The 576716-nt window shown below is 35.8% G+C and overlaps 4 long non-coding RNA genes and 1 pseudogene across 6 annotated transcripts, besides 8 other annotated features; 1 reads left to right on the top strand and 4 right to left on the bottom strand.

Annotated features, from left to right (window-relative positions):
• FDPSP1 (farnesyl diphosphate synthase pseudogene 1) lies at positions 23708-24856 on the bottom strand (annotated as a pseudogene).
• On the top strand, positions 40199-102469 carry LOC105371656 (uncharacterized). Of its 2 annotated transcripts, none has more exons than XR_922371.3 (3): positions 40199-40241; positions 41243-41349; positions 102351-102469. It is a non-coding gene; the product is annotated as an uncharacterized LOC105371656 (long non-coding RNA). The 2 variants fall into 2 exon arrangements; XR_922370.3 differs by having other exon boundaries at positions 41243-41364.
• An 8191-nt stretch (positions 102470-110660) lies between these two features.
• LINC01037 (long intergenic non-protein coding RNA 1037) lies at positions 110661-144255 on the bottom strand. Its single transcript, NR_132374.1, has 3 exons — positions 144157-144255; positions 117691-117812; positions 110661-110863 (listed from the first exon to the last, which is right to left on the bottom strand). It is a non-coding gene; the product is annotated as a long intergenic non-protein coding RNA 1037 (long non-coding RNA).
• Positions 178152-178446: a silencer, noted in NCBI's record as "tiled region #13721; HepG2 Repressive non-DNase unmatched - State 24:Quies". NCBI's record gives its function as "represses a minimal TATA promoter and a strong SV40 promoter by Sharpr-MPRA in HepG2 cells {active_cell/tissue: HepG2}" and the evidence as "EXISTENCE:reporter gene assay evidence [ECO:0000049][PMID:27701403]".
• Positions 178899-179099: a silencer, noted in NCBI's record as "peak527 fragment used in MPRA reporter construct". NCBI's record gives its function as "represses an SCP1 promoter by STARR-seq MPRAs in K562 erythroleukemia cells {active_cell/tissue: K562}" and the evidence as "EXISTENCE:reporter gene assay evidence [ECO:0000049][PMID:32103011]".
• Positions 189982-190705: an enhancer, noted in NCBI's record as "H3K27ac-H3K4me1 hESC enhancer chr1:187366310-187367033 (GRCh37/hg19 assembly coordinates)". NCBI's record gives its function as "activates a minimal SCP1, AML or CMV promoter by ChIP-STARR-seq in naive H9 embryonic stem cells {active_cell/tissue: H9 hESC(naive)}" and the evidence as "EXISTENCE:reporter gene assay evidence [ECO:0000049][PMID:30033119]".
• Positions 203179-203379: a silencer, noted in NCBI's record as "peak525 fragment used in MPRA reporter construct". NCBI's record gives its function as "represses an SCP1 promoter by STARR-seq MPRAs in K562 erythroleukemia cells {active_cell/tissue: K562}" and the evidence as "EXISTENCE:reporter gene assay evidence [ECO:0000049][PMID:32103011]".
• Positions 227639-495041, bottom strand: LINC01036 (long intergenic non-protein coding RNA 1036). Its single transcript, NR_126347.1, has 4 exons — positions 494937-495041; positions 284344-284417; positions 258823-258892; positions 227639-228168 (listed from the first exon to the last, which is right to left on the bottom strand). It is a non-coding gene; the product is annotated as a long intergenic non-protein coding RNA 1036 (long non-coding RNA).
• Positions 318149-318349: a silencer, noted in NCBI's record as "peak523 fragment used in MPRA reporter construct". NCBI's record gives its function as "represses an SCP1 promoter by STARR-seq MPRAs in K562 erythroleukemia cells {active_cell/tissue: K562}" and the evidence as "EXISTENCE:reporter gene assay evidence [ECO:0000049][PMID:32103011]".
• Positions 332022-333992, bottom strand: LOC105371655 (uncharacterized). 2 transcript variants are annotated; one of them, XR_001738341.2, is made up of 3 exons: positions 333340-333992; positions 332761-332910; positions 332022-332151 (listed from the first exon to the last, which is right to left on the bottom strand). It is a non-coding gene; the product is annotated as an uncharacterized LOC105371655 (long non-coding RNA). The 2 variants fall into 2 exon arrangements; XR_007067041.1 differs by having other exon boundaries at positions 332022-332910.
• Positions 514587-514996: an enhancer, noted in NCBI's record as "active region_2252". NCBI's record gives its function as "activates an Ori minimal core promoter by ATAC-STARR-seq in GM12878 lymphoblastoid cells {active_cell/tissue: GM12878}" and the evidence as "EXISTENCE:reporter gene assay evidence [ECO:0000049][PMID:35858748]".
• Positions 515317-515476: an enhancer, noted in NCBI's record as "active region_2251". NCBI's record gives its function as "activates an Ori minimal core promoter by ATAC-STARR-seq in GM12878 lymphoblastoid cells {active_cell/tissue: GM12878}" and the evidence as "EXISTENCE:reporter gene assay evidence [ECO:0000049][PMID:35858748]".
• Positions 540145-540812: an enhancer, noted in NCBI's record as "OCT4-NANOG hESC enhancer chr1:187016203-187016870 (GRCh37/hg19 assembly coordinates)". NCBI's record gives its function as "activates a minimal SCP1, AML or CMV promoter by ChIP-STARR-seq in primed H9 embryonic stem cells {active_cell/tissue: H9 hESC(primed)}" and the evidence as "EXISTENCE:reporter gene assay evidence [ECO:0000049][PMID:30033119]".

The raw sequence follows: 576716 nt of genomic DNA, 5'->3' as shown, positions 1-576716 counted from the left end.
ACAGACATTATAGGGTACCATGTATTTAGCCAAATGACTAAATTTGTGTCTAAAATTTATATCTTGGAGCATTAAACCTCAATGAAACTATATTTGGAGACAGAGATTTTAAAGAGGAAATGAAGGTTAAATGAGGTTACAACTGTGAAGCCCCTAATTTAATCTGACTAGTGTCCTTATAAGAAAATGAGGACACACTAGAGATACTCATGCATAGAGGAAAGGCCACATGAAGACACAGTGAGAAGGTGGCTCTCAGCAAGCCAAGGAGAAAGGCTCAGGAAAACTTCACTTGCCAGCACCTTGATTTTGGACTTCCAGGTTTCAGGACCATGAGGAAATAGGTTTCTGTTGCTTAATCCACCCATTCTGTGATATTTTGTTATAGCAGTGCTAGCAGACTAATATAATGACCAAAGGAAAAAAGTATTAGTATGACATAATGAGCATGTATATTCCTATTACAGTATATATATTATGGTATATTTATTACACACACACACACACACACACACACACACATATATATATAATAAACTGAAATATACAACATAGTCTAAGGATATTTTTCCAAGAGAAGAAAATATATTTAAAATATTTTAGTAATAATATATATTGGCAATAATAAAATAAACACAATAAAAACAACTTGAAAAAAGCACTTGACTGTGTCATGCACTGTTCCAAGCTGTTAACACACATCACTTGGCTGAATTACGTAAGATCCCTGTATAGTACATACTATTGTCATCCCTATTTTATGGGCTAAAAATGCCAAGATTCAGAGGAATTAACGAACTTGCCCAAGTCCCCATATCTATTGAATGGTGAGGCAGGGATTCAGCCTCAGCAGCCCAATTCCAAAGTCCCTGCCGTTGAGCACTTGTGTTTTGCTGCATGTATAAGTATAAACAATGAAATGCCATTTTTCACCAGCTATATAGATTGATCAAAAGATACAAAGCCTCAGTTATGCAGGAGGAGTAAGTTTTAGTGATCTGTTGCACTGCATGGTGACCACAGTTTATAAATAGTATATATGCTACAAAATGCTAAAAATAGGTTTTTAATGCTCTCATCACACACAGAAAAAAATGATGGTGAGGTGATGAATATTAGCTTAACTGAATATTTCTACATTTATATATAGATCAAGACATCACATTGTATTCCATAAATATACACAATTATTGTCAATTTAAAATAAATTGATTAATTTTGAAAACACATAATGTTCAATGTAATGCCTTTTTGGGCAATAATATTAATTGCTAGGAGATTTTTAAGGACTATGACATAACAGTTTATATCAAGTCATTATTATTATTTTATTATTATTATTTCTTAAGACAGAGTCTCACTCTGTTGCCCAGGCTGCAGTGCAGTGGCACAATCACAGCTCACTGCCATCTCAATTTCTTGGGCTCAAGCGATCCTCCCCACCTCAGCCTGCCAAGTAGCTGGGACCACAGGTGCAAGCCACCATGCCTGGTTAATTTTTTTCTATGTTTTGTACAGATGGGGTCTCACTATGTTGCCTAGGCTGTACTTGAATTTCCAGGCTCAAGCAAGATCCTCCTGCGTCAGCCTCCCAAAGTGCTGGGATTATAGGTGTGAGCCACCATGCCTGGACATTAAGTCCTTTTTAAATCACACAGACAAAGATAATTACCACAGTGTTATTAATAACAAAAATGTGATATAAATATTCATCAAATGATAATTGGTAAGTTAAATTATTATATATCCATTAAAACAAATGCCTTGCATCTACTAAGTATGATGTGACTGATTTATATTTATTGACAAGAAAGCATATCCACGGCTGATTGTTCCAAGCAGTATTTTGTTCATTGTATTTTTTTCTACAGTAGGTATTGTATCTTTTTAATTCTTTTTTATGACATCACTAAAGAGATGGTTAAAAAGTACAAAAATTGGGTTTGCCTCAGAGGATAATGAATTCTCCATTCATTCATTTAAGAAATATTTACTGAATCCCACGACATTGCAAACCTTCTGGGTTTTGAGGCCACAACACAGAAAAAAAAATCCCCTCATTGAAACTTTCATTACCAGAGATATTCAAATAGCATCTGAATGACAACTTGGAATAGGTGGTTCTTTATGTGGAATAATTTTATTTTTGGTAATTAACCAAAAAGATTTTGAGATGTCTTCTATCCCAAGGAGTTTCTGAATTTATATTTTAAGGAAAGACATAATTTCAAGCTTTAAATGATCTTTTCCTGCTCTTTGAACTTCCTAGGGCAATTTATTTGTCAGGAAAAGACATTGAGCTATGGTTTTACTACAGAGTTTCAGCTTTAAAATGTGTTTCTAAGATGATCCAAGCTTCATAACGAATTTAATCACTAAAATGATAGATATGTAACTGTGAGTATATAAATACATATGTGCATAGGATATTCATATTTTCCCAAATGAGCCACAAGGTGGAAATTGCTAGGTAATAAGAGAAATAAGTCCTGGAACTTGTTATAGATAATTTTGCAATTACTCATCTTCTAGAAAAGCTAAGTAAATCTTAGTTTAGAATTATTATAAATAATAGTGTAGTTGGAATGTCAGGAAGTTAATCACTGTTCACAAGGTTCTTTGGCATTAATTTATCACTTTAACCTTAGTTCCTATTTCTTTTCTTTTTTTTCCTTTTTAAAGCTTTGATTTGTTAATTGAGGAATAAGTCTGACTTTCTCTTAATAGGTTAAACAATAATGGTGATAATCTTCTGAGTTCCTTAAAGTATTTTAATATTGCTTTTAAGAGATGCATTTCAATTAAAATATTGAAACCCTCAATATAGCAATCTTATAATGGTCATTATTCAGTGTTGCTTTGGCTAAGATATAAATATAAAGATGGATTTTTTTCCTACCTCATTTTTACTTATTCACTCATCTGTTCAAAAACATTTCGTGAGTGCTTACACATGCCAAGTATTTCTCTGGGCATACAGACATAAAAAAAGCAAATGGTTGCATCATGGAGCTTTTGTTCTAATGGGGGAAACACCTAGTGAAAAAATAGAATTATTTTTGATATCTTTAGAAATAAACTACATATAACTTCTGTTGCTTTATTAGCTAGTATGATGTGTGCACATTAAATTCATTATTTCACAATTTCTCACAAACTTTGAGATAGCTATTACAGGGATAAGGCAATATTCAGATGTTGGCTATGAGGGGTTAACTGATCCACAGTGTAAGGGCAAAACTGGTACTAAATCCTGGTTTGTTACACACCAAATCTCATACACCTTTCCACTATGCCTTTTGTTATAAAAATTAACTGAATAGGTTTATCTGAAATGTTCTTTTAAAACATGCTATTGTTTGACATGTGTGTAATAAAAAAGAAAAACTACCACTCTTTCTTTTTTTTTTTTTTTAGATGGAGTCTCACTCTGTTGCCAGGCTGGAGTGCAGTGGCACGATCTTGGCTCACTGCAACCTCCAACTCCCTGGTTCAAGAGATTCTTCTGCCTCAATCTCCCGAGTAGCTGGGATTACAGGCACGTGCCACCAAACCCAGCTATGTTTTGTATTTTTAGTAGAGACGAGGTTTCACCATGTTGGCCAGGATGGTCTCCATCTCCTGACCTCATGATCCACCTGCCTCGGCCTCCCAAAGTGCTGGGATTACAGGCGTGACACTCTTTTTTTTTAATTATTATTAAAAACATATATTTATTTTAGAAAGACACAGAGGTTAAAATTTAAAATAAAACTTACATGCAATTCCATATCCCAGAGTTAGTTACTAATAATAGTTTGGTATACATCCTTCTAGTTACATAGTTATATTAATATATTATATAATTATTAGATGTTAATAAAGTTTTATAACCTGATTTTTTTTTACTTACAAATATAGACTGTTTTCATTTTAATAAATATATGCTCATTCTATCATTTTTGGTAGCAGCATATTATTTCATTTCATTAGAGTCTGTTATTTTCCTATGAAAATACCAAAACATTTACCTAAAATCAATAGCTATTTACTTATTTAGGAAAACTATCCTTGAAGTAGAATTTATCAATTAGATGATATGAATCTTTTTTATATTATTGAACAAATTGTGGTTCTGAAAGTCTGCACCTATTTACATACTTATCTGTAGAGTATAAAACTGCCTGCTATAGTTCAGTAATTATAGTTTTTTTTCATTTTGATGTAACTGCAATGGTATCTAATTATTAAAATCTTGCATTTATTTATTTCACTCAGCAAATGGCAATTTTGGGCGTCCTTCACTCTAGGTACTGCTGGGTGCTGAATATACACTGGCAAACAGGACCAGCTGCATCTCTACTCTCACAAAGTTTCAGTGCTAGTGGAAATAAACCAAGATATCACAGTTACTATTGCAATGAGATCAGGGTTCAGAGAGGGTAGTACAATGAGCTATGGGAATGCAGAATGAGGCCACCTAATTCAGTTATGGGTTGAGGGTATCAGGGAATGATTCTCATAGAAAGTGGAGATAAAAAGGTTAAATAGAAGTCACTCACACAAAGTCAATTTGGGAATGTTGGCTGTAGGCTTTACCAGGAGGAGGGAAATGCATGCATGAAATGCCTGGTAAATGAACGAAAGAAGTTGGTCTGATTGGGTCCCAGAACTCTTCTCATAGCATAGAGTCCTACATAATGTGTCACAGATCTCTTATCATAGCACATTTAGTGTTACATAAATGGATTATAGAGTTCTCACCATAGCATATACAATGCTACATAAGGGGTCATGAGCTCTGACCATCGCATATAAAGTGCTACACTATGGACCTTCTGAGATTGAATTTTGCACTGCTCTCTTCCTTCCTCACTGCACTGGCCTTCTTGACCAGGCTGTGTGACCTCCTGCATTAAGACCTTTGTCTTTGCTCCTCCCTGGACATAGGATCTTTTTCTCCTAGTTTTTCTCCATTCATGACTTTGTGCAAATTTTACTTTATCTTTAGTATTCCTAAATGACTCAATCCGCTGCTGTGCTCTATCCACATATCTGGATTTATTTCACATTGCATATTTATTTGCTTATTTATATTTGATTATCTCCCTCCTACCCAATCCAGAATTCATCTTATCAGAGATTCTGTCTTTGTTTTTATTTCTGTTTTCCCAGGGCAAAGGGCAGTGCTGGGCACATAGCAGAACCCCATTACATTTTTGTTGAATGAATGATTAGAGCACAAAGAGTAGGATTGCAGAATGGCTATAAACTTAAAAATAATAGAGGAGGCCAGTAAAAAACTCTTTAAATAAAAACAGGATAAAATTCTAGTTTGAACAGCAGTGAAGTGAAGGAAGGTTATGGAGAAAAATAACTCATTGTAAAGAATTGGTGACAGAAAGATGTGGTGGGAACGTCAAAGCACAAAGTCATGGGTGAGGGCAGGATTTCTAACCCATTGATAGGAACATTAAGAAATGATGTAATTATAAGGGAAAATTATTTAATATTTGAAATAATTTCAGACATACATTAGTTACACAGAACTTTCACACAAATTCTCCAAATGTTGACATTCACTACATTTGCTTTTTTCTCCTCTCTCTTTCTACACACACACACACACACACACACACACATAAATCCCTCTTATTTTCTAAGTATTCGAGATTCAGTTTTTTTTTGTTTTTTGTTTTTTGTTTTGAGATGGAGTCTTGCTCTGTTGCCCAGGCTGGAGTGCAGTGGCGTGATCTCGGCTCACTGCAAGCTGTGCCTTCTGGGTTCACGCCATTCTCCTGCCTCAGCCTCCCGAGTAGCTGGGACTACAGGCGCCTGCCACCACGCGTGGCTAATTTTTTGTATTTTTAGTAGAGACGGGGTTTCACCGTGTTAGCCAGAAGGGTCTCGATCTCCTGACCTTGTGATCTGCCCGCCTCGGCCTCCCAAAGTGCTAGGATTACAGGCGTGAGCCACCACGCCGGGCCTGAGATTCAGTTTTCTACATGATACCCATGACTTCAAATATTCCAATGTCAAGACGAAGAATACACTGTAATACAGCCATATTTGATGTATCAAATTTGTAAAGTAACATTGATACTATTTGATTATATAGTCCACAATCCTTATCCATATTTCCCAATTGTCCAGACAATAACCGTTATCACCACCATCACAGCAAAACCTAGTACAGGAACTAATACTGAATTATACATTGCATTTATTTTGCACATTTTTAAGTCTCCTTTTGTTTGGAATAGTTGCTTTCCTTTGCCTTTCATAATGTTGAATTTTTTGTAGATACCAAGCCAGCTAGTTTGTAGAGTGTCTGATGTTACTTCAGGATTAGACTGAGGTTTTAAATTTTGGGCAGAAATAAGAACGATAAAATAAAAAGATAAAAAAGATATTAGTTTGAACATACTATTGGTGAAGTTAACAGTGGCAGTTTTATCTACTGTGAAATTTCTATGTTTATCTTTATATCATTAACAAGTATTTCAGAAGGTAAGTTATCAATGAAATAAACAAAAAAGAAAAAGAGTGTGGGCAACTGCATTAGAGTTCTCCAGAGAAACAGAATCTATCTATCTATCTATCTATCTATCTATCTATCTATCTATCTATCTATCTACATATCTATCTATCTATCATCTTCTATCCATCCACAAATATATGTATATATAATTTTATAACAAGGAATTGACTCACACAATAACGGCACCGAGAAGTCCCAAGATCTGCACTTGGGCACTTGGCAAGCTAGAGACCCAGGAGTGCTGAGTATGTGGTTTCAGTCTGAGTTCAAAGGTCTGAGAACAAGGAGAACCAACAGTGTAAGTTCCAGTCCAAAGGCCAGACAAAATAAGTATTCCGACTCAATTTAGTCAGACAGGAGGAGTCTCCTCTTACCTGACAGAAGGTCAAGTTTTTAATTCTAAATAGGCCTTCAATGGATTTTGTGAGGGCCACCACATTAGGGAAGGCAATCTGCTTTATCAGTCTACCCATTAATTTCATACAGAAACACCCTCACAGACACATCCAGAGTAGTGATTGACCAAATCTGGGCACCCTGTGACCCAGTCAAGCTGAAACGCAAAATTAATTAACCATTGCAGTAAATAGTGTTAGTTTATTACCTGAGTTTAAAAAGATGAGAGATCAAGACTATCCTTTGCTTTTATCAAAAAGATGTTGTGGATTGTGGCACTGTGAGCACAGAAGCTAGATTCCAAGGATTGAGGGGAGACCAAGAAAATGAAGACAGTAGGTGTTTACAAACCAATAAAATTTTTGTTTTTGTTAGTTTTGTTTTTGAGACAGGATCTTGCTCTGTCACCCAGGCTGGAGTGCAGTGGCGCAATCTTGGCTCACTGCAACCTCCGCCTCCCAGGCTCAAGCCATTCTCCTGCCTCAGCCTCCCGTGTAGTTAGGAATGAAGGTACATGCCACCACGTCATGCTAAGTTTTGTGTTTGTTTGTGAAGACAGGGTTTTTCTATGTTGCCCAGGCTGGTCTCGAACTCCTGAGCTGAAGTGATCTGCCTGCCTCAGCCTCCCAAAGTGCTGGGATTCCAGGCCTGAGCCACCATGCCCAGCTCCCAAGAAAGTTTGTAGTGAGAGATAGAAGAGAAACAAGCCATTGCCAGAGGAGAGGATGAGATGTGGGATCAAGAGAATATGAGGTTTTTTTATGTTTATCTATTGTTGTTTTTTTCTTCAATGGAAGAAGGTTTATACATGCCTAAATACTGACAGCTGTGGCACGTAAAAATGAAAAGAGGTTGAATATTTCAGATAAATAGTATAATAGATGTAATGAAGATTCTGACAAATGTAAAAGGGGATGTGATTCACATCAATGGGGGAGGAATTTGCGTTACGCAGAAGAGTAAACACACATTTTACATTACCAGGATTGAAAGAGTAAATGTAATACACAAGCAGATTCATTGGTCTACTTGGCTCTAGGAAACAGAAAATTTCTTTTCAGTGGCTCTGGCTTTGTGAACTGAGATTTAAGATCATATTCCAAAAAAAAAAAAAAAAATTCCCTGTAGCTGTCTAGGATTGCAACTAGCACAGCTAGAAACAAATAAAATGCCATATGTAAATAATTATGTACAAGAATATGTTTTTTTTAATTTTTTTTATTTTTTGGAGACACAGTCCCACTCTGTCGCCCAGGCTGGAGTGCAGTGGCACCATCTCAGCCAATTGCAATCTCTACCTCCTGGGTTCGAGCGATTCTCCTGCCTCAATCTCCTGAGTAGCTGGGACTACAGGCATGTGCCACCAAGCCTGGCTAATTTTTGTATTTTTTAATGGAGGCAGGGTTTTGCCATGTTGGCAAGGCTGGTCTCAAACTCCTGACCTCAGGTGATCCACCTGCCTTGGCCTCCCAAAGTGCTGAGACTACAGGTATGAGCCACCGCGCCTGGCAGATTATGTGCAAGAATGTTTAATCAACATTGTTATGATAACAGAAATTCTGGGATCATCGTCAATGCTCATATTTTAAAAAGTTTAAGTGAACTATATTACAGTTATCTCAAGAAATATAAAACTACTATCATTAAGAGTGAAGGTGATTTGGAGAGACTTCTATGATGCAGTGCTGAGAAAAGAAAACTATATAGGCCAATATAATATGATCTTCATTTTTTAACTGGCAAACAATGACAAAGAACTACATAGTCACAGGCATTTTGTGTGTGTGTGTGTGTGTGTGTGTGTGTGTGTGTGCATGCTATAGGTACTATGACACTGGAGAAAAACGATGTAGAGGAAATGAATACACATGAGATTGTTACCAGTGGTCACTTTGTCGATAGCAGTTAAAGGGGAAAAGCAGAGTCATGAAAGAATGGGAGATAAAGGGTAATTATAAAAACTAAAAGTGCTTTAAGGGAAAAATATATGATAAAGACCAATCTATGCAAAATTATTCACATTTATACATATGCTTATAAGAACATCACAAATGTTCGAACTGTGATTATTGCTGGGAGCAGTGGCTCATGCCTGTAATCCCAGCACTTTGGGAGGCCAAGGTGGGCGGATCATGAGGTCAAGAGATGGAGACCATCCTGGCCAACATGATGAAACCCTGTCTCTACTAAAAATACAAAATTAGCTGGGCATGGTGGCACATGCCTGTAGTCCCAGCTACTCGGGTGGCAGAGATTGCAGTGAGCCGAAATCCTACCACTGCACTCCAGCCTGGTGACAGAGCGAGACTCCATCTAAAAAAAAAGAAAAGAAAAGAAAAGAAAAGAAAAATGGTGATTATTACTGGGTGCTGCGAGTATTTGTTAACTTTTTCTTTGTAACATATACTCAATGTTTTATTTTGTATTAGAAACTTTTTTTATATAATGAGAAAAATAATGTATGAACCAATTTCATTGTGGAAATGCGAGTAAATGATTTTTTCCAGTATACGAAAGCCATTTATTGTTATTACATTTCCCAGACTCCTAGGACTTACAGTAGTATTTAGTTAATTGATGGGTTTTCCACTTTTTGAGACAATTATGCAGCCTGCAAAAATGATAATTTTATTTGTTATTTTCTTCTTTGTTTCTGTTTCTCTCCTGTAACAGAACACACAGCACCACTACTATGTGATATGAGGACAGCAGCAATGCTTAGCTTGACCAACCTTAATAATCATGCTTTAGGAGCACATATGTAAAATGCTTGGCTGTTTGAGGTAAATTTATTTACCATGTTAAGGAAGTAGTTATCATTCTTAGTGCAGGAAGAGTTGACCACAATTATTGTTGTGTTTTACCCATTATCAGATTTTTTTTGCTTTAGTTTACTAACAGATGAAATATACTAATAGGATTTCAAATATGAAATAATTGCAAGATTTATAGGATAAGATACATTATTTTGAATAATATTTTTAATGTACTGCTGAGTTGCTCTTATTTACATTTGTTTTAGGGTTTATGTGTGAGATTGGTTCATTTTCAGCATAATAATAATATCAATGCTTGTGATTTACTCTATACAAAGGAAAGCAAAGAGATTGCATAATACTTCTCTGAATTGCCTGATCTCTTAACTAAAATGGATGTACTGTTTCATCGTTTTGGTCATATGAATGCATGGCTCTGGAGCTGCTAGTAACCTTTGACATTGTTGATTTTTCCTTGACATTTCATTATGTGATACAGATTAATGCTACTGTTTTTATGTTCAAAAGACATTATTTGTTACAACAGTAAAGTGAAAGTTATTTTCTGTAAAAAAAAATTTCTAAGTCATTTAAGTGTTTCCAACTTCGCACAGAATTTAAAAGAATGAAAATTTCCTGAGATTCACATAATTGAAATGTATAAGCCACAGGGTGAATAAATAAATCAATGGCCAAATAGCCCTAGTAAAGAGCAAACAGAACTATTGAGGCAAAAACACAAAGTTCAGAAAGAGCATGCTTATGATTCCTTTCTCTGTTTACTCAAAAGGTTTATTTTTGAAAGTTTACCATATGTAATTCTCAGATATCAGTATAAGCTAAAAGTGCAAGTATAAAATTTCTAGGGTTCTCTACAGAAAATAAAAAAAAACATGATTTAAAATAATTAGACCAGGCATGGTGACTCACACATATAATGCCAACACTTTGGGAGGCTGAGGTAAGGGGAGTGCTTGAGCCTGGGAGGTTGAGACTGCAGTGAACTGTAGTCTTGCCATTGTACTTCAGCCTAGGTGATAGAGCAAAACCCTGTCTCCAAAAAAAAAAAGTAAATAAATAATAAAAATAAACAATGGCAACAACAACAAAAATTCAAAAAGCCAACCAAACAAAAAACCCAAAAACCTAAAATAATTTCTAAGAATATAATATTTACTAATATAGTATACAGAAAATTGCACCATAATCTTCATTAAGAATGTGAAATTCTATGCTTTTTTTTTTCAGGTTGAATATCAGCATTGACATAGACTGTGATTGGGACAGTAAACTTTAAAAGGTGGATGTGATCTATTGAATCTGTGCCACCTAAAGTGTCAGTCTCTACTAATTTGTAATGAAGTTTTCAAAAAAAATTGATTTTCTAGTAGGCATTTGCATATACAGTCAGATCTTTCTATGCAAAGCATTCAGATATGTTAAGCAGACACATAGAGTTAAAAATTTAAAAAAAAAGTATTTTTCTGTTGAAATTGCTATTTAGATAGTTTGAAATTTAAATACATGGCTGGGCACAGTGGCTCATGCCTGTTACCTCAGGACTTTGGGAGGCTGAGGCGAGTGGATCACTTGAGGTCAGGAGTTCAAGACCAGCCTGGCCAACATGAAGAAACCCCCTCTCTACTAAAAATACAAAACAAATTAGCCAGGCATGGTGGTGAAAGCCTGTAATCCTAGCTACTTGGGAGGCCAAGGTGGGAGGATTACTTGAATTGGGAAGGCAGAGGTTTCAGTGAGCCGAGATCACGCCACTGCACACTCCAGCCTGGGTGACAGAGCGAGACTCCGCCTCAAAAAAAAAAAAGAAAAAGAAAATTTAAATGCATTTAAATTATGCTCCATTAGTTTTTTTCTAATGCCTAAATGGGAATGGTATAGAGGTCTCCAACAGAAGTCATCACCTTTTTTTATTTTTTCATTTATTCCCATCAGTTGAAACACTAATGTGCCTATGACTCCCAAATATTTATCTCTAATTCTGACTTTTTCCCTGCTTGCTAGACTCACATAACTTGAATGTCTCATAACTGTATCAAATTTAAGAATTACAAAATACAACTTCACCCCATGAATTATTCTAAAATTGTGTATCTCCCAAAAAGTAGCACCAAAAACTTGTATATCAATTTTTATCTCTTGGTCTTCTTCACTTTCTTATGTATTTGACATATCATAAGGTTATTTTAATTCTACTTTCTAAATAATTTCTCAAATATGTTCACATTTCTCCATCTGCACAACCATTACATTAATCCAAATTACTATCCACTCTTACTTGGACGAATAAAATATCACCCTTACTGGCATTTAAGATTTTGATCTGAACTACCTATGGCCTAGTCCACAAACAAAATTTAGAGCAATCTTTTAAAATCATCTACAAAATAGCAAAACTAAGTTGTATCATGTTTCTCTCTGCCTTAAAACTCTTATCCCAATTATCCCAAATAATATCCCAGTTATTGAGATTTGATTATCCCACATTGTATACTTGTATTAAAATATCACATGTACCCCATAAATAATCTATAATAATGTATACATAAAAATTTAAAAATATATAGTTAACATCCTAATACACTTTGAATTCCAAACATAGTTTAATCCTACATTGTTCTGCAAGATGTAGCCTCTGTTTTTCCACCTTCTTTTTATTTCTTAAACTAACTTTCCTGGTGACTGAACTCCATTCACCCTACATTGACCTTTGCATTGTGTCCTAGCCCAGTTCTTTCCCTCAAGGACTTAACTCAGTCACCCCTCTGAATCTTCTGCTAGCTACTCCTTCCCATCCTTCAAGTGCAGCTTAAACCTCATCTCAAAGAAGTCACCCAGGAGCGCGCTCTCAAAAGCATAGTCACACCCTGTTATGCTCTGTCTTCTCTATTACTACAATCACATTTGTTCTTTTCATTTTACTTACCACAATTAGTAATTAGAACTTTATATATTTACTTATGTATCTGTCCTGTATGCTGTTCAGCCTGGGCGACGGAGCGAGACTCTGTCTCAAAAAAAAAAAAAAAAAAAAAAAAAAAAAATACAAGCTGGACCAAGAAGATGAAAGTATTAGTTTTCAAAATGTAGGATAGATTTATCTTTACATATGTAATCTTTAGTCAGTAATTTTATGAGTGAATGGCTTAAAAATTGTAAGTACAATTGCAAAAAAATGGTATGTAATAATTATTAATACATAAGTAGTTCTCTCAGGAAAAAAATGTTAGGTAATAATTATTAATACATAAGTAGTTCTCTCAGGAAAAAACGACCTTATGAGTGTACAGTTTCTGGACTCTCCATTCTGCTGAATTAAAAAATTTATTCATTCTTACATCTCAATGTTTTAATTATAGTAGCTTTATATTAAGTCTTGATACCTGGTAGTGTATGTTTTCCAGCTTTGTTCTTCTTCAAGATTTTCTTAACTACTCTTGGCTCTTTTCATTTACACACACATTTTAAAATAACCTTGTTAATTTCCAGAAAAATTCTGCTGGAAATGTCTATTAAGTTTTTCATGAAGTCATGGATCGCTCTGGGGAGAATTGACATATTGCTATTGTATTGGTAAAGATTCTCAGAGACACAGAGCTGATTGGCTATATAGAGAGATAGCTGTCTGTCTGTCTGTCCTGGGGGAGAAAGAGGGGAAGAAAGAGAAGGATTTTAAGGAATTGACTTACATGATAGTAGAGTCTGGTAAGTCAAAAATCTGAAAGGAAGGCTGGCAGACTGGAGACCCAGGGAAAAGTTGATTGCTGCAGCTTGATTCTCAGGACAATCTGCTGATAAAATCCATTTTTCTCTAGACAGACAGTTTTTTCTCTCTTAAGACCTTCAACTGGTTGAATGAGGCTCACTTACATTATAGAGGGTAATGTACTTTACTCAAAGTCTACTGATTTAAATGTCAATCTCACCTACAAAAATACCTTCTTAGCAACATGGAAACCAGTCTTTGGCCAAATATGGATGTACCATGGCCTGATCAAGTTAACACATAAAAGTAATTATCCTAAGTCCATCCATTGTCAACTTGGCACATCTCCTTAAACCATACACATCTCCTAAACCATACTTGATCTCTAAATAGAGACAATAACAAGATCATAGTTCCATCTAACATGCTACAACTATCCTGCATATAACTGAAAACGCATTAACCCTTTCTCTAGAAGTGGATGCAAAGTCCATGAATGACATTCACTTCTCTGTAATATCCTGTAACTATGTTACTATGATGTGACATTAACAATACTTAAATAATATGGTAAGGGGATGAAAGAGGGAAGAAAGCAAAGAATTTTACTTAATACACACACATATATACATACAAAACAAATATACTCATAAAAAAATGAGGAAGAAACACCCATAACAATGACAGTCCTTGTTTTTGTAACTGGTCATGTGATTGTTACTGATATTTATAATTACTTTCTTCTGGTAACCATTTTGTATTCTCTTTGTTCTCAGGAAGCATTCAGCTGGTTGTGATTCTTTACATGTATTTTTTAGTTATCTTTTCATTATCAATTTGTAACATAGTTCTTCTCTAGCCAGAGAAAACATTGAATTATTTTTTATCATATGAAATTTGTTGAGTCTCGCTTTATGGTCTAACAAATATTTGGTTTTAGAAAACATTCCATAGGTACTTGAAAAGAATGTGCTCTGTCATTATTGGGCATGGTATTTTTACATAACTCTATTAGATAAAGTTTGTTAATTATATTGTCCAGATCTTCCGTATACTTATTTTTGTCTGTTCTATTAGTAATCAAAGAGGTATTATAGAATAGAGATCTCTCATTTTGATTAGAAGTTTGTGCATTTTTCCTTTCTATATTTTCACGTTTCATCATTCTGCTAGTTTTTGGTTTGTATGCATTGAAACTATATTATTAAGTATATAGGAATTTAAAATTATTAGTACTTTAGGTAAGAATGTTCCTCTTTATCTGTTATCAGAAAGAATTTTCTTCATAAAGTCTACTTTATCTTGTATACTGTAGCTACATTAGAAATTTTGCTTTTATTAGTTTTGTATGGCATATTTTTCCATTCTCTTATTTTCAGTCTTTATGTGTCCTTACATTTAAAGTAATTTTTCCTCTAAGCAGCATATAGTTAGGTTTAATTTATCCAACATTAGTTGAATCATTTTTTTGTATTAGCATTCTATGTAATCACTGATGTATTTGGGTTTGCAACTACATTTTACTACTTTTTTTATTTGACTAAAATGTTTTTATTTCTCTTTTCTCTTACTATTTTGTTTTTTCTTGATTAATGAAGTTTTTATTATTCTGCTTTTCTCTTGAAATTGGTTGTCAGCTATATATTTATTTTACTACTTTTTGATTGACTATTACCCTACAGATATTAAGACACTGTAACATTAAATCTTAAAACACTCAACTTCCTGTCTTTTCTGTGCTCACCCTATTAATTCATCATGTCTATCTGTTGAACTATCGGAATTTCTGAGTTAGCACAAATTTTCTGTCAATATTTAGAATGAATAAGCTTCTATGAAGTGATTACAGTTTATCCTTATACATTCAATATCATATTTGAGTATCTTTTCACTGCTAAAAATGCAATAAATTCAAATTGATATGTAAGAAGTGTTTTAAAATGATGTTTATATAACAAATTCTAACTTTCTCATTGTTAATAATAGTTTAATATTAATTACCTTTATTATATAGAGTAAAAAATAAAATAGAACACTGAACTACTCAGAAGTCATTACATGCTTATGAAATAATGTGTGAGTGCTATCATATGATTAATCCCATACACATAAAATTTTCATGCTTAAGTGAATTTTCCCATCTTGAATAAATAATTTCCTGCAATAAAACAATAAAAACATCTAATTTTAACGTGGTTAACTTTTTCAATTTGCTCGATTTCAATCAAAATCCAATTGATTTTATTTGTTTCCACATAAGTACCCATGTTTATTAATTTTCTAGTGACCCTGGTTAACAAATTTACCAAGCTTATTCCAATCCAATCTATTATCAGCAAAGCACAAGAGTGATCTTTTCGATGAAGTAAGTCATGTCCCTTCATTTGCCTGCTTTAAGCACTTCAAACATTTCCAACTGACTTTAATGTATCATGCTTTGGGTACAAAGTTATTCACCACATATTCAGAAACTTTTCACATGCTGTTTTCCCATTCTTTTCCTAGGCAGCTCTTCTCTTCCTTCTAGACTCTGCTATATTATCTTTCTCCTGCCTAACAAATGTAGTTATTTTCTATTCTGTCACTCTCTATTCCACAATCCTAAATTGTTATTCATGGCATTTTACAAAATTTACAAATGTACTGATTTCTAGTTTGCATATTTGATGTCTATCATGCACAATATTATGAATGCAGGTATTGAATTGTTTTGTTCATATATATATGTATGTATGTATGTATACAACCTAGCATAGCCCCAGACACATAGATATATGCAAATTATTTTTGAGCTCTTTGGAAAAGTGAAGGCTGGAGATTATACTTTTAGAGCCATCACTACAATACCTAAAATATTGAGATCAGATGAGTTAGTTTAAAAGATAATATACCATGAAGTAAATACAGAGAGCTGAGACTCACTGTGACTTTATTCTTTGATTAAGGTAGGTAAGAGTTAATAAGGTTAAAATTGCATGTATATATACTCAAAAATAGTTCATTCTATTTTATCCTCATAAGGGAATATATAGAAACTGTTATTTGGAAAAACTGAAACATCTACAAAGAATTTGTTGACCATTCATCTTTCAAATGATTGCTTAATTAACTAATGGCCATTATTTTTATTACAATATTTATTTAGTATACCACCTGATGCAATAATGCAGTATTTGCTAACTATGTGAGTTAGGATAAAGTTCAGTTACTAAGGAATCAATTAAGAGACCTTAATAATATAGCACTTTTCTGTGCTATAGCACTAAAGACATTAGTCACCCTTTTTTTACCTTTCTGCTTCACTATCCTCAAGGTCATCTGTGATTTAGGTTGGATACCAGAACTCCAGGGTTTCTAAAAGAAAAAGGGCACAAAAGAAAGTACAAATACCCATGTTCCAGGTAAAGTTTTAAGGAGCTTTACTTGAATCCCTACCCAATAACATTTTACATCTCATTGTTGACTCCTGACTACAACGAATACTGAAAAATGTAATTCTTTAGCTAGGAGTTTGCCACATAAATAAATAAATAAAACAGAAACTCAGGCTCCAGTAAAAACTAAGATGGGTAGAAGGGTAAACCAGATATAGGACAGAAAAATAACAGTATCATGTGTGTAAGACGTAACGATTTTGAAAGATGTCACTTTAGAAGTACTTACATATAAAACTCCATACCTCTGGCAAAATAGAAATATTTTCTCAGATGGTGAGAGCTAAAAATATGCTGCTTATTAAAAGAAATCCAGTAAGTATTTTATTTTAAGATTTTGTTACCATTAATTTAGTATTATTTTCAAGTTAGATGTGAATCATAATTGCATTTATAATCTTATATTTGTTGATTATTATATATTTAAAACTTTTTTCCCTATCTTATTAAATTTATTTTACTCTTACTTTGACCTAATGGGATTCTGTTTAATGGTGCTGTGGAAGAAATTTACACTTCAAATAATTTCATCATTTCGCAATTTTTAAGAATCCAACAGTTGAAGCTGTTTTAGAAGATCACTATAATAGGCTCAGGAAAGTGCGTGCATAGAGTAGTGTATTTGGCATACTGGGTACCAAGTAGTACATTTATTTAACTTCTCAGCACTTCATTGGCATTTTGGTGAAAAGAGGTGATGGAGGCTATTTAACCTCAAATATTTCATTGGCATAAGAAACTGGATCATCTGCCAGAATCATTAGCAATTTATAAGCTGAGTTCAGCAGCAAATGGTCATAAATTCAATCACATGTAACCTTTCCAGTAAATGACACCAGTCAATTGAAATTTATTATGGGGGAAATCACAGACTTTGACATTCACACTAAATACCTAGAGCATTAAGATTCCACTTGCCAGAACCCTAGATATCACTTTGTAGATTATGTTCAGAATTTTAAAATGCAGAAATGATGAATAAGAACTAAGCAGTTCCTCTGAGTGTTATCAAGAAATATGAGAGGTTCAATATTTGATAATACTTCATTTTCTTCAATAGGACAAACTTATACTGTGGGACCTAGAATGATAACTCTGATTACTGAACAGTAAGTGTCATAAAACACTGGTGAGTACATTTTGGTATAGTGTAGAGTCTGGTGAGGGAGCTTGCTTGGCAAGTTTCCACTAGGTACTCATGATGAATAACCTGAAAAAGCAATCAAATTTCATTTTCTGCATCTTTAGTGGTAATGTGAGGTTATACTTAAAGAGAGTAGAGTGTAATTGATTTTAGAAACTTGATTAAATTATCAATAGCCTGGTATAAATATAGCCTGAATGATTTTAAATTAAGAATACGTTTGTTTTATAGTCTTGGGAATGTTGGAAAAGTGAAGAAGGAGAATAACCGGAGGATTACATCTATAAGATATTAACAACATTCAATATCAGTTATTGACGCACACACTAATATGATCATTTTGATTTGTTAAATTCAATATACTGCCAAACTGCTTCATCAAGTTTAACTTTTCCAGTAAATGACAGAAGCTAATCATTATTTACTAAGTGAGAACAAAGTGCCTTGACAATCACGATTAAGTGTGTTTTCCAAACTTGAGATTTCGCTTAGTAGACAAGGCAATCAGTATTTGTGACACAGAGTTAGTGAGTAAACACTAACAGAATTTTAGGATGACTTTCACATGCATCATATGGCAAAAATTTAAAGTTGTTTTGGAAGTCAATCCTGCATCATTACACAACATCAGACATTCCACTGAAATAGCACAATTAAAAAATTGTATCTAACGGGCGCGATGGCTCACGCCTGTAATCCCAGCACTTTGGGAGGCTGAGGCGGGCGGATCACAAGTTCAGGAGATCGAGACCACCCTGGCTAACACGGTGAAACTCTGTCTCTACTAAAAAATACAAAAAAATTAGCCGGGCGTGGTGGTGCGTGCCTGTAGTCCCAGCTGCTCTGGAGGCTGAGGCAGGAGAATGGTGTGAACCCGGGGGCAGAACTTGCAGTGAGCCGAGATTATGCCACTGCACTCCAGTCTGGGTGACAGAGCAAGACTCCGTCTCAAAAAAAAAAAATTGTATCTAAATATTGGCCATTATACAATTTGTTCAAGCTGATATTTTAGAGGAACAGTTCAGAGTAAAATTCCATTAGTAATACAACCACAGACAGCATTATACCTAAGTTAGATGCATATTTTCAATTAAAAAGACATAATTAATATACAGAAAAATCATTTTAGCTATGAGTTGTATATCTGTACCCATTTTACTTTTTCTTGCTGAAGTTAAAACATGTTTTTAATAGAATAAATATTTGGAAATTTACTTTTTTACTGAAAGGAATTTTGACAGTAAGGATATTTTTATTTTAATATATTTCATCTTTAAAATATGAAAAAGTAACACTGTCATAAAAATTGCATGAACATATATTTTGGAAATTGAGATTATATGCTGACTTTGTTCCACACAAGAAGACAGTAATTCAGTGATGTGGTTCCCAGGGTTAACCCAAAGCAATTCACACCACGAAACATGTTACACACCAAAGCACCCAAACTTAGTGACATAAAACAATGTTCTTTTTATTTCCTTATAATTTTTTTGGTCAGTCGAATGTTTTTTTGTGTGTGTCTTGACCAACACATTTTGATCTATACTGGGCTCTTTTATGCATCTATAGACTCATCTGGCAGTTTGACTGGCAGATCTAGTTTAGGGTGATATTCTATAATTGCCATACTCATATCTGACATATGTCACCACTGGCTGTCAGCTGGGTACATCACTTCCTCTCCATAACGGCACTTCATCTTCCAGAATGCTAGTTTATACTCATTTATATGGATATAGGGTTCCAAGTCCAACAAGAGAGTAAACCCTAGTATGCAAATACTTTTTGCAAGTGTCTGTCTGCATTATATTTGATAAAGTTCCATTGGCTAAGCAAGTCACATTGGAGAGCATAACAAGCAGGTAGTGAAAGATTTTAGTTTTTAAAGATGTTTTATACCTAACAATTCATTCTTTATTATTTGCCGTTAAGATACATGGACACTAAGGAAAAACATGGACAATCTTCTATTTTTTTCTTAATAGTCACATAAAAAAGAAAAACAAATAATATACTGAAAATTCAAATTTTGATTACTTTTTCAGAGTTAAATGGTTAGCAATCAAACAATTGATTAGAAGCTTGTATCAGGTAAAAATAGGATATTTAGTGTAAATATGATTTTCTTTACGGTCCTTGATACATCTTTTCACCATTTTCAACTGAAATATATATGTAAACATAGGGGGTAGGGACCACAATCAACTGCAGAGAATCTTCATGTAATCATAAGATCGACTGAGTTAAATAAAAAAAATCAAATTCTGTGAGCAACACATAATATATGTTCAGGATTAGAATAAAACTATCTGCATGAAAAATGTTTAGAAGAACCTCTATTCATCCACAAATATCTTCTCCTTGTCCACAAACCAGGGTTTGTGCAAGCCTGGAAATTAAATGGCATACCCTTTCCTGAGTGCTACTATTCCTGAGTGCTACTAGGCCAGGGATTTGGCCTAGGTACTGTTGCTCGCAGCACAGAAAGCCAATCACTGAGACAAAGAGTAGTGCCAAGGAAGAAGGCTTTAATTTGGTGCTGAAGTCATGGAGACAGGGAGATAAAATCTCAAATCTGTTGCCTCAGTTGACTAAACTTAGGGGTTTATACAGCAGGGGGAAAATATAAGTATGTGTGAGAAAACAGGAATTAGAGAAGGATAAGGGAGAGGAGTTGATTAACAGGCACAGGTGATCAGTTAGGCAATCATAAGGGGTGAGGGGTCGAGCATCTCATTGACCAGATGTGGCGATCTGGTGAGTTTCAGTTCCTCGATACTGTCTGGGAAGCCTGATAGTTGGTTTCTTGGAAAAGGAACTTGGATAAGACAAATGTAAGTCTCTCAAGTTTTAAGACTCTGAAGGTCAATTTTTATGTTTATTCAAAAGAAACCATAAACATGAGTTCTATGCGACAATGGGGCTGGCTTCACTCTCTTTGAGGTCATAAAGTACCCTTTTATTTGCCTTCTCCTCAACTTTACCTCTTGCTTTGACAATTACTTAGGAAATGCAAACCTCAGGGAAAATAAGGAAAAAAGGAAGTAAGATGAGTGAGAATGAAAAAGCATTCCACACCGCCAGAGAAGAAAAAACTCAGACTGCAATAGATTTATTTATATAAATAAATTTGCATTTATCTAGATGATTATTTTTGTCCAGATTTCTTATTGGTACAGAACATCTTCTAGAGATGTCCTTTATAATACTTTGACTTAAACAATTAAATAGTCATAACAGCTATTGGGCTAAAAAATGTTGCTTGGCCATCACCCAAATAAAAATAGGGGCGATGAATTCTTTCTTAGAGTAAACACCAGGGCTGGGCAGTTACCAACTCATGTGAGATTGAATCAACTGTCAACAACTTGGCTTATGATGAAGAAATCACCACAAACTAATCCATCAAGTACACTATACACATGTCTTCCAGATGAATCTCTCTAACATGCAACTATGACAGCTTGATGGCCTTTAGTGGTATTTAATTGCCAAGCTCCTAAAACTGATTTCCAATATTCTCCATGATCTGGCTACATCTATCCTCTCTAGCCTGATATTTTACTATGCCATCCATCAAGCTTCACTTTCCAAGAATACTAAACTATTGATGATTCTTGCTTCTTTGTGTTTCTTGCCTCTGTTCTTTTGTTTATATTTCTCTCCATCTTGAAATTACCTGGTGCCTTCCTACATTCTCTCTCTCTCTCTCTTCACTTCCTTAAATTCAAATTTAATTTTATTGGATTCAATTCATTTCACACAACTCAGTACGTTACTTCTTTACCAGGGGACTGTCCTTGAACTCTGTGGTCTGGGTTAGGAATGTCTTCTCTTGACTGTCATAATAACTTTTATCTGTCACTGTTCTAGATTGTTCTTATCACAGTGTTTTATAATTGTCTGTTATGCAGTATTTCCAATATATCCCTCCCTATCTCTGCCTCCACTGGGATGGAAACTTTCTAATGTTAAGACTCTCAATGTATCTTTATGTCTCCAGAAATAACACTATGATGAATGCAAAGGAAACAATGCATAAACCTTAAGTAAATGAGTAGAGAAAAGCTGTGACTAAGAGTAAAAGAAGATGGACAAGCTGAAGAGTGTGTAAATAGCCAAAGTCTGTGGAAAGCAATTTGAAAATATGTATTATGAATATTTAAATATTTATACTTTTTGAGTCAGTAATTCTACTTCCAAGATTCTAAGTAGTCTAAGAAATATGAATAGATGCTATAAAAATATGCATATAAAACCTATAACAGAACTATTTTAAAATGCAAACCACTTTAGATAACCCAAATGTCCACGAATAGGAAAAATCTAACTCAATCCTGGTATATACATGTGATGAAGCATGGAAATAACATTTTTAAAAGAATATTTGAGGATATGAGAAAATGCTCTTAACACAATAGCAATTCCATTTATGCATTTTTGATTCCTTTATTATATTTCCCTAAGTGTTGCCTATATAATGTTGATTTATTGTCTTTATTACTCTGAATATTAATTTAATCAGCATAAGTTTGAACATTGTTCTCTTTTCATTGATTTTTTTCTATTATACAGTGATTCATGTCAATCTTTAAAATCAGGCATTTCTTTAACTCCGGAAAGCTTATGTCTATTTTATCTTTGATTACGGCTTTTCTTACATTTGTTCTAATATTATTTTTAGAAAATATGAACTTACATTGGATTTTTCTCTTACGTAAATATCTATTATCTTATTTGGATATTTTCTGCTTATTGGCTATTTTTCTCTGACTTCTGGATTCAATTAACACATTAAAATTGAAATCAAGATTCAGATTTTGTTACAGAGTCACTTCTGCATATTGTTATTTCTGGTAAAAACCACGTGTACAATGGCATTTTAGTTTCCTTTTATATTTTTTACTCATTCAGCTTTCTTATCCCCTTCCACATTTATGGATACCTTTCCATTTCAGTCATTATAATATAATTTTGTTCATGTGTTTAATAGAGCCCATAATTTATTGAATTTTACAGAAAAAAAGTACTTTCCAAAATTTGTCTTGTGTTTTATAAATGGAGTTTTCCAATAAATCTGGAATAGACTTTTTCTATTGCTTACTGTAATGAAGTTTTTATCAAGTTTTATTTTCTCCCGGTCTTGGAGAAAAATAGATAATATGCTGCACATATACAAATAAAATGTTGTTGCATCTTTCTTGCTGACATCTCACTGTCTACCTCGTTGAGCAAAATCTTGACAAAATTTTCCTCCTCTTAGATTTTAAATTATAGGTTTAGTTGACTTTCAAACCATAAGTACAATGTTTAATATTAGTAGCTATTGTTTAGCTAGTGTTAACACTATTGGATTGAGAAAAAATGTTCTTCTTTTACAGATTGCTGTGCCTTCTATGCAGATAATTTAATCTTAGATTATTATAAGCTGTTTATAATGCTTCTTACTCAGCAACATTAACTCTCAGAGTATCCTGATCCTATATCCTATAAACCCATTTATACTACATACTTCACATCATGGAATATACTGTACCATAACTAGTATATTTCTACTCCAAATATATGTATTAGTAACATAAAATTAAAAGTGCAATGGCAATGGCCACTTTATATACCATGTGTTGTGAATTGTAGGGCTGGATTCTAAATCTCTGTCCTTCTACAGATGCACATTTGCTTACCCCCTAAAACTATGTTATGCATGCCCCCTTTTTTTCCCACAATAATTTATTTATTGACAGCCTCCTCTCGCCTCCCTTGCAGTCTCTAAGTCACTTTTTCCGCTTGTAGATTTTGCGTGCAAGCCCCAGAAAGATGGCTGGGGGCAGGAGCGCTGCATACTGTTCGATGAGACCCATGATGTGACTGTAAGTGTCTTCCTCATATTGCAAGAAAACGGCTGGTAGATCCAGCTCCTCATATAGTGCCTTCACCCAGGCCACCTTCTCGGCTTCCTTCTGCCTGAATTTTCCTTCAGGATCTGGTACTGTTACGGAGTGGCCTGTTGCAGACACTGAACCACCAGCCAGCTGCATTTGTTGTCCTGGATGTCAGTGCCAACTTTGCCGGTCACACTGGGGTCCCCAAAGAGGTCAAGGTAATCATCCTGAACCTGAAGGAACTCTCCCATCCCCAGCAGGATCTTCTTGGCATTGGCGTGCTCCTTCTTGCCATCAATTCCTGCCATGTACATGGCTGCAGCTACAGGAAGGTAGAAGGAGTAGAAAGCTGTCTTGTACTTGACAATAGATTTGTGCCTCTTTTCAGTGAATCTGCCAAGATCCACATTGCCCTGGGGGGCTGTGATGAGGTCCAGGGTCTGCCTAATCTCAGTCTGATAGGAACTCTGCAGGAAGAGCACAGTCAGGTTCAGGTAATAGGGCTGCTCCCGGCAATAGATCTTCAGCAGGTGGTAGATGCAATAGATCTTCAGCAGGTGGTAGATACATGCTTCCAGAAGGATAACATCATTGATGGCATCTAAATCCATGCCTGGCTTCTGATACCAGCAGATCTGTCCCCGGCAGGTGAAGGATGAATCCATGATGTCATCTGCCACCAGGAAGAAAGCTTGCAGCAGTTCCACACACAGTCAGGGCCCATTGGAGACTATGAGCAACCTGTTTCCTTGGCTCCACCAGCTTCTGGAACGCTACTAGCACCATCAAACCTCAGTGATACTTGCCTTCAATGGCATCAAACCTCCTTGAGCTGGGCAATAGCATCTCCTGTCTCTGGGTACCCCATCTCATCCTTAGTCAGCACCCTAACAATCTGGGAGAAGTGCTGTACAAATTCCTACTTTTCTTGGGCATAAACATCTGATTTCTCGTCTCATTCATTCTGAGGGAGGAGCAAAGGGCTCTGTTCCTGGATGTGGGTCTGTATGACGCTTTAATAGACTTCCAGGATGTTTCATAGTACATACCATGTACCATGAAGTTGTTAATGGGACATGAGAAGACCTGTGATGTGGCAGGGCTGGTGGTGGGAGATGAGGGTCAGCATTTATAAAGAATCGCTATGAACCCTATGCATTGTCATGGTGGTTGAAAAATACAGGTACATAATTAATTTTTTATGGGAACACTTTCCCAATACTGAATCATGTGATTATAACTTTCCTATGCTTATACCTTGTAGTTAAAAATTTCTGTATTTACATAATTATTTTCTTAAACCTATTATGGAGACTTAACCAGGCAGCCTAATTTTTCAAATATTCAAAATGGAAGTCAGAATATTCCTTTAAATAATTATCATACCTAAATGTATTTTTACAATATTAGAAACTTTTATCAATTAAAATGTAATATGTATTAAAGCAATGAAAGAAAAATTGTCCCTTGTAGTCACCTCTAAAGCTTTCTACATATAATTAACTGTGTAACTCAGTGTCAAAAAGCAAAGTATATCAGTCAGAATCTTGAGTAATTTATGACTGAAATTCTGAACAATGCCTAGATAGAGCAGAAAATAGTGACTATAAACTCAGTCCTTGCTCTGAATGCCCTTGCTTTAAAGATTTAAGTCCCTAAAATGATACAAATTTCATTTTGGATATTTAATTTCTTTTTTCTTAAGTAATAAAATATACATAAGTAATGTGGCAGAGGTGATGATGAATGACTTAAAAGAGATAATCCTCTGGAGAATAATGATAGTTTATAATATTAATGCTATAAGCAGTGAAGACCGAAAAAAGGTGAGAGGCATAGCTTATGTCTTGTGACTTCCTGTGATATTTATTGATATAAATGCTATAGCTGTTCTTGGAGTTTGAAAATCATTTCGATGATTGGTTGCCAATCATAGATTAAGAACTATATTTCATATTGATGGTTACTCAGTTGAGCTGTATACACAGCTTTTAAATTTAGATTCCTTTGCTACAACCAGGAACAGAATATCTAGGCTTAAAGTATAGATATATCTAGTTTTATCCCAAATGACAAGGTACTTTTCTCCCTTTAGTGGCTGTAACCTCAGTGCCTAGAACAATCTGCAGCAATTATGAAAAGTAGTTGTTGAATAAATCAGCAAAATTTAGGAACAACGTTTTTATGGATCACATCTTTCATTTATTAGAATGCCCAAACATGCAGTAACCACCTCAATTGTTATATGATTGTTGCACATCATGCTATTTTCTTTGTAAATCCTATTTTTAAATGGTACTTCTTGAAGTTCTTTATTGACTTATTACTTCTCTTTTTCAGAAGTTAGGTATCCTCCCATATTTTTCTACTTTATAGGGACAGAGCATTAATTACTCACCAACTAATTGATAATTCAATCACTTTGAAAATTTCACTTCATAAGCATTAGCAAGAGTCATGGCTGCGGATTATAGTTATAAAATCTGTAGCCAAAAGTTATGCTAAAGAGTGTTGTATGTTTAAGAAATAACATGAAGGTGCTCTTTGCCCAGGGCAGATAGCAACACCCAAGCATCTGCCATTTACCAGCCACCACTGCTGGAATAGTTCCTCAGGGTAGATGTATGCACAAACAACTGTAGCAGATAAAGGAAGATTGAATAATATATAAGTTGTAAAGTTTTGTTTTCAAAGCCCACTCTAGATTCCTAATGAACTAGGCTGCAGCATGTGCATACTATTAGGTTGGTGCAAAAGTAATTGCAGTTTTGCCATAATACTATAGATATAGCCTCGAACTGACATTGACTAGCTTGCTTTTCTCCCATTCTCCCTTCATAAGTTTTTTAAGTCTTGCTAAGGCTGAAGAAAGGCCAGTCTATTGAAAGGCAACAGGTGTGAGGTGGGAGAGGCAGGCAAGACGGCCGACTGGAAGCAGCTGTGATCAGAAGACCCCTTCGAAAAGAACTATAATAGCATGTGAATCCTTCACCAGCAACCGAGGTATCCAGATTCTCTCATCAGAACTGACTAGGCGGCTGCCATGACCCAAGGATAGGACATAAGAGCAGTGTGGTCCTGTGGCCCACCTGAGTGCCACTGGGGGCAGAGGACCCCCTACCCCTACCCCACCCCCATCCAAGGGAGGCAGTGAGTGAGCACTACCTAACCGGGTAAACCATGCCTTTTCCACAGAATTGTGCAACCCACGGATCAGAAGATCACATTCGTGAACCCACACCACTGGATCCTAGGCTCCCAAGCCCAGAGCCGTGCAGATTTTCGACAGCCTCTCAGGTAGAATCTGTTTAAGTCGGCTGAGTTCCCTAGGGGAGGGGCGACCAGTACCATAGCTGCAGCTGGCTGCTGTCTAAGCAGTTTGAGCCCCTTGTGGGGAAGGGCAACAGCCAACACTGGGACTAATAGCTGCCTAACACACTAAGCTCCCTGGGTGAGGGAATGGCAGCAGCCATCTCTATAGCTCCAGGCCATGCTTTTCCCCTGCTGGAGTTAGGGAATCTCAACAGTTTGGTCCCAAGAGGTGTCCTCCACAGCCCAACACACCAGCTATGGCAGACTCTGGCCAGAGTGCCTCTTTAGCCCTGACCCTGACCCTGACCCTGACCAATCCCTCCTCACTGGGCAGGGCCTCCCTGCAGGAACTCCAACAACTCCAGCCAGGGCCTCAGGGACAAAACTCTGATCTCCATGGGCCTGAGCCCCTAGTGGGAGGCGTGGCCGCAGTCTCTGCAGACAAGCAGATTTACTCTTTCCTCCTGCCAGTTCTGAGGAATCCGGGCAGCCCAGATAAGTGGGTTTCCCCCCAAAGACAGCACAACCCCTCCACTGAGGGACAGTCAAAGTGCTTCATTAAATGTGTCCTGTTCCCTGTGCCACCCAACTGGGTGAGACCCTCCAACAGGGGTTGTGCCCTTCGAAGTCAGAGATCCCAGAGGAAGGAGAAGGCACCCATCTTTGTTGTTCTCCAGCCTCCTTGCTCCTCCCAGGCAAGGGAGCAAACCAGATGAAGTGGACCTGAAGTAAACCCCCAGCAATCCACAGCAGCCCTACAGAAGAGGGACCTAACCACTGAAAGAAAAACAAACAAACAGAAAGCAACAACAACAGCATTAACAACAACAAAAAAGTTCCTACAAAAACCCCATTCAAGGGTCTGCAGCCTCAAAGATCAAAACTAAGCGAACTCATGAAGAAGAAAAAGAATCAATGAAAAAATGCTGAAAAGCCAAAAAGTCTCTTCTCCTCCAAATGACTGCAATGCCTCTCCAGCAAGGGCACAGAACTGGATGGAGAATGAGATGGACAAATCGAGAGAAGTAGGCATTAGAAGATGGGTAATAACAAACTCTGCTGAGCTAAAGGAGCATGTTCTAACACAATACAAAGAAGCTAAGAACCTTGATAAGAAGTTAGAGGAGCTGTTAACTACAATAACCAGTTTAGAGAGGAACATAAATGACTTGATGGAGCTGAAAAACACAGCAAGAGAACTTCGTGAAGCATACATCAGTATCAATAGCCACACTGACCAAGCAGAAGAAAGGATATCGGAGTTTGAAGACCACGTTGCTGAAATAAGGCATGCAGACAAGATTAGAGAAAAAAGAATGAGAGAAAAAAGAATGAAAAGGAATAAACAACGCCTCCAAGAAATATGAGACTATGTAAAGAGACTGAGACTATGTAAAGAGACTGAACCTATGACAGATTGGAGTAACTGAAGGTGAGGGGGAGAATGGAAAAAGCTGGAAATCACACTTCAGGTTATTATCCAGGAGAACTTCCCCAACCTGGCAAGACAGGCCAACATTCAAATTCAAGAAACACAGAGAACATCACTAAGATACTCCATGAGAAGATAAACCCCAAGAAGCATAATTATTGGATTCTCCAAGGTTGAAATGAAGGAAAAAAATGTTAAGGGCAACCAGAGAGAAAGGCCAGGTCACCTATAAAGGGAAGCCCATCAGATTAACAGAAGACCTATCAGCAGAAACCCTACAAGCCAGAAGAGAGTGAGGGCCAATATTCAACATTCTTAAAGAAAAGAATTTTCAACCCAGAATTTCATATCCAGCCAAACTAAGTTTTATGAGTGAAGGAGAAATACTATTCTTTCCAGACAAGCAAATGCTGAGGAATTTTGTCACCACCAAGCCTGCCTTACAAGGGCTCCTGAAGGAAGCACTAAATATGGAAAGCAAAAACCAGTACCAGCCACAGCAAAAACACACCAAAATATAAACACCAATGACACTAGGAAGAAACTGCATCAACTAGTGTGCCAAATAACCAGATAGCATCATGATGGCAGGATCAAATTCACACATAACAATATTAAATTTAAATGTAAATGGACTAAATGCCCCAATTAAAAGACACAGACTGGTAAATTAGATAGAGTCAAGACCCATCGGTTTGCTGTATTTAGGAGACCCATCTTATACGCAAAGACATACAGGCTCAAATCAAAGGGATGGAGGAAAATAAGAAGGGCATTACATAGTGGTAAAGGGATCAATTCAACAAGAAGAGGAAACTATCCTAAATATATATGTACCCAATACAGGAGCACCCAGATTCATAGAACAAGTTCTTGGAGACCTACAAAGAGACTTAGACTCCCACACAATAATAGTGGGAGACTTTAACACCCTACTGTCAATATTAGACAGATCAATGAGACAGAAAATTAACAAGGATATTCAGGACTTGAACTCAGCTCTGGATCAAGTGGACCTAATAGACATCTGCAGAACTATCTACCCCAAATCAACTGAAATTCATTCTTCTCAGTACTACATGGCACTTATTCTAAAATTGACCGCATAATTGGAAGTAAAACACTCCTCAGCAAATGCAAAATAACTAAAATCGTAACAAACAGTCTCTCATAACACAGTACAATCAAATTAGAACTCAGGATTAAAAAACTCACTAAAAACCACACAATTACATGGAAATTGAACAACCTGCTCCTGAATGACTCCTAAGTAAATAACGAAAGTAAGGCAGAAATCAAGAAGTTCATTGAAACCAGTGAAAACAAAGAGACAAAGTATCAGAATCTGTGGGGGCACAGATAAAGCAATGTTAAGAGGAAAATTTATAGCACTAAATGCCAACATCAGAAAGGTAGAAAGTTCTCAAATTGACACCCTAACATCACAATTAAAAGAGCTAGAGAAGCAAGAGCAAATAAATCCAAAAGCTAGCAGAAGACAAGAAATAAACAAGATCAGAGTAGAATCAAAGGAGATAGAGACATTTAAAAAACCCCTTAAAAATCAATGAATCCAGGAGGTGTTTTTTTGAAAAGATTAACAAAATACATAGACTGCTAGCTAGACTAACAAAGAAGAAAAGAGAGAAGAATCAAATAGACACAATAAAGAATGATAAAGGGGATATCACCACTGATCCCACAGAAATATAAACTACCATCAAAGAATACTATAAACACCTTTACTCAAATAAACTAGAAAATCTGGAAGAAATGGATACATTCCTGGACACATACACCCTACCAAGACTGAACCAGGAAGAAGTCGAATCCCAGAATAGACCAATAACAAGTTGTGAAATTGAGGCTGTAATTAATAGTCTCTCAACCAAAAAAAAAAAAAAAAAAAAAAAGCCCAGGATTAGACAGATTCACAGCTGAATTCTACCAGAGACACAAAGAGGAGCTGGTACCATTACTTCTAAAACTATTCCAAATAATTGAAAAAAGGGACTCCTCCCTAACTCATTTTATGAGGCCAGCATCACCCTGATACCAAAACCTGGCAGAGACACAACAAAAACAGAAAACTTCAGGCTAATATCCCTGATAGAAATTGATGCAAAAATCCTCAACAAAATCCTGGCAAACTGAATCCAGCAGCACATAAAAAAACTTTACCCAACATGATCATGTCAGTTTCATCCCTGGGATGCAAGGCTGGTTCAACATATGCAAATCAATAAACATAATCCATCACATAATCAGAACTAAAGACAAAAATCACATGATCATCTCAGTAGATGCAGAAAAGGCCTTTGATGAAATTCAACATCCCTTCATGTTAAAAACTCTCAATAAACTAGGTACTTAGAGAACATATCTCAAAACAATAAGAGCTATTTATGACAAATCCACAGCCAATATCATATTGATTGGCAAAAGCTGGAAGCATTCCCTTTGAAAACTGGTACAAGACAAGGATGCCCTCTCTCACCACTCCTATTCAACATAATATTGGAAGTTCTGGCCAATGCAATCAGGCAAAAGAAAGAAATAAAGGTTATTCAAATAGGAAGAGAGGAAGTCAAATTTTCTCTGCAGATGATGTAATTCTATATTTAGAACACCCCATCATCTCAGCCAAAAAGCTCCTTAAGCTGATAAGTAACTTCGGCAAAGTCTCAGGATATAAAATCACTGTGCAAAAATCACAAGCATTCCTACACACCAACAATAAACAAGCAGAGAGCCAAAGCATGAATGAACAAACATTCACAAGTGCTACGAAGAGAATAAAATACCTAGGAATACAACTTACAAGGGATGTAAAAGACCTCTTCAAGAACTACAAACCACTGCTCAAGGAAATAATACAGGACACAAACAAATGGGAAAACATTCCATGCTCACGGATAGGAATAATCAATATTGTGAAAAGAAACTATCATCAGAGTGAAGAGGCAACCCACAGCATGGGGGAAAATTTTTGCAATCTACCCATCTGACAAAGGTCTAACGTCCAGAATCTAGCAGGAACTTAAAGAAATTTACAAGAAAAAAAAAACCATCAAAAAGTGGGCAAAGGATATGAACAGACACTTCTCAAAAGAAGACATTTATGCAGCCAACAAATGTATGAAAAAAAGCTCAACACCACTGATAATTACAGAAATACAAATCAAAACCACAATGAGATACCATCTTATGCCAGTCAGAAGGGCGATTATTAAAAAGTCAAGAAATAATAGATTTTCGAGGGGCTGTGGAGAAATAGGAACACTTTTACACTGTTGGTGGGAATGTAAATTTGTTCAATCATTGTAGAGGACAGTGTGGCGATTCCTCAAGGATCTAGAACCAGATAACCATATGATCCCACAATCCCATTACTGGGTATATATCAAAAGGAATAGAAATCATTCTACTATAAGGACACATGCACACGTATGTTTATTGCAACACTATTCACAATAGCAAGGACATGGAACCAACCCAAATGCCCATCAATGATAGACTGGATAAAGAAAATGTGGTACATATATACCATGGAATACTATGCAGCCATAAAAAGAAATGAGATCATGTCCTTTGCAGGGACATGGATGGAGCTGAAAGCCATAATTCTCAGCAAACTAACACAGGAACAGAAAACCAAACACCACATGTTCTCAGTTATAAGTTGGAGCTGAAAAATGAGAACACATAGAGGGGAACGACACACACTGGGGCCTGTGGGGGTGCATTGGGGGAGGGAGAGTGTCATGAAGAGTAGCTAATGGATGCTGGGCTTAATACCTAGGTGATGGGATGATCTGTGTAGCAAACCACATGGGCACACGTTTACCTATGTAACAAACCTGCACATCCTGCATATGCACCCCTGAACTTAAAATAAAAGTTGACGGAATAAACAAATAAATAAATAAAGTAAAATATGGTAATGACAAAGGGAAAAGAGTTGCTTTTGGTCTCTTTAAATAAAAAAGGAATGCACTTAAAAAAATAAAAATAAAAAATAAACTATTTCCTCTGGCTCAAAGACTAAAGAATGTTAGGCTGCCTATCTCAGGAATTCTAGTGTTGAGGTGATGAGAGACAACCCTTATGATTTTCTCATCCCGTTTCTAACGTGAGGAATATTCAGCGCCTCTGTTTCTTCCTCCCTACTCCAAGCCAAGCTGGTCTCTCCTAAACATCACTGTTCTAGCTTCCTAACCTCACTCTGTTTTCTCTCTTAATCTTCAGTCAATACAAAAGTTCAAGTCATCTCTTCAAAATATATATCAGCATATCATACTGTTTTCTATTTCAGTGCTTTTTGATAGTTTCTCCTAATAATACAAATAAAATCTAGTGTCCTCAGTGTTCTTTTATACTGTGGTCCCCGGCAACCTTCCTAAATATGTTTCCTATTTCTCTATGGTCCCTTCTGCTGAAGCCATACTAGCATTCTTCTCAAACAGCCCAGTCATGTTCCTATCACAGGGCCTTTGCATCCACCATTGCCTCAGCCTAGAATGCTCACCCCACAAATGTTTGCCTCACTCACCCTTTCACTTTATTTAGTTCTCTGCTTAAATGTCACCTCCTCAAGGAAGTCTACTCCAACTACCTTAACTATACTAACCCTCCCATCTATTCCCTTATATTTCAGATATTTTAGTTTTATCTTATATTTTAGACATTTTATCTAATACCTAATAATATCTTATAATTATTATATAAAAGAATATTACTTATCCATTGGTTTATTTACCTATTGTTTAATTATCTCATGAAAATTTAAATCCCATGAGGACATGAAGTTTAATTTTTCGTGTTATACATATATTTGTTCACTGTAGTATTTTCAGCATGTAACCTTGCAGATAATTCAGCCTTAAAAAATTGTTTGTGGAATAAATGTCCTAGCCACTTAGACAATAATACCAAGAGAAAATTCCTCAAACAACAGCTCCCATTTTTCCCCCATTAGAGGAATTTGCTGTTTAGGTCTCATGTCTTGTAAGTTGTTTTGGTTAACGAGAAAACGGTAGTAATAAAGACCCATCAATGTCAAAGCAGGTGGATTTTCCAGGACTTAGTACTAATTTTAAGGGAAAAAAGATCAAATAAGTTGTAGAGAGAAAGAAGAAGATAAGTGTTGACAAAGATTTTCGTTGTTTTGAGAAAGTAAGATCAGAGATTGAGGGAAGCAACTGGGCCACGTGAGCCACTTGCAGTCAGATTGCTAATTACAGGTTTAATAGTTACAATTTGCTTTGTCAGGCTGTGCAGGGTGGCTCATGCTTGAAATCCCAACATTTTGGGAGGCTGAGGTGGGTGGATCACTTCAGCCCAGGAGTTTGAGGTATTAGTCAGGTATGGTGGTGCACACCTGTAGTTTCAGCTACTTGGGAGGCTGAGGAACAAGAATCGCTTGAACCCAGGAGGAGGGGGTGCAATTAGCCGAGATTGCACCACTGCACTTCAGTCTGGGCAACAGAGTTAGACTCTGTCTCAAAAACAAAAACAAAACAAAACAAAACAAACAAACCCCACAACATTCTGCTTTGTCTTGTGGCCTCCCCCACAAGGTCATGATAGACCCCAGCTACCCATTCAAAATTTGGATCAGATGTCGAAGCTGATAACACCTCACACACAACACGAGGGTATAAAGCTTTATTACTCACCTACCAAGGCTTTCTGGAGAGGGTGAGGTTGCTCCCAAAGATTTGCTAAAATGACTTCAAAGAACCAGGGATACTTGGCTTCAGATTTTTTTGGTGGTTAGAAACTGGGGCCAGGCGTGGTGGCTAACGCCTGTAATCCCAGCACTTTGGGAGGCCAAGGCAGGTGGATCAGGAGGTCAGGAGATCGAGACCATCCTGGCTAATATGGTGAAACCCCGTCTCTACTAAAAATACAAAAAATTAGCCAGGCAAGGTGGCGGGCGCCTGTAGTCCCAGCTACTCAGGAGGCTGAGACAGGAGAATGGCATGAACCCGGGGCGGGTGGAGCCTGCAGTGAGCTGAGATTGCGCCACTGCACTCCAGCCTGGGCAACAGCGAGACTTCATCTCAAAAAAAAAAAAAAAAAAAAGAAACTGGGACTGGGCTGATAGTACCTTAGGTGGGTAGTAACCAGTGTGGTTTAAACCACTCACCATTGACAAAGAAGAGAGCATCTAGGCTTTAATTAAGCTTGTGAGGCACAATGAGATGAGAGATTGGTAAGTCTTAAGGGCTGCCAACAGCCAAACATCAAAAAACGATGTCAGGTTCTTTATTAAACTTTGCCACCTTTATCTGAAATTTAGCTTTTTATGTTGTGAGATTTTTTAATCCTCTTTTTGTTTTTCAAATGAACTTTTCCAATACAATTTAATAACCACTTCTTAATTATTTAAAATAATGAACTTAAGTCACAAATATGAGTATCTTCCTGGATTTTTTATTTTGGTCTTTTCATTATTATGCTTTCCAGAATCACAGTATTTTAAATATTACAATACTTTAAATAGCGTATTATACTGTTTTATATATTTCATGGATAGTGTATTTTTTCTTTTCTTTTTTAAATGTTTTGGCTATTCTTGTGCTTTTTATTATTAAAAACTTTAGAATCAGCTCCTGCATTCCTCAGATTTAAAAAGCTATTAAATTTTTAATTGAGATATCATTGGATTATATGTTAATTTATGAATATTTGATGTCTTTTTGCTATTTAATGTTTATCTTCTGATATGGTTTGACTGCGTCTCCACCTAAATCTCATCTTGAATTCCCACGTGTTGTGGGAGGGACCCGGTGGGAGGTAATGGAATCACGAGGGCAGGTCTTTCCCGTGCTGTTCTCATGATAGTCTGTCTCAGGAGATCTGATGGTTATTTTAAGGGGGAGTTTTCCTGCACAAGCTCTCTTTTTTTTTCCTACTGCCATCCATGTTAAGACCTGACTTGCTACTTCTTGACTTCTGCCATGATTGTGAAGCCTCCCCACCCATGTGGAACTGTAAGTCCAATAAACCTCTTTCTCTTGTAAATTGCCCAGTCTTGGGTATGTCTTTATCAGCAGTGTGAAAATGTACTAATACACCTTCAAAACACAGTATGCCGCTCCCCACTTACTCAGGTCTCTTTTTGCATCTTTAAATGGGAAAGCATTGTCTTGGTAGAGGGCTTGTTCAATTCTTACTAACAGTTATTTCCTTATATGTTCTAATAGGCTATTGGCAGTATATCAAGAAACCAACACTTGATTTGAGTTGTTTTTCTATTTGGTCTAATTATCAAACCCCTATTAGTTTGTAAGTTATGTGACTTATTTTGGAATTTTAAGGTAGGCAATATACATATAGTGCATGTTTTGAGTCTTCTCTTCTAAAAATAGATCTCATTTTTCTCTTTCACATAGCATTGGCTAGGGTCTCAAGTACAAAGTTGAATAGTCAGGTGCTATAGTCTGAATGCTTCCCCAAATTCAGATATTGAAACTTAATTCCACTGTAGTGGTATTAAGAGATGAGGCCTCTGGGAAGTGATTAATTCATGAAAACTCTACCCTTGTAAATGGATTAGTGCTTATAAAAGAGCTGGAGGAAACTAGCTTTGGCCCTTTTTTCCTTCTATTCCTTCTGCCATGAAAGACACAGTGTTCATCCCTCCAGAGGATACCACAACAAGGCACCATCTTGGAAGCAGGGAGACTGGGCCTTCACAGACACTGAACAGGCCAGTGCCTTGATCTTACACTTCCCAGCCTCCAGAACTGAAAGAAATGCATTTATATTCTTGATAAATTACCCAGTCTATGGTATTTTGTCATAGCAGCACAGAGTAATGAGAGGTGACAACGTGCTATCAGCCCTCGCTCGCTCTCGGCACCTCTGCAGCCTCGGGGGCAGCTCTGGCTACGCTGGAGGAGTCCTTCAGCCTGCCGCAGCACTGTGGAGGCCCTTCTCTGGGGCTGGCCGAGGCCGGAGCTGGCTCCCTCTGCTGGCGGGGAGAAGTGGAGGGAGAGGCGCCTGTGGCAGCTGGGGCTGCGTAACCTGCTCGCGCGGTGGGGGTTCTGGGTGGGTGCAGGCTTGGTGGGCCTAGGTGTGGCCAGCCGGCGCCTGCTGGGCTTGATGGGGGACGAGCTCCCTCTGGGCTGCCGGTGCCGGAAAGTCCTGCAGGGAGTACCATTGAGAAGTGAACCCCACTGGGCTTCTGGGTTGGGTGGGGACCTGGAGACTTTTCTCACTAGCTAAAGGGTTGTAAACGTACCAATCAATGTTCTGTGTCTAGCTAATCTGATGGGGACTTGGAGAACTTTTGTGTCTAGCTACAGGATTGTAAATGCACCAATCAGCACTCTGTGTCTAGCTAAAGGTTTGTAAATGCACCAATCAGCACTCTGTCAAAACGGATCAATCAGCTCTCTGAAAAACGGCCCAATCAGCTCTCTGTAAAGTGGACCAGTCAGCTCTCTGTGAAATGGACCAATCAGCAGGATGTGGGTAGGGCCGGATAAAGGGATAAAAACAGGCCACCTGAGCCAGCTGCTGCAACCTGTTTGGGTCTGCCTTACTTTGGGGGGGCTTTGTTCTTTTGCTCTTGGCAATAAATCTTGCTGTTCCTTGGTCTTTGGGTGTGTGCCATTACTGGGGAGGTCTGCAGCTTCACTCCTGAGGCCTTTACAACTGAGGTGGGTGAGACAAGGAACCCACCACAAACCCAGCGGGAGGGAGGAACAACTCCAGATGCACCTCCTTAAGGGCTGTAATGCTCACCGCAAAGGTCTGCAGCTTCACTCCTGAAGCTAGCGAGACCACGAATCCGCCAGAAGGAAGGAAACTCTGAACACGTCTGAACATCAGAAGGAACAAATTACGGACACACCATCTTTAAGAACTGTAACACTCACCGCAAGGGTCCGTGGCTTCATTCTTGAAGTCAGCCAGCGAGACCAAGAACCCACCAATTCCGGACACACTAAGACATCAGGTGAGAGTGGGCAGGCTTGTTTACTACTGCTGACGCTAGCAGAGATGTTCCTCATATGACAATGGTAGATATAACGTCATTTTTGTTTTCTAGTAGACAATCTCAACTTGTTAAAGGAATGTTATTTTTTATTTGTAGATTAAGAATTTTATGCAACATAAAGGTTTAATTTTGCCAACTGTTTTTATTGTATTTTTGTATCTTTTGAAATGATATAACAGCATATTTTTCTTTACTCTATTAATATAGATAATTAAGTTAATTTTAATGCTGTGTTCTCAAGTAATCCGTACCTGGTCAAGTTCAATTACTCATTTAATACTAGTGGATTCTATTTAGGCATTTTGCTTATGTTTAACAAGTCGGTTTATTGTTTAGAGATGGAGAGTACTTGTGTCAGGGTTCCATCAAGGTACAGAAAATATACCAGTTATTTGATTACAGGAAATTTAACGTACAGAATGATTAATAGAACATGGGTTACTAATAATGAAGGTTGGGGTAAAAGAGGACTGTAAGCGGTCCAGAAATAGCAAGTGCAACAAAGCAGCTACTATTTTTAGGCCAGGGAAGAGAGTCCGATAAAAGAACTAAAGAGTAGGAGAGCTGCCTCCCCTGAAACAGATACTCTCCAGTGGTAAGACTCAGATTTCTTCATCAAGAAAATGGCTACCACAGTAAAATGCAACCTGCCAAAGATGAGAAAACTCACCACCAGTCATAGACCAGAGCTAATTTCTGTAAGTGGGATACATTACCTGGACAATGTGGCTGGTTAGAGGTAATTGGAAAGACCGGCTGGTGAGGAGAGCATGGCCCAAGGGCACCGCTAGTGCTCAGCAGCACAGGCAACTGGGCTCTCAAATTGTATAATGATAACAAAAGAAAGCCAGAAAGCAAATGTTTTCCTGATGATGTTGCCTTGCATCAGCCGACAAAGGAGGAAAGTTTAGTGTCCAGACCCAGTATCACAAAACAGGGTAAAGAAGGGTGGATATGGGGCTGTGAAAAGACAATTTGGTAACTGGCTAAGACTGCGTGTTTGTTTTTTGTTTTTTTGTTTTGCTTTGTTTGAGACGGAGTCTCGCTCTGTCACCCAGGCTGGAGAGCAGTGGTGCGATCTCAGCTCACTGCAAGCTCTACCTCCCGGGTTCACACCATTATCCTGCCTTAGCCTCCCGAGTAGCTGGGACTACAGGCGCCTGCCACCACGCCTGGCTAATTTTTTGTATTTTTAGTAGAGACGGGGTTTCACCATGTTAGCCAGGATGGTCTCGGTCTCCTGAGCTCATGATCCGCCTGCCTCGGCCTCCCAAAGTACTGGGATTACAGGCGTGAGCCATCCCGCCCGGCCTTGTTTTTTTTTTTTTTTTAAAAAAACTATTGGTATATTTGTTTGTTTAGATAGCAAGTAAATGCTAGCTATATAACAGGAGTGAGAACGATTTTTAACTTCTGTTAGGATTTAAATTATGCATAGCACTTATTTATTAAAGATTAGTATCAACAACACAAAACTCTTCTGCTGGCTCTGGACTCTAACTGGATTTAATCACTGGGTCTGTTACTAAATGCTTGAGAGAACTTAAGCTTTTAATCTCTGTGTCTCATTTTAGTCTTCTTTAAAAGTGAGAATAACATGAGTAAACTCATTGCTGTGGATGGCTTTCCTCATGAGGCAGACTCTGGGATGAAAAATAACATGCCAGAAGTATTAGGACTACTGATGGGATCAGAGCAGGTGAAGGCAAAGAAAGGGAGGGGGGTTGGCAGAGGGTGAAGTTTTACTTCAATGCCAGAAAAGAGTGTGACTTTGGCTAAGTTGCTCTCCCTATGGTTAAATGGTTCAGTGTATATACCTTAAAAATAAAATTAGGCAGTTACTTACATGTGGAAGAAGCTGAATTTGTCCATTGAACCTAAGAGGCTTAAGACAAATCAATAGATGCTAAATACATATACACACATGCATACACACACACACATGCACACACATACACATACATGTGTGAGAAACAGGAGTGGGAAAAGTAAGTATAAACTTTACAGTTTTTAGTCAAGAAGTCAAATTTTTTGTGAATCATAATATTAAAACATAAAATTGCATGTGTTAATACTGCTGTGTATATATTTGAGTGGTGTTTTAGATCTGTGCCTCACAAAACTCTGTATGATGGTTATCTTAATCTTCAGATAAGGAAATTAAGAAATAGAGAGGAAAAGTGATTTTTTTTAAGATTACAAGGCTAGAGAGAAGTAGATTCAGGACAGGAAACCAGGTATTCAGTTTTTCATGAGTCTTTATCCACTGACGCTTCTGTTTGCCAAAAGTGTCAGATGCATATGTATGAATTAAAAAATGCATTTTACTTCAGAGTTCAATATAAGTAATTTTGAAATACATGTAATAGTTATATGTGATTCTCATTTATTCCACAATTATAAGAAATGGGAATACCTAATGAACTGATTCATGTTTTTTTCAAGCTAATGTGAAAATATAAGTATTAGAATGAATCTCTCACAAGAAGTTTCTTTTTTCTGAGACAGGGTCTCACTCTGTCACTCAGGCTGGAATGCAGTGGTGTGATCATAGCTCACTCAGCCTCAAACTCCTGGGCTCAAGCAATTCTCCCACTTCAGCCTCCAAAGTAGCTGGGACCACAGGTATGTGCCACCATGCCAGGCTGATTTGAAAACAAAAAAATTTAGAGATGGGGTCTTGCTGTGTTGCCCAGGCTGATAGCAAATTCCTGGCCTCAAGCAGCCTCCCAAAGTGCTGGGCTTGCAAGTGTGCACCAACACACCCAGCCTGGAGGCTTCTTAAAGAAAGATTATTCATTTTTCCAGTAGTCCAGAATGACAATTGCATTGTAATTTTAGGTAATCTGTGTCAAGTTAATTTAGGTTATTTAAAATTTCTCTGAGAAGTAATTTCTGCTAGAAGCTTTTAAAGTAGATTGCAAAGAACGCTATTCCTCAAAATAGAGGAACAGTTTACATTATCTGTTCATTTTCTTTCTTACTGGCATGAATATTTGAAATCAATTTGTAACAAGCAACATGTCTTGAGTTTTCTTTATTTGCTACTTCCTATCTAGACACTTCATAGCCCCATGCAAAGAAAACATACACTCAGTTAAACCACATATAGCATGCATCAATAAATCCATGCTGAAATTATCTTAGAGATGAGAACTTATGATATCTTCACAGAAACTATGAAATAAATTATTGCTTTAATCTTAGGTTTGAAACACAGGGACTGACTGCCAGACCTTTTTAGAATGTTGAAAACCTACAAGTATTGTTCCAAAATGTTGCTTTGTTTAGCTATGTAATAAATAGATTAGCCAGGAGTAGACACGTAAGTACAGTATGGGCACTGTATATACATTAGCAAGAAAATGTTTTTCCGTACATTTTCACCCTGCAGTATTATGGAATAATTACCGTTATTCGTTCTTAACATAAAGGTAGAATCCAGAAAGTTTCTTCCTATTTCTAGCACTGATTTAATTTGCTGATTTAATTTGGAGGGCATAAGGACAATGAATGCATGGTGAAAAATGTTTATGAGTGTGTAGGAATGTGTGTGTGTGTGTGTGTAGAAAAGGAAAGTTGTCCTGGGGAAAAGTACTGGATTAAAAATTTCTTGATTGTTGCAGGAGGGCACTGTATTGCCAGGTCCCTGGATGTGGTGTGAAGACTGTTCTCTACAAAACTCTAGAAGGCACGATTTTCATCAGATTCACAGCCAGCGTGGCCATACGCAGTAAGCCTGTATTAGGTAGCCATGTTTATTGCCCCAAATACTACCGAGCCATAGGCAATAACCTGGCTTTCTTTTCTGTAAAAATTATGTTAGTAAAACTTGACTACCTTATTTAGAAGTTTGTGTTAAATCAAGTTTAGCCTGAAGTTGCTTGCTTACGTATTTTAAGTTCAGCCTAAAGGTCTCTCTATACGTGTGAACTATAACCTAAATGGAGATATAAACAGACTGTAACCTATTCTCGTGCCAGTCACCGAGTTTTGGCCAGTCAAAGGGGGACAACTGTTCAAACCGTGTTCAAATAAGGCAAACATATAAACAATCTGGCTGTTTTTCTACATCATGTCTTTTGTTGTTGTTGTTGTTTTGAGACAAGATCTCGCTCTGTCACCCAGGCTGGAGAGCAGTGGTGCAATCTCAGCTCACTGCAACCTCCACCTCAGCCTCCAGAGTAGGTGAGATTACAGGCAAGCACCACCACGTCTGGTTAATTCTTGTATTTTTAGTAGAGACAGGGGTTTCACCATGTTGGCCAGGCTGGTCTGGAACTCCTGACCTCAAGTGATCCACCCGCCTTGGCCGCCCAGAGTGCCGGGATTACAGGTGTGAGCCACCACACCTCCCCATGTCCATTTTCTGTAGGCCACTTTCCTTTTTCTGTTTATAAATCTTCCACCACGTGGCTGTGCTGGAGTCTCTGAGCCTACTCTGATGCAGGAGGTTGCACAATTCATGAATTTTTCTTTGCTTGATTAAACTCTCTAAAATTAATTTGCCTGAAGTTTTTCTTTAAACAGTATAAAGATGGCATTAAATTTAAAATAGGCCAAAATGTTTTGAAACAAACCTTAAGTGAATGTCAACCTTTCACTGAGATCAACACCACAAAGGTGAGGTAAGACTTTCAGCATTAAGAAATGAACCAAGAAAAGCTGGCAATAAAAACAATAAACCACTGTCAAAAACAAAACAGTAGAGCACCTAAAAAAGGGGGGAGGGGAAGAGAAAAGAAAAGATAAATAGATAATTATATGCATGGCAAATATTATATTAAAAGTTAATGGGTGCAGCACACCAACATGGCACATGTATACATATGTAACAAACCTGCACGTTGTGCACATGTACCCTAGAACTTAAAAGTATAATAAAAATATATATATATATATAAAGCATTTATTAGTGCATATCCTTTGTGAGTAAAGATTAAAATCTGGTCTACACTAATGCAGGCTAATCTCAGAATGACTTCACAGCAGGAAGGAAACCTAAGTAAGACAGAAAAGATATACTTAAATATGAAGGTTAAATGTCCTAAAGAAAAGAAACACAATTTTATGAGGTCATAGAGTATAGGAATCTGTCTTAATCTGAGTGTCTAGAAAGTTCTGGACAGCCATTGAGCTGAGATTTGTCTGGTGAGTAGGGATCAACTGGGCAAAGAGGGTTGATGACATTGGAGGTCATTTCAGAGAGAGGTAATCCACATTCAGAGCTGTGATGGGAAGAAACATGGCCTGTCTGAGGAAGTGGAGAGAGACCCATGTGACGGATGCTCAGAGAACCAGTTATTGAAAGAAGCCCGAAGAATGGGCAGAATTACATGTGAACAAGTGGTTCTTATGAAATTGTTTGGTCTGTAAATTAAAAGCAATAGGGTAATCAGAGAGAGTTTTAAGTTGGGTAAGGTTTGACAGTGGTTTGGGGATGGGGTGTATTGCAAATGGTAAGTTCCTCATTTTGAAAATATGACTATGAATACAGTACAGAGAGCTGCTTTGGCAAGGAAGGTATTTGGAGAAGGCAAAGGTGGTTGCTCCCTTGATTGCAATTTGTACAGGGATTACTAATTCTACATTAGTACTGTTAGAATTCAAGAGATGTTAAGATGGTAATAAAAGATTTGGCACTGGATCTCAATACAAGAGTTGATAGGAAGACAAGATTTCTGGCTTGTGCATCCAGAAGTTTGGTGATGCCATTTCCTAGGACATGAAACAAAGGAAAATGACCAGGTTTGAGATAGGAAAGGATGAGATGGATATTAGGAGAACAGTTTGGGACCTGTTGAAAGTAAGGATCTTTATAAGGTATCTAAATGGAAATGTCTATATGAGTCTGAACTCAACAAAAAAGATTTTGAAAACTACATAAATTTGCTAGTTATTGGTATGCAGAGGGTAGTGAATCACTGGTTTGAATGCAATGACCTATAGAGAGGGAGAGCAGAAAGGAGAAATTAGTCTGATACTAAGCCCCACAGAATCTTAGCTTTTAATGGCTAATTAATGGGTGGGGAAGGGTGAACCAATGGTGCCTGAGGCGGGGCCAGACAGCTTGAAAAGTAGAAGCCAAATGAAGTCAGAGTTTCAATAGGGAGGATGCGGTGAATAGTGTCACACAGTGCTCTGGACCCCTTTATGATGAGGATTGAGACATATTCCTTGGCTTCTCACCCAATTCAAAACATTTTCTCCGACTGGTGGAGGAAGATTGTTATCAGTTAAAATACAGCATGCCACTTGGAACTGGACAATATAGAGTTAAAGAGATATATGGATTATTGGTTTCCTTAGAAAAATGAGAAGGTATAATATTGTGTCTGAAGTTTTAACCAGTTTCAGGAGTTCACTTAAGAAAACTTGGGCTCCTGAATGACTACTCGGTACATAACGAAGTGAAGGCAGAAATAAAGATGTTCTTTGAAACCAACGAGAACAAAGACACAACATACCAGAATCTCTGGGACACATTCAAAGCAGTGTGTAGAGGGAAATTTATAGCACTAAAGGCCCACAAGAGAAAGCAGGAAAGATCCAAAATTGACCCCTAACATCACAATTAAAAGAACTAGAAAAGCAAGAGCAAACACATTCAAAAGCTAGCAGAAGGCAAGAAATAACTAAAATCAGAGCAGAACTGAAGGAAATAGAGACACAAAAAACCCTTCAAAAAATTAATGAATCCAGGAGCTGGTTTTTTGAAAGGATCAACAAAATTGATAGACCGCTAGCAAGACTAATAAAGAAAAAGAGAAGAATCAAATAGACGCAATAAAAAATGATAAAGGGGATATCACCACCGATCCCACAGAAATACAAACTACCATCAGAGAATACTACAAACACCTCTACGCAAATAAACTAGAAAATCTAGAAGAAATGGATAAATTCCTCAACACATACACTCTCCCAAGACTAAACCAGGAAGAAGTTGAATCTCTGAATAGACCAATAACAGGAGCTGAAATTGTGGCAATAATAAATAGCTTACCAACTAAAAAGAGTCTAGGACCAGATGGATTCACAGCCAAATTCTACCAGAGGTACAAGGAGGAACTGGTACCATTCCTTCTGAAACTATTCCAATCAGTAGAAAAAGAGGGAATCCTCCCTAACTCATTTTATGAGGCCAGCATCATCCGGATACCAAAGCCGGGCAGAGACACAACCAAAAAAGAGAATTTTAGACCAATATCCTTGATGAACATTGATGCAAAAATCCTCAGTAAAATACTGGCAAACCGAATCCAGCAGCACATCAAAAAGCTTATCCACCATGATCAAGTGGGCTTCATCCCTGGGATGCAAGGCTTGTTCAATATACGCAAATCAATAAATGTAATCCAGCATATAAACAGAGCCAAAGACAAAAACCACATGATTATCTCAATAGATGCAGAAAAGGCCTTTGACAAAATTCAACAACCCTTCATGCTAAAAACTCTCAATAAATTAGGATTGATTGGATGTATCTCAAAATAAGAGCTGTCTATGACAAACCCACAGCCAATAGCATACTGAATGGGCAAAAACTGGAAGCATTCCCTTTGAAAAGTGGCACAAGACAGGGATGCACTCTCTCACCACTCCTATTCAACATAGTGTTGGAAGTTCTGGCCAGGGCAATTAGGCAGGAGAAGGAAATAAAGGGTATTCAATTAGGAAAAGAGGAAGTCAAATTGTCCCTGTTTGCAGATGACATGATTGTATATCTAGAAAACCCCATTGTCTCAGCCCCAAATCTCCTTAAGCTGATAAGCAACTTCAGCAAAGTCTCAGGATACAAAATCAATGTACAAAAATCACAAGCATTCTTATACACCAACAACAGACAAACAGCCAAACCATGAGTGAACTCCCATTCACAATTGCTTCAAAGAGAATAAAATACCTAGGAATCCAACTTACAAGGGATGTGAAGGACCTCTTCAAGGAGAACTACAAACCATTGCTCAAGGAAATAAAAGAGGATACAAACAAATGGAAGAACATTCCATGCTCATGGGTAGGAAGAATCAATATTATGAAAATGGCCATTCTGCCCAAGGTAATTTACAGATTCAATGCCATCCGCATCAAGCTACCAATGACTTTCTTCACAGAATTGGAAAAAACTACTTTAAAGTTCATATGGAACCAAAAAAGAGCCCACATCATGAAGTCAATCCTAAGCCAAAAGAACAAAGCTGGAGGCATCACACTACCTGACTTCAAACTATACTACAAGGCTACAGTAACCAAAACAGCATGGTACTGGTACCAAAACAGAGATATAGATCAATGGAACAGAACAGAGCCGTCGGAAATAACGCCGCATATCTACAACTATCTGATCTTTGACAAACCTGAGAAAAACAAGCAATGGGGAAAGGATTCCCTATTTAATAAATGGTGCTGGGAAAACTGGCTAGCCATATGTAGAAAGCTGAAACTGGATCCCTTCCTTACACCTTATACAAAAATCAATTCAAGATGGATTAAAGACTTAAACGTTAGACCTAAAACCATAAAAACCCTAGAAGAAAACCTAGGCATTACCATTCAGGACATAGGCATGGGCAAGGACTTCATGTCTAAAACAGCAAAAGCAATGGCAACCAAAGCCAAAATTGACAAATGGGATCTAATTAAAGAGCTTCTGCACAGCAAAAGAAACTACCATCAGAGTGAACAGGCAACCTACAAAATGGGAGAAAATTTTTGCAACCTACTCATCTGACAAAGGGTTAATATCCAGAATCTACAATGAACTCAAGCAAATTTACAAAAAAAGAACAAACAACCCCATCAAAAAGTGGGCGAAGGACATGAACAGATGCTTCTCAAAAGAAGACATTTATGCAGCCAAAAAACACATGAAAAAATGCTCATCATCACTGGCCATCAGAGAAATGCAAATCAAAACCACAATGAGATACTATCTCACACCAGTTAGAATGGCAATCATTAAAAAGGAAACAACAGGTGCTGGAGAGGTTGTAGAGAAATAGGAACACTTTTACACTGTTGGTGGGACTGTAAACTAGTTCAACCATTGTGGAAGTCAGTGTGGCAATTCCTCAGGGATCTACAACTAGAAATACCATTTGACCCAGCCATCCCATTACTGGGTATATACCCAAAGGACTATAAATCATGCTGCTATAAAGACACATGCACACGTATGTTTATTGCGGCATTATTCACAACAGCAAAGACTTGGAACCAACCCAAATGTCCAACAATGATAGACTGGATTAAGAAAATGTGGCACATATACACCATGGAATACTATGCAGCCATAAAAAATGATGAGTGCATGTGCTTTGTAGGGACATGGATGAAATTGGAAATCATCATTCTCAGTAAACTTATTGCAAGAACAAAAAACCAAACACCGCATATTCTCACTCATAGGTGGGAATTGAACAATGAGAACACATGGACACAGGAAGGGGAACATCACACTCTGGGGACTGTTGTGGGGTGAGGGGAGGGGGGATGGATAGCATTGGGAGATATACCTAATGCTAGATGACAAGTTAGTGGGTGCAGCGCACCAGCATGGCACATGTATACATATATAACCTGCACATTGCGCACAAGTATCCTAAAACTTAAAGTATAATAATAATAAAGTAAAAAAAAAATTCATGGGGCTATATACATAAGACTTGTGCACTTTATCACGTATTCTGGAAAAATCAATACAATTCAAAACAAATAAATGCATTTCCACTTTTTTTTTAAAAAAAAAAACTTGGTAGCTACAGTAGGCACACAAATTCATATGTCTAGCATTACACCTAGCATTTACATTTTCATTAAAATGTAAAATCATTAGGAGAGGTATTAACTTACTAATAAAAATGGTTGATTACTGATCAGAAGCATTTTCATGAAAATGATAGCAGATGCGTATTAGATTCCGAGACAGACAAAATATGCCAAAGCAAATCAGTTTGGGTGAATTGTTCCCTCATCAATTCCTGTTTTAAGGCAGAGTTATATATTTATTGTCTCAGAAACAGACTAAAATGATTAAAGGTGAATTGGAAGAGAAATAGGAAAGTAAGTGGGTAGATTATAGGTTTTTCCTAGTAAAAACCTTCTTCTCTTTTATAAGTTAAATGAAGAGTGGAATTGTTCCTGGGATATAGGGACTTAGCATCTCTGCATCAGTATTTGTGGATGATAAAATATCCTGTTGTTATAAGAGTGAGTAGGAAACAACCTTGTCTATATCAATACCATCTTTATATCATTAATTCATCCCGTGAAAAATATACCACATGCATTCTAGTAAATATAGTAATTTTAATAAGATAGCATATTATAATAATGTGGAAAATAAAATGATACCCAATTTCAGAGACTTGCTTACATATCTTTGATGGGTATTGAGATCAGAATGTAAAATAACTATGCTAGAAGTTTTTTCTTGTTTATGAACTAAAGTTGTTTGCATAACCAAGTAAAAATGTGTCACTGAATTACATACTGTGTTTATACAAGACACACAGATGAAATAAAATATATCACAACACATGAGGCAAGAAACTTAAAGATGCATGATACTGCTTTTCCCATAGTCAGAGAAGCACGTAAAATATTAAATTTCTCACTAGTGGGTTCTCCATGATCTCTTCCCTGTTCCTAACCTGACTTCTTATTTTCAGATCTTATCTCCCTTCCAGTATGAAGGGAATATTTTCTTCTAATATTCAAACCTTCACTCACATTTTGGGAAAAAAGTCTCCCATCCCAACTCTGTATCACATGTTCTCCTCCTAGAATATACTCCTGACATCTGGAACAGCTGGAAAATAACAGCAGGTTTTAACAGTACCGTTAACAGTCCCCTGTGGCATCATCAGTCCCACAAAATATTCTAGGGCAGCACTCGGTTGACTCTCTCCCCTAGCATGATTTCAGACATTTTCACCCTCACACTCTCCCAATTTCTCTGATTGGACTCTTTGAATCTTTCCCTCTACTGTGGGTTCACACACACATTGACACTGTACGTGCACACACATATCAGTTGCTTAAACTGAAATTGTTGAGTTTTACATCTCTCTTCTACAAAGACCATACTTTCTCAATGTAAAACATTAATTTTCAGAAGTAGTCCAATCCAAAGCCATATAAGGTGATAAATTGTTTTCTGACTATCACATACTTCAGATATTCTAAGCAATAGATAGTGATTCACATTTGTATATATGTAAGTCCAGATTCTTCATTCCTGGCTCTTAAATGAGGCACTTCAGAGTACATATTGCCGAGACATAGGGGCTACATATGCAATTATTTCTAATAATACTAATAATACTGTATACTAGGTTCTGATTCTTAATCGGGCCCACTTCACATTCAGGCTGTGAAGAGAGGGAGGTTCTGTTGCAGTTACACGTGTCTTCACACATAAGTGAACATGAGGCTTCACGTTCTCCAACATTTTGAAATGTTTTTCTAGGCTCTATAGGGCAAATTGTGTTTGATAGGATTCCCTTTCTGTCACCACATAATTGATACTTTACACATCTTCAGGGTTGATTCATTCTTTAGTCATTAATTGATTGTCTCAAATTGTTATTTTGTTCACTTAAAGTTTGGCTACTGTTCATAGGTTGTTTTATAAATGAGTGAATTGGAGTAGAGTATCTTCAAGCTCTTTTTTTATTTTCTTTCTATATGATTTGTGCAGATTGATTTATACACTCACCTACTTCAGTTACCATTACACAAGTTTGGGCTCTGCCTTTTTAAATACACTTCTTTTATCTCCTAACAGTACTAATGCTCCCCATTCTATTCCAGCAAACCGAGCCCTATGAATTCCCAGATATTTTTTCTATATTCAAAGAATTTCAATTCTCACTGGAAGAAGACAGTTGAATAGCTGATAACAGCAGCAAGGGTATATTTCCAGTGCTTTCTGATCATTTCCTGTAAAAAAAAATGAGAAATTGTCGTGTTCTGATAGTGTTCAGTGATTTTGAAACAATTTTGCTTAGGCAGATACCAGGCTGACTGCATAAAAATCACCAAAGATGATTTTTAAAATACAACTTCTCAGTATCTCAGTATGTCTGGAGTGTGGTCCAAGAATCTATATTTTTTAAAGCTCTTCCAAGCAATTCTGATGCGAAGCCAAATTTGAAAACCTCTGCTATGCTCTGTTTGCTTCAGTTTGCCATCTAGCAGATTGCACTGTTCTAAACTGCTTCATCATTTAATATACGTATATGCACATGAATTCCAAAGTTTGTCACTTACTATCGATGAAATCTTGGCCAAGAAATTTAACATGTGAGTGCTTTAGTTTCTTCACTAATAGTTATTTTTAAGCATAAAATGAATTATACGCATCTAAAATGCTTAGAATAATGCCTGAGATAGAAAGATGTTAGTATTTTCATTTTTATTAATCATTTATTTTTTAGTCATCAGACATTTATGATGAATTTATAAAATTTCAGGCATAGCTTTTCAAACCTGGGGAATAGTAAATAAAGATTATCCCCCTTTGCTGCTGTCCCTAGAAGTGTAGTATGGAAAACAGATTTGTAAGTAAATAACCAAAATTGATGTGTTTGGATCAAAGACCTAAACATAAGAGCTAAAACTATAACACATTTTGAAGAAAAATAGGGGAAAAATTATGACATTGGCGTTAGCAATTTTTTTTGGATATAATACTAACAAAAGAAAAAATAGATAATTGCACTACTTCAAAAACTTGTGCATCAAAAGAGACTATTAATATAGAGAAAAAGCAGGGAATGGGAGAAAATTTTGCAAATCATATATTTGTTAAGGGATTCAATCCAGAATATAAAAAGAACTACAATTCAACAATAATGACAATGACATAAACCTGATTAAAATATAGGTAAAAGATTTGAATAGGCATTTTTCACAAGGTATACAGATAATCAATAAGCACATGAAACGATGTCTAACATACTGGTCATTAGAGAAACGCAAATCAAAATCATATCAAAATGAGATATCACGTCACACGCATTAGACTGCTATTATTAAAAAAAACAACAACAAATGTTGACTAGGATGGAGAGAAACTGCTTTCTTGATGTCCAGAGTCATTTTAATCTGCATATTTCTGGTTCACAATTAATTGTCTAAATTATATGTAATTTTAAAGGACTACTATCAAGGGAAGAATCTTATGTTAGAAATTTGTATATTTTCAATGATAACTTCCAAAATGCCTATGACAGATCATAGTACAATAGCTTTCAAGTTAAATCTGCACAGTGTTGACTGTGTTAGCTTCCAGTAACAGAGTTTGTCCTGCTTACTGCCAAGTGGCATATAGACCCCAATATATGACCAAATAGGTCTCTAGAGCTACAACTATAGAAAAAAAAGTCTGCAGACATAAAAATTAGGGTGAGAATGGTTGGGAAAAGAGTTACAAACTTGGTTTTGGTTTACTCTGAACAGGAGATTTTGGTTGTAAAACTTACTAAAGGCGAGAAATGTGAAAACAATGAGATAACATCGTATACCCATAATAATGGCTATTATCAAAAAAGGGAAAGAATAGTAACAACAGATGATAGTAAGTGTGATAATTAATTTTACATGTCAAATTGGCCAGGCCACAGTACACAGACACTTGGTCAAACACTATTCTAGTTGTTTTTGTGAAGGTATTTTTTAGATGCTCAAAGGCTAAATCGGCAGACTTTGAATAAAGCAGATTGTCTTCCACAGTATGAGTTGGCCTCACCCAATCACATAAAGACTATAATAGAAAAAGACTGAACTCTCCAGAGGAAGAAGAAATTCTGTCTTTGAAGTGAAACTACAGCATTAACTCTTCCCTGGCTCTTCATCCTTTCAGCCTACTATCTTGCAGATTTTGAACTTGCTAACTTCCACTATTGTATGAGACAATTTCTTAAAATCTCTCTTTCTCTCTCTTGCTCACTCGCTCTCTCATCTCTCTCTCTCTCTATATATATATATATTTATTTAGATACACATGTATGTATGTGTGTGTATATATATTTATGTGTGTATATTGTTTTTAAAAAATAATTGAGTTTTGTGTGTGTTGAGTATCTGTGTGTATATATAAATATATATACATGTATATATACAAATACATATATACATGTATATATACACACGTACATTCTATCAGTTCTGACACACATACATTCTATCAGTTTTGTTTCTCTGGAGAATCCTGCCTAATACCATGAGAACATGAAGAAGTTAGAACCCTTGTGCATTGCTTGTGGGATGCAAAGTGGGAAGCCACTGTAGAAAATGGTAAAGCAATTCCTCATAAAATTAAACATAAATTACCATATTAATCATATATCCAGCAATTCAATTTCTGGTTATATACCAAAAAGAAGTGGTAGCAGGGACTCAAACAGATATTTATATACCCATGTTTATAGCAGCATTGTTACTATAACCAAAAAGTAGAAGCAATCAAGATATTCACTAACAGAATGGACAAACAAAATGTGGTATATACATACACTAAAATATTATCCAACCTTAAATAAAGAGGAAATTCTGACATATACTATAACATAGATGAACCTTGGAGACATTATTCTAAGTGAAATAAGCCAACTCTAAAAAAAAAAAAACACTGCATGATTCCACTTATATAAAGTACTTAGCACAGTCAAATTCATAGAAGTAAGAAAAGTAGAGTGATAATTGCTGGGAGACGGGGAGGGAAAAGTAAAGAGTTGTTAAATGAGTATAGAGTTTTAGTTTTGTAAGATGAGAAGAATTCTGGAAATGGATAGTGGTGATGTTTACACAACAACCTGAGTGTAGCTAATACCACTGAACTCTATGTCTTAAAATGGTGCAGGTAGCAAATTATGTACATTTTACCACAATTTTTTAAATCGAAAATAAGTTTTGGTATAAATATATAAAAACAACCATATATTTTAAGAATTGCTAAAGTGGCAGTGTTGTCACTATTAAATGAGAAGGCAACAAAACAATTATTTAATGGGTACATATTTTCCATTTTGCAAGATGAAAACAACCCTGGATTGTGTGTTTTCAACACACACACAACAATGTGAATATATGTAACACTACTGAACTGTACATTTAAAAATGGTTAAAATGGTAAATTTTATGTTCTATATGTTTTACCACAATAAAAACTCAACTATTTAAAAAAAATCAATGTATATGGAATTAAAATGGAATTAAATTTAAGGAGCTGTGGGTTCACAGAAGAAAGGAACAATGAATCCTGCTGCATAGGATAGTGTGGGAGAACATTCATCTCTTCTTAACAGAAAATACAATGATATTAATATTATGTTTTAAAGGGTTAAGAAAGGAGCACTGGAAGAACAGAGAGGATCCATGCGCAGTGTTCAGAGTCAAGTGAACATTTTAACCAATTAAAGTATTTCAATAATTTGGAGTTTGAGGGTGGAGGATGCTCAAAAATGAGTTGAAAAGATTGCAGGACTCCTTCCTGCCCGCCCGCCCGCCCTCCTTCCTTCCTTCCCTCCCTTTCTTTCTTCTCGCTTTGTTGCTCAGCTCACTGCAACTTCCGCCTTCCGGGTTCAAGAGATTCTGTGCCTCAGCCTCCTGAATAGCTGGGATTACAGTCACATGCCACCATGACTGGCTAATTTTTAAATTTTTAGTAGAGATGGGGTTTTGCCATGATGGTGAGGCTAGTATTGAACTCCTGACCTCAAGTGATCCGCCCACTTCGGATTCCCAAAGTGCTGGGAAGACAGGCATGAGCCACCGCGCCCGGCCTTATTTCATTTTCAAACCTGCATGATCACATGAATTATTTTGGAAATTGTTTTAAAAATACAGTATCAGGCCCTGAGACATTTCCCTCATCCTGAGTTTCCTGGAATAATTACTCAGTGTCTTTCACTGCTTGGCTTATATTCCTTTATTTTATTATTATTATTATTATACTTTAAGTTCTGGGATACATGTGCAGAACGTGCAGGTTTGTTACATAGGTATACACGTGCCATGGTGGTTTGCTGCACCCATCAACCCATCATCTACATTAGGTATTTCTCCTAATGCTATCGCTCCCCTTGACCCCACCCTCTGACAGGCACCGGTGTGTGATGTTCCCCTCCCTGTGTCCATGTGTTCTCATTGTTCAGCTCCCACTTATGAGTGAGAACATGCAGTGTTTGGTTTTCTGTTCCTGTGTTAGTTTGCTGAGAATGATGGTTTCCAGCTTCATCCATGTCCCTGCAAAGGACACAAACCCATCCTTTTTATGGCTGCATAGTATTCCATGGTGTATGTGTGCTACATTTTCTTTACCCAGTCTATCACTGATGGGCATTTGGGTTAGTTCCAAGTCTTTGCTACTGTGAACAGTGCTGCAATAAACATACATGTGCATGTGTCTTTATAATAGAATGATTTATAATCCTTTGGGAATATACTCAGTAATGGGATTGCAGGGTCAAATGGTATTTCTGGTTCTGGATCCTTGAGGAATTTCCACACTGCCTTCCACAATGGTTGAACTAATTTACAGTCCCACCAACAGTGTAAAAGCATTCCTACTTCTTCACATCCTCTCCAGCATCTGTTGTTTCCTGACTTTTTAATGATTGCCATTCTAACTGGCATGAGATGGTATCTCTTGTAAATTTTTCTGAAGTTCTTTGTAGATTCTGGATATTAGCCCTGTGTCAGATGGATAGATTGCAAAATTTTTCTCCCATTCTGTAGATTGCCTGTTTTCTCTGATGATAGTTTCTTTTGCTGTGCAGAAGCTCTTTAGTTTAATTAGATCCCATTTGTCAATTTTGGCTTTTGTTGTACCATTGCTTTTGGTGTTTTAGTCATGAAGTCTTTACCCATGCCTATGTCCTGAATGGTACTGTCTAGGTTTTCTTCTAGGGTTTTCATGGTTTTAGGTCTTACATTTAAGTCTTTAATCCATCTTGTTTAATTTTCAACATCTTGAGTTAGTTTTTGTATAAAATATAAGGAAGGGGTCCAGTTTCAGTTTTCTGCATATGGCTGGCCAGTTTTCCCAACACCATTTATTCAATAGGGAATCATATCCCCACTGCTTGTTTTTGTCAGGTTTCTCAAAGATCAGATGGTTGCAGATGTGTGGCATTATTTCTGAGGCTCTTTTCTGTTCCATTGGTCTGTATATCTGTTTTGGTACCAGTACCATGCTGTTTTGGTTACTGTAGCCTTACAGTATAGTTTGAAGTCAGGTAGCATGATGCCTCCAGCTTTGTTCTTTTTGCTTAGGATTGTCTTGGCAATGTGGGCTCTTTTTTGGTTCCATATGAAATTTGAAGTAGTTTCATATTCCTGTTTATTTATTTTAGTGGTTTTAAAAAATTATGGTACAGTACATTGTCTCAAACCACATTTTGAAAGTAAGCAAAGTAAAAGTAATAAATGAATGAATGAACGAATGAACAACAACAATGAAAAAAGAGGTGTTTGGAGGTATGAGCACTGGGTTGGTTGTTTTTGCATTTTAAAGGTATACTAGTTGTTTAATATCTCTAGGAATTGACTAACCCTTGGAGAGACACTTCCCTACAGGGTCAGCAAGGCTCCAGATATTAAAGCATCAGAATACAGAAAATAAAATATATGATTAAGATAGTTATATATCAAGGAAACAAAACAAAAATCTCAGTAACAAGATAGTTAAGAGTGTCACATTCTAGCACTGTAAAAATAGATGCTCTTTTAGATTAGAGATGACATTACTAAGCTCTTTCTGTCAGGTAATGAGGTCAAACTGAAATTGCAATTAATTTAGTTGGGATTTGAAGTTTAAGGAGAGAGAGCAAATATAAACTGTTCTATAAATAAAGCTAGTTTTGAAGACAGAATGCTAGGGTAGGATCTAGAGGGGGAAGTTTGTCCTTTTTTTCAGAAGAAAGATTTGGATATCCTTAGACTAAATAAAAAATCATTATAAAGGGAGAACTGTGAGATAGAGGGGAGTGTGTATAATCTCTGGAGCAAAGTGCTGAGTGAAGAGGATCTGAATCACAGGTGGAGTGGTTAGATTTGAGTAAAAGAAACAATCGTTTCCTTGGGTGCAGATGTACTTGTGCATATGTCTATGTGAATGTAAATGAGATCATTAACTTCTGACAGCCTCTATCATCTTTGTGCAGTAGATGAAAGGGAATATAATGACAATTTAAAAGTTGAGGGGAATATGAGTTTCTTAAAGTGGCAGGGGAAAAAAGTGTTGGCAATAGTCCAAATAAAATTGAAAAATATAAATTTGTAGTCACTCCAGTGTGCATGATTCTGCCTTTTTTTTTGGCAGTCCACAGCAGTCGATGTAAAATATTCTGAGGGTGGATTCTTAACTACATTTATAGTTTGCAGTTTCATGAATGTGGAATTATGGACGCGTATGTTAGGAAAGGAAAGCCAGCTAGGGCAGAGATAATGGTAAATCTAGGTGGAAAGAGGTCAAAGAACAAAGTACTTTGAAAGGTAAGAGACATAGGAAGATTAATGAAGTATAAGAGCTAACAAAAGTGTTCAAAACAAAATACTGGAGTTTAGACTCTGCAAGGCAATAAACTCCAACTTGTATAAAAGTAACTCCATCTTTGCAGTTGTACAGGCCAATCCTTGAAGTCACCCTTGTCTTCTCTGTTTCTAACATAGCTCCATCCAATCTCTCAGTAATCCTTCAAATACATTTAGATCCCAACTACTCAGCACCATCTCTCTTAGATTAATTAGACTTTCTTCTTCCACCTTGCCTTCCCAGAGTCTATCCTCAGCCTGTAAGCTAGCGTAAGCATTTTTAAAAAGTAAATTCATGTCACTCCTCTGTTCAAAACCCTGTATATATCCCCATTTCACTCTGAGTGAATCTTTACAATAGCCTCTCTGACTTCACCTTCTACAATGCTTCTTCTTGCTTAATTTTTTCTATCGTTGTTGCTATTCCTCAAACTCAGCAGGCATACTTTCTGATTTGAACTGGCTATTCCTTCTCCTTCAAATAATCTGACAAACTTCTTCACTTCTTTCAAGTTTGAGTCCAAATCATGCTTTGTGACCACTCTTTTTCCGTAAACTGTCTCATTCACCGTTTCTCCTTAAGCTGCTCTTATTTTTTCTTTTCCTTAATAGCACTTTTTTTTTTACCTCTAACATATATAATTTACTTAATTATTAAAGTATTGCTTATCATCTGCTCCCTCTCAGTAGTGTGTAGGCTCCTAGAGAGAGGAATATTTGCTCACAAATCTATCCCAACTGTCTAGAACGGTGAATGCCACAGAATTGTGTTAAATTAAAGCTTTTTCAGTTAGTGATTTGGAGAAGTTGAAGTAAAGAAACAATGACAATAGGCACCTGGTTATTTTCCTACAAGAATGAATAGTTCAAAAGAGATTTCAGCATAGATGAAATTTGAGGTATGTTTAGATTCCTTCATGCTAGACACAGGAGAGGTAGGTGCTTAAGAGATGTCAGCATTGAGCAAATAATAGATGATTATATACAGATCAAATGAAATGGCAGTCAAGCCATAACAGATTGAATGAAGATACTCTGTGCCTTGTTTACCTTTTGCCTCATTTAGGTGCTGCTGTTCTGTGAATGTGTCCCCCAAGTTCATGTGTTGAATACTTAATACCCAATGCAGAAGTGTTTGGAGGTGGGGCCTAATAAGAGGTGATTAAGTCACGAGGGTTATGCTCTCATGAATGGATTCATGTCATTATTGTGGGAGTAAGTTCATTATCACAAGAGTGGGTTGTTACAAAAACAATTTCAGCTATCTCTTGCTGTCACACTCTCTTGCCTTTCTGTCTTCCGCTGTGGGATAATGCGACACAAGGCCCCTAACCAGATGCTGGTGCCATGCTCTTGGACTTCCTAGACTCCAGAACCATGAGCCAAATAAATTTTTATTGTTTATAAGTTATCCAGTCTCAGGATTCTCTTATAGCAACACAAAAGAGATGACAGATAGATGGCTTTGCACATACATCATGGAGTTACTCTTTTACATGTATTTTATATGGTAGAATATTTTGCTTTATTTCATTTTCTGCAAGATATTGGGATAACCTTTGTCATCTCAAAGACAAGCTAAAAAGTTTTAGAAAGGAAACAAAAGTCAGAAAATCTTGGGTGTAAAATAATTTCTGGATTAATCACATTGTCTCATTCTTTTATTTTGCTTAAATGAAAAAAAAAAATGCTTCCAGCTGGAGTAAAATTCAGAACAATCCAGAATAAAAGAACAATTTTCTGATTCTGCTACAAAGAAATGAATTACACAAATGATTGCTTTCACATTATCCAGGGCAACATTATCCCATCAAAAATCTGTGTTATTCAATTCTTTTGTACTCTTTAATAAACAAAACCTGCAAGTTTGTAAAGTTACATAAAGAATATATCACTATCATTTCAGGCAATGTGGTATTACAACTTACAAGAAATGCCTGGGAGCATCCCACTTGCACCTCTTCAGAGACAGCTTATTTTCTATCTTGAAGACTATAAAGTAAAAAATGAACATAACAAATGTTTCAGTTTGTTCCCTAGACATAGTGTAAAGCAAAGGTAATACATAACCGTAATATAAAACATGGCAATCTCTTTCTTAAGGTGTTCATATTTAGCAATATCTTTGAAGTTTCATTCATTAGGCAAATGGGGAAACCAGGACTATTATTTCTCCTGAAAATAATTTTTATTTAAGCACATAATGTAGAAATCTACATCGTTATGTGCTCTTATGTCCTGTTATATGGAGGGCAACTGCAAGACATCTCATTGCATTAGGCTGCAGACCATTAACTAAAATCATCAGAACCTACCCATTCTTTTTTATCAGAATGTAATAAAGGCATATATTCTCCCACAGGTTTTGGTTGTTCTCCAAATATTTCCTCTCTGATATATAGTGTTTTAATTTGCATTTCCCTAGTGGCATATGATGTCGATTATCTTTTCCTATGCTTGTTTTCTATCTATATATCTTCTTTAGTGAGGTCTATCGATCTATTGCCCATTTTTAATTGGATAATTTGTATCCCAGATGTTTAGTTTTAAGAGGTCTTTGTATATTTTGGATGCAAGTCATTTATCAAATATATGTTTTGCAAATATTTTCTATCAGTCTCTGGCTTGTCTTTTCATTTTCTTAACAGTCTGTTTCACAGAGCTCAAGTTTTTAATTTTAATAAAATCCAACTTCTCAGACTGTAGTTTCTGTCTTTCCTACTTAGCGGCTGGTGGTGAATTTTTGGACTTTTAAAAAAACTAATTTGGGTTCTCTTTTTCTGAGTGAGCTAAATTTATTGATCCTACTTCATTCATCACGTTTCTTGTTGACTATCTGTTCCTTTGCATCCATAATTTTCCTTGATACATCTTCTAATATCCCCCAAACCACTCCTTTTTCAATCCTTTCTATTTGCTATGTATGTTACAATTTTATAAAATTCTTTAGGGTTCATCTTTGAATGGATAGATGGATTATGAATTTTGCTATTTCTTGCCAAAATCTTTTTAAGATTGGCTGTATAAAGTAATTAGATATTTAATATTATTTTTCAGATTTTTTGTAAAGATAAGCTGCCTCTGATTAATATCTTCTCTCATTGTCATGAGTATTTAGAAATATATAATTTTTTAGTTGTGATATTGCAGATAAAAGCCACTGCTGTTTCTCATGTAGAACTCCTCCTGCCTGCATCTTTTTAAGCTTAGTGATAGCCACCCAAGCATTGAAATAAATTTCTACTAACAACATAGTTGAGGAGGCCTCAACTTTCCAGCCCTAAAGCTCCCATTCTTATTCTGTGAATGAGAAAAACTAATATGTTTGTGAAATCCAACAACATGAATATTATGACTCATCTTCTCTCTTGAGATAGTCACCATTCATAAGTTTAATGGAACATAATATTCAAGGCGTGTCTATATTTATATCTGTATTAGATATACCATTTATTTATATATTATCCATTTATAAATTGATGATAAAGACATAGGTAAATATAGATACAGAAGGCACTTTTCATGCCTAGCATACCGAATTCATTTTAGTTGTGTCTGAAATGCACATTAATTCATGGCACAATATTTCACATTTTCCTTTTCTAATCCTACTTGAATCATTTGAAAATTCAGGAGATCAAAAATATTCCTTCATTACTGGTTCAAAAATAATGATATAAAAGGAGTATGGGATGGGTAGATATGCAATTGAGCTGATGAGAAATAACCTGAAGAAAATGTCTTTAAAAAGTAAATACCTTAATTTAAAATTATTTTATTGCTAAAAATGCTAACAATCATCTGAGACCTTAGCAAGTCACGATTGTTTTGCTGGTGGGGAGTCTCGCCTTGATGTTAATGGATGCTGACTGATAATGCTGGTGGTTGCTAAAGATTGGGGTAGCTGTGGCAATGTCTTAAAATAAAACGACAATAAAGTTTGCTGCATTGATTAAATTCCTTTCACAAAAAATTTCTTTTTCTGTAGCATGCAATGCTGTTTGATAGAATTTTATCCACAGTAGAACTTAAATCAGAATTCGAGTTGACTCTTTCAAACCCTTCTGCTGCTTTATGCACTAAGTTTATGTAATATTCTAAATCTTTGGTTGCCATTTAAAGAATGTTTACACCATCTTTGCCAGGAGATCCCATTTCAAGAAACCACTTCCTTTCCGCAGCCATAAAAAGCAGTTTCTCATTCATTAAAGTTTTGTCATGAGATTGCAGCAATTCAGTCACATCTTCAGGATCCACTTCTAATTCTAGTCCTCTTGCTATTTCCATCACCTCTGCGGTGATTTCTTCCACTGTAGCCTTGAACCCTTCAAAGTCATCCATGATGGTGCAATCAATTTCTTCCAAATTCCTCTGAATCTTGATATTTTGGCCCCTTCTCATGAATCACAAAATGTTCTTAATGGCATCTAGAATGGTGAACCCTTTCCAGGAGATTTTCAATTTACTTTACCCAGATCCATCCAAGGAATCAATATCTGTGTTAGCTATAGCCTTCTGAAATATATTTCTTAAATAATAAGACTTGAAACTCAGAATTATTCCTTGATCCATGGGCTGCAGAATGGATGTTGTGTTACCAGGCATACAAACAATATTAATCTGCTTGTACATCTCCATCAGAGCCCTTGGGTGACTAAATGCATTGTCAATGAGCAGTAATATTTTGTAAGAAATCTTTTTTCCTCAGTGGTAGGTCTCAAGAGTGGGCTTAAACTATTCAGTAAGCCATGCTGTAAATAGATGTGTTGTCATACAGGCTTTGCTGTCCCATTTATACAGCAGAGGCAGAGTAGAGTTAGTATAATTCTAAAGAGCCCTAGGCTTTTTAGAATGGTAAATGAGCATAGGCTTCAACTTAAAGTCAACAGTTGCGTTAGTCCCTAATAATAGAGACAGCCTGTCCTTTGAAGCTTTAAAAGTGGCCATTGACTTGTCTCTAGCTATTAAAGTCCTCGTTGGCATCAGTCTAAGGCTGACTTGTCTACGTTGAAAATCTGTGGTTTAGTGTAATCACCTTCATCAATTATCTTATATCATCTAGGTAACTTGTTGCAGCTTCTACATCAGCACTTGCTACTTCATCCTGTATTTTTGTGTTATAGAGATGGCTTCTTTCCTTAAACCTTGTGAACTAACTCCTGCAAGCTTCAAAATTTTCTTCTGAAGCTTCCTCATCTCTTTCAGGCTTCATAGAGTTGAAGACCGATAGGGTCTTGCTCTGGACGAAGCTTTGACTCAGAGAATGTTTTCACTGCTTTTATCTTCTATTCAGACCATTAAAACTCTTTTCTTATCAGCAATAAGGCTATTTTGCCTTCTTATCATTCATATGTTGACTGGCATAGCATTTTTCATTTCCTTCAAAAATTTTTTCTTTGCATTCACAACTTGGCTATTTTAAGAGGCCTAGATTTGGCTTGTCTCAGATTTCAGCATGACTTCCTCACTAAACTTAAGTATTTCTAGCTTTTAATTTAAAGTAAAAGAAGTTTGACTCTTCCTTTCACTTAAACACTTAGAGACCATTGTAGAGTTATTAACTGGCCTAAATTCAATATTATTCTGTCTCAGAAAATTGGGATACCTTAGGAGAGGAAAAGAGACAGGACAATGGCCAGTAAGTGGAGCAATCAGAACACACACATTTGTTGGTTAAATTTTCTGTTTTATATGGGCATAGTTTTGGCACCCTGAATCAATTACAATAGTATTAGGTTGGTACAAATGTAATTACAGCTTTGCCGTTAAAAGTAATGACAAAAACCGCAATTACCTTTGCATCAACCAAATAGCATCGAAAATCACTCATCACAGATCACCATAAGAGACATAATCATAATAATTTTAAAAAGTTTGAAATAGTGTAAAAATTACCAAAATGTAACACAGAGACATGAAATGAGCACATGTTTTGGAAAAAATGGCAATGATAAACTTGTTCTGCACAGAATTGCCACAAACCTTTAATTTGTTAAAAAAAAATATGCACATACAAAATATTTAAAGTGCAATGAAAGGAAGCACAATAAAATGAGGTATGCCTGTAAACACATTTAAATAAGCACTAACACTTTCCATCATTCAACAATGTTTAATGATAGTAGTATATGTTTAGTTGTGTATATTTTTTATTCTTTTTATAAATGAAGGTGGAAATACATTGAATATAATTTAAAAGTAGGTCCTATGAGTTCTGTTTTTTGGTGTCCTATAACTTCTAATTACAGCTGTGAAACATAAAATCATATTAACTATTTTATCTTTTTAAAAAAATAGGTGCCATGAAGGTTCAAGAAATGGAAGGAGACACTTTCATTTCTTTCCTTTGGAGTGCATTGTCTTTCATGTTTCTTGTAAAGGTACAACTTTCATGTAAATTTCAGTGAACATATTCTTTGATTTGTATCTTAAAACCATCTCTCCAAATCGAAAATGACCTTTGAAAAATTGTCTTTTGATATGTTTTTTCCCAAGTTGCTTCAATACAGAATTCTAGAATTACACATTGAACATTTACTTAATATTTGTCATTTTTATTCCTTTATTCTATATCACATGTTTCTGAATTATGCTCTAAACAAAAGAAAGTTGGTAAACAAGAAAATTTAAAATTTGATCAAATAACAAATTGAGTCTCTTCATGTTCAATAAAAAATATTTTTAAGAGCCTGTTATGATTAAGTCAGTGTGCAAAACACTAGTGCCAAATATTTAAAGACTGAATGCCTAATAATTAAAGGTATAGCTAGTACAATATAGATGTAATTCAAAAGTATTTAATAAGTACAATGTGGAAATTATGATGCTAAGCAAGACTGAGATATGGAAAATTCATACCCAATTGGGAATTCCTTTTCATGAAAGAGCTATCATTTGAACTCAGCACTAATTATAGACAAACTTTAACAGTAGAAAAAAGAGGAAAGGATTCCAAAGAGTTTAAAAACTGATCCCTCATGTATCTATAGGTTTCCTGAAGATAGTTCTGCAGCATTTTGATTATCACAGGGAGATACTCAGAATTAACACTAATTCTCCAAATAAATCGATCCTCTGAAGACTGTTGGCTCTTAGCAGTTGCTAAAGCCAAGTATTGTTGGAAGTTTGATTAGAAATCAGGTCCTTTGACTACAAGAATTAAGAGCTTAATTTTGAAGTTCATAATTTTTAATTTATATCCCTAATGTTATTAATATTTATTCATTCATTTATCTATTTATGAAATATCTGGTGCTTACTATATGCTGGAAACAGTGGTGCAAATAGATATTTTCTCTTACATACTTTGCATTCTCTTACATGAGAATTAGAATAAGTGGGGGTAAATGTTAGGAAATCAAAGGAAATGTTTACAATTAGTAAAATAAAACAGAAGCAGGGTGGGGCATGCTGGGGAAGGGGAGGTGGCAATTGACAATTTTAAATGGAGATGTCAGAGAAGGCCTTCCAAAGAAGGTAATAATATTTAAGCCAATACTTGTTGGAAGTAAGGGAGTTGTTCAAGTAGACATCTTTGGGGAAGAATGTTCTTGGCAGAGGTAACTTCCAGCTGGCTTAAAATCTCTAAGGAGAGAATGTGCTTGTAGGGTTTAAGAACCAACAAAGGGGGAACCAGTTTGTGCCAAAGGGAGAATGGGAGAAGGACAAACAGATCAGATCAGAGAGGCATTAAGGACAAAAGATGTAAGTCTTGTTGGCAGTGTAAAGGTTTAGGTTTTGACATTGAATGAGATGTGAACTCTTGGAAGGTTCAGCTCAAATAGGGAACATATTTTGACTTCCGTTTTTAAAGTATCATGCTGATTGCTGTATTGAAAATAGACCATAGTGGAGCATGTCAAGTAGAAGTTTGCACACATTTTAGGAGATGATTGCAATAATCCAAGCAAGAGATAATAAAAATTTGGACCAGCCTGTAAGCAGCAAAAATATGAAAATAATGTATCTTCGTATTTGAGCAATGATGGGGCAAAAGTATGATCTTGGAGCAAGTGCTTTATTTTGAAGCCCACCTGATAATGGGAAAACTAATATGCTGACATAAAAACAAATTAAACAACAACAAACAAAGTGCCTCAAGGATGACTTGAAATCTGTGGAATATAGAATAGTTGGAATTTAAAAGAGGTCAAGGTAACAAGACATGCTCAAAGAGTAATTATTAAAGCGATTATGCACACATAGTGTGTAATGGAGAGTTTAGTCAATAAAGTAATTCAATATTTATTTAACAAATATTCGTTGGGTGCTTTCTGTGTGGCAGGCCCAGATCTAGTTGTTAGTGATAGAATTAGGACACAAGGCAAAACATAAATCTGCTGCTTTAAAGTTAAAAATCTAGGCCAAGAGGATCATGAAGAAAATTTTCAACCTATGTTCATCTACAAAGTCATGTCTTAAGCAGCATATATGGTTCCAATACTGTATCAAAAGCATGCACACAGTTAAATTCATAATCGTTATACAAACGTCTTAAATGTATAACATTCACTCCATTGATTCTAATAGTCTATTTTAAAATATATTTAAAAATTTTTTATAATTCTTGCTTTGAACAAAATTTTGTTAAAAATGTACCATATGTTTGTCTTTCCCCATAAAAAAGGCTTTAAAAATATGTATGTGTATATATATGTATATGCATATATAAATATATATTTATACATACATATATACATGCATATCTGTAACTGTGTATCTATCTATCCATCGATCTATCTATCTATCTATCTATCTATCTATCTATCTATCTATCTATCTTTAAGATGGAATCTCACTCTGTCAGCCAGGCTAGAGTGGAATGGTGCAATCATGTCTCACTGCAACCTCTGCCTCCCAGGTTCAAGCGATTCTCATGCCTCAGCCTCCCGAGTAGCTGAGGTTATAGATGCGCACCACCACATCTGGCCAATATTTTGTGTGTGTGTTTTGTTGTTGTTGTTGTTGTTTTGTTTTTGAGACAAAGTCTCACTCTGTTGCCAGGCTGGAGTGCAGTGGCGTGATCTTGACTCACTGCAACCTCCGCCTCCCAGGTTCAAGCAATTCTCCTGCCTCAGCCTCCTGAGTAGCTGGGACTACAGGCATGCACCACCATGCCCAGCCAATTTTTTGTATTTTCAGTAGAGACGAGTTTTCACCATGTTGGCCAGGATGGTCTCGATCTCTTGACCTAGTGAACCGCCCACCTCGGCCTCCCAAAGTGTTGAGACTACAGGCATGAGTCGCCACACCCGGCCATTATTTTGTATGTTTTGTAGACACAGGGTTTCACCATGTTGGTCAGGCTGGTCTAGAACTCCTGATCTCAAATGATCCACCTGCCTTGGCGTCCCATGATGTTTGGGATTACAGGCATGAGCCACTTTGCCTGACCTAAAATATTATTTATTTTCTTTTAACACTCTCTTAACTACTTAGGCAAATAACCGTGCAGTCTTCTTCAGGTTATTACTTGTCAGGATCAAGATAATTTAATACCTATAACTATTTTTATGTTGTTTTTCTTTAGGCCAAAAGAGGTATTAAGACCAAGGGTTGTCAATATGAAATTTTGAGAGTTTGGAGCACAGTTTTATTTTACTTGTATTACTCAACTACTTCTGACATAAAAATTCATCTTCTGCTCCTCTGTCAGTTCACTCAAACATCAAGGTTCTGTCAGATTTTTTTCACTTTAGATCTGTATTTTAGTATTTTTAAACATATACTGGTTAGATATATTTTTGTGCATTGTTCCTGCTGTAGCAATTACAATGTGAATATGAAGAATTTAGCTTCTGTTCCTCATTGGTATGTGAGTATACCTTTTTCCTTTCTGTCTACTTCCCATATTTAGGCAGCTTCTTATAATAATGACATTATTATAAGCTCTACATTAATAGAGTCCTGTATAATGTATAAATTCTCTAAGTTGCACTGTTTTATTTCATTTTCCCTTAGTGTCCATAGAGGTGAGGGGGAAAAAGAAACCACTCAGGTTATTACTGGTGGCAGAGCTGGATCATTAACCACAAGCCCATAAGTTTCAGCATACTATTTTCCATATTATTTTCAAGACAGTTTTAAAAAAGATCATTCGTAGAGATAGTTATGAAAATAATTTAAAGCATAAATAAATCATACCTTCTAACTTAAATTTATGTAGATACTTATGTGGTTCCAAACATCAATATTTTTATTCCAAAATATTTATTGAATCTTTATTAAGCATTATACTTGGCTATCTACGGTAGAGATATATATACTGATGTGTAGGTAAACATTTAACAGTTGGCTTTCTGTGGGGAGAAAAGCCCTTATTTGAAGTTTTTGTGGTCTTCTTTTATATAAATATTATGACTATGGTTGATTTCAAGCTATCAACTTGATATTTACTGAATGCCAACTTTAAGAGAGATGTTCACAGTCAGCTCTGGAAAGCTGGTTACAAAATCTGGTTCCAGCTCATGCTCAGAAAGATGACCATACAAAAGGAAAAATAAGATATTGACAAAAATAGACCCTGCCAAAACCTCACAAGGCAGTATATAATGTATATGAGAGAGTTGTGGAAAACAGTTTAAATATTTCAAAATGGAAATGCTTGAATTCTTGGTCTGACATTATAACTTTGAAACAGTGAAGAGTATCCTACTATTCTTTGCTTAAATTACTTTTTCTCTTCTAATTTCTAGCATGTTGCTGACTTGCCACAACTTAGGGTTTTTTTTTTTTTTCTTTTTCACTTGGGCAATCTTTTCACTTTAAAATTGCTTTTTCCCATGAAGTAGCTTTTTTTATTTTTATTTCCATTTAACCATAGAGAGTTATAAATTGGCGCTTTACTGTTTGTCAATAAGAGCTCTAAAAGCCAGTCCACTGCTAGGAAAGATATGGGACTGAGGTCTGAGATTGATTTTAGTTAGTATTTATTTAGAATGATCACAGAGAACATTTCTTGACAAAAAGCCCATTTCAAACCCTTAAGAAAAAGTGAAAAACTTCATCTTTCCTGCCTAAAGGTAGCTGCCGATTTTCAAAAAGCATCAGCATTGTATAGCTCTATGGTTTTCCTATTTTCTGTGGCAGAAGAGGAGCCATAATATTTATCCTGTCTAACATGACCCAGTGTGATCCATCTGCTTTCCTGCCTAAATCTCTTTCAAAAATTCTCTGTAGAATTTACTGCTACCTTGGAGTCACATTGAATTATACATAAGAACATTTTCCCTCTACACGTCTGCTCTAAGTGGTGAAATGCAAAAAAAAAAAAAAATGTTTTCTGCAGTATATATGTAATTTAATATTTGGTCAATTTTATTTTAAATCTTCTAAATATTTTTATTGGATACACTTAAATATGGGGCATTGTTTGAGTTCTTTTTCATGGCTTATTTGATTGCTACTATTTTAAATAAATATTTGTGCAACTCAAACTCAAAAGAACAGAAACAAATTTTTTTTCTGCATTGCAATCTGTTCTGGCTTGAAAAACATGCAATATATTTTTAAATTTGGTGCCTGCCACTATACATTATCAGAGATGAGTGTGCATAACCAAGTTTTCATGTTCTACTTAGTATGCTGATAATTCAGGTTGGCTGTTTTATCATCACTTTAACTTGTCTAGGCCACCAAAGATCAATGAGAACTTGAAATTAACTACAGGTAGCTATTCAAAAAGCATATTGTTGCAGATGTAAAAATGTGCGTGTGGTTATGAAAAAGAAAAGTCAATTCCATTGTATTATATCATGCATACATCCCTTAAAATTGCTTCATCAATATATAATGTGTGGCAGAAATAAGTAAAATAAACAAGAAGCATTCTCCTTTTCTCTATTTTCTGCCATTTCATATTAGTTTTAATGAAAATACTTTGATTCAGTACATCCCGTGGAGACTGGGAAAAATATTTCCCTATAGATTTTGTTGTTCAATGGTTATTAAACAGACACTGGATAGCTGCATTTTTTTCTAAGACATTGATTTCACTATTATTATACTTCAGTAAAGTGGGATTTATAGAGCCATATTTTCATCTGTATAATTCCAGGAAGAGGAAAGCTTGATGAAAGATTTATGTATTTATTGAGAATGACTAAGGAGATAATTTGTAGTTTGTTAAGAAAAATCATGTATTAATAAAGTAAAATACTGTTTATTTCTGAGATGCCAATGAAGGTGGAAAACATTACAGAGTGTAATATCTTAATCTTTTAAAAATATTTTGTTACATTTCTTATATAAATCAGAACAGTTTATTACTTGATTGTATTTTATCTATTTGAGATTTTAAAAAGTATAAAATCAACAAGCAAATTTAAATGTCATATAAATTTAGAATTGTACCAAAAAGTAAGTAACATTAAATGAATATAGAGAGCAAGTACAAACAAATATTATAATAGAGCAGAGTGAAAGAGAAATGCATTTGATTTGAATATAAGAAAGAGCCAAAAAGGCAATATCTGGCACCTACTCCACAAATTCCTAGAGCCATACTTTCCAAAGTCTCCATTACTGAACTTGGTAGCTTATATTATCACTAGTAATAGCAATAATCATTTAATTTGTGAAAAATACTAGATGCTTAGTAAATGAAGAATATATAATGGGTTTTATCTCTTAACAAGCAAGTAAAGCCTTTGTAATAATCAAGAGGAAGAGCATAATTTAAACAATCTTCAGACCAAATTAATAAAATGCTCAGAAATGTTATAGGGAAATTAACTGACTTCAAACTTTAGTTATCTTTAAACTGTTTTAGAAGCAAGTAAATATAACTAGACAAGCAAAAATATTATCCCAAATCCTTTATGGAATTATATGGGTTAAAGGAAGACAAAAATAAATATAAGAGTAGAAGGTTCTGGTTCTGTTCTTTAAGCTAAGAACATTTCCTTCAATCCTAACACTTCTTGTTCTTTCAAAAGAAATTGGAGTACTTCACAGATTGAACAAATGTTCAAATTTTAGGACACTATTTACTAATGGAAGTAGTCTGTACATTAAAAGGTGTGTGTGTGCGTGTGTGTGTGTGTGTATGAGTGTGTGTTATATACGGAGTCTCTCTTTGTAGATAGGCCCTAATGTGCTTCTCACAACTTTGGATGTCTGCCTATACATTTAGCCAAATAAGGGTTAGCTTCCAAGAACAGGATTTGAGATCATGTGTCATCACCACTTAGACAAAGAGGCCAAATTGTGTTCTCCAACCAATATTTACCAGAACTTTGATAGAAGGATATTAGAAAATAGATAGTAACAAAGCAGCGCTTCGTTCCTTTTTTGTTATAGCTCCCTTAACAAATTTACAGATGTGAAAGCATTCACACCATAGGTTTTAGGCATCCTTAGGTCAACTAGCCAGCACCCGAAATTACAGCGAAATTTTTCCTTTTCTACTTCAGGCATTAATTTATAAATGTGTCAGCAAAGACAGCTTATTCATTAGCACATACATGCCTCAAGATTCAGTTACACCAAAGGGTCACCAGGGACTAGATTTCAGAAAATTGTCCAAGAGTAAGGAGGTATTTACTTCCTCATCTTATCATCTCTTGAAATTTTACATTGAAAGCAGATGCCGATTGAATTGCTGAAACCCGACACCTCATTAAGATGAAAATAAGGACAAGTGTGAATAGTAAGTGGTAGAATAGTGACCTAGCTGTTGGAATTCAGTTGATAACTTGTTAGCATCTCATCTTGAAGCCCAAAGCCCTGGTGATGTTTAACATTTTGGGTAGCCTAAATATCATTTGTGGCTAATGTTACACATGAAAACAAAATGTGTGGGTAAAATGCATCTCATGTATTCATTTTCAGGAAAGCAATAGAAAAGGATAGAGTCACATATGGCATAGTCACATATGGTAGATGGTTACCACTTTGATTCTGCCTCCTGTGAAAACATATGCAACTGATTGACACAACAGAGTGTACACAAGGGGTGGCCAAGAGGAAAACAGGGATCATGCGTATGTAAATAGCATTGCACATTAGCAGCTGCAGGGTTGGGATATTGGCTCCCATGGCCAGACTAAGGTACATAGATTTCTGACTTTCTGTCTGCCAGAGGTCAAGAGAGATACAAAGCAAACAAGTCAGTCCTGTTTTGGCAGGTGAGACCAGAGATATAAATAAAAAATAATCAATGAGGTTGTGAAGGGAAAATGGTCTTTAACTTTCTCAGAATTATGCAGAATAAAACGAACAGTTTATTAGAGTCTCAGAACTCAACATTTTATTAGATTTGTACTAAATTATTTTGCTGTGATAAGAATAGAATATACATACAGCACCTAGATGCTATATACACTAGTCCTCCCTTATTTGGGAGGAATATGTTCCAAGACCCCCAGTGGATGCCTGAAACTTCAGATAGTATTGAACCCTACATATTCTATGTTTTTTTCTATATATACATATGATGAAGTTTAACTTATAAATCAGATACAGTAAGAGATCAACCATGATAATAATAAAAGATGACAATTATAACAATATTTGAGTATCACTACTCTTGTGCTTTGGGATGATTATTAGGTAAAATAATGATCACACTGACACTGAGATAACTGCCACCATCTATCTGAAAAATGAGATGGCTCATAAATGACTAACAGGTGAGTAGGGTATGCAACAAAGGGATGATTCATGTCCCCGGTGAGGCAGAGCAGGACAGTAGGAGATTTCCTCAAGCTACTCAGAGCAGTGCACAATCTAAAACTTTTACATAGCTTATTTCTGGAATTTTCCATTTAATATTTTTGGACTACTGTTGGCCACTGGTAACAGAGACCACAGAAAGCAAAACCTGTGAGAAGAGGGAACTATTGTACACATAGAAAACGTGAGCTATTGAGGAGAAATATTTAGAATTTATTAGTAATCAAAACTAAAAAATAGTTTTTCCTCTATTTTCATTTTGAAAGTTTTTTGAATTGTACCAACAGTTTCAACTTTTTCTTTACAAGCTAGTAAACAATGGTGTCAACATATGTTTTCTATTGGCAAAATAATAACACCAAAAACCAAAAAATTGACATACCAGGTAGAATACAATGACTGCAAGTAATATTTTTACCATTTTGAGATTTATTTTTAGTCTAATTTACTTTGAACATGACAGCCATCCATTTCTGTTCCTGATGTCTTAACTTCATCTGCATTAATATAATCTTCATTATTATCCATAAAATCAGAAAATAGTAATGAAGTCAGTATATCGTATATTGTAGCATAATGATGTCACTGTCTTTATGTATTTTTTTAGTGGCGTATTATTTATATGTAGAATACAGTCTTACACAAAACCTGAGTATATAAACATGTAAAAACGAGGCTTTTTAAATAGAGCAAGTCCAGAAATACATGTACTCATTCTGCCTGTCTCCATGAAACTATTGGTTGGAAAATTACATACTGCTATCTTAGAAAGATTGGAAGTCACAGATACTAGTACGCTCGCAGCCACTGAAAAATATGTCGTGCTCTGTGTAACCTCAGTCTCCTCATCAGTAAACTGGTGCTAGAGAATGGAGGAGGGAAATTTATCAAGAAAAGCAAATCAGACAAATTGAAGAAAGCCTGTTGTGAAACTATTTAAGTATTATTTTTATTATTGCACATGGAAGTTGTGAACAACAAAAAATGCTTCACTCCTTTTGTGACACTGATGAGTCCTTAGAATGTAGCATAGACACATGCACACGTATGTTTACTGCAGCATTATTCACAATAGCAAAGACTTGGAACCAACCCAAATGCCCATCAGTGATAGACTGGTTAAAGAAAATGTTACCATATACACCATGGAATATTATGCAGCCATAAAAAAGGATGAGTTCATGTCCTTTGCAGGGACATGGATGAAGCTGGAAACCATCATTCTCAGCAAACTAACTCAGGAACAGAAAACCAGACACTGCATGTTCTCACTCATAAGTGGGAGATGAACAATGAAAACACATGGACACAGGGAGGGGAACATCACACACTGGGGCCTGTTGTGGAGGATAGCATTAGGAGAAATACCTAATGTAGGTGACAGGTTGATGGGTGCAGCCAACCACCATGGCACTTGTATACCTATGTAACAAACCTGCACGTTCTGCACATGTATCCCAGAACTTAAAGTATAATTAAAAAATAATAATAATAAATATTTAAATGGCAAAAAAAGAAAAAAAAAGAATGTAGCGTAGAAAGAAAATATCAGCTGGGTCAGAATAGTTCCCTCTGTCTAACACAGATTTTACAGGACTTGTCCATACAGAGGTAGAGAGTGTCATTGCCCTATTAATTATTCATGAATGTGTTTGTCACAGGCTACGCTGAGAATCATAAAAACATTAAAAACAATTATGTAGAGACAAATAGTTTTAGAGTGAGATGGTATGCTGACTAAAACCAAATATAAGGACTCTTTCTCTGTTTCGTCAGTGAATTGTTTCCTCAAAGAAAATATGGGAAATCTGTTAAACATTTTACGTAGTTATATTGTTCTAATAATAAGATAAAAACTAAAAGTTTTGGCTATTAAAATTGATATTGCCTTAAATGTTTATTGCTGTAGATGAGGAAGAGTTTCATTGTGAATAAGTTTTCCAGTGCCATGCGTCATGTGTAACAGAAACATATTTAGTAAGCAGACATGATACACCCACATAGCATAAATTGATATAATGTGTATCAGGTGTTTGTGAGGGAATGCAATATAGTTCAAGCATTCAACTTTAGCGTAAGTGAATCTTCTGAAAAAATACATCAGAGACTTGTATAATGAGTGCTAAAACAAATGATACAACAATATGTCCCATATTGATGAAAACATAGTATTCTTGGCTCACATTCTCTGCCCGATCTCATTTGTGTATGAAGCAGGTTGAATTTTTTTATCCTCAACAAGGAGTTGTTGTGAGTGGTTAGGAAGTAACTACCTTAAGATAATTTGATTTCTCAGTTCCACATCAATTGGGTATGGTACTTTTCACTTTCTTTACCCTTGAACTTTTGGTGGCATTAGGGATGTCTAAAAAATGTTCTGTGTCAACCTAATAACAATGTTTTCTCATAGTTTATGAAATTGACTCTTTTGGATCCCACTTATTCTATCTTGTCCTTATTGTATTCACAATTCCTGCTGAAAATGCCTACCACAGTAACTGTCATCTTTCCCTGAATCTTAGGAATATGCCATATAATCATGCGAACATTGTGGAATCAGGACATATTCAATTGTAATAAATTTAAACTTCATTTCCATGAATACTGACTGACATTAGTTGTTTGGGGTGTTAACTCTGTATCCTTAAATTTATGAGAAAAATATCGGTACAACTCCTGGCAGGCCAAACAAGGGTTGGTAGATGTAAACAGGTAAGCAAATATTCTGGAGAAGGTAATAACTGATTTTGCTGACCTTGTTAGAAAACACTTGCTTAATTTATGCAATGAGCAACATATTATATTTCTTCTTTTATTTTTCTGTCAGAGGTGGCTGACATACTTTCACTGTCGAGCATCCTTTCTTGGCCATTATTAAAGTCATATTTTCTTTGGTCAAAAGATGTGCATGCTGAACTTTACAAAAAAAAATACAATAACCTTTATGAAATCACCCAAGCATTAATGGTGACACCAGTCATGCTACTCACTGTCAGTATTCTCACTGTGCTATATTAGAAAAAAAAAATGGCAGATGAGGTTGACCAAAAGTATACTTCCACTAAGGCTATGCTTTATCAAGTGTTTTGGTCTTTAGGAATAAGTTTGTTAAGACAAAGTTATTGGCCCCACGAACAATTATGAAGACAGCACATTTTGATTAGTTCCCTCTGTTTATTTTGCTTGAAGATAGACTAACAGCATCTTTATACATAACAAGGAAGGCAGAGTAATTGATCAATATCTTCAGATATGAAGTAGCAGTCATTTTACTTCAACCTGTATGTCAGTTAATTTTTAATGTATGACAAACTATTCCAAAACTCAGTATTATGCTATGACAACAGTTTATTTGCTTACAATTCTGTGGATCAGCAACTTTGGCTTAGCTTCACTGGTTTGGCTTATCTATGTCGCATGCAGTGTTGGCTGGGTTCGCTCTTACATTTGTGATCAGCTAGCAACTGAAAATAGAAATAGGTTTTTCTATTGCTTATATGTCTGATGGTGCAGTGGTTGTTACCAGTGATAATGGAGTTAAGTACGCATATCCCACTCATCGTCTAGCAGGCTAATCCAAGCTTGCTCACATTATTGTAGTCACAGTGTTTTCATGTGCAGCCAACAGAGGGCAGTTCCCAATGTATAAGCACTGTTTGAGCTTCTTCTTGCATCACGCCTGATAATGTCTCATTGGCCAAAGCGAGTCACGTGGTCAAATCCTGATTCATAGGGTGGAGAAATTAACTGCATGAGATGGAGTTACTTCTCCATCTCATGGGGCATACTTCAAGTCACAGGAGCAGCTCCAAGTTACATTACACAAAGGCATTCATATAGGGAAGTGAAAAATTGGTGACCATTTTTGCAGAGGATCACCACTCAAGTTCTGGATTATGAACTACAGTGATGAGTCAGACTGCATGGATTTGAATCCTAGTGTCAGCATGTACTATTTTAATTTGGACAAGTTCCTAAACCTCTCTGTGCTGAAATTCCCTCATATACTAAAATATATAATGTTATAGGATCTTCTCATAGAGAAGATTAAATGAGTTGCTTCTTGTGGTTGTTTGAAGAGTGCTTGTGCATAGTAAAAGTTCAGTAAATGTTATTATTCTCTTAGCAATACAAATAACTAATATGTGTTATCTTTAAAGTCTGGGAAGCACATTCCCATCCACATAATCTCTTCCTTTCTATATCCACACATTGCTTGCTCTTATTTGGATCTGGGATCTTGCCCATCACCTCTTTATTTTTCATATTCAGGTTTATTTTGTTAATAGCCAACTGTAGTCTTCACCAAGAGTTAAAGATGGAGTTTTTTAAAAAAGGGGACCCTATATTTAAGACCCTGGTTGATGTTTTGTTCCTTTGAGCACGCCAAACCTGTTTCTAACTCAGGGCCTTCAAACTTGTTCTTCTCTGTCTGGAGCACTTTTACCCTGTTCTCCCCATGGTTGGTGCCATCTCACTATTCAGACAGCATTTCAAATATCATTTCCTCACAGAGGACTTCTCTGCTTGCCGTACCTAAAAGAGTCTCTCCTCATGAATTACATTACCTCACTATCACATGACCAGTTTTATATACTACATTGCACACCTTACTCTCTAAAACGTTTATTGTCATCTTCCCTCACTTGAATGTAAGCTCCATTCGTGCAAGAATCATCAGTGCAGGTATCTCTAACCCCCACAAGAATGCCCTGTCTGTAATAGGTTTTCAATACATATTTGACAAACTTATTGAAAGCACCCTGTATTCCTATGTGCCCCAAAGTCCCTGACATTATACACCCTGAGGGGGTTCTTGGTAAAAGTCTGTTTAATAAAGGAGGCAAAATTTATTCAGTTTGTCAGTTTATTGGCATATTATGGAGGTCACTACTTAGATAGGGGATTTTTAAATTAAAAAACAAGTAGCTAAAACATCAAGCTAGAAATGATATTAAGGACTGAAGGAAACTTGTATAGTACAGAACAAAAGTAATGGATGTGCTTGAAAGCAATAATTCAGTTAGGTCTCTATTATCTGTGCTAATGAAGAGGAGCAATGAAGCAGATGATCCATAACAACAGATAATGAAAAACTATTTGCATTTAGCTCTGGGATGCATTATTCAGAGTCCCTACCTTGTAAACATGTTCTGTTCCAAAGGTCATTTGTAAATAGGTTATTTTGGTCTCAGACTACATTTCCTAGAAAATAATATAGCTGATTTATAGTACTAAAAATATTTAGGAACTAAAGAGAAGCTAGAACACCATTATACCATTTTAGTAAGAAAAAAGCCTTTCGGTTTCCAAGTAGATACGTCTGGAAACTGTTCTCACTAGCCACAGGTCTGCTTTCCCCCATCCATCTTGAAGAAGCAAAAACTTCTCTTCTGCTTCCACTACTTTCAACTCCAAATTAAAGTCTCTGGTAGCTATACTCCAAAGAGGGTTGTGGTAGGTGGTGGGGGTAGATTCTGGGATAGTATACTGGGGCTATAGTAAAGGTCTGCAGGTAGTAGACAGACATTATCAGAGCTGCTCCAGTAGCTTTGTGAAGACTCTTTTGGAATGGGAACCCATGGGAGATAGGCAGCCCCCTTGAAGTCAGGTGTCTGACACCCCTTGAAGTCAGGTGTCTGACATGAGGAGATAAAAAGATCTGTGACAACTAGCTTGATATTGCTCAATGCATCAAATTTCAGATCAATTCTAGAAGGTGTGGCCATAAGAATAGGAGATAATAAAGTTGGAATTTTGTGAAAAGGTAGCATGCAAAGTGACAGACAATGATATTTTAGCAATATAACCATATGTGAAAATAAGTCTGAAATTACATGCATTATGACACTGTGTATAAAGTTATTGTTATTTTTTTTTCTTGAGTCAGAGTCTCCCTCTGTCGCCCAGGTTCGAGTGCAGTGGCACGATCTCAGCTCACTGCAACCTTCACCTCTTGAGTTCAAGTGATTCTCCTGCCTCAGCCTCTGGAGTAGCTGGGACTACAGACGTGCAGCACCACACCCAGGGAATTTTTGCATTTTTTAGTAGAGATGGAGTTTTGCCATGTTGGCCAGATTGGTCTCAAACTTCTGACTTCAAGTGATCCACCCACCTTGGCCTCCCAAAGTGCTGGGATTACAGGCGTGAGCCACTGTTCCTGGCTGACAACTATGTATAAAGTTAAATACAACTAAAATAACTAAAACTTTTAGGATATATAGATGGAATAAAATTATATAAAAGAAATCAAAGGAATGACAGATCTGGAGATCAGTGTGACAGCTATCAGGGTGGGAGGAGAATGGAATTTGAGGACCATATGGTTAAGTGCAGATTTTTGTCAAAGACCTAATTTAGTCCTGGGTGCTTTTTTCTATCCTCATAATACTTATTCCCTTATAGACATTCTCTTATTTTATTTTTATATTCTTTCGCTCTCCTCTATAGTGTACATTTCTAAATACATTGTTTTTATTTTCCAGATTTATTATGATGCTCCAAGCACAGACAATTAATTTTAAGTGTAGTGGCAAGAATAGGTGTCATTGATTAGGTGATATTTGGTCAAAGTTGGAAAAAGGTTAAATAATTAGTCATGATGATACATGAAGAAAGAGCATCCTAGGAAGTAGGAACAGCTACCACCAAGTTCCCAAGGTGGAGCTTTCCTGAATTTTTAAAGGAAAGTCAAGGAAGCCAGTATGGCTTGAGTGAAGTCTGCAAAGGAGTGAGTACTAGGAGATCAAGATAGAGAAAAAACAAAGAAGCCAGAGCATCTGGGACCTTTCAGGCCATTGTAAAGCCTTTGTCTTTTACTGTGTGCACAACGTGTGTGTGTGTGTGTGAATGTGTAGGTATGTGAGACAATCGAGGTTTTGAGCAGATGAGTGTTATGATGTAACTTATGTAGTAAAAGACTTACTCTGGACATTGTGTTGAGGAGAGACAGTGTTGGGGTGAGAGGCAAGGCTGGAAGTAGCCCAAGTAGAATCCGTTAGGAATCTATTATAAAATTTGAGAAATAAAGATGGGCTGGAAAGGGGTAGTAGTGATGGAGGTGTTGAAAAGTGGCCAAATTCTGTAGGATGTGAGAAAAAGAGAAGAATCGCAATGATGGTAAGGTTTTTGGCCTCAGCAAGTGGAAGACTGGAGATGCCATCTGCTGAGATGGAGAAGACTATGAGAGGCATAAATTTTTAGAGAGACAATCAGGAGTTCTGTTCGAACACACTAAATTTAAGATTTTTATCACATATTAAATAAAATTTAAGTTGGGTAACATAATATGTGAGACTGGAGTTCAAGAGAGAAGGAAACCTAGGCCAAAGAAATAAAATTGAGATTTTTTTGGCATTATGGATAATATTTACAGTGTTGGGCTTGGATGAGATCATCATATGTTATCAACCACTGTGTAAATTATCATTGGAAATTGAAAAACAAAATTTAGCTTTTATATTCATTCTTCAGGTTTGAGAAAATCTTTTCAAAATGAATTTTATTTCCAATAACCCTTTTCTACTATCTCCCATTATACATACTTCATTCGGGTTTGTTTTTCATTTATATTATTTATTTGTTCCTATGAGGTATATTACTTCTCAAATCTAAGTTTCATTGCCTGTGGCCTTTTGAATGCTGTCAGTGATTCACCCTGGTAAAATAAAACTTTATATTTAGAACATGGTCCTGTTATCTGTTATTTTATTGTCTAATTCAAATTCTTTCTTCACTGGGAAGTGAATTGCTTCATCTCTATTTAGAGTTGTAATTTGAACTCTAGAAAGAAACAAATTCTTCAAAGCCATTAGGAGGTTGACACATAATCTTACCAGTAAAGGGAAAGGCTGCACAGCCAATTGACTGTCTTCTATTTACTTAGTTTATTGACATTGTGTTAGTCTCAGAAAACTGGCATATCATTTTAAGAGGAGGCTTTGTTTCCCTAATCTTGTATCCTACACAAGATCCCCAGAGTAGTAAACACTGTGTAGTACCCTTAGATGGAGAATTTTAAAAAATAAAACAAGATATTGTTCGAACAAACATTCAAATTTCTAGTAGCTAAACATCTGTTAAGGTTTATTTTTTTAATCACGTGAATTTTCTAAAGATCCCTTCTGCTGAATAATATTATTTTTATATTCATCACTATCTTTAACCACATGCTCAAATTTCTTTCACCAATAATGCTGCTCCTTGACCAGTTTTACTCCGAGTATTTTACATGTATTTAGGATATTTTTCAGTGTACTTTTTAATATTGATGACAATATCAGATCTTTGATCTGCTAATACATCTTGATACATATGCTTTTGAACTTATTTGTAAAATTGATGTCAGTGTATTAGAGTTTATAATGGGAATCGGCTCATATGATTATGAGGCTGCAAAGTCTCACTATCTGTTGTCTGCAAGATGGAGAATCAGGAGAGTGGGTGGTGTATTTTGGGAGGTGATGATGGTGTAAGTGAGTCCAAAGGTCCGATAACCAGGAATGCTGATGCTATGCCCTAGGGCAGGAGAAGATAGATGTCCTAGCTCAAAGAGAGAGTATTCAACCTTGCTCTACCTTCTTCTTCTATTTGGGCCCTCAATATGTTGAATGAGACCCTCCACATTGTTGAGGGCAATCTCCTTGACTCAGTCAAATGATTCAAACTCTAATCTCTTCCTGAAACACCCTCACAGGAACACCTGAAGGTAATGTTTTGCTGCCTTACTGGACATCCCTTAACACAGGCAAGTTGACACATAAAATTAACCCTCATGGTTGGTAAATAATTTTTAAAGAAATTTGCCTAGAATTAAAAGTACATTGTTAGGTGTGTTTGTTATCCACATATTTAAAAAATAGTCGCTGTAATACTAAAGGATGTACCATTGATTTTATTGTTATCAGATCACCACATAATAAAAATTGACTTCTCAGACTGTAATCATTTCTGCTTAGCTTTTCGAAATGTGGATTCCATATTCATGTCTTTATTTCATTGTGCCTTCTATATTTCCTTCAAAGCAATGAATTTAAAACAACTGAGTTGCTACTATTGCCGTGTATTGTAAATTTGCAGAAAAGTCTAGGATGAAATTCAGAAGAAATGAATGCACAGATACAACTGGGGAAGATTTAGCCTTATAGACGTGGTTTTAGTGGTAGTGTTGTAGATGGACTATGAGTCTATAGATTGCAATTTTTAATTTATTATCTATGTCACCTTGAGCAAGTACCTCATCTCTCCCCTCTTGGAGTCTTTTTAATAGATATAGATTTTAGATATGTATATTTAAGTATACATGTGTTAAGAAGTGTATATATATATATATATATATATATGAGATAGGAAGTTAAAATGCACAGTTGAATATAGTCAGGTCTGGTTAGATAGAAGAATACAAGTGGGAAAGCCAGTGTTAAATGTAGAGTTAGAGATGTTGAACTTAGTGGAAACAGCTGTGAGGGCACATTGGCAGATGATGACTATATTGGTCCATTCTCACACTGCTAATAAAGACATACCTGAGACTGGATAATTTATAAAGGAAAGAAGTTTAATTGACTCAGTTCAGCATGGCTGAGGAGGCCTCAGGAAACTTACAATCATAGCAGAAGGGGAAGTAAACACATCCTTCTTCACATGGTGGCAGGAAGGAGAAGTGCCGAGTGAAAGAAGAAAAGCCCCTTATAAAACCATCATATCTCCTGAGAACTCACTCACTATCACGAGAACAGCATGAGTGTAACTGTCCCCATGATTCAATTACCTCCCACCAGTTCCCTCCCATGACACATGGAGATTATGGGAACTATAATTTGAGATGAGATTTGGGTGGGGACACAGCCAAACCATATCAATGACCCTAACTGATTTCCATTCTGATCTAGATGTTTTAGATAAGAATTGCCAGCAGGAAGTCAAGCATATTGGAAAGTGGTCATCCTAAGCCAAGACCCTTTCAGAAGAACAGAAGGCCAAAGTCTTGAATGGACAGTGCAATTTTGACCTCCCAGATATTTTTAATAATGATTTGGTACACACTTGACTCTGAACATAATGACGAGAACACACTATCCAAGCTACTGGAGCAGGCTATGAGTTATCCTGAAGATGTAGTTTTGTTTTGGTTCTCTTTAGTACTCGATAGCCAACAAGCCCAAGACATGTCTCATCTTAGTGTTGTTGTTGACACTCATTCAGAGATCATGCTTGAAGGAAAGACCTCATCAGCCTTTTGTGGGAGAGACTTTGGGCTAATTATAGCATAATACTCTATTTTTAGAAAATCTCTCTTTGAAAGTTTCTGTCTGCAGTACCAGATTTTGCCATATTTGTGTACTTACTTTTACTCTTTTCAAATGTTCAAGTTACAAAATTCTACCTGGCATATAAAATATATGTAATTTACAAAATGGATGTAGTAGTTTATATTATCAAAAAATGATATGATTCTTAGCTCAAAAAATGTCTTCTGCACTTTTGCCTCTCTCTGCCTGTATCATTCTTCTCCAGATACTTTCATTACTGGTATTTTATCGGGCAATTTCTTGAAGATTCCCTTCTTCAAGGCCTCCATTGAACACCTATTTAAAATTGCAACATCCAGCCCCCCTGACACTCCCCAATTATGTGATTTATTGCCATTCTCGACTTATTTTATCTCTGTATAACTTATCACCATCAAATATAATATGTTTATTTGTTTTGTTGTCTATCCTTTACCTCACAGAAATGAAAGTTCCATGAGGCTGTTTTATGTGGTTCTTTGACTGTTGTAGACTCAGGACCTAGAATAGTGCCTAACGGGTAGCAGTCACTTAAAATAAATGTGGTAGGTGACCAAAATATGTGTGCAAACAACCTATATATGAGACCTTTCATAGACTCATAGAGCTACTTCCAATGTGGTCCAGGTGCCAGAAGCATCAGCATCACTTAGGAACTTTGCTTGTTTTCCTAATACAGCCTTGTTCAGATATATAATTGTTCATATACCAAACAATTCATTAAAGTGTATGATTAAATGATCCAGAGTTGTACAACTATCACCATCATTTTAGAATATGTTCATCACTCCCCAAATAACCCATACCCATTAAGTCACCTCTACTTTTCCTCAACTTTTTCAGTTCTAGGCAACCACCAATCTACTTTCTGTCTCTATGGATATTTCATATAAATGGAATCATACAACATGTGGTCCTTTCTTGTGGCTTCTTTCACCTAGCATAATGTTTTTGAGTTTTGTCCTTGTTATAGCATGGATTAGTAAATCATTCCTTTTCACTGTGAGATAATTGCCCATTGTATGGCTACACCACATTTTATTTATCCATTCATCAATTGATGAAAATATGAATTGTTTACACTTTTTGTCTATTATGAATAATGCTACATTCATGTATACATTTTTGTATGGACACCTACATATATTCACTATCTTTGAAAGCACTTAATTGCAAAATTTTTATTCAGTTTCTCAAGCATCATTTGACATATTACTATTTTTACTAGCTTTATTGAGGTATGATTGACAAAATTATATATATGTAAGGTGAATTATATGATGTTTTCATATGCATATACATTGTGAAGTGATGACCACAAGCTAACATCCATCACCTCAACTAGTTACCATTTGTGTGTGTTTGTGTGTGTGTTTAGTGAGAACATTTGAGATTTGCTCTCAGCAAATTTCAAGGCTACATTATTAGTAACTATCATCATCATGCTGTATATTGGATTTCCAGAATATATTCATCTTGCAATTAAAATTTTGTACCCTGTGACCAACATCCCTCCTTTTCCTCCACTTTTCAGCCCCTGGTAACTACCATTCTACTCTCTGTTACTGTGAACTCAACTTTTTTTTTCAGATTCCACATATAAGTGAGATTATGCAGTATTTGTCTTTTTCTGTTTGGCTTATGTTACTTGGCATAATGTCTGCTGGGTTTATTCATGTTATCACAAGTGGCAGAATTTCTTTATTTATCTCTCTGGGGACACTTAGATTAATTCCTTCTCTTGGCTACTGTGAATAGTGCTGCAATGAACATGAGAGTGTAGATACCCTTTTGAGATGCTGACTTCATTTCCTCTGGATATGTACCCAGAAGTGGGGTTAATAGTTCAAATGGCAGTTCTATCTGTAATTTTTTGAAGAACTTTCACACTGTTTTCCATAATAGCCATACCAATTTACATTTCCACTAACAGTAATGCAGACTTAACAGTCCAATCCAGGAGGTACTGAATCAGAGGCTGATTTTAACAAAACCCTAGGGTGAGTTGCTCATTAAAGTTTGGAAAGCAGGTATGGAGTAGGTACTCAATGAATGTTTCCCAAACCTAAATGCTATATACTAACAGCTGTGGGCTAGCAAAATGTACATAATTATGGTCTTTTATAATTAATGCAGTTTAGATTAATGAACAAAGAGAAGCAATAACAGAAGGGAGCACTGGGCTTTAAATGTTTAATGTTCTAGTGTGTATCATTTCTGATTCTCCTGAAATTCCGCATTCAGGTTGAATCCTTTGTTAGGCATAATCTTGTGATGGAAACACTAAAGGAGACATGAAGAGGAAAGGACATTTTAATAAAAAAATCAGATGTTATTTGCCATAATTAGTGGAGATAATCACCCATTAGTCAGTCAATAAACTTAACAGGAAGTATTTTTTAAATAATTACGATGATTAAATACAGGATTAAAAAGTTGTGAGAGTGAATGCCGTATGTTTTTATTGTTTCAACTCTTAGTGTTTTTTTAGTTATTTCTAAATCCTGTAAATGTAAAAGTACAACAATAGAGGCACTTTTAGAAAGTAAATTTTTTTTCTGTCTTACTTGGACTGGTACCTATTATTTTCTACTTTGGGCTGGTACCTTGAAACACTGAAGGCAGAGAAAAATGGGAATAATTATAGTACCAAAAATGTTTTGAATGAATAAACACATCATTATATCAATCAATCAATATGAGGCCTTAGATACTAAGGTGAGGGCATTGAATATTAGGATTAGCATTAAGTCTTTCTGGGAAATAAGACCATGGTGAGTTTTCAACCTAAATCGTCCTAGGAAATAAGGAGGAGTAGCTGCCCTGTAGGCTAGAGGGAGAAACTGCCAATGAGAAAGTGGGTACAACAGAGAAAACCTCTTTCCAGTTGTATACATGCTGGCCTCTCTCTCTACATCCAAGAATACTCTGAATATTGCTTAAAGGACCATAAATACTTTAAAAACTGAGCCATATATAAGCCTACTCCTATGTATTTTCATATTGAAAAATTTACGTGTGTACATTTTCATTTTTTTTTCCTCATAGTATTTTAAGAACATTTCATGAACTTGAAAAAACACAAATATAATTTTGTAAATGAACATCATGTTAATTTATGTTAAATTCAATGCTGATTTAATTTCAATTATAAAATGGGCTAGAATGAAAAAGAACAAATGAATTAGTAAAGTCTAGGGCGTCTTTTTACTTATGTCATTGGGGCTAATTTTCATGTTCTATCTTTGTGTTATTCTTAAGTTAAACAGGTCTTTCCCTTAAAAGATGTCTAGTTTGTATAAATGACACAGTTACACAAGTGATCCATGTATCTACCATAAAAGGGTAGGAATGTGCAAAAAATAAATTACACAGTGTGTACACAAATCTAGAATTTTCTGATCTTTCTGGTGAGAAAAGTGTTGATTAAATGACTTTTTACTAGTTAATAATAAATATAATTTTCCAAAATAAGAAATCTGAGCTAAATTTTTGCTGTGATAAAATTATGATCACTTATGAGAATAAATAATTACTCTTTTCACAAATATTTTATTCATTTGCAGTTGTCACCTTTTACATTAAATGATTTGTTGATGCCTTTTTTTCTCTATTACTCTGGGGCATATTTCTGGAAGAAGGATATTAAATATGGACATGGCCAAATTTTGCAGCTAAGACATTCTGCATTTTGTGATTTCCATATGCTGTATCCAAACAGTCCAGAGGTTTTCTTCCAGTAACATAGTTACTCTCATAGTAAATGTCATTGTGTCTTGTTTTTTTAAAAAATTTAAACAATAGAAGTAACATTACTTATGTTTTGGTAGAACTGAATTTTCAACATTTAAGTGTGTTTTCTCCATGACAAACTCTTACATTTCTTAATTAAATATTAAAAAGTAGTTGGAAATAATCAGCGAAGTTACTACTACGGAGATGACATTTCAGAAAACCTGTATATCCCACTCTGTTGCTGCTACCTTGCTCTCCCTTTACCCTTACCAGATAAACTCTAAAGTTGATAGTAAATGCTTTTATTTTTCTACCCACAATTACTTTCCCCACTTTTTCCTTACTAAATAAACCTCTGTTTCATTCAGGTATTGCCACTTTCTGTGTGACTATGTACAGGGTAGGTTTATCCCAACCACAGACTCAATATTTGAGTCCTAATTGTCCTCAGCCAATCATTAAAGATACCACCTTCATTGCCATTGATTGATTTGGGTATAGTTGAAATGCAGTTGTTGCCACTGAAATGTGATTATGTCTGCTGGGAGATTTCTGATAAAGATTTCCTCCCCTTTTAGAAAGATACAAAGGAAGAGACAATCTATTTCCCAAGAATAGGCATCCTATATCAATTCTCTCCCCCAACCCCCAGGATTATGGAATTATCCTTCCTTGGAAAACCAGAACAGAACATGAATCACCAAAGAATCTGTATTTTCTGTTGACTTCATAGGGCCACTTTTCAACTGCAGCACTGGGAGTAGCATGGAGCAGAGCTTCACACATTCCTTAGAGCTCAGTACTCTTCCCACTGAGATTTGAAAGTCTGATCCTCTTCCTAGTATTCTATCAGAACAGCTCATGCAAAGGAGCAGTCCGAAGACAGACATGGAAAGCTTTCTGTCAAGATAGTAAGTGGGTACTTATGTGATTCCTTGGAAGGAAAAAGAAAAAGAGAGACCTGAGTATATTTGCATCCCAAGTGTGCAGGGCAAGCCATCTTGTTACACCTATCATCTATTTCAAGTCAAACCTGATCCTCTTAATCTTGAGAATATTAACATCTTTTAAGCTGGAAGGCAGTGTGGGATAGTAGAAAGAGCATAGATTTCAAAGCAAGACAGATTTGGAACTGGCTCCCAACTCTCCCATTTAAAAGACCATTGACCTGGTGTATGCTTTATCTCTGAGCCTCAGTTTCTACATTTATGAAAAGAAAAGAACAATACTTAACATATCAGATTGTTAGAAGGACTAAGAGATAATTTATAAAGTGACTGGCACCTCAATTGGCATATAGGAAGCAGTTAACAAATGCTAGTTATTATAATATGTTAAACCTAGTGATGTCTCTGTAAAATCAGCTGTAAAGAGAGAGATTTCTATGCTGTTATTTACTGTCAAGGAGGATTTTTTAACCAAATTTTCTTAGTGACTGATGTGTTTCACCATCAAATTATTCACATAGTAAATATCCCATATTTAATAAATTTTAAAACAAATAGCAATAATAACTACCATGATAAAAACACATAATCCATTACTCATTTAGAGATCTAGAGAATCCAGAGAAGTGGGGAAGGAGACAGAGCACATTACTAAACCATGTGAACAATTTGGATGGAGAACTGAAAAAAAAGCCTCTCTCTTCCTTGCCTGAGTCTCTGGATGGTGTAGACATTTACTACAAGAGTCAATCTGAGGATTGCCCCATATTTGTGGGGGTTCTAATGCTCTTCGTTTTGTTCCACTCAGCTCTCTAATATGCTTTAAAGTGGAGATGAGCACCAACTTTCAGTGGCTGCTTTCATTTAAGGGAATTAGCACTGTATCTGCAGAAATTCTTCCGGGAGGATGGTTTTGTGTTTGGGCCCACTGTTGATGCAAACGTGTCTCTATTTACATGATATGCTGATCATTTCAGTTGGAAGTTGCTAGTTAGAGAAGATGTGCTATCACTTTCTTCCTGGAACAGCCTTTCCCCCACAGTTTACCTAATTAACTCACTTATCCTTCAGGCCTCAGTTCAAACCTCACTTTCTCTAGGAAGCCTTCCATGACCTCCAGATTAGATTAGGTCTCATACCACATTTCCATAGCTTTCTGAACCATACAGCATTTATCCCACTATGTAATTTCGTGTATGTGCCATTGTTTATTTAAGATATATGTTTCCTACTTGAGGGAAAGACGTGCGAGGGCCAAGGCAGGGTCTGTTTGTATATTATTGCAACTGGACGGACAAGTACCATGCCTAGAAGAGAGTGGGTACTGAATACATATTTTAAATTAATGAAGTAAAGAAGTAATGTTAAAAAAAAACCTGAATAAAGTGAATGAATCAATGAATATCATACTTCAATTCACAGAATAGCCAAATCCAGGAGCACTCCTTTATGTGAGCATAATGGTCAAAACCTGGAGCCTATGAGGTTAAATCCTGGCCCCATAACTTGCCAGCTGAGTGTCAAGAGGCAAACTATTCAATCTCTTAGTGTCTCATTTTCCTTATCTAAACAAAGGAGATAATGATATTGCTTCCACCCAGGGTTGGTATGAGAATTAAAAGAGTGTGTGGCACACAAAAAGCACTAAATACATGCACACCATACATACCACCCCTCTTTCTCTCTCTCATGTGGAATTCTCAGTGCCAGTTCATTCAATCATTGGTATTTAAATGCACTTATCCTTGGCTTGCATTAGTGTAAATACTTTATGTAATCTGTTACATATGAGCTCAAAGCTTAGAACTGCTACAGAACTCTTGCAAACATGAAGGAAATTGGCTAGAGCCAGAAGCACAGGTGAAAAGGCCCAGAAGCACAGGTGAAAAGGATGAAACGAACCTGGAACTTAAATGACAAAATTGGGTCAGTGACTCAACCAACACTGGATTTATTATCTTTTGCAACTTCTTGACATGTGATGTGATAAATGTCCCCACATACAAGCCACTTGGTATTAGAACTTCTGTAACATTAAGTGAGAAGCTTTCTATATGATATGATTAGACCAATCTAGTCAGCTACTTTCTGATAATATCCAAGTAGTTGAAATCTCGTGGAGATAATCTTAACATCTAAAGTGGTTATCACCTAATTTGTTGGATCTAATCCCTTTTGGACTCTGTGCTTCTTTGCAAGCTTTTTAGGTTTTCCTTGTTCTCCTTCTTCTAGCCTCCTATGTGGTTGTTGTAATTGTCTGTAATTATCTGCTTACTTATGATTCCTATGAGTCTCCTACATTAGAACATAGGCTACCTGAGAGCAGAGACCACACTGCTTTGTTTCCTACTTGATATGCAAGTAATAGCAACACACCAACAATACCAAAAGGCACACCATATGAATGAATAAGTTCAGTCTATAAATCAGAAATAATCCACAGCCTATATTTATGGATAATTAAACTCATTCAGTTAGGGTAAAATTATGGAGGATAAGTTTCTTATCAGGTCCTATCCAGACTCCATAACATGTAATTTATGGACTTAAAAAATGATTTTTTAAAGAATGGTTAAAACATACAGTAAAGCTTGAAGAAGTAAGTTATAATTTTGGGAGGAATAATTGCCTTATTCCTTATTCTCTAGATAATGAGAGGGCCCATCTCGTAATTATGGTGAGGATTAGGCAGAATTGTACAAGTAAAGCACTTACAGGTACAGTAAGCACTCAAGTTTGGTTAGCACTAATTATTACCATGTATAGTTAAATATATATTAGATTACTTAATTCAGTAATACCGCAAGGAAGTTAGCCTTATTTCTTTTTTCTTCTTCTTCGTCTCTTTTTTGTTTGTTTGTTATGTTTTTTGAGATGGAATTTTGCTCTTGTTGCCCAGGCTGGAGTGCAATGGCACGATCTCGGCTCACTGCAACCTCTGCCTCCTGGGTTCAATCGATTCTGCTGCCTCAGCCTCCCTAGTAGCTGGGATTACAGGCATGCACCACCACATCCGGATAATTTTGTATTTTTAGTAGAGATGGGGTTTCTCCATGTTGGTCAGGCTGGTCTCGTACTCCTGACCTCAGGTAATCCACTCGCCTTAGCCTCTTAAAGTGCTGGGATTACAGGTGTGAGCCACTATGCCCGGCCGCAATTAGCCTTATTTCTATGGTACTGGTGAGAAAATTGAGGCTCAGAAAAATCAGCAACTGGCTCAAGGACGCAATCAAAGTTACTAGTGCAATAAATATCATGCAACTCTAAAGTGGATTCTGTTTCTACCATGCCACTCTGGATAAACAAGCTATAGCCAATATGATACAGATAGTAGAAGTGCTACTTCATCTCTAATGAAGTAAATGTCTCCTGAAAATTGAAAATTGAATGAGTGAAACTATAGGTTACCCAGACAAACTGTATGTAACAAAGGTAAAGGTACACATTTTCAAGGAATTAAAACAATTCTGGAAGTTGGCAAAATGTTTTATTACTCTTTCCCTCTTATTGGATTATCTTGACTTAAGCTTACAGATATTTCTCAGAGACATACCACCAACTTAATAATTTACTGGGAGCTGTTGTAATTTACATGTCAGTGTCTCTAATTTAAACAGCAATGATATGTACCTTTTTATGCATGAAGATAAGCTCTTCGTTCTTAGCTGGGAGTTTGTGTCAGCAATCATTTAGATTGCTCAAATATAAGATTTGCTGATGTGAGAAAATTCCAAGCTGGTTAATTGCATCAAATGTTTAAGTGAAAAGTATCTTCTTTACAACCCTCAACTGTCATCAAGGAGGGGGCTAAGTACAATCTGAACTCTCTTTTTGCAATTCTATAGTGACAAAACTGCTGACCTGGTTGTTCTTTCATCAGCTCATGCTGAACCCAAAATGAAGAAAATAAAATACAAATTTTGAGTCTTTATGTAAACATCCAGATGACATATTCTGCAAGTAAGGCAGTTTTGAATAATAAAAACTTTTGTACAGAATTTTACATTTTGTCATGTACAAAAGCTTACTTCAAACATTATGCAAAAGGAGATTGAATGTTCTTTCTCAGATGTAGCACATTGTTTTGGATGACCCAGCCCTGAAATCTGCTATGATTAGTAAATAGAAAATCACTTTTTATTACTTTTCTAGTTTTTTCCCACAGGAACACAAGTCTACAAATGTATTTATTAATTATTATGCTCTCTTTATATTTTCTCTGACCACCCTAAAATAAGATACTGGAGTATTTTCCTCCATAAATGAGAAAAGGAAACTAATGAATCCATTTAAAGTAGTAGTCATAGGCTTTAGAAAACATCAGAACTTATACATTACATGAAATTCAATTATCCCTCCTTCAAACAGAAGATAAACACCATTGAATTTAAATTCCTTCTAGAGCCCTTCTTCTGTAACCCAAAACTTAATATTTCTCTCATTCTTGAAGTTAGTAATATTAAGACTATCTCTCTCACAAGGTAAATATGCTTTCTGTTTTTGGGTGTCACTCTCAATTTTTTTGAAACAATACATTTTTCCGTCTTACTTTAATTCATCCCTTGTCATCCATTTCTCATCCATTACATTCTAGCATTCATATCTATCCCTTCCCCACTGAAATCGATCTCACTAAGTCACTGATGTTCCCAAGTTTTTAACACAAGTTTCTGTCTTTGGTTTTCAGCCTAATTTTTTAGATATTACTACCAATAGAATGGTCTCCTGGATTTCCTCAATATCTTTGCTATTTCTTATCTTTCCATTCATTAAAAAACACATTGATTAAATGGCTACTCTGTTAGTCATTCATCTAGACACAAAAGACAAATAGACTAAAGAATGGCCCTAACAGTTTGGATATGTGTCCCTGCTCAAATCTCATGTTGAATTGTAATTCCCAATGTGGGAGGCATGGCCCCATGGGAGATGTTTGGATCATGGGGGCGGATCCCTCATGGCTTGGTGCTTTCTTCAGGATAGTGACTGAGTTCTGGAGAGATCTGGTTGTTTTAAAGGGTGTGGCATCTCCCCCGCCTCCCCTCTCTTTCTCACTTGTTCCTGCTTTTGCCATATGACATGCTTGCTCTCTCTTTGTATTCAGCCATGACTGTAAGCTTCCTGAGGCCTCCCTAGAAGCTGAGCAGATGCCAGCACCATTCTTCCTGTAAAGCCTGCAGAACCATAAGCCAATTAAACTTCTTTTCTTTAAATTACCCAGCCTCAGGTATTTCTTTATAGTAATGCAAGAACAGCCTAACATAGGCCCCAACTATTTTGGCATGCAAGCATAAATTTTACAATAAATACTTACAATATAATGTCATAGTGTTATAAAGGCAGTATGTACATGGGTCAATGGGGGTAAGAAAGAATCAGCCTCTGATTTTTTATTGGAAAAGTTTCTCCTCATGATTTATTCACTTGTACATCTTCAATATACACTCATATTAAAAAGCTTACTAATTTTTTTGTCTTCTGCTTGGAACACCCTCTTGACCAAAAAAATGCATATTTTTAACTAGTATTTAATACTATCATTTGAATATGTTGTAATCATCTTTAAATGAACATGGAATTCCTGAATTTTTTAAAAAAAATTTAAGAATGAAAAAGTCTTCTACTGTATAAAAATCAATTCTACAAGAAATGTTAAATTTAATGGAGAAACATTTCCATTAACATAAAGAACCAAAGATATGGCCAGGTGCAGTGGCTCACGCCTGTAATCCCAGCACTTTGGGAGGCTGAGGTGGGAAGATCACAAGGTCAGGAGATCAAGACCATCCAGGCCAACATGGTGAAACCCCATCACTACTAAAAATAGAAAAAAATTAGCCGGGTGTGGTGGCATGTGCCTGTAGTCCCAGCTGCTGGGGAGGCTGAGGCAGGAGGATGGCGTGAACCTGGGAGGCAGAGCTCGCAGTGAGACACAATCATGCCACTGCACTCCAGCCTGGGCTACAGAGCGAGACTGTGTCTCAAAAATAAATAAATAAATAAATAAAAATAAAAGAACTAAAGATATATACCATTATTTTTAATTTTAAATATTCCAAAAACAGATTCTAAACATCCCAAAAAAAAAAAAAGTTAAAATGCACAAGTTGAGTGGGAAGTGATACAATTCAAAAGAGTCCATTGAAAAGCTACAAAAAACAAGAGCAATTGGTCAATTACCAATTCAAGACCAACATATAAATATTTGAGCTCTCATATCCCAAAAATGATCTGAAAAATTGTAACAAAACAAAAAAACCCAACAAGATGTCAAAGAACAATCCTGAAAAAAAAGGAAAACTCATGCTAATATTATTTTTCAATTTTATTTAGCATGTAAAATAATACAAAAGTTGTTTTATAGAAATACACTGTATTCTTGGAATGTAATACTCAATATTGTGACAATGTCAGCTCTCTGTAAATTAAGCTATAAATTAAATGAAATGATAATTAACATCCTAATTGAGGCCTGGCACAATGGTTCATGCCTGTAATCCCAATACTTTAGGAGGCCAAGGCAGCAGGATCACTTGAGGCCAGGAGTTTGAGACCTGAGCAACATAGCAAGACCTTATCTCTGCAAAAAACAAAATAAAATAAAAAATTAGCTGGGCATGATGGTGCACACTTGTAGTGCTAACTACTCATGAGGCTAAGGTGGAAAAATTGAGTACAGTCAGCTAGGATTGAACTACTGCACTCCATCCTGGATGATAGAGTGAGACCTTGTCTCTAGAAAATTCATTAATTAATACTAATTGAATTTTACAAATTATGACAATAAAATGAATCTAAGGTTTTGTATTGGAAGACAAATACAACTGAATAGCCAATATTTAAAAAATTATAAATGGTATATTCATCCAAGTATGAAAATATATAATTATTTACCAATCTAAACATTGTGATATTGACATGACAATACAGATACAAGTAAATAAAAATGGAAGGTCCAGAAAAGGGTGGGTGTTAAGACAGAGGGAGAGAGAAAGCTCTTAGAATGGAATTTTGAATCAATGAATAAGTTATAAAATATTTAGTAAGTAATGTTTTAACAATTGTCTACTGATTTGAGAGAAAAAATAGATTAATTTGTATATCACACCACAAATAAAAACTTTAGATGGATATGAAGTAGAGTATCAAAAATAACAGCAAAATCAAATTTAGTAGAAGATTTTTCTTTTTAATATGATGTGAATGAGGAAAGATTTTTGGAAGATGGAATAAAATGCAAAATAATAAATGATAGTTTAAGAAAATTTAGGGCCGGGGGCGGTGGCTCACTCCTGTAATCCCAACATTTTGGGAGGCTGAGGTGAGTAGATCATCTGAGGTAAGGAGTTCGAGATCAGCCTGGCCAAGATGGTGAAACCCCATCTCTACTAAGTATACAAAAAATCAGCCAGGCGTGGTGGCGTGCACCTGTAATCCCAGCTGCTCAGGGGGCTGAGGCAGGAGAATTGCTTGAACCCGGGAGGCAGAGATTGCAGTGAGCCAAGATCACACCACTGCATTCCAGCCTGGGCGACAGAGAGAAACTCCATCTAAAAAAAAAAAAAAAAGAAAGAAAAGAAAAGAAAATTGAGAATTTGTATAGATTAAGATACCATAAACAAAGTTAACAAATAAGTGACAAATACCCATAAGGTACATATAAGCATGTGTTTAATAATACATGAAGACCTCCTCTAAGCCACCATGAAAATAGAAAACAAAACATGAAATCAGTGGCATAAAATAATAAGGATGTGAGTGGGTAATTCAGCTAAAAAGAAAACTAACAACACAACTCGTGGAAATGGTCAATGAATATTCAAAAAGATACCCAAACTCACTGGTAATTCAAGAAATTAAAACCATAAAAATTAGGCAAGAAAAAGAAATAAAAGGCATCCAGATAAGAAAGAAGTTAAATTGTTCTGTTTGCAGAAGACATGAATTTATATATATAGAAAACCCTGAAGACTCAACCAAAAACTATTAGAACTGATAAACAAGTTTAGTAAAGTTGCAGGATATAAATTCAGCATACAAAAACAAGTTGTATTTCTATATGCTAAAGATGAACTGTCAAAAAATAAATTAATAAAGCAATCTCACTTGTAGTAGCATCAAAAAGAACAAATTACTTGAAAATAAATTTAACCAAGGGGGTAAAAGATCTGTACACTAAACACTATAAAACATTGATGAAAGAAATTAAAGAAGGCTCAAATCAATGTAAAGATACCCTGTGTTCATGGATTGGGTAAAAGATCTGTACACTAAACACTATAAAACATTGATGAAAGAAATTAAAGAAGGCTCAAATCAATGTAAAGATACCCTGTGTTCATGGATTGGAAAAATTACTGTTGTTAAAATGGCCATATTACTCAAAGTGATCAACGAATTCAATGTACTCCCTATAAAAACTCCAATGGCATTTCTCACATAAATAGAAAAAACAATCCTAAAATTGGTATAAAACCATAAAATACTGCAACTAAATCAATCTTGAGAAAGAACAAAGCTGAAGGCATCACGCTTTCTGACTCCAAGCTATATTAAAAAGCCATAGTAATCAAAACACTGGTACTGGCACTAAAAAAAAAAAAAAAAAAAACAGGCACATACACCAATGGAACAAAATAGAGAGATCAGAAATAAATGCATACATATATGGTATACTATTGTGTGACAAGGGCATCAATAATATACAATGGGGAGAGTCGCTTCAATAAACAGTGTTCGGAAAAATGAATACCCACATGTAGAAGAATGAAATTGGATCCCCATTTTACACCATGCACAAAAATTAACTCAACAAGGATTAAAGACTTAAATGTAAGACCTGAAACTGTAAAACTCTTAAAGAAAAAATAGAAAAAAACTTCCTTGAAATTGGTCTTGGCAATGATTTTTTAAATATGACACCAAAAACACAGACAACAAAAGTAAAATTAAACAGTTAGGACTATATAAAACTAAAAAGCTTCTGTATGCAAAGGAAACAATATAAAAAAGCAACTTACTGAATGGGAGAAATGCAAACCATATATCTGATAAGAGATTACTGTCCTAAATATATAAGGAACTCATACAACTCAATAGCAAAAAATCAAAAACAAAAACAACCATGAATACTGCAATTAAAAATGGGCAAAGGATCTGAAAAAAAACATTTTCTAAAGTAGACATACAAATGGATATCAGGTACTTGAAAAGGTGCAAATACTACAAAATGCTAAAAAATGAACATACATATATAAACATATATATATATATCACATTGAATTTCAATGAAATAAAAAAAATCTAAAGGTTGATCCAAAAGAAAATGGCTACATAAATGATTCTGTCTAGCCAAGTATAAAAAACAAAACAAAGCAAAAGGGACCTTTTTACATAGAGATGTGCAATAATTTCCATACATTTAGTTGAACTGTCTAACTGTGATATTCATGGAAAGCAAACCCTGAAGCAAAAATTATATGCTACTGTGCTGTTAGAGAGTGCAATTCCAGCAAAGTCGGAAGGACCAACACCAGGATGCAGGGTGGCACTTGGTGTCCATCCCCAATAATTGCTTGATCTCCAAGGACGGTATTACCAGAGAAACAACAACTTGTCAGAACACGATGGCTCATTCTGGGAAAGAAGGCAGAAGATTTTAGTCATGAGCTCTCGTCTCCCATATCTCAAATATTTGCGTCACAAGTGTCAGTCCCACTGCACTTCTGTGATATGCGTGTGGACACCTAGAGAGATCTGCTTCAATGACAGCTTTAACAAGGATGCCAAGAGCCAAGGGGTGAGAGCTGTGGAGCAGGCAGGAGACAGCCGCTACTGGGTTGTACCTGCATGGAGTTGGTGGTCATCCACACATTGCTGGTTGCCTCAGTAAAGTCTCAGTCAGGAGATCACAAGCCAATGGCCTAGGGGAAAAAGACTGAGAGGACCATAGGGGGAAATAAGATTAATGTAACATGTATGTTGGGGGTCACTTAACTTTTAGATGCATGGTCACGTAACTTTTAACAGTGCTTACCTCTGAAGAGATTAGATTTAAAAGGAGAAAGTAAAATACATTTTGTTTTATATACTTGTCAAATGACTTTGGAAGATGTTTATGGACTATTTCAACACAGTTATATTTTTAAAAGAATAATGTATACAGTTTTGCATACTCAGATGCCTAACTGCAGGAACAATTAGGCCAGCTCTAATTATAAATTTGGTTTATCTAAAACTTAATTTGCCGTATCACCCACCACTGTTTTCTAGGTTACTAGCATCATCATAGATCCAACAACCAAAAATAAAAAGCTTAGTGAAATTCTCAGTTCTCTTCTCTCTCTCTCAATCCACATGTAGTCAATAACCACGAACGTTGAACTTCAACCAAACACATGATGGGTCAAAGCAGATATTTGCAAAGTCACGTAGATGAGCCAGACCAGTTCCCAGTTGCAGCAGGCTATCATTGAATCATATGTGTTTACATTTCTAAAGAAATAATGAGTCATGCAGAAAGCAGTGGCACAGGTCAAGAAACATTCACAGGTTTATTTACCTTTCTGCCTTACTTTCCCCATCTGTAAAATGAAGGTCAATGGTAGTATCTGCCCTATAGAAACCACAGTGACAGAGATTAATAGTGCCAGTGCATTGCCTACAGTGTTCCAGAGAAAATCTATCTCGACAAGCACTTAATATCAGATGTATTGAATTACAGCTGCAACAACTATTACCATTACAACCCTGATCATGGATTCTTACTAAGATCCAGGCATTTTTCCAATTGCTTTACACGTATGCATAAACACTCTTAAGCATCACAAGAATCCAGTATGTTAGTAATATTGTCATTTTACAGATGGGAGAAGTGATTCCCTGAGATACTAGTTATCTTGGTCAAGGACAAGCAGTGACTAAGTGGTGAAGCCAAAGTTCAATTCTCATTGAGTCAGGCTTCAAACTCTGCTCTTCAATGGTCATGGCTGCTCCAGTCTAATTATTGTAGTATGACTGAGTAGCAGTAATCTCTATGCCAAATTGCCTCGATATGGACTAACGATGTTGAATTCTCAAGCACAGAGAGCTAAAGAGCCAGAGCCAGATCCGCGAAACTGTTGATCCCTCAAAAGTGTTCGCACGACACGGGGATGTGGGGCATAGCAGGTGCTCTCATGTGTACAATAGCATCTTGTTTTTACCTCTTGCAAAAATGTTCACTTTAATGATACAAAACCAGTGGTTAAGAACATGGACTTTGGAGTCAGCTGCCTGTAATCAAATCCTGTCTTCATCATTTATACTATTTGTATGACCTTGGGGAAGTTCCTTTACTACTTTGTGCCTCAGTTTTCATAATTGTTAATAGAGCCCATTGTATGTATATACATAAACTAGATAATGAGCTCCTCGAAAGCAAGGACATAATGCTTATTGTGCTCTGTACTTCCAGAACTCAAGACAATTGCTAGACTATACTAGGTCCATCATAAATATCGGTGGGCTATTGAGTAAATGAAATGGAATAGGCTGTTTCTCTCATTCTATCCAAACTGCTTATCGTTTAGAATCAGCTCAAGTTTTCCTCCTGATTATTCCAACTTTCATCACTAGATTGCTTCGCCATCTGTTCTTCATTTATACACAGTCATGCAATTCTACATTTTCAAATGATTGGAGGTAGCTAATTTATAAAGCTTTCTTCAGAACTATGTGCAATCTATACTATAAAAATCAATCTTAATTTAGTGCTAGCTGATTTGGTCACCACTTTATCTGATCAGTTCCACTCCTTTCCACTCCAACTCAGGTTAAATGTTCATTTCTCAGGAAAGGTTTCAATACCCACAGACTAGTGTGCAGTCCATATGTTGCCTTCTCATAGCATGCTGTGCTTATTACAATTGTCATTAAATAACAATTTGTATAATTGTTTGTTTAACGTTCCTCTCATCTCTTGCATGGTGGGCTTCCTGAGAGCAGGGGAATTGTATGGCTTACTATTTTCTGTATCCCCAGAGTCAAGTACAGAACCTGTACTTGGGGATGCGCAATATATCATCCTTGAATATATTCTCCTAGGCAATGCTTTGGCAAATGACAACTTTCAAGTTTTGGGTTTTTTGTTTGTTTGTTTGTTTGTTTTTTCCTCAGAATCTTCAGTGTAGGAGATGTCTGGATTGGTTATAACCTTTAAGAACTCTGTGCTATCACTACACATTATTTTAAAACAAGTATTCCAATAAAGAAAAGCATACGCTGAAAAATACGGCTTCTCCCTTGGGAAAGTCTGGGTAGCCATTTAGACCGGCAATAAAATGATGCACATGGTAATCTAAAATCTAGATGTATTTCATAGAAAACTCAATATTTTTTCTAAACTGCTAGATAGAGCTTCAGTAATTAAAACATAAAGAATATTAAGTCATAATTTCTTTCATAATCACAAGAATAATGTTGTCTTCTTTATACACTATTTTTAAATTGAGCATTTAATCAGTTGCATAGGACAGTTTATGCGGGAACAATGCATGGGCAACTCTATTTGTCTATCCATCTATCTATGGAGCTGTTGAGCAATCTATCTAAATCCTATTACAAAGAATGGTTGGGGAAAAGATTCCTAAATAGACAAGATTAGTTTAATTCACTCAATTCATTCATCAATTTATAAATGGTCTGTTATTACATGGACAGTAATTCAGTTGCATTGGCAGTTTGGTTTAGCATTTGGAAACTGAATATTCCAACCAAAGTATATCTACAGTTTTCAAAATCAAGTATCAAAATGATTTTAAAAGATAACCGATATAATGAATAAATAAAGTTTAACTGGAGGAAAAGTTTCCCAGACATCCATTAATCTCAGAAAAATAACAGAAATGGCCCATTAAATGTACATAATCAAGTTCCACAAAGAGAAATGAAGAGAGGACTAAAATGTTCCTATTAAAGACTTTCTTTCAATGACTATTTTAGGCCAAATAACAAATTGTTATTCTGAGATATGGCTATCTTGATTTAGAAATAAAATCAATCATCTCTATCTATTGACAACAGCGTTGACATACTGAATTTTCTCATCGTGTTTGTCTTATTTTTACATATGGTAATTACAAGTTAATATTAATAAAATAATATGCATAATGTCCTGTCTAATCTTCTCTTTGTAAACTGAAACACTGCTTTTTCTCTCACTAAAATTTGAGTATGTCATTTCCTTTGAACACATGTGCCTCCTTTCTGCCTAGGCTTCACAGTAGTAAAAATATTCCAGGGCCCAGAATATTAAAGGAATTTAGTAGACCAGTGATCTGATTTTTTTTTTTTTTTTTGAGACAGGGTCTCACTCTGTCACCCAGGCTGAAGTGCAGTGGCAGGATCTTGGCAAACTACAGCCTTTGTATCCCAGGCTCAAGCAATTCTCCTGCCTCAGCCTCCTGAGTAGCTGGGATTACAGGCATCCGCCACCATGGCCAGCTAATTTTTGTATTTTTTACTAGAGACGGGATTTCACCATGTTGGCCAGGCTGATCTCGAACTCTTGACCTCAAGTGATCCACCTTCCTTCGTCTCCCAAAGTGCTGGGATTACAGGTTTGAGCCACCGCATTCGGCCTGATCTGATTTTTTAAAAAAATGAATTATTATGGGAAACGCTTCTAAGCGGAAAAAAATATAACAACTCAGACTGGAGGAAGAATAGACTAGTTAATTCTTAAAATGATTGTAGCGAACAAAAGAAAATAGGAGCCAGGTGTTTAGTTGATATGATACCAAGTAGATCTCTTTTGTGATCCTGGTTACTTCATCCAGCTCCATTGCATGATCTAGTTTCATAATTTCTGGAAAACTGTGCTGGAAGATAGGGATGGCTGGGGAGATCTGGGAGAGAAAGGGGTTAATGGAGGACACTCACACCATCCCTGGCCACTTAGTCATTGGTCAGCCAAACACATGAAACAGAACTTTTTTTAGTCATTAAAAGCTGAGATGAGCTATTGGCTATCAGGGCAATCTAGAACTGCCATTATTACTTGCTTATAGACTTCATAAGAAGTAGTAACACACTTAATCCAAGTGCTGGAGTGGTCAGGAGAAAACTGCATCACTGCACTTTATCTTTGGCTGTGTCCTCACCCAAATCTCATCTTGAATTGTAGCTCCCATAATTCCCATGTGTTGTGGGAGGGACCAGTGGCAGAGACCCCCACTTAACTATTCTCATGGTAGTGAATAAATCTCATGAGATCTGATGATTTTAAAGGGGTTTCCCCTTTCACTTGACTCTCATTCTCTCGTCTGCCGCCATGTGAGACATGCCTTTCTCCTTCCACCATGATTGTGAGGCCTCCCCAGCCACATGGAACTGTAAGTTCATTAAACCTCTTTTTCTTTATAAATTACCCAGTCTCAGGTATGTCTTTATCAGCAGCATGAAAATGAACTAATACACCCTCCCATTATTGCCTTGGCTGGAACTAAGGTAATTCCTTTGATTACTAAGGCTCAATACACGGTAGGCACACCGTTGCATCGGTTCAAAAGGCATATCCTGGACTTTTTATTAGTTGTATTAAATAAGTATGAGGAAAATTTTAGCAACTTTGTAATATATTATTCTCATGTGTTTACTGGCTATTTTCTCTATTTGCTTTGTGTGTTACCTATTTTCTTCCTACATCAGATATTCAATTTGATCATATATGTCTTAATTTTCATTTTTAATAACCTCTATCTTAATGTTAGCGGACTATGTTAAATTTACATTTTATCAATATTTCATTGTCTTTATGTATTCAGTAATGTGCATTAATAAGCAGTAGCATTCAAAGTTCACAGATTCTTTTTATTTAATGCAACAAAGACCACTTATTGACCATCACTTGTCATGAGTTTGGTTTTATAAGGAACACAGTAAACATAAATCTTATGATTTTCAGGAAATCTTTCACTCTGAGATTGAAACATGTTCCATGAAAACGAGAAACAGATGTGCAATTGAAATATAAAACTAAATAAATTTAGAACTGCAATTTAAATCCCTTTATAAACCCAGATCAATATATAGACTGTATATACTTTTAAATTTTACATTGGTTTTTCCTTTGCTCTTTTCTCTTGAATGCTGTTACATTTTTGCTCAATTAACTGAAATTATACATAATATTTTAAATTATTTAATTGCAATAAATCTCCTCCTACACAGTCTTAATTGGCACAGGCTAAATGGAGGAAGTAATATGCCTTTTTTTATTCATGCTCACCAAAACATTTCCTTAGTATTTGCAGCTTTGACCACAGGTGACTTTTTGATGCTGGGCTTTTTGTTTGATTATCAAGACGATAAGCCTCCTACACGGTGAAGGGTAGGACTATGAGGCATTGATGATTTGTTTCTGGACTTGTAAGGCCTCAACCTCAAAGACAGAACTCAGCAGTATTAGAGGGGAAGCAGTATAGGGCAGTGTTCATCCTGGATCAGCCCAAATTAGATGTCCACAAGGAAGCCATCTATGCAGAACCTAAAGCTGCAGGAAAGTGAGCCTGCTAAGTCAGTTCATATGAATGAAGAGAATGACCAGGATATGTTGACAAGCAAAGACAAAGGAACTAGATGGGTAGAAAGTTAAAGAGGAAGAATATAAGGAAAGTGGATGGATGATGAATATGATACTTGTGTTGCTAAAAATGATTTTTACAACCAAGAGAGTATTGAAAGATAAGCCAGGCAGAGTGTGTGCTTGCAAGAAGTTTGGGGAAGCAATAGCATGAACTGACATCAGTAACATTACAAGAATTTTCACAGGTAAAGATAAAAGGGTTTCTGACTGAGGGAACAGCAGGATCAAATTTGTGGATGCCTAGATGTGCCTAATCTCTTCATAAAATACAGAAAGTCTAAACTACGGAAGTCTAAAGGGGAAAGAGACTACCAAAAAGTCATGTTGAGAAGGATCCTGAATTCCATACTGCAGGCCAGTTTCTGTCTGCAACCTGGAATCATCTAAAATTTCTGGAAGAATCAAGTGGACATCACTGATACTTATTTTAGGAAATAAGCTTTGGAAACTGCACAAAGAGTAAATGGGGGAGGTGAGAGTCTGGGTGCAGAATCACAGTAAGACTATACTGCAGTAGACAAGGGAGAAGCTAAGTGCCAGTGGCAAACAAAATGGAAAAGGAACAGTAAATATGATGATGATAATAGTAATAAGTACTTATTCAGTTATTTAATAATGACTTAAATAGCATTTAATAATGTGCCAGCCTTTACCACAGAAACTTTAGACATATTAACTCTTTGAAAAATCATAATAGCTCTGTGTTTTAGGTACTATTATTATTCCCATTAACACATAAAAAATTGTGGGACAATGAAGGTAAGTAATTTGTCCAGTTTCACACAGCTATTTAGAAATGAGGAACAGAAGATACAGCAGGTACGATAAGTATAGGGAGAATATTCTTTACATGTTTCTTGTATTCCTACATGTTTTAGAACAGAGATACTTATTCCCTTTGTCCTCTTCTATCTCCTTACAGATAGAGACGGTGTCTCCCGTCAGGGCAAAGACTTGGTGCTTTTGGTTGCATATACCTTATAAAAGATTTGGGTTTCCAAAGATCAGAATTCTTTGACTGTGAAACAAACTCACTGTGTGTCCAGCATCCACCTGAGTTTTCTCTGCACCACTCCAATGTGACTGAGGAGTCAAAGGAAACTGGTGTGAACATGAAGCTCATGCTACCTGCTGTGCCATGAGTAGCAAAGTTCTTTGTGTCTGATCCTGGAGTCCTGTGTCTTCTGCAGAATCTGTGAAATTGTAGCCAGCTAACCTGTTAGCTTGTAAGATGATAAAATCTCAGATCCTTCACAATTCTCTATGATATGGTGATTTACTTCTTGACTACAGAGATGAAAAATATAAGAAATTGTGACTAACACTGATATTTTCTTCCAGGGTTCTTTAGAGGTATCCTCCAACAGCAATGGCAGTAAATATTCAAATGAGAACATATTTGTGGAGAAGACAAATATTTTTGTACATGTTTAATTTGGGGTGCTGTTGATGTATCTTTGAAAATAATGTCAATGAACTATATATGTTCTGAAAAATATGAGGGGGATCACATCTAGAAGTATGCATTTGGTAAAAAAATATGCATAGAAATAAAAGATAAAATCACAAAAATGTCTAAGGTTATTATTAAGTAGAACTTAGAGAGAAATGATGGCTAAGGACAGAATTTTTAAAAAGAGGGCATCAATTGAAGCATGAGCAGATGTGGACAATTTAAAGCGGAAAATATTAGGGAAACAGAGGCAGACCCCAGAGAGTACAGTGATCTAGAGGTCAAGAGAGAAGAGCATTTAACACGGAAAGATAAGATATTCAGGTCAAATAAGGTATAAAGACAGAGGAGGACTTGGATAGAAGAAAAAATTGGCAATGATGTTCTCTCTTTTATTGGGTGCTATCCATTCAGGGATTATGAGTGTTGCAGGCAGATTGTCTTCAAGGTGTATCTTGGTTGAAATAAACAGCACCAAGGATTAAAGCAACAGTATAGAACTTCCCAGTACAGATTAAGAGTATAGTTTTAGTGAATCCAGAAGGGTAATAGTCTGAATTCCAGACAGATTGCAGGCACCTGAAAAAAAAATATCTGCAGGTTAGAGCTCCAAACATATTGTATTCTTAGATGATACTACTATTTCCACGAAGCCTTGCAGAAAATAAGATTCAAGTAAAATATTTGATTATTTCTACATATACGGAACAAGCAACTATTATTTCTCAGACCATTACAGGTCCTTAGAATACAAAACTGAATAAGACGTCATTCCCTTAAGTTGATGTAAACCACCATTTATCATGCAATGGAAAGTGATGTATTACTGACCAAAACAGGATACTGTGAAATCATAGGGAAAAGGCTCTAACTTTTGGAAATCTGAATAGAATACTCCAAGTAGTCAATGCTTGCATTAGATCCTTATTTGTTTCCAGGATGAATATGGCAAGTAAAGCATTTCAAGCAACAGCTGCAACTCATGAAAGTGCCACAAGTTATGAGAGAACTAACATTCAGAAAATTAAATTAGTTCATCAAAGTTGGAACTTTCATTGAAAGTGTGAGAAATGACAAAGGTAAGACTTGATGGCTGGTTGCACCAAAACATGGCAGGTCTAGCATGTTGTGTTTGAAATCAGAAATTTATTCAATAGGTTCTGAGAAGCCATTGAATTTTTTAAAATAAGGAATAAAGTAAGATTTCCATTTTAGAAAGATTGTTCTGGCAGTATCTTGGGAAGGGAGTAAGAAAAAATGACAGAAAAGAATTAAGATGATTATCATCTAATTGAGTGATAATAAAAGGTAAAACTACTGTAATCCCAGCACGCTGGGAGACCGAGGCGGGTGGATCATGATGTCAGGAGTTTGAGTCCAGCCTGGGCAGCATGGTGAAACTCCGTCTCTACTGAAAATACAAAAATTAGCCAGTCTTGGTGGCATGTGCCTGTAATCCTAGCTACTCAGGAGGCTGAGGCAGGAGAATGGCTTGAACCAACCCGGGAGATGGAGGTTGCATTGAGGCGAGACTGCGCCACTGCACTCCAGCCTGGGCAACAGAGCAAGACTCCATTTCAAAAAAAAAAAAAAAGCAAAACTAAGCAAACTAAGCAGCAGCAGTGGAGATGGAGGGGTTTGGGAGGGTTTCAGTAGTTAGTCCCCACAGGATGTGCAACTGATGGAATATAGTCAAGAAGTTTTTTCTATGGAGGGAAAGATCTAACTGTTGGCTTGTCAAGTTAAAGAAATGTCTTTTTAGTTCTATTTAACCAACTTTTTTAAAAAAATAAGGAATGGATATTGAAATTTACAAAATCCATTTCCAATTTACAAGTGGTTTGATGGGTTTTCTTCTTGATTTTAGAGATGTGATTAATTGCATTAATAAAGGAACTAAACATGAATTATACCTAGCATTACTGGAATTGGCCTCACATACTCATGGCTAACTTTAATTTGTCACATACTCTTGTCAGAACCATCATTTAAGCTAAGCATCTTTAATGAGACCTGTAATGTAACGTTTCCCTCACACATTATAGAGATTTTTGTTCTTGAAAATTTGTCAATAATTTCATATAAAAATGTTATTTTTCCCATATGTTTAAAAATGTGGTTTAAGAATCTGCATTTTGTTACTATATTAAAGAATAATATAAAATAGAATGAAGACATTTATATATTCAAGTGTTACACACTGAATTAGCAAAACTAATTTCTAATTGACTGTAAAAGGATAGAATATTCAGTAATGTCTTTGTTATATTGTCCTTTATTATTTCTAAATATTTTGACTACTGTAGTTTTCCAGCTCTCAGAAAACATTATATATGTGCCTATACACACACACACACACACACACACACACAGAGTGACATATACATACACCAGTATGCATGTGTGTGTGCATGTGTGTGTTTATATAATATACAGAGTGACAGATATACATACACCTATATGTATGTGTCATGCATGTGTGTGTTTATATGCATAATATATACAAAGAGTGACATCTATGTGTGTGGGTATACATACATCTATGTGTTTGAATGTGTATATATATATATATATATATATATATAGTAGAAAGGTAGAGAATGCTGTCAGACTTCTTCCTTAAACAACATAAAGAGACAATGTGGATAGAGACAGGTTTGCCTATTTGCATTTGAAAAGCTAAGAAGTTTGAAAAGTTACAATACAAAGTAGCGAACTTTGTCCATTTCTGACTAGTTATAAAAATTTTCAAGGGCCTTTACTCTTTACAAATTTGTTGAATCTTCTTCACATGTAGAAATTTTGATTTGACATCAGGGGTTGAATACAAAACTATTGCTCTAAATAAATTGGAAAGAAAATCAGCTGTCTACAGGATCTGGGACACCATCACGATGCTCATTCCTAAAGTGGCCATTCACAAAATGACTTTGGCAGAAAACAGAATCTTTTAGAAAACAGCTTCAGGAAGTCATTTAATTTGAAGGAAAATAATCGCTTCTCAATCTGCGCCGTGCACCGTGCACCATGGGACAAGAAAGAATGCCGGTTAAGATAGCAGCACATCTCTGAAAAGCTAATGTTTTGTTTCAGCCTTTGAAAATGAAATTATGTGTCATGCTGAAGTTTTATATTCATCAATTACTTCACTAATTCCAAGCCTGTGGTCTGCTTCGGAATACACATAGAGCACAGCATAATCTCCACTGGGCAGTTTCACATGATGTTCTTGTGGCTTAAGTTACAAAAGATCATTCAGATGGAAAATCCCGAATGGATCGTCTTATCATTCAGAACACAGACTCCATTCAAGCCATGAAATAGGTTTCAAATTCATTTCTTAGCATTTCCAGGCGTACTTCCATTGCAATATTATACAATTTTTGTCTAGTTTTTCTGCCATCACCTCTCACACATAGCTTTATTGATTCTATGACAAATAAGTCACTCAGCTTGTAACTACCATGTTATTTGAAATTTCTATTCAAGGTTTTCTGGACCATTCTCCTTTACAAATAGAGTCACTTGCTTATTATTTATTCTACTGAATATAACAAAAGTGGATACAGAGGAAGTGATATTAGCTTTCCCAAGTGAGGAATAAAACTGACTTATGTTCTATTCCTGGTTCAGTTATGGAAGGAAGATTTTGCACATTCAAGATTTGTGCATCTTCCTGCCTTTTCCTATTTAAAATGTAAAATTACAGCATATCATAGTTATAAATATGGTAAATTATTAAGTTTTACTACTTTGAACAAGAAAGCAATATGGATCTCTGGATAGCTATCTAAGGGCAAATTTTATAAAAGCTTGGTCACAAAGTAATTTAAGATGTAATTTTCTAACACCATCCTGCAGTGATAAAATGTTGACTCATATTACTGATCATGTCTACAAACTGTCTAAACATCTGTTTATAAGCAATGAAAAGAATTGGTTGAAAGTAAGTGAATGGAATTAGAGGAGTATGTGGGTAAATTAAATAGAAAAGAGCCGTGAAAGAGGAATATCCAGGGAAACAAGATAAAGGAAAGATCAGAGCATTGAATGAGAGTTATCTATTTATCTGTGGAATATGTACTCTGCACCTTGATGGACCAGGAACTACAGAAGGCAGAAGGCTGACTAGGGGACTATTTCTGACCTCAAGGAACTTACAGAGAAGTGCCTGTGTGTGCACTCAAGAGTCGGGGGGTAGAACTGACTCTAGTAAAAATACGTTAGATGTAATATGATTTAAGCTGCCCAGATTTCAGAAGAGTGAATGGATCTATTAATGCTTATGGAATGCATACGTGCAGCAACAGAGACAGATCCCAGAAGTTATGGAACAGGTGCAGAAACCTTAGCTGTGGAGCCAGCAGAGAAGGGAGTATGGTCAGAATGGTAATGAAAAATATGCTTTTATTGAAAAGAGTACATACAAAGTTAGAGATTTAAATAGGGAAATGCTGTATTCCAGGACAAAGTCTTCTGTGACCCAGCTGGAGCCATGTTGGGCACAGTGGGCATGGCGAGGAGAGGATGAGAGCAGGAAACTGCTTCTGAGAAATATTTGCTTCCAGTTGGCTGGAACACTTTACCAATCAGCACAAAACGGCAGGCTGTGTCTATAGTCTAGACATCTCTGTTCTATTTCATAGCTGTAACCTCACATTGCTTGGCTTGGTTGCTGTCTTCAAAATTGATGACTCTGGTTGCAAGTATGTCTGAAAAAAGGCCAGCTTAATACATCGTTTTAATTCTATCATAAAAATAAATGTAAATAATTAGACATTCGTGTTCTCTACATAAGAAGGACAGACTATAAATACATATAGGTTCTCTCAACTAAAGAAGACCTTAAGAATTATGCAGCCCAACTCCTTTATTTTTCCAAATGGAAACGTGAATTAGTGAATAAGTATTCACAGTAGTGCATTGACTTGTCCACTTTCCCACAACATTTGTAGCAAAGTAATGAATTTACTCCCATAGTAACTTAAAAGTTTAAAAAAAAATTAGTCAATCAATCAATCTATCAAATTGGTCATTTGGTATATCTGATCCAATGTTCTTCAAGACTCCTTCACCCTTGGCCCCAACCAAAACAATTTTCAATTTTCTCCAGTTGGAGAAAAAATTAAAAACAGACTCATTTGGTTTAAAACAGTTTGGACACTGAAGCCTTTCCCAGTGTCTTTAAGAGAATTGTTTCAGTGTTTCAGATTTCTGCAAACTTCCTCCTCTTACCCATGGTAAGAATATCCTTTTGCCCATGGACTGAAATATTTCTGATATTAAGTGTGCTCTCACTTCTTTAGCCCTCACTCACTACTTTGACCTCTTGATCATCACTGACATGCTAGCAATGTGGCTTAATTTGGAGAAAGGTTTAATCCACTGGGTTGTCCTCTCTAACTTGGTCAGCATCTAGCAGTAATCAGTGGCTGAGTTGACCTCATTTTTTTTTTTTTTTTTTGAGACAGGGTTTTGCTCTGTCACTCAGGCTGGACTGCAGTGATGCAATCATGGCTCACTGCAGCCTTGGCCTCCCAGGCTCAAGCACTCCTCCCACTTCAGCCTCCCAAGTAGCTGGATCTACAGGTGCTCACCACCACACTCACATAATTTTTTTATTTTTTGTAGAGATGGTTTGGCTATGTTGCCCAGGCTGGTCTCAAACTCCTGAGCTCAAGCAATCCTCCCACCTCAGACTCCCAAAATTCTGGGATTACAGGCCCAAGTCACCATGCCAGGCTGAGAGTTGACCTCATTTTAACTCCTACTTGTACTGTAGACCTCTCTGCATTCCTGTAACATCCTCCCTCAGACTCCTGGTGCAGGTAGTTCATCTGCAGAATCACCAACAAAACTGGCCACATGGCAGACTATCCAACTCCATTTAGCCACCTCCAAAGTCCCTCCTTAGAACAAATAGCTCTATTCATGCCACACATGAAGAATGACTCAGATACTGAACATCAGCCCTCTGTCACCACACTGTGCCACTGTGTTTCCCCCGATGTGGCCATCTTGAAGCTGTGCAGGGCAGTCATCCAAGGCAAACCCCTTTCAGAGTCCCAAACATTATTCTAGTCAAAAGCCCACATCCTTAGCTTTTCCAGACTGCCTATCTGTTTGGAGAGAAAACATGAAAACTCATGTGTCATCTGCCTCTCTTATTTCCTTTCTCATATTTCTGAAAGTCTCCCAGCTCTGCAGCCCCATAAGAAGAGCTTCAGACTTTTTCTTTCTCTACTCTATCCTCATTTCTTAGAATAAATCTGTCCCAAGGCCTACCCTCATTGATGGGCAGTATAAAATCTGTATGTTAAAGAAGAAACACCTTCAGCTGAGACTTCTGGATTTGACTTGATATTCTTTAGATAATCTTTAACATCTTACTGACTGCAAAATTCTGCTTGGAATAGTAAATCTCTTTGCACTTCATTTATAACAGTCCTAATCTCCTGACCACACTCGTGGAAAGATGGATGTTTCGGGCCCACTAGGAGGAAAATCAGGGGCAGCATGATACAAAAAAGTGATGGCACAATCTCTGTGGGGTGCTAAGAAAATTAATTAATTAATTAGTTTAATTCAGAATTGGTACATTTCAGGGACTGCAATCCTACCCTGTATTCTAAAATGCCATGAAAAGTATAAAGAAGCAGTTATTTCATATGAGAAGAATCAATCTTTGTTAGAAACTTTGTGTCCTAAGACAAACTTATGCTTTTCACCATTCGATAATGTTCCATCTGAGCTTACCCGTTGTGTAGGAAAAACAAATAGGGGTATTATGACCTGAAAAAACAATTTATTTAGGGGAGTTGGAGAGGGTAGAGAGTGGAATAAAAGTTGAATGGTAAAATATGAAACCAAGAGAAAACTGGGTCAAGTTTAACAAGTGGAAATGAGTAGAAAAGCAAGAATGATTTTTTAAGGGGCTTGAGAAAATTGAACATTCTAAGACAGATATATAAAGAAATTGGAAAGACTCTTGGGAACAACAGGAAAACAGCTAGAAATTATTTTCCTATAAAGTAATAATACTTTCCACATAGGAAGCTGGATTTAAGAAACTCTATTTTTCATAGAGAGTCTATATACCTTTCTTAAGGGGAATCAATGGTAGTCCAGTTAGGGAATTACGTAAATCTATCAAAGAACTGGAACACTTTTATTACTATGTGATTTGAAACACAGCACATGCGGCTTATCTAACAAACTTAGTAGAGCATATTCTTTAGAGTGTAGTGTCATTGAAATGCAAATGGTATTTGCAATGCAGAGGAGAAAGGTTTGACGTTATTGTTTTGCCCTTTGAGATACAGTGTGTTCCTAGCAGGCTGTTCTTTACCTTGTTTGGAAACCAGTTAGCACAGCTTCTGACTACCTAAATGCTCTGTATCATTTATTTTTGGTCTGTACGAGATTTTAATTTTATTACTTCTTTCATTTTTCCTGGTTTTCTTTTTCTGATAAATATTCGCTGGAGTTTTCTTGAAGTCTAATGAAAGAGGATATGTTAGCCTTGCATGTTTTACTAGATACATAACCACATAAAATATTTTGTGCTCATACATTTACTCAAAAATATTCATATAGTACCCAGTCCTTGCCAAGACCTATCCTAATCTATGATTTATGTAATTGGAATAGAATGAATGGCCCCTGACATCATGTGGTGTAAAGTCCACATGGGAGACAGCTATTACTCAAATGTCATGTGACTTTGTGCCAGAAGTACACCAATGTGAGAGACCCGAGTAAGCATAGTGGCATGGAACATTATTGTCTAGCATTTTAATTCTGCCTGAGCTAACAGATGAGAGATACATATCATGGAGCAAATATCATAAATATGTTTCCTTTTGAACGATCAATTTAAAAACTGTGTCTTTTCTCTGTATAGTCCTGAGCCAGAGCACATTGTTTAGTCAGAAGCTTTTGTACAGGACTCAATTATCTGGTGGTCCTGGGCATAGACTCATCTGGAAAAGAAAACAATTACAATAAATGATTCTCTAAGATATGTACATATTGGAAATAACAGTTTGCGTAGCAAAATCTTAAGATTTCAGTGGTAATTAAATATACCACAAATATATTTAAAGACTAGTGTTATTAATAAAAACCACAGTCTACTGCCACCAAGTGGACATTAATTTAGAGACCCCATTACTTTATACTTAGCCACACCGTTGGTCTTGGAATATCTCTATGGTTCCTGTGGAAATCAAAGTGATAGCCATCAAACAACATTCGCATCAAGTAGGCAGCCCTCACAAGCAAAGTTCTCTCTGGACATAAATTGTACTATTTCTGCAGACTCTGTTCCTAATGGAGTGTCTTTCTCTTCTTCATAAATGTTCTCTTTGTTACCCCAAATAGCAAAAATGAAAAACAAAAACAAACAACTTTTCACTTGCACTATAAAATTTAAAATAGAAATAATCTAATGTTCTGCCTGTACCTGACACTCAATGTGTTTTGTAGATTTCATTACCGTATCGCTGCTTCATCTGGTATTTTGCTCCTCCATTATGGTTCAACAGCTTTTCCCTTCTGATTTCCTATACTATTGTCTAAAAATCCTCATTGCTAGGTCCTATTAACCTCTAATTTCCTTTTCCTCTGAATGATTTTCTAAATGAAACAACAAGACATTTTCTACCCGTGTCTCTGAGATATCATTCTCATGACCCCAGAAAGTATGCATTGATAGTATCTAAACAACCTCATTGCTTCTGTTAGATCTCACCATCTCTCAGAATTGCTGCGTGATCAAGCTCTTCAATTCAGAAATTCTTCTTTCTGACCACAGCCTTCTATGATTTGATTTCTTAAGCTCCCATTTTACTTAGTGATGCTCTTTTTACAAAGAACACACTCTTGGGTGACTGGCGAGGTGGGGAGTGACTCATGATTTTTGGGTGGCTAATTTTGTTTAGATGAGTATAGGACTTAAAACTGGGACCTGAAAGATGTCATTAACCAAGTCAGAATACCTGATTTCAAGTGTAGCTTACAGAATTGAGGCTACACAGTCAGAGCTTCTTGGATAGGAATGAAGACCCCCTCTCCATTTGTTTCGCATTTTGACTTTTGTTTCTCTTTCCGTGGGACAGATCTCTTTCTCTCCTACTGCACACAGGCTACCTCCAGTGACTAGGGAAGATTACTATTACTACCAGCATCTCAGTCTAGCAATCCTCAGGGGTAAAAGTATTTCCTCCTATCAATGACCAAATAACAACCCCAGGGGACAAAATGTGATTGGTCCTGCTTGGGTCACATGCTTATGCCTTGGACCAATCATTGTTGCCGGGCAAATGAAGTAATATATTTGGTGAGGCTTGGGTCATATGTTTAGTTTTTGTGGCAAGGGCTCAGAAGGGAGGGAACCGAAGAGTTTACCAAAATGATTAGATAACCCACTTCACCAAGATCACTAATTTCTTTTTGTAAAACAACTTCAGGGGCTGCTTGATCTGTCACTCATGGAATTTCTGCCCTATCCTCTTCCCTTTTCCAGAAGGAATCCTTTGTTTAGCCATAATTTATGCTGTTTTATACTTTATCTCTCTTTCAAATTTTCCTTTAGTTTCTAATCATAGAAAACTCAGCAACGTGACTTCCCAATCCTAAATTATCAAGAAAATATTTGAATTGCCAGCTCTTCTTTTGAAGCAACTTGAGAGCCACCTTTCCCCTATCCCACCCTAGTCAAAGGAGAAAGAATTACTTGATAAAGCACACATTTATTGAGGGTGGCAGAGATTTCAGGTGAAGTAGCCGTCATTGGCTTAATCATTATCTTCAGGATTCTCTCTCATTCTACTCAACTGTGCTTTCTTCCCCAACTTTGATCTGATAGGCATTTCTTTGAGGCTATTGTGATAATTTGCAATTTCATAATCATTTAGGGGCTCTTTAATTGTCTCCCAATGATGAGCTTTTGAGAAATTGAAATTGAAATGGTTTGAATCAACCTAAAATTGCAGAAAACTTTAGTTTTATTAGCCTCCTCTGCGCCATACTTATGCAAAAAAAAAAAGTCTCTACAATACATCTATTAGAGAACAATTAGATGACCAGCAAGTTCACATCAATTTATTAAAATTAAATCACTAGGACATATTAGGAAACAATATTGTCAACCTCCAGTATTCTCCTCTCTGGGTCCTAAATTTATCACCTTTTAGGGCAAATTGGCTGCTCCATTTTGGATTCTGCCCAAGGCTCTCTTGATATGTAGACATTTCATTTGCATACAAAAAGGCACACTGCATGGCTTGATAAACCAACCATCTGGCCTAAGCAATTTATCTGGATTATTACTGAACTGTACAAAACTATGTAAATATATATTCCTAAAATTCCAGTTGCTCTCTTATCCATCTGCCTTACTGCCTTTCCCTTCAGCAACCCTGATTGTAGAAAGGATCATTTGCTCCCTCAACCCCTGACACACAGACACATGGATACATATGCACATATCTTCCTGCTCTATTGACTGTTGCTAGTGAAAGTCGAGTCATAAAGCCAGGCCAGTTGGTCCACTGCCAATGTATGCTGGTCAGACTCAGTCAGACTTCGTAGCTGATTAACATGCCTTATACTAATCTCTAGTTAAATCCCCATCACATTGTCTCATTTTTCTAAATGCTCATTCCAAAATGTTTGCATTCTCTTCCAGTCCTGGATTTCTTATTCTCGAAGGTAATCTATTTTATAAACTCAGTGCTAGGTTTGAATAAATAGTTTAATGCCCCTGTGTGTTATTTTTGACATTATAGATAACTTGATATAGGAACTCATTATATGATGTGAGTTTAGTTTTTTATAATTAAACTGTGATTGTGTGTCTAAAGTTCTTTTTTTTTTTTTTTTTTTGAGATGGAGTCTCGCCCTGTCGCCCAGGCTGGAGTGCAGTGGCACAATCTAGGCTCACTGCAACCTCTGCCTCCTGGGTTCAAGCAATTCTCCTGCCTCAGCCTCCTGAGTAGAGTAGCTGGGATTACAGGCGTGCTCCACTACACCCAGTTAATTTTTGCGTTTTTAGTAGAGATGAGGTTTCACCATGTTAGCCAGGCTAGTCTTGAACTCCTGACCTGAAGTGATCCTCCCACCGTGGCCTCCCAAAGTACTGGGATTACAGGCATGAGACACTGCACCTGGCCTAAAGTTCTTAATTAAAGGATCTCTTTAATTATTATTAAGCAAAACTGGATTTAGGAGATTCCAAGTGATGCCTTTAATTCACTACTCTATGTCCTTATTAATAAATACATATTTAAAAAAACCTATACAATATAGTGTATTTACAGCATGGAAGAGCAGAGACTCTGAAGCCAGACTGCCTGAGTTCAAATCCTGACACTTCTACTCAAATATGTGTGAGTGACTTTGGGCAATTTACTTACTCTTTCTGTGTTTCTATTTACTCGTCTACAACAATAATTTCTACCTCATCAAATTAAATTAAAAAAAAACGCTTAAATAGTTAACATTTGTAAATAGCTTAGAAAACACTACATTTAAAAAATAAACATTCCTAACCCACCTTCCACAAAAAGAAAGCCCACCTGCTTGGTCTTAATCTGTTGATATATAACTTTATTCCACACTTGGACTTAATGTGTTGATATATGACTTTATTCCACACTTATTCTTTCATCACAGGTGCAACTCCTGAAGTTAATACCCACTTTCTCACCACAATTCACTGACCCAACTCTTTTTACAGGCAGGTCTGCGTTTGAGGAGTTGCATCATCAATTTGGTTTATTTCAGTAGATGAATACATTGGAGTTTGGGGTAAAAGTTTTAGCCAATAATAATGCGTAACCATTTGGCTGCTTTTTAATATATCTCACTACAACATTGGCCATGGCCAGTGGCAAGCTGAGGATCCAGGACATCCAGCGTCCAGGCTACGTGCTCTCAGGGACACAACTATCAATACTGCATCTCCATGTCTTCAACTCCCAATTCTATCCACTACACTACCCACAGAAATTTGTATTCTACCCATAGTATTCCACCGAAACTGTTTTTCCAAAGTTATTGATGGATAATCTAATAGTTAAAGCTATCTTTCTTATTTTTACCACATCATTAGAACTTTGTTAGTTCCTTGTTCCTTAGATTTTATAACACTCTCTTAATTGTTGGAGTGTTTTTCTCATCATTTTTTTTTTGTCATCTTTATGGGCTCTTCTTTCTGTGCCCTCTACTTAAACCCTTACTTCACTATATGTTGAAATCCCCCTATTTATTCTGCCTTTAATCTCTATTCTTTTGAAACTGCAAATTTAGGCTCAATTTTCTTATTCACTCCCAAATTACGGCCATAGCCCAGTGGTAATTATGCCTGTATCATTTTTTCCCCAGATTACATCATCACGATACTAAATAGTTTCTCTGCACCTCTAGTCTCATCCCTTTCAAAGCCCTAAAGTAATCTACCTAAACAAATAGTGCTCTCATGGGTCTATATAATCTATAGAATAAATTCTAAATTATATAATAGAGTCCACATGACCCTCCACATTCTAGAATCTTTCTACCCCCGAACTTGCTCTGCAACATTTCTTGCCTTGCACATTGCTCTCCAACATCACCAAACATGTGGTACGGCTCACAAATAACACATATTGTTTTGTTTTGCTTTGTTTTTAAACCTCTTGCATTTGTATGTCATCTTCTCTGCCTGGATAACTTTTCAGTGACTTTATCTGCATCCTTTAATAAGATACAGTTTTCACATGTCAATTCCTCCAGCAGCTTCTGATCAGCCTGTCTCCCAAGCCTGGGCTAAATGCCTTCTTTTATTGCTCCCATGGTATCCATTTTATGTATTTCATGGGATATTAATTGAATCTTACTTAAACTATACTCTTTAATACTTTAGGTGTTCTTTGGTGGCAGAAACAATCTATATATACATATCCCCAGTTCTTCCGAAGCACTTGTCCTTTAAAAGGCACTCCATGATATTCATTGAATGGATGAATAAATGATTAAATGAATGAATAGTTGCATAGGGGCAGCAAAACTCTCAAGAAATTGACCCTTGAAATATACTCAGTGATCTCCTTCATGAAATTCTAAAACCTTATTCAGTCCAAAGACACAACGCTAGTTATGCTGCCCTCGTGTTTCTTTCATACAGAGACAATGAGTCATGCCAAATTACAGCTCTTAAGACCTTACAGCAAATGTGCAATGCCCTGTAGGACATTCATCTTTCATACTGCATTGTATTTTTAAATGATAATTGTTGTCATAAATGTTCTTACTCACATTTCAGCTAGTTAAAAAATTTGCCTGCCTCAATAAAATGAAAGATGCCAGATTGTTTACAGATGAATTAATCATGACATTATCTCTGAAACTTTTAAATTACATCAATTACATTGCATTTAGCATCACAAATAACCTGCATATTAAACAAATGGAATCTTTTCTCCTATTAATAAAGATTAAATCATTAACTACCACTACTTGAATAGCAATGTGACTGCAGTCGTTGGCTCCCAAGACAGAGAAGAAATCTTACTCTGTCACAAAGTATATGCCATCCTTTCAGAGACATCATCGATCTTTGTGGAATTTGGGAACATTCGTTTTCTTTAGGAGTGTTCATCTATGGATTGATTATACCATTTCGACGTGGTAGGCTGCCTAATGTTGAGAGCTCAGGAGTACTATGTAGAATAATTCCACATTCAAAAATCCAGTGCTTAGGCATCTTTGTGAAGCATAAGACAAGCATGTCTTTTCAGTTTCCAATTTAACTTTTTAGATACTTAAAATATTTGAATTTAATTGATCCAGGTCTTTCAAGCAGTGGTTTTCAGATGTCTAAATCAGGTCAGGTAGAGCCTTCAAATATTATGTTCTGTCATAATGTTATCAAGTTATGTCATATGTTATCAAGTTAATTTTTGTTACTCTTGTGAACCCGAATATCTGAGACAGGTCTCAGTTAATTTAGAAAGTTGATTTTGCCAAGGTTGAGGACATGTGCCCATGACACAGCCTTAGGAGGTCCTGACGACATATGCCCAACGTGGTTGGGCATGGCTTGGTTTTATACATTTTAGGCAGACATGAGACATCAATCAATATATATAGGATGTACATTGGTTCCGTCCAGAAAGGTGGGGCTACTCAAAGCACAGGTGAAGGAGAGAGTAACCATTTCGTGCCTTTTAAAAGGGGAGAGAAAACTGAAAATGGCGAGATGCAATACAAGTTAAACTTTGGGTTAAAAAAATTAAAATATCTTATAATTTATTAAGTCAATCAACCATTTAAGAAAATTTCATTGTTCTAACCAATTCTTAGGAAAACAAAACAAAAAAAACATGAAAGCCTTTTAAATAAACACATGCGCCCGCACGCGTGCACACACACACACACACACACACACACACACACACACATCTTGTATGTTGGCTTTTAATTAAGCTGACTTTTAACCATTGAGGTCCTTTAAAAAAAACTTTTTAAATCTCATTACCATATTTCAGCTGGGACAAATTACTGCTATTTCAGAAGTACCAAGTATCAAACCAGAAAGGGCTTGATTTAGGAACCAAACCCAGACTGTTGTGGTGAAAAAAAGAAAGCAGAACCTTAGCTATGGAACTGCAGCATGGGGCGACAGCCGTTGCTCTTTCAGTTTGGCCTGGCTACCAAATAGGTGGCCTTGTTATGTAAATAAAGCCCCTTAAGTAGTCAAAATCAAAAATCTTTCCTTTTTTTTTTTTCCTTTTGCTGGCTGTTTTTCTCCCCCCCACCACCCTACCTTTTCTTTTGTGTGTGTGGGAATTTAGCCACTTCAGAGGACTTGTTCCCCATAATTGGAAGCTTTCCTTCGGATTTGTTCAAGTCGAATATAGAGTTGGTCAAACCCAATGGAAAAAAAAACTGAAACAATAACAAAAACAGAAACAAACCAAAGTTAAGCAAAGCAATTGCACAACTCACACAATTATGGAGTGCTCTAATGGTAAGGAGAAATTAAGACCAGCTGGTTGTTAAACTTAACTTTAGCAAGACAAACCCCAATTCAGTTACTTACCTAGGGATGGGTATCAGGTTGAAGACTGCTCTCTACCATACTAGAAGCAGGAAAAAACTCAAGCTCATTTTCCCTGCTGAACGCTAGCTCAAACTCCTTAAAGGAGTTACCTGCCTTCCAGCATCATGGAAGCAGGAAAAACTTGCCTTCTTTGTCTTGGAAGCAACTAAAACTCCTTAAAAAAGGAGTTGTACAGCAAAATAAACTTTAGATCACAATCACATTTTGGGAGATCATGAATTGTCCTATTGGTTTGAGCCATAAAGATAGCTCAGGCTGGTACCAAACACTGATAGGAGATTTGCCAAAGGTCAGGGGAACCTCCACTCAGAATACCTTCATGGGTACCAAAATGTGAACTTCGAATATCCAAAACAGCTCTCAGTTAATTTAGAATGTCTATTTTGCCAAGGTCGCTGACACGTGCCCATGACACAGCCTCGGGAGGTCCTGAGGACATGTTTCCAAGGTGGTCAGACCATAGCTTGGTTTTATACTTTTTAGGAAGATGTGAGACATCAAGCAAAATATGTAAGACGTACATTGGTTCTCTCCAGAAAGGCAGGACAACTTGAAGCAGGGAGGGGGCTTCCAGGTGAGAGACAAATGGTTGCATTCTTTTGAGTTTCTGTTTAGCTTTTCCAAAGGAGGCAATCAGATATGCATTTATCTCAGTGATCAGAGGGATGACTTTAGAATGGGAGGCAGGAGGCCAGGTGGGGAGGCTCACAACTGTAATCCCAGCACTCTGGGAGGCCGAGGTGGGCAGATCACGAGGTCAGGAGTTCAAGACCATCCTGGCCAACATGGTGAAACCCCGTCTCTACTAAAAATACAAAAAATTAGCTGGGCATGGTGGTTGGCACCTGTAATCCTGGCTATTCGGGAGGTTGAGGCAGGAGAATTGCCTGAACCCAGGAAGCAGAGGTTGCAGTGAGTCGAGATCATGCCACTGCACTCCAGCCTGAGTGACAGAGCAAGACTCCATCTCAAAAAAAGAAAAAAAAGAAAAAGAAAAAAATGGGAGGCAGGTTTGCCCTAAGCACTTCCCAGCTTGATTTCTTCCTTTAGCTTAGTGATTTGGGGAACCAAAAATTTTTCTTTCCACACCCTTAATATATCATAAAATGTTAATAAAATCAAAGGCCCTCCAAAATCAAATTCCTCCTATGATCCCTAAATATAAAATTAAATCAGAAAAAAGACAATTACAACATATAGCTAAAGCTATAAAGGAAAGGTCTGGCACCACACCTTCCCTTAAGTGTAGAATTTCTTTGACAGAACATGAAAGAAGCTTCAATCTTAGGCCCTTGGAAGCTGCTCCTTTGGCTATTCTTTGCAGCCTCCAGTTTCACCTTACACAAATTTAATGGGCTTCTTAGTAGACAAGACAAAGGAGATTTAGAACAATTGGCAACCCCAAACACCATAGAACTATAATTAAGACTCTGGCAAAAGTGAAAACAAACACTAATTCCCAACCACTCAGCGTGTACCATAGGTGTTCAGGTTTTGTATCAATTAAAATATGGCTTGGATGGATTTAGCCTTAATAGTATCCTATTTTCTCCCCATTCACTCAGATGAACTTCTTCTGAAGTCTTTAAGAAAGCAGGCTGTAAGAAATCAAGGAAATAAAATCTAATGAATCTAATGTTGGTGCACAGAAAGCCCCTGCTACAATTAAGTTGACCATAGGTGCCAGCTTGCTCAGTTGATACCTGTTTGCCCAGTATGAACATTGATAACATCGACTTTGGCTCAAAGGTGTGTCATTTCAAATGATGTTCCATGGTCACTTAAGATATAGTCCTTGCTAGTGTAACTGCCTTTGCAAAAATTACAATAATGGCAAAATAATGGCAGTGAAGATCTGATCTGGCTAAACCCCATCTTTCCTTTGGCCTTCAAGCTGCCTTTAATTATTCCTGGGCTTAGGCCAAGATAACTTTGGGAGCCATTTAGTTTATAGTTTAAATGATAATAGCCCTTCCCCAAAACTCAACCACCTTTGTAAAGTTAATGAGACACCACCAGGCTAGGTGGATGGAGAAGCCTGAATTCTGCTAAGTGTAGACATAAACAGTTGCCAGCCATTATATACAAGTGTTCACAAGATATGCAACTTCCCCAATTATTCCTGCAGATAACATCACCATTGTGGAACCTAAAATTAGCCTTTTGAGATATCTTTTCATGTTTTTTTGTATGTTGGACACCAATGGCTCCGCCCGGACCCACCAACTCCTCCTGTGGCCCCACAGAGACGTGACTCAGCATGCAAGAGGACCATTTCCCACATGGTTATGCCTCCAACAAATCAGCAGCAAGCACACATTGCCTAACCGCCCAAACCCCTCCCCACAAACCACCTTGGAAAAATCCCGGCCCTCAAATTCTCTGGGAGACTAATCTGACTGACAATAAAACTCTGGTCTCCTGTTCAGCTGCCTTTGTGCAAATTAAAGAGTTTATTGCAATTCCCCTGCCTTGATAAATTGACTGTATCTGGAGAGCAGACAAGAAGAACCCACTGGGCAGTTACACTACAGCAGCAACACCACCCACTAGAATACCCATGGTAACAGGCATGATGCTGACGTAACAGCTAAAACGAAGGTCTCCTCAAGGTTACCCTTTAGCAACGTTAGCTATAGCAACAAGAGCAATAGTAGAGCATTAAAGTATAGAGTTGAGATCAACACTAGTGGCTCCTGAAGGCAATCTTTCCAGTGCCCTGATTTAGGAAAGCCTGGATCATGCCACAGGAGGAGGAATAAGGGTGAGAGATGTTGCCAGCTCACTTGTGCACTGGTGAGGGCTGAAGACTAGAGACTAATTTAAACAGCATGTAGGTCACGGCTGGTATCCGAGAGGGAGAGAGTCTTTCCAGGGTTTATCCTTATGAATCTTTTAGATTTTGAGCATGTGAATCTAGATGTATTCAGGAATGAGAATGACATTCAAATGATATTAAAAAGAGCATGCAGAAAACCTAGATGGAAAGAAGAAAAAATAGTTAAATATTTTATAGTATATTTCATTCCAAATATTATACAAAGTAAAATTATTTTGTAAACATTGTGACATCAAGTTCTAGTTCAAGAAGGCTGACTAGAGACCAGACACCAGTTGTCATAAGAGGAACCAAGATTACTTACTTGTAATCATAACTCAAATAGAATATCAAGGGGAAAGTGTTGGAACCTAGTGGAGAACTCACAGGAAGAAGCTGGGGCACAGAAAAAGAGAAAAGCAAGAGGCTGGCAGAAATCAGCTGGGAACCCCAAGAGACTGGTATTTCATCAGAAAGATAGGTGGGAGTGTTTTGGCTCCCCTAATCCCTGTGGCTGACTTCTGATATCTTAACTGTCAGACAGCTCCTCTACCTTTGTGAGCCCAAACACTGGTATAGGCTGGTATAGACAGCAAATTGGTGACTTTTTGAGGGTATTATCAGACTACCAACTCCCTGCAGGTTATTCACCCTCTCTCTAACTTGAGGAGTGGTGACCAGGCACCATACTTGTGGTGAAGCTATCAGATAACTGTGTCTTACCCAGGGAATCTCAGCCCTTGTGTCTCCATATCATGGGAACCCCTGCAGACATTCCCTAGTGCCTGCTCAGATTATGTCAGCAGCAAAGGACTGGCTGGACCTAAGGAAGCTGCAGAATTTCCAGGGGTCTATCCCCTGGGGAGGGAGTCTGTCCCTGGGGAGGGAGTGCTGCTCCTAAAAAAAGGGAGAGTGCAGTTCATGAAGGGAGCACCTCTTGGGACAAAGAAAACCAGATCATGTATTTTTCAGTGCCCAGGTGTTCCCCGTTTGTGAGCTGTAAATGATGGTCCTGCTTCCAGCAGAGATACAGGTGCTGTGGTTGGCTCTGCAAGGGAGGACTGTAGTTCCATTCCAATGGCCAAGCAGCCTCTGTGCTCAGGCCCAGGCATAGAGAGGCGTACTTCTACTCTCCCTCTGCTCACTGCTACAAACACAGCTGTGGCCACTCCCATAGGAAGTTGGCATAAGCATGCTGGAGGACAGCCTTTCTGAGGTGACTAGGGGTAGCTGCATCCCCACTGGCAGTGTTCACACTAGGCCCAGAGTTATGTGAAAGGTGGGGCCCTGTCGCCTCTCTACACAAAGCACCAGTATTCCTGTAGTGGAGAGCTAGAGGGTTTTGTGTCTGGAGCTGAGGGGGGAGGTTCTGTACCACAGCCATTTTGACAATGAGCTTACAAGGCAGGTGTCTTTTATGGCCCTTGGCAGCATTGCAGCCCGGATATAGACAGGAGTGTCTGACAGAACTGTGTGTCCTGAGTACCAGGATAAGGGTGTGACAGAGAAATGGGTCATGTTCCTGCCTACCCAGGAAATAGAGCTGGGGCAACCCCACCCCCATACCCTGAGGATATCCCAACACATTTCACCATGAGCTTCCCAAGCACCTCTGTCAGGGCTGGTGCTTGTGCTTGCCAGTGGAGGATCCAAGGGTGAGCTTGTGCAGTCCAGCTCCAACTAGCCTCATACCCTTCTGTGGAGCTGAGTGGGAGCCCAGGCCACTGAGCATTCTGCAGACCAACCCATTGCCTGAGCCAACAAAGAGCTTCTCCGTGTAAACAAAGAACAAGCATCAATCCTTCCACTACCACCACATTTGGTTCTTACATGAAAGAACCACCTACTGGCTTGGAGGTTAAACTATACAACCCAATACTAAATCTGCTGCCACAAGTGTACAATGCATGGGAACAAGATAAGAAGCTTCTGGAGACCTCCACCATTCTGACCCTGCAGGAGGCCATGAGCCTGCTCACATGCCCCAGTACATTGCTACTACAACCAGCATTTGAGAAAGTAACCACATTAAGGATATCTACAACCAAGGCTCTACATACGGAGTCTTTACCACAGAAAGCACTCAGAACCAAAGCCAAGTGACCTTATGGAACATACATTATAGTCACATCCTCAAGGGAAGAAAAAAGTTCCATCCAAATAAAAAACTCAAAAATAAGAAGGGGAAATAATTTCTCCCTATGAGAAGGAACCAGTGAAACAATTCTGGAAGTATGAAAAAACAGAGTGTTGTGACACCCCTGAAGGATCACACTAACTCTTTAGCAAAAAATCCTAATGAAAATCAAATCTTTGAAATATCAGATAAATAATTCAAACTATTGATTTTAAAGAAGCTCAATGAGATCCAAGAGTAATAAAAAAAATACAAAGATATCAGAAAATCAAATCAGGAAAATGATCAAAAACTTGCCAAAGCAATAGATATTTTTTAAAAAGACAACTTCTAGAAATAAAAAGTTCATTGAGGGAATTAAAAAATACAGTAAAAAGCTTTAACAATTCACTAGGCCAAACAGAAGTAAGAATCTCAGAGCCACCATGGAATACGACTCAGCCATAAAAAATGTGAAATGATGCTACAATTATGTCTTTTGCAGGAACATGGATGGAACTAGAGGCCATTATCTTAAGCAAAATAACTGAGAAACAGAAAATCAAATACCAAGTTCTCACTTATAAGTGGGAGCTAAATAGCATACACATGGACAGAGAGAGTGGAATAGGCATTGAATACTTGGGAAGGTGGGAGGGTTAGAGGAGGGTAAGAAATGAGAAATTACCTAATGGGTACAATGTACACTATCAGGGTGATGGTTACATTAAAAGCACAGACTTCACCACGATGCAAAATATCCATGTCACAAAACTACGCTTGTGCTCTCTAAATCAATTTTTTAAAAATATTGTAAAATTATATAGAAAAGTAGTTATAATGTTAAGTGAATAAAATATTTTACATATGCATATGAATAATATCATTATGGCTATATTAAAAGGTATTCATGGAAAAACTGGAAGAACATTAACGAAAATGTAACTAATGATTATCTTTTAGTAGTAAAAGTATGGGTGGAATTTCCCTAAATTTTACTTTTTTGCATTTTCTTAATTTTCTTGAATAATCTATACAGTTTCCATAATGTAAGCTTCCAAAATGAATCTTCTACTTTGGTTGTTGTGCATCTATTGAACAAAACTCAAAGAAACAATAAGCAGATTTCTGTCCAGGTTCTGTCTTCTTAAAGCTCTAAAAGGATTTTTTTTTTAAATAAAGGACATTTCTCTATTCCATTAATTTTTTTCCACTATCTTCCTTCACAGAAAAAAACTCTCCAATGAATCGTCTACACCTACACCATGTCTGTATTTTATCATCTGCTTCCAGCTTCCTGACCTGCTTAAATCTGACTTCTCACTTCTTCTGCCCTTGTATGGTCACGAGTTACTTCAGTGTCACTAAATCCAATGAACACTTTTTCAGTACTATCACTTGATCTCTCCTCCTTGAAACACGGATTTCATTAAGTTTCCATGACACCACACTTATGATTTTTCTCATACTTTGGTGTTTGGCACTTTTTAGTCTTATGTGTCAGCTTAATCTTTTTTGTCCAAACTTCAAATGGGCAAAAATTAAATGGTCAGTCATAGACTCTTCTCTCACTCTATAGTGTTGCAGAGATTACAGTATCTATCTCCATCACTTTAATTATCATAATTAGGTTGGAAATTCACATATTTGTATTCCTGACATAGTTCTCTAGCCTCATTTGCAAATACCCAACTGTCTACTCAACATGTACACTAAGATGCTATCTATGTACTGCACCACAATCTGCAAACTGAAATAATGTCATTGGCCCCCTTCTAATAAGCTCCCTCCCTGATGTCCTTTATATTGCCGAATGATGTAGTCATCCACCCAGTTGCTTAATAAAAAAATCAGCAGGTTATATTTGTTGTCTCCACCTCCTCTTCAAATTTATTCTAGCACCAAGTCCTGTTGATGCTATGTCACAAATAAATCTTCAATTTGGCCACCTGTCTGCATCTGCCTTGTTGAAACCAAACATAGTTTTTATGCTCACAACCAAAACCATCTCCTAATCCTCATGATGTGTCACAACATCAGTTTCATGGATCAGCATTTCAAAATTAAAATAAAGTAGAATGGAATACTATAGAAGAGAAGAATGGCAAAGAGGAGAGAATATTGTATAAATTGTTAAGCATTTTTATAAAAATTTTGTTTTAGCTGCAAGTGTGCTATGTGCTACATGTGGTTTGTTGTAAAAACTATTGTTATTTTTGTGGGTAGCATTAACAACAGACCAGAAAAACACTGTCCTAACTACTATGCTTCTGCTTTGCACTTTCTAATCTGTTCTCTAAATTTCCAAAAATGCTACAAGAATAATCTTTAACAATTGCAGATTTGATTATGCCATTCCCCCATATAAACAGTCCTTGTGCTTTCCTAGTGCCTTTTGAATAAAATTGAATTTAAATGTCAATTTAAATTCTGCACTATCAGGCATCTTCCTCTCTCTGAAACTTGCAGGACACTGTTCCTCACTTTCAATAATCGAGGAACATTGATCATCTTTGTGTTCAAAAACATTCTGCATTCTCTGGCCTCTGGTCTTATGTTCTGTACTCTCCTTGAGATCTGTACCCATTTATCCTTCAACTCTCAAGATCTTCCAGTTATGCAGATCTCAGCTTCCACATCACTTTCTCCTGAAAGTTTTACCGAATTTATCCAGATTCTTTTTCCTGTTTTGTGTTCTAGTAGCCTGTTGCTCTTAATGTTGTTAAACTTAATATGTAATCAGCCTGCACCCTGTACACAGCAGCTGACTTCCTTGAGGACTATGAGTTTTCCCTGGAGAGTGGTTACTGTCTTGTTTGCTAGACCAAGTGCTCAGCATAGTCTCTGCCTTGTAGTGAGCACTCAGTAAGTGTACACTGAATAAATAAATGAACTTCATGAAAAATATGGAAGCCACCAAAAGAAACTCTTTGTATTTCCCATCATAAAATCTACAAAAAATACACTTATCCACACCCATTTTTTTTTTCCTCTCTGAGTATGTGTATTTGTGTATCCCTTTTCTCATCGAAGGTAATCATGCAATGTAGTGAATCCCATCACTATCTACCTCTGAGATAACTCACTCTATTGATTATACCCTTTATCTCATTTGTATTCATTCTTTCCATTACTCCTGGATCTTTCTGGTTAGATTTTATACATGTTTATAATACTTACATCTTAAAACAAATAAATGAACAAGACTCTCGAAACTCTAAATCTCCCTTCAACTACCAATCAATACTAATTTTAAGAGTTCTGCTGAAAGGAGAGACTTGCACAATTACAGAAAGCTTATTTGGGAGGTGATTTCAGAAAGCTGCAATGAATGAACAGAAAAGGAAAAAAGGTCAACATAGGAGCACTGTATCCTGGTCATCACGATGCGACCTTCTAAGAGAAAAGAGAATACCTTTCAGAACTGTGTGCCTGAAGGATGGTATGCAAGAGCATTTGTCCACTAGCTCCTCTAACCCAGAGATTAAGAGTCCCTTAATCTCTGGGTTAACACCACTGAACTGCAGAGCCATGCCCATTCACTCAGCAGCAGAGTAGGCTCTCAGACAAAAGCAGAACAACTCGCAGCATGCCATTTGGGACTCTCCAATGTGTTTCAATCTGAACTCATGACGTATCACTCTACTGGCATTGCTCTCAACACTGGCAACTTGTAGGAGACAAACAGAATGATATCAATGCACCAGCACCAAACATCACAGTTCAATCAGTGGCAGCACATGGTGCAGAAAAGCAGTAGTTTAGGAGATGATATGGTGGTCCAGTCTTGATTTTCTCTGACCTTCAGCAGTATTTGCAGTATTTGGCTCAGTTGCCTACGTACTTCTTCTCAAAACACCGTCTTCCTTTTTTTTTTTTATTTCCATGACATGATTTTCCTTGTTTTCCTGAAATTCCCTTGTGGCTTTCTCAGTCTCCTATGCAGATTTCTGTTACTTTAAACATTGAGGTTTCCTAGGATTAGGACCTAGACTCTGCTCTTCACATTTCATTCTTTCATTTTTAGTGCTGCCTAATTGTTCTATAGCTCTATTATCTTTTTTACAATTACTTGTTTAATGTTTGCCTATTTCACAAGATTGTTATTTCCAAAGCACCATATTTTTCTCAACCCCATCGTAAAGCACAAAGGAGAAATACATTACATCTACTTAATCAGGAGTCCATGGTTTTCGGCCCTACTACCCTCTGGACCTGCCCAATTGCTCTCCCATTCGCAGTTGCCTGTCCTTGTAGAAACTAACCACAGGGAAAATAGGGCAAGCCTATGATTATTCGGCAATATATATTACTATTCTCAGCAGAGTGCCAAAAGCCATTTAAAGCCCAGCTTCAGAATCATTTTCAAACACTATTTGGCTCTTCACAGTGATATTTACTCATAAAATAACCCCATCTTCAATCATCTGCAAGTAGTGAAGTGTGATTAAAGCATCATTAGCTGGATTTTTGGTTATGGAAAAGATGGAACAACTCCACTTTTTAAAAAAGTGCAAACAATATAATAAAAGTATTAGATGATTTCTGAGGGAAAAAGAAAAGTTTTTTTCCTGTTCAGTTTTTATACATTATAAACAGGTAAGGAAAGCCCATCTAGGACTTGGAAATGCTGACGAAGCAAAAATTGCTGGTCAATTAGGAGACAAAGAGTTCCTTCAAAAGAAAAACACCTCTTGTGACCCTTCTTTTGTTGTGATAAAAGGTTTGCGGTGGTTATAGGGGAAGTGATGCTTACTAGGTAAAAAATTAATTATATTCAAATGTGCATGTGTCATGGGTGAGTGGACTGAAGATTTTCCTGAACCAATGTAATATTTTGATGAGCATACAGGAAGACATATGTACGTATACATTTTGAATATTTACTGAGGCAGTTTATTATCTCTAACTAACTTAGAATATTACATTTCATTATCTAGGTAAAGCAATGAACTCAAAGCCACCAATAGATTATTGGTGTATATAAATGCAGAGTCTAAAAATAGCTAAGCCATCATAAATATTGTTGTCATGATTTATTAATTTAAAGTACTAATGAGTCATTAAAACTCTTCTAACTAGCCTCTGTCATCAATCAACAAATATTCACTGAACAGTTATTAGGTATCTTCATGCTCCCACTTTGCTATAGAATAGCACAGGAAGGAAAAGACAACAAGAACCAATTAATTCTAGATAGGAGACTAATCTAAAATTTTGAATTATTTGCCTTGGGTATGGACATTGATCTTAGGAAGGAAAATTTAAAAGACCAAATTGCTTTACAATTTACTGCAGATATTCACAAACAAACAAAGCTGCTAATTAATGCAGTAGCCATGCAACAAATAAAAGGGATTGGGCATGGTGTGAAAAACAGAATAAACAAGTATTCTGTGCTTCTGAAGAAAAATCTGTTTCTAGAGGAATCTACCATTGTTTTGGTGCTACCTTTGCTCTGACAAAAATGATGAGACTTTTCTCTGCTAATTTACACTTCTTTTTCATTCTTTTCTTTCTTTTTTTTTCTTTTTTTGTGTGTGAGACAAGTTCTCTCTCTGTCACCCAGGCTGGCATGCAGTGGCATGATCATGGCTCGCCATAGCCTCAACTTCCTGGGTTCAAGCCACCCTCCCATCTCAGCCTCCCAAGTAGCTGGAGCTACAAGTATGTGCTACCACACCCAACTATTTGTTTTTACTTTTCATAGAGACAGGGTCTCGCTATGTTGCCCAGGCTGGTCTCAAACTTCTAGTCTCAAGTGATCCCCCTGCCTCAACCTCCCAAAGTGCTAGAATTGCAGATAGAAGCCATTGTGCCCAGCCAAGTTTCATTTTTTAACTAGGCTAATTCAAACTGACTTTTGTTTTCAGTGACATGAGGATAAGCATTTTAATATATGGTGATCGCAAGCATGTGATTAAAGTGTCAGTGTCCCACTACAAAATTTTTATACTCCATTTTTCCCAAAAAATACCTTTTCATCAAAACATTTATTTCCTTTATAGATAGACTATTTCCTTATATTCAAAAGTAAAGGATATTATGATTTGACAGAATATTTGGTGAAAACAATAGTTAATTAACTTCTACCCTATCCATGTAAAAGTGTTATAATAAATATAAATATCCTCTGAAAAAGCACACATTTTATAATTTAAAAATGTTTTATAAATAAATAGTTCATCTCTGTGTTAGTTCATTTTCATACTGCTATAAAAAACTGTCTGAGATTGGGTGATATATAAAGGATAGAGGTTAAATTGATTCACAGTTCAGCATGGCTGGAGAGGCCACAGGAGACTTACAATCATAGCGGAAGGCAAAGGGGAAGCAAGACATCTTCTTCCCAAGGCGGCAGGAAGAAGTGCTTAGTGAAGGGAAAGAGGCCCTTATAAAACCTTCAGATCTCATGAGAATTCACTCACTATCAAGAGGACAGGATGGGGAAAACTGCCCCCATGGTTAAATTACCTCCACCTTGTCTCTCCCTTGACACGTGGGGATTATGGGGGTTACAATTCAAGATGAGATTTCAGGTGGAGACACATCCAAGCTATATCAATCTCCTTAATAATTGCTACATAGATTATAAAACATCCCAATCCCCAAACTGTATTTCAATCAACACAATTACCAAATTACCAATAAAATCGAAAAGTAAAATTTCCTATATGAATCTTTATGTACCAGTGCCAGAAGTTTTAGCATTCTTCTTTTGATTGTGAATAAGTGGAATTGGTGGAATTGTAATTAGGGTTGCATGGTAAGACAATGCTCATGGTAAGACAACTAACATGGGAAAAAACATAAGGCATGAGGTTTTTCTCAGTCTCTTGATAGATCATTTGCCTTTCAGTGCCCCAAGTGAGAAAGGAAAAGCTATAATGGTGTATCATGTTGTGATGTGATGGTCTTTGGATGTGTAAATATAGCTAAGCTATAGACTGCAGTAATCAATCAAATACATACAAATCCAGCTGTTGCAGTAAGGTTTTTTTTTTTTGTAGCTGTGATTAAAGTTCGTAATCAACTGACTTTAACTAAGGGAGACCATTCTTGATAATGTGAATGGGCCTTACTCAATCAGGTGCAAGGCCTTAAAAGCACCGCTAAGGTTTTCCCAAAGAAGAAGAAATGTGAGCAGGACTTTCCCCACCCATACCACCATGGCCAAGTGTTCTAGCCTGCCCTATGAATTTCAAACTTGCATCTCCAACTCCCACAAATGTTTAAGCCAATTCTTTGCAAAAATATTTTAATGCATATCTCCGACTGATTCTGCTTCTCTGGTTGAACCCCTGACAACTCCCCATCATCTTGGTTGTAGAGGAGGAGGCCAGACACTTCAATGTAAAGAAGCCACAGTCAGGTGGTTTCTATGGGCCTTGACATAATTAATAAGCCATGTTCTACCTCCTCAAATGGTGCTTCAAGCTTAGCTTTAATCTTTGAAACTATTCAAAGAGAAAGAACACTAGAAAAAAGCTGAAAAAATAGCCTAGGTAATGTATAATAATTTTTTAATGTTATCTTGAGTAGAAAACTACAGAACTTTTTTGAAAAATCTTTCTGACTGATGTCTCTATAGAGTTCTGTACATTTTACTCACCCATTGATAAAAAATAACCTATTGGGCACTGGGAAGGAGAAAGATAATTCTCCTGAACCTAGGTCAATAAATTCCTAAACCCCTTTTCATTTTATAAAGCATAGGTGAACTCCCATATTAAAAGGGATTATTTGTGTTCAATAATCAAATTCTTTTAAATAAACTATTTTTCTATTACCGTCTTAATTTACACTTAAATTGATTTTTTACATGCACATATATATCTATATGAATATACATATGGTACAAGGGACATGGCTGTGCTTTGGTCAAGGATAGGCTGAGGTAGGATATTTACATCAGCGACTTTAGAGCATAGGCATATAACTCCACTTGTTATTACAGCCATGTAGCCATAACATGGGAAGGCCATCACTTGGCTCTACACCAGTATTATCTGTAAAATGTATAATTGCCCTGTTAACACTGTGTAGGTGCGTTGGTTCCCACAGAAAGAGAGTCAGAGGTGTCTGTCTTTGCAGACAGACAGAAGGGAGCCAGGACACAGCTTGGCTCACTCATGCCCAGAGAGAGAAAGAGCTAAGCTGCTGACCCTGAAGGCAAGGGAGAGCTGGACACGCAGCTGTGTATGGGGGCCGCCGGACTAAACAGTCAAGACAGGGTGAACAATGTGAGGAAAAGCTGTTATGAGAGCTGCTGCTGAATAAAATCATCTTTCACTGCCTACGGCCCCTAGAGTGTTCTTTCTGCTCATTCACCCACTCCCTTCAGACCTCAGGATGGGCTGGAACCCAACCTCAAGCATAACAATTGGCATAGTCGTGAACCTGACATATGTTTATGCAATTTGGCAAATATATGGATTTGAGAAATCATGCTAGGGTTAAGGATTGTGTGCTCCATCATGATTATGTGTTGCATCATAAAACCCATGACCAAAAAATAGATAATAAACTGATTTATACGTATGAAAATATTTGAAGTCTCATTGCACCTGTCTTATAATATCCCTTTCTCAGGACTAATGATATGAAAATTCAGGATTAAAGATCAAAACCCATAAATCATAAAGAAAATGACACCTGTTTTTCTTCTTATAAATCATTTTCCAGTATAACAGTGCACTGGATCAATCCATCATGACTGAAGCTAAATACAACATTAGTTTCCAAAGATATGCACAGTTTTAGTACTCCACAAAAGCTCATTAATTTTCTTCACAGGTATTTGAGAATACAACCATCAATGGTGTAATGAGTGAAAGGAATTTACTAGAACATCTTGATTTTTATTTTAATGAGGAGAAAGGGTAAAGCATATAGGTATTCCACCGATCTGATTCACAAACACCTCCAAATTAGGAATGTTGTTGTATTTGTTATAAAAAGACAAGTTTTGTAACTAAGCAACATTTTCTAAAGAAACTATTATGATTAGGGTCTGAAGTCCCTGAACTATCTAAGTGTAACATATTTGAAGTATAGAATACATAATTTTAGCCTGAGTTTGTAGCCTGGGAAATAAGGATCTCAATTTTCAAACAGGGGAAACAGGAGGAGGAGAAAAAGAAAAGTTGAGAGGGAAAAGAAAGGAGATAAAGAATGGGGTGGAGAAGAAATGCATTGCTTATTTCTAAATGTCATATTTACCCTCTTTTCTAACCCCTCAGTCCATTTTCTCAAATATCTAAGTAACTCACCTGCTCTAAGCAGCACTATCCAAGGCCCACTCCAAGTTTTCCTCCTAAATCTTAAGGTCATGCAGCTTTAAAAGATAAGGCCTACTAATTCTTAAAATCAGTGACTTTAAAACGATTGCAGTGACTTTAAAATGATTGGAAGTTTAAGAAAATACAATAAAACAGTTTTTTTGGACAGAAGAAAATATCCAGATATTAAGTTGGTGCAGCCTATAAGGCATTTATTTATTCATTCACTTCATTTATTCAATAAACATCTAAGTGCTTCTTGCCTTGAAAGACATTACTTAATGTTAGTTTCGTCTAACATATGCCTTCTCTTTTCAGTGTCTTGCCTTCTCTTACTGTGAACTTCACAGACTCTCTTAAAATGTCTCAGTTTTAATGTTTAGTTTTTTGCTTGTTTCCATCACGGCCCATATGTCAGTAAAAGCAGAGGCTCCTTCTGGTAGAAGTAGATGAGGTGCAGCGATTTGTACAGAGGGTCAGGAAGAACCTCATCTGTTACCCTCCGTTAATGTATACTCCTGACAAATTGACTAGGTCAGAAGACTTACATAAAAATTTAATTTACTGGTTAATCAAGTGGACAAAAGAGCATGCTGGATATTTAAAACCCTGAAAAAAAAGCACACTAATTACATCAGAGAACTCTCTATCAAAGAACTAATCATTCCTAAACCATATTGAGTTCATTGTGCCCCAATATTTTTGTCACCCAAGAGACAGAGACCTCTGCTTCTCATGAGTCCTGTATTTGAAAGAGAAATTTTCTGTGAAATAAATGACATTTATTAACTAATGATGACTTTATCACTTATTAATCAAAGACATCTACAACTGCTAATCAGAATTTCTGATAGGGTATTTGCAATCAGATTCTGCATAGCCAAAATTACAAGAAATTACACTAGTCCCTGATACAGGTTTTTCTTACAAGAAACAATTGTATTGATTGTAATAGTCTAATATTAGAGGTGTATTTATTCAAAAAATTCAAATTACACTCAATTTCAAAAAATTAGAGAGATAAAGTCATACTTTATATTAAATGTTTATATTATTTCAAGCATTAAATTCACAAAATCACCATGAAAATATATTTTTCCAGTTATGTGGAGTAAGAATGAACAAAAATCATTTAAAAAACAGATATGGCTTAGCAAATGTTCTTCCAGGCTTTCTAATTATGTGTTATTCTTTCTTTATAGTAGTGCAGAAAATTCAAGTATGGTAAAAAATACCTCATCAGTTGCTTGATTGGAAGAACTAATTTAGACTGAACAGGAATGTGCTTGCAGAAAAGGAGAAATGACCTTGTATAGCATGATACGTACCTACTTATTTACTTTGAAGAGTTTCTAAGTAATTTTCAATTATAATATGATCAATCCTACATAAATTTCTGTTTCTGTTTTATCCGATCATATTCATTCACAGAACCTATATTATTGAGGATGATGAAATTTTACAAACTTTCAAAATGTAATAATGTATTACACAATGTTTAATAACATGAAAATGAGCAACTTCATGCATTAACATATATTCATTCCACGAATAACTTTAAGTGTCTACCAGGTGTCAGACACTGAGAAAATTATACCAACTAAAACAGACACATCTCCATCCTACTAGAGCTTAGAGAATTGGCTTCATTACAAAAGCTGGCATTGACATTTTAAGTGTTGTGTTTCAGACACTGTCTACACAATTAAATGTACTAACTATAATTAATTTACTTTTTCAGTAAATTACTCAATAACACTGGCTGACTCTACCTTAAAATTATTTAGATCCTATCGTCTGTGGCAACATGGGTGAATTTGAAAGACACTATGTTACAGGAAGTAAACCAGGCACAGAAATACAAACATTGCATGATCTCATTTATATGTGGAATCTAAAAGAGTGAGTTCATAGAAATAGAGAGAACAGTGTTTATTGGAGACTCAGGAGGATAGGGATGATGGAAGATTGGGAGATGTTGGTCAATGGGTACAAATTTAGACAGACAGGAAGAATAGGTTCTGCTGTTCTATAACACAGGAGGGTGACTATGCAAATACCAATGTAGTGTATATTTCAAGATAGCTAGAAGAGGTTTTGAATGTTGTCACCACAAAGAAATAATAAGTGTTTAAAGTGATGGATGTGGTGATTACCCCGATTTGATTATTATGCAATGTATACATCCATTGAAACATCATACTGTATATAAATATGAGCAATTATTATGTGCCAATTATAAATGTAAACAATTATTAATAAAAAGCATTTAAGAAGATGCCGTAATTTAACAAAAAATATTTTTTTAAAAAAGAGCAGTAAATATTTTTAATTTAGAGATATAATACTTATACATAAATAGCAGCAACTGAACCAAATTTCTACAATCAGGACTTAAAATTAAGTTGTTGAATTTTTTAATAAAGAGTTAATGATCAAATAGAATGACATTAAGAAAGTTTCATAAGAACTTCAAGGCCAAAAATGTATTGCTTTTTCTGCTTACCTGTCAATCAGCTTGGAATTCATAGAGTCCTATCATTCACTACCTCTTGCTGGAACTGTTTACATAAACCAGTCTATTTATTTAAATATTTTTCTTCTGAATTGCAATATTTTTATCTTTAATTTTATCTTGAGCTACTAGCATTTTATCTTCCTTTAAAAATTAAATTCTGTTTCCTGCTAAGATATATTTGTAAAATTTTTTAAATCTTTAAGAGTAATGACAAAAATTCTTATCCTAAAATGTAAGATTGCTAACAGTCTGACCACAACCTAACTTTCTCTTGATCTCAGAATTTCCCCTCCTCAGAGATCATGTAGAAGACTAGAACAGCCTCGTCTCAAAGACAGAGGATCTTTGTTCTATTTCTGATTGTGCCACTGAATTTTTGAATGAACTTTGTCCTCCTCCTCCTCCCACTCCTGTCCTTTCTTTCTTCTTCATCCTTTTATCACCATTACCATTTCAAATGAAATCTATTATTTAACTCTTCACAGTGAAGAGGTATTAACTGAGTGTTTTGGGATGTTTGCTAAGAAATTAGAGTGTAGAGACCTGCTTACTTTTCTGTCCACTTCCTTCCTGGTCCTCTCTGACATATCTCCAGGAAAATCTTAGGGCCTGCTGAAGAAAACTCTAGGACTAGACGAATCTCTTCTATCCCATCTAGCAGAATTTCTCCACTTCTTTTCTAAAACAAGTTTATTAATGATTCTGCTAGTTTCCTACTTCCTTTATTAAATCTATCTCAGAAGCTGTAATCCAAAGATATTTTTCTTTATTAAATCAACACACTCTCTGTTATATTTACTATGCAGCATTTTTCAAAGTGTCTTTAGGAAGCTGTTAGATATTGATAGTTGTTAGGAAAAAATTAAATGAGAGAGAAATAAAGAGAGACAGAGAAAGTGTGACCAATCTATGTCAAATTAGTATGGGAACAACTGGTATGAACAAGATTTACCTGGGATCTTTACTTCAGAAACTCTCAAATATTTTATATTGTGTTTAAGATTCTATATGATGAAGATTTATATGGACTTCTTTATGTACCCCATCATGTCTCATTGTTCATTTGGCTGCTTTTCATGATCTGAATGCCCTGGACACAGTCTTCTTGATAGGATGCCATTCTTTTTTCAGTAACAAAGTGGTGAATGTGAGACAAGCTATGCTTCCTTTAAATACTTTCACCCTTAATTATCCACAAATTTTATATATGTGTGTGTGGCAACCTAAGGAAAATTCTGGGAGTTAGAGGTAACTTAGCACATCACAGCAAGGTTAGCAATCTAAAATATAGTATTAGAAATCCCTGTTCTTACAGCTTGTCAATGCTGCTCATCTCTGGGAATTATTTAAATGGCTTCTATAAGAGATTAAAGCACATTTTCAAAAATTCCTTCCACTAAAAGGTGGAGTCTTATTTACCTCTCCTGGAATCTGGGTTGGCCTTATTTGCCTACAGCTTGCTTTATCTACAGCAAAATGAAACTATTCTAGTTATGGGCTAGCCTTTTATAAGAGGCCTGGATCCTTCCACCTTTTATCTTTGAGTCCTAGGACCCCATGTAAGAACTCCAACTACTGTGATGCGAGGATTCCCTCATCACACAGAGTGAGATAACACAGAGGTGCTCAATTGGCAACTCCGGCTAAGCAATGGGCCAACAGGGAGTGTCCATGGTCAGCCCAGCCCATCCTTCAGATGACTTCAGTCCCAGCTGCTATCTGTCTACAAACACTTGAGCGATCCCGGATGAAACTACCTAGCTAAAAGCAGGCATACCACAAAACCATAAGAGATAATGAGTTGTGGTTTCAAGCCACTCAGTTATGGGATGGCTTGTTTAACACCAATAATATATAAATGGAATCGATAAATGGATAAATGGAATAGCTACTAATACTTCTCTCCACTCTAATAGCACCTCACTATTATATAATTATACATTAACATTAACCAATGCCTTTTATAACTCCTGCATTTTTATTCCCATTTTTACAGTAGGTATATTTTTGTACAATCACGTAGCTCAGAGGAAGGAATAGCCATCATGTATGGGGTAGTTCTTTCAAATAAGGAATTCAAGAAATCCAAACATGTAGGAGGCAAAGTAGAGCAATCACAGACTCTATAAATTAAAGTAAGAGCTACAAAGCTCATACACATGGATGTTCTCACAAGGGCTGCTATTGCATTTGTAGTCTCACATGCATAGATTACAGTTGCCCTCAATCATGTCCATTTTAAAAACAAAGGATCTTAACAATACTTCCAGAATGTGAAAAACATTAAAAGTGAAATATAAAAATGGTTCTCTTGGTACAAAGTATTAAGTGCATTTCAGAAGTCAGCATTATTTCTAACACAAAATTTTTACCAGAGTTTTTATAAGCCGATAAATGAATAATAGTATAAAATATACAAAACTATAGAATACTACACATGGATTAAAGTTGTAGATCCTTAACACTTTAGGAGAATGAGAGGTATTATATATAAACTAAATCATAAAAGAATAATTGATTTCAGGTAGAAATCTTCTAGTCTATTATCAGCATTAGATGAAATAGTAAATTTATTTTTTCTTACGTTGTATAAAGTATAGGGGTTTTTAACACATGTTTTATGAATCATTATGAAGTCTTTGGATAGGCATTATACATAAATATCTAAAATTCTGTGCTTATTTGTATGTGTGCATTATCTGTGTAGATGACCCATGTCTTTCATCAGATTTTCAGAGAAAAGAAGCCTAGATGGTTTCAAATTATAACTAGAATTTAATTAAAAAGAATTCACCACAGAGTAAAAGCTACCTGAAAGAACACCAGAATAAAATAGACACGATATTAGAATAGATTATGGAACACTTTTGTTTCTATGTAAACCTTATCTCTCAATGTTATAGAAGCCTCTCCTCTGGGACTGACCATACCACCCTGGTTTATTGCACTACTATAATTTTAGTTCCCAGCCTTCTGGCAGCATATAGTATTTATTGCCTATCTAGCTCGGGTTTGTGTAATAGATGAGACTCAGGAGGGAAAGTTTCATCTTTTCTATTATCTTTTGTAAACTGCAATGTTGATCACTTGTAAGACAGTAATAATTCAGTTAAAGTGTCATAAATATATATGTGACATAGAATGGTCTACATGGTGCATTCAGACAGAAATAGCTTAGATGTACGATGCTTATGTTGACAGTTTGAAGTTAGAGACTTTGGATCTAGAGATCCTAATAAGCAAGGAATGAATAACCACTAACTATTACTATTTTCACTCTACACACCCTGACGGATCCTTCGGTGACACAGAATAACAACTTCCACCAAAGTTAGAGAAAATATTGACAAATGAAGGTAAGGGCAATTAAATCCAGGTGTATTTGGGCGCTCTGCCATGTTGATAGGAAAAATACCTGAGACACTAATTGGGTATACACTGTAACTAACCCAGAGGAGGAAGTTGACTTTGTTCATCAGCACATGCACATCATTCTAGAGAATATGCTAATACATTGAGGGGAAGAAGAAAATAATTGATAACACTGGCCCTCTAGTCTCTTATGAATGTATATTTAGGAAGTGGAAAAGGGATTTTTGTCTTTTACTTATTTATTCAATTTATTTGCTCTGACACCAAGGATATCAATATGGGGGGACCTGAAGGCATTGTTCACGGAAGACAACATAAAGGATACTCTGTTATTCTGGAAGAAAAAATGGATTAAAATTATCATAAAAATTTAACTGTAAAGAACTTTCTGACTAAAATAATTTTTTTACTAAAACTGTGGCTAAGTGATTATAAACGTTGTTACTGAAAGTGTATTCCTGAAATGAAGACTGATATCCATTTGTTGGGAATTATATAGACATTATTATATACACATTCAGCAATCAACAGACATTTCCTTGGACTCTCTATTAATCCTGGGAGTGTGTGTGTTATGTGTGTGTCCTCAGATATATACTCAACTATATTTAACTTCTCCATAAAGAACATGAACACATTAAGTAATTAATGCTTGTCAGTTACTTTGAGTGAATGCCATTTGAAGCAAGTGCTATATCTGTGTTAAGTAACAATAATAATCAAGATAATGGGCTGTCCAATTATGTAGGTTATTTGCTAGCAGTTTTAAAACACACTGTATGTTTGCTAGGATGTAGATATTTATTTATTTTTTCTTAAGAAGGAAGACAAGCATTCATCAATGTAAAAGAAAATTTTTTTTAATATGAGAGGCATGCTGATTTATGTAATGATTCTAAAATTGTCTAATACCTACAGCACAGTCAATCAAGCTGTAGTCAATACGCTAAAGAGTAAGAGAAGGGCCAGTTCCTTGGCATTCCTTCTATTGGTTATTTCAGGATTGGAAAAACTTGCAAACCATTCTCATGCAGGAAAGCCGTCTTATTTCCCAGGTCACTTGGTCTTTCACAGACTTTTTACATAATTATTATCAGATTGCTGTAACTATAAAATTCATTTTAGTCCATTTATTCAACATACTTCTGAAATACTATTGAAATAAAGGAGGCTGGGTGCAGTGGCTCATGTCTAAAATCCCAGCAATTTGTGAGGCTGAGGTGGGCAGATCACCTGAGGTTAGCAGTTCCAGACCAGCCTGCCAACATGGTGAAACCCCGTCACTACTAAAAATAAAAAAATTAGCTGGGTATGGTGATGGGCGCCTGTAATCCCAGTTACCCAGCTACTCGCGAGGCTGAGGCAGGAGCATCGCTTGAACTGAGGAGACGGAGATTTCAGTGAGCTGAGATTGTGCCACTGCACTCCAGCGTGGGTGACAGAATGAAACTCCATCTCAAAAAAAAAAGAAAAGAAAAAAAAAAGTAAGGAGTCAAAGCAACAGGCGGCCAGAAATCCCTTTGCTCCCCTGTGGAAGACGTCAGTGAAACTGGGAAGAGGGAAGGCAGGTGACAGTAATTTCCTTTTCAAATGGACTTTCTCAAATAAGTAAACTAATGACATTTGGTAAGCATATTCCTTATCTCTAAAAGGCCCGTAGGAAGATTTCTGTGGCTAAGAATTACCTAGAATGAATAAAACCCGGGGTCAATTACATAAGGCTCTCTGAAGAGTGTCACCTGAACTATACAACTCTGGTCTATAAAGTACCTCTTTAAGATTCCTCATAGTATAAGAAATCCCATAAACCTCACCTGCAGACCTCATCTACTCTTGGCCAAAAGTGCATGTCCAATGTGGGAAGCAAGACCTAGTCAGCTGTCCTTGACATCCCAGATCTCTGCTTCATGTGCACTTTTCGATGGCTTATAATTTTGACATTATTTAATAAAGCCTGATATTGGGTAAGATCCTTGACTTAACAATTCCATGTAATTGTTATATTTTTCTTTCCAATTTTCTACTGCAAGAGCCTCTGTCAAACTATTTGTATATAAGTTGTCTTTTATCTCCCATTTTAATAAGCATATGTAACTGTTATGTTCATACTTTTTGCTTTCTACTGTCTTTTAAATAAATTAAATGAAATTTAAAAAAAAAGAAAAAAACCTCTGGGAGATAAATAATTTGAGACCAACATATTTTTCTCTAAAAACTCCTTTGTAAAAACTTCTTTGTTCTAGACAAGAGCCAAGGCCTAAAACCCTGAGCAAGATGCATGTCAGATAAACACTACTGGTGGTATTCACAACGCTAGCAAAACAAGGTGGATGTTTCCACACTGTTCCCCATAACCCAGGCCTTTAACAATACTTATCAGCTCAGACTCTCCTGTTTTCATTTTATATTCCTCACTCTATGAATCATAGCTCTGATTATACAACTTGCATCTTAAAATCTTTAGTGGTGGCTGGGCGTGGTGGCTCACGCCTGTAATCCCAGCACTTTGGGAGGCCGAGGTGGGTGGATCACCTGAGGTCAGGAGTTCGAGACCAGCCTGGCCAGCACCCCGTCTCTACTAAAAATATAAAAACTAGCTGGGTGTGGTGGTGAGCACCTGTAATCCCAGCTACTCAGGAGGCTGAGGCAGGAGAATTGCTTGAAACTAGGAGACAGAGGTTGCAGTGAGCTGACACGGTGCCACTGCACTCCAGCCTCAGTGACAGAGTGAGACTCTGTCTCTTTAGTGGCCCAACACTGCTTACAGTGTAAAGTCTAACCTTCTGATTACAGCCACAAGATGTTCAACACCATGATCTCAGTTATCTGGAAAAGAGGATGTTACAAGCTTTTCTATATAATTTACCTCTGTTGCACCAAACTATTTAGTGTTCTCAGAACACTATGCTTCAATCCAGGGCAGTTTCTCAATTTTGGTGTTCCTGTGGCTCCTTAATGCTATATATCACAACCACTGTCATAGTGTTTAGTTATAAAGACTGTGCACTGCACAAGGACACCATATTACCTTATAAACATCATAGTAAATGTCTTGTTCTAACAAAATGATCAGAATAGACCATATCCCTTTGTCTCTATTTAGAAATGTCAAACCATCTTGATTAACAAGCTTATCGAAATCATATGAAGCAGAAGAGACACTTTTTCTGAAAATAAATGGTGGAGGGCAGAGTGAAAAAAAATTGTAGATGCTTTTGGGCTGGGTGCAGTGGCTCATGCCTATAATCCTAGCATTTTGGGAGGCCAAACTGAGCACATCTCTTGAGGCCAGGAGTTCAAGGCCAGCCTGGCCAACATGGCGAAAACCGTCTCTATTAAAAATACAAAAATTATCCGGGCGTGGTGATGAGTGCCTGTAGTCCCAGCTACTCGGGAGGCTGAGGCAGGAGAATTGCTTGAACCCAGGAGGCAGAGGTTGGAGTGAGCTGAGATTGTACCACTGCACTCCAGCCTGGGCAACACAGAGAGACTCTGTCTTAAAAAAAAAAAAAAAAAAAAAGCAGATGCTTTCAGTAATTCTATCCTTTCGCTTCCTGGTAGTCATAAATGCACTTTCTGCAATTCATAAAATTTCAAAAATTTCAGCCCAGCAATATGCAAGTGTCCCATTCATAAGCAAAATCTCACTTATCCTTTCCTCCAGAGGGTGACTAGCTGAATCTTAGTTAATACATTCTTCTCTAAGTCAAGGTTTTCTGGGCAGTCTGCAGACTGGTCTGTTTAGATATGACTTCAAGGTGCAAAAGGCCATAGCTAAATAACATATTTAACCACCTCCGCACACTGAATATACATTAATGAAGTTGGAACAGGAAAATTATCACTAAAACTCCGATTTAGAAAGGGGAAGAAGGAGAAACAATGTATAAGGCATCTATCATACTTCCGAGACACGGTTTGCAAGGATTCCCTGCCAAGGAAGTGAAATGTTTCTTGGTCAACCAAAGTGAATTCTACTGATTCTCTTCACTGGAAAATTCATCCTTCCATTGCTCTTCCTACTGTTACGTGGAAGAGAAATTGAGCAGCTACGTTGCTTTACCAGCTCACTTCCTGTGTGGGTAGTTTGAAGTTTCAAATCTTAGGAGTAAAGAATCATATGAATCCTTTCTTACTTACCTAGCTTGGGATTTTTCCAGTAATAAAGTACTTCTTAAAACCACAGTAGGATGCTGGCAAATTTGCAGTCTCTCAACTCTCCAACCAAGTAACTAAAGATAGCAATCTTGTTATGTTAGAGCTGATTAATCTGGATCCTGCATCCTTGTGTTTTAGCTACAGACTTTGGTGTTCTTCCCCACTTTGGTCTTTAATAGCCTCCTTCTAGGCCTCTGCTTCCAAATTAATGGGCTTAGATAATGACGTAAGTATATTTTGCATTTTGCTACAAGACTAAATCATAGTGGGTGACTAAAGAGTGAGTGGCAATTCATTTGGTCAGGAAGATAACATAGTATAGGAAGCTTTCACACAGAGCTAGGGAAACAAGCTTCCTCTGTACCCAATGGAATCTATGATTGTGGTTCTTGCTGCTCACCCTGCCAGAGGCAAAACATCTAGCTAGTGTAGCCATAGAGAAGAATGAAATCATGTCCTCTGAAGCATCATAGCCGGAACTGAGGGCCATTATCCTAAGTCAAATGACTCAGAAACAGAAAATCAAAACAGCACATTCTCACCTACAATTGGGAGCTATACAATGGGTACACATGAATATAAAAATAGAAATAATAGACATTTGGGACTTCAAAATGGGGGAAGTTGGAGGGGGTGAGGGCTGAAAAATTACCTATTACGTACAATGTTCACTATTTGAGTGACTGGGTCACTAGAAGCCTAACTCTCGCCATTACAAAATCTATTCATGTAACAAACATGCACAAGTATCCTCTGAATATAAAATAAAACAACAAAGAAAAAGAGAGAGAGAGAAGAGAGAAAGAAAGAGGGAAATAAAGAAGAAAGAAGGAAAGAAAGATGGAAAGAGAGAGAAAGAAAGAGGGAAAGAAGAAAGAGAGAAAGAAAGAAAGAAAGAAAAAGAAATGGAGGAAGGGAAAGAATAACTTAAAAAATTCACCTAGTACGACCACCCACTATGCACGATTATCTAATTCTCATCATGGATTGCTGGCCATAGCAAACTGTACCGTTCTCTTTCCTGTCTTCTTTTAGTTAGGATGGTTGAAACCAAAGGTTAGATCTTCTTTCCTCTAATACCATATTATAAGATTTAAGCATTAGAAAACACATCCTGCTTCCAACTACTACTCAATCAAGTATCTGTTTTTTAAACACAATAGTCATTGGTCTAATCAACACTTTGCTCCTTACAAAAAGATTGTCAAGAATTCCCAATTTGAGGGAATTCTTTCCCTCTCACCCACCCTATCTTGAATCAATTGATTCCATGTTTTGGGTCTTCCAATTCCAAACAATCCCTCTTACTACCAATTATTCTGTTTTCCAGCATACTTTATTCTCAGATGTTAAATAGCCAACTCAAGCCAATTTTAGCAAATATAGCAAATTCATTAACTCATATAACTAAAAAGATAAAGAAAGGAATCTGGCTTCAGGCCCACTAGTCACACTGACCCAGAGGCTGCCTGTGTCCCTCTGGCTCAGCTCTGCTTTCACATTCATTCTCTCTCCACAACTTGGCTTTGCCCTCCTTTGTGCAGGCTTTATTTTCAGGCGGTCGCTCTTATTGCAGGATAATGAAAATTCTGCATTGTATTTAGGTTTACACATTGCCAGAAGCATGTTTTTAACAAACTATTATAGTAGGGGAGAGACAGTTGAACCCGATTATCAAAAACAGTTTTTTGTTTTTTTTTTTTTGTTTTGTTTTTACAGGGCTGGTAACAATGAACCTACAGTGAGGCAGAGAAGAAGAAAAGGAAAATAACCTGTGGGTTCTTTTACATCTTAACCCAGTAACAACCCAAGCTTTTTCAGGATTGTCAATAATTCTCACAACATTCATTTTATGACATGATTTTGAATATGTTGAAACTTACTCTAACATAATTTCAGGATGTACCTGTTTAAAAATAAAAGGAAAGTCTCCAGGGCACATCTGAGTGTTCTTTCTTCTCCACATTTCATGATGTTTGGGCAGAAACGTCAGCAACAAGCAGCACTAAAAGGAAACGAATAAGAAAAAGTGAGATTATGTAATAAAATGCCATATGTCAAAAATTCACAAGGCAAAAAAAGAGACACAAATTTAGCACATTAGAGTGGTTGTCTTTTTAGAGGGAAGTGGAAGGACTAAGAGAAGATAAAAGGGGATCTAGCCATTCACGAAGGGGTTGACTTTACAAAGAGGAAAATAACCCCCTACTCTGAGAAAGGAGAAAAAGGGCAAGTGTGAAAACTTTTGAAGAAATGAAAGTCATCTAAGGTGTGTATTTCAGTACCTGGGTATTTGGGGAAAATGAAACATGTTTCAAATGATTTCTCTAGCAAACTAACACTGGAGATGAATAATGTAAATACTGAGTACTACTGAGGAAATCAGCCACAATAGGAAAGAATACAGTTGAAATGCAGTAGGCAAATAATAATGACCCAGTATAGACATCTTTTAGAGAATAAAACATTATCACAGAAACAAAACCCAAAAACATAGTTAATGATTCAGTAGATTAATTAGTTCTTTTTTTCTAACAGATTTTTTTTCCAGGCTAAAAACAAGAACATAAAATGTCAACGGTGGGATTTACCCAGAATTGAAGATTGGCAACCTTTCAAAAAGAGAAGAGTAAAATTATTTGTGAGAATTTGAGACCATGAATTACGTTAGGAAGAAATGTTTCTTTCCCAATCCTAATGTCTCCTTCCATACAGGGAGAGTTTTCTTAGCAAATGTTTCTTGGCTTCCTTTGCTCAATTGTTCCTCTTCAGAGAGAGAGGACTAAATTCATATGATTCTCATCTAGCCCCATTCTCTCTTTTTCAGTGAGACACGTGACTACCTGCCTATAGGGATTGCATGCTTTCTGTTTGCTCTTTCATGCTGTGAAACTTACGAAGACATTATTTCCCCCTTTGGAAAAGTGAAGAGAGGAGGAAAGAGGTTCTAAAGTTTGTGAGAGTAGTAGTTTACATTTTAAAAAGTGTTCAGATTTGGTGCACTGAAAATGGAAATTGTAAGATGGATATTTGGGGAGTGATACAATGAGAAGAAGAGATCTGGCAGAGCCTTGATCAAAAGGCTTTAAATGCTGGAGATACTTTATCAATGCAGGCTACGTGGGAAGTTTGCATATGCCTGTAATTCTATGATGTGACTGTATTTTTATAGTTGTGAGCTTAACAGCTGGCTCTTCATTGAATTTTCAGGCCACATGGAACATCACTGTATTAGTCTGTTCTTGTGCTACTATAAAGAAATATCTGAAGCTGGGTGATTTACCCAGAAAAGAGGCTTCATTGGCTTATGGTTCTGTAAACTACACAGGAAGCATGATTCTGGCATCTTGGCTTTTAGGGAGGCCTCAGGAAGTTTACAATTGTGGCAGAAGGGGAGGGGGGGAGTTGGCAAGTGTTGTATGGTAGGAGCAGGAACAAGAGAGTTAGAGAGGAGGTGCCACACACTTTTAAACAACGAGATCTTGTGGGAACTCACTCACTATACAGGACTGAGGGTGGGTGGTGCTAAAACATTCATGAGAACTTCACCCCCATGATCCAATCACCTCCCACCAGGCCACACCTTCAACACTGGTGATTAGAATTCGACATGAGATTTGGGTGGGGACACAGATCCAAACCATATCAGTCACCTTGACTTAAGGTAATTGTCCTTTGGTATATTTAGCCAATTCTTGAGCTAATGAGTATGCATTTCAGAAAACGCTACCCCTTCTCTGTAAAGGCCGAGATCTTCCAAGTTGAACACAGGCTTCAGGAAACACACAGGCCTTACATCTAAGGGCTGATACAGTTTGACCTTGATCTTCATGAGGCAGTGTAGCCTGGCATTATAAATGAGTTTACATGAGAATGGATCTTCATATGCTTTGGTAGGAAGAATATAATTTGCTACTCTTCAACCCAAGACAGCTGAGTTATAAGTATACTAGAATATCCCAGTAAGTCTGGAAATAAATTGTTAGTATCAGGCCTAAGTAAATAGTAATGGGTCAGCTGCTCCAAATTTTGTTTTGCAAATCAAGGAGAAAACAATTTTGTGGATTGGCCCCATGCCCAAGAGTCATAACGTATTAAAATAATCACTGGATGAGTTTCAAGGTGATACAATTTTTATAGATGAGCCTTCAGGTGTCCTGTGTGTTGATATTAGAAGACTGCAAATACTGTATACTTAGGACTCCAGGGTAAAACATAACTAACAGTAGAAATATTAAAAGGGGAGCCAGCAGAACAGTAATAGACTGAATACAAACAGGCCTTATTGGATATTGGCCTGAGAAAAGAATATCTCCTGCATGAAGATGAATAAGAATTATTTGAACAATGAATGGATGCTATTGGCAGATACAGACATAATGATTTTATTATTATCCTACAGGAGAGCCTCATAAGACAAAATCTAAATGAGGATTTAGTAAGACAAGCAAAAATACAGATTGCCAAAATCAGGAAGAAAAGAGAAGTCTTCACAATAATCCCTACAGAAGTTAAAAGTAGTATAAGTGAACATTCTGAAAAACTTTATGCTGAGAATTTGAATAGTTAGATAAAAAAGACAAACTTCAGGAATGAAAAAAATAACAAAATTGACTCAAGCAACAAAAAACGAGATAAATCTATACCAAACAAAGTAATTAATCCTTAAAAATCTTTCTGCAAAGGAAGTTCAGACTCAGATGGCTTCACTAGTAAATTCTAGAAAACATTTAAGAAAAAAAAACAATTTTACACAAACATTTTCAAAAACAATAGAGAAGGAAAAAATAACTTTTACGAGTTCAACTCATTTTGTGAGGTCACTTTGTTAACCTGACACCAAAGCAAGACAAAGATATCACAAGAAAACTACAGTCGAATATATTTCATGAACATAAATACAAAAACCCTTAACAAATATTAGAAAATTGAAACCAGCAAGTTGTGAAAAGGATTATACCACATGGTCAAGTGAGTTTTGCTTCAGGAATGCAATGTCCGTTTAATCTGAAATCCGATTAATGTTATATGTCATATTAATAGAATAAAGAATAAAGACATAATCATCTCAATAATCTCAATAGATGCCAAAAAATTAAAAAAATAAAAACACACATCTATTCATGACAAAAACTCAACAAATCCAAGAAACTAGAAATAGAAGGGAACTTACCCAAGCTTATAAAAGATATCTTGAAAAAACCTAAACTATAGCACATATCATACAAATGATAAAAGACTAAATGCTTTCCCCATAAGAGCAGGGATAAGTCAATACTATCTCTTTCAACTTCTATTCAGCACTGGTACTGCAGTTTCTAGCCAATTGAAACTCTAGGTAATTAAAGCCATTCAGATTTTTAAAAAAGGAAATAATAGTGCATTTATTCACAGTAAATGTGCTCTTACATCTAGAAAATCCCAAAGAATTTACCCCCAACACTTCCATAAACAAAAAATACTAGAGCAAAGAAGTGAGTAGCAAGGTTGTGGGTAGCAAGATAAGCATACAAAAATCAAAAGTTAAAAATCAAAATAAAATTTTACAAAATTATGTTTGTATGTATTAGTAATGAAAAATCCAAATCTATAAAAAACTAATTTTATTTAAGAAAACATTTTCATTCACAATAATATACAGAAAATAAAATATAAAATGAGTTTTTGTCATGAATAGATGTGTTTTAGTTTTTTAAATTTTTTTGGCTTCTGTTGAGATTGAGATGATCATATTTTTTATTCTTTATTCTATTAATATGATGTGACGTTCATTGGTTTTCAGATATTAAAACCTTCATAGCCATAAATAAACTACTTAGGAATAAATTTTAATTAAAAAGTGAATGACCTTTTTATTGAAAACTACAAAGCATTGACAAGAAAAGTTAAAGACCTAAATAAACAAAAAGGTATGTTGAATTAGAATACTAAATATCACTAAAAGGGTAATTATTTCCAAATATATCTTTTTTAAATAGAAATTGACCAGCTAGAAATACAAAGAACCTAGAATAGCCAAACAATTTTGAAGAAAGAAGAATAAATTTAGAAGACATATGACCTGGTTCAACAGCTTCCCTGGAAGCTGTAATCAAGAGTGTGGTACTGGCATAAAGGTAGACACATAGATCAATGGAACAGAACAGAAATAAACACATATATATAAGATTAATCGATCTGCAACACAATTGCCAACATAATTAAATGGGGGAAAAGATAGTATATAAAAAAATGGTTCTAGAGTAATTGAAGATTCACGTTGTAGGGAAAAGGCAAGAATAAGCATGGACCCTTACCTCACACCACAAAGAAAAATGACTTGTAATAGGATATAGCCCTAAATTTAAGTGTAAAACCATACAACTTCTTAGATAAAGCATAGAAGATAATCCTTGTGACTTTGGATTAAGAAAAAAATTCTTGGATATAAGGCAAAAAGCATAATACCTAAAACAAATAAAAATAATAAACCAGACTTCATAAGAATTTAAATCTCTTGTTTTTCAAAAGACACTATTGAGAAAATGAAAAGATAAGCCACAGAGAAGCAAAAAGTACCTGCAAAACATATTTCTGATAAAAGACTTTTATCCAAAATATATAATACATTCTTACAACTCAACCATAACAGGACAATCTAATTAGAAAATGGACAAAAATATTTGAATGAACACTTAACCAAATAAGATATACAAATGGCAAATATGCACATGAAGAGGCCCTAAACATCATTAGTCATTACAGAAACAACTGTTGCAACTACAGCATGATACTACTATGTGCCTACTGCAGTGCTCAAATAGAAAATACTTTGAAATAGATGCTGATGAAAATGTAGAAAAAGTAGAAGAAGCTTTATACACTACAAGGATGTAACATGGTATAGACACTTTGGAAAAGCAGTTTTTCAATTTTTTTTAAAGTCATAAGATCCAGTAGTTTTACTTTTTGGTGGGTTAAGAAAACACGTCCACACAAAGATTTGTACTTGAATATTCAGCGCAGTGTTATTAATAATAGTCCAAAATTGAAAGCAATCCAAATGTTTATCAACTGGTAAATGGACAAACAAAATTTGGTATATCCATATGATGGAATAGTTTTCAACAATAAAAAGGAACGAAGTAATGGTATATGCACCTGCATGAATAAACCTCAAAAACATTATGCCGACCAAAGAAGCATAACTAAAAGAAACCTGTGAAATTCCATCCTAGCAGGCACTGGCTGTACCAATGTGCTACACTACAGAAAAATACTGAGTCCTAAAATATTATTTTGTGAAGGCTATGTCACTTGATAGATTCCATGTCCCAGTCCTGTAGTTCAAGTGTCACAGAAGTCTATGGAGAAATATAAATTACAAGATTTTAAATAGTGGGGTGGTCAAGAAACATGCCTGTTGACAATAGCAGTGAGCACACTGAATATCTGGGCTTTCCAAGAAGACAACAGTATTTTAGTGCTACTATCTGACAGAATGATGAGCTATGTTGTTTGCTGCCCCCACCCATGTATAATTAATTTTCCCCAGGCAGTGTCAAATTTAACTGTTTATGGAGATTTCTACTAATTGATTTCAGATTTACATGTTGCGATCTCTCTATATCTGACTATCATCTGATACCAGGGGCATCTCAGTCCTCTTTCTCTCTCAACTATCATTGCATTTCTGCCATGATCATTGGTGAAACTACGTAGGAGGCTTTTGAATATAATTTTCATTGGGAATTTTCTCCAGGAACTAAGAATCAGTCCCCAAAAAGTTTGTTGCCTAAATTTGTTGAGTGGTCAGGCTTGTGACTATTTTGATAATCCTGTATGTCCTTCTAATTCTTTGGCTGTTCTTGGAAATGAAACACATCAAAGATTCCACATTGATCTATACCTTCTGAGGTCTTGAAGGAATTGTGGTTATTTCCATGAAAGACAGCCCAGGTACAAAGTTACTAAAGGAACCCTTATCTCTATGTAAATATTCAGAACTTCTTTAGCTATGATTGCAAATAATAAGACAAGATAATGTTTAGTTTCATCAGGCTCTAAAAGATAAAAATTATTTAATTTTGTATTTTTATTACTTTTTATTTTGAAGCCTATAAACTTCTATAAATTGACAAGAAATATAATTTTTAGGTTTATATTTTTTCCTGGTTCTTTCATAACAGAAAATTTATATTCAAATTTCAGAAATGTCTATGTTGGCCTCTACTACTGAATTTCAATGTTGTCGTTTGATTTCTTTGCAGAATCTTTGATTGGCTGTATTGGGTGACGTGTTTGGATATAATGGATGATAAGAAACAGAACAGTTAGTAAACGTTTGGATTTGGGTACAAAGTAGCCTTCAATTATTATACTGTTTTTAACCATTTCAAATCTTTGGGGCAATATTTAAATGAGAACTACTGGCCACAGGAGAATTATCAAAAGAATAGTGGTTGGTTTTAGGGAAGTGACCTCATTAAGATTACAACAGTAATTTGCCAAGAGGTGGATTAAATAAACAAAAAATCTAAAAATGTTAAAGACAAAATGGTGGCAAAAACATGAAAAGAAGAGAAGCATGCCTTAGGTTTTTTGTTTGTTTTTTGGTTTGGTGTTTTGCTTGTGGCAGAGCAGGTGGAAGTTTGAAAAGGCATTTAAATTTAGGGGAGTATTAACAGGTTACAAGGTGGAAAGAGAGACAAGAGATAAGGCTTGTTAATGTTGTCCTTACAGACTAGGGGAGCATTTCCAAACTGTTTCACTTGAGACACAAGAGGTCAGCAAGGTGTCACTAGGAAAAAAAAAATTTTTTAAGGCATTTCATATACTTCTAAAACATGCCGGATTACACAACATTTATTTTTATTTTTGTAATTCAAATTGAGACCGATTTTTTTTAATTTGAATCTCAAAATTTGAGACAGAATTTTCTCAAATTGAGACAGAATTTCTCAATCTCAAATTGAGACAGAATTTTCAATTTGAATCTCAAAAGGAGGCATATAATATTGCATATTTTTCTTAATATCAATTAAGATTACCCAGAATATATGAGTGTTTTGTGGCACATGGTTTAGGAAATGTTCCTGAGCTAAGAAAGGAAGAGGCAGGGCCTAAATATTGTATCACACACAGAGAGATCTCAATGTATGTGACAGAAAACAAAAAGAGTATTAGAATCAGACATTGTGTCAGAAGGGGGATTTCAGAGTTTGTTTTATGCAACTACAGTTAGACAAGCTAAATGTTTCCTAATACAAATTCCAAATGTCTCTGTTTCAGCAGCCTCTGACTTCACAAGCACAACCTTTAATATGGGCACCAAAATTATATTACCTCTAACCTGCACATGCTCATACAGAATTTCCTTTTGCCTTATGGATCATTCTCCCCAAATACCTCCCTTTAAAATGACCTTTTCCAAGAAATGTTTCATAGCTCGCAACATAGCAGCCCAGTTAATTGCTTGCTATGGCTAGTAAACATGAACCTTCCAGATGCTGGCTCTGCAATGGAGACGAGCAACTCTACTTGGGTCTATGAGCAGCAATTCAGAAGAGACAGAACTCTTCTCAGATGGCAATATATGAATACACCTATAAGAAAAGAGTTGTGTGTTTGAAATTGTCAAAAGCTGACTCCCCAAATATCACCAACAACTTATTGAAAAGGCAAAGCTGAATTTATTGCTTATTGCAGAAAGAAAAGCAAAGCATTGCCAGTGTATCAGAAAAGAGACAGCAAGGTCACAAATTTGAAAATTGGAAATTTGATTTAAGGCAGGTCTTTCCAAAATGGGGCTTGATTAGGATTAGGTAAGAATCAAGATACAATCATTCAGAAATTGGTGGAGGCATTCAAATAATTTTAGGGCTCAAACTGAAATGGTAATTTTAAATTAACTTGTCTTTTTTTTTTAGGGACAATGTAACAAAAGTAATTTTACAGAAAACTGACCTTTGATGCTTTGATGTCTGGTGATACTTTCTATTGAGGGGTAGATGGGTCTTTGAGAAGTTTCTGTAATGAACAAATCATTTGTCTGGGCAGGAGGGTCCCTCAAAAGTAAAATGATGCTAATGAAGACGGTAAAATGGCAAAGTCCTGCTATCACGCACAGAAAGGTACGGTTTCCATCCTCGGGGTTCAGGTAGACAATCTTGGATCTAAAATTAGTAAACTGCTTCACCGAACAATACACCATAGTGCAGACAAAGTAATTCTGCTGCTGGCTGGAGGGATTTCATGCATCCTTACTAGCTTCAGAAGAAATGCTACGTGACAGGCTGAGAATCTTGCCCAGGCAGTAGCGAAGCCAGCACACAGGCATCCCTGGCTACCCAGGACAGTAGGAGCGACCTGGGAGAAAATGTCTCTGAAGGGCATGAGGCCAAGAGCACACGTATGGAGTCTGACAGATCTAATTATAAGTCTTTCCAAGAATTCTATTTACTATTTTTGTGATTTGAGTAAATTAAACTTCCCTGAACTTCTGTTTCTATTCTGATAACTGAGACAACATATATATAAGGCATCAGTATATAATACAACCCACAAATATTCTCCTCTCCATGAAAATCTATTATTAGTATGGAGAAAATGATCTAATATGAGATATAGAAAAATGTATTTAAAGGCAAATTATTTAGTAAAATAAAATGTGAACTTTTACTGAGTAATCAACAAGAATATTGTTTCCATTGTAAATATAATTGTCTGCCTAACAAAAAATAATATGTTTCATGAAATAAATATACATAATAAAAATAGAAATTAAAATAGTCTTACTGAATTTGTAATTTGCCATTAAAATCAGTTATTTATAATTACAGCTATTTCAAAAGTATCACATTTTAATTTCAGATAAACAAGCTCCTATTGCATACTTACTTAAAATAAAAGACAGCCTTAAAGACATTTAACTTAATTTCACTTGTTCAAAATTTTAACTTAAAAAAATCTCCTTGTTATTTCTAAACCAGATATATTTGGTGCAAAGATGTAATTGCAATTTTAAATTAACCCGTATTTTACCTTCTTGGACAACATAATGAAAGTAATTTGGCAGAAAACTGACCTTTTCTCTATAATCTCCAGCAAGATTGCCCCACTATAAATGAATCGATACCCTAGAATCTATTTTCAGAGAGAAAAAAAGATACATTTTATATTCATAAAAATTTCTTAGCATTTTTCTTGAGTCTATATCTAATCTTAATTCAAATATGTTTCATTTATTTTTATCAAAAGAATAAATTAAGAACCAAAAATGTTAACAATGCTATTTCATAAATAGAGCATTAATCTTTTGAAAAGGCTTGAGTGAAAGTATAATCCTGTGACCCTTATTAATAGTGAAAATAGGTTCTGTTGCTTTAGGTGTTATTTATGGAAGACCTCTTTTGATTTTATCATTTTGTTTTCCTGAGTTTAATGTTATGAATGATTACAATTTAGTAGGATGATAATGTTACAGGTAAAGATAAGGTATTTGGGTTGTCAGAGTAAATAGACATCTGAACAGGGCAGGTGCCCTCCTCAACCCTTTTTTCCCATTAGAGTGGCCTTGTCTGCTTCACCCCCTTCTAATTTCTGATTAATCATCCTACAGGATGTTTCAGTCAACACTCTAGTCCTGAGGAGCAGAAAATTTAATTGGTCATTGATATTATGCTCAGCTTTTTGTATGTCCTTTTTTTTAGCTTTGTAAGTGTATACTACAGTCACAGGCCTAAAATTGCCTGTAATATTATCTTTGTTCAGATTCTCTGTCACTGTGCTCCATTAACTAGGGAGGCCCTCTCAGTACTGATACATACCTAAGTCATGTCTAAGCTCAATAATATTTGTATTGGACATTAGACTTCTTGGCTGCATTTGGTGAGATCAAGCCTTGCAACACTGTTGTTTGATCCCAGCTCCTGCTGCTTGGCCCAGGGTGGTTACCATTTGGCCCAGTTTTCTTCTTGTTCCACAGCTGATTCAATGGTACCAATACCCCAACATACTCCAGTGAAGTCACCGTACACAAGAGCCCACCACAGAGTTTGTTAAGTTAGACTGAAAACTGAGTAAAGGAGTCAAACCTGTCTGCATTATGACAGTTTTTCCAATTTATTTTTACCCATTTAAAATTTTTCTCACAGGGTAAAGAAGCTATGGACAGTGAGTCATCTAACCTAGATAATGTCCATCCTAAAGTTCTGAAAGAGTTTTAGAAACGTACAAATGTCGATGTGACTCTCATCCAACATTGGCACTCCAGATAACAAATGCATTTCACTTCATGGGAAATTTATATAAACTTTGGTATGGTTTAAGATTACTTAACATTTCAGCAAACATAACCTTCCTCAGAGAGCAATATGTAGTCTGTAGCAGGAAGTAGCATCTGCAGAATAAAAAATACTAGAGGTCTATAAAAATAGGTATTGAGGCCAGGCGCAGTGGCTCATGTCTGTAATCCCAACACTTTGGTAGGCCGAGACGGGCAGATCACGAGGTCAGGAGATCGAGACCATCCTGGCTAACACGATGAAACCCCGTCTCTACTAAAAATACAAAAAAATTAGCTGGGCGTGGTGGCAGGTGCCTGTAGTCCCAGCTACTTGGGAGGCTGAGGCAGGAAAATGGCGTGAACCCAGGAGGCGGAGCTTGCAGTGAGTTGAGATTGTGCCACTACACTCCAGCCTGGGCTACAGAGCGAGACTCCATCTCCAAAAAAAATAAAAAATAAAAAAAATATATATATATATGCGTGTATATATATATACACGTATATATATATACACGTATATATATATAGAATAAGAGGAGAATGGTGATTCTCTATATTTTCACAAAATTTCACATAAATTCTATTTACTATTTATTATGGAAATTGTCAAACAATCATTAGAAAATATCCAAAACATTTCAAAAATTGTTAGCTTTTTGTCATTGTTTTTCATATGAAAAAATTTACATAAATTATTTTTAACTTTGGTTTATCATAGGGATTAAAAGCATAGACTCTGAAACCAGAGTACTGGGATTCAAATGCAAGCTCCATCAATCAGAAACTGAACACATTTTTCTATTTTCTGTATATCAGACTCACCTACGAAATGGGGATAATAATAGTAATGACCTTAAAGGACTTATGAAAGTTGAATTAACATATGTAAAGTGCTTAGAACAGTTCCTCAACCATAAAAAGTGCCATGTAAGTGTGAACTACGATTATTATTATTGAAGATACTAGTGATATTATTATTTTTATAGCAATAGCACCTTGAAATGAAAAAAGCAAAAATAAAAATATAGCATCATTTTCCTGGTTGGATAGAAAGTAATGACAATAAAATAAGACAATTTTTTAAAAAAGGTAGATTAATGTAAAGAACAACCTTTTGACTTCTCAGCCTTTAGCCATTATTTAATATATTAAGCAGAATTTACAATTTGTAAACACTACATTTGAGTGACCTTGTTAACAAAGAAAAAAAAATTGACAAGGCAGTGCAATATGTTTTGCATTTGGCAACAGAGCATCACGTCAGGAATCTAAATAAAGAAGCAGTGGATTTTGGAAGCAAGCTGGCTCCTTTTGTGCATCACCTAAAGTGTTGCAGCACATAACAGTAATAAATCCTTACTCATATGGCATTGCATCAATATAACATGTCACCAAAATTAAAAACATGCATCATTTTCTGGATAAAATACACACATTCTGGAAAAATCTAAAGGAAAAATTAAGCTAATATCTCAGCAAAATGTAAAATGTGCTATCTGTATTAAATGTACATCTCTGCTCACTACAAAAATTGCCATAAGTTTATTTAGGTTTTTTTTAGCATAATCCTCTACGTGATGTAAAAGCTACCTTGTTGCTCATAATATAATAATTACAGATGAGAGTAATTTAACACACGGAACAGTCTTGTCAATACAGCATTTAGTTTGTGAAGGGATTGGAAACATTTCCCCTTAGATCTTGTGTGTGTGTGTATGTGTGTGTGTGTGTAGTGTGTGTGTGTGCGTGTGTCAATTTCATAACTCATGATACTTTTAGGTTAATTTTGTTTTTATAGTAGAGTTTTTACTGCTCTGATAAGAACAATTTACAGCAGACTTGTAGAAATCAGACACACATTTTTGACATGCATTGATTCTTATTATTTGCATATTTTACTAGTAGATCAAATATTTGAACTACATTCAAAATATAAGTTCTGGTATTTTTATTTATCTGCATAGATAGTCATTTCAGAACTAACAACAGAGATAATTTTTTAAAAAGAATTACCTGGAAAGCATAAACCAAAAGTCTAACATTCATTTTGGAAGAAAGGGTATCCCTATATTGACAAGTCCAAGGTTACAGGCTTGAATTTGATGATACCAGCCACACAAAAATGAATGTGTTATTCTGTGCAATAAAATGGATTTCAGACAATATTCTCACCTTTTTCCTGTTATACCTTTGAAATAAAATGAAACCATTTTAGAAACTTAGGTGGATTAGTGTCAAGTAGGCAAGAAAAGGATTCCTAGGCATTTAGGAAACACTGTCTGTATCTGGGAGAGGCTTGAGGTGCTTCTCAGCCTTCATTTCTGATCCAAGTGGAACTGACAGTGGCTAAGGATGCCATGAGAATGTTTCTTTAAAGAATGTTAGACACTGCTATGTGCCTACACTGCTCCTTCCTGTATTGTTGTGGAGTGGAAAGTCCTGGATACTGGCAGCATCAATTTTTGTCTTTCTAAATAGTTTATTTCTACTAACTACCAATGAAATAATAGAGGCAATTATAGAAAGAAAAAATAAAAAAGAGGAAGAAATGAAAAATTGGTACGGAATTTACTAGGTAGCCTTTATTTGTCCATCTCATGTTGAGGTAAACAAGCCTCAAGTATTAACCAATAATGCTTAAGGTAAAGGTTGGAATCAGCAGTCTGAGATGATGGATGGAAGAGTTTTATAACTGCTGGGAAAATCTAAAAGATGTGTGACTCTGTCACTGATAATATAATATTCTTCATTTAATGAAAAGAACAATGACATAGATACTACTGAAAAAAGAGAGGTGTTTATATCTCCCTAAGTTTTGAAGGACTGATGAAATATACAAAAACACCTTTTTACTTAGAATATCACAAGCTTTCTGCAACACACATCAGTATAGCACAACTTGATTAAATGAATCTCTTTTGACAATAAGAGAACTCATCCAAACTAGGAGAGAAATCAGAAAGGCAGTCTTTTTTTTTTTAATAAAACAATACTTTTGTATTCATTTTCCATTGCTGCTGTAACAAATCACCACACCTTTAATGGTCTAAACACAAATGTATTATCTTACAGTTAATGATCTAAACAAAATGTATCATTTACAGTTCTGTAGGTTGGAAGTCATATGTGGGTCTCCTAGGGCTAAAATCAGGGTGTCAGCAGGGCTCTAAACAAGAATCGGTTTCCTTGCTTCTACCAGCTTTTAGAGGCCACCCACATTCCTTGGCTTGTGGTCCTTTTCTTTCACCTTCAAAAGCAGCAATGCTGCATCTCTCTAATTCTTCTTTCATCTTCACATCTTTCTATCTGACCCAAACTGGAAAGGTTCTCTACTTTTAAGGATTCACATGATTAGATTGGATCCACCAGTATAATCCAGAGTAATCTTCCTATTTGAAGGTCCATACTCAATCATGTAACTCAACACAGGTCTGGCTACTTGCTGCTTGCAAAGCCCAATAACAAGAGTGAGGTGTGGTAGAAATAAAGTGACATTATTTACCAAAACTAGTAATGAAGAAGTGGCCAAATTCACATCCAAAGTAACCACTTGAAGCCTTACGCTGGAGAGAGGGACTTTAAAAGGATAACCTGGAATGGAAGACATTAGGGAGGGCTGGGGAGTACAAGGTCTGTGTGGCTTGTTCCAGTGGCTATATCAAGCCATGGTCCACTGAGAGCATGGTCTGGTATCACCTCAGTAATAGCTGGGTTGTTGATGAGCTGCCTTAAGGTAATCTCTGGGATTTTGGAGTTGGGTCTCTATGCTTGGTCTGTCTCAAGATTAGCCTCTGGAACTTCTAAATAAGAACAAAATTAGATACAAGCATATGGTTAGAAAAATGTGCATGGTATAAGGGGGGGTGAGAAAGGGAGGGATGTGGTGTTTCAAGGAAAGTACATTTCAAGGCTATATTTTAAGACTAAGAAGAAGGAAATAATGTTTCTGCAGTAAGTTCCAAGGTTATATCTTGAGACTATGGAAAAAAGAGAAAAAGGAAAAAAAAAACAGTTGTAAAATGCATTTCCAGGCTAGATTGTTCAGCTACAATTACATCTGTAAAGTTCCTTTTGCCATGAAGGTCATATATTCACAGATGTGGACATTTGGGAGGGAGCCGTTATTTCACCTACCACACTTTATTTCAAAGAAGTCAATATGTTTTCTCTAGTGTGTTTAATTATCTTCAGAAGAATAAAAAACACCCTTCTCAGTCGCTGTCTACCACATACATGCATATATACATGGCCTTGCTTTACTCACACTTAAAAATAAGCTGAATAATAAAATATAGGTTCTTTTGTATTGCAAGTTGTGATATAAGAAATATGTATTTGGTCTTTATTCTTGTTTCCTGGCTCAGAGTTCCTAAAACTCTTATAATTTCCTATGTGATAGGCATGCTCGGAGCATCCTTTTTTTTTTTTTTAATATTTTGTCTTTGGATCCTGGCACAAAAATTCTAAGTATTTTGTAATTTTCTAGGTGATAGGAGTGCCTTTTCTAGTGAGGTGACTATTGATGAACTTCTGGATAGCTTCGGATGGGGTCTGGTCACCTGAAAGACCACAGCATCATTAGAAGCTTGGAAATTTCAGTGCTACTCTCCATCCTTCATGAAAGGAAGAAGAATTGAAGATTGAGTTGATAATATACTATTCCTAAGTGATGAAGCCTCCATAAAAATCCTCAAAGTATGGATTTTCAAGAAACTTTGGGTTGGCAAGCACATCCATGTGCTGGGAGGGTGGTGCACCCTGTATTAGTCCATTCTCACACTGCTATTAAGGACATACCCAAGACTGAGTAATTTTTAAAGGAAAGAGGTTTAATGGGCTCACAGTTTCACATGGCTGTGAAGGCCTCACAATCATGGTGGAAAGTGAAGGAGGAGCAAAGGCACATCTTACGTGGTGGCAGGCAACAGAGTGTGTGCAGAAGAAGTGCCCTTTATAAAACCATCAGATCTGGTGAGACTTATTCACTATCACAAGAGCAGCATGGGAAAAACCTACCGCCATGATTCAATTACCTCTACCAGGTCCCTCCCACAACATGTAGGGATTATGGGAGCTACAATTTAAGATGAGATTTGGATGGGGACACAGCTAAATCATATCACACCTCAACTCCATAGGGACAGAAGCTCCTGTGCTTGGGACCCTTCCAGACCTTGCTTATGTACCTCTTCATTTGGCTGTTCATCTGTATCCATATCATTTGTAATAAAGCAGCCAAATTTAAATTTTTCCCTGTGTTCTGTGAGCTATCAGAGCAAATTATTGAACCTGAAGAAGGAGTCATAGGAATCCCTTGTTTGTTGCCAACTCAGGCAGAAGTATGGAAACTCACTATTTGCAATTGGTGTCTGAAGTAGGTGGCAGTCTTGTGGGGCTGAGACTTTAACCTGTGGTGTCTGTACTAACACCAGGTAGTTTGTGCCAGAATTGGACTGGTAAAACATCCTGTGAGTGTCTGAAAGGTTGAGGAGCTGGTTGGTGTAGAAAAAACCCAAATACTTGGTGTCAGAAGTGTTCTTTGAATTAAGGAATAAAAAACAGAGTTTTTCCCTTTATTTTTGAATTAATAATAACTATATTATATCCAATTTTTAATTTCTAATCATGACTAGTTTTATAAAAATCAATTACGGATAATCAGTTTATATCTGAAAAACTAATAAGCCAGATTTTCTATGGGAAAGCAAATTGGAAATTACTAAATAGGGGATCAAATTCAATGACAATTACTATTTTTTCTATCGACTTTAATGTGAAATTCTCTTATGAAATAAAGCAAAAGCATAAAACTAACATAATTGGCTAATGGCAAAAAAACCCAGAAAGGCATCTCGATGTAGCTAGTCCAATATTTTCAATAAAAAAGACACTTACATATAGTTAATTCCTAGAAGAAGTATCCTGAAATCATGGGCATAGAGTCCTGCCATTACCATTGTTCTAATGCAATGTCTTTGGGGCACACTGTATCATTTCAGTAGAGAATCACTTCTGAGTTCTAGAAAATAAGGAAGAATGCTTTCTTAAAACAGTACCAAGTCATTGCCTGGGGTTAGTTCTTATATTTTTTCTGTGTTTACATAGACTCTGAGTAGAAAGCAAAGATTTAACTTATTCCATTCATGGCCCCGCAGGAACCTCCTCTATCTGAGTTAGAATCACATATATAATCTTAATCCACTCTAAAATGACCTTCAAACCTAATAAATTCCTAGTTACTATGACATTCAGGATTAATCTGTATTAAAAGGTCCAGATTGATGATGATATTGTTTATAATTTTAATAGTTAATAAATAACGTAAGCAAAATCTTGTAGGAAAAATTTAAACTCACTACACATTATGTTGCTTGGGAGGGACAATTTAACTTTCAGAAATTGGGGAAAATTAAAAACTATTCTAGTCTTCAAAGTGGTTACTGTGTAATTAAAACTTGGGCTTGACAATGCAGACACTTTCTATAAGTCAACACTATTCCCAGACTACCTAATCAATAAAAACATTTTCAACAGAAATACAGTGTAGTTTTCACTTTGGCTTTTTAAACTGTGGTCAGACAGTACACTGATGTGGAAGGAATGCTCGTTCTGAAAAGCAAATGAAGAAAAGCAGATGGCATTTCAAGTGGAATAAATGGAAATGAATGAATCTTATCTTCAGTATTGTCTCCTGCAATGGCTAATCTTAAGTACGTATCTTTGGAGATAGAGTTGTTGACACTTCATATTATTTAATTCATTTTATCCCCTAAAGTTAGGCAGTTAGAATTCTTACAACTCTTCATCTTATTATTGCAAAGTAAATAATTCAAACCTATAAGGAAAGGTCTGGAGGTTTGGGGTAAGATTTCTTAGGAATAGAGTCCAGGGACTCCTAGTACTTTATTTATTTTCATAGAAATTAGCCTTAATTTTCTGATGGCTATCATCTAAACCACATACCTAAACATCTGCTATTTTATGTAAAATGGATTGATCCTCAGAATAAATAATATTATATTGTTCTCCATGGCCAAATTAACCTTGAATAAACCATCAAAAATCAACAGTGGAAAACTAAACCTGAAGTTAGAAAATATTACACCTAACTATGATCATATCTATCTGTGTACTAAATTATATCACAGAAATTATTGGCTACTTCTAAGAGTGAATCTCCCAAAACAGAACTTCCTTGTAAGAATGGGCACTAAACTTAGCGCAGTGGCTCACGCCTATAATCCCAGCACTTTGGGAGGCCAAGGAGGGCTAATCACTTGAGGTCAGGAGTTCAAGGCCAGCCTGGCCAACATGGTGAAACCCTGTTTATACTAAAAATACAAGAATTAGCCAGGCTTGGTGGTACACGCCTGTAATTCTAGCTACTTGGGAGGCTGAGGCATGAGAATCCCTTGAACCTAGGACGGGGAAGTTGCAGTGACATGAGATCGTGACACTATACTCCAACCTGGGCAATAGAGTGAGACACGGTCGCAAAAAAAAAAAAGGGGGCATTAAAGTGAGTTTGATAGTCACTACACTCCTCTATGTATCCTTTTCAGTTTGGTTTTAAAGATAATTCCCAGTTCTATGTCTGCCTTCAAAACATATTTTATGAAACATACATACATATCTGGATTGGTATATATAGATAGCTATAATTCCTTTTATCCAAGCCTTATGAACTCTATTTAACAAGAATTTTATTACAGACTTGAAAAACTCCACAAAAAAATTTCATTCATAAAGAAAAATAGATATGAAAATATAGAGAATGATCCAATAATAGAAAAGGAGCCTTTAACATGTTAAAACACTGAACTAATACCACCTATAAACATGTTGTATGCTCATGTGTGTATATGTACTTTTCAGTAGTTAACTGATCAGTTATATTTGTCAGTACTGAGATATAAAAGTAGAAACACTTTTCAGTAAAAATTTTTGTAGTGGGTTATTAGTTTCAGCTAGTTTTTAACCAGTGACGTATAGAACAATCTCTATATATTTTACTTTGATTTTGAAATGAAAAAAAATGAGTTTTTACTCTTTTGAATGGTAGGCACAATTACCCTTCCCTATACACACACACACACACACACACACACACACACACACACGTATAGTATGCAGAGCTTCATAACACATTGTATTTATGCTGCCAACACTGTGTCCTCATGATTTCTAGCATGTATGGTCAGAGTCACATTGCTGTTGCTAACATACTCCTTCGTAGAAAGAATTTTCTTCACCTTGATGTTCTTAAATTATGACTTTCATTTTCTTACAGTCTTTTAGAAACATAATTTGACTTAAACTTTCTCTTCAGTATCATGTCTTTAATTTCTACCTCTCTAAAATGTGATTTTTTAAGAAAAGAATTGCTTTTGTTCATTTCTTATGTCTAATGAGACTAAAAGTAACCCATCCATTTACTGAAAACTAGTCATCAATTGATTTAAAAATTTTTGGGATGTATTTTTTCACACTTGCCACATCTGACACTATTTTATTTATACTTTCCTTATGTAAAATATTAGTTACACATGAAGAAATATAAATATTAGTTTGGTGCAAAAGTGACTGCGGTTTTTGCCATGACTTTTGCACCATTTTAATATATGGTGATAACGTGTCACGTCAACACGTTATGGTTAAAATTGCCATTGACACAAAAGTTCTATTGTGCATACTCTGAAAATCAGTAATGTTCATGTTTATATTCCAGTTAGATTGATAGCTTTGTTAAAAGCACTGTGTCTAGATACAGTCATCCAAGATAGTAGTCAAAAGATTTCAGCCACAAAAGGAATATGAGTGATTTAAAGTTGAAATAATCTATTGTACATACTCTACCTAAACTCATATTGCCTTTATTTCAATTGATCCCCATAAATCAAGTTAGAATCAGTAATTTTAAAAAATACTTTTAAAAGTTTTAAAAATACTTTTGGTTCATTGATTGGTTGGTTGGTTGTTCAGTTAATAGATTTTCCTATTCTGAGAAGCTAGGTATGACCATGCATCCATTTTCAGATTGCTTGCATATTAATCAAATAATATTGAGAGAAGCTTATATTATATCATTTGCAAATTTCATATAAGGTATGCTAATTAATATAATCCCATTCCCTCACTGAATAAATTAAAGGAGGAATGTGTTGAATTAAAAAGAAAAACTAATTAATTAAAACAAAAATTTCTACATTTTGAATGTAAATAACTTCTTTCTTCAGAATCAATGCTACTGAAATACATGAATGCTACTGAGATGTATGATCCCCTGGGCCTTTAACCAATCTAGTCACTAAATTTCTGTTTTATTGTCCTCTTAAAAAAAGCACTTTTCTGTAAGAGAAACATGTTTTAATGAAAACATAAAGATACTGGCTAAAACTTGGCCCTGGTGCCTGAAGACTTGTGGAAGTCAATACATTACTTGTGTCTTAACACACTACACTAGACGTAAACAACTAAATTTGCGTGGCAAGACATCTTCATTTTGCTTTGTTTTCTAATGCATATCTACAGTATTAACAGTGCAATATTTTACTCTGAAAAGTGTCTTAATGATGTATTAATCAGTTAAACATTTAGATACAGTTTTTCCACAGACGGATCATTTCCCATTTTACAAACTTGATTTTAAAAGGCTTAGAAAATCTGTAACTTTTTAAAGCAACTAAATATAACTGAAAAAGACAAAGATAATAAAATAAAGAGTATGGATTTCCCAACCCTATACCACCCAACTGCCACCTAAACATCATCATGGAAATTAATTAGAACAGTAATGGGAATGGAGTATTTACTACAATAATAGCTCATCAACTCATGAGTGTTTAAGTGCTGAGTGATACTATTGGAACAACCTTTTTGACCCATGAGAATTCCCAAACAACTCACCAAATTGTTTGAGAATACAGTAAAGCCTAATGTAAATCCTGTAACTGTTTGCATATCAGAGAATATGCAACAAATAATAGAGAAAGAAGGAATGGTGAATATTAATATCAATCAATCTGATTGCAACTATAAAAATAATAGAAATTGAATTCCTAAATATTTTAACCCATGCCTGGGTTGCAATGAGATGTCAAGAAGATTAACTAGAGAATTAAAATAAATAACAAAACTGCTAATTTGGAATGATGGATAAGCATAATCTTCACCCTCATAAAGCACACAGTTTTTGTGTAGACAAAGAAGTAATCAATGGACCATAGTAGGAGACAGAATAAAAATAATTATGTAAATTTCTTATGTTTCTTCTAATATATCTTTTTCATAAGCCTAAATGAATTAAAAAGAAATTCTTTTCTTGCACATCATAAATATTATTAATATTTTATTATCAAACTTGAATATAAGGAAAATTATATAATATTTTAATATCACATAAGAAACAAAAATACATAATTGATTCTAATTTTTTTCTTAGGTAATCAATATCAGACTTCAACTGAAATTTATACTTTAAAGTGTATTTAAAGTATATGATATGAATAAAATTGTATCATAGCTCTCCCTGACCACAAATCAAAGGTTTTGACTTGGAATAGACCTTGCTAATCAGGCCCACAGAACCCAATTGAATACAATATTTCTGAAATTTTAAGACAGTTTTTGTCTTGGAAGATGTTATGCAAATGCTTGTAGAATAAAATATCAATCCTAGGCCCCTACCTAGATTAAATTTTCAAAACATTGGAACAAACTAGAAAATAATTTTTCACAAGGCTTTTAGGTTTCCTTAATTCACTTTTAAATTTAAATGTTTGTTTACAAATCATTAACCACTTAATAAAGAGGCTGAAGGACTGCAGGACTTAACACTGAATATACATTACTTCTGAAGAAAAATCAGAAATGAATACAAAATAGCTCTAGTATACTCATGAAAAATAAAATTTAGAGCACAAAACTTCAATTTGTGCAGAATTTGTTGAGAAGTGATATGGTTTGGCTGTGTCCCCACCCAAATCTCATCTTGAATTGTAATCCATAATACCCATGTGTCATGGGAGAGACCTGGTGGGAAGTAATTGAATCATGGATATGGTTTCCTTCATGCTGTTCTCATGATAGAAAGTCACTCCATATTCATATGTGTGACTTCTTATGAGATCTGGTGATTTTATAAGCGTTGGGCATTTCCCCTGCTAGCACTCATTCTCTCTCCTGCTGCCCTGTGAAAAAGTGCCTTCCAGCAGATTGTAAGTTTCCTGAGGCCACCCCACCAGCCATGAGGAACTGTGAGTCAATTAAACCCCTTTTCTTCATAAATTACCTAGTCTCGGGTATTTCTTCACAGCAGCGTGAGAACAGACTAATACAAGAAGCAAACACAAAGTAAATTATACCAATATTAAAGAAAAAATATTAAATCTGATTTTTGTTTATTTAAAAATATCTCTCTTCTCCCAATCAGGAAATGAAGTACATATAGTGTTTTAATTAAACTGTTATAATATCTATTAAGCAAGCAAAATGCTAACAGACTTGTAATTGTTTGTAGTGTGTGTGTGTGTGTGTTTTTCTGTGTAGGTTGCTATAACAAAATACCAAAGACTGGGTAACTTATAAGCAACAGAAATTTATTTCTCACTGTTCTAGAGGTGAAGAAGTATACAATCTAGAGGCTGGCACATTGGGTGTCTGGTGAGCACTCTCTTCCTCATAGATAGCCTTCTAATTGAAACCTCACATGGTAAAAGGGATGAGAAGTCTATCTTTCTCTGGCTTCTTTTCTAAGAACATTAATACTATTTAAGAGGGCTCTGCCCCCACCCAATTCACCTTCCAAAGGCTCCACCTCCTAATATTATCGCCTTGGGAAAGGGAAGTTCAATATGTACATTTGGGGAGTGGGCATGGACACAAATATTCAGATCTCAGCAGGACTTCTATTTTGTTTGTGTTTGTTCTTGTTTTTCTCCTCCATATGATTTCTTGTCTTAAAAAAAGTGCAGAATAGGCTGGGTGTGGTGGCTCACATCTGTAATCCCAGCACTTTGGGAGGCCAAGGCAGATGGATCACAAGGTCAGGAGTTTGAGATCAGCCTTGCCAACATGGTGAAACCCTATCGCTACTAAAGATACAAAAAATTAGCCGGGCATGGTGGCACATGCCTGTAATCCTAGCTACTCAGGAGGCTGAGGCAGGAGAATTGCTTGAACCTGGAAGGCAGAGGTTGCAGTGAGCTGAGATTGTGCCATTACATTTCAGCCTGGGTGACGGGGCGAGATTCGGTCTCAAAAAATAAAGAAGTGCAGAATAACTGTTGGTCTAACAAAGTCCCAAATGATTAAATAATTCCATCATGATGCAACTATGTAATAATTCTTCAGATAATAACACGTGTAACATACTCATGGACATGCTTTTTATTTTTCAAGGAAATATTTTAACATTGTTTCTTCCAAGAATTTATGAATCCAGGTGATAAGAAAATAAGCATATTATTATTTACAATAAAATTCTGACTTTATGAATCTTTAAAAACCTTTGTCTATTCCAACCTTGTATCTTTGGTTCCCATTTCAAAGATCAAAACATTTCTCTCTCTCTCTCTTTTTTTTTTTTTTTTTTTGAGAAAGAGTCTCACCCTGTCACCCAGACTGCAGTGCAGTGGCGCGATCTCAGTACACTGCAACCTCCACCTCCTGGTTTCAATAGATTCTCCTGCCTCAGCCTCCCAAGCAGCTGGGACTACACACATGCACCACCATGCCCAGCTAATTTTTGTATTTTTAGTAAAGATGGAGTTTTGCCATATTGGCTGGGCTGGTCTCGAACCTCTATCTTGACAAAAAGAAAGTGAAGGAAGAAAAAAAGGAAGAAAGAGAGAGGAGGGAGAAAAACAAACAAATAAAAAAGATAAATCTGATAACATTAGCTTACTACTAGGGAAAGAAAGTCTTATTCAAAAGCATATTCTTTAATCCTTAGCCAAAAGAAAACCATGCTACATTTATATTATGTAAACTATTTGATCTAAATGAAGTAATACCCCATTGTTATTTTGTAATTGTTCTTAATGCATTCATTAATGTACAATTACTGTGTTGTAATTCTATTAAAAGTTTGGATGAAATTTACCCTGCTGACCATGTCCTTTACCTAAAAATGCTAATGCAAACCTCAAGTTGAGGATTTTAATATATTGATCTATCAGCTGGCAAATTACAGGTTAACAAAATTGCACATCAAATAATTCACTGTATTACAAAGGCATATTCATTTGTACACAACTACTCTAAACATAAAGTGTCATCCTGTGGCTTCATTCATTCCATAAATATTTATTGAGTATTCTCTGTGTTGCAGGGATTGCTCTGAATGCTGGGGACATGGTAGTAAACAAGGCACAGCTTTTGTAGGTAGAACATCCTACCTTTCTTCATTCAAAGAAAATGGTTTGCTTTCTGAAGTAAGAGTGATTCCTTAATGGCACAAATAAATTCATGTTAGGGTTAACAATCAAACGTTTTTCTAATAGTTTCTCATAGCATTTTGTTCCTCGTAATTAAGGCTTACAATAAATAATATCCTTGACTGATTTATTATCTAATCCCTCTGCCTATAATTACTGATGGTTAGTTTGGAACACGTTAAAGGAAAAAATAAATATTAAAGTCTCCTAACACTCTATTAAGAACTTTAAAAATACAATATATAATATATAGTTTAGTAAGGAATAAAGAGAAATTACACTACCTAATTTAATCCTTTTTCTGAACTCTTATAAACTTGAATCCTCATTGAATTTACCATTTCCTAATATAATAAAACCCTGTGTCTATAACATTCCCTGACTCAGTAAATGGCAGCTCAATTTTTTCAGTAGCTCAGAGCAAAAACCTTGAAGTTATCCTTAATTTTTCTTTTTCTCTTATACCTGATCTCTGACTACTCAGGAGAATCTGTTGACTTCGCTTTAAGAATAATTAATGTTTATTGTGTGCCAGCAATTGTTAGGAAACCTGTACGTTCATACTAACTATTTTAATTCCTGCATAATCCTATGGATTGGGCACTTCATCATCCCCATTTTACAGATGAGAAAATTAAGATACAAAGATGTTAAGTAACTGCTCCAAGGTCACAAGTTATCAAATAGAGGTGCCAGAATTCAATCTGGGCAGTTTTAGGACAAGTCCATGCTCTCACTGTGACGGTGGCCAAGATGAACAAAACATTGCCTTCAGCTTGACTAAACCTCAAGGAGGTTTTTGCTTGATTATAGCCCCCGGTCTTCTTTTTCTTAGAATATTCACTTTATAAAACTTGTAATTGCTAATTTTTTCTCTGCCCCTTTGAAATGTTAATAAATCTTCTCCCAGACAATTGCTAATTTTACAACCCAGGAATATCTTTCTCAGGGAATTGGGAGCCATCCTTTTGAAATGTAACCATCAAAGGAGATAGTGCCCCTGTTCCCCAGACTGTAGTGGAGGGCAGGAGCTGAATTAGCAAATACAGATGATCTAGCCACATTGACCAACCTCTCCCCATAACACCCTCCAGCACTTTTCCACTAGCTAATTCCAGGGCTTAAAAATTATTTCACCTTTTGTTTCAGTGGAATTAAGTTCAATCTTTTTTCCCTATTGCAACAGTTTTGAATAAAGTCTTCCTTGTCTGTTTAATTTATTTGGCGAAATTTTTTCTTTGATAACCGGTATGCTGTAATTTCAAAATATAATCTGAATGTAAATATTCCTTGCCATTTTAGGAACCAAGGCCCTTGGGACCCCAAAGTTTCACTTAAGTATTAACTTGTAAAAGGCCGATTAACTGGAGAAAAGTCTACAAATATATGTAACATGTATACATGGAAAACTCCAGAATGAAGACACAACTCCCCAATGAGGTATACAAGTTTATATGCCATCCTGAGTTTGGAGAAAGAATGGGGGCTTGTATCCTGACAAAACAGGTTGTGGGAGGTGGGGAGAAGAGAAATTCTGTTAATGAGCAATAAATGATTACTAGGGAGAATGAATGAATGGAGAACATAGCTTAACTGGTAAATAGTTCTCTCTGGAATTTGAATGAGTCTGAGAGACAGACATTATCTTGTAAAAGGGTCTTTTCAGGTATGGTTATGTTCTTGGTCTTTTCTGCAATGGATCAGAAGATAAGATTGAGGGAAATAAAAAGAATTGTTCTCCTTGGTGGTCCAGACTTCAGGCAGAAAAAGGAACTTCAGAGAACAACTTCGTCCTAGGCTTTGGGAGAGATGGTGGGAGGTGGGGAAGGGCAGAGGGTCCATGAGGCTTCCTCAGCTCAGGATGTCAAAATGTCATATTTTGGGATATCAGTTCCTGAGCCCCAAACACCATCTGCACTGCTACCAACCTGATCTGAGCCACCATCATCAATCTTGGATACATATTCCTCCAAATCTTCTTTCTTCTCTTCAGTCTGTTTTCAATAGCTGCCAGAATTATCCTGATAAAATGAAAGTTGGTCATGTAATTCCTCTGCTCGAATATCTGTGATAGATTGAATTACAGTCTACAATAGTCAAGTCAGTCTCAGTATCCATACTCTTTGATGTATAACTTCATACCTTTCCCACTAGAAGTACACTGTGTGTTCCTGGTCCTTGACTTTGAACCAGGCCATGTGACTTGCATTAGCCAATGAGATGTTAGTGGATGCAACACTAGTTAGAAGCTTTAACTACCTTTGTAAATTTGCACTTGCTGCTATCTACATCTAGCATTGCTGTGAAAAGAACATAGTCAGAGTAGCCCATGGGTCCAGGAAGTAGAAGAGATACATAGAATAAATCGGGACCCAATCTTTATCTTGAAAGAAGCTCATCTGGGCCCAGCTTAATTCCGCTGACAACCAGCCACACAAAGATGCATGAGTAAGAACCAACAATTGTTGCTTTAAGCAATCAGTTTTAGGGATGATTTATTACACTGAATTATTATGACAGTAGGTGACTGATAAACTCAACAATGCCCCATTCCTGTTTTTCCCAGAGTAAGATGGTCTCTAATGTTTTACATCTTGTCCTGCTACCTCTCTAACCTTATCTCCTATTTGTGTCTCTTTTACTTGCTTCATCTATCAACACTGATAACTATGCTTCTACTCAAACAGCTGCTTCTGTCTTGGGGCTTTGCATTTGTTATTCTCTGTGCTTGGAATTCTCTTCTTCCAAGTATCTGCACAACTCTCTCCCTCAAATTCTTTTCATTTTTATTCTAGTATTAATTATCACTGCATCCTCTCCTCTCCAGACTATATAAGAATTTACATCTCCACGAAACATTTGTTTCCCCTTTCTTACTTCTTTCATTCTTCATTATTTATTACTATCTAGCACACTTGCTGCTTTGATTCTTGACTTTCCCTCCTGCCCCATTAGAAGGTAAGGTCTGTGACTGAAGGTCTATTTGTCCATTATTATATCTCCAGTACCTAGAGCAGTAGGTGGTCAATAAGTATTAGTTATATGTGGGAATGTTTTTCCTTTCTGAATGGACCCAAGACTAAACACAAAATTTATTTATATTTCATATAGTCCTTATATAAATAGTCTGAAGGTAATCTTATACAATATTTTAAACAATTTTGTGCATGAAAGAAAGTTTTGACTGTGTTTTAACTGCAACCTGTCACATGAGTCCAGGTGTAGATTTTTCCACTCATGGTATCATGTCAATGTTACTTGATACTTGTGATATCACGTCAATATTATACTTTTTGATTCTGGAGCATTTCAGATTTTCAGATAAGGAATGCTCAATCTGTATAAGTGAATTTACGTACATTTCTTATTAATCTTCTTAATGACACAATGAAAGGTAGCTGTATTTTTATTTTATTGATGAGATAGACTCGGAGAGATTAAGAAAAAGCACAAAGATTGCAGGACTAAGATGTTGAGCCGATATTTGAACCTGAAACGGCCTCATTGTCTGGAATGACACCCAAGGTTTGTAGTCCCATGACCACAGAGAACAAGGACATATACACACAAAGAGTGAGGTTGAGAGCAGAAGTTTAATAAGCTAAAGAAAGAGAATAGCTCTCTGCTGCAGAGAGAGGTCCTGGAAAAATAGGTTGCTGGATCTGTGATGAAATGCAGGGGCTTTTATAGATGAGCTGGTGGGGAGGCAGTGTCTGATTTATATAGCACACAAAAGACTGGTTAGACCAGTTGTGCCATTTGCATAGGGTGCAAATCTCTGGTAGCCCCCAACCTAATCTTTTATTATGCAGGTGGGTTTTCTGTTTGAGCTGGGCCATGTTGCCCATTCCTTTATTACTGTATACATGGTAACAAAAAAAGAGACGATAGAGCCTCCACGTTGGACATGCCTGGCCCCAAGGTAGCCCTTTTCTATTGGTACAACTGCCGACATTCCCCTATACAAGCTTCCAGCTTGCTTATCTATGTTTGCAGCTCAATTTTCAGGCTGCTCTTTGTTAGAAAAGAAATTATTTGGGGGGATGCTTTTTGTTAGAAGGGAAATTCTGCCAAGAACTCTGTTGCCCTCACTCTCTGCCTAAATAATTTATTTCTACCTCCTGTATCAAACCCAGAGAATTATGATTTCAGTGTGTGTGTGTGTGTGTGTGTGTGTGTGTGTGTGTGTGTGTGTGTGTTTTCCCCACTATGCCACAATTGTTCTAATCAGGTCACATTCAACAATTGGCTTTTCTCTTCCTCTGTCATGCAGTTGTATTATTTGGTTGCACATTTGTATGATTTGGTTTCTTCTGTCAGACTATAACAACCCTTGAGGACATGAAATGCGTCTTCTTTATCTCTCCATTTCTCTTTACTACACTCAAAGGAGCGAGCATGATGTTTCATAAAGTAGACACATTCAGTTATCATTTATCCAGGAATAAATGTATTTTATGGCATATAGGTAAATATTTTGAAGATATAACATGTTATATACCTCTTGATTTGTCTCGATGGGAATTATTGTTCTTAAGACTTCAGGAATTAAAATCAGTAGCAAACACAGCATCTTTTTCTTGCACGCTGGCCAAAAGTCACCACAAATAAACATCATTTTTTTCTTTGCTCTTGTTTTATTACTCTGGTATTTTGTTTTGTTTTGCTTTAACTTTCCAGGAGTGTTGAGTCAGTAGGCTGGTGGCTCTATGCTGTAGTGCAGTCCCTCGGTAAGTAAGCAACTGAATGAATTTATCACTAGGTATTAAAGTAGTCCACCAGACAGAGAAACTTAATAAATACAAAGTGCACCAATAAGCACATATTCCTATTTATCATGAACTCAATATTATTGGTTAGATCATTATTAATAGGTGACCTTAATTATCAAATTTATTGACATTTTGAACTTTGGAAAAAATATTGCATTGCATTTAGATTGTAGAATCTATGAACTAGACCCGGAAATGTATTCTCATTGCTCTGACTTTTCTTCTTCTATTCCCTCCAAACATCCAAATTTACTTTGGCATCTTCAGAATGTCTGGCAAGACTATAGCACTTAAAAATGAATGCTTCATCTTGGATAATTCATTTTGGATGTTGGACTTTGCTTGCTGCAAAGAAGCTTTTTAAAGTGTCTTACATATCTATCTTGTACAGATAACTGTAATATGGGAAAGTATTGAAAGTGAATGTTTTAAAGAAATAATACCTTTTTTTGAACAAGTCAAATTGTCTGTCCTTGAGGCTTTTTATCCATATGGCATGTCAAAACACTTCAATATCAATTGACCTTTCAAAGTTCGTAGTTATGCTCTTTTAGGAAGCTTTTGAAATTATGTAATACCCTGTACTACATTTTACCTTTTGTGCTTGCAAATTATGTGTTTATTGCACTTTTTTTCCTTTTATCTGTTTCAAATTGTATAGTGAGATATTAAAAAAATGTAACCATTTGAAGAAAAAAATTCAAAAGATGTCAGTTATTTGGAAGGAAAAGTAAAGAGATATGTTTTTAAAAATTTTTTTCTGGTCAATTTTCTCTAACTTCTTATTTATCTATTTAAGGGAGGATTAGAGTCTTTATTGAGAAAGGTAATATCTGGACATCCGAGCAATAATATTCTCTACAAAATGTTTTATTACTGTAGATGAATTCAGGTGGAGGATACTCCGCTGTGTTTGAGATATGCTAAATTAATTGCACACCAATTAATCTGTGATTTGGAGAAATCATTATTAGTTACAACACATTGCTTCTTCGATGAGAAGAATATGTGTGTGACATTTGCTGTCTGTATATCTCAGTAAGGACATGCATCATTGTACATTTGGCAGAACCTGGAAGAAATGATACATTTTAAAGCACTTCTATAATGGGACACTATAAATGTCTTCAGGTGCCTGTCTTTAGAAATTCTACCTGCTTACTCTAGCTGATTTCTTTGCATATAGCACCCCCTGCTTTCAGTAAATGAAAAATATGTACAACAGAACTTCAGTGAAGCTTTGTTTATGTAATAATTCTGATTTTTATTTCATATCTCCTGTGCGAAACATAAGCTGAAAGAAAAGGAGAGTTAAAGTGCTGACAATAAAGGTGATACACAGAGAACTCCCAGAGATTAAAACAAACAGGGGAAAAGGAAGAGGCCTACAACAAGGTTATGCATGCTTTGTGTGTCTTCATTGAACTAAACTGGTTGGCATGTAGCTGGTTAGGTAAATCTAAAATGTGATCACTGGAAAAATTGGCTGAATGCAGAATTCAATCATGGTGCCTCTTTGCAGCCTTGCATGTCATCATATTCACTCACTGAAATGATAGCCTTTGTTCCCCTGTCCAACCCAGAGTGACAGACAGCTGCAATTAGTAGCTGTGGGTGAAAGAATATGGGATTAAAAAATCAATGATTCCAGAAAAGAAGATTGGTGCTGACACTTTCTTTAATGTCAGGGGACCTGCAAAAGTGGAGCAATATGTGAGAAGGCTATGATCTTACTTTTGATTTTCTTTAAAGGCAGATTTTACAATGACTCTAAAAGGGAGGAAAATAAAAGTGTACAAAGAGAGAGAAAAGTTGAATAAAGGAGATAGACACTGGGGTAATTGTATATTTATCTAGGTGGTAGGCAAAGTTCTACCTGTATTCTTCCCACCTTCAACAATTTGAGTGGTATTGATTGTTCTCTTTTTGTCCTTAGCCCAAGTTAAGGGACACTAGAGAGCTAGGACAGCATAGTTGGGGGATGTGGTTGGACATAGCAGAGGGACACAGTATATGGCCTCCTGTTCATTGCCCATCTTGTGTAATTATCTTACTAGGCTTCTCCTGAGCAGGACACATAGAGGATAATATGTCAAATATGGAGGCAAGAAGCAGGTGGTAAATAGGTAATAAATGTAGCAAAGAAAAAGACAGAATGAAGAAAAAAATAGGGTTAGAGATGTAAGAAGAAACAGAGAAAAGATGAAGTAAGTATTTGAGACACAAAGGAACTGCACGTTTGCAGAAAGTGCAGTGCTTTAAGAGCAAAGCTTTCGGGATGAATGCTTTCACAATCAGCGTGGCTTTCTCAGTGATATTCAGTCATTAGCTCTGCTTGGCAGTATCAAGCAGCCATATGTAAAACAATGAGTCCAGATAGAAATTATATTTTTGTTTGACATCATTGCTAGCAAGAAATTGTCAAAGGGAAACCAAAAAAAGTGCATGTAATCATCATTCTTGAATTCTTTTCTGCAGTGCTGGTTGCTTAACAGTTTCAAAGCAGTTCACAATGATAATTCTTCAAACTTGTTTTCCTCCCTCTTCCATTTTAACATCTTTCCACTAAATTAGTTTATTCAATTGCCTTATTAAATGCTGTTCCTTCAGAATCCTTATGAAAGCCCACACAAATACTTCATGGAAAGCTCCCTTTTTGTTCTACAATATACCTGAAACTCAGGTACAATGAGTTCTTGCACCTATCATTCTGAATCACAGTCATTCATTTTACTAATAGTGAGTTCTCAAGGATAATGTCTGTCTTATTCTGCGTTTTGTCCTTATGACTGGGATACAGTAAGCATTTAATCTGTACAGTTTCCTTTCTCAATATTAGGCAACACTCTCAATTACTAAACTCCTAAAAACAACCTAAGAAAAGATTCCGTTCAATGTTTTAGGTTGCCCCCATGTTCCTCTGGCTTTTTTCCTCCCTACTTCTCTACTGTGACTTGCCATCTTATAGGCCATTATCTTATATTTTCACCATGGCCAGGTAAGAAATGAATTAAATTTTAACTGTGATGAACTGCTAGTGATAGAATAAAAGGTCATTTTAAAGTTAAATGCTAACGTCTTTTCTTATGATTGGGCACATTGGGTTGGCTAAATTTTTATCTAAGATGTTTATCATTATTAGTTATTTGGAAACAATGCATAGCTATTCATTCTGCAATCGATGAGACAGTAAATCTTTTAATGAAAAGGCTTCAAGCCTAACCAATAAAAAGATACTTAGCTTGAACTCCATTAGCAGTAATGAATGTGTTATTTGACACATGCAACTTTCAAAAACATACTCATATTTCACAAACCAAAGAGTTCTACACATTGGTTACAGAGAATGAAATGTATTGCCTGCCAGTTTAACCTATGGAGACAAAATAAAAATTACCTTTACTTTTTAGTCTGTTGAAAGAATGTGGATCCTATTTATTTACTTTTAAAATATTATAATTATTTATCAATTTATATTAGCATTTCTAAATGTTAATTTTAGCTAATATTAATTATCTGCCTGTGTTCGCTAGAGGAAGAGCTGTGTGTTTTGAAACAGAGTTTTAGGAATAGGAAGCGACCTGTTCAAGGACATATACCAGTCATACTTGGTCACACTTCCTTTCTTGGCAGAATTTAAAGCTTGATTTCAAAGCCAATACTTTACTGTATTTGTGAGCATGGTTTCTTCTTTGTGGGGTATAAAATGTGCTTATAAAGTTCTAAGGCAAGAACTCAAATACTAGTGCTGAACATGAAGGGGCATTAGACAAGAGAGTGGGTCACGGTGAGGGAGCATGAGAGATGTGAATCTACCTTAGTGGTGACAGAAACTGAGAGAGGGGAGGAGGTTGCTCACAATCTGTGTGGAGAGAAATAAGAGGGTTATGATAACATTCTGAGTTCTCGCATGCTTTTGGAGCATGCAAAGGAACAATGGACTTTGACTAGATCCAGATGAATAGGCTGAGGAAATTAATGACTAAAAACTAAAATTACTATTTGTATTTGTCTGTGTGGCATTGCTACGAAGGAAATACCTGAGACAGGGTAATTTATAAAGAAAAGATCCTTATTTAGCTTATGGTTCTGCAGGCTGTACAAGAAGCATGGTGCCAGCATCTGCTTCTGGTGAGGGCTTCAGGAAGCTTTCAGTCATGGTGGAAGGGGAGGGGAAGCTAGCTTGTCGCATGGAAAGAGAGACAGAGAGCAGGAGAGAAAGGATGTGCCAGGCTTTTTAAAACAACCATCTCTCACAAGAATTAATAGAGCAAGAACTCACTCATTGACTCAGAGAAGGTGCTAAGCCATTAATGAGAGATTCACCCCCATAACCCAAGCATCTTTCACTAGGTCTCACCTCCAACACTGGGGGTCAAATTTCAACATGAGATTTGGAAGGGACAAATATTCAAACAATATCACTGTTCTATCAGATTGCAGCTAACATAGACATGACCACAAAATGGAAATTACAGTTTCACTCTCTTATTCCCTACACAGAAAATAATTGGTATATAAAAAGCAACCTATCTATGGTATAATATAGTTTATTTTCATTAGGGAGAATAGACAAGTTAAGGACAATTTTTTTTCCAGTTTTATTGGGGTATAATTAAGTGACAAATAAAAATTGTACATATTCAAGGTTCACAATGTGATAATTTGATATACATATACACATAAATTGTGAAATGAGTACCAACATGAAGTTAGTTAACACATCTGTAAACTCACATAGTTACCATTGTGTTTGTGTGTCAGGAACACTTAAGTTCTACTCTGCTAGCAATTTTCAAGTATATGATACTGTATTAACTGTAGTCTTTCCTATCTGTGTGGCTGTGGGGATGTCTTAGGCAAGCCCCCTGGGAAAGTTTCCTTATCTGTGCCTGCAACTAATGCTGTACATTAGATGCCCAGAACTTGTAACTGAAAGTTTGAACCATTTGACCAATATGTTCCTATTTCTCCCACATCTCAGGCCCGGCTACCAGCATTTTCCCTTTTGTTTTGAGAAGTTTGTCATTTTAGAGTCCACATATAATTAAGGTCCGATTAAGATGCTCTTGAGAGTTGACCAGCATGTGCTCCCAGTCCAAGGCTGGGCAAAGTTTCACTGGGCACCCCTGGTTCACCCAAGTGACAAGGAGATAGGTTACAGAAGTGTTGGGTGAGGGGAAATGATATTCAGATTTTCTTAATGTTTAGGAATTATTTTTTCTCTCCTAAGGCACCAGAAAATAATGCTCTGTACATTTCCTAAAGTCTGCAGAATTAGTAAAGGATTTCCTTTTCACCTCAAGTATAATTTGGATAGAAGCAGATCCATATATCTTTATAACTCTTTGCATACATACTGCTCAGTTCTCTACAGTGAGAAGCATCTTTTGAGATTAAGTCCCAAAGAAAACTACTAGCCAGCATTAACACCAGCAAAGTTGTTGTTGGTTGTGGGAGGTTCTTAACCTCTCTGTAATCAGTAGAAATTACTGTGTTCCATTCCCTCATATCTTCTGTGACTCACCACTGTCTTCTCTTCTGAAACAAGCCTTTTCCCAGAAAACGAGGCATATTTTGCACAAAGATGCTGTGACTCCTTCTCTTTTATCTCTCTGAAGTTTGAGTAAGTAATGAAGGGAACTGTTACCATAGCTACAATACAAGTAAACACAGAGAACAGATTCAGTGCGGTAGAAAAGACAAGAACTCTGGGATGTGATGAACATGCACTCTTAGAGACTGTGATCATCAGGTGGGAGACCTGGGTCTCACCAGAATGTGCTCTGTGCTTTAGAAAAGCAGATTTCAAAAAGTTCAGAGAGAGGACTTCAGAATACAGGTGGCAGAGTAAAAATGCATCTAATCTCTTCCCTCTACAAACCCCGCTGAAACTACTATAAATGGATTGTTTTTAACTAGACATAAACCCGCAAGAATGGAGGGAACAGAGAGGAGGCAACAGCATCAAACGTTTAGATTCTGAAAAGCAGATATACAAGTTTGAACTGACCTATCAGGAAAGAACAAAACAAAGCAAAACAAAAGCAAAAAGCCAAATCCTAAATCAGCAATGACAAAAGCCAAGAGACAACACAATCCATACACAGAATTTCCAGGTGGTTCAGGAACGGGGGACATCAAACATCACAGAATAACTGGAAGGAAGAATTAAACTACAGAGAGTCAGTCAGAAGTTATTTAAGAAACTAGATGCCTAGAATTCTTTCCAACACCTTGACTAACTGACCACATGATTTTATCTCAGCAGACATTTGCACTTCATTCTCTGGAGACGCAAAAACAGAGGTTTTGTGGGCTATGAAAACCCTTAGTGACTGAGGGTGGGAATACCATCCCCAAACAGAAAAATAAACATGCAGACTGGATGCTGAATGCTGAGACCTCTTCCACCTCCTCTCTGACTTGCCTATTCCCTTATAGGGCTCAAAAAACATTGGCTGGCCATTACCCTTGTGACCCTGAAACTCAAAGACAGGTTTCAGTTAATTTAGAAAGTTTATTTTGCCAAGGTTGAGGATGTGTGCCCATGACATAGCCCCAGGAGGTTCTGATGACTTGTGCCCAAGATGGTTAGGGTGAGACAGGAGAAAGGAAGAAACGGATTAGGCAGATTCTTAAGACGAGTCCTTGGTTAAATTCTTTCAAACAAAAGAACAGCCTGAAAAATCAAGTTGCAGGCACAGATAAGGGAACTTTCCCAGGGGGCTTGCCTAAGACATCCCCACAGCCACACAGATAAGAAAGACTACATAAGAGACTTGCCCAGGCATGCCTGCAAGGGAAAATTCCACCCCTTGACACATGTGCAGTAAGGGTAACAAAACAACATGGAATAACTCAAACTAAGAGCCCGTGCATGAGGATGATGGGGTGGAACTACCAGAAATGCATGCCTTTTGCAAATGAGATGAGCAGCCCACTATTGATTTCTTATAAAAGCCTCTGTATCCAAACTGTGAATCGGCAACCCATTTTTCTGGGACCCCTCTCTGTAGCAGAGAGCTGTTCACTTTCTTTCACCTATTAAATTTCTGCTCTAAACCTCACCCTTTTGTGTCCATGTTCTTTATCTTTATGGCCGTGAGACAACGAACCTCGGGTGTCACCCCAGACGATGAGGCCACTTCAAGAGCACAGCTTGGTTTTATATGTTTTAGAGAGACATGAGACATCAGTCAATATATGTAAGATAAACACTGGTTCTGTCCAGAAAAGGCTGGACAACTTGAAGCAAAGGTGGGACAACTTGAAGCAGGGAGTGGGCTTCCAAGTCATAGGTAGATAAGAGATGAATAGTTGCATTCTTTTGAGTTTCTGATTGGCCTCTCCAAAGGAGGCAATCAGATACGCATTTATCTCTGAGCAGAGGGGTGACTTTGAATAGAATGGGAGGCAGGTTTGCTGTAAGCAGCTCCTAGCTTGACTATTCCCTTTAGCGTAGTGATTTTGGAGCCCCAAGATTTATTTTTCTTTCACAACCTGCAGGCAAGAGAACAGAATATTTTCTGTGAGAATCTAACAAGTTCAAGAAGAAATATTTAACCATACTTACCTTAACTTTTCTTCAACAAATGGCCCACCCATGTCGACAAATGGCCCCCAGTGATGTCTTTAGATATAAGAACAACCTACAGACTCAAAGTTGCCAATCAGCTTTTTAGTTCCTCATTGTTTAACAGGAGTTGATACTTAAGGATCACTGGATTTCTGACCAACATTTTTTAACATGTGATACAGAAACCAAGGTAAATGAAGAGATAAAGAATCTTAGAGGAAACAGACATGATGCAGGGAGAAAAAAAATTTTAATGTGTTATTACTTACCTCAGATATATAAAGATACTTTATCCAAGAAAGAAAAAATTGATATAATAGAGAATCATTCGGAGAAAAGAAAAAAAGATGAGCTCTTGCAATTAAAAAAATGAGAATAGAAATTGAAAATTGAAGAGCTACATGATAAAATTTGAGAAAGTCTCCTAGAATGTAAAGTGAAAAGGCAGAAAAGAAGAAAAGAAAATTCTCAAAGAAATAACTTGGGGAAATTTCCCTCATCTTGAGGATGTAATCTGCTACATTACGAGAATCCATGGAGGTCCCAGCATAAAGAAAGAAAGGCAGTTCATATTAAGGCACATCATTTTGATAATTCAGAGCAATGGTGTAGCATGGGGTATGTTACAAACACCCGGAGGTACAAGGTCAAAAACAAAAAGAAAGGAATCAAAATGGTTTCAAACTTTTTGAAACCAAAGGTGAGTGAGAGAAGACAATTGAAAAGTACATCCAAAATATTGATAGAAAATGATTTTTAGTATAGAGCTCTATGCCTAAGCCATCAAATAAATCAGAGAGTAGAATAAAGACATTTTCATATATATATATATAATTTCAAAATATTTATCTCCCTTTGTCAAAAAACTGTTAGAAGATATGCTCCACAAAAAGATGGAGTAAACCAATATTGAGAAAAATACTGGATAATCAGAAAACAGGAGCATAGAACCTGGGAAGAAATTAAAGTATCCTCCTCAAGGGTGATGTCAAGGCAATTGAAGAATGACAAGTGGGAACTTGGCAAAGAGAGCTTGGTGTTAAGCGGTTTGACTCAAGGTAAATATATTAAGGTCATCAACACCATGTCTCTGCTCTTTCTCTGCTTTATTCTTTGGATGAAGCCATAAGTGAATGTGGTCCAATGACGGAGTGAGAAAGAAAGAGATATAATAAAGACATATACATAAGATCTATCAAATGGCAGAAATATATACACCAACTAAGAGAAAAACAAAAAGAGTTTTTACAATTACAGCAAGGAGAGTCCCAGAAAGAGAGTTGTTCACTAAGACTAGAGAATAGACAGTCCAAATAGAAGAAGAAGACTCCAGGAGAAATGGCTCCAAAAATACTTTGAAACTGTCAGATTACAGATCATAATATTTGAGAAGTTATGCTGAGAGGCTATTGGAAGTTGTGGAAAAAATTAGCAATAGGTACAAAACTATATACATTTATTTTAAAAAAGGTAATCATTAACTTTAGAAGAAAGTGAAAAATAAGTAATAATAGTACACAATATTCAGTGTGATTTCATATTCATAACACAGTAAATTAAAACTTAGTATTGATTCAAATAAAAACTGTCACTCAGCAACACTAAAAAGAAGGCAGAAGGAAATAAAAAAGGGATGGCAGCGTTAGAGAATTAAATCCTTCTGTACCAAAATAAGAAGACAACGTTTAATGTCTAAAATAGATAAATAAAGAATACTTGTCAATTCTTATTAATAAAAATTATTTAATGATGCCTAAATGCTGAATTGAACAGCTAACAGGGTCCAGAGTTGTCACTTCTGCAGAGAGGACTCTAAGGACTAAGAGGGTACTGGGCATGAAACCACTGTTGTTGAAGTGAACAGAAGTGTATGCTGGTGCCAACTCATACCAGCTCCCCTGGACCAATTGTTCTCATCTCTTTCCTATGCCCTGTTCAGTGCTGTAGTGCTGGCCATCTGAGCTTGATCATAGTGGGAGCATTTATGTCAAGGAATTTAAGAAATGCTACCCTTCTGTATTTTTCCCCACCCTTGGAGAACTGGTTATAAGAAACATCTACTACTACTGCTACTACTACTACTGCTACTGTTCGTTGGCTATATGTCTACTTTGCTTTTTTTCATAACTTCATATAATATGTGTAGCTCAATCAATAATAAAAAATAAATAATTTTATAATAATACATCATTAAAACATTCCAGGAAATACTTTTATGATCCTATGTTCTATGAGTCTTAAGAATATTGATAAGTCAGGAATACCTGAAGGCTGTAAAAGTTATGCTAATATAATCACAAATTATTCCAGTGAAGAAGAAAAAAGAAGGCACTTAAATTAATGCAAATGAGAGAGAGCTTTATGATAAACTCAGAATGTTTAATTGTCTATACAAATGTTGGAAAGAGGGCTGTAAGATCAAGTATGATTACACAAAAGGGCCACAATGTCAAGAGAAATGAACATGCTTAAAATCAACTCAGACTTATTTAAAAATTTAAGGATAACACAAATCTTTTTAAAGCTATTTATGAACTAGGAAAGTAAATAAACAAAAGAAGAGTAGGATGTCTTTTTTGAAAAGATAATTAGTGTGAGCATATGATAGAGAAAAGAGCAAAACTATTCAGCTCCTCCTTTACTACGGTATAATCTTTATCAAGGAAAAGGTCAGAATCCCACTTTGGGAATGTTGAGCTAGTCTTGCAGAAGATAAGGAGATGAGACACTGTTATGTCCAGCCTGGCAACCTGAGAGCTAGGCATAGATGCTCCTATCCAAACTCGAAAATTAGTGTGTTGACTAAGATAAATGTCAGAGAAAATTTCCTCCTACCTTTCCACTGACCTTTCCTCCTTATTCAATTTCCTCTCTATAAATCCCAGATCATCTAGACTTTATTAGATGATCTGTTACATGGGTAATCCCCCTGAGCCAGCATCAACATTTTGGCAAGCATCCCATATTATGGGGATTCAGTAAGAAACCAAGAAAAAGATGAAATAATCAAAGAGTAAATAAGTATAATTCTGTTCCTAATTAATAAACAGGAGATATAAGAGCCTGAGGCAACAGTAAAGATGAATTATTGAAAACAGCTGTTTTGATTCCAGAAAGCCAATGCTTAAATTAACGAACCTCCAATATATCCCTAATTCTGATTGCATGACTTTAACATTTAACACTTTAACAATATTTAATTCACATTTATCTCTTTTCTCTTTGATAATCCACATCTAGAGAGAATTTCAGTATAATAATCAATGTTGGTGGAAAATTATCTGATGGTGATGGTATTCTGTTTTTTTCCAAAAATAATATTTGAAACTACTGTCTTCCTACGTAATGAAATAAATAAAGAAACATGCCAAAAGACATGGAATACAGAAAATGATCTCTTGTCTTTACAGTTTAAGTCAATTACATATGAATTCCAAAGGTGTTCTTGTGAAACTGAAGAAGTCTTACTTTTCTGTCTCCTGCAGTTCTATGAAGACATTTTACAATTAGGAAACATCAGTGCTAAAACAGATAAGACACATTCCCATTTAAAAAAAAAAAAACATTTTTGTGTATATTGCTTTTTGTCACTGAACCATTTAAAATTTTTGTTGATTTGCCTACAAATAATTTATACAGTAATTCAAAACTTTTCACCACATTTTTCCTTACCAAAACTCCATGCTATAAAGAGGTAATTTACATTTCTAGCCACTTTGCTTGCCTTGGGTCTTCTGAAAGACAGCTGGTGAAGGATGGAGAATAGGCTCAAAGAAAGCTGAAGGAAGCTCTGGATACTAGTCACTATCATTCTTTGTCATAACTATATTAAGATATTTGTTATAAAAACAAAGGTCTTCATGAGAAAGGGAAGTAACAAGCCTGTTAAAGTCCTTTAAAATGCATCTGTTAAGTGTTTACCCCAAGCGTAATATTACTATAATCCCATGTCAAGCGACATGAGAATAAAACAGAAATATAAATCAATATTTCTTTCTTTCTTTCTTTCTTTCTTTTTGATGGATTCTCACTTTGTTGCCCAGGGTGGAGTGCAGTGGCACCATCTCGGCTCACAGCAACCTTTGCCTCCCGGGTTCAAGCAATTCTCCTGCCTCATCCTCCTGAGTGGCTGGGATTACAGGCGCATGCCACCACACCTGGCTAGTTTTTGTATTTTTAGTGGAGACAGGGTTTCACCATGCTGGCCAGCTGATCTCAAACTCCTGACCTCAAGTGATCCACCACCGTTGACCTCCCAAAGTGCTGGGATTACAGGCGTGAGCCACCACGCCTGGCCCAGACTTTTCTTTCAAGGAGCTCAAAAGCTAGGTCAAATTTCTTCAAGTATTGGGAAACTGTTATGATTATACAATATGAATAAGTGTAAGGGAGAGGAAATAAAAGGAAAAAGAATCTTAAGTACTTGTTTGTGCTTAAAGAGAACCAATTGTCAAGTTTGACCAACCTGAATTTAATCACTCCTATGGGTCACTCCCCACTAATTCCAGTCTTTTAGGATAGTAAGAATATTTTCTGTAGATGAAATGACTTCATCTTTCTTAGCAACACAGGTACCTTATTTCATGTTTTTGGAAACATTCAGTTCATTAAGGAGGAGACAAAGACAAATATCACTGGCCTGAAATTGTTAGTTCAAAATCATATGGTGTGAAATTAAAAACATGCATTGACTGAAAATTGTAAATATGCCAACTATTGAATGGAAAATACTATTTGTCTTTAAAATAGTAGTTTCTGCTAACTTAATGGGGCATTAGAAAATGATGTCACAACTGTCTAAAATGTCATATTATAGGTCTGTGTTTCTGTTATAAATGTTATAGGTTATATGGAGACTAAGCAATGTTTTATGAGAAATCTCATGGTACAGATGGGAAACCAATACAGTATAAGCTGTAGTTTAGAGAGGAAGCAGACTGTGGGGAGAAAACAAAGACTTTTGAGTGAGAAATGGGTGGTCAATATGCTAGTCTCATATATTACTAGCTGTATAAATTTTATCAATGTGGTCAACTTTTCTAAATCTCAGATTTCTTATCCATAAAACAGGACAATTACCTCTGAATCACATGTGACTTTTGGTGAGAATGAAGCCACCAGTGGAGCACCTGACATTGTGTCCAGAACACAGTAGAGACTTGTGTTAGCTCCCCTTCCTAACTTAATAACAGGGACTTTTTGATCTTGAATATAACAATACAGATATGCATATTGTACTTCTCTATGAACACCAATAATTTTTATCTATTTCCAATTAATTGTGTTTGCAATGGAATGGGGCTAAAATTGGACAGAATGCAAATGCACTTGAAAATTTTTCAATTAAAACGGTACTCCTTCAAGAGAAATACAAATTACTTTGTATCCAGTCTAGTCATATATAATATGTGGCAATTTTATATCATTCACTTTATATTATTCATTTTAATCTATACTTTTTTTGAGACAGTCTCACTCTGTCACTCCAGCTTGAGTGCAGTGGTGCAATCACAACTTACTGCAATCTTGACCTCCCAGACTCAAGTGATCCTCCCACTTCAACCTCCCAAGTAGCTAGGACTACAAGCAGGCACCACCACACCTGGCTAATTTTTTTATTTTGGTAAAGACAAGGTCTCACTATGTTGCCCAGGCTGCTCTTGAACTCCTGGGATCAAGGAATGCTCCCTCCTTGGCTTCCCAAAGTGCTGGGATTACAGGTGTGAGCCACCATGTCTGGCCTGACATTATTTTCTAACTTACGTACTTTATTTCTACAAATAATAATTTATTTATCTTTCTGGTGATTGTTTGGGTTTATTAAAACCATGAACCTTTACAGAAAAAAATCCATACATTTGCATTTTCAAAAATGTTACAATAGTTAACATTTTAAAATTCTTGCTATATATCTGGCTGTGTTGGGCAGAATAATGGCCCCAACAAAAATGCCCAAGTCCTAATCTCTGTCACTTGTTATGTTGCATGGCAATAGGAAATTAATGTTGCCAATTACCTGACCTTAACATAGGAAGATTTTCCTGGATGATCTGGGTGGATGCAACATAATCATTACAAGTGTCTTTTATTATTATTATTATTATTATACTTTAAGTTTTGGGTAAATGTACAGAACGTGAAGGTTTTTTACATAGGTATACATGTGCCATGGTGGTTTGCTGCACCCATCAACCTGTCATCTACATTAGGTATTTTTCCTAATGTTATCCCTCCTCTAGCCCCCCACCACCCAACAGGCCCAGGTATGTGATATTCCCCTCCCTGTGTCCATGTGTTCTCATTATTCAGCTCCCAATTATGTGTGAGAACATGCGGTGTTTGGTTTTCTGTTATTGTGCTAGTTTGCTGAGAATGATGGTTTCCATTTTTATCCATGTCCCTGAAAAGGACATGAACTCATCCTTTTTTATGGCTGCATAGTATTTTATGGTGTATATGTGCCATATTTTCTTTATCCAGTCTATCACTGATAGGTATTTGGATTGATTTCAAGTCATTGCTACTGTGAACAGTGCCGCAATAAACATATGCGTGCATGTGTCTTTATAGTAGAATGATCTATAATCCTTTAAGTATATACTCAGTAATAGGATTGCTGGGTCAAATGGTATTTCTAATTCTAGATCCTTGAGGAATCGCCACACTGTCTTCCACAATGGTTGAACTGATTTATACTCCCACCAACAGTGTAAAAGCATTCCTACTTTTCCACATCCTCTCCAGCATCTGTTATTTCCTGACTTTTTAATGATCTCCATTCTAACTGGCATGAGATGGTATCTCATTGTGGTATTGATTTGCATTTCTCTAATGACCAGTGATGATGATGATGTTTGTTGGCTGCATACATGTCTTCTTTGGAGAAGTGTCTGTTCACATCCTTCACCCACTTTTTGATGGATTGTTTGTTTTTTCTTGTAAATTTGTTTAAGTTCTTTGTAGATTCTGCATACTAGCCCTTTGTCAGATGGATACACTGCAAACATTTTCTCCCATTTTGTAGGTTGGCTGTTCACTCTGATGATAGTTTCTTTTGCTGTGCAGAAGCTCTTTAGTTTAATTAGATCCCATTTGTCAATTTTGGCTTTTGTTGCCATTGCTTTTGGTGTTTTAGTCATGAAGTCTTTGCCCATGCCTATGTCCTGAATGGTATTGCCTAGGTTTTCTTCTAGGATTTTTATGGTTTCAGGTCTTGCATTTAAGTCTTTAATACATCTTGAGTTAATTTTTGTATAAGGTGTAAGGAAAGGATCCAGTTTCAGCTTTCTGCATATGGCTAGCCAATTTTCCCAACACCATTTATTCAATAGGGAATCATTTCCCCATTGCTTGTTTTTATCAGGTTTGTCAAAGATCAGGTGGTTATAGATGTGTGGTGTTATTTCTGAAGTCTCTTTTCTGTTCCATTGGTCTATATCTGTGTTTTGGTACCAGTACCATGCTGTTTTTGTTGCTGTAGCCTTGTAGTGTAGTTTGAAGTCAGGTAGCATGATGCCTCCAGCTTTGTTCTTTTTGCTTAGAATTGTCTTGGCTATGTGGGCTCTTTTTTGGTTCCATACGAATTTTAAAGTAGTTTTTTCCAATTCTGTGAAGAAAGTCATTGTTAGCTTGATGGGGATGACATTGAATCTATAAATTACTTTGGGCAGTATGGCCATTTTCATGATATTGATTCTTCCTTTCCATGAGCATGGAATGTTTTTCCCTTTGTGTCCTGTTTTATTTCCTTGAGCAGTGGTTTGTAGTTCTCTTTGAAGAGGTCCTTCACTTTCCATGTAAACTGTATTGCTAGGTATTTTATTCTCTTAGTAGCAATTGTGAATGGGAGTTCACTCATGTTTTGGCTCTCTGTTTGTCTGTTATTGGCGTATAGGAATGCTTGTGATATCTGCACATTGATTTTGTATCCTGAGACTTTGCTGAAGTTGCTTATCAGCTTAAGGAGATTTGTGGCTGAGACGATGGGGTTTTCTAAATATACAATCATGTCATCTGCAAACAGAGACAATTTGACTTCCTCTTTTCCTATTTGAATACCCTTTATTTTTTTCTCTTGCCTGATTGCCCTGGCCAGAACTTCCAATACTATGTTGAGTAGTAGTGGTGAGAGAGGGCATCCTTGTCTTGTGCCAGTTTTCAAGGGAATGCTTCCAGTTTTTGCCCATTCCGTATGATATTGGCTGTGGGCTTGTGATAAATAGCTCTTATTATTTTGAGATATGTTCTGTCAATACCTAGTTTATTGGCAGTTTTTAGCATGAAGGGGTGTTGAATTTTCTTGAAGGCCTTTTCTGTATGTATTGAGATAATCATATGGTTTTTGGCATTGGTTCTGTTTATGTGATGGAGTATGTTTATTGATTTGCGTATGTCAAAGCAGCCTTGCATCCCAGGGATGACTCTGACTTGATCGTAGTGGATAAGCTTTTTGATGTGCTGCTAGATTCGGTTTGCAAGTATTTTATTAAGGATTTTCACATCAATGTTCATCAGGAATATTGGCCTGAAATTTTCTTTTTTTGTTGTGTCTCTGCCAGGTTTTGGTATTAGGGTGATGCTCGCCACATAAAATGAGTTAGGGAGGATTCCCTCTTTTTCTATTGTTTGGAATAGTTTCAGAAGAAATGGTACCAGCTCCTCTTTGTACCTCTAGTAGAATTTGGCTGTGAATCCGTCTGGTCCTGGACTTTGTTTAGTTGGTAGGATATGAATTGCTGCCTCAATTTCAGAACTTGTTATTGGCCTATTCAGGGATTCGACTTCTTCCTGGTTTGGTCTTGGGGGGTGTATGTGTCCAGGAATTTATCCATTTCTTCTAGATTTTCTAGTTTACTTGCATAGACTTGTTTATAGTATTCTCTGATGGTAGTTTGTATTTCTGTGGGATTGGTGGTGATATCTTCTTATCATTTTTTATTGCATCTATTTGATTCTTCTCTCTTTTCTTCTTTATTAGTCTGGCTAGAGGTCTATCTATTTTGTTGATCTTTTCAAAAAACCAGCTCCTGTATTCATTGATTTCTTGAAGGGTTTTTCATGTCTCTATCCCCTTCAGTTCTGTTCTGATCTGAGTTATTTCTTGCCTTCTGCTAGCTTTCGAATTTGTTTGCTCCTGCTTCTCTACTTCTTTTAAACGTGATGTTAGGGTGTTGATTTTAGATCTTTCCTGCTTTCTCTTATGGGTATTTAGTGCTGTATATTTCCTTCTACAGACTGCTTTAAATGTGTCCCAGAGATTCTGGTACACAGTGTCTTTATTCTCATTGGTTTCAAAGAACATCTTTATTTATGCCTTTATTTCGTTATGTACCCAGTAGTCATTCAGGAGCAGGTTGTTCAGTTTCCATGTAGTTGTGAGGTTTTGAGTGAGTTTCTTAATCCTGAGTTCTAATTTGATTGCACTGTGGTCTGAGAGACTGTCATCTGATAGACTGTCATTTATGTTCTTCTCTGAACTGGTTATTCTAGTTAGCGATTCATCTAATCTTTTTTCAAGGTTCTTAGCTTCCTTGCATCGGGTTAGAACGTGCTCCTTTAGCTCAGAGGAGTTTGTTATTACCCACCTTCTGAAGCTTACTTCTGTCAGTTTGTGAAACTCATTCTCCGTCCAGTTTTGTTCCTTTGCTGGCAAGGAGTTGTGATCCTTTGGAGGAGAAGGGGTATTCTGGTTTTTGGAAGTTACAGCCTTTTTTCGCTGGTTTCTCCCCATCTTTGTGGATTTATTTACCTTTGGTCTTTGAAGTCGATGACCTTCGGATGGGGTCTCTGTGTGGACATCCTTTTTGTTGATGTTGATACTATTCCTTGCTGTTTGTTAGTTTTCCTTCTAACATTCAGGCCCCTCTGCTGCAGGTCTGGAGTTTGCTGGAGGCCCACTCCAGACCCTGTTTGCCTGGGTATTACCGACGGAGGCTGCAGAACAACAAAGATTGCTGCCTGTTCCTTCCTCCGGAAGCTTCGTCCCAGAGGGGCACTTGCCAAGTGGCAGCCAGAGCTCTCCTGTATGAGGTGTCTGTCGGCCCTTACTGCAAGTCATCTCCCAGTCAGGATACACGGGGTCAAGGACCCACTTTAGGAGGCAGTCTGTCCCTTATCAGAGCTCAAACACTGTGCTGGGGGATCTGCTACTGTCTTCAGAGCTGCCAGGCAGGGACGTTTAAGTTTGCTGAAGCTGCGTCCCCAATCACCCCTTCCCCCAACTGCTCTGTCCCAGGGAGGTGGGGGTTTTATTTCTAAGTCTCTGACTGGGGTTGCTGCCTTATTTTCAGAGATGCTCTGCCCAGAGAGGAGGGAATCTGGAGAGGCAGTCTGGACGCAGTGACCTTGCTGAGCTGCGGTGGTCTCTGCCCAGTTCAAACTTCCTGGCGGGTTTATTTACACTGTGAGGGTAAAACTGCCTGTTCAAGCCTCAGCAGTGGCTGACCCACCTCCCCCCATCAAGCTGGAGTGTCCCAGTTCGAGCTCAGACTGCTGTGCTAGCAGCAAGGATTTCAAGCCAGTGGATCTTAGCTTCCTGGGCTCCATAAGGGTGGGAACTGCCCAGCCAGACCACTTGGCTCCCTGGCTTCAGTCCCCTTTCCAGGAGAGTGAACAGTTCTGTCTTGCTGGCATTCCTGGAGCCACTGGGGTATGAAAAAAAACCTCCTGTGTCTATCTTGGTGTCTGCCCAAAGGGCCACCAAGTTTTGTGCTGGAAACTCAGGGCCCTTGTGCCATGGGCACTGGAGTGAATGTCCTGGTCTGTGGGTTGCAAAGACCGTGGGAAAAGTGCAGTGTCTGGGCCGGAGTGCATGGTACAATCCCTAATGGCTTCCCTTCGCTAGGAGGAGGAGTTCCCCGACCCCTTGCCCTTCCTGGGTGAGGCAACGCCCCACCCTGCTTTGGCTTGCCCTCCTTGGGCTGCACCCACTGTCCAATCAGTCCCAATGACATGAACCAGGTATCTCAGTTGGAAATGCAGAAATCACTCACCTTCTGTGTCAATCTTGCTGGGAGCTGCAGACCAGAGCTATTCCTATTCAGCCATCTTGCCAGCAATCCCCTGACAAGCATGTTTTAAATGTGGAGGAGGGAGGCAGAAGAGTCAGATATCAGAGAGACCAGACTACATACTGGTGGCTTTGAAGATGGAAGGGGGCCAAGAGTTAGGGAATGCTGCCACCTCTGGAAGTTGAAAAAGACAAGTAAACAGATTCTTCCAAGAGCTTCCAGCAAGGAACACAGTCCTGCTGACCCCTTGATTTTAGCCTAGTGAGACATATTTCAGGCTTCTGAAATACAACACTGTAAAATATTAAGTTTATGTTGTTTAGGCCACTACATTTGTGGTAATTTGTTATAGTAGTAATAGCAAACTAATATATAGACAGTCTTCTAAATATTTTACATGTATTGTCATTTAATTCATCATGATCTTATAATTTAGGTTCTTGTGATTATACTTTTTTCCTTTGTGTGGTTAGAAAAAACAAGGTAGATGCACGGGGAAGTCAAATAACTTGCTAAAGATGGCAAGGATTTTATCATAGGGCATTTAATTTTGGCATTCTGGCCAGAGGGCCTTAAACACTACAAATATTATCACTCTTAAATAAATACATTTTTGGATGCTCCATGTGAGCCCATTGATGTTTATCCATAAATGCTAGCAATCTTAAAAGTGTTACTTCCAATCATTAAAAGCAATATTTTATTCCTCACCTTAAACTTCCTTTTTGTGATTGAAGCACATCATGGGCATAGTAGGATGGGTTAGTGTAAAATAGTTTAAGAATAAATTAATTTCTCAGTAGAATAGCAATATATCAGCAATATTGGTGAAAATCCCAGAATTAGAGGAAAACAAATGTGTCTCTTGTGCTCTTCTTTTCCTTGCTTCTGTCTCTCTTTCTGGTCTTCTGTCTTTCTCTCTCTCTCTCTCTCTCAAACACACACACACACAGAACACACATATGCATGCACATATATTCTTTCAAGAGTAATTACTATGTAATCAAAACAAAGCAATGGCCTCCCCAAGTGAACAGGCCAGAGAGAAGTATAACATGAAAAGGCAGAGGGGAGTTCAGGTTGTGTCCATGGTGTCTGAGATGGTTGGCCAGCAAGGTGTATTGAATATACTTTCTGCCATTTTTCTCATCTCTCACCTAGCAGAATCTGCATCTATCATCAGACATTTGAATATTTTTGCTTCACTATGGACAATCTAAAGAAAACTAGGTAAAAAGAAATCATAAATGTTTATAAGAGCCTTTTAAAATAGCCATTTCTATTACAGGCATACTATGAAAATAAGAAAAAGTGTGAAGTAGAGACCATTTATTTTGTGCTCTCTCTCTTACCTTAGTGATGACTGACTTCTTACCTCTCTACTCTTTTGTTTGTTTGAGACGGAGTATTGCTCTGTCGCCCAGGCTGGAGTGCAGTGGTGCGATCTTGGCTCACTGCAATCTCTGCCTCCCGGGTTCAAGTAATTCTCCTGCCTTGGCCTTCTGAGTAGCTGGGATTACAGGTGTGTGCACCATGCTTGGCTAAATTTTTTTTATTTTTTATTTTTTAGTAGAGACAGAGTTTCGCCATGTTGACCATGCTGGTCTCAAACTCCTGACCTCAAGTGATCATGACCACCTTGGCCTCCCACAGTGCTGGAATTACAGGCATGAGCCACTGTGCCCAGCCTAAAAGTCTTCTTTCTTATTGCATGAAGTTTCATAATTGTTTAAATAAAATCTAAAAAAATTACTTCATCTATCTATCTAAATTTTATTGTAGTAATGAAAGAATGCATGCATTTTATTTGGAAATTATGCCGAAATAAAGAAATAAGAAATGGTTAATTGTACCAAAAATTAATGTTAAGTTATATGCCAGGCATTTGAATTCCCAAGTGATGGCAGAAATATCTTGCTACTAGTAAGCAAACCCAATTATTAATTCAATGACATCGCATGCTAAATGGAAACAATCACACTGTGCCCATGAACTGAGATGCCACCATCCCTCACTAGACAGAGACAATGCACTCCTCCTTTGCCTGGAAAAGCGTTTTCTTAAAATAATTTCTCCACACTGCGAATCAGTGACAGGTATTAACCAAGTCAGTTGGCAAACATCATTATTTTTTTACATAGGATGCTTCTACATGACAGTTTCATAATAACCTAAAAGTGCACATAATACCCAGTGCAAGCCCTACATTAAATTATTAAGTAGTGTATGCAGCATGTTTGTAATATTCTCCAGACTACTCATTCTTTTTGGCAGATCTTTTCTAAACCTGCACTGCCTTGTCATTTGTGCGCACACACACACTCACACACACAGACGCACCAACACACACATGCATATGCTCATGAACGATGTCTATTTTAAAATGTTTTTCAACTTCTAGCCTATGGAAAATTGCTCTCAGAAAAAAAAATCTAAATAACTAACACAGACTGTGTTATTCATAATATTTATAGCAGGATTAAATTTGTTATTTCTAGTGGTGTTTGTAGTTTGCCTTAAAAAAGAAAAAGTAGCTGGGAGGTCCCAAGGGAATAGATGTATCTTGGTGAGGTTTCAGAAATCAATTGGCAGGTGAGTACCTTTTTCTGTTAGGATCATTCTTCCCTGTAACTCAAGTCAAAACATTCTCTGTTTTTAAAGTAAACATACCTAAGCTGCATATGTAATATGAGCTCCATTGTTAGGCTCAAGATTCCAAATTTGTAGATTCTGAGCAAGACCAATTATCTGTAAACATGTTTAAAATATACCATATAATTACCAGATCACCAAGATTTTATAAAGATACCTCAAAGTCAACTAATAGTATCTGTAAGGCAGGTTTGGGGGGTATTGAATTGGCAATAACTATAACAAGGGTCAATTCCAGGCCAAGAATGCTTCCTAGATCATATCACAATACAAAGAGTGTATCTAGATCAAATAGTAACATTTTATACGCATTTACATTTAAAAATCACTTTTCTTAACACACAAAATATAATTATTTATTTACTGTAAAACGTTGGAAGATGGAAGATAAATCAAAATGACATACTTTTGCAATGTTTATTGTTTACTGATATTTTGAGGCCAAGATAAAGTAATCTTTTAGAGTAAATGCTATTTTAATTGTAAGCAGCAATTCTCATTTTCATGTGACAAAGAGTGTCCATATTAATTGGCTAGAGAATAATAAGTAGAAAAAATGCAGATCCACTTCTTTATTTTACATTTTTTAAGAAAAAAATAACTAAATTCTTATTAGACTATAGCTTATTAGGCTATAGCTATTTCTTTAAGGCTTCATTTTTTTCAGGCCAATGTTTTATGAGAGTCTACCAATGTACGCTTATCTTTGTAAAAATAGAAATTGATTTTCTAATATCAGTTGCTTACTCTAGAGAATAAACACATTCTAGATGGAAAATACCTGGAAATGCGTTTTTGTAATTCTTGGATTTTATTTTCCCCTTCACATATATTATAAATTTGAGGAACATATTGCAAAATGAGACTACAGCAAGAAGCCAACTCAAACTTACTCTTTGGAAATAATTTTTTTCTGAGAAAAATAATAATTATATGTATAATTATAAATTAGGAGATTCTTGATTTAACATGCTACGTTAAAGGCTTTAAGTTAAACAAAACTGAGAGATAAAATTAAACATAGAAAATGACTAGTAGTCCTTAAGTTCTTCCATGTGCCAATCGATTTGCTATGTACAAATTTAGCCCAACTACACTCTCTTAAAGATCACCAACTCCAACTATAAGCCTTCCTGAATATTCTTTATTAAAAATTGTGTAGCACTCTGGATTATTCCTGTCCTTTTTCAAGAATTTAGGAGAAACTATTTTTTTAAAATATAAGATGGATAGAGAAGAATCTGGAAACACAATTTAAAAATAATAAAATAAATTATCCAAAAATTAGAAATGAATAATTCAAGAAGAATTTATAGAAATATAGCATTTCATTATCCTAATATTAATTATCATTCAAGCAGATACAATCATTCCAAAACATGTAAACTAGCAGAGCCCATATTATTTTTCATAATAATTATTCTAAATGCCAATTTATAATAAAGAAACAATAATAATTAATTTATTGAACCAGTACTAAAGGCATTCCAAATACCTTTTTAAGAATAAAAGGTCATTTTTTATGAACATAAACTAATCATTCAGGTAAGCCAACTGAGCTAAAAATTGATCCAGTATTAGGTACTAACTTGCTGACAGATAGCAAATGGAAGTAAATCTGTAAAACTGAAAATAAGGTTATTTGGATGGATGGATAGATAGATAGATGATAGCTGTGTGCATGTGCGTGTGTGTGTTTGTGTGTGTGTATTTACTTATATGAGCTTAAATCAGATTTAAATTAATTTTACAATCAGTGGTCTTGGGTACTCTATTACCATTAAAAGTATCTTTAAAGGTCGGGTGCCGTGGCTCACGCCTGTAATCTCCCAGCGCTTTGGGAGACCGAAGTGGGTGGATAACCTGAGGTCAGGGGTTTGAGACAAGCCTGGCCAACGTGGCGAAACCCTGTTTCTACTAAAAATACAAAAATTAGCCAGGCATGGTGCTGTGCGCCTATAATCCCAGCTACTTGGGAGGCTGAGGCAGGAGAATTGCTTGAACCCGGGAGGCGGAGGTTGCAGTGAGCTGAGATAGCACCACTGTACTCCAGCCTGGGCATCAGAGTGATATTCCATCTCAAAAAAAAAAGTAGCTTTAAAATATCACCCTCCCCACCCTTAACTCCCATCACAAACCCACAAGGGTAAGTTAAATAATATTTATTGAATTTCTTTGAGCCAAACAATTAGTTACTTCATTTATTCCTCGAAGTCACCATAGTGTTCTTTACTATACTTTAGCAGCACTTATGGCAATTTTGCATGCAGATTACTTGTTTAAGATTAATGTTTTACTATATTGCAAAGCAGAAAGCAGACTAGCTTGAGTTTACCAACATATTTCAGTGCTTTGCAGTGTTCTATTCAAATAGTGCATTGAAAGAACAAAGAATAAAAACAGTACATATTAGCTTTGTAAAATGTCAGTAGTTAGAGGCATATTTTATTCCTGTCCATAGACAATATTTAAACGTGTCCTTAAATCCTGGATTATTTCTATTGTGCATGTAACTACATTGAAGAATAAATATGCAAAGTGCAGATAATAAACATCTAAAGATGAGAGAGCAAAGGGGGAAAGAAGTTTTGAACACGGTTAATGCTCTAACTAAAGTAACTAGGACATGATAAAAGCCCACCATGAAAATATATATAAATTTTTCTAAAATTATGTTCCTTGAATAAATTTGCATAATAATCACCTGAAAGGTAGGTGCCAAGGCTGACCCTAAGCCTACTGAATGAGAATCAAAATCTCTGAGGGATGAGGCTGGGGTGAAGCAGTGATCTACGTTGTAGGAGGTCCCCCTTTCTCGGTAAAAGCATTCATAAAGTAAGTTAACAAAAAATATACCATTTACATAATTTACAGTCTTTATATTTAATTTCTTAACTATCTGCATATGAATTTCTGTTCACGCGGTTTAACTACAGAATTTGGACCTGTTGAGGAGGTCACACACATGCTACCGTAATGACTGGGATACTGAACCTTTAGCTTGTCATCTTCTTAACTCTTAACTCAAAGGCAAGAATTGTTTGGCCAGGGACAAAGGAGCAGCTGCAATATTTGGATCTGCCTAACTGTATTTTCCCAAGTCTTTCAAATGTATGGATCTTCCTGGGCTGTAACCCCAAAGCATATTACAACCATGATTTTGAAAAGTCATTTAATGAAAACACTTTGATAAGCCATCAAAGCCTGATATTGTCTTTTACTAACATTTAGTGGAACACATTGCTACATACTAAGAAGTGATAGCTCAAAAGCCAATTGATGTCACAGACAGTGCTAAGGTGGTTCATAAATTTGAAATGACAACAGATGCTTTGAAAAGGAAAGCCTGCTGGATTTTGATTGAACATGCTAATTTTCAAAAGAATCATTCCCTAGCTTGATTTTATACAGTGCAACCTGTTAAGGCTATTTGGAAAGCACAGAGGCGGGTGATAAAATAATATTGAGCTCAATTATCCATTATCAGAGGAAGAGATGCCAGCATCCCTTTAGTCCCTTTGCAGGCTTATTTGAATACACAATACAAGAGGGGAGTGGTGAGATGACTCAGAGGACAAGCAGCTGTGTGCTCAGGGAGCTATCAGGGTGAATAAGTGACAAAATTTGGGGATCTATTCCTGCTAATTTGGTTTTGCTTCGAGATTAAAGCTTTAATTTCTACCACTCGAGAAAAGAGAGTTAAACAAACAGCCTCTGTCCTTAAGGCAAGATTAAATTGAATCCTTTATCATAAGAATCCATAGAGGCTGAGATTAAAAATTCTCATCAGTCAGTTAACTTTAGAAAATATTTAAGTGGAGGATTTCATGGCAGAGAAGTTTCTTTATAGCCAAGATTTCTTTAGCTGCAGAAAACTAAATATAGACATTCATGACTTGTTGGAGTGATTAACAAATTGGTGGCAGTCCTCAACCTCCCTCTGCTTAAGCATTTTAGAATTTCTCCTGAATAAATCACTGTGAAAGGATAGCCTTGTGTACCGACAACTGTGAAGCAAGGGTTGGCCCCCAAATATTCTCTAGTTGCCTGATATTTCTCCTATTTAATCTGGTTCTTTAAGGCTTTTCTAGGGATACATACTTTGTTAAGCTTTAGCTTTAGTCAGGGATGGGATTAGGATGAGGTGAATGAGGCAGTCACCTTGGAAACAAAATTAAGAGTGTGCCAGATAAGTCAGTATTAAATATAAATGATATTTGATGCAATAATTCAAAAAACCCCATAAACTTAATGCAAAAAAAGTCATAATGAACAATGATCAAAAGTTTCAATAAATACAAAATGATGTTTATTTTTTGACTCTGCATTACTCTGCAGCAGTAGTTGCTTCTATTCAGCCTGGCCACTTTTAGGCCCCAAAGCCACTGCATTCTCCTTGTCCCCCACATTCTCCAACAAGTGGACTTATAAAGATGGGCAAGGACAGGCAAGTGGAGGGTAAACCATAGCGATTAGATATCATTTTTTATGGTAAAGCTGTTTTTTTTTTAACTGCTTTGTTCAATATAAATTTACCCATAAATTAGAATATTTTGAAACATCATAGTTCTGCGGTCAGATTGATTCTCCTTTTCCCCCACTGGTTAATTTGTATTATGTTGTTTGTTTGAAATATGATTAACCACGCTTTTCATAAATCCAAAATGTGGAGTTTTGTGTTTTGAAGTGAGTAATCTTAATAGCCTGTTTGACTAGCAGTCAGAAAGTTTAGAAAAAAAAAATAAAGAATTTTATCTCTACTCTGGACCAAAAAATCCGGCTTAGACTGCTGCCTGTAGAGAAGCTAAAGAAAGATTTACTGGAAACATTTTTGGCTTTGAAAGCTCTTTTTAATGGGTAACCCAAATGCCATTTTACTATAGAGCATATAGACTTCTAACAGCAATAGCTGAGGTGTTCTGTCTAATTGGCTACTTAGATAACTGAGGTTACATATATCAATCAAGGTATCAGACATTTTGGAAGTGTATCAGTTGGAAAGTAACAATGAGAGAATTAAATAATTTTTGTAGTTTTCATTCTAAAAAGTATAATAGTAGAAATATAATCTCAGATATGTCATATACTTATTCTTCTGATTAATTTTAAAAATTTAACTTGTTTCCTGAAAAATTTCACCAATGCAAGAAAAATAATCAAGTGTTTTTTGTCCTTATTTTAATTCCTAAAGATTCTGTAATGAAAATATTTTATCTCATTCAATGTAAATATGTGAGGATATCTGCTTCTATTGGTGGTCAGTTTGAAAGCCTGTAATATTTTAGATGGCATGTATATCAAACATTTAGAGGTGACATACATTATGAAAACAAGGAGATTAATTTAAAGATATGGTTCTAAGACCATCTTTCTTCTCCTCCTTTTCCTCTTTCTTCTTTTTTCTTTAGAATTACTTTGTTTTTATTTGGTCCAACCTGAAAAGATGTATATCTAAGTCAATATAACAAGAGGATGCTCTGAAGATAGAAAAACCATTGGCTGGTCTCAAAACAGAACAAAGCCCACTGTTGAAGGAAAAAGATGTGAGGTAAAGTCATAGCTTTTTTTAAAAGCAAATGTAGGCAATCTTTTCATTAATTTAGTCATGCAGTGAGGACTCCTAAGGTACCCTTATGGCACACTTTGAGGAATAAATGGTTCAGCTTTAAAATGTATAATATAAAATTTGAGAACAAGATAATTTCCAACAACTTAAAGAAGCACTTTTTGAGAAGCCCTTTAGGGCATACCTCATTGTATTATATGTTATACACAAAAAATGCATAAATATCTTTAAGCAGAATGTAGTTTCTTCCCCTTCAAGAGGCTTTGGGAGGCTGAGGCAGGAGGATTGTTTGAGCTCAGGAGTTCAAGACCAGTCTGGGCAACTTAATGAGACCTCATGTCTACATAAAATAAGAAAATTAGTCTGGGTGTAGTGGCATGCACCTGTAGTCCCAGCTACTCAGGAGGTTGAGGCAGGAGGATCACTTGAGTCCAGGAGTTAAAGGCTGCAGAGAGCCGTGATCATGCCACTGCACTTCAGCCTGGGTGACAGAGCAAGACTGATAAAGTTTGGATGTGTTCCCCACCCAAATCTCAGGTTGAATTGTAATCCCCAGTGTTGGAGATAGGGCCTGGTGAGAGGTGACTGGGTCATGGGGGTGGATTTCTCTTAATTAGTTTAGCACCATCGTTTTGGTGCTGTCCTCACAAAGTGTGTGAGTTCTGGTGAGCTTGGCTGTTCAAAAGTGTGGCACCTTGCTCCCTTTCTCTCTCTTGGTCCTCCTCCAGCCATGTGACATGCCTGCTCCCGCTTCATCTTTCGCCATAATTGTAAGTTTCCTGAGGCCTCCCCAGCAGCCAAGCAGACACCAGCATCATGGTTCCTGTACAGCCTGCAGAACTGTGAGCCAATTAAACATCATGTCTTCATAAATTACCCTGTCTCAGGTATTTCTTTATAGAAATGTGAGAATTAACTAATATAAAGACTCTTTCTTAAAAATAAAAGTTTTCTGGTGATAAATAGAACACAGTGGACTATTTAGGGAGCATCACATGAAAAAATAAAATTGTTTTAAAATTTACTTGCCAATATTCTATATCATGCTCTTAAAGCCATTATGGTTTTTGTTGTTGTTGTTGTTGCTATACATGTTGGTTCATGTAAAATATAAAATATATGTATATTTTTGGAAGGCGTTTTAGGTCAATTTTTTTTCTTTCTCAGCAAATAGAAGTGATGGAAATGTGGCTGACGACAGACAAGCAAATTTTATAATGACTGGCAGTAGCAGGAGAGAAAAAGTAAGATAAATGGAAGTGGAAAGACTATATAAAGGAGAGAACTGACAGCATAGATTCTTTAACCCACAATTTTTTTAACTTCTTAATTTTATGTTTTTAATATACATGGTTCTTTCATATATACCATGTTATTGAAAATGAATGGCACGAACCTAGATTAACTCAAAAGAGCAAGAAATGTGAAACCAGAGGGGAAATTTGCAAATGTATCTTTTTAAAACAGGATTCTCTTCTTTTTGTGGCAATGTTATTTGAACACCTACTGCAGGCTAGATGTCAAGAGTCAAATCGTTCTTTTGTAAACATCTTCCTAAGTATCCCAGTGAATATATTCAAGAAAAAATAAAATAAAATAAACAATGTGTATAAATTCCTCTTTGTCCTTATATGAAGGGAAAGTCAAGTTTTCGTTATTTTGGCAGGGAAGTGTAATTTTTGTTTATACCATTAAAGGAAACTGTACCCCTACCATATCTCATTATCTCTCTCTCTCTCATGTACACATAAAGACACACACACACACACACAACACACAATTTTAATAGAGTTAACTCATTACTTTGATCTCCAAGTTCATTCATATTTTTCTTACCTCATTAATAATAGGCCAATGTCTGTTATATGGTAAGGAGTGCTGAACTAGGCACTGGGGACACAGTACAGAATGAAACATTGCTATTACACTGAAAGATTTCTTAATCTCTTTAAGAGCAGGGATGTAGTATGTCTGAGTGGATGTATGCCTGTTACCATTGACTACATAGGATAGTTTTTTGCACATAGAGGTTCTTCAATAACTGCTGGTGAATGAACAGTGATAAATTTGTTTCATTGATTTAATTTCCACCTTTTTGTTTATTCAGCATAAGGATTAGTGATCATGAAACAAAATACATATGAAACATTCTTATCTTCAGTAAAAATTCTCAAAATTAAATTTTACACTTTAGATGACTTTTTATTCATTTACTAAACATGCATTGAGCCTCTATTAGGTGCTAAGCACTTATATTGATAGACCATGATGCACACCACAGACACAGTCCCTGCCTTCTTAGAGAAGACAATGTGTTGAGGACTCCATTTTCTTTTCTGAATACAAACTAAGAATAATGCAGTATGAAGCAATAATGGGTGATCCTGTTAGAGGACCAAAGATGATTGATGTACAATGCTTAGATATTTTATGTAGTTGCCAAATATTTGAAAATTTACCCAGAAGTGATTGAAAACTTTTTGGAAACAAAAACAAATAAAGCCAAAAGGTAAAATAAAAATATCTTTGCACTCTCGTTATTACCTATCCATAACTTTTTCACCGTAAGCTCTCCTGCTTGTTAGTGTAGTGTGGTTACATTAAACTTTTTAGTTATTATTTTTTATTCACTTTTCCACTAGAAAGTCATTATTGATTTAGCACACATGTTGATCTCATTTCATTTTTTCTTTTTATAGGCAAAATTTGATGCTATGCAACAAAAATACTCAAGCCCATTATCTTTTTTCCCCCCGAAATCTGAAAATTGCAGGGGACAGAGGGAAGTTATCCCATTAAAAAATTGTAAATATGTTCAGTTTATGTTTAAAAATGCACAAAACATAAGAAAATTGTGTTTACTTGAGCTGCTGATTGTAAGCAGTTTTATCTCAGGGGCAACTGCATTTGGAAACAGACAGATATCTTGGCTCTTACCAGTGACAGAGAGAATCCTTTGAGGCTGTGAGTTCATGCTGAGTGATTTCCAATTAACCCATTTCAATAAATGAGTGTTTATCCCTTGTTCACATAAGAGCTGAGCCCTCATGCCATGTTTTCTTTTCACAAATTTCCTGTTACTTTACTCCCTTTGTAGGTGTCTTACCTTAGCTTTCAAATCTATATGTGTTACACTTGTCATCATATATAGTCAAAAACCAATTGGCAATTAGTGAGAAATAATTATCGACATATAAAATGCAAATTATAAAACTATGTCAAACAAAATTAATTTGGAAATATTTTAACATATTTTACAAAAGTTCAGTTCTTTGATTTATAAATTGCTCTTATATTAGCAAGAAAAACACCAACACCGATTAAAAAAAAAGCTAATGAGCAAAGAACAGAAGTAGACAATTCACAGGAGAAGATACACAGGTTGATAACCAACAAATAATTAGTTGTATTCTGAATTATCTAGAAATGCAATTTTAAAAAGCAACAAAATATATCTTACTGCCTCTATGTAAAAAACAAAAACCAAACAAACAAACAAAAACCACCATAATTCTAGTAGCTTAAAACCATGATGATTCATTTCTTGTTCTTGCTATATATCATTCATGGGTCAGGGCTCTGCTCAATATCGTCAGTACCTTTAGACCAGCCCTAGAGAAGCACAGAAACTATATAACTTTGCCAGTCATAACAGTAAGAAAAACAGAGACCTCTGCTGTGGTTCTCACAGGGTATTCAATACTCTAGCTCAGAGATAAAACAGGTCACTTTGACTTGGCACTTATTAAGTAGAACTGACTAGATGGCCCCAGTCAACCACAGCCCTCCAGGATTCGTTAGAAGTCTGAGTAACAAGTACATAATGAGCATCAATAATGACTATTTCACTGGTATTCCCTTTTGTGCTTTATTTTTCTCCATACCATGGTACCACTTCTGTGCTACATTTATTCACTACTTACTTATTCTGTTCATTGTCTATTTATACTCTCCTCTCTTCTTTCTCACTGAAAAACTAAAGTCCGTGAGGGCTCAAGGGCACAGACATTGTTTACCTTGTTCACCATTATATTTCCAGCACTTAAAAATTGTCTGCTATATAGTATTTGCTCCTTAAAGAGTCACTAAAAGAATATAAAAAAATCTATCAAGTTCTATTTTTTAAAAAATATATTATAATCCCAAATGCTAGCAAGTGTGAAATGTTATGGATATTTGTATATACTGCTAGTGAACTAAAAATCTGGATTCATATTTTCTGGAAGTCAATTTGGCAATATACAACAAAATTAATTACAAATACAAGTAATTGTTTTGGAAAAACTGTTTCTTTTATAACCATTTAAAATATTAAATATTGAAAAACAATCTAAATTTCCAATGATGACATTATGGTTAGATACATTTGATATGTCTATTAAAATATTAGCTATTCTAGTATAGAAAATTTATGTAATAATGAAAATATTCACAATGCAACACATACGCAGCATAAGTTATTATGTTAAACACTCATGAGCTAAAGGAGAAATTAGGACAAATGCTCCTAACCAGGTGCAGACAGAGCTTATATACTGCCCAGCTTGTCTTTCTATACCAAACACCTAGAATTGACCAGTAAATTAATGTCTGTAATAGCAATGGAACACAAGAGTAAGCAACATTATTAAACTGTAATATATAAAGAAGCTCAAAGAAGGAAAGCAGTCTTCATGGATCCCAAGCAAGTGTGAACCTAGCATGGCACATTTTATCAGATGTTAAGGCTGGAGAATAATGCTCTTTGGCTCAATGCTCTGTTCTTCAGTCTCACTAATGTCACAGCCCCACCTTCTGGTTCAACTGAGGTGGCCGCTTGACCTTGGAAGCCATGCATACATCTCTGGTATCATTTTATGTTTTTGTCCTAGTCTCTTTTTATAAGGACACCAATCACTTTGGATTAAGGCCCACGCTGATAGCCTTATTTTAACTTATTTACTTTAAAGACCTTATCTCCAAATATTGTCACGTTCTGACTTGGGGCTTAGGGCTTAACATGTGAATTTTGGGGGACGAAACCAGTCCGTAATAGTTATAATTGGTTATCTGAAGAAAACCAGCCGACAACTTTGAAAGGATGCTCGTACTTGTCTCAACAATGCATTTCTTTCACTTTCATGAAGAGAGAGTCCTCTGGCTTATTCCTGGGGAGTGTGGTTAGGGAGTGTTTAAACAGTTTGCACATACAAGATCCATTCAACTATTTTTATCTCCCTGAACCTTCACATTTTTTCCTATACAGTGTGTTACCACTGTATCCAACTATTAATGCCATTCCCTGGTACTTGAACCACCATATTTAATCTTTGTTTCTAGGTGAGTTGGAGTTATATTGATAAAAGCAGCCTGACTCTGTCTTACAGTATTAGAATCTATTTGCATAAGTGTAACTCAGACTTCTGCAAATAAAAATTGGCAAGAAAGATCATGCAATTTGGGGGAGCTATATTTCTCTTGGTTCATTGAAGACCTTATACTATTCTATCTAGGAAATTTTGTGATCTGCCTCTCTAAGAACATAGAGACAAAAGTTATTCCTTGATTAGGCAATGCTCAGTTGAGTCCTTAAAAGGTTTAATCAGGCCAGGTGTGGTGGCTCATGCCTGTAATCCCAGCACTTTGGGAGGCCAAGATGGAGACCATCCTGGCTAACATGGTGAAACCCCGACTCTACTAAAAATACAAAAAATTAGCCAGGCGTGGTGGCGGGCGCCTGTAGTCCCAGCTACTCAGGAGGCTGAGGCAGGAAAATTGCTTGAACTCGGGAGGCGGAGGTTGCAGTGAGCTGAGATGGCGCCACTGCTCTCCAGCCTGGTTGACAGAGGGAGACTCTGTGTCACCAAAAAAAAAAAAAAAAAAAGGTTTAATCAAATGAAGTCTGGATTCATCAGAAGGGTAAAGAGGATCTCATCCCGCTGCAAGATTATTTCAAGGTATTTGGAAATTCAGAGTTCAAAATCTCAGACCATGTTGTATTTGTTCTAATGTCTCCATTGTACCTTTTTTGGTTTCCTAAGTCTTTTTTTCCCTTAGCAGGCAGAACTTGGTGCAGGTGATTTTTTTTTGGTGTTGCAACACAGTAAGCAATACAATCTGGTTTGGGGGTCATTGTCAGCCATGGCTATAGGAGAAAAGGAGTCTTGAGGCTTTTTTGTTCTCCATCAGTTCATTTCGAGATAATCTAAATTCCTGATTTGACCTTTTCTTTGGGTAGGATCTTCCAAGAAAGTCAGAAGAAGTTAGCCCGGTCTACAGACTGGGTTAATTATCTAGAGAAAAAGTTATTACAATTTTGAATAAATCATGAATTTTTAATAGTTTAACTTGAGAAATTGACTCAAGGTTACTATTCTCTCCATGCAAATAAAGCCAGAAAAGACAAGAGAAACTGGTAATTACAGTAAAGTATCTGAAAGCAGTCACTCAGGAAACTTTTCTGGTGAACAGCTGAGAATCAGCTACTTAGCTCTATTCATGGAGACGCATCAAAGAATGGTTCATTTAAACCAAGCTCACACATGCGGATATTTATAGCTCCTTTTTATACAGAGGAGGATGTTGTACATTCATTAATGTTAGTTGAACAAAAGATCAAGGTATATTTTGTGTCAACTTGACCAGTTAAGAGTTCAACAATGAATGATTATCAGTTAGTTAAAATAAAGTTTATTTAGGGATGATAAAATAAACTTCAATATTGATTTATGAAAAGGCTTTAAAAAGGGAAATTCTCTGTAAACATGTGTACTCAATGGCCCATCAATAACTGTGGTCTTCTTGCTTCATTTATCCTGATTTTATCCTAAGCCAAGAGCGTAAAAATAAATATTAGATGCCAAGAGAAATGTAAACATGTCATTCTAATAAACCTCTTTACCGAAATCTTTTTTTAAAACTCAGAACACTTACTTGTTATTTTTGCCTCAAATATATTTATATTTGGTATGCATCTCTTAGCAACTTTCTGAGCAATATATTTTTAAAGTGCTGACAAAAATTTCTATTTTCTATACTTAGTACAATTCAATATTCAAATAACAAAAAAAAGCCAAAACATTTTACTTGAACTTTGAAAACCAAAGATGATTTATTTTATATTAATATGTTCAGTTACATTTAGAATCGTTTGACAGAAAATTAATAATGATTAGAATTATACTGTTTGTATTGTCTAACTTTATCAGAAAGATATAAAATTGCTTAAAGTTTTAGGCATTTTGAACAAGAAATATATGTATATGTAAATGCGTATATTTAACACTAAATATAACACTAAATTATACTCTACCATGAATATTTGTGAAAATTATTGAAAAATGAGAATGAGTTTATGAAATAACATGCAAAAGATAGTAATTTTATATATGATGATGATTATAATGTACATTATTTCACAAATGGATAAATACTGAAATAAACTTTAATAAAAACATTTTTACTAGGTAGATAAGATTTTTAATATTTTCAGAATGAATTATATAACATAAAATTTGAGTGTATATGTTAATCAAAAAAGTGAGGAAGAAAATCTAAAATGTCAAGTTAGAGAAATGGAATTGCTTGAAACTCAAAATGAAAAAAATATATAAAAAATAATAATATATTAAAGAGAATGCCAGGATTCAGTTTGGATAAGGAACCTTTTTTAAAAAAATGTTTGTAGAGATAGGGTCTCACTATGTTGCCCAGGCTGGTCTCTGAAAGTGCTGAGATTACAGGCATGAGCCACCATGCCCACACCTGGATAAGGAATCTTAAACATTAAGGAAAATGTTGGCAATATACAGCTACAAAATTGAAAAGTACACAAATACAGTTACTAAATTTATAGGAAAATAAGAGGAGCATTTAAAGGAAATATAAAGAGATCACATGTGAAAATATCTGTCACAGTGCTTTCCTGAGTCAGTGTATTTTAATTTTTTTCTTTTCTTTCTGGAACTTACAGATTTGAAAAGAAGAAGAAAGGGAAAGCAAAGTGTAAAATATGTATTTGAATTTATAAATAGGATAACTCAGTGGATACTGTTGCTATCACTTATACATATTCTGCAATAAAAAAGCTTGCTTTGCTGTGAGGACAGTGAATTCCACTTTGAGTTGAAACACTGAAAGATGCCTGATTTGAGAAGTCAGGCAGGCAGATGAATAGTACTCAGGGAAAAGGCCCAAGATACAGATAAATCTGGTAGTTATCAGTCTATACAGAGGGGAGAATCATTGTAGATGTAAAGCATCTCCTATCTTACTCGAAATGTTGTCCTTTGAGCAACAGAATTTGGTTCACCCAGGAGCTTGACGGCAAGGTGGAATCTTGGGCTCTGCCTTGACATCCTGGATCAGAAATGCATTTTAAGAAGATCTACCCGTGACTTAAATACACACTAAAATATGAGAACTACCGGCCTAGAGAATACCATGAGAAATGAAGACTATGTCTGAAGAATTCTAAATGCTAAAGAGAAGGATGAAAAGAAACACAAATATCAATTTATGGTAATATCAGGGACATAGAGAAACACAGAGAGACAGGTTTCATGAAAGGAAATGGAGGAGTTTTAAGGAAGGGCCCACGATGCCCAGTGCTTCTGAGGTCAGTAAAATAAATATTGGAAGGGGCCCCTAAAATTCGACTATCATGTAGTCATTACTGATGTTTCTGGAACAATTTATGTTAAGCAGTGTTGGAAAGAAGCTAGATATCTGTGGCTTAGTAAGTGATTAGGAAGTGTGAAATTTAACATAACAAGTAGAGAATAGATCACATTTACAAAATTTGGCAGTGAATACAGTCAGAAGTTTTACAGCAAGAAAAAGGTTGGAGAAACTTTCTTGTAACTGGAGAATTTTATGCATAACAAAAAGAGGTCATAGGAGAAGAAACTGATTGCTAGACCAAAATCATTGCAGAATAAAGAGCATGGGAACTCAAATGGGGTTGCTGTTACTGGAGAAGTTAATAGAATGAAAATAATTAAGAAGCTAAGTTGAGAGGTATCCAAGTAATTATCTCAGTTTTTCTGCAAACACAGATAAGATAGGATATGTGTTTATGGGTCTCAACTCTAGAATCACACTTTCTGACTTGAATTCCAGTTGCTCACCCTTTTATTAACTCTGTTTTCTACACTGTAAGATTGGAATTATAATCAAATCTTTTTTTCTTCTTTTTGAGACGGAGTCTCACTCAGTCACCTAGGCTGGAGTGCAGTGGTGCGATTTCGGCTCACTGCAACCTCTGCCTTCTAGGCTCAAGTGATCTTCCTGCCTCAGCCTCCTAAGTAGCTAGGACCACAGGTGAGAGCAACCATGCCCAGCTAATTTTTGTATTCTTGATAAAGATGGGATTTTGCCATGTTGCCCAGGCTGGCCTCGAACTCTTCGGTTCAAGTGATCCACCTGCCTTGGCCTCCCAAAGTACTGGGATTACAGGTGTGAGCCACTGTGCCCAGCCTCAAATCTTTATATCAGAAGCAAACCACAGAAATTTTTTGTTCTGTTTGTTTGAGGTGACAGAAATTTCCAGCAAGCTAGACAACTGAAATCAGAAATGAGCAGGCTTGGTGGCAGGTAGGTAACAGTAGATTTCATCTCCTCCCAAGCACTCTGAGGCCAGGCCTATTCCCTCTTACACTATCCTCTGGCTCTGGCCATGGAGGTAAAAAGACAGGGGAGCTGAAGCTGATGCCTGAAATCTAGAGATCTGCAGTATTCAAAAGATTATTGATAGAGCAACTGGGGAAATAAGAGACAAGCCAGAGATGGTAGAATCCAAAAAGAATTTTAGGGAAACAGAGACTGAATGTTCAAAGAAACCAAATGTTTCAGAGGTCAGAGTAGATGAAAATAGAAGTTCAGGTCTGTCTGTGTTCAGAATAAAAGGAATAATTATGTATGCAGGATTTTAAGGGACTACCACATAATTAGGGCTGCAGTTTAGAATATGACTATGAATATGTATGGGGTAGGGGTCGCAGAGGTTGAGAGGGTGTTTAATTGTAAAATGTGTGGTGTGAAAATGTGACTCATCTACACTGGGGCCTGATCACAAATAACATAAGTAGTGTTCCAGGGAATTCTGATTTATTATGACAGACAGATTCTGTAGATTGGATTGGCAGTCAACACTATAGAGGTGATTATAAGACAGTAGGGCCGGGCATGGTGGGTGGCTCACGCCTGTAATCACAGCACTTTGGGAGGCCAAGGTGAGCAGATCACAAGGGCAAGAGATTGAGACAATCCTGGCCAGCATGGTGAAACCCCATCTCTACTAAAAACACAAAAATTAGCTGGGCGTGGTGGCGAGTGCCTGTAGTCCCAGCTACTTGGGAGGGTGAGGCAGGAGAATCACTTGAATCCCAGAGGCAGAGGTTGCAGTGAGCTGAGATCATGCCACTGCATTCCAGCCTGGCAACAGAGTGAGGCTAACTCTCAAAAAAAGAAAAAAAAAGTAGAATAGATAAAGTATCTGAGGGAGAAAGTGGAAAGAGAAAAGGATGAAGAAGGAGAGCTGAGATCTGCAAAGCTCTTACAACTAGAGTATCATTCTAAAAATGAACAAATGATAAACATGAAAATAAGCAAGCAGCTGCCAGGTGAACATGTGGATGGCAAGATCAGTATGACTGAGCATCTATATTCCAGTAAGTGCAGTAAGTTCTAGAGCATCAGCAATGGAGAGCCATAAAACGGAGTGCACAATTGGTATGGCGCATATATGATAGGATATTATAGGGAGCTTGTTCTGCTCAGGGTGGTGGTGGCATTGGTGCCACTGCCTATAGAGAAGAAGATGAGTAGGAATTCTTGAGCTAATGGAGTGGACAAAGTGGGAGTTATTGTTACAATAATGGTTGTGTTCTGGGGAACAAAGGGATCCAAAGATGCGGGGACATCTGAGGAAGTGGGTACTAAGGGAATATCAGAATGAAGAGGTAGAAGAGAATTATTTTCAGTATGTAGCAATACTCATTTATTAAATATGTCAGGAGAGGCAGAAGTACATAGCAAGGATTTATCTGTCATGAAAATTAATTTATTCCAACGCCTTGCCTGAAGCAATAATCACTAACTGATCATGGTTTCCTTTCATAGGAAGCCCAAACAAACCCTAGAATCTTTCTTGACTTAGTAAGTGGTACAGGGAGTTTACCAAAGGCAATTATTAGTGTACAAAATAAAACTCATTGCTATTGATAGTTTGACTGTAAAGGAAGACAAAATAACACAAGAAAGAGAGGTCAGATAGATTGGTAGTATGGATATTTGTATTAAGAAAGATGCAGAGGGATAGAGGTGAGGAGAACCAAGCGGAAATGCTGAAATAATATAGGAAGTCGGAAATTAATAGAAGTAGCAGATAATCAATATTTGTAGTGAGTTAAAGTATATCCTTTCCTTCTTACATGTTAGCTAACAACGGCTTAAGAAAAATTGGTGCTTAGCATGAAATTGGAAATTTGGAATTGCTAAATTCTTTCTTAAGGTCTGCTGTGCTTGATTTATTTAATGGTCTACGCTCTTTGCAGTGTGACATCACAGTTCATTAGCAAAGTGGTTATTTGGGTCTATATTTGCATTTTGTTCTATGTACCCATATCAGGAATTGTATTTTAAGAACACTTTGAATTTTTAAAGAACTTTTAACTCAAAGGTGTTACAACAACATTTGTAAAAAACAAAAACAAAAACAAAAAAAACCCTGAAATTTGTTATGAAAAAAGTAGGTCTGAAGGTCACTTATAACGTGATCAGAAAGAAAACAAAAATGAAAGCTCCCAAATCTCCCTATTTAAGCTAGAGGTTTTCTTCACATATTTAAACTTGTTCATTGCATATCTAATCCTTTTACCCTAAAGTCCTTAATTATAATACAGGCTTTAGTCCAATTTCATCTCATAAGAATTTTTTTCTGAAACAATAGCCATGCTATAATTTGGTTTTATTATAAAAAAAATGATAGCAATATATCAAATACTATCAAATTACATAACAAAAAGTATAAGGAGTGGTTGTAGATGATTTAAAAGAAAGATGGCTTTTAGAAAGGAAATATAATTATAAATTAGCCTTGAGAAAATAAAGGACAATATTCCAAGCACAGGGTGCCTAATAATGGTTTATGACTTATATATGAGAACAAGAGAAAAAGGGTGAATTAACAAGTTCATAAGAAAAATATGCAATTTATATTCTAAGTGAGCTAAAAAATCAAATGAGAGAAGAGCCAGTATTTTTTACTCATTATAAAATACAAGAAGGGCAATTCAATGTACAAGCTTATTCATATATATATATATATATATAATTTATTTGAATAAGACATAGAAAGTGGCTGGCCAGAGGGAGAGTGGAAAGAGGCAGAAGCCATATTTCTCTAATAAGTAAACTTTCCATAACCCCTATCACAACATTTATCACTAGAGGCAGCAGGGATGCTGTTGGACTACATGACGTAAGAACTGTAAATTTTTCAAAATTCCAAGCAGAATTTTCTCTAAATTATTTTACCTGAGAAGATTTCCACTTAATGGTATATATTTATGAGATCAGTTGCTTAGAAACAGAATAAAGAGAGAAACTGATGACAAGAAAACCATGATACACTCTCTCCATGATTTCTTGTGAAAATTTAGTTTTCATTGAATTTTTTAGTTTTAGCTTTATATATACTTGATTCATGAATGTTTCATAATTGAGAATTGTACTTATTTTTAATACATAGAGTCTTTCCCTTTATCATTTTTATTTGAAATTATATCTTTAATAATATAGGTATTGTAGTTTCTACTTTTATTTAAAATACATTTCATTTCGTGGTTTCCCTCGCATTATTTTTACTACTCACATATCTGTGTTATTTGACTTTAAAAACTGTTTGCAGTTGGGTTCATTATTATTCTGGTCTGCAAATTCTGACTTTTAATATTTGTTCGCTTTACAAGACCAATACTTTTTCTGTGCTAGCCGTTGTTCTAGATGCTGAGGATACAGCCATGAATAAAACAAAGTCCTTGCTCTCATGGACATTATGTTCTACTGTGAAGAAGCTGACAATAAAAAAATACATTTATAATATTTGGGATATTGATAAGTGCTAGAAAGATACAAAGACATGTAGAGAAAAGGTGTGCATGTCAGACTAGAGGGCATTTGAGCAAGCCTTAGAGGAAGCAAGTCAGCGAGCCTCCTGAATATCTGCTGAATAGCAAAGGTTCCAGAGAGTAGGAAGGTAGTAGCATGCTTACTGGGTTTCCACAGCTGACCATCAGTGAGGCCAGAATGAGAAGGACAGAGTAAATAAGAGGAAGAGCAATAGGAGAGGTCAGAGAGGTAGGAGAGTTCAAGGCCATGTAGAATCATGTAGAGTATGGGGAAAGAACTTGAGAAATTCCTCAGGGTAAGGTTACAAGTCCCAAGGCAGAGGAATGGCATATATTGACATACTAAAGGATTACTAGGGCTGCCACCTGGAGAAAGAACTGGAAAGTGGGGGCAAAAGAGAAGCAGCCAGGCTATTTAAACAGCGATTTACCTTAATCCAGGTGAAGGGAATGGTAGGCTGAACTGGTGGGTTAGCAGAGAAAATTGTGAGAAGTGGTAGAAATCTGGATATATTTTGAAAAGAATGTTGATAGGGTTTGAGAATCAATTAGATATGATGTGTGAAAAAGAAAGATCCAGGCTGGTCAGTAGGAATACTGGTTCCATTGACTAAAACAAAGGAGTTTGGAAAATAATTGTTGGGAAACAATATTTTCATATTTCTGCATGGTCAGGGTTTACTAAACACCGATTTTTGGCAATCTGGGTTAAAGAGTAATTGAATAGTAATCACATTTAGGAAGTTAGATATACTGAATTAGTCCAGATAGAGTTAAAAATTGATCGCCTTGAGAGCCATTTGCCATTTATTTACATTTAAAAGAATGAGAAACAATCCAGAGGCTTCCTTTACATTTCAAAGGGTTGTAACAATTTAGGGACCGTCTCCTCCCTTCCCAGAGAGAATTCCTTCACATTAGACAGTGATGACTTCTCTTCCCCTCTCTAGAGGGAGGAGGGTTGGCGGGGCTGCTGAGAGGCACTTCATATAAACTCCCAGTTACACAATTTCAGGATTCGTCTTATGCAGCGACCCCTTTGCATGTGCAGGCTGACATCTACCTTCACAGCACGGCTTCAAAGGAGAAATAGGGAGTGGGGAGCCAGTGCTGTTATTGCTGTACATAAAACAATCAGTCTGTTCTCTGACCCCGAAATCTTGTATGTTCTCCCAGGATAAAATAAATAAACACAGATAATAAATATTTATCAAGGAAACAGGCGCAGTGGTGTTAGACAGAAATCTTATTATTGAACAGCACAGTGGCGTGTGCCTATAGTCCCACCGATTTGGGAAGCTTTGCTTGAGCCCAGGAGTTGAGGCTGTAGTGTACTATAATCACATCCGTGAATAGCTGCCACACTCCAGCCTGAGCAACATATAGAGGTCCTGTCCCTAAAAATTAAAAAGAAAAGAAAAGAAAAGAAAAAACTTACCAAGAAGGCTTCCAAGTTGGTGGGTGGTAATTAAAAATATCTTTATCCTATCTCTAGTGATTATTATAATTGATATGCTTGTTCTTTCTAAAAGCTTTCTTTTTAGCTTTCTATTTCCTTTTAACGGTTTCATAATAGTTTGGTTGGTTGGTTTTAGTTTTATGTTCCATACTGATTTTGAAACATGAATCTTTTCAAGGTAGATTTTACTTTACCAAAACAGTACATTCATAGAATTTAAAATTTCTAATAGCACCAGAAGCCCATGAAAAAAACAACAAAAAATTAACTTGTCCCTCTCCATTCCTCCACAATCCTCAACTCCAAGGCAATCACTTCTAACTATTTTAACCGTTTCTTATGGCATTTTCATACTCCATATTTTCAAATAATATTGATACATTGTTATCGTTCATTTCAATTCTCTGAGATTGTATCTATTGAGTTCCTATTATGATAAAGGAGAATTCTTACTTTGATCCCACTATCTCCTCTGCTTTTCCTTTCCTATCTTTCCAGTCTATTTATACTTTAACTAAACAATTCATGTTTATATAATTATTCTATAAAATACTATTCATACACGAGCATTGCAATATAATCCTGATTCTGAGTCCCGCTGCTCAGCTCCGTACTGTTTGCCTAACAAGCTTGATGTCAACCTGAGGTATTCCATCCCCACTGTCCTGGAAGTTTCCTGACCATCTCTCCTATGTCAGATCTTTCATCATTACCTAAGAAATGGTGCATGACCGCGAAATTGTTTGCCTCTTGAGGAATCTGAAAATGTCTTTTTTTCTACCTTTGAGGCAGGAAACCAGCAGGACTTATTTCCTGGTCCTGATGGGAAGAAATAAATAAACCGGCAGGAACCAGCCAGTGAGGAAAGGGGTCCCTTGCTGCCCTCATTCCTCATTAGCATAAGACACTCTCACCAGCTCCATGACAATCTACAAATGCTATGGCAATGACCCAGGAGCTCTGCCTCTTTCCATGGCAACAACCCGCAAGTTACCACCCCTTTCATAGAAAGTTCTAAAAAACCCACCCCACAATTTGCATGTAGTTGAAAATGGGTATAAATGAGTATAAATACAGTTGCCAACAGCCCACACCTTGCCAATTCTGGGTACAAGGCCTATGAGTTAGCCCTGGTCTGCAAGAAACAGTACTATTCAATAATAAGATTTCTGTCTAACACCACTGGCTCACCCTTGAATTATCTCCAGGGCAAAGTCAACAACTCTTCCGGATTAAGCTCCAATTTTGGGGCTTGCCTGTCCTGCATCATAATTTTGGGAAAAAATTCAGCATGATGTGGACAGAGGAGACTCTACATGCTTCTAAATTGAAAACCAAAGTCGCATGTGCAGACTTCAGATTTTTTTTCAGCCACTATAATGGAATATAGAAAACACAGGAGCAAGAATTTTCCAAATTCTGAAAAAAAACTTTCAATCTAACAATGCATACCTAGTGTGAAGATGATGCAGGACAGGTAAGCCTCAAAAAACTGGGGCTTAGCTCGGAAGAGTTCTTGGCTTCACCCAGTAAAGACTTCAACAGCAAGCTGGTAGCATTGGACAGTAATCTTTTGTTGAATGGTACTGCTTTTTGCAGAGCAGGATTAACTCATAGCCAGCCCAGAGTGAGCAACACTCACTCTGGTGTTGGCAACCCTATTTATACTCTCTTATACCCACTTTCAATTACATGCAAATTGAGGAGTGGGTTAATGCAAACTAAAGGGGGCAGTATATAGAACTTTCTAGGAAAGGGCAGTAACTCCTGGGTCATTACCATGGAGGAGGGTGGTAGCTTCCAGGTCATTGCCCATAGCATTTGTAAACTGTCATGGTGCTGGTGGAAGTCTCTTATACTAATGAGCAATGAGGGCAGCTAGGGAGCGCTTTATTCCCATCAGCTGGTCCTACTGGTTTCTTTCCTTCAGCCCACCAAATAACTTCTGCCGGTTTTCTATCTCAATTTGACTCAGTAGCTTATACTTTCATCCATTGTGCCAGACATATATGGTGCCTTCTCCGCCTAGGAACTCGTATTTTCAGTTTTGCACAATTTTATTAAAATATTTCCTTGATGCTCATCTCAACTCTGTTTTCTTTTTAAAGTCTTTATAGAATTCCTCCTATTGATTTGGAGATTGGAACTCTCTGACCACCTTTCTAACTTTCTTTTCTCTCCATATTTGCTTCTCTTTGTTGCTTTGCTTTACTTTCTGGAAGCTTCCCTCAAATTTACTTTTCAAACATTCTGAGCTTTTCATTTCTGCTTCCTTCTTTAAATTTCCAAGAGTGGCTTTTCATTCTCTGAATATTTCATCCCATTACATTCTGTCCTTTTGTAAATAATACAATATATTTACTTATATCCTTGAAGGTATTACACATATTTTGAAGTTTTCTTTTTCTACAGAACTTCTGTTTTCTCAAAGTTGCTTTTACTTATTCATTTACGTTAGTGTATATACATATATGTTTATATATATATATGAGATTTTTCTCAAAATGAGTTTCCTGCCTATATTTACTTACTTATTTACTATTTTTAAAAAGCTGGTTGTTAGTTTTTTTTTTTTTTTTTTTTTTTTGAGACGGAGTCTCGCTGTCACCCAGGCTGGAGTGCGGTGGCACGATCTCGGCTCACTGCAGGCTCTGCCCCCCAGGGTTCACGCCATTCTCCTGCCTCAGCCTCCTGAGTAGCTGGGACTACAGGCGCCCGCCACCTTGCCCAGCTAATTTTTTTGTATTTTTAATAGAGACGGGGTTTCACTGTGTTAGCCAGGATGGTCTCGATCTCCTGACCTCGTGATCCGCCCGCCTCGGCCTCCCAAAGTGCTGGGATTACAGGCCTGAGCCACCGCGCCCGGCGTGATTGTTAGTTTTGAGCATGTTATCAGGTCATTGAAATTAACTGCAGGATGACTTACCTGGGTCTTTGGCCAAGAATCCCCATATTAGGAGGATAATAAGGAACTTAGTTTTCAAAGAGTTTTAAAACAACTCCCCTTACTTTAATCCATGTCTCCTTCACTCTCATGTCTCGAGGCAACTGTTGCTGCCAAGTTCTGAGAATTCAGTGATATCTATTAAATTCGCTCTCTATGTTCCCCACTGTCATTTATGGCTCAACTTCTCCCCAGTCACTAATGCAATTACTGCTTATCCACTATATATATATTTTTACAGGGTCTCACTCTGTTGCCAGGCTGGAGTGTAGTGGTGTGATCTTGGCTGACTGCAACCTCCGCCTCCCGGATTCAAGTGATTTTCCTGCCTCAGCCTCCTGAGTAGCTGGGACTACAGGCATGCGCCATAGTAAACATATTTTTCCAAAAATTACTGCTGCTCTTTTCGTTCTTGTTTTTGAATAATTATGGTTTTGTTTTTGATTGATTTTTGTCGGCCTAGTCAGTAGTTTTAAACTCAAGGTTTTAGAAATAAATGAAAGTAGTAGGATATTGCCATTTTTTAACTGGAACACTGCCTCAGGTTTTACATTGACAAAACCTTAAGTTTATGCATTCCAAAACATTATTCCGAAACTTTTCTTTCTGGATATGATGGGGCAAATTAAAATTGAAGTGCTGGGTCTCTTTTAAGATACTTCCTACCTTCTGCACTCCTTTAACCTCCCAATTTGTTAAATATTGCTGGTAGTTAAAATTTGAAGTTTGAAATAGGAATTATTACGTTAGGATTTTTATAAACAATTCCACAGTAAATATGTGGATATTTTATTTTAACTGATTTTTACTTCGTCACTAGTCTGTTATTAGTGAGGTATACTCATTTTTTAACTTAATCTGTCAGCTGGTAGAAGTGTGTCTTCTAATTTTTCATAGAAATTCACATGAATAGAATATTTCTTGCATTTATATTTATAACAGACAGTTCGGATGAATATAAAATTATTGAGTCTATATAGTTTTTTCATAAAACTCACCAGATTTTCTTTAGTATCATTTCATATTTAGCTATTATTCTAGCAGACAAATCTGAGGCGATCCAGGTATTCTGATTCACGCTGCTGTATCTGTTAGTTGTGGTTTAGATATTGCCATGAGTGTTTATTGTGTTTTTGGTCTTCACAGATAATATTGCCTTAAGTCAAGGCAATAGGATTTTCTGCTACAAGTCTGTTTTCAATGTAATAAAAATGATTTTTGAAAATTTAGGTATGGATTGAGTTTATGGAAATTATGAAGAGAGATTTTTTAACTGAACTGGCTCCTCTCTCCCCCTCCCTCTGCTCCCTACCACCAGGCCAGAATAAGTGGGGTTAAGAGTACCTGAGTATTGTGCAGAAGGAAACCAAGGAGAAAAAGTGACCTTTGTCCTTCTTTCAAAATATACTTCCCCAAATCAACCAACGTGGAAAACTAGGCACACTGGGCCACGAGATAATAGTCCTTCCTCTGCCCTACTCTCTGCTCTGTGTTTTGGGAGGCATTTAGAATAGTCTGGACTATCTAGAGCCAGAAATATGAAGTGAGGTTGAGGGGACTAGGGGAATCTGATCTGGTCCCACGGGAGCTTGGCCGGTGAACTTTCTGCCTGTTCAGCAGACCTGTGTCCAAATCAGGATACCAAGGGCAAGGCTTGCCTGGAAAGAACACATTTCCCTTAGCTTCCAGGTAACAAAAAAGTTCCCAGGAAACACGCTGCAGAGGCCAGATAATGATGTTTAAATATTTAGACCTGTGATATGTGGTCCTTAATTTGCATTCCCGCCCTGGGTGAGTGACACAAATTTTAAGAGCAAGATGGTTCATGGATATTTTAGTTAGCAGAATCTGAGGGTTATGAGCCAGACAGTATTTTGAACTAAATATCTCCCAGTTTGATATTTTTTGGCAAATGTATACAAACATACATACAACAACAAAACAAAACAAGAGATCTCCCCTTTGAGTGCTATACCAGCTGGATACATCATTTTTCCCTCTCATTGCTACTACCAACCATTGGGTGAATTGTCCCTATTTTAAAATAATTTAGTATCTAGTCCAACTGGCTTCTTCAAAATCCAAACAGTAGCTAATATTAGCTCTTTATGTTCTGGATTATACTGTCACCCAGAATTATTCCTGTTCTGGAATCTTAAATTCCAAATATGAAAATCTCTGAATGTTTTCTCCTATACTTCCAATTTATTCATACCCAGTTCTTTCTAATTTTTTTTAAAAATTATCTTATCAAGGTATCTAGTTCAAAAAAGTCATCTTTCTTTTTCTTTCCTGTTTTTGGCTTATCTTCATTCTCTGTCCAACGTGGATAACAGGGAGGTGATTCATGAAGCTGAGCTACTTCATGAGGCTTGTGGTTGAATTAACAGTAAAGAATAGACTGTCTAACAAAAAAACATCACTAGGCTGAGGAAGCAACCATGTACAAAGCAAACAGGAAAAGAAGGCATCTGGGAAACTAGATGAGACTAGAGATTCAAAGTCATGGAGATTGGAGGTTGAGTCTAGTCTAGAAGACCTTTTTTTCAAGGCATTTCAGCTATGAGTATAGGGATCAGAGGAAAAGGATAGGAAGGAATAAGATCATAAATTCTGCTAGCAAAAGAGGTCCATAGTCTTGAGGTACATACCTATCATCCAGGTACTACTAGATTTGCAGGTAATAACTTACATGACGCAAGTCATTCAACTACCATGTGTTCTACTTTGATCATTTATTAAACGGGGATATTAATAGCTTTTATTCCATGAGCTTTTTAGTTACTAAACCAATTACTATGTGTAAAGTGCCAAAAAAAAAGTGCCAGTTTTAATAGAATTTAAGAAGCATGGCCAGGTGTGGTGGCTTATGCTTGTAATCCCAGAAATTTTGGAGGCTGAGGCAAGAGGATCACTTGAGCCCAGGAGTTCCAGACCTGCCTGGGCAAAGTAGCGAGACCCTGTCTCTGAAAAAAAAAAAAAAAAAAAGAAATGTCAGTTGTTACTATAGTTATTATTCAAATTACAGTGAAACCTCATGAACCATCTCTGTCCCACTGCAAAGTACACTGCTGTGGTACTTAAGTATTCTTCTACCTTCTACTTAATATCCTTCCTCTTAAATTTCAAATACAGGAAAATTCTCTCCTGATATAGAAAATACCACTGATCAGGTTTTAAGTTTCATTCACAGTGAGTTAAGATGCCACTTAAGATTTTCAGAGCCTTCCTGCCTCTCTCTCCTCTGGCCTCACAGACATTCTGACTTAAATGGACAATGAAAGTAGCCAAATTCACATACTGAGTCTTGATTTCACACAGTACCTACTGTGGTTTGTCCTCTCCTAAATTCATGTTGAAATTTAATCCTTAATACAATAATATTAAAAGGTGGGGACATTAGAAGGTGATTAAGTTATGAGAGTAAAGCCCTCATAAATGGGATTGGCAACATTATAAAGGGGCTGGAGGGAACTAATTTTGCCTTTCTACCTTCTGCCATGTGAGGATGCAGCAAGAAGGTCCTCACCAGTCACTGCATACCAGTGCCTGATCTTGGAGTTGCCACCCTCCAGAACAGTTAGAAGATATATTTTCGTTCTTTATAAATTGGCCAGCTTCAGGTATTTTGTTATAGCACTAAAAATAAACTAAGACAGTATCTTTCCATATAAGCACATGGTAATGGCCACATGAAAATATCAAAACTAATTATAAATTGAAACATACTTGGGCCGGGTGCAGTGGCTCATGCCTGTAATCCCAGCACCTTGGGAGGCCAAGACAGGCAGATCACCTGAAGTCGGGAGTTCGAGACTATCCTGACCAACATGGAGAAACCCTATCTCTACTAAAAAAATACAAAATTAGCCAGGCATCATGGGGCATGCCTGTAATCCCAGCTACTCGGGAGGCTGAGGCACGAGAATTGCTCGAACCTGGGAGGCAGAGGTTGCAGTGAGCTGAGATTGCACCATCGCACTCCAGCCTGGGCAACAAGAGTGAAACTTCATCTCAAAAAAACAAACAAAAAACTATATATACATATACATACATATATGTATATATAGTTTTATATATATATAGAATATATATATATATAGACTATATATATATATACATATGTATACTTCAATCCAGTGAGTATCATTTTATTCAACATAAATTCAATGGTTTTCTAAGACTCAATTATTTTTTTCTGGGGGGAAACAAAACAAAACAAAATAAAATGAAATAAAATTAAAAAATCTAAATGAACCTGTCTATTCTATGGTGGTAACTGTACTAGAAAGGTATTTAACAACTATATTAAGTATGATTAAATATTATATATCATACAAGGACTTCTATGCACTATATAAATATAAAAAAACTTGATTGATAAAAATAGAACAAAAATCAAAATTACAGTATATAAAAGCAAACTACAATCTGAAAGATTATATAGAATTTTGTGTCATGCATGCCAGTGTACTTCTCTATGTAAATTTTGAAAATGATATGTTAAAACAATAAAGTTACATTTCAAATAAGTTATTAACATTAATATTTAAGAATTCCACCTTTTGGGAGGCCGAGGCGGGCGGATCACGAGGTCAGGAGATCGAGACCATCCTGGCTGACATGGTGAATCCCCATCTCTACTAAAAATACAAAAAATTAGCCGGGTGTGGTGTTGGGCGCCTGTAGTACCAGCTACTCGGGAGGCTGAGGCAGGAGAATGGCGTGAACCCGGGAGGCGGAGCTTGCAGCGAGCAGAGAATCCCACCACTGCACTCCAGCCTGGGCGACAGAGCTAGACTCTGTCAAAAAAAAAAAAAAAAAAAAAAAAAAAAAAAAAAAAAAAAAAAAAAAAATTCCACCAATCTAGATTTGTTAAAGAAAAATACCAAAGAATTGGCCGGGCGTGGTGGATCATGCCTGTAATACCAGCACTTTGGGAGGCCAAGACGGGCGGATTACCTGAGATCAGGAGTTCGAGACTAGCCTGGACTACACTACACGGTGAAACCCCATCTTTACTAAAAATACAAAAATTAGTCGGGCATGGTGGCGCGCACCTGTAATCCCAGCTACTCAGAAGGCTGAGGCAGGAGACTCGCTTGAACCTGGAAGGCGGAGGTTGCAGTGAGCCGAGATTGCACCATTGCACTCTAGCCTAGGTGATAAAAGTGAAATTCCATCTCAAAAAACAAACAAAAACAAAAACAAAAAAAGGAAGAAAAAAAATAAAAATACTAATACGAAGAATTGTATGATTTTTGGTTCAATATGTTTTACTTCTTTTTTATGTCTTACATGTATGAAATATTTGTGTATAGATTTGTAGGTTCTCAAGGAGCAGTTATTTTGTCTTCCCAGTTTATATCATATTGTAAACATAATACACAAATAACCTAAAAAAGTAAAAATGTGTCCAGCTAAAAGATCTAAAAGCAAATTTTAAAAACAAAATATAAACCAATATAAACCGAATGAGTTTATATACATTAAATTCTCCTCCTGTATATTTCGGGCAAAGGAATGGAAAAAGCCAAAGCTATGACTTCAACAAATTATTCTCAAAAAACGTCATTACATTGCTTAAAAACTTCGCTGATCATGCATCCTGTTCACACACAAAACCATTGTTGATTATATTGAAAGAACTGTCTGCAAAGATTGTAAAATCAAGTCATGTTCTGTGAACAATACTTTTAGAGCCTTTAGTTAAGTCTTTGAGTCATAAAATTGCACCTGCATTTGAAATGGATTTTACCCATCATCCCAAATGCTCAGTTAAGTCAATGTGTGCGCAATTGTATCAGCAACTGCAATACTGAAGCAATGAAGTGAATTTTAAAAAACTCTGTGAGAATGGTAGTGGAAACATAATTTGCAGAAGTATTCTGGGTTCACTGTAAAGTACTACATCATACTTGCTTGTATATTTTATTTTTTAATAAAAATAAACTTATAAAAATATGTGGCATTTCTTTATATTGATTATATGGCTTGAGCACTGTTACATACATTTTAATAAAATGTTAAGGTTTCACAGATTTAGACTTTTATTTTGATCATGACAACATTAAAGTATAACTCATAGGAAAGTATTGATACAAATTTATGACTTACAGCCATTTCATACAAATACATTTAATTAATTTAAGGGCTTGAAAACACATACATTTTAATTAGGCATGTAATTTTTTTTATTAGGAAGTCTTACTGCTACATGTTAGTGCCTGTCACAGAGATTATCAATGTGAAAGGTGGGTCAACAGAAAATACCATCACCTTCTGTATATGTGGGTTCCACATCTGTGCATTCAACCAACTACAGGTCAGAAATATTCCCACCAAAGGATGCTTGTGCATATACTACACATGTACACCTTTTGCTTGTCATTAATCCTAAACAATACAGGATAACCGTGATTTACATAGCGTTGATGTTAAGTATTATAAGTTATCTAGAGCTGATTTAAAGTATATTGGAGGATGTATATAGATTATATGCAAATATTAAATACTACATTTTTCTGTATAAGGGACCTGAGTGTCTATAAATGTTGGGTTCTATGGGGCATCATAGAACCAATTCCCCCACAGATAGAGAAGGATGACCATATAAAGATTGGAACATACAAAGACACAAAGATTTACAGTACAGAAGGGAAACGAATATACCTGTGAAACCACTGGATTCAGGTATAAAACGCCTAGAGAATAGTTTACAGCATTAAAAGCATATATTAAAAATAAGAAAGGCTCAGAATCAGAAATATAGAAGTTCATCTAAAAACATTTGAAAAATAACAGAAAATTAAAACCAAATAATGTGGAAATAAGAAAATATGTAAGTAAATATTGCCCATGACCTTGAAGTTTATATAAAATGAACAAATACAAAGGCTCAACTTCCTAAAACCAAAACAAGAAGAAATAGAAGGTCTGAAAAAGGCCACATCAAAGAATATCCAAAAATATGCTACGTCAAAAAAAATCCTACCAAAAAAAGTGAACTCAGTTTGGAAAGTCTTTCTATAGAGAAACCTAAGGCCCAAAGGGCTCCATTGGTAAATTATTCTAGACTTTTAGTTAACAATTAACACTAATTTGGCAAACATTCATCCAAATAATAAAAAAGAGGCTCACTTCACATTAATAACATCTTTTATGAAAGTGGAAAAAACTTCATAGTAAAACTCGAAAAGGACATTTCAACAAAGGAAAATTCTAGATCAATGTCTCTCATGAACATGGATGCCAAAATCCTAAACAAAATATTAATAAAATGAAACCAGTAATATTAGTAAAAAATACAGTATATCAAAATCCAAGTAGTTTTTCTGCAGAAATTCAACCTTAGTTATCATTCAAAAATCAATCATTATAATTCACTTAATTAATAAAGGAAAAAATATAACAATCATTTTAATATATATGGGAAAATATTCAAAACAAGTTAACAAAAATTCATAAGATAAAACTTTTAAGCAAAATAAGAATATAAACTTTCCTTATTAAGAGTATCTGCCAGACATCAGAAGTTATTGTGAAATATTGAAATATTTCCCATTAGGTAAAAGATGTCTATTATCATGCTTTTAATGCAGCATTGTAGCCGAGATTCTAGTCAGTGTAATAAAATAAGAAAATTAAAAACAGTCAAGGGTTAGAAATAAATAAACTAAATAGTCATTATTTGGAGATGACATGACTGTGCATGTAAACAAATCTAAAATAAACTACTGACATATACACAGATAATCCTTGTATTAGTCAGGGTTCTCTAGAGGATCAGAACTAATTAGTAATAATATTATATATATATATCTCAAAGAATATCTTTTACACACACACACACATATATATATATATGTATAAAGGGGAGTTTATTAAGTATTAATTTACATGATTACAAAGTCCCACAATAGGCTGTCTGCAAGCTTAAGGAGCAAAGAGAGCCAGTCCAAGTCTCAAAACTAAAGAACTTGGAATCCGATGTTCAAGGGCAGGAAGCATCCAGCACTGGAGAAAGATGTAGTCTGGGGGCTAGGCCAGCATCGCCTTTTCACATTTTTCTGCCTGCTTTATATTCACTGGCAGCTGATTAGATGGTGCCCACCAGATTAAGGGTGGGTCTGCCTTCCCCAGCCCACTTCTTTGGCAACACCCTCACATACATACCCAGGATCAATACTTTGCATCCTTCAATCCAATCGAGTTGACACTCAGTGTTAACCATCACAATCCCAGACTTACAATGCTTTGACTTAGCAGTTTTTGACTTTATGATGGTATTTAAGTGATAATCTTTTTATAAGCTTCAATGGGCTGTGTCCAGACAAATCCATCATAAATTGAAAATATTTTCAATTTATGATGGGTTTATCTGGATGTATCCCTACTGTAAGATGAAGAGTATCTGTGAACACACACATACACATACACACACACACAAACGTGCATCTGCTATGGTTTCAACGTGTTCTTCAAAGGTGAGGTGTTGAAAACATAATATTTTAATGTGACAGTGTTGAGAGGTGGGACCTCTAAGAGGTCAGGAAGGCCCTGCCTTCATGAATAAATTAATGCCATTATCTCAAGAATGGAGTTGCTATCGTGGGAATGGGTTTTTTAAATAAAAGCTATGTGATGAAGCCAGTCGTGGTGGCTCACACCTGGAATCCTAGCACTTTGGGAGCCCAAGGTGGGTGGATCACTTGAGGTCAGGAGATGGAGACCAGCCTGGCCAACATGGCAAAACCCTGTTTGGCGAAACCCTGCTTACTAAAAATACAAAAATTAGCTTGGTGTTGTAGTGTGTGCCTGTAGTCCCAGCTACTCGGGAGGCTGAGGCAGGAGAGTCGCTTAAACGTGGGAAATGGAGGTTGCAGTGAGCCAAGATGATGCCACTGCACTGTAGCCTGGCCAACAGAGCAAGACTCAGTCTCAAAAAAAAAAAAAGTCATGTGATAACTTCTGTCATGTCATGATGCAGCAAGGTCCTCACCAGATGTGACCCCTCAATCCTGGACTTCCTCACCTCCAAAATCATAAGCCCAATAAATTTGTTTATTATAAATCACCCAGTCTGTGGTATTCTGCTATAGCAGAACAAAAGGGACTAAGACAACATTATATAATACATATGATGTATTCCCTATATGAGAAACATTTCGAAAATGAATTTAAAATATATCACTTATAAAAGCATCAATAAAACCAAATAATGAAGGATAAATCTTGCCAAAAATTATATCATGTCTCTATACTAAAATAATAAATGTAATTAGTAAAACTGAAGAGGATATAAATAAAAAGAAGTGTATTTTATGTTCATACGTTTGAAAGCTCGGTTCCCTAATGGAGCTTTAAATTCTATATAATGGCAAAATGGCATAACAAACTTCCAGAAAGATATTTCTAAAATGCATTTGAAAACTTAAAGGCTAAGAATAGTCAAATTAAACTTGAAGAAGAAAAAAAGAGGGAGAAGTACCTCTACTAAATGTTCAGATTTTTAATTAACAATTTAGAATATGTGGTTTATTTTCAAATATGGACATGTAGAACAATAGAACGAAGTAGAGAATTCAGAAGCATTGCTACACATATATGACTGATTTTGAATAAAGGTGGCATAGTAGAGACAAATAGCCAGTAAATGTAGCTAAGACAACTGGATATAAAAACCCCCTCCAACATTCTTCTGTCCTCTCTACCACTTGTCATATACAAAAATCCGTGTCAAGTAGATTACAAATATAAATGAAAAAGGAAAAACCTTTAAGCTATTGTTAAAGTGTTGTCAAGCTATGCCATATAGGCCAAAACCAGCTTAGCACCTGCTTTTGTATGGCCTGTGAGCTAAGAATGATTTTTTACATTTTTAAATAGTTAAATAAAATCAAAAGAAGAATTTCTTTTTATGACATGTGAAAATTATATGAAATTGAAATTTCAGTTTCTATAAATAAGGACTTATTGGAACATAAACATTCTCATTAAATTAGGTATTTTTTATGGCAGCTTTTGTGCTACAATGACAACCTTCAGTAAGTGCAACAAAACAGAGTGACCTGAGAAACCAAAAATATTTACTACCTGGCTCTTTACAAAAAAAGTTTTTGGCAACCTCTGCATTAGAGGATGATATCGAAGAATATCTTTTTTACCTTTGTGCTGATAAAGATTTATTAAACAGGACTGAGGGAAGATGGATAAATTGGCCCTTAATAAATTAAGAATTTCTTTCAGTCAAAAGACATCTCATAAAGAATGAACAGACAATCCACATAATGTGAGATGTATTTGCAGCATATGTTATTGAAAAGGGTTAATAATTAGAAGGTATCAAGAACATTTACCAAAAAAAAAAAAAACACAAAACAAATAGGAAAATTTTAAATGTACAAAATTTGATCAAGCACTCTAAAAGAAAGATATTCATATGGCCAATAAACATATCAGAAGGTGTTCAATCACATAAATCATCAGAAAAAAAGTAGTAATAACAATGGAATACTGCAGCAAATCAACAAATATGACAAAATTAAAAGGCTAAAACAGCAGTTATCACCAAAGACCTAGAAAAAAATAGACCTCTTATATTCCTGGTGAGAAGGTAATTTGGTACTATTACTTTGAGAAACTTTTAGGGTCTGTCAAAGTTGAAAACACCCATAACCCATTTATCTAGTAAATCCCCTCCTATTCAAAACAAAACAAAGGTACCATTTGTATTCATACAAAAATGAATATAATAGCACTATATATAACATTACTATTCTGGAAGCCGCACAAAGCCCACCAGCTATAGGTAAAATACATATATTGTAGAATGATCACACAACGGAATGCCAAACAGAAGTTAAAATAAATGAACTATTTTTCCATTCATTAACATGAATAAATAAAATAGGCATAGTATTGACTGAAAGAAACCAGATACGAAAGGGTACATTCTGTACAATCACATTTATACAAATTCCAAACACTGACAAAACTAAGGTTATTGGTCATATTTGGAGAGATGAGAAGGGATGGTAGAGACAAGAGGGTGACCTGGAATGTGCTGCTGATTTTATCTTCTTGACCTGCATGGTGGTTATTTGAATTCATGATTTGTACACTGTCCTGTTTATTTTAAAACATGAAAGGATAAAATCAAATGAGGGAATTTTATGGCATGTATTTAAATTAGACAAACAAATTTTTCTTAAGAACTGAACTTTGTTATAAAAATCTTGGACAGATTGGAGTCTATGGCGTCATCACTTCTATCTAAATATCCAAGAAAAGTATATTCCTTTTTATACAAAGAAAAGGAAGAGTCAAGAACAATAGTATTTTAAATATCAATGTTCCAGACAAAACAGGCTATCTAAACCTGGCAATATTATATTGAATCAGCCATAGGAGATGCACAATGAGCATTTTGGCACTCCTTTTAAGCAATATTATTAGGATAGAGTTTATGTTCAATAAGTATTATTGAGAGCTACTGCTTCCTTTTTAAATGGTCTATACCAAAATATTTCTTCCCCATTTTAATACTCTACTTACATCTTTTTGCAAGTTGCATTAAAGTTTTGAGAAAAGTAAATTAGTTTCTAGAAGAACTGAAAACATGGACACTTGCCTTTTGGTTCCAATTTATTGTGAAATCCATCATACAGAAAATAATGTACATTTCTAATAACTAAACTTTAATGAAACATAGAAAATTGCAAATAAGTAAATTGAAAGAAATACAGTTTTAAAAATGTCACTCTAATGATGAGCATGAAATATTCATTCCAGCCCAAGTTATGAGAGTACTTTCTGGCATAGTTATATTTAGGTTAAAACAAATTCACTGTGAAATCATTTATGTAATCAATCTAAGTCTCCTTACCCTTATTACAAGACAGTATGCCACCTCTCATCAACAACTAATGCTATATTTAATCAAACAGAGAAAAGTCCTAAGATAGCTGAGGTATTAAAATTCTAGTGGACTAACACCCATTAAACAAAATATTTTTTAAAAGTTGAACTGAAGAGAATATAAAGCACACTTTATTAAAGGTAAAACAAATAAGACCTAAAGTAGAATATTAAGTTAGCCCAGAAAGGATTTTTGCAGTTTCTCTTTATTTTTATTTCTGGTTTTAAGGTTTAGAAATATGCTCATAGAGTTAACTTTTACATTTTATGCTTAGTCCTTTATTTCTTGGGTAAACAGTTCAGAACAGGGAGGCACCTGCTCCATTTTACTTGTAAAATTCAACGGATAATAAAGAAAAATCTCATAGTGCATACAAAACCTGCCTCCTCCAAAAAATGAAGGGGAAGGGGAAAAGGGAGCTAAAAAAAACAAAAACAAAACAAAAAAAACACCTACTAGTGCTTCTCCCTTGGATGTTTGAGTATACTCTCCCTGCTCAAAAGATAGAATTTCAGCTACAGAAGTGCATGGCGAATGAGAAAGGGAAGCCACATCAAAGTGCCTGGATTATACCAACACATTCTTGGATACCCATTGGTCTGTAAAAACAAAGCAGCCAGAACAAGTGGAATGATTCCTAAGCCTTCTCCACAAATCTACACTCAACATCTCAGGACTGAGATAATCTAAAGGAAAACAATTAAGGGAGAACAGAGAACCAGGGGTGCCTGCAAGACACCATCTCACTCCCAAGTCCTCCACAGTAGCACACACTGGGCCTAGTTTTTTTTTCCTTCATCTTTAGAAATGAAATACGTTCTACCGAAGAAAAAAATTATTAAACCTTTGAAGAATTCAGACTCTTAAAGGAAAAATATAATAAAGACAATCTATACCACTGAAGGCAAAATTAATCAAATAAACAGATAACATTTTTTTTAAGTTCAGGTTCATTGAAGTATAAATACACATACAGTAAAATTCTTACAGATACATATCAACTGTATCTAATATGGTTTGCCTTTGTGTCGCCACACAAATCTCATCTTGAATTCTAATCCCCAAGTACCCAGGGAAGAACCTGATGGGAGATGATTGGATCATGGGGGGTGGTTTCCCCCATGCTGTTCTCATGATAGTAAATGAGTTCTCATAAGATCTGATGGTTTTATAAGTGTTTGACAGTCCCTCCTTAACACACACACACTCTCTCCTGCTGCCTTGTGAAGAAGGTGTCTGCTTCCCCTTCTTCCATGATTGTAAGTTTCTTGAGGCTTCCGCAGCCTTGTGGAACTGTGAGCCAATTCAACTTCCTTTGTTTATAAATTACTCAATCTTGTGTAGTATCTTAGCAGAGTGAGAATGGACTAATACAGTATCAAAATCAAATGAAGAATAATTCCAACACCACGAAAAATTGCCTCAAAACACTTTGTCATCAGTCTCCTATCCCCATAAGTCCTTGAAAATTGCTAACCTGTTTCCATTCCTTTACTTTTGCTTTTTTCAAAATGTCTTATAAATAAACATCATATAATATGTAACCATTTGAATCTGACTTCTTTCATTTAGCATAATGCATTTGGAATCCATGCATATGTTTGCTTGTGTCAGAAATAGTTCGTTCTTTTGCATTTCTGAATAGCATTCCATTTTAAAGGATGTACTATGGTTTATTTACCTATTTATCTATTGAAAAATCGTTTGGGTTATTTCCAGATTTTGGTAATTATGAACAAAGATAGAACAAATATTGTATAGATTCTTCTTATGTGAACATGTTTTAAATTCTCTTGGGTAAATATCTAGAAGTAGGATTGCTGCATCTCAAGATAAATGACAATTTATTTTATTATAAAAAACTGGGAACTGTATTCTAAAGGGGCTGTGCTGTTTTGTAATTCTGCTATATTAGCCTCATCATCTAATTGTTTATTGCTCATACACAGAAATACAATCAATTTTTGAGCAATCATTGCAATTTATTTATCAATTGCTATCTGCCAATTATACCATATCCCATCAGCACTTCATACCATCACTTTTTAAAAGTGTAGTTATATTAAAAGGTGTTAGTAGTATTTTCTTTGTAAAATTTGTATTTATCTAGTGAATAGTGATGGTTAATATCTTTTCATCTATTTATTGGCCAAATGTCTATCTCCTTAGGTGAATGGGCCATCTTTTGCCCATTTTTTCTTACTGTTTTAAAAATTATTATTGCGGTTGAGTTTTAAGAAACTTTAAAATCTCAGCAGACTTGTATCAGATATATATTTAACAATATTTTTCTCAATCTGTAGCTTATGGTTTTATTTTTTAATATGGTCATTTGAGCATCAGCTGTTGATTTTGATATATTCCTATTGATCATTTTTTCTTTTATGAGTTGTGTTTTTGTGTACTACTTAAGAAAACATTTTCTAACCTAGAGTACCAAAGTTTTTCTTCTATGACATAGCCTAGAAATGTTACAGCTTTGGGTTTATTATTTAGGTTTAGGATCCATTTAAATTTTAAAATGCTGCAAGGTATGATTTGAAGTTCCTTTTTAAATATGGATGTCTAGTTGTTTCAGCACTCTGTTGAAAAGGTTATCATTTAGCATTGAATTGCCTTTGAGTCTTTGTCAAAAATCAATGAACTATATATATGCAAGTTCTGTTTTGCACTTTGTTCCATTGACCTATGTATCTATTCTTTCACCAATATTACACTTTTTAATAACTTTTATTTCAAGTTCGGGGGTACATGTGCAGATTTGTTACATAGGTAAACTTATGTCATGGGGTTTGTTGTATAAATTATTTCATCACCCAGGTATTGTGCCTAGTACCCATTAGTTATTTTTTCCTAATTCTCTTCCTCCTCCCATCCTTCACCTTTCAGTAGGCCCTGTTGTGTGTTGCTCCCTGCCATGGGCTCATGTATTCTATTTAGCTCCTACTTATAAGTAAGAATATGCAGTATTTGGTTTTCTGTTCCTGTGTTAGTTTGCTAAGGATAATGACCTCCAGCTCTGTCCATGTCTCTGCAAAGGACATGTTCTTGTTCTTTTTTATGGTTGCATAGTATTCCAAGGTATATATGGACCACATATTCTTTATCCAGTCTATTACTGATGGACATTTAGGTTGATTCCATGTCTTTGCTATTGTGAATATGCTGTCTTAATTACTGTAGGAAAGTCTTGACATCAGATAGTGTGCATACTTCAACTTTTTCACAATTGTTGTGGCCAATGAAAATTCCGTGATTTTCCTTATAAATTTTAGAATCAACATGATGGTTCATATGAAAAAAAACTGTTGAGATTTTCAGTGAATTATGATAAATTCATAGAACAATTTGGGGACAAGTAGTGTCTGAACAACACCGACTCTTGCCATCCAGGATCATGGTATATTTAGGTTGTCTTTGATTTCTCCTATCAGTGTTGTATAGTTTTCAGCAGAGAAAACTTAAAGTGGCTAAAAATCTCATGTTTTTGGTGTTATTTTAAATTAAACTTTTTATATTAGCCTCATCGTCTAATTGTTTATTGTTCATACACAGAAATACAATCAATTTTTGAATTTTTTGACTTTCTTAAGCCAACTTCTTAGTTTTATTAGATTTTTGATAGACTCTTCAGGATTTTCTGCAAAAAAATTATTTTACTTTTAAGTATTGATAGTTTTATTTTCCCTTTCTAAACTGTATGACTTTAATTTATTCCAATACAAGTTGAGTAGAAGTGGTGACAGCAATCAACCGAAAAATCTTCCCAGTCTTAGAAGAAAGCATAAAAGCTTTCACAGTTAATTATGGGGATATCCTTAGATTTTTCTTTTATGTGTGTTATCAGTGTCAGGGCATCTTTTAAAACTCATAGGCTTTTTACTATAATAGTTTTAGATTTACAAAAATGTGAGCCAATAGAAAATAGTACACAAAGTTGTCATACACCATTCCCCTATACAGTTTCCCCTGTTATTAATGTCTTGTATTAGTGTGGTACATTTGCTACAAATAATGGACCAATATCAATAGATTGTGATTATTAAAATTTTTGCATTAAGTTTCATTCTTTGTGTTATATTGTTTTATGGATTTTGACAAATGCATAAATCATGTATCAATTCATTACCATATCCTGTAGAATAGTTTCACTATTCTAAATATTCTTGTGTGTCACAATTCATCCCTCTTTTCTCCTCATAAACTCCTAGTAACCTTTTTACTGTGTCTATAGTTTTGTCTTTTCCAAAATGTTATGTGTTTGTAACAACACAGTACATAGACTTTTCAGACTAGTTTCTTTCACTTAATAATATGCGCTTAAGGTTTCTCTATGCCTTTTTGCATCTCGATAGTTTACTACTACTTCTCTCTTTTTTTTTTCTTTTTTCTTTTTTCTTTTTTTTCTTTTTTGAGACGGAGTCTCGCTCTGTCTCCCAGGCTGGAGTGCAGTGGTGCGATCTCGGCTCCCTGCAAGCTCCGCCTCCCAGGTTCGCGCCATTCTCCTGCCTCAGCCTCCCGAGTAGCTGGGACTATAGCCGCCCGCCATCACGCCCGGCTAATTTTTGGTATTTTTAATAGAAACGGGGTTTTACCATGTTAGCCAGAATGGTCTCGATCTCCTGACCTCGTGATCTGCCCGCCTCGGCCTCCCAAAGTGCTGGGATTACAGGCGTAAACCACTGCGCCCGGACGATAGTTTACTACTCTTTATAGCTGAATAACGTTTGATTATATGGCTGTACCATCATTTGTTCATCTATTCACCTATTGAAGGACATCTTTGTTACTTCCAGGTTTTGGCAATCATGAATAAAGCTACAATAAACATTCATGGAACCTAAGTTTTAAACTCAATTGGGTAAATAGGAGTGTGATTACTGGATCCTATGGTAAAAGTATGTTTAACTTTGTAAGAAACTGTCAAACTGTCTTCCAAAGTGTCTGTACCATTTGCATTTTTACCGGCAATAAATGAAATTTCCTAATGCTCCATATTCTTGCCAGCAAATGGTATTTTCAGGGTTTTTGGATTTTAGTCATTCTAGAAGGTTTGTATTGGTATGTCTTGTTTTAATTTGCAAGTCCTTAATGATGTACAATGCTGATTATCTTTTCTCATGCTTTTTGCCTTATGTATATCTTTTTGGTGAAATGTCTATTCACATATTTTGTCTAAATTTTTTTGCAAATATTTCCTCCAAGTCTGTGGCTTGCCTTTTAATTAACAATGTCTTTTGCAGAGAAATTTTTATTTTTAATAATGTCCAACTAATATATTGTTTTGTTGTTTTATCTAGAAATTCATCATCAAACTTAATATCAGCTAGATTATACCTATGGTTTTTCCTACAAGTTTTACAGTTTTGCATTTTGCATTTAGGTCTATGATTCATTTTGAGTTAATTTTTATAAAAGGTGTAAGGTCTATGTTTAGATTCATTTTTTGCAGATGTAGATGTCCAATTGGTCCAGCATCATTTGTTGAAAAATGACCATTTCGTTGCCTCTGCACCTTTGTCAGAGACAGGAAAATCGTTGAGCCCAGGAGTTCAAGACGAGCCTGGGCAAAAAGCAAGACTGCATCTCAATAATAAATAGATAAATAAAAAGAAAGATCAGTCAACTATATTTGTGTCCAAACTTTTCTAAGAAAGAATCTAATTTTATACACATGTTTTCTTTTTTATATGATTTTCAAATGTTTAAAAATGTGTTTCTTAATGTTTCTCATGCAATATATAAGTTGTACAAACAAGTATATTTTGCATATACTATCCAGTTTAGGAAATAAAGTATTTAAAGTCCTTTATGTATACTCCCTTTTTATAAAATCTGAGCTTATCAGTTTATTTATTTATTATTTTATTACATGAGTATATATCTAAGCAAATTATTTTACATATTTTAAAATGTTATATCTATAGTCGCATTTACACCTTTTGCAACTTGGGTTTTGCTCAATATTATGTAGCTGTAGCATGTTATTAAGATTCATCTATTGTGAAGCTGTAGTTAATTTTTTCACTGGGTTTTATTTTAAAAAAATATTGAGTTGCAAAAATATATATTCTGGACACAAAATAATTTTTGATATATATTATAGAATATTTTATACCAGTTTTCATATTGCTTTTGCTTTTTACTATCATTTTAAATACTAAAATTGTACTGTGGGATAATTTTAGAATTACTTAGAAGCTTCAAAGATTGTACAGAGTTCCCATATACCCCTCATCCAGTTTCTGCTATTGTGAACATCTTACATACATATGGTACACTTACCACAATTTATAAACCAACATTGTTATACTACTATAAATTAAAATCTGCGCTTTGTTTTTATTTCACCAATTTTCCCCCTAATATCCTTTCTCTGTTTTAGAATTAAATCCAGAATACCACATTGCATTGAGCATGTTATATTTTAATGAAGATACATTTTCTATTTTTTTTAATCAACTTTTATTTTAAGTTCTGGGGTACATGTGCAGGACGTGCAGGTTTGTTACATAGGTAAACATGTGCCATGTTGGCCGCATGAATGCCTTCTTTTGAGAAGTATCTGTTCATGTTCTTTGCCCAGTGGGATTGTTTGTTTTATTCCTGTAAATTTGTTTAAGTTCATTGTAGACTCAGGATATCACACCTTGTCAGATGGATAGATTGCAAATATTTTCTCCCATTCTGTAGGTTGTCTGTTCACTCTGGCGATAGCGTCTTTTGCAGTGCAGAAACTCTTTGGTTTTATTTGATACCATTTGTCAATTTTTGCTTTTGTTGCTATTGCTTTTATGCATTTAATTTTCTATTTTTTAATATTTATGTTGGAGAATTTTTCCTATAATTTGTATTTTTTGCAATGTAAAAGTTCTTCCCCACCTAAAATCATAACATAGCTTCCTACATTTTCCTGGAAGTTTTAAAGTTTTGTTTTTCACATTTATGGTTAATTAATCTTTATTTTGTTTTTGTAAGATGTAAGGAGGGTTTACTTTTTTTTTCCCATGTGGAAAACCAGTTGTACTAAGACCACTGGTTGAATAATTATTCTTTCCACACTATCTTAAATGTCTTCTTCGTCATATCCAGTTTCCATGTATATTTTTTTGGTGAATTTGCTGACATCTGGGTGATGTTATATGGCCATTTTCACACATGTCCCTTTTTTCTTCTTTTTAATTAGCAAATTTCATCCTTTGGTCCCCAAGATAATTTTTTTAAATTATTTTCTCAATTTCTACAAGAAGTTTCTATTGGAATTATATTTGAAAATGCTTTACATGAGTAAGTTATTTGGAGAGAACCGGCATTTTTGTGAAATAGCCAAATGTATTATAACAATTTTAATAAGTCAGATAATTCAATTGTGCAAAGTGTGGGTATTCCAGATTGAGTTCCTTGGTAAAATGACTCCAAGAAGAGTAGCATGCAGGAAGTTTATTTGACAATGCTCTCAGGATCAACATTTTTTGGGGGGCGAAATGAAGAAGCAGAAAGAAAAAAAGCAGGATTGTCTAGAGGGAAGTTAGACTGCAATCCAGTCACGGTAAGGTGGCAAACCCAGTGGGAGAGCTGATGGTAGGACTAGCTTTCAGAGTTGCCAAAGTTGGGCAAAAGAGGCCAGGCATCTATAGCTATGGGTAGACCAGCCACTGGAAAACAACTGGACATCCAGGTGTCTTAGCGAGTTTGGGCTAATATAACAAGGTATCATAGACTGTGTGGCTTATAAACAATGAAAATGTATTTCTCAAAGTTCTAGAAGCTAGAAGTCTAGGATCAGAGTGCCAACATGGTCTAGTTCTGGTAAGGGTCCTTTCCCAGGTTGCAGACTGCAGTCTTCTCATCGTATCCTGGCAGAAGGAGGCTAATACCACTCTCTCTAGGATAATGAGGACTCCACCTTCATGATCTAATTACCTCCCCAAGGCCTAATTACCTCATAACATCATATTGGGGTTTAGAATTTCAACATACGAGTTTTAGGAGGACACAAACATTCAGTCTATTGCATCAGGTTAGTTTTTTGTTTGTTTTGGCTGGTTTGTTTTTTAATCCAAGTTCAGTCTGGTCCTTGTCAAGGTTTGAAACAACCTAGCTATTGTCTATTCTAGTAAAAATCATTTGGTCCTGTAGCTTCAGGAGAGTTGCAGCTCGGAGTTGGGCTAGAAAATACTTAGTAGAGTGGCAACCACCTCTGACTTCCTGAGTTCTTAGCTGCACACTGTTTTCCCCATTCGCTTTTATTATTATTTTTATTTTTATCATAAAGTTTATTTAGATTATGAGTTCATATTTGGCTGATTCTAAACAGTGGAGATCACGAATGACCTGAGAGAAAGTATGGTCTCCCAGAAAATGATTCCTACAAGCTTTTCCTTTGGGCTCTGGTCCACTATGCACCATTAATTTGACTCCAGGCTTTTCTTAATGTTTCTGTTTGAAATTCCCCAAATTGGTTGCAAATTATATTGGGAAGGATACCTATTTCCAATTTCTACACATAGCTGACATAAAAGCTGACAGAATTCTCCTTATTTGACATACAATTCTCCTCATTGCTACTTTTGCTACTATAGGATGGTTCTTCTAACTCTTTCACTGATACTGTATTTCTTTGAGTCTTGACTCTGTGTGTGTGTGTGTGTGTGTGTGTGTGTGTGTGTGTGTGTGATCTCATTTCCAACTGTCTGCCTCATTTAGCCCCAAGGCTTTGTCTTCTATTCTCCACATGGATTTTAAAGCTTGGTATTTGTACAACACCCTAGGCCATTTACAGGTTCAGTGCTTACTGTATATATTAAGTTTCTTTTTTCTTTTTCTTTTTTTTTGTCGGGGGGGCACCCACAGATTTCCTTTCTATATTTTGAATATAAATAGATGTATATTTAAAAATATTATGATTATAATTTATCCAGAAATTTTAAATTTTTTAAGGTGAATGTTTGTCACATATTCATAAGCAATTTTGCCCATATTGTTCTTTGGAATATTTTTTTATTTTCTGTTTTTTCCTCTGTGTCTCGTCTGTCTACAATCAATACTTTTTTATAGTTATAGAAAATCTCCCTCACCGTTATCAAAGGGTAGAAACAAGAGCAAATAGAAGTTTAATCAATGGATAGAGGAGGAGCCAAGATGGCCGAATAGGAACAGCTCTGGTCTACAGCTCCCAGCGTGAGCGACGCAGAAGACGGGTGATTTCTGCATTTCCATCTGAGGTACCGGGTTCATCTCACTAGGGAGTGCCAGACAGTGGGCGCAGGCCAGTGTGTGTGCGCACCATGCGCGAGCCGAAGCAGGGCGAGGCATTGCCTCACCTGGGAAGCGCAAGGGGTCAGGGAGTTCCCTTTCCGAGTCAAAGAAAGGGGTGACGGACGCACCTGGAAAATCGGGTCACTCCCACCCGAATATTGCGCTTTTCAGACCGGCTTAAGAAACGGCGCACCACCAGACTATATCCCACACCTGGCTCAGAGGGTCCTACGCCCACCGAATCTCGCTGATTGCTAGCACAGCAGTCTGAGATCAAACTGCAAGGCGGCAACGAGGCTGGGGGAGGGGCGCCCGCCATTGCCCAGGCTTGCTTAGGTAAACAAAGCAGCCGGGAACCTGGAACTGGGTGGAGCCCACCACAGCTCAAGGAGGCCTGCCTGCCTCTGTAGGCTCCACCTCTGGGGGCAGGGCACAGACAAACAAAAAGACAGCAGTAACCTCTGCAGACTTAAGTGTCCCTGTCTGACAGCTTTGAAGAGAGCAGTGGTTCTCCCAGCACGCAGCTGGAGATCTGAGAACGGGCAGACTGCCTCCTCAAGTGGGTCCCTGACCCCTGACCCCTGAGCAGCCTAACTGGGAGGCACCCCCCAGCAGGGGCACACTGACACCTCACACAGCCGGGTATTCCAACAGACGTGCAGCTGAGGGTCCTGTCTGTTAGAAGGAAAACTAACAACCAGAAAGGACATCTACACCGAAAACCCATCTGTACATCACCATCATCAAAGACCAAAGTAGATAAAACCACAAAGATGGGGAAAAAACAGAACAGAAAAACTGGAAACTCTAAAACGCAGAGCGCCTCTCCTCCTCCAAAGGAACGCAGTTCCTCACCAGCAACAGAACAAAGCTGGATGGAGAATGATTTTGACGAGCTGAGAGAAGAAGGCTTCAGACGATCAAATTACTCTGAGCTACGGGAGGACATTCAAACCAAAGGCAAAGAAGTTGAAAACTTTGAAAAAAATTTAGAAGAATGTATAACTAGAATAACCAATACAGAGAAGTGCTTAAAGGAGCTGATGGAGCTGAAAACCAAGGCTCGAGAACTACATGAAGAATGCAGAAGCCTCAGGAGCCAATGCGATCAACTGGAAGAAAGGGTATCAGCAATGGAAGATGAAATGAATGAAATGAAGCGAGAAGGGAAGTTTAGAAAAAAAAGAATAAAAAGAAATGAGCAAAGCCTCCAAGAAATATGGGACTATGTGAAAAGACCAAATCTACGTCTGATTGGTGTACCTGAAAGTGATGTGGAGAATGGAACCAAGTTGGAAAACACTCTGCAGGATATTATCCAGGAGAACTTCCCCAATCTAGCAAGGCAGGCCAACGTTCAGATTCAGGAAATACAGAGAACGCCACAAAGATACTCCTCGAGAAGAGCAACTCCAAGACACATAATTGTCAGATTCACCAAAGTTGAAATGAAGGAAAAAATGTTAAGGGCAGCCAGAGAGAAAGGTCGGGTTACCCTCAAAGGAAAGCCCATCAGACTAACAGCGGATCTCTCGGCAGAAACCCTACAAGCCAGAAGAGAGTGGAGGCCAATATTCAACATTCTTAAAGAAAAGAATTTTCAACCCAGAATTTCATATCCAGCCAAACTAAGCTTCATAAGTGAAGGAGAAATAAAATACTTTATAGACAAGCAAATGCTGAGAGATTTTGTCACCACCAGGCCTGCCCTAAAAGAGCTCCTGAAGGAAGCGCTAAACATGGAAAGGAACAACCGGTACCAGCCGCTGCAAAATCATGCCAAAATGTAAAGACCATCGAGACTAGGAAGAAACTGCATCAACTAATGAGCAAAATCACCAGCTAACATCATAATGACAGGATCAAATTCACACATAACAATATTAACTTTAAATATAAATGGACTAAATTCTGCAATTAAAAGACACAGACTGGCAAGGTGGATAAAGAGTCAAGACCCATCAGTGTGCTGTATTCAGGAAACCCATCTCACGTGCAGAGACACACATAGGCTCAAAATAAAAGGATGGAGGAAGATCTACCAAGCCAATGGAAAACAAAAAAAGGCAGGGGTTGCAATTCTAGTCTCTGATAAAACAGACTTTAAACCAACAAAGATCAAAAGAGACAAAGAAGGCCATTACATAATGGTAAAGGGATCAATTCAACAAGAGGAGCTAACTATCCTAAATATTTATGCACCCAATACAGGAGCACCCAGATTCATAAAGCAAGTCCTCAGTGACCTACAAAGAGACTTAGACTCCTACACATTAATAATGGGAGACTTTAACACCCCACTGTCAACATTAGACAGATCAACGAGACAGAAAGTCAACAAGGATACCCAGGAATTGAACTCAGCTCTGCACCAAGCAGACCTAATAGACATCTACAGAACTCTCCACCCCAAATCAACAGAATATACATTTTTTTCAGCACCACACCACACCTATTCCAAAATTGACCACATAGTTGGAAGTAAAGCTCTCCTCAGCAAATGTAAAAGAACAGAAATTATAACAAACTATCTCTCAGACCACAGTGCAATCAAACTAGAACTCAGGATTAAGAATCTCACTCAAAGCCACTCAACTACATGGAAACTGAACAACCTGCTCCTGAATGACTACTGGGTACATAACGAAATGAAGGCAGAAATAAAGATGTTCTTTGAAACCAACGAGAACAAAGACACCACATACCAGAATCTCTGGGACGCATTCAAAGCAGTGTGTAGAGGGAAATTTATAGCACTAAATGCCTACAAGAGAAAGCAGGAAAGATCCAAAATTGACACCCTAACATCACAATTAAAAGAACTAGAAAAGCAAGAGCAAACACATTCAAAAGCTAGCAGAAGGCAAGAAATAACTAAAATCAGAGCAGAACTGAAGGAAATAGAGACACAAAAAACCCTTCAAAAAATCAATGAATCCAGGAGCTGGTTTTTTGAAAGGATCAACAAAATTGATAGACCGCTAGCAAGACTAATAAAGAAAAAAAGAGAGAAGAATCAAATAGACACAATAAAAAATGATAAAGGGGATATCACCACCGATCCCACAGAAATACAAACTACCATCAGAGAATACTACAAACACCTCTACGCAAATAAACTAGAAAATCTAGAAGAAATGGATACATTCCTCGACACATACACTCTCCCAAGACTAAACCAGGAAGAAGTTGAATCTCTGAATAGACCAATAACAGGCTCTGAAATTGTGGCAATAATCAATAGTTTACCAACCAAAAAGAGTCCAGGACCAGATGGATTCACAGCCGAATTCTACCAGAGGTACAAGGAGGAACTGGTACCATTCCTTCTGAAACTATTCCAATCAATAGAAAAAGAGGGAATCCTCCCTAACTCATTTTATGAGGCCAGCATCATTCTGATACCAAAGCTGGGCAGAGACACAACCAAAAAAGAGAATTTTAGACCAATATCCTTGATGAACATTGATGCAAAAATCCTCAATAAAATACTGGCAAACCGAATCCAGCAGCACATCAAAAAGCTTATCCACCATGATCAAGTGGGCTTCATCCCTGGGATGCAAGGCTGGTTCAATATACGCAAATCAATAAATGTAATCCAGCATATAAACAGAGCCAAAGACAAAAACTACATGATTATCTCAATAGATGCAGAAAAAGCCTTTGACAAAATTCAACAACCCTTCATGCTAAAAACTCTCAATAAATTAGGTATTGATGGGACGTATTTCAAAATAATAAGAGCTATCTATGACAAACCCACAGCCAATATCATACTGAATGGGCAAAAACTGGAAGCATTCCCTTTGAAAACTGGCACAAGACAGGGATGCCCTCTCTCACCGCTCCTATTCAACATAGTGTTGGAAGTTCTGGCCACGGCAATCAGGCAGGAGAAGGAAATAAAGGGTATTCAATTAGGAAAAGAGGAAGTCAAATTGTCCCTGTTTGCAGACGACATGATTGTATATCTAGAAAACCCCATCATCTCAGCCCAAAATCTCCTTAAGCTGATAAGCAACTTCAGCAAAGTCTCAGGATACAAAATCAATGTACAAAAATCACAAGCATTCTTATACACCAACAACAGACAAACAGAGAGCCAAATCATGGGTGAACTCCCATTCACAATTGCTTCAAAGAGAATAAAATACCTAGGAATCCAACTTACAAGGGATGTGAAGGACCTCTTCAAGGAGAACTACAAACCACTGCTCAAGGAAATAAAAGAGGACACAAACAAATGGAAGAACATTCCATGCTCATGGGTAGGAAGAATCAACATCGTGAAAATGGCCATACTGCCCAAGGTAATTTACAGATTCAATGCCATCCCCATCAAGCTACCAATGACTTTCTTCACAGAATTGGAAAAAACTACTTTAAAGTTCATATGGAACCAAAAAAGAGCCCGCATCACCAAGTCAATCCTAAGCCAAAAGAACAAAGCTGGAGGCATCACACTACCTGACTTCAAACTATACTACAAGGCTACAGTAACCAAAACAGCATGGTACTGGTACCAAAACAGAGATATAGATCAATGGAACAGAACAGAGCCCTCAGAAATAATGCCGCATATCTACAACTATCTGATCTTTGACAAACCTGAGAAAAACAAGCAATGGGGAAAGGATTCCCTATTTAATAAATGGTGCTGGGAAAACTGGCTAGCCATATGTAGAAAGCTGAAACTGGATCCCTTCCTTACACCTTATACAAAAATCAATTCAAGATGGATTAAAGATTTAAACGTTAGACCTAAAACCATAAAAACCCTAGAAGAAAACCTAGGCATTACCATTCAGGACATAGGCGTGGGCAAGGACTTCATGTCCAAAACACCAAAAGCAATGGCAACAAAAGCCAAAATTGACAAATGGGATCTAATTAAACTAAAGAGCTTCTGCACAGCAAAAGAAACTACCATCAGAGTGAACAGGCAACCTACAACATGGGAGAAAATTTTCGCAACCTACTCATCTGACAAAGGGCTAATATCCAGAATCTACAATGAACTCAAACAAATTTACAAGAAAAACACAAACAACCCCATCAAAAAGTGGGCGAAGGACATGAACAGACACTTCTCAAAAGAAGACATTTATGCAGCCAAAAAACACATGAAGAAATGCTCATCCTCACTGGCCATCAGAGAAATGCAAATCAAAACCACTATGAGATATCATCTCACACCAGTTAGAATGGCAATCATTAAAAAGTCAGGAAACAACAGGTGCTGGAGAGGATGTGGAGAAATAGGAACACTTTTACACTGTTGGTGGGACTGTAAACTAGTTCAACCATTGTGGAAGTCAGTGTGGCGATTCCTCAGGGATCTAGAACTAGAAATACCATTTGACCCAGCCATCCCATTACTGGGTATATACCCAAAGGACTATAAATCATGCTGCTATAAAGACACATGCACACGTATGTTTATTGCGGCACTATTCACAATAGCAAAGACTTGGAACCAACCCAAATGTCCAACAATGATAGACTGGATTAAGAAAATGTGGCACATATACACCATGGAATACTATGCAGCCATAAAAAATGATGAGTTCATATCCTTTGTAGGGACATGGATGAAATTGGAAACCATCATTCTCAGTAAACTATCGCAAGAACAAAAAACCAAACACCGCATATTCTCACTCATAGGTGGGAATTGAACAATGAGATCACATGGACACAGGAAGGGGAATATCACACTCTGGGGACTGTGGTGGGGTCGGGGGAGGGGGGAGGGATAGCATTGGGAGATATACCTAATGCTAGATGACACATTAGTGGGTGCAGCGCACCAGCATGGCACATGTATACGTATGTAACTAACCTGCACAATGTGCACATGTACCCTAAAACTTAGAGTATAATAATAAAAAAAAAAAAATTCTAATTAAAAACATAAAAAATAAAAAAATAAATAAAAAGAAAAGAAGTTTAATCAATGGATACTTACTATCATTCTAAATATAACCTTACAAATTTACTAACTTCAAAAAGTCTTAAACTCATGAAGATAAAATGATGCCCTGTTTCTCAAATTTGGGGCTAGTATGGGAATTGAAATAAAACAAAATACACTTGATTATAATAATTTTACTAGTTTATATATCATTATTATTATTATCCTTGAAATTTATACAACAGGATTATTTTGGAAAAACAAGTATGAATAAGTGTTGCATTTCACCAATAAGGAGAGAAGTATGTTTGTGTGTAGGCAGAAAGTTAGAATAGGTTTTCAGACTTGGTAAAGGAGACGTAAGAATGAATTAATAGAAACCGAAGGGTTTAAAATAAGCTAGGACAACAAGTGACAATACATAAACATTGGGACAGGAATAGAAAGAATACATAATCTGGTAGGTACTTGCATAGCCAATTTTATTGTCATGTTTACTAACATAAAAGAACACCTTTTGTAGAAATTTGTAATATATCTTAGATATTATATTTACTAACTTAGATATTCTTAGATATTATATTAATTATAATATCTAGGAATTACTTCCTTATTTATGGTACAGTAAATTTCTCAACTAAAGACTCTTGTTACATTAAATATAATTCAATCGTAACTTGAGGAACTAGTCAAGTTAGTTTGACTTGTTTCGTCAAATTCTGAATACATTTGCTCAGAAAATTCATAATGTTGATCTGTCTGCAGCTTGATGATTTGTTAAAGCTTACAACCAGTTTCTTTCTATAAAATCAGGGTCCTGGCTTTGCTGGCCAGGGGGCCACAATTTTAGGGCTCTATTCTTTTACTCTGTCTCATACTGGAAAAAGCCTTTTGTCACTAGGTTTTTTGTGAAGTTTATCACATATAAAGTTATTTTCTAGGGTCGGGAAGAGCTTTTTCTCAAAGTCAAGATGAGATTTTTAAATGTCTGCTAAAATCCATACACATCTGCCCTACCATCAGACCGCAACTAACCAAAACATCTCTGGCTGTTTAAACACTATGTCCAAACACACTTTCAAACTCGTAAACAATTCGGTAAACCCAATAAAAGTAATGTATAAATAGAACATATGTAGCAAGGCTTTCTGACATTTTAAAAAATCAATCCATGTCATTGAGCAAAATTTCCTTTAAACGTAGAGATAGTCAAGTAAGTGGATAGAAGGGTTTCCAAGTCCTAGCATCCCTGAAGTAAAAGAAGAGTAATTCAACTTTCTTATTATTAGTTTGACTGTACAACTGGCTGCAATTTTTGAACACCACTTCTAGAAAAATTCAGTTTAAAATAGCATCAGTAAGACTCATATCAAGATTTTTAAAAATTGGATAGTCTGTTAACCAAATTGCTCTGTAAATTCACTCAATAATATGCTTCTGTGTAGTAGTCCTTTGTTACTACACGTTCAATGAGAGTCCTTACTTTTTTTTATCACACACCCTTTTATTACTGGAGTTAATGGAAATGAATACGACAACTTTAATTACTTGTGATTTGTTGATACAATAGAAATCTCTTCAGGTAATGCAAGAGGGCCCATAATCTGATTTACTTAATGGGTCATGGAAAATGCTATGCAGTCAGGAGTTATTTAATGCTTATTCTATACCAGATAGCCTGCTAAGGACTGGGAAAAATGTATTAGGTGCCAGAAAGATTGAAGTTGACCTAATCTGATATTTCAATAACATGCTTTGGTAAACTATTAGTTGGATGTAAGTGTGCCAAACAATATGCTTATGACAGGAATGTGTGTTTTAATTTTATACTGTAAATGCAATTTTAAGATAAAAAGATTTAGTATATTTAATAGTAGTTTACTAATGTTAATATATAACTTATAACTTTCCAAAAATGGTAAGCCTTCTAAACAACTTTTTGCTTGTGTTATTCTCCCAGTGGCACTCTGATTTTTAAAATTGAGACTGAGGATATGCATATATAATTTATATATATTATGTGTGTCTGTGTGTGTGTATAGAGATATATGATTATATAGTCTGAATCTGAATTATACAAATATATATGTACACATATATTGTTATATGTGTGTGTGTGTGTGTGTGTGTGTGTGTATAAAACCTTAAAGTATAACTTATGCTGTTACCATGTGATACGGTTTGGGTCTTTGTCCCCGCCCAAATCTCATGTTGAGTTTTCATCCCCACTGTTGGAAGAAAGGCCCAATGGGAGGGGATTGGATCTTGAAAGCGGATTTTCCCCATGCTGTTCTTGTAATCATTTACACTCAAAAACGTTATGTTTAGAAAGAGGCCCAAGAGCCAAAGAGAAGTCAGCTGCCTCATTCCCCTTTATATGCAAATAAAATTCATTTTAAAAGTTTGCTTTTATAGAAGTATTTGGGGATCTGATTCTGCTCGAATCACTTGTAATGGTGAGTTCTCACGAGATCTGGTTGTTTATAAAAGTGTGTAGCACATCCCCCTTTGCTGTCTCTTCCTCTTGCTCAGGCCACGTAAGACGTCCCTCCTTCCCCTTAGCCTTCCACCAGGATTATAAGTTTCCTGAGGCCTCCCCAGTAATACTTCCTCTACAGCCTGTAGAACTGTGAGCCAATTAAACCTCTTCTCTTTATAAATTACCCAGTTTCCGGTAGTTTCTTACAGCAATGTGAGAACAGACTAATACACCATGTGACGTATGCTTGTCATTTAATCATATCATTTTGAAATTCAATGGGGGTCAATATATTCAGCTAGTATTTATCAGGAACTCTGGCAAATAGCCTATCATGAGGACAGCAATCTTATCTGTCAGATGACTGGACAGTAATGATTCTGGAGATTCTGAAGAATTTTCCTCCCATCCCAGCTTTTGAAAGATTTACCTTTACAGACTGAACTGCAATAGCGTCTCCCAGGATACACTCAGAATACTCCAAATGAGAAGGTGATAAAGGTCCTGTTCTTGGGAAATCTTAGCAACTTTTTGCTTTTTATCACCAAGGCCTTAAGGCCATCAACTTTAAGTGTCACAGAATTGTGGCTAGTATTTGTTTAATTTCTTTTACATCTGTGACTATATATCCTTCATCATTCTTAATCTTGTATATTTTTATTTTCCTATTAAGCTGCTATTTTGAAAGAAGCAGTTCTGGATTCATGCATTCTTCCTGCTAATTCTTAGATTTTTACTTCATTTCGGCTTGTATATTTATTAATATACAATTAATACATTACTTTCCTACATTTTGGGGGACATTTTGTTGTTCTTTTTCTTAAAATGAACTTCAGTTTAAATTTATTAACATGAGCGTTAAGGAACTTTCCTTCTTAATAATGACATTATGTGCTTTAAGTGCCTCTTTATTCCTCTGTGAAGAGTCTGCCATGTGTCTCACAGGTTTTAAAAACACACTTTAACAAAAGATTATACAATTTTAGTGGAGTTTTTTAGATGCGATGTTGCCTAAGAATTATTTCCTAATTTCTAAATAAAATTTTATTCTTGACCAACTTTTCAATTTTTTTCCTGTGCATTTTTAGATTGTGATTTCAGAATGTGTCCTTTTATATATTAAATTTACTGTGCTTATCTTCTCTACTAGCTCCGTCCAAATCTTAAAAGGGACTCATTGATGTTTCATAGTACATTTGTATTTATCTCATCTATTTCATCTTGCACACTTTTGCTTTCAAAACCAAAAGATTGACTTAAAATATTATTTTCATTGCTGTCACAATAATACAAACTCTGATTTTACACAAGTGAATTTTTTGATCCCATTTATTTTGTCATTTTACTATTTTCCTATATACACACACATATTGTGACTTGCTCAAAAGCATTTCTTCTCAATTTTATTTTCTCTCACGCTATGGTCTTTTTCTAGTTGATTTATTATTTGGCTTGAGTATTTGCTCCAGTATTTTGTTCAAATAGGCTTTGTGGGTGATATTTTATCTCAATCCTGTCGTATCCACACACATCTTTCATTTATCTATACAAGTGAATGACATCTTGGGTTGGTATAAAATAGATCCATCCAATTTAGTCTTTCTTCAACTCAAATAAATGTTCTTCTATTGTTTATTCATTGTTTCCTCTCTGCCATTTGTTTCTTTTTCTCCTTCTGTACCTCATAGCATTGATTAATCTATCCTAAGATGCTCATGATTTCTATTCTTTTGCATTTTTGCTCTATGATTTAAGAAATTCTTGTTTTCTTAAGCTACCAACTATGCACTGAGTATCCTTTCCTTTTTGTCTCATTTTAAAAAATTGCTCTTATTATTTAAGTTGCTCTGTCTGCTTCATTGGCTCTGTTTGGTTGAATCCTCTTCATATTCTGTTTCTCTTCCTGTCTCCCTTCAGGTGTTCTTTTAAATCTCTGTCTATTGTTTGAAGTTGAGGTGTAGGCATGCATTGTGAGTTTCAGTAGATCTGTGAGTGATGTTAGGAGAAGCATTCTCTGCCACATGTGTGGTTTGACTTAGCTGGCTTTCAGTCTACTATTACACCACCAGCAGAGGGCTGCCATTTTCCTGTACTCTTTAATTTGGAAGTAAGGCAGGTAGCCCACCTTCTTAGCTCCTTTTTGGATGTTTGGAGACCAGAGAAATCAGATGCACTTAAAGGGACTGATGTCAAGCTTCCCACTGAAAGGTCTACAGATATCAGTGAACTCAGTATTTCCCATAATGCTCTGGGTTCTGATTGACACATTTGGGCAGTCTGACCAAGTGCCTAGCCTCCCTGCTGACCAACCAAATAGGAATTCCATACCTCTCCCTCAGTCTGGTTGCATAGGCATCCCAGACCTCATTCACACCAAACCACTTGCTGACCCAGTATCTGGCCCAGAGAGGGACATTTGTTGGAGTTCAAAGTGGGGCAAAAACTAAACCATTTTTCTCTTTAAAGACAAATTTCCACCACAGCATCTCTTTCAAGTTCATTAGAAATAAGTTTCTTAAACAATCACAACTTAAATAACTTTAAAACAAGAAATGCATTAGCATCTTTATTACAAATGTAATTGGTTTTCTTTTATTTTTCTTCATGGAGATAGGGTCACTAGCTAAAATACACCACTGTAAAATCTGCAATTTAAATTTCATTTCATGCTGCATTGTAGAAATAGTTTACATAAATAGCATCCATTAATCATTTAAAACAAAGGTTAAATGTAAATTAGGATTCTGTTATTTATTTCTATGATTATTTATGGGTTTCTAGTAAAGTTTGGTTTTTCTGAGGGTGAAAGAATTAATGTTTTTGAAAGTAAAATATCTTTAAAGTTGATAACTTACAGAAATAAATTGACCAGGGAAGAATGCTATAACATCACAAACAGCATTTGAAGCTAAAGAGCATGCTAGCTTTCAATCACAATTTTAATTATGTGATGATTTTATTGTGAAATTTCTTTCTTTAGGATTTCTATCTGTTGATACTAAATAACTACATTGAACATAATTCTAGGAAAAATGATATCTTTCTGGTGGCTTCACTTTTTTGAAGAGGGTTAAAATATTGGTTTCATCATCAGTTTATTCAACAAAAGAAGATAGTAAAAAATATACATCAGTATATATTGGTGAAGACTAGTATTAAACTACACTGACAAAGAGAAAAAGTATCTGGATAAACGCTCTGTTTTAGTGGTTTGTATAAATCATTATTCATCCCTTTATTAGAAAATACCTGAGTAATTGATCAACTTTTTATTCATCATTCTAAACTATTGCTCTTGGATAATTACAGTTAAAGTATTTCTATTCTTCAATTCGTTTCTTATGGTTCACTCTTTTATCACAGCTTGTGACATGATACTAATATCAAGAATGACAGTCTGAACTTTAGGAAAGAAGTTAAAAAATTTGATATCATTTTACTAAAGTTCGGTGTGAAAGCATAAAATATGTTACCTAAATTAAAGATATGTAAAAGAAATTAGCATTTTGATGCGTAAGAACGCAGAAATATTTAAGGTCACAGTCATTTTAAAAAGTGAAGCAGCAAACAGAACAATCATGTTTATTTCAGCACTCACTAGCATCATATTTTATTGTGTTTCATTCTTTATGTAGGCTGTTAGGGGTATATTTAGCAGTGATATTTATGAAATGGTACCTTTTCTGAATACCTAAAATGAAAAATGTTATATTCTGATGAGCAAATATCATTGTGGTTAGGCGTCGCTACCTCTTATTTAGTTTTCTAGATATTTTTGAGCAACAAAGTCCTGAGAAATATTTGAAGTTACAATAGGAAGTGTTCTTTATTAATACAAGAGCATCTATAATGTTGAATAAAAAATTTTCAATATATTTATAATTATTTTAACAAATTATTATAATATCCATTCATAGAAAATTTAGTTTACTAGGATGTCAATTTTAAATATCTGAAGCAAAGTTCAAGTAATTTTTTCAATAAACTATTTTAATGGCTTTACATTCATATTATTTTAAGATTATGTTATCCAGGGTGTGTTATATGCAAATACAACAGTTTGTAGCTCATTGTCTCACTCAGAATCATACTTTAATTATGCTCTAAACATATTTTGTGTTTCTCTTTGCTAGTCGAAGAAAGCAATTACACTTTAACTGTTCCTTTTTGATTAAATAATAATCAGAATGTATTAACTTGTTTAAAAAGTTAGATTACTCAACCTAGTGTCATTTAGAGAGTGGAGATAAATGAGTCAGGTTCCAGAAATCATTTTCAGGGCTTAGATAACAGTAAAACTTCTTACAATGAAACCAATCAACAGAAGTTTCAGTTTGAAATCTAGGTCTCCATGACTACCTCTAAAGGCGGTATGACTCCAAAATGATCCTTTACAATTTAATCTTCAAAATGAGTAAGGTCTGTATTTTAATATCTCCTGTGAAAAAACAATATGTATAGCAAGCACACAAGGGGAAACTTTACAAATTAATTTATGTTTTAGAACAAATGTCACACAAAGTACATTTTTGATACTATCCTGAAAGGACAAACATCAGCCCTTGAACACCATATGTGGTCTGCATGATGGCTTCTTGGCACCAATCCATGATCTATTTCCAGCAGTCACCATTTCAAAAATTTATGAGGACCTGGAAAGCACAGAAGGGCTAAAGAAGCCACTTGAGTTCTGCTTATTAGCATACTCATTAAGCCTAATCAATAATTGATGAACCATTTGTGGAAAACATATGGATTAAATTATATCTTGGCTTATACCATTCTGAAAAGTCATAAGTATTTTGACCCACTGTTTGCTGTGTAAACGTGTTGTCAAAACTGATTCCATAATAGATAATTGAAAAAATTTGAGCTTTCATCTCCACAGGCCAAAGCTATAAATTATTATGCCATATTTTAACAAAATATTTTAAAAGAATATAATACAGAAGCTATTGGCATGTAAAATTATTAGGATATGATAGAAACTTTTGAAAAATTTTCAAATAATCCTTTAGTAGTGCTTGAGAGAGGGAAATAAAGGACACTCATGAGCAAGTTACAGTGAAGATTTAAAATGTTAGGCTACCCCCAATGTTAAAGATACTCTTATGACACTGATCTTGGGGTGGTTTTGAGCTAAAAAATTCACATATTTTGTGTGTGATTATAAGATTTTAGAATCAGAATATTTTTTTAAAAAATGTTGATTTTAGAATAGTATTCTATTTACAAAAACACTGCAAACACAGTACAGTTTCCACACACCCTACACTCAATTTCCCCTATTATTAACTTCTTAGATTAGTATAGGACATTTGCCATAATTAATGAGCTGATATTAATATATTATCATAAACTAAACTTCATACTTTATTGTGATTTTAATTCTACTTGTCTTCTTTCTTTTTCTAGGATTCCCTCCAGGATACCACATTATATTTAGATGTCATGCCTTATTAGGCACCTCTTGGCTGTGACAATTTCTCAGACTTTTCTCATTTTAGAAGACCTTGATAGTTTTGAGCAGCATTGCTATTTTATAGACTGATCTTCATTTTAGATTTTTCTCAAGATTAGACTGGGTTTGGGGAGGAAGACTATAGAACTAAAGTGCATTTCCAGTCCCATTATTCTCATCACACTGTATCAAGGGTACATACTATTCACATGACTTACTACTGTTGATATTAGCCTTGAGTACCTGATCAAAGTTTTGTATTTTATTGCATGTAGCTTCTGTACACATTATTAAGGAGTTATACCTAAGTGTTTTTCTTTGTTGGTGTTATTTTATTTGGTATTATTTTTTAAATTTTTAATTCCAATTGCTCATTGCTGATACACCAAAAAAACGACTCTTGGTAATTAATCCTCTGACCTTGCCTGACTAGTTTACAAATTTTAGGATTTTGTTGTTGTGGATTCTTTGAGATTTTCTACATGGACCATCATGTCAGCTATAAATGAAGACAGTTACATTTTTTCTTCTCCAACCAATATATCTTTAGTTTTATTTTCTTGTCTTATTATACCAGCTATGACTTTCAGTAGAATGTTGAATAGCAATGGGGAGAGAGGAATTCTTTGCTCTTAATATGATGATGCTAGCTGTAGAGTTTTTGCAAACATTACAATACCTTTCAAATTAAAATGTTGCAAAGCCTTTTCATCAAAATTCTGTTCCAGAAATTGTATCTAGTTTTCACATATTTCTCTAGCTTATTATTTGTTCACTGTCAGATTTTTTTTTTTTTTTTGAGACAGGGTCTTGCTCTGGCACCCAGTGAAGTGCATGGCACGATCACAGTTCACTGCAACCTGGAACTCCTGGGTTCAAGTGATATTCCTGCCTCAGCTTCCCAGGTAGTTGGGAGTACAGGTGTGCCATCATGACCAGCTAATTTATTTATTTAGGTAGAGATCAGGTCTCACTATGTTGCCCAGGCTGGTGTCCAACTCCTGGCATCAAGTGATCCTGCCTCAGCCTCCCAAAGTGCTGGAATTACAGGTGTGAGCCACTGTGCCTGGCTAGGAAAAATTTTCTAATTCTGTCTTGGAGAAACATAATTTAGCTTTAATTAGTAGTTGGTAGAGACACAGGTTTAAATTTAAACTCCACATAATTCTAAAAGACCAGGAAATAATTATAATAATAGAAGTGTGACTAGACCATTTTGTAAATATAAAATAAATTTTCATAAACATCCAAGGGAAAAAACTCAGAAAACTGACACAATAAATGAAATTACATAATATAGACCAAAAAAAGAATACTCAAGAAATATTTAGTGCCTGACATTTAGGTAGAGAAACTCAGACCATAGAAGACACCAAGACAGCAGATATTTGGTAATTTATATTTTCTTCTTATTCTATCTATGATAATAATTTTGAAACACCAGGCTTCAGATTATTTCAGATACTGTAGGTAAAGAACTAAAAATCAGATTTGACAAAAAAGACATGAAGAATATTTTTCTTTTTTTAAAATTATTATTATACTTTAAGTTTTAGGATACATGTGCACAACGTGCAGGTTTGTTACATATGTATACATGTGCCATATTGGTGTGCTGCACCCATTAACTCGTCATTTAGCATTAGGTATATCTCCTAATGCTATCCCTCCCCCGTCTCCCCACCCCACAACAGTCCCCAGTGTGTGATGTTCCCCTTCCTGTGTCCATGTGTTCTCATCAAAAAGCTTATCCACCATGATCAAGTGGGCTTCATCCCTGGGATGCAAGGCTGGTTCAACATACAAAAATCAATAAACGTAATCCAGCATATAAACAGAACCAAAGACAAAAACCACATGATTATCTCAATAGATGCAGAAAAGGCCTTTGACAAAATTCAACAACCCTTCATGCTAAAAACTCTCAATAAATTAGGTATTGATGGGATGTATCTCAAAATAATAAAAGCTATCTATGACAAATCCACAGCCAATATCATACTGAATGGGCAAAAACTGGAAGCATTCCCTTTGAAAACTGGCACAAGACAGGGATGCCCTCTCTCACCACTCCTATTCAACATAGTGTTGGAAGTTCTGGCCAGGGCAATCAGGCAGGAGAAGGAAATAAAGGGTATTCAATTAGGAAAAGAGGAAGTCAAATTATCTCTGTTTGCAGATGACATGACTGTATATCTTGAAAACCCCATTGTCTCAGCCCAAAATCTCCTTAAGCTGATAAGCAACTTCAGGAAAGTCTCACGATACAAAATCAATGTACAAAAATCACAAGCATTCCTATACACCAATAACAGACAAACAGAGAGCCAAATCATGAGTGTACTCCCATTCACAACTGCTTCAAAGAGAATAAAATACCTAGGAATCCAACTTACAAGGGATGTGAAGGACCTCTTCAAGGAGAATTACAAACCGCTGCTCAACGAAATAAAAGAAGACACAAACAAATGGAAGAACATTCCATGCTCATGGGTAGGAAGAATCAATATCGTGAAAATGGCCATACTGCCCAAGGTAATTTATAGATTCAATGCCATCCCCATCAAGCTACCAATGACTTTCTTCACAGAATTGGAAAAAACTAAAGTTCATATGGAACCAAAAAAGAGCCCGCATTGCCAAGACAATCCTAAGCCAAAAGAACAAAGCTGGAGGCATCATGCTACCTGACTTCAAACTATACTACAAGGCTACAGTAACCAAAACAGCATGGTACTGGTACCAAAACACAGATATAGACCAATGGAACAGAACAGAGCCCTCAGAAGTAATGCCGCATATCTACAACTATCAGATCTTTGACAAACCTGACAAAAATAAGCAATGGGGAAAGGATTCCCTATTTAATAAATGGTGCTGGGAAAACTGGCTAGCCATATGTAGAAAGCTGAAACTGGATCCCTTCCTTATACCTTATACAAAAATTAATTCAAGATGGATTAAAGACTTACATGTTAGACTTAAAACCATAAAAACCCTAGAAGAAAACCTAGGCAATACCATTTAGGACATAGGCATGGGCAAGGACCTCATGTCTAAAACACCAAAAGCAATGGCAACATAAGCCAAAATTGACAAATGGGATCTAATTAAACTAAAGAGCTTCTGCACAGCAAAAGAAACTACCATTAGAGTGAGCAGGCAACCTACAGAATGAGAGAAAATTTTTGCAACTTACTCATCTGACAAAGGGCTAATATCCAGAATCTACAATGAACTCAAACAAATTTACAAGAAAAAAACAACCCCATCAAAAAGTAGGCAAAGGATATGAACAGACACTTCTCAAAAGAAGACATTTATGCAGCCAAAAAACACAGGAAAAAATGCTCATCATCACTGGCCATCAGAGAAATGCAAATCAAAACCACAATGAGGTACCATCTCACACCAGTTACAATGGCGATCATTAAAAAGTCAGGAAACAACAGATGCTGGAGAGGATGTGGAGAAATAGGAACACTTTTACACTGTTGGTGGGACTGTAAACTAGTTCAACCATTGTGGAAGTCGGTGTGGCGATTCCTCAGGGATCTAGAACTAGAAATACCATTTGACCCAGCCATCCCATTACTGGATATATACCCAAAGGATTATAAATCATGCTGCTATAAAGACACATGCACACGTATGTTTACTGCAGCACTATTCACAATAGCAAAGACTTGGAACCAACCCAAATGTCCAACAATGATAGATTGGATTAAGAAAATGTGGCACATATACACCATGGAATACTATGCAGCCATAAAAAATGATGAGTTCCCCTCCTTTGTAGGGACATGGATGAAGCTGGAAACCATCATTCACAGCAAACTATCACAAGGACAAAAAGCCAAGCACTGCATGTTCTCACTCGTAGGTGGGAATTGAACCATGAAGAATATTTTTCTAACAAACAGAGATACTTTATACTGCCCTAGATTAAAAATATTCTCATAAAGCAGAGTTCCTTTTGTATGTTTACAGCAGTAACTCTTTATAAATACTTTTTGAAAATACTGTTCTCCATTAAATAAATTATGCTCGGGTTGACACTCTTAATGTTGAATCCTGCAGTATTTAAATGCAATAATTGTTGTTTAAGGATAGTAATCATAGACTCAATATCAAAAATTGAACTATTAAATAATTCTGCTGCTGAAGAGTAATTTTTAAAGAAAGTTAAAATCATGATTTCTATAAGGTATAAAATAAATATGACAATAATCAGATAACTCAGAACAAAGTGCTATAGGCAATATATAGTTTTCCATGAGACATAATTTTTTTCTCTACACTGTCATTTGTTGTTTAATGTATACAATTCCCATTGATAACTCACTCGTAATCTAGTTGTCTTCTTAAGCACTATTTAGTTATTAACTGGAAAAGCTGAATATTGACAATGTGTGAGTACCATCACATAGTTAGTAGTTGAAAGAAGAAAAATATAAACAATGTGTGCCATTATATAACAGTATAATGTAATGAAAACATTTACAATGTGCTAATGACTGTCCTGAGAAGAAATTCAAACTCTGTGAAAGTTGGGGAGGCTGAAGTTAGGGTATTGAATGATCAGCTAACTTTGAGAGATCAACAGAAAAGGGTAGAAATGAGATTTCTAGAAATAAGGACTAAAGCCATGAAATTGAGTTTATGACTGGATTACCTTGAGAGATTTTTGTATGATTGCAGAGAGGTAGGTGTAGAAAAGAGATCAGTAGGAGGATACTGGGAATATTAGTTAGGGAGCTGTTGGCAAATGACCTCACATATCAGGTTAAAAAGTTTCAACTATGTTTCCTGGCCTCCATGAGTTGTAGGATATTTTAGAGCAGAGATTGGCATGTCTTTACATAAGATAATTGAAGTGGAAATTATAATTACTGACAATGACCACCCTAAGTAGTAAACCACAAAATGACAAAAATACAAAACACCCAACCCATCAACTGAGAATACATTCATGCTAGAGGCTAAACAAGCCTAGAAAGACAGATTACTAGTTTGGTCGTCATTCAGTTTGGTCATCCAATAAGAAAAAAATGAATATGAATTTCCAGTAAGTAGAGAACAAAAGATTGAAACTGAAGTAATTAAGTGCTTGCTGTTTGCCCATTGACCAGATAGTCACTGGTCATAGAACTATCTGCATTCTTTATGCTGCGTCACTTATTTTTCTATTTTTAGCTAATGATGTTTCCTTTTTTTTTTTGGTAATGACAATTATAATTCTTTAAAATGCTTATTTAAATAATCTTTATAGTTAAAAGGAATGATAAAGTCAAGTTGATATTTTTAAAACGTTTATTCTTAATTCGCAGTAAAAATGTGCAGATGACAGATTAAAGAGCAGAAGGGAGAGACAATTGTTTCTCTTGCTTCAGAGAGAAAAAGGAGCATCTTCATATGTTAAATCAAGCAAATTTTCTTTTAAAGGGTCAACTTTTGTAATGCATCACCTCAAAAAGGAGAATTTAAGAAAACTTTAAAAACAGAATGTATTGCCACCATCATATTGTAATTCTATATATATCTGCTACCCAATTAATTACATATTCTAAGATCATATCATTAATTCTCATATATATCTTAGGTTTTTGGTATATAGATGCCTGATACACTAGGCCAGTGGTTGTGAACCTGCACACCTGAAGTTTAAGGACTATGGGCTGTGGTAGATTGCATTAATAACTCCATTTTTCCCCTCTGGAAACTGCATTCTCTGCCAATGGATTTTGTAGTTAATCTATTAAAGAGGCAGGGTCTATTTATCCACTTTTAAAATCCAAACTCAATCATGTAAATTGCTTGGTCAATTGAATATAATAGAAATATGGCTTGTCAATTCTGATCTTAGGTTTCAAGAGACATTGTTTCTGCATGTTTCTGCATTTTTACTTGGAATTCTGCCATCACCATGAGAAGGCACTGCCCTGCTAACCCTCTGCTTCCAGAAGAGGATGACAACTTCTGTTGAAGAAACAAGTTGAATCTGCTGACTCCAGGCAAGAGCAGCTACTCTATAATCTTGAGAAATGCATGCTAAATTACTTAACACCAAAGTTTTCTGATTGTTGAGCAGCATTATAGTGGTGGCATATAACTTACACATGGGTGTCTTTTTCTCAGAAGGCACTTGTGCATATATACATGAAATATTCATGTATTCTTGGGGAGCAAGTCTTATTTTTCAACTGTTAACTGAATATGAGAATAAAACTCCTAACCCCAGACCAAAACAAAGCAGACATTTCTAGGTTACTTGTGGTTTATTTCTATATAAAATATTTTTCAAAACCCAGTCTCCCTGGGATATTTGAAACATACCATGCCCTTTGGCAATTTTTTTTCCTGTAGACCAGTTTTTCTAATCATCTGTGTTCCAATGTTTTCACCACATTTTGAACGCTGACATTTGTTGAGGCTGTGTAATGATTCTTCACTTAGAAAGTCTTGGTATTTTTTTTTTTTTTTTAGATAAAACGTGCTACAAACACTTTCAACTCTTTTTATAGTCACAATAAGTAGTTATGTACTCATTTGTGTTCAGGCTAACTTCCATCTTCTATTCTAAGCAATATCGTTTATTCTAGTTACTACTTTTCTACTTACCTTAACCAATTTTTTTTAGCTTGCAAAACATTTTAAAAATAGCATACATAATGTTTATTCTAAAAATCAACTTTAATTCATAGCTCCAATAATTACTTCTAAATTATACTATTTCACATACTTACCTTTTACTGGACAAGGTAGAGTTACGGCTACTGGAGGTGACTTAGATATACTTCCTGATTTTACAATCTCCTAGAAATACAAGATGAAAACATATAGTACACAATACAGATATATTTATACCCATTTAAAAATGTAAGGTGCAGACTACATGCTGATTCAAAAAAAGCATAGGTATGTTGGGGTAACCAAAGAAAACCCTAGTAAAAATCTAGTTCAAAGTAAGTTACTAGACCCTTTCAAACATTATAGCATTACTTATTGGATGTTCCTCAGAGTTTGGGAAAAATACACATCTGTTCCCACAAATTTGGTTGTTTTGTGAATCCACTGAAGATTACTCTGGATATTCTTTTTTCTTTTTTTGAGACAGAGTTTCATTCTTGTCACCCAGGCTGGAGTGCAATGGTGCGATCTCAGCTCACTGCAACCTCCGTCTCCCGGGTTCAAGCGAGTCTCTTGCCTCAGCCTCCCAAGTAGCTAGGACTACATGACAGTGCCACTACGCCCGGCTAATTTTGTATTTTTAGTAGAGACAGGGTTTCACCATGTTGGCCAGGCTGATCTCGAACGCTTGACCTCAGGTGATCCACCTACCTCAGCCTCCCAAAGTGGTGGGATTACAGGCATGAGCCATCACGCCCGGCAGATATTCATTTTAAGTTTAGTTTGAATCTAGAACGTCTTATATAATTTTGAAGCTTCCTTTCAAACCAGTATTTGGTAGAATCCCAAAGGGACTTGACATCCATTTGAATTTTACTGAAAACACTCCAGGGAGATTTTCTTTTTCTTTTTTTTTTTTGAGACAGAGTCTCTCTCTGTCGCCCAGGCTGGATCGCAGTGGCGCGATCTCAGCTCACTGCAGGCTCCGCCTCCCAGGTTCACACCATTCTCCCGTCTCAGCCTCCCGAGTAGCTGGGGCTACAGGCGCCTGCCACCACGCCCGGCTAATTTTTTGTATTTTTTTTTTAATAGAGACGGGGTTTCACCATGTTAGCCAGGATGATCTCAATCTCCTGACCTCGTGATCTGCCCATCTCGGCCTCCCGAAGTGCTGGGATTACAGGCGTGAGCCACCTCGCCCGGCATCCAGGGAGATTTTCAAAGTCAGTCAAAATTCTCAGAGAAGAGCAATGATACAGTTCATTTACATAAGCAGAACTCAAAATGACTAAGAATTTTTTAAGTATTACATGAAGTAGAAGATAAACTTTATCTTATAAGCTATTGGAACTATAACTTTGTTTTATTTATTCATTGAACAAATATTTATGGTGCACTATTTTTTCTAGGTATTATCCTAGGTGTTTTCAGTTTTAGTGCATTTTTAATTTTAGTGCGTTGACCACATAGTTCAAATTCTAAGATTTAGCATGAAGTAATCAGAGAAACCATGAGAAATGTAAACACGAGGATGTTCCTTGCAACTTTGTTTATAACAAGAAAATCTGGAAACAACTTTAAAGAAATAGAGGACAGGTTAAATACGTTATAGCATACTGATTTGATGATACATTATGCAGCAATTGATATTGTGTTATATGAAACTTGAATGTTGAGAGGAAACGTTCATAATACATTGAGTGGGAAAAGTTAAATATATAATGATATATACATATATATATGACTCCTCTTATTTTATAATTTCTCATTTTTTGATGTATCATATTGCCTGAACTGAGATTACAAGAGACATTTTGAAATACAAAAGTTTCTGTCTTCTCAGTGGCAGGGGCTTGAATTATTCTTTGCATTAGTTTTCTTCTGCCTGAGGAAATTTCTTAAATGAACCCTTAAATTGTTCACATATAAGGCAAATACATACTCCCTATTTAGAAGGAAAAACCTGGAAGAAACCTGTAACTTGGATGCAAATATTGTTCTCAAATAATGTCCCAAATATTCTGTGGGGTATGCATTTTATTATGGTTCTTGTTTTAAATGAGAGAGTTCTCTCTGCAGAAATAGTGTCTTATAGAATTTTTCTTGTTCTAAATATGGAATTTGATGGTTCTGTGCTATGCACTTCAACTCACTTTTGTGAAGCTGTGTTCTTTTTTCAGTAGTTAATTGCGGGAGGTGCAGAGCAGAGGCACAAGTTGCTGAAGAAGGATGTATGGATCTCACTTTCATCTGACCCTGCAGGGGGTAAAGTGGAGGGGAAAATAGTGATCCAGGCAAAGCTCAGTCTGTACTGGGTTGTTATGGATGACTGTATCCATAATTTATTGCTACATTGCAAATCACTCTAAAACTCTGTGGCTTCAAACAATGCTAGTTTATTATGATTCACAAGTCTGCAGATGAGCTGGAGTTTGACTGATCTAGGCTGGGCTCTGCTAAATGTTTCTAATTCAAGAGGAAGTTGGGACAGCACCACTTCTCACAGCAGAACTGTAGATCATATGTCTTTTTCTCACTGTCCTTGAATATGTGAGCTAGGTGGAGCAGGTTTTTCCCGGCAATGACAGAGGTTCAAGAAGCACAAGTATCACATACAAACTTTTTAAGTTTAGTCTTTGAACCGGCATAGTCACCTTTTCCTTTCCAACATTGGCCACACAAGTTAGAAGGGATGCATAACGTTAAGGTGTGTGGGCATCCCCTGTACCTACAGTGAAGCCAACAATGCAACCTTTCACAATGTTGTGTAAGCATGAAATACCTTGACTACGGGAAATGCGCCAACATCGGGATAGTGTTTTCTGCTGTGACCCACTGAAGTCAGTGCAGGAAACTACACCCCTGAGTGTTGGTTCTTCTCTAGAGTATATAAACATCACCCACTGTTAATCATTCTTTAAAAAATCACAAATTCTGTGGTTCGGTTGTGGCATTCTTCTCCATGGGTCTTGTTCATGTTAAGCCTTTGTGATCAATCATATTCCATGGTTTTAGAGGTCTGTTCTCAAAAATGATATCAAATTGTACAACAAAGCAGCCATGTCCTAAGTTTTATGTACTAATTTAGGTTTCTTTGAAAAGTGTGGCCTTTACCTATAGTCTCTAATTTTTAATAGGATTTCCTTCGATCTTTCTTATCTAGAATAGCTAGCTCAGGGTTTAATCCTCATTCTTAAAAGCATGAATAGGCAGAAGATTATCGTGGTCATCATAAACTAAATACATTTGGTTCATTTACTTTTGTTATTTTTATATATTTAGGGGGTACAAATGCAGGTTTCCTACATGCTTATATTGGATAGTGGTAGAGCCTGGGCTTTTAGTGTACCCATCACTTAAAGAGAGTACATTGTATCCAGTAGGTAATTTTTCAACCCTCACCCCCATTCCGACTTCCCACTTTATGTAGTCTCCAATGTAGGAATAATAGCCATTTGTATCATTTAAATTAAAATTTTGTAACACTCAGCCTCTTAAAAGGCAGTTTATTTGGAGATATATTGGTAAATTAAACAAAATGATGTGGCATTTCCTTCACCATACCTCAGTTCAAGAGTAAGATAATTCTTACATGATGCCACATAGGGCTTGTGAGTCTATCACTGAAAGAAACAGTAGAGGCAGAAGTGAGCACTCTTATCCAGACTGATTCTTCATGCATAGTTATTGCTAAATCCCAACTTCTATATTGGAAAAGCATCCAGACCAGGGTTAGGAGTCACTTGATATCTCTCAGTTGTGCAGCAGCATTCATTACAATAGCTAGGCCCACTGATTCATCAGGATCTGTTTTACCTGGGACACTTAACTCCTGCTTCAACACTGGTACTGAAAAGAAGTAAAGCTAAATATATTTAGGGAATGTATCAATGCTTTATGGTAGTGACTGAGGATAATATTCTTTAGACAATTCCTCTGCCATTATCCACTTGATGATGACTCTTATTAGTATGTCTTTATTCTTTCTCCAAGAAGAACTTTAGAACATCTTTAATGCACATAATTAAATCAGCACAAAATTTTATAAGTTAATTTTTACCATGTCTTATATATATCCATCTTACATCAAACTTGCAAATATTTCTCTTATTTTTACATAAGATAATTATTTTCATACACTGTCCTGATATAGAACATTATAGACCACTGAGATTATTGTATCTGGTTAATGTTTCACCAACACTTCTTGTCACATATTCCAGAATGTAAAAAGATATGAGAATTACATAACAATCCCAGGATGTAAAAGACACCATTACATGGCATAGATCACATGAAGAGAAAAACATATCCAAAAAATGATGATTTTATTTTATGATATGCTATTAGGAAAGATAGAGGGGGGCATCCAAAGAGGCTAGGGTTGGAGAATCTGAAGTCCCACTGTGCAATAGATGGGACTTTAAAGTATTAAGATTTAGTTAGAGATATTAATATTACCTAATTTATACTTATATGTTTGTAAGTCCAATTATTTATAATAGGAATTAAGCACTCAAAGATGTCTTCAGTGATTATTTAAAATAACAGTAATAATAAACAATACTGTCCCTGTTAAAAATATAAATAGGAGCAGGTGTCCTTGAATTTCTGTGGTGAAAGGTAGAATCATTGAAGTGCTCCCTTCATGTTTTCTATGCCATCCCATAGTTCAAGGATATAAATCAAGAGTTCCCAGATCATGGAATTGGTTGTTGGGTATGAAGGTGGATGAGAACCACAATAGGATTCCTGGCCAATTGCCTTGATGATTTAGGCTTTGGTATCACATTGAATGTCACTAAATGGACATAGAAATTCTCACCTACCCATACCAATTTCAACTTATCAAAAAGATCATAAATTTAGGAAATAATATATGTAAATGGACCTTGAAGATCATTTTTTCTTTCCATTTGTCCTAATCTGGTCTGCTATAACAAAATGCTGTAGATTGGGTAGCTTGTAAACAACAGAAATTTATATCTCACAGTTCTGGAGGCTGAAAAATCCAAGATCAAGGAATATTTGATTTCTGGTGAGAGCCTATTTGTTGGTTCATGGATGGTGCCTTCCAGCTATGTCTATAAATGATAGATAGAAGGAACAAATAAGCTCCCTTGGACCTGTAAGAGTGTTAATCTGATTCATGAGGGGTCCTCCCTCATGATCTCCTATGATCATGATGGGACCTCCCAAAGGTCCCAACTCTACATACCATCACCTTGGAGGTTGGACTTTCAACAGGGAACACAACAAACATTCAAATCACAGTGCCATTTTTCTGTTTCTGTGCTGTGATGAGTACAGGTATAAATTGCAAATTATTCTAGAAAATTAGATCATTGATGTTTTATCAAGTGTAACAGAGAAAAGATAGAGATTAAAATAAGATTAAATATTACTAAACAAATAATAATGTCCTGCATTTTCTTTTTTGTTCCCAGCGACCAATCCACTCAATCCACCCTTACAAACTTCAAGAACAAGAAGTTCTGTAACATTTTCCAGCTTCAACTGAAGCTCATATTATAGTTTGTGAATGGTCTTTTGCTGCTTATTACAATACTGCAAATGGCTTTGAAAAGAAAACACAGATTTCAAATGCAGAATGAAATTTTCATGCATGAGACAAAATATCAAAGAATATTATTTAATATGATCTGGCTGTTATTCTGAAATTTCATTTGCACTGAATTATTAGCGTGAAGGAATGAAATGTTTTTGAAAAATGATTTAATAATCCCAAGAGTTATTGGTTCATATCTGAAAAAGAATAGTTGGTTTCTTGATGATTAATTAGAATGTGATGAATAGTGTCAGATAAAGGAGTAATACTAGGCACATATTAATGATAATAGAACTTAGGTATCTGTTCCACATTACAAAAACCAGTGACATCTTAACAAAAAAAAATAATGTAAATGCATGCTATAAATCTTGTTTATGATACATTTATATGTGAGGATTTGCCTTGTGTATAGGTATTAAAATATTTTTAAAAGTTACTTAGGGTAGGCTCATTTGCCATTATTTTTGGCAAAAATTTTTTGTTCATTCGGTTTTTTCTTCCACTATTCATGTACTTTTGCCTAATGCCTTAAATTATAAATAGAAACCCAAGCACATGCACTGGAAGTTTCAACAACTGGACTGAAATAACTCTTAAATATCAAATGTTGAGGAAAAGAAACTTCTAAATAATTTTTAGAACACCAAAGTCTGTAAAAAAAAAAAAGGCCATTAAGAGGTTCTTAGATGTATTCTTATATATGAAGAATAGTATTTTCTTTTTTTAAAATTTTACTTTAAGTTCCAGGATACATGTGCAGAATGTGCAGGTTTGTTACATAGGTATACATGTGCCATGGTGGTTTGCTGCACCTATGAACCCATCATCCAGGTTTTAGGTCCTGTATGCATTAGGTATTTGTCCTAACATTCTCCTTCCCCTTGCTCCCCAACCCCCAACAGGCTCTGGTGTGTGTTGTTCTGATGAAGCTGGAAACCATCATCCTCAGCAAACTAACACAGGAACAGAAAACCAAACACTGCATGTTCTCACTCATAAGTGGAAGTTGAACAATAAGAACACATGGACACAGGGAGGGGAACAAGAATAATATTTTCTAATTACAAATTGGATGCTTGCCAGGGATATATTGTAATACATTTTTTCCCTCAAAGACAAATGGTATATAATTTGAGATTGGCTCAAATCATTTTTAAATATAATGTTAATTATATTATTGTAATATTGATTATAGCTAGTCATTTTCTAGAAAATATAAATTCTATAAAATACCAATTCTACAAAAATGAAGCTCAAATTTATTGTCAAAATGTCTGATTAAAAGGATAATATTTATAATTACTCTGAAACTCATCATTAGGAGATAATCAGAGTTTCTATTATTCAATTTACTTGATACATTTTTGTTGCATTCCAAAAGTTCATTTGGAATTTAATAATTAATTCATTCAGCAAATATTTACTGGTTGAACACTGTGTCCCAAACACTGTGCTAAGAGCTGGGATAAATCACTGAACAGTACAGACATTGTTCATAACCTCATTGTGCTGACAGTGTATTTGGAGAAACGTATATAGAAAAATGTAACAATTAAAAGTAAAGCACTTTGGGACGCCAAGGCAGATGGGTCATTTGAGGTCAGGAGTTCAAGACCAGCCTGACCAACATGGTGAAACCTGTCTCTACTAAAAATACAAAATAATTAGCCAGGCATGGTGGTGCATGCCTGTAATCCCGGCTACCTGGGAGGCTGAGTGAGGCAGGAGAATCTCTCGAACCCAGGAGGCGGAGGTTGCAGTGAGCTGAGATCGTGCCAGAGTGAGACAACTCCATCTCAAAAATAAATAAACAAATAAATAAATGTAAACAGTGTGGCGAAAGAAAATACATACTACTTTGGAAGTGGGTATAGGAAAAACAAATGGCTTATAAAGTAAAACAAAAATAAAAAATGCCACACACACACAAGCAAAAACAAGATGCTTAAGCTATGACTCGAAAAATGAATGTAACTCAGATCATAAAGAGAGGTTGGGGGAAGAGTCAGGATGAAGTGTTGGGGAGGGCAGAGTCTGGGAAGTGTGAGATCATTCTAGGAACTAACAAAAACTTCTAATAGGGGAGATTCAGGGTTCATCTCAGGGACTGGATGGAGGAACATACGACTGAAAGATAAAAACTGAAGCAGAATATGTCATGTGATGTTTAGGTGAGAGTGTAGGTCAGGACTTTATAGACCATATTTTGAAATGTTGTCCTTATGAGCAATGGGCATCTACCAAAATTATTTTAAGAAGGAAGTGAGCTGATAGATTTGAATGTCTGAATGATCTCTCAGAGATTGAATTAGAGTGTGGCTGCGGTAGTTGTTGCAAAAGGACGGCCATTGCAGTCATCAAAGTAAGAGATAATGGCTTCAAGTGAAATGGCAGTGGTAGAATGCAAAAAATAAAAAATGTTTGCAAAATAGTCAAGGTGCAGAAGTTATGTCAGTTAATGAATGTTTATGTGTAGGGGTTAAATGAAAAAAATGTGTCAAAAATAATCTCCAGGTATCTGATTTGAAGAGCCCAATGGATGGTGGTGCAGTAAAACGTAACAGAAGAACCACATTTGAATTTGGGAAAAATGGTTTCAGTTACAGACATATCGCATGTGAGTTATTTGCAAATTATCCAGGTAAAAATCAAGTCAACAGTTGTATATACAGGAGATAAGAACATAATTCAAACACTGTGTTATCACAGTACATTCAGTCATTCAACAATGATAGCAAAATTAGGAGCCTATTATCCTAGGCACTATTTTTCCATTTGGCATTTAGAAGTGAAGTATCTGTCCAACACATCAAAATTTTGGGGGTTTTATTAGGAGACAGGAGGGATAGGCAGTCAGCAAAAAATAAAAATAAGTATATTCATATGATCCAACCTGAACTGAATTTAATGTTTAAATTATGAAAAAATTGTGATTAGCTATTAAAATGAGATTTTCTTTAAAAATATTACCACAGACCACATGAAAGTACACCAACAGAAACATATGCATACTGTTTATCAGTATTATTTTCAAAATATTAGTAGCTATAATTTGGTCTGTTCTACAGAAAGCACAATGAGAACAGCTTTCTGCTAACTGTACCACCAGGAAAACTGCAAATAAACTTAATGGAAAATTTGAGTTACAGTAAATTTTATACACTGTGAGTCTACTTTGAGGGCTGGTGTGGATAAATGGGTGGCAGAATGCTGAGATTAAAAACTCGTGTCTGTTACTCCCTTGTCTTTAAACTTCAGAATGTTAACCTTAAGTATCCAGATGAATGAGAAGTATAGGAAATATAAGTTAAAGAAATTTGAGAAGGATGGAACTATTATAAATGTAGTATATATTCTTTCAGGACATTCCCAATATATGCGATTAATGACAAAGTAGGCACATCACAAAATAATTGATTATATGAAATACATCAGAATATTTTTCAAATTTTACTGGTGTATAGTTTAAGCCATTATGATTTGCAGTTTAGCATTTTAAGTCCCATTAATTGTAGAATAAAGTCATGCTTCATTTTTGACAATTAAATACAATTTTACTAGAAGGGAGAAAGAACTCCGAATTGGACTCAAAGGAGAAATCTTCTTTAAAGGTCACCCTTATTAAATGGCATGACAATTTGATTATGCCAATCATGTTTAATACCCCAGACTATTCTCAACAAAGTGGCTGGAGTGACACTTTAAAAAATTAAAGTAAGATCATGTTATTCCTCTACTCAACATCCTACCAAGTTTCTACATGTCCCTCTGAATAAAAGCCAAAGGCAGTACAATAACATATCAGACCTTATAGGATTAATTTGCCCATTGCCCACCTGTCTAACATATCCTATCACTATTCCCCTTGGCCACTGTACATAGCAGCCACACTGGTCTCCTTGCTCTCTCAAGAATACCAAGCTTGTCCGTCTAGGAGCCTCTTGTACTTACTATTTTTACCTCCTGGAAATGCTGTTTCTCCACAGGGTGATATCAACAGGATGAGCTTCACCTTATCAAGTCTCTGACCAAATTGTATCTTCTCAATGAAACTTTTCTTGACCACCTCATTTAAAATGAAAGTCATTACCTAATGGCACTACTTATCTCCCTTTTCTTCTTTATTTTATTACTTTTTGCAGTAGCATTTAACAATCTTTAAAATAGCATAAAATTTATGTGCATATTATTGATTTTTTTGCCCTCCTCACTCCATAAAGAAAGCCAGCTACAAGATCCTATTGATATTTCTCTCTTTTACTTACTTCAGCCTCCCGAATAGCACCTCACAGATAGAAAGTGCTCATTAAAATTTGATGAATGAATGGATGCTTGTTATATACTATCCTTACAGAAGCATATTAAAATCTTTTTGTGAGTAAACATTCAGAAGAAAACTGGTATACTTCAGGTTTCTACTAGGGATGTAAATCTAAGGAAAAACAAGTCCCTCAGAAAAGAGACAGATAGCACGCAGGCACTTTCTTAACTGAGACCAATCCAGTTGGATATACCTAAAAAAAGAATTCAGCTAAAATTGTTAAAAATTCATAAAGGCTGAGTGTGGGCTACCGAGAACCAAATCTGACAGCACATTCATTTTGGACCTCCCAACTTCCAGAACTGTCAGAAATAAATGTCTGTTGTTTAAGCCACCCAACTATGGTATTCTGCTATAGCAGCTTGAGCTAAGATGCCATTTAAATACAAAGACATGGATAGGTTAAAATGAAAGGATAGGAAAAAGAATACTACGCAAACACTATTCAAAAGTAAGTTGGAGTAGCTGTCCTTCTATAAGACAAAGTAGACTTCAGAATGAGAATATCACCAAAGAAAAGGGAGGGTTTAGATAATAATAATGAATCCATTTTCCAAGAAGTCATAGTAATTATAAATGTATATTCATGAACATCAGAACTTCAAAACATCGAAGCTAATATTTATGAATTATTATATGCAAATTATGTATGAAACTAAGAATTCATATTTTCAGTTAGAGGACTATAAGGGAAAATAAATAAATTCCTATTTCCAGTTAGAGACTTCACCACTTCCCTCTCAGCAAATGGTTTCTCACAAGTAAACAGATATTAGTAAGGATTTAGAAGATCTGAACAATACCATTAACCGATGCGACTTAGTTGGCATTTAGAGAACCCTTCACTCAAAAATAGCAGGAATATAATGTACCAGTGCACATGGAGCTTTCACCAAGATATGCCATATTCTGAGCACTACACATTTTTAACACATTTTAACACATTTAAAAGTTTATCATATGAAATATGTTTTATGGACCATGACAAAATTAAACCAAAAATTATTAACAGAAAGATATCTGGAAGGACTCAAATATTAAGTCAAAGAAGTCAGTTGAAAGAGAAGGCCCAAAGAAAATTAAAACCATTGACTGAATGGAATTTTAAATATATCAGAATTGGACAGATAGAGTTAAACAGTAGTAAGTAGGACATTTATATAATTAATTGATTATATTAGAAATAAAGATATTTAATAAGAAGCCTGATCTTCTCCTTTAGAAAACTGGAAAAATCAGAGCAAATTGAACCCATATCAATCAGAAACATGGAAATAAGAGCAATTTAATTCTTCTGAACGTGAATGTCTGCTTTCCCAACTTGACTTATTGAAGACTGTCATTTCCCCAGTGTGTATTCTTGGAACTCTTGTCAAAGATCAGTTGATTGTTTATTCTTTGGTTTATTTTGGCTCTTTATTCTGATCCACTGGTCTATACGCCTATCTTTAGTAACATACAGATTTGATTGCTGTAGTTTTGTAATATAGTTAGAAGTCAGGAAGTATGTGATAACTTCCACTTTGTTCTGCCTCAAAATTGCAGTGGCTCACACCTGTAATCCCAACACTTTGGGAGGCTGAGGTGAGCAGATCGCTTGAGGTCAGGAGTTCGTGACCAGCCTGGCCAACATGGTGAAACACCGTCTCTACTAAAAATACAAAAATTAGCCAGGTGTGGTAGTGTGAGCCTGTAATCCAGGCTACTCGGGAGGCTGAGGGAAGCTGAGGCAGAAGAATCGCTTGAACCAGGTGGTGGAGGTTGCAGTGAGCCGAGATTGCGCCACTGCACTCCAGCCTGGGCGACAGAGCAAGACTCCATCTCAAATAAATAAATTAATAAATGAATAAATAAATAAATAAAATTGCTTTGGCTGCTCCTGGCCTTTTTTTGTTCCATATGAATTTTAGAATTTTTTTCTATTTCTTGGCAGGACACCACTAATTTTTGATAGGAATTCAACTGAACTTGTACATCTCTTTGTGTAGTGTGGACATTTTAACAATATTTTTCCAATGTATAAACATGAGATGTCTTTCCACTTATTTCTGTCTTTTTAAATTTTTTTTATCAGTGTCTTACAGATTTCAGTGTACATGTCTTTTACCTCAATTGTTTATTTTTAAGTATTTAATTATTATCGATGCTATTGTAAACATAATTGTTTTCTTAAACATTTTTTGAATAGTTCACTGTTGTTGTATAGAAATGCAACTGATTTTTGTATGTTGATTTTATATCCAGTTAATTTACTGAGTTCATTTATTAGTTCTAATGGTGTTTTATGGTGGTGGGGGGGGTGAGGTCTCTAGGGTTTCCTGCATGTAAGATTATGTCCTCTACAAGCAGAGATAATTTAATTTGTACTTCTAATTTGGATACATTTTATTGCCCAATTTATCTAGCTAGAACTTCCAATATTATACTGAATAGAAGTGGCAAGCATCAACATTCTTGCCTTGTTCCAAATCTTACAGGAAAAGCTTTCAGTTTTTCACCATTGAGTATGGTGTTAGCTATTGGCTTATCATATATGTCTTATATTGCATTGAAGTAAATTTCTTCTACACTCAATCTGTTGGAGACTTTTTACCATGAAAGGGAATTAAATTTTATCAAATGTTTTACCTGTAACTATGAAGATGATCATGTGATTTTTATCCTTCATTCTGCCAATGTGGTGTATGACTTGGACTGAACTTACATATGTTGAAGCACTATTGCATCCACAGAATAAATCCCACTTGGTCATGGTGTATGCTCCTTTTGATGGCTGTTAAATTTAATTTGCTCATATTTTGTGGAGGAATTATATATCCATCTTAATTAGTAATACTGACCTGGAGTTTTCTGTTCTTTGCCTTAGTATCTTTGCCTGGCTTTGGTATTCTGGTGATGTTGGTGTCATATGAAAAAGTTTGAAAATGTTCCCTCATCTCTTATTTGTTGGAAGGGCTTAAGAAGGATTGGTATTCATTATTCTTTAAATGTTTGGTAGAATTCACCTGTGATGTCATCTCGTCCTAGGCTTTTCTTTGTTGGGGGCTTTTCATTACTGATTCAATCACCTTAGTTTCTATTTGTTTTTGATTCTTCCTTGGTATAATGTATATTTTTAGTAATTTATTCAGTTCCATTTAGAGCCTTATCTTACACCATATACAAAACTTAATTCAAAATGGATTAAAAATTTAAACACAAGACGTGAGGCCATAAAGCTGAAAATACAGAAAAAAATTCTTGACATTGTTGTTGCCAATGATTTTTTGGATATAACACCAAAAGCACAGGCAACTAAAAGGAAATTAGATAAGTAACAAGTAAGACTGCATCAAACTAATAGGCTTCTGCACAGCAAAACAAACAAACAAAAACAATAAAATGAAAAAGCAACCTACAGAACAGAAGAAAATATTTGCAAACTATATATCTGATAAAGGACTAATTTCTGAAATACATAAGGAATTTCTACAAAACAATAACAAAAAACAAATGAACCAATTAAGAAATTAAGAACTGGGCAACATAACTGAATAGGTATTTTTCCAAAGAAGACATACAAGTGGCTGACAGATATATGAATATGCACTCAACATCACTAAACATCAGGGAACTACAAATAAAAAACACAATAAAATATTACCTCATTCTAGTTAGGATGGCTATTACTAAAATAAAAACAATATAACAATTGTTGAGGAGGATGTGGAGAAAGGGGAACACTTGTATACTGCTGGCAAGAATGCAAAATGGCATGGCTGCTTTTGGAAAAAAGCATGAAGTTTCCTCAAAAAGTGAAAAGTAGAATTACTATATGATGCAGCAATCCTGCTTAGGGGTATTTCTCCAAATGAACTGAAATCAAGATCTCAACCAGCTATCTGCAGTCCCATGTTTATTGCAGCATTAGTTGCAGTTGCCAAGACATGGAGGCAACACAAAAGTCCATTGATGGATGGATTTAAATTTTTTTACAGAAACATACAATGGAATATTATTAAGCATTAAAAAAAGAATGAAATACTGCCATTTGAGACCAAATGGATGAGACTGAAAGACATTATGCTAAGTGAAATAAGCCAGACACTGAAGGACAAATATTACATGATACCACTATATGAGGAATCTGAAATAATCAATTTCATAGAAATAGAGAGTAGAATGGTAGTTGCCAGGGACTGGGAGAAGGAGGAACAGGGAGGCATTTGTCAAAGGTTACAAAGTTTTAGTTATGCTGGATGAATAAGTCCTGGAGATCTACTGTACAGCAGAGTAACTATCTTTAACAATACTGTATTGTAGACCTAAAAATGTGCTCGTAGGGTAGACCTTATGTTAAGTGTTCTTATTACCAAAAAAAAAAAGAAGGTGAGAAGAAACTTTGGAAATGATGGGTATGTTTATGGTATAAATTGTAATGATAGGTTCATGGATATATGCTTATCTCCAAACTCATGTTATATACATTAAATATGTACAGATTTTTAAAATGTCAATTATACCTCAATAAAGTGGTTTTTAAAAGATAAGGTCTTCCAAGCTTGAAAGACAAAAAAATAAAAAAATAAATTTAAGTGCAGAGATTGGTGAAATTAAAAATTGTAAACCAATAGAGAAAGTCAATGAAATCTAAAGCTGATTCTTTGAAAAGAGCCATATAACTAACAGACAACTACCAGATTGACCAGCCAATGAGAGAGGGAAAGAATTAGTGAATATACAAATTGCCAATACCAGGATGAAAGAAAGAACATCACTAAAAACACAGAGTCATTTACAAACTAATAAAGCAATATTATAATCCACCCTCTGCTCATAAATTCAACAATTTAAATGAAATTACTCAAAAGGTAGAAACTCCCTACTCGTACTCAAAAACAAATAGGTAACATAAATAGTCAAGCATGTATTACAGAAATCAAAATTATGGTTAAGCATCCTCCAACAAAGGAAAGTCCAAGTCCAGATTGTTCCACAATACCTAGCAGTAAAGGCAGTCCTAGGACTTATGAGAATATTCCCTCCCTTTCAGACTGAACTTACAGAAACTGATCTGACACCTCAGTTAAAGCATAGAGGAGATTAATTGTTGGAAATTGAATGCTTCAGTGAATGAGTGCACAGCCTTATGGAACATCAGGTAAATTTACAGAACATAATTATATCTAAAAAACAGGCTAGAGACTGGGGTTTGAGCAATCTTCATAGATGTCTAATATCTTGAGAAATTATAACCATTCTTGGGATTGGAAAAAAATATTGTAGATTTACTTAACCTTCTTTAGGATCATTAATTCACTCATTGAAAAGAGTATTCCTTAAAAATTGGAACTGATACTGAGGGAGCAAGGTAACTAATACCAGTTAGATTACTGGAAGCATTAACTGACGTTATGTGTGGGAAAAAAAGAATCAGGGAGACAAGAATTTTGATTGTCTTATTTTTAACATACAACTAGAATCCTTCAGGGACTATGCAGGGCATGGAGAAGAAGTGACAGCAACTAAGAGAAAATCCACAAATTCCTTCATGTCTGTGGCAGAATGTGTGGCAACATTTGAAAGAGAATTTTGTAATCTGGGTAAATGTATATGAATATGTCAAATTTTTGACCACATATAAGGAGAAAAGCTGTCTTTGAGTTGGCAGTGTATCCATATAATTACTTTGAGCAGTATTTGATTAAGACAAATTAAATCAAGATTTTTATAAATAACACCATGTTGAAATTAAGCAGAAGTAAATAACATAAAACCAAAGCATCCGACAAAATTAAGGTACTTAATTTGAAGGTCACCAATATCAAGCCTCTGATAATATGTAGTTTACATACCAGTAATGTAAACACATCTTCTGGTCATTTTGTCATATAACGACTATGCTTCACTGGGCTGTTTTGACCTATTTCCACCAGCCACTCTCTTTAATTTAGTGCTTGTTTCCGTTGGCTGTCTGCAAGATATTTTCTAAGTGACTCAGCCCTTTCTCATTTGTCACTTCATTTTTTGACATATGACATTTCTTGACAATTCTGCTTGTATCAGGTTATTTTTCTATCAAATGGAAAATGCCAATACAGGGTTGTATTTAATAAAAGAAAGAGAAACAAGTTTAAACAGCTAAAAAAATGAGAATTTCAGAGGACTATCAACAATTACATAGGTGAGGAATTGGTGTTTACATTACTCCACATTCCTTTCACAGGTATTTATTTAAGGATTTGCCTGATAGAAGGTTATTTTTAAATTGTGTTTCTCAATTTCATATTTGATGGAATTTATGAATTACATAGAAGTTTTGATATTTAGCTATTACTCTAACATTAGAAACATTTATTAGCAGTATTTAACATTTTAAATTGTAATGAACTTGTTTTACTACCACTTTTCATTTGGCTCTACAGTTTTTTTCCATTTTTAATCTGCTGTTGTTTTCTGAAACTAATGCACATTCACTTACTGATTTTGAGAGATGCTAATAAAAATAAATGCATGTGGAAGAGTTAATTGCTAATTATAGTTATATGTAAATTAGATCCTATATTGATCCCATTTTTGCTATGGTAATAAGTGTAAATAAATTAAAAATATAAAATGCTATAACATTAGTTATATCAAAAACCATGTGTGATATACATATATACACATACAGTTAATTATATCAAAAATTACACTCCTGTATATACACAGACATATATAGCTTGAAAATTATTTATACTATAGATATGAGTATAGACATTAAATATAGATAAATAACAGCTAGCTAACTAGTCATATAAATACAGATAATATAGACAGATATAGTTGATATAAATATATATAAACGTGGAGGGAACATCATGGAGACATTCTGTCTTATCAAGTGCTTTTTCTTTTTTATTTAAATAGAAGTTCATTTTAATCACAAATTTCACACAATGCTTATTTACTTCCCTAGCTTTATGCTCTGCAGAACACAGAGATAAATATTTTTGGCTATGGATGAACTAAAGCTCTGATTTTAGTTTACAGTAGTTGGTCCTGAAATTTTCTAACCACTTTCAGTTACATTAATGGATAGTATTGATCAATATATCCTAGGAATCTTAGTAATATTTTCTTTTTATTTATTGAAAATTAGAATACTTTAAAAATTATCCTTTTTATTTCTAAGATGCTAATTAATTGAAACTAAACTTTAATAAGAAGTGCAAAATTTACAGCACACTTTAATTACTATATTAAGTTTCGTTCAGTATTTTGGCCTTACCTCTTTATGCATTACCTTCAGGTGAAAGAATGAATTCAATTTTAGTAACATTGCCACCACTGTGGGTTTTAGCAACATCAACAGATTAAAATATAACAATTCCAGGGATGTAGCACCTTGAAATCATTCATATTTATGTAAGATATTATGTATAATACTTTATTTAAAATATGTAAACTACGGTACCAAATGAAGTAAAATATATCAGTAGTCCAAAAAACAATTAAGAATTCAAGCAATAGGGATTATCTTGTATTCGTTTGATGGCAAAGTTCCATTCGTTTCCTATCATTAGGCTAAGCAAAGACAAAACTAATAGGATGGCCAGTGATTTTATTCATTTGGTAGAACCACATACTTAGTGGTGGTCAGTTAGGAGCTCATGTTACTCAAGCACCTCTGTGTTATTCTCTCAGCACCCTGTGTTATCCTATTGTGGTTGATAGCAAAGTTTAGTTTAGGTTGACAGCAGATGTTTTTTTCCTCAGGTATCCTCAGCCACATTGAAAGCTCCATGATGACCTGTTCTGTCAGTTTTGGTCACTCTTGTGTCCCTGGAGCCTAGAACTGCATCAGAAATACAGCAGGCATTCAATTAGCTTTTGTTAAATAACTGAATAAATACATCCATAGGCTTAATTTTTCATTTATTGCCATCAGACACGTGATGAAAACACAACCTTAACAATTTTTTAGTTTATTATCATTATAAGATATCCATATGTTTTCTCATATTCTCCCAGTAAGATTATTTCTGAGACCAATTCTTCTTAATAGTTCTTCAGATTAACTATCAAATGTAATGAGAAACTTCAATTTTTAAAGGTGCCAATGAATTTTGAAACAATCACTTTATTACAAAAAATGCCTTTAATATATTAGTTATAAAGTAGACACTAATAGAAATTTAGTTATAATTTTTAATATCACAACTACAAAGTATCTAAAGAAACATTGTTTTTATAAGTTAAATCTATTTGAACAAAGAGTAGAATTAAATATCCTGATAAATCGGTGGTGGAATATCTAAAATTAAAGTTCAATGGAGAATTATTGTAATTTTAAGATTACTTTGTGTCAAAGTGTATTTAGAAGTATGTTGTTCTTTTCAACTTTTATTTCTTCTTTCCTGAGAAACTCTTTCCCTGTATCTTACATATTTCTTTAGTAAAATGTAAATCCTGAAAGAATTTAGAACCGGTAATTTAGAGGCTGTAAAAGAATGTGGTGAGGAAAGTAGATTATAGAATCTCAAAAACGCAACAAAGAGAGAAATTGATGAGAATACTTTTAAATTCAAAGAAATGTGAACATTTAACTTTTGACTAAACCACAAATCTCAAAGTATATAAAATAGCTATTAATCCTGACTTCAAGCAAAAACAATTATTTTCAAAATAACTTCACCTAAATATACAAATGAACTACATATCATTCAATAACTCTCACCAAGATACACAATAACTAGTATGCATTTCCAACTACTAAAAAGCAAATGTCCCTGTAATTCTGGAGGAAAACACCCAGACCTCAGCTGGCACTAAAAAGAAGTGACAGCATAGTTTGTCATCGCAAGAATGTTGCTATATTCTGTTCATTATGCCTTACTCTCCATTATTGAACAGAACTGGGTGATCTTTATTTCATTTACTTTAATAGAAGACTCTTCTAAAATGCTTCTGGTTAATATTTGGTTTGAATGAAGCACTTTATTAAAAATGCTGGATGTTTCCACTTAACATAGCCTGAATAGCTGAAAGGGAAATAATGGCACAAGCATAAAATGGCATAATAAATCAAAGGACACCCTTTTCCTTCTAAACATGTCCAAGGTTAGTTTTCGTCTTAATAGAATTGCTGATCTGTCAACTGATCAACTGTAGATATGCTTGTGACTTGTTTCAATGGAAAGACGGATGCCAAAAATAATGAGAAATAATCCTCTGAGTCTTCTCTAAAAGCATTTTTGTTTTGCTGAAAATGCTTTGTATGCATTGAAAAATCTCTTCCCTTCCTCAGAGTAAAATTTCAATTGATTAAAAATAAAAAGACTTGGCTGGTTCATATTTGTAAGTGGCATGGAACAACAGATCATTATGGCATAATATTATTTTCAGGATTGACTTTAAGTTATAATGGTGGTAACAGTACTTGAACAGAAATATCCAACTCTATCAGGGATAAAAAGGTGTTATCACCATTTGAAAGATTAGGAAATTATGTAATCTGAAATAAGAACAACCTTCTCCTTGCATCAACAATAATTAGAGACCTCAAGATCAATGCTATCTCCTTTCCAAAATAAGAGAGAGAGAGAGAGACCTTTTCTTCAGCCATATATACATACCCTTCACCCCACCCTCCCCATATAGTGGACTACCAGTTACACTATCACAGATAACAAAAATTTTGAAATCCCTTCACACACTTACAGTGAAAGTTACATGAAAACTCTCATTTAATCTCTGGAAAAGATAAAGAGTCTCTGAAGAGACAAAAAGCCTTGGTTGTGCCATATCACATCAACCACAATAAAGCTTTTAGTCAGGAAGATGGCACAATGTAGAGGTATTTTAAGCAGTTTTGAAATTAGATGTGCACAAAGGAAGCAGAGAAAATATCTATATTGTTCACCCTTTAGGTGAAGATCTAGTAGCCTCATGTAAAAGGTCAGGTTGGGCTAAGTGGCTCTACCATGTCAGGCTAAGCGTTCAAGTCTTGCTGATACAGTATGCTCCTATATTAAAATATCTCAGTTCAAATCATCTGTCTAAGCTTCTTTATGTAGAAACCAAGTCTTACTCATGATGGAATCCCAGTGTCTAGTGCACAGTAAGCATTCCATAAATCCTTGTTGAGCCCCTGCAGAGGCGTACATTTCATTTTATTAGCCATCAAATTTCAAGGTCCTCCCAGGGATGGTCTAAACAGGATTTTGCTCGAGTTCTAATCAAGGACTATACATAGAGGAGCAGAGACTCCTAATGCTTCAAAGGGCAATTAGCACCGCTTTAACTCATTCACAAATCCTTAAAAATTCGAGCACATACTTTTACACTGGACATACTTTTACACTGGAGGATGGCCCTTTCAATAAAGGCAAATCATTTAGAAGTCTAATACAATATTTCATTTGGATAGATGTCCTGGTGCTGTTCAAGCACAGTGAAGAATACTGTAAAACTTTAATTTGGTAGAGCACAAAGGTATCTTTTAAATTCCTTTATTTTAAGTTATTAGTCAAATTATTTTAACCTGAGCTTTCAAAAAAGTATTCTCAGGAGAAAATCAGAGAAAATGATGCATTTAATATATGTCAAGATCAAGAAAACACACACACGCATACACCCCCCACCAGACAATCGTCAAAATACTTACTACAATCTTTTGGCCCATCAGCTTAAGAAAAATAGCTGTAACATCCTTTTTTTGTGACTCAGGAGGAACATAGTCAAATGAAATAAGATAATTCAAAGAGGTCTTCACTTTTCATTTACTTCTATTACTGATGCGATTCTGATATTTTCAGGACATTTCACTTTCATTTTAATCTTCTGATGGCACAGTTTGCATCTGTATTGCTAAATTCAGCTTCTCAGATTTCATTACTGCATTTTACCAAAAAACAAATACAAAAAACTTTTCTTCATATGAATTATTGAATAAATGTAAGCAATGGAAGTGCAAAGGTGAAGTGAACAGATAAAAGAAAAAAATACAAGAGAGAGACTAATTTCATTAAGTAGTATTTTAAGTGTGCTTTCATTGCATGTGACTTTGAGATTTATAACATTTATTTTAAAATTCAGGATGCAGTAGAAAATATATCAATAGATTAATGTATTTATGATTAACCACTGTGTGCAGCTTGATAGATTTCATAGTATAAACAAAGAAAAAAGAAGTAAAATTACTAAAAAATCAAAAATAGTAAAAAATGATGTGTACCCTAAGAAGACTTTTTTCCTCTGAAGAATATTTCTTGAAATTATACCTTTTCAAGACTACAACTATAAAAGATAAGAGGAAGTTAAAATTCTACTTCTGAAAATGCAGCACAACTTGCTGAAAATAATGGTTCAGTGACAGAAATAAATGCATCTAAGAGTATGTGAGTATAATTATGTACTACAGGTAGTAAATGTCATGTTGTTTCAATGATTTTATGGATATCAAACTCATCTGTATGCTATTTCTAATAGCAATTTTATGACTAAACTAATAAATATAGGAAACTGTTCTGATTTTAATAATTCATGGTTTCTTATGGTAGTAGTTTATTTTGGCTAATGTAAAATGATAAATCTGAAGGCTAAGGTTAAAGCAGGCCTTGAAAAATAGCCCAAAATATTATATGCAATCCTTGTCCTAGATCTTCCTAAAGTCATTATTGCATTTTCTGGAAGTATACTGTAGGGGCTTCTTTTCCACTTCAAAGTTAAAGCCATTAAACTTACTGTTCCATGTAATAAATTAATAAACAAGAATAGATTAACCAAATGATATGGAGCATTACCTTCTTCCAGTTCCTCTCATTCTCATCTAGTTCGTTGTTGTTTCTCTCTTGGGAAGTGGGGAAAACTTCTATTTAAATTTAGATTGAATAAAGTGCTTGGTAAGATATTTCAGAATCCCAGAAGTGTGGTATGTGGTGGAGAGAGGAAAATGGCTTTTTTTTTTTTTTTTTCCTGGAGCTTTTGAATACGTTGGCCTGTGAGCAGGTCTGTTGAGCATGGCTGCCAAAATATACTGGCAGTCATTTAGGCTCCCACCAGAGCTGAGAAAGCAACCCAGAAACAATTTCCCTAAATACCAACTGTCTTATGTGGCTTCATGAACTATAATATTGACCTTCTTTATGAGCGTTTGTCTTCAACTTGTAAAAATACCACAGGCTTCGCTATGCCAAGGAGAGAAAGATCAACAGCAGCAACCACTAAGCAGCCTTTCTTTTTGATTAAAGATCTTCTTGGGCATTTATTCTCACTGTCACTTCCACCAAGAGGGACCTTATCATAATTAGGAAGGCCACCCACACTATCTATGGCTGGGGTGAGGTGTAATTTAGCAAACTGGAGCAATGTTGGTAATGAAAAAGGGTCCAATTAACCACGACACTAGGACAATAGTATAAATTATGACTGTCCCAGGCAACCAAGACAGGCTACTCGTTTATGATCACTCATCTATGACACACAGCAGCTTGACAGTTTTTCAGCTTTTCATATTGGCAAAACGTTTCCATCACTTTGAAAAAAAAATCTGATCATGCCACTTTGTTCTGTATAAGCAGGTGTGGTCTGTGAACTAGTGGAATTTTGACAATCTGTTGAGGCTAGACGCATTTGGTTTATGTTAATATAATGCTTCAAATTCTTTAATTTAAAATAAATTTTATAGAATGCCCTTTAATTGATTATAATTATCTCATACAATTCAAACTTGTAAATTTGTGTAAGTTCTTTATAGATTCTGGATATTAGACCTTCGTCAGATGCATTTCCCCCACTTCTCTAGGTTGTCTATTTACTCTGTTGATAGTTTCTTTTGCTGTGCAGAAGCTCTTTAGTTTAATTAGCCCCCATTTGTGAATTTTTGATTTTGTTGTAATTGCTTTTGGCGTCTTCATCATGAAATCTTTGCTCGTTTCTGTGTCCGGCATGGCATTGCTTAGGTGGTCTTCCAAAGTTTTTATAGTTTTGGGTTTTACATGTAAGTCATTAATACATACAGGATTAATTTTTGTACATGGTACAAGGAAGGAGTCCGCATATGGCTAGCCAGTTATCCCAGTATCATTTATTGAATAAGTAGTCCTTTCCCTATTGCTTGTTTTTGTCAAGTTTGTCAAAGATCAGATAGTTGTAGGTGTGCATTCTTATTTCTGGGCTCTCTATTCTGTTCCATTGGTCTATGTGTCTGTCATTGTACCAGTACCATGCTGTTTGGTTACTGCAGCCCCGTAGTATAAAGTTGGATAGCGTGATGCCTCCAGCTGTGTTCTTTTTGCTTAGGATTGCCTTGACTATTTGGGCTCTGTTTTGGTTCCATATGAATTTTAAAATAGCTATTCCTAGTTCTGTGAAAAATGTACTTGGTAGTTGGATAGGAATAGTATTGAATCTATAAATTGCTTTGGATGGTATGGCCATTTTAATAATATTGATTCTGTCTATCCATGAGCATGAAATGTTTTTCCATTTGTCTGTGTCCTCTCCAACTTCTTTGAGCAGTGTTTTATAGCTCTCTTTGTAGAGATCTTTCACCTTGCTGGTTAGCTGTATTTCTAGGTGTTTTATTCTTTTTATGGCAATTATGAATGGGATTGTGTTCCTGACTTGGCTCTCAGCTTGACTGTATGTATGTCTCAGCTTGGTGTATAAAAATGCGAGGTATTTTTGTACATTGATTTTGTATCCTGAGACTATGCTGAAGTTGTTTATCAGCTTCAGGAGCTTTTGGGCCAAGACTATGGGGTTTTCTAAATATAGGATCATACCATCTGCAAACAGGGATAGTTTGACTTCCTCTCTTTCCATCTGGTTGCCCTTTATTTCCTTCTCTTCCCTGATTGCTCTGGCCATGATTTCCAGTACTATGTTGAATAGGAGTGGTGAGAGAAGGCATCCTAATCTTGTGCCAGTTTTCAAACAACCCCATTAAAAAGTGGACAAAGGATATGAAGAGACACCTTTTAAAAGAAGACACACATGCAGTCAACAAACATATGAAAAAAATTTCAACATCACTGATCATTAAAGAATGCAAATCAAAATCACAATGAGATACCATTTCACACCAGTCAGAATAGCTATAATTAAAAAGTTAAAAAATAGCAGATACTGGCAAGGTTGTGGAGAAAAAGGAATGCTTAAACACTGTTGGTGGGAATATAAATCAGTTCAACCATTGTGGAAAACAGTATAGTGATTCCTCTAAGACCTAAAAATAGAAATACCATTTGACCCAGCAATCCCAGTACTGGGTGTATACCCAAAGGAATATGAATCATTCTATCAAAAAGACACATGCATGCCTATGTTCATTGCACCATTATTCACAATAGCAATGACATGGAATCAACTTAAATGCCTATCAATAGACATTTAGTGGTACATATGTATGATGGAATACCATGCAGCCATAAAAAAGAATGAGATCATGTCCTTTGCAGGATCATGGACGGAGGTGGAGGCCATTATCCTTAGCAAAGTAAGGCAGGAAGAGACAACCAAATACCACATATTCTCACTTATAAGTGGGACCTAAGTAATGTGAATGCATGGATACATAGAGGAGAACAACAGACACTAGGGTCGATCAGAGGGTAAAGGATGGGAGGAGGGAGAGGATCTGGAAAAATGACTAATTGTTACTACTAGGCTTAAAACCTGGGTGAAAAACTAATCTGTACAACGAACCCCCATGACCCAAGTATACCTGTACAACAAATCTGCAAATGTATCTGTGAACTTAAAAGTTAAAAAAGCCACACAATTCAAACTGCCATCTCTATTTTATATACCTTCAATTAGATTCTTCTTTCATACTTCTAAATCCACTTCAATGAACACTCAAACTCCCCTAAACCCATATTTCCTCTCCTTTTTGAGAATCACTGGACTTATGTCATATCTAAGGGATAAATTTATACTAATGTATAGAGAAAAGCAAAGTTCAAATATCGAACATTGATTATGTTGTTGTCATGAAAGAAATGTATTCTTTTTAGTAAACAAAAATGCTAAATCTGCTTGTATTTTACAAATATATTTTGAAAAATAATCATTTAATGATGTAAAAAGTTCTTGCTTGCGTCATTACACGCAAAGGCAGAATCTTATTTTTTAATTTTCTTCAAAAAGCTCTCTGTCTTGATAAGACATCTGCCTATGATGGATAGCCTAAAGGGCCAGGCGCAGTGACTCATGCCTCTAATCAGCACTTTGGGAGGCCGAGACGGGCAGATCACTTCAGGCTAGGAGTTCAAGACCAGCCTGGCCAACATAGTGAAACCCCAACTCTACTAAAAATATAAAAATTAGCTGGGCATGGTGGCGAGCACCTGTAGTCCCCACTACTTGGGAGGCCAAGACAGAATCACTTGAGCCTGGGAGCCAGAAGGTGCAGTGAGCCAAGATCATGCCACTGCACTTCAGCCTGCCTGGGTGACAGAGTGAGACTCTGTCTAAAAGAAAGAAGGAAAGAAAGAAAGAAAGAAAGAAAGAAAGAAAGAAAGAAAGAAAGAAAGAAAGAAAGAAAGAAAGGAAGGAAGGAAGGAAGGAAGGAAGGAAGGAAGGAAGGAAGGAAGGAAGAAAGGAAAGAAAGAGAGAGAGAGAAAGAAAGGAAGAAAGAAAGAGAAAGACAAAGAAAGAAAGAAAGAAAAAGAAAGAAGGAAGAAAGAAAGGGAAGGAAGGAAGGAGAAAGAAAGAAAGAAAGAAGAAAGAAAGAAGGAAAGAAAGAAAGCCTAAGAAGAGGTGATTTTACTTACTTACCTTTGCTAGTGATTTTAAAATAATGCTTGTTGATAGTCTCAGGTTCACTTACTCAACAAATGTTTTTTGAGCACCTACAATAAAAAGGCATCCTTTTAAGCACTGGCAGGAAAAGTACTGAAGAAGTTGTATAGGGTTTCTGCTTCGGGACATTTATGTTTGAGATTAGAGTGGAAAGACAGAAAAGAAATTAATAAATCAACCAAAAATACCAGTAGTGACAAATTATAATAAGATAAACAGGGTAATGTGACAGCAAATGTCTAAGTCAGGGAAGGCTTTGCTAGAGAGTGGTCATTTAAGAGTAGAGTTAAACTTGGCTAGAAAAATGAATCTAATGCTGTCCTCAAAATAATTATGCCGCCTTCTTATTTTCTTTTCTATCTTCTTAATATCTCAGTATCATCTAGTTTCTACCCATTGATTAAGGATTCAATCAACGAAACTTACACATTTTTTGAATTTGGTAACACTCCATAAATGTCTTGTCCTGTATATAAGCACTTCTAGGATGGCAGGCTATAAGGTGAGAAAATCTATTAACCCAACATCTTAAAGGTTAACAAAATAAAGATGAAAGTACTTATTTATTTAATGGGTTTGGAATTTGTTAAAAATGACAATTAAAATTAATCCTGACAAATAGACCAGTAGAATAGAGAATCCAACAAGTGACCCAGATATATGAGGTTCCATGAATTATAACTAAGGTGACACTAAAGTAGAGAGGGGGAGAAGATGGTCTTTTTGCTAAACAGTTCTGGGTCTAGGTCAGTTGGCTAAACATATGAAGCAAAAAAGTTACCTTGATTCCTACCTTGTACCATGTATAAAAACATTTCCAAGTGAATCATACATAAATGTGAATGGTAAATTGACAAAGCTTTTGGGAAAAAAAGTAGGCAAATATCTTCAGGATTATGAAGATACAAAAGGTGCTAACTCCAAATGAAATCATTGATTATAAGATTACAGTTTTAACTTTAAAAATCTGTTTATTCACAGACACCATTAAGAGAAAAGGCAAACCACAGAGCAGGAGAAAATAGTTGCAACACATAGATCCAATAAATCCAGAATGTACAAATGACTCCTACCAATTTAGAAAAAGTCATACAAGTCAATGCAAAGTTGTCAAAAACCTTCTATAGGACTTTTATAACAAAGAAAACTAAAATGACAAATAAATATAAGAAAAATGGCTCAAGGTCCAGGCACGGTGGCTCAAGCCTGTAATCCCAGCACTTTGGGAGGCAGAGGCGGGCAGATCACCTGAGATCAGAAGTTCAAGACCAGCCTGGCCAACATGGTGAAACCCTGTCTCTACTAAACATACAAAATTAGCCAGATGTGGTGGCGGGCACCTGTAGTCCCACGTACTTGGGAGGCTAAGGCAGGAGAATCTCCTGAACCTGGGAGGCAGAGGTTGCAGTGAGCTGAGAAGCCAAGATTGCTCCACTGCCCTCCAGCATGGGTGACAGAGCAAGACTGTATCTCAAAAAAAAAAAAGAAAAAAAAGAAAAGAAAAAAAGAAAGAAAGGGGGCCCAACTTCCTAACTCATTATGAAAATAAATAGTAAGACGGCACATGATACCACTGCACACATATCAGCTTGGATAAAATTTTAAAATAAAATGACACATAATCCCAATTGTTAGCAATGATGTGGAATAATTGCAACAATCAAGCACTGAGTATAGGCGTGTGACTTGGTATAATCGCTTTGGAAAGCAATTGGCAATATGCACTAAAGCAGAACACACATATTGCTTATGACTAGCAATTCTATTCTTATGTGGTTCCTCCTAAATAGTGGACATATGAGCTCACCAAAAGCAGGTATAAGACTTCTTATAGTTGTACTGCTCTCTATAAGCAAAAATTGGGAGCACGTGTCCATCCACAGTAGAACAGATAAATAAACTGTGGTATATTAATATAATTGAATACTATTCAGCAGAGGTTGGCAACTCTGACCTATGAGCCAGTTCTAGTGTGAGGCCTGGTTTTTTTTATGACTTGCACACTAAGAATAACTATTATATTTTTAAAGTACTGTAAAACGCACAGACACACACCCACAGAAGAATATGACACACATCTGTATGTGTCCCGCAAAGCCTGAAATACCTTATATCTGTCTCTTTAAAGAAGATATCCACTGATGCCTGTTATACACTAATGAGAATAAATAGATACACCTATGCACAACAACATGGATGAACAGCAGACATAATGTTAAGAGAAAGGTGCTAGACATAAAAGAAAATACAAAGTACACTTCATTTTTAAAAGTCCAAAAGCTAGCAAGACCTACATATGATGTCAAACGTAAAGATAGTGGTTCCTTTGGAGGGTGGGTAACCCCTGGGAAAGGGTACAAGAGGTCTTCTGGATTTGGGATAGTGTCTTTTTTAAAAAAACAGTAAACTAGTTATACAGCTGTGTTTAGTGGTAGAAATTCCCTGAGCTGTACACATATAATAATGTGCACTTTTCTATGTGTATGTTACATTTATACTTTAATAGAATTTAGAAAAAATAACTCCCCACAATAATTGACAAGAATGCACATCACAACATTATTTGAAGTAGATAAAAACTAGAATAAATCAAATTGTCCAAGAACAAATCTGGTTAAATAAATTATACTTTACCCATACAATGGAATTCTATGCAACCACAAAACAATAAACTTATAAAATATTTGTTTATACTGAAAGATGAAAACAATAGAATTTTAAATGACTTTAAAAACTATATGCTGAATAAATATTTTGCAAAAACACAAACACATACAAAGATCTCAGCCTAGAAGAATATGCCTAAGGAATGGATCATACCTTCCTCTGGATGTGAGATTAAAGATGCTTTCACTTTATTGTTTTTTTGTTTGTCTATTAGTACTTTCTGATAATTTTTAAATAAAATATTTTTGCAAAAAAAAAAACTACCCTAAAATGTATACCATTTTAAGTACTTCTGGAAAAGTTTGCAATTGATACTATAATTTGAAAGCTAGAGGAGCTGCTCTGGCCAATGTCACTCTGAAAGGGTTTGAAGATATGTAGAAAAATGTATTAGTATCCGCAGCTGCAGGAGAGCTCTATAAATACACAGCTTCTAGTTAGGTCTCTCAGTATAAGATCCCAACCTCAAACAGATCTAAGGGTTTACAGTATCAAAAGTGTCACGCTGACATTTCCATCACCATTCATTTATAAGCATCATAAACCCCTGGGGGTGATAGATGACTTCCCTCTCTTGCTGATAAAGAGAAGCTGACATTGCTTTATTATCTCTTCAAGGTTAAAAATCAATGGTTTACTTGTGAAAACATCTGTTTGTAAGCTTGTCTTTGCTTCTCTCAGGGGCCATATTTACATGCTGGGTTTTAAGCATGCCAAAATGTGAAGCTTAAGTTTCATTTGGCTCATTTTCTTTTTAAACATGCCAGCCTGGCTCTCTACGAGAGAAAAGAAAGAAAAAACCCCCAGCAGTGTAAGCTTATACTTATCCATTTGTAATGAGAACAAGTTAGATTTTACCTGTTAAAAATTAATGAATAACATCTCTGAGCAGGTGACTAGAGACATGAGTATTGATTTTAGATCAAGTGATGGATGTAGAATAAATGTCAGCCAAGGGAATTCAAATAAGGATAACTATACAGTTGTTGCTGTTGTTGTCAGAGAAGCCTATGGAAAATGGATTACATTATATATAGAGAGACCGAGGAATTTTTCACATTTAATTGACTCATCTTCATTTTTTAAAAATCTCATAAAATAGTCTACAGGACAGCTAAGGACTTCCCATTCAAACATCTTTGACACAAGAGACAAGAATTTGAATTTTAGGAAAACACTGTCATCAGCATCCTACAGTCTGCAAGAGTCAGTTCATGGGTGTTTTTAAGAATAGTTTTCCAGATTTTCTCAGTACTCTATACATAGCATCTCAAATTCAACATAGCCAAAAAAGAAACAGAGCACCTCTATCAAACCCCAAATCAACTTTTCTCTAGAACCTTCATATCTCTTCTCTTATTTCTATTCTCATCTCTAGTTTTGGGCAGCTTCACCTTCCCAGTTTGCTCAGGCCCCAAACCTCCATGTCATCCTTGACTCCTATTTCCCTCAAACCCCATATCCACTGTCAGCAAGTCCTGTGAGATTTAATTACAAAATATGTCCAGAAATCTACATACTCCCTTCACTCTGCTGCTGCTACCCTGATCTAAAGCACCTCCTCTCTCATGTGGATTACTGTAGTCTTCCAACTCATCTTCTGCCTCTGCCCTTGGTCCTTTGTAAATCTACTACCAACCTAAGGCCCACAGACATTCTACTAAAAAGCAAGTGAACTGATCTCATACTTTTGCTCATATTTTTCCAGTGGATCCCCAACTTGCTGAAAGAAAAAAGTTCTTGCACTGACCCTCAAGACCATATCAAAATATGACCTTTCACTCCTTTGCAGTATTTCTTGACCAGGCAAAAATTCATGTATTCTAAGTTCCATTTAAATGTTACTTTCTGTTCTTTGTGGTTTTGTACATCATCTAAAATAGTAACTTCTTTTCTATTCTGATAAGTCATCTCTTAATTTTGGAGCTTACCTGTGTAACAGCTAGTAGATTATATTTAGTGAATTCATCAAGTTTAAAGATAATTTTCTCATAAATGATGCTATATCATATAGAAGAGTCATATATACATACAAAGCTTAACAGATAAAATTTAATGCACATATTTGCTTTAAAAATCTGTGATCTTAGAGCTAATATATTTCTAAAGAGTAATACAACATCCATAAGCTCCAAAAGATGAATACAGTTATATAATTGATGCTATTAAACTGAAGGCAGTCATGAATGCTTCAGGATCATTTCAATTTTGGATAAGAAGGAGAGGCCAAAAGTTGCATATGCAATTTTTAGAAGATAATTAAATAATCCTGGTTATACAGATTAATCAAATCAAAGCAGAGACTTGGAGAGAACATTTCCGAGGTAAAATCTTAATCTCAAAAAAGAGACTATTAATCTTACATCTAGAGCCTGAGACTCCTAACTTCAGTTTCCCAGGACTTTATGGCTTTGCAAACAAATAAGAGAAAGATTTGATTCATCGTTTACATTGTTTATTTCTCACGCAGATTGCCTATGAAACCAATGATGTGTTCTCAGACTCACTAGTATTTATCCGTATATTTTAAGAACATTGGTAGAATCATGTATGGTTTACCTTCAGCTTCCGCCTGGAAATAAAACTACTTTAATCATTCAGAGCATGATGTTTGGGACTGCAGCCTCTCAGACAGATCAACTGGGTTGTAAGCCCATCTCTAACACTTGCAGACTCTAACCTAAGGCAAGTTATTTAACCTTTCATTCTGTCTTTGCTTTTTCCTTGAACTTGCTGGTAACAAAAATAGCTCCAATTTAGGACAGATGTTGTGAGGAGTTAGTACATATGAAACATATATTTTCTAAGAATGCAATAAACATTATTTGTTACCATCTTTTTACTAGCAGCTGCTACTCCTACTCTAATCTACAATTTTAAATAAATTAGACAAGCAGATAGTGAGCTTATTTTTTATTAGACTTTCTTTAAAGAGATGTAAATTCGAATATTTGTGAGTTCTGTAATGATTCAGTAAAGCTAAAGATAAACTCAGCAGCACTAAATCATGCATGTCTGTAATCAGTACCTTTACCAAAATGTTAATGTGATTTGAAGGAAGGACAATGGGTAGGTCTTTGTTTAGAATCTCCCAGAGGCAGACTTTATTCCAAGGATTTAGACACAGGTAGTTTATTTGGAAGTGACACCAAAAAACCTCAGGTAAAGAGTATAAAAGCAGGAAAAGGAGGCTATGGAAGCCAAAAAAGAAAATAGTTCCATCAGTGAAATCTGGGTGCCCATGTAGAACACCAATTTCAGTTATTCAGGCTAAAAAGTAGTGAGGGAGCAGGAGTACTTATTCACCAATACCCAGTAGTCATTGGTTAAGTGCTACTCCAGGGTGGTAGAAATGCCTTGGCACTTCCAGCCTGACTGATGGAGCCAGAGATCATCCTCAGACAGAATCACAGATTCTAGCATTAGAAATACCATTTCCATGCATATTGGTGTTACCTAAGTGCCAATGGCTACGGGCAGGACACTAGCAGCATCTGCTACATAGAGTAAATAGAGAAGGAAGAAAGGTCAGAATCAGAACAGCATTTATAAATGTCTGTACAAGGAAAACCTAAGTAGAACGGGTAGGTATTCTGTTTTTGAAAGAGAAAGATAATCTTAAAATTTAGTCCTGGAATAGTTTTAGAAAAAAAAAAAAGGAGATTTGGGAGTAGTTTAGATTTTAAAATCCCCCTAAGAAATGCCTAAAGAATTCATTACAATGTTAGAATGGAATAGAAACAGGAAGAGCAAAAGAATAATATGAGTTTCCAAAGACATTTACTGCTATCCCAGTTCCTCATATAATGATAAATTTTATTACACTGTAATTCTTATTTATTAAAATTTTTGTGTTTCAACAGCTCCAATGAGATGCAACTTTTTGTTTTTATGTTGGTCCAGGGAGCATTAGAGGACACAATACTCATATAACATATTAAGCACGTCATCAGTTGCACATCAAACTCTAATAAATTCCTGCATCTTGTGATTGAAAATGAATGCAAGGTCCTGAAAAGTTAGAACACATTGCAGTCTTAAATTTTCAAGTGTGAAACCCTGTTTCTGTACAACTTGTAAAGAGTTTGAACATCAAGTTTTAAGTAGGATTGCTTGAGAAAGCATTTATTCATGCTAACTTCTTGTTGATTTTTGTCTTTTTTGACCCCTGCAAGAAGAACGTGGATTTATCAGTAAAAATACGTCTAGCAATTGTCAGGTGGGGGACAATGTTAAAGAAAAATAATAGAGGCCGGGCGCGATGGCTCACGCCTGTAATCCCAGCACTTTGGGAAGCCTAGGTGGGCGGATCACGAGGTCAGGAGATCCAGACCATCCTGGCTAACACGGTGAAACCCCGTCTCTACTAAACATACAAAAAATTAGCCGGCCTTGGTGGCGGGAGCCTGTAGTCCCAGCTACTCGGAGAGGCTGAGGCAGCAGAATGGCTTGAACCCGGGAGGCGGAGCTTGCAGTGAGCCGAGATCACGCCACTGCACTCCAGCCTGGGCGACAGAGGAGGACTCCGTCTCAAAAAAAATAAAAATAAAAATAAATAAATAAATAATAATAATAATAATAGAATGTTTGTCATAACAGGAAGGCAAATCAGTTATGAGTCCCAGCTTTGAAGTTAGGACAGTTGCTTTTCTGGTATGAAGAGCTAGGTTAGGTGAAAATGACTAAAATACTAGATAAATACATATTTTTCATTAACATTAAAGCATAGAAGAGCTGAAGAGATAACAGAATACTGCCTACCCAAATAAGGATAGATAAAATCTACACCCAGAGCAGCAAGGGATACATCATATACCTAAACTGTTTTGGCCCTGCGTGTACCAATCTACCAATCTGACAAACTTGGGCTTTGGTCTCTGGCCTCATTAAGCCACTCTAGGTGAGCAATCATAGAGAAGATGTCACCACCACATTAAGTGAATCTCAAAAATTAACACTATCAGAAGAAAAGTGAGCCAGAACTGGTATCCCCCACAACTACCAAAACCGTGGTGCATTGCAGGTAGGGCCATTTGACTTGGCTCTGAAAAACTATGCATAACCCAAGGAAATGAAAACAAACAAAGCCTTTTCTTGATGAACTCCCAGTAGAGTGCACTACAGAAGAACATGCTGCCAAGATACAACTCAGTGGGCCAATGAAGCACAAGCCTTGAACTTGCTTTAAGGAGGTTTCTAACTTGTAGTGCTCCCAGATTTCTGGAAAGTGTAAATCTTCCCTGAGACAGGACTTTCATCTCGTGCTTTAGTGAATCTCCACAAACATCTTCCCAATGGCAATTATTAGTACACTTAAACCATTTACCCAAGGCACCATGAGCAAGAATAAACACAAAAATAGACATATTAGGAACAGACTCATCCAAACTTCAAATGTTGGTATTGTCAGACATTCTAAAACAATCCATCTTATCCTGTTTAAAGAAATAGATGGCAAGACTGAAATTATCTACAGGTAACGGAAACGCTAAAACAAATGACAACTGTCTTTAAAAAAAAGGACTTCTAGAAATAAAAGAACAACCAATATTAAAAACATGTTGGACATAGATGGCAGCAAACTGAAAATATAGAGAAGTAGTGAACTAGGAACTAGTTCAGAAGAAATTAATCACAATATAGTATAGCAAAAAAAAAAAGATGGAACTATAAAACAGAGTAAGAGACATGGAAAATATAGTAAAAAGTCCTAATGCATACATAACTGAATTTTTAAAAAAGGAAAAAATGGGTCTGAAGCAGTATTTCAAGGGATGATGGCTAAGAAGTCTAGAAATAATTAAATATACCAACCCACAGATTCATAGAATCAGTCAGACCAACCACTTCCTTTTATTAGTTCTGTCGTCTTCTGCATGTTGCTTGTTTGTGTGAATGTGTGTGTGATTATTGCTATCATTTCTTTTTTAAAAATCAGATTTATTGAGGTATAATTGTATACAAAAAATTGTATGTTTGATGTATACAATTTGATGAGTTTGGACATCTTCATTTATCCAAGATATCATCATCACAATCAAGATGATAAATATATCCATTATCTCCAAAAGTTTTCTGACATTCTTTTGTGTTTTTTGTTTACTTTTGTGGTAGGAACACTTACCAAGAGATGTCCTCTCTCATTTTTTTTTTTTTTTTTTTTTTTGAGACAGGATCTAACTCTGTTGCCCAGGCTGGAGTGCAGTGGTGAATCACAACCCACCGCAACCTCAAATTCCTGGGCTACAGGAGCATGCCACCACACCCAGCTAATTTTTTAAAGTTTTTTGTAGAGCCAGGGTATCACTATGTTGCCCAGCTTGGTCTTGCATTCCAGGGCTCAAGCAATCCTCCTGCCCAAGCCTCCCAAAGTGCCGGATTACAGGTGTGAGCCACCACCCACAGCCCCTCTTAAATTTTTTAGTGCACAATACTGCATTGTTAACTATTGGCACTGCCTTTTATAGTGAATCTCTAGAAATGATTCTTCTTGCATAATTGAAAATTCATACATATTGAGCAAAAATTAGCACGTACTCCTTTCCCAAACCCCTGACAACCAACATTCTATTCTGTACTTCTTTAAATTTGACTATTTTAGATACCTCATACAAGTGGAATCATTCAGTATCTGTCCTTCTGTGACTGGCTTATTTCACTCAGCATAATGTCCTCCAGGTTCATCCATGCTGTTGCAAATAGAATGATTTCTATTTTTTAAATATTGATCAATACTAAATTGTATTAGACAACATATTTTCTTTTTCCATTCATCCATTGATGAACAATTGGATTCTTTCAACATCTTGGCTATTGTAAATCATGCTGCAATGAACATGAGAATGCAGATATTTCTCTGAGATACTGATTTCAATTTTTAATATATACCCATAAGTGGGATCGCTGGATTGTATACTAACCCTGTTTTTATTTTTTGAAGAGACTCCACACTGTTTTCCATAGTGACTGCATCTACTTACATTTGCACCAACAGTATACAATAGTTCTAATATCTCTACATTCTCAACACTTGTTTTTATATTTATATTTATATATACAGATATAAATTATATATATGCATATATGTATATGTGTGTGTGTGTATATATATAAAACGGCCATCCTGATAGGTGTGAGGTGATATCTCATTGTGATTTTGATTTGCATTTCTCTGATGATTAGCGATGCTGAGCATTTTTTCATATATCTGGTGACCATTTGTGTGTGTTTTCTTTGGGGAAATGTATGTTCAGGACTTTTGCCTATTCTTAAAATCTCTCTCTCTCTCTCTCTCCCTCTGTGTGTGTGTGTGTGTGTGTGTGTGTGTGTGTGTATTTGCTACTGAGTTACAGGACTGTCTTATATATTTTGTATATTAACCCTTTATCAGATAAATTTCACTCTGTTAATTGTTTCCTTTGCATAGCAGATGCTTTTGAGTTTGATAATAAGTCCCTGGTCTATTTTTGCTTTAGTTGCCTGTGCTTTTGGTGTCAGATCAAAGAAATAATTTCCAAGACCATTGTCAAGATTTCCCCCTAAATTTTTTTCTAAGAGTTTCAAAGACTCAGATGTTACATTTCAGTCTTTACCCCCATTTGGAGTTGATTTTTGTGTCTGGTGTCAGATAGGGATCCAATTACATTCTTTTGGATGTGGCTATCTAGTATTCCCAGCCCAATTTGTTGAAGAAACAGTCGTTTCCCTATTGTGTATTCTTGGCATCTTTTCTGAAGATCAGTTGACTCTATATGTGTAGATTTATTTCTGGGCTTTCTATTATGTTCCATGGCCAATAAGTCTGTCTTTATAGGATACAAGGATGGCTCAACATATGCAAATCAATAAATGTGATATACCACTTTAACAGAATGAAGGATAAAAGACATATGATCATCTCAATAGATGTACACAATAAATTTGATAAAATTTAACACTCTTCCATGACAAAACATTCAACAAACAGGTAAAAAAAAGAATGTGCCTGAACATAATAAAGGCCATATTTCACAAGTCCATAGCTAACAATGAACTCAATGGTGAAAAAGTGAAATAGAAAAAATAATACACAAATATAATATTGCAAACACAATTTGTAATAGAGAAGCTATCACTATAAACTTCAGCATCATATTTGGCATTGATATAGTCTTACATCTCGTTTTCATCTCAAGTCAAACCAATACATATTAACTAAACACTAGTTCAGACAAGTGCAAGATGGGATTCCTTTCTTCAAAGAAATTTTAAGGGTAAAACGTTCTATAATTTTGTGTATTTTTATGGTGCCCGACATAGTAACAAGTAATAAAACGTATATGAAATAAATATCAATGACTTGCTTGATTAGAGACTTAAAGAAAATTTAAGATGGGAGATGAAAAATAAGGTATCTCTCCAAAGAGAGGAATGTATTTTAGAAGTAGAGACAGCACAGAGCGTGTGAAAACTAATGAGTATTAAAGACAATTCTGGCGGGGGGGTGGGAGTTAAAGAAGGACATTGTCTCTTGGTAAATATTATTTGTAGACAGTACTCATTTATTTTATGACCCCAGTGAGAGAGTGTGCACAACCTTCAAAACTTATTTTTCAAGACTTCTAAGTGTCGCCTGAATTAGTTACCCACTAAGAAGACAAAGACGAGGAGTATCTGTGTTCTTAATTATAAGCTTAATTATTTCATTTTATTAGCTTCTATTTTTAGAAAGAGAACATTAAATCCTATTTTTGACATTTAATATAAGTATATTAATCAGACCCTGACTATAGGCGACATCAAGTTCTGATTATAATCTCACACTTACATAAAGATTTTTAAACTTCAAGTATTCTGTGTAATTATGCCGCCCACATAAGGATGAAAAAAAATGCCCTTGGATACAAATGGCAGGCTATTTATAATAAGAAGAAACAAAAGAATCCAAAAATACTCTCAGATTTACGAAATCTATCTGTTTTTGCAATTTGATTTACATTTCCAAGTTACCACAGTTTGTGCTTTTCTTACAAGTTATTTTTAAATTCCTTTGAGATCAACCAGGCATCTTAATATGTAAAGTTTACTTAGGAAAAAAAAGCCCATAATTAACTAGTTCAAAACCCCTAGTGAGGTAATTAAAGTTGTCTTCATCAACTGTGTTTGATGTTTATCTAGTCACCTTCCTGTGTCATTGATAACTCTCAGAGACCAACTGTGCAATAAATGTTGTCATCCCTTGGACAAGGGGGGAGAGGTACTAAAATCTTGTCATTTCCTATGATAGAAACCAGGATAAGCATGTATTCTGCATAAATCCTGAGACATTTGGTACACAAATATTGTTTAAATTTATTTAGTCTATGTTGCAAACCTTCTTGTAATACAACCTCAATTTCTACATTTCTAATAATTTTAGCATTTCTGCTCACTTTATCTCCACAAGTTGGAAAATCTTTTTTTTTTTTTTTTTTTTTTTTGGTGACAGTCTCACTCTGTCGCCCAGGCTGGAGAGCAGTGGCGCGATCTCGGCTCACTGCAAGCTCCACCTCCTGGGTTCACGCCATTCTCCTGCCTCAGCCTCTGGAGTAGCTGGGACTACAGGCACCCGCCACCACGCCCGGCTAATATTTTGTATTTTTAGTAGAGACGGGGTTTCACCGTGTTAGCCAGGATGGTCTCAATCTCCTGACCTCGTGATCCGCCGGCCTCGGCCTCCCAAAGTGCTAGGATTACAGGCGTGAGTCACCGCGCCCGGCCGTTAAATCTTTCTTGGGGCTTAATCTATTCAATTCTTAAGGCACTTACTTAATTAGTTAAGACAGGAATATAATTTATATACAATAATGGTAAGAAATATTTTTCAACAGTGATGTCCAAGCTGTATTTTACAAATAGGCAGCTATAAACAGGAGGAGCTCTTTAATACCTACTCTGTTTCAACTTAAAGCAGTTAAGTTTTTCATTTTCTCTCTTAGGGAATTTTTTTAGCATTTTCTGAGAAGGTGAAGTAGGGGAGTGAAAAATGGCTTGCCTCCATGGAACCCTTCTAGGTTCCATGGCTGGGCTACAAATTAAATTGACATTAGATAGATTAACAGGAAAAAACCCATACTTAATTACATATGTTTGCATGAGAATCCCACAAAATATGAGACTCAAAGAAGAGTCAGATGATTGAAGCTTATATAGCATCATGAGCTACAAAAAGAAATAGGGGCTTGGGGGTTCAATGGGTGGTAGCAACACAAAGTATGGAAGAGGAAGGGAAGGAAATGTATGGTGAATAAAGATTGTCTTTTTGAGCAGATAAAAAATATCTTCGATAATAAAAATTGTCTTGGAGAAGCCCTCAGAAGAATAGGGATAGTCTGTTTGAGCGTGTTGTCAACCTTCAGTCCTCTCTTGTGATCCTAGTTAACCTTCCCTGGTTGATAAGATTCCTGGGAAAGAGATTCATGACAATTGAGTTCTTTTTGGAAGAGTCATCTTTAGGGAGAAAAGGGGAGCTCAGGGAAAGCCTCTGCCTACATCTGCTGTTGCCCAAGTGTTCTCGGTTCAAAGTAATCAGCATATCAAAGCATCATATTTTGGGGTGGTATTTTTTTAACTCTTTCAGTGTTTTACTGCAATTTTGAAAGAAAATATAAATAACAACAATGTAGCACATTATAGTTACAAAGTACTTTCACATACATTAGCTCATGATTTCACAAAACAACCCATGAGGCCCAGCCCAGTGGCTCACGCCTTTACCCCAACACTTTGGGAGGCCAAGACAGGTGGATCGCTTGAGCTCAGGAGTTTGAGACTAGACTGTGGTGGCGTGTGCCTGTAGTCCAAATTACTTGGCAGGCTGAGATAGGAGGATGGCTTGAGCCCGGGAGGTCAAGGCTGCAGTGAGGTATTTCATGCCACTGCACTCCAACTTGAACAACAGAGGAAGACCCTGCCTCAAAACAAAAAGAAAAAGAAAAAAGAAAAACAAACAAACGGACAAAAACAACCTATGAGTTTAACAGAGCAGGTATTGGGATTATTATTTTCCTGTGTTTTTTTTTTCAAACAGAAGAGGTTCATATAGGTTAGGTAATTTGCCCAGTATCTCACAACTAATAAATAGTGAGTAAACTTGAACATATGTATGCTGAGTGCAAGAACTACTTTCCCAGTCCCTACCAAAGTTCTTTGGCACACAATTGGTGCTCAATACCAGGCCTAGAGGCATTACTTACATTACCTGTAAGTTATATGCTGTGTTTTTGGTAAATCTTTGAAAAATATCAAAAGGCCTATATGAGCAAAACTCTCTCACAGGACTCCCAGTGAAGCCTGAAAAATGACTTGACTAAGAAAATCCCTTTAAGAAACTAATTCCTCCTAAAATTGAAAAAATACTTTTATTGTAGTGATTTATTTAACCCATGACAATGTTACACAGCTTCTTACAACTTAACATTGATATATGTAGAGTCTATTTTTTTAGTCTATTTCTTAAAAGCTTATTCTTGATACCAAAATTTCACTGGAACACATGTTTGGCCAAAACTGGATTTAGAGAAGAATGTAAGGAACGGAGACTAGGACACAAGGCTTTTATCCTTGGAGACTGGAAACCCTAACCACTTCCAATGCTAATTTGAGAGTAGATCTGAAGCTGAAGTAGTGTTTGAGTCAGAAACCAAGAAACAGAATGCTGGGAAGGGCTTCCTATGGGAGAACACCAAGGATCAGTATCTGGACCAGAGGAATAATCTCAACATACGTATACATGGATAATTGTTGGGTAGGCTTCCCCTTGCTTGCATAGGATACAATCTGCTGATACTTTCAGATCTTGAACGATAAACTCCGTGCCATGGTAGAACTAGAATCATAAATATGCCTGTGCTAAGGTCATCCTTTCCAAGAATGAGAATACACCCCCAAATCACTCAGGACTCTCGTAATCTCTGACTATTTTCTGGTCAACTAACAGGGCAGGACACAATGTAAATTACCTATAGGAAAAATCTGCAATTGGGAATAAAAGTGGAGAGTGGAAAACATCAGATGCCCTTGTTATGAATATAAATGTAAAGAGGCTGGGAAGAGTAGGGAAAAGACAGGGATGGGGAGAGGTTCTTCAACAGGTACAAAGTTCCAGTTAGATAGGAGCAATACCTCTGGAGGGCTATTGCACAGTAGGGTGACTATAATTAACAGTAATGTATTATGGTTCAAAACAGTTAGAAGAGAGGCTTTTGAATGCTCTCATCACAAAGAAATGACAAGTGTTTGAGGTGATAGATGTGCTAGTTACCCTGGTTTCATTATTACACATTGTATACATTTACTGAAAAATCACACTATACCCCATAAATGTGTACAGTCATTATATGTCAATTAAAAACAAAATAAAACTCAAACTGAAATGTATATTTTTAAAGAAAATTTTGCAATAGTGGTGTTAGTAAAATTGTTAAATAATAAAAAATAAATGTAAAGGACTGTAAGCTTCTCAAGGTCAGGGATGTGTTTTCATCTCAGTTATAATTCCAGCACCTAGAGTAATGCCAGGCACTTCATTGTACACAGATTTTATTGTTGAAGATTATTTCACAGATCCATGGGAAAATTCAGCCAGCTGAAAGCAAATCAGAATTGGCAATGAAAGACAATCAATTGGAGTGAGGACATTGAATTGTCCTTAAGAGAACATTCTGTAAAGGTATGGAAAGGAAATTAAGATAAATATCTATGGACCTATCAATCCCTTACCAATTGACAGACCCACATATGTGTACATTTATGAGCTAAAGTAAATTATAGGTGATGGCAATTATGAAAAGGAAAAATGCTAGTATCAAGTATGATAGGTAATTTACGATTCAAGGAAATGTACAGCATTACAAGACAAGGATGTTCGCTTTCACCTTTCCTATTCAATATAGTCCTGGAAGTCCTAGCCAGAGGGGCCAGATAAGAGAACAAAATAAAAGGTATCCAGATTGGAAAAGGGGAAGTCAAATTATCCCTGTTTGCTGATGACATGATCTTATGTCTAGAAAAACCTAAGGACTCCACCAAAGGATTCCTAGATTTGATAAATAAGTTTAGTAAAATTGCATGCCACAAAATCAACATAAAAAATCAGTGGCATTTTTGGCTGGGCGCGGTGGCTCACGCCTGTAATCCCAGCACTTTGGGAAGCCGAGGCCGGCGGATTACAAGGTCAGGAGATCGAGACCATCCTAGGTAACACGGTGAAACCCCGTCTCTCTAAAAATACAAAAAATTAGCCAGGTGCTGTGGTGGGTGCCTGTAGTCCCAGCTACTCAGGAGGCTGAGGCAGGAGAATGGCATGAACCCGAGAGGCAGAGCTTTCAGTGAGCCGAGATTGCATCACTGCACTCCAGCCTGGGCAACAGAGCAAGACTCCATCTCAAAAAATAAGAATAAATAAATAAATAAAAATAATTAGTGATATTTTTATACATCAACAACGAGCTAGCTGAGAAAAAAATCCAGAAGCCAATCCCATTTACAATGGCTACAGAAAATAAATAAAATATCTGGGAATAAATTTAACTAAAGAACTGAAAGGTCTCTACAAGGAGAACTGCAAAACACTGATGAAAGAAATTGTAGATAAACAAGTGGAAAAACATCCCAAACTCACGGATTAGAAGGCTCAATGTCATTAAAATGACCATATTGTCCAAAGCACTCTGCAGATTCAAGGCAATGCCTATCAAAATGCCAACGTCATTTTTCACAGAATTAGAAAAAAAAACCATTCTAAAATTCATATGGAACCAAAAAAGAGCCCGAATAGGAAAAGCAATCCTAAGCAAAAAGAACAAAGCGGGAGGCATAATATTACCTGACTTCAAATTATATTACAAAGCTCTAGTAACCAAAATAGCATGGTACTGGTATAAAAATAGACACATAGATCAATGGAAAAGACTAGAGAACTGAGAAATAAAGCTATATATTTACAGCCAGCTGATGTTTGACAAAGCTGAAAAGAACATACATTGGGGAAAGGACACCTTTTTCAATAAATGATGATGGGGAAATTGGATTGTTATATGCAGAGTAATGAAACCGGATCCCTATCTCTCACCATATACAAATATCTACTCAAGATAGATTAAAGGCTTAAATGTAAGACCCCAAAGTATAACAACTCTAAAGAAGAAAAACTAGGGAAAATTCACCAGGACATAGAACTAGGCTAAGAATTTATGACAAAGACTTCAAAAGCACAAGTAACAAAAACAAAAATAGGTCGATGAAACTTAATTAAACTAAAAACTTCTGCACAGCAAAACAAACAAACAAACAAAAACAGAGTGAACAACACCTGCAGAATGGGAGAAGATCATTTCAAACTGTTCATCCTACATGGAAGTATCCAAAATATGCAAAAAAAAACATTGAATAGTCTTATTAAAAATTGGGCAATTACTTTGGGTGTCTGAGACAGGCAGATCACCAGAGGCCAGGAGTTCGAGACTAGCCTGACCAACATGGTGAAATCCCGTCTCTACTAAAAATACAAAAATTAGCTGGACCTGTGGCAGGTGCCTGTAATCCCAGCTAGTTGGGAGGCTGATGCAGAAGAATTGCTTGAACCTGGGAGGCGGAGGCTGCAGTGATCTTAGATCATGCCATTGCACTCCAGCCTGAGCAACAAGAGTGAAATGATTGGATAAAGAAAATATCTTATACAAATACAATGGAATACTATTTTGTCATCAAAAAGAATGAAATCATGTCTTTTGCAGGAACATGGACAGAACTGGAGGTCATTATCTCAAGTGAAACAAGCCAGACAAAGGAAGTCAAATATCCCATATTCCCACTCATTAGTGGGTGCTAAAAAATGGGTATACATGAATATAGAGAACAGAATGATAGACAATGAAGACTTAGAAGGATACAGGGGTGGGAGAGAGGTCGATGATGAGAAATTACTTAATCGCTTGAAATGTAAGTTATTTGGGCGATGGATACCCTAAAGCCCTGACCCGATCACTATGTAATCTATGCATGTCATACAATTCCACTTGAACCGCATAAATTTATACAAATAAAAAATAAATTAAAAATAAGAACATTGACTCAAGCAAAAAGCCAAAGTGGTGAAATGCATTTTCAAATATCATATTTGAGCTTGAGATTTGTATTCAGTTGCGTTAAAATAAAATTTAAATAGAATCATTATAGGAATCATTATGGATACAAGAGAAGTATAAATACATTGCCTTTTAGGAAAGCGAATGAAATTCTTAACAAGAAATAATTAGGAAAGGGTGGCAAAAGGTATGATGCAGACTGTACTTATCAAAGAAAAGAGGAAAATTAAGGTGGATCTAGAAACATTCATTAGGAAGAAATTTAAATTAAAATATTATTGTTGTCTCTCATTTTCCCAATAAACAGAACATAATTAAACACTATGTATTTGTATTTAGATTTAATAGATGTTGATATTTCCCATATATGTTTCAGAAACTTCTTTTCCCCAAATAAATAGAGTTGGTACATTATTACCATGGAAATCTTATAGCTACCTATGTAAATATATGATATCAGGAATCTTTAGAAAAATACAACATTTTTAGTTAAACATAGGAGAAGCCAAATATGTTTATTTAAAGTTTTGAGGCATTCTGTGAAGAATAAAAGATAAATACAGATAGAGATACAGATGATATGGATCTGTATAGTACTTCTTACTGAGCAGGGGCTTCCTCCTGGATGTTTGTAGCTTTGTAGACAAGAATCTTTCCAAAATGTTTTCTTGAAGCCCAGAACTTAAACTATAAATAAAGATGCTTCAGTTACATAAATTGTCATACTTTGAGTAGTACCAAAATAGTCTTAAAGAGGAATCCTGATCATTTTGGCAAAATGTCATGTGTTATTAAAATAATTTTTAAAACTATTAAACTTGATAGAACAAACTGCACAGTTAATGTCTACTTCAGGAGAGACCCTTACTGAGCATACAAAATTCCCTCATATTTTTTGAAGATTCCTTTATGGCTGAGATAAGAAGTCATTTGTTTTGCATCAAGGTTGAAAGGTAGACACACATAAGAGTGAACTCTGAATAAAAGCCATTTCCCAGGTGAAACATTAAATATGACAAGAATGTTAACAGCCAATAATAAAAAAGAGATCTTGTCATGCCACAGTTCAATAAAATGTTTGACACAGTTATTAGATCTAATCAAATATTGCAAGAAAAGAAATATGATTATGGTTTCAAGCAGGTATTGACATTGAGTCCTCCTTATCAATTTTTCTTAATTACAAAGAACATCAAGCTAGCAAACCAAACTGTTATACTCTGTTAATACAGCAAATTAGTCTTTCACCAGAAGGAAAAGACACTTCCACAAGAAATTTCACGTTGTTAGGTAAAAAATAAAAGAAATTGTGTGTCAAAACAGAGGAATTTTCTACATATTTCCTGGTGCAGAAGAGACACTAAGAATTAATCATTGCATTCAAAACAATATAACAAAAGTGACCCTAATGGAAACTCTTGTGGCTTTCATTTTCTTGTAATAAAATGTGATTACTCCTAACATTACTTCTTCTAACATATTTCACTCCATTTGTTTTGTTTTGAATTTTATTTTGATTTACTATTATTTTATGTAACTGAGGTATAGAAAGAAGTATTGCATCATAATTCAAATCATTCAGAGAGCCGAATAATATTTTTGTCCCCACTATCAATTAACTTCTTAACCTTGGCCATGTCACTTAACTTTAATGCACCTCAGTTTCCTAATATGTATATGCTATGAGGTTATGTTATAACATAATAATAATACTTTCTAGTACTATCAGTTTACATTTCAGTATTCTGCATTGATACTGTAAAAGTTCCCCGTATGAGATTCCAAGTTCTGTATTTCCAAAGATAATTTCTTTTATCTTCTGCCTGCTTAAATAGACAAGTGTTTTCTGAGAATTTTTAAACAGGGTTAAGAGAAAATAAGAATTAAAGATTACCTAGAAAAGTCAAAGTATTATATGTACAAACTAGTCTTTTGTCCCCCAAATTCATTAGGTAATTTACAATTCCATATTGCTTATTGTAAGCCCTACATCTTAGTCGCCTGCAAAATAATTCAAGTCTTCAGCACATTCAGAAAGCTATATATGCTTCATGCTGATTATGTCTATACTAGCAAAGTGAAAAATCAAAGCATTTATTTGTCCAATGAATTCTGTAAGCAATTAATATAGATAATATGAACAAAAAATTTAAAAGATTTCTTCTTCATTGAATGATTTTTGCTACTTTTAACAAATTATATGTTGAGATAAGCATTCATAATTTTCTCCAGTAGGGAGTATTTTGTAGTGTTTAAGGGTTTGAGTTTTGGAGTCAAACAAACTACTTTCAATTCCTGAAGTTCTGATTAGGTGTTGAAATTCTGGGAAGTTACTTTAAACTCTTTTTTTTCTTTTTTTTTGAGACAGCATCTTGCTTTGTCGCCCAGGTTGGAGTGCAGTGGTGCGATATCGGTTCACTGCAACCTCCACCTCTTGGGTTCAAGCGATTCTTCTGCCTCAGCCTCCCAAGTAGCTGGGACTACAGGCACACACCACCATGACTGGCTAATTTTTGTATTTTTAGTAGAGATGGGATTTCACCATATTGGCCAAGCTGGTCTCGAACTCTTGACCTTGTGATCTACCTGCCTCAGCCTCCCAGAGAGCTGGGATTACAGGCGTGAGCCACCGCACCCAGCCTGACTTTAAACTCTTGTGTTTCAGTTTCCTTAAGAATAAAATAACATTTAGATTCAATGGTTTAATCCATATAAACATCTTAAAACCAGGCCAAGCAGATGGAAAGCATTCAATAAACATCTATCATTATTGCTTCAAATTATTATATACTGTATTATAATAAAGGTAATATGATATCAAAAAAGTTATAACATAGAAACATATTATCTTTTATAATATTGTAAGAAACTTTTTTCAAATGTAAGAAGAGGTTGTATATGCAAGTTTAATGTCATTATAATCCTCTAGAATTTCTGTTCAAAATGAAAATCTGTTTGTAAAATAACTATTAAAAATGTTGGGCAACTGTTGTATTTGTATGTATCGTCTCTCAAAACTGATGGCTTATTTTTGCCTTCATATATGACATCCAAACTACCAGGAAAAAAAATTAGTCCATAATAAACCAGAAAGAAAAAGTATTCAAAATGAAATAAAGAGATAACAGCCTCTTAAGCATTCCTCGAAGCAAAAATAGCAATTTTTTTTAAAAAATTTATTTTTATTTTAAGTTCTAGGGTACATGTGGAGGATGTGCAGTTTTGTTACATAGGTAAACATGTGGCATGGTGGTTTACCGCACCTATCAATCTATCACCTAGGTATTAAGTTCAGCATGCATTAGCTATTTGTCCTAATGCTCTCCCTCGCCCTACCCCACACCATGACAGATGCCGGCGGGTGATGTTCCCCTTCCTATGTCCATATGTTCTCATTGTTCAACTCCCACTTATAAGTGAGGACATGCAGTGTTTGGTTTTCTGTTCCTGCATTGGTTTGCTGAGTATAACGGCTTCCAGCTCCATCCGTGTCACTGCAAAGGACATGATCTCCTTTCTTTTTTATGGCTGCATGGTATTGCATGGTGTATATGTACCACATTTTCTTTATCCAGTCTATCTCTGATGGGCATTTGGGTTGATTCCATGTCTTTGCTATTGTGAATAGTGCTGCAATGAACATATGCATGCATGTATCATCATAATAGAATGATTTATATTCCTTTGGGTATATACCCAGTAATGAGACTGCTAGGTTAAATGGTATTTCTGGTTTTAGATATTGGAGGAATCACCACACTGTCTTCCACAATTTACAATCCCACCAACAGTGTAAAAGTGTTCCTATTTCTCCATAACCTCACCAGCATTCGTTGTTTCTTCACTTTTTAATAATTGCCATTCTGACTGACATGAGATGGTATCTCATCATGGTTTTGACTAAAACAGCAACAATTTTTAATCAATGTTGTGTCAGTTCCTATCAAGGAAAACTATAGCTGCTACTCCTTCTACTTTCTGACATAAAGTTTTCACCTGTAAGAAGTGAAATGTAAAACTTCACCTTAACATCCAAATTCAACAATCAGAAGGTAGTTCACTGAAAATATAATTTTCAAAAAAGCAAAACAAAATTTTAAAAGGTTTCAAGTAGAAAAGATTTATGGTCTTAATATAAGGACACAGTTATCCAGGATTTCAACCTTTGATGAGAGAGACTTTCATGAATCTGAAAGAGTTTCTGTAGTATAAAGGATTTATGTCTGAATAGTTGCTATCTTCTCAAACCTCACTAACTATTGTTCTATGTTTTAATCATATTATCCTGGGTGAGATATGGTGAGGACAGAGGCAGATCAAGAAAAAGAAAGTGGAGTTTTACAGTTTTGTTACTTATGGTTCCCTGGGGAGAAAACATCATAAAGCACAGGCTTACCCAGGGGAAGCACCTGAGTTTGTCATGAGGCAAAGGAAAGTGCAAAATTGTGGGAGGAATGGGGTGAAGCAGGATAAACAGGCTTAGGATCGGCTAGTTATATTTGAGAGCATGATCCTGTGAAATGCCTAAGCACTGTTACTGTTACAGTACATGGTTTGGTGATATCTAACGTCTCCAGAGGTTTTGGAAGGAGCCAGTGTTTATATGGGAACAGTTTGTGGCCATTTTCTAGATATTAATACATCAGTTCATAGAAATTAAAAGTACAAATAATTCACTATGGGAGTAAATGTTACTCATTCATTGTTTACAGAGAAGTCCTAAATGACTAACTCAGAACAAAATTTATGAGGCACTTTTTTCCATATCCCACACCTCCCTATCAGTCATGTCTCTATTTCTTCCATAGGTCACTGATCACTACCTCAGGATATATAATTTTTGTTGCTGTTCCTTCTCCTCCTGGAAGATGTCAATAGAACAAGTAAATTAGATCAAAATAAGAGTAACTTGTTACCTTTCCCGAGGAAGATTTAATTCTACAAGAGGGTGTAAGACAGGAGTTCTCAAATTTGGCTGCACTGTCGAATCACCTGTAGAGCTAGAAAAATGACTTAGAGGGTGGCACTTCTGGAAACTGATTTAATTTGTCACAGAAGTAGCCTGAGTGCTGGGATTTTTAAAAACCTCCCTGGATGATACCAATGTATAGTGGAGGTTAAGAACCGTTAGTCTAAAGCAATAATGTCCATGCTATTGCTTATACTTATTTTTGTTAATTGATGTCCCATTTTGATTAATACATAAACTGATCTCACAGAAGTTTGTGATATACCATTTTGAGGATCAATGGACAAGGGAAAGGACGGTGTTTTACAGAAATAATATTTTACCACTGGATGTGTTTTTGGCACTGCTGAGAAAATTTTTTTACTCCTGATAGTGCCCTTTAGATCATACCAGAGAAGTCACAGATGAGATTAATTCAAATTAGTTTTGTTTTGGCAAGAAGATAAATGGTGTACTAGCACTCCTTTCTACAGTGAGGCTTGTGAAACTCATTGTAGCAGATTTATGTTGAATCTGTTTCCACACAAATTTGTGAAATAGATTTGTGAAATACAAAGTGAGCAGATTTGAGTGGAATCTGTTTTGCTGCCTTGAAGATCTGCCTTTGCAGTTCAGCCATATGTAGAAAGGGTTGTTTATTCCTCTCTCACTCAACTAGAACTTTACAGTGGCACCTTCAGTCATTTCCTATTGTTGTCTGTCTTAGAGGATTTTTTTAAAAAGCTATAAGGATAGCCCCTTCCCTTCCAGAATTTACAACCAACTGGATAAGGATGATACATATTAATAAGGTTGTTAAGTAGTAACATGTGGATATAAATAAATGTGCCAAAATGAGTAATTCAGAAAATCTGTGTCTTAAATCAGAGTATTTTTGTCTTGGTTAACAAAATCCAGAGATATACAATTGAGGAAGAAGGAACTAAAATAAACAAAAACCTCACTCTAGCACAATCATTAGCAAACTACAGCCAGAGGACCAAATGTGGCCAGCTACTTGTTTTGGTATGGCCTTTAAAACAAGGATGATATTTACATTTTTAAATAATTTTAAACAGAAAAGAAAAATAAAATTTCACATTAAAATTATCCAAAGTTCAGGCCAGGCACGGTGGCTCACGCCTGTAATCCCAGCACTTTGGGAGGCCGAGGCAGGTGGATCACGATGTTGTCAGGAGATCGAGACCATCCTGGCTAACACGGTGAAACCCCATCTCTATTAAAAATACAAAAACTTAGCTGGGTGTATTGGCACGCACCTATAGTCCCAGCTACTCATGAGGCTGAGGCAGGAGAATCACTTGAACCCGGGAGGCGGAGGTTGCAGTGAGCTGAGATCACGTCACTGTACTCCAGCCTGGGCAACAAGAGTGAGACTCCATCTCAAAAAAAAAAAAAAAAAAAATCTGAAATTCAAATTTAAGTATTCACCAAAAATTGTACTGGAAGACAGACACACACATTTTTGCATTTCAAGAATTAAGCAGTTGTGACTGAGACCATGTGGCTCAGAAAGCCTACAATATTTACTGCTCTTTACAGAAAAAAAAAAATCCTGCCTTCTTTTTCTTTAGAATTTTTAAACCTGTAAAATTGTATAAGTAAAGTGAAAGGTTGCCCAGTTTGTGAAGTTGGGGTGATAGTAAAGACAAAACTTGGAGGCTGGGAAGAAAGGAACCTGGCTACAGTGAAGTTGGTTTGTTTTAAGTTTTGGTTTGCATGAAAGCTAAGGTAGTATACATTCATTTAACAACAATTTTTCAAATGCTTAGTCTGCTTACACAATATGCTGAATTGTGAAAGTTTAAAGAAAACATACATGCCCACATGGAATTCGTATAATCTTGAAGGAAAGATATATGTGCACACAACTAATTAAATAAATATTAGTTTAATTTATGCTGAAAACACAGTTTAAAAATTGGAAGCTAGCACCTACTGATATCTGACACATGCCTTGGCATACATTCTTTTGTCTTTATTTTCAAGCTTAGGAACATTTATTCTCTGACATTGTTAATTTCCATAACACTAGCCTCACTGCTTTGATTCACATGACACTCCTTTTAAAATCTGCCAGTGAGAGCCATTCTCATCTCACGGGTAATATACAAAGGATTATATCAAGGCATTCTGTATTTGTTTTAATATTAAAATATTTTATGTTTCTTTTTAGATTAATGTAAAATACTAGAGTTTGAATTCTTTATTACGTCTGTATTCCTCATGTGATATTTATGTAAGTGTTAAGTACATGTCACTGTGATGCATTCTGGAAAATAATTTAAGTGGTATACTTGTTAAAATATCAAAAGCATCTAGATCAATCTGGGAAGCTTTTATAGAGGAAATTAATGGATAATGAAAATCAGAGGAGTTCACCAGATGGAGATATGGGAACTGAAATAGAGTAAAAGCTTTTCCATTCTATCTTTCTTGATAAAAGTTCCCTTTCCTTATTATGAAAGTAGGTGAACTGAATTAAGAGAAATCAGAAATAATATTATAATATGGAAAAGGACGTAGGCCACATAGGCTTCTGGAAATTCTTACATGATTGCAGAGAGATTGAGACATTTTGGTTTTGCTTCCTTGATAACAGTTGGCATTTCATATAAAAGAAAACCTTTTAGGAATCCACAGGTTAAATCGACCTTTGTCTTCATCAAATGAAGCCCCAGATGTTCATATATATGGGAATATGGGAGAGGGACATGGTAGCAGAAAATCATGAAGTCACAGATGTGGTTCCAAATAGAGAGTAATCACCTTTGTTTATCAGGGTATAGTGTGGAGCAGTTGGGAAATGTTTTACAGGAGAAAAGAAGCCTGATCACCCTGCTTATTACAGTTTATCCTTGAGAAAATTAATGTATCTAACACTTTGTTCTTTCACTATATATCATGATAAAATTAACTAATTCACAGATACATTGTAGGAAAGATAGTATGATAAGTAGACAAAAAGATATAAGGGGAAAATCAATAGATGTAGTGCTTGGATATATGTCATGATAGAGTGCAAACAGCCAAAGAGGACTGGACATTTGAACCTGGGATAAAGGGAGAATGGTGGTGCAATTAATGAAGCTTTTTGAGCTCATTTAAAGAGATTAACTCTCTCCATTAAGGCCATATATACTGCATTGCTCTGTATGCTGCCATGAATTCATGCCATGCCACATAATATGAGGTTGTTTTTCAGTGAATCACAGTGTAAATCATTTTCTGCCCTTATTACATTGATAACTTCACTTCATCTCATGTACAACAGCTCCTTAGAAACCTGCTGTTACTTTGTTGAAGCTGAAACCAGTACAGTCAACTTATGCTGTACCTCTTTTCAATATCAGTACAATGGCTACATTCTAGGACTTTGTTGGTGTTGCTTTTCATCTTTGATCTCTTGATTCTTAGGAGGAGATCATAGGTGGCATTGATATCAGAAACTGAGACATGATCTCCATAGCAAGTCCACTGTTGTGGCTTAGGGAGCTTCAGTGCTTCATAGGATTTTTAATTTGTTTTAAAGCTACACGTCACAGTGACACATTACTCTCTCAGTCTGCTGAAGGACATATCGGACACACTCTTATTTATTTCTCACTTCTTTTCTGACTATGGTTAATAAGGAACAATTCTAATTGAGCACAGCTCTTTGATCCCTTGCAGCATATTGCTTTGAAAGAGTTTATTACAGCTGTTAAAAAGGAGCCATAAAAATACAGATCCTAATAAAATATCTTATTTGATTAAACATTAGGGCAGGAATTGTTCAATAGCTGTTCATACTTGTTTTTCCCATAAAGTCATTCTTGGATCTCAGATTTCACAGGATGTAGCCAATTTAATAAAAAAGAAATTATGGGTAGGGAGGCATTGGACACTATTATTGTGATTAGGATCAGCAAAGAATGAAATGCTCCAGCTGCAAATGCTGATAATGAATGTTTATATTCAATGCCCAAAAACATAGCCAGTTTTAATTTTATTCAAATAGTTCAAAATGGGGTAGAACTCAGTAAAATAGCAAATTGTTGCAATGGGCAAATAGAACAGGTGTTCAAGGTGTTTAAACTGGATGCAAGCAGCCAGTAGGTATTTTGGAGGAATATGTGCTGGTGGCTAGGTGTCTGTCACTGGACTGGTTTTTCTATTGTTATTATTATACTTTAAGTTTTAGGGTACATGTGCACAACATGCAGGTTTGTTACATATGTATACATGTGCCATGTTGGTGTGCTGCACCAAAGAAATACCATTTTGACCCAGCCATCCCATTACTGGGGATATACCCGAAGGATTATAGAACATGAGCTGTAAAGACACATGCACCCGTATGTTTATTGTGGCACTATTCGCAATAGCAAAGACTTGGAACCAACCCAAATGGACTGGTTGTTAAGGAAAGACATATAGCCCTCAGGGAAGGAATAGAAAACTGCTAATGTAAGTAAGGGACTGTGGTACTAGATAGCTTGAAATTCATAAATAGTGATTTAGAAATATCAGGAGCATAAATGGAAGAGAAAATAATCTGTTTAGGAACCTGGGAAAGGGACCAATGTGAAAGAAATAGGGCAAATGGGAATTGCAATATTATCTCCCTGGGAGATATCATTTACTCTAATGATTGAGGCTACCACGTCTATCAAGATTGGAAAACAAAATGACATTTTCTCCAACATTCTCAATATTGCAGACATCAAAAATAAATCATGTGCTTTTTCCTATTTATCCTAGACCCAGCACCATAATTCTGCACACATTATTCCAGATAACTGTCACAAATAACTTTGGTTTACAAGTGAAGCTTTCTTAATATTTCTGATATGTACATATGTACATATAATAAAGGTAGGTAAATAGATAATCAGATAGATAGATAGATAGATAGATAGATAGATAGATGGATAGATAGATGAAAGAAAAATGCACATACACATGTATATATACTTCCACAAAACTACAACTAGTTGAAATTTAGATTTTTGAAAAAACATAAGCAAATTATATTTTATATTTCCTTTCAAGATTAACTATCATTTTTCCCTAACAAAACAACGAAATAACTACAGACACATCCTTAACTCATATTTCTCCTTATTTCACAATTCCATCACTAACCAAATTCTGCTGATTCTCTTTTAGAATGCTATTACTCCCTGCATCTGAATTATTATAAGAGCTGCTGATCTTGCACTCTTCCAAACAGGTTTTACCTGCTTCTCAGCATCCTAAGTGTTATCAGTCAATGTTACTTACATGTCCATTTTAAGCAGGCTCTGCCTATCTTTAAAGCATTCATTGACTCATAATTTTAAAATGGATAAAATCTAAACTCAGTATCATAAAACCATAATTTAACCTTCAACCTACCTTTCTGCCTAACCAAAATCTCTCTCTCTTTCTCTCTCTCTCTCTCTCTATATATATATATATACACACACACATATGTATATATATGCACACATATATACATATGCTTATTAAGCTGATAAACAACTTTAGCAAAGTCTCAGGATACAAAATCAATGTGCAGAAATCACAAGCATTCCTATACACCAAAAACAGACAAGCAAAACCCAAATCATAAATGAACTACTATTCACAATTGCCACAAAGAGAGTAAAATACCTAGTAACACAGCTAACAAGGGAAGTGAAGGACGTCTTCAAGGAGAACCACAAACCACTGCTCAAGGAAATCAGAGAGGACACAATCAGATCGAAAAACCTTCCGTGCTCATGGATAGGAAGAATCAATATTGTGAAAACGGCCATACTGCCCAAAGCAATTTACAGATTCAATGCTAATCTCATTAAACTGCCATTTTTCTAACTATTGACAGAATTAGCAAAAAATATTTTAAAATTCATATGAAACCAAAAAAGAGCTCACATAGACATGACAATCCTAAGCAAAAAGAACAAAGCTGGAGGCATTAGGCTATCCGACTTCAAACTATACTACAAGTCCACAGTAACCAAAACAGCATGGCACTGGTACAAAAACAGGCACATAGACCAGTGGAACAGAATAGAGAATTCAGAAATAAAACCACACTTCTACATTCATCTGATCTCTGGCAAATATGATGAAAACAAGCAATGGGGAAAGGATTCCCTATTCAATAAATGGTGCTGGGAGAACTGGCTAGCCATAGGCAGAAAATTGAATCTGGATCCCTTCCTTACACCTTATACAAAAATTAACTCAAGATAGATTAAAGAGTTAAATGTAAAACCCAAAACTATAAAAACCCTAGAAGAAAGTCTAGGCAATACCATTCAGGACATAGGCATGGGCAAAGACTTTATGATGAATTCGCCAAAAGTAATTGCAACAAAAGCAAAAATTGACAAATGGGATCTAATTGAACTAAAGTGCCTCTGCATAGCCAACGAAACTATTATCAGAGTGAGAGTGGGAGAAAATTTTTGCAATCTATCTATCTGACAAAAGTCTACTATCCAGAATCTACAAGGAACTTAAGCCGATTTACAAGAAAAAAACAACCCCATTATAAAGATGGCAAAGAATATGAACAGACACTTCTCAAAAACAGTCAAAAGTCTTATAATAAACTTCCATAAGATTTGCATGTCAATCCCAAGAAGTATTTCACACATGTACACCTCTCAATATACTTTGAAAACATATATGAATATAGTATTCCTATTTCTCATTTACCAAGATACCTACTAGAAGCATTCCCAATTAAATCAAAATAAGAGGAAAGTTATCAGCATTGAAGCTAAGCTGTGCTATCCAGGTCTTAATTATTTTCTTCAGGGCAAAAATGCAGGCAAAAAAAATTACCTGCCATCTGATACAATGACCCAAATCATAAGGTGTGTGTATTTTCTTTTTTGCATGACCATATACATTTAAAACTTTTTTTTTTTTTTTTAAAGATAGAGTCATGCTATGGTTGCCTAGACTGGAGTGCAGTGCTAATTCACAGGTGAGATCACAGCACACTGCAGCCTCATCTCCTGGCAGCAAGAGATCCTCACACCTCAGCCTTCAGAGTAGCTAGGACTGCAAGTGGGCACCACCATGCCTGGGTTTACATTTATATATTACACAAAATGACCAAAGCAGGAAGCTGTCCTTAGCAGACCCTCTCACCATGCCTCTCTCTCTCTCTCTGACATCATTATAGCACCACATTTTTACTGGGAGATAGCACACTGACAACAATCCCTTCTACATTTTTCTTTTTCCGTTCTCTTCTGTTTGCCATTTCTTTTACAAATAGTTTTTTAGGTTTCTATATTTAATGTACTCTACTCTCCTGTGACCAAAGTATGTGATAGAAGAAGAAATAGTTCATAAAAGAAAAAAACAGTTTGAACATACCACACATCATTTTAATTTATTTTTTTAAAATCTCATTACTAGAAATGTAGTTTCACCCACCCCTTAAGTCAACATTCACCATCTATGGTCACTACTACCTAGAGGTCACTGGTCCAGGGACTCTAACTGTGTGCCTAAACACCTAATAATACATATTATCCTAACAGATAATATATATCCTGAAATTTTTAGCCCCTGTTTACACAGAGAAGTTATAATCACTATGTGACAGTTAAGGTATTATGTCCTAGACAGATTTTCCCCAGATGTACTGCATGAAATTGACATTTTGAAGTTTTTTCAGCAGGATATAAAGATTTTCTATAAATGGAAATTTTCCATTTCATAAATGACATTCTAAATGTTATAATTGGCTTATATAGGTACCAGATGAGAACTTTTTCATTCTAATGTGAGAAATAAGGAAATATGTTAAAATAAAATCTCTAATTTTGATGGGTGGTTTTCTTATTCATTAACATTGTTTTCCACTAATGAAATATAAAAGTATTTTATATTTGTATAAAAAAGTATTACAATTTATAAATATTATTCTTTTTCTATACTATCCCTTATCTCCAACCATCAGAAAAATGTAACAAATTAAATTCATTGGAAGAGGCCTTTTCACTTGTGTATATAAGAAACAACAGTAGAGAAGAAAGTTCAGGTAATGATTTGGTAAAAATGCACAGGCTTTTATCTATAGTATTTAGTAGGTGTCCCTAATTCTTTTACAAATCCTACTGAGAAGAAATTTAGCTCAAAATTAGTAATAGTAGTCTCTTTTTTTTCTTGTATGGTTTAGCTGACGTATCGCTGAATGTTTGACTCTCAACAATTCCCCTTCTTAGGGAAGCCTTGATTTACAAGGTTTGCTTATGCCAGTGGATCCGCCCCTCTAAATGCCATTGCTGATTGATGCGAGAATAGATGTCTGACCCAAGCTAGGACAATAACATACATTTTCTTGGATATTTGAATCTTGAAGAAAAGAGAAAAAAACTGAAGGTAATAGGATCTAGGCACATTAAAGACAGCATAATGGAAATTGTGTCCATATGATTCTTGTTGCTGAGATAAACAGGGTTATGCTAATACCTACACTGCATACATCTTGATTGTTCAGTTCTTTCCACTTTCTATGCCACGGCTCCCAGCACCCATTCAATATTTGTTTTACTCTGTTGTTTAACATAATGAGACTAATTTTTCTTTATTAACACAGTGACACTAAATTTCCACTTCTAGTTACCAAAAAGAAAAAGTAGTCATATTTTTAACATCAAGGATAAAAACTTTTTTATAATTGCTATTTGTTTTGCTTTACAGGGTGAATATTGGTAAAAATCTGTCTATATAAAGAAATAAACCCCTGAGGATGTCCAAGTATCACTTTGTAAGATCTCCTAGAATCATGTAATATTTATTTTAATAACACTCTATCTTATAAATAAGATAGCATTTTTTCAGGCCTTTAAATCCAAAACATATTTCTCTGTGGACCTATTGAATTTTTGTTTTTTACAACATAACTTGACATATATTCTAGACAACTTCAAATCAGAAATCCATACCATTATTATTTTACATAAATTTTCTACTATAATTATTTTCACGGTGCGTGCTGAGCTGAAATTATTTCCTTTCATCACGATTTCTGGAAATAATTAAATTATGTCTTGCTATAGTAACAGCAATACATTTACTTAATGTAAACATACTATTATTTAAATTATTGATACATGAAACCAGCAATACCCCTTTCTGCATATTGCCATGCTTAAAACTTTTAGCGTGTTTTATGTTGCTGATGCTCAATCCTTCTCCCTCTTTCTTTCTCTCTCTCTCTCAACTCCTTAATCTGTTTTATTTCTTAGGAAGAATTTTACTATTGCCAAACAAGATCATTCTCTCTCTTTTCACAGATTTCCAGTTCCATATCTTTTTATCAGCCAGTTTCTCCTCCAGAGTTCTTCAAAGGCTTATCTTGTGCATTAAACCTTCAGACAACTTTCATTATACCATCTCTCACAATGCCTAATTGTAGAATTCAGGTTTAATTAATTTTTAAATAGTATTGGAGCATGCAAGTGATAGATGATGACTGTAAAACATCTAAAAAGTAGAGAGACAGTAAAATGAATAAGTGGACAAAGTCTAAGTAAATCATAGAGAAAATGAAACTCTCACAAGCACATCCCACCAGAGATAAGAACTGTTAATAGTTTGGTATAATTTCTATTCACAGTAACTCACTAACTTTCCATGCCTCTTGAAGCTTGGTGGATCCGTGTGACACAATTCTAATCAAATGGGTGGGAGCAAATGTTTTTCTTCTTGTGCATTACCCAGAAAATGAGTGAGTACCTCCTCCCCTGATTTTTTTCCTACTTCCCCCATCAAGGAATCAGTGAGAACTGTTTCACAACTTTGACTCTCAAAATGGAAACTTCATGGTAAATATGGAAACGTTACTCTAAAAGCTCTGAATTATCTACCTCTGGACTGTTTTAGAAAGAAAAGAAAATCTATCTATCTATCTATCTTGCATAAACTGTTATATTTAAGGTCTCTTTATTATAAAAGATTGGACTATATCCTATCCAAACCAGAAATTTGTACTGGAAGTAGCCTGCTGTTCTCACAAAACCCTAAAATATATGGCACTGGCTTAGCAGTAATCAGGAGGACACTGTAATTATGGGTTGGAAGTTGCTTGTGATAACTTGAGAAGCAGACTGTGCCAACAAACAAATAATAACAGACCAAGCCTGGGTTTTCATATAGACAAAAAAAAAGCACAGTAAAATGCTGGAGAAAGGAAAAGCCGAGCACAAAGACCACTAAATAAGTGAAAGACTTTAAGTTGAAGAACTATATCCAGACATAATTTGCATCGATGACTCCTTACCATGGAAATGAAAGAGAAAGCAAATTGAATGCATCTACTAAGTTATCGAGGAATTTTTGCTGCCACTGAAAGCACAAACTAGCCTGAAATGCACGTAATTGTTCAACTCCTCAAGCAGCTTCTATGTCCCCAAACTGAACAAGCTGTGCAGCCCTCAGGAGAACACATTTTCCAACACACTTCAGATATGGTCACAGAAGAAAATGGCAAAAGACACCAGAGACGAAAATGCACAAAGGGCTTTCTCTAGAGACAAGAACAAGAACTAACCAAGGACATTTTGCCCTGCCAACGCTTGCTCACAGGATTTCGTTATTGCTGTGGGCAAGTGACTGCTCTGTATTTCCCTTTATTCTCTTTTCTGAATGATATTTTAATTGAAGTTATCCCTGTCTTTCTCCATTACCGTTAAGTGTGTGTGGGGAGGAAGCAAGTAATTTTTCTATTAGTTTATAGGTCACCAAAACACCAGTAAATCCAGACTGACTTAATGGAGAGAACCAATCACCATTCAGAGGTCTGGCACTTTCAGCTAAACGACACTACTGGATGTGGCTTTGGTTGCCATCTATGGATGTGATTATGTGGGTTCTATGTGTGGAAAAAGGGATACAGATGGATATTAGGGTTGCCACAGAAATGGATTAAGGAATAGACTAATAGTCGTCCCCTCATACGTATTCATCCCTTCTTTAATGACAGAACTCCTCAGTTTTAGCTAGTGACATCTGCACACAGCTACGGTTTCCACTTCCAGACTTCCTTGAGGTTTTGTGTGGACACGTGACAAAATTTTAACCAACAAAGAATGAGCAGAAGTGATAACGCCACTTCCCAGTTATACTTCTAAAATGTTGTACAGACTCTTCTGGCTCATTTTCCTTTCAGCTGACTGAGATGATGTATATAGTAGCAACCACCCGACAGTCTGAGATCCAAGTATCATGTTAAGAATGGTAAGACACCGAATCAGCTCCAAATCACTTACCTTCGAGCAGTATCATGACAGAGAAATAGATTTTAGGCTTTTCTCTCTTGCTTAGAACATATGAACCTGTAATCCAATACAGCAGTCTTCTCCAAGTTTTTATCATCAATTTCCTAAACCAACATACAAAATTAATCTTAATGCTAGGGTAACATATGAGTTTTCCCCATTAGAAAATAGATGAGTATAAAAGGTTGGAATGTTTATAGACTTTGGTTGTTGTTCTTGTCACGTACACAATTAATGTTATGCTAACATATAGGTTTACACTCATTATTTAACTTTACAGTCTTCCAAGTTATTAATGAAATATTTCTGGCACCTTATTCTGCATATCCAATAAAAAACAGAAAAGTGGAAGTCATTGAATGGAGATTGGCTTTTGTGGAAATATTTTCTTGGTCATGAGATGATAACAGTACAGATCACTGGTTGGTCATTTATGGAGTCTTTGGAGCCAAGGGACAAACAATATGGGAGAGGAAGGACATGTCTTCTTACAGGAAATTAACCTTGCTATTTCTTGAGGCAAAGCATGGAAATTAGCAATCTCTTTCACCTTTTCTTTTGAAATTATAGTTAATAAAATTTCTTCTGAAACTGATTGCCCTGTAACCCCAGTGTGTTATGTGGTGAGTTTTTATTTTTCTTCTTCTTCGAGTCCATGTATTTTAATGGGAAATTGGGAGCTATAAGTTTGTTTGTCTTCCTTGCTGTAAAAGGAGATTAACTGAGGAGAAAGTTTTTATTCGCCTTGTTTTAGCACTGTCTTCTTATCCAAGAACAGAACCTGACATAGAGTAAGTCCTCAATAAATACTTCCTCACTGAAAAAAATTGAATGAATGAATGAATCAGTCAGGCAATCAATCAATTACATAGTTTAAGAACTATTCTACTATCTACTAAGGTGGATATCACTTTAAATTCTAGAGAGTCCTTCTTTATATTTTAATTTTGAGTTGCCATCATATACACTGTAAACAAAGTTAAATAAGTAATATGAATTATTCAGAAAATCAGAGTGTGGAAAGAAGGTATTTTCACTATAACAAAAATAAAGGCAATTTTATCTGAAATTCCAAAAGAACTTTCCACATTGACCAAATTTAATGTACAGTTGCTCATCATCATGTATCCCTTTACTGATCTTCCACTAAACATTTTTAAAGTGAATATTAGATAACAATATTCTTACCTTGCAAATAACATAATTTTATAGGTAAGATCTGAGGTTTGTTATATTAGGTTTTTTTCCTTTCCTTATGCTATAGTGAAAAACCTTGAACACAACCTCACAACTACCTTACACAAGTTCATATTGAATGCAGACAGTACAACCCAATATTAAGCACTTCTAACCTAACTTGGTCTCCATCTGTCCTGTAAGTCATCTCCACAGCCAGAAGTATGAGTAAACAAACAGCCCTTTAAGGAATGCTCTCCAATTTCATTGATTTTGGCTTTATCAGCCGGACAAATGGAGGTAAGTTTAAAGCTAATGGATCTTCAAAGAAATATTTCCCATTCCACTGTTCCTTAGATGCCAACATTCAAAACACTGGAGGGAAAGGCAGCCTAAGGCTCAGGTTGGAGGGCAGCATTTGTTACCAGAGAAAGGAAGTAGTAGGAGATGTTCCTTAATGATTATCTCCTTAACTAAAATCTTTTATCCATGTCCAGCTTGAGTCATTTGCTCATAAGACATTGTGATAATGCACCCTTCTGATCCACACTAAATATTGAAACAGGTCAATCTGTCCACATTAATCACAGTCTTTTGGTTTCAACTTCTCGAAATTTTGGCATTTTGTCATCAACTGTGTCTACGAAATATTAAAACAGTTATGTACTCATACAAATTAAAAGACAAACTAATACACATTTACAATTATTAAAGATCAAAAGTATTAAACCTTGGATTGAATTAAAGAATTGGGATTTACGATTGCCAGACTTGAGGTCAGGAACGTCTCATTTAATTTAATGGTATCCAGTAACTTTCATTTTTATATAGACCACAGAGACCTTTCAAGCATCACATTGGTGTAAGTAGAGAAATATACTCTTTAACTACAGTATTCTCTATAACCTTTTGTTCCTTCCTATGGACAGCTCTCAGTGGTGTCTGCAGGTTTTCATTCAGCACTGACCTCAGGACAAATCACTGTTAGCCGAGTTTGTCTGCGGCACCTCAGCATTCTCTCTTTGCCCTCTTTTTATTTTCCCTTTAGCCTTAGGCCCTCAGAATGTGCAGTTTGTCTATCAAAACCTGTTCTTAAGAAATGATCAGAAGCATATTCACATTAAAGAATATCTAACCAATAGCCATTTCAAATACGATGTATTTCCAAGTAACTTTGAATTTAACTGTACCAAAGTGAAAAACAGCAAGTTTGTACGAAAGCCCCTACAGTGGAATCTCAGTTCTCAGCAAATTTCATTCATATCCTTTCAGATCCTCTATCCCTTGCCCTTTCATCTGGTGGAAGAGATAGCCAAGTGTTTGTTTGGAGTGTGTGAGGGCATGGTTTGTCTATGTACTCATGTGTATGTGTGTTTGGAGGATGTGATGTATAAAGATTGTGTGTGTGTGTGTGTGTGTGTGTTGGGGGTATCTGCTTTTGCAGAGTGTGGGGCATGAGGGTGGTGTGTGTATGTGAGTGTATGCATGTGTGCACATGTGTATTTAATGTTACTGCTAACACGAAGGTAGGGCTTCTTGGACATTTGCAATCACACCATGTAGAGTCACCACATTTATACATAAAGCTACTTCTGTTTTTATCTACATCCTGAAAAAATAGTGAAGAGAATATTTGAGCAACATTCTACATTAGGAAAGATATTGAAAGATGATGAGCAAGTGCACACAATTCTTGAAGGTTGAACTCCTTCTTCAACTTATCCTACCATTTATACTTTCTGATTTTCTTATTTTATGTTATCAGGTCAAAATCTTGTGTAAGAAAAAAAATACAACTTTGTTACCTTATATTTTCACTGTCATTGAAACTCACTTCTTTTAGTAACAGATTCTTGGGAATACTCGATTGCTCCACACAGTTCAGGTGAAAAAATTTGCCCCCACTTCTCTAAAACTACATTTGAACGATCCAGTTCATCTGTGAAGTAGTGGAGCAATCTGCAGGACACTTTCCTCCCAGTCCGGACTTTCTTTACAAAGGAATCCCCTAGTGAATGTGTCACCAAGTTATTTCTAGTTGGTGTGTGTGTGTTCTGGGGGCTTTATCAGCACAAGCAGCAGCAGAAATGCTGATACAACTGTCAGAGAGGAGGGGAATGTTGCAGGAATTGTGAGAAGTTAAATGAGAGACTGGCAGCTCTGTCGGCTCAGCGTTCATCTCAGAAATGAGAGGAGGCTTAATCTGCAGGCATGTTTATGATTTTCTTATTAGGTGTCACAGGCAACTCAATCCCTTCCAGAATATAGGAACAATATGGAGAGGTAGGTATTAAAATTTTAACCAGTAACAGCTGAGATAAAAAATATAGACAGATGACAGAGAAGGAAGAGCACAGTAGAAAGTGCTTTAAAATAAACCTGAATTTAAATCTGTGGTTGTCCACTTGCAAACCTGAATTTAAATCTGTGGTCTTCCAGTTACAGGATGAGAAACCTTGGGCAAATTATTAACATCTATTATAATAGGCTCAGTTTTTTTTAAATCTGGAAAATGGGCATAAATTTTTTTATTTTATATAGCTATTATGAGACATATACGATGTAATATGTATAAAGAACAAACCCAGGCATTTGTTCTTACAAGGCTTTTGATAAATGGTTGGAAATTGATATTTGAATACCACAAGTTAGCTTTGAATATCCTACTTAATTGCTCTCCACAGTGCTTGTTTTTACTTCTATTATCAGAATAATTATTAGCCTTTGTTCATTTTTGTATGTTTTTTGTCTGTTCCTCAAATTCTATGACTTACTTATGTTTGTAACTGTAACCAGGCTCTACTGTAATATTCTGAGTATGGTAATACAAATAACAGACAAATTTTAGCGGATGTTTCTTATTTGCCAGACATTCTTCTAAATATTTTAAATTAAAGGTTTTAATTCTCACAAGATTTTTATAAGTTAGTTACTATTGTTATCTTTATTTTGCTGAATAGATGCTATCTAGGTTGTCTATTGTCAGAGAATTAATATATTTCAGAGCCAGCATTCCAAACATGGGTATCGGAGTTTAGACCTCAGCTATTGACTACAATGCAGTTATATTAAAGAAAAGAGAACAGGAGGGAGAAAAGATCCAAATAAGGTGGCAGGGTGCCACCCAGTGATAAAGCCTTAGAATAGCAGTGGATTAACCAGAAGTCTGGAGAGAGGCAAGTAAATCATATGACGAACCCCAGGAAAATGCTCTAGTGCAAGAGGTAGAATTGCATTTGGTGTCACTGAGACACTGAACCATCAATGGAGGTTATAAAAATTTGAGGAATACCTGGTTTATTTCACTCGCTTATTGAGAATTTATACCTGGAGCACTGATCAAAACTAACTGATGAAAAAATAATTAAAAATAAATTGAAAAGATAAACATTTTACATCCAAAATACTTTCAACATTAACAAAAATGCATTTTAAAAAGCTGACAAATACATGTTCCCGGCATCTGACTTGAATGAACTACTGCACTACAAAGCTTCATTATCTCTGAGCTTTATGGCTGTAGGAAACATTTTGGGTAATATATGTAATTCTTCATAAAAATCTGTATTAATATTCTTTAGCATTGAACTCTGAGAAGAATTTAATATGTATTTAATAACAATGGAGAAAAGTATGTGTCAATGAGAATGAGACCTCTGTAACAGTAAAGTGATCAAACACTAAAATCCTGAGCTGCCACTGTAATTAGGGAAGTATTTAGTAGTTTTACACATTTGACTGTTCATCAGGAAGTTATTTTTTGCTCAGGTACAATCTTGTAGTTATTATTTTATCCAAAAGCCAGAGGCTCATGAAAGTCTTGTGAGCACCATGGTCTTGGTGGGACACTCCTCAATGTGCATCAAGAGCATGAACAAGAGAGAAAACTGACAGAATCAAAAAAACAAAAACAAAACCAGAGAGGCCCTTTTCAGATACTATGTAAGTAACAGTGTTTTTTAAATGCAGCACTCTTGAAAAAGAATATGTAATGGATAAAGTAAGATTTATTCGTTATTAGTTATAAGGACATTGTTATGTAAAAAGACCCATTTACTACAATTGGCACAGTGCTAGAACATGAAACATCCTGAAGAGGATAAGCAACTGCAAACTCCACTGCACCACACAAATACCTTACTTCACCACCCCCCAAATGTGTTTACTTACCCACCACAAAACACATTTTATCTAAGAAGGCTTCCCTTAACTATAATGGTGCTAACGCTAAATGTAATACTGTAGTTGTTATTCCAGAGTCTAAGTCTAGTCATCATCAATTCATCCTTCTGCTGTCCAGTCTTGGATAAGAATCATATTTAGAAAGAATCCAAATCCATTTAGGAGGACCCCAGTTGATGATTACCATTAAGGTTTGCATACCTGAGAGAGGCACGCAATTGACTTGAAAAGCACTACCCAAGTCACTTAGTCTTCATGTCTGCATACATGCTCTCAGGAATACATTGAGCATATACTATGTCACTGACACATTAAGTGTTGTCCTCAAAATGTTCTCATTTTATCATGACAAAAATCCTTTACATAATTATTATAGATAAAGATACCAAAGCTCAGAGAAGAAAAGTAGCATGACTAATGTCACCCGGCTGCTAATTGTGAAAGCCAACATTTGGAAGTCTGAAAGACAGTGACTGAATAGGCATTTATTGTGTAGATTCTGTATAAGGGCAGAACACAAAATATAAAGGCATAATACAGATAATAAAGGAGAGAACAAAGAAAAAAGTGAGGCTGGGATAATATATCACAGGTTGTTTGGTAAAAACCTGAGCACAGGAATAGAATGAAGGGAATCCATATAAATGTGTATTTACCATGTCCTGAAATCTCCTTCACTGAAATATCTATGACTTCAAGCAAGACTTTAGAAGGAACTGGATTACCATCCAGTAAGAATAAATTCTTGAAGAATGGTCTAAATTACCTATGCTAAAAAAAAAAAAATTTGGCTAGTCAATGCTAATACAAAGTCAGCCCTCTAACTATGTAAATAAATAAAAAGGAAAGGAAACTAGTGCCTATGAAATAAAGTTGCAAATATACATATAATTAATCTTACCTGTCAGATTACCTGGAAGACATTTACTTCTGGAAATCTATCCAAAGATACTCTTTAAATAATGAGATATATTTTCCTGCATTAAAATGTCTAACAAAATGTTATAATATTTATAATAGTTTATTAAGAGTACATTAAACAAACAAGAAAAATGTTTTGTTTTGTTTTGTTTTTGAGATCAGGTCTCCCTGTGTTGCCCAGACTGGATTGTAGTGGCACGATCACAGCTCACTGCAGCCTCAACCTTCTGGGTTCAAGTGATCCTTAACTGCCCTAACTGCTTGTAGCTGGAACTACAGACATGCACCAGCATGTCCAGCAAATATTTAAATTTTTTATAGAGACGTGGTCCTTCTATGCTGCTCAGACTTGTCAGAAACTCCTGGGCTCATGCAATCCTTCTGCCTCAGCCTCCCAAAGTGCTGAGATTAATGGCAAGAGCCACTGCACTTGGCCAAGAAAAGTGTTTATAAGTACCATTGCTAGAAAGAAATGCAGGATGTCCAGTTAAATTTGAATTCCAAATTAAAAAGTCAAAGTAACTCCCATGCAATATTTAAGATATAATTACACAAAAAACAATTTGTTGTTCATATGGGATTCAGTTAAAAGGGTAACTTGTACTTTTATTTGTTTGCTAAATCTGGTGAACTTACTTATGATATAACATTAAGTTTAAAAAGAAAAGCAGGATACAAACTTTTATATATAGATGAATTTCAGCCAGGTTAAAAGATGTGGCATTTGGTATTTTTATGTTGTTTATGTTTAAAAAAATATTTCCGTACATTCATTTATTTCTTTAATTAATATGTTTTACTATCAAAATTAAAACAAAAGATATTTCTTTTTAAGAAACCAAACCCACTAAGTATTTTTGAAGTGTATACTTGCAGTGTAGCTGACACCTCTCTAAAAGAAGTTTAGCTCATTGAATAAGATTTTTAATAATTTTAGTACAGTATGTTAAATATTTAGTAAGTAAATATATATACACATATATATGTAGATAGATAAATAGATAGATAGATAGATAGATAGATAGATAGATAGATAGAACAAATAGACAAATTATGCTATAGTAATTAAAACATAGTCATTTTTTATTTGTCCTAACTTATCCCTAGGTACTTCAGATACGGGCATTGGAAGAAGCAAGCACTTCCTCAGACTCCAGTCATTGAAAGGAAGAGAAACTGCTAGTATGATTTTAGGCCAGAATTTCGACATGCAAGAAAGAGGTATGTAACAAGCTCACCAACAAAAAACACAGCAACAGAAACGGCCTTTCAGCCTGTCTCTGGGAAACAAGCACGCTAATTGATAGTCTTCCCACATGCAGGCCTGTCTCATTATAATCCACTCTCCCCACTGCAGCAGCCAAAATGTAAACCTCTGTTTAAAATCCTTCCAAACAATTCCATCATTCTCTGCATAAAGACCTATCTGTAACACAGCCTATAATTAGGTTGACTCAGAGTCCCAGTTGCCACCTGTTGTTCTGGTGTAATCATTGATAGTACCTCCCTTTCACTCTCAAAAGTGATCCAGTTTAAACAATAAATTACACAGTTACCTTTCCAAGTTCTAGCTTTTTCTCCTATCCCACCCTTTTCTACTTCATACCCACCAGATATACTGAATGTCCTCTGGATCCCGGAACATACCATCCTCCTTCCTCATTCAAGGCCTCCGCACAGGCTTTCCACTCTGGTCTAAAGCAGTCTTCTCTGCCTCCACCCCTCCTCCAGGCTTATATTTCCTTAAACCCTATTCATCAATCATATTTTAGTTCAAATATAACTTTTTTCCAGATAATTCATTATTTTTCTATCACACTAGGTGTGATCTTCCTATTATTTATTCTCCTAGTGCCATACACTTTTCTATGTTTTACAGAGGTGATATGGCACTTATTGGCAAGGTTATTTGATTAATGCTCACTTGTTCAATGTGACTGTACATGCCAGGTTGGTTTCTTATGATTAGTTTTATTTTCTTTTGGAAGTCACTGAACCCAGCACCCATAATTGTGCACGGTACATGTTGGTTCTTGATAATCATTTGCTGAACTAATAACTGCAGGAGGTACAAACTTTTTGATGAAAGAACACATACAACCATACCTACTTCAAAGTGCCTACTTCAAAGGCAACTTGTATGTGCTTTTTCATAAAAATGTTTGTAACGTTGGTTTTGATTTTCTGAGGTTATCAGCCAATTGTGCTCATTGCTACATACATTGATCCACAATTGTTTGTGAAAAAAAGATTTGATTCAATTCGATTTTGTCTTTGTTTAGTAGCTAGAATATATTTATAAGGCAACTAGCAAGCTCATTCTACTTTTCATGAACATTTCCTATTTCCCCCCACTTGTGTTAGCTTATTGGGGTATATAGTTTTAGATATCACACTATGTCTATGAAAACACCACCTATCTTGGTTCTATGGGTAAACATACTTCTGATATTTAATATAGACTTTAGTCTTTATGTTGATGTCTCTCCAAATGATTTTGCCAACTAGTTTTGTGGTAAATAATGTCTGTGAGTCCTTGATTTTGCTTTCTCTGTGCTCCATTTTTTTAGGGAATTCTGGAAGACTCAAACTGTGCTCAACTCACTATGTTCTCAGAATTCCTTATATTTGTTTAAATTTTGCTGTGCGCTTCCAGTGTCCAACTCCCCACATATCCTATGCTACATATTCGATATTACATAGGTTATTACAAACTAGTCAGTGAAATTTAAAACAATGAGTGTTATTATTACAATTATAATAACAATAGCAAACAGATATTAGGTGCTTACATGTGACAGTGTTCTAAGTGTTTTTCATGTATTAACTCAAGTCTCTAGCAAGAGACCCATAAAAAATGCGAAATGTAGCAGAGCATTCTAAAGCAATTAGCTTGGAACAAAAAAAGTCATTACAAAAACACAGATACTGTACCTTGGGGGAAGAATGCCAAGTCTTTGGTTTAGAGAGAGAGAAATAAGGAGAGTGAATGATTTCAAGTACGTTCTACACTTCAATTTCATGCTCGGTTTCAGGATAGTTAATGCTTAGCCTCTAACATTAATATTTTTTAATAGACACTTTGGACACTGGTATTGGATAATGACAACACAGAGATACTGTCCTGCTGCCACTGCCTTTAGGACAAAGCGCCCATAACTAAAATTGCTACCTAGCAGATTAAAAAGTATCACACAAAGGATATCCCATCTTCCCTCTGATGTGGCCCCAAGTTTGGGTCAAAATCTTTTACACTAAAAAATGAGAATCTCCTCAAGAAACATAAAGTGCTCACTTTAAGCCTGGGAATTCTGAACTTTAATAAGAGGAAGATATAATTTATCTCCTCCGGAAAAAAAATTTTGACCATGATATAAACAGAATAAATTTTATTGAAAGTCCATGTACAAATTATATAATGAAATAATGAACAATCTTATTTGTGACCATTTTTAAAGAATATATTATTTACATAACTCAGATAAGCTGGCATATCGTATAATCTTAGTTTTACTTGGTTTTGGTGAACACCCAACTTTTACCAACTCCACCACCTTTTCCTTCTTGATGGGAGCCTCAGAAACTATTTACTTTAAGGTTCTGGTCAAGTAAGTTTTACTCAAGAACATAATGCTTTTATTAGTTTAGTGTTGTTAGAGAGATGTAAAAAGTGAAATCAGCATTAGGTATTGATCTCACAGTTAATTAACTTCTATCCTGAAGTTAGTATCTCCCTAATTAGTGATGTGCATGCTAATAAAGAAAGATGTTTCCTCTAATAGATGCGTATGTGATTCTTCTACATGTTACTCTAGGTGAAGAATCTGGTAAATGTTAAATTCCTTTTCTCTTCATTTCAAATATCACCCTAAGCTCATTCCTAATTTAACTCCTAAAAATGAAAACTTTTATCTTCATATAGGTTTGTAAACACCAGTGGGCTCCACATGAATGTGCAGGGATTCATACTCCTCCCTCTTTCTCTCAGTCACAAACCTTTTATTCTTCTAATGGGTACCCAGGTTTCTACCCTGTTTCTCTGAAATTTAATTCATGAAGATATTTTAAAATTCACTTTTCTTTATAATGATCTGAGAAGTTTAAATTACCAATGTTTTGGCCTAGCACAGTGGCTTACACCTGTAATCCCAGCACTTTGGGAGGCCAAGATGGGAGGATCACTTGAACTCAGGAGTTTGAGACCAGCCTAAGCAACACAGTGAGATCACGTCTCTATTTTTAAAAATTATAAAAAATAAACAAATAATCAATGTTTCAAACGTGTTAACTATAGATTTAATTTAAATTTAAATTGAATTATACCTATGGTTTATATAACCCTTGTACACTGTTGATGAGAATGTAAATTAGTACAACCAGTATGAAAAACAGTTTGAAGTTTCCTCACAAAACTAAAAATTGAGCTACCAAATGACCAATAATCCCACCACTGCCCATATACCCCAAAGAAAGACAATCAGTATATTGAAGAGATACCTGTACTCCTATGATTGTTGCAGCACTATTTACAATAGCTAAGATTTGGAAGCAACTGAAGTGTCTTTCAACAGATAAATGGATAAAGAAAATGTGGTACATATACACAATGGAGTACTATTCACTCATAAACAAAAATAAAATCCCAGCACTTTAGGAGGCCAAGGCGGGTGGATCACAAGGTCAGGAGATCGAGACCATCCTGGCTAACACGGTGAAACCCCATCTCTACTAAAAATACAAAAAATTAGCCAGGCATGGTGGCAGGCGCCTGTAGTCCCAGCTACTCAGGAGGCTGAGGCAGGAGAATAGTGTGAACCTGGGAGGCAGATCTTGCAGTGAGCCGAGATTGTGCCACTGCACTCCAGCCTGGGCGACAGAGCAAGACTCCGTCTCAAAAAATAAATAAATAAATAAACAAATAAAAATGAGATCCCATCATCTGCAACAACATGGATGAAACTAGAGGTCATTATGTTAAGTGAAATAAGCCAGGCACAGAAAGACAAACATCACACTTATTTTTGGCGCCTAAAAATGACAACAATTTGACTCACGGACATAGAGAGTAGAAGGATGGTTACCAGAGTCTGGGAAGGCTAGTGGGGGTTTGGAGGGGAGGTGGGGATGGTTAATGGGTACAAAAAGAAGAGAAAATAACGAATAAAACCTATATTTTATAGCATAATAGGGTACCTACAGTAAATAATAACTGAATTTTGTATCTTGAAGTAACTTAAAGAATAAAATTGGATTCTTTGTACCTCAAAGGGGGAATGCTTCAGGGGATGGACACCCCATTCTCCATAATGTGTTTATTTCATATTGCATGCCTGTATTAAAATATTTCATATACCACATAAATATATATACCTACTACATACCCAAAAATTAAAAAAATATATATATATATAGAGAGAGAGAGAGACAGAGACACACACACACACACACACACACACATACACACAGAATCCCTAGAAATGAATTTATCATAAAATATTGTCTTAGGCAATTATGGTGACTAAGAAGTCCCATGATCTGCCATCTGTAATCTAGAGACCGAGGAAAGCCTGTGGTTTAATTTGAAAGCCTGAAAGCTAGAGAGCCAGCGGTGTAGATTCCAGTCTAAATCTGAAGGTCTGAAAACTAGGAGTGCCACGGACAGGAGAAGATTGATGTCTCAGCTCAAACAGTCTGGCAGAGAGGGAATTTAACCTTCCTCCACCTTTTTGTTCTATTTAGGCCCTCAACAGATTGGATGCTACCTACCTCCATTGAGAAGGCTATCTGCTTCATTTAATCCAGAAGTTCAAATGCTAATCTCTTCCAGAAACACCCTCATAGACACACCCAGAAATAATATTTAATGACATATCTGGGCATCCTGTGGCCTAATAAAGTTGACAGCTAAAATTAACCATCACAATGTACTATTTATAAAAATGTTGAAACTCATTATATTTTTAAGAGGCATACAACAAAACAATAAGTAGACTATCCCACTAATTTTCACTGGTTTCTCATGATGGACTATATGTAATAACATTTGCTTCTGATAGCCAAAACACAGATTATGGTTTTTAAAAGACTTTACTTGCAACAAAGTGGTTTAACAGGCTATAAGACCCTTAAATCAGCTTCAAGTTGTGAAGTCTTGCCATATCTGACTTTCTTTAATAATAAAGATCATTTATTGTTTTGGATAATAGATATGTTTGCAGATAGGGCTGAGAAGTGATACAGAAGATGAACGCAATAAATTTTCTCTATCTGCGTAAAGCCAATGATAGTCCCGAGAAAATCCTGAGGAACTCATATGACTTCACATTTCAAAGTTAGCTTTTTTCTGTAATTATGTGGTAAAAAAGTAAGTTGCAACACACACAAATAGGAAGGTTTTTTCAGTCAAACAAAATTATTTGGGAATTTTGATCATAAGGTTTTGCCCACCCTGAATATGAGAATCTTGACAGTCTTACAGGCTACCTCACAGCTATATATCAATTTACAATGGTGCCTGAATGGGTTCTGAGCCAACACAATTAAAATGAGTCAGAGAGCATACTACCTGTTAGTTTCTATAGCAATATATTTCAGAATTGCAAATACCACATAGAACTTATGATCTGAATTTTTATATTATTATTTGGTGTTTTGATAGAAACCCTTGGCCAAGTGTTGCTATGAAAATGTCCTTATGTTATCCTGGAAAATATTTCTCTTCCCCCATTGTCTAGGTTGGCTAAATTCCTTCTATGTGTCTCAAAATGCTCCATGTCCTTCTAAGTAGTTTAGAGATTCCCTTGTAGAAAGTACCTAAATAATTGCTAAGTGGTATCAGCTTTTCTTTATTCTAGTCACAAAGCTAAGCTTTTAAACAAGAGACATTATCAGCTACATTGATAAGAAGTCATTTACCCTAATGCTGTAGTAAGTGCCTGATAACAGTCAATTTTGTTCTTGCCTTCTTCCTTCATTTGTATGTCCCAATTCTGCTGCTTTTAAAGGGTATATGACACTGTCCACGTTCTCAGATGATGGTCTCAATTATTACACAGTCTATGCACCAGACATATTGCTAAGCAATTTATATTCATTCTCTTTCTTTTTTAGCCATTACGACAACTCTATAAGATAGGTGTAATTATTCACTTTTTAGCACTTCAGGAAACTCAGGGTTTGTGTAGTCATTTAACTTGTCCAAGTTTTCATAAATTAGAGACACAGAGGGAATAAAATAAAATTTTAGTTATCAGTGATGCAAAGAAGCATAGCATTAGTAAGGGTTCTCCAGAGAAACAAAACCAATAGGATATGTTTCCATATCTATATCCATCATATATATATATACGTACACACACATGAGAGAGAGAGATTTATTATTCGGAACTGGCTCACACAATTATGGAAACACAGAAGTCCCATGATCTGCCCTCTGCAAGCTGAGGACCCAGGAAAGCCGGCAGCGTAATTCCAGTCTGAGTCTGAATGCCTGAGAACCAGGAAAGTCAATGATGTAAATCCCAGTACAAGAATCGGAGAAGACTAATGGCTTAGCTCAAGCAGGCAGGCAGGAAGTAAAAGGGGTGAATTTCACCTTCTTCTGCCTTTTTGTTCTATTTAGGCCCTCCATGGATTGAATGATGACCACTCACACTGGGGAGGAACATTTACTTTACTGAGTCCACTAATTCAAATGCTAATCTCATCCAGAAATGTCTTCCCAGACACGCCCCGAAATAATATTTAATCTTAGCACCCCCTGGTACAGTCAAGTTGACACATAAAGTTAACCGTTACACACATCAATATAAAAAACTGTTACATGCATAGGCTTTGGGTCAGGTCATCTGCATTCAAGTCTTGGTTCCAATCCTTTGCTGCTTTTGTGAACTCTTGCAATTATTTAACCTAAGCCTCAGAATTGTCATCATTGTAATAGGCATAAGGATCATTCATAACTCATAATTGTGAGTATTTTTGAAATAATGCATATAAACAGCATAGCATAATATCTAGGATATTATAAATTCTCAACTAGGATATTATAAATTCTCAACAAATGTTACTTATTAACTATTAATATATTTTATTTTCCTACCACATTGATGAGAGAGAGTTATTCTTCCCTGCATATTTTTTTTTTTGAAAAAGTGTAACTTCCATCTGACTTAAAAAACTTCCTCTTTTTCACAGAAATGTGGGCAGCATCACTGGAAATCCTTCTGATTTCATTAGTAGATTGTTTTGCCTGAAAAAAGATGTCACCATTATGTAGACTACACAAAAACAAGCAAAAATAAGCACAAAAATCCAGTCATAATTGAATTAAAAATTCACTTCCAAATATTACCTCTGTAAAACTTTATTCCTTTTTTGTTTGTTTGTTTGTTTTTTGTACAGACAGTGTGTCTCACTTTGTTGCCCAGGCTGGCCTTGAACTCTTGGCTTTAAGCAATCCTCCCACATTGGCCTCCCGAAGTGCTGGGATTACAGGTGTGAACCACTGCATCAAGCCTCTTTTTTGATTTTTTAAACCACTACTATGTATTTACCATATGATAAGAATTTGTCTAAGGTCTTTTTACTTAGCATCTACTTCTCAGAGTAACAGTGTAAATTAGGTATTTTTATCATCATATAGTAGACAAAGAGACAGAGCCCCAGACAGTTACTTAACTTTTCAAAGATGATACAGCCATTATCTGACAGAGCCTGAGTCTGATCCAGATCTTCCAATTCCAGAACACTTTCTTTGCACCAAACCACAGTCTCTCCTCATGAATCAATTTACATTTGTCACACGATCAACGTTTACACTTTGGCATTCAACATTAGTTGAAGTTGTCTGTGAGTTTTGAAGTGAAAAAAATTCACAATCATCTATGTATCAAATTAAATTAATAAATACATAACCAAGATCTAATTAGTACTGCTAAAACCAGTATCAAAATGATAATGAAGAGGATAATTCTACCCTGAACTTACTGGTTTTGTAAGAAAGAAGTTTTACATTCTTCTTAGTAAAGTTTCAAAATCCTATTCTCCCAAGAGTTCTTCAATTAATACCCCCTTCTTAGGCAACAGTAGGAGCATAAAAGTCTTTTTATGGTACACTATGTTATGTGATGACGTATTTTCATCTAAATAAATCTACCTCTTTATTCACTGATTTTCCTTTTCCCAGAGTTATCATTCCTGGTCTCACTGTACAGCAAGTATTTTGGAATTTCCTTAGAATAACAAAGTCATACAGTCTTAGAAAGAAAGTGACTTTGGAGATCATATAATTTAAAACTTTCATGTTAAAAATGTAGATGCTAATATCCAGAAATCATGAGTGGCCTGGTCAAAGTCTTGAAAGAGAGGCATAACAAAAATCTAGCTTTTAGCCTCCTGATGCATTCAATATTCCTTCAAGAACTACTTATATAAGAGAGTTCTAGACCTGTAAGAGATGTTTCCTCTAAAAGAAGCTTATGATTTGAATAGAATGAAAAAAAACACACACAAATAAACTAATTGTCAGTTAAGAAAGGATTTCTGTTAGTCCGTTACCATGGTGATATATACATACATGTATACATATATTGACAACATTATTATTGGAAGTAGAAATAATGTACAAAAAGTGATGTGGTACAAAGTATAAATTCTGTGTCTATGAGTATTTTAAAACACAAAAGTAAAAAAAGTTGGTTCAAGACAGAAAATCGCCCTGAATGAGGGATGGGTCAGCATGGTTGGGCATCTTTCCCAAGGAAAACTGCTCATGCTCTTAGGCTAGAGCAGAGAAAATGTCAGGTCTCAAAAACGCAAATGACACGAGAGAAGCTACTTCCTTCACATTAACTCAAGAAATAAGACCCTGGCACCTGTGAGATGCTGAGTCTTTACTCTCCTTTAAAGGCTGCTTTTGGATTTGGGAGGAAAATACTAGGATTATGACTCTCTAGCAGTGTAACAAATAATTTGCTGCCACAAAATTATTGGAATAAATTGACAAGAAACATTAACTGTCTCTATTACCAGTAAAATTGTGAAAATATGAGAAAAATGTCATCCTGGAGCAGATCAATCATTTACGCATTCCAGTAAGTGAGCTCTCAAAATGTTACATTGAAGATTTCTAACTTCCTTTGACAAGCTGACATGCATCTGCCATCAATTAATTTATCTGAACTATTCTTGAACAACATCACCTTTCTGGGAAATGACTTTCATATGTTTATAATCACTTTCAAGTGTGAAAAGTCACCCTTATTCTAGTAATTAGAGATCAAATAAAAAGATCTGAAGTTACTGTATACACATCCCTCAGAATGTTTTGGACTTCAATCATTTCCACTTTCAGCTTTTATCTTCTGAGGCTATTGCCCTTTGTGTGTGTGTGTGCACCATTAAATGGAAACTGGTCAATCCCATTTCATCTGCAACTCTATCAAAATGTCCAATACCTTTTTAAAATGTGATGATTTACTGGAAAACTACTAAAATCTATTTTATAATTCCTTTTGAGGCAAAAACACTTAAACATAAAAATAGCTCACATAATAATCTGCCCAGAAAGAACAAACGTCTGTATTTTGTTTTTTAAATATTGGATGGGTATAAAAAATGGTGTAGAGTAAATCACACTAAAGATGATCGGCTCAGGTAAATAATCTCTTCCCAAAAGAATCATTCTGTCTACACATAATGCTGATCACTCTGCTACTCCAAATTGGATGACAATTTCTCCTAGTAACTATGGATAACTAAATAAAATTTTATTTTGAAAAAATAACAGGGAATATTTAAATGTGTATGATACTGATAAGATTAATATGCACTGTAATATTAATTTCTTTTTAACGTAAAATTGCTATCATGCATACTAATTTTATATTTCTTTTCTCCTATTAAAATATATTATCTAACTTTAAATTTTTCAGGCAATAGTTATGGAATCGGAGGCAGAACTGAGGGTCTAACACATTGTAGGTGTTCCTTAAATATATTTGAATGAGCAAATAGGCAGTTTCAGGCAAACATCACATCTATTCATTTCATACATAAGAAGTAATATTTCATTTGAATAATTTATCCAGTCGCAGTTGCTCACGTCTGTAATCCCAGCACTTTGGGAGGCTGAGACGGGTGGATCACCTGAGGTCAGGAGTTTGACACCAGCCTGGTCAACATGGTGAAACTCTGTCTCTACTAAACATACAAGAAAATTAGCTGTGTGTGGTGGTGTGGGCCTGTAATCCCAGCTATCAGGAGGCTGAGGCAGGAGAATTGCTTGAACCTGGAAGGCGGAGGTTTCAGTGAGCCAAGATCACACCAGTGCACTCTAGCCTGGGTGACAGAGCGAGACTCCGTCTCCAAAAAAAAAAAAAAAAATTATCAATATATAATTTTTTGCTATCTTTATATATTATGGCTACAGAAATAATTAAAATACTACTAAGATCCAAATAGAGTGTTTATACTTTCAATTAACAATTCATTATAAACAATTATTTATTAACATAAATTTTAAGGTTGCACAGAATTCAGTAAAATGTAGTTTATTTAAACAAGTTAATATTGTTTCAAATTGTTTTTTAAATATTTTATCTTGTAAACAAAACTATGAAAATGTGAATAAATTGCATTTTTCAAGTATATTGGCACATAGTACTTAATACATTTGTTGAATGCATTCATGAATGATTAAAAGTAGTAATTATTTTCTTCTTCAGAAGGACTTAATGAACTATTATATTGGGACTATTAAATGTGTCCAAAAAGTTTTTGATAACAATTAAATTCTCTTAATAAGGTATTTGTTATATCTCATAGGAATCAGGAAGATTATAAAATAAAGTATTTCATTGTAATGTATACAAAATGTATACATATATATACATACATAAATTAGACCAAAAATCTTAAATTTTTACAACATTTTTTGTCTTTAAGCCATTTTTTCTTTCATTTTATTATTTTAATGGACATATTATAATTGTGCACATTCATGGGGTAGATAGTGATGTTTCAAAGCATATAATGTATAGTGATGAGATCAGAGTAAATAGCATATCCGTCATCTGAAACATTTATCATTTCTTTTTGTTGAGAACATTCATTCCCTCCTTCTAGCTATTTGAAACTATATATTTTTGTTAAATTAAACATAATGTTAAATTTGGTTATCTCTTAGAAATATACTTCGTGAAATGCTTTACTGTTTTAATTTGTTTTCTCCACTTTCTAGATTTTGAACAAACAATTATTTGGCACTTAGTATTTGTTAAGCAGTAAGGCAGGGGCTGAAGACAGAGTGAATAGGGCTAAAGTCAAGGATAGTTAAACATGAAAACCTGGGTGCTTTATTACAATTTAGTAAGATGGGCAGAAGCAAAAGTAATTGGAGAAGGAGCTTGCCACTATGTCTTAGGCAAAGGCTTTTTAAAATACATAGATACTCCGTGGTCACCAGTGAATGTCTATCATGTATATACTCAGAACATTATAATGAAGGCTAGTGTATTTAAATTGACTGAAGAAAGAGAATTAAAAGTTTAGATTCTATTTGAAAAGTCAGGGAGATGGATTCAAGTATCAAGTAAACAGTGCATGTTCAACAAATGACTTATAACAAGTGGTTTGATTCTGCTAGCAAACTAAAATCCATTTTAAAATAAAAGATAGAGAAATTTCTTAATGATTACCCCAGTGATATGAATTGTATTCTCAGACTTCATACAGACTTCTGTGTCATGTTAGATGAATCATTTAAGCTTTTCAAACTGCCATCTATCAAAATATCTCGGTAATAATTATGTTAGGTCCAAGAGGAAATTTATGAGGTTGAACTTAATTTTTTTTCCAAAATGAACAGGCAGGACCAAGAAAATGTCCACAATTATTATTTTATGTGAAAAAATAAACAAAAGAATATGAACTTTTTTCCAAGAGCATTCTGGTTCAAAAGTAAAATTTAATTTTTTGACATTTTCAAGGCTTATATATTATAAAAGGCCTTGTATGTGAATGTTTTCCTGATTAGTTTTTTGGGCCTGTTTGTTTTAGAGATGAGGTCTTGCTAGGTTGCCAAGGCTGGAATGTAGTTGGTATTCAGAGTGGCAATCATAGCCTTGAACTCCTGGGCTCAAGCAATCCTCCTGCCTCAACCCCCCTCGTAGTTGAGACTTTAGATGCATGACACTGCACCTGGCTTTCTGATTCATTTTTGTATATAAAATATAATAATTCTGTTCTGGCATATGTTAAGACAAATCTTTGGGATTATTCTAAGGTTAGATCAAAGGAGGATTTCATTTTTTTCCCTTTAATGTTAATTCAGCGTTTCTAAAGTACTGTGACTTTTTAAAAAACAGGGGAAAAAACTACTGTGAGTAGACATGTTGCCAAGTGCAGAGGTTAAACTAATATTTAAAATCCAGGAAATGTAATCTTATAACAAATTTTAATTATATAGCTCATTAAAAATAAAAGTTTATGATTTAATAATGTATTTTAAAAGCTTATGTAGGTGAGTTAAGTGATATGAAATGTGCATATATACATTTTAAAATAAAATATTAAATTAAACATTTTAAAATATTTTCTTTGCAAACAGATTTAAAAAGAAATCCATCACAGGTGTCTCTTGAATAGACTCTTTGATTTTTTGGACAGGTTAGTACATTATTTTATATATACTTACATACATTTCATTTTATTAGGAAAAAACCTGAAGTCTCCAGAACCAAACTGTCTTGCTCAAGACCATATTGCTGCTAGTTTCATGGTGTATGCTTGTAAGAGATTCCTTAGAATAGATATGACATCAGCCTTAAATGAATAAAAGCCCAATGACTCTGAGAAACCTATGTGAGTGGTTGATTTCATTCACTTGATACTCTCTGGTGGCCTATTTAGTGGCATCTTTGAAAAGAAGGAAAATTATTAATGTAATTTTTTTATGCTCCCTTAATATCGTATATGCAAATTCATAGACATATGTGATATTTTCATGTAGGATATCTCTCTATATATATAGGTATAGCCCCAATTAAGATGTGAGGAGGAAAAGAAAAATTAATTCACAATTCAGTGTTTAAATACTGAACTTCCAAGACTTCATTTCTGAAGGTTACCATCTCTGAGAGTAAATATAAAGAGTTTTACAAGTGGTGAAGAAATTCAGAGACAGAAAGGATAGAAAGTAATTTATGTACATGAGCTATTAAGCCATGGCTTTGAATAGATGAACTGCTGAATATATAACTTGAAGATACTTTTTTTTTCCTTTCTTTTCTCTCTCTCTCTCTCTTTTTTTTTTTTTTTTTTGGTCTGAGACAGTGTCTTGCTTTGTCACCCAGACTGGAGTGCAGTGGCACAATCATGGGTCACTGCAGCCTTGAATTCCAAGCTCAAGCAATCCATCCACCTCAGTCTCCTAAGTAGCTGGGACTATGTACAGGAACCCGTTACTATGCCTGACTTATTTTTGTATTTTTGTAGAGATGCGGTTTCACTGTGTTGCCCAGGCTGGTCTCAAATTCCTGACCTCAAGCTATCTGCCTACCTTGCCAACCTGTAAGTGCTGGGATTATAGGTGTGAGCCACCACACCCAGCGAAGATCCATTTTTCTATATTGGAATATGTTTTTCAATTTAAGATTTTCCTTTATCCATTCGTTTGTTGATGGACATTTAGGCTGTTTCCCTATCTTGACTATTGTAAATAATGTCACAATGAACATGGGGCTGCAGACATATATTTTCAAGATATCTATTTCATTTCCTTTGAGTATATACCCAGAAGTGAAATTGCTGGACTGTATGGTAGTTCTATTTTTAATTTTTTGGGGCCCCTCCACACTGTTTTTTCATAATGACTGTACTAATTTCCATTCCTGCTAATAGTGCCCAAGAGTACCCTTTTCTCCACACCCTCGCCAACACTTATGTCTTCTTTGATAACTGTAATCCTAATAGGTAAGAGAACATATCTCATTGTGGTTTTGATTTGTATTTCCCTAATGTTTAGTGATGTTAAGCATCTTTTCACATACCTCTTGTCCATCTTTTTGGAAAAATATTTACTCAGGTGTTTTGATCCTTTTTAAAATTTTTTGTTATATTTTTGTCTGTTTTGAGTTGTGTGAGGTCCTTTTATATTTTGAATATTAATCTCTAATCAGATGTTTGGTTTGCAAATATATTCTTTCATTTCATGTATGGTTTTTTCACTTTCTTGATTATTTCCTTTGCTATGTGGAAGCTTTTCAGTTTGATGGTCCCACTTGTTTAATTTTGTTTTAGTTGCCTGTGCTTTTGATGTCATATCAAAAAAGACATTGCCAAGAACAAAGTCAAGGAGATTTTTTTTCTATGTTTTCTTCTAGAAGTATTATGGTTTTAGATCTTTAAGACTTAAAGATGTAAGTATTTAATCAATTTAAAGTTACTTTTCATGCATGTTGTAAAATAAGGGTCTGATTTCATTTTTAAAATGTTGTTGATTTTTTGATTTTCAGTTTTCCTTACACCATTCATTGAAGAGATTATCTTTTCTCCATTGTGTAGTCGTAGTGCCCTTGTCAAAGGTTAGTTGACCAGATATGTACGGATCCATTTCTAGGCTCTCTATTCTGCTTCGTTGGCAGACACATATTCATATGTGTCTCTTTTTATGGTAGTACTATACTGTTTTGATAACTACAGCTTTGTCATATATTTTGAAATTAAGGAGTGTGATGCCTCCAGCTTTCTTCTTTTTTTTCAAGACTGTTTTAGCTATTTAGGTTAAACAAATTTTCTGGTTCTAAACAAATTTTAGAATATTTTGTATGGCTGTGGAAAACAACATTAAAATTTTGAAAGAAACTGCATTAACTCTGTAGATCATTTTGGGTAGTGGAATTTACAGATTGCTTTGGGTAGTATGCACATTTTAACAATATTAACTTTCAATCCATGAACATGGAACATCTTCCCATTTATTTGTGTTCTTCTTCAGTTCTTTCATAAATGTCTTATTATGAGATAGAGCAAATCAGTTCTAAAAGGGAAGTTTATAGTGATAAATGTCTATACACTGAGAAAAAACAAAGATTTCAAAAAACTGACTTCACAACTCAAGAAACTGGGAAAAGAAGACAAACTATGCTCAATGTCAGCAGAAGGAAGAAAACAATTTAGACTGGAGCAGAAATAAGTAGAATAGAGACTAGAAAGACAGTAGGAAAAAATCAATGAAACTAAGAGTAAAGAGCTTGAATCAGTAATCAAAACCTGCCAACAAAGAAAAGTTCAGGACCAGATGGTGTCACTGGTGAATTCTACCAAACATAAAAAGATATCAATCCTTCCTGAATTCTTTCCAAAAATTGAAGGGTTATTTGAGTCCAAACTCATTTTATGAGACCAGCATTACCATAATACCAAAGTCAGATAAAGACACTACAAGAAAAGAAAATTAAAGGTCAATATCCCTGATATGGTTTGGCTCTGTCCCCACTCAAATCTCACCTTTAATTGTAATAATCCTCTAGTGTCAAGGGTGGGGCCAGGTGCAGACAATTGGATCAGGGGAGCAGTTTCCCACATACTTTTCTCATGGTAGTGAATAAGTCTCATGAGATCTGATGGCTTTATAAATGGGAGTTCCCCTGCACAAGCGCTCTTGCCTCCCGCCATTTAAGACGTGACTTTGCTTCACATTGGCCTTCAACCTTGATTGTGAGGCCTCCCCAGCCATGTGGAACTGTAAGTCAATTAAACCTCTTTCTTTATAAATTACCCAGTCTCGGGTATGTCTTTATTAGCAGCATGAGAACAGACTAATACAATTCCTGATGAGCATACATGAAAAAACCCTCAACAAAATACTAGCAAAACAAATTAACAGCACATTTTAAAAAATCATACACCATGATCAAGTAGGATTTATTTCTGAGTTGAAAGGATGGTTCAACCCATATAAATCAATAATTGTGATATATCACATTAACAAAATGAAGGATACAATTTATATGATCATCTTAATAGATGCAGAAAAAGACATTTGTCAATATTCAACACCCTTTCATGATTTAAGAAAACTGCATAAACTAGGTATAGAAGGAATTTTTCTCAGCATAATAAATAATATATATAATAACGTTATACTTAATGATGAAAAACTGAAAGATTTTCCTATAAACTCAGGAAAAAGACAAGGATGTTCACTCTTGACACTTCTATTCAACAGAGTACTGGAAGACCTAGCCAGACTAATTAGGCAAGAAAAAGAAATAAAAGGCATCAAAATTGGAAATGAAGTTAAATTGTCTCTGCCTATGACATGATCATATATATAGAAAACCCTAAAGACTCCACCAAAAACAAACTGTTGGAATTAATAAACAAATTCACTAAAGTATGCAAAATGCAAAATCAACATACAAAAATCAGTTGCATTTCCATATACTAACAACAAACTATCCAAAAAATTAAGGAAACAATCCCATTGACAATAACGTCAAAAAGAATAAAATATTTAGGAAGAAATTGATAGCCTTTATAATTGTGTCAGCCTTTTCTATTAGTTTTGAGTTTCTTAACTACAGGGATTGTCTTTTTTATCTTTGCCACACTTCTGCTAAGCTTAGTACTTGCCACATAGTAAATATGGAATAAATATATGTTAAATAAATATTTGGAGTATTAATAATATAGCCCCTGAGAGTATTAGATTACTAATAGAGGTAAGGGCTACTTTTGGGAAAGAGTTAACAAACACTACTAGAGGAAAAACCTCACCTCCTTTATAATGTTAATGCTATAAGTTTCTTTTATGGAATCAGGCATTCAAAAAGCACCAGTAAAAATGCAAATACGTTGCCCACAAGGCATAATATATCAAGTCACTAACATCCACTCTCAAAGAACAGACAAGCTTGAATGTAAAGTTAAGTTTAGATGATATAGTTTCCCCAAGTATAAGCCAATGCCCAGTGAGAAAAAAAAGTAGTGGATATCCCAGTGAAAATTAAATATAAAAGTTGAACAGAGTAAGCAATGAAAATGTCATCTATTTCAAAATAGGGTCTGACCATGTCTGTAGAGAAAGCAACACGTGCTTTGAAATCATGAACGAGTAAGGAATACTATCCTATAGGGACAAAGAGGTTTAGGAAAAAAAAACTTGAAAAATAATAAAACAAAAAGGATAAAATAACCATTGCCCTAAAGCTCAGTGTAGCAAATACAAGCTTTTGAATATTTTTTTGCCCTTTCTTGTCACCCTTTCATATTTGTTACCCTGCTGCAGTACAAGTGATCACAGAAACACAATCGACCACTGTCATTGAGTCGTCAGAGTCTTCCGCATACCTGTTGGAGGCCTCTCATTCATGTCAGCATTTTAGGCATGCTATGAAATAATGCTAAGAGTTTCAACCTCAGGTTTCTGGGCTTCCTGCCAGCTCCTTGCTTGTCGTTCTCTCCCTAGGACAACAAGGAGGATACATCTGCTGCCCCTGACCTTGTTATTTTACTTTTCTTCATTTTCTTCTATCTTGAAACATGTTCTCAGACCAAAAAAAAAAAAAAAAAAAAAAAACTTAATCACTAACTATACTGTTTCTTCTCCAGCTAAAAATTACACTCTAAGTTCTTTTGCTATAATTTCCCTTTAGTAATGATTTCTATCATTTCTGTGGCGAAATTTCTCTCCATATATATGTATATATGTGTATTCATATAGTTATATCTAACATCCTAACATTCCATGGAAAAATTTTACAAAATGTAGCCTCAGAAAAAAAAGCATTTTCTTTCAGGGCCCTTTGCATGCCCTTCCAACAACGCTTACTTTGTGGATTCGTATATTTTATTATGAAAAGCCAACAGGAAATCTTAATAATAAAAGTAAAAGTTGATTTTTGGCAACCTCTAAGATGGCGCTAGAGTCAAACCCAAAGACAAAACAAGTGGACTAAAATCCTGGCTCTTCTACTTATCAGCTTGCAAAATTTATTAGCTTGTGAAATTAATGACATTGATCTATCTGTCTTTATTTTCTGACATATAAAATGAAAAACAAAATCAGTGACCACCCTACAATTGCTGAAATTATTTTTTAGTATAATGCAGACAAAGGAGTTTGCACAGTGTGTGATACAGGTAAGACCACAACATATGTTAAGTTGTCACAACTCAATTACTAGTTATATCAATGCCCCCATTCCATTCTCAGCTGAGTGATGACTCAATAGTGTAAAATTTGATGAGTTCTGTAAGCATCTAAATTGGCATTTACATCAAAGAGAATTGGAAAGTTATCTATGTCTTCACAAAGGGCTTCAAAAGAGTTATCATATGGAATGTTGGGGGATGCCCTTGAAGTTTTAGAAAAAGATTTGCAACTATTGAAGTATCAACAAAAGTTAAGCAGGGAATAGAAATTCATAAATCCCTACTTTCTTTCATTTGCATCTATAGCTCCATTTTTCCACATATAAAATGAGAATAATTTAATTAAATTCTACAACTCTTTTAAAAATACTATCTATCAATAATAGATCAAAAATATAAACAAGAGATTTCATTCTACCTAAAAAAGTTATTTTCAATGTAAAAGACTGAATTTGAACACTTTTAAACATAGGCAACATAATCTAATAAAGAGCATGGGTTCTGTCTGACCTGCCTGAGTTTAAATCCCTGCATTACCACTTACTAGCTCTGTGACCTTGGGAATACCCGTTAACCTTCCTATGCCTCTGTTTTCTCATCTACGAAATAATTATAACATTAATATGAGTCAACATTAGAACAGTGCCGTAGCAGAAATAACAGGGAAAGACAATGGGACAGAAGATGAGAATATTTATTATGAAAGAAAACAATATAAAAATAAGATAAATCCTTAGTCCCTCAAACTAAAAATAATTATCACAAGCGTATTATTTATAACTGAATGGTATGAAGGGAGATATAACTAAAATATACCAGAATGTTATATTTTATTGAATATGAGTTTTAAAATACAGTAACATGAGTTTTGGAGCTAAACCACCTGCCATTTTCTACTTGTGTAACCTTAATCAACTCTATTTTTCTGTTTCCTTGGTTGCAAAAAGAAAAGAATAATAATACCTATATTAAAGGAATGTTGTAAGAATTCGGTACATTAATTCATGAGAAGTGCTTTTAGATGAGGACCTGTTGCATAGTAAATATTCAGTAAATGTTATCAAAGGGTTTATTTTAATGCAGTTATAGAACTGTATATAAATCACTGTAACCACAGTTTTCAGTTCAATTAATTAGTATCTGTCAACCCCTAACATGATCTAATTAGTATAAACTCACTATCTTGTCATTATCTACTCTCTTGCCAGGGAAAACCTGACTGATCCCAAAAGGTAACCTAAAATTTACAATGTGAAATAATCTGAAAATATTTTATTGCAAAACAAATGTATATGCAAAACAAAATTAGAACTTTCTTGCTGTGCTCCAGCAAAGGAGAGAGAGAGTCTTTACATTTTCTTATTAAATTAGCTCTAGTTGTAATTGAAGAAATTGTATGATCATTTAAACCTACTGAGGAAATACAACAAGATTGATGTATGATTATTCTGTGAATATTGTTCAGCACAGGAATGGTTTCAAAAGGGTCTTTACTAAATCCAGCTATATTATATATCTTACAAAGAAAAAAATTTGAATAAAAATCATTGTAATATTTTATTTCTCATTTTTGTCTCCTCACATTTTTCCCAATTAGTATTTCAGTAATTTAAAAGAACTATAAATATAGATTTTTCTAGGTGGACTACATTACAACATTTCATAGTTCTATTAATATTTACTCAATCTTACTGAGGCCTTACTTACATCAGGCACTGCATAAATGTCCATCAAGTGTGAAGGGGGTATAGCTTGGAATAAACTTCCCAGTGGAAATAATATTTGATCTGAGTCTTAACAAATTATAGAGAAGAATCCTGTGACAATGTGTGAGGAAATAAACTGAGCCATTAGCAACAATTTGAAAATTGCTGAATTGCAAGAAAAAGAAAGGTGGCTGACATAATTTAGGAGCTTAGCATGATCCAGGTCACAGGTGTCCTTTAAGTCTGCTAAACAACTGGCTCTTCACTGTGTAAGAGCTGGAGAATCATTGAAACAATTGAAAGGGTGTAAGAGTGAATCAGACATACATGTTTCTTGTTTTTGAGAAGGGTTTTAGAAGCAAGATGTGCTAATTATTTAGATGTGCAGGGTAAGGAAGAAGGGATATGAGAAGGTCCTCAGATTTGGGCTTGGGAGACCATGCGAAGCTTTGTGCCACCTCCAGAGCTAGAATGGAAAGAGAGAAAAATACCTACGGAGGAAAGGTGAATTCAGATAATAAACATAGTGCATCTGTATTTGAGTCAAGTGAGGATGTCCACTAAGTGGGTGGAGACTTGAGTTTAGAAGTCAGAAGTGGGGCCTGTGTTATCAACATTATTGGATGTGGATAAGCTCTTTCTCAGAGAGTGAATGGAACATGAAAAGAAGAAAAGGATTAAGAATATTAACATGATGCCCAGAAAAATCGAATCCAACAAAGGAGGTTAAGAAGCAGTGTGTAAAGCAGAAGGAAGAGAGCCAGGGTAAGCATGTTGTCACAGAAGCAAAGGGATATGAAAGAATGTCAAAGAGAAAGGAGCCAACAATGGCAGTACAGTAAGTTCAAATAAGAACTAAATGTGTATTAGATTTGACAGTTTTTAGTTTATGGGTAATAGTAGCTAGAAAAGCTACAGTGGAATGACAATGTTGCAGTAATTTCAGAAGTGTATAGTAGATGAGAAAATTAAATGGGATAGTAAGTGGGCACTCATCTTTTAAGAAATTTGGATGAGTGAAAAAAAGAAGCTGGTAACTAAAGGACTAGAAGGATGCTTGGGGAGTATAGGACAGCTAAGCCTTATTATAATTGATGAAATGACCCTGTAGACAGGAAGTGTTTTAAATTGTTGGAAAAAAGTTAAGATAATCAAAGCAAAACTAGCACTGGACAAAGTTAAATAGGAAGACTCTATTCAAGGTGACTGTTATAGGAGAGAGAGTTTGAACTCTGAACTCAACTCAGACAAATGACTAGAAAGTTTTGAAGATCTGGGATAGGGGGATCATAGGCCTTCTCTGATCATAGACTTTGCTCAAAAGGAGAGTAAACTTTCTCATATCTTCATGACATGAGGTTGTTTTACAATTTAGTTGCCTTACCTGTGGAGGTTAGGCTCCTATCTTCCCACGGAAATTTTTCATCAAGAAAGATAGCACCCTTATTTAAGGAATGGCTTCCATGTCCTTGAAAAAGACATTTCTGGAATTTTGTGTTTTTGTTTGTTTGTTTGTTTTCTTTTTTTAAGCCAGTAGCTTTTTATAAACTTTACATGTCAAAAGGATAGAGAAAAGATTCACAATTACAAGTTTTCTAAAGTAAATGTTCTAAGTAAAGAGAGGTCAAGAGTCTACAATCGAACCCAACGGGAAGAAGCTTTTCGAAAGTTTCTTCAAGATGGCCTTAAGGCCATCTTGGTCTTCCTACAGACCAAGTACTTAGTTTAGATAGAAAAGACTGAGGTTAAGGGTAAGGGAGGAGCTGTTGAAATAAAAAAGCAGGAAATATACCCCTTCAGCTGAACCTGGAGTGTTTGAGGTCAGGCTCAGTTGGATATAAGTAAGTCTATAACAGTGGGGCAGGTAGTTGAGAGAATTTAAGCCTGGGTCTCTCAATTTTCTCAATAAAGAAGGAGGTCAGAAATAAAAAGATCTGAGATCGTGATGTGGGGTGGGTGGGAAATGGGGAAAGCAAAGATCAGGAAGACTATGGAGGCGATAAAAGACAGAGTTAATCAAACCATGGCCCCTTGAAATATAAAAACCATTCACGGACAGATACAATGTTTTTCAAAAGAAGATGTTGCCCAGGCCCCCAGCAGCATTTATAAAAGGTCTCATCATGTTTCTGAGTTGGCATCTTTTTTGATTCCTTTCTTCCACTTAAAAGGCTGAGCCGGCTACATAATTATATTTTTTTCCTCTTTTTGCTAATGATGTTTTTCAGTTCGTCTGATTTGTAAAGTTCTGTGTCAAACCTATAAAGATTTCTTGGCAGATTGTCTCCTCTGTGTATAGAATATGATAAAGAGGCATTGAATTTTCTTACCAACTTTCCTGAACTTTGGTTATTACTGTGATGCTGGGTATGTTCATTTCTCTGCTCCTTTTCACAGTGCATTAACTTTAAAATAACATCTAAGTCCCTATCTAGCTGTTTTCACATTTTATTTTCTTCTATTGCCAGCCAATGAATTGTTCAACTTTTCAGTCTCTCTTTTGGGATTCTACTTTCATTGACAATAAGAGTTATTAAGATCTGTATAGCTGATTTTTATCCTCACTTAGATCTGTTTATATCTCCTGGGTAACTTTTCTGTGCACAACTACAATTACTTTATTTCTGTACTGTCCTTTCTTTGTACCAAAATTTGATTTTGTTCATTGTTATGGTCGTATAATAGATTCTTGGACTCCTTTTTTATTTTCTTGTCATGGTTACGCACTGACTTTCTTTTTGAGGTTTTTATGACCTGATATTAAAATCTATTTGCAAGTTTTGAATACATATTTCATTTCTGGAGATTTGTTTTCTTTTGTTCTCCCATCTTGGAAATTTCCATAACAGCTGTTCTTTGGATAATGCTTTTGTTCACATTTTATTCACACCTAAAACTGTATCCCATAAATCTATTTAGAATTACATAGTCTTATTTACAAAAATACAATTAGAAATTTTAAAATCTTCCTTCTTTTAATTATGATTCTTTTATATGGGGAAGAGGTTGGACTATGTTAATTGTCAAGATCTTTTTACATCTTAGAAGATTCTGTATGTTACGAAAATGTTCCTAAACCTCATCTTGATATATACATTGTGTATCTTTTTGTCTTAGGGACATAAAAGAAAGTAAGCAATTTCCAACCACCTATGATTTGAAGATATCTCCAGGCTCAAATATGGCACCCCCCCACCACACCCTCCCCCACCACTGATCTGCCTTGATACCCTCTGTCCTCATAACTGGCATGAAACTCTAATTATGACTATGATTCTTTGAATAATAAAATTTAACTTTATCTCTCTGAGACCCCAGGAGCTATACAAGTAAATTTCCTAGGCCAGGAGTAAAATGTCCCAGATAATCATGCTTTCCAAGGGGCAATCATGACAGTTGGGGAGGAGCAGTTAGAAGGCACTAAAGGGAAGAATTACTCAAAGGGGACAACTGGGGCAATTTTAAAAGTAAGTCTAAAGTTAGCCCTGCTGTTATGATACAGGTAAGAGGCTTCATTGTGATGATAAGTTCAATATTCTCTTAGTGATTAACTTATCAACCCAATGCTATGAAGCATGAAAACGGATTGTCCCCATGTGGAGGTTAAATCATTTTCCACTGCGAATGAATGATAAGTATATTTAGCCCTTCTATTTAAATAACACTTCAAAGATTAATAAAGGGTACTTTTACATGTGCTTTCTAAGTTTTTGTTAGAACTGTCATCCTTACTTTAATAACAAGAGCACTACTTCAGCGTAAGAAGAACCAAGGCTATTGCATTTCTCTTAGTAAATAAAGAAAGAGTAATATTTAAAAAGCTACTTTTGTGATCAACAGCCATAAAATTTGTGCCCCCAACCAAAATGTTTCTGCAGTGGAAAGCCATCAATGACCCCACTGTACAGATAAACATTTCTACCTAAAGATATGTAAGATATTCTGAAAAAAATGACAATATCTGAAAGAGGTAAAAGGCCTTAAATTGTAGAAACAGCTATATTTGAATAATTTTTGTTTTCCTTTTATTTTATTTATTTTTTTTTAGCTCTTTAAGGAAGACGGGTAAAACAATTTTTTGCCCTAACATTGTTCATCAAAGATTTAGGTCATTAAAATCAATATTGAGTTTTTAAGATACCAGTCATGAAATATTTGTTATCCAAATTTGATCTGTAACAATGGAAAATATTTATTATGCCTCAAGCTTATAATTTATAATTTAAATGAATAATAATAATAATAATATCAATACTTATATATTCAGATTTCTATGGAACTCTCAATATTCTCTCAGTACAGTTATGTGCTATATAGGTGACATCCTTATTTGATGTAAAAAGTGAGGACACAAAGTTATGGTTAAAATTCATAAGAATAAATTTATTTCTTATTTTTTATATAAAAAATACGCATTCTAGTGTTTTCTCCCCTCACCCCCACTGGCCATCTTGCATTCACCTTTAGGTGCAGTCACATCATTGTAAACATATAAGATAATAAAAGTTGTTATTTTAAACATCTTTTATTGTTGAAGTAATCATCTTTTGGGGCAGTCTTACAACATATGCAGTAATCCTTTAAGATCTGTAAGCATTTCAGATGACAGTTACTATCAAATATGTACTCCTTTCAGATGAGAGTTACCATGAAAATATTTGTGTGCACATTGCTCTTCTCTGAAGAATGCCGCTGTTTAAATGTTATCCACAAATTGTGACACGCTTTAAAAGTCCTATTTCTCTTTCCCTCTGAAATACGTGTTTTCACCATGGTGCTCATTTTACCTAGAGATGATATTCTAAAGTAAGTGCATAAGATGAAAATCATATTTGGGCAAATTGCCTTTGAAAAGAGCTAATAAAGTGGTTAAGTAGAGAACAGTATACCATGTCAGTCACCTTATTCTCTCAGCATTGGATGAATTTATTTAAAGTAGCTGCTATGTTTTTAGGAGAGATGCTATTACAAAAATAAAGTGTATACCTTTAAACTTGAAAAGTACAGTAAGAGCAGGGAGATAGAGATGATCTGCCTACGAGAAACCCAAAAGAACAGCAACATTATAACTCCCAAGTCACATTTATTCAGGAGTATACACTCCTCAAATAACCTATACTGCTATAAAGCATTTTTTTTCTTTCTCTGGCTTTCTTCCTCCCCACCTTCAAATATGAACTCTTGTATTTGTGTCATTTAAATTTTTACATGACATTCACTGGGCTGGACTTCAGTGTGTCCTAACAGCTACGTGTTCTAAGATAAGACATTTAAAAAATTCGATTTAGTCATGGATCCTCTTCTGCTCATATACTACACACTATCTTGGCTTAGGAAAGAGTTGTCTGTCTTGCCTGTGAAATATCTAGTTGCTTGTTCAGCTGCCGTGTTGTGCTGTATCCCATGCCTATGCTGAACCTTTTGAGGCTGTGCTGCAATGTGATTTCATTCTATCTTCTTGTGCCCCTCTCACTTCAACTTGTCAAGCAGCCGCCACTGACAAATCCTGCTGTCATCCTAGAGAATTCACTGTTAGCAGGACTAAATAGCTTGCTAACAGTGGGCCAAACACTCTACACTGCATGTCTCTCATTCACAGGGACCAGTAATATCTGCCTTGTCTCTCCTCTCCTTTTCAGAAGGGTTCTTTCTTAAGTATCTGTATGTCATGCCAATATGCACTTAAAATAATGCATTGCACAACCATGACCCCCACCCTGAGCACACAAGGGAAGGACGAATTTAAGTGATATTGTGCCCTAAAAGATTGAAATATGAGGCTTTTAAATTGCCAGTGTAAACTAAATAAAGCGTGATGACAAGTGAAGACAAATTCATTTTACAATTCAATTTTACTTTTTCATTTCTCTAAATGGCACTATTCCCCAGATATTCCAGTATTAAGACAGGTATTATTTTAGTCAGCAGCAACTGGGCTTGACCCATTTAGATTGTCACTTCCAGACAAGCTAATATCATTCTTAGCTTGGACCCAAAACAATTGATTATTCCAGATAATGAAATTTTCTCTGGTATGAAGGCTGCTTGATAGTGCTCTTCATGGAATTCTGGGCTGACACATGCTCCCCTAAGTCATAAAGATTTTCATGGACATTCTTTGTTTCTCTTGGCAGGGGAAGATATCTCACAACCGAGGGCAAACATTTAACATTGCTTTAAAAAATATCTGATTACAGAGAGATGGCATTCAAAATGTAATCTGAAATCACGATAAATAACTGTAAAAATTATTTATCTACATCTCTGGTTATTCCTATCTTTCTCATCTTTAAAATAGTGTTGGTCTTATGAAAAAAACTAGTCTGTAGAGAATGACATGACTTATTGCTAGGTAATTTAAGAATTAAAAAAATAGATCAAATGGTTAGCTAGCAATTTGAGTTTGAAAGAAGCTTTTTGTTTTTATTTCATGTCAAATTAAAAATTTTCCCATATACGGGTTAGTCTCCTTTACTTTCACAAAATAAATTTTTTTATATATTCAGCATTAAATAAATTAAAATGTCCTGTTCTGTTATTTAATAGGCTATACCATACAATTCAGTATATAGGTATAATATTTGGAAATAAATATGGACAAATCTAACAGTAGTTAGAGAATTTCACCTAGCTGTCTGATCCAAGATATCCGTAATAGTTTTACCATTTACATACATTTTGCACTTCAGAAGGTGGATTTTGTAAAGGCAACTTATCGGATGAAGCTACTTTTGTTGCAAGAAAAAGAAATAACTACTTCAGATAATCATGGTTTTTGTTATGCCTGAAGACAGGTGGATCCCCTCTAGAATTTCAAGGCCAGGAGTTTAAGTGCAACAATCTCAGGAAAACAGGAGCCACATGGAGAGTATGGATTAAGAATTGGTGCAATAATCTTAGCAGAGAAGAAAGTTATGGTTTTCATTCCGATACTACACCATTAAGTTGATTAAGCTACGTTCTGATTGTCTATTTTCTTTCCCACTTAAAATAACTGACTGACTCCCTTTAGCTCCTATTCCTTAGCAACATCAATTTATAAATAAACCATTATACATTTTTAAGGCTCAACTAGCTTTCATGATCTTTCGATTGCAGCTTCTAACAATGACCATCAAATTCCTGCATGTTTTTAGCCATACTCCTAAGAGAGAAAAATCTGATGACTCTGGCTCATCAGGTTTACTAGATCATTGGTTGCTGTACAACTGTTGTCCTTGAAACAAGTGTTCCTGGTTGGTCTAATTGCTGTGGCTGTGGCACTCATAGTTACATGCTAGAGCGAGGTCTGTAACAAAATCTTTTTCTTGGAAAGAGATTTTCAAGGCCTATAGCATGACAATTAACCTTCCCTGCTACAAGCTGCATAACTAAAACAAGGAAGATTAATTAATCATTCAATATGTAATTAAGACATAATAGAAACACAAAATGCAGTAATCAGAAAGTATGTGAAAACAAAACATCTGTGACATAATTTTGGCCTGAGCTTAACATGTTACCAAGAGAAGCTTGAGAGGACCAAGTAACTAAAACATAGGATCATTCTTTTCATAGGCAAGTGATTTTAACTCTATTAATAAGGACTCCTTTTATGATTTCCTCCATTGTGTTTATACTGTGTGTATTTTTAAGGCAGAATAAATGTTTCCTACACTTCATAAACTGCTTCAGAGATACAGAGATGGTAAGTTTTCAGATTCATTTTATAAACTTGCATATTCTTAATATCGAGCCTAAAATATAGCATGCAAAATAATACATTATGAAAAAGCAAGTTTATATATACATAAAATAAATTTAAATAAAATGGTAACAAAAACTATTTTGGCTATATATTATGAAATTAATACAACCTGACCAAGAAGAATTTGCGGTAGAAATGCAAAAATTAATCCACTATAAGCGAGTACTTAATAGATGAGAGGAGAGAACTCAACTGTACATCCAAATAAGTGAGCAAAGGGCATTAACTCAAATTCAACATCTTTTCCTCTTTTCATCAAAGTGAACAAAACAAAATAAATAGATAAAATAACCTTTTTAATGAACTGTGGTAGAAAGACCTTTATTTATTTATTTAACAGGTATACAATAGCTGTCTCAAATGAATACCACCAATTTAATGCTCAAACATTTGCAGAATGCCTGATCATATTAGGAATAGAACAGGGAAGCTTATTATTATTCTAATGTCTACATTTTTTTCTGGAAATAAGAGACATAAAAGTTGGAAAGAAGAAATATGTATCTCTCTTTGCAGATAATATAATGATCTTAGATCAACCCAAGGCCTGCATAGATAGAAACTATTAAAATTAGTAAAAGATATCAATAATGAGAATAAATTGCATAACCACTGCGGAAAAGTTTGGAGGTTCCTCACAAAACTAAAAATTGAGCTACCATATGATCCAGCAATCCCACTGCTAGTTATATACCCCAGAGAAAGGAAATCAGCATATTGAAGAGATACCTGCATTTCCATCTTTGTTGCAGCTCTGTTCACAATAGCTAAGATTTGGAAGCAACCTAAGTGTCCATCAACAGATGAACGGATAAAGAAAATGTGGTACATATGCACTAGTAAGTACTATTCAGCCATAAAGAAGAGTGAGATCCTGTCATTGGCAATAACATAGATGGAACTTGAGGTTACTATGTTAAGTGAAATAAGCCAGGAACAGAAAGACAAACATCACATGTTCTAACTTATTTGTAGGCTCTAAAAAACAAAACAATTGAACTCACAGAGATAGAGAGTAGAAGGACGGTTACTAGAGTTTGGGAAGGGTAGTGAGGAAGTGGGGGAAGAAGTGGGGATAGCTAACAGGTAGAAACAACAAACAGAAAGAATGAATAAGACCCAGTATTTGATTGTACAATAGTACAGTATAGGATGACAACTATAGGGTGACTATAGTCAATAATAATTTAGTCGTGTATCTTAAAATGACTAAAAGAGTCAATGGGATTGCTGATAGCACAAAAGATAAATGCTTGAGCGGTTAGATACCCAGTTTTCTATGATGTGATTATTGTACGCCTACACCAAAATATCTCATGCACCCCAAAAATATGTGTCTACTATGTACCCACAAAATAAAAAAATAAAAAAACACAAAGTGTACAAAAAAATAGCTATCATGTGAAACAAAGAATTCCAAGAAAATATAATAAAATAAAAATATTCTGTTCAGAATGGCAATTATAAACTATCTTAAGACGTCCAGAACTGTGCTGTTCAATACGGTAGCTTTAACTCACATGCAGCTGTTGAGTATTTGTAAGTAGCTTGTCCAAACTAAAATGTAAACTATGCACTGCATTTTAAAGACTTAGCAGAAAAGAAAGGTGAAATATTTCATTAATACTTTTAGATTGATTACAGGTTAAATGGCATTCTTTTGGATATATTGAGTTAAATACAATCTGTAATTAATTTTTTTTTTTTTTTTTTTTGAGATGGAGTCTAGCCTGTGTCGCCCAGGCTGGAGTGCAGTGGCGCGATCTCGGCTCACCGCAAGCTCCACCTCCCGGGTTCATGCCATTCTCCTGCCTCAGCCTCCCGAGTAGCTGGGACTACAGGCGCCCGCCACCATGTCCGGCTAATTTTTTTGTATTTTTAGTAGAGACGGGGTTTCTCTGTGTTAATTTCATTTGTTTGTTAGTACTTTTTTTTACTACGGCTACTAGAAAATTTAAATTTGCATATGTGGCTTAAATTTGTGGATAGCCTCAAAGTTCTACTGGCCAGTGCTAACCTAAAACTAAGCAAAGAGAAAAGTGTAAGGCTTTTAGGAATAATGGAAAACATTAATGAAGGACATAAAATAGCATTAAAATATTTGAGACAAATTCTATTCTTGAATGGGATTTTATAATGTGAAAATAATCATAATAAACAAATCCATTTATATACACTAAATGCAATTTCAGTTTTGTGTCAAAGTGTCAAGTGGACTTCACCAAGCAATTCTAATATTGATTAGTTAATGTAAAATGTTATACATGTGAAACTCAACAGAAAAAATTTTAAATAAAATGTTATTGAGAAGCTTGCACAAGTAGATAATAAAATATGTAATGAATTTTTAATTCTTGAATAGCTGTAATTTTATAAGAAAATTTGATTAATGGGATAAAATCAAAACACAGAAATAGACTCAAGTATATAAACATATGTATAATTAAAATTAATGTATTGCCATAGTGACATCAATTAAGCGGAAAAATGTCAAATTATTTTAATTAGCTAAAAAAACTATTTAAATATTTGCTGCAGGTGAAGTAAGTCCTGACTATATATCATAACACATGTTAAATCAATTCTAATTAATTAAAAAGTTAATTACAAAAAAATAGAATATTTAAATAGAAATGTTTATCCTATATCAGGAAAAATAAATAAACTACTTTAAGCCTATGGTAAATGCTCTAAGCATAATATTTCATGTAGCAGACGTGATTACTACATGTGATCGGTACTGTCCTTACATCACCTTTACTAAAGAGAAAAATGAGATTCAGCAAGGTTGAGCAACTTGTCCAAAGTCATTCAGCATTTAATTGGTAAAGCTGGGACTAAACTCATATGTATATGCCTCCATAGCCTGTGTTCTTAATAACTACACTGTCACAGAAGAAAAGCATAATAAATAGGCTTGCATAAAATAAAAAAATTCGATATTAAAAAACTAAAGCAAATAACTTGAAAAATTTGGGAAAAATTTTTACAAATCAATAATAAAAATAGATTTTTCAAAAAGACAACTAAACAAAAGAAAATGCAAAGAATCATTAGTGATATTAAGAAAGTGGAAAAAGTACCTCTACATCATGATCAAGCTACAAAATGCAAAATAAAATGACATATTCATTTTTCAATAAGCAATTGGCTAAATAAGAACAATTTGATGGCATCTTTATAAAAAATTTAATTTTTCTGAGTACATAGTGGATGCATATATTTATAGGGCATATGGGATATTTTGACATTGGCATACAATGTGCAATGATCATATCAGGCTAAATGGTGAATCCATCACCTCAGGCATTTATCTTTTCTTTTACAAACAATCTAATTATACTCTTTTCATTATTTTAAAAAGTACAATTAAGTTACTATTAACCCATCTTGTATTACAGATACAGCAAAATCTGTTTGAGGTTAAAAAACAGACCACCAGGCCAGGCGCAGTGACTCATGCCTATAATCCCAGCACTTTGGGAGGCCGAGGCGGGCAGATCACTTGAGGTCAGGAGTTCGAGATCAGCCTGGCCAACACTGTGAAACCCCACCTCTACTAAAAATACAAAAATTAGCTGGGCATGGTGGCGCACGCCTGTAATCCCAGCTACCCCAGAGGCTGAGGCACAAGAATCGCTTGAACCCAGGAGGTGGAGGTTACACTGAGCCAAGACTGTGCCACTGCACTCCAGCCTGGGAAACAGAGCAAGACTCCATCTCAAACAAACAAACAAACAAACAAAACAACAACAACAACAACAAAAAACCCAGACCACTAACCTAGAAAAGATGTGCTTGTTGAATAAGACTTTGAAGGGATTCACTGCACGCAGATGACTTTCTAAACTTCTGGGAGCTTGAGGTTAGTAGAATTTTTTGTCTAAGAGCTGGATGTAAGCTTGGGTAATAATGTCCAGCTACTTTACTAATGTAATCTAATCATTTAAAGTGATTATGTTTGTAAAAAGAAATAAATTACACAGTCATTGGCCAAATATGATGTCAAAATAACCTGTGAATAGAATTTCAGAAGACGTGTAAGGTAATTTTTTTCTGGTATTCACAGACAAAGTGGGGGAAAGAATGCTTGCATCTGGGGTATTACCTCTCCAGGATGCACCATTAGCCATTTTATCATTTATTTATATTCTCCTACTTCCACATTTTTTTTCCTCCAATCAACTGAAATTTTTAAAATGGTTAGATGGTATAAAAAGACTAATTTGAAGATTGATTATTTTAGGTCAATTTATTGTAATTGAAAAATAATACTGGTACCTTGCCTAAATAAGTGGACAATCTTGGCTTTTTATGACTATTTTGAGCACCAAGTTAATTCATTACTTTCTTCACATTGAAAAATGAGATTGCATGTCAAAAGATGAAATGAAATATGGAACATGAAACCACTGTACGCTTGAGTAGCAAGGGATCAGATAAGAGTTTAGTGATAAAGGGTCAGACATCGGCTTTTTTAACAGATATTTTTTCTAAAGTGGAACAGTCTCAAACAACACAAAGCAAAATAGTTTATCTTATTATTTATTTTAATGGTTGATTCCCTAAATTGTGGATCAGACCCTGAAGTTAGACAAGGAAATAACATTTCTCTAGTAAAAATTAAGTTTGAGAGATGGAGACAACTTTGATTTGTTTGAGCTAGTACTTCACTTTGCATGTGAAACATATATAGCGTATGTGTGTTAAATAAATAGCATTACAGGGTTATCTCTCCACTGAAAAGACTTTTACAATTGTTTCCCTGAGATTGCTGATCAGAAACCCTATGTCAGCCTTGTGAAAACACAAACAACTTGACCTGTGAGAAACAGATCACACTTAACTTTCTCCCTACTCAACCCTCAAACAATCTTTTAAAAATGTCACTTGTCCCAAATATGGCCCCAGTGGAGTGCCTGGGGACTTGAATGCATTCTTTGCTGCTGAGGGCACTTCAGTTTGTGAAGCAAGAAGCTGTATCATTTGCAACTTAATGGTCTACAGAGCTGAAACTCTAAGACTTGCCAAAGAAATTGAAGACATAAATAATCATCCATTATTCAATAAAGTATCTAAATGAAAGACACAAAACAATATGTATTTTATTTGTAACAGGCATATTCTAGGTACAATTGTATAGTCATTTCTTGTAAAAGGCTGCAAAGAACCTAACACTTTTCTGTTTAGCAATGCTATCTTATTGCTAAAAGCAAAAAATAAGTTTTCTCTTGATCTTTGAAAAATAAGTGTTCTACTTCACAAGAATGTATACATCATTTTCTTAGAGCTATGCATATGTTTTTCTTAGATACTATATGGCAGATACATATGTGAGTGAGAATAAAAAGAGCCCATTTATGTTTTGAAAGTGAATAATGCAAATGATCATTCAAGGAAAACAAATGAGCAACCGAGGTTTCTGCTCCTCACCTTTTTACATTCATGATGTGAGAGGTTCTGTATATGCAGATCTGTCATTTAAATACATCACTCTTCTACTTAAGTGCAATTTGCTCTTCCACAGAGGCTAATGTGAATTAGTAGACCAACTATCGGGATAAACTGGCTAAAGTCTGCCAGCAAAATCTGCTAAATTGGAGAGTCAGTGTGAAATTTGCTGATGCTGCCATAATTAAAGTTAGATAAGAATAAGGTATATTCTAACAATGTACACTAGAATAGATCATGCATCTCTTCACAGAAAAGATAGGTTGGGTATGCACCTTAAATTTATTACTTAAATCCATAGAGTATAATTTTCAGAAATTTTCCCACACCTCCTACCACTATTGATTTGTTGGTCCTATGGTTCCATATTCTCTATCAGTGGCTTTGATGATCAATATGATACCTTTGTCAGAGAGACCATTACCATTATCCGTGCTAGAAACAACCATGAAAGTCTTTCCCTCCCCCCCTTAGTATACATAATATAAAATTTTACTTTATCTTCTAAAATTATTTCACAATAATATTATAATGATGTCTCACCAAGAGATTGAACGTACAAATGGACAGACCATAGAGAAAAATAGAACTCTAAACTAAAGCCTCTATAGTTTCCTGGCAACCTGTCCAGCAAGCCAAGCCACAGCCTCTTCAGCAACTGCTCCAGAATGGTCAGGACTTAGTTAATGACTTCCAGCTTCCCTAATTTTTGTCTCTACTTCAAATTACAGGTCAACCAGAGAAAGACAAATATGCTTCCCTAAAACAATGACAAAAAATACCCTGACTCTACCTAGCCTGCCTCCAGCTTCCCATGCCAATAATCTCTAATCAGAACATACATGAAGCCTTCACATTTTTTTCACTATGAACTTTTCCCACTCCACTGCCTGCTTTGAGTCACTGGGAAATACTAGAGAGGGTGGGTGATTCTGAGTAAATAACCCCTTTTTGTTTTCGTTTTTGTAATGTTTATTTCTACAACACATACCATGTACTATTAATCTTTGCATTTTCTTTTTTGTGAGACAGAGTCTCACTTTGTCACCCAGGCTGGAGTGCAATGGAGTAATCTTGGCTTACTGCAGCCTCAACCTCCCACGTTCAAGCAATCCTCCTTACTTGGCACCCAAGTAACCGGAACTACAGGTGCACACCACCACATCTGGCTATTTTTTTTTTTTTTATAGAGACAGGGTTTCACTGTGTTGCCCAGGCTGGCCTCAAACTCCTGGGCCCAAGCTATCCACCCACCTTTGCCTCCCAAAGCCCTGGTATTACAGGGATGAGCCATTGCGCCTGGCTTCATCAGTGTTCGCTTTACTAAGTCTTTTGTTTTATTCAAGCCTCAACTGACTGGACAATGTCTACCCACATTAGGGAGGGCAATCCGCTTTACTCAGTCTACTAATTCAAATATCATTGTCATTCAGAAACACCTTGACAGAAACACACAGAAGAACATTTGACCAAATATCTGGGCACCCTATGTCCCCCTAACACATAAAATGGAATATACCAAAAAACTGTATGCAGTTTTTTATTCATAAACAAAAATAAGAAAAAATAAATAAATGAGAACTCTTTAAAAATTGAATTCTTTTGTGTAGCACACTTATGGCAATGTTGATGAAATCCAATAAATTGCTATTCTACTAGGATATATCATTATGAGAGAAGTATTGTTGAAAAAAGAAATAATATTTTGTGAACACATTTTTGGCAGAAGGAAATAAAACTATACTTTTCTAAATATAACAGAATGACTGTTATTACTAAAATAACTAAATAATTTTCCACGTAGAAATAAAATTCAACTAGCAATAATGAGAATTTTAGCTTTCTAAATACTAATTCTTTTGTGAAAATGTCCTAAGACGTGTTTCTCAAAATAGTTTCACAAGATATTAAAGATGTTATTAAAGTGGGGAGGGTGGCTTAATGAATTTAGGAAATTCTGGGTTAAATACTACAAAAAAGAGTTCTCTTTAGGCAATATTATAAGGGTCTTTAGTAGCTTCGTGAGTCTTATGAATCTTCAGGAGGGAGAAATAATATACATCTTTTTCCAACTTTTGGACCACGACATTGTTTTTGTCCTGGAGTATTTCATAGATTGGTGTTCTGTGAAACGCACTTTGGAAAATGCTTCTCTTGAGTATTTTAAGTTTGATTTGGTTCTAATGTACTTTTCATTTCAAGGGAACAAAAATATCTCTTTATATTATGAAACTGTTATAATAACATCTTATATAAGTATAGAACTAATTAGTTTCAAAGTACTTTCAGCAATATTATTGCACTTTAACTTTACAAGATTTTTTTAAAAGAAGGTATAATAATCCTCATCATATGAACAAGAATTTAGAATAGAGATCATTTAAGAGACTCGCCTAAGGTTGAATAGCTAGTTAGTAATAGAACTTGGGTTAGAATTTCTTTTTAAAGATACTCAAATACTCAGACAAAAGCTCTTTCCTGTTAATTATACTGTTTCCACAGCATTGATTCATTAATGTCTATTCATACATTACTTGAATATGAGGGAGATTAGTCATTCCTGACTTTTAGCCATCTAAGACTGAGTTTCAACACTACCTCTCCGGACACTGACTATGTTATCCTGGACAAGTTTCTTAAGCATGTTGAACCTCAGTTTACTCATTAGTAAAATGGGTATTAAAAAAAGTTCTGCAATCCCTTTACTGAAACCCTGAGACTAGCTGTATTTCTCAATGTAAACTGTATTATAATAAGGTAATTCTCTCCATATTCCATATCACAGTCACAGCAATACCTATTACAAGAAAGTATTTTTCAGCTAAATATATAAATATTCACACTAAGTAAATTTGGTTAAAGATTATGATTAACCGAAATCAATTCAGTTCAGACTTCTGCCACCAAATAAATTTTATCATCAATTGAATGAAAACAGCTTTCAGTTTCCAGGGTTTTGGATACCAGAACTTTGATAACAGATATGAATACCTACCTAATTGGATTGTTGTGAAGATACATAGAGATACATATGGTAGAGCATATAGAGCAGTGCCTGGCACCCAGTACAGGAAAAGCACAATAAATGCCAGTTATTGATATTGTTATCATCTAATCTTTTTTATAAAAAGGTTACATGATAACTTAAAACCATTATAAAATTTAGAATTACCAAAAACACATAACGTCATATTTTCTAAATTATTCTGTGGCTACAATATATAGACTTTTTTTGTAATGAGAAAAAAAGAAAGGGTGAACAGAAATCATAGTTAATACATCTTAAGTGAATGAAAATCTTCAAGATTATGACCAAAGATGTAGTGTTAGAAGAAACTTATGTAATATATCTTGCTCTTTACTCACTGTAAACAACTATGAGCCCTGTTATTTATACCCTGTGCACTCAAGTACAGCATCTGGCACCAAGAAGAACCAAATACCTAGTTATTCAATGAACACATTGATGAAGGATGAACTCCCAGTATCTGTGCAAACCTTGTAGGTGCTTGTATTTACAGGTATCAGTCCTTGTTGCACTTGCAGAATTGAGTCTCAGAATTATAAATCCCTCTTCGGGCAGCATAATGCATATTTCCTCCTTAAATGTGTGAGTTTTTTAAAAAGCCTTTGTTACTGAATATTAATTCCCAGATAATGTTGTAGAAATCATGAAATAAAAAGTTCAACTTACGTCCCTCTGTGTTAGCTAACCAGAATAATGAAGATCCTATGTTTGGACAAGGTATAAATGTGGTTGAACACATGTGAATTAGGAAAAAAATAGTGATCTGGCAATATATTCGAAGAGATTTAACTTCAAAATAATAACTAAAAAATATTTGCTTCTTAAGAATGAAATTTTGATTGTCAAAGCAGAGAAAACATATTAAAAATGATCACCTTCCTTCTTGAAAATATATTGTGTTTAGCAATACTATGCTGATAGGTATATGTACAAAAATCATGCACATACTGATTTTTTAAAGTTTTTTCTTTGAGAGGAAAGTAAAGCAAGATGACAGAATATAAGGCTCCACTGATCATTCCCCTGCAAGGACACCAATTTAACATCTACCTACACAGAAAAAAACACCTTCATAAAAAACAAAAATCAGGTGAGCCCTCATAGTACTTGGTTTTATCTTTGTATCACTGAAACAGACACTGAAGAGATAGAAAAAACAGTCCTGAATCACTGGCACCACTCTTCACACTCCCCTAACAAAAGCAGTGCAGTGTGAACTCTCTAGGTGCTAGGGAAGGGAGAACACAGCAACTGTGATACACGGAACTCAGCAATATTCTGTTAGAGCAAAAAGGAAAACTGGACCAAACTCAGCTGATGCCCACACACAGAGAGAGCATTTAAAACAGCCCTCGCCAGAGGGGAACTGGTGATCCCAGAGGTAAGAACTGCAGTTCCTACAGATCTCTGCCAGAATGGGCTAATGTGCTCTGGGTCTCTAAGTAAACTTGAAAAGTCGTAAGAACTGTAACTCTTAGGTGAATCCTAGTGTTGAACTGAGCCCAGAGACAGTGGACTGGGAGGGCATGCGTTCCATTGAGACAACTAGCTGGGGCTGCTAACACAGTGCTGCCATCACCTCTCCCATATCCCCAGACTGCACAGTTCACAGCTCCAAAAGAGATCCCTTTCTTCTGCTTGAGGAGAGGAGAGGGAAAAGTGGGAAGGGTTTTGTCTTCCATCTCAGATACCAGCTCAGCCACAGGAGGATACCGCACTGGTCAGAGTCATGAGGCCCCTATTTTAGGCCCTACCTCCTGGACAATATGTCTAGACACACCCTGGGCCAGTAGGGAACCTGCTGCCTTGAAGAGAAGACCCAGTCCTGGCAATATTAATCACCTGCTAACTGAAGAGCCCTTGGGCCCTGAATAACCAGCAGTGATACCTAAGTACTACCCGAGGGCTTTGGGTGAGCCTCTGAGACTTGCTGACTTCAGGTGCCAGCATGGCCACAGCAGGGTTGAGCACCAAATGAGCTCTTAGGGTCCCTGGTTCCAGGAATTGACTCTTGGATGGCATTTCTGGACCTGCTTTGGGCTAACAGGGGAATCCACTGCCCTAAAGGGTAAGTGCTAGGGGCCAGGCAGCATTCACCAAAACTGTCTTAAGAGCCCTTGGGCCATAAAAGAACATTGGCAGTAGTCTGGCAGTATTCTCTGTAGTCTGTGGTGGCAGTGGCTATGAAGTGAGGCTCTTTTGCCTTTGGAAAGGAGATAAAAAAGTGGGAAAGACTGCATCTTTTGGTTTGAGTGCCAGCTCAGCTGCAGTACAATAGAACACCAGGCAGACTTCTTAGGTTTTTGACTCTTCTCTGACCCCTGGACAGCATCTGTGAACCCACTCAGGTCAGCCACCTGCTGACTGGAGAACTCCAGGGCCTTAGGAGAACACAGGCACTGGCTAGAGAGTGATAACAACAAGACTTGGGCAAGACCGAGTGCTGTGCTAGCTTCAGGCATGACCCAGAGCAGTCATAGCAGTGGTGGCCACAGGAGTACTTATGTCACTTCACCTCAAGCTTCAGGTAGCTGAGAGGAGAGAGAGAGAAAGAGAAAGAGAGAGAGGGAGAGAGAGAGAAAGAGAAAGAGAGAGAGAAAGAGAGAGAGAGAGAGACTCCAATTGTTTGGGAGAAAGTAAGGGAAAAGATGAAGCCTCTGCCAGATGATGCCTAATCCAGAGAATTCTCCTGGATCTTATCTAAGACCATTGAGGCAGTACCTCTATGTGTCTGCAAGGACAACAAAATTACTGGGCTTGGGGTGCCGCCTAAAGCAAGTAAAGCTTAGATCACAACACCCAAGTACTTTTGAATATCTGGAAAGTTTTCCCAAGAAGAACAAGTACAAACAGGCCTAGATAGTAAAGACTACAATAAATACCTAACCCTTTAATGTCCAGGCACTGAAGAACATTTACTAGCATCAGTACCATCCAGGAAAAAAAAAATAACCACACAAAATGAACTAAATAAGGTATCAGTGACCAATCCTGAAGAAACAGAAAAATGTGACCTTTCAGAAAGACAATTAAAGATAGTTGTGTTGGGGAAACTCAGAGAAATTCAGGAGAACACAGAGAAGGAATCCAAAATTCCATCAGATAAATTTAACAACAGATTGAAATAGTTTAAAAGAATCAAGCAGAAATTCTAAAGCTGAAAAATACAATTGGCATACTGGAGAATGCAGCAGAGTCCTTTAATAGCAGAATGAATCAAGCAGAAGAACCAATTACTGAACTTGAAGACAGGCTATTTGAAAATGCACAGTCAGAGGAGACAAAAAATAAAAGAATAAAAAACAATGAAGCATATCTATTTAAAAAAAGCTTCAAAAGGCCAAATCTAAGAGTTACTGGCTTTAAAGAGGAGACAGAGAAAGAGATAGGGGTAGAAAGTTTATTCAAAAGGATAGTAACAGAGAACTTCCCAAACCTAGAGAAAGATATCAATATCCAAGCACAAGAAGATTAGGGAACACCTAGTAGATTTAACCCAAAGAAGTCTACCTTAAGGCATTTAATAATCAAACTCCCAAAGATCAAGAATGAAGAAAGGATCCAGAAGCAGCAAGAGAAAAGAAACACATAGCACCCAATGGAGCACCAATATGTCTGGCAGCAGACTTTTTAGTGGAAACCTTACAAGCTAGGAGAGAGTGGCACGACACATTTAGAGTGCTGAAGGAAAACAACAACAACAACAAAAACAAAACAAACAACAACAAAAAAACCTTTTACCCTATCTGGTGAAAATAGCATTCACACATGAAGGAGAAATAGAGACTTTCCTAGACAAACAAGGCTGAGAGATTTCATCAACACAAGACCTGTCCTACAAGAAGTGCTAAAGGGAGTATCTCAGTCAGAAAAAAAAAAAGGATTTAAATGAGCAGTAAATAATCACCCGATGTTACAAAATTTACTGGCAATAGTAAATACATAGAAAATAATATAATATAACAGAATATTATAACAGTGTAACTGTGGTGTAAACTAATCTTATTCTAAACAGAAACACTAAACAGTGAACCAATCAAAAATAATAACTACAACAGCTCTTCAAGACATAGCAGTAGAGTGAGATATAAATAGGGACAACAAAAAGTTTACAAATGGGATTATAAAATTAACATGTAAAGTTTTTATTAGTTTTCTTTTTGCTTGTTTGCTTGTTTAGGCAAACAGTGTTAACTTATTATCAGGTTAAAATAATGGGTTATAACACAGTATTTGGAAGCTTCGCAGTAACCTCAAACCAAAAAACATACAATGAATACACAAAAATTAAAAAGCAAGAAACTAAATCATATCACCAAAGAAAATCACATTCACTAAAGGAAGACAGGAAGGAAAAAAAAGAAGGAAGAGAAGACCACAAAACAACCAGAAAACAAGTAACAAAATGGCACAAGTAAGTCCTTACTTATCAATAACTGCATTGAATGTAAAGGGACTAAACTCTCCAATCAAACCATAAAGTGGCAGAATGAATGAAAAAACAAGACCCATTAACCTGTTGCCTACAAGAAACACACTTCACCTATAAAGACATACATAGACTAAAAATAAAGGGATGGAAAAAGATATTCTATAGCAATGGAAACCAAAAAATAGCAGGAGCAGCTATACTTACAACAGTCCAAATAGATTTCAAGAAACTAACTATAATGAGAGACAAAGAAGGTCACTGGATAATGATGAAGGAGTCAATTCACCAAGATGATATAACAATTTTAAATATATATACAACATTGGAGCATCCAAATATATAAATGAAATATCATTAGAACTAAAAAGAGAGCGGGGCCCCAATGCAATAATAACTAGAGACTTCAACACCCCACTTTCAGCATTAGACAGATCTTATAGATGGAAAATCAATAAAGAAACATCGGAATTAGTCTGCACATAGACCCAATGGATCTAATAGATATTTACAGAACATTTCATTTAACAGCTGCAGAATGCAAATTCTTTTCCTGAGCACATGGATTGCTCTCAGGAATAGACCATATGTTAGGTCATAAAACAAGTCTTAAAACATTCAGGAAAACTGAAATAATATCAAGCATCTTCCCTGACCACAATGGAATAAAACTAAAAATCAATAACAAGAGGAATTTTAGAAACTATTCAAATACATAGAAATTAAAAATTATGCTCCTGAATGACCACTGAGTCAATGAAGAAATTAAGAAGGAAATTGAAAAATTTCATAAAGCAAATGATAATGAAAATACAATATACCAAAACCTATTGGATACAGCAAAAGCAGTACTAAGAAGGAGGTTTATAGCTGTAAGTGCCTAAATCAAAAAAGAGGAAAAACTTCAAAGAAACAATCTAATGATGTATCTCAAAGAACTAGAAAAGCAATAGCAAACAAAATCCAAAATTAGTAGAAGAAAAGAAATAACAAAGATAAGAGCAGAAATAAATGAAATTGAAATTTTAAAAAATACAAAAGATAATAGAAGCAAAAAAGTTGGTTTTCTGAAAAGTTAAACGAAATTGGCAAAACTTTAGCCAAACTAACTAAGAAAACAAGGGAGAAGACATAAATTTTAAAAAGCAGAAATGAAAAAGGAGACATTACAACTAATACTGCAGAAATTCAAAGAATCCTTAGTGGTTACTATGATCAACCATATGTGAATACATTGGAAAATCTAGAAGAAATAAACAAATTCCTATATACATAAAACCCACCAAGATTGAGCCAGGAAGAAATCCAAATTCTGAACAGACCAATAACAAGTAATGAGATCAAAGCGGCAATGAAGTTTCCCAGTAAAGAAGAGCCTGAGATCCTATGTCTTCACTGCTGATTGCTATCAAACATTCAGAGAACTAATACCAACTCCTCTGAAAAAAATAGAGGAGGAGGGGATACTTCTAAACTCATTCTACAATACCAGTGTTACCCTGATTCCAAAACCAGACAAAGACACATCAAAAAAAGAAAACTAAAGCCCAATATCTCTGTTGAATATTGATGTAAAAACCCTCAACAAAATACTAGCAAACTTAATTCAACAATATATTAGAAAAATCATCATCATGACCAAGTGGGATTTGTCTTTGGGCTGCAAGGATGGTTCAACATATGCAAATCGATCAATGTGATACATTGTATCAACAGAATGAAGGATAAAAATATGATTATTTAAATTAATGCTGAAAAATGACTTGAAAACATTTAATATCCCTTCATGATAAAAATCCTTAAAAATCTGGCTGTAGAAGGAAAATACCTCAACATAATAAAAGCCACATATGACAGACCCACAGCTAGTATCACACTTAATGGGGAAAAACTGAAACCTTTTCCTCTAAGATTTGGAACATGACAAGGATGCCCACTGTCACCACTGTTATTCAATGTAGTACTATAAGTCCTAGCTAGAGCAATCAGACAAGAGAAAAATATAAAGAGCATCCAAATTGGAATGGGAGAAGTAAAATTATTCATGTTTGCAGAAGATATGATCTTATATTGGGAAAAACCTAAAGACTCCACAGGAAAACTATTAGAACTGATAAACAAATTCAGTAAAATTGCAGGATACAAAATCAACATACAAAAATCAGTAGCTTTCTATATGCTAACAGTGAACAATCTGAAAAAGAAATAAAAAAGTTATCCCATTTGCAATAGCCACACATAAATTAAATCCCTAGGAATTAACTTAAGAAGTGAAAGATCTCTATAATGAAAACTATAAAACTCTGATGAAAGAAGTTGTACACCAAAAATGAAAAAATATTTTATGTTCATTGACTGGAATAATCAATATTGTTAAAATGTTTATACTATACAAAGCAATCTACAGATTCAGTGCAATCCCTCTTAAAATACCAATGATATATTCTTCACACAAATAGAAAAAATAAACCCTAAAGTTCATATGGAAACACAAAAAGACTCATAATAGCCAAAGCTATCTGAGGCAAAAAGAACAAAACTAGAGAAATCATATTACCTAACCACAAATTATACTAAAGAGCTGCAGTTACCAAAACAGCATGGTTTTGGCATGAAAACAGACACAGAGACCAATGGAACAGAATAGAGAACAAAGAAACAAATCTACATGTCTACAGTTAGTTCATTTTGACAAGTGTGCCAAGAGGGTACACTGGGGAAAAGACAGCCTCTTCAATAAATGGTGCTGGGAAAACTAGATATTCATATGCAGAAGAATAAAACTAGACCCCTATCTCTGGCCATATAAAAAAATCAAGGAAAAATGGATTAAAGATTTAAATCTAAGACCTCAAACTATGAAAGTACTACTACAAAAAAAAAAATTGGGGGAAAATCTCCTGGACATTAATCTGGGCAAAAATTTCTTTAGCAACACCCTACAAGCACAGGCAACCTAAGCAAAAATGAACAAATGGGATCACATTAGGTTACAAAGCTTTTGCACACCAAAGGAAGCAATCAACAAATTGAAAAGACAACCCACAGAATGGGAGAAAACATTTGCAAACTACATATCTGACAACCGGTTAATAACCAGAAAATATAAGGAGCTCAAACAACTCTATAGGAAAAAAAATCTAATAATCTGATCAGAAAATGTGCACATGATTTGAATAGACATTTCTCAAAAGAAAACACACAAATGGCAAACAGGCATATGAAAAGGTGTTCAACATCACTGATCATCAGAGAAATGCAAATTAAAACTGCAGTAAGATATCATTTCACCACAGTTAAAATGGCTTATATCCAGAAGATATAACAAAAAACAATATAGCAATAACAAATGCTGAAGAGGATGTGGAGAAAAGGGAAACCTTCTTTGCTGGGAAAGTAAATTAGTACAACCACTGTGGAGAACAGTTTGGAGGTTCCTCCCAAAAGTAAAAATTGAGCTACCATATGATCCAGCAATCTCTCTGCTGGATATATACTAAAAAGAAAGGAAATCAGTACATTGCAGAGATATTTTCTCTGTCATGTTTGTTGCAGCACTACTCACAATAGCTAAGATTTGGAAGCAACTGAGGTGTCCCTCAACAGATGAATGAATAATGAAAACATGGTGGAGTACTATTCAGCCATAAACAAGAATGAATTCCAGTCATTTCCACCAACATGGATGGAACTGGAGATCATTATGTTAAGTGAAATAAGCCAGGCACAGAAACACAAACATCACATGTTCTCATTTATTTGTGGGATCTAAACATTAAAACAATTGAGTTATGAATGTAGAGAGTAGAAGGATAGTTACCAGAGGCCATGAAGGGTAGTGAAGATTTGGAGGGGGAGGAGGTGGGGATAGTTAATTGATATAAAAAATTTAGTTAGAAATAATGAATAAGACCTACTATTTGCTAGCACAACAGGGTGACTATAGTCACTAATAACTTCATCATGCATTTTGAAATAACTGAAAGAGCATAATTGGATTGTTTATAACACAAAGGATAAATGCTTGAGGGAATGGGTACACCGTTCTTCATTCCACCACACCCCGCTAATTTTTGTATTTTTAGTAGAGACGGGGTTTCACCATATTGGCCAGGCTGGTCTCGAACTTCTGACCTCGTGATCTGCCCACCTCAGCCTCCCAAAGTGCTGGGATTACAGGTGTGAGCCACCGTGCCCGGCCAAAAAGTTGATTTTTTAAAGATGCGTCTGCGTCTACTTCCAGAGTATGTAGAGGGCTAGAAGTGAAGAAGGTATCCATAACTTCAAAAGCAGATAGGCCACATCTTTCCTCAACCCAGACAAGCTGTTAAATATAGATTTTAGATGGTTGGTTGGGTACAAAGAGGAAAATTTGCTGCAAGGTCCTGTGTTATTAAAACAATAAGAAAAGGAGTTTCTGGTTTAGAGAACACTTGGTTTCATTAAAACTAGAGGCCACAGGCCGGGCACAGTGGCTCACGCCTGTAATCCCAACACTTTGGGAGGCCGAGGCGGGCGGATCACAAGGTCAGGAGATCGAGACCATTCTGGCTAACACGGTGAAACCTGGTCTCTGCTAAAAATACAAAAAAATTAGCCGGGCGTGGTGGCGGGCGCCTGAAGTCCCAGCTACTCGGCAGGCTGAGGCAGGAGAAGGGCGTGAACCCGGGAGTCGGAGCTTGCAGTGAGCTGAGATCGCGCCACTGCCCTCCAACCTGGGTGACAGTGCGAGACTCTGTCTCAAAAACAAACAAACAAACAAACAAAAAAAAAAAACTAGAGGCCACATCTCAGGATATGTGGAGAAATCACAACACAATTCCAGGAGTCATTCTGTATGTATTTCACGAGGCCATGTGAAGACCTGTGTCTTTCCCATTTACTCTGCCATTCATTTTAACAGGATTTTAATGCAGCTGCATGTTTTCAACTGTACTTAACGGACCCTGCTCATGACTTCTTGGTAATGTATCAAGGTTTAGACTTCATCTCTGGGCTCATCGGAAAGCCTAAGTTTGTTTAAACAGTAAAGAGATCTCACTTGCACTCCTCTTTCTCCAACCAATCAAGTAGACCATCCAAATTTAATATTGATAATATCCAAATTTTCACAACTCCCATCTTAGGAAAGATCTGACTTCCAGGAAGCAGAATGATGGTGATTCCTGTTCTGGTGTGACTTGCCTGTCACAGGGCCCTTCAAAATTGCCTATGCCTCCTTTATACACTTAGCTTAAGCAAGAGAAAAGCTTCTATAATGTAGCCTTTATCCCTGAGTGGGCACCTAGATTAAGCTGGGTTATTCACAGTGCTTTGCAATACCAGTCAGGGTTTTCCAGAGAAACAGAACCAATACAATATATATCGATATATAGAAAGAGATTTATTATAAAACATTGGCTGATGTGATTATAGAGACTAAGTCCCAGAATCTGTCATCTACAAACTGGAGAACCAGGAAGCTACTAGTGTAGCTCCAGTCTAACCCAAAGGTCTGAGAACGAAGGAGCTGATGGTGTAAGTCCCTGTCTGAGTCTGAAGGCATGAGAACAAGGAGCATTAATGTACAGTTTCCAGTGTTTCAGGGGCAGAAGACAAATGTCCCAGCTCAAGCAGAGAGCAAATTAGCCCTTCTGCTGCCTTTTATTCTATTCAGGCCCTCAAAAATTGGATGTTGCCCACTCACATTGGTGAGAGTGGGTCTTCTTTGTTCAGTCTACTGATTCAAATGCTAATCTCTTCTAGAAACACCTTCATGGACACATCCATAAATCATGTTTTATCAACTATCTGGTCATCCCGTAGCCCAGTCAGGTTGACACATAGAATTGACGATTCCACCTGCCCTCCTGGCAAGTATGTAAAGTTCAGCAATGAGCATCAGACCCAGAGCCAAAGAGCATCCTTGCTGGATTTTTGTGTCTAGAGACAAAGTAAGAGAAGTTTGTGTGAGCTTCTTATCAGCGATTAAAGATATGAAGAAAACAGAAGCTGTACCACCTGTATTCCATTTATTCAAGAGAAGCAGAGGAAGGAGAGAAAAAGGAAAGCCAATATGCAACCTGTGCAAAGCAAAAATCCCAGAGAGATGAAGGTGTTGGTTTTTGCTTTTGTTTTTGCCATGAGGATTTTGAAGTCCTTTTGCCAAACCTGCCATTCTGGACAATTGTTTGATGACTTATCAAACTGTCATATCCTTTCAACAAATCTGTTTTGTTTTGTATTGTTTTGATTTAAGCTAATAGGGTTTGTTTCTGGCTTTTGCCAGAAACAAAAAAGTGAGTCTTGTCTAATATAGGTCAATGGCTTTATATATAAAGCTATTGTATTAGGACTGTTTACAACATGAAAACAACAACAACAACAGACGTGAAATAATCCACAATGTAAATGTAGTTAAATAAGTCATGGTAAAAACTATAAAAATGAAATATGTTGTAGCCTTTAAAACTATGTTTCCAAAGATTGTTAAATAATCAGTGTTTATGTAAGAAACTATTAAGTGAGAACGCAGAATACAAAACTAATCAATATTAATTATGTGTGTTTGTACATACATAGATGAATGTTTAGAAGAAAAAACATGAAAATATCAGGAGCAGTCAACTGTGGGTGGTGGGCTCACAGGTGGCATGGTGTTCACGTGCTCTTTTACTTAACAAGTAAGGATTTATTTTTACATGTAGAGAAAATTATAAAATATTATTTTCAATATTACATTTATTCCTATGTAAACATAATATTTAGTTTAGTACTTAAGCAAATTATGTGAAATTTCAAGTTAATAGAGTCAAATTACTGAATTATTTATTTTGTAGAGAGAAAGCCAGAGAATGAATGTATTCTAAGTAGTCTTTATTCTCTGTGAACATTTATACAAACAAACCACAGAGGTATCTCTCCCCATAAATTAGATTTTTAAGTGACTTTTTCATTAAACAAATATTAAGAAAGTATAATAATTACTTGAGTTGTGTTAAATTCTTCCTTTAATTAAGAAATGAAGCCCACAATAGGTAAGGTAATTCTTATGCTGAAAAAGTATGTAATTCCAATTATGCGCACAAGCACTGTGTAATGAATTGAACCCTTTATCTTTTGCCTTCTAAAAAAAATACATCATCTGGCTTTTTAAATGCTTCAGTTTAAATACTTTTGTTGATTTTTTGCAATAGAGGCCTGCTCTCTGGAAAAGTAATAGTATAGGCTAACAATCAATTTTTTTAAGTAAAGAGATTAAAAAATAAACTGAATAAGCAAAATAAGGGCTTTTTTCTAACTGAAGACTGATTTTTGGTACAGGCTAATGTTACTACAACACCTAGAAATTAAACACAATAAATAAATAAATGTATATGACTATAAAGAATGCCTTAAACATTAAGTAATTCAATTTCATTTTATAAAACCACAATATACATAAAGCCAGGTAATTCATTTGAAAATCACTGAATAAGAAATTATATAATCTGGCTCTTGAAAAATTTTAGCTATGTCCAAAATGGTTACAAATATTTCACATATTGAAAACCCATATATCTTCATTTTTCCTAAAAATGCAGAATATTTAAGTAATACTATTTATCAGATTAAAGGGGAAATTTTTATTTTAAAAAATAAATCTAAATCTTTTCAACAACTGACTGTTTATTCTCTTTCTACATCCAGATATCCACCCTTGGAGAGTTCAAAATCTATGTGCATCACCTTAAGACTCCTTTCTCTTTTATTTACTTTCTGTACTGTCTATTTCACTTCACTTCATTAAATCTTTTATATTAAGCAAACTGATTCCTAATTGCTTTTTTATTTATAGGCTGCAGTACAAAACTTCTGTTATTTTGTGTCTTACAACTTTGACTTTATATTACAAATATTTTCCTTTCAAACACCAAACTCTGAAACTATAGCTTCTTTTTACTTGTAAAGTTACTGAGATTTTCTTTACAATTAAAATCAAATCAGATCAGACTTTCTTTTCATCTCCAAATTTAATTTAACAAGTATTTTTAGTGTTAGCCAGTAACTATCAAAGATGTAATAATTCATGAATACAATCTGTTCCATGTAGCATATATCAGACTTCTTGTATGATTTTTCTCAATTACATGCATCCACATTACTGAAGATTCTTATATTGTTTTCTAGTTAATCTGAATTATTCTGCCGAATCTTTAAATTTTGTTTTATGTCACACCAATTCTTAAAAGTAATTTTTCTTTGATTCTGATCTTTTGACTTTACCTCAATCTAGGATGCACTTCACTTCTAAGTTCATGTAAATACCAATTAAAATATTTTGAGTGAAATGCCTACTAGTAAATCTACTGAAGAAGAATAAGAAGATGAAGAACAAGAAGAGGAAGGAGTAGGAGGAAAGAGAAGAGAAGAAAAAAGCAAAGAGAAAGAAATGACAGGAGACAAAAGCTGGTTGCAAACTTGAGTTCCTAAATGTGTTCAAGAGAAATTCACTGGGGCATGTGAGTCTATTGTAAACTTGCCATACATTTTATCTTTATACTTGTGCCTCTGTTTCACCTTATTTACAATTCTTCCCAGAGCAAAAATATAAACCTTCTAAGGTTATCCAACAACAACTTGATAGGCAAATTTTAAGATTTCCTTGAAATTCTGTTTCTGAATATTCAACCAACAGCTAGCTCTTCAAAATTATCTTTAACTTATAATTAATGTCTGTGTTTTTTCCATATTATAAAAATATTCTTAAGATATATCAATAATTTTTCACTTCTTTTCAGTCTTTCTCTTTAACAACTCAATTAACATGTATTTATCAAGAGACTTTTATCCATAGATAAACTTGCTGTACTACAGAGGAACCAATATTACATCCACATGAAGTCCACGTGCATAGATGCTAGGGAATTTTAGCATATTACAATGTACTGCATAATGGTGATAACACATATATGATATGTGCTAAATATATGGGGGTCTTTTTCTAGGGCTACTACAGTCAACTCCCTTTCTTCTTCTTTATATTCTGCAAGCCACATACTACAGAAAAGCCAGAGTAAACTTTTCAAAAATGTACATCGGATCATTTCAGTCTGTTCATCTCTCTTCTCCACCAACCCCTCTTTCAGTTTCATGTTTTCAAATGGCTTTCCATTACTCTTAAGATAAAGCTCACTTTGACCTACAAGGCCCTACACAGCATCTCTCTGCTCGTCATTTCAGTTATCTTAAACCACTCTCTTTCTTGCTCACTAAGGGAGCTACACTGGCATCAATTTTGTGCCTTGAACATAACAAACCTTTTCCTGCCACATAACTTTTTTAAAAAAATAAATCTGGCTCTTTATGCTATTGTTAGCTCAACTATTGTCTCCTTAGAGAAGCTGCTTCTCAATCATTAAGAATCTCCAAGCGCTACCAGGTACTCCCTATCACATTACTCTTTTTATTTCCTTAAAATGTGGCCAGGCACGGTGGCTCATGCCTGTAATCCCAGCATTTTGGGAGGCTGAGGCGGGTGGATCACTTGAGATCAGGAGTTCGAGACCAGCCTGGCCAACATGGTGAAACCTCATTTCTACTAAAAGTACAAAAAAATTACTTGGGAGTGGTGGTGGGCACCTGTAATCCCAGTTACTCGGGAGGTTGAGGCAGGAGAATCACTTGAACCCAGGAGGCAGAGGTTGCAGAGAGCCAAGATCCCGCCATTGCACTCCAGCCAGGGTGACAGAGCAAGACTGTCTCAAAAAAAAAAAAAAAAAAAGTGTGCCATGGCATGTAATTACGTTGTATATCTCTTTATTTATTGAGTGTTCCCCACCCCTAAGTAATTCTGCGTTATCTGCGTATTTTTCCATAAGGGTAAGAATCATGTATATAGTAGATGTAAATATTTGAGATTAACAAATAATAATAGAAGTAAATCAAATTTGAGAGAGGAGATGAGCTGAGTTTGCTGTGGGGGCACTACATTGGGCTGGAGGTTGTGGGGTCAGAGAAGGTTTGCCACAGAAGATAGCATGGATTGAGTCAGGGGAAGGGCTACCAGGAATTAGTCAACTCAAGATGAGACTAAGAAACACCTTCTAAATCTTCATACCAAATAAAAAATTACATGAGAAATTTTCAGAAATTAGAATCCAGAGTTAAATTTAGCAAGAGCCAAAGTTGCAAATTGCAGAGTGCTGGGTCTTAAGTTTTCTCAGATAACTAAAGCAGATAATAAGAGCCCTTGTGCCATACTAATGACTTTTTAGTTGTATTTTATTTGTAAGATGTGTCTAGCAAAAGACTGTACAAGGAAGTTAATTTCAGATAGATCACTCTAAAGGCAATGTCAAGGGTGGTTTCCTAAGTTTTAAACTTAAGAATCTAGATAGCCAATCACTGTCATTTATTAAAACAGGCAATTCATTGGTACAGGATGTTCAAACGTAAGTGAAAAGATAGGAGTTTCGTTTTAGATGTGTTTCAAATTCATGTAAGAGTATAAGTATAGGTTTCCAATAACCAAAGGAATACGCAAGTCTTAAAATCTGAGCTGGAGGGAGAAGTTGAAGGTTGTGACAGTATTACAGTTATTCACAAATATCTCATCTTTTTTTATGCGGGATCACAATCCCCTGCTCCCTTGTTGTAAGCAAAGTCATAGCAATAAAATGTGAGAAACAATGATATATATGTTATTTCCACAAAGATGCTTTAAGAGACAATGTAATTTACTACTTCTTTTGAGTGACCACGAAGACAGCTGACACCCCAGCTATTCTGTGAAAGAGAAATATCTATTGAGTTAAACCATTGGGATATTATGGGCTTGGTTATTACTAAAGAAAAGCCTAGTCTCTTCTTACCAATAAAAAAATTATCAGTTGTCTACTTATGGATGGTGTATTAGACTGTGCTCATGCTGCTAATAAAGACATACCTGAGACTGGGTAACTTATAAAGGAAAGAAGTTTAATGGATTCACAGTTCCACATGGCTGGGGATGCCTCACAATCATGCTGGAAGGTGAAGGAGGAGCAAAGTAATGTCTTACATGGCAGCAGGCAAGAGAGAGTGTGTGAAGGGGAACTTCCCTTCATGAAACCATCAGATCTCATGAGACTTACTCACTATCATGAGAACAGCATGGGAAAAACCCGCCCCCATGAATCAATTACCTCCCACCGGGTCCCTCCCATGACATGTGGGAGTTATGGGAGCTACAATTCAAGATGAGATTTGGCTGGGGACACAGCAAAACCATATCACATGGTAATTAAAGCCATGAAAGAAAATGATATTTCTGGGAGTGTGTAAGAAGAAAAGTACATCAAGAATCAAACCTTTTGGACCACCATCATTGGAAGGATAGATCAGTCAAGGAGTGTCCTCAAAGTACACTAAGTAGTAAAGAAACTTAAAAAGAGAGTAGTGTTTCAGAAGCAAAGGTAGAAAAGGACTTTTAAGAAAGAAATAGAAAATATAATGAAACACAAACTATGAAAATAAATTAAGAACTGAAAAGTGAAACTTGAGTTAGGAACTGGAACCAATGGTGACCTTAGTGAATGAAGTTTTATTAGGATTGTTTGAAGGCACAATGTAGTAAGTTTAGGACTGGCCAGGAGGCAAAGACTGCTTTTAAGGAGGCTGGCTGTAAAGGGTAAAATCTTACATTTTTAATAAAAGGAATAGTAATTAAAATAATGAAATACATTTGATCATCAGAATTTCTTTTACTTCACCCTTTAATTATATCAGTAGCCACATACATTATGTGTAACAATATTATATATTCAGTGCCTTAAACACTTGGAGGAAAACATACAGTTGGAACATAAAATAAAGATCAGTATAAGTGACTTTAGAACAAAGTGGACTTTTTACATAAACTATGTCACTATAACTTTATATAGATCTTATCAAAAGTACAATAAACAGAGTAGGATAAAAAGACTTGTTTATTTGGATGACTACATTCCATGCACACACACACAGACACACACAGGCACACACACATATGTATAGACATACATATATATTACATTGCCTTCCTATATGTGTGTGTGTGTATATATATATATATATGTATACACACACACACACAGGACATACATCTACATGCACATGCATGCACACATGTATATTATAACGATATTGATACTGAGAAGAATGAAAATTTGGTAAAATGTATTTTATGAATTGAGTGTTCAGAATACATTAGTCTATTAATTTGGGAAGAAAAATGTATTCTTAAGGTTATTCAGTATTTCTCTTAAAGCTGTTTTATCCTGTAATTTGAATTTACCCTGAGATTGATACTTAGGGATATTTTTCATAAATTGAATTATCATTTAGCTACATGCAAAATTTTACAATGTCTCTTAGACAGTTTAAGTTTTTAAAATAGTGACTAATATATATATATATATATATATATATATATATAATATATATACCAACTGAATTAGTTACCTTAAATTGACTAACTTTTTTAGAGTATAGACTCCTAATAATGTTGATCTATATTAGGAATGAATAAATACAAGAAGAGAAGCTAAGATTAAATAGCTCTATTTCAATAATTATTTGAGATAATAAATTTATAGAAGTAAATGGATGGGTAATATTCTGAGTCTCAAGAAGTATTTTGTCTTGATGTGCTTTAGACACCATCCTGAATATCAATAGTGCTTAGAAGCTGTTTGAGTAAATGTCAAACTTAAAATGTAAATTTATGCAGCAATTAGAGTATCATTTGTGTAGAAATGCAGCAAATTTGAGATAATATAAAATTGCTACAAGCTTTTAGACAGGGTGAGAACCTTACAGGCTCATTTTAAACTGTCAGATGAAGTGTTGTGTTGTTATGGACACTCTGTATTAATGCAGATGGGATGAGCAACTATTTATTATCCTTGCTGAGTCTATCAAGATTCATCCTTTCTTAATCAGATTCCCTTCTGGTTATAATTAAAATTTGGTCTTTCCAAACTGTAAGCCACAATGTACTATCATACAAATTAGACGTTCATAAATTTAAACTATAAAAGAAGGCATTTAATTGTTTTTTGTCACTTAACACAGTTACCCAAATACCATTCCACTCCTAAATATGTCAGATCCATACTATTTGGATATGCCAATCAAATGATCAAAAACAAATACCTTAATATGAAATCTAAGTAATATGTGCTACAAGATGATAGCAGGTTGTCTCCAGCACTGGCTCTGTGATTATATAAGTAAAATTCCACCACAGGAAAAATCCTGGCCAAAACAACGTTCTCCAAATTAGCGCTACTTAAAATACGGCCTGCAGGCCAATGGAGGACTGCAAAATAACACAGACCATGGCAATATCAATAAATTATTTGAGAGTAAGTGCTTAGAAACCTTTATTGCACTATGGCACTGCTAAGACATCCAAGAACACCATCCTTTTTCTGTTCATTCATTTTTATTTTGTCTTTTTAAAGCCTTCATCCCTCAATGGCTCAAAGGAAAAAATACAGATACTTTGAGAAGCACAGGGTGTTGCTTCCTGATATGGTTTGGCTGTGTCCCCACCCAAATCTCATCTTGAATTTTAATCCCCATAATCCCCAAGTGTCATGGGAGGAATGTGGTGGGAGGTAATTGAACCATGGGGACAATTTCCCACATGCTGTTGTCGTGATAGTGAGTGAGTTCTCACAAGATCTGATGGTTTTACAAGCATCTGGCATTTCCCCTACCGGCACTCATTCTCTCTCCTGCCACCCTGTGAAGAGGTGCCTTCCACCATGATTGTAAGCTTTCTGAGGCCTCCCCAGGCCTGCAGAATTGTGAGTCAATTAAACCTCTTTTCTTTATTTATTACCCAGTCTCAGCTATTTCTTCATAGCAGGGTGAGAACAGACTAATACACTTACCTTTGTTTGTTGAGGCAAATTTTAGGCAAATTACTTAATGGCAATAAAAATGTACTTAAGATCTTCAAGGCATTATGTGGTAATAAATAACAGATAATTTTTCAGCATTAGAAAATCCTAAGTGAATACACACTATTTTTAAGTGACCTTGAAGACATTAACCACATAATTTCACTGATTGAATTCTAGGTTAGTGGATCCATACTAGTGGATCCAATCTCTTTTTCTTTTATTTCTTCCTCTCTTTTTCTCTTTCCTCACCCCACTCTCACATTTTTGGTGGGCAAGGGCATCCTAAGAGTAACTGATAGTTGCCCTTCTAACCATTTGGCTTCTCATGGATATCTACAGCTCACGTCTATTAATAATTTTATTTATTATTGAGATAAAATCCTCATGCAATGGGTCTATTAAAATGCGTGATGTTTCAGCTGTGGTTCCACACTGATTCATACCCTGACTAGAACGTGATCATAGCTCTAGGCCTTCACTCCAAGCCGTTGGTAGTCCCTGAGGTTCACTTCTCAAAAATCAGTTCAACTGATGTTGGTTAATGAACTTGTTGAAGCTTAGTTAAGGAGAAATGCTTTATGTATACAGAAAATTCTCCAACCTCCTCCATAGCACAAAGGATCACAAAGTCATGAGCTTCTTCATAAAATGTCCACATTAGAGCACGCAAAATCTACTCAGACATTCACGTGTGACTATCAGTCCACTTACTGTCATTTAGAGATGAAGCCACTCACCAAAACTTTGGTATTTTTGAAAGGGCCCATGAATTTTGAATTTATGCCAATTTACTTCCTCCATCATTAGTTTTACTTTTCCAGAAAAAGTTGACTGTCATGAAAAATGTGACAAATATCTTGAGGAATCCATTAATTCCACATTTATAAGAACTGCTATAACGTATTTTCTCACACAATTGTAGAAATATCTATCATGCATAATCTTAACGTAAAGATTTTTGAAGGTGGTACTTTTACCCCAATCTAGCAAAAAAGTGTTATGAAGTGAGCAAAAATTATACCACAATAAAAATACATGTTTTAAAATGTATTTTCATTAGACCGTAAATAGACCTGAAATAGGTTATTTTTAATTTTTAATATAATGGGTGTAGAAGAGCCAAACATAATCAAAATGCCTGCTGGATTTCCATGGAGACAAATCTTGGCCGTTTTCAACCTGTTGACTGCTTCTCCTTAATATACATGTACTCTGAGGCATTGTTTTCTAGTACATACCAGTTTTCTCACTTGCCATGACTTACAATATTTCACCTCTACGATTTTTGTTCTAAAAATTTCAAGAGAAACTGCTTCCGTAATGTTATGATGATCAGATGCAGACTGTCTTGTTAAGTTCTCATTATGCAGAAGGAGGAAAAATATGTTTTTAAAAAGTTCCTGAACATCTAGCATTACAAATATTAAAGATCAGTTCTGCTGAAATGATGGAATCTTCACTGCCTATTACTTCACGAAAATATTTATATATGCTTCTTTTTTCCCAAAATTACATTTCCCTGCAGTGTGACATGACTTATACATGTCTTCACAACATGCTAAACTCCTTTCAAGTTTTACTAAAGTTGTATCTATCACTTGGCAAGCAATTTATTTCATTGGTTATAGAATTTGTTGAAATCATTTTATGAATTGCTATTCCTTGTTTTTTTTTTTTGAAATAGAATATATATTTGCTCTGATAATATATTTTGGACACAGGTAGTTTTGACATTCCCCTATTTAATTTTCACAACCTCATTGGGTCATGGCTAGCTTTATTTTATTTATTTATTTATTTTAAATGTAATCATTGAAGCACCTACATCCCATAATTGAAATACTTGAGGCTATCTTAAATTACCTCCAAATTTTTGTCAGATCTAAAAGAGGTTGGTTGTTTCTAAATGCCAGTTAGATATAAAGTTAAAGTTTTATTATTCCTCTCTTTCTACTGCTTCTTCTTGTCCCCCAGAATTGAAACTTAACCTTGATCTTCACATTCCTGTCTCTCTGAGACAATGCTCTTTCTGGTTCAGATCTCTGCACAGGCTGCAGGGAAGCCCACAAATTGAGTTTCAGAGTCTCAACTCTTATGCTCAGCCATTGTTTCTCAATGCCCAGTACGTACACACTTTTCCTATTTCCTAAGGGTGACTTCCTTCCTTCTTTCCTTCCTTATTTCCTTCCTTCCTTCCTTCCTTCCTTCCTTCCTTCCATCTTTCTCCTGTCTCACTCTCACTCTTGCTTTCTCCTTTCATTTCTTTTTCAGCCTTAACTTCCAGAAAATGTTCTAGTCCCATGAAATATTATACCTGTGTTCTGAACCCTGGTTTGCAGTCCAGTCAACTCTTTTCCTTTACATAATTTTTTATTTCCACGAATTCCTTGCTTACCTTGTCTAACAAACACTCAGTGGGCCTATCCTATTTCACTGTGATAGCTCTACATAACTTCAGATCTTTGGTAGCAGGGCTTGGGACAAAATTTTTACCTCCAAGATTTTGTTGATATCCTACTCAGCAACCAGCTTTACCAAGAAGAGTTATCATAAATGTGGGGTGAATAGAGGGGACAGTAAGAGGCAATATGCTATAGGGAGGAGCCAGGTTAGGAAAGACCAGATAGTGTATTTGGAAGATAATGAGAACATCAGTTTGCCCAGAACATTTGTACAGGGGTACATTTAGAGAGAATTTCAAAGATTAAGATGAAGAACAGAATGTGATCACTTTGTAATGTGGTGAGACAAACTGAATTCCTTGGTACCATGGCCCATGGTCAGAGGACAGTCCTAGGAGCTAGAGAGAGCTGATTTTTCCATTGTTTCAATCATTATGTATCCATATGAGGGAGCTCTAATGAGAATACAGTGGAGATAGATGTGTCCTTCATAGAAAATATTCAGTTATTATTTTGTAGGATACAGGGCCAAAATAATATATACACAAACACATATATGCACACACAAATACGTTGAGACAGGGTCTCCCTCTGTCACCAAGGTTGGAGAGCAGTGATAGGATTATAGCTCACTGCAGCCTTGAACTACTGAGCTCAGGAGATCCTCTTGCCTCAGCCTCCTGAGTAGCGAGGTATACAGGCATGTATCAACACATCTGGCTAATTTTTTTTTAAAGATGCAGTCTTACTATGCTGTCCATGCTGGTCTTGAACTCTTGGCCTCAAAGGATCCTTTACCTCAGCCTCACAAAGTGCTGGGATCACAGGCATGAGCCACCATGTCTGGTGTGTGTGTGTGTGTGTGTGTGTGTGTGTGTGTGCACATATATAAAATTTGTTGGAGTAATGAGGAAAATATAATTCTTGTGGAGTTATTTTCTAAATTTTCAATAAAATCTATGAAAACACAAAACCAACTATAACCTTCTCACCAAACCCTCCATTCTTACTAATACTTATTCCACTCACAGCCTTCCCCTTCACTCCATGTGGGCGGAGCCACTAGAAACTGAAATCAGATATGCTTCCTTCACTTAATGAAGTCATCATAAACTAAGCAATTGAGAAAATCATTGATATTAAAAAGGAGCATTAGTTCTTAGTATTTATAAGATGAAAAACTGAATTGGGAGGAGGAGAATGGAGAACGAGGCTAGGTGGTATTTAGGCAAACGATCTCCATACCCTTACTTACCCAATGAAGCTTTTAGGACAATCATCACACTCTTCGGCAAAGTGTTGAATAAAATTTATCAAGGCCCACAGGTTCTTAGGAATTGGGACATATGAACATATGTCTATTCCTAATACAATCATTGGAAAAGGAAATGGGTTTTAATTAGACCTATCTCTGAGAGTCTCCTGAGGTTTATTTTACATACATAGCTATTTAGATGTGGGGTAGGTATCTGAAAAATGTCAGTTTCCTTAGGAAGAAAAAGAAGGTGGGAAGGGATATTATGCAAAACAAACAAACAAACAAAAAGAAAAACACCAGAGTCTTCTATGGGTCAATATGCTTACTCCTATTTTATACATGAGAACACTAAGGTTGGACGTGTTTATTAAATTGGCCAAAGTCTCAAAGTCTCTTATGTGCAGAGTCAGAATTCAAACCAGATTTGTCAGGCGGAAAAGTCTCAATGAGTTTTACCATTTCTGAAAAAGATGTTTTCACGGCGAACACTGGAATATCTGACTAAAAACACTATATTCTAATCCTGCATGCTGCCTGTGAGGTAAAGGACTTTGTACTTTAAATTTGGAAGGTCAAAATAGTTGACATTTGTTATTCTCTTCACTGAAGAGAATGATTAATAAAATTGACAGAATTTGAGTCTCAGAAACTATGAGTAATTTCAAAACAACTAGAAGGCCAGGCATGGTGAGTCATGCCTATAATCCCAGCACTTTTGGAGGCTTGAGGTGGAAGGATCGCTTGAGCCCAGGAGTCTGAGGCTACAGTGATTGTGCCAGTGCACTCCAGCCCAGGCAACAGAGCAAGACTGTGTCTGGAAAAAATAAAGGAAAAAAAAAAAAAAAAAGGCCGGGCACGGCGGCTCACCCCTGTAATCCCAGCAAAGCCTGGCCGATGTGGTGAAACCCTGTCTCTACTAAAAATACAAAAATTAGCCAGGTGTGGTGATGGGCACCTGTAATCTCAGCTACTCAGGATGCTGAGGCAGGGGATCACTTGAACCCAGGAGGTGGAGGTTGCAGTGAGCTGATATTGCGCCACTGCACTCCAGCCTGGGTGACAGAGTGAGACTCGTCTCCAATAAATAAATAAACAAACAAACAAAACAAAATAAAGTAAAAAAACAACTAGAGATGTGTTAACTAAAAGTCTGGCACGAGATTCCAGGCAATGAGAAAAATCTCTTAAAAGTAGTTTAAAATTACCCCAGTACTTATCTGATATAGCCATTCATCTTGCTCTTTCCCTGGAAAAAAATGACTTTTTATATTTAAAATGTCTTTTTAATTTATAATAAAAAAAGTAATAGCAATAACAATTGTCTTGGTTCTTGACCTTTGGAAACATAGGGGATGATAGAGCAAAAGGTAAATTTTCCTATAAAGCTGTGCATGTAATGATTAGTTTTTCTCCAAACCTGTGCTGTGTGGCTTTTCCCAGGCTGAGACCCTCTCTTTATTCATATGAAGGGTTTTTATATTGGCATTTCTTTGTTTGTTTTGTTCAAAGGAGTGCCCATTCTTATGAAAATGACAGGTAGTTGGAATTGTAATTTTATTTTCAACATCCTTATCAAGAAGATTATAAACCAACATGGTCTGGTGGGACACTAATATTAGCACCAAAGTCTTTGCAGTTTAATAAGTGTAAGAGAAGAAGCCTGAACGGAAATCCCTCCAGGGACAATGGATGGACATGGCAAGGCAATCTGCTAGTTTATAAGAACATAGAAATAGAGTGACCCTATTTATTTCTGTGGTGCTAGAAAGACTATGTATGAGTAAAACAATTGAACAATTACAATGCAGTGTATTGTGAACACTATAAAAACCATAGGAGGGATATATAACTCAATATAAAGAAAGAGCTTGTGAGACATTTCTGGGAAGAAATGTTTGCATAGAGCTTTAAAGACATCAGATAGGCAAGAAGGCAATGAGCATTCCACACTGTTAGAGCATGAACATGACTGATGGGGAACATCTACAATGCATGGCAGGCAGTTTGACATCTTGGCATTTATTTCTAGAACACAGTTTAAGTTTGGAGAGATTGGATGGGTTCAGATGCCAAAGGATCTTTGGTACCAACTTAAGGAATTAGATATGTTTTGATAACTAGGTGATATCAAATTTGCATTCGAGAAGACAATTTTAGTAACACTGTTGAGGGTGATTTGGAGGGAGATTATGACCTCAGGAAGGGGGATTTGATTTAAATTTACTGTAGTCTTTTTAACTGACAGGTGATGAAACTAAATGAAGTCAGTATAGAAGAGAAATAAAGAGGAGACAGAGTGATTAATTGTATATTGGGTGTAAGGGAAGAGCCAAAGATATGTTTTCTAGTTTAGAAAACTGACTAGATAGTAATGTAAATTATCAATAACAAAATTATGAGGAAGATCAGGATGAAGCAGGGAGGGGAAAATCAATGAGTTTGATCTGGGACATGTTGAATGTGAAGAACAGATACATGATTGCCTGGAGATGTTCAGTGAGGAGTTGAAAGTACATGCCTGGAGATTCAGAGAGAGGTATCCATTTGATGGAAGTTGAATATTTTCAAATAATTTGATTACTCAGGTAATGCAATTTTTAAAAAGAACAACATTTCTGAAGGAATTATACTTTTAAGGGTGAGGTTGATGGTGAGTCAGGAGAAAACAAAATCAGATTGTTTGCACAAAATGGAAAGAAATGAATTGGGAGAGGTTAATCTAAAGTCACTGTCAAACACAGTAAACAAGCAAATAAGTACATTGATTTTATTCCTGCTATTGCAATAGGGAGACCACTCAAGATGTCAAGATCAGTGTGGTTTGTCTTAGACCTTTTTTTTTTTTAAGACAGTCTCTCTGTGTGGCCCAGGCTGGAGTGCAATGGTGTGTGATCTTGGCTCACTGCAACCTCTGCTTCCCAGGTTCAAGCAATTCTCCTACCTCAGCCTCCCGAGTAGCTGGGACTCCAGGCATGCACCACCATGTCCAGCTAATTTTTGCTTCTTTTTTTTTTTTAGTAGAGATGGGGTTTTGCCATGTTAGCCAGGCTGGTCTCAAGTTCCTGAACTCAAGTGATCTGCTTGCCTAGGCCTCCCAAAGTGCTGGGATTGCAGGCAGGAGCCACCACGCCCAGCCTGTCTTAGACTTTTACAGGGAGGAGTTACAGCGATTTACAATTGGAAAGTTTATGTGTGATCTCTAATTAAAGAGTGGTAAAATTATAATCACAAAGTGCAATGTCGCTGAGATCAAGGAAGAAAAGAGTTTTAAGGATAAGTATGTGCTTATAAATTAAATTAAATTTTTTTTCAACTTTTAGGTTCAAGGAGTACATGTGCAGGTTTTTTATACGGGTAAATTGCATGTCACTGAGGTTTGGTATACTAATGATCCCATCACCAAAGTAGTGAGCATAGTATTCAATAGGTAGTTTTTTGTTTTTTTGTTTGAGACAGAGTCTCGCTCTGCCGCCCAGGCTGGAGGTGCAGTGGCGCTATCTAGGTTCACTGCAAACTCCGCCTCCCGGTTTACGCCATTCTCCTGCCTCAGCCTCCCCAGTAGCTGGGACTACAGGCGCCCACCACTGCACCCGGCCAATTTTGTATTTTTCAGTAGAGATGGGGTTTCACCATGTTAGCCAGGATGGTCTTGATCTCCTGACCTCGTGATCCACCCGCCTCGGCTTCCCAAAGTGCTAGGATTATGGGCGTGAGCCACCGCGCCTGGCCCTCAATAGGTAGTTTTTTTAACTCATTAATCTCCTCCCAACCTCTCCGCTCCTGTAGTCCCCAGTGTCTACTGCTGCCATCTTTATGTCCATATTTACCCAATGTCTAGCTCCCACTCACAAGTGAGAGTATGTGGTATTTGGTTTTCTGTTCCTGCATTAATTTGCTTAGGATAATGGCCTCCAGCTGTGCCCATGTGGCTACAAAAGACCTGTTGCTACAAAAGACATGATTTTATTTGTTTTTATGGCTGTGTGGCATTCCATTTTGTATATATACCATATTTTCTTTATCCAGTCCACCACTGATGTGCAGCTAGGCTGATTACAGGTCTTTGCTATTGTGAATGGTGCTGCAATGAACATAAGAGTGCTTGTGTCGCTGGGTGCGGTGGCTCACGCCTGTAATCCCAACACCTTGGGAGGCCGAAGTTGGGGATCACTTGAGGTCAGGAGTTCGAGACCAGCCTGGCCAACATGGTGAAACCCTGTCTCTACTAAAAAATACAAAAATTAGCCGGGCACGGTGGCGGGCTCCTGTAATCCCAGCTACTCAGGGGGATGAGGCAGGAGAATCTCTTGAACCTGGGAGGCAGAGGTTGCAGTGAGCTGAGATCATGCCAATGCACTCCAGCCTGGGCAACAGAGTGAGACCCTGTCAAAAAAAAAAAAAAAAAAAGAGTTCTTGTGTCTCTTTTGTAGAATAATTTATTTTCCTTTGGGTATATACCCAATAGTGGGATTGCTAAGTCAAATGGTAGTTCTGTAATCAGTAGCATCTCTATACACCAATAACGTCCAAGCTGACAGTCAAATCAAGAATTCAATCCCAATTTACAATAACCAGAAAATGGATAAAATACCTAGGAATACAGCTAACCAAGGAAGTGAAAGGTCTTTATAATGAGAATTACAAATCTCTGATGAAACAAAGCAGAGACAATGCAAACAAATGGAGTAACATTTCATGCTCATAGGTAGAAAGTAACAATATTGTTAAAATGACCATACTGCCCAAAGCAGTTTACAGATTCAATGCTATGTCCATGAAACTACCAATGTCATTTTTCACAGAATTAGAAAAAACTATCCTGAAACACATATGAAACAACAACAACAAAAACCTGAATACCCAAAACAATTCTAACAAAAAGAGAAAAGCCAGAAGCTTCACACCACCTAACTTCAAGCTATACTACAAGAATATAGTAACCAAAACAGCATGATACTGGTACACAAACAGACATATAGACAAATGGAACAGGATAAAGAATTGACATGAGGCCACACACCTACAACCATCTGATCTTCAACAAAGTTGGTAACAAGTAAATGGGGAAAGTACTCTCTATCTAATAAGTGGTGATGGGATAATTGGCTAACTATATGCAGAAGATTTAAACTAGACCCTTTCTTTCATCATATACCAAAATTAGATCAAGGAGGGTTAAAGATTTAAATGTAAGACCTAAAATCCTAAAAACACTAGAAGAAAACCTAGGAAATACCATTCTGGACATGGGCCACAGCAAAGAGTTTATGACCAAGTCTCCAAAAGCAATTGCAACAGAAACAAAAGTTGACAAATGTGACCTAATTAAAGAGCTTCTGCACAGCAAAAGAAACTATCCATAGAGTAAACAGACAACCTACAGAATGGGAAAAGATATTTACAAACTACACATCTGACAAAGGTGTAACGTACATAATCTGTAACAAGCCAACAAGCAAAACATAACCGCATTAAGAAGTGGGCAAAGGACACGAACAGACACTTCTCAAAAGATGACTTGCATGTGGTCAAAAAGTATATGGGAAAAAATGCTCAAAATCACTAATCATTAGAGAAATGTGAATCAAAACCATAATGCGTTACCATCTCATACCAGTCAGAATGGCTATTACTAAAAAGTGAAAAAATGACAGATGTTGGCCAGGTTGTGGAGAAAAGGGACCACTTATATACTGCTGATGGGAATGTAAATTAGTTCAGCCACTGCGGAAAGCAGTGTGGAGATTTTTCAAAGAACTTAAAACAGTTTATTTAATTCAAATGAATAGTGAGAAAAAAATCCTTTCTTCAACTAGATAATCAATAATGAGGTTGGAATGAGTAGTCTGAGAAGAATAGTAAGCATACAAGTCAAACTGCATGTGGTATGTAATATGAGTGATATGTGAAAAATCAAAGTTGTATTTTCTCATAAATTTACTCAATAAATTGTTGGGTGGAGATAGAGTAATTAGTAAGTATAGCAGAATCAAAGGATGATGACACCATATTTGGCTAGGCAGAAGGAGAGTAGTGGGTGTAAAAAGGATTAAGAATGTTATTTTTATAAATTCAAATTGTCCAATCATGTAATCAAAATTTGGTATGGATCAGATTCTCTATAGCTAAATTAAGACATCAAAGATATGATTAGGACAATGAAAACTTTGGGGAAAAGATAAGTAGACTAATGGAATGCAAATCTAAAACAATAAACATTGTTTTATTTAATAATAATTTTAAAATATTTAAATTTAATATTAATAAATATAATTAATGACTTGAAAATTATAATATTTATTATTGTAGTTACTAAAAATAAAGATATAAATGTTTAATAACAACTGACATTAATTGATGTATTTTTCTTATGGATTACAAACTAGGTTAGGACTTTGATAAATGAAATCAATGTGGGAAGGAAATTTAAATGATAAAACATAAAAATGCTGAACTGTTTTAGGTCTTACGTTTGAGTCTTTAATCCATCTTGAGTTAACTTTTGTATACGGTGTAAGGAAGGGATCAAGTTTCAGCTTTTTGCATATGGCTAGCCAGTTTTCCCAACACCATTTATTAAATAGGGAATCCTTTCCCCATTGCTTGTTTTTGTCAGGTTTGTCAAAGATCAGATGATTGCAGATGTGTGGTTATTAAATAGGGAATCCTTTCCTCCTTGCTTGTTGTTGTCAGGTTTGTCAGAGATCAGATGATTGTAGATGTGTGGCATTATTTCTGAGGCCCCTGTTCTGTTCCATTGGTCTACATACCCGTTTTGGTACCAGTATCATGCTGTTTTGGTTACTGTAGCCTTGTAGTATAGTTTGAAGTCAGGTAGCATGATGCCTCCAGCTCTGTTGTTTTTGCTTAGGATTGTCTTAAGAAACTATCATCAGAGTGAACAGGCAACCTACAGAATGGGAGAAAATTTTTGCAATCTATCCATCTGACAAAGGGCTAGTATACAGAATCTACAAAGAACTTAATCAAATTTACAAGAAAAAAACAAACAACTCCATCAAAAAGTGGGTGAAGGATATGAACAGACACTTCTCAATAGAAGACATTTACACAGCCAACAAACACATGAAGAAAGCTCCTCATCACTGGTCATTAGAGAAATGTAAATCAAAATCACAATGAAATACCATCTCATGCCAGTTAGAATGGTGATCATTAAAAAGTCAGGAAACAACAGATGCTGGAGAGGATATGGAGAAATAGGAATGCTTTTACACTGTTGGTGGGAGTGTAAATTAGTTTAACCATTGTGGAAGACAGTGTGGCGATTCCTCAAGGATCTAGAACTAGAAATACCATTTAACCCAGCAATCCCATTACTGGGTATACACCCAAAGGATTATAAATCATTCCACTATAAGGGCACATGCACATGTATGTTTATTGTGGCACTGTTCACAATAGCAAAGACTTGAAACCAACCAAAATGCCAATCAATGATAGAATTGATAAAGAAAATGTGGCACATATACACCATGGAATACTATGCAGCCATAAAAAAGGATGAGTTCATGTCCTTTGCAGGGACATGGATGAAGCTGGAAACCATCATTCTCAGTCAACTAACACAAGAACAGAAAACCAAACACCGCATGTTTTCACTTATGAGTGGGAGTTGAACAATGAGAACACATGAACACTGCGGCAGGGGGACATCACACATTGGTGCCTGTTGGGGGTTTGGGGCTGGGGGAGGGATAACATTAGGAGAAATACCTAATGTAGATGATGGGTTGATGGGTGCAGCAAACAACCATGGCACGTGTATGTAACAATCCGGCACGTTCTGCACATGTACCCCAGAACTTAAAGCAAAAAAAAAAAAAAAAAAAAAATGCTGAACTCTGTGAGATAGTAAAGACATTTAATTGCATAGAGAAAGAGTTACAGCATGTTTGCGCCTCGATTGCAAAGATCTTTCTCCCATCGGAACTAGTAATTTTTAATATGTCCCATTGTATCAGCATGTGGAACATAAAGTGCTTAGAATTAAAAAAGACTGCAGTTGACAAGGCCATGTAAGCAGACAATGAAATATCCCCAGAGTGATTAATGGGAAATATTTGGCAAACATAGTGAAATTACAAATATCCCCAGGAAAACTCAATTCTCAAAGTGAACTTTGAGAAACTGTGTATCTAGGAATAGATTTCTATGAGCAAGAAGATTTCTGACTAAACAGAGTGTTATGTCAGCCCATGGATCTTTATATTAGCACAACATTATGCAATTAGAGCACAAATATAAATATACGTTGTCAATATTATATAGGAAGAAAGGATCTCATCATTTTTAACTTACCTTCACACTTAAGGATTTCTAAATTGTTAGCCAAAAACAGTCAATGATCCAAGGCCTGATACACTTTGGAATTCTTTTAATCTTATATTGTTAAAGTTCTATTACGTATCACATGCTTATTTATTTCTTTTGCTTTGTTTTGTCTAATGCTTGTCTGTGTCAGCCTATTTCTTTATTAAAACAGGGTTTTTGTTTGATATTTAATATTTCTATTGATAGAAAATCAAAGAATCTTGAAAGAAAATGTTAGACAAATGTGTTTTTCATCTTTGATGAAAAATAAGTTCATGTGCATTTATACAGTGCTGTTAGGACTACAAAACATTTTAAAGCATTTAGAAAGGAATTCAATGATAGAAATATAAAATAAGAAGGTGCATCCCCTTTTACAACGGATTCTGAGTCTATGTCTAGATTGAAGTCTAAAAATTAACTTGAAATTACACAAGAAAAAATACTTTGGGTTAAAAGATATTTACTGAAGAGATACAAATTGAAAATAACCCCAATTTGTAACTACAGGAACATGAAGCCTATGTAGTTGATTAAATAGTATACAGACGTTAAAATATTGTATATAATTAGCCTCATAGCATAGTAAACTGTTAGTGTTACATAAAAAACACTACTATATATATAGACACGTGATTACAATTATATAAAACAACAAAATGACAAGAAATATAAGAAAATGTTACCTGTAGGTTCCTTCTCTGTAAGATTATGGATATTCTGCCATTTTTCCAGATTTATGTATTTTCCACATTTTCTACATGAACATATGCTGTTATATACAAATATAAACCTACATTTTATTTTTTAAATAATAAAAACAGTGTCCTTCACTGAGCCCATATAGGGCTCATGGGAAGAATCTGAGAACAGCTGTTAGTAACAAGCAATTGTTGGTATAAGCATATGCTAATCATGGCACCTGAGGTACGTATAATTAAAATTATTCTCTTGAACTACTGAGATCCAAAAATCATTGATAAATGCAAATGTATTAATTTGATTCATTAGTACACGAAGCTGTTACTTCCTTTGAAGCTATCATGGCTTATATCAATGTCTAATTTGACTAATCTCCTGGGAAGGCCCAGGAGAAATAGAGTCTAGAAAAGGACTGTTCTTCAATGAATAAAGGAGAAAAATTTCTGAAGCACGGGGATAGGGTTAGGAAAACCAGTTAGGAGATGTAATTATTAAGTCAAATCCTAAATACTACCAGTTGTAAGATTCATTATTACTTAATGTATGACTACAAAATTTAAAATGCTGTCAATTAAGTCACAACACAATGCTAATCATAACTTGGAATTTGTATTTTTTCACTCCCTGTAAAAGCTATAGTGCATTTTCTTACACATAGATTTTATCACATATCTCACTTATGCATATGTAAAAAGGAAAATAGAAGAAAAATGAACTTCTAATATGCTTCTAACATTACTTTCCAACAAGAATATGAAAAAATGCTCAACATTACTAATCATCAGAGAAATGCAAATCAAAACCACGAGATAACATCTCAAACCAGTCAGAATGGCTACTATTAAAAAAGTCAAAAACTAACAGATGCTGGTGAGGTTGTGGAGAAAAGGGAACGCTTACATACTGTTGGTGGGAATGTAAATTAGTTCAACTCTTGTGGAAAGCAATGTGACAATTCCTCAAAGAACTTAAAATAGAATTACTATTTGACCCAGCAATTCCATTATTGGGTATATACCCAAAGTGATATAAATTATTCTACGATAAAACACATGCATGCATATCTTTATCAGAGCAGTATTAACAATAGCAAAAACTAGAATCAAACTGAATGTCCATCAACAGTAGACTGAATAAATAAAATGTGATATATATAAATATACCATGGAATACTATGTAGTAATGAAAAAAGAATGAGATCATTTCCTTTGCAGGAACACAGATAGAGCTGGAGGCTATCATCCTAAACAAATTAATGCAGGAAGAGAAAACCAAATACTGCATGTTCTCACTTATAAGCAGACGCTAAACAATGAGAACACATGGACACATAGAGAGGAACAACAGATACTGGGGCCTATTTGAGGGTAAAGAGTGAGAGGAGACAGAGAAACAAAAAAACTACTTATTGGGTACTATGCTTATTACCTGGATAACAAAATAATCTGTACACCAAACCCCCATGATGTGCAGTTTACTTATATAACAAACCTGCACCCATACCCCGAACCTAAAATAAAAGTTTAAAAAAAATTACTTTCAGAGTCTGATTCTTCTGAATGATTTTTCAACTCAGAACTATTTATGTTTTTTCACAAGACTAGCATACAAACTGGCAATAGAATTTTCTTCCAAACTTTCCATATTTTGTTATTGTCACTTTCTTGATTATATTAGAAAGTGACACATAATCTTTCCTCAAGTGGTTTTAAAATGGTTTGTACACAGAAACACTGAGGGAGTATCATTGTCTAATAAGAAATAATAGCCAAGTTCACATATCCAGTGGCACTAAACAACGATGCTGACTAGCCAGCAGTGATTATAAGCTCCTAGACATGGTAAAGTTTATCCCAATTTTACAGGAGTTTTTTTTTTTTAAGTATTTCAGAATCTGTGAAATAAGGTAACAGAACAAAAGATAGTAGGATAGTAAATACTGTGTAGGTCCTGGGCGGCAGGAATACAGGCAGGGGACAGTTTGGTAGTTCAGGATTCAAAAAGAAAGACCAATGGCCACTAATGATAAACTTGCATATTTAACTTTCTGAAGTAAGCATAGCTGGTGTCATTATTTCCATTTTATAATAGACAACTATATCCAGTGATTTATATAGAGTAAGGAATAATCTAAGTTTTCTGATTTCTGGAACAATTTGTATTACTCTGTCATCATAAAGATATCCATTAAAAGGGATACAGAATTAATTAACATATATAGATATGGTAATTACCTATACTTACTCAATAAAAGGGATATGATATTGAATATATATACACAATAACAAAGGGATACAAACTGAAACAATATTCAACAAAATATACAAACAAAACATATCAACAAAAGGGATATAAAATTAATTAAACGAGCTAAATATTTAATTATATATTTAAAAAATAAGTAAAACAGATGTTAACCATAACTCTTTGGTTACCCTAAATACATAGTTGTTCAAAATGCCAAACCAATGCATGCATTTTTTACATTATTAATACCTATAAGATGTATGTATTTTATCACATCACTGTATAGCTCTCTACCTCTCTCATTCTTTCTCTATTAATGCTCTTTTAAATCTGATTCCTCTAAGTTTATTTCCTTCCTGCTAGCTGTACTTCTTGCCCTCCTCTGTTTCTCACTTTGTGGAGGTCTCTTTAGTAATTATGCCACTCTGCTAATTAAGTTCAAGCCTAAAAGCTTTGCCGACTCTTAAATTGCATGCCAATTTAGCTTTTAATTCCTTTCTACATATTATGTCTTATATGACCCTGATATAATGACTTCCTGTTTGCATTTCAAACACCTGCTTGAATTTGGATTTTAAAACCGTATACTTTTATTTATATCTACACAGTCACTACCTTATTGTCACTATCATTTTTTAGCAGCATCCTTCTGTCCACCTCTATTGATGTATACTTGACAAATAAAAATTGTATATATTTAAAGTATACATTGTGCTATTTTGATATGCATATTCATTTTGAAATGCTTATCAAAATCAAGATCATTAGCATATTAATCATCTCACAGAGTTATGGTTTCTTTGTGTGTGTGTGTGTGTGGTGAGAAAGCTTAAGGTCATCTCTCAGCAAATTTAAGTATACAATATGGTATTATTAACTGTAGTCACCATGCTATACATTAGACCTCCATAATGTATTCATCTCACATAAGTAAACATTTCCATCCTTTGACCAAAAATTTTCCAGTTATTTATTAGGCTTTTAAATTTCTTTTGAAATACAATAAAATTAATTATAATACACATATAATTAAATATACAATTATTCATCTACAGCTGTAAATCTTTTAATATTTATCTTTTAACTTCAAAAATTGCACTATCATAAGGAAGCAGAAATAGTATTAAGTTTCCTTGTGGTTGAGAAGACTAAAGTAATTACAATAATGAATTATAACTTTAAAAATCAAATTACGGTGTTCCTTTCTTTGTTGTTAGCTTCATTGATCTACCCATTATGCTGCTTTTCTTCCAAGAAATTGGGAGAAAAAGAACATTTGTGTAGCTATTTAGAAGATTAATAAAGTGTAGTTGGTTATTTGTAATCAGGGTTCTTGTTGACTCCCAGATCTATTTCAATAGCTTGTACAATTCAGCAACCACGAGGGATGCTAGTAGAATATTTAATAAAGAAGGTTATATTCAGAATGCACTATATTTTTCTTCTTCCTGACAACATAAATAGGATTATCCTGAGCAATTAAATATTCACACAAAGGAAGACAAGAAACCCTTGGACAAGACAGTTAAAGATTATGGTATTTTAAACCTGCAATGGTGGCATGTGTTATTGTTCTCTTGGCTATAATTTGTTCAGGTGCTTTTATCAGGCAAGGGCATCTAAAATGCATTGTAAATTGAAGAAGTAGCAAGGTGTGCAAACAGTAGATTTTTAAAACTCCATGACAATGATAAATAAAAATACATATTAACCAGTATATAAGAAAAACAATAAATGAATGTAATGAAACGAGACAAATGAAATATATTTCCTGATTTTCAAATTATATGATTTTAGTGTTGAAATAATTAGGCTTGAAATACATGTAATCACTAAAGAAGAGAATTAAGAATCTGGGTTTAGTGATAAATACACTTACTTGGGAAAAATTACCACTCTGAACCAAGCTCTCTGAAAATGTAAAAATTTTACTCTCGATAACTTGAAAAATCTATAGATATTAATGAAAAAGTCCTCTATAAAGCTCTACTAGTATACTGCCTTTGTAGCCCAGATACAAAAGCAAAGTTTGATTTGCTAAGAAATGCAGTAGTCAGGGTAATTAGATTTTTTTTAAACTCCAGGATACAGTTCATCTTGAAATCTCTCTGAATTATTATTTGGGCTTCTCCTGAAAATAAATTATCCTGCTAGTCCTCTTTACAGCGTATCAATTTATTTTCATCACAGCTGACTCTATCTGAACCCAAACCTGAAAGGACTAGTGATGATTTCTGAGATGTTTTTCAGAAAATCATTGTTAAAAGCTGATATGTCCTCTTTAGAACACTTTAACTTTCCTAGTGATAAAAAATAATGATAGAAAAAATAATTGGACTAGTTTCCTGGGTCTACTTATTGGATCAATTAAAAGTTTAAATATTATTTTTAGGTACAACCTAAGTAGTCTCTTCTTTTGTAATCATCTTAACTTCATCATCTAATTAATCTTGCTTAAGGTCTTCTAACTGTCTTAGAATAACTTAAGACATCAAAAGAGGCACGCATAAAGAATTCATCATTAAATACTAACAAAATAAAAGCAAAGCTCAATGTAAATTCCCATTTTGACCTAGAATTTTCTTTAGGTATACCCAAATACTTATCAACCTGATTATTATTATTTCATCAAATTAAAAATAGTTTTTAAGAACACAGTTTATGTTAATGTAAGACTAAAATGTTTGAAGATTTGGGGTAATGCATTAATTTATTAAAAATTATTTCCAATCAATTCAAGTTTTCTATAACTTTTCCCTAAAGACGACCTCTCTGACTTCTTTCAGGGTTCCATGCAGGTAAAAAGGCTGGTGATACTCACCTACCATGCGAAGCACTAAATTCACCACAGCCCTCCACATAATACAGCCTTTGGGCCCTAGCTCATGGATAAGCAGTATTTTCCTGATTAGCCATGTTACTGCTCAAAAGCTGCTTATCCATTTCTTGTCCAGTCCCATCAGAAACACTGAAAAAAATGCAGAAAGTTAGAGACATATCCAGCCCTTAAGCAGGAAATTGGGGATGGGCTGCAAGAAATAATTGGATAGCCTCGCCTAACAAACTGACTAGAACAATTTTGACCTCAGCATTAACAAGTTGTGTGACCATAGGCAAGTTGTATGGCCTCTTTAAGCTTTAGTTTATTTACCTGTCATGTGGAGTAATACTAATAGCCAGCTCATATGTCATTGAGGATCAAATGAGATAATGCATTTAACACAGAGGAAGCAAGCAAGCCAATAAATGCCAGTGTTTGATGTTGATGGTGTTACTTTCCCTACGAGCCACAGAGTATTCAAAAAATATCCTGTTTCACTTAATTACTACTTCTTGTATATATGCTGCATTTATTGCAATATACTCTGATATGTTTAACTTTTAGAGTCAATAAGATAAGTCAATATGTCTTTGTTATTCAGAAAGGAGATACATAGTCCTGGCATCGATAATAAGAATATAAGAGTTCTTAGAGAAGAATGCAGAACTGTTAAAGTAGCTCTTTATTAAGTGGGAATGAAAATTTCTGACTCCCTCTATGTCTCTCCTTTTTGTATTTGGTCTTCTGAGACTCTTCCAAATGAGGGAAAATGGCTAAACAAGACTTCTGCTAAAAGGAGGGAATCAGGAAATCAAGAAGGGAGCTGAAAATAAATACATCAATTTTCAACCAGATGATCTACCTGCCTATTACACTCTGTGTATTTTTTTTATTCCTTAGCTTTAGTAAAATAATATGTAAGTGTTCTAGAACAGTACTATACTGTGCTGTAAATACAACTTAATCACTGAGAGATTCCAAAAGTGAAGGAGAAACACAAGGTTTAAGATTTAAGGATAATCCATCATCCTTCCTGAATAAAGATATCCTGTTCATTGCCAAATTGGAGAGATTGGGATTTTATTTTGTAAAAATTTTCAGTGCATTTGGAGTAACCTATTTTAATCCTATGGGATACACACAGGCAGTACTCTGTTCAAACTGCTGGTCAAAAGGAAACCTAAGCTTGGGCACTAAGAACACTTCAACTGTAGAAGTGAAGAAACTCCTGCTATCTGAAAAGACTTCAGTTCATCAACTCTATCAAGGCCCTGAGGAATCAATGGCCTTTAACTTCCTGAGAGGGAAGTTTCCTTATGAGAAGCACTAGAGACACAAGCCATACCTGACAAGCAAAAGAAGAGATCAACCTCAGTAGAAATATCTCCAAGTATTTTTGAGTGTTTTATCACACCTACTCTATACAGTAAAGGATTTTACTAAGGTATTAAATGAAACATTGTATAAAGCATAGAAAACATAAAAATGGAATCCCAGATTTAATTCCACATTATATTTTAATAACATTAATCTTAACAATTGAACTGTAGTTTCCTTAATTTGTAAAACAATGTATCTCATCTTTTGTCAGAAGAAGGTATAACATGAGAATTAATGGGAACTTTTTTAAACCCTTAAATGAGGCTTTCAGTGACATATAAGATATTTTTATCTTGCTCCCCTTTATTAAACTAATATAAAAATTGCAAAACAGAAGAAAATTTCATCTTCGATGAACCAGAGAAAGAAGCAGATCTTCAAAGAACTTCAGTAAACACTCTGAAATCTATGTTCTGAGAGCTAATTAGATGTTCTGAGTGCCAGAACATAATAAAAATGTGCTTAAAATCATGGTAATATCTCTGAAAAAAATTCTGTGCAATACAACAGGAAAATAGCAAAAGCATTGTTGAAGAACAAAACTTGCTGACATAAAATTTCTGGTTGAGACAAAAGCATCAGAAGAAATAAGGAGGATTTTGTCTCTGCTTGAGACAAAAGCATCAGAAGAAATAAATTGAGGAGGATAACTGTCAGTTTTAAAAACAGAGTTTATGGAGCCTTGTTTTTAGCCATGGAGACCCCATGAAAACCAAATTCAAAATTAGACTTATCCTAGAAAAGAAAACAGATATAGAAGATGTTCTGGCCCCACTCATGTCAGTTTCAAATACAATATTTGAAAGTAATTCCTGGCTTTACACTTCCCTGCAACCTTAATAGACACACACACACACACACACACACAATTCCTTTTTTTAAACTTTTATGTTTAAGTTTGGGGGTGCATGTGAAGGTTTGTTACATAAGTAAACATATGTCATGAGGGTTTGTTGTATATAATTAATTATGTTGTATATGTTATATATATAATATATATATAACACCTGGGTGATTAACCCAGGTGTTAAGCCCAGTACCCAATAGTTATCTTTTCTACTCCTTTCCCTCCTCCTGCTTTCCCCCCTCAAGTAGATCCTGACTTCTGTTGTTTCCTTCTTTGTGTTCACAAAGTTATTATCATTTAGCTTCCTCTTATAAGTGAGAACATGTGGTATTTGGTTTTCTGTTCCTGTGTTAGTTTGCTTAGTATAATAGCCTCCAACTTCATCCATGTTCCCACAAAAGACATGATATCCTTCTTTTTCATGGCTCCATAGTAGTCCATGGTGTATATGTACCACATTTTCTTTACCCAATCTGTCATTGATGGGCATTTAGATTGATTCTGTATCTTTCCTATTGTGAATAGTGCTGCAATTAACATCTGCACACATGTGTCTTTATGGTAAAATGATACATGTCTCTCTGTGTATATACCCAGTAATGGGATTGCTGGGTTGAATGGTAGTTGTGTTTTTAGCTCTTTGAGGGATCACCATAATTATTTCCACAATGGTTGAACTAACTTACATCCCCACCAATCGTGTAAAGTGTTCCCTTTCCTCTGTGACCTCACCAGTATCTGTTATTTTTTGACTTTTTAATAATAGTTATTCTGAATGGTGTGAAATGGTATCTCACTGTGGTTTTCATTTGCATTTTTCTAATGACCAGTGATGAGCTTTTTTTCATATGTTTATTGGCCACATGTATGTCTTCTTTTCAGAAATGTCTGTTCATGTCCTTTGCCCACTTTTTAATGGGGTTGTTCGTTTTTCTCTTGTAAATGTGTTTAAGTTCCTTATAGATGCTTGATATTAGACCAAAGATGCATAGTTTGCAAATATTTTCTCTCATTCTGTACATTGTCTGTTTACTCTGTTGATAGTTTCTTTTGCTGTGCAGAAGCTCTTATGTGATCCCACTTGTCAATAATTGCTTTTATTGCAATTGCTTTTGTGTCTTTGTCATGAAATCTTTGCCTGTTTTCATGTCCAGGATGGTATTGCCTTGGTCACAACGTTACTCTAGAACATAGCCAACCCTGCTAAAAATAAGAAGTAATCAGAAAGAAGAGCATTAAAAAGAGCATTATTTTTTTAATTGAAGGAATAAATGTAAGCAGTTAAGTTAAATAACAAATACTACAACAGAAATGTCTCAAGAGTACTCTAAAAAATGATCAGGTGCAGGAATAGAAAAGAGAGTATGATATTTACTGAGAGAGAGCTCAAAATAAAGATAAAATAGCTCTTAAAAGAGAATATAAGGCAAAAGAAAATAGAAAATAATCAGAGACCAGCATAAAATTATAAAAATAAAAAATATTATAGGAGTTAAAGTCATATTAGAGTAACACAGATACAATATTACAAAACATAAAAATGGTAGCTAGACCTGAGAAATGACAAAAAAAAAGAAATGCAAAAGACCAAAGACATTAAAATTATTATAAAGAAGATTCTAGTAAGTTAGATAATGAAGAGCAAACAGCAAAATTCAGCATTCTGAGAAAAAAAATAGAAAGCATAACATTTAAAAAGAAGTGCTCAAAGACATAATAAACCCTGGGTCCTGCAGCTGCTACTATTCTAGAAATGTGTGACCCAGAGGCTTTTAACCTAAAGATAGATTTTAGTGACCATGTAGTAGAAGGAGTACAAGATAGTTAGGGAACCAAGATAAGATATAGTAAACACTGAAATCTCCTGCAATAAACTATAATCTTTATAAATAGATAATTTTTAATTATAATGGAGACACACCTGATTACTTACAAAGAATAATTGATGTGTTAATTCCAAGTATGGTTCATGTAATGACCAGAAACAAGTAGTCAGGCCAAAAGAAAGAAAAAGACAAAAATCTTAAACTATACCCATTGTCTGCTGTGATGGAGCTGTGACTAAAGCCACCATTTTGAGTTGAAAACTCCTTTCTCCACTGTAAGGACAAAAGTCATGTCAATAGGAGACATCCACAGCCCAAAATGTGTTAGGGAAAATTCCCTTATGAAATGTGAGCTTTCAGAGATCACCACAAGGTGACATCAGCAATGTGGTGACTAGGAAGCACCTGGCCCTCATTGCCCTGAGGAAACATCAGGTAAACAACGGGGTGTATAAAATAGCTCTACGGGAGTTCCAGAAACCACCCAAGAATCTGCAGAAGCCAAGAGAGCATATAATCCAGAAGAAAAAACCTACAAAATGGTTGAAGAATTCAAAAAGTTTTTACTTACTCATGCCTCATCCTCCCCTTGCCACAGCATAGTGTTGTCAAAAGGAAGCTGCCCCAATTTTAGTTACTCCCTTGGGATAGAAGTAAGTAAAGAAGAAATTGGTGGCAGTGTTTTGTCTTGTCCATCGGCTCCCAGAGTATGGGATTCTGTCTTGCCTGACTCAGAGCTCAAACAGGAATCGTGGCATAGTTAGGATCTCAGATTGCAGGCCTCTGAAATCTATAGTGGGCTCTGTGACATGCAGAAACATTAGCGAGACTGAATCACTGTGGGCACTGGGAACAAGAAATTGCAGAAAGACAAATAGAGTAGAATATCCAAGGCCCTGAGAAGAGGCAGGGATGAGGCATGTAGCAATTTTAAGACATTAAATACAGCTTTGTATGAGGGCAATATGGGGAAAATGTGCATGCATAGGCCCAGGGAAGATATATGTCCAGAAAATTCCTGAGAAGACTTTAAGTATTTATGCCAGTCAGATTAATGAAGGTCTCTCCCTCACAGAGCCGGTCTGCAAAGATTGGAAGAGGTGACTATTTTTCCAAATGTCCAACTTATAAAAAAACTCGGTGAACATACAAAGATACAAGGAAACATGGACAATTAAAAGTAATAAATTTCTATTAATCAACCCTGAAGAAATACAGGCTTTGTACTTACTAGACAAAGATATTAAACTAACCATCATAAACATGCTCAGTGAGCTAAAGGAAAAACATGGACGCAGAACTAGAAAAATTAGGAAACCAATATATTAACAAATGTGAATATCAACAGAGATAGAAACTGTAAAAAATCACCAAAAAGAAATTCTGGATTAGAAAAATAATATAACTGAAGTTAAAGTTTTACTAAAGGAGATCAACAGCAGACTTGCATAGGCAGAAGAAAAAAAATAAGTAAACATGGATAAAAGTCATTGAAATTATTTAGTCTGAGGACCAAAAAGAAACCAAATGAAGAAAAGTGAACAAAGCCTAAAGGAATTATGGAACAACATCTAACTGATCAATTCTTAGAAAAGAGCAGAAAAATAGAAAGAGAGCTTATTTAAATAAATAATGACTAAAAACATTCAATTTTGAGGTAAAAAATAGATATGCAAATAAAAGAAGGTAAATAAATTCCAGGTAGGATAAACTTAAAGAGGTGCACAAGGAGAAACACTATAATCACATTTTTAAAAGGCCATTTGTATGCTATCTTTTGAGAAATGCATATTCAGATAATTTGCCCATTTTTAAATTGGATTATGTGGTGTTTTGCTATTGAGTTGTTTGAGTTCATTATATATTCTAGTTATTAATTCCCTGGCAGATGGATAGTTTGCAAGTATTTTATCCCATTCTTTAGATTATCTCTTCACTCTGATGATTGTTACTTTTGCTGAACAGGAGCTTTTAAACTTGACATAATCCGATTTCTCTATTTTTGCTTTTGTTGCTTATGTTTATGAGGTCTTACCCAGAAGATTTTTGCCCAGTCCAAGCCTGGCAAGAATTTTTCCAATGTTTTCTTCTGGTAGCTTCATAGTTTCATGTCTTACATTTAGTCTTTAGTTCATTTTGATGTAATGTTTGTGTATGATGAGAGATAGGAATCTAGTTTCATTCTTATGCATATGAAACCAGTTTTCCAACCACTGTTTATTAAAGAGATTTTTGCCCAATATGTGTCCTTGATATTTTTGTCAAACAGAAATTGACTTTATATGTGGACTTATTTCTGGGCTATCTATCTTTTACGTTTGTCTATGTGTCTGTTTTTATTCTAGTATTATGCTATTTTGGTTAATTTAGCTTTGTAGAATATTTGGAAGATAGGTCATGTAAAGCCTTCAGTTTTGTTATTTCTGCACATGATTGATTTGGCTAATCAGGGTCTTTTGTGGTTACCTATGGATTTTAAGGTTGATTTTTTTTTTATTTCTGTAGAGACAGTCATGGCATTTTGATAGGAGTTGTGTTGAATCTGTAGATTGCGGTAGTATGGATATTTAAACAATTAATTCTTCCAAACCATTAGCATGAAATATCATTCCATTTGTTTGTGTTCTGCTTAATTTATTTTATTGTAGAGATCTTTCATCTTTTTTATTAAATTTATTTCGAGGTGGGGTTTTTTTGTTTCTTTTGCTTTATTTTTGCTATTGTAAATGGAATTGCTTTCTTGATTTCTTTTCAGATTGTTCACTGTTGGAATATAGAAATGCTACTGATTTCTGTTTGTTGATTTTGTATCCTGCAACTTTACTGAATTTCCTATCAAATCAAATAGTTTCTTGGTGGAGTTTAGGTTTTTCCAAATATGAAATCATGTAATCTGCAAAAAGGAATAATTTTACTTTTTCCTTTCCAATTTGGATGTCCTTGTTATTTATCTTGCCTAATTGCTCTGGCTAGGAGTTCCAGTAATACATTAAATAAAAGTGGTAAACATGGTCATTCTTATCTTGTCTGAGACCTTAGAGGAAAGGCTTTCAATATTTTGTAATTCATTATGGTATTAGCTGTGGGTTTGTCATTCATGACCTTTATTATGTTGAGGTATATTCTTCCTATACACTGTTTGCTGAGAGTTTTTTTTATCATAAAGGGATGTTGAAATTTATCAAATGTTTTCCCACATCTATTGACATGATCACGTTTTTCTGTCTTTCATTCTGTTGATGTGATGTATCATTTTTATTGACTTGTGTATGTTGAACCATCCTTGCATTCCTAGGATGAGTCTCATTTGATCAAAACAAGTAATTTTTTAATGTGTTGTTGGATTCAGCTTGCTAGTGTTTTTTTGAGGATTTTTGCATTTATGTTCATCAGGGATATTGGGCTATAGTTTTATTTTTTGTTGTGTCCTTGTTTGATTTGAGTATCAAGGTAATGCTAGCCTCATAGAATGAGCTTGGGAGGATTTCTTCTTCTCAATTTTTTGAAATAGTATGAGGATAATTGGTATTTATTTTTCTGAAAATTTTTGGTAAAAATTCATCAATGAAGCCAACCAGGCATGGGTTCTTATTTCATAGTTCAATTTTTCTTATTACTTGGATCTCATTATTCATTATTGGTCTGTCCAGGATTTCTATTTCCTCATAATACAATCTTGGTAGACTGTATGTGTCCAAGAATTTATCCATTTTTTTCTAGACTTCCCAATTTGTTGGCATATAATTGTTCGTAATAGTTTCCAGTGATTCTTAGTATTGTTTGGTATTGGTTACACTATCTCCTTTTTCATGTGTGATTTTATTTATTTGGGTTTGCTATCTTTTTGTGGTCAGTCTAGATAAAATTTTTCAATGTATTTATCTTTTTAAAAAATCGTTTATTTCACTGATCTTTTGTAATTTTTTAGTCTCAATTTCATTTATTTTTGCTCTGATCTTTATTATTTCATTCCACGTGCTAATTTTGTGTTTGGTTGTTACATTTTTAATTGTTTGAGGTGCATCATTAGGTTGTTTCCTTGAAGTCTTTCTACTTTATTATGTAAGCATTTATTGGTATGAAATACCCTGTTAGTACTGCTTTTGCTGTATCCCATAGGTTTGGGTATGTTGTGTTTCCATTTTTATTTGTTTCAATACATTTTTAAATCTCCTTCTTAATTTTTCATTGACCCATTGGTCATTCAGGAGCATATTTTTAAAATTTTTATGTATTCATAAAGTTTCCTAAATTCCTTTTGTTACTGATTTGTGGTTTTATTCCATGTGGTCAAAAATATATTTGATATACTTTAGATTTTTTTTAATTTCTTGAGACTTGTTTTATGGTTATACATGTGATCTATTCTGGAGAATTTTCGATGTGCTATGAGAATAATATGTATTTTGCAGAAGTTGGATGAAGTCTTTGTAAATGTCCCTTCAGTTCATTTAGTCCAGAGTTTAGCTTAAGTCTGATGTTTCTTTGTTGATTTTGTGTCTGATGATCTGTCCATTGCTTAAAGTGGGGTGATGAAGTCCCATATTAATATTGTATTAGAGGTTATTTCTCTCCTTATATCTGTTAATATTTGCTTTATCTACTTGAGTGCTCCATTTTTGGATGCACATATATTCATAATTGTTATATCTTCTTATTTAACTGACTCTTTTATCATATATCAACATTTTTTGTCTCTTTTTACTATTTTTTAAAGTGCACTTTATCTGATATAAGTAAACATACTCCTGCTCTGTTTTCGTTTCAGTTTGCATAAAATATCTTTTTTCATACTTTGACTTTTAGTCTATGTGTGTCTTTATAGCTGATGTGAATTTCTTGTAAGTAGCATGTATTTTGTTTTGTCTTTTATCTGTTCAACCATCTGTGTCTTTTAATTGAGGAATGTAGTCCCTTTACATTCAAGATTATTATTGATAAATAAGGACTTTCTCCTGCCATTTTGTTACTTGTTTTCTGACTGAAAAAGAAATCTATAGAATATACAAAAAAGGAAATAATCAGAGAATCAAAACATATTACTCTAAAAACAAAATTAAACACAAACAAGGCAATAAGGGAAGAAATGAAAGACCAATGTAAGACATAAGGAAAACAAAAAGTCCTCACATATAAATAATTAATTTAACTGTAAATGGATTAATTTCTCCAATCAAAATACAGAGAGTGGTTGAATGGATTTAAAAAATCAAGATTCAATTCTTTGCTGTATACAAGAGGCTCATTTTAGATCTAAGGACACACATAGACTAAAAGTGAAAGTATGTAAAATAATATTCAACACAAATGGTAATTAAAAGAGATCAAGCATGACTATACTAATTTCAAACAAAATAAACTTTAGGTAAAAACTGGTAAAAGAGAAAAAGAAGAATGTTATATACCAATAAAATAATTAATACACTGAGAAGATATAATAATTATAAAAATATCTACACCAAACATCAGAGTTCCTAAATATATAAACCAAATATTGACAGAATTGAAGGGAGAAATAGATAGCTTGACAATAATTGTAGGCAACTTTAATTAATACCGCACTTTCAATAATGGATAACACAACCAGGCAGAAGATAAATGAGAAAATAAAAGATTTCAACTACTCTATATACCAATTGGACCTATCAAAGATACACATAACACTCCACCCAACAATAGCAGAATAAGGTATACATTTTACTCAAGCATTCTCCAGAATAGATAATGTGTTAGATCACAAAAAGTCTCATACATTTTAAAAACTGAAATAATACCAAATATCTTCTTACCTTTTTTATTCATATATTTTTAAGGATGGGTTCTCATTCTATCATTTAGGCTGGAGTGCAGTGACACAATCATAGATTGCTGCAGCCTTGAACTCCTGGGCTCAAGTGATCCTCCCACCTCAGCCTCCCAAGTAGCTAGGACTATAGTCATGGACCACCAAGCCCAGCTAATTAAAAAATAAAAAAGTCTGTAGAGGTGGAGGTATTGTTATGTTGCTCAGGTGATCTTGAACTCCTGGCTTCAAGCAACCTTCCCTCCTCAGCCTTCTAAATTTCCAGGGTTACAGGCATAAGCCATCATGCCCAGCCCAAAGTATCTTTTTCAAAAGAAAAATTGGAAAGCCTACTGAAGTGGTTTTTCTCTGTGTCCCCACCCAAATCTCATGTTGAGTTCTAATTGCCAACGTTGGGGGAGGGACATGGTGGGAGGTGATTGGATCATGGGTGTGCATTTCCCTCATGTTATTCTCACAATACTGAGTGAGTTCTCATGAGAGCTGGTGGTTTAAAAGTCTATGACACTTTTCCCTTGCCCTCTCTCTGATGCTGCCATGTGAAGAAGGTGCTGGGTTTCCCTTCACCTTCTGCCATGATTTTAAGTTTCCTGAGGTCTCTCAGCTATGCCTCCTATACACCCTGCAGAACTAAGTCAATTAAACCTCTTTTCTTCATAAATTACTCAGTCTCAAGTAGTTCTTTATAGCAGTGTGAGAATGAACTAACAGAGAAAATTTATACTGGCAATTGGGCACTGCTATAAAGATACCTGAAAATGTGGAAGCAAATTGGGAATTGCGTAACTGGCAGAGATTAGAACATTTTGGAGGGCTCAGAAGAAGACAGGAAAATGTGGGAAAGTTTGGAATTTCCTAGAGAATTGTTGAATGGTTGTGACAAAAATGTTAATAGTAATATAGATAATGAAGTCCAGGCTGAGGTGGTCTCAGATAAAGATAAGAAACTTATTGGGAACTGGAGCAAAGGTCACTCTTTCTATGCTTTAGCAGAGAGACTGGTGGCATTGTGCCCCTGCTCTAGAGATCTGTGGAACTCTGAACTTGAGAGAGATGATTTAGGGTATCTGAGGGAAATAATTTCTAAGCAGCAAAGCACTGAATATGTGGCCTGCTGCTTTTAAAAGCCTATGCTCATTTGCATAAGGAAAGAGATGGTCTCAAATTGGAACTTATATTTAAAAGGGAAGCAGATCATAAAATTTGGAAAATTTGCAGCCTGACCATGTGATAGAAAACAAAAACTTTTTGTGGGGAGGAATTCAAGCCCAAGCTGGCAGCAGAAATTAGCATAAATAAAGAGAAGCCCAACGTTAATAGCCAAGACAATGGGAAAAATGTTTCCAGGCCTTTCAGAGTCCTTCTGGAAGACCCATCCATCACAGGTCTGGAGGCCTAAGAGGGAAAAACGGTTTCATGGGCCAGGCCCAGGGCCCTGCTGCTTTGTGCAGCCTCAGGACATGTCACCCTGTGTTTCAGTTGCTCCAGCTCCAGCTGTGGCTAAAAAGGGGCCAAGGTACAGCTCAGGTTGTGGCTTCAGAGGGTGGAAGCCATAAGTCTTGGTGGCTTCCACGTGGTATTGGGCCTGTGGGTGTGCAGAAGGCTAGAGTTGAGGTTTGGAAACCTCTGTCTAGATTTCAGAAGATGTAAGGAAATGCCTGAATGTCCATGCAGAAGTCTGTTGCAGGGGCCCTCATGGAGAACCTCTACTAGGGCAGTGTAAAGGGGAAATGTGGGGTTGGAGCCACCACACAGAGTCCCTACTGGGGAACTGCCTAGTAGAGCTGTGAAAAGTGGGCCACCATCCTCCAGACTGCAGAATAGTAGATCCACCAACAGCTTGCACTGTGAGCCTGAAAAAGCCACAGATAATCAATGCCAGCTTGCAAAAGCAGCCATGGGGGCTGTACCCTGGAAAGCCACAGGGCCAGAGCTCCCCAAGGCCTTGGGAGCCCACTCCCTGCATCAGTGTACCCTGGATATGAGACATGGAGTCAAAGGAGATTATTTTGAAGCTCTAAGATTTAATGACTGCCTTGCTGGGTTTCAGACTTGTGTGAGGCCTTTACCTACTTTGTTTTAGCCAATTTATCCCATTTGGAATGGATGTATTTACCCAATGCCTGTATCCTCATTATATCTTCAAAGTAACTAACTTGTTTTTTATTTTACAGGTTTATAAAACATGTAAAATAAGGCACTAGCCTTATTTAAAATTTAGATTTTGAAATAATAAAATAAAATAAAAATAAAATAATAAAATTTAAAAATTGAAATAATACCAAATATCTTCTTACCTTTTTTTATTCATATATTTTTTAAAATGGGTTCTCATTCTATCATTTAGCCTGGAGTGCAGTGACACAATCATAGATCACTGCAGCCTTGAACTCCTGGGCTCAAGTGATCCTCCCACCTCAGCCTCCCATGGAGAACTTCTACGAGGGCAGTGTAGAGGGGAAATGTGTGGTTGGAGCCCCCACACAGAGTCCCTACTGGGGAACTGCCTAGTAGAGCTGTGAAAATTGGAAGGCACTAGCCTTGTCTCAGATGAGACTTTGGACTTGGGCTTTGGGTTAAGGCTGGAATGAATTAAGACTTTGGGGGACTGTTATGAAGGAATCATTGTGTTTTGAAATATGAAAAAGACATGACTTTTGGGAGGGGCTGTGGTAGAATGATGCGGTTTGGCTCTCTGTCCCCAGAGAGGGGACAGAGAGCTCTCAGTTCAAATCTCATGTTGAACTGTAATTCCAAATGTTGTGGGAAGAACCTGGTGGGAGGTGATTGGATCATGGATGTGGATTTCCATCATGTTCTCCTCATCATAGTGAGTGAGTTATCATGAGATCTGATGGTTTAAAAGTGTATGGCACCACCCCCTTGCTCTCTGTTTCTCCTGCCTCCATGTGGAAAAGGTGCTTGCTTCCCCTTCACCTTCTGCCATGATTATAAGTTTCCTGAGGCCTCTCAGCCATGCTTCCTGTACAGCCTGCAGAACTGTGAGTCAATTAAACTCCTTCTCTTCATAAATTATCCAGCCTAGGGTAGTTCTTAATAACAGTGTGAGAATGAACTAATACACCTACCAATACGTGAAAATTAAACAACACACTCTTAACAACCAGAAAATATCAGAAATCACAAAGAAAATGTGAAAATATCTTGAGAAAAATAAAAGTGAAAGCATAACATACAAAAACTTAAGTAATGAAACGAAAGCAGTGATAACAGGAAAATGTATAACTGTAAAAGTCTACATTAAAAAATGAAAGACCTTGGCCAGTCATGGTGACTCATGCCTGTACTCCCAGCACTTTGGGAGGCTGAGACAAGAGGATCACTTGAGCCCAGGGGTTCATGACTGTCCTGGACAACATAGCAAGACCCTGTCTCTACAAAACAACAACAACAAAAAATAGCTGGACATGGTGGCATATCCCTGTGGTCCTAGCTACTCAGCAGGCTGGGGCAGGAGGATCACTTAAGCCCAGGCATTTGAGGCTGCAGTGAGCTATGATCACATCACTGGACTTCAGCCTGGGTGACAGAGTGTGATCCTGTCTCTAAGAAAAAAAAAAAAAGGATGAAGAAAAGTCTCAAATTAAAAACCTAAACTTACAATGTAAGAAACTAGAAAAAGAATTCAACACAAAGCTACCAGAAGGAAACAAATAATAAAGATTAGAGCAGTAGTAAAAAAAAAAAACAGAGAATAGAAAATATCAGAGAAAATTGATGAAAGCAAGAGTTGATTTCATAAAAAAAAATCAACTAAATGAAGAAACCTTTAGCTAGATTGACTAAGAAAGTGAAGGAAACCCAAATTACTAAAATCAGAAATGAAGAGAGGACATTGCTATCAATTTTACAGAAACAAAAAGGATTATAAGAAAGTATTTTGAACAATTGTATACAAAAAATAGATAACATAGATAAAATGAACAAATTTCTAAAAATGCACATTCTACCAAGATTAAAATATGAAGTATCAGAAAATATAAACAGGCCTATAACTAATAAGGGGATCAATAATTTTTAAAAAACCCTTAAAAAACAAAAGCCCAGGATCAGATGACCACTGAGTAATTCTATCAAACATTTAAAAACAAATATGAATTCTTCTCAAACTCTTCCAAAAAGTGACAGAAGAGAGAACAGTTCTAAACTTATTCTATGAGGTTGGCACTAACCTGATTCCAAACCAGAAAAAGAAACTACAGATACACATCTCTGATGAACATAGATGCAAAATTTCACAACAAAACACTGGCAAACTAGATTCAGCATCCCACTGAAAAGAGTATACACAATGAATAAGAGGGATTTATTTCTGGAATTCAAGAATGGTTTAAAAGGTGGAAATCAATCCATGTAATTCCACATTAATAAAATTAAGGTAAAAACTCACATCATCTCAAATGATGCTGAAAAAACATTTGACAAAATTTGTCACCTTTTGATGATTTAAAAAAGTCAAAAAACTAGGAACTGAGGGAAACTATCTCAACATAATAAAGTATATTGAAAATATAATGAAAAGTGTAATGAAAAGCCCATGGTTAACATCATAGTTAATGGTTAAATGATGAAAGCTTTTTATCTAAGATTAGGAACCAGATCAAAATGTCACCTTTTGCCACTTATAGTCAACAAAGTACTGGAAGGAAGTCCTTGCCAGAGCAATTAGGCAAACAACAGAAATAAAATGCATCAAAATTAGGAAGGAAAAACAAAATCACCTCTGTTCATGGATACCATGATCTTATATGTAGAAAACCCTAAGTGTTCCTCACACCAAAAAAAAACTGTTAAAGCTAATATTTAAATTTTACAAAGTTACAGGATAAAAATCAACACAGGATTTCATTGTATTTCTTTCTTTCCTTATTTTTTTAATTGGCAAGTCAAATTGTATGTATTTATGGTATACAACATGATGTTTAATACATGCATACATTGTGGAATGACTAAATCAAAATATTTAACACATACATGACTTCATATACTGATCATTTTTGTGTATGTAATGAGAACATTTAAAATTCACTCTTCTATCAATTTTCAAGTGTAAAATATATTATTAACTACAGTCATCATAACATACAATAGATATCTTGAACTTATTCCTCCATCTAACTTAAATTTTGTGTCCTTTGACCAACATACCTAAACTCCCCCACCCCCAACTCTAAAGTGACCACTATTTTACTATCTTTCTATGAGTTCTGCTTCTTAGATTTCACATATCAGAATGATCATGTGGTATTTGTCATTCTGTGCCTAGTTTGTTTAACTTAATATAAGGTCTGTCAGGTTCATTCATGTAGATGTCCTTTTTAAAGGCTGGATAATATTTCATTGTGTATATATATGAGACATTTACTTTATTCATTCATCTGTTGATAGACACTTAGGTTGATTCTAGACTTTGGCTATGTGCATGTGCTGCAATAGGCATAGGAGTTCAAATGTCTCTTGATATACTGATGATTATATATCCTTTGAAATATATATACACAGTAGTGGGAACTCTGGATCATATGTTGGTACTATTTTTAATTGTTTGAGGAACCTTTATACTGTTTTTCATAATGGCCACATTAATTTACATTCCTATCAATAATGTGCAAGGCTTTTCTTTTCTCCACATTCTTGCTAGCAGTTATTGTTCATTGTTTTGATAATAGCCATCCTAACAAGTATGAGGTGATATCTTGTGATTTTACTTTGCAATTCCCATCATAATTACTGACGTTGAACATTGTTTCATATACCTATTGGCCACCTGTATGTCTTCTTTTGAGAAATGTCTGTTTTGGTCCCTTGCCCTTTTTAAAATCAGGTTGCTTTCTTACTCTTGAATTGTTTGAGTTCCTTATACATTTTTTGTATTAACTTATTATCAGATATAGAGTTTGCAAATATATTCCACTATTATTCCATATTGAATTTATCTTTGTATATGGTGTGAGGTAAGGGTCTAATTTCATTCTACTGCATTTGTATATCATTCTCCTAGCACCATTTAAGAGACCGTCATTTCCTCATTGTGTGTTCTTGGCATTTTTTTGAATATCAATTGACAATAAATGCATTGATATATTTCTGGATTTCCTACTTTGTTGTGTTAATCTATGTGTTTATTTTTATGACAGTTTTATGCTTTTAAAAAAATTGTTATAGCTTTCTTACAGACGTTAACATGAGGTAGGATAATGCCTCTAGCTTAGCTCTTTATACTCAAGAATGCTTTGGCTATCTGGGGGTCTTTTGTGGTTCCATATGAAGTTTAGGATTTTTTTCTGTGAAAAATGTCATTAGAATTTTTATAAGGATCGCATTGAATCTATAGAATGTTTTGGGTGGAGAAAATTTTAATAACATTTTGATAATATTAATTCTTTTGGTGTATAAAAACAGAAAATATATTTTCATTTGTATTTGTACCTTCTTCAATATTTCATCAATGCTTTATAATTTTCAACGTACAGGTCTTTCACCTCCTTTGCTAAATTTATTCCTAAGTATTCTATACATTTTTTGCTGTTGTAATTGGGTGGTTTCCATGTATTTTTCAGATAGTTCACTGATAGTGCATAGAAATGGTACTGATTATGTATGTTGATTTTTCAGTAGAATATTATTCATCATTGAGAAGAAAGAAAATTCTGGCATATGCTACATCATGGGTGAATCTTGAGGACGTTATACTAAGTGAAATAAGCTAGTCATAAAAGGACAAATGCTGTATGATTCCACTTATATGAAGTATTTACAGTAGTCAAATTTATAAGAACAGATGTAGAATGGTGTTTTTAAGAGGCTGGGGGAAAGGGGTAATGGAACACTATTGTTTAATGGTATAGTATTTCAGTTATGCAAAATGAAAAGTGTTCTAGAGGCCGAGGCGGGCAGATCACCTGAGGTCGGGAGTTCGAGACCAGCCTGATCAAACGTGGAGAAACCCCGTCTCTACTAAAAAAACAAAATTATCCAGATGTGGTGGCACATGCCTGTAATCCTAGTTACTCAGAAGGCTGAGGCAGGAGAATCGCTTGAACCTGGGAGGCAGAGATTGTGATGAACCGAGATTGTGCAATTGCATTCCAGTCTGGGCAACGAGCGAAACTCCGTCTCAAAAAAAAAAAAGGTGTTCTGGAGATGGATAGAGGTGGTGATGGTTGCACAGAAATGTGAATGTACTTAATGCCACTAAGTTGTATACTTTAAAATGCTGATAATTATGTTTTATGTATATTTTACCCTAATAAATTACAAATAAATTATAAAGCCATGAAAAATATGGATAAATTTTAAATGCACATTGCTCAGCAAAAGAAGCCAGCTCTATACTCTATGATCCCAACTATATGATATTCTAGCAAATCAAAAGTATGAAGATAATGAGCAAATTTATGGTTTCTTTTTTCCAAGATGGTAAATTAGAGGATTTTAGCATACCTCATCCACTTGAAATTTGCAAACTAGTGCGTAAAGTTCAACACTATGAGCTTTCATACAAGAAGCAATATGAGAATTCATCTGAAAAGCAAAGGACACTCCAAATCCCAGAGAAGAGAAGGTTGGCAAGCAGCCTGCATGATGGCATATTACTGAAAAAAGTGAATGAAGCTCCAGTTACATGATGGAGGCAAAGAGACTCCCTCTGTGATTCACTTTTCCAGTAGGGGTCTGTGCCACCCAGGTCACAGGAGAGCACCTTGTTTCTCCTAAGTCTTGGAGATAACTTGGGGATAGGTTGGGAGAATGTGAGAGGGAAAGACACAGGAAAACACTGAAGGCATTTTCCCAGACCCAGGACTAAGAGGAGGATGTCATTTTCAAATGGACTCATACAAAGTAAGTCATAGTTTGGTGACCAGGAAGTGACAGCTGCTGCAGGCATTTTAGTCTCCAGCTGGATATTGGAGCACTTGTTCTGGAGTAGGGGAAAGCCTCCATGGCCAGAATTCAGTGATGAGTGTGGAGTGCACCCCAGCATTAGGTGCTAAAAATGGGCTCTCTCCTATCCCCGGACTAGAGCCCAGGAGAGTCACTGAGGTCACAGTTTCTCCTGGGAAATGTGATTTGTAGCCAGATTTATGGGCTGGGACTGGTCTACAAGTGTCATTGCTGGATGCCCCCACCTGTTCCCTCGATCAGTCAGAGAAGCATGGCCCACCAGTTGCAAGGAGTGGGAGGGAAGCAAACCCCATTCTTGCTCACCAGGATTGGGAGGATGGGGCACATCCTCCTTCTATGGCAAAGAACTTGGTGCAGCGATGCCCCCTCTGCTCCGTGACTGGACATATTTCCAGGCACTTAGCACACCTATTGACATGGAATAGGTGCCTGAGTTGCCCTTCCCTCTCCATGCAAAGACCTTGTTGCAGCAGCAATTAATCCACACTGCAGCAGTTACTTTACTTCTCACTGTGGCATGTATTTATAGGCATTTGGTGCACCCAATTGCCAGGATTAAGAGCCTGAGTAATCCTTCCATTTCTATGCAGAGTTCTTGGTGCAAGGGCTTCCCCTCCGCTCCACACCCAGGCATAATTCCAAGCATTCAACACACCCGCTTGACTGGATCAGGGACCTGGGTCACCTCTCCCTTCCTGTGCGGAGTTCTTAGTGCATTGACTCCCTCTCCTATTCACACCCAGGTATAATTCCAAGTATCCAGTGCACCTGCTTCCTTCAAATAAGAGCCTCACTGCCCCTCCATTTTCATGCAGAGATGAACGACTTCTCTGTTTTTGCTAGAGATCTAGATATCCAGATATAAGAATCCTAGAGAACTCCTGGAAATAAATTTCAAGAAGAACCTCAACATGGCAATGTCGACATGAAAGAAAGAATAGTAAAAGTGACAAGAGTGAAGCATCAAAGCACCTATAAAGGAAATCTCATCAGATAAACAGCAGCAATTTCTGCAGAACCCATCCAAGCCATAAGAAAGTGGGGCCCTATTTTCTGTCTTTTTAGAAAAAAAATACCAGCCAAGAATTTTGAATCCTGCTAAACTAAGCTTCAAAAATGAAGGACAAATAAAGTCTTTCCTAGAGAAACAAACACTAAAGAAATTGGTAACCACTAGACAGATCCTACAAGAAATGCTCAAATGAGTTTAAAACTTGGAAACAAGAGGATGATAGTCATTAACATGAAAACACATGAAAGTATAAAACTCACATGTCTTAGAAAGCAATTACACAATCAAGACAACAAAGCAATTAAGTAAACATTATAATGATAAAAACAAAACCTCACATGTCAATATTAATCTTAAAAGTAAATGGACTAAATGCTCTACTTAAAAGATAGAGGCTGGCAGAATAGATTTAAAAAATGATCCAATGATACACTGTATACAAGAAAGCCACCTAACCGGTAAAGACACTTACAGACTCAAAATAAAGGAGAGGAAAAAGATAATCCATGCAAACAGAAACCCAAAGGGAACAGGAGTAGCTATATTTATATCAGACAAAACAATAAATGGTGCTGGGAATATTGTGTAGTCACATGCAGAAGAAAACTAGATCCCTCTATCTCACCACATGCAAAAATTAACTCAAGATATATTAAAGACTTAAATGTAAGACCTGAAAATATAAAAATCCTAGAAGAGTTGAAAAACTCATCAGGGCATTCATGTAGGCAAAGAATTTATGACTAATCCTCAAAAGGAAATGCAACAAAAACAAAAATAAACAAATAAGACTTAATTGAACTAAAAACTTTTTGCACCACAGAAGAAATAATCAACAGAGTAAATAGACAACCTACAGAATGGGAAAAAAAATTGCAAACAATTAATCTAACAAAAGACTAATATTCAGAATCTACAAGGCAGCCAAACAACTCAATAAGACAAAAACAAACAACCCTACTAAAAAATGGGCAAAGGACATGAACAGTCATTTGTGAAGAGTAGATATACAAATGGCCAACAAACTTGTGAAAAAATGTTCAATATCATTAATCATCAGAGTTATGCAAATTAAAACCACAGTGAGATACCATCTTACACCAGTCAGAATGACTATTAAAAAGTCAAAAAAAAAATAGATGTTGGCAATGTTGCAGAGAAAAGCGTATTCTTACACACTGTTTCTGGAAATGTAAATTAGTACAACCTTTATGGGAAACAGTATAAAAATTTTTCAGAGAACTAAAATAGAACAACTCTTTGATCCAGCAATCTCAGTACTGCATATCTACCCATAGGAAAAGAAATCATTTTATCAAAACAATATCTGCATTTGTATGTTTATAACAGCACTATTCACAATAGCAAAGTCATGGAATCAACCTGTGTCCATCGAAGGATGATTGAATTTAAATGTGGTAGATATACAACATGGACTACTACTCAGCCATGAAAAAGAATGAAATCGTGTCTTTTGTAGCACATGAATGAATTGAAGCTTATTACTCTTAGACAAATGACTCGGAAACAGAAACTCTGAGAACCACATGTTCTCATTTATAAGTGGGAGCTAAACAATAAGTACTCATAGACATACAGACCAGAGAAATATACATTAGAGAGTCCAAAAAATGGGTAGGTGAGAGATGAAAAACTACGTTTAGGGTACAATGTACACTATTTGGTGATGGGTACCCTAAAAGCCCAGACTTCACCACTACACAATGTATGCATGTAACATAACTGCAGTTATACTCCTAAATCCATACAAATTTAAAAAAAATCAAAAAAAGAAAAGAAAACAGGATGATAAAAATACACACACAAATTACCCTTCTACTGTATTCTTCATCTGGCTAGATTTCCTGGTACCCTGCATATTTCACAAGTTCCCATTTATTATGTGAGAGTCAACTTAAAAATACTAGTTTTCCTATTATAAAAGTAACTAAAAATAGTAATATGTGGTTGTTGTACCAAATTTAGAAAAAAAAGGACCAGCAAAATGAAAATGAGTAAAAATAACCTGTAACCTCACTAGCTATAACCTTTTTTAGCATATAAATATATATATTTATTATCATGAAAATAGAATACACATTAGGTTGGTGCAAAAGTAATTGCTGTTAATATAAACAGTATTTTAAAATCTCTTATTCTCTTTACAGTTTAGCATATGTATGTTTTTTATCATTGAACACACAAACATCATTTTAATGACATCATTGTATAGACCTACGATTGTCTCTTAAAACAATCCTCTGTCTGTCAGTGTGATGGAAAAATCTATATATTTGAGCACAAATACAAATATCATTTTTTTTGTGATAGAAAAGAAGAAAAAAAAATACATCAATGGTTGCCAGGAGATTGGGTGGAGGGGAAGACGGGTGAATAATTGAAGTATAGAAGATATTTTATGGTAGGAAAACTATTTTGTATGATACCATATTAGCCATAGAAATCTCTGCCCACTGGGAATATTTCTCTTCACCACATTTTTAGAGCTTCTTCAGGGTAGGACTGTAAAGGATTGGCTGCCACTTCTAGCTAGTGCCAAGACACTATGCAGCTGCATTCATAAATCAGGCCTCAGTTTTTTCTTCTTCTTTAATTAGTCATAGGTAACTTTGACTTTGTATGGGACCAAAGGTATGAGTTGAAGAAGAACCAGCACAGCAGAGGAAGCAGATATGAAGTCTGAGCCACCTGCCAGTGCTGTTTACTCATTCCTTCTGATCCTGCTCAGTCTCCGTCTTTTACATACCATTTCCATTTTACAGCAGAATGCTGCTATGCACATTCAATTTTATGGTTGGGTAGATCAGATAATATTCAGTTCATAATGGGCAATTGGGGGTGCATAGTCACTTTGTGTTCCAGTAGCAAACGAAGAACTGCTTTTAATGAACAAAATTTATTGTCAGAATAGGATATGGCCTTCCTACAAATGCCTCAGACACTGGGCTATTATTCTAATATTGACTCCTGCTATACAGTATCTACCACAGACACTTGGAACTTCCAGCTCATAATCCCCAAGTGTCAGAGTAGCTTATACTGCAGCCATATGTCATGCAGACCCATTTCTTGCTCTGAGAAGTATAAAAACCAGCAGCCTTATAAAACATCCAGAAAATAGGTCAGAGTCATACGACAAATATTCTATGCATTGTCTCTAAAATCCAAAGAGGTCCATCAAGTGTTGTATTTATTTTCTATTAACATACATTTTGAAAGAATATGTCAACATGCTGAAGACCACTGGGTACTTACAAACCACAGTTGTGCCATGGCCCTGTATTTTCACAGAAATTATGTTTCCATCTCTTGCACATGTGCCTTACAAGCATCTGGGATGTTTGCTCTTTCCTGTCCACCAGTTACAACTGAAATAATATCATAAATGTAATGAACCAATGTGTTGTTCTGTTGAATATAATGATAATCAAGACAGCACTTAACTATATTATGAAAGAAAGCCAGAGAGCTAACATAGCCTCAAGCTAAGACAATAAAGGAGACTTGTATCTGCCCCATTAATACAAAATGCATCTGATTTTCTTTAGTGATAGGTATGGGATAAATACAAAGCACTTTAGGATTTATACACTAGGCATCAAGGCTGATGTTGATTGGCTCTAGTTAGAATATCACATCTGGAACAAGGAATATTGACACTACTACCTGATTAAACTGTTTTAAACTATCGCAAGAACAAAAAACCAAACACCGCATATTCTCACTCATAGGTGGGAACTGAACAATGAGATCACATGGACACAGGAAGGGGAATATCACACTCTGGGGACTGTGGTGGGGTGGGGGGAGGGGGGAGGGATAGCATTGGGAGATATACCTAATGCTAGATGACGAGTTAGTGGGTGCAGCGCACCAGCATGGCACATGTATACATATGTAACTAACCTGCACAATGTGCACATGTACCCTAAAACTTAAAGTATAATAATAAAAAAAATATATATAGTCAGTCTTCATCACTCATTGCTTAAGTAGAGGCCAAAAGGCAAGGTGATTAGAAACACCAGGCCTGCATAATCTAATCAACCTCCCTAGAGATGCGGTATTTATTTATCTGTAGCAGAGATTGTTCTAGGAACTCCCACTTAACAATTCATGTTATAATAGTTCCACATTCAAAAATTAGGGAAACAACGTGTATATTTTACTAGGCACCCAGTACATCCTTTTCCACTAAATATTCTGGACCTGGAGAATAATCAGAAGCTGAGACAATAGTTCTACTGAACTTTCCATGAGAAGGAGAAGGACTTAAGCCAATAATTCATCTATAGCCTCGCCTCTATAAGCCCACAGTCAGACTGACAGACCATATTTGCATTTTGGTCTCCAGGTATTAGCAACAGTTCAGAGCCAGTATCTAATACTGCCTAGAAGTTCTGTGTATTTTCTTTTCCCCAGTGCACAATTTCCCTGGTAAATAGCTTCAAATCACCACTAGAAATCCTTGTGGGGCAATTCATGATTTATACATATAGCCACATTCCAGAAGCCCTCAATATCTCTCTCTGCTCTGGCTCTCTCTCTCTTTCTCTCTCTCTCTATCTCTCTGACAAAGTAACATCCATATAATGTTACTGTCTTAATCCTTTTTGTGTTGCTATAAAAGAATATTTAAGACTGAGTAATTTATAAAGAAAAGAGGTTTATTTAGCTTATGTTTCTGCTGGTTGGAAAGTTCTAAATTGAGCACCTGGTGAGGGCCTTATATGGTAAGAAAGGAAGAAAAAGAGGTTGGGAGAATGCCAGGCCCTTTGTAACAACCATCTCTTACAGGAACTAATAGAGTGAGAACTCACTTGCCTCCAATTAGGGAGGGCACTAATCTATTCATGATGGATCCACCCTCAAGAGCCAAACACCTACCATAGGCCCCACTTCCCAACACCACCACAATGGGGATCCAATTTCAACATGAGATTTGTTGGGGACAAACAAATCATATCCAAACTACAGTAGTTACCAAAAAGAAAAAAGATAATGAGAATCATAACATTTTGACTAATAAAAATGTCCCTACATAAAAACATGAGGCAATAGAAATCTGTAACATAGCACTCCAATTTAAATTAATTATCTTAACAAGTATTTTAAAATATGAGTTAAAGCATTTCATATCAGAAAATAAAAAGCTCAGAACAGACACAGATATTAAAAGCTATATTATAAAAAGAGATCTGATTCAACCTGAAAGAATCTTAAGAAAAAATTCAAAATTATCAAAGAAATGAAGTCTTAATTACCACATGCCAATAAGATAATAGATTTAGCTAATAGTATAAAAGGGAACTTGAAGAAATAAACAAAAATAGTCAAGTTAGTGAAAATGAAAAAAAATATATTTTTTAAATGATCAATGAGAAAGTGATCAATAAAGAAGCTAAGCAAAGAAATTCAGCATACACTTCATTAGAATGCCCAAATAAGAAAAACACAACATAAGGCAACCTTAGTTTAAAATGTAATCTAAGATAACTTTCTGAAAATGAAAGAAGGTCTGATTTATGTATTAAAGGGTAACATGCCCACCTGGGATTCAAGAAAGTTAGAAGTTTCTCTCTGTTGGTTAATTGGTGCAAAAATCAGCATTCATTTACATTGTTTGTGAAGTGCCAAAATAGTGGAATCCCTTTCAAAGAGAATTTGATAATATCTAGAAAAGCATTTTTTTTTGCATTTACTTTTTGCATTTTTATGCATTTACTTTTTGATGCAGAAATAACCTTGCTAGAAATTTACCTTAAAGACAGAGCCTGGAATATATGTGAGGTAAGTCAGGCACAGAAAGATAAATATTGCACCTTCTCATTCATATGTGGGACATGAAAAAAATTGAGCTCATGGAAGTAAAGAATCAAATAGTGGGTATTAGAGGCGGTGAAGAGTATTTAGGAGGGGAGAATGATGAGAGTTTGCTTAACAGATAAAATATTACTGGTAGATAGGAGGAATGAGTTCTGGTGTTCAACAACACAAGGGTAAAATGGTTAGTTTTAATGTATTGTATATTTTCAAACAGCTAGAAGAGAGGGTTTTGAGTGTTCACAACTCAAAGAAATGATAAATGTTGGCCTGTGTATCTGTTTTGAGGTGATACATGTGCTAATTACCATAATTTGATCATTATACATTGTACACGCTTATAGAAATATCACACTGTATTCCAAAAAGATGTACAATCATTGTGTCACCTAAAAATAAAAGGGGTAAAAATGGAAAGAAAATGCATTAATATACAGCCTCTTGATCGTGGAAATAATCAGCAGACTAATGTAACAAGACTCAGCAACAGAAGAATTAATTAGGCTGAAATTGATTAAAGAAAAGGGGGTAAAAATCTGTCTGGGATAATTCAGGTTTCAATTAAACTTAAGAAGAAAGAAGAAAAATATTCTTTTGTTCCATTATTGTTTTGACAGCATTATATGGACTTGTCCACAGAATGTTAATCAAATTAGATTTTTTTTTTTTTTAAAGAAGGAAGGGGTTTATTCGGCCGGGGGCATTGGCAAGGCTTCTGTCTCAAGAGCCAAGCAAATTAGATTTTGTTGTTGTCGTTTGGTTAGCCTTTGTGTGTGTGTGTGTGTGTGTTTTCTTCCTCTTTAATAATAGGATAGTAAATTTCAACTGCTAACAAGTCATTAGGGGTTTGCTAACTTCAGGCAGCAACCTTTCATGAAAGCTGTTCTTACCATAATTGTCGTGAAATGTTACTGTTACCACCTCATGCCCAGCCAGCTATTGTTGAGACACCACTGAGTTTTAAGGTACATCAAATATGGGAAACACAACTGAGATCCAAGGACAAATGATATTACAAAGGCAATTGTGCTGTACACATTGTAGCACTATATCAAGGGTATATATTTATTTTATAGCTGTTGGCATGTTTCTTAGACCTTTCAAATTTCATAGCTCTTTACACATTGGAACAGTTTAGAGAAATTAAGCATTTTTATAGTTAAAAGTCCCCAAATGTTTACATCATAAACATTGTGTAAAACTACGGTTATAATCATTAAATTAATTTGATAATTAAGTAGTCAATTTTAGCATAGTAATGTCAAGCCCAAATTATAAATGTTCTCATTAGTCTTCTAAATTGGTGCTTCATTAAGCACCATGAAAAATCTGGGCAAACTAACATTGCAATGTAAAGCCAATAGGAATTTCTGACCTTTCCTTCCTACCAGTTCTGACATGGCTATGTATATTAACATGCCCCTTTTTTTTTTTTTTTTTTTTTTTTTTTTTTTTGAGACGGAGTCTCGCTCTGTCGCCCAGGCTGGAGTGCAGTGGCGGGATCTCGGCTCACTGCAAGCTCCGCCTCCCGGGTTCACGCCATTCTCCTGCCTCAGCCTCCCCAGTAGCTGGGACTACAGGCGCCCGCCACTACGCCCGGCTAATTTTTTGTATTTTTAGTAGAGACGGGGTTTCACCCTTTTTAGCCGGGATGGTCTCGATCTCCTGACCTCGTGATCCGCCCGCCTCGGCCTCCCAAAGTGCTGGGATTACAGGCGTGAGCCACCGCGCCCGGCCTAACATGCCCCTTTTAAACATACAAGTGTTTAAAGGGAAAAGGATGTAAAGAAAACTTGAGGGGGATGGTTAGATAATTACTGAAGTAGAACAATTAGGTTTGCAGCTGCTGAGCATTTAAAACCAGATTTTATTTTTGTCAGTAGTTGTTTTTCTCAGATATAAAACATTTATTTGTCAGAACACATTTGAATTTATATAATGTTCGACACCTGATTTTCTACGTGTGAATTTATCTTCTCTTCCATTGTTAAGTATCTTGAATGTGCCATACATGCCTACTGCCTCTTTCTCTTACTTATTATCTCACCATTGACTAGAGACTCTTTTTCATTACTCAGCTATGGACTTCTCAAAATACTCTCCCTTCCTCTTTTAGCACGATAGTAATCATCTGTTACCAGCTGTAAGAGAATTATATTAATCTGCTCTCTCCCTAACCCATGTTTAAACTAAATCACATGCTCCATCTCAATTATCTATCCCCTTATGGTGTTTATGATGCTATACCATTCTGAGTCATTTTTTATTTCTCTGTCTAATATCATAAGAATAAATAATTGCAGTTATGTAACTTGCAGTATATTTGCTTTAAAGCCTTCCTTTCCTAAGGCTTTGTGTGAGGAAAGATGAGGGTGAATATTTCTAAAAACTAGACCTTTGTTCAGCTTTGGGTTTCATAGTTGACTTCCTGGACTTCTTTAGCAAGATAGTAATCATAAGAACCTGGCTTTGTCAAAAAAGGAAAAGGATTTCTTAGTGCATTCACTCTTAACAAGAACTAGGCCTGAATTCACTCTTAAGATAACAAGTACTAGGCCTGAATGACAAGACCACTGATGTAAGGTAGGTGAGTCCCAGCAAAAAGTGGAAGGGAGAGTATTGTGGGAGGCATTGGGCCAAAGTAGATATGTATGTGTATGGGAGGTGTTCTCAATATAATCTAGCAAAAATGTGGAACCAACCCAAGTGCCCATACACACACACACACACACACACACACACACACACACACACACAAACACATATATATACACATAATGGAATACTACTCAGCCATAAAACGGGATGAATTAATGGCATTCACAGCAACCTGGATGGGATTGGAGACTATTATTCTAAGTGAAATAACTCATGAATGGAAATCTAAACATCATATGTTTTCACTCATAAGTGGGAGCTAAGCTATGAGGATGTGAAGGCATAAGAATGACACAATACTCTTTGGGGAATCAAGGGGAAAGTGTAGGAAGGGGACGAGGGATAAAACACTACTAATTGAGTGCCGTGTATACTGCTTGGGTGATGGGTGCAACAAAATCTCATGAATCACCACTAAAGAACTCACCAATTCCAAAATAACCTATGGAAATAAAAATATTTAAAAAATATAAAGACTTACATAAAGAAATAACAAAAAAAGCAAAGAAAAAACAAAGCAGAGATAAGCTTGGAGGCAGTATAGCACAGTGATTAGAATGAGGATCTAATCTTAGCCCCACTACTTATTAGACCCATGGCCTGAGTCAAATTATTCTGAGATTCAGTTTCCTCATTACCAACCCCATTATTATCCGTGATATTAGTAATAGTAATACCTACCTTTTAAGTTGCTTTCTTATAAGATGGTTGTAAACATTAAGTGCCAAAGCAATTGAATATAAAGCACTTAAAACCATGCCTGGTAGACAGTAAGTGCTCTGATCGTGTTTGTCAAATACATTTATGTCTACATCCTTCCCTTTTCTGGGCTTGATTCCTAAAGAAGGGAGGTTTCTCAGATACGTTTTTCACCAATTAAGACTCTGGGGAACTGCTTCAGAGGCTGCCACTTCAGAATAATCTTGGCAGGATAGCATGGTTATCTGAGGGAGGACTGACTTTAGCTTCCTCTGTTGAGATGCTCTTGGTCCCAGGCATGTCACCTGAAGAATCATAGAGAGTTATTCCTCAGTATCCTTAGAGGATTGGTTCTAAGACCCCTGAAGATACCAAAATCCATGGATGCTCAAGTGCCTTATATAAAATGGCATAGTATTTGCATATAACCTACACACATCTTCCCATATAGTTTAAATCATTTCCAGATTATGTCTAATATCTAATATAATGTAAAGGCTATGCAAATAATTTTTGTACTGTATTGTTTCTTATTTGTATTACTTCGTATTCTTGTATTACCACTATTTTACTTTTAAAAATATTTTTGATCTGAGGCTGATTGAACCTGCAGGATACAGAAGGCCAACTGTACACTGCAAGGTGGTGGCATGGAAGTGAGCTGAAGTATTGGCTGGGCTACTGGCTCCAGGAGAGTCACACCCTTAAGGGTAAAATAGCTCTCATTCAAGATCACAACCAACCTCAGTGTCCACAACATGAGCAAGAGCCAAGAGAAGCAGTAAGAAAGATGGTTAGCTAGTTCTTGCCCCTTCTACCAGAAAAAAATAGGTCACAAGTTACATTGTCTCCAGGCTAATGTAGAAGGCAAAGCAGAGTGTTTGGAACTATGGACTGTTAGATGCATGTGAGAATATTAGTGTTGGAGAGAAAACAAAGGGAATAAGTGACCTTATTCACATTAAATAGTGAATTCTCAGAGCTCAAGCCCTACGCCCCCATCAAGTTCTCAGAATCCTGGATGCAGAATCAATCCGGCAGAAACTAAAAAATATTTTGTTGGTGAATTCACAAGACCAAGATTAAAGACCTAAATATATTGACATTGATTGTTACCAACACTACCACCACCAGAACAACAAAAAGCCTAGTCAGAGAACTCTTTAGCAAGATTATATTGAGAACAGCTCCCCCCACACACACATACTTATCCATGACTCCCAGTCAACTCTTTTCAGACTTTTAAACACGAGAAAACAATAAAGAATAATCAAATAACCTAAGAAAGCATACAACATGTAAAGTATAGAGGAGCCTGAACAAGCAACTAAACAAAAAACATAATTAATCTTAGAGGACAAGGAATTATATTCAAAAGAAAGAACAGAGCATTAGGATTAGCATTATCAGTGAGACAAGACATGGCAATTTATCCATTTCACATGATGGAGTGATTTAAAGAAATAAACATTAAGAGAATAAGGAAAAACTTTTGCAATTTAAAATTATCATAATAGAAAGTAAAATTCTGATAGGAGGTTAGGAAGATAAAATTGAGAAAATTTCCCAGAAATGAAATTTAAAAATCATATAGATGGAAGAAAGAAGTACAATAGTCCGAGGAGTTCTTGAAAGACAGAAAAGAAAAAATCAGAAGGGATTTTATCAGAGAAAGAATTTGAGAAACTTTTATAGAACTGATAAACAGTTGCCAGGTTGAGTGCCTAGCATGATGAATGGAAATAGATCTACACATTGCAGGTTTTCTAAACACTGATGATAAAATGAGAGTATACAAGTTCATGGAGAGAGATTTATAAAAACACAGATCATATATAAAGTATTAAGAATCAGAATGAGTCCAATTGCAGCACTAGAATAACAAAGATATTGGAGTTTCAAATTATGAAGAAAACTCTATACCCAATAAAGGCAAATGTCAAATAATACTTTTAAGCACACACGGTTCTTTAGAAAATTATCTCATATACATCTTTTCTTAAAACACCACTGAAGATGTGTTCTTTCAGAACTAGAATACAGACAAGAAAGCAAAAGACATGGACTGCATAAAGAGGAGAGCAAACAAGGATATTCTATTGAATTTCCCAGACGGATAGAGAATAAAGAGCCACAAACCGATATATAGGATTATGGGCCCACATTTATACCCGGTGACTTAAGAAACAGATCTGATGAGGGCTATTCTCACCAAGTCCCCTTTGCCATTTTAGGTACTAGCTTTGTAACCTCAGAACAAAATGCCATGGTAAACTTGACTCAAATTCATATCTTCACTTGGCTTATCTAACCTTTTGTTAATGAAGTTCCTACTCTGTTGTTTATATCCTGTTGCTTGGATCAGTTGATGACTCTCATTTCTCCCACACAGATGTCTGCTTTGAGCTATACTGAAGAGCAGGAGGTAGGACATTGGAGCTTAGAAGCAGGAGACTCCATATTACCTATGAAATTTCAAAACTTAGCCTATATTCTAGGCCTGTCATATGGCCCAATGTTGCTAAGCTATATGTTTCTCAGAACCTTTTTATGTCCTTACCCACTGACTTTCCAAGAATATCTTTGAAACTCTCAAAGGAGATGAAGTCAGACTATGATCCAGAGACTCTGTTCAGCTTACCGTCTCCTGGACTCTTTTAACAGTCCTTTAATAGCTGTGATATTGTCATTCTCTTTTGCAACTAGGTTTGTCTTTGTCGTATGCTTTTCAAAATCAACCGTTATGCTATTAAGGATATGTACATAGTTAGAAACAGTACAAAGAAAAGAAGGAGACAGGTGGCAATATGATTAAATAAGGGCACATAGGAGCTTCTAAAATACAGGCAATTAACTATGCTTTATCTTGGGTAGGTAGGATGTTAAGTAGATTACCACTTTTGCTATTACTATTAATTTGTAAACTGCATATAGAACATGTGATACGTTTCAAAAGTAGATAATGTCAACAGCATCAATCAATAAGAAAGAAAAAAAGGAAGGAAGGAAGGAAAGAGGAAGGAAGGAAGGAGGGAAAATAATAGCAGTGTGAACGTTGTTATTCATTCTTTCTTGTTTAGTTAATATATATGCATTTACTGTGCATTAATTACAAATAGATTATTGATGACCCTCTCTTTCCAGCATCTTGGAAACTTTACCTTGCTATATTTTAGTTATGTTATTAAAATTTACATTAACCTGATTGAATGTAGAGTAAGGGCATCTTTTAACATTTTGGTAGAGAACATACTATATAATTTTGCCTTACACTTTTACGTTTCCAAGGATGTAAATATATGGAGAAGGTTTACTTAATTAGAGTTTCCATATCCAGGAATTTAAAATACCTACACATTTAATTTTCAAATATATTCAATGAAGTCTTTATACTTGTTCCTGAGGGAAGAGAGAAATCCAGTCAGAGCCAGATTTACCACTATAGATGTTTAATGCTTATAATTTATCTGTTTTATATAATTTATCTATATTAATATTAAATGTAGTTGAAACATATATGTTGTAATTAAGTTTTAGTTAGAACATTAAAAAATCCTCCTAAATGCTTTTAAAAATATATCAATGGTTTAATTGGATAAAATATTTCTATCTTTTAAGTGCAAATGACCATTGAAATAAATTGACAATTCAGTATAAATTTGTACAATGTATATTTCTTCTAACATGGGATCAGCAAATTATCACCTAATCATAATCATTATTGTCTAATATTAACTGACATCCAGTATATACCACATAGTGTGCCAAGATATTGATATGTATTCTAATTAATCCAAAAATAAACTTCAAAGGGTGGATATTTTAATTTTAATTTTCAGAGAAAAAATTGAGACCCAGAAACCTTACATTACTTACTCAAATCATAAGAATAAGGCAATAACAAGAACATGAGTTTCTAATTAGATCTGGTTGATTTTAAAACCTGATCTCTTTATAGGAGAAACAAAAGAAATAAAAAAATAATTTCTGGCATGGTATGTGTCTTGTGTTACTATAAAGGAATACCTGAAGCTCGGTAATTTATTTTTATTTATTTATTTATTTACTTAAAACAGGCTTATTTGGCTCATGGTTCTGCAGGCTACACAAAAAGCCTGGAGCCAACATTTGCTTCTGGTGAGGGCATCAGGCTGCTTCCATTCATGGGAAAAGACAAAGGAGAGCCAGCATGCAGAGATCACATGATAAGAGAGTGGAAGCAAAAGTGCGATGGGGGGAAGTGACAGGCTCTCTTTAATGACCAGCTCTCAAGAGAACTCTTACGGGAACTAGTGGAGTGAGAACTCACTTATTACTGGGAGGACAGCACCAAGCCATTCATGAGGAATCCACTCCCATTACTCAACCACATCCCACCAGGCCCCACCTCCAACAGTGGGGATTAATAACCACTTAAGACTTGGTGAGGCCAAACAAACCATATCCAAACCATAGCAGTGTGGTTAGGTTAATAAGCCATAATTAGGAGTTCAGATAGCATCAGAGTCCTGTGACAGGAAAAACTGGCAAACATACACACACACATGAAACATTCTTGAGAAGTAGGGAGGATAGAAAAGAAATTTACAAAAACTATACAACTAGACTTTCAGTTTCTCATTGTGCATATAAGGAGCTTTGATTGCCACTCTGCCCAAACAAAAAGTAAATGAAGAGACTGATAAATCAACAATTCTTGCACTTGTAAGAGAGGTGAAGACATAGGGCAATCCACTGCCCTCAAGATATGAGAGATAAACATGTGATGAACACAGGAAGTCATGGCTTATGAAAGCAGAGACTCACAGAAATACCATGAGAACTATTTCGAGGATAGAAAAACCTTAACTGTAATAGACAAATTACTGGAGGCTCAGTGTGGACAAGCCTGAGGGTTAAAAATTCCAGGAGAACCAAGTTATGGGGGCAGGGGGAGGTGTACAAACTTTTATGAATTGTACTTCCAGGAGCTGAGCCAAGTTCTCAAAATAAACAGAAGAAAAAAAATAATAAGAATTAGACTAGGAATCAGTAACATTGAACACAGAAACTCAATAAAGAAAGTCAATAAAAACAAAAGCTGGTTCTTTGAAAAGATCTATAAAATTGATAAGCATCTGGCTTTGCTAACTAAAAAAGAGAGAGAGTGAGGACAAAAATTAATAATATCAAACATAAAAGAGAGAACATCACCACATGGCTAAAATCAGAAATGAAAAAGGGAACATCACTACACATTCCATGGACACAAAAAGGATAATATAGGAATACAATGAACAACTCTATGCCCACAAATTTGTTAACCTAGATGAAATAGACAAATTTGTTGAGAAAAACAATCTTTTAAAACTCACATAAGAAGAAATACACAACCTTAGTAGGCCTATGTGCATTAAAGAAGTTGAATCAACAATTAATAATCTTCCAAAATGGAAAGCACAAACTCCAGATCAGTTTATTAGTAAATTTTACCAAATATTTAAAAAATAAATTATACCAATTCTTGATCATCTCTTTCAGAAGACAGAAGCAAAGGGAAGATTTCCTAACTCATTCTGTGAGTCCAGTATTATCCTAATAACAAAAACTGATAAAGGCCTTGGAAGACAATAAAACTACAGACCAATATTTGTCATGAACATAGATGCAAAAGTCTTCAACAAAATAGTAGTTTTGAATCCAACAAATGTATTAAATTGTAAGTAAATTGAACCTGACAATGTATTAAAAAATGCCAGGATCAATCAATACAAGTATAGAAATATATACATTTGTCTCAGGTATGTAAGACTGCTTCAATACTTGAAAATTAGTTAATACAATTCATCATATATACAGATTGCAAAAGAGTAACCACATGATCATATCAACAAATACAGAAAAAGCATTTGACAAAATCCAGTAGCCATTAATAATAAAAACTCTTAATAATCTAGGAGGAGAGATGAACTTTCTCATCTTGATAAAAAATATTTACATACATACACACACAAACTACAGCTAATAACATATTCAATGGTAAGAAACTGGAAGCTTCCCCATTAAGATTGGGAAAAAGGCAAGGGTGCACCCTCTCTTCACTTTGTTTCAGCATTGTACAGCAAGTCCTAGCTAATGTAGTAAAATAAAAAAGGAAATATAAAGACTGGGAAGGAAGAAAGAAAACTGTCTTTGTTCACAGATGATACGATTGTCTCTGAAGACAATATTAAAGAATTGGCAAAAACAAAGAAGGAGGAGGTGGAGCAAGATGGCTGAACAGAAATCTCCACCAATCCTTCCCCTGCAAGAGCAGCAAGTTAACAACTATCTCCACAGAAAAAACACCTTCATTAGAACAAAATATCAGGTGAGCACACATACCACCTGGTTTAACTTTGTATGGCTGAAAGAGGCACTGAAGAGATGGAAGAAACAGTCCTGAATCCCCTCTCCCAACTCCTCAGAGTAGCTGTGTGGTACAGAGAGAGCATCTCTGGGCCCTGAGGAATGGGGAATGCAGCAATTGTGAGGCAATTAACAGGGCTATTCTGTTAGAACACTTAGAAATGCTAGATCAACAGGAGTTCAAGCCTCCTGGCTAACATGAAGAAATTCTGTCTCTACTAAAAATACAAAAATTAACTGGGCATCGTGGCAGGGGCCTGTAATCCCAGCTACTCAGGAGGCTGAGGCAGGAGAATCACTTGAACCTGGGAGGTGGAGGTTGCACTGAGCTGAGTCTTGCCACTGCACTCCAGCCTGGGTAACAGAGCAAGACTCCATCTCAAAGAAAGAATAAAAAATGTGAAAAGAAATACTGGACCAGGTTCAGCTGGCATCCAGCCACAGAGGGAGCATTTAAACCAGCCCTATCCAGAGGGGAATTGCCAATCCCAGCCATCAGAACTTGAGTGCCCGCAAACTTCATGCCACCTAAAGCCAGAGTGCTCTTGGTCTCTAAGTAAACTTGAAAGGCAGTCTAGGCCATAAGGACTGAAACTCTTAGGCAAGTCCTAGGGGTGAACTAGGCCCAGAGGCAGTGGACTGGGAGGGTATATGACATACTGAGACACTAGCAGGGGCAGCCAAGGGAGTGCTGGCATCACCCCTCCTCTAGCTCCAGGCTGTAGTTTGCAACTCCAAAATAGACCCCTTCTTTCCACTTGAAGAGACGAGAGGGAAGAATGGGGAGGACTTTGTCTTGCATCTTGGATACCAGCTCAGCCAGAGCGGGAGATGGCACCAATCAGAGTCACGAGGTCCCCATTCCAGGCCTTAGCTCCCAGACAACATTTCTAGACCAGATCCCAGGCCAGAAGAGAACCCGCTGCCTTGAAGGAAAGGATTCAGTTCTAGCAACACTCATCACCTGCTAACTGAAGAGACTGTGGGCCCTGAATAACAAGAAACAATACCCAGCTACTATATCAAGTGTTGTGAGTGAGCATCTGAGAATTGCTGGCTTCAGGTGAGACATAGCATGTTACCTGCTATGATAGTTAAAGGGAAAAATTCCTTCTGCTTGAGAAAAGCAGAGGGAAAAATAAAGGGGAATTTGTCTTGCACCTTAGGTACCAACACAACAACAGGGAGTAAAGAACCAAGCATGCTCTTGAGGTCTCTGATTCCAGGACTTGACTCTTGAATGGCATTTGTAGACCTGCCCTGGGCTAGAGAAAAGCCCGCTGCCCTGAAGGGTAAGTCCCAGGCCAGGCAGCATTCACCCCAAGTTAACTTAAGAGACCTTGGGCCTAAAGGGAACATTGGTGGTAGTCTGGCAGTACTCCTTGTAGCCAAGGGTTGTTGGTGGCCACAGGGTGAGGCTCCTGTGCCTTTGGAAAGGGGAGGGAAAAGTGGGAAAGACTGCCTCTTGTGTGGTGAGTGACAGCTCAGCTGCACTACCATAAAATACCAGGTAGAATTCTAGGTTTTTCATTTAAGTCCCTGACTCCTGAACAGCACTTCTGGACCCACCCAGGACTTGGGGGACCTCACTGCTCTGAAGGGAAGGACACAGGCCTGGCTGGCTTTACCCCCTGCCTATTATACAGCCCCTGGACCTTGAACAAAAACATAGACAGTAGCCAGGGAGTGGTTACAGCAGGCCTTGGGCAAGACCCAGTGCTATCCTGGATTTATGTCTGGCCCAGTGCAATAATAGTGGTAGTGGCCACACAGGTGCTTGTGTCACTCCACTCTGAGCTTCAGGTGACTCAGAACAGAGAAAGAGACTTGTATGTTTGGAAGAAAGTAAGACAAGAGAACAAGAGTCTCTGCCTGGTAATCCAGAGAATTCCAGATCTTGTCTAAGACCATTAAGGCAGTACCTCTATGAATCTGTACTGGGCCTGGGGAACCCCCTAAAGCAGAAGCAAATTAGATCACAACACTCAAGACCTTTCAAATTCCTGAAAAATCTTCTCAAGAAGGACAGTCGCAAATAAGCCAAGACAGTAAAGACTAAAATAAATGACTAACAGTTCAATGCCCAGACACCAGAGAACATGTATTAGCATCAACAACATCCAGAAAAACATGACCACATCAAATGAACTAAATAAGGTACCAGTGACCAATCCTGGAAAAACAGAGATATGTGACCTTTCAGACATAATTCAAAATAGCTGTGTTGAGGAAACTCAAAGAAATTCAAGAGAATATAGAGAAGAAATCTGATATTCCATCAGATAAATTTAACAGAGATTGAAATAATTTAAAAGAATCAAGCAGAAATTCTGGAGCTGAAAAATGCAATTAACATACTGAAGAATGCATCAGAGTCCTTTAATAAAACAATAGATCAAGCAGAAGAAAGGATTAGTGAGCTTGAAGACAGGCTATTTGAAAATACACAGTCAGAGGAGACAAAAGAAAAAAGATTTAAAAAGATGAAGCAAACCTACAGGATCTAGAAAATAACTGCAAAAAGGGCAAATCTAAGAGTTGTTGGCCTTAAAGAGGAGGTAAAGAAAGAGATACGGGTAGAAATGTCATTCAAAGGGATAATAGAGAATTTTCCAAACCCAGAGAAAAATATCAATATTCAAGTACAAGAAAGTTATCAAACACAAAGCAGTTTAATCTAAAGAAGATTACCTCAAGGTATTTAATAATCAAACTCCCAAAGGCCAAAGATAAGAAAGGATCCTAAAAGCAGCAAGAGAAAATAAACAAATAACATACAATGAAGCTCCAATTCATCTGGCACCAGCCTTTTCAGTGGAAACCTTACAGGCCAGGAGAGAGTGGCATAACATATTTAAAGTGCTGAAGGAAAAAAATCTTTTTCCCTAGAATGGTATGTGCAGTGAAAGTATTCTTCAAACATGAAGGAGGAGAAGTTCCCAACAAACGAAAGCTGAGGAATGTCATCAACACTAGACCCATCCTACAAGAAATGCTAAAGACAGCACTTTAGTCAGAAAGAAAAGGACATTAATGAGCAATAAATAATCACCAGAGGTACAAAACTTATTGATAAAAGTCAGTACACAGAAAAACACAAAATATTATAACATTGTAACTGTGGTGTGAAACGACTCTGTGGAAACACTAAACAATAAACCAATTAAAAAGAATAACTACAACAACTTTTCAAGTCATAGTAAAACATAATATTTATAGAAACAACAAAATGTTAAAAAGCAGGGGGACAAAGTTAAGGAGAGTTTTTGTTAGTTTAAGCAAATGGTGTTAAGTTGTTATCAGGTTAAAATAATAGGTTAAAAGATAGTATTACAATGCTCATGGTAACCTCAAGTCAAAAAACATACAACAGATAAACAAAAAAATAAGAAGCTAAACCAGCTGGCGCGGTGGCCTATGCCTGTAATCCCAGCAGTTTGGGAGGCTGAGGCAGGTGGATTACCTGAGGTCAGGAGTTCGAGACCAGCCTGACCAACATGGTGAAACCCTGTCTCTACTAAAAATACAAAAAATTATGTGGGTGTGGTGGCAGGTGCCTTTAATCCCAGCTACTTGGGAGGCTAAGGCAGGAGAATCTCTTGAGCCTGGGAGGTGAAGGTTGCAGTGAGCCGAGATCATGCCATTGCACTCCAGCCTGGGCAACAAGAGCGAAACTGTTTCAAAAAAAGAAAAAGAAAAAAAAGAAACTAAACCATATCACCAGAGAAAATCAGCTTTACTAAAGAAAGACAGAAAGGAAAGTAAGAAGAGAAGACCACAAAACAACCACAAAACAAATACTAAAATGGCAGGAGTAAGTTCTTACTTATCAATAATAACAATGAATGCAAACAGGCTAAATTCTTCAATCAAAAGAAATAGACTAGCTGAATGGATGAAAAAACAAGACCCATTGATCTGCTGCCTTCAAGAAACACACTTCACATATAAAGACACAAACACACTGAAAACAAAGGGATGGAAAAAGATATTCTATGCCAATGGAAACCAAAAAAGAGCAGGAGTATTTATACTTACAACAGCCAACATAGATTTCAAGACACAAACTGTAAGAAGAGGCAAAAAAAGTCATTATATAATGATAAAGGAGTCAATTTAACAAGAGGATATAGCAATTTTAAATATACTGAAGACCCAGATATATAAAGACGGTGTTATTAAAGCTAAAGAAACACTGAAGCACCCAGATATATAAAGGAAAATGTTATTAGAGCTAAAGAAAGAGATGAGCCCCAATACAATAGTTACTGGAGACTTCAACACCCTACTCTCAGCATTGGACAGATCTTGCAGACAGAAAATTAACAAAGAAACATCAGACTTAATCTGCACTATAAACCAAACAGATCTAATAGATATTTACAGAACATTTCATTCAAGAGCTGCAGAATATACATTTTTTTTCCTCAGCACATGGATCATTCTCAAGGATAGATCATATGTAGGTCACAAAAAATTATTATGACATTCAAAAAATGAAATAATATTAAGCATCTTCTCTTACCACAATGGAATTAAGCTAGAAATTAATAATAAGAGAAATTTTGGAAACTATACAAATACATGAAAATTAAACAATATGTTCCTGATGGAACAGTAAGCCAATGAAGAAATTAAGGAGGAAATTGAAAAATTCTTAGAAACAAATCATAACAGAAACACAACATATCCAAACCTTTGTAATAAAGCAAAAACAGTACTAAGAGGAAAGTTTATAGCTGTAAGTGCCTACATCAAAAAAGAGGAAAACCTTCAAATAAACAATTAAATGATGCACCTTAAAAAACTATAAAAGCAAGAGCAAACAAAACCCAAAATTAGTAGAAGAAAAGAAATAATAAAGATCAGAGCAGAAACAAATGAAATTGAAATGAAAAAAAACCACAAATATGAATGAACCAAAAAGCTTTTCTTGAAAAGTTAAACAAAATTGACAAAACTTTCTCCAGACTAACTAAGAAAAAAAGAGAGAAGATCCAAATAAATAAAATCAGAGATGAAAAAGGAGATATTGCAATTGATACTGCAGAAATTCAAAGCATCATTAGTGGCTACTATGAGCAATTATATGATAATAAATTGGAAAATCTAGAAGAAATGGAAAAGTTCCTAGATACATACAACCTACCAAGACTGAGCCAGGAAGAAATCCAAAACCTGAACAAACCAATAACAAGTAATGAGATCAAAGCTGTAATAAAAATTTTCCCAGTAAAGGAAAGCCTGAGTTCCTATGTTTTCACTGCTGAATGCTACCAACCATTTAAAGAACTAATACCAACCCCTCCAAAAAACAGAGGAGGAGGGAATACTTCCAAACTTACTCTACAAGAGCAGTATCACCCTGATACTAAAACCAAAGACATAACAAAAAAGAAAAAAATAAGAAAACTGAAGGCCAATATATCTGGTAAATATTGATGTAAAAATCCTCAACAAAATACTAGCAAACTGAATTTGATAATACATTAGAATGGCCATTCATCATGACCAAATGGGATTTATTCTTGGGATACAAAGATAGTTCGACATATGTAAATCAATCAATGTGATACATCACAGCAACAGAATGAAGAATTAAAAACTGATCATTTCAATTTATGCCAAAATAGCATTTGATAAAATTCGACATAACTTCATGATAAAAATCCTCAGAAAACTGCATATATAAGGAACATACCTCAACCTAATAAAAGCCATATAAGACAAACTCAAAGTTAATATTATACTTAATGGGAAAAAACTGAAAGCCTTTTCTCTAAGATATGGAACATTACAAGGATAGCCACTGTCACCACTGTTATTCAACATAGTACTGAAAGTACTAGCTAGAACAATCCGACAAGAGAAAGATATAAAGGGCTTCCAGATTGGAAGGAAGAAGTCAAAACATTCTTATTTGGAGATGATATGATCTTATACTTGGAAAAACCTAACACTCCACAAGAAAACTACTAAAGCTAATAAACAAATGAGGTAAAGTTGCAGGATACAAAATCAACATACAAAAATCAGTAGCATTTCCATATGTCAACCATAAACAATCTGAAAAAGAAATAAAAAAGTAATCCCACTTAAAATGGCCACAAATAAAATTGAATACCTAGGAATTAACCAAAGAAGTGAAAGATCTCTATAACAAAACTATAAAACACTGATAAAAGAAATTGAAGAGGACAATAAAAAATGGAAAAATATTTTATGTTTAGGGATTTGAAGAACCAATATTCTTAAAATATCCATACTACCCAAAGCAATCTGCAAACTCAGTGTAATCCCTATCAAAATAATGACAGTCTTCACAGAAACAGAAACGACTATCCTAAAATTTATATGGAACCACAAAAACCCATCATAGCCAAAGCTATCCTAAGCAATAAGAACAAAATGGAAGGAATTACATTACCTGACTTTAAAAACTACAGAGCTATAGTAACCAAACAGCATGGTACTGCCATGCAAACAGACACATAGACCAATGGAGCAGAATAAAGAACCCAGAAACGAATCCACATACCTATAGTGAGTTCATTTTCAACAAAGGTGCCAAGATCATACACTGTGGAAAAGAGAGTCTCTTCAATCAAATGGTGCTTGGAAAACTGGATATCTATATGCAGAAAAATGAAATGAATGAAACTAGATCCCTATGTCTTCTCATATACAAAAATCAAGTCAAAATGAATTAAAGACTTAAATTTAAGACCTCAAACTATGAAACTACCTCAAGGAAACATTGAGGAAAATCTTCAGGACATTTGTCTGGGCAAATATTTCTTGAGATGCTTTGATCTCATTACCCACAAACACAGGCAACCTAAGCAAAAGTGAACAAATGGGATCAAGTCAAGTGAAAGGGTTTCTGCATAGCAAAGGTTACAGTCAACAAAGTGAAGAGACAACTCATGGAATGCAAGAAAATATTTGCAAACTACCCATCTGACAAGGGATTAATAACCAGAATATACAAGGATCTCAAACAACTCTATAGGAAAATATCTAATAATCCAATCAAATTGGGCAAAAGATTTGAATAGACATTTCTCAAAAGAAGACATAAAAATGGCAAACAGGCATATAAAAAGGTGCCCAATATCACTGATCATCAGAGAAATGCAAATCAAAACTACAATGAGATATCATCTTACCACAGGTAAAATGGCTTTTGTCCAAAACAGGCAATAACAAAGGCTGGAGAGGATGTGGAGAAAAAAGGAACCCTTGTACACTGTTGCTTGGAATGTAAATTAGTACTGTCACTATGAAGAACAGTTTGTAGGTTCCTCACAAAACTAAAAATTGAGCTACTATATGATCCCACAGTCTCACTGCTGGGTATATACCCAAAAGAAAGGGAACCCGTATATCAAAGAGATATCTGCACTCCTATGTTTGTTGCAGTACTGTTTATTATAGCTAAGATTTGGAAGCAACGTAAGTGTCCATCAACAGACGAATGGATGAAAAAAATGTGGTACATATACACAATGAAGTATATTCAGCCATAAAAAAGAATGAGATCCAGTCATTTGCAAAAACATGGATGGAACTGGTGATCATTAGGTTAAGTGAATTAAGCCAGGCACAGAAAGGCAAACACTGTATGTTCTCACTTATTTGTGGGATCTAAAAATCAAAACAATTGAACTCATGGACATAGAGAGTAGAAAAATGGTTACCAGAAGCTGGGAAGGGTGGTGAGGGTCTAATGGGGAGGTGGCAATGGTTAATGGGTACAAAAAAAAATAGTTAGAAAGAATGAATAAGACCTAGTGTTTTCTAGTACAACATGGTGACTATAGTCAATAATAATTTAACTGTACATTTTATATCGCATAGAGTAATCACAACAAAAAATGGAAAAATATTTTTCCATGTTTGGAATATTGGTATATTGGATTATGTTGGAATATTGGTATATTTGGAATATTAGTATAATTGGATTGTTTGCAACTCAATGGACAAATGCTTCATAATGTGTTTCTTTTATATTGCATGCCCGTATCAAAATATCTCATGTACCCCATAAATATATACACCATATACCCACAAAAATTAAAAATAAAAAAACCTAAGAAGTGATTATAGCAAGGTTGCAGGATATAAGGTTAATATAGAAAAATCAATAATTTACCTAAATTTCTAGCAATGAAGAAGTAAAATTTGAAATGAAAAACACAATACCATCTACATTGACACCCCCCAAAATGAAATACTTAGCTATGTATCTAACAAAATATGTACAAGATCTATATAAGGAAAATTACAAATACTCTGATGAAGGAAATCCAAGAACTAAATAAATGTAGAGACTGTCTATGTTCACAGATAGGAAGAGTCAGCATTGTCAATATGTCAATTCATCCCAACTTGATCTATAGATTCAATGTAATTCCCAATCAAAATACCAGCAAGTTAAGTTGTGGATATCAACAAACCAATTCTAAAGTTTCTACAGAGAAGCAAAAGACCCAGGATAGCCAAAACAATGGTGAAAGAGAATGAAAAAAAATGTCGGAGGCCTGACACTACCCTACTTTAAGCCATATCGGTGTTACGCTGGCAAAAGGTAGATAAACAGCTTGGTGTAACAGAATAGAGAGCCCAGAAATAGACTTGTACACAGATATAATTAACTGGTCTTTGACAAAAACACAAAGGCAAAACAATGGAGCAAAGATCATTTTAAACAAATGGTGCTAGAATTATGGGACATTCACATGTTAAAAGAGAAAGAATAAAAAGAAAAGAAAAAAGGGAGGGAGGAAGGGACGGAGGGAAAGAAAAGGAAAAAAAGGAAATGAAGGAAGGAAAGATGGAAGGAAGGAGGGAAGGAGGGAACGAGGGAAGGAGGGAGGGAAGGAGGGAGGGAAGGAGGGAGGGAAGGAGGGAGGGAAGGAGGGAGGGAAGGAGGGAGGGAAGGAGGGAGGGAGGGAAGGAGGGAGGGAGAGAGGGAGGGAGAGAGGGAAGGAAGAAAGGAAAGAAGGGAGGGAGGGAGGAGGGAGAAAAGAAAAAATAAATCTAGTCACAGAAGTTACATTCTTCACAAAAATTAACTCCAAATTGATCATAGACCTAAATGCAGCACACAAAACTTTAAATAAGAACTCCTAATAGACAACGTAAGAGAAATCCTAGATGACCTTGAGTATGAGGGTGACTTTTTAGATACAACATAAAAGGCATGATTCATGAAAGAAATAATTAATAAGCTTGATTTCAGTAAAATTAGAAACTTCTGGGTGGGGGCAGTGGCTCACGCCTGTAATCCCAGCACTTTGGGAGGCCGAGGTGGGTGGATCATGAGGTCAGGAGATCGAGACCATCCTGGCTAACACAGGGAAACCCCATCTCTACTAAAAATACAAAAAAATAGCTGGATGTGGTGGTGCACGCCTGTAGTCCCAGCTACTCGGGAGGCTGAGGCAGGAGAATCACTTGAACCAGGAATGTGGAGATTGCAGTGAGCTAAGATCGCGCCACTGCATTCCAGCATGGGAAACAGAGCGAGAGTCCGTCTCAAAAAAAAAAATTAGAAGCTTCAGCTATGTGAAAGACAATAGAATGATAAGACCAACTGTAGACTGGGAAAAAATATTTGCAAAAGACACTTGTGATAAAGGACTGTTATTTGAAACATACAACACACTCTTAAAACTTCACAGTAAAAAAAAAAAAAAAAAAACAAGAAAAGAAAACAAAAAAAACTGATTGAAAAGTGGCCAAAGGCCTTAACAGATACCACATCAAAGAAGATACACAGATGGCAAATGAGCATATAAAAGATGCTCCATATCATATGTTATCAGGAAAATTAAAATTAAAACAACAGTGAAATACCACTACACATCTATTAAAATGGACAAAATCCAGAATCTTGACAACACCAAATGCTGGCAATGATGTAGAATAGCAGAAACTCTCACTCATTGGTCATGAGAATGCAAAATGGTACAACCTCTTTCAATGACTGTTTCTCACAAAACTAAACCTCTTCTTACCAAAGAATCCAGTAATTGCACTCGGTATTTACCCAAAAGACTGGAAAACATAGGTCTTCACAAAAACCTGCACACAGATGTTTACAGCAGCTTTATGCATAAGTTCCCAAATTTGGAAGCAACCAAGATGTCCATCAGTAGATGAACAGAGATACTGTGATACATCCAGGCAATGAAATATTATTCAATGCTAAAAATAAATGAGCTGTCCAGCCATGATAAAACAAGGAGGAACTTAAATGTATATTACTAAGTGAAAGAAGCCAATCAGAAAAGACTACATACTGTATATTCCCAACTACATTAGATTCTTAAAAAGGCAAAACTGAGGAGACAGTGAAAAGAATCACTGCCTTCCAGGGTTTGGTGTGACAGCAGGGAGGGATAAATAGGAGGAGCGGAGGGCAGTGAAAATACTGCGTATGATACTATAATGGTGGATACATGTTATCATACGTTTGTCCCAACCCACAGAATGCATGAAATTGACAGTGAACTCTAATGTAAACTATGAATTTTGGGTGATAGTGATGTGTCAATGTAGGCTCCACTCCTGTGGGGGTTATTGATAATGAGGAAGGCTGTGCATGTGTGGGGTCAGGGGGAATATGGGAAATTTCTGTAACTTCCTTTCCACTTTTCTGTAAACCTAAAACTGCTCTTAAAAAATAATCTCCAATTTAAAAAATGCACAACTTTGTTTACTATTATTCACAGTTATGAAAATTGCAAGGTGTTTTAATAATACTTTTCCAAACACTAATCAATTATGAACAATTACCTTTTTAACTCAGACTCCTCTTGGCATAGCTCAGGTTTTATAACACAGACTTTACAAATGTCTTTCATTTTATACTCATAGATATCTTTCAACTGTTCTCCCCAACCAATTTCATATAAAATTGGAAATATTTGATCATTTAAATAGGTAAATATTGTATGTAAAAAAACCCTATTATCTCCATATCCCTATCTATTCAGGGATTTTTGTCATATTAAGTGCCCTATTATGATCAAACTTTAGCCACTCTATTTTTCCCTTCACCTGCAATTGAATGATATACTCTTCGCCTGCAATTGAATTATATACTTTTGATCTCAAATTTGAGTCTGTTTGCTTTATGTTACCATTTACTTTTCATTTTTCCTGTTTTCCACCGCTTCTACTTTGTATTTCTGACTACAGTTGGTTCAAATCTCTACAGGGATTTCAGCTGAGTCATTTGGGGCTTATACTTCCACACCTTTCTCAGCAAGTTCAGTGCTGCTAGATCTCTTGAAAGCTTTTCTAAGCCTTGTTTTTAGTTCACTAACATTTCTCTCAATTGACTAGTTCCTATGTCAGTGACAGATGTGTGGAGCACATTAGCTCTAGGCCTATCTCTGTATGATAAAATACCTCTTTTTTTTGGACAGTGCAACACAATGTCTAGAAAGAAAAAATAAGTCTGAAACAAATGTTGATATGTGCTTTAATGTTAAAGCATCCTTAAGTTCTTCAAATAGTTCTCTATAATATCACAAAATTCCCTCTATTTAGGGTGAAACAGACTATAATAGGGGGTCATACAGTCACTTTCCACAAAAGGCTTTGTTTTTGAAAAACAGGTATCTTTCAGTTTAGTCTCTTCTTCATGGGTATTCAGGAAATTTGAGTCATAGCACCACACATCTGTGATCCTGTGATGAATGTACATGAGTCCACAATAATCCATTGCAATGTATCAAGTCATCTAACATAAATTATTGGAGCAACTTATTTAATAACTCTCTAAGTCTGAGATTCATCATCCCCAAAATGGTGATAGTAACAGATTTGAATTCAGGATGTTGTTGTAGAAATTATTTGAGATAATTTATGTAAAGCAATTACCACACTGCCTATATTTTTGTAAGTTTTGTAAATTTAGCACTTAATTTTTATGATTAAATTCATGTACAAAAATATTTATCTAAATTAGTTTAACTTTTAAAATGTACACTTTTATATTTCAAAGAGTAGTGACAATAGAGACTAATCTAGGAAAAATATTTGTAAGTGATAGGGTTGAGGCAACAATGTAAAGAATCAAAAGATTTATCATTATAATAAAATTTTTTTATTATACTTTAAGTTCTGGGATACATGTGCAGCACATGCAGGTTTGTTACATAGGTATACACGTGCCATGGTGGTTTGCTGCACCCATCAACCCGTCATCTACATTAGGTATTTCTCCTAATGCTATCCCTCCCCTAGCCCCCAACCCCCCACAGGCCCTGGTGTGTGATGTTCCCCTCCCTGTGCCCCTGTGTTAAACTTCCACTTATGAGTGAGAACATGTGGTGTTTGGTTTTCTGTTCTTGTGTTAGTTTGCTGAGAATGCTGGTTTCCAGCTTCATCCATGTCCCTGCAAAGGACATGAACTCATCATTTTTTATGGCTGCATAGTATTCCATGGTGTATAGGTGCCACATTTTCTTAATCCAGTCTATCATTGTTGGACATTTGGGTTGGTTCCAAGTCTTTGCTATTGTGAATAGTGCTGCAATAAATATACATGTGCATGTGTCTTTATAGCCGCATGATTTATAATCCTTTGGGTATATACCCAGTAATGGGATGGCTGGGTCAAATGGTATTTCTAGTTCTAGATCCCTGAGGAATCACAATGACTTCCACAATGGTTGAACTAGTTTACAGTCCCACCAACAGTGTAAAAGTGTTCCTATTTCTCCACATCCTCTCCAGCACCTGTTGTTTCCTGACTTTTTAATGATCACCATTCTAACTGGTGTGAGATGGTATCTCATTGTGGTTTTGATTTGCATTTCTCTGATGGCCAGTGATGATGAGCATTTTTTCATGTGTCTTTTGGCTGCATAAATGTCTTCTTTTGAGAAGTGTCTGTTCATATCTTTTGCCCACTTGTTGATGGGGTTGTTTGTCTTTTTCTTGTAAATTTGTTTGAGTTCTTTGTAGATTCTGGATATTAGCCCTTTGTCATATGAGCAGATTGCAAAAATTTTCTCCCATTCTGTAGGTTGCCTGTTCACTATGATAGTAGTTTCCTTTGCTGTGCAGAAGCTCTTTAGTTTAATTAGATCCCATTTGTCAATTTTAGCTTTTGTTGCCATTGCTTTTGGTGTTTTAGACATGAAGGCCTTGCCCATGCCTATGTCCTGAATAGTATTGCCTAGGTTTTCTTCTAGGGTTTTTATGGTTTTAAGTCTAACATATAGGTCTTTAATCCATCTTGAATTAATTTTTGTGTAACGTGTAAGGAAGGGATCCAGTTTCAGCTTTCCACATATGTCTAGCTAGTTTTCCCAGCACCATTTGTTAAATAGGGAATCCTTTCCCCATTTCTTGTTTTTGTCAGGTTTGTCAAAGATCAGATGGTTGTAGGTGTGCGGTATTATTTCTGAGGCCTCTGCTCTGTTCCACTGGTCTATATCTCTGTTTTGGTACCAGTACCATGCTGTTTTGGTTACTGTAGCCTTGTAGTATAGTTTGAAGTCAGGTAGCGTGATGCCTCCAGCTTTGTTCTTTTGGCTTAGGATTGACTTGGCGATGCAGGCTCTTTTTTGGTTCCATATGAACTTTAAAGTAGTTTTTTCCAATTCTGTGAAGAAAGTCATTGGTAGCTTGATGGGGATGGCATTGAATCTGTAAATTACCTTGGGCAGTATGGCCATTTTCACGATATTGATTCTTCCTACCCATAAGCATGGAATGTTCTTCCATTTCTTTGTATCCTCTTTTATTTCCTTGAGCAGTGGTTTGTAGTTCTCCTTGAAGAGGTCCTTCACATCCCTTGTAAGTTGGATTCCTAGGTATTTTATTCTCTTTGTAGCAATTGTGAATGGGAGTTCACTCATGATTTGGCTCTCTGTTTGTCTGTTATTGGTGTATAAGAATGCTTGTGATTTTTGCACATTGATTTTGTATCCTGAGACTTTGCTGAAGTTGCCTATCAGCTTAAGGAGATTTTGGGCTGAGATGATGGGGTTTTCTAGATATACAATCATGTCATCTGCAAACAGGGACAATTTGACTTCCTCTTTTCCTAATTGAATACCCTTTATTTCTTTCTCCTGCCTGATTGCCCTGGCCAGAACTTCCAACACTATGTTGAATAGGAGTGGTGAGAGAGGGTATCCCTGTCTTGTGCCAGTTTTCAAAGGGAATGCTTCCAGTTTTTGCCCATTCAGTATGATATTGGCTGTGGGTTTGTCATAAATAGCTCTTATTATTTTGAGTATGTCTCATCAATACCTAATGTATTGAGAGTTTTTAGCATGAAGGGCTGTTGAATTTTTTAAAGGCCTTTTCTGCATCTATTGAGATAATCATGGGTTTTTGTCTTTGGTTCTGTTTATATGCTGGATTACGTTTATTGATTTGAGTATGTTGAACCAGTCTTGCCTGGACTTTTTTTGGTAGGTAAGCTATTAATTATTGCCTCAATTTCAGAGCCTGTTATTTGTCTCTTCAGAGATTCAACTTCCTGGTTTAGTCTTGGGAGGGTGTATATGTCAAGGAATTTATCCATTTCTGCTAGATTTTCTAGTTTATTTGTGTAGAAGTGTTTATAGTATTCTCTGATGGTAATTTGTATTTCTGTGGGATTGGTGGTGATCTCCCCTTTATCCTTTTTTGTTGTGTCTATTTGATTCTTCTCTCTTTTCTTCTTTATTAGTCTTGCTAGTGGTCTATCGATTTTGTTGATCTTTTCAAAAAACCAGCTCCTGGATTCATTGATTTTTTGAAGGGTTTTTTTGTGACACTATCTCCTTCAGTTCTGCTCTGATCTTGGTTATTTCTTGCCTTCTGCTAGCTTTTGAATGTGTTTGCTCTTGCTTCTCTAGTTCTTTTAATTGTGATGTTATGATGTTAATTTTAGATCTTTCCTGCTTTCTCTTGTGGGCATTTAGTGCTATAAATTTCCCTCTATACTCTGCTTTAAATGTGTCCCAAAAATTCTGGTATGTTGTGTCTTTGTTCTTGTTGGTTTCAAAGAACATCTTTATTTGTGCCTTCATTTCGTTATGTACCCAGTAGTCATTCAGGAGCAGGTTGTTCAGTTTCCATGTAGTTGAGCAGTTTTGAGTGAGTTTCTTAATCCTGAGTTCTAGTTTGATTGCACTGTGGTCTGAGAGACAGTTTGTTATAATTTCCGTTCTTTTACATTTGCTGAGGAGTGCTTTACTTCCAACTATGTGGTCAATTTTGGAGTAAGTGGGATGTGGTGCTGAGAAGAATGTATATTCTGTTGATTTGGGGTGGAAGTTCTGTAGATGTCTATTAGGTCTGCTTGGTGCAGAGCTGAGTTCAATTCCTGGATATCCTTGTTAACTTTCTGTCTAGTGGATCTGTCTCATGTTGACAGTGGGGTGTTAAAGTCTCCCACTATTATTGTGTGGGAATCTAAGTCTGTTTGTAGGTCTCTAAGGACTTGCTTTATGAATCTGGGTGCTCCTGTATTGGACGCATATATATCTAGGATAGTTAAAAGTTAAAAATCTTGAAAAAAGATTAGACGAATGGCTTAAACTAGAATAACCAATGTAGAGAAGGCCTTAAATGACCTGATGGAGCCGAAAACGATGGCATGAGAACTATGTGACGAATGCACAAGTTTCAGTAGCCGATTCAATCAGCTTGAAGAAAGGGTATCAGTGATTGAAGATCAAATGAATGAAATGAAGACAGAAGAGATGTTTAGAGAAAAAAAGAATAAAAAGAAACAAACAAAGCCTCCAAGAAATATGAGACGATGTGAAAAGACCAAATCTACGTCTGATTTGTGTACCTGAAAGTGACAGGGAGAATGGAACCAAGTTGGAAAACACTCTGCAGGATATTATCCAGGAGAACTTCCCCAACCTAGCAAGGAACGCCAACATTCAAATTCAGGAAATACAAAGAATGCCACAAAGATACTCCTCGAGAAGAGCAACTCCAAGACACATAATGGTCAGATTCACCAAAGTTGAAATGAAGGAAAAAATGTTAAGGGCAGCCAGAGAGAAAGGTCGGGTTACCCACAAAGGGAAGTCCATCAGACTAACAGCTGATCTCTCAACAGAAACTCTACAAGCCAGAAGAGAGTGGGGGCCAATATTCAACATTCTTAAAGAAAAGAATTTTCAACCCAGAATTTCATATCCAGCCAAACTAAGCTTCATAAGTGAAGGAGAAATAAAATCCTTTACAGACAAACAAATGCTGAGAGATTTTGTCACCGCCAGGCCTGCCCTATAAGTGCTCCTGAAGGAAGCACTAAACATGAAAAGGAATAACTGGTACCAGCCACTGCAAAAACATGCCAAATTGTAAAGACCATCAATGCTAGGAAGAAACTGCATAAACTAACGAGCAAAATAACCAGCTAACATCATAATGACAGGATCAAATTCACACATAACAATATTAACCTTAAATGTAAATGAGCTAAATGCTCCAATTAAAAGACACAGACTGGCAAATTGGATAGTGAAGACCCATCAGTGTGCTGTGTTCAGGAGACCATCTCACGTGCAGAGACACACATAGGCTCAAAATAAAGGGATGGAGGAAGATCTACCAAGCAAATGGAAAACAAAAAAAGGCATGGGTTGCAATCCTAGTCTCTGATAAAACAGACTTTAAACCAACAAAGATCAAAAGAGACAAAGAAGGCCATTACATAATGGTAAAGGGAACAAACGTGTAATTTTCAATACGTAGAGATAGATATAGACATGAATATAGATATGTATATATATGTTTGTATATATAAATATATATGTATGTGTATACATATGTGTTTGTGTATATATATGTGTGTATATATTTAGCTCTGATCACCCTGGTAGCAATGAGCATAACTGAGACAAAGAAGGACTAAGGAAGTCCTACATCCAGTGTGGGGCAAAACCAGGCAAAACTATGAACCCATATATTTGAACTCCATGTACTTCACTATTTAACCACAATGTTATAGAAGTGAAGGGAGATGTGACCAGTGAGTGGAACTTTAGAAAGAATTTTTACCTCCAAAACACACATACATACACACACAGACACAAAACACTTTTTTTCCCTGAAGACTCCAATAAAACAACAGATGCTTGAGAGGATGTGGAGAAATAGGAATGCTTTTACACTGTTGGCGGGAGTGTAAATTAGTTCAACCATTGTGGAAGTCGTTGTGGTGATTCCTCAAGGATCTTGAACCAGAAATACCATTTGATCCAGCAATTCCATTTCTGGGTATATACCCAAAGGATTATAAATCCTTCTAATATAAAGACACATGCATGTAAATGACTAGTTAATGACACATGTAATGACATGTAAATGACACATGTAAATGACTAGTTAATGGGTGCAGCACACCAACATGGCACATATATACATATGGAACAAACCTGCACGTTGTGCACATGTACCCTAGAACTTAAAGTATAATAAAAGTATATATTAAAAAAAAGAAAATTACGTGTTTGTACCAATACCACTAATTCCATTTCAACACCGTAGAGTTCATTCTAGCTTTCACTCTTTCATATTTGTAACTTCCTTCTCCAATAGTGAGAAGCCAGCCTCCCATTATTTCAACATATTTACCTATTTGCTCAATCTTCATCAATGTAGACAATCTGCAGACCCTACCATGTAGCCCTATTGATCAGAAGCTCCCCTCTTATGAACTCTGCCAGACTATCATGCCTCTCTGTATCAATGCACACAGTGATTCTTACCCTCTCTTTTGCATCATGAACTCTTTTGGGAAGCTGACATAAGCTACATACCCTTTCCCCAGATAATGCACATAAGCAAATCTGCATAAAATTATATAATTTCAAGGCGTGGTGGCTCACGCCTGTAATCCCAGCACTTTGGAAGGCCGAGGCAGGCAGATCAGTCAAGGTCAGGAGTTTGAAACCAGCCTGGCCAACATGGCAAAACACTGTCTCTACTACAAATAAAAAAAAAAATTAGTTGGGCATGGTGGCGCATGCCTGTAATCCCAGCTACTCGGGAGGCTGAGGCAGGAGAATCACTTGAACCCGGGAGACAGAGGTTGCAGTGAGCCAAGACTGAGCCACTACATTCCAGCCTGGGCGACAGAGTGAGTGAGATTTCATCTAAAAAATAACTAAATAAATAAAAAAGAAGTCATGTATGTTAACTAATTAATATATAAAACATTCAAAATAGTACTAATCATTTATATTTTTATATTGGAATGCTTTTGTCTTAGCTGTTCATATTTTATTTCTTTTCTCCTGTGAATGTTTTTCTCTAGCTATCTGGTAACTGAAGTCTCATTCATCCTTCAACAATCATTTCAACTGTACCTCATCCCCAGTGATTTTTTTGGTTATTTTGAGAAATTGTATTCTTTATGTTTCCCTCATGTTTCTTTCTCCCACACATACCACTCAGACGGATGTATCTTGACTTAATAGTGTAATGTAGCTGCATTTATCAGGGTTAGGTATAAGAATCATTCATTGCAATTGCTATATACTAGTATTTATAAAAGATTAGCCAAAGATGTTGTCTACTTTTACATGCATTACAGCTTACAAGAAGATTCATAAGAGAAATCCCATGGAAAATTTAGCTCTAGAGAAGAGCTTACATTTGCTATTGAATGATATGTATGTTGTCTTTCACTGGAGGTTAAGTGGAATAGAATAATTGTGGGCTTTGTCAAACATGTTCAAATCCTGGCTTTGCCATCTTCTAGCTCTGTGAATTTGGATGATACACTTAATCTCCTTGAGTCTCGTGTTGCTATTTTGTGAACTAAGGATAATATTTCTTCTGCCACGAATTTAATTTAAGATTAAATCAGAATCCATATACAAGGAGCTTAAAAAATATGCTAAGATAATAAGATAGGCTAGCTCCCCACCTTTGTCCTTGACCGTTTCTTCTAATTCATTTATTTTTTCTCCTCAACTGTTTTAATACTTAGAGCTAAGTTAGATGTCTCTTTGTAGGTAACTTAAAAGTTCTAATATGATGATTTTATTCATTTTTTAATCCAAAAATGACTTTAGGGTTTAACTTTTAGAAGTTACTTACTAAATAAGTAAAATAAGTTATTTACTAAATTAATAAGTTACTAAATAAGTAAAATAAAAATGTGCATGTTTATTCAAATGAATCAGTTTTTCTATTCTGTTTATTTTTTATTTTTAAATTTACACATTGTAATTATACATATTCTGGGGTAAAATTGATCTTTTCATATATATATGTATGTTGTATAATAATCAAATCAGGGTAGTTAATATATCCATCACTTCATGCATTTATTATTTCCTTGTGGTGAGAACATTCCAAAGCGTGTCTTCTAGATATTTTGTAACATATAATACCTTGCTATTAACTCATCATCACCCTACTGTGCAATAGAACACCAAAACTTATTCCTTCTATGTACTTGTAAATTTATTGCTGTTAACCAACTTTTCCCATTCTCCCTCCCTCTTCTCCTCCCATGTCTGGTAAGTACTGTTCTACTCTCTGCTTCTATAAGATGAACCTTTTGCTTTCATTTTTAGATTCCATATATGAGTGAGATCATGTGGTATTTGTCTTTCTGTGCCTGCCTTATTTCACTTAATATGGTGTCCTCCAGGTTCATCCATTATTGTCACAAGTGACAGGATTTCATTCTTTTTTATAACTGAATAGTACTCCATTGTGTATATATAACACATTCTCCATCTATTCACAAATTGTTGACTACTGAGGTTGGTTCCATATCTTGGCTATTATAAATTATGCTGCGATAAATATGAGAGTGAAGATATCTCTTCAACATTCTGATTTCATTTCCTTTGGATGTATACCCAGTAGTTGGATCACTGGATCATATAGTAGTTCTATTTTTAATTTTTTGAGGAAGTGCCATATTGTTTTCCATAATGGCTGAACTTTTTACAATCCCACCAACAATGTTTAAGTCTTCTCTTTTCTTCACATCCACAACACTTGCTTCCTTTTTATTTTTGATAATAGCCATTCCAACTGGAGTGAGGTGGTATCACATTGTGGTTTTTGTTTGTATTTTCCTGATGATTAATGATATTGAATTTTTTCCATATACCTTTTGGACATTTGTATGTCTTCTTTTGAGAAAAGTCTATTTAGATCTTTAGCTCATTTAAAATCAGATTATTTGTTTTTTTGCTATTGAGTTGTTTGAGTTTCTTACATATTCTGAATATTAAGCCCTGGACAGATGTACAGTTTGCAAATATTTTCTCCCATTTCAGTAGGTTGTCTCTTCACTCTGTTTTCTTTGCTGTGCAGAAGCTTTTTATTTTGATATAACCCCAAGGTCTACTTTTCTTTTGTTGCCTGTGCTTTTGAGGCATTATGTAAAAAAAACTCTTCCTCAGCCTAATGCTATGAAGTGTTTCCCCTAAATTTTGTTCTAGCAGTTTCATAGTTTTGGGTTTTACGTTGAAACCTATAATCCACATTGAGTTGATTTTTGTATATGGTGAGAGTTGGGAGTCTAATCTCATTCTTCTGCATATGGATATTTAATTTTCCCAGCACTATTTACTGAGATATTTCCCAAATGTGTTTTCTTGCCACCTTCGTTGGAAATCAGTTGACTGTAGGTGCATGAATTTATTTCTGGGCTTTCTATTCTGTTCCATTGGCCTATGTGCCTATTTCTATGCCAGTATCATCCTCTTTTGGTTACTATAACTTGGTAGCATATTTTGAAATCAGGTAATGTGATGTCTCCAGCTTTGTTCTTTTTGCTCAGGGTTGCATTTGCTATTCAGGGTCTTTTGTGGTTCCATATGAATTTTAGAATTATTTCTATTCATGTCAAGAATGCCATTTATATTTGATAGAGGTTTCATTAAATCTATAGATTACTTTAGGTAGTATGACCATTTTAACAATAGTAATTTTTCCAGTCCCTGCACATGGGATATCTTTCCATTTGTTTGTGTCTCTTCAATTGCTTTCATTGACGTTTTATAGTTTTCATTGGGGAGACCTTTCACTTCCTTATCTAAGTTTATTTCTACATATCTTATTATTTTTGTAGCAATTATAAATGGAATTTTTTTATTTATTTCAGATAGTTCAATGGTAGAATATAAAAGCACTAGTGATTTTTATATATTCATTTTTTACTTACAATTTTTCTCAATGTCAGTAATTATAATAGTGTTTTGGTGAAGTTTTCAGGGTTTTCTATATAGAAGATCATGCTATCTGCAAACGGGCAACTTGACTTCCTATTTTCCAACTTGAATGTCTTTTATGTCTTCCTTTTGTCTAATTGCTCTGGCTAGGACTTCTAGTACTATGTTGAATAGAAATGGTGAAAGTGGGCATCCTTGTCATATTTCTGATCTTAGAGAAAAAGATTTCTGCTATCCTTGTTAAGTATGATATTAGCTGTGGGACTGTCATAAATGGCCTTTATTGTGTTGAGGTACATACTTTTTATACATAACTGTTGAGAGTTTTCAGCGTGAAGGAATGTTGAATTTTGTCAAATGCTTTTTCTGAATCTATTAATATTTTAATACTGTTTTTGTCTTTCTTCCTATTAATGATATATCACATTTGTTTATTTGCATGTGGTAAACCACCCTTGCAGCCTTGGGATGAATCCCACTTGATCATCTCAAATTATCTTTTCAACGTGCTGTTGAATTTGGCTTGCTAGTATCTTATTGAAAATGTTTCCGTCTATATTCATGAGGGATATTGGCCTGTAGATTTTTGTTGTTGTTGTTGTTGTGTGTGTGTCTGGTTTAGAATTAGGGTAATGTGGGCCTCATAAAATGAATTTGAAAGTAGTCCCCCCTCTTCAATTTTCTGAAATAGTTTAAGGAGAATTTATATTAGTTATTTAAATGTTTGGTAGAATTGACCAGTAAAGCCACCAGGTCTTGGGCTTTTCTGTGATGGAAAGCTTTTTACTTCTGTTTCAATTTAGTCACTCATTATTGTTTTGTTCAAATTTTCTATTTCTTCACAGTTTAATATTGATAGGCAACATATATCCAGGAATTTATTCATTTTTCTCTATATTATTAAATTTGTTGGTTTATAGATGTTCATAATAGTCTCTTATGATCCCTAGTATTTCTGTGGTACCAGTTGTAATGTCTCCTTTTTCAGCTGTAAGTTTATTTGAGTTCTTTCTCTTTTTTCTTAGTTATTCTTGCTAAAAGCTCATAATTTCTTTTTATCTTTTCAAAAATCCTACTCTTTATTTTGTTGGCTTTTTAAATTTTTTTAAGTCACTATTTCACTTATTTTGCTCTGAGCTTTACTATTTCCTTCCTTTTACCAATTTTGGGTTTAGTTTTTTCTTGATATTCTAATTTCTTGAGGGGCATTGCTAGGTTATTTATTAGAAATCTTTCTTCTTTTTTGATGTGAGTGTTTATTGCTATAAACTTTCCTCTTAGAACTGCTTTTGCTGTGGTCCACAGGTTTGGGTATGATGTATTTCCATTCTTTTTGTCTCAAAAAAATTCTTAATTTCCCTTTTAAAATTTCATTTACCCATTCGTTACTTAAAAGCATGTTGTGGCCGGGCGCAGTGGCTCATGCCTGTAATCCCAGCACTTTGGGAGGATGAGGCAGGCAAATCACCTGAGGTCAGGAGTTCAAGGCTACCCTGGTCAACATGGTGAAACTCTGTCTCTACTAAAAATACAAAAATTAGCCAGATGTTGTGGCAGTTGCCTGTAATCCCAGCTACTTGGGATGCTGAGGCAGGAAAATCACTTGAACCCAGGAGGTGAAGGTTGCAGTGAGCCAAGGTCACACCATTTCTGTCCAGCCTGGGCAACAGGAGTGAAACTCTGCCTAAAAAAAAAAAATGTTGGTTAATTTCCATATATTTGTGTACTTTTGAAAGTTCTTCTTGTTGATTCCAAGTTTTATACCATTACAAACTAAGTCTTACCTAGCTTGTAAGACTTGTTCTGTGTCCTAACACATTATCTATTCTGAAGAATATTCCATGTGCAGTAGAGAAGAATGTGTATTCTGCAGCTATTGGATGGAATGTTCTGTAGCTATCTGTTAAAAATCATGGTTTTAGGAGTTAACTAATGTGTACCTATAGTCTATGTTGAGTGCTTAGACCACTTAGTCTTAGAGTTTAAGTTCAATGTTTCTTTGTTGATTTTCTGTCTAAATGATCTGTCCATGTTGAAAATGGGGTGTTTAAGTTCCCTACTATTATTATATTGCAGTGTATCTCTGCCTTTCTCATTATAAAATACCTTCTTTGTCACTTCTCTAAGTTTTTTGCTTAAAGTCTTTTGTATTTAAGTATGATTAATCCTGTTTGCTTTTGGTTTCCATTTTTTTTTCATCCCTTCAATTTCAGTCTGCTTGTCTTTAATGGTTAGGCAAGTCTCTTTTAGGAAGTTTAGCTGGGACTTTTTTTATTGTTTCAGTTACTCTACATCTTTTATTAGAGAACTTAATCCATTTACATCCAAGGTTATTATTCATAGGTAAGGACTTACTTTTGCCATTTAAAAAAAATTATTTCTAGTTGTCTTGTAGATTCTATGTTTCTTTCTTTATCTCTTGTTATTTTATTCTGTGGCTTGGTGGTTTTCCGTGATGCTAAGCTTTGTTTCCTTTCTCTTTCCCATTCATGTATCTGCTGTAATTTATTTCTTGGTAGATAACATGAAGGTAACATAACACATCTTGTAGTTATCATAAACTATATCAAGATAACAAAAACTTAACTTTGATTGCATAAAAATATTCTAGATATTTCCCTCCTCCCTACAACTTATATTTTGGTTGCCTCAATTTACATCTTTATCTATTGTGTGTTATTTAGCCACTAACTGTAACTGTTGTTGGTTTTTTTGAAAAATTTTCATAGTACCATTACAGCATTGGGTATTCTGAGTTTGATTATAAATTTACATCTACTGGTGAGTTTTATACTTTCATGTGTTTTCATGATAGTAATTATTGCCTTTTGTTTCCAGTTGTAACACTCCCTGAAGCATTCTTGCAAGGCCAGTGAAGTAGTGATGAATTCCCTCAGCTTTTGCTTTTCTGGCAAAGTCTTTATTTCTCCTTCATTTCTGAAGAATAGCTTTGCTGGATGTAGTGTTGTTGGCTGACAGTGTAGTGGAATTTTTTTTTCTTTTAGCACTTTGAATATGTCATCTCATTCTTTCCTGGCATGAGAAGTTTCTGCTGAGAAATCTGCTGATAGTCTAATAGGTATTGCCTTATATTTAACTTGGTGCTATTCTCTTCCAGCTTTTAGAATTCTCTTTGTCTTTGACTTTTGAACAGGTCTGCTTGTTTCCCAGGGGGTGGGATGCCATATGGGTTCAGATGGCAGTTTCTTGGTCATTCCATCAGGCTCAGGATTCAGTCAGCTGAAGTAGTGGCACTGCATGGACCCATGTTAAGATTGTGTAATGATGACAGGGCCTCAGTGATGGAGAGATGCCGTGGCTACTGGCTCCCAGAGCAGGATGCATTCTAGCTGTGGGACTGGTTTAAGATGGTGCCATGCCATAGCAGCTTAGGTCATGAGGGAGAGGTACAGAAGTGTCTCTGAGGCCATGCAGCTGTGTGAACTACTGGCAATTCTCCCAACTGTATTTGTAGCCTGTAAGAACTGGGGGTTCTTCTGCAGAAGGACCAATAGCATCTGTTTCAGCAATGGCAACTACTGGGGATCTCCAGCTTACTTTTATCCTGTGGGAAGCAGCTGCCCTTACTCTGAGCTGATCCCAAAGGAACAGACTGTTGCAGAGGCAGGATGTTTTAACCCCTTCTCTATGGTGCTATCCTGGGCTTCCATGTTCCCCAGGGATTTGCTTGCTCCTGTGATGGAACAGAATATTTCCTCAGTTATTCCAGTTGAAATATATTTGTTTATTCATTATTTTGGTCCCTTTTGTTGGGGAAACTAGTGTCAGGCAACTCTAGTTGGCCATCCTGGTGATGTTTCTCCCAGATGAATTATTTTTAATTTTGTACAAAGATAAAAGCCAAATCATATATTTACTATCCTTTCTACATATATGTAAGAATCTAAAATAAATTGAGAGTACTTTATTGATGTTTCATTATTAAAACTATTCTTAGTAAACCTGGAGATCTATTTTTTATGTTAGAATCATGGTTTTAGGAGTTAATCAATGTGTAACTTGGGCAAATTACTTAACTGCTCTGTGCCTTTTCCTCTTCTGTAAAATGGGAAAAATATAACATCTACCTATCTACAGTTTTTGAGTTTTGTGAAGATTAAATAAAATGTGCAATATGTTTAAATAGTGCATGGCACAGACTTACAGAAACACTACGTAAGTTTCAGCAAAAATTTTTTAAAAACGCTTCTTTACAATTAGCCTATTAAAATCATATGCTATAATATTGTATAACCATTTAAATATCAATGCTGCATCTATACAAACAATAATATAGACATCCTAAGGGTATTCTGATTCTATATTGAGCTAAATTATCAGTCTTGTACTGGCACATAAAAGATTGACCAGAATATCTGGTTTTCTTCATTTCTACATAAAGTTTTATTATATGGTTGGTGAAATTAATAGAGGTCAGCAAAGTTCTCAGAACCTCATTGTCGCGTGTATGTGATCACAGACTAAAACCTAAATCTCAAATTTGAAGTTAGTTCAGTCAAATCTATGAAAATGGATGAAGGAAATAAAGTAGTCTACATCTGTTATGTGGCCAATGGATATCCATTTTGACTGATTTCTGTTATTTTTTCAATTGGTTGTCTTGGCATTTTGGAGTGGCTTTACTATAAACATTTAAGAAGTGAATATAACACTTATCTACCTCACTATTCAGACTGATGATTGTAGTTTGACAATCTAAGATTTTAAAAAATCTATTTTGAGTGCAAATAGTTATTACTATGAATTGTGAGTGTTTTCAAAGATAAAAATAACATACAATTTTAGGGCCATAAAAATTGGTTCAATCACTAGTATTTTCATGTGTGTGATTATGTTTCAAAGGTATCTTAATCATAAAATATAGTTAAAAAAAAAACCACGCCATTTGTGTTCTCCATGCTCGGACTACTTCTGAAGCTACAGATGCAGTGTTTATCAGAATTGTTTGTCTTGTAAAGGTGAGGATGACATTTCTAGACCACTAGCTACATATTTAGGATTGGTCTGTCAGAGAGTCAAGTCTATAAATAAGAACTGGAAGCAGCTGGAAGAGAATTGAATTCCTCTGGATAATTGGCATAAGTGTCACCCAGGAAAAAGCAAGCACTCTGTCTAAAATAATGTTGACTGATGAGATAGGGCACATCTTCCTACAAATACCACACATTTTCACGGAACAAATATCCAGTGTCCAGAGAGACATTTTAAATTTCATGACTTGTACTTTAAAATCAAATGAGACAGTTTCTTGAAACCTTAGTGAAAGGAGTCAAGATGTCAAACTACTTTTATAATTAATCTCAGGCTCATGCTTTAAAAGCTGCTTGTTCCACAAAGTACAACAGCATATAAATAAACAGTTCAAGTAGAAAGATCTCAATCATATTTATGAAATGTCTGCCTTTGAGTTAATTACATAACACTGTTCAGATTTAGTAGTGGGAAAATATCTCACTGGTTTCTGTAGGGTGTCTCTTTACATAAAGGAAAATAATGAATATATTAAGAAAGTGCTTTGGAAAGTGGTAAAGCATGCATCAGTTAATCAGAATAATCTATAAATGGCCTTATTCAACATTCATATTTATAAAATCAAACACAAAGTTAAATACCATCATGAAATCAATTTTTGATGCCGGTATATTTGTGAAAATACCCAGTCACCTTCTCTGAAACACCAAAAAATGTAGTACATTTTAGGTATCTCATATAAGTGGTGTCATGCAGTATTTCTCCTGCTGTGACTGGCTTATTTTACTTAGTATAAGGTCCTCCAGGTTCATCCATGTTACCACAAATGGTAGGATTTCCATCTGTTTAAGGTTGAGTAATGTTCAATTATAATACACATTTTATTTTTCCATTCATCTGTTGAAGGACACTTGGGTTTCTACTATATCATATCTATTGTAAATAATGTAGCAACAAGCATGAGAATACAGATTTCTCTTTTATTATGATTTAAATTCTTTTGGATAAATATCCAGAAGTGAGATTTCTGGATCCCATGGTAGTCCTGCTTTTAATCTTTTGAGGAACCTTTACAGTATTTTCCACAGTGGCTGCACCATTTTACATTCCTACCAAGAGTGTTCAAGGATTCCAATTTTTCTACATCCTCATTAACACATTTTTAAATAATAGCCATCAACAGGTGTGAGATAATATCTTATTGCAACTCTGATTTACATTTCTCTGAGGATTAGCCATGTTGATGATCTTTTTTATATACCTGTTGGTCATTTGTATGTCTTCTTGGGAGAAATGTCCATTCAAGCTATTTACCCGTTTAAAAATCAGGTTATTTGCTTTTTTGTTATTGAGTTATAAATGTTTTTATATATATTTTGAATAATTTCCTCTTACATATATGGTTTGAAAATATTTCTCCCATTCCATAGGCTTTCCTTTCATTCTGTTCATTGCTTCCATTGCTGTGCAGAACTTTTTCATTTGATGTAGTCCCACTTGTCCATTTTTGCTTTTATTACCTGAGCTTTTGGTATCATATCCAAGAAATCATTGCCAAGACCAATGTCAAGAAGCTTCTGTTTTATGTCTTCTTCTAGAAGTTTTACAGTTTCAGGTTATGCATTTAAATCTCTATTCACAGAAGCAGAGAATAGATTGGTGGTTGCCATGTGATGGGGAAGAACAACATGGGGAATTGTGGTTCAGTGGGTTTAAAGTCTTAATTATACCCATTGAACCACAACTTCTCATTTGAGTTAAATACTGTATTGTATTTACAGTACTGTATTGTACATTCAAATTTGTTAAGAAGGTAGATCTAATGTTGAGTGTTCTTATTAAAAAATAAGTAAAAAAGCAAAAGGAAACTTTTAGAAATAATGAATAACTATGTCTATTATTTTAATTATGTTGATTGTTGATGGTTTCACAAGTATATGCATATGTCCAAACTCATCAAATTTTATGCATGAAATGTGTGTTGTTTTTGGTAATCAATTATATTTTAATATAGGATTTTAAAATGTAGTACAGAAAAAGACAAAATATTACCTCAATAAATAATACCTACTTAAAAAACGTATCCCAGTTGAGAAAGTCTGTTCTATATTCAAAAATTATTCATTTCTTTTGGCCCTTAGAAGTACACATAACTGAAACTGAAGTTAGCATTAATTTTTGTTCATCTGAGATTCTAATTTATAAGCTACATTAATCATGGAATGTAATAGAGGAAGAAAAATAACTAGGACTACCTAAAAGAACTAAGAAAAAAATACTAAGAATAAAAATTTGGGAGACATAAGTCTAAAGTTATGATATGGGACTAAGAAATTCTGCATTTAATAATTTTTAATCCCTTCTGAATATGTGGGATATTGAACAAAATATGAAATCTGAAGCACTTTCATTCATTTTTTTCCATAATAATCATACAATTATTCATTGTAATTAATCTCTATCTGGAAGAAGCAATAAGTATATAAAAATAAAATACAGTGCTAGTATGTGCCCAGCATTGTAATAGTGACTATATTTTGTACATCATTTAAAAATGCTCCCGCATAAAGGTTAGAACTCCAATTTGCTTGTAAAAGAAACTGAGGCCAAGAAAGGCTTACTAACTTGTTTAACACCCGGAATTCAAACCAAGATAAATATTGTTGCTAAGCTTTTTCAGGTATACTGATTGCATATAGCTACACTTCAAGAGGAAATATCTAATTTAACAAACCTGTTTTCATAATAGAGAGGTAGGAGAAATCATTCTTGTAGTCATCTATCTTTCTGTTCTGCTTCACTCACCATAATTAAAAATACAACTTTTCAAGATAGAGCACTGATCAAATTTAACTATTAATAATCCACTCCACTGTCATTTTTAGAAAATTAACCATACAAATGAAACCAACCTTAGAATTCTTATGAGTTTAGAGAACTAGCTATACTAGTTATTGTTTTATTTTTAGATAAACTATTGTCACTTTTAAAATATCATGTTTCCTACAAATGCAGTATTTAAAAATAACTCATTAGCTATGGTTTATAGGTTCTATGTGGACTTGTCAATAAAGATTTAACTTATGAAGGTAATAATTATAGCCAGAAGGATGGTTGTGGTTGACATCATACAGGACAACTAAGATTGTGTTTTAGTCCATTTTCTTGCTTCTTTAATAATACCACAGATGGGGTAATTTACAACGAACAGAATTTATTGGCTCACAGTTCCAAAGGCTGAGAAGCCTAAGATTGAGAAACCAGTACCTGGTAAAGTCCTTATTGTTGAGTCCTAAAATGGTGGAAGGCATCATATCGCAGAAGGGCAAGAGAGAAAGACAGTATGGGAGAGCAAGAGAGAGCAAACTCACTCCTGCAATAACAAACCCACCCTTATAATAACAGCATTAGTTCACTCATGAAGGCTCTGCCCTCATGACATAACACCTCCTAAAGGTCTCACCTCCCAACATCATTTCAATGGCAATTAAATTTCAACATGTGTTTTGGAGTGAACAAACATTCAAACCATAGCACTCTCATAGCAAATCCTCAGCCTTTCTGGCCTTAGGATCCAGGGGACAAAGTGCATAATAACCACAGTCATTGGAAAGTCTTGGAAAAAATCCAGAAAAGAGAGGCAAGGAGGAGTAGTGTAAATTCTATTTTAAAAATTTGCCGAAATCTTTTTTTGACTGTGGAACTATGCACGTATGATTCAAAATATCCCAGTGATATGTTTGGATTTGTGTCCCCTCCCAAATCTCATGTCAAATTGTAATCTTCAATGTTGGATGGAAGTGGGGCCTGGTGGGACGTAACTGAATCACAGAGGTGTTTCTCATGTATCCCCTTGGTGCTGTTCTCATGATAGTGAGTAGTTCTCATGAGACCTGTTTGTTTGAAACTGTGTAGCACCTTCCCCCTCACTTTCTCTCTCTCGCTCCTGCTTCTGCCAGGTAAGATGCCTGCTTCCCCTTTGCCTTCTGCCATGAATGGAAGCTTACTGAGGCCTCCCCAGAAGCAGAAGCTGCTACACTTCCTGTACAGCCTGCAGAAAGGTGAGCCAATTAAGCCTCTTTTGTTTATAAATTACCCAGTCTCAGGTATCTCTTTATAACAATGTGAGAACAGACTAATACACCCAGTCAAGGATAAAAGATCTGAACTTTGATTTGAGTTCCTTTCCAAGCTACAGAGTTTGAGGCATAAATGTAACCATATTAATTGCTGGCTAAAACAAAAATTAAGACTCTTCAATGAATATAACAGAATTCTATTCCTCCACGAAATCACAATAACCATGTTCAGGATATAAGACAGGAAAATATTCTGCATTTTCAAGAGAAAATACAATAAATGGAGATCAACACTGAGATGAACCAGATGTTATAATTAGCAAACAAAAATTTAAAGCAGTTTTATAGCTAAATTCTATGATATAAAGGGAATTATTGTCATCATGAATAAAAGGATTGGAAATCTAAGCAGAGAGATATAAAATATAAAAAGGAACCAGATGAAAATAATAGAACTGAAAACTGCAATCTCTGAAATAAAAATGTCACTGGTTGTGTTTAACAGAGCGAAAATGAAAAGGAAAAGAGTCAGTAAATTTAAAAATAGATCAATAGATACATTCTAGTATAGAGATTATATATAATTTTTTTCAAGTTAATAATTGCAGCACAACAATCTCCATAGCCTTGGATCCTTTCTGAGATAATAATATTAGATTAATTATTCTCTACAATAGTATGGTTCTTAATGTTATGTTAGGACGAAAGGTATATAACTGTGTTAAACAAACAAACAAATTAAAAACACACACAAGAACTACAAATTTATTCATCCTCTGTACTACAGAAAGTGTGATTAGTTCCACAAGCTGACATTTTAACAACCTTAGTAGCTACTAAGTTTATTCAAAAATTTATTTTTAGCTCCAAATTAGGTGGAGATGTTGATATTAAATGTTCAGATTATGGCATGGTCATCAGTGGTCTAAATTCCTATTTGTCTATTATGCTTAGAGCTTAGGTGACTCAGTTTATTTTCTCAGCAAATTCCTCAATGATTTATTTATAAAGCAAAAATGACAGCTTTTAAAATGTATAATGAAAGATACACTAAATTTAGAGGAATGGTGATTTCTCCTGTGCCATTTTGTTTCCTATTATAAAGATACTTGAATAAAATAAATCAAAATTGGAAGCTTTGTAAGTTTTGGAATCATGCTAAAAATGTGGTGAGATTTTCATAAGGCAAGCACAGCTCAATAAACTACATTTATTCAAAATAACATATAACAACATTACTTTTTAAGATAAAATTGTCACTTATTGGCATTTGCTTTTTAGCATGATAATCTACCCAGTTTATTTAATATTTCCATTGGACTACTGACATAAAGTCACCTGAAGATTTTTATCTTTCTCTGTACTCTCAAACAACTTCCATATGGGAATTCAAAAGAATATTAGATTGTATACAAAAGAACCAGGATCAATATGTTAGAATCAGCACATTCTATTCTCCACAGAGCATGGAAACCCCCAGTTAAATTCCTATGCCCCAGTTCTTTGTCTTCTGGATTCAGAAATGATCAGTGATACATAATTTCCAAGCTGCACCATATTTCTAAAACCTTTTTAAAAAATTCTTCCTTAATGTAAAAGCCTCGTTAATTTTGTGGCAGTGTAGCCACTTGTAGTACATGTGCATGCTTCCACCTGTGATATGTTTCCCTTATTTCAACTCTTCACTGAATCACTTTATAATAATAAAAGCTCCTAGTATGCTTCTAATGTTCAGTTTGATGTTCACCTTAAAGACCCAGGCTGGTACTGGCTATTCCTGGAGTCCTACAGAATTAAAAATACTTTTATTTCTACAGGTTTAAGAGAACATTTCCTTGTGATGGAACCAAAAGAGCAGCAAAACCTAAAGCACTTTTATCTCATTTAATTTTTGTAGAGTTTTATTCTACATGACAGGTTAATTATCTGCTTCCCTGTATTTTTGACCAAATGAAAACAAAGAATAGAGATTGCTCATATGAAGAATAGTAATTTCACTTCACATTTTAACTCACAGTAACCCTAATGAATTCTTGTTATTGAACTGATAGATGATCAATTTTCTGAGTCAGAGAAGCAGTTCAAAAGTAGTTCTTCTACTTACAATTACTTCCCTAAATCCCCATCGTGATCATTTAGGCTTTCTTTTTTTCCCTTTTCTTCTAGAAAGAAATGAGTCTTTTGCACAAAAATAAAGGCCTGCTTTATCCTCATAAAAGACATTTGCATTTTGGATGCATGGGCATAATAATGATGGGGACTATATTAAATATGCACTACCCATGTAAATAGCCAACATTTCTCCTATATTTTCCTAATGCCATAAGCAGGAATTCACAAAGACTAGATTTTTCATGGTGCTGACAAAGTGAACTTGAGCAGTAGGAAACCTGAAAAGCTCTAACCACAGTGGTACTTTATATACTGTGAGTATTTTAAGATTTAAAATGTAGTTTTATCTCAGTGTGCAGCCAGTGTTAATAACTAGTCCTATTCAAGGGAAGCTTCAAGGATGAGGTAATTGAAACTTGCCCAATTGTGCATGGACTAACCTAACTTCAGAGTAGCACAATTCATCTTAGTCAGTATTTCAATCAAATAACCAAGTTTCAGTAAACAGCAAGAGCCTTTACTCCATGTATTATCAGCTTTGATGTCCTGAATGTGTTTCTGCTTTTGCAAATGATGGTACATGTAAATAGCATTCTGGCAGATTCTGATTACGAAGTCAGGCAGGCAGAAAAATTCATTTATGGTTAAAAGAACAGCAAATGTTAGAATTCTCAGTCTTCGGCAAAACAATAATCATTTTACCTACAGCTAAGTTATCCATTGCCATGACATACATTTTTTGCAAGTTAATTTTTTATGATTCTTTTGATTCATTCCTTTTTTACCAGAACACTGTTTTTCAGCTATCTTCATTTACATTCTATTTTCTGATTATTGGGATCTTGTGTGTTAAACTAATTACACTGGAGCAGCAAGTTCACTTAAAAATGAGAAATACAACTTCCATAATTGCATTTTCTATGTGAATGGTATGTAAATTTTCTGCCATGATCCCTGAGTATGTGCATTATAAAAATTTCTTTTAACTTTTGAGTGACAAGCCAGACCAAAAATATAAATAAATAAAACAGGATCTTCTCCATTGTTTCTCACAGTGTGATTCAGCCTTGTATTTGCTTCTCTTTGATCTACTTGACAAAACATTAATCTAAACCTCAGAATCATTTGGGCACATCTTGCAAATCTCCATCAAGTAGAAGTTAATAAATGTCTGCCTTCATGGCATCATTTAACATGTCCTTTAATTATTTAAGATTATCCTGGCACTATTATTTGTCTGAAAAATTTAGATTTATTATATATGTCAGTCCAAATTGTACAATTTAATATATTTTTTAACTCCTCTGAGCTAGGTCAACTCAAACATACAGGCTACTGTCTAACATTGTCACATGGATGTTCTTGAGCAAAAATTTCTTATTAGCTATTCAAATGTAATGTGCAGGCTGGAGTCTTGGCATGGTTGTTCCTATGCCCATCTGTCATCATTATTTTGCCCATTTGCATTGTGATATGCCAAGATGAACTAGAGACAGAAGCCAACAAGGTCTGAATGAGGGATCTAGCCTTCAGGACATACAACCAAACTTATTTTCCCCTGTGAAATGTTTTTTCACAGAGAGCAAATCAATGAGAACTTAGTCTCTTTAAGAATTTTCCTAAGAGCCATCTTCCAAAAGTCAAAAGTTTTTAAGTAATAAAATTTTGCTTGGACTTTCACTTTGGTGAGGTTCATGTTATATAACCTGATTTACAACTTCTGTTCTTACATCCTAGATTATCACGTGCAAATTTTTTTTATAATCTCTTACTCATTAGAAATTATGATCAAGGACAACTTGGCAGGTCAGTATTAAGGGATATCCAGTTTAATTAGAGGATGAGTCAATTCTGAAAGAATTGTTAATGCTGGTAATTCATAAAAAGAGAATGAAAGATCCATACTAAGGTGAGAAGGTGGTGGGAAAGGAAAAAAACCTAAGGTGCAGTGATAGAACCAAATTATGAACCAAAAAGTAAATTCAGGTGCCTAATTTCAGAGAAGAGGGGACAACAAGTATGGAGTAAGCTAGATAAATTTTTCCCAAATGCATCCTTATTTTGGTGCCTTAAATGCGCAATATTAAATAATTTGATTCCATCAGGGTAAATCTATCAGTTGAATAAATTCAAACTTTATAAAATTCCAGAAACAATGCTGCTTCAGGTACGGATGATTAAGCTAATTTAACAACTGCATAATACAGAGAAAAATTATCTTCCTTTCAGCATTTTCTCCTATTAGCTTGATACAATCTATAAAGTAAACTAATTGCTGAGTATATGTCAAATAGAAAGATGGAACATCCACTACTTTTTCCCAGTCTTAGTACTTTTAAGGCCAATTCATGTGGCATTAAACTGTAAAAAATCTTTCCAAGGGGGTGGATACAGATTAACAAAAATTTAGGAGGCAACATGTTATGCCTTCAAGAGTGAAAATAATCATTCTGCCTTAAAAAATTATGTCTTTGTTGATTTTCCTCACCATTTCCCATCCCTAAGCGTACACTGAAACACTAACATCTCTCCCTGGATTTACACAAAACTAATATCAGCATTGGTTATTCTCCTCATGGAAGTTACACCTAGAGACAGAAGCAAACACTTTTCCTCTAGTGAATTCTTCCCCTTAAATGTAATGGCAGGTTCCAATTTCTTCCGCATATTGTGCTAAAGTAAGTGATTTCAATGTGGGGTCCCAAAGGCTCTGTGGATAGAACTGAATCTCAATGTCTGATTTCCTTTGTGGTCTTATGGTTTTCATCCTACACATTTAAAAACATTATTCTTATAAAGGGCCCACAGACTTTACAAGACTGTCAAAGGGGTCTAAGACACGTTAAAGGTTAAAAAGACTCGTTCTGGAGCCTAGAGATAATGTGGATTTCATTGATAAGTGCTCACCAAAAATGGCATTTAAGATATCACCTTGATGCTAAAACAATAATGATCTCGGGTAAAACAAACAGTGAAATAGCAACTGATTATACTTCTCAGCCTGTTTAGTTGACATCAACAGATACATATCATTAATAATTGAAATAAACTGAATGCTTCCTTGTTAAATCTGGGTTCCATAACTGAATTCGTTTCACAACACACTGAATACAAAACAAACAAACAAGCAAACAAGCAAACAAAAGACCATTTAGTCTTCAGGATCACAATAGGACCATGTCACAAATGATTTCACTGAGTATCTGAACTGCCTACTAAAAAGGCCCTAAAATAGATTAATTGACCATTTTCAGATACTTCTAGCAGCCAAATTTGTTAAGTAAGAAAAATTAACAAATTCATGTAGTAGAGACAAATTGTAAGAATTTCCTTGCATAAGTTATGTGAATGAGGTTTGCAGTTCTGTGTCCTGTGCTTCATAGTTTAGAGATCTTTCATCTCCTATTTTATTGCTACTTAAAATGCCATCCTAAGAAATATTAAGCCACTATTTTAAGAAAGATAGAATCTGTTTATGATTTCATTTCTCCAAGACTGTAATACATGCTTTCACATCTTTAAAAATACATAATTTGACTTCACTTTCTGAAGAGTTTGAATGTATCTTTCATTATAAGTGGTGGCTTACGTTTACAAAAAGTCTATTGAATATTGGTTTTGGTTTTCTATAAAACAAAAAATTCAGGTTTGTAGCGTAAGTTTTGATTTCCTAGAAGGCTTCACCAACTTCAACAACCTTAAAAACAATATGTACAGAATACATATAGTGTTTGTATAGGGCTTTTTTTTTTTTTTTCTGAGACAGAGTCTCACTCTGTTGCACAGGTTGGAGTGCAGTGGTGTGATCTCAGTTCACTACAACCTCCACCTCCCAGGTTCAAGTGATTCTCGTGCCTCAGTATCCCGAGAGGGTGGGATTACAGGCACCCTCCACCATGCCTAGCTAATTTTTGTATTTTTTATAGAGACAGGGTTTCACCATGTTGGCCACACTGCTCTCAAATTCCTGGTCTCAAGTGATCTTCCCACCTCGGCCTCCCAAAGTGCTGGGATTACAGGCATGAGCCACCGTGCCCAGGCTTTATAGCGCTTTTAAGAGTTAAAGCTTCACTATAATCATCAGGGATGGAGTATTTTTATTACACAAGGCTCTGTAGTGCATTAGTCAGTCAGTTATCTTCCTGATGGTTAGTACCTCTTCATTGTGTCATTTGTCATGGCATTTATTCAATATGGTATTTTACATAAATAATAATCAAGGGGAAATAAAACTACACCTCCAGACCCTCCTTAGAGGTAATTATGTTGTCAAATGTTCCTAAACTTTGAATACATTCTGAGGTGGATTATAGAATGTTTGTTTGTGGGTTTTTGTTTTTTGTTTTCTTTTGGCTGTCTCAACATACATTTTTAGAGGTGAAGTTTCACACAATCAACAAATCACAAAGACAAACCTGAGGATGTGTTTGGAAACATAAAATTTAAAAGCTAGTAGAAAATGATTGATTGCTGAACTTGGAAAAATAAAATATTCTGTCGGCTAGGCTTAAAAGCAATATATGTCTAATATTACAGGGCATAATATGCAAGTAAAGTTAGTAGTCAGTACAGTTTCCTATCATGTGAAGGCCAGAAACCTGTGAAAATTTCCCTTTTTTAATCCAGAAATTAACCTCAAAATACCTGGCTACTTGGTAAGTTCTTGGAGTCTATACTGATGTGATCACCCTTCCCAAGAATTTAGAAATGAGGAAACTTGTGTTGTCCACTGAACATTGCAATGAAGAAACAGGAAACAATGAATCAGATGACGATAAATTACCGTTATGGGGCACAGTTGCATTTAGGGTTGATATGGTTAAGAAAGAAAATGTCTACTTTTTTAGTTGCTCAGGCCAAGGACTTTGACCTCATTATTTCCTGTTTGCCTGTATTTTACCTCCAATCCCATAGCAAATCCTACATCACTACCATCAAAATCCATCACCACCTCTATTGCCTAGATCCTTTTTCAAAGAAATGCATTTATCTTGCCCAGACTGTTGCAACAGCCTCCTGACTGGTTATCCTGCCTTTGCCTACTGTCTCTTCAGCTTATTGTCAACACAGCACCCAGAGGATACTGTTAAAAGGTATGTTAGCTCATATGTTCCTCTTCTCATCCCCTCCAAAGTCACTCACAAAAGAGGCCAATGTCTTTTGAATGACTGAAGCAGCCAGTAGGACTTCATACCCTTCATATTCTGCTTATGCCGCCGTCTTGTCAGTTCCCATCTCATCTTCTGCTACTCCTCTCCTTGCTCACTCTATTCTGGCCATAATGGCCACTTTGCTATTCATGGAACTCAAAAGGCCAGGTCTTGTCTCAGAACATTGCACCTGCCGTTCCCTTGGCTTGGAGCACTTTACTCCTTTTAGACTCTTGCTATGTTCCCTCACTTCCTGTAGACCTTGATTCCAATGCCACCTTCTCAGTATGGGCTCCCCTAAGGACCCTATTTAAAATGGCTTCACTAACCCCTCTTGACCCCTTCTCTCCAACACTTCATTCATTTTCTTTATTTGCCTCCATAGCACTTCCCGTTTATCCTACTATATATTTTACTTATTTTATTATCTGTTTCTTTATGTTAGAAAGTTCCTTTCAAATACAAATATTTATCTATTTTGTGTATTGCGGTATCCCAATACCTAGGTAATGCCTTGCACAGGGTAGAAGCTTGATAAGTATTTGATGAACAAATAATTAAGTGAAGAGATGAGTGAATCACTGGAAGAAGATCTATAAAGAAAAGATATGTGAAAACCTTAAAAATACAATATAGCTTCCATACTAAGACAAGCACAGATTTAATAAATTCACATATATGAAGAGAAAACAAAGGGAGAAGAGAGATAAGGAACAGCAACATGAAGGCATAAAGTCTCTGACACATAATTTGCCAGTGCTCTCTGCCTTATGAGAGAAGCTTTTGACAAGGACTTCAAGGATTCCCAGCCTCACTGCTGGGGTGGTGAACTGCATGTGTCAGACTATTTTAGCTTAATGTCATTAACACTAAATTCTTCCAATGACCCTTGTTCTGCTTCCACTTTCACCAATCAACCTCTGACCACCCCCCCCCCCAATTGGTCTGCTCACATAGTAAAAATGATCACATAAAAGAGGCTTGTGATTCAAATGTAACTTTTTATGTGATAAATTCATTGACAGAATGCACTTATCCTATGGCATCTAAAGAAGGAGTGTATGAAATTAATGAGCATGATTCTCCTTTTGTTTATCCTTACAGCAAAAACACTCTGTGGTGTGGTGACCAACCATCCCAATTTTCTCAGGACTGAGGCAGTTCTCCAAATGTGGGACTTCTGTGCCTAAACCAAGAAAGTGTTGGGCGACCAGAAACAGGTGATCACCCTAGCTACTACATGGCAGATGCTGTGATAAGTGCTAGGAATTTTTAAATAGGTATTATATATCCCCTTCTTTGAATACCTGAGACATTTTTTTACTCCAGTGTTTGCTAACAGGAATTTTTTTATTGCTCTCCAGCATATTAGTGAAGTTTAACAAATGTTTAAAAATATTGGTGGAGCTTCGCGGTCTCCGAGTGACTTCTTAGCTCCAGGTTAAATTATTTCTGAGTCTTTTACGAAGACATCTGCCCATCAAAAACAAATCATTAAGGGAGAAAAATGCTTTGCCCATTGAATATGTAACTCTTGCCCTTCATGCCTTTTTGGAGCTAGATGAAATCAGCCATTATCTATTTTTCTTAGTACCCAACCAAAGGGTCTAATTTTCCTAATTTTAGATGCAATGGCAAACCTATAGTTGACTATATCCATTTGTTTTAGAGAAAAAGAGAGAATAATTTTTATTAGAGGCATCAGAGAGTTAAGTCGCCTACAGAGAGACAATCTAACACTATGGAAACCAACTCATACTCTGCAGTCCCAGACAAACATCAGAAACTCTGGTTCTTTGCCTGTGTGTAGGTTGCTTTAGTCTCTGCTGCAGGCAATTTATGAAGTTCTATTACTACCATGGGCTCTGACTGGCCTTTGATGAAAATCATCTTTGTTCAGCTGCATTAGTTTCCCATTATCTTCTGGTGAGGCATGAGAGCCAAGGTCTAAACAAAAAAGAAAGACAATCACATGTCTTTATATATCCCAGCATTTAAAGACTTAGATCTCTTCCTCAGCAACAAACCTATAACAGCAGGTTTCAGGTAGGAATTGCAGCTTTTCTTTAGATCTGGAAAGAAAGATGCTTATGCAGCAACTTTTGTTAGAAATTCTTCATCCCACACATCATTAGAGACAACATGGTATAAACAGTCTTCAAAGCAAAGACACTAGTGGCTATTTTACAATTATAACCTCAAGTTTTTCTTCAGTTGTTTCTTCAAATGCTGCATTCTCAATTGCTACTGTCACTGTTTCTTAAGCTTCCATGGAGAAAGTTTCAGTCTGCAAATTTGTAGGCTTATCAAAAGGGTGATGAGAATATGTTACACAGCTTAATTTTAATCTCCAGTTGAAAAAGGGGCAGAGATATAATAAGACAGAAAGCACGTTGAGAAGGATTAAGGAATTTAAATAACATTTATGATTCCGATAAGCCCCCTCAAGAAAACAAATGGAACTGTCCAGAGTGCAACTTTTATCATTGACTATCAGAGTTTTAAACTGGAGATCTCCTTCTGGATATTCCAAAATCCTTCAATGTTAATATATCAAAAACGGAACTAATAAGCTCCTCCATAATCTGTCCCTTTTTCTACATTCCTGTTTCATTCTAATTAATGGAGCTACAAGTCATCTATATTAGGAACATGTGTGTTGTTACCAATTCTTCTGTCTTCCTCACAACCTCTGTGTAATTACTTACAGGTGACATTGGCCAATCAGTCCACAAGTATTGGAGAGACAGTCCACTAAGACCAAGTTTAAGTTTACACTCTTTCACTTTATCATTTAAACAGGCAATGAAAAGTGCAAATGTTATAGACAAGTTTAAGGACTCAAGTACATAGACACAACTGCCTGATAGCCTTCTTAATTCCTCCTGGATTTGTGCAAAAGATGGTAAATGCAGGCCCCACGGAATAAATTTTTTTTAAAAATCCACCAATTAGAAAAGCCCAGATTGGAGGATTATCTACATTTCATGGTATTTGGCCAGTGGAGAGACCATGACAGCACTCAAGGGTTTGCCATATTACCATATAAATAATTGTATTCTGCATCCCAGTGACATCCTTCTGTGATATTTTTCCTATTGCATCATCTGGTCTACTGAGATTCCAAGCCTATAGATGGGTCTAGGAACAACTCACCACAGCAATGCTGTCAATTCCATTTTTAAAAGAGCTATGACATCATCACCTTTTATCTATTTTCATTGTCATTACTTTAACACAGCCTTTGATCTTTCTTATCCTTAAGCCTCATCCCATGTGAACCCATCATCTGCAGTGCTGCTAGTTAGCTTTCTAAAATGTCAACATATTTATGTCACTTTTGGCTTAAAAACACTTTATGATTCTTTCCTTGAAAATGCCCAACCTCCTAACTGTAATTCCAAAGGCTTTTTGTGCCTTGGCCTGTAATCTTTTTCTCTGACATTATTTCCCAGCAGTGTCATTTCCAGCAAACGCCCACTACTGCTGCTCTGTGGCACCTGCTGCTTCACCCCATCCTTCCTTCACACATGTTATTCTCACCACATTCCTTAGTTATTTTACAATCATGTTTTTATTTTGTTAATGTTTTAATTTTTAATTTCTGTGGGTACATAGTAGGTGTATATATCTGTGGGGTAGATGAGATGCTTAGATACAGGCATGCAATGTGAGATAATCACATCATGGAGAATGGGTTATCCATTCCCACAGGAATTTATCCTTTGTGTTATGAATAATCCAATTACACCCTTTTAGTTATTTTACAATGTACAATTAAGTTATTATTGACTGTAGTCACTCTGTTGTGCCATCAGATAGTATGTCTGATTCATTCTTTCTGGGTTTTTTGTACCCATTAACCATTCCCACCTCCTCTCCAGCCCCCTACTACCCTTCCCAGCCTCTGGTAACCATCCTCCTACTCTGTGCCTATGAGTTCAATCATTTTAATTTTTAGATTCCACAAATAAGTGAGAACATGCAATGTTAGATAATCATGTTTTTAAAGCCCACTTTATGCCCAGTACGAGGCTAGGTGTTAAGAATCCAAGGTCAAGTGAGATACAGTCTTTTCTGAGGAGATTTTATAATTTGGGAGAAATTCAGGTACATAAATCAACAGTTATTTTACAATGTGATCAATTCTAATTTTTAATAAGAGCATACATGAACTGCTGTGGGAGCCCAGAGGAGCATCCACTAAGAGACAGAGGCGGAGAACACTGAGGTCTTGCTGATATTTCTAAGTTTTATAACTCAGGAATGGAAAACCAAACATTGTATGTTATCACTGATATGCGGGAGCTAACCTGTGAGGACACAAAGGCATAAGAATGATACAGTGGACTTTGGGGACGTGGGGGGAAATGGGGAGGAGGGCGAGGGATAAAAGACTACAAATAGGGTGTAGTGTATACTGCTTGGGTGATAGGTGTCCCAAAATCTCACAAATCACCACTAAAGAACTTACTCATGTAACCAAACACCACCTGTACCCCAATAACCTATGAAAAATTTTTTTAAAAATTGAAACAATATTGCAAAAAAAGAATAACTATAAGCTATTTATTAAATACAGTTTTGATTTTCTATGCTCTCAGGCTGAGGAGAAATTTTTGAATCGGTTCAAATACAGATGCTGGATTCTTTCTTATTTAGACTGCCACCTGTGCTTCTAGAGTGATAGGAGCATCATTTTCTAGTTTAGTAGGGGTTAGTGAGTGGTATGGACCTCTTAAAATGGGAGTTTTTCAACTGGGATTTGGCAAAGCCTTGAATACAATGGGAAAAAAAATCTGAGGAATGAAAAATAGATTTCACAGGAAGAACTTTCATGATGGCAGAATAGTCATAAAGTTTCTCAGATCCCATGACTGACAATCTACAGATACTGGTTTGGCTATCATGTAGAGAAGGACAATGGTATGGGTTCAGATGAAATCTGGCCATCTCTTTGTATCGAGTGTATAGCTCTTCACCTGTTACCTCCAAACATTGATCCATCATCTTGGGCATGTTAGCATTTTCCAGCAATGCACCTTGTCAGCTTTTTATCTCAGCTCCCCATCTAAACAACACCAACTGAATACACCTGGGTGTGATAATATTCCTTTCAAAGAGGGCACATAATGATAAATGGATGAATAAATGGATGGATGAATGGATAGGTGACTAGTTGGATGGAGGCATGCATATCTGAACTATCATTTATGAGATAATCTCCTTTCACTTCTTTCTGCTATAATAGTCCTAATTCCCCATGGGGTGATGGATAATTGACTCAATGCAGAAAGAAAATCAATGAAGGATATTTATATAAAGCTTTATTAAAACCACCATATGGCTGGGCGCTGTGGCTCAAGCCTGAAATTCCAGCACTTTGGGAGGCCGAGGCGGGTGGATCACGAGGTCAGGAGATTGAGACCATCCTGGCTAACACGGTGAAACCCTGTCTCTACTAAAAATACAAAAAACTAGCCGGGCGTGATGGCGGGCGCCTGTGGTCCCAGCTACTCGGGAGGCTGAGGCAAGAGAATGGCGTGAACCCGGGAGGCGGAGCTTGCAGTGAGCTGATACCACACCACTGCACTCCAGCCTGGGCAACAGAGCGAAACTCCATCTCAAAAAAAATAAATAAATAAATAAAATAAAATAAAATAAAATAAAAACCATATTTTGTAGCCCTTTCTTTTCTGGTAAGTGTCTATTATTCCTTCAAGATTCAATTTAATAATCTCTCTATGTAATAATCTCTCTCTTCTCCCAACTGACTCAATCATTCTCTCCTCTATGTTAAAACCATATTTTCTATGTACTTATAGTTTCACGTATCACACCATTATTTTTTACATGTCTCAGTAGAATGTGGGCACATCAAGGGCTGTGGCTTGTAGAGCTATAGGCATTTCAATACTCTGACTTTGCTAGGAGATACTTTGTTCCAGATGAGAACACATACTTAACACCTGAAATAATCAAAAGCATGTTTTTATTTCCAAACTATTACCACGCTGTCTTCCTAATCGGAGTGTACTGAGGTTAATTTTATCTGCCTTTTTGACTCATGGTCATTATTTACAACTGTTGTCACTGAGGTGTTTTTCAGGTCTGTTGATATTTGGAGTTATGCTTTCTTGAAATTTTTTACAATTATTTTTACACTTATTTCTTTTTCTCTCTGCCTTTGTCATGTGTTACAGCGTTCTCTTCTTGTTGTTAATGTGCCTGTCCTTAGGACATCTCCCATGCCAAAGTTTATCTGAATATATATATATATATATTTATATATAATTTTATATATATATTTATATATAATTTTATATATATATATATATAATTATTCTTCAAACTCAAGTCTCTAAATCTATTCTGAATGAGATAAGTCCTTCAGCTGAGTGAAGTCTGGAAGTGGATATTGTGGACCTGAATGCTGTAGTTAAAAAAATAAAATTGAAAAAAAGGGAAAAAAGAAAAATCAATAAACACAAAAAATTAGCCCCCAAAGTTACCACTGATAAAACTACTTAGACAAAAATATTAATTTTTGGAATTTGAAGCAACAGATACAAATCTTTTAAAGCCATGCATTTCTTGACCCAAATTTAATTTGGATCTATAATAATAACCTTTGAGGGAGAGAGAGAGAGTATGCACATGCTCTCAAGTGGCAAGTACACGTGTATAATCTAGTAAACCTGCTGCTGCTTTGTTGAGAGAGGAGTTAGTGAAAAGGAACAGAGGTAAAAAAATGCTGAGGGCATGTAGCAAGCAAGCCTAGAAATTTAGCAGCATCTTTGCTGGAGAAAATAGTATAATTTTTCTTCAATTCATTAAACTTTATTGGAAATTATCTTTTTACATCAGAGGAGACATTTGCTTCCATGATCTGTTGAACAATTTCTATGAGACATTTAAGCTTATTAAGTTTTCTTAATTCCTATGAAATTAATTCAAATTTTTAGCAGTAAAATACTGAGATGTTTTTCAATTGATGTTCTCCAATACAAAACAAAATGCCACTTTATTGTCTAGCAAACATATTCTAATTGTCACCACTGAGTAATACATATAAAATTCATGACAGCATGATAAAAATTATTTGTTATTTGCAAAGTACTTTAACAACATTAACTAATAATTATTTGTGCCTGATTTTGGATATACTAAGTTTTCTTAATAGGAACTAATCTATGGTGATTTTTTTATCTAGAAATAAAATTTAAATCCTGTTTTGTAAACCTATACACATCACCATTTCTTGTTACTGCAATTAAGAATAAATCTACATATGGTCCTTTAACTGTAAATGATTCATAATTCAAGCAAATACCCAATTCTTCAGGACTAGATGTTTCATCGTTATAATTTTATCATTGTCATTTGTAAAATATAATTCCTATAACAATTAAATGTATGTCTCATTAACAACTAGGTTAGGAAATAATTAAGTTGTCTAAATTTTACTATGACACCTAAAGAAATTTTTTCAAAAAACAGTCATCAGTTATTTCAACACCACCAATGAATAAAGTTAGCCTGCAATTACCAGTCACTAAGAGAGAAAGGGGTTTCTTATGCTGTGATGATTATTATTTGCATATAGTATCAGCAAGTGTTATTAGAAACTTCACAATGTTATTTACTTGTCATTTTAGTTTCTGTTTTTACTGTTTCTTTTCTCTATTCTCATATCATGATATAGAATTTGTAATCTCTTTGCTTTGTTTTTATATTTCATAAGGGATTTTAAAAATCTGGAACCTTGCTCTTCAAGATATGATTCCTAAATTAGAAGGATGAGCATAATCTGGAAGCTGCTTAGGGATGCAGAATCTCAGGCCCACTGAATGGGAATCTGTTCTTTAACAAGATCCCTAGGTGATTCATATGCATGCTAAAGAAATGCTATCCTAGCACATAACTCCCCTTAGCTCTAGCACATAAGTCCATGTGCATATTACTGGACTTTGTAATGTAAACATTCAATACTGAGTCTGAGAACTTTTATAACTGAATTTTTCAATTGAAAGAGAAAAATTATATTAAAATTATTGTGTTAACATAAAAAGCTATGTTGATGTTAGCAAACTTACCTTTCTTACATATTGTTACAATAAATAATACATAAGCAAACAAAATGAATTTAAAGAGAGTTGGGCATCTTCTTATTCCATGTGTCACTTATAGTATTTTTCGGATTCTTTATTCAATCAACAGTTTCAGGTGCTATGACTGTGGTAAAAAACTAATAAAGCAAAAATGTCCAAGAGACAGTCACTGCCCTCAGGTGGATTATGTTCTAGTGGGAAGTATAGATGAATAGAAGATGTCTATAAGTAAAATTTATAATCACAACCAGGTAGAATGGGCACAAGTAAAATTGATTATTCTGAAATAATACACTGTGTCAGAGAGAATTTGGATTATTATATTAAGATTATAAAGAGAAAAAAATTGAAAGAAGGTTGTTACTGTAATTGTTGTTTGTTGCTTTATCTTCTAACTAAACTTCAAAAATAAAAACCAAAAAGGGGTAAGTGGATCAGATTGGATTATATCACCTCTATAGACTGAAGAGGGTAAGAGGTTAAGGAGTGCTTCCATGTGCCTTTCAACCTCTAGATGGGAAAGCATAAGGAGATAGGTGTGGTGTGTAACCTCAGGAAGACAGAAATATGAAGTCTAGGCAGGGGCAAAATAAAGAAAAGAAGGTGGTCAACACAAGAATCACGAAATGCCATTCACATGGCAACACCTGGAAGTTGAGAGAAAACCCAGACAAGGCCTGCAGAATTGCTGAGTAGCTGATCTTCCAGCAGCTGTTGGAAGAGGCCCCTTCATCAACAGCTACCTGCAAGTGACTCTAAGTTTAGCTGAACAGCATGTTGACATTTTCCTTTATAATGGCCCAATACCACCATACCATAACAAAAGCAAAGAAATAACCAAATAAACAAAAAGGATGGATCACTTAACAACCAGAGAGATAGACCACCAAAGTGGCGTGGAAAAAAAACCCAGGACCTGGTTTTTAGGTGGGCCTGAACAATGTGTGTGCTTACTATGTACCAAGTGATGTGGACAGTGACTGGATTTTGTATTCACTACAACCTGGCAACATAGGCATTATTATTACTATTAGCTTCATTTAGAAATGAAGAAACTGATGTTCAGAAAAATAAAGTCAGTTGCTTGCTCAAGAATACAGATTTCAAATACTAAAAATGGCAGAGCCAAGATCTGTCTGATTCCTTAATTGTGTTTTTTTGTTGTTTGTCTGTTTGTTTTCTGTTTTTTGAGACTGAGTCTCGCTCTGTCGCCCAGTCTGGAGTGCAGTGGCGCGATCTCGGCTCACCGCAAGCTCCGCCTCCCGGGTTCATGCCATTCTCCTGCCTCAGCCTCCTCAGTAGCTGGGATCACGGGCGCCCGCCACCATGCCCGGCTAATTTTTTTTTTGTATTTTTTTAGTAGAGACGGGGTTTCACCGTGTTAGCCAGGATGGTCTCCTGACCTCGTGAGCCGCCCGCCTTGGCCTCCCAAAGTGCTGGGATTACAGGCGTGAGCCACCGTGCCCGGCCGTTATTATTATTATTTTTTTATTATTATACTTTAAGTCCTAGGATACATGTGCAGAAGGTGCAGGTTTGTTACATAGGTATACACATTCCATGCTGGTTTGCTGCACCCATTAACCCATCATCTACGTTAGCCATTTCTCCTAATGTTATCCCTCTCCTAGACCCCCACCCCCGACAGGCCCTGGTGTGTGATATTCCCTTCTCTGCGTCCATGTGTTCTCATTGTTCAACTCCCACTTATGAGTGAGAACATGCGGTGTTTGGTTTTCTGTTCCTGTGTTGTGGTTTTAATCTGCATGTTATAGAAGTCAACCATAAGAAAAAGATAATACATTATTATTGTAATATTACATAATACATAATATTGTGTAGATTTCTAATCTAATTCTGACTTGAAAAGAGAGAAAAAGAATGCTAGCAGAAGTGAAATCTGTGCTGTCTTCTGGATAAGAAGAGGTACTACTAAGACAAAATAGGCATTCACACAAATGGAACAGCATATAGACAAGCTTCAAGGACAGAAATAACCTGGACCATGGAGCTGGGGAGGGAGTAGATGATGATCCAGGGTTGCTGGAGCTGAGAGCAACAAGTGGGAGTCTGTAGAGTGATGAGGCTGAAGACATCAGGCTAGAGATCTATTTTACAATTTGTTAAATAATGTGACCTTTAAAATTTCAGAATAGAAAAGAACTGAAGTTCATTGATTTTTATCTTCTGTATTGTGATCTGTTCTTTTTCCATATGTTCAATATCTTTATTTTAAAAATTCATTGGAGCCATTGGAGTGTCTCCTTTCTGCATTGTTTCTATGAATTTCATGTTCTCATTTTTTTCTCTTTCTCTTTTGTCTCTTTCTTTCACTTTAAAAGTTTCTTCAAATCCTTAGTGACAATGATAGAAGCACTAAAAACAAAGTGACAACCCTGTATAAGGACAAGGTTTCTTGACTGATGGGCCTCACCCTCGGGCTGCTGAATGCTTTTAAAAATATCAATACATTGGTCTCAGTCCAGATACTGTGACTCAATTGATTTGAGGTATGACACAAGCATCAGGATACTTAAAATCTCCCTCAGATATTCTAAAATGCAGGCAAGTTTGAAAATATTTGCTCTAAGGTGATCTCGGAGAGACCCTTGCTATTACCTGGAGCTGGTTATTTTCCTCAATGAAGGAATCTTTAAAATTTCCTTGGCTTGGATACTGAAATGAAGAAGGAGGCAAGGATACCGATGAAATAAACTATCCATATCCAAGGAAAGAAGGGAGGAAAACAGGATGAAGCATGTTGGAGTCTTATCTTTATGTGAGTACATTTATATTACATCTCCTGCTTGCTGGAGGCCATTATCCTACGCAAATTAACTTAGGAACAGAAAACCAAATACTGCGTGTTCTCACTTAAAAATGGGAGATTAACATTGGGTACTCATGAACATAAAGATGGCAACAGTAGACACTGGAGACTACTAGAGGAGGAAGGGAGAAGGGCAAGGGTTGAAAAACTAACAGTAAGGTACTATGCTCAGTACCTGAGTAAGGGTATCATTTGTATGCCAAACCTCAGCAACATGCAACATACCCAAGTAACAAACCTGTACATGTACTCCGTGAATCTAAAGCATGCCCACCAATGGTGGACTGGAAAAAGGAAATGTGATAAATATACACCATGAAATACTACGCAAACATAAAAAATGAAAACATGTCCTTTCAAACAACATGGATGCAGCAGGAGGCCATTATCCTAAGCAAATTGATGCAGGAACAGAAACCCAAATGCCACATGTTCTCACTTACAAGTGGGAGCTAAACATTGAGTACACATGGACACAATGATGGGAACAATAGACCCCAGGGCCTACTGGGGAGGGTGGGAGGAGGATCAGGGTCGAAAAACTACCTGTCAGGTTCTATGCTCACTACCTGAGGGACAAATTATTTTGTACACCAAAGTCCAGTGACACAAAATCTACCCATGTAACAAACATGTACATGTACCCCCTTGATCCTAAAATAAAAGTTGAAAAAAAGATTTAAAAAAGAGGAATGAAGAAAACTGCAAATCCATCTGTTATGGTCATCATACCACCTTGTCTTACACTCTGATTACCTAAGAAAGAGGAAGGAAAAGTGGACTGGGCTCTTCCAGGAAGAACCAGACTATTATTAACTATAGAAAATATTCCTTATACTCTTTTCTCCCAGACAAACCTACTCCAATTCATAAGTTGAGGTGCAGTTACTTTTTCTGCTTTTTTTTGGGGGGGGGGTGGGGGGACAGAGTCTGATTCTGTCCCCAGGCTGGAGTTCAGTGGCATGATCTCGGCTCACTGCAACCTCCGCCTCCTGGGTTCAAGCGATTCTCCTGCCCCAGCCTCCCGAGCAGCTGGGACTACAGGCGTGTGCCACCACACCCAGCTAATTTTTTGTAGTTTTAGTAGAGACGGGGTTTCACCACATTAGAAAGGATGGTTTTGATCTCCTGACCTCGTGATCCACTCTCCTCGGCCTCCCAAAGTGCTGGGATTATAGGTGTGAGCCACGGCACGGCGCCCAGCCTTTTTCTCCCTATTTCTATCAAACTACATGTCGTATTCTCTAAATCAGTATCTTATCTAACTACTTCCACTAGACTCTGATTTCTTTGTGGAGAAGGATCAAGTATTAGTCATTTTTCTTGTTCAGCAACACCTATTACAGCCTAGTAAAGAGAAGGAATTTAATGATGTTTGTTGACTGATTGACTGATTGATGTACTACTAAATGAAGTGTAGCAGAAATAACAAAGGTAAACTTGAGGTTTGTAAAATATCTTTAGAAGGGACATTTCAGAATTTAAAAAAAGACAAAAAGAGGAGATCTCTTATGACAATTCTTGGTAAGGGATGTTCTATCTCTCTAAATCTTCTTGGCTGATATAGGTTATTATAAGACTTGAAGAATTACTAGAAGGTTTTCAAATTCTGCAAGGTTATTGGCAAACGTAGACTTTAAGAGACTACCTGTCTACTCTCGTGAATCCTGGGATATCCTCCCAAGTTACTCCTGTCTGAGTTTTCCTAAGTTGCTTAGCTAAGTATTGGCCACTGGTGTTCTATTCCTCCTACAAAGGTTATGCCCCAGTATCTCGTGAGGATCTTGTTAAAATACCAGTGTCAGGGCTCTTGCTCATAGTAACAAAGGGATGGCCTTAGATGGAAAATTCAATGTTTTACACTTCAAGCTTCTGATTTTTTTCATCATTCTAAAAGAAAGAAAAGAATATCTTAGGGTTGCCTGCCAGAGTAAATCTCCATGTTTATTTTCTCTAATTAATAAAATAAGATTCTTTTCCAATTGAATAAAGTAAAACAAACCTCTTGCTTTTAATAGCAAGTCTCACCTCCACCTTCTAATGAGTCTAGTGCCTCAAGTGCAAAACACATGTAATTTTACCATTCTAGACAGTAAAACTTCAGGTTTCTGCCAATGGGAAAGACAGAATCACCTGACTATGGGAAGTTAGGGAGGGGATCTGGAAATTTAAAGACATATCACACATCCCAGTTCCAGCCTCAACTTGTACACCTGCTCGTGCAGGTAACTGGTCATTCAAATTTAAGAGAGTCTTCTGGAGTTTTCTGCTTCAGCAAAGGAAACTTGCTTGTTTCCAATTTCCACCTCATCCCCAACAACATAAGATTTTTCATGTCTGTTGACTCTGTCAGCATGCATCATCTGCTTTTCAGTTTCTAGAAGGTTGACTTATTTTGTTAGCTCATCTCTCTTTGTTCTTATTTTGTCTTGGTGTGTTTGTGCCTTTTTGCTTCTTTATTTTGAATGTTTATAAAAGGAAATCCGGATAAATGCTTAATCATAAATCTCACTCCTATTGTTTCTAAATTCAACCAGGGATGATTGATGATGAATATGAAACTAGAAGCCACACACTAGCATCAAAATATGGAAGAAGATAGCAAATACTCTTGAGAAATATTGTTCATAATTCATCTATATTCAAACTCTAGGAAAAGATTTTAAGGAACTGCAGTTCCACAGCTATCAGCACATGTAGTCACTCTGTGATGACCTGGGCTACTAGATCTTCCAGTTTGACTATTTGCATACCATTTTATGAATTGTTTATTGGAGATATTCTTTTACATGTTGGCCTTAGTTATGGGGGCTGGATATGTGTTAACCACCATTCTATGCATTTTACAGATATTCTTTTTTAAATTGCTTACTAATCTTAACAGGTAGGAGATATTTCTCCAGCTTCGAGTTGAGATAGCTGAGGTATTGAGAGGACAAACAAGCTGCCAAAGTTCACAAAGTTAAAGTGAGTCTGGAATACATGGGCTGTGTTTGTTTGTTTGTTTTCTGATCTCCAAGCTTGTGTTTGTAGCACAATGTGACCTCATCTCGTGAGTCAGGAATGACACTATCAATTTGATATGGTTGTGTTTACCCCATCCACAAAGTCATACAGCAAATGAAGAATGTTTTCATGGGATGGAAATCAATTTGTGGAAATTAGGATTCACATTATTTGCTGGTCCATTTGTTCTTCAGCTCATTTTTAATGACCCTGGCATACTAACCAGAGCTACTTAAGTGTAATAGCCCCATAGAAACAAACTGTATCTAACCCAAATTCCTTCTTCTGCAATTTAAGCCCATTTCTTCCTCATTTATTCTCAGGAGAGAAGGGAAATATCTGATAATCTTGTTTCTTTTAATAAGCTGCTATGCTTTTGGAAAATTGTAATTTACAGTGTCTCTTGCATAGTAGCAAAAAAAAAAATTTCTCCCTATACTCAGCATTGACCAGCCTTTTATTATGCATGTATTCATTCTTTATTGGATTTATATAGTATCTTTTCCCTGAAGAGCTCAAGGTTCTATGTGAAAACTTTTAAGCAGCAAACATTATTTCAACATAATGAGCCTGACTCTGTCTCCCACAGAAAGAGAGCAGAATATCATAAACTTAGCCAGAAGAGGGCCACTAATCCTAAATAAGCCAAACCCAATTTATGAACGCAGAGTGTCCAGAGAGGGGCATCGTTCCTGGAAATAGAAGCAAGACTAGGAGCAGAATGAGAGGACAGCATTTTCATTGAGAGCCATCATGTAAAAGAGAAGCATCATCTTTTCTTTCAAATAAAGCTCATCTCTCGCAGTGTGTGGAGGAAAATGTGTGGATGAGGAGATGCTATGAAGGAAGAAAGGGGTCTGGATGGGAGAGGGAGGGCTGTAGCAGCAATTATGTAAAGAGAGCAGTTCCTTCTAAAGACAATTAACAGGCAAGAGAGATAAAGTGAAAGTTGAATGAAGTCAGTGACCTTTGAGGGTGAACTAGTAAGTGGGAGATTACGGTAACTTCTGGCCTTTACTTAAACTTGTCATTTTTCATTATTTAAATGCAATCATCAATGGCAAATGGGAGAAATTATCTTAGAGTGGTTCTCCAGAATACATATTTCTTTACATAAGCCTTATGTCAAACACACTAGAGTGATAAAGAAATTAACTGGATCATACGTTTAGGCTACAGTTTCATAACTTAAGAAAAACACCCACTTGTGAATAATTTCATGATTAGTGCGTGTATAATCTAAGTAAGAGCTTCGGCAGCCCAGAGACAAAAGCATGAATTTTCTCCATGTTTCTTTTTAGTTCCTAGGGCATTGGAATCTATGTCATAGGATTCATATACACTAAGTACATAGAAGACTTCATCAGATTCAAGATTTTAGCCCCTTTGTTTCTGCCCCTGTTTGCACCTGATGCAAACCAACGCCGGTTTCTGAAGTTTCTGGATCACCTAGTCACATTGCCCATATCAAAAGATCCTGTTAAAAAAAGTTATATTAAGCTTATATCATTCCAGAACAAGAAAGTCTTGTTTAAAAATCCCAGGAGAGTGCTAACAGTGTTGGAAGGAATATTTTGAAAAGCTACGGGGAATGTAGTTATAGGCTGAGAACCCCAAGTAAATGCATGAGTAATAAAAACATCACAAAAAATCCTTCTGAGAAGAGTAGGTTTTGTCATAGGAAGACAAAGTTTTTGTTTTGTTGAATATTGTTTCTCAGAATTACAGAAAAAGCAGAGAATTTCCTTTTCCACTCTTATGCTAACAGCATTAACAGCATTTAACCTGTCCCGCAAATAAATGTTAAACTAATATCTTTAGACTATCAATTTGACAGAATACCAAATTATTAACCTTTCTAAGGACACCAAATTATTTGTATGACTGGAGCAACTAAGTATCTCAATATGGCCTTGTTTCTGAATGCGTATTTGTATATATGTATATGTATGAGTGTGTGTGTGTATATATATATATATTATATATGTAATATGTAATTATATTAATGTAATTGACCAAATAGAGGGCAAGAAATTAAACTCTGGAGTCCTAAAAACCTGGTTTTGCTTCAGGCCTTGCCAATTAATCACTGGATGACTTTAGAAAGTTACCAAAATTGTTTAAGCCTCAATCTTAGCATTAGAAAAATGGGACTAGTAATAATATCTGCTTTGTAAAATTTTTGTGATAATCAAATGAGATAATGCATATGCCATTGTTGATATAATGCATGATTGCCTAGTAAGCTCTCAATAAACATATAGGTTTTATCAGTGTCATTATTATATTATTATAGATTCAAACTTTTATCTCCCAGCCAATACAAACATCCTTGACTTCTTATTTATCATTACATGCCCTGTGCCTAAACTTGCTTCTATTTTTAAGTGCTTTATTTTTCTTTTTAGCACTGTTAATATTTTAATTTTTATAATAATTACATTTTATTTGTATTCTCTTATTATATGAATCCCATACTGGAATATAAGCACCTGAAAAAGTCTGTATTGCTCACCCCTATGTCACCATCATCACCAGCCAAGGAACATTGTATATGCCAATAAGAGTCTGATAAAGAGTAACATAAGCTTGGCATATAGTGCATGATACACAAATCTTTAAGTTGATACATAAGAATATAAACAAATATGTGCATCCAAAGCATAGTTGGATACAACTCTGTTTGTATGTGTGAGTGGTCTTTCTTCTATTGGGCCATACAACAGGGAATGTATTGAGTGACAGCTGCTTTATTACTGATTGAAAACTAGTTAATGAATTATGACTGCTTAGCATAACAGAGAGGTGAGTAAATTTGAAGAGGTCCAGGTTGATCAGCAGAGTGATTTAAATGCTAGAAAATGGATTTAGAATGAGAAGCTAGGGGAATTGGGGTTATTTAGCCTGAAGAAGAGGATGGGAGGATGTTATACAGCAGGCAAAAGCCAGATGTTCTTCATTTCTAAAGACTAATCCATGTACTAAAATGCAGGAGGTGACATGTTAAAGTAAATTCACCAGGAGACTCAAGATTTTTTAACATAGATTTGTGTTATGACTTTGGGGAACTTTCAAATTTAAATTGTACTTGAAAAAAAATCTCACTGGAAATAGCCATAATTAGGTATTTGGGAATACATACATGGGTTTAAATTAAATCTAATACTATTCAAAATAGAAAATATACAAACCAACTGACTACCTCGATTGTATGCCTAGCCTTCACTTAACAAGTTTATTGTGCACTCATTTCCAGGATAATTATTTAAATTCAGTAAGATTTTGATTCAGATATGATTTGTCACAGGCCTTTTCTCAGGAAAGAAACTAATCCAGAACTTTATGTATAAAAGAAATATGCAGAATAATTAATACTGTAAAGTTGGAAATAATCTTGATTTGATAATGAAAGTACTGGGATTTGATGATTTGGAATAATCATTTTAACTTTCATCTCATTTTATGTAATTACAAAACATGTCACTTGTATTACATTATGAATGCATTAAAACAAATTGCAACTTCAAAATGTATCATTTGATGAATTTTTCAGTAAAGAATTATTTTGCAACTTAAAGTCATCTTTACAGAGATAATTCTGAAGTTATATATTTAATGAATTTCGGGGGGGTTGCCTATACAAAAATATATGTTCTAATTTTACTTGAAGGATGAATGTTTGCCTTAGTAATTTTCTGCACAGAACTTTCTCTTCTTACTGATGACCTAGAGTTTGCCTGTAGAATAACAATTACATTTTGTTAGATCCTTTCAGAAAATAACTATTTCCATATACTGAGTACTTACTGGATATAAACCCTATAAATGTATTATTTATATTTTTCACAACAGTCCTTAAAGTAAGCACTATTATTTTCCAGATATAGAAGCCTGTCCAAGATGACACCACTAATGGGTGGCATTACTGGCATTCTGTTCAAAGATGTAGGACTCTAGGACATATGCCACCCTTTCAAATGTGTTTATGAAAAGTAATTAACTACACAGAGGATTAAAAATGAAAAAGTTAAAATAATATATTCTATAAACTGAGGTCCAAATTTTAAACAAAATAGTTACAGAGCTATTATTATAGCATAGTGGTTAAGACAGTGAGATTTGGAATTAGATTCAAATATTGGCTCCCACTGTTTGCCATCACTAACCTCTATGAGGTCATCACTAGCTTCACTGTTTTCTATGACATGAATTTGATAAGAATAACACTTCCTAAAGCTATTGTAAGGATAAAGTAAAATCCTGAATGTTAAATACTTATTACAGTGCCAGGTATACAGTAGATGCTCAATAATTGTTAGTAGAGATGCTAAGTAGCACATCTTATGCAGACAAAGAAGGCACAATCTTCATGATTGCCTAGCAAAACAATGAAATTCTGAGTTTCATAGCCAGTGTCATACTGAATGGGAAAAGCTGGAAGCATTCCCTTTGAAAACCAGCACAAGACAAGGATGCCCTCTCTCATCACTCCTGTTCAACATAGTATTGGAAGTTCTGGCCAGAGCAATCAGGCAAGAGAAAGACATAAAGGGTATATAAATAGGAAATGAGAAAGTCAAATTGTCTCTGTTTGCAGACGACATGATTGTATATTTAGAAAACCCCATCGTCCCAGCCCAAAAACTCCTTAAGCTGATAAACAACTTCACCAAAGTCTCAGGATACAAAATTAATGTGCAAAAATCACAAGAATTCCTATACACCAATAATAGACAAGCAGAGAGCCAAATCATGAGTGAATTCTCATTCACAATTGCTACAAAAAAATACCTAGGAATACAACTTACAAGGATGTGAAAGACCTCTTCAAGAAGAACTACAAACTACTGCTCAAGGAAATAAGAGAGGACACAAATAAATGGAAAAAAAATTCCATGTTCATGGATAGGAATAATCAATTTCATGAAAATGGCCATACTGCCCAAATTAATTTATAGATTCAATTACTTTAAATTTCATATGGAACCAAAAAGAGCCCATAAAGTCAAGACAATCCTAAGCAAAAAGAACAAAGCTAGAGGCATCACGTTGCCTGACTTCGAACTACACTACAAGGCTACAGTAACCAAAACAGCATGGTACTGGTACCAAAACAGATCTATAGACCAATGGAACAGAACAGAGGCCTAAAAAATACACCACAAATCTACAACCATCTGATCTTCTACAAACTTGACAAAAACAAGCAGTGGGGAAAGAATTCCTTATTTAATAAATGGTTCTGGGAAAACTGGCTAGCTACATGCAGAAAACAGAAACTGAACCCCTTACTTAGACCTTATATAAAAATTAACTCAAGATGGATTAAAGACTTAAATGTAAAACCTAAAGCCATAAAAACCTTAGAAGAAAACCTAGGCAATACCATTCAGGACATAAGCTTGGGCAAAGAATTCATGACTAAAATACCAAAAGCAATTGCGTCAAAAGCCAAAATTGACAAATGGGATCTAATTAAACTAAAGAGCTTCTGCTCAGCAAAGGAAACTATCATCAGAGTGGACAGGCAACCTACAGAATGGGAGACAAATTTTGCAATCTATCTATCTGACAAAGGTCTAATATTCACAAGGAATATCTACAAGGAACTTAAACAAATTTGCAATAAAAAAAACCCATCAAAAAGTGGGCAAAAGATATGAACAGACATTTCTCAAAAGAAGATATTTATGCAGCCGACAAACATATGAAAAAAGCTCAACATGACAGGTTATTAGAGAAAGGAAAATCAAAACCACAATGAGATACCATCTCACATCAGTTAGAATGGCAATCATTAAAAAGTCTGTAAACAACAGATGCTGGCAAGGCTGTGGAGAAATAGGAACGTGTTTACCCTGTTGGCGGGAATGTAATTAGTTCAACCATTGTGGAAGACAGTGTGGTGATTCCTCAATGATCTAGAACTAGAAATACCATTTGACCTAGCAATCCCATTACTGGGTATATACCCAAAGGATTATAAATCCTTCTAATATAAAGACATATGCACACCTATGTATATTGCAGCACTATTTACAATATGAAAGACTTGGTGCCAGCCCAAATGCCCATCAATGATAGACTGGATTAAGAAAATGTGGCACATATACACCATGGAATACTATGCAGCCATAAAAAGGATGAGTTCATGTCCTTTGTAGGGACATGGATGAAGCTGGAAACCATCATTATCAGCAAATTAACACAGGAACAGAAAAACCAAACACCACATATTATCACTCATAATTGGGAGTTGAACAATGAGAACACATGGACACAGGGAGGGGAACATCACACATCAGGGCCTGTCATGAGGTGGGGGGAAGGGGGAGGGTTAGCATTAGGACAAATACCTAACTCATGCAGGACTTAAAACCTAAACGACAGGTTGATAGGTGCAGCAACCACCATGGCACATGTACACCTATGTAACAAACCTGTATGTTCAGCACATGTATACCAGAACTTAAAGTAAAATAATAATTAATTAATTAATTAATTAATTCTGAGTTTCAAAACGTAACTTTGATGTATCGTTTTACTATTTCCTTTTTTGTCCTTCTGATACTTTCATTCCAGCTTTGTTGTTGAAATAGAAGATAGTAAAATGGTTGCAGAATCTGGCATTTACTTACAAGTGCTTTAATTTGGCATGTTAACTCTCTTGTGAGAGCCTGCTGTTTAATAATACATTTCCAGGAGCATATCTTTTAAATTAAGTTGTTTACATTTCAAATGCAATATGGTAAAATGCAAGTATATTGCCATGATTCCACAGCCCTAGGTTTCATACCTTCAGATTCATGGAAATAATGTTGTGGTTTTTTTTCTTTACATCTCCCTTAACAATCTTAACAGATACATGAGTACCATCTTTTGGCAAAAATAAATCACGGATTTAAATTTTTGTAATGGTTATCTTTCAACTGTTATCTTGAATATGGTTATTCTAAACTTGACTCAATGCAGATAAAATTGAAACTGTTACATTGTCAATTTTTTTAAAGTGACTTTACCCTTGAATGAGTAATCTGAGCAACTTATTTATCTCTTTCCACAAGCACTCTAAAAATAAACAGCAGAGATATAGTTTTCAAATATGTTTTGTGGATCCAGGGTCATCCTACCTTTTTGCTCATGATATGCACCCATCCAAAAATGCCAGACTAATGTAAGAGCACTAACTCCCTAAGAATTGTGTTATGTGTGCTTGGAACTTGTTGCAAAACGACTCAAGATCCCTCCAGAATTGCCAGATAATGTCCCACTAATGACTGATGCTCCTGCACCCTGAATCATGCAGTTCCAAGGCTGGATCCAACCCTCTGCATTTCTCCACACTGCACACCTCTGCCAAGCTTTCTGCTCGCTCTTTTTCTACAGTGACTGAGATTGTGAAGCCCTTTGCTATTTACTACATTCCTGATGGTTTAATCATTTAAAAAATCAATATGCCAAAAATTTAAAATCCTGAATTTATATACATCCAACTTCTCAGAAGATTAAGTTGCATGATTTTAGTAAAGTCATTGTTTTATGTCCCTGGAGAGGCAATAAAATGAGAAAGAAAAACTTGTTATATTCTTATTTATGCATGTATTTGCATGCAACAAAATGTAGCGAAGACAATTTGTTTTTTGGAAACAATTAAGAACTTTACAATTATTATCTTTAAATGTTAAAATATGTTAACCACAATTCCTAGAAATATAAGATTTTCCCATATCTTGAAATGTATGTGTTAATTTTATTGGGAAGAGGAGGTGTGTCAGAAGCTAAATGTCATGCTCTTTCTTTTTTTTAATTTTGTCTTATCATAATATAAAAGAAAATTTGAAAAACATATTGGGGCATTAAGACATAGTTCAATGTATTGTTTTTAAGAGTTTGTACTTAATACAGTGTAATGACTTCTTAATAGAGCAGTATAAACTCAAATAAATTACCAACTCAAAAACAATACAAAAGGGTATATTCATAAGTAATATAATACTTGAGTAGAAGACACTTGATATGATTTTGTCTTAGGTAAGGCACTCTACCACCACGGTAAGGTAGAGATTTGTGAGCAACAAGTTTACTGAAGAGCACACTTGGGACCAAAATCTGAGAGTAAAAGGGGGAAGCAAGATTAGGCAGAGGAAGTGATCGAACTGTGATACAGTTTAACAGAGGTGCAAGCCAGGCCCTTGGAGAGCTGTGGAGAAGCAATGGATCCTCAGAGATGTCCCAATTTAGGCAAGGAAACTGGGTCATTGTACTGCCATATTTAATAGTCATCAGACATAGGCTGCCTCCAAAGAAAGAACATAATTTTGTGCAAAACAGCTCATTTTGACCAAGTGCAATTCCCACCATCTATCAGCAGTCAATACTCCCAGCATCTGATGAATGCATGCTTCTAACTTGAGGGGGCAATCTAGGTGGTACACTTCAATATTCATCACAATGCTATATAGTCAGATAAGGGAGGAATTTTTTGTTTATATTTTTAGCCTTAATTTTAGCCTTCCTCGCTAATCTGACATATACAATCCATCCTTTAAACTCAAATACCATATAATGCAGAAAGTTTTATATTTACAATAAAGTCTAAGATAAATCTTAAACAAAAAGACTCTTAGCTCACAGTAGCTTACAATTACCATGTCTTGAACATAACAATCAGTACAGGTCTTTGTGAAACAATACAGTTTTAATGACCTAATAAATTCCTATGGCATTATTTTCAGTGCCATTCTTTTAGCATCATGGTTCCCAAACTATGTGTCAAGGTATTCTAGAGCACTGCAGAAACTCCTTGGAGAATCATGAGATACTTTTAAATTGCTAGGAAAAGAGAGCAATGTCAGGCAGCATATGAACTACGACCTCAAGGGAGTTCACAGTTTTAACACTGGATTATAGTATATATATTTTTTTGATGATGCAGTACCTTTGCAGAGCTGGGTTTTCTGTGGTTTCTAGATGAAAAGCTGTTACCATGCAAAAATCATTGTGGAATGAGAAATGAGGGTGACAAGGCCCAATCCAATGCTAACCTTTGAGAAATTCTGTAACACCCAACAGAAGAACATATCCCATTGATAAGTAATGGTGATTATTTAAGAAAGAAATATGAAGTATTTTTTTGAACACAAGTGTATTTCTTTTTAAATGGCAACTGAGTTGTTAGTACATTAATATGTATGAGCACCCACAGACACTGTGAGAAATTACTGAGTCACTAAAGGTGGCATGAACCAAGAAATTTTGGAAACCTCTGTTTTTAGCATTTGATCACAGTGGGGAAGAGAGTGTTCCAAACCGAAGAAGCTGCATGTGCAATGGCCCTGCACTGGGGGAGTCCTTGACACACTTAAAAGCCAGTGTGTTTGTCCTATACAAGAGAACAGTACTAGTAGTATCCGTGGACTAGAACTGTTCAGTGCTAGTATCCATGTGATGATGGATTGGCACAAGACGATGTGGCAGAGCTAGAGCAGGCCAACTCTGAAGCACGTCATAGGCCTAGCTATTGATTTTACATTATACCTTGAAGGCAATAACAAGGATTTTAATTTAGGAAGGCACATGATCAGAGATGTGTTCAAAAAGATAATTCTGGATGTCTCTATCAATAATACTGCATACTTTATAAATATTTGAGACAATTTATTGTCCAAGAGAGACATCACGAGGAGCTAAACCAATATAAGTTTAGAGTTACAAGGTCAGATTTTATATATATTATTAAGAAGGACTGGGCCGGGCATGGTGGCTTATGCCTGTAATCCCAGTACTTTGGGAGGCTGAGGCGGGCAGATCACGAGGTCAGGAGATCAAGACCATCCTGGCTAACACGGTGAAACCCCATCTCTGCTAAAAATACAAAAAATTAGCCGGGCGTGGTGGCGGCCACCTGTAGACCCAGCTACTCGGGAGGCTGAGGCAGGAGAATGGCATGAACCCGGGAGGCAGAGCTTGCAGTGAGCTGAGATCATGCCACTGCACTCCAGCCTGGGTGACAGACTGAGACTCCATCCCAAAAAAAAAAAAAAAAAAAGAAGGATTGACCATAAATTGGATGTGAGACGTAAAGAAGAGAAATTCAAGAACCAGGTGCCCCTAACTCCCACATTACCCAAGGATCCACTGTACACAATAAAGTGTATTTAAAAAGAGAAACCTACACCCACACTACACTTCCTTCACATTTAGCTAGATGTTAGTCACAGGTAAGGCGACCAATTCATTTAGGTTTGCCTGGGATTTTTCCAGTTTTATTACTGAAACTCTCACATCACAGAAAATTCCTCACTTTTAGGCAAATCAGGATAGTTGTCTACCCTCGCCACATGGTCACATCTAGCTGGAAGAGAGAACAAGTAGTTTTTAAGCCTGTTGAACAATGAATCCAGATGAACACAGAAGTTCTGTTACCAAGGAGGAAGAGGAAAATGGATATGCAACTACCATACAGGAATGCAATAGATATGAGTAAACAATTAGCAATCTTCTGTAATGATTAGTGATCAAGGCGGGCATGCCAAATCTCACAAGGTAAGTAGAGAAAGAGAAGGTTATTAAGGAGATTGAAAAAGAACCATTTAAAATGTAGAAAAACAACAGCAGGTGAGGGAAATTATAACAGCAAATTTCAAGAGGATATATTCACCCTATAATCAAATGCTATAGAGAAAGCCTGTCAAGTATCCTCTCTTAAGTTTTATCTAAAAAGCAATACAACCATAGGATTAAGGTAGGTACCTAAGGAAGGTCATTGCAAAGACATGAAAAGAAGCACAGAAGAGGAGGGTAAGGGCAAATGAAAACAAACTTCATTTCCATAGAAAACTTATCAATATCAACATTGGATTTCATGCCAATCCTGAGAACAGGTGTGCTTCACAGTTTTCCAACACTAGCGCTTTAATACTCCCTGAGGACACACATTTTCTTCTCCTTGGAAACCTTCCTTCCTTTAGCAGAAAGCTTTCTACAATTTAGGTGGTCTGTCCTGGCTGCAGTTTTCTTCCTGGCAACCTCACATGGTACCTTATCTTTGTCTGTGGAAGGCACCGCCCACTGTCAACATCGGTTCAGTGAAAAAGAAAGATTCAGGAGCTTAATTCTCAAATTCTCATGTCTGTGGTCATAGATGCTTGACATGATGTAAAGAGACAGAGATTATGGTATTTGATGCCAAATGAAACATAATTTAATGGTTTAAAGAAGGACACTCAATTACTTCACCACACCAGTGTTTATCTTACCAAAATTTAGAGTCCTGCTGGTCCAGTGGCTCACACCTGTAATTCCAGCATTTTGGGAGGCCAATGTGGAGGATTGTTTGTGTCCAGAAGTTTGAGACCAGCCCGGGCAACACAGCGAGATCCTGTCTCCACAAAAAATCAAAAATTAGCTGGGTGTGGTAACACATGCCTATAGTTTCAGCTACACTGGAGGCTGAGGCGGGAGGATGTCTTGAGCCCAGGAGGACAAGGCTGCAGTGAGCCATGATTATGCCACTGCATGATCATGTTGGGATACCTTCCCACATCACCCACCATTTTAAATAATATTAAATCAATAATTAAAAAAAAATGAAAAATAAAGTTCATGGACTACCCTCAGCTTTTTTCTTATCTACTAGCTTCCTACCACCTTCACTTCTTTCTTCACTTCGTTTCCTGTTCAGCTTTGATTTCATGGCCCATTCACATCAACTACACTTTGTTTCCATATCCTGATCTCCCCTACTCCTTCTACTCCTGGCAAATCAGCACTGGAGCACTGCTAAAGAAACTCACATTAAACTCCTTGCCTATCTGCCCTTCACAGAAAGCTACTCTGTTCTCAAAATTTAGACCACTTCCTCCAGTCACCTGCATTGTAATCTCAGCCGGAAATCTCACCTTCCACCTCACAGATCAAAGAGAAGCTATCAAATAGGAGCTACCCAACCCCTGCACAGCTACAAAACCTGCCCGTAATCATGGAGGAGGTAGCTCGCCCATCTCCCCATGTGTGCACGCCACTCTATTTTCTTTGGCTTTGCCTCTTGCAATATTGTCAATAACCCTCTCCTGCACCCCATGTTACCTTTTTCCTTTCTTAATTGACATCCACGCATAAGCAGACAAAAATATCTCCATATACTTTAAAAAAAATCCTTTCTTGATTTTTTTGTTGCTAACCTATATACACAATCAAAGGTTTTGAATGAGTTTTTTATGTTCCCTATCTCAGTTCATGCTGCTCCCAATGATTCTGCAATTTACTCCAATCTGGATTCTGCTCCTATTACTGCACTGAAATGACTTTCAGTGTGGTCATCAGTGACCATTATTTTGCTGCAGCCAATAGCCAATGAATATGCCTTATATGCTGTTTGCTTACACTATGAGTCAGGACATGATAGAGATTAGAAGTCAAAGTATCCAAGTTCAGATCATGGCTTCACCATTTGCTACCTGTGTGACTATGGGCAAATTTGTTAACCTTTTAGTATTTTATTTTATTTTATCCATAAAATGAAAATAATAAAAGAACTTACCTAATAGAGTTGTTTTGACATGTTAATTAGAGAAAAGATAATTAGTATAGTGTACGGCACAAAATATATGTTGAATAGATAATAGTTTGTGTTGTAATTATTTTTATCCTTCCCTTGAGAGATAATTCTCCAGGGATTCCACACATTTTTGCACATCATGAAAGCAGAGGCACTGATAGTCTTTTGTTCTGGAATGTATTTTCAAGGATTTTTGTACATGGTATCTTCTTGGAATATAGGGACTCCTTTGAGAGGGGATCCATTATTTGCTGTCGCATAAAATAAAGATGTCCCCCTCCCAGGCAAATATGGGCATCTTTGCTTGCAGAAAAATACAAAAGACTAGGATTTCCTAAATCCATGAGCTGTGATGCAAGCTCTCTGTGTATGCCACACTCACTGAGGCCCACTCCTTACTGCCCCCGTGCTGCTTGAGCCTGCTCAGCCACAGATAATACAGTCCTTTGGCTCTGGCTCCAGAGTCTCATGTCTTTGGTTAGTACCCTTGAAATTGTGACTGAATAATCTGTTAACTTGCAAGTAGGTAAAATCTTCCATCCTTCACAGTTTTTGACACTTCTTGACACATTCCAGCTTTGGAAACTTGAGACATTAGTGAGACTCTCTGCTCTCAGAATCCATCATGGTGCAGTCTTTTTTTTTTTATATACTTTAAGTTTTAGGGTACATGTGCATAACGTGCAGGTTAGTTACATATGTATACATGTGCCATGTTGGTGTGCTGCACTCATTAACTCATCATTTAACATTAGGTATATCTCCTAATGCTATCCCTCCCCACTCCCCCCACCCCACAACAGCTCCAGTCTACAGCTCCCAGTGTGAGCGACGCAGAAGACAGGTGATTTCTGCATTTCCAACTGAGGTACTGGGTTCATCTCACTGGGAAGTGTCAGAAAGTGGGTGCAGGACAGTGGGTGCAGTGCACAGAGCGTGAGCCGAAGCAGGGCGAGGCATCGCCTCACCCGGGAAGCGCAAGGGGTCAGGGAATTCCCTTTCCTAGTCAAAGAAAGGGGTGACAGAGGGCACCTGGAAAATCAGATCACTCCCACCCTAATACCGCGCTTTTCCAATGGTCTTAGCAAACGGCACACCAGGAGATTATATCCTGCACCTGGCTCAGAGGGTCCTACGCCCACAGAGCCTCGCTCATTGCTAGCACAGCAGTCTGAGATCAAACTGCAAGGCGGCAGCATGCTGCAGTCTTGACAACTTCTCACTCTCACTCTTTCTTACTCTTGTTTGCTTTTTACCCTTAAAAAATAATCACGTCTGCAATGTGGGCATTTCTCAGAGTTTTGTCTCTCTTTATTTCTCCACCTTAACTCCCCTACACTGCCGGAAACACTCCTCTCTCCCTCTATGGCTTCAGTTAACATCTCTATGATAATGACTCTAAATCTGTATCCGCAATCCAGGTCTTTCTCCCAACCACAAAAATGTCTACCTAATTGATTGCTAGACATCCTGACTTGAATATCTCAGAGGTGCCTAAAACCCAACCTGCTGAAAACTGAATTTATCATTGTCTCTTGAAAAAATGCTTCTGCCTTAGTATCTTCTGTTTCAGTGATGGAGCTCCCCAGCAGCCTCCTATTCCCCAGGCCACAATATGAGTGTCATCCCTCCCATTCACCCATGCTGTCAATTACCAAGCCATTTATGCCTCCAAAGCAGATTCTGAATACAATCATTTTTTACTATCTATGCTGATGTCACCATAAACCAAACTACTGTTAATAGCCTCCTAAATTGTCTCCTTTTTTTCTTTCCTGTTCTATTCCATTTATTACATAGAAACACAGGAATCATTTTAAAATTTAAATCTTGTTTAAGTAAGTTTAAATGGTTTCCCATTGGCTTGATGTCAAAGTCCAATCTCTTCAAATTGGCTTACAAAGCCCCGAACTCTGTTCATTGCTTCTGCTGCTTCTTTCAACATTCTGCTCCTCAGACATACTGGACTTCTCTGGAATCTATAAATGTGCAAAGCTCTATCTTCCTCCAGGCCATTGTCCATGCTGTTGCTTCCTGGGATTTTCAGGTGTCCCATATTAATTAGATAATCTATTTTATATCATCCTATCCTATAAAGTAAAAATTTGAAGAGGGATGTATATGTTCATCCCCTATCATTAAACAACAGCTTTAATGTGCAACTATCTGCTTTGATAATGAACCTAAATAGTTACGTATTTTGTGACTAATATGTAAACAAATGGCCTTCATAATACTGACCAGAATGAGTTTCCTATCAGTATAAGGGGAAAAGCAGGAGTTGGTGTTTAGGGCAGATTCCTCTCCTGTTCTGCAAGTAAGTGTTCCGTGTGATGAGCTCTTTTGGTCATATAGACATATGTCTGTACTCAAAGTACATTAGGAGTCCAATGTCAAATATGGTAGAATACTAAGTAATGTAGATAACACTATTATTTTAAAAGTTAAAGGGGGAGGGTCTTTGCTTGTAGGTATGGTGAAGTAGCTACTACGAGACTAATACACCCACTGGAACAAAACAAAACACAAAACAGCTGTTTGAAAACATCAAAGAGTGGCAAAAGACAGTCAAAATTCCAGATAAAAGGGAAATTTATAGAGGTGAATAAGAGCTTCAGAAACATTTATAACTTTGAAGTGCTAGTCACAGGGACATACCAGAAAAAAAAAAAGTTGCCTAATAGTTGGAATAATCTCACTGACTTCAGGGAAAAAATTAATTAAGAGCTGTAAAATAGACAGATTTTGAGAATTCAAGATGCTGGAAAACAGAGAGAACCACAGATAAGTGAAACAAGCAATCTATATGAAATTGCCCTTAGAAGCATTTGTTGGTTTCCAAATTTCACATACACAAGGACAGTCTCCAAAAAAAAAAAGCGGCAAACAACTGTAAGAGACTAAAAATCAACAAATATTAGCAATTTCCCGATGTTGGAAATGGAGTCCAAGGTGCACTCATGAAAGGGGCTACGGTAGGCAGCCCAGATATTCAGTGAAAAACCTTAAAGGGCTAAACTCTAAGAATAAGGCAAACTCAAAAGGGACTTGACTTGACTAAACATGGTCTGACTGCCTTCTCTTCTCTTTAATAAAAAAATTAAATGCTCTTCAGAGGAGGAAAGTGTTACCTGGAGATTTTTAAATTGTCAACACACCATGTCCACTATTCAATAAAAAACAACCAAGCATACCAAGAAGTAGGCTAAATGACTAAAAATTAGAAAAATAGCAGAAAACATACATAGATCCACAGGGGACCTAAATATTACAGTTATCATACATGGACTTTAAAAAAACTCCATATATTTAAGCAAATATATATTAAAGTAGCTATTTAATATGGTTCAGGAAAATTGGGAAAAAATTGGAGAAGTTCAATGGAAAACTAAAATCCATAAGAAAATAATCAAATGAGAAAAATCACATAAATAAAAAAATGCAATAAATATAATAGCAGAAATGATACAGGACTAATAAAATGAATTTAAAACTTGATAAAAAGAAATTACAGTACAAAACATAAGAGGGTAGAAAATATAGAAAAGGGTTTAAGAGACATATGGGGACAGGGTAAATAGGTCTCACATAGATGTACTCATAGATCCAGGAGAGAGGAAAATTAATTAGAAAGAAGCAATATTCAAAGAAACTGTGCCTGATAAAATTGTATAACACTGATAAAAGACATCCAGCTTAAGATTTAAGAAGTTACCTGAACCTCAAACAGGAAAATTATTTAAAAGCCACACTTAAAAAAAAAAGAACAAAACAACAACAACAACAACAACAACAAAAACAGGCAAAAAGTTTGAAAAACACTTCATAAAGAAATATACCCAATCACCAGTAAGCACCTCATCATGGCCAGCAAGGCTCTGCATGGTTTACCCAAATCTACCTCTCAGATCTCACTTCCTACCACTCTCCACTTCAACCATGAACCTTCCTTCCGTTCTCAGAATAAATCCAAGTCCATTTCTGCCCTAAGCTCTACCAATATGCTTCTCCCCTTGTTTGGCGCATACTGCACCCACATCTTTATGTGACTGACTTCACATTAAGAGGCAGCTCGTCACTACCCAAGCTAATTAGCCTCCTTTCCCAGTCTCTCTCTGCCATATCACACTATTTAGTTTCTTCATAAACCTTCCACTATGTAATATCAGCTCCTTTGTCTACCAGTTTATTTCTTTATTGAGTGGCTCTCCTCAAGGCATGTAAACCTCATTTGAGCAAATATTGTCTGTCTTGTTCAACATCATATCTCAGAGTCTAAAAGTCTTTAGCCTGGCATGTAGTACATGCTCAATATTTGATGCTCATTTAAAAATGAACATAATACTAATCACCAACTTCAAGAGCTAAGACCTCCTCTATTTTATTGATCTGTACCCTTCAGGGTCCAGCTCTGTTTTGGTACCTATATAATTACTTCTTGACTAATTGAATCATCACTTATTTTTGTATTTACTGGATTCATGCAGCTTTAGAGCTTGACCGTCTATTTTATCACTTTATTTTATACTCAACCTACTGAGAATTAGAGGTCCAATTATTTGAATCTACATAAGGTTAAAAACTCCTTGAAAGTAGTCATGTTTATATCTACTATACCACATACAGTTTACTGAATTCTATTCATTGACTTACAGATTGATCAGTGATGGATTGAAAATAATAGATTAAAAAGAGGAAATATGGCAAAAACAATTTATAAATTAAGAAAAATGGTGATAACAGAAGGGAAGTTGTAGCTCTCTAAGCATTTGGGACATATCACTACAATTCTTTATAGGAACTCTCCTCATGTAGAGTTCTAAGGGTCATTTTCCAGTTCATTTTTTGTCTATCTTTTTTTCTGTATCTCCTCACTGAAAACAAATGGGACTTGATATGCTGGTGATTGTTAACGTCTGACTGCCTTTGAATCACTACAGTTTGGTCTGTCTCTAAAGCTGAATTGTTCTGTCTGAACCATAAGAGAAAGATTGTTGTGCTTGGCATTTTCTCACCTTTTAAAGTGATCCAAAGCCTATGAATTCTTTATGATCTGCTAAAATCTTTAGTCCTTCTAGTCTTCCCTGGATGATCTAGCCCCTATTGGTCTTCCCTCAACACTTCCTCTGTATCCTTTGAGTTCTTGGTATATAGATCAATAAATAACTTTTTAATATTCATTGACTAAATGATTTTTTTAAATTGCCAAGGTAATTTAGTATGTAAGTAAGAAAACAATATATTCAGAATCTAATGGACAACAAGTGTGTTTCAAGCATTTAAAAAAAGAAAATACAGAATCCATAAATAATAAGGAAGGCAAAAGATGAAAGATGAAAGACCCATGAAATTAAAATTGAAGCAAAATAAAAGGATATGGAATACAAATGGAAGAGCAGACAGACTATCACTTTAAAAACTGAATATAAAAAGAGTATTTACTATGGTTCTAAAAGGGAAAGTAAATCATTTGTTACAGCAAACATTATTTAACTTTGCTGTAACAACATGTGAAGGATTACAGAACAACATAATGCTCCTCAGATAGAAAGGCGACAAGAGGCAGTGAATACGAAGAAATTGAGATGTGAAATATGAGAGCTCATAATACAGAAAAACAAGTAAATGAAAAGAAAATAAACAAGAAACTAAGAGCAAAAACAAATCATTTATTGAAGGGGGAGATGAAACATAAGAACAACTGTGGAAAGAACATAAAATCTATCTGTCTCAAGAGTATAAAAAATAAAAGCAGACGTAGTTGAAGAAAGAATAAAAGTAACTGGAACCTGGTGAGCTACATAGGATGAAGGAACAAGACTGTTGATACACATGAGGTAGAAACTGAGATAAAGTAAAGCATCTGAGATACATAAACGGAATCAGTGATAACCTTGGGGTACATTTAAATAAAAGACTTAAAAAACAGGTGAGACACAAAGGGAATAAATAATCTGCAGACAAAAATATGGCTCTCGAACTGCCTCAAATGAGAACTGTGTTACTATGAAGCACATGTCAAAGAAATTACATTACATATAAAGTCAGGAAAGAGATTATAACGCATGTAATATGGACAAGGCAGGAGCTTGAACTTGCGTAAGTCCCCGAGATGGTAAACAATGTATTGGGCTCAAAGACAGTAAAAGTGACACACAGTGTAGGCAGAAAAAAGATACCCAAGGTAAAACCAACACCAAAACCAAACAAAAATCTGAGATTCACAAGAAGCCAACACGATGTTTCAGGGTTACAAGGGAAGTGGGACAGTGATGCAACCGAAAATGAATTTCAGAAAAATAATCTCTGACTGATGCAGGGAAAGGAAAGAGCTTAAGGAGATGTTGAAATAATAGTCACACAAAATGCAACATTCTCATTAGATTACCTTGGTAGAAAATCAAAATATCTTCACATCCTGGAGACAAACAATATAGCTTAAGGGTAAGATAACAAAGGGTGGGCAGGAGGGCAGGAGAAGGAAGATTTCCTTGTATAAATGCCAAAAGGGAATGCAGCTATATTCTGGATAGGAAAAAATAAATCCAGCCAGGAATCAAATGAAGAAAGTTGAATTAAGTTAAATAAATAAAATGTAAAGGGGAAAACAAATAAAGCTATGTAAACCTAAAAGTATTTTGCGCCTGTAAGTATTCTGCAAAAGAAACTTCAAATTTGTGATGAATAATAGATTATTTAAGAAAAAAATTCAGTTGGGACCATTCTGAGAAGATCAAAATCTCCCTACCTCATATCAAATACTCAATTCACTTCTAAATTTGGTAAATATTTAAATATTAAAAATTTAATTAAAAGAAAATATAGTGAATGTTTATCTAGTCTCAGATACAGAACACCCTTTCTGGGCTTATATGTAACAATAAATCCGTAAGTGGCTAAATAAAATGTTTGCATATCAAAAATCATCACAAAGAAATATAAAAGGCAAATTTACAGCAAACTAGGAAAGCTATTAACAATCTACATGATAAACATTACTAATTTCAATATAGAATTATCTCTCCAAAATAAAGTTTTTAATACCTTAGTCAAATGAGAACAATTTACAGAAGAAGAAACACAGCAGAGAATCCTTTAGGAAAGTTTAATGCCATTATTATTTTCAGGAAATATAAAGTTAAAAAAATAATATGATAGTCTATTATGCCTATCAATTTGGAAAAACCAAAAGTAAAAACATGAAAGACTCTGGAATATCAAGATCTCAAATGGTCATTCTCATATACCTGAGTGACATGTAAATGGAAGCATTGCTTTCTGGAAGACAATTTGGCAGCACTTAGCCTAGCCCAGATATCCAACTCAAGATGGGAATTTATCTAAAGTAAGAAACAAGGAATGTGAAACAAAAATTTTCTTCAGTGAGGCAAATTGCAGAATTGTAAGAGGAAAACATTAGAAACTAAGATTTAATAATCAAAGTTGATTTTAAATATCACTCAATATACATAGAAAAGAATGTTGTACAGATGTTTAAAATGACATAATGGAAAATATATAATGACCTGTAATGCAGTTCACAATATGTTGCATAGATGAAATTATAAACAGTGATTATCCTGGGTAGTTAGTTATAAGCAATTTTTATTTTGTCTCATTTACATATTTTCTAAATATTTAATCCAGTAAAAAAACACATTATTTCAGTAATATCACGAACAATATAATAAAAATGTTATAGTAGAGTACAATTTAATGCCATAAAAAGAATGAGTTAGAAAACAGTATGTATACTATACATTTGTGAAGAGAAACAGAGTATACATTCACACACACACACACACCCCGCCCCCCCATAATTAACTCTAGGAAATTGTATTGCATGTCAGGCTATTTTACTGGGTGATGTTTTTTAAATTGTTCACAAGAAATATCTATCACTTTTGTATTCAATATGAAAAATACTATAGAATAAAAAAGTCTGTTAAGGTAGAACAATTATTAAATTGATATTTGCAGAAAATCAAGGCACGTGAGCTGCAAATGCTGTCTTTGTCTGTGTGTGATGGTATGGAAGAGGAAAGTTAACTCAGAGAAAGGAAAAATGTTGAAGAAATAAGTTGGTGTAATTTAGTTATGAAGAGAAACAACTGCCTAGGAAATGTTTCAAGAAAAGTAAGTACACAGAAAATAAAACAAGGGACCAAAGTTAATTTCTCTGGGTCAACGGTGATAAATATTCTTCCCCAAAAAAGAAAGAGAAAGGAGCCCATCTGAACTGTACCCAAACATGGAACATCAAAGTTTCCAATAGGCTAAATAGTATAATTCAGGGCCTGGGATGGTGGCTTATGCCTATAATCCCAGCTCTTTGGGAGGCGGAGGCGGGTGGAACACTTGGGGTCAGGTGTTCGAGACCAGCCTGGCCAACATAGTGAAACCCCGTCTCTACTGAAAATACAAAAATTACCCGGGTCTGGTGGTGGGCACCTGTAGTCCCAACTACTTGGGAAGCTGAGACAGGAGAATCGCTTGAACCTGTAAGGCAGAGGTTTCAGTAAGCCGAGATTGCACCACTGCACTGCAGCCTGGGTGACAAAATGAGACTCCATCTAAAAAATAATAATATCAATAATAATTAATTTTTAATATACTATTGAGTCCTTACTTTGAGAAAAGCATTGCTTTAAAGTGTTTTGGTGAGCACAAAAAGAAAGAGAGAAAAAATATATCCCTAGGAGTTATCAATCTAGAATAAACAAGAATCATATAAATATAAACAGTGTATGTATTAGACAATATGGGTTAATATCAAGTAAGTAACATCAACCATGAGGAATAAAGCAGTTCAGAGAGGGCCAAAGAGTAAAAACCCAGAGTTATTCAGAAAGTTTTCATAGAAAAAGTGGGATTTCAAATATCTTTTGGATAGTAGAAGATGGGAAAGGCATTGTGATGGCGCACCTAGGGTGAATTTACAATAACATCACATTCCTCTTCCTTAGAGGAATAAACACCACCTAAAGTAAATGCACGTGAGAGAAACAACAGCACAATTATAAGTCCACACCCTCTTCCTTTTTAAATATGGGGCAAAGAGGAAAACACTATTTTTTCTTCAGTTATCAAGTAACACTGGACTAAATGGAATCCTTTCCAGTTCTGTAGATGGAGGATTCTACACTCACCTTGTACTCTGTTAGAGAGCTAACAGAGAGAAGCACGCAATTGAGGATGTATATAAAGTCAGTTGCATACAATTTGTCATGCCCCTGAGGTGAAAGTGTGCCAAAGGGAGACAAAGATAAAGTCAAGGTAGTGAGCAAGCAAAGATACACTGCCTCTAGCAGGTTCAGAGATAAAAGGTGACTTTCTGAGGAGAGTGAGCAAAAAGGTATGCTTCTCTGGAGAAGCCAACTTAAAAAAAAATAAGAATAAAAAAGGATAAATGGAACCTAAGTGCACAAGGGGAACATTTGATCTATGTTGTGCACCTAAAGCCATAAAAGAGCCAAGGAAGAAAGGAAACGGCTGGAAATCACAGAGAATGGTCCTGAAGTGTAGAAAGAGATAACATCCTTTCCTGTCATTCCTGCAGCAAACATTTGAATGCCCATGTCCTCTTGTGACTCAAAAATAAATAAGAAATGCAATGTTTTTAGAAAAATTGATATCCTAGGGGGTCCATCATCTTCACAGATGGGAGGAAACATTTATAATTGAGGACAAGGTGCCATGTTTCATGGGAAAAATTGTTGGGGAAAAAAAGAATATCATGAGAAAAAAAAGAAAGAGGAAAAAGGAAGGAAAAGGGAGGAAGGGAGGAAGGGAGGGATGGAGGGAAGGAAGGAAAGAAGGAAGGAAGGAAGGAAGATGAGAGAGAAGGAAAAGGGAGGGAGGGAGGCGTAGACCATTAGGGAAAGTCAGAGGCCTTTAGGAAAAGGAAAGAAGCAATAATACCTCTGGGACCTATGAGAAATAAAGATTGCATTTGGGGAAAGGCCTCACTCTGTGGGATTTGTGAAACTTAAAATGCCCTACATGGCTCTCCTTCATCTGAAACCCATCACCTCTCCAAACTCATCTCATAGAACTCTCCTCCTCACAATGCACTCCAGCCCCATGGACTTTCTCCAAGTTCCTCAAGCACATCAGTTCATAGTTCCAGGTGAGAGCATTTGAATTCCTACTCCCTTCACCTGAGATCATCTTCATTCAGATACCATCAGGGCTGACTCTCTCACTCCTCAAATGTGACCTTCTCAAGGAGGACTTCCCTGGGCCCCATCCAACACACACATGCCATTATACACATCTACACATTTCTTATCACTATTTCTTGCCGAGTCTTTTTCCCCACAAGCACTTACCATTCTTAATACTGTAAGCTGCATTTTACTTATTAATTTATTCCTGTATTTCTGCCTAAGATGTAAGATTTATAAAGACAGGAACTTTTGTTCACTTTTGTCTTATCAGGCCTGGAAGATTGCCTAGTACACAGTATGTGCTCAATAAATATCTGAAGGATGAATATTAAAAATATGAACAATATACTAGTCTAGTCTTTGAATTGAAAAAAGACTAAAGGTTTCATATTCTGAAGAACAAAGGAGAATTAAGCAGTGGGACAAATGAAGATAATATAGATGTTTTAGTCAGCTCACAACCAAATAAATGGTTCAAAGCTGACATGGGAGCAAGGATCCATAAAGATTTAACATTTAAAAAGAACAATTCCCCTAACAGCACTGTGGGGGATAATGATCATTGTTCATAGATATTTTCTGCAGCAGAGGGGAAAAGTTGCAGGGTTACAGGTATAATTATTATGAACTAAAGTACATTGGTAGAAGACCTGACTGAGAGACAGAAAAGTCAATTAATGCAATTTATATGTAATAATTCCTATGCAGACAATTACTCATAAGGCATATCATGGAGGATGAAAAGTAAGCATTTTGGTTATTTAAAGACAAACTGTAAGACTCTGAGTAGATCAAACAAATGTGCTCAACATGAGGGACTCTTTATATCACTCCAGCATTGTTTTGTCACACTAATGGGTGAACAATTGAATTGAGGTATGTTGAAGGAGCAGGTCTTCATGGAAAACAGGGAAGGAGGACAACTCAGTGCAATTAAACAAGGGCACTTCCAGAAAAAGTCAGAATAGCTAGTTTATGATGAGAAATACCTATATACTTTACGTAAAATGTAGACATATAGAGCCTTGTTCTGTGTGTTCTGATTGACACAAAAAGAATTGTATAAGAATTTTTTCCCATTTATCAGAAAGCTTAGAGACGAGATTATTCTGTATATAACAATTAACCCATTAACTATGTCTTCTTCATTCTGTTAAGCATAGGATTCAGCTCTAGACCTTGCTCTTAGTCAACTCTGAACCAGTATTTTCTTAACACAATAATAAATATAAATGAAAAGGCAAATGATGACCCCAGATTCTGTTTCAAAAGAAAGACACAACACTACATATTCCCACTGGAATGGAAGAGATTATGAGAAACCCTTACGATACCAAAGAGTAAATCCACATAACATGCCTCAGAAAAAAAGTCAGACATGCTTAAACTAAGAAAAATAGAAATGTCTTTTGTTCATCTAAAGCAAGAGAAGCAACTTGCTCCCTTAAAGCAAGCAATATTGATGGATGCTAGCAATGAGAAAATATAACACAGCTGGGCAGCATATGAGGTAAAAAGGTGTACCAGGGGCACGTAAAACAGCAATGATAAGAGAACAGAAGGTGAAGGAAGTATACATCTGTGCTGGGAAGAAGAAGAGCCATATGCACCTGTGGCACAATGGGGAAAAATACAACAGACTTGGACGTAAAGACAGAAAAATGACTCACGAGGGATGGCTTATAAAGATCCCGCATTTCCCTGGAAGAAAATACAAGGCATCTGGATTACACTGGGAACAGATGAAGCATATGGGGGGTAGAGGGAAGGTGCATCTGGAATTCACAGAGATGTATGTGGCAGGGCGGAGAGGGGAGGTGAAAGATGAGGTGTTGGAACCGATGTCGCTGGTAAATGCTATGCGCAAGGATGGTGCTCACGGGAACATTGATAAGATAAATATTCTTGAGTTCTACTAGGGAAAAGTGAGACACTCTGTGCTCCTTGACAGAAATGTAAACACTCTTCAGGGAAGCATTGTTATAAATGAAGCCTTGAGGAATATGTCAAGAATGAAAATAATAATTATAAAGATAAGGGAATCTCATATATATTGTGCATTGGTGATGGGTATGTAATAGACACTCCCTTTCAGCTGAGGGTTTTGAGCACGTAGAATGACAGATGAGAAAGATAACCATGGGGAACACGGTTTAAAAAAAGACAAGAAAAGGAAAAAAATGTCCACCTAGAGGAATAAAAGAGAACCCCAAAATAAAACTCTGGAATGTATGAGAAGGATATTTAAAACATCTGAATAACTTTGGAAGATAACTAAAAGTACTTCTAGCGACTAGGTAGAAAAGACAATACCCATGGGATTTACTGAGGGGGAAAATAAAGTGAGTTATGAGAGTGAACAGATGGTGCATCCCAGCTAAGGAAGACTATTATTAGGCTCTTCTAGGACACGGTAACCCAGATTCTACTTTTTAAAAAAAGATGGTGTTTAAGGATTTTTAAATGGGGAAAAATATAAAGTTTACATCAGTGCATTCTTGTATGAGTTTCACCAGGAAACTAGTTTTATGGCCTATTTCTGGGTTGGCATCCTACTTATCCTCACGGAATGCTTAGATATATCTGAGGCATAGAACCAATCACTTAACTAGAATGTTAATAAAACTGCTTAGCATAAAATAACACTGATTCAGCTTTGGGGGCATAAATATAACAAATCATGCTTATCCTGTGCCACCAAAATTTTGATTCTGTGGATCAGTCCCTGCATAAGGAGACTACATGAAAAGTCACTTCATGAGCTACAGGCTGCTGAGAATTGCACCACTGCAATTCGGAGATCTGCCACTTGCAGCTGCCCTGAATTGTTACTAGCTGCCTCAGCGGCATGTGAGCCTGTATTTCTTATACAGAAAAATATTATGTTGAACTACAAAACTGAAAGTGAGCAGCCTGAGGAAGCACAAGGCTTATGAGGTCAGGCTTTCTAATAGAATAGAACTCTGCATTTACAGTACAGAGAACAAATAAGGCTGACATGGAGTGTGCTGTTCTTCCTCCAGGGTAACCAGCCCAGCATGGTAGCTCATCCCCAAAGCCAGCAATTTACTCATCATCGTAGATGCTTCTCCTGCTCAGGTGCATGTCCATCTGGTCCATGTCCATCCTTTTCTTCTCCATCACCACTAATTTTGTTCAGCCTCTCCACATGTTTCTTCCGGACAATAGCCTCATAACTGGCCCTGCTGACTTTTGTCTTGCTACCACCTTCAGAACCCATGGGTTTACAGTGACCAAATCTTGTTCTATGTGACCAAATCATTTCCCCTTATTATATACCTTTTCTGGTTTCTTCTCACTTATAGACTGAAGTCTACATTCCAACTGAGAATGACAGGTAAGATATTTCATGACTTGCACCCATCTGCCTTTCCATCCTCATCTCTCACAGCTCACCCACATCAACCTAACCAGTTCCTGCTTTAGCAACATTGAATCACTTGTGGCCTCCACGAACCTTGTGGCTCCATGCTTAAACACTTTGTGCATGCCATTCCATCTATCAGGAATCTCTTCCTTCCTTGACTATATGAAGACCTACTACAGGCCTTAGCAGTGTTGCTTAGAGTCACCTGCCTCTGTAAAGCATTCCCCTATGTCTTCAGAGTTAATAATTCTCTCCTCTGTTCACTTATTACTTCTACTGCTATGTATATCACACTGGATTTTAATTATTGGCTTAAGCATATATTTCTCCTTCCAGATTGTAATTTTCTTGAGGGCAAAAATTGTATATTATGTAGCTTTTAAATGTCTAAAACACTATCATGTATGGTCAGATTATAGTATTTATTTTGGGGTCTATATATCACAGATTAATTGAATAAAAATAATCAGAAGAAACGAGAATATAATAAAGATACAAATAAAAATAATATAGAAAACAGATACTAGTGACAAAAATTAAATCATAGAAGTTAATATGCCCTGAGATATAAATAGCAATATGTGATAATTACCTATTAAAAAATGTGAGTAATCAAATTACTCATATTGTATCAAAAATTGTGATTGATTTATGTTTTAATAGGCAAACAAAATATCTAAACCTTTTGAATAATATTAAAAAGACTGTATAAAAAATTATATCTATGCAGATTAACATTCAGTAAAATATAATATCGCTGTGATATAGAAAAAGGAACAGTGATATATTGCCAAGATAATACAAAATAGCAACGTGGCTACTGACTATTTGAATGGGAGAATATAATGCATTCTGTCTGATGTGCCAAATGAAAAAAGAAGTTTTACAAGGTAGCAGAAGAAATGAAATGCTTATAAACTCTTAATCACACAAGGGTAAGTAAAATAGCCTCAAGTTATAAGGAGGAATCCAAACTGTAGACATAAATGTGAAATATGAAACTGATGAATAATAGATAGAAGTGCTGATAAATCTCATTTAACATAAGAGAAATTACAGTTCATCTCTTTGGCGGGAGGAAAAGACCATGTAACTTAGAACAAAAGGAAGTAAAAGCAATGGTTTAATACAATGAAAACAGAAAATAATTCTCTGAACTCTAATAGAGTTAATAAAGCATCATGTGCTGAGAGATAAAGGGAAGAATTTGCCCATGAGGCTCAAACAGTAGTAGCAAATGATGCTATAGAAAGACCATGTAGAAAGAAGGGTGCTGCTCCTGGGAGCCAAAAGACGAATGGCCAGAAAGAAAGAACTGACCCTCTGCAATGAAAGAAAAGACATCATGCATAGAAACAAAGAGTAGAGACTTCTGGCCTCATAAAAAACAAACAAACAACAAACAAACAAACAAAAAACAGGGTGTTGATAAGAAGGCAAGATACGTAGTATATAGAAGAAAGATATCAGACGTATAAAGGAAACACTTGAGTCTTTAGATACTATGTGAGAAATCCAGTGATAAAGTCATCAGAAAATTTGATACACCACACATATGAAAAGAAGAAAGAAAATCTTGTTCTTCTTGAACATCCACTGGGAAGGAGAAGAGAAACTTTTTTGGCTTAGGAAATGCATTGCTTTTCTGAGAAAAGGAATGAAACTTTTAGAAAACAGTTCTGAAAGAATGTATGGGAGATGGAAGCATAATTAAATAATAAAAGAGTATAAAGAGAAAATTACTATGAAATGTAATAAAGTAAAATAGGGACCATCTAATGTGTATAGAAAGAGACCTATAGAGTCTTACCTAAATGCAGGAATTCTCTAAATCAAGTTCCTTTAGCAGAGATGGGAAATGAAAGACAATGATGTTGGACAAAGGCATTATAGCCAGAGAAAGATGAACCCTTTCACCTTTCCCCATAAGTGCTTACGGGAAAACAAGGAATGTAAGTCACATTTGAATGAAGACTGAAGATGAATATATTGGCTTGGAAATTCTAATTCTTCTACATTTGAGAGTGTCTGTGAATAAAAATGACTTTATGGTGTTCTATTATTTAGAATCGATCATAAAAGCCATATGCCTGCCACCGTTCTTATTTTTCACAGTGGCAGTGGAAAAAAAACCTGCTAAATAAAATTTAAATAAAGAGGGAGAGATCAAAATAGAATTGCATTTTAAGTATATCCCAAAAGTTGTATGCATTAAATATACCAGTTTTATATAATCTGTTATTGGTGTGAATATATTTGCATTTCAAATGCATAAACTCTCCTACTTTATAAAAAAGTCAACAAACACAAGTAAGCATCAGAAACTGTGCTTAACTTTTTGGAACTTATGATCTAATTAAGTAGTCAAAATAAATATGAAAAATGGAATACTAATAAAGAAATTAAATAAGTTTATACTAAAGCAATGTAAAAAATCTCACAAGTTCTTGTGATCATTATCATCAAATAATTCAAAGGAAGTGTCTTATAGAGGAATTTAGAGCAAAATTTCTAGAGTAGTCTGGAAAGATTTTATAAGGATACAAAGTCCAGTTAGCTAAGCATGAAAGAAAAGTACTAATTATGTGGTGGGGTGTGGGGGGAAAGCAGGGATTATGAATTATGAGTACAGAAACACTGAAAATAAAATACAAAACAGATAAAGGGTTAAACTCTGGGCAATGGTAAGAGAAAGATAAAATAAAATAATAAAAAATACATCCCTGGACCATAGTAGAGATGCTTAAGGTAATGATGGACAGTTGATTCAAACCCCATCCCTTCTTCTAAAGTGATAGAGGTTAGATCAGGAAAACTGCAAAGTCCAGACTACGTTTCCTGGATCACCTTGTTCCTAGGTGTGGTCATGGAGTAGAAGGTGAAGTTTGATATTTCTGGCCCAATCCTTTTTAAACAATAAATGTGCCTACTCTATGTTGTCTTTTTCCTTTTCTCTTCAGCTGATTGGAAGTAAATGATGACAAGACCCTAGGGGATAAAAGATTCACGAAAGAGAAGGAACCTGAATCCCTGAATCACCGTATGGAAGAAAACTGCCAGCCAACCAGAAAAATCTATCATGGACTGTCATAGAATAAAGCCTAAAATTAAGGCTGAATATTACGTGCTGCTTTGACATCTGGTAAACTTGGAGAACCTCGAATGACCTAGTTGCAAGCTTTCCTTCTCACTCTGCTCCTGTGGATAAGGTGCCATAGCCAAGCAACCGTCCTTATCAGAGAACCCAGTCACAGTTTCTGAGCAATGGGTTTCAGTTTACCACCAGCCCACAGAATTATTCAAACAAGCCAATGACATCCTCTTCAGGGAACTAGGGAGCATCTTTCCCTACTGATACTACAAAGCCTGCCTCCCATAACTCCTAATTATTCACTCCGGTCCCAAGGAAAACCTCACATGGTCTTGTGAAGCATGTGTTGTCCTCCTCCCTCAGGGCTGTGAGTACACGTGACTAATAAACAGCCGTCAATCTCATCCGTTCAATGTCAGGTGTCCTATGTTTGGCCATCACTCTAACCCAGGGCAGGAATCGCTTCCCTCACCAGCAGCTTGAATAGGAGACAATTAAAACATTTGTTTAGGCCGGGCGCAGTGGTTCAAACCTGTAATCCCAGCACTTTGGGAGGCCGAGGCGGGCAGATCACGAGGTCAGGAGACCGAGGCCATCCTGGCTAACACGGTGAAACTGAGAGGTGACAGCGTGCTGGCAGTCCTCAGAGCCCTCACTTGCTCTCCGCACCTCCTCTGCCTGGGCTCCCACTTTGGCGGCATATGAGGAGCCCTTCAGCCCACCACTGCACTGTGGGAGCCCCTTTCTGGGCTGGCCAAGGCTGGAGCCCACTCCCTCAGCTTGCAGGGAGGTGTGGAGGGAGAGGCGCCTGCGGGCACCTGGGCTGTGCGCGGCGCTTGAGGGCCAGCTGGAGTTCCGGGTGGGCGTGGGCTTGGCGGGCTCCGCACTCGAAGCAGCTGGCCAGCCCTGCTGGCCCCGGGCAGTGAGGGACTTAGCACCCGGGCCAGTGGCTGCGGAGCGTGTACTGGGTCCCCAAGCAGTGCCAGCCCACCGGCGCTGTGCTCGATTTCTCACCGAGCCTTAGCTGCCTTCCCGCAGGGCAGGGCTCGGGACCTGCAGCCCGCCATGCCTGAGCCTCCCCCAGCCTCCGTGGGCTCCTGTGCAGCCCGAGCCTCCCTGAGGAGCGCCGCCCCCTGCTCCACGGCGCCCAGTCCCATCGGCCACCCAAGGGCTGAGGAGTGCGAGCGCACGGCGCAGGACTGGCAGGCAGCTCCACCTGCAGCCCCCGTGCGGGATCCACTTGGTGAAGCCAGCTGGGCTCCTGAGTCTGGTGGGGACGTGGAGAGTCTTTATGTCTAGCTCAGGGATTGTAAATACACCAATTGGCACTCTGTATCTAGCTCAAGGTTTGTAAACACACCAATCAGCACCCTGTGTTTAGCTCAAGGTTTGTGAATGCACCAATCAACACTCTGTATCTAGCTGCTCTGATGGGGCCTTGGAGAACCTTTGTGTCCATACTCTGTATCTAACTAATCTGATGGGGATGTGGAGAGCCTTTGTATCTAGCTCAGGGATTGTTAAGGCACCAATCTGCGCCCTGTCAAAACAGGCCACTGGGCTCTACCAATCAGCAGGATGTGGGTGGGACCAGATAAGAGAATAAAAGCAGGCTGCCCGAGCCAGCAGTGGTAACCCGCTGGGTCCCCTTCCACACTGTGGAAGCTTTGTTCTTTCGCTCTTTGCAATAAATCTTGCTACTGCTCAGTCTTTGGGTCCACGCTGCTTTTATGAGCTGTAACACTCACCGCAAAGATCTGCAGCTTCACTCCTGAGCCCAGCCAGCCCACCGGGAGGAAGGAACAACTCCAGACGCTCTGCCTTAAGAGCTGTAACCCTCACCCTGAAGGTCTGCAGCTTCACTCCTGAGCCAGCGAGATCACGAACCCACCAGAAGGAAGAAACTCCGAACACATCTGAACATCAGAAGGAACAAACTCCAGACGCGCCACCTTAAGAGCTGTAACACTCACCGTGAAGGTCTGCAGCTTCACTCCTGAGCCAGCGAGATCACGAACCCACCAGAAGGAAGAAACTCCAGACGCGCCACCTTAAGAGCTGTAACACTCCCCCTGAAGGTCTGCAGCTTCACTCCTGAGCCAGCGAGATCACGAACCCACCAGAAGGAAGAAACTCCGAACACATCTGAACGTCAGAAGGAACAAACTCCAGATGTGCCACCTTAAGAGCTGTAACACTCCCCGTGAAGGTCTGCAGCTTCACTCCTGAGCCAGCGAGATCACGAACCCACCAGAAGGAAGAAACTCCGAACACATCCGAACATCAGAAGGAACAAACTCCAAAGGCGCCACCTTAAAAGCTGTAGCACTCACTGCGAGGGTCCGCGGCTTCATTCTTGAAGTCAGTGAGACCAAGAACCCACCAATTCCGGACACAAAACCCCGTCTCTACTAAAAAATACAAAAAAATTAGCGCGGTGGGGTGGCCGGCGCCTGTAGTCCGGCTACTCAGGAGGCTGAGGCAGGAGAATGGCGGGAACCCGGGAGGCGGAGCTTGCAGTGAGCCAAGATGGCACCACTGCACTCCAGCCTGGGGGACAGAGTGACATTCTGTCTCAAAAAAAAAAAGAAAAAAACCATTTGTTTAAAAACAAATAGGAGGGAGAGAAAAAGAAAAAAATAACTATTGGGTATTGGGTACTAGGCTTAGTACCTAGGTAATGAAATAATCTCTACATCAAACCTCCATGACGCAAGTTTACCTATATAACAAACCTGCACATGTAGCCCTGAACCTAAAATAAAAGTTTAAAGATAAATAAATAAATAAATATTAATTTGTGGATGTATTATAATGCCAAAAAAAATCAACATCTTGACCTTCTGTCAGATCAACTGTGTGAGAATCTCTCACAGGTAGGGACTGGGGATCAATATTTCTTAAAAAGTCTCTGCAATGATTCTAATGTGCCACCAGACCTGCGAACTGTTATCTCAAAGGAAGGGACACGCCATCGCTTTTTACTGTTGCCATCTTGGACATCCAAACAAGGACAAACCTTAAGAATTGTGGAGCCAGAAGATAGAATTGTGGGTTCCTGAAATATTGCTGGTACCTTAAACCAGCTGACTTTTATATAAGATCTAAAATGTCGACCATCTTCTAGCATGGTATTTTAGGTCTTTTTCACAGCAGCCAAACCTGTATCTTACCTAAACACAGATTTTGGTCCTGATTCCATCACTGTCACTAATTGGGTGTTTTATAAAAGAGAAATTCCTTAATTCTGTCCCATTGAACTATTTCATCTTTAGAAATGGGCGTGGGCCGGGCGGGGTGGCTCATGCCTGTAATCCCAGCAGCACCTTGGGAGGCTGAGGCGGGCGGATCACGAGGTCAAGAGATTGAGACCATCCTGGCCAACATGGTGAAACCCCTTCTCTACTAAATATACAAAAATTAGCTGGGCATGGTGGTGCATGCCTGCAGTCCCAGCTACTCGGGAGGCTGAGGCAGGAGAATCACTTGAACCTGGGAGGCGGAGGTTGCAGTGAGCCAAGATCATGCCACTGTACTCCAGCCTGGGCGACAGAGCAAGACTCTGCCTCAAAACAAAAAAAAAAAAAAAAAAAAAAAGAAGAAGAAAAGAAGAAAAAGAAATAAATAAAGAAAGAAATGGGTGTGATTACTCTTTTGCAGTCACTTTAAGGACTAATAATACTAAAGATTCCAGAGCAAATGCCAGCTTCTATGTAAAGAGGACCAGAATTCAAACCAAACTATTAACCTTTAACTTGTTTAAACTCCACAATAACAATCTCAACAAATGATAGTGTTCACATTTTACAAATACTAATATCAGGTCCACAGTGAGGTTTAGAGATTTCACCAAGGTCAAATAGCTAGCAAATGTTGAAGCTGGGATACTAACCCAAACGTTTCAGCTTCAGTCTGTGCTTTTATCTATACTACTATAATAAGTATCAATTACATGAAAATTAATATGTGAACACACACATGTTAGCATGCATATCGCATTGTAGGCATTAAACGAAGGTTTACTTCTTCTCCCCTTCTAATCTTTACTGAAAAAACCCACTTGTGCACATGCACACACATGCATACACATACCTTTTAATCTTCCTTCTTGGCATAAGTAAACGGTAGTTTTCCAGAGAATTATATTGAGGCTAGGAGTCAAAAGGCAATGAGGGAAAAAAAATTGGAGGCATTGATGGGAACAAAAAAAAAATCTCTACCTAATGTAAAAAGGAGATAACCGATTTCTTTCACCAATCTCCTTTAGCATCCCCATTCAAAAACATAAAGCCAAATCTGTGTCCACTGTCTGAACACAAAATTCAGGATGCAACAATGAATGTTCACTGACAGTACTTGTAGCAGTAAAGTAGCATGTAATTGACAAACAAAAGTTAAAAACGACATCCACAGTAAGAATACTCAGTCCCGAAAAAATTGAAATGTGGATGCTCCGGGGACATAAAAATGTCACAAATGGAATCCATGCCAAAAAGAGATATTCCTCCCTAAACACACTAAAGGGAAACGCTGTCACATACCAGACACATAGACAGGAAAAGATGTCCTGGAGAGGTGGAGAGAAGAGTAGACTCCTGGAACATATGGTAATAAAAGATGAGAAACTTGAATGCAAAGGAGGGATATGACTGACCCACATGTCATAAAAGATGACACACTTGAGATGCTGTACGGGAAAAGATGACTTATCAGAGAAGTTAGTAGGTAAAATATGGAATGTTTTACCATTACAGAGACAGACGCTGACTTGTGAATAGCTCTTGTGAGTCAGCTTACCATGCTTCTTTTGTTCCTTTCATGCTGGGGGGGTGGGGCAAAGGAATTATAAGGAAGCCTCCTGAGATCTTCCAGTCTTACCAGTATTCCCCTTGTTGCTACTAAATACATTTAATAATTCATCAAAGTGTATTTCCCAAATCTGTTGCCAATAGCAGTATAATATTTGTTCCAAGAAGCGAAAAACAAAGCTAGAAATATTAAAGTTTCTGAGCAAGTTCGGAATTAGACAAAGAAATTTTCTAATAAGCCGTAATATGAAAGTCCTGTCATCTTTGCTTTAAAATATTGAGCTGCCTACTTCTTTATCCATATTCTGCATATAACGTTTACTTCAAGTAAAAGTACTCCTTGTAATTTTATTCTTAGAAGGTTCTTGGGCACAGATCTACTATGAAAGAAGAAAAAAGTCAGTGGAATATCACACAAATTATGATAAAAGATACCCTAAAACCTTCTTAAATTCAAGCTTAAATTGTTTTCAAAACTTACTTTATCAATCAGAAAAATCATAGATGTTTGTCTGATAAAATGGTTCCACAGGAACTTTAAATAAACCCAGCTTCTGTAGAAAGCTGGAGAGAAATTGCAACCGATCTTTTGAGCTTTATAAAGCCCCACCTGTGCACAAAATGTGACAGGAAGCCACTGCTTGAAAAGCTACATCCACAAAACAAAATGGACATTGAAAATGTCATACTGAGGTGCTGTACATCATCAAAGTAAGAAGGGGGTTTTAGTCCTGTCTCTGCCTCTTAGTAGCTATGTAATTGCTGGCAAATTACCTGACCTTTTGGAATCTCAATCTTCTATAACATCAGGATAGTAATAGTACATACACTGTAGGGTTTTCTAAAGGATTAAATGAATTAAAATTTATAAAGTGATTAGTATAATGCTTAGTACATACATAATTGATATTATTATCATATGTCCTATCATGAAAATATTCTTAGCCTGAATATAGCACAAATCTTAATAAATAGGATATTTATTCTTAAAAAATCTCAAAGTATAAAAGACCATGTTTTTCCTATTAAATTAGTAAGAACTAAACAAGAAAGAAACTACTTAATGCTGTTAAAGGAGTTCTTATACTGTTGGTACATGGCTAAATTTATATAGCCACTTTAGATCTTGGTAAATTATTTTGCTTCATTTCTATGCAGAAGAATGGAAGAAATATACCAAAATGAAAACAGTGGTTACTACTATAAGCATGCACTATGTAAGCATTATTTTGCTCATATAAGAATAACTGGGACTTCATCTTAATGAAAATACTTATAGAAAAAGGTAGAAATCTATAGATAAGAGACATAAGTAAAATGCTATGAAGATTTTGAGTTAGAAAAGTTGCTTTTAACTGGAAGTAACAGCATCAAGTCTCAAGTGGTCACAGCATTTGTGCAAGGTAGAATTTCAACAGAGAAACGATGGTAGGAAACCCTTTGATAATATGAGAAAAGGATCAGATATAGGACAGGACTGGGCATAATTAGGAAACAGCAAGCCATTCAATTTATCTACAAAGTGATAAAAATTGACATTCTTCGGTGTATACCAAGTCATAACTGGAAAATCACATTCATGGAGTCATGTTACATTAGGGTAATTGTAAAAGTATATTTAAAAAAACAGAAAAAAAGGCAACCTTTAGGCAAATGGCATTTAATTCATTTTTGGAAGATTTTAAAATTAAAAGATTTCAAATAAGAATCCCAGTTTCTGGAACAATGAGCCTGAATATTGGGCAGAAGTAACTGCTTTCCCTTTTAGAGAGGATGTGCTTTCCAGAGTCATCACCACACATGCAGAGCATTCACAGGTGCACCTGCCTCTGTTGCCTGCTCTATTTACCTTCCCATGGATTTGAGTTTACAGCCCACAGTAGGACATTAGAAGCCTGATGAATGGGGTAACTAAAATATATGTCAACACTATATTATTTCCATAAGTTTTTTTAAAAAAGATGTGATTTGCTAATTTAGTAATTTATACTGGGATAGATCAAATCCAAAAAAAAGTGCCACATCTTCACCATTGTGTATGTGTGTTGTGTGGCATGGAGAATGGGAGTTGTTGCTAGTTTATTTAAACAATTTTGTTATTCAATTTGTCCTGTTAAATCAAAACCAACTCAAATGTTTATTTCTCTCTTCTGTTCTCCATTCAAATATTGTTTTTCCCCTTTTCTTTTTCTAAGTAACACTAGGAGCATGGCCTATTCTTCCTTGTGGACATCTTTTCTGAAGACTATAAAACTCTAAAATGATTAACTAGTGTCCATTGCTTTAACACAATCCTTTACTTAGTACATGATGCTAATACCTTCAGACATGTATCAGATTAGTACATTTCTTAATGTTCTTTAATGTCTTTAATTTCTTTATGGTCTTGAGCTCCACTTTTACTACTTTTTTTTCCATTTCAATCACTATACCTTCTAAGTCTCTGGAAGAAGTTGATCAAGGAAAGATTCCCCTTGAGATATTGTAGTTTACTTAAAGAATGTATTTTTTTTTTTTCTATGTGAAAAGGATTGTGAGCCACAAGAGATCCATCTCCTTGAGAACAAGTCTCTCTTTCTTGATAATAATATGAGCACGTACTGAATGCTTCTTATGAGTCAGGCCCTTTCCTCAGTACTAAATATGTATTTACACCTTTACTCTTCACAACAATTTCCACTTCGCAATTTAGAAGGTAGGTATTATTTTTACCTCCACATTGTACAGATGAGGAGTTGAGGTGCAGAACATGAAATAGCTTTTCCCAAACAACACAGCTGGCTGGGAGCTGAGCCAAGCTGCAAAGCCAGGCAGGCTGGCTCCAGCTCCCACTGTGTACCCACCAGGCCACCCTGCCTCCCACCTGGCACAGCCCCAGTGACACACACTGCCCAGCATGTGGGACACAGTTCATGAACACTCACTGACTTTAATTCAATTTAACTAGAAAGTGCTAAGATAAAAATAGGGAATTAGGAAAAAATGAAAATTGTAAGTGTTTAGCTTATCATTATGAGTGGCAGAAAGCATGATTTAAAATGTTATAAGTCTTAATCTATGGTTTCCTTTGTGGTATTTACTATTTACCATTTTCTACACTCTAATGTGAACCTTAAGAGTACAGACGTAAGCGATGGGAGATTTATATAACAGTTTTGTTTACTCAAACATATTTTATATGTGCAGAATCTTAAAAATATAAAGATGTATAGAAAATAATGTAATAAATATCTATATTTCCATCATCTCAAATTAGCTATTGTTAACATGTTTTCTTTGTCTTTCTTTCTTGGGAAAATAAACAATGAAGATAATGTTGCAGTGCCCTTTAGAGAATACAATTCTTTTTTCCTTGGCATGATCTAGTTTTCTTTGATCCAATATGCTGGTTCAATGCCAAGAGTGGATGCTTTTCCAGCCAAAGATGAGTCTTTCCTCATAGTTCATCCTTCTTCCCAAGTAACATATAGAAAAAGACATGGTGTCTCTAAAACTGTTCTTGCAAGTGTCTTGCTAAGGTCAGCTTTAAAAAAAAAGGCTGAATCATCTTTAAACATATTGGTTTATAATAGTTTCAATTTTTCTCATTATGCATTAGGATAACAATAATAACCTATTTTCAACCTAACAAATACTTTATCTGAAATACTGTTTGTGTAGAAGTATCTTTGAACTCACGTTGTCGAAGACCTTGAAATTTTCCCTTGTTTTTCTCACAAAATATTTTTAAATTTCAAGATAAGTTCCAGAGAAATCCTCCACATAAAAGGCAAGAACCAATAAGTGTCCTTTAAGCCTCGTATTAGCCATCAAAACCCTTTACTCATCTGAGCTGAACTGGCACATCTGTGAGGAGCTGGGCTTCACCTTCTCATCCCCTGTTGCGTATTTCACTTTTAGGAAAAACTGTTTAAAGTACATAACCCTCATGCTTCCATCCCATCCCCCTTTTTTTTGTTTCTAAAAGAATGCACAAATATCAGATTTTCACCTTGTTCTTTTTTTTTTTCCCCAACAAAGTCGCACTCTGTCACCCAGGCTGGAGTGCAATGGCGCAATCTTGGCTCACTGCAACCTCTGCTTCCCAGGTTCAAGCAATTCTCCTGCCTCAGCCTCACAAGTAGCTAGTATTATAGGCATGCACCACCACACCCAGCTAATTTTTGTATTTTTAGTAGAGACAGGGTTTCACCATGTTGGCCAGGTTGGTTCTCTTTTAATGAGCTTGTAAAAACATTTATCCTAACTACAAGTGTCTAACAGGTTCTTCACTTACAAGAATAGTATATTTTTCTCTTTTTTGATGTGTATGGGGTAAGTGGTGGCACATACTTAAGTAGCATAGACTAGACCCCTACACACAACACAACAGCAGTTCCAAATTCTCGGGCCACCTGATTGGACATAAGCAAACACCAACACATGTAAAATTGTAAAACACTGCATAAATATTTGTTTATATGTAAAACAATTACGTTAATATCACCTCATTACTGTTAATATCACATTTTGCAAACATACATACACATACATTAAGATGAAATTATACATAACAACATATAAAAGCAGTCAATATTACTATTGTGTTCCTTTCACAGAAATATGATTATTGAGTTTGAGAAAATGAAATGAGATTAAATAGCTAAAAGTATATCTGTAGATAGAAATCATAGATATTCCTAATGTATTTGGATGTACCCCATTCCAGATCTGCCCATGCTTCTGCAATCAGCTTCTACTCATCAGATTGCATGAAGCTGATAAAGGGGCCATTTGTCATTCTTCCCTTAGAAATCTTAAATCAGACAAAATTGACTCCTTGAAAACAAAGACCTGGTTCAATCATGTTTTGACATAGGAGGCCCCACGCCAAGTTTTTGTGCAGGATTCCCATGGAGATCAGACAATGTCATCTCTGCCCTAGCAACTGAGTTAAGTCTTCTGAAAGTTTCTATGTTACTTTTCCTAATACCCAAATGTGCAGTCACACCACTCAAGAATAGCTTCCAATGCCACCCATTGCAAGACTACAACAGTAGCTGTAGTCTTCATCAGCTGGAGGAAGAGCACTTTGCACCGCTGATACTACAATTTGCTTCCAAAGTTCCCCTGGTTCTAGAACAGTCATGGAGCCACACACTATTGAGATGTCCTGTGTCACAACCAATACATATCCCTCCGGTGTCTCACCCACTGTGCTTCTGAGCTCTTTCTCCATGTTGGATGGAATTCACATCCCTGCCATCTCTGTCAGTGCTACTGCTGACACAACTCCCTTTGCTCTCATCATCGAGAGTTTGAAATTCTCCACTACCTTTATCATGATCCCCATGGGAAATAATAGCTTGGCTGAAAGGCAAAGGCCTTGCCTCTGGGGTCACTGACATGTAGGAGAATATTTAAAAACACAGCTCTCTAGTCTTCACAATGTAATAAATATCAGCTTGACAACTTCTGACATTGGGAAACACAACACTCTTGGAGACATTGCTCTGGCTTCTCACTTTCGCTGTCAATAAGCTGATGCGGAGGGTTTGTTGTACTCTGAGCATTGCTAGGAGTCTACACTAACTGGGATGCCTCTAAACAGCCCCTGCACTATTCAAGAGACTGTCTCCTGTCTGAGGCTCAGACATCTCTGGTCTAGCCTTAAAATCTCTGGTTGCCTTCACAGAAGCCTAAAGGCATATGTACAACCAGCAATACTGTCTAGCTAGGACTGCTGTGCCCACGGGATGAAAAGCCTATCCACTGCCTAGTGCTTGTAACACACACTCATTAAATACCATGGATCTGGGTTACTCAAATTTATCACATTCTTAGAGGCTGTATCTTATATTAGTGGTGAGTCAAACCATATTTTTCACTCAATTATGTTTCCTAAGGGGTAAACTCCACAGTCCTTTATCTATCTTTCTGTTCATGAGCCCTTTCTAATTTATCTCCATTTTCTAATTCTGAAATCCCCATGCTAAGTTTAGTGAACCATACAAAACATCTTCAGAGCCCTGTGAAAGGAAATTCACTATATGCTAGTATAAGATATTATTGCCAGTTGTCTGTGTGTTTGTTTTTGTGTATTATTCTGGAGATACACTGTTAATTTTACATACTCCTTAGTGTTCTTTGTCTCGAGATACAGACTTCTCCCCTATAATATAAGGTTCTGTTTTTCTATTTTAAATTATCTGTTGTTTTGCCCCCTTTTAAAACCAGTTATGCTATTCTTTAGTCTTATTGCCAATTCTACTTCTTTCAAATCTTATTAAAGAAACAAGATAACATTAAGTAATAGAAAATAAAATCTACGTGAAAATGTAGAATACTCCAATTAGGTAATGGCCCACTTTAAATAATATTTTCCAATAATTGCCTACCTCATATTGTTATTCCTAGTTTATTTATTGAATCTAGCATAAGTTTTAATTCACACACCACAATGTTTTGTCAAATAATCTGGCAAAACAAATAATGTTCACACTAATTGTGTATTTCAGATACATGCTATAAGTTCTTTTGAGGGCAAGAAGAGGAAAAGAAAGAGAACGAAAGGAGATGTGGATGTAAGAGTCAGAATTTCTAACATTATACATTTATAGTATGTACAGTTCCCTGAGTTTATTTTTCTGAGACTATCAGCCACTCTAAAGAAGTGATTTGCTATTACAGTTTTACATGTGTGTAACCAAAGCACCAGGGTTTTCCCACAATAAAGGAGGTGACTAATACCTGAACACCTTTCCTACTACACCATGCCCAGCTGTTCCATCTCCGAAGGGCCTAGAAGGGCCCAGGTTTTTTTGAATAGATCATTTCAACTAGCTATCAAAAAAATATGAAAAAGAAAGACTAGAAAGATATCAAAATAAATCAAACAACACTTTGGGTCAGCCTGTGATGTAAAATTCTGGTCCAGTTCATGAGGTTTTATAGCAAATAGAGTCAACATTCAAAGTCTTGCTGACATTTTGTTTGTTTTTCAAGAACTTAAATTTTACTAAAGTGTTTTAATATTTTTAAACCGGGAAATTACCTGGTCAGTTGCCCACAAAATAAAATAAAATACAAAATGAAAGTTTACATAAAAGGGATCTTAGATGGCAGTAAAGACAGACAGAGTAAAATGAGCTTTGAGTGAGAAGAAAAGAGTGACTGCTATGAAGGAGGTGGATCTGTGAGCTCTCGTGTTCCCTTAGGGTCCTGAAAATGTTCGCATTCGGTAATAGAAATGCAGCTGCGGCAAGAGTTTCTTTTCTTTCGTTTTCAATGTCAAAAAAATGAAGTTATTTTATTTTCCAGCTAGAACATAATTCTAACATCACTGTTTGCTTTGCATGCCACCTAAAATTAACCACAAATGAAATGGCTTCATTTTGTTCTATGTATAAGTAAATAAAAAATATCATTGTAACAGATTAACTGCATCCATGCCTCCAAAACATTGCACAGCTAGAAATCGGCTGGTGTGCCCTTTCTTTGTCGATTCAAAAGTCTGCATCCAAATCCTGCTCTATTAGTATCTCTGAAGTTTTTGTCTTTTGTATAACACATACTGAAAAAAAAAACCCTAAATTCAAATGATCAAAATTATCACAATTTTATCAAGCAGTACTGTCCCAAGAAAGGTGTGGTCTTTGTGATCATGCCTACAAAGCTGGGCCACTCTGTAAGAGCTTCTTCTCTTTAAAAAGTTATATGACTTGGATGGGTGTCCGCTTCAAGTCTCATGTTGAAATCTGACTCCCAGTGCTGGAGAAGTGACCTGGGAAGAAGTGTTTGGGTCATGGGGGCAGATCCCTCATGAATGGCTTGGTGCCCTCCTGATGGTAATTAGTGAGTTCTTGCTCTGTTAGTTCACGAGAGCTGGTTATTTAAAAAAGTCTGGCATTGCCCTTTCTCCCTCTCTTACCATGTGGTACATCAGCTTCCCCTTGGCCTTTCACTGTGATTGCAAGCTCTCTAAGGCCCCCGCCAGAAGCACATGCTGGCACTACATTTCCTGTGCAGCCTGCAGAACTGTAAGGCAAAATAAACCTCTTTTCTTTATAAATTACCTGGTCTCAGATATTTCTTTACAGCAATGCAAATGGACTAACACGAAGACATAGGGCTAGAAAGAGATGGAGATAGAGACAGGGAAAGGGAGAAAAAGATGATGAGAGAGAGGGGGATTGAGTAAATTAAAATAACATAATTGCTAGTAGTGTCAACTTTAGTAATAGGGCCACCCAAACCTTCCCCCATCACCTCTCTGCAACTCACCAGGCTGGGAACCAGGGCAGCTACCCCTGTTGTACTAGGCAAGATGTAATTATAAGAATATTCTTTTCTACTTTATTAAAGAATTTCAGTCTCTCTAATAGCAGCTTATATTTCTCCAATACACTCTGTTTTCTACAGCATAAAGTTCAAACTTTAGAAATCCCTTCACTACTTGATTTCTTCATCTCATTCTAGCCTTAAGTCCATCACATTTAGCTGCACTAAACATAGAAATGCATTTCTATGTTCACACCAAGACCTTTGCTCATCCATACCTTTATTTTGGCATCACAGTTAGGAGGTCCTATTCCTTTTGTCTGGAAGTTGCCTCTATCTTTATGCCTTTATATGTAGTTTCAAATTCCATTCAACTTTCACTTCTTTAAAACCTTCTTCAATCTCCTTGTGGAAAGGTACCTGTTTACTTTCTTCCTCTTTGCTCCTAAAGAACGTGGTATATATGATTTGATTTTGTGTTTTCATTATGTTTAAATGTGTTTTTTATTCACTGAAGAATGAGCATTTTGGAGTCCGTTGTAAAAGCCCTTGGCACACAGTATGTAATAAATGATTGCTGCATGAATAAATACAGGAATTCATTTTAACTAATATTATTTAATTACTCAAAGCTAAAGGAAATTTTCTATTATAGCTAATAAAATATATAGAATACTTATTCTATTCACAATTCTAGGCTGATTATGTGACAAATTGTAAAGAATGTAAACTTTTATAGCATTTATTCTCTTTAAATTAAAATCTCTTCAGCTCTTTCCTAAGTAAATTCTACATTTTCCCAGCTACTTAGAATGCTCTAAATTTAACCAGACTCCATCTAGCCCCCTCCCCTCAAAAAGTTCCATTTTCTAGACCTAGTTTTTCCCTGAAACTCAAAAAACCAAAACAATTACCTTAGAATTCACAGATAGGAAATTGGTGTCAGAAAGCCTATTTCCTGGGGCTAGGGAGAAAAATTGGTGATTTGACCAGCAGGAAGGGAACAAGGTGTTCCAGTGACTTTGGCCAAAAGTACTTGGGGTCCTTAATAATGAGAAGGAAATAATGGTCCCCTGGCTGCCTTCTGCCAGAGATGACAGAGAAAAACAAGAAAGACAAATCTTCCCTCCACTTACAACAATATGTTGTCTTTTAATGTTAATTAATTTTTCCACTTAAAATACACCAGAGTTGCATTTTACTCTCATTACATTAGAACAAAAATTTTCCATTTGTACAAATACATACAAATTCACGTCCTGGAAATTGCAACTTCCTAGCATTGAATATATAGAAAAAAATTTCCTTCTCTTCACAATTAACAGTTCAGATGTCCATATTTCATTTTAAGCAAAAGCTCAATTCATTCTAAGAGGTGCAGAGTGCATGCTGACTTTTCTTCAAACTTGTATCCAGTAGAAAGTAAGCAGTGACTCTTCTGTGAATACTCCTTCAAATTCTTGGTAGATCAATGAAGGTCAAAGTAGAGTTTTAATTTAGAAAATCCTTGCCTAGATGTACAGTTATGCTTCAAGAAAGAGTAAAAATAGATAGTGTGAGGTCTTCAAAAATAGATGTACAGGTGCTCCTTGACTTAGAATGGGATTTTGTCCCAATAAGCCCATTGTAAACTGAAAATATTACATGGCAAAAGCATTTACTACAGGTACACCTAACCAACCGAACATCATAGCTTAATGCAGCTTACCCTAAATCTGCTCAGAACACATACTTGCATACAGTTGTGATAAATTGCCTAACATAAAACCTATTTTATAATAAAGAATATGTCATGTCATTTACTGATGTTCTACCAAATGTGTATACTTTCACATCATTGTAAAGTCAAAAATCATAAGACAAAACATCATCAGTTGGGAAACATCTGTAACTTTTTATCCTTTTTTCTTCTCTAAATGTACAAGTTATGAATCTTGACTATCTACAATCTTTTCAGAATATGAATAATGGAGTCAGATAAGAACTATGTTCCAGATCCAAGCTTAACAACTTCAAACTGTGAGATCTTGGAGCAGAAAATCAATGGAACCATCACTCCTACCCTAACAGGGAGAACAAGCTGGATACTCTATAACATCATAGTTTTATAAAAACCATTCAAGAGTTGGCAATGAAAAGAAAACTAAGTAAACTGAATTCCAGAAAGTGATGAGCCTTTTCTAGGAGAGAGGAGACCAGAGGTGCTTTCATCCCAGGCAGAGTGGTAAAAGAAAACTACCATAGGCAGTCAAACACCTAACAATGTTTAATGGCTTCATACAGGCTACCATTAAACAATACTAAGGATCCCCAGGCACAGAGCAAGTCTGTTTGCCAAACCTTTCCTGCAGGCCTTCACCACGTGTAACGAGAGAGTGTGCCAAAGGCTGAAAGGAGAGCATGAGAACTGAAAGACACTCCCTCCTCTGCACTTCTTTGGGCATGGAGCATAACTCTGCTAGCAAAATCTGACAATGATATTACAAAGAAATAAAATAATGGTTTAATAGCCCTTATAAACATAGAAATAAAACCTTTAAGAAAAGTAGTAAATTAAATCCAGTAATACATATACAGATAAACTCCATTTGGAATAGAACTCTGTTGTTTTAACATGTGAGAATAGTCAATTGTAGGTCATGATATTAACAGGATAAGGGAGATAAATACATAAATATCTCAAAGTATGCATTAAAAATTAATAATAGCATGCATTCAAGATATTAAAAATCTCTCAGAAAAATTAGAATAGAAGAGAATTCCTTCAGTCTGTTGAAACACATCTATGGAAAACCTATAGGTAACATTATAATTAGTAGTAAAATAGTAGAATTCATTTTTCCTAAGATCAAGAACACCACAAGGATGTTTGCTGTATCTATTTCAGATTGTACAAGAGGCCTTAGCAGTGCAATAAGAAAATAAAAAACTAAATATAAGGCAATCAGATTGGAAAATGAGCAAACTCTATTCAACAATGACATGGTTGTATGCATAGGAAACTACAGAATTAGAATTTATCAAAAAATCTCTAAGAACTAATAAGCGAATTTAGTAAAGTCACAAGATAAAAGGTCAACATGTAAAAATAATTGTATTCCCATATACTAGTAGCAAATACTTGGAAAATAAAATCTAATAATATACATAATTTACAATAACATTATAAAAATATATGCTCTGAAAAGTAGAAAACAATGCTGAGAAAAAATGAATAAAACATAAATTGTTAGCTATCCAATGCTCATGTACTAGAGGACACCATACTGTTAAGATATCTATTCTTTTCCAAAATTATCTATACACTTATCACAACCCCAAATAAATATCAGCATGATATTTTTGTGTGGAAAGAGACAAGCCAATTCTAAAACGTATATGGAAATTCAAAGGATCTAGAATCATAAAAACAATTTTGCAAAATAAAAACAAGGTTGGAAAGCTTACATTGCAGCCTGATGTTAAGAGTTACTATAATAATACAGTAATCAAGATGGCGTGGTATTGTGAAAAGGATGGACAAATAAAAATCAATACAATGGAATAGAAAGTTCATAAAGAGATGCACACATATAAAATCAGCTGAAATTAGTGAAAGGCAGCAAAACAATTCAGTGGGGGAATGTAACGTTTTAACAAATAGTGCTGGAATAGATAAATATCCTAATGTGAAAAAGAAATGAGACTTGACCCTACCTGATTTCATACACGAAAAACAAGTTAACATACACCATGAACCTAAACATAAAGCAGAACTATAAAGCTTCTAAAAAGTTACTTAGATGAGTATCTTCAAAACCTTGGAGTTGACAAAGAATTTTAAAACAGAACTGCAGAAGTGCAAACCATAAAAAAAGTAAATGATAAATTGGATTTCATTAAATTAAAAATCATTGCACATTAAAATATACCATTAAGATAATTATAACAGGGAAACCACACACTAGGAAAAAGTTTTTGCAACACATATCTGACAAATGATTTGTATATAAAATACACAAAAAATCTCTTCAAAATCAACAATAAATTAAAAAATGGAAAAAATACTAAACTAAAATCTTAAACACTCATTTTACAAAAGAAGATAAACAGATAACTACTAGACCCTGTAAAGTTTCTCAACAGTATTAATCACCAGGGAAACTAAAAGTAAAACTTCAAGAAGATGCCATTCTGTACCTTGCAAAATCATTCAAATTAAATAAACTGACAGCATCAAATTGGGTGGAGATTTGGGGCAACCAGAATTTTCACCCATTGCTTCTGGAGGAAATGTGGAATGGAAAAATATCATGTTCTTATAAGATTAAACATATACCTACCTATGACATAGAAATTCTAATGCTGGTGTTTACTGAAAAAAGTGAAAATATATATCCACAAAAATGCTGGTACAAGAATGTTCAAAGACGCCTTATTCATAATAGTCAAAAGCAGAAACAATCAAAATGTTCACTAATAGGATACTAGATAAATAACTTATGATCTATTAATACAATGAAATGCTATTCATTAATTAAAAGGAACAAACCATAATACACATCACATGAAAAAATATCAAAAAATATTGAATGAGAGAAGCCTGAACAAACAGCATATAATCCATGGTTATAATAATGTGATGCCCAAGAACATCTAAGGTAATAGAAATTAAAAATGGTTTGTCTAGAGTTGTGAGGAGTGAAAATCAACCACAAAGAGGTCCAGGACAACACTGTGGGAGGATGGACATATTCTATATCTTGTTTTGGGTGATGGTTACATGGATATATGCAATTGCCAAGGCACTCCAAACCAAATAGTTAAGATTATTTTGTGGCCAGGTGTGATGGCTAACACTTGTAATCCATCCCAACACTTTGGGAGGAAGCCTAGGAGTTTGAGACCACCCCGGGCAACGATGTGAGACTCCATCTGCAAAAAAATCAAAAAATTAGTCAGATATGGTGGCACACACCTGTGGTCCCAGCTACAGGGGAGGTTGAGACAGGAGGATCGCTTGAGCCCAGGAGGTTGAGGCTGCAGTGAGCCAAGACTGTGTCACTGCACTCCAGCCTGGACAACAGAGCAAGATCCTGTCTCAAAAAAAATTATTTTGTGTAATAATGCCTGAATTTAAAAAATAATGTAAGTTTAATATATATATATAAGGAAAATGGTACAAATTTCAATGATTGTTATATAAAGTTGATACAAAGTTCTTAACACAGTTCTAGAGACATGTAAATATAGTTTATTGTGTCTTTAAGTCAGAGCTTAGCCCAGTAACTGTCAAAACTAGTAACCAAAATATTTATTATGATATTACCTTAGAAATGGTGCCTCATTCCAAGAAGTAGGTTGGTATATGTAATGAAAAAACAAAGAAAAATAAAACACTGAACAGAGAGACAGAGATCATGGATCTGGCCCCTCTTGGATATACATTCTTTTGCACAAGTCATTGGATCTCTTGCAAAAAGAATATCATTACTTATGCCTTGTGCATAACTTCTTATGAATTGGAAATGAGAGTTCAGATTAAGTGAAAGTGCTTTGAAAATTTCAAAGTCCTAGAAAAATGTTTGGAATTAAGACTAATTGCCACCACATGTGATGTCAGTAAAATGATTGTGATTTTGTTTCTTTTCATAACTGCACCAGTTGTTAAGAGTCCCGGAGAAGTAGGAGCTAAAGCATTGCCTTTCAAAGATACACTGAGCTTGCAATATAACCTGATATGTTCTATCTGGGAATGGACATCTTCAATTTGCTTCCAGAATCAGTGCAAGGCAAGCTGTAGAGAGAAACATAAGCTCCCAGTCAGCGTCTTGAACTATTGGGAAATTCAATCTTGACCAGAGAGAAGCTGGAGGAGCAAACAGGCCCACCAGGATTTCTGATCGTTTAGGATGCAGCCTTTCCACTGAGAATAGTGGAGAAAATTACATGTTTTCTGTGAACTTCCCCTTTCCATTTTTATTCTTTTTCTTATCCTCAGTGAGTACTAGAACTCTGCCATGTTCAACCTATACAGTTTGGGCTATTTGTGACTTGCACAAACACATACTACAAATTAAATTTCTTCACTTTATTTCTTTAACAAATCAAGAAAAAGTAAATTTTTGTGTATTTTAGATATTAAAACAATTAATCAAAATTTATCTGAAGATTTTATACAGCTCTCATTTGATTTCATTCTGAAATACATAAAACTGCAGTAACTCCTTAGAAAGAATGATACAAAGAAAAAGTACTGGAGACATTGCAACATTCTTTTCTCTAATTTAGCTTCCCACACAGAATAATCTGGACTGAAAAAATTATCTAAAAAATATTTCGGTGGGAAAGCAAGTTAGGGAAATATACTCCTTAATCATCCTGCTTATCACTGAGTAATATACACATATGAGATACTGGGGCAGGTCCTTTGACACAGGACTTTGACTAATTTGAACATGGAATCATTTTTTGTAATATAATATACTCATTAATATCACACTTGGGAAAATGCTAAGTTAGCATTTCACATAGACCTGGATTTGTGATATTTCATGTAACTCTGTGAATAATATTCCTGAAGTTTCTATTTAAGGAGGAAACTTGGAAGTTGGACTCAAAGTCCCATCACAAATTTCACTATTTATGTTGCAGAAATAACTAATTCATCATTTTATTCTAACTTTCCTGGAGCTTATTTCGCAGGGCATAAAGACAAAAAAAAAAAAAGACATAGCAAGAGCAGATAGAAAGGGGAAACAGTGATAGCTCTGATTTTGGACTTAGAGGTATTTGGGCTCGGTGAGTTATAATCTCAGTAATGAAGTGAAGAGACAGAAAGTAGCTTCCTGGTTCTAAACACTCACCTGTGTTAGAGACAGGAAATACAGGTTTTCTCTGAGTTTTGTATGACCTCAAACAAGAAGTTTTATCTTTCTTTATCCTAGATTCCCATGTGCAAAACACAGTTGATTTTATCTTCCCTAGCAATCTAGGTCTGCAGTAGGGATAATATCCAAGAGAAATAATGCATTTAAATGTGCTTTTAAAAATTTAGAACACTGTCAAATGTGAAGGATGATTAAGGTATAAATTTCAAAGGCGAAGTAGCTGGACACCATGTACAGAGGGTCAGAGACCAGGAATGACTGGCAATTTTCCCAATCAGTATGTAATTGCTGCTCAGTTTCCAGCATGGTCTTGTTCTTAACCCTTTGGAAGGGTGGCAGAGATTATTGGTTTGGAGGCTGCCAAAGCGGCCAGCAACTGAGACATGCACTGTTTAACTTATTTTCTGGCTTAAAACAATCAGACAAATGCCCCTGACCTTCCAGGTTTGCCAAGAAGTTCTACAGAAGGAATGAAACCAAATCACAAAGAAGCTCAAAGAATGAGTTTCCTAGAGAATCAAAAAGCTTTTATTAGTGAACCTTATCATTCATGTGTGTGCACTTGAAAAAACACTCTGGTATTTCCAATAAATGCATGTTCTATTTATGCATATCTGTAGCTTGGATATCAGCTTTCTGGGTATCTGAAATCTTCCAGTGTGCTGGGTGACAGAGCAGGAGCACCGTCATCTTGGACAAACACCACCAATTTAAGTACCAGCTCCCTTTCTAACTTCATGCATTTCAAGGAGATCACTTCTCTTCTAACAACAAGCAGCCAGAAAAAGCAGACAGTAAAACACAGATACGACAGCTTGGGCACAGAAGGAGGGGGGAAAGTCTCTTGAGTAATCACCAAACTTCACACTTATACAGTGGGCCCCAGTAAAACAGTGGGCCCTAATAAGCACATTCCTTTCCCTTTAGGTGCACTAAGATAGGTAAGCTAAAAGCAGACTACGGCAGGTGAGCAGGTGGGGAGGGGACTGCGGGGATGCCTGAAGCTACAGGAAAATGTATGGGAGCAGACACAAAACCTCTCCCTCCCAGATAAGCAAGACAAAGAGACACAGACTAAAAGTTGGCTGATGTGGTCTGGGAATGGGGTGAGAGCTGATGAAAACTCTGCTATATACAGACAGCACACCTGGTCCTAACTGAACCGTGGGACCCTAGGAGGATAAGGCATCCCCTCCTCATGAGCCCCTGAACCCTTAAATACCCTTAGTCTGTAAGAGAGAAGGCTCCTGACCTAACTTGGCCAGAAGCCCCTCTCATGTTTATTCTCCAAAAGAAACCTGTCTTTGACTGTTGAGCCACTTTTCATGTTTCAGTCTTCTTTCTTCAACTCTTACACTGAGGAAAACCTTTTTAATAATGTTTAAATTTAAATGACTCATAAAACTACCTTAAATAGACTGAGAAACAGGGAGCTTACATTGTTCCCCATCATTTCTTACTCAGATCCCTTCTTCATCTGAATTATCTCTCTGTTTTTTGTCTGGCTCTATTGCTGCCCTAGGCTCTTCTCACCCCAGAATGCCACCTTCACACAGTATAAGCCCCAATTGAAAGCTCATGATGATAAATTCAAATGTTACATTTACACATTCTAGGTTCAGAAATTTTCCTGCTTAGAAAATTCCCATTAGCGCTTTCTCCTCTCTGGGTCACTATGAGAGCTTCCTCTTTCCTTTTTTCTTTTTCTTTCTTTCTTTTTTTTTTTTTTTTTTTTTTGAGACAGAGTCTCGCTCTGTCGCCCAGGCTGGAGTGCAATGGCGCGATCTTGGCTCACGGCAACCTATACCTCCCGGGTTCAAGTGATTCTCTTGCCTCAGCCTCCTGAGTAGCTGGGACTACAGGTGCGTGCCACCATGCCCAGCTAATTTTTTGTATTTTTGGCAGAGACAGGGTTTCGCCGTGTTAGCCAGGATGGTCTTGATCTCCTGACTTCGTGATCCGCCCACCTCGGCCTCCCAAAGTGCTGGGATTACAGATGTGAGCCATGAAACCTTCCTCTTTTCTTATTGCTCTACTCTCTGCCTCAAGGTTCCCCGAAAAATGAACTAATTTGTATTTTAACATAGATGAGAATTACAATCTATTATAATTTTGAATAAATAAAAGATTACAGGCAGTAGAAAAAATGCAGTTTCAGTATGAACTTAATTTTTCTCTCAAAGAGGAGAAAAAGAATGGGATGGGAGCCTATAGGGACACATTATTGCCTCTGCTTGTCTTCTGAGGCTTGTGGGTGAACTAAGAGTATGAAGCTACTAAAAGCTAAAATCCAGAAAGAAATAACCTTTCGTTAGGAGAAAAGTCTTTACTTTGGTGCAGCAAATTTAGTTCTTAAATGATCTTGGTGAAATAAATGACTAAATTTATTTGGGTAAAGAGGTACAAAAGGTGTTCTACTTTGTAAAGCCGAATGGTAGGTATATGTATTCATTTTCTTATTCATATATGTATATGCATATATCTATTATATTTTGTTTTATTAAGAAATTTATTTAAAAGTAAGCCAAGTCAGTTTTCCCAAACATAAATAAATATCAGAGCAAAAAATATTTTAATAAATCCTACATAGTTCTATTTTTAAACTGTAAACATTTAAACTGAAAACATATTGTTGGACAATAGAAAGAAAAATGGCTGCAGAAGGTAATATGGTCAGTGGGACTCTTATTTTTTCATGTTGAATGAAGCAGCCCAGGGAATGCTTCATGTGCTAGTGCACTCTGGCTTGTGTTAAGGAGTAAAAAAGGACTTGGGTTATAGTGCAGACTCAAGAAATGGTAACCTTGAGAAGGTATTTATCTAAAGTTTTTGAAGCAAGATTATAATATTTTTTGACTGGTGGGAATATCTGACTTCTTGTTTTATAGGAAAAGAAATGAAGACGAATTGTTTAAGGAACTTGACCAGTAACATTGATGTTCTGATTACAAGGCCTAGGGTAGAACCCAGGTTCTAGCTTTCAGTGGTCTATCACTAAATAGTTGTGACTAGAAGCACCTGCCCTGTCTCCTAATAGGGGTAAAATGTTAGTGAAATTAAAAGCTCCTAAAGGATGATCATTTTCTAGCCTAAAGTAAAGAAAGTTTTTACTTCCTGCCTAAGATCGGGTTGTAATGTAGATCTACTTGTTTTTTTTTTTTATTTTTTTCCTTTTCTATTTTAAGAATCAAATCATTATTAACACCTGTTTGTTTCAATGCTGCAGCGTTAGTCACGTTTTTCTGGTGAACAGTGACATCTGGTGGACACCTAAAAAAAAAAAACCCTGCCTTTGCTTATACAGTCATCAAAAGTTCCAGGAGCACATGAGCCTTCAAGAAGCATCCCTCAGGGAGCACAGGTTAAACTTTAGAGAGACTTGATTCCTACCATGGTATGGGGAATCAGGATAACAGAAAGAAGCCACCAAATAAGCTTCAGTAATGATCAAGAGAGCTTCGAAATGGCTAGAAGCCTCCTAAGTAATTTTGTTATAGATTTGAAGCTATTTCCCTCTTAGCTCACTATTTTCAAAGATGGTATGTTTACTTTACAGAATAAATGAAAATTATATATTCTACTTTTCCTTTACTTTTACTACAATTGAGACATACACGCAGAGAAGGGACAAGACACACACACACACACACACACACACTCAAAAACACATAAACACATACAGCCAGCACTTCACATTGGTAGGTTCCACATCTGTGGAATCAACCAAACTTGAATTGAAAATATTCAAAAAGAGTATTGCTTCTCTACTTAACACATATGCACTTTTTCTTGTCATTATTCCCTAAACGGTACAGTGTAACTATTATTTACATAGTATGTACACTGTATTAGGTATTATAAGCAAACTAGAGATGATTTAAAGTACACCAGAGGGTGTGCATAGGTTACACGCAGTTACTCTGGCATTTTGTATCAGGGACATGAGCATCCATAGATTTTGATATTCCCAGGAGGCCTTGGAACCAATACATAATATGTAAACATATATAACACATATATAAATATGTATATATTATATATAACATATAATATTTTAAAACATCCTATGGTTCTGCTTCTCTGGAGACTGCTAATGCATAAATTCCAAAAGATTAGAAACAACTCAAGATAAAGTATATTAAAGTACATATATATGTTAGGGGAAGGAGATTAACTGATAATAAAATTCAGTTACTCCTGGTGGAATGGAAGCACTGAGTAGAAAGACTTATGCAAAAATTACTTTTTTGTACCTTTCAGTTTGTATGATTAGGTTCATACCTGCTACACTGGTGAGGAAGGAGAATAACAGGGTAAATGTGTTTTTATGTTGAGATGAGTGAATCCAGCGCTGAACAGGCAAATCCATGCTAATTTTGCTCTTTATAGCCATGGCTTGTCAAATTCATCAGCAGCATTGTTTTCAGAAACTGTCTTTGTCATTTATCATTAAAGAAAATATACAATGCAAAACCGATATATAAATTTCTAATACCTGAACCAAAAACTGTACCCTTAAATGCATGTCAGAGTGACTACAATATATATTTTTTTAATTTTTAAAAATTTTATTGTGCTAAGAACACTTAATAGGAAATCTGAAGTATTGCTGACCATAGGCACAGTGCTGAACAGCAGATCTCTACAACTTACCTATCTTATTTAACTGAAACTTTATGCTCATTAATTAGCACTTGATTTATCTCCCCAGCCTCTGGCAACCACTAATCCACTTTTTGATGCCATGATTTTGACTTTTTTAGATATCTCATAGAAGTGGAATCATGAAGCATCTGTTATTCTGTGACTGGCTTACTTCATACAGCATAGTGTTCTTAAGAGTCATCTATGTTTTCTCATTACAAAATTTTCTTCTTTGTTAAAAACTGAATAATATGCCTTTGTATTTATATACATTTTCTTTATCCACTTAACTTTCCATAGACATGTAGGTTGTTTCTACTTCTTGACTATTGTGAATAGTGCTGCAATGAACATGGAAGTGCTAATATCACTGCAAGACCCTGATTTCCATTCTTTTAAATAAATACCCCAAATTGAGATTACTGGATCATATTTTGAATTTTTTGAGGAAACTCCATCCTGCTTTTCATAGCAGCTGCACCATCTTGCATTCCCACCTATAGTGTACAAGGTTTCCAAATTCTCCACATCCTCACTTGTTGTCTTTTTTATATATATAATTGATAACCTAACAGATGTGAGATGATATCTCTTTGTGACTTTGATTTGAATTTCCCTCATTATATTAGTGCGGTTGAACATCCTTTCATATACCTGTTGGCTACCTGTATGTCTTCTTTGGAGAAATGTCTATTTAAACCTTTAGTCCATTACTTTAATCTAGTTATTAGGTGGTTTTTTTGTTTTGTTTTGTATTTTTGCTGTTGAGTTGTAAGAGTTTTCTTATATATTTTGGGAATTAACCCCTTCTCAGTTATAGGATTTGCAAATACTTTCTCCCATTCTGTAGGTTGCCTTTTCACCCTGTTAGTTGTCTCCTTTGCTGTACAAAATATTTCTAGTTTGAGGTAGGCTTATTTTCCTCTCAAAATACATACCTTTAGAGTGTCTTGTTACGGATATAACCATATATATAAAGCAGTAATATGTTCATATATAGGAGGTCTGATCATTTATTGAGAGAGGTAAACTAGTTATAAGGAGTAGATTTTTAGTTCAAGGTGAAAATCCTCATTTGAGAAGTTGGTTCATTTTTTTTTCCAATGGCTGTCAACTCATATAAGTACAAATAATGTTTTAACAGAAATTTGTAATTCCTCTTTTGTGCTTTATTTTTAAATTGTGTGTTATAAAATCTTCTTGCCATCTTTTAGTTTGATTTGTTATTACTTGTTTTTCTAATTAATTAATTTTTGATGCAACTCAGTACTTTTTTTGCAAACTAAAATGTTTTAAATTTATATTAAAATATCCTTTCACTGATAATTCAAAGACACTCACCCTATAGCTATGCTTAATTTATATATGGGTCTTGCATTTCAGAGAAGAGCTTTTATTATTAGCTTTTAAAACAAAAAATACCTACACCAGCAAGTATAGCCCATGAGAGATACATTGTCATTTTGATATAAGGCACCTGTTTACTGCATCTATCTGGGGATAAACCAAATGAATACATTTGGCCTGTGGAACGTTTCAGCGGTGTTACCAGAAAAAAAACAAGTCAATAACAATACTCAAGCTATTGTAACAAAAGTCACAAAATGTACTAAGGGTGGTTTAAAAGGGTCTCAGGGATCTCTCTGCCAGGTATGACATAATACATCTTAATACTTCAGAGAGACTGATTAAATCCTTTTGAAATAATTTACTAGAGAAAACATTGGTCATTTTTCTTTTTAATCTACTGAGAAAAATGACAAGATATTATATCATCTCTTGGGTTGAATAATAGTAAAGTTTTGAAAAAACATTTTCATATGCTTTATACTTTATGCCCATCCATCCTGATATCCAGAAGTGTGTCCCTTGAATAATAGAAAAAGTGTGACCTCAACTAAAAAGAAACCAAAACTATCTATATCTATAAAAATGCTAATTTAGTTTAGACATCTATGTGACATAAGTACCTGATTAATACTCAGTGCAGCGGATCCTAGATTTCTTGAAAGTTTTAATGGTTATACTGTTTTGGGTTTTCAAAAAGCTGTGTGAGAGTTACTTTAGTTATCTTTGTGTTTATTATTTCTTGAGGCCTAGAGGATATCAAATCTATTGTTGGATCTGACACAGAAATGAGCAAATCCCCATCCCAGCCTGTTGCAGGGCAAAACAGATATCAAAAATCTCTCCCCATTCAGAGTTTCTCGGAAGTTACATCCTAGTGCTAGAGTCTGATGTGTGGACACCCTCCTCCCAACAATGCAAATTGTCTTCCCTTGATGCCCAAAGCAAACGCAATGATCAAATCACTCAGTCTCAAATATAACCCGTGTTCTCCTATACTTTAACAGAAAGGGTGCATTTGAGAAGATACCATACCAACATAGTGAGTATCTAATAAGTGTCTGCACCCCAGTCATGTCTACTATGTCCTGTATTATTTTTCTCTCATTGGTTACATGCAGCCATATGAACATTCTGGGTTTGTTTTGTTGTTGTTGTTGTTATTTTCCATCATCCTTGAATAAAGGCGAAGAGGAACTTGCCAAGGCCAAATCTCCATGACCCTTTCCTGAATTTTTAATGGCAACTATTTTAGCTACACAAATATTCAGCAAAAGCCTTTAAAAATCACTACTATTCAAGACTTACTTAAATTATTTTCCAAGGATTACCTTCATCAAGAAAATAGATAACAAAGTGAAGAAAGACAAGCTTTCACTTCAAAGGAATTCATTAGGTAGCTGAAATCTTCACAGGCAAGCACAAAAAGATAGTCTTCATTGTCACCCTTAAGAGGGGGATGGGGAGACTGTAACCATCCCAGTCTTTTTGTTTAATGACATAGCTGAGCCATTGAAGAAGAAAGAATTGGTTTAAAAGAATTAGCATTTACAAAGTTTCATACCTGTCTTCAAGTCTCGTTTCCATTATCCTGCTGTTACCACAACATGTTCTCTGCCCCAGGGCTTCGTGCTAAGGCAAGCTTGGAGGGCTAATGGATTGGGAAGTACTCTTGTTCATCTTTAACATCGGACAGAGAAGGACTCAGAAGTGTGAACGGGCAAAGGGAAAAATTCTGGCCAGCTGCTTCCCTATATCTAGACCCCGGAACTGATCCTACATTGAGAAGGAGAGTACAGAGTTGAGCATATGACTAGATTACCAAGAGGGGATAAGGGAGGAGAGTATCTCTCCAACTGATAATTGAGTTCAGCTTGTGTGATACTTGTTCAGGCATTGGTTTGAAATAAATACAATACCAGCAGATCGAATTAGCAAAGCTGAACTTCAGGAACATCAAGATGCTCACATTGAATGAACTGGCTGCAGTTTTCTAGTTGTGCTTATAAACTTGGAAATAGATCAGTGTGGCCAGTGCATTTTGACATGCTTTTATCAATGAAAACAGCTGTTGTGTTTTTAGGCACAAAACTGTGACTTTGGGACACACACTGAAATCAGAAATTAAACAAATTAATTAGTTTCATGGTGAACACTTCAAAAAGTGAGAAGTATACAAAGAAATGGAAATAGAGATCTGTCCTTCAGAATATTAAAATTATTGAGGAAATGAGCAAGATATTTCAAAACAGGTAAATCGAATAATTTCACAACACTTCTGTGAGGTTGGGATGAGGATACAGCTTGGGCAACGGGTGTGTTTAAAAATGCAATGATAAGGAAGGAACGAACCATTCCTAAGATTGTGGAAGACATTGTAATGGTTAATATTAGGTATCAACTTGATTGGATTAAAGAATGCCTAGGTGGCTGTTAAAGCATTGTTTCTGGGTGTGTCTGTGAGGGCATTACCAGAGGAGATTGACATTTGAGTCAGTGAACTGGGAGACGAAGACCCACCCTCAATGTGAGTGGGCACCATCCAATCGGCTGCCTCACGGCTAGACCAAAGCAGGCAGAAGAAGGTAGGATTCTTTTGCTTGCTGAGACTTCTTTCCTTGCTGGGTGTTTACTTCTGCTCCTCCTGCTCTTGGACATCAGACTCTAGGTTCTTTGGTCTTGGACTCTGAGAACTGCAGCAGTGGCTTCCCGGGGGCTTTTGGGCCTTCAGCCACAGACTGCAGGCTGCACTCTCCGCTTCCCTGGTTTTCAGGCATTCCGACTTGCACTGAGCGAACACCAGCTTCTCTCTTTCCCCAGCTTGCAGATGGCCTATCATTTAGAGGACTTCATCTTGTAAACCTGTGAGCCAATTCTCCCTAATAAACTCCTATATATCTCTCTCCTTCTCTCTCCTGTTAGTTCTGTCCCTCTGGAGAACTCTAATACAGACATTTGCAGGAAATATGCAAACTGGAAATAATCCCTTTTCCACCAAAAGGCATAAATATCCATAGTTTTTTTACCTGACTGACATATCTACAACATATAAGACAGAACAATGGAGAAGAATGAGCCTCGTTTAATATTTTTCTTGTCAACCAAGATACACGTGTATCAGGTTACTCGGTGGAAAGTTACGTCCCACATTTTACTTTACTCCTCACTTCATTTATTCATTTTTCTAATCGTCAATTGATTTATTTATGTTAAACCTCTGTGCCATCATTTAAAATTTGCTCCCTGCTTTGGGGCTTCAGAATTGAATTTTTTGTTTTACTTTAGGGGAAGAATCTCTTTGGTGTAGAAAGGACGTTTAGAGTAGCTCTTTGTAATTAAGCTTTTGTCCTTTGTGGTGGTTTGGGGAGGGAAAATTTTGTCTTGGTAGTGACCTCTGCTACCTTAGAGGATTCCTGAGGCAGATGGAGACTTGCGCTAACCTGTTCCCATAAGCTGCTTATGGCTGTGAAACCAGACTTGGGCTTAGTGCAGAGGAACCAGGCCCGGCACACAGGGCTACTTAGGGTCAATGTTTGCAGGCGATGGTTTTGCTGGCACAGCTGAGTTCTCCTGCCATGAGGAAGCCACAGGAAGACTGATTCTTGGACCAGCACAAGCAACTGTGTGGGATCCTGGCAATTTGCAGTAGGAGGCCCTGTAGTATTAAATACTGTATTAATTCATTAGAGTTAAAAAATTACTATAATTTTAACAGTAAAGGAAATAGAGTCTTGTTCTGTACTCCAAGCTGAGAAAAGGGAACATACTGGTCATATGTTAGCGTATATCAGAGTTAATTGCAAAATAATTTGGAACATGAAACAATAGCAGTAATTATTATATACGTAATGTTTGGCTAAAGGATGCCTGCCTTCTAAATACTTTGCACGTGTATATATATACAGATTTATACACAGATATACATACATATATGTATACTCCTATAAACACACACACATATATATATTTGTTTAGTCCTCATGACAATATTATCAATATGAAAATCAAAACGCAATGGTGCAGAATGGAATGTAAGTTCTGTAAGATCTGTGTTTTTTGGCCATTTGTCTTTCTCATGGGACCCTAGTACCTGTCCCATGTGCTGTGGATGAAAAGGTCAAAAGGGAGACCAGGAAATAAAGGATAGATGCAACAGCAGAAACTCATTGCCTCGAAATAGATTAAGCATATTTCCTCCTGTGACTGGCTCAGTAGCATCACCTTTAATTAGGAAGAACAAGATTCTGCTCAGGTGAAAAAAGTTGGCCCTATTATTTATGCTTTCTTGTCTCCCTCAGCTGTATAATTTAAATTTGCAGATTTATTCAAAGTTTAGCCTTTGTCATAACCAGGGTTTTGTTTAACTAAGGAGGATAAATAATCAGATGTTGACAGAAATGAGCAATGCTCCCTTCAAAAATCTAATCTTTCTGGCCTTTGTTAAAGAAACATCAGGGGAAATTGATGACCATAAAGATTTATGTTTATTAATCTAAGGGGATTTTTTTCTAGCTCTGGAATGATAATAGCTATTTGAGTTATGGCTGAATAATGGAGACTATTGAATCAGAGAGTCCCCTTATGGTTAACACATATTAATCATTTGTATAATTAAAAATATATTTCTCAACTAGTCTATTTTTCATATTTAAAGAATATTCATCAGACTAAAACTTTTCGGACACCCAATATGGAAAATTTACCTTTAGAGAATGATTGAGAAAAGGAAAAGTCCAACCAACCGAATACCATCACATACCTCATATATGGATAGAAATATGTTTTATATACATGATTTTTAGTCTAACAATATTAAACATAATGATAAACTTATTTGTACACTTATGATGATTTTGTTTCTATTTACATAAACTGTATGTGCTCATTGAAAAATGCAAATGCAAAATATGTTAAAGTAAAAATAGCCCTGCACCTCACCTCCAAAAGATAACTAAGTTTAATATCTTAGTGACTATCTTTCAGAAATTTCCTCAGGCTTACACTCAGAAACAGATCTTGCTCACACAAACACCCACGAAGTTTACATACTATTATGATATTGTGGAAACAATCAAAGATCTCCCAAATGAGAACAAACAGAGGCTATTTATTCAGTTTGCTATAGCAAGGGACTCAGCCACTGTCACTTGCATTTGGCAGAGACTCAAAGGGAAGGAGAGGAGTGGGAAAGCTTTGTAGTGGGAAAAAGTTTTAGGTATGCTCTGATTGAAGCTTTTTGGCATGGGGAAGCTGGAAGAGGGCTAACTAGAAGCTGGGCATATTATGTGATTAGTTAGTGAAACATATTTGACTTTCTCTGGATGGTTCAAAGCTAGAAGCACAGACAAAGATGTGTATAGAGTCAGAGAGAGAAGAAGAAGAGGAAGAGGAAGAAGAGGAGGAGGAGGAAGAGGAAGAAGAAGAAGAAGAAAGAAGAAGAGGAAGAGGAAGAAGAAGAAGAAAGAAGAAGAGGAAGAAGAAGAAGAAAGAAGAAGAGGAAGAAGAAAGAAGAAGAAAGAAGAAGAGGAAGAAGAAAGAAGAAGAGGAAGAAGAAGAAGAAGAAAGAAGAAGAGGAAGAAGAAGAAGAAGAAGAAGAGGAAGAAGAAGAAGAAAAAGAAAAGACAGTCATTAACAAAACCCTCGTTGTTTCAAATTATTTGCTGCAGAGATTGTAGTCTATCTTCCCAGGCGGGTGGTTTATAGGTAGTGGGTCAGAATTCTGTTGTTGTATATGGGCTGGCCATTGTCCATTTATATATTCAGGCTCTCATTATCCATAACTTGGATATAACTTGGATTTTTTCCTTGGATAATAGTTTCAATTAATACTCACTATAACATTATTTTTAATGGCTAAATATTTCATTTTATAGATGTGCTATACTCTCATATACATATGTATATGTATATACATATGCTATAATACTTATCCCATTTCTAATGTCATTTGGGACATTTCAAATGGAAGCATCATATTACCAATATAGTCATTTTTAAAAATTGCTAATCCTACAAATAGCAAACTTTTATTTACTTATGATGGTGAATATCTTCTTGTGTACTTACTGACCATTTGTATTTTTTTCTTTTCTCATTTACCAGCTCATGTCTTTTGCTCATATTTTTCCTGGTATAATCCATTTTCCTTTTGATTTATGAGTCCCTTATTTTTGATGCTGCAAAATTCTCCAACTTATCATTTAATTTTTAAATAATGTTATGCTTTATTTTTGCTATGTGAGATGCTTCCTTTTAATGGTATTTGCAAAGTGACTAAGATGTTATTGCTATTTAAGGCTTGTGGCCAGATGGCACTGTTTGTCTTCAGAGATCATGAGAATCATCAGATCCAAAAAGCTGACCTATACATTTTCGGTGTGATTAGAAAATAAGCTCTTACTTAAAAAGAAAATAAAAGACAAAAAAGAAAACTTTCCAAATTATTCCATAAAAGATAACAAAATATTTTTTATTTTATTTTAATAATAAGTATTCTAATATTCTGGCAATGCTCTATTACCTGCCCACACAGGTTATATCCTCTTCTCTACACTCAACTTCTGGAATTTTTTCAGTTTAATTGATAATCTTTAGCTTATAAGTATCTAAACCAGGTGGACACGAACCCCTCAGGCTTTTTTTTTTCCACTCTTGCCGACAGGAACTTAGTTAGCTTTTTGACTACTCCAAGGATAGGCAGTTGAACAGACCTTCTGTTAATGATCTCTGAGTGACCAGAACCAGCATTTCCTCCTCCCATGGAGAGGTTTCCAGCAGAACTTCTGGGTATTCTATTTTTTTTTTTCCCACAGTAGATCCACTCCAAAATTTCTTCAGTCTAGTAACTACTTTCTTCAAGTGTCTCAGCAGTTCTTCATATTGGCCATAAATTGGAATTATCTATGAAATCTGTAACAATTTTTCTGATTTCCTCATTCCATTACCAGAAATTCTGATTTAATTGGTCTAGGTTGGGATCCCAGCATAAGTATTTTTTAAAAAGTTCTCCAGGTGATTTCAATGTATCTCCAGAGTTAAGAATCATATGCTAATTCATTTTCCCTTACCTCTTATCAATAGGCTCTCTCTCTCTCTCTCTCTATATATATATATACATATAAAATGTATCTTCTGTAATAGACATGTCAATTATAAAATTATTTCGGTATGAGTTAGCTTGCTAAGTCTACTTTTAAAAATAGTTTATCTTTTAAGTAATTTTAAATATAAAATAAGAATAAGATAATGAATAATCAAGCAGTCTTTCTTCAACATTCAAATCAAATCATTGGACCTGATTAATACAATGCTCACAGTCTCATAGATTCAGAAATATGCATAGCTATTATATTTAAAAGGGATCCTAGAGATCACCTAATTATACTTTGTAATTTATATAAAATGAATATATTGTATATAATATTTTCATCTTTATAAAATGAATATATATATAAATAATATAGGAAAACTGAGTTCCAGAAAAAATAAGTGATTATAACAATGCTATTCAGCCATTAAGTGTTAGATTTAGTCCTAAAATATCAATATGTACTTATATTAGTTTCAAATGCAGCATAAGAAATTACTCTGAAACTTAGCAACTAAAACACACAATATGAATGTATAATCTCACACAGTTTATTCGAGTCATGAATTCAAGGATAGCATAGCTGGTTATTTCTGGCTCACTGCATTTCATGGGGTTGCAATCAAAATGCTGATCAGGGTTGCCAGCAACTGAAGGTTTGACTGAGACTGGAGGATCCGATTCCAAGATGGCCCCCTCATGTGGCTACTGTTGGGAGGTGTCAATTTCTTACCACAAGGACATTTCATAGGGCTGCTTGAATATCCTCATGATTTGGCAGCGTACTTACTCCTATTATCTATTTTATGAAATAGCTTTGGAAGCCGCACTCCATATTATTTACAATATCTTATTAGTCAAAACACAAGACATCTCTTACTACACAAGACGTCTCTCTCCATGTAGGAGGGAAGTACACAAGTATATGAATATCAAACAGTAAGAATCCATCAGGAATGATCTTAAAACTATCTACCAAATACCTATCTTGGCACTTCATCCCTCCATCATGGCTCATAACTAAATCATACATCATAGGTCTTTGGCAGTCTTTTAAAACTCAGTTCTAAGTTTTTACCAGAAATAACATGACAGTTCTTATAATCTAGTAACAAGTTGAGAAAATAGAGCTTTAAACAATGTTTTAATAATTTGTGATGCTTTAATAAAATCTGCATTGATCAGCCAGGCGCAGTGGCTCCTGCCTATAATCCTAGCACTAGGGAGGCCGAGGCGGGTGGATCACGAGGTCAGGAGTTTGAGACCAGCCTGATCAACATGGTGAAACCCCATCTCTACTAAAAAATACAAAAATTAGGTGGGTGTGGTGGCAGGCACCTGTAATTCCAGCTACTTGGGAGGCTGAGGCAGAGAATAGCTTAAACCTGGAGGCATAGGTTGCAGTGAGCTGAGATCGTGCCACTGCACTCCAGCCTGGCAGCCTGGGCAACAGAGCAAGACTCTGTCTCAAAAAAAGAAAAAAAAAAAACATCTGCATTGATCTTTTTTGACATTTTGGCAATTACCTTTAAAAGGCATACTTTTTCTTCAGCAATCTGAGAAATTTTATCTTTCCATTTTTAAAACATTTAGAAAATGTTAATCTCCTCTGATGAGCTATGTGATGTTTTCTATGCAAAATAAGTACTTTTTTCTTAATGACCATGATATATGATCAGCAGCTTACCTACATCCTAGTGATCAATTAGTTTTCATAATTGAGATTGTCATGAACTTCAAACATGGAGCAAGATATGTGTTACCAATGTTTTTTTCTTTAATGTTAAAAATAATGTAAATAGTTTTAAAGGGCTAGAGAAACAATATTGCAGTGGTAAAATAAGTTAATTTTTACTTTTCAAAAAATGGTATTTAAAATCAGTCCTTAAATAATGTATAATTTTAAGAAAGGTAAAATTTATAATTATTGATAGAGTGATTTATTCTCCTATCATTAAAAATACTTAATATTCTTGAAAAATAAATTCAGGAATTACACTACATAAATTATTATATAAATGTCTTATTGCTTATATAATTATTAATACTCTATTGAAACAGGACATTAACAGCACTCTTGCAATTTTAAGGTGTATTAAACTACTCAAGTAAGTAGCTAATAGTAATAAACAGCTATGTTATTACTAAAAGTAAGTCAGAAATAAGGAACATCCACTCTTTGAGCCAAAATCTACCCTCTAATGAGTTTAATATAAGTTTTTAGGCAAATTCTAGGGGATGATATTTTCACATGATGTTAAAATGAAATTTAGCTTTAAATGACTTTACTGGGAAAATCCTAAAAGACTCCAGGATAGATAAGATGTTATAAGAAAGAGAGGCGCAGGTGTGTATCTGTGACATGTGTTTCAATGTATTTGGGTTTCTAAGTCTCTGTCAACCTTAGTATGTCTTTCTTTACGGAATACTTAATTGCCTACTTCATTTCAAAAAGTGTCTAAAATACTAAGTAGGTGAGTCCTTCTGAATTCATTTGTATGGTTGTGTGCATGTGTGTATGGAGGAGTATCTGTCCATCTGTATGTGGATGGACAGATGGACAAATACTCCTTTAATGGATATGCCTCTATTCTTCTTTGTCTACATTTTTCTATGTTTGTGTCTTTCTGAGTTAAACAATTTTTTATTCAACAACTTATACTTCATCTCATTGTAAAAAGTGTTTAAGGTAGTTGTATATCCTGTATACACAATTGGTATTTTCTGTGGGTCTCTACCTCTGCACTCTGCCTTTTTTTTTCCCTGCCTCATTCCAGGATACCAATCACCCTGCATTTAACCATCAGTTCTTTTCTTTTTAAATTCTCTTCAGTAAACACTTTGCCTCATTATTCATCATAGAGGAACTTCCGTATAGTCTTATCATCACATCTGCCATCTGTTTCCAAAAACTAGACTATCCTTTTATTGACTGCAGTTTACTTTAGCACCCCCAATGAGTCTCAAATATATTACAACTAAGCTTTGCAGAAGTATGCTTCTTAAACTTCACATCACAGCCTCTGTCCCCAAGCTATTTGAAGATCTATTGCTGAAGTTGCATAATAAGTCTATTCTTAAAGCAAACCTGTCAAAGGTGGTGGTGGTTTATGAGTCATGCCCTTGCACACTGCTATTTAGTAAGTATGGGAAAAAATGGGCAGTACTCACAAGTGCTGGCCAGCTTTCTTTTGCTTTACTCCCAAAGCTGAAACCTGCAGTTTGAGCTAACTGAAATGGTAATTGAGTATAGGAACTGAGGATTATCTCTAAGGTCTTATTCAATCCTGAGATCCAAGTATCCTATAAATATTGAAATGTGAACCAAATTTTCTGATAATATATATATTTTTAAATAATTTAGAGAAGATGGTCAGATTGCTAAAAAAAGTCTCTTCTACATGCTATAGAAAGATTTCTGAAAATAAGATGTAAAGAAAGAATAGCTAATATTTTTAAAGACATCCTGTGCTTCAGTCACCTACTTACACTGAATTACTTTTGTTTATGGGTAGCATTGTGTGGCAGATTAAAGATGGCAGTAGATATTTTCACATTTGTTTTATGGAGAAGATGGTTCTAAATATCTTCTCCTTTAATCTGACTTGGCTTTAGTGATTAGCTTAATCAGCAGAATGCAGTGGAAGTGAAAAAAATGAGATCTCTGAGGCTAAAATATAAAGTATTTGCATTTTTTCCTAGTTTTTCTGGAACACTGTCTCTGAGAGCCCTGATCAACCATGTAAGGAGGTAGATTGCCCTCAGACCTGAAGATGACATGTGAAGGACCTCTAGAAAACCGTCCCAGCTGAGCCCTTTTTTCCAGCCTCCCTACCAAGGTACCAGACATGCAAATTAAGCCATACTGTGCCTTCCAATCTAGCCCATCTGCCAGTTAAATACTCCATGAATTGATGCACATAGTACAAAATATGTAACTATGATACTAATCCCACTAGATACACCTAATGTAACATAACTTTTTCAACACCAAGTTCTATAAAAGACTTTCTTGCTTCCACTGGGATATTTGAGAGCTACATTTAACCTACAAATCTCTCTACTGCTGTATCTCTTTATGGTCAGTCATTGTGGCTTTGGCCCTATGTATTAATTGGGTTCCTTTTACTCATCAAAAAAATCTGTATTTCAGAAGCAATTTCTAAAAAAAATTTACTGAGTTTCCTAGAGAGTACACAATAAATTTTTGTTTATTGATTGAACCTTTAACCCAAAGATATCTTTCAGTAAATCCTCATTTCCCTGTGTCTGTGTTTCAGATGCAGAACAACAGAATAAAAGGATTGTTGTGGTAATTGAGAGCAGAAGGTTTCTGTTATGTTTTACTACCAGAGTTCACTCTGTTATGGAAACATTAGACAATCTCAAGAAAGTAATTTCCTAGATGTTAATTTACAAACACAGTGCTTAATTTTTTTTAAATAACTAGCAACAGGACAAAAATAGCTGGAGCCTACAGCCATGTCAGAGCACATTCTCCAAGATGAATCTCCTTACATCTAATATACACTACAGGAAAATACATGCATTTCTCCAGGAATGTGTATATTTTGTTATGAAAAAAATCCCTTCTCCCTCAGGGGATCAGATTCCCAGTGCACAGGGATAGACTTCTTCAGGGGTACCATTCATATTTCTTATTCCATGGAGTTGTGCTCCAGATGGGATAATCACATAAGTATTTAACGGTGCCCTTTGAATTGTGCAAACAACAAGTACTTTCTCTGCCAGATTCTTTCTCATTTGTTCCACTCCATCCTACCCTCTTCTATCTACTCCTTCTCATAACCTTTTTTTTAAAAAATTATACCTTAAGTTCTAGGGTACATGTGCACAATGTGCAGGTTTGTTACATATGTATACACGTACCATATTGGTTTGCTGCACCCATTAACTCGTCATTTACATTAAGTATTTCTCCTAATGCTATCCCTCCCCCATCCCCCTTCTCATAACCTTTTGATATAAGCTAGTAGCTCTCAACCTGTGTTCAGATAAATTACTTCCACTCTCTATGTGCAGGTGCCTGCCGTTTTAGAGTAGATTGAGTAGATTTTCTTATCAGGAACACTGATAGGAAAAACTGGGTAACTATTTTGAGAATTGTACTTTTCAGCGTAAAACATTCCAGCTAGCATTTACCTAGTGCATGGTAAGGGTGAGGAATTCTGGAGTTGCTTGCTTGGAGAATAATTTGAGCAGATCATGACTTCCTTTTATCCTCTCTGAAGCTTTTCCCCAACAGGAAATATTTACTCAATAGATTAAACATGTGAAGACATTTTATTTAGAGCAACAGATATAATAAAACCAACACAATTTAACTACTTTTATTGGCTTTTTTTCCATCTCAGATTTGGGGTAAGCAAGAAAGATAAGTAATCAGGGAGCCTACTTATTATTCAAATAATGAATTACGAAATCTGTCTAGCCACTGCTGAAGTTCAGGTCACAATGAACCTAAATCCCAGTTGTATGATGCCAAAATGAAGTGCTAGAAGCAACTAGATCTGTTTCAAAACTGGGAACGTCCACTAACAGAAACTAGTTGACTGTTGGAGGTCTCAAAATTATAGGACTCTGAACCCTACTTGTAAGAGTATGAGAAAATAAATAGAAGAGAGGTAACATCACACACACATATAAACACACACACACACGTGTACACACACACACACGTGTACACACACAGAGCTAGTTCTAAGGTGGATATTATCTCATCTTCCTTTTATAACTTCCCTTTTGTAATGCTACATTTCAACCAATATCAGAATTATTCATTTCTATGTTTCTCTAGGTCTGGAGAGTGGGGTTTTACATTTTCCTGTGGGGAAATATTTTAATGCTTTCAAGATAATTAAGGAGAGGCAGAATTAGTTTGGGAAAGAAAGATAAAGAAAACAGAACACCTAATTTTCCTTTGTAGATTGATTGAAGGTCTTCAGGACAATACGTTTGAATGTGACATATGTCAGAGGTTAATATTGATTTAGCTCTGGCTAAAATTATTTTTATTTTTACCTTTGTTGCTGGACAAAGGGCCTGTTATGGACTGAATTTCGTTCCCTATAAAATGCATATATTTAAGTTATAATCCTTATTACTACAGAATGGGACTGTATTTGAATATAGGGCTTTTAAAGAGTAATTATGTTATAATGAGATTATTAGGGTGAACCCTAATTCAATTTGATCGGTGTCCTGATAAGAAGAAATTAGGATACAAGAGAGCCATCTTCAATGCACTTGTGCACAGGTGAAAGGCCATGTGAGGAAACAGCTAGAAGACTTGGCTTGCCATCTGCAAGCCAGGAAGAGAGGTCTCAGGAGAAATCAACCCTGCTAACACCTCAATCTTGAACTTCCATCCTCTAGAACTGTGAGAAAGTAAATTTCTATTGTTTAACCCACCCTGTCTGTGGTATTTTGTTATGACAGCCCCAGCACAGGGATTAGGAAAGTGAGTACTCTTTCTAAAGTTTAGGTCTATTATGAAAATAAAAAGATAATAAATAATACAACAGAAGTTTTACATGTTGAGTCCTAGTCAACCATTTCTGGAAAGGGACCAATTTTCTGGTTGAGAGGACACTCTCTTCCTCTGGAAATTACAACCAGGTCGTGATGATAATTCATGAATTCAACATTGTTCTTTCCTTCGAATTCAAATGTTCTCTTTCCTCTCCTGGAAGGATCATTTAAGTATACATTCTCTCCCTTTATTGGAACTTACTTAAGACAGTTTATACCCCAAGCCCAACCTCACAGCAGAAGCTTTCTCCAAGGGTACAGATTCTTGAACAATTCTCATTCAACTTCCTACCCTAGATCCTAATAAAAATCATAGGACAGCTTTTCAAACTCAACTGGCAGTTTTCAGGTAACAAGGTTAATTATGTAAAAAAGATGCTAAAGGTTACACTTGATTTCTGGAATACTTAATCTCTCTGGAAATATAATTGAAACTTGGCTTTGTAGAGAATCTCTCTACTACAGCAAATTTTGAAAGTTTTATGAGGTTTAGATGATCCCTGAAAGACTTGTATTTTCACAATTCCATATCCCTTAGCTATTATTATTTATTAAGTTTGTAAAAATCAATGTTCATAATGTGTACTTCTCCATTACTGTTTTCCCTGTGACAATTTGTGCATATTTTTCTTTGATGACTAAATCAAAAAAGAAAATACCACTTTACAACTGCTTCAACTTGCCAGTTTATTCTTAGAAACCTCAAATGCATGGGCTGCTGTTATCAATTTCCTCCAGTTAACTTGATCTCCTTCTGCCAACCTCCACTAAAAATGAGCATGTAATCATGAAACCTCTATCTGTTGAGGGGACAAAAACACTGAAATGCCTGTCCCTGGGATTATGAGATGTTTTGGTTTTCCATTTTCAGCAGAACAAATGGTAAAGTTTGAATAATCTCAAACTCATCTCAGAGATAGCTTTTAAATTGGGTCAATATTAATTTATCCATTTGTCAATAAAGTACATGATGAATTTAAGTTTATACAAGCTTTGATATGAAAGCCCTATGTAAAAGTAAGATATGGTGCTTATTTCCCTCATAATAACACATCAAATGCAATATTAGCTTGAAGTTTATTCCTATCTCTTGAGAATTTTACTCTTGTAATTGAGTATCTTCTAATCTAAACAATACTTCTGGATATTAAATTCAGGATTAAGAGATAGGAAGACTAGAAGAGAAAAGGGGGAACTGTACTTCAATTGCTACCAACAAAGAGTGAATCAGGCAGGAAACTTGCAAACAGTAAAAGCTGTTTATCTCTATCCCACAATTGATACGGTTTGCTTTAATATTTATTTCTCTCAATCATGGAATCCCATGCTTAACATTAAGCTTAGTTTAATCAACGTATTCAGTAAACTAAAGAGAGATTTGAAAAGTTCAGTTGGTAATTTGAGTCCTTATAAGGAATGATGGTGTAGAATGGTTCACCTATGGAATGTCAAATGTCATCTGGCCGGAAAGGTACCTTGAAGGCTTTAGTAACTGCTGACCTGGCAGTGTCTGCAGTTTCCTTTTAGAGAATTATTACTCTAGGCATCTGCTCAGTATGAAGGAGGCCCTTGTTAAAATCACATGTTAACCGCTATTGGTCATTATCACTTCACCATCTGTTAGTTATGAAATTTTGTAGGTGGACACAGAAGGTAAGAGAAAAGCTAAAGTTGTCACAAAGCCTCAAAAGCATGGGGAGATATGACATGTAGCAATCATGTGGACAGCTTAAGAGAGCAAGCTGCCTGCTTTAATGGTCTCAGAGCAGAAAGAGACACAATAAAAGAAGAAATAAGAAGACGCAAGTCAGTATTTGCCGAGAGTAGGCACCTATCCTAAAGTTGACAGTGAAGTAATTACTCTGCTCTTTATGACATCACCTACAAATCTGCCTTTCCTGTATTACTCAACCCATTATTGTCCCATTTCCTGAATTCAGTGGTGAACTTGGCAAATGTGAGGTTTCCACAGCTTTCTTCACAAGAACATCCCATTTTTCAGGAGCTTTTAATGTCATGTAGTGATTCCTAATAAAATGGCCAGGCTGTAAGCATTACTTCACTTCTCATTATTGAATTCTTTTCTACTCTATTAAATGCCTTCTCTCCTGCCTCAATATTTATAGCTTCAAATAATTGTAGATTGTTATGCTTTCCCAACTAGCCTAAAGTAACTGCTCAGCTCTGCTCTAACAACAGTTTTCAATAGTCGAGTGTACATTGTCTTCTTTGTCCATTAATTTTGAATGGGTTTAGAAAACTATGAACTCACGTATGACATAAAAATGAAGGAAATAGCCTGACATACCTAATTGGCCACACATCTGTCTTTCAGTTTTAGTCTTCTCTCAACTTCTGGTAAGACAGAGATTCTAGTTTTTTCAAACAATGAATTAAGACTTTGTTTCCACCACTCAACTCATTCAAGACTTGCAGGTATTGATATAACAGTAAAGTGGCCCCTCTTTGAAATGTTATATATTTTGTCTTCCCAAGGATCACACAGAACTCTACTTGCCAACAGAGCAGCTGCAGTGTCAAAGTGACACCATCCCACTTACCTTGGTCACAGCTGGGGTTCTCATAGAAACTGTCAAAGTAACAAGTCATCAAGATAGTTGTAGAAGCTTCCTGCTGCTACCATGTGTCCTTCTGCTCTAGTTTCTCAGCACAATGAAAATGTGAGCAATTCACATTACACCTGAAATAATAAACTTTAAATCATTCTTCTCTTATTTTTTATCAATATGACAAACAGCTGATACTGTAATATAAAAATGCTAGATTAAGTCTATCTGAAAGATAAAAATGGCTACCCCTTAAAATCTATCGGCTGTTATAATTATATGTGATTCATTAAGTCTTTCAAAGGAGTGCTGCCCTCACAGATTTGCACTGGAACTGAAACAGCGGGGAGAGCAGCGAACAGTGGCAACCAATGGCTATGGTCATGCCACTGCAGGTTGCAAGAAAATGGCTGTGCCACTCAAATGTTAGTTTTAGCTTTCATCTCCTGTTTTATTAAAGGACCTTAAATCTGCATCAATTGAGCTAATAGCCTCCAAGTTCATGACAACTTTGCCTAGAAACAGCAGCGTAACTATAGTAGTCTCCCATTATACATGGGAAATATGTTTCGAGACTCCCAGTGGATAACTGAATTGGTGGATAGTACTGAACTCTATATATACTATTTTTTTCTATACATACATACCTATGACAAAGTTTAATTTATAAATTAGGCACAGCAAGAGATTAACAATAATTAATACTAAAATAAAACAATTATAACAATTTGTCAGCATAACTACTGTTATGTTGTACAACCTTTATGAAGTAAAATAACAGTAACTTGAACACATGCACTGCCATACCACAACAGTAGATCTGATAACTGAGACAGCTCTAGGGCTACTAAGTGACTAATAGGTAGGTAACATACACAGCATGGATATGATGGACAAAGTGATGATTTATGTCCCAGGTGGGAGGGAGGGAGAGAGTTTGAGATTTCATTACACTACTCAAATCGGCATGTAATTTACAATTTATGAATTGTTCGTTTCTGAAATTTTCCATTTATTTTTTCTTGGACCACAGTTGACGGCAGGTGACTGAAACTATGAAATGGGAACTGCAAATAAGGGGGGACTCCTGTAATACCATTTAATTAAGTTGACTAAAATGGACATCAGAAATTATTGCATCTAATCCTTTCAATTTATGAAATTAAGAAATTGAATCTAAGGAATAATTTCCTGAGATTGAATTATGAATTAATCATGGAGATCATGATAAAAGGACTACAGTTTATTTCCCCCCATAACCCAAACTTGATATTGTTTCTTAACTAAGTCATATTCCTTCACACAAAAATAGCTTTCTAGTATAGCACCATAGAACTGTATAACTTCTGTTTGTTGGGAGTTTTCTTCTTCTTTTTATTTTGTTTTATAGTAGAGCCAAAAAAATACAGAAGCATATTTTCAAAATACCTCTGTGGGCTCAACAAAAATAAGTTGAAGATGGGTTATTATGAAAAACACTCATGTCTCTCAAATAAATGTCTCAGGTTTAGGAGTTTGGCAGATTTTGTAGGTGTGGATGAAGAGATTAGATGGGTAGCACTTTGGCTTCTTCCAATTGCTGGGAATTCTCATACATCTAAACAATACAGCACAAATAAAGAAAGTTGCAGGTATCATAATTTGGAAAATTGCTAAATGTATCGTCATCATTTGCAAAACTGTTGCAGTAGATCTTATGATAATTAACCACATTTGCTTTTCCTACAGCTTATTATATATAAAAGAAGGAGCAATTAAAACCCCTCTCTGCTATGAAATTTAGGTTCAAGTGAATTGTGCATGAAATTAGCTTTTTAATACTCACATGGAAAATTGAGCTCTCAACCTGGAACCAGGGAGAAAAGGAGTTATTTCTTTTATCATTTTTTTGTATATAATTACTCTTTAATTGTAAACATTTCCGACTTAAAGAATAAGCAAAAGGCCAATTCAATAAATTATTCAAAGGTCAAAAATGTCCACTTTCCAAATATTTAATTTATTCTGTAATTGATTTCAAACTTTAGAGATTGTTAAAACTTCCCCTTAGAATATGTACATATCACCATTGAAAACCAATACATTTTTCTTCAAGGGCTTACATCAGCAAAACAAAACAAAACAAAACAAAACAAAAAAACATTTTAAAGCTTAAGAAAAACAATATGAACTGGATCTGAAATCCAAATAACTAAAAAAAAATTAACATTTTAAAAGCAGAAAAGTCCTTGTCACACTACAATTAACTAATAAAATTGCTGCTACCCAGTTGAAGAAGGATGAGGTTTTAAAAGAGCATGCATCAGGCATAAAACAATATTGTGAATGCTGATTGTTTTGTGTTATTCCCAACTGAATGGGTCTTTTTCAATGTATGTTTAAAGTCACCTTATCCTGTTACATAATTTCCTTGGTCTTCTTCTGACTTGTAAGCAACCAGTGGAAATCCCTGTTTTTCTGAGATTCCCATAATCTGATGTTAGAGGCAGAATTTTCTTGGCAATGGCAGGCACTTCCTATATCCTCCATGGGACTTTTGGTGGGGTCATGAAAAGTTAAACTTTGGCTTCCTGCAGTGAACTATGGCTCTAAGTATTTCATCTCATGATTTCCAAAAGCTTAAAATACTTTCTTTAACCAGTATGTGTTTGACCATTTTTAATTTTAAACTTAATACTAGCAGTATGTATGATTTACACATAACCATTACAGTATTGGAGTATTCTGGGTTTGACTATTTATCTCTACCAGTGAGTTTTATACTTTACATGTATTTATGACACTAATTATTATCCTTTTTTTTCTACCTGAAGAATTCCCTTAAGCATTTCTTTTAAGGCAGGGGTAGTGATAATAAATTACCTCAGCTTTTACTTGTCTCTGAAAGATTTTATTTCTCCTTCACTTCTGAAGGACAGCTTTGCTGAATATAGTATTCCTAACTGAAATTTTTTCCTCTCAGCACTTTGTTTTTGTTTGTTTGTTTTGAGACGGAGTTTCACTCTTGTTGCCCAGGCTGGAGTGCACTGGTGCGATCTCACCTCACTGCAACCTCTGCCTCCTGGGTTCAAGTGATTCTCTTGCTTCAGCCTCCCGAGTAGCTGGGACTACAGGCATGTGCCACCATGCCTGGCTACACTCTGAATATATTATTGGATTTTCTCCTGGTCTGCAAGAGTTCTGCTGAAAAGTCCACTGAGAATCTAATGGGAACTCCCTTATATGTTACTTGAAGACTTTCCCTTACTGTTTTTAAGTTTTCTCTTTGTCTTTGACTTTTGACAGTTTGATTATAATGTGCCTTTGAGAGGAACTACGGTTGAATCTATTTGTAAATCTTTGAGTTTCATGGATCTGGATTCATTTCTCTCCCAAAACTTGGGAAATTTTCAGCAATTATTTTGTTAAATAAACTTTTTGTCCCTTTCTCTGTCTCCTCCTCTTCATGAAAGCACATAATGTGAACATTTTTGTTTCCTTAGTGGTGTCCCATAAGTCTCATGGGCTATCTTTACTCGTTTCCATTCTCTCTTTTTTTTTTGTCCTCTGACTGAGTAGTTTCAAAAGACCTATCTTCAAGTTCACAGATTCTTTATTCTTTTTGATTTAGCCTACTAGTGAAGTTCTCAATTGTATTTTTTATTTCATTGACTGAATTTTTCATTTCATTGGTTGAATTTTTCACTTTCAAAATTTTTGTTTGGTTCTTTTTGACGCCATCTATGTCTTTGTTAAATTTCTCATTCAGGTCATGAATTTTTTTTAATTCCATGAATTATCTATTAATATTTGTATTCTCTTGTATTTTGCTTAGTATACTTAAGGTCATTATTTTGAATTCCTTTTCAGGCAATTCAAAAATTTTCACTTCTTTGAGACAAGTTACTAGAGAATTATTATCTTCCTTTGGTGATGTCATGTTTCCTTGCTTTTATATATTTCTTGTGTACATGTGTTGATGTCTTCCATCTTGTGTTTTGGTCACCTCTTTACATAGTGGCCTTCATAGGACATGTCTTTCACCTGCAGATGGGATCGAGGTGCCAGTTGGTTGAGGTGTGGTGGTTATGGTTTTGTGTGGGTGCAGTGGTGTAGTCTCCATGCACTTTCCTCATTTTAGTCAACATCAGTAACGAATGCAGGTACCTCAGTGGTCTAGGCAGCAGAGGTTTGTGGCAGTGACATTGACTGTGTAGTTCATTAGAGAAAGGGCTTTTCTTGACTCTAACAGTGGGGAGGCTTAGCTGAAGAGATCTATTTTGGTGTTGGGTCTGACATGGCTCTGAGGCAGCCAGAGAGACACTAAGATCCAGGACATAGGTGCTTGAAACAGCTGTGGATCTGGGTTCCTGGGCTCAAGATCTTACAAAACTACTGTAGCACTTGGAAGTTGAGGTACAGGTTCAAGGTATGAGTGGATGAAGTCCTCCTGATAAGTTGAGGTCTATTGCTCCAAGGCAAACCCCGGCAGCTCAGACCCAGGAGACTAGAACATAGCTGTGGCTGTTACCCTGGGGGGAACAGGGCACAGCACTAGCATAGCTCTGGGAGGAAAATGTGGTGCTCCAGAGGCTCAGGCCATGGTGAGCAAGGCAAAGCTGCAATTCAGGACTCAGAACTGACAGAGCATGAGATACCACATAGTGGTCATTGTGGACTCTGGGATAACAGGGTTCACCAGTAGCCCAGGCACCGTAAGTCCAGTGCAGCAGCAGCAAGGACCCAGGAATGGCAAGATGCCACTGTGGGGGATTCTGAAAGGTAGAAAGCAACACAGTGATGACTTTAATCTTCAGAGAGGCAGAGTGCATCAGCAGCTTAGACTATGAGAGACGGTCCAGTTTTAGGTAGGTGGGGTACTGTGGCTGTTCGGCCAGGAGGATGGGGTGAAATAACTCAGCCAAGGCTCTGATTTCCTGGGATGTGAGATGCTGCATATGTTTGGCTGTAGAAAGTGAAGTTATAGAGGTTAGCAGTCTTTGGATCCCGAAGGGTGGGCCACTATGTTAGCTGTGATGCTGGGTGGTGCAACTGCCTCAGTGTGCCAGAATATCATAACTCCTGGGGGCTGCAGTGCTGCTTCACTTGAGGCACCAGGGCCAGGGGCAAATGTTTTGGTGTCCCAGATGCCTGAGATCCCCAGGGCCAGAGCACTACCTCAGCTGTAGCAGCAAGCATGTGACTACTCCAGTGTGCAGGAGGCCTGAGGTCCCTGGGAAGGTGGGGCTGAGTGTTTTCTTTGGGGCCAGAGGCATCACTGCTCTGGTAGTTCAAGGCTCCAGGTCCCTGAGGGGGTGAATCACCACTTCAGCTGAGCCCTCAGGGGAGGATGCACCAGTGACTGTGGTAGCTTGACCCTGAAAGGTAAGGTGTAATAGCAGCTCTGCTTGGGGATGGGACACTACTGGATGGGTGTGAGTGTAGTGGCAGCCAAGCCTCAGAGAATGAGAGATGCAATGACTCACCCCATAACAGGACACACTCTAGCAGTAGCTCTTGTTTTGAGATAGTACAGAGCATTAACAGCATGGGCCATGATGGAGGGGACACAGCATCGGTTCCTTATCTGAAGGTATCTTCATGTATGGAGTATGGGGAGCTCCCTCTTCTGGGCTTCAAGCCTTTGAGAACTGTGGGAATCTCCAGAAGCTAGGACTGCAGGTGTCCACAATGGTGATGGAGGATGCTGGAGTCCTCTTGCTTATCTTTTCCCCACAGGGAGAAGTTCCTCCTGATTATAATCTGATCCCAAGAGGGTGGATGGGATGGTGGAGGTGAGATGTTTCCTTCCCTTCTCTATGTGGCCATCCTGAGTTCCTATGCTGTATATGATTTCTGGTACTTCTTTGCTGTGCTCTGATGCTACCTTTTAGTAATTTTGGTTGAAATGTAGTTGTTTATTCACTGTTTTGGTTTTTTGTGGGGAGAAGAGTGTTAGGAACTTCAGTCATTTTGCTGATGTCACCTTTAAATAGTCCCTTCTTGAAACTCTTTTCAATTAACTCAGTTGTTTTGCTATCTGTCCTGCCGTGCTAACCTATACAAAATGTGAACTTTATCTCTCCTATACTTTTCAGGCAAGGTACCTTTGTTGACTTTTAAGCAGTTTAAATATATGTTGACTACATCAGTTAACCCACAAGGCAAATTTTCTTTTGCACAGCTCAGTCCACTTGTAAACATAGGACCTACAGTGCGTATGTGCATTTTTCTGGAAGGAGGGACCATAGCTTCCATCAGAGCTTCAAAAGGATTCACAATCTAAATATAATTAGAACTGACTTTCCCTAATATTGTATTTATCTTCCTAGAGTCTTACTTTTGACATTCCAATAGCTGATATCTGGTGGAAAAAATATTGTAAGTAATGAAAGTATCATGACTCTTTTCCAGGAGATACTGATTTTATTTTAGAGACACCAAAGAGGCATTGACTTTTATATGTTTTTGAGCATAATGGTTATAAAAACATAAATGTTTAAGTAGTACTTATTTTATAAGAATAAATATTATCACTAAGTAAAATTTAATTTAAGCAAAATTTCAGTAAATTTTTTATATCAATATTCACATGTATTTCCAAATAGCATGATGCATATTTTCAAGTATTTTATTTTTTGTTAATAAAAAGTGTCTCATTTTCCAAAAGTTGATATGCCCGTATCTTTAGAAAGATGAAGAAATTTTAATTGGACTACAATGCTTTCATGTTTAAATGACAGGTTTTTAAGTTATCATTTCATCATTTTCAATTATTTTTAAACCTACAAAAAAGATTTCAGTAATTATATTTGAGTGTTTATAAATCATTGGCAGATTGTAACAAGTCAAAAGAAAACTACTGAAGTTATTGTCCAGAATAATTAAAGGAGCACCTTACTATTAAAAAAAAGCATGAAACAAAATTCAAAACTAATGCACTAAGTCTCACAAATATACTGTTTTTAATAATTGAACAGGAAAACTGATATTCAAGATTTTCCAAATTGACATTAGTAAAAGCTATAGGAAAGGCATTATTTCCTTTTGCAGAACTGATTTTATTTACTTCCTGTCATGCTGTACCTAATATCTGTCATAATTGTTGAAGGCAGGCAATTTACACTGAGTGATGGAGCAACTTAAATATTAGAATATAGGCCAATTCTCTCCACTTAAAGTTACAAAGCTAAGATCAAAATAGAGAAGTGAATGTTTCTAGATATGTGAGAATGAATCATTAGCTAGATACAATATCTTCATTATACTTTTTAAATTACATGTAAAAATATTTTACAATTTTAGCTGATACATCCATTATGTATTTCAGTCTGCATTAATGCACCAGCCATGTTGCCATGGCTTTCTTGTCTTTTTAAACATAGAAATAATATTTAATTTTTATTTACTTATTTATTTTTGTTGAAGTTGACATTATATTTATTTGTTATTTTTATTTATCTTTCATTTTTATTTTAGGTTCAGGGGTACATGGGCAAGTTGATTATATAGGTAAATTGCGTGTCTTAGGGGTTTGGTGTTCAAATTATCTCATCGACCAGTAATAAGTATGGTTTATCTTAGATATGTTTTCGATCCTCAACCTCCTCCCACCCTTCACCCTCAAGCAGGCCCTAGTGTCTGTTGCTCCCTTCTTTGTGTCCATGTGTACTCAATGTATAGCTCCCACTTATAAGTGAGAACATACAGTATTTGGTTTTCTGTTCCTGCGTTAGTTCACTTAGGATAATGACCTCCTGCTCCATCCATGTTGCTGCAAAGGACATGAATTCATTTTTTTCTATGACTGCATAGTATTCCATGGTGTGTATGTACCACATTTTCTTTATCCAGTCTACTGTGGATTGGCATTTAGGTTTATTTCATGTTTTTGCTATTGAGAATAGTGCTGCAATGAACATACACATGTGTGTCTTTGTGGTAGAATGATTTATATTCATTAAGGTATATACCCAGTAAAGTGATTGCTTGGTCTAATGGTAGTTCTGTTTTTTTTTTTTTTTTTCTCTCTCTTTCTTTTTTTATTACACTTTAAGTTCTGGGGTACATGTGCAGAATGTGCAGTAGTGTTACATAGGTATATATACACGTGCCATGGTGATTTGCTGCACCCATCAACCCATCACCTACATTAGATATTTCTCCTAATGCTATCCCTTCCCTAGACCCCCACCCCCCGACAGGTCCTGTGTTCCCCTCCCTGTGTCCATGTGTTCTCGTTGCTGAACTCTCACTTATGAGTGACAACATGAGGTCTTTGGTTTTCTGTTCTTGTGTTAGTTTGCCGAGAATGATGGTTTCCAGCTTCATCCATGTCCCTGCAAAGGACATGAACTCATCCTTTTTTATGCCTGCATAGTATTCTGTGGTGTATATGTGCCACATTTTCTTTACCCAGTCTATCATTGATGGACATTTGGTTTAGTTCCAAGTCTTTGCTATTGTTAATAGCACCACAATAAACATATGTGTGCATGTCTTTATAGTAGAATGATATATAATCCTTTGGGTATATACCCTGTAATGGCATTGCTGGGTCAAATGGTATTTCTAGTTCTAGATCCTTGAGAGATCACCACACTGTCTTCCACAATGGTTGAACTAATTTACACTCCCACCAACAGTATAAAAGCATTCCTATTTCTCCACATCCTCTCCAGTATCTGTTGTTTCCTGACTTTTTAATGATCGCCAGTCTAACTGGCGTGAGATGGTATCTCATTGTGGTTTTGATTTGCATTTCTCTCATGACCAGTGATGATGAGCATTTTTTCATATGTTTGTTGGATGCATAAATGTCTTCTTTCGAGAAGCGTCTGTTCATATACTTTGCCCACTTTTTGATGGGGGTTTTTTTTCTTGTAAATTTGTTTAAGTTCTTCATAGATTCTGGATATTAGCCCTATGTCAGATGAGTACATTGCAAAAATTTTCTCCCATTCTGTAGGTTGCCTGTTCACTCTGATGATAGCTTCTTTTGCTGTGCAGAAGCTCTTTAGTTTAATTAGATCCCATTTGTCAATTTTGGCTTTTGTTGCCTTTGCTTTTGGTGTTTTAGACATGAAGTCTTTGCCCATGCCTATGTCCTGAATGGTATTGCCTAGGATTTCTTCTAGGATTTTTATGGTTTTAGGTCTTACATTTAAGTCTTTAATCCATCTTGAGTTGATTTTTGTATAAGGTGTAAGGAAGGGGTCCAGGGTAGTTCTGTCTTAAGTTCTTTGAGGAATCACCAAACTGCTTTCCACAATGGTTGATCTAATTCATATTACCACCAGCAGTGTATAAGCTTTCCCCTTTAGATTAGTGATGCTGAGCATTTTTTCATATGCTTGCTGGCCACTTGTATGTCTTCTTTTGAAAAGTGTCTATTCATGGCCTTTGCCCATTTATTAATGGAGACTTTTTTGCTTGTAAATTTAAGTTCCTTATAGATTCTGGATACTAGAATATTGTCAGATGCACAGTTTGCAAATATTTTCTCCCATTCTGTAGGTTGTGTGTTTACTCTGCTGATAGTTTCTTTTGTGGTGCAGAAGCTCTTTAGCTTATTTAGGTCCCATTTGTCAATTTTTGGTTTTGTTGCAATTGCTTTTGGTGTCTTTGTCATAAAATCTTTGCCAGGGCCTATGTCCAGTATGGTATTTCCAATGTTATCTCCCAGGGTTTTTATAGTTTTAGGTTACACATTTAAATCCTTAACCCTTCTTGATTTAATTTTTTATTTAGTGAAAGGAAGAGGTCTAGACTCAATCATCTGCATATGGCTAACCAGTTATCCCAGCACCATTTATTGAATAGGGAGTCCTTTTCCTATCGCTTGTTTTTGTCAGTTTCATCAAAGATCAGATGGTTGTAGGTGTATGGCTTTATTTCTAAGCTTCTTATTTTGTTCCATTGAGCTGTGTGAGATTGTATGACTTTTTTTTTTTTTCTTTTCCAGTAACGTGCTGTTTTGGTTACTGTAGCTGTGTAGTATACTTTGAAGTAGGGTAATGTGATGCCTCCAGTTTTGTTCTTTTTGCTTAGGATTGCCTTGGGTATTTTGGCTCTTTTTTGATTCCATGTGCATTTTAAGACTTTTTTTTCTAATACTTTGAAAAATTACACTGGCAGTTTGATAGGAATAACATTGAATCTGTAAATTGCTTTGGGCAGTATGGCCATTTTAATAATATTGATTCTTCTTATTCATGAGCATGAACAATTTTTCATTTGTTTTTGTTATTTCTCACTTCTTTGAGCAGTTTAATAAGGCTTCTTGTAGAGATCTTTCACCACCCTGGTGAGCTGTATTCCTAGGTATCTTATTGTTTGTGGCTATTATAAATGGGATTGCATTCTTGATTTGGTTCTCAGCTTGGACATTGTTAGTGTATAGACATGGTAATGATTTTTATACTTTTATTTTGTATCCTTAAACAGCTGAAGTTCTTTATCAAATCTAGGAGCTTTTCGGCACAGACTATGGGGTTTTCTAGGTATAGAATCATATCATTGGGAAACAGATATAGTTTGACTTCCTATCTTCATATTTTGATGCCTTTTATTTCTTTGTCCTAATTGCTCTGGCTAGGACTTCAAGTACTCTTTTGAATAGGAGTGGTGAGAGTGGGCATCCTTGTCTTATTATAGTTATCAAGTATAATGCTTCCAGATTTTATTCGTTATGATGTTGTCTGTGGGTTTGTCATAGATAGCTCTTATTATTTTGAGGTATGTTCCTTCTGTGCCTAATTTTTTGATGATTTTGAACATGAGGGGGTGTTGACTTTTATTGAAAGCCTTTTCTGCATGTATTAAGATAACCATGTGGTTTTTGTCTTTAGATCTGTTTATGTGATGAATCACATTTACTGATTTGCACCTGTTGAACCTACTTTGCATCCCAGGGATAAAGCCTACTTGATTGTGGTGGATAAGCTTTTTGATGTGCTGCTGGATTTGGTTTACACGTATTTTCTTGAGGGATTTTGCATTGATGTTCATCAAGGATATTGACCCAAAGTTTTAGTATTTCTGTGTCTCTGCTAGATTTTGGTATCAGGATGATACTGGCTTCGTAGAATGAGGTAGGGAGGGATCCCTTCACCTCAGTTTTTTGGAATAGTTTCAGTTGGACTAGTATCAGCTCTTCTTTATAATCTGGTAGAATTTGGCCATAAATTCATCTAGTCCTTGGGTTTTTCTCATTGGTAGGCTTTTTGTTACTGATTCAGTTTTGGAAACCATTATTGTTTTATGCAGGCATTCAGTTTCTTCCTGGTTTAGTCTTGGGAGGTTGTATTTCCAGGAATTTGCCCATTTGTTCTAGGTTTTCTAGTTTATGTGCCTGGAGATGTTTATAGTAATTTCTTAGAGTTTTTTGTTTTTAGATGGGGGTCAGTGGTAATGTCCTATTTGTCATTTCTGATTGTGTTTATTTGGAACTTTTCTCTTTTTTTCTTTATAAGTCTATCTAGTGGTCTAACAATCTTATTTATTCTTTCAAATTACAAATTCCTGGATTAACTGATCTTTTATCTGGTTTTTCATATCTCTGTTTCCTTCAGTTAAGCTCTGATTTTGGTTATTTTCTTGTGTTCTGCTAGATTTGGAGTTGGCTTGCTCTTGTTTTTCTAGTTCCTATAGGTGTAAAGTTAGGTTGTTAATTTGAGATCTTCCTAACTTTTTGATGTGGCCATTTTGTACTATAAACTTTCCTCTTAACACTGATTTAACTGTGTCTCATAAATTCTGGTATATTGTATCTTTGTTCTCATTCATTTCAAATATGAATGAAATGTCTTCATTTCTGCCTTAATTTCATTGTTTACCCAAAAGTCATTCAGGAGCAGGTTATTTAATTTCCATGAAATGGTATGGTTTTAAGTTATTTTCTTAGTATTAATTTCTATTTTTATTGTACTGTGATCTGAGAGTGTGGTTGGTATGATTTCAGTTCTTCTGAATTTGTTGAGAATTGTTTTATGGTCCATTGTGTGGTTAATTTTAGAGTATGTGCCATGTGTAGATGAGATGAATCTGTTGTTTTGAGGTGGAGAGTTCTGAAGATATCCATTAGGTACATTTGGTCAAGTGTCAAGTTAAGGTCCTGATTATCTTTGTTAGTTTTCTCTGCCTTTATAATCTTTCTAATACTGTCATTGTGGTGTCAAAGTCCCCCACTATTATTGTGTGGTTATCTAAACCCCTTTGTAGGTCTCTAAGAACTTGCTTTATGAATCCGGGTGCTCCTGTGTTGGATATGTATATATTTTGGATAGTTCGGTCTTGTTGAATTTAATCCTTTCCCATTATGTAATGACCTTCTTTGTATTTTTAATTGTTGCTGGTTTAAAGCCTGTTTTGTCTGAAATTGGAATGACAACCCTTGCTTTTTTTCTGTTCTCCATTTGTTTGGTAAATTTTTCTTCATCCCTTTATTTTGAACCTATGGGTGTCATTGCATGCGAGATGGGTCTCTTGAAGACAGCATACTGTTGAGTCTTGCTTCTTTATACAATTTGCCTTTTAAATGGGGCATTGGGCCCATTTATGTTCAAGGTTAATATTGATGTGTTTGAATTTGATCCTGTCGTCACGTTTCAGATGTCTATTATGCAGACTTGATTGTGCATTTGCTTTATAATGTCAGTGGTCCATGTACTTAAGTGTGTTTTTGTGGTAGCTGGTAGTGGTCTTTCCTTTCCATATTTAGCACTTCTTATAGGACTCCCAGATCTCATAAGGCAGATCTGGTGGTACAGCCCCCTGGGCCTCACCAAGCAGAGATGGAGCAGTGGAAGCAGTGGCTTTCTTGCACCTCCCAAGATTCTATCAAGACCCAATTCCAGTACTGCTTATTCCCTGAATTGTTCCTATAGATCTCCAGTCTAATTATTCCATCTGACCCTCCTTTAAATCCATAGCCTTTGCTGTCCATACCATTCATGTGTTAACCTTGTCAAATATTTATCCTGTGATAAAATCATCACTCATGGTGATGGTGAATACATAACAAAGTAAAGATGTTAAAAGAGAAAGTCTGTTAGCCTAGACACTTCATTATAGAATCAGTCCCTCATTTAATAACCATATGATTGGGCAAGTCACTGGATTTTTTTGAATCTAAATTTGCTAATTCATCAGGGAAGAGGATCACACTGAACTTCTTACCTTAGGATATTTGGAGTTGAAATGAGGCATGAAAAAAAGGTTTAAGATTATAAAGTGCTATGTTATTTTAAGGCATTTTAATCTAATGTAGGGGTAATAATAGCATATATTAAACATGTTTTACATTAAATTTTTTATATTAATTGTCCTATGTAATCAGTAGAAACCCTATGAAGTAAAGGTCATTATTATCTCTATTTTATAGATAAAGATTCTGAAGTATTTAGAAGTTAAACAATATACTCATGATCATACCATTAGGAAATGAGAGAACCAGGCTATGAACATATGCAGGTTGGCTCCCGAAGCCGTTATATTTGGGTGAATTCTGCTATATTACTTTCCATAAAGCTAAATTAAAAAGGTCTCTTGAGGAGGCAATGTCACTGGCATACCACAAGAAAATCATCCCCTTTATACTCATCATTAAAAATTATGTATTCTGGAGTGGCCTGATGAAACCCAAACAGCACTTTCAGATTATTTCCCTGGAGAGGAAACACTCCATGTAATTCTTATATTTTCTAACTACTCCTCCCTAATAATATTTGCTATTATGATAATTGGTGATTGCTCCTAGTATATAAATGCCTCATCATTATCTTTTGATGTTATCAGGGAAATTTCCTTGCAAACCTTGTAAACTGGGATCTTGTACTTTGCCACCATGGCATCATCTGCATAACAGGTTTGTTTCCTTTACACTCAAGCCTAAAACCAATTTTGTTACATTCCATAGATTCTCCTTTGTTTTTTTCCCACACCTATCTCCCTAGGAATTAATTTAATTAGACTGTCATGTAAATCAACAAGGGAACAACATGTGTAGTTTTCATTCTTATTGGGAGCATGAATTCTTCTTAAGAGAATTATGAAAAACATAAATTTTAAGAATTTATTCCATGTGTACATATAAATATCAAATGTAAATATAAGAAAAATGAAAGAAGATAGGTTCAAAATGGACTTACCCTTTACTAATTGTGTGTCATCTCTTTATTCTATGCAGATTTTTAGGATTTCTTAATATTATCAGTATTTGAGATTTTCATAAATACTAAACATTTTCAAGGTGGACTTCTGAGCAAAGTATCATGTGATAGGGTGTCTAATAGATTAAGAACTCTTTAATAAGAGTTAACATTGGACTGAAAGATGACTAAGTGTTAGATATATGCATAAAGTATGCTATGAAGTAGTCATCATTGTTATCACCATTGTACATTGAGAAGAATGGGGCTTAGAGAAGATAAACATATCCATTAGTAGAGCTGGGATTTCAGCCCAGGCTTAAGTCCATCAACAGGATCTTTAATTCTAACCACCATGCTTCCAAAAGAAAGACTACATTACCCAACTAGATACATCATCAAGCCATTTTTTTTTATCATCTAGCTCAGCAACTCTTTTCCTGCATGAATGTCATTCCAAATCAGGAATATATCCATATTTGTTGAAGATTTATCATGGATCTAGTAGTACCCCTTTACCACACAGTAAAAAGATAACAAACTGTTATAGCTCATTCAAAATATATAAAGTTGCAAATTATATTTAGAATAATTAGGACTCATAGAACCAAAGATTATGCTGCCTTATCCTATTTCTCATTCTCAAGATCTCACTTTAAATAGAATTACCTCTTTTCAAGGAAACATAATCTCTATGAAGATTAAATTTTATCCTTAATTCTATCTATGCAGTGAATCACATTTATGATTTGCAGATGTAGAACCAGCCTTACATACGTGGAATAAAACCCACTCAATCGTGGTCTACTATATTTTGGTTGTGCCGCTGGATTCAGTTCGCAAAAATTCTATTAAGGATTTTTGCTTTTTTTGTTTTATTTATTTATTTTAATTTTTATTTTAGCTTTGGGGGTACATGTGAAAGTTTGTTAGATATGTAAACATGTGTCATGGGGGTTTGTTCTGCGTATTATTAAACCACCCAGGTATTAAGCTCAGTACCCAACAGTTATCTTTTCTGCTCTTCTCCTTCTTCCCACAATCCCACTTCAAGTAGACCTGGTGTCTGTCATTTCCTTCTTTGTGTTTGTAAGTTCTTATCATTTATCTCCCACTTATAAGTGAGAACATGCAGTATTTGGTTTTCTGTTCCTATGTTAGTATCAGTGTTCATCAGGGACATTAATCTGTAGTTTTCTTTTTTGGTTGTGTCCTTGTCTGGTTCTGGTATCAGGGTGATACTGGCTTTGTAGAATGAGTTAGGGAGAATGTTCTCATCCTTGATTTTTTGGAACAGTTTCATGAGGATTGGTACCAGTTCCTTGCACATTTACTAGAATTTGGCTGTGAATCCATCTGGTCCTGGGTTTTGTTTTTGTTGGGAGAGTGTTTATTGCTGATACAGTCTCACTGCCCATTATTGGTCTATTCCCCACTTCTGTTTCTTCCTGGTCCAATTTTAGGAGGTTGCATATTTTCAGGAATTTCTCAGCATCAGTCATGCTCTGCTGCAATTGCCTGTTAAAGGCAATATTATCATTTTCCTTCTAAACCTGGAATAGTAAGCACTGTTTGTGAGAAGTCAGATCTACTTTGTGCTGTTCCTCTGCCAATATTGAGTTGCTTATCTCTATTGACATATGCAGCTTCTCTCTGAGCCTGGATCTAGACCTGTAAAATGTAATTAACTGTATATAAATTATCTTTTAAGAAGAGAATCAAATATCAAATTTATCTACAAAGTTAGGCAGAAAAAAAGTATAAGCCAGGTATGGTGGCACACACCTGTAGTCCTAGCTACTCGGGAGGCTATGATGAGAGGATCACCTGGGCCTAGGAGTTTGATGCTGCAGTGAGCTATGATCGTGCCATGCACTCCAGCCTGGGTGACAGAGTGAGACCTTGTCTCTAAAAAAGTATTTTTACTATTATTATTATATAATAATTTAGAAATATAAAGAAAGTTCCATCTTAAAACCAGATGTTCAGAGCTCTAGCAGCTTTCTTATTGATGATCTGCCATTCCCACCCTGTCTTTACCAAGAAATGAACCAAGCTTCGTTTAGGAAACATCAGGTTTCACTTACTTTTAATGTAATCACTTTTGAGCATTTTTCCTATTTTCTTTAATTTTCTATTTGCTTTTACTAAAAGTGAAATGATTTTCTTACAACTTAAAATGTAAGCTTTAGACCACAGGTAAGAAATATAAAAGAAAATATAAACTGTATGAAAGCAGGGATATTTTTTGCTTTTTATTTGCTGATGTATTTGTAACAATTAGAGAAATATCTGCCACATGGTAGCACAAAAACATTGCTGAATAAACTGAACAAGTGTAATGCAATTCAGTGCTAATTTCCAAAGAAAGTATATGTATATACTATACCACATGCTAGATATAGTGCTGGGTGATTTATGTATACTACTTCATGAAAGTAGCACAAAAATGTTAAGAGGAAACTACCTTTAAGAAAAAATATGCATTATCCTATGTTATATAACTTTTAGAATAACTTTTTGATAGCTGAAATCATAAATGTGATAGTTTCCACTTGTGAGAATTTCAAACTAGATAATTTTGCTAATCTCTATAATAAACATAAAAAGAAGGCACCATTCTCATTTTAGAGATGAGGACACCAAGACACAGAGAATAAGAGCTTAGGGCCAATGACCATTATATCTCCATCATTCATTCCCTGGCATCACTCTCACATTCTCTGGTGCCTCAGTCCATTGGTCACTTCTTCCATCTCATCCTGAGATCTTCATTTATCTCTCTTCAAGTGCACATGGGGCCTTGAAATATTGAATATTTTTAAATGGAGAAATGGCTTTTATCTAATATGTGGGAACACAAAGACAACTAGGATTGCGATCTCTGGCATTCTAGTGGAATAAAAGATTATTAACAAGTGTTCAGGACTTCTCCAAGTATTAGGAAGTTTACCAAATACCTTATTTAATATGCAATATAACTACTGTGAAAACATCTTAACCAGCTTTTCTCTGTATTTATTTCACTAGAGAGCCTCTTTTAAGAGTTGCTACCATTTAGGTAAGTATACTAATTTCAGTTCTCTGGTGGATGATACTATCCACTACAGATAGATACCAATGTCTAGGGCACACATTTGTAGTGATTTTCTAATACAAAACATTTCTTTCTCATAAAATATGTAGCTGCATGATGAAACTGGAGGGAGCCATGCCACTTCTCTGATACTTCGTTACCATAGATCTAAACTTCATTGTGTATCTTTAAAATGCCTCTTTTAGATAAGATTCTTTAAAAATAAGACAATGAAAAATAAGCTCTTGAATTTAACACCATAGGAAATAATTGTCTGATTAGGACCAGACTATAATATCTGTAAAATATATGTCTTTATAAACACTTGTCTCATTAATAAATTTCCTACTTAAAATTTGAATTACATATATAAAAGTAAGATGTTCTTGCTGAAAAATAATTTCCTAATGAGCAGCAAAGTCATACAATCTATTTAGCAGAGTTATTACAGTTATTACTAATAAAATCGGCCTCCATTTGAATGTGGAGAAACTGCATTGGTTCCAATAGCAATTATACATTATCCTTAAATTACATATTGAAACTTGGTGGATTTATGCCAAGATGTAATCAGAAGGAATCATGAGGTGAGCAATTTTCAGAGCTCAATTTAATTCAACATCTTTTTAACTGCCTCTTCCAAGATTATAATTACATTTAACAATTGGTTTGATTGAAGGAGAAAAAAATCATACTGCTTTATTGACCACCATTTTACATACTTGTTTGAATGGCATTGCATGTGATATAATTTGTAATAAGGCCAATTATGAGAAGGGCAGGAACACCAGTATTTTTTAAATTCTGGTGGAATGTTTTAAAATTTTAATATAAAAAGTTAAAGGGCCCTCTTTCTAGAACTCAGTGTCACAGAATAGATATATTTTTCCCTATTTATCACAGCAATTAGTGCATTAGTTGACCAGATAGAGAATGGGATGTTGAGTAGAACAAAGGGTTGAATTTTGGAATCCGTTCCTTACAATCTCAGTTAAATAAGGCAAGGCGTTTGGCTAATAATGCTTTTTTACACCTAAAACGAGAATTATAAGCTTGCTTTACATGATTTTCAGGAAAAGTAAACTATGTATATGTTTATATACACCATATATATTTATATGTGCCACATGTATGTTTACATATACCATATATTTACTTATGCTATATATACACCAGTATACATATACCATATATGCATACCATATAGATATCATGTATGTGTGTACATGTTTGTATGTGTATATGTGTGTGTATCTCCTATGTTAGGAGACAGTTCTCCATGACTGTGTCACACTTTTACACATCTTGTGACAGCTTTTATTCCAGACTATCTTTCCAAGTATATTTGTAGAGCAAAGAGCCTTGAAAAATAGAGGTAATATTTCCCTCCGAGACACAGGGCATATTTCTTTCCTTCTGAGCATAATAAAGATATAGTCTTCCTTTGAGGCAAAGGTTAGGTGGGTTTGCTGTTAGCTCCCTTATAATATTGTGGATCTCCTAAGCTTGATGCTACTCAGTGCGACACAAACTGACTGCGTGCACGTCATCCATCTGGGCATGTTCAACATTACCCTTTCCATGGAATTGGAGGGCAAGGAAGATCATGTGAACATGATGTTTATGTTGCTTGCTGTGCCGTGAGTAATAAATTCCTTTGTCTCTGATCCCAGAGTCATGTACTCTGCTGGCATCTATGAAACTGGGGCAAGCTAACTTGTTAGACTGTAGCAAGGGTAACATTTCAGTGCCACCACAGTTCTTGACACTGAGGCACTTAACAGAGGAAGATATTATTTCTTCCCATTTTGAATCATGTGATTAAAAAAAACTGGCATGAAAGAAAAAGACATGAATGGCCTTACTTTATGTGTAAACTTTATATTATCACCAAGGAAGCATTCCTGAAATTACAACTGACGTGTATATGTCTAATAAGCATTGCCCAACCTCTCTTATTTCCTCCTTATGTTTTTCCTTTACTTTATTTAAATAAATAGTGTTAGCAGAAAAAATTAGAGAGAAAACCCAAATGCTTGACTTAACCAGAGAACCAGGATTTGGGGGTACTTAATATTTCTGTAAACAGAGAAAACCGGGAGCTGAAACCCAGTCACGGCTCATCCCACTGGCTAAGCTGGCAAAATATGCAAATCTGTTTTTAGCCATTTTGGTGGGGGAAAATATAGTTTTTTGATAGTCCTTTTTAAAAGGAAAATCTGGGTAATAATTGCCACTTGGAAACAATATATAAATGGCAGGTTAAATATTTTAATTAGGTCCTTCTTTCACTAATCTATGCAACTGTGAGTAAAACCCTTTATTTCATGATCACATTATATTAGCTAATACCACCACTATGATTGTAAAATAAATGTAAATGAGAAATATTCCACAAATCTTTTTTTCTTCCTTTTTTTCTGCTTAAAAATAACAAATAGCAGAATTCTCTTTGTTTCTTTAGGAGATTAAAGAACCTCTATCTGTTTCATAGCTCAAAGTAGAAATCAAATCAAAACATAGCAATTCTTTCATTAAAGTATAAACTATGCCTCTCTTTTTCCATTAAATGCCTTTGGCATGAAATAAAACTGGGTTTGGCTATGTTGAGGCAAGACATTGGGAAGAGCAGCAAGCACACCCTGTCACTGCCTACCTGAAATATAAAGCTGCCTCTTTAATACCTAAACTCTTACTTAGTGTAAGAATTCCAGGCAATGAGACAGCCTGGTTGGCAAAACAAAAAACAAAAACAACAACAACAACAACAAAAACCAACCAGTCAGTTATTGATGTTTGTTCATGTTTTCCTTGCAGTAACTTTTTGAAAAACAAATGCTTGATGCTAGTGGGTAAAAACAACCATTACGAATTGATGAATCAGGGAGACACTGAGTATCCACTACATTGTCAGCACTGGGTGGATGCTTATTTAAAATCCCCCTGATTGATTAACTGATGATGCTTGTTTCTATCCACTAGTATCAGTAAGTGATTTTATAGTTCCTTAATATTTTTCTGATAAGGAAATAAATTAAAATTTGCTGAAATTTAATACAGATATAAAATAAGATAGAGTGTCGATATTTAACATTTTATACTTCCAAATTGTCATCAAAACTGTTGTGAATAATATATCACTAGGGAGTTCACCTTTTAGATTTGTGAAATAGCTAATTGATGTATAAAGTACTTCAATAGGCTTCATGTTATTTATCTTATTTGCTTTGTGCATTAACTGTGCTATAATAGGATCAAGGTTCAACTACATTTGAATATATTTCAAAAATTCAGTTCATAAATTAACTTCAATAGCTAAAATAGGAGCCATTATATGTGACATTGTTAACATTTAAATTTGAGGGATGGTACCAGGATCTTTTTTTTTTCATGATTAGGGCAAACTGCTGCACTGATCATTTTAAAGTACATTTTAACATTCAGGAATCACCGTATTTACATATTAAAAGCTAGGAAACCAAGCCTGGTGCTGCGCCTACACTCTCAACTACTGTGGAGGCTGAGGCAGGAGGATCACTTGAGCTCAAGAGTTTGAGTCCACTGTGGGCAACAGATCAAGACTTTATCTCTGAAAAAAACAAAAACAAAAACAAAAACTAGTGAACCAGAGAGCTTATAACATTTGCCTATGATATTTAGAAGATGGGGCATTTGTAAGAATCTGTCATGTCTTAGAAACACCTAGACTAGTATCTTAACAACTTATTGCACAACCTCCAAAAAAAAGTAATTAAAGAAGAAGAGGAAGAGAATGGCATGTGAATAAGCTGTACTGAGGTGGGGATTTCCTAGCATCAGGTATTATACATTCTATTGGTTGGTTCTTAGTTCTTACCATCAGGGTTGATGGTGGGTATCTGCTGATAAATGCACTAAACACATTTTTAAAAATACATTTTCTCCCATACATTACAGCAGTAAATAAGTTGATAACTTTGATTTGGCCTTCAAATCATAGCCTTAGAAATTCTTAATGGAAGGAACTTTGTCATTAATGTGAAAGTGTTAAGCATATTGCAAAGAGTCATGCGATTAAATGTAGTAAACTCATGGCATATACAATATTTTGTCAGTCTTTCCTAAAAAATTTGGAATGTTTTTAGTATAAAGTTTCTGGAAGATTTATTATTATTATTTATTATTATTGCCTGATTTTAAAGATTCAAAAACAGTTTTACAAGTTTGCCCATGTGCTCAACTGCTATCTGTGTATGTTGTGATTGGTTTATTTGTAAAATGCATTTCAAGGTAAGTTCTCATTTAAAGGGATGTATATCATAATTCAAATGTGTTAAGCTACTGAGATTCTCTTTCTGGTTTGAAAGGATGATAAATACAGTACAGGTCCCATCCCCTTTAAAAAAAAAAAGCCCAAAGAATCACTATTAAACAACCCAAAATAAATGATTCATTTTGTCTTTATAAATTTGTGGACACAATGATATGAGCTTTATATGCCAACTTGTACTTTT

Source organism: Homo sapiens, chromosome 1 (genome assembly GCF_000001405.40).
Source record: "Homo sapiens chromosome 1, GRCh38.p14 Primary Assembly".
Taxonomy (NCBI): Eukaryota; Metazoa; Chordata; class Mammalia; order Primates; family Hominidae; genus Homo; species Homo sapiens.
This window is presented reverse-complemented; position numbering and strand designations above follow the sequence as displayed.